The sequence below is a fragment of the Ranitomeya imitator genome, chromosome 2 (assembly GCF_032444005.1).
Source record: "Ranitomeya imitator isolate aRanImi1 chromosome 2, aRanImi1.pri, whole genome shotgun sequence".
Taxonomy (NCBI): Eukaryota; Metazoa; Chordata; class Amphibia; order Anura; family Dendrobatidae; genus Ranitomeya; species Ranitomeya imitator.
This window is the reverse complement of record NC_091283.1, coordinates 467791953-468368668: the sequence shown is the minus strand read 5'-3', so window position 1 is coordinate 468368668 and position 576716 is coordinate 467791953. Positions and strand designations below refer to the sequence as shown.

The following is a 576716-nucleotide window of genomic DNA, read 5'->3' as shown; positions in this document are numbered from 1 at the left end:
CAAGGCTATTCACCATGATCCTAAAGTTCTATATTACTGAGCCGTGAATGTAAATCCAGAACTGTGATTTTCACTAAAGCCAAAACTATATTGGATGAGACTGCTGGAGCTAGCCTAACACTATGCCCTCTTTGTCCAGCAGGGTCAAGACAATGAAAGGAGCAGAAGTGGCACATGCTTAAACTTTTTTCTCAGCTTGTCCTACTTGGCACAAACCTTTTAATAGTACACAAATGTATTTAACCCCTTCACCACCTTGGGATTTTCCGTTTTTGCGGTTTCATTCTTTGCTCCCCTTCTTCCCAGAGCCATAACTTTTTTTTATCTTTCCATTTGAGGGCTTGTTTTTTGCAGGACAAGTTGTACTTTTGAACGACACCATAGGTTTTACCATATAGTGTACTGGAAAACGAGAACACAATTCAGAGTGCGGTGAAATTGCAAAAAAGTGAAATACACAATTCATTATTTAGTTCTTTTTTACCATATTCACTAAATGCTAAAACTGGCCTGCCATTATGATTCTCCAGGTCATTATGAGTTTGCAGACACAAAACATGCCTAGGTTCTTTTTTATTTAAGTGGTGAAAAAAAATTGCGCCATTTTCCGAGACCTGTAGTGTCTCTATTTTTCGTGATCTGGGGCTTGGTGAACACTTATTTTTTGCGCACCAAGCTGACATTTTTATTGATACCATTTTTGGGGTATAGATATGATTTTTTGATCACCTGTTATTGCATTTTATTGCAATGTTGCGGTGACCAAAAAATGTAATTTTTGCGTTTTGATTTTTCTTTTCACGATACGCCATTTAACGATCAAATTAATTATTTTTATATTTCGATAGATAGGGTTTTTTCCCTCACATGTGAACATACCCTTAGAAGCAAAGCCATATAAATTGGTAACTACTTACTTGCAGTGGAGGAAATTAGGTACAGGGCTATACTGGCTCAAATCTCCGGGGTCCAAGTCTTTACTAATCTCGATGTTATCACCGGCGAGCATTCGTACACAAGTCAAATTCTCATCCTCAAATACCTGCCACTGCAGAGATGCGAGGAGCAGCAGCATGGTGTCATCTGGCCAGGAACAAAGAGGAGACTAATCATATCAAGACAGGTTATAATTCATAAATCCATTCAATTCCATTTACTAGTTAATGTATTTGTATAATGTAATAGAAAAATTAAATGGAATCTGCCAGCAGGGTTTTGCTATGTAATCTGAGAGCAGTATGAGGTAAGGGCAGAGACCCTGATTCCAGCCATGTGTCACTGACTGGGCTGTTTGATGTGGTTTTGATAAAATCATTATTTTCTCTGCTGCAGATCTAGCAGCTCTCTGCTTGGCAGCTTTCTGTGTACACAGAGCTGAAAGAAAGCTGAAAGTTGCCAATCATTGATGGCGCTGGGTTATACAGAGCAGGAGGGCTACATGGCACGAGACACCAAGTCCCCTAGTGATAATCTCCTGCTGATAAAACATTTTTTTAAAACTGCAACAAGCAGCCTAGAAATTGACGCATTGCTGAAATCAGATCAATCCTGCATCATGTTGCTCTCAGATTACATGGCAAAAACATGCTGACAGATTCCCTTTAAGGTTAGCATTTCTTTGTTTTCTCTATTTTACATTGATCCAGAATTACAACATGTCTTATTGCAGATTCTTATTCAGAATTCTCTGCGTGCAGAGAACCGCAAATATCGGTGGTTGCTATGTAAAATACCTGTTTTGGTTGACCAAGCTGGGGCTAGCTCAGCCATGCATGAGTAGCCAGGGTCTGCTCTGTTTAGTTAGTGCCTGGATAAGGCTAGGGATTTATGTTTATGAGTTTGTTTTGGGGCTGTACAACCTGTGGAAAGCAATTAAAAGGCATGTGTTTGGACCAAAACTGCATTGCCTATGTGAACGTTGCCTAAGGTCTAATGCCTTCCAGAGAGAGTGAATTCCTACAAGATGTATGAGCTGGCCATGTGAAGTAGCATGGCATTTGGGAAAGAAAGAAAGAAGCAAAATAAGGGCAGTCCCACACGTCCAGATAATTCCGGTACCGGAAAAATCGGTATCGGAATTATCCGTGTCCGTGTGCCCGTGCGTTTCTGTGGCACATCAGTGTGGCACACGTGCGGCACACATGTGCCGCCCATGTGCCGACTGGGTACCACACGCACCGTGCAGGAGACAGCGCTAGAGATAAGCGCTGTCCCCTGCATCTGGTGCTGAAGCCGCGATTCATATCTTCTCTGCAGCAGCGTTTGCTGTAGTGAAGATATGAAAAATCCTTTTTTTTTTTGTTTCTCGTGTTTAAAATAAAGATCCCTGTCCCCACCCCCTCCCACCCCCTGTGCGCCCGCCCGCTGTTATTAAAATACTCACCCGGCTCCCTCGCAGTGTCCTGTCCTGGCCGCAGCTTCTCCTGTATGCGGTCACGTGGGGCTGCCCATTACAGAAATGAATATGCGGCTCCACCTCTATGCGCTTACTGTAGCGCTGTCTCCTGCACGGCACACGGACTGCACACGGACAACGTCCGTGTGTGGTACGTGTTTTACACGGACCCATTGACTTTAATGGGTCCGTGTAATCCGTGCGCTCCCACAAACACTGACATGTCTCCGTGTTTTGCACACGGACACACTGTCCGTGAAAACACGCTGACATGTGCAAAGGCACATTGATTTCAATGTGTGTACGTAAGTCAGTGTCTCCGGTAAGTGAGGAAACTGTCACCTCACGTACCGGAGCCATTGACGTGTGAAACCGGCCTAAGGTGGATAACCAAAATTCCTAACTTTGTAATGCCTTTGCAATAATTATAAAAAAGTTTAGTTACATTTTTTAGATATAAAAAAAAGACTCTTTAAGTGACAATCTCTTATTAAGAAGCTTTGACGACACATGCTATTTAATGTAGGACATATAAATTCAAATTACTATGAAGGTAAAACATAAGCACAATACCCTCCTAACTGGGTATCTGTCCCAGTGCTATATAAAGCATCCAATATATTATGTTCACAAAGTAGAAATGTACGGCTAATTCACATACAAATTAGAAATACTGGATCTGGACTTTTGGCAAAGTCGGGAAGGTACAACCACTTGATCAAGTTGGAGTTGGGTTTTAGTCGCAGCGTCCTCCATGGGTAATCTGTACCAGAAAACAAGAAAGTCATTAAAAACGCGAATCCAGTAAACTTCATGGGGTATCATCAGAATGTATCTAGTGCAAGCTGTATAATTAGTGTGCTGTAATAAGAAAATAAATGTTGCTAACAAGCTCTATAGTACATTGTTGGTGCAGAATTATTAGGCTATGTGCACACATTGCAGATTGTATGTGTTTTTGCCGCGGTTTTCGCCGCGAAAGCGCATACACCACACAGCCCACTGAATTCAATGGAATTCCGCAATGCTGTGCTAATGCCGCGTATTTTTCCGTGGCGGAATCGCATCGCGGAAAAATACGCAGCATGCTCATTCTTTGTGCGGAATCGCAGCGATTCCGCAGACATAGGAAAGCATTAATCTGTTTACTTTCCACATGGGGCTATGCCCACCATGCACAAATTAAGCGGATCATGTGCGGATGATACCCGGGTGTGGAGGAGAGGAGATTCTCCTCTAGGCCCTGGGTACCATATCCCTGTTAAAAAAAGAATTAAAATAAAAAAAGAGTTATATACTCCCCTTCTGGCGGCCCCCGGATCCAGCCCAGTCCAGCAATGCTCCCAGCTTTGCGACAATGACCTGTGATGAGGTAGCGGTCTCGTATGATGCTACGTCATCTGGGGTCATTGTCGCGAGGCATCACTGGGAACGGGAGTTGCCTGGAGCATCGGGAAGGCTGCGGGGGCCACCGGAAGGTGAGAATATCACAATTTTTTATTTTTTTATTAATAATAATAATAATAATAACCTTTATTTATATAGCGCCAACATATTACGCAGCGCTTTACAGTTTAACAGTTTCAAAAACAACAGTCATAGGTAGCAACTTTAGCAATACAATAATTAAAGCGAAATAAGACGACCCTGCTCGTGAGAGCTTACAATCTACAATGAGGTGGGGGAGATACAAAGTACAGGTGTGTATTTACAATGATGTATTTACAATGATGGTCCAGCCATCTTCAGGGGGTGGGAGGTAGATGGAGATAGTGAATGGGCTACACACACAAACATAAAATGACTTTGATTAGTGAACGTGATAGGCCGCTCTGAACAAATGTGTTTTGAGCGAGCGCCTAAAACTATGCAAATTGTGGATGGTCCTAATATCTTGGGATAGAGCATTCCAGAGGATTGGCGCAGCACGGGAGAAGTCTTGGAGTCGGGAGTGCGAGGTACGGATTAGTGCAGAGGTTAGTCGAAAGTCGTTTGCAGAGCGCAGCGGACGGTTAGGCCGATAGACAGAAATGAGGGAGGAGATGTAAGGGGGTGCTGCACTGTGGAGAGCTTTGTGGGTGAGGACAAGTACTTTGAATTGGATTCTATAATGAATGGGCAGCCAGTGTAACGACTGGCGAAGAGCGCACACGTCTAAATACCGATTAGATAGATGGACAACCTTGGCTGCTGCATTAAGTATGGACTGGAGAGGGGAAAGTCAAGTGAGGGGGAGGCCAATTAATAGAGGGTTACAGTAGTCCAGTCGGGAGTGGATCAAGGTGACAGTGAGAGTTTTTGTTGTTTCCATGGTGAGAAAAGGGCAGATTCTAGAGATGTTCTTTAGGTGTAAGCTGCACGAGCGGGCAAGAGATTGTATATGGGAGGTGAAGGAGAGATCGGAGTCAAACATAACACCCAGACAGCGTGCCTGCTGCTGGGATGTTATTATGGTGCCATCTACGGAGAGGGAAATGTCAGATTTAGGGAGGTTAGTAGATGGCGGGAGCAGAAGAAGTTCAGTTTTGGAGAGGTTGAGTTTCAGATAGAGAGCGGACATGATGTTGGAGACTGCAGACAGACAGTCAGTGGCGTTCTGTAGTACAGTGGGGGTAAGGTCAGGGGATGACGTGTATAGTTGTGTGTCATCAGCATGAAGATGGTACTGAAAGCCAAATCTTCTGATGGTCTGTCCAACTGGGGCCGTGTAGAGGGAGAAGAGAAAGGGGTCAAGGACGGAGCCCTGAGGTACCCCGACAGTGAGAAGAAGAGGAGATGAAGTGGAGCCAGAGAACAGAACACTGAAGGAGCAGTCAGAAAGATAGGAGGAGAACCAGGAGAGAGCAATGTCCTTAATGCCTAGTGAAATGAGCCTAGAGAGCAGGAGAGGGTGGTCAACAGTGTCGAAAGCTGCAGAAAGGTCGAGAATAATGAGCAGAGTGGTCACCATTACATTTTGCTGTCAGAAGGTCATTGGTCACCTTGATGAGTGCAGTTTCTGTCGAATGTAGGGGCGGAAACCCGACTGTGAAGGGTCTAGGAGGGAATGAGTGGAGAGGTAACGGTAAGGCAGGAGTAGATCAGTGTTGTGAATTCTGTGGCAGAGCTCCCTCCTGTGGTCACAAGTGGTACTTCGGCTGATTCTCTCTGTGAGCTTCTGTTGGTGGAGGGAAGTGGTACTGCGGCTTCTGAGTTTCCTCCCTCAGGTGATCTGGTGAGGTCGTTAGGTGCTTCTCTACTTAACTCCACCTAATGCTTTGATCCTGGCTTCCTGTCAATGTTCCAGTGTTGGACTTGCTTTTCCCTGGATCATTCCTGTGGCCTGCTGCTCTGCATAGCTAAGTTCTTTTTTGCTATTTGTTTGCTATTTTTTCTGTCCAGCTTGTCTAATTTGTTGCTGGAAGCTCTGGGACGCAAAGGGTGTACCTCCGTGCCGTTAGTTCGGTACGGAGGGTCTTTTTGCCCCCTTTGCGTGGTTTTCTTTAGGGTTTTGTGTAGACCACAAAGTTACCTTTTCTATCCTCGCTCTGTTAAGAAAGTCGGGCCTCACTTTGCTGAATCTATTTCATCTCTACGTTTGTCTTTTCATCTTAACTCACAGTCATTATATGTGGGGGGCTGCCTTTTCCTTTGGGGTATTTCTCTGAGGCAAGGTAGGCTTATTTTCTATCTTCAGGCTAGTTAGTTTCTCAGGCTGTGCCGAGTTGCATAGGCAGAGTTAGGCGCAATCCACGGCTGCCTCTAGTGTTGTTTGGAGAGGATTAGGGATTGCGGTCTGCAGAGTTCCCACGTCTCAGAGCTCGTTCTATGATTTTGGGTTATTGTCAGATCACTGTATGTGCTCTGACCGCTATGTCCATTGTGGTACTGAATTGCCTTTCATAACAGATCAGGCCCTCCAAGAGTTTAAAGATGAAGGGGAGATTGGAGACCGGTCTGTAGCTATTTGTGCAGGATGGGTCGAGGGTGGGTTTCTTTAGTAATGGAGTAATAATAGAGTGTTTGAGGGAGGAGGGGAAAATGCCAGAGGCGAGTTAGAGATTAAAGATTGTAGTTAGGTGAGTTGTGACGACTGGAGAGAGAGACTGGAGGAGATGTGAGGGAATGGGGTCGGTAGTGCATGTAGTCGGACGAAAAGAAGGGAGGAGCTTGGAGACTTCTTCTTCTGTGATGGGATCGAATGTGGAGAGTGAGCCAGGGAAGATACAGGGAGGGATGGGAGTAACTGCACTTGGTGTCTGGGAGTAGATTTCCTGACAGATATTGTTTATTTTCTCTATAAAGTGGGAGGCTTGGTCATCAGCACAAATGTCTCTGATAGGGGCTTGTGCTTTTGGCCTGAGGAGGGAGTGAAAGGTGTCAAAAAGTTTCTTGGGGTTGTTGGATAGTGAGGAGATCAGAGTGGTGAAGTAGGTCTGTTTGGCGAGGTGAAGGGCAGAGTTATAGGTTTTTAACATAAATTTGAAGTGTATGAAGTCTTCTGGTGTGCGAGTTTTCCTCCATAAGCGTTCAGCACACCTAGAGCATCGCTGGAGAAATCGGGTTTGTGATGTGAGCCAGGGCTGTTTTACTCGGTGTTTGGAGGTTCTGAGGGTGAGGGGAGCTACTTGGTCCAGAATCCTGAATCCAGGTTTCCGTGAGGGCCAACAGATTAAGAGAGTTTTTCAGAAAGTAATTGTGTAGGAAAGGAAGCTTGTTACATACAGACCATGGATTCCAAAGGGCACAATTAACAAGGGACCAACCTGTCAATCAGTTTTCCAAGTGAAGCTACAGATCGCTTGGAAAACGCTAGCATTCTGCAAGCTAATTACGCTTGCAAAATGCTAGTGTTTAGTTGAAAAAAGGGATGCGTTTTACCAGCGGCAGGCAGTTGCGGAATTGACGTGGAAATTTCCACGGCAATTCAACAACGTGTGCACATAGCCTTAGGCAAGTGAGGTATTCAGTGCTCAGAGACATGGCCGAGGTAAGGAATGCTAAAGCTCAACCACCACTGACCAAGACACAGAAGGAGAAATGTCAAGACTGGGCCAAGAAATAACTGAAGACAGATTTTTCAAGGGATTTATGGGCTGATGGGATGAGAGTGACTCTTGGCGGACCAAACGAATGGGGCCGTGATTGGATCAGTAGCGGGCACAGAACTCTGTGTTGACTCATAGGCCAGCAAGATGGAGGTGGGGTACTGCTAGGGGCTGCTATTATTAAAGATGATCTAGTTGAACCTTTCTGAGCTGGAGTCAAGATGGACTCAAAATCAGCTCCCAAATTTACTGCCTTTTTGTAGAACATACTTTTATCAAGCAGTGATACAGGAAAAAGTCTGCATACTTCAAGAAAACCATGATTTTTATGCAGGACCATGCTCCATCACAGCATCGAAGTCTCCACTTCTTGGCTGCCAGTAAAGGCCTTAAAGATGACAGAATAATGACATGGCCCCTTTCTCACCTGATCTAAACACTATTGAGAACTTGTGGGGCCCTTCTACAATGGGAGATTTAAGATGGTCGGTGCTGCTCAAAAAGTTGATCCTCAACAGAAGAAGACACTGACAGACTCCATGAATAGACGGCTTATGGCTGTTGTTGTAAAGAAGGAGGTTATACTGGTCACTGATATATTTGGTTTACATTTCAGAAATGTATTTGGCACATTCTGGGTTATTATTTACACTTTAATAGATGAAAATAAAAATTTAAGGGGGAAAAATTCATGTTTTTCATTAGTTGCATAATAATTCTACAATTACAATAATAATTGTTGAACAATAATTCTGCACACATAGATATTCAACTAAGAATAACAAAACTTTTACTTTCTTAAATATCCAGGTTTCAGATTTATTAACCTTTTGGATTGACTGTCAGCAATGTAATTGTTCAATAATAAAATGAATCATCGAAAACTAATTACCTAATAATTCTGCACGCAGTGTAATAATATAAGCAGTGCTGACAAAAATAAAATGTACTTTATACCAGCTATGGTGTAATAAGGATCTGTACAGAATGAAGCAGGGATGTAATAAAATACCATAATAAAGTAAGTGGATGCTAGGAGTTATAGGATTGCAAATGTTGAAGCACTTCAGTTGTAGACCACAGACTAGTGTATTTCTAGTAAAATACACAATCACTTATAAAAGGGGATTTAAAAAAAATTATATTTTATTAGCCCAATTAAAATATTCAAGTAATATTATATGGCAGTAGAAAATCTTGCATTCTATAGTCCAATAATGGCATTTTGAACAACAATAATACATGTACTATTTATCACAATAGTGACATAAATTTATACTTATAGGCAAATATCTTGAATTAATTACAATATATGTGCCATATACAGTAATACAATAGTGGTATTAATTAATAGTTGGAGGCATGAAATAGACTCAGTTTGTACTTCGTATACACTCTATTTACACTTATCCTTAATACTGAGGTATATATTAGACTAAAGAGAGCAAAACTTTCTATTACAGTGAAATTTAGCTTGAATATTTTAATTGGACTAATAAAATATACCTTAAAAAATAAATAAATCCAATTTTATCAGTGATTTTTTTTAAATTAGGAGAACAAGTAAAAAAATTACATACTTATGGCAAGTGACAGGTTCTCTTTAAAGGGAACATGTCATGTCAAAAACATCATTAACCTTCAGATATTGGCTTAATCTGCAGGTTAATAGTATTCTAAAGCTGCCCAACCGCTGTACTGAGAGCCCCACTACCAGGGGGATATTAACTTTACTCTTCTTGCATCCCCTGGCTTTCAGTTATAGAGGCGCAACCGGTCAGCTTCAGTCACTGCTCAGTACTTGAGCGGCATCTGTAACTATGTCCCGACCCTGACCAACAGCCGGCTTAAGGCTATGTGCACACGGTGCGGATTTCTGCAGCTGCGGATCCGCAGCAGTTTCCCATGAGTTTACAGTTCAATGTAAACCTATGGGAAACCGAAAACGCTGTGCACATGCTGCGGAAAAACTGCACGGAAACGCAGCGGTTTACATTCCGCAGAATGTCACTTCTTTTGTGCAGAATCGCAGCGATTCTGCACACATAGGAATGCATTGATCCGCTTACTTCCCGCATGGGGCTGTGCCCTCCATGCGGGAAGTAAGCGGATCATGTGCGGGTGGTACCTGGGGTGGAGGAGAGGAGACTCTCCTCCAGGCCCTGGCAATCATATTTGTGTAAAAAAAAAAAGAATTAAAATAAAAAATAATGATATACTCACCTCTCAGTGCTGCACGTGGCCGTCCGGTCTCAGGGTTGCTATGCGAGCAGGGCCTGCGATGACGTCGCGGTCACATGACCGTGATGTCACGAAGGTCCTGCTCGCACAGCATCTTTGGAACCGGATCGCCGCGTGCAGCCCCGAGGAGATCGGGACGTCAGAGGGTGAGTATAACCATTTTTTAAATTATTTTTAACATTACTATTGATGCTGCATATGCAGCATCAATAGTAAAACAAGTGCAGGAGTAAAACCCGCAGCGGAAACCGCAAGACAAACCGTGATAAATCTGCAGGTATAACCGCAGCGGTTTTGCCCTGCAGATTTATCAAATCCGCTGTGGGAGAACCCGCAGAGGACCCTTCCACGTGTGCACATAGCCTAACACTGATGGGCTGGTGGTTACAACCGCCGCTCACTATGTACTGAGCAGTGACTGAAGCCTTGCCAGCTGTGGCTGCTGGAGGAATCATGTTTATGGCGATCTTCCAGTGTGGAGGTCTCACAGGATATCTGCAAGTCAATAGCGGTTTTTGAAGTGACAGGTTCCCTTTAAGGGTGTTACAAAAATCTATTTTCAATAGTCCAGTAATCAATTAATGGAGAGCCATGGAGCGAATATCTGACCATGCTGCTTTTTTACAGCCCCACTCGCAGAAAAGAGGACGGGCGGATTGAAACCCTATTTTAGTGTCCTCTGGGGGTCCTAATGCAGCGCCCCCAAGGGCTAGGGGTTACTCAGATCCGAGCCCTTCTTCTGTATTCAGTGGGGATGTTACGGTGGCTGACCCAGTCCATGGCCCTAGGGGAACGTCCGCTGTAAATTGGGGGAAAGGTCTTTAAAGGGATAATGTTCGTGACGCCACCTGTGGTATTCGGTCAGGGTGACCGACGCTGCTTAGGGGTCCGCTGGAGTGATGTTATGGCAGCTAGATGGTATACCTTCCCACAGATGAAGTATGTCCCCAGGGCTTCCCAGAGTGTAGATGGTGGATGGTGGATTATGTAAGGTGCAGTGAATAACGAGGACACAAGGTTGCAGTCTCTTTACCTTTACTGAAGGCTTCAGCATCCACAGTCCAGGGTAGGGACCACAGGGTAGGCAGAGTCCGGCCGGTCTGAAGGCAAATCCAGAGTCCCCTTATCCAGGGGGAATTCAATAGCCTTCCTCTAGCACCTGGGCATTGTAGTACCTCCCTGCTGAGCAACTCGGTAAGGTCCTCACAACTATTGTAGATGTTAAGTCTCTTCTCTCTGTCCCCCTGATGGATAGGACAAACCCGTATGACTGGTGGCCTGAGGCTTTTTATAGGTACCCTAGAGACGCCCCAGCCCCCACAAGTTGCCATCCTGCCTCCTGGGTATATGGTCGGGCAGTCAACGTGGAATCAACTGTCCTGCCAGTCTCGGAAGTAATGACATAGAGATCCTTACTCCCTCGGTGTTCTGGCTACCGGTAGTGCGCTTCAGAAGGAGGCAGCCTTCTTCTAGCTGGTCTCCCTCTGATGTTCCTCTCCTTTTTGCTATGACTTCGTTGCTCACTCACTGCAACACAATTCCTTTCAAAGTCTCTTTCTTGGGATGCTGCTGCATGGGATGCAGGCGCAGCTCCGTGTACCCTCATCTTCCGCAGGCCGCAGTCTGGAGCTGGCTGGAACCCACTCCAACGAGCCTCTGCCAAACTCGGTCAGGACTCACTGACTATCTCCTACTCCCTCCAGTCAGCTTCTTTCTCACTTCCTAACCAACCCACCAGTTTTAACTAAGTGTGAGGAGTGCCCTAATAGATAGAAGCATAGCTTCCCCTGGCGGACTGGAGTGTGAAGTGTGTTTTGTGGTTGTGATACCTGGACAGAAGATCTCCTTCATTGCCTTCAGACGTAACATCACTCCCCCCTGGTGGAAGAATAACATTACTGCAACTACTAGGACTCTGGGGCGCTGCACTAACAATCATGAGAACTCACCACAAAAACATCTGGTACATTATTTTGGTGACTATAGGTATTTCCCACCTGTGCAGAAGGCTGGAGGAATGCCAATGCAGAGCAGATACTGGACAGTCATTATACTGGCTATGAAGCAACAGTATTTTGGCCAAACTTCTGCAATCGTTTTTCTGCGACGCAAATATAGCAAATATAGTAGCCAGACAGCGTGCAAGGATGCGTAAAAATCCATCCGTTGTCCAATGACATTTACTGCAATCACAAAGCAAACCTAAAAGAGTAAAATCTGGTTAGAGTTTTTTTGTATACCGTATACACGCCCCAACATTGAAACTGCAAAACCAAAAAGGAAAAGTTGTGGAGTTTATGGAAATCTCAGAATGGATAAACATGTTAATGATAAGCAAGTTATGATACTGAATAACTGATTAGATGTTTAGAAAATTTGGTTTTCATTTTTTTCAAGTATGAAAAATATCCGTACTTACACTCTTTGGCATGCAACACCTTTTCATTCTTGGTGTTGCAATTTCAATATTGAGGAATGTATTTATTCTTCAACATAGTAGGACACTTATCAATAAACTTGGGTATGAAAAGTAATAATTAATCTAGCAAAATGATTATGACCAAAGTAACCAGACAGCCGCTGTGACACGCTTCCTTGTTACCGGCATTTTCACGAGTGCAAATTTTAATATATGTTCTCCTGTACTTTGAGAATTTTCAGCATCTTATCCGTCTCTGTCTGAATGGCGTTAATCCCATAACTAACCTCAAGTCCAAATTTGTAGAAGAAATAATTAACATAGTATTTAAAGCAGTTGACAAGACCATCATCAAGATTCTGGCGGGTGATGTTATCGAAAATGCTGCCAGTGATGGGGATGGTGAGCTTATTGTGCACACGATAATAAAGCTGGTGTCGATACACAGTTGACTCGATAGCCATCAATGCCAGGACAGTCAGGTTGTTCTATAGATAAAGACGAAAGGTCAAATAATAGAGTAGTAGTCCTTCATATAAACTAATAATTTCCCCTTAAGTGTCTGTGACTCAATCTTCACCCCATACTCTTACTTTCGGGATCTCTCATTCCTACTCACTTATGGTATCCAGAAGTTACCTGGAGACAGGGTAGAACGCTGTCTGCACATTTTCTCAACCCCCCACACCATAAAGCCGGGTCCACAGGGGCAGTATATAGTAAGGATTTCTGTAGCAACTCATCTGAGATTGGACTGTAGAGACTTCCATTGTGATACAAACCCTGCAATAAAGAGAATAGATACATATGTGGAAAAAATAAAAGCAGTGCTTTTCATGCAAAATGGGTACAAAGCCCTCAAGGTGTTCACCAAAACCTCTTGTATACAAATCCAAAAATGGAGAAAGCACTGCAAGGTCAGATGGTGTAAAAATAGATTTTAATCAGCTCATGGAAGGTTTTGGCTCAAACTAGCAGAGCCTTTTTCAAGCATGGTCCTACATGGTAGTTTTAGATGCATTGATACATAATGTCCCAGAGGTTCACAAATGGATTCAGATCTAGGGTAAAAGAGGGCCAGTCAATGGCATCAAAGCCAGGATCTGCCTACACACTCTGGCCACATGAGCCAGGGCACTGCCTGGCATTAGGAGGAACCAAAGATTGACTGCACTAGTGTGAGGTCTGACCATGGCTCAGAAGATTTTATCCTAGTACCCAACAATAGTTAGGGTACCATTTGCTATCAAATGGACCCTCGAAAGCTATGCTTCCCCAGACCATCACTGACCCATCACCAAACTGGTCATGCTGGATGATGCTGCAAAACTAGAAAGGAATCGGTGGGAAAGCGTAAGGATAGAGTAATTGTTTGTGGCCAACACCTGCAAAATCATTCAGTTTTTTGGCGATGTCTTGTTGCCTTTCCTTAAAAGGAGATTTCCAAAGAACAAAGTACATTTTAATTAATTGACCTTGGAGTTAGTGATGAGCGAGTATGCTCATTACTCGAGTTTCTCCGAGCATGCTCCGTGTATTTCGGCGTGCTCGGAGAATTAGTTTATGTCGACACAGCTGCATGATTTGCAGCTGCTAGACAGCTTGAATACATGTGGGGAATGCCTGTTTGTTTGTTAGGCTGAAATACATGGAGACCACCCGAGCATGCTCAGAGAAACTCGAGAAACGAGCATACTCGCTCATCACTACTTGGAATACAAATAAATTCCGTAATTGGTTGTGTTAAAAGAAATGTTCCTGTGCTGAGATAATCTTATAAATGTGCCCTTGCTATGTAATGGCTGTGTCTAACCATACAAGAACATGGTCTGATCATACCACATCTCCTGGGCAGGCGATGAAGCAAAACAGTATGTAGACATTACAGCATGGGATCACAGAGGAGTTGTCTTGCCAGGCAAAACATTTTGTTTTTAATTAAAGTTTTACCTCAAAGAAAGAATCAGTTGTGATCCCATGCTGTCCTGTCTGTATACTCTTTTGCTCCCTCCCCTGCCCAGGAGATGTGTTATGATCAGACCATGTTCCTGTGCCGCAGACACGGCCATTACACAGTACACAGCAAGGACACATTTATAAGATTATCTCAGCACATTTTTGAAAACACATCAAATTGTGGAACTTATTATTATTCCAAGATCTATTGATTAACATGTTGATTAAAATGAACATTGTTCGTGGGAACACCTCTGTAATTTTGTTGAGCTTTATGTATACAGTACAGATATAAAATCAGGACATATTAGAGAGCAGAAACAGGCAGACCTCAGTGCAGTTAGAAGAATACTCTAGTGGTTTGACAAACTTCAACTGATACATCATTTTGCAGATGACCATCACACAGGACCACACTGTGGAGATGTTTGAGGCGTGTGGACGAAGGTGTGAGTATGGCAGTGCAAACACCCAGGGCATGTAGAAAAGGCAGTTCATCAGGGAGACCTGGGAACACAAAATAATAACACATAGATGGATATTAAAGCACCACTATCAATAGTAATAACAAAACATTCAAGAGTAACTGGGATGAACAGACACATGCTGCAGGACTTGAGACTCAACTATTGAATATGTGCAGTCATATGGTGTAATACAATAGTAAACTAACAAATGACTTCACTCCCTGATGCCCAGTTGGTCTCTATTTCCAGCAATGCCATCCCTACATAGTCACTTGCTGAGGGAAGTCATTGCTGCATGTTCCTGTGTCAGGACAACTTCTCTGCAGCAAGATGGTAGGACCGGTTTGATGTTCCCTTGTGAAAGTGCTCTATTGACTATATGCTATCACTTAGCGTGGTGAGCAAAAAGACAATGGAGGCTGAAACGGAAGTCTATTCTTTTCAGCAATGAGTCCGGCTTTTGACTTGGACGCAATGATAGTCAAGGATTGGTCTGTATACCACGTGAGCAACACCATGAAGAGACCTTTGCAAGGAAACATCACACTGGTCCTACTCCTGGAATTTTGGCGTGGAGCGAAATAATTTAAGGCAGCTGCACCCCTCTAATATTCATTCAAGATACACTAGCAGCTCACTGGTACATTGATTTTTTCATGTATCTAATGGTACGGGCATTTCTCCAAAGAGTTCCAGGGGCCTTTTTTGGACATGACAATGCCAGGCCGCATGTTGCTCGCGCTACTTGGAGCAGCCTGGGTGACCTAAATTTTCCACCATGGCCTGCAGCCTTTACAGACTTGTCTCCCAGGGAGCACATCGGGGACAATATTGGTCGGCAATTGCATAGGGAACTGATCTTGATGATTTTGGTGCCCAAGTGCATTCGGTGAGGCAGATCTATCCTCAGATAACCAGTAATAACCTCATTGATAGTAGCCAAGGCTGTAAGTGTGGGAAATATTGCACATGGTGTTCATACTCAATACTGAATATATCAAGATGTTTATTAACTTTTGTTTACAATTTTTTCATAACTTGCATATCATTAATGTCTATCCATCCTGTGATTTCTACAATTCCAAGACATTTGTCGAGGAGTGTAAAAATGACATGAAAGACTCATGTTATGGGACATTATTTAATATCATTTGATACCTCTTGGAGCGTGATCCAGATAACTATGGGAGAGACGATCTTGATGATGTGCAGTTCCAGTAATCTCCACAAGAACACTTGGACATTATGTATTAAATTTAGCAGAGTGAGCAGCAGGGACATTAGCTTATCAATCACGGGCACCCATGGGTTGTTATCTGGAACAGACACAAGTATTTATTTCTTCACAAATCTAAATCCCCAGGTAATGATGCACATGTGCTCGACTGATGCCAGATCAGCTCGCTGAATTTGCAGAATGGGCAAAACAAAAATTGGAACAGGACCCTCAGTTTACACAGAACATTATGTTCAGTGATAAGGCAAACTTTTTTGGGTGGGCCATTTATATGGCTACATCTAAATAACATGGGAATGGTGACAGTTTTCTTGTGTAGGGTGTCTTGCATTGAAATGTGCTGCAATGACCCGGGTACTGGGTTCCCCAGACATCAACACAATTTCAATCCGCTCCTCACGTGTTAACCTCTGCGACATGTCAATGGCTGCAAACAAAGAGAAACATTGTTTAAATAACTCATGAAAGAATAAAGTTACTTTAAAACCAAGCACACCATTGTTTCTCTTTTGAAATTCTCAATAAGTTTGATGTGTCACATGACCCTCTTCCCATTGGAAAAAATAAAGTTGGACCCAAAATGGCTGACTCCAAAATGGAGTTTTCCCCCTCCCACATACTAATGTGTCACAAACAGGAAGTTGATATCACCAACCATTCCCATTTTATTTAGGTGTATCCATATACATGGCCCACCCTATATATATATGTATATATCACTTTGGCCATTAATATATATATATATATATATATATATATATATATATATATATATATATGTATATTACAGTACAGACCAAAAGTTTGGACACACCTTTTCATTTAAAGATTTTTCTGTATTTTCATGACTATGAAAATTGTACATTCACACTGAAGGCATCAAAACTATGAATTAACATATGTGGAATTATATACTTAACAAAAAATTGCGAAACAACTGAAAACATGTCTTATATTCTAGGTTCTTCAAAGTAGCCACCTTTTGCTTTGATGACTGCTTCAAACACAACAGGCACCAACTGGTGATATTAACTTGCAGCTTTGTCTTCAACACTTCATTTATGGCTTTGTCTCACAGACACTAAACATGCTGGACCTCTCACTTCGCCCAGTTACCATGGGTGTCTGTACGCCGTACTCTTCCCCAATGTCCCAAGTCACATACAGCGGATATGACACTGGGTCGCGGTCTCTAAACACGCCGAACCTCACTGGGTTCAGTCACCGTGGGAGACCACACAGTTCATGGAACATCACAAGCACCAACAGTCTGTATAGGTACCTGACTGGAGCTCCTGCTCCACCTGCTGACTCCTTGTCAGTCCACTCCTTGGGGAAAGCTGCCTCACAGGGATCACCAACTTGCCTGGGTGGCATATCTTAGTCAGTCCTGACCCACTGAAAGACGGTAGCTTCCCCAACATAGACCATCCAGAACCACAGAGTCTTACTGTGCGCTATTCAGGGATCCGGTACTACTCCCAGAACCTCCCAACATCCCAGCATGTGCTCTTCAGGAAGCCTCCTCCCAGGTCTTCCAACACAGGTTGCCCAGTGTGCTATTCAGGATTCCTACTCCCAGGAAATACAACACACCGGCATCTCCTCCTCATGAACCGTGTCCAGGTGCTATTCAGGACCTCATCCAACACTCCAGGCATATGACCTGTCCAGGTACTATTCAGGACCTCGTCCAACACCCCAGGCATATAACCTGTCCAGGTGCTATTCAGGACGTCAGTCCAATACCCCAGGCATATGACCTGTCCAGGTGCTATTCAGGACGTCAGTCCAACACCCCAGGCTACTAGCAAGTCCAAAGCCCCACCATGTGCTCTTCAGGACTCCTACTCACAGGAAATCCAACACAGGTTGTTCAGTGTGCTATTCAGGACTCCTACTCCCAGGAAATCCAACACACCAGCATGTGCTATTCAGGACTCCTACTCCCAGGAAATCCAACACATTAGCATGTGCTCTTCAGGATTCCTACTCCCAGGAAATCCAGCACATACTTCCAGGACCTTCACCACTGAGGTCCAAACACTGGAACCACACAGGAACCTGTGACCCACAGCCTGGTCACATTATATACCCTTAACCACTCCCCTGGGTGGGAGTGTGGATGTGTGGCTAGTTTGTCCCGCCCATCTCACACAACTAGCCTAGTAAGTCTCCCTTACAACTACACCACACATATACACACTCTTGAGGGACCACAGGTCCCAGAACAACAACATTGCATCAGACTTACCACACAGACTCCCTCTGCGACACATATCGGCCATTCACAACACAGCCAGTCACTGTTTCACCACGATTATCACAATAGATATGCCTCCATGCACATCTCAAGGAGCACACACAGCGCCCCCTAGTTGCCACAGGGGTCACTGCATCACAATATATATATAGTAATGGCCATATAATGGCATATACATAAACTAACAGTCATGACCAGTTAATAGCCTTAGGATAGGACAATTTAAATAGTGGGTTTAGTTATTTAGTTATGTAGTTATGTCGGACAATGTAAACGGGTATCAGTGAGATGATCCTTTAGTAACCCAATAGAGTAGACTGTACATTACTATATAATATTTATTGACTTGACATATTACCGTATATACTCGAGTATAAGCCGAGATTTTCAGCCCAAATTTTTGGGCTGAAAGTGCCCCTCTCGGCTTATACTCGAGTCAAGGTGGGTGGCAGCGTCGGCGGGTGAGGGGGAGAGGGCGCTGAGGTATACTTACCTAGTCCCAGCGATCCTGGCGCTCCCCCTGCCGTCCCATGGTCTTCGGTGCTGCAGTTCTTCCCCTCTTCAGCGGTCACGTGGGACCGCTCATTAGGAAAATGAATAGGCGGCTCCACCTCCCATAGGGGTGGAGCCGCGTATTCATTTCTCTAATCAGCGGTGCCGGTGACCGCTGATAGAGGAAGAGGCTGCGGCACTGAAGACCAGCTGTGACAGGCAGAGTGAGCGTCAGGATCGCTGGGACTAGGTAAGTATTTTATATTATTATTATTATTATTATTATTATTCACCTGTCCGCGTTCCAGCCGCCGGGCGCCGCCCCATCTTCCCGGCGCCTCCATCTTCCCAGCGTCTGTGCTCTGACTGTTCAGGTCAGAGGGCGCGATGACGCATATAGTGTGCGCGGCGCCCTCTGCCTGATCAGTCAGAGCAGAGACGCCGGGAAGATGGAGGCGCCGGGACCGGACGCTGGAAGCTGCAAGCAAGAGAGGTGAGTATGTGTGTTTTTTTTTTATTGCAGCAGCAGCAGCGGCACAGATTTATGTGGAGCATCTATGGGACAAAATGAACGGTGCAGAGCACTGTATGGGGCACAGCTATGGGACAAAATGAACGGTGCAGAGCAGAGCACAGTATGGGGCACAGCTATGGGACAATATGAACGGTGCAGAGCATATATGGGGCACAGATATGGGACAATAATGAACGGTGCCGAGCACAGTATGGGGCACAGCTATGGGGCAGTATGAACGGTGCAGAGCACAGTATGGGGCAGAGCTATGGGACAAAATGAACGGTGCAGAGCATATATGGGGCACAGATATGGGGCAATAATGAACGGTGCCGAGCACTATATGGGGCACAGATATGGGACAATAATGAACGGTGCAGAGCATGTATGGGGCACAGATATGGGGCAATAATGAACGGTGCAGAGCATATATGGGGCACAGATATGGGACAATAATGAACGGTGCAGAGCACTATATGGGGCAGAGCTATGGGACAAAATGAACGGTGCAGAGCATTGTATATGGGGCACAGATATGGGGCAATAATGAACGGTGCCGAGCACAGTATGGGGCACAGCTATGGGACAAAATGAACGGTGCAGAGCACAGTATGGGGCACAGATATGGGACAATAATGAACGGTGCAGAGCATATATGGGGCACAGCTATGGGGCAATAATGAACGGTGCAGAGCATATATGGGGCACAGATATGGGACAATAATGAACGGTGCAGAGCACTGTATGGGGCAGAGCTATGGGACAAAATGAACGGTGCAGAGCATTGTATATGGGGCACAGATATGGGGCAATAATGAACGGTGCCGAGCACAGTATGGGGCACAGCTATGGGACAAAATGAACGGTGCAGAGCACAGTATGGGGCACAGATATGGGACAATAATGAACGGTGCAGAGCATATATGGGGCACAGCTATGGGGCAATAATGAACGGTGCAGAGCATATATGGGGCACAGATATGGGACAATAATGAACGGTGCAGGGCACTGTATGGGGCAGAGCTATGGGACAAAATGAACGGTGCAGAGCATTGTATATGGGGCACAGATATGGGGCAATAATGAACGGTGCCAAGCACAGTATGGGGCACAGCTATGGGACAAAATGAACGGTGCAGAGCACAGTATGGGGCACAGCTATGGGACAAAATGAACGGTGCAGAGCACAGTATGGGGCACAGCTATGGGACAAAATGAACGGTGCAGAGCACTGTATGGGGCACAGCTATGGGGAAATATGAACGGTGCAGAGCACTATATGGCACAGCTATGGGGAAATAATGATCTATTTTTATTTTTGAAATTCACCGGTAAATGCTGCATTTCCACCCTAGGCTTATACTCGAGTCAATAAGTTTTCCCAGTCTTTTGTGGCAAAATTAGGGGGGTCGGCTTATACTCGAGTCGGTTTGTACTCGAGTATATACGGTAATATATTTAGGAGCATTAAATATTTGGCAGTATGGGGGTGTAACAAGGTGGCACGAGGTGGTAGTCATAGCTGAGTCCACTAGGTCACAGTCAGTGAGCACCCGGCCCCTTGCACATGAAATTACAGTTCTAGTCTCAGCCCCAGGTCACAGTGGGTTACCTCAGTCCTGCAGCTGTTCTCCACAATGGGACTATGTCCTCCGGATGAACCACGCTTCACATTGTATAGGGCCCAACAGTGGCAACTTGTATTTTAATATTAAAGGTGTAGAAATGAATAAGAGTTGAATGATTCCTACTCTGTCCCTAGTCATGGCAATGGCTGCAGCAGCAGAGTCCATGACTCTCAGCAAGCTCTCTGGAGCCAAAGTCTCTGGTGAGGCACCAACACAGTTCTTGTGCCCTGTTCCACTGCCTGGAAGTCCTTGGCAGCTTGAAGTATTCTTTCTGTCCCAGATGGTGATCCACTTATGCCCCAGATGGGGGCTCCTTCTGTCCCAGATGGGGATCCACTTATGCCCCAGACAGGGTCTTCTTATGTCCCAAGCGGGGGCACACCTCTGCCCCAGATGGGAGTGAACACCCTGCCTCAAGTTGTCCTGCCTGGGCTCTGAACAGGCTTCCTTGAGGCTGCAAGTCCAGCCCCCTAAATTAACCCCTTCTGTCCCTGCCTCTAGCATGTGCATAACAAACACAGCACAACAATCATACATGGCAGACACAGCACAATTAACAGTGTATAACATTAAGGCATAACTGGTACATAGCATTATTGAACAACAGCGAAACATTAACATGTTAACATCTAGGTACACCATCCAGGTACCGCATAAAGTGGACGGGACCAGCATGAAGGAGAGGGAGCACCGAGGGTATCCGCCACCTCCTTACACCCCTCCCTCCTAAAATATAACAGCTCCTGAAACAAAAGGGAATCATAGTCCATAAAAACGTACTTCGTCTCTTGAAGTGGGTCCGTCTGATCCTGGTCCCCTTCCTTCTAGGACCGGTAAAACAAGGAACTTGGTTCGATGGCCACTTAACACAGTTCTCATAGTCCTGACCCGGCTCGGTCCTCGGGTACTCCTGATCGAGCTCTCCCCCTATCTCCTTTTAGTGAACCACGGGCTTTTGATGGTGGTGGGCTGCATATAACATGGGGCCAGTCAGTCCAGGGGTAACACAAACCAGATCTGAAGCAGCCACCCACATAGTCCACCGTAACCAACCCCTGTGGGGTTTCAGCCTCATGATCTAGCAAGGGGTGCACCAACGGGTGCAAACAAACTGGGAAGAGGGGGAAAACAATACACAGTCTTTTACTCGGTGACCGTGATGACCACACCTGACACCTAAGTCCCGGTGTCACACTGGGCTCCTTGCCCTTAAGAGACGCGGAACAGTCTCTTCACATTTTCCTTAGGTGCATCAGACACAACACACATTTTTACTAATCCGGCTTCTTTCCCTTGGCAACGGCCAACAAAGCAAACATGGAGCCTCCCGTGACCCGACTGTCATGACCGTTTCCTTTAAGGGCACCTCTGCCCTCTGTCTCACTGCAGGAGCTGTAATCGTTGCAAGTGATCGTCGGACACACTGCGCCTCCTGCACCTGCCTCTCCTCGATGTCGAAGACCACTGTGGCCGCCACAGCATCTGGTCCTTGGGGCAAAACAGGTGCAGGGACTGGGGTGAGGGTAAGCGTCGCATTCACTATGACTGCATCCAGCAGCGACAGTCCACCATTGTGGCCGCATGAACTCAGGATCACGGCTGTGGCGGTCCTTCTTTTCACCGCTTCCGCTTTCTCGACTGCTCCTTCTAGCTCAGGGTCCTCTGCATCCATGGCGCTCTGGCTCCCGAGGATCTTCCTCACCGGCTGCTGCACACAGACAGGTAACTCACTTGGCAATGGTGTGTCTCTTCCTGTCATGCCATCTTGCTCTTCTGGGCTCCACCCGTTTGTGGCTGGAGTTGCTTCCGGCTGCTCCACCTATTTCTTCTGATCAGAATGGGAGGGTGGCAGCTTCTTCACAGAGGGGCGCAACTACCTGCCTTTTGGCGCCAAATCTTCTCCATGATGCCCACGAAAGGTGGCAACATCTCATTTTCGCGCCAACAGCCACCATCTTCTCAGTAGTGTTTGGCGCCATCTTTAAATCTTCAGCAACCACCATCTTTGTCTCTTTCACAGCGGTCAACATCTCAACATCACTGTCAGCTGCCATCTTCAATTATTTCACGGCTGACAAGAAATCACAACTCTCAGGCTCAATGTCACTGTCAGTGTCTTGTCCAGTTCCAATGGGGAAAGGTACCGGGAAGTAGACCCTGGATCCCTCTCTGATAGTCTTAGGGTTTCAGAGCTGCTGGGTCCAATCCTACCAACTACGCCAAGTGTAACAAGATGGCGCGGGATGGTAGTCATAGCCAAGTCCACTATGTCACAGTCAAGGAGCACCCCGGCCCCTTGCATATGAAATGACAGTTCTAGTCCCAGCCCCAGGTCACAGTGGGTTACCTCAGTCCTGCAGCTATTCTCCACAATGGGACTACGTCCTCCGGATGAACCACGCTTCACATTGTATAGGGCCCAACAGTGGCAACTTGTATTTTAATATTAAAGGTGTAAAAATGAATAAGAGTTGAATGATTCCTATTCTGACCCTAGACACAGCAACTGCTGCATCAGCAAAGTCCATGACTCTCAGCAAGCTCTCCGGAGCCAAAGTCTCTGGTGGGGCACCAACAAAGTCCTTGTGCCCTGTTTCATTGTCTGGCAGTCCTTGGCAGCTTGAAGTCCCCAGCCGGGGATTCCTTCTGTCCCAGACGGTGATCCACTTATACCGCAGATGGGGCTCCTTCTGTCCCAGACGGGGATCCACTTATGCCCCAGACTGGGTCTTCTTATGTCCCAAGCACACCTCTGTCCCAGATGGGAGTGAACACCCTGCTTCAAGTTGTCCTGCCTGGGCTCTGAACAGGAAGCAGGAGCTTCCTACTCCCTTGAGGCTGCAAGTCCAGCCCCCTAAATTAACCCCTTCTGTCCCTGCCTCTAGTATGTGCATAACAAACACAGCACAACAATCATACATGGCAGACACAGCACATTTAACAGTGGATAACATAAGGCATAACTGGTACATAGCATTATTGAACAACAGCGAAACATTAACATGCTAACATCTAGGTACACCATCTGGGTACTGCATAAAGTGTACGGGACGAGCATGAAGGAGAGAGGGAGCACTGAGGGTATTCACCACCTCCTTACAGGGGTCTGAGCTTCAGAACCGCCTGGAATCAGCAAATTTTCAGTGGGTATTTTGACCAGACATGGGCCTTGTAGACTGGGACATTTACAGAAGATGGTATAAACAAAATTGCAGATTCCATTCAATACAGTAAAAAATAGATACCTGAATTTTGTGTACATACTATTATAAATGGCTTTTTAAACCCTAATAGTCTAATGATGAAGAATTAGCTCTTACCAAGAGACTGTGGATCATCCTCAGTAGTGTTGCCATCCTCCGTAATGTTATCAATTTTTTCCAGTGTGCTCTGACTTGAACTTTTCTGTTTATCAGCATCCAAACTATAGAAATCAGAAATGAATCAAAAAAAATATACAAGAGACTGTCCACAATTTGGTGTAAATGTTCTATGGATCTATAACTCCCTGAAATCGCTAGAAGCTAAACCCAACAAGTTAAATTGACCATACAATCCTGGAGGGACCAATTCCTATCATGGACAGGGAGGAAAAACGTATTAAAAAGTTTAATACTACCCAAGTTTGTTTATCTCTTTCAAATGCTGCCTATACATGTACCAGATTCTTATCTAGCCAAAATAACCTCATTATTCCTCAGATATATTTGGAATAATATCAAACCACGAATAACTTACCACACACTGGTATTGTCTAAATCTAATGGCGGTATGGGTGCACCTGATGCGAGGAAATACTTTTATGCTGCAATACTGGTGCGGTCAGTAGACTTATTATGAGGCACACAAAGTAAACAATGGTTAATGGTAGAGAATGAGCTCTCATCCTTGCCTATCAGACCGCTTCTATTAACTTATGTCAAGAAACGACCACCTCCTCCACAATCTAATCCACTCATTCAAACATTCATCAAGATCTGGGCGAAGACATATAATATACTATTGCCACCCTCGTCTCCATGGCTTAAGCTTTCAGACGTTCTTACCCACACAATCAATACAGAAAATAAAGAGCACAATAACCAACAGGGGCCCAACACGCCCATAGATCAGTTGTTTGGAGATGGAGTGCTCCTCCCACTTCCCGAAATTATAAAATTAACAGGCCTATCGAATCTTAATTTTGTACAGTACTCCACCCTTAAAGAATCATTGAAGTCAATACAATACAACTCGGACACAACCCGAAATCTTACAACTTTTGAAACCCAGTGTGCCAGAGCATCTAAACCGCGGAAAACACTCTCTACTTTATGCCAAATTCTTTTAACCGAAGGCCTTTGTCTAAAAAGAGCATATATAACAAACTGGGAAAAAGACTTAGGCTATACTCTTAATAAATCACAAGTACTGAATATCTATAAATATTCACATGGCCCCACAAGCTGTGTGAAAACACATGATAATTCCTTTAAAATAGTATCTAGATGGTATACCTCGCAAACCCAAATACGGATCTGGAAACCAAGTGCTTCAGCCTTGTGTTGGAGATGTGAAAAAGGAACGGGAGACTACATACATTTATGGTGGTCATATGCCATTATAAAACATTTTTGGTTCTCAGTGGAGTCGACCATCCTAGATATAACAGGAAATAAACTGAAATTGACACCAGAAATGGTTCTCTTAAACCTTCCTATATGGCCTGACACCATTGTTCCTCTACCCTAGCTTGTAACATCATAGCGGCTGCCAAACTTCTAGTTCCGACATATTGGAAATCAACAAAAGTCCCCACACACTCCCAATTATTATTTAAAATCGACCAATTATACAGAATGGCTGAATTGGCAGCTTCAGTAAATTATACGGTTTCATCGTTCAAGGAAGTATGGAGCCCATGGGTTCTTTATAGGTCTGACAAACTTCTGATACTTGAGGGACTACCTTAAATAAAGCTCAAATACAAGAGAAGGTGCCTACCTCCCATTTATCTCTCTGAACCCTTCTCCCTTCCCCCCCTCTACAGCCCCCTAACCTCTTCTCTTCTCTATAACTTTAGTAATTATAATTAACATCCCTTTGGCGACCAACAATTACAGACTGAGAGCAAATAATGCTTGATTATACAGTATATTACTAAATGTTTAGCTCAATATTAGATATCCATACATAACAATTTGTCATCGCTTGTTTTCACTACGATGTAATAGTTCTTCTTCTGTGCATTTCAAATATTGTTAATGTGTTTTACATTCGATTCAAGCACCTTATATATGCTTCCCGACTGCTGTCTCTCTGATGATTGCTATTTGCATTTTACTTATGCCTGTAACAACTTTTTGAAACCAATAAAAAGAACATTGAAAAGAAAAGAAAGAAGCTAAACCGAACGAGTGCAAAGAGTGGGTTTCTACGTAAGTGGGTCGTGTAACTATGCCATGTTTACACTTAAAAGAATCCCCCTGACGTGGTGCACATCCTGATCATTGTGTCTTTCATATATGAGATTCATACAGCGAGCTAGGTATAAAAATGGTTGCCATAACTCTAAGAAAAGGGGAGGATTCAGCCTCTAAGTGAGCTCACCACAGGTGGAGTGCCTTGCTTCTAGGCTGGGAACTAAGTGAATGAAGCAGCAGTCTTCACGTATCTTTGTCTGGGGTCTAGCTGCTATACAGGGGTGATGCATCTGGATATATGCTCGCCCTTCCCCCACCGCACACGGTCAGCCATGAGATAAGATGACATAACAAAATGTAAGTGTTCTTTCCAACTTTAACCCCATTTTATTTATTTCTAATTGTACGGTACATATGATATTTGTCTTCTTTATAATATCTTTTTATATCTCTGTAAACACTGCCTACCTTTTTTGGAGTAAAATGTAAAATTACTAGCTTGTCTTTCCTTGCTCTATAACGTACGGTCATGTCCTCTGAAGTGAATTACGGTACTAGTCTGGGTTGGATCTGGACTCGTTAATAATTAAGAAATCAAAACTGGTGGCAGCGGATTTGTCCTGGGCATTTGGGAGTCTTTGCAGCGACTGGCGGCGTTGATAATTATTGTTCCCGCCTGAGTGGGAGTAGTTATATCGCCCTCGCTACAGTGTGCCCCTTAGCCAGTACAAAGTAAGGCAGCCTTTTGGGTGACTAATTATCCAAGGTGCAGTACCCGGTCTGACCTGAGGGTAAAGGGGGCGCCAGAGAGCTGTAAGTTCCTAACCGGAGCTGGGAAGTGGGATACAGATAAATCCCCTTCAGAAAGAACCAGGGGCAACCAAGCAACCACGGTGCATGACAAATTGATGTGAGTGGTGGGGCTGATAAAGGTATCCTCCCCGTGAACCATGACAGTAGTAGTGGGACTATTGTCTCACTGTATTAGGCACGTGATCATACACGGGTAAAGGACCTGTCTAGAGATAATAGGGAGTGCAGGGATAAGACTCAGGTTTATGTTAGGAGGTGACCCCTCTCCCTGCTCCCTATCGGTACGGCCTTCCTTGTACATCTTCCCTGATGTTCCCCTTGTGTTGCACAGCACGCATGGCGTCCTCTCACTTCGAGTGTAACAAAAACCCTTTCCTTTGACCCTCACTCCGCTGCTCCCTTTTTCTGAAGCACTTTGAAATGCCCGTTCCGTCTACAATAAGCCCCATGTCATCCTTTACTTGTCACAGTCTTTCCTTCCTGGGTCTCCCTGGAACGTCGTTGACTCCCTCCAACACGGCCTTACCTGCTGCGCTGTGTTACCATGGCCTTCAATTCACCCACACTCCTCCCCCTGGTAATAGACATGGGGTGGAGTGGGTCTACTCCTTTCTAACAACAGCACCTTCAACCACATCCCACCTCTACCCTCCCTTATCCTTCCTTCGTTTGAAGTGCGCTCTGTCCATATTTATTCTCCCTCTAGCCTACAAGTGGCCGTCATATTCAGACCCCTGGGCCCAGCCACTGCCTTTGTTGACCACTTCTCCACCTGGCTTCCACACTTTCTCTCTGCTGACATTCCCACCATTATCTTGGATGTCTTCAACATCCCCAATTACATCCGCCAGTCTGCAGCCTCCAAACTCCTGTCACTCGCTTCATCCTTTGGTCTTACTCAGTGGTCCTCCACAGCCACCCACACAGATAGAGATACATTAGATCTTATCTTCACCTACCTCTGTTCCCTATCTAATCTCACAACCTCACATCTCCCCCTCTCTGACCACCATCAGCTGTTATTTTCAACTGCCGTCCATGTCCAGCAACTAGCGCACCCCCACAGAAATCTTATAGACCTAGACACTAACACACTCTCTGACTCTACCGCAGTACTCCATAGCTTCACTCCATGACACAGACAGCGCCGTTTTCTGCAACACCACGCTCACATCAGCTATTGATTCGGTCATCCCTTTTGTGCATGGCACAGTACAACGAATCAATAGACAACCCTGGCACAGCAACCTTACACAAAAGCTTCGGCAACTGTTCAGTGTTGCGGAGCGACGGAAGAAAACATACTTTCAAGAAGACTTTGCAGCATTCAAAAAACATCTTTCACATTCAAGTCAGCCCTCACTTCTGCTAAACAGTTCTACTTCACAAACATTCTTATCTCACAGCCCCAGTTATTCAAAATATTTAACTCCCTCCTCCACCCATCACCAATTCCTCCGACCTCCCTCATCTCTGCAGAAGACTTAGCAGCATATTAAAAAAATAAGATTGACCAAACAAGAAAAGCCTTTATTGCACAACCACCACAACCACTATGTTTAAAAGACCACTGCTCCGCCCCATCAACACTGAAGGAAAGCTTTCTCATCTCCTTTCCAAATACCACTTCACCACTTGTGCACTTGACCCCATCATATCCCACCTCCTCTCCAAAGTCATCACTACGCTTATCTTGGCTCTAACCCATCTCTTCTGCCTTCAAACATGCCACAATCACACCTAGCCTGAAGAAACCATCCTTAAACCTGACCTCTGCTTCCAGCTATTGTTTCACATTGCTGCTCCCGTTTACTTACAAACTCCTCGAAGCATGTCCATGCTGAACTTTCCTCCCAACTCTCATATAACTCCCTCTTTATCAACCTACAATCAGGCTTCTGTCCCCATCACTCCACTGAAACTCCCCTGACCGAAATTACTAACAACCTACCGCAAAAGCTAACAGACAATTCTCTATCCTCCTCTTTCTAGACCTGTCCTCTGCCTGCGACATAGTCAACCACTCCCTCCTACTACAAATCATCTCTTCCCTTGGCGTCAAAGGCTTTGCCCTCTCCTGGATCTCCTCATACCTTTCTAAATGTACGTTTAGCATCTCCCACTCCCTCGCTACCTCTTCATCGTACCCACTCTCAATTGGTTCCCCTTAAGTTTCTGTCCCGGAACCCCTATTCTTTTGAATATATACATTTGGCCTGGGACAAGTCATAAAGTACCGTGGATTCCAGTACACCTATACGCTGATGACTCTTCACTGAGATCTACCTGTCTGGCCCAGATGTCACCTCTCTACTATACAGAATTTCAGAGTGGCTATCAGCCATATCCTCCTTTTTCTCTTCTTGCATTCTAAAACTCAATGTGGAAAAAACTGAACTAATCATCTTTCCGCTATCTCATCTAACCTCCCTATCTGATCGATCTATCTATCTATCTATCTATCTATCTATCTATCTATCTATCTATCTATCTATCTATCACAATTGATGAAACTCTCCGCTCCTTTGGCATTACCCTCGATTCCGTCCTGTCCTTCAAACCATACATCCAAGCTCTTGCCACCTTCTGTCACCTCTAACTCAAAAATATTTCCAGAATCCATCCCTTCCTCAACCCTGAATCTACTAAAAAGTTAATGCATTACATGATCATCTACTGCCTTGACTAATGCAATATCCTCCTCTGTGGCCTCCCTGCTTACACTCTTGCACCTCTCCAGTCCATCCATAACTCTGCTGAAAGACTAATCCACCTCTACCCATGCTACTCCTCTGCTTCTCCCCTCTGCCAATTCCTTTATGGTCCCAAATTCCCAAATGTATCCATTTCAAACTGCTGATACCGACCTACAAAGCCATCTATAATCCGACTCCTCCGTATATCTCCAAACTAATCTGCCGATTTCTTTCTTCTCTTCTCCACATTCATATGTTTGTCAAACAATCATTTCCAAGACTTCTCCCGAGTATCCCCCATCCTCTGGAATTCTGTATTGCAACACATCCTATTATCTGCCACACTCGGAACATGCATACGGAACTTGAAAACCCATCTCTTCAAGAAAGCTTATAGCCTACAATGACCCCTTACCACCTCTCCACCATGCCCCCTTCCCATTAACCTGTAGCAAGGGCATGGCCCTCTCCTTTCTGTATTAGTCTGTCATTGTTCATTTGTTCAACATAATTTATATTTGTATTTTGTATGTAACCCCTTGTCATGTACAGCACCGTGGATCAAAGGTGCTCTAAAAATAAATAATAATAATAATTTCCAGGGTGCACAGCTTTATAGAAAACAGTGGTGACAAGTGACAACGACTGCTGATTCTCCAGTGAAATCAGAGAATTAGGATGGGATAAGTATGACCTGGCCTCTCTTGAGCCATGAACTCTTCTCCTTTTAAGCATCTGCATGAGTTCATTAGTGTCTGAATTGACACAGTTTTTCCTGCAGTTCCTCCTTCCTGGTGCTTCACTAAGACAGTGATATCCTCTGTCAGGCTCTTTTGTTCCTTTTGAAGGTGGGCCCTTTCCTACAGAATGTTTTCTCCATTAACTTCATGTGGTTACAGCACTTCAGAACTATCAGTGAAACAGCCTTGTCAACTGGTCTGATGCTCTTTCCATAATCTCCAGTTCACAGCTCATTGTACCAGAGTCATGGTGGTCTTTTGAATGGCCTACTATCAGGCCTCTTTTCACATCTTACTTACTTTTCCATTCTGGGATATTGGGATGCTTCCATCAAACGCAAGGTTCTGTAGGCAGCGGTGGACTAGTCAACCACTTGTGTTACTTTTTCTTTTCTTCCCTGGGATATACTCTTGCACTTTTCATGGTCATCTGTCTTCCTCAATAGCACGATTAAAGACTTTTTTTGTAACTTGCCTTTAAAATGAAGTTCATTGTGTACACAGACTTCACCGATTTAATTTATTCCCAGATTTTGAGCATTTACTGGTTTTGTTAAATGGTTTCCTACTCTTCTTCTCATTTCTTACCCTTCAAGAGTTTTGTTCTGGGTTTACTTATTGGGTCCATTGACGTCTCCTGGTTGCATCCACTGCTTGTGTACAAAGGTTCTGTGTTTTTCGGAAGGATATAGTCTGTGTAGGAGAAACTAACAGTTCTGGCTCAGTGGCTTAACGCCTCTTTTACACATTAGACAAAAGTCGATGGAACCCACCGATATTGTCGGGCTCGACTAATGATCTGATGTGAAGTGATAATGATTTTGCCAGTTTTTTTGTTCTTGGGAGATAAGCGGGGAGGTAAGAAAAAAGGAGTCTGGCAGCAGCTTTAGAGAGATAGAGAACACAGGAGCATTCGGTAGACCAGGTGTTCCTGTGTATGGAGGAGTCGAGACAGATAGCTGTCACCAAAACAAAGGTTTGGATAAACAATGGTTCCGCCAACAGCAATCTGTTATATATGGGGCTCTTTAGTGTTTACCTTCTAATGGCAGCAACCTATACTATGGTCATCTGTGCTTCTTAAATGAAATCAAATGGATTATCAAAAAAGCACTTTTCTGCATGTTTATTTTTTCTCATTTACATGCTCATTTATTTAGCTCACCTGTGGAATGAATAGCATATGCAATAATTAACATTTACTGTCTACACAACCATCAGTTTTGTTTCTGTTTCTTGATGGACACCAGTGACACCCATCAGACCCCATTGACTTACAATAGCATCTGTAGGTTTCCACTCAAGTGTCCATTATTTTGGTAGAAGACATAGGCCTAAATAATTGAATTCGGCATCAAAGGCTATTATGTTAATTTACAACATATACTTGTATTACTTCTATCACTCGCTTCATGGAAAGCATTAACTTCATAAAACTATAGGACTTTTGAAAAAGAAAATTTTGTTGAAAAAGTTTCTATATTAGAAAATTGTTTTTGGTTCCTTACGTTGTCTTCAAGTTACCCAGGTTAGCTTTTATCCTAAAAGAGAAAATACATAAAAATAATATTGTGAATAAAATGTAAATAAGTAAAAGCAGACACAAAGTACAGAACTTTTTAATGCATTTGTGGAGAAAAAAAGGATTTCTGCTTCCTATTTTTGCCATTTTGATGATACCTGGACCCGTTGAAGCGCATTGTGCGCGAAACAGCTGTCGTCCGGTTCACTCCCCGCACCCTCTCGTTTTACCTGCAGCCCGAAAGGCATGTCCTTACTCCGATATATGGAAGAATAAAGGATTTTTAATACATCGCTTGATGAGTGCCACCTTTTCTTTTTCTTTTTCTTTGGATGTTCAATCAGAAACAATGTTCTGTCTCCGCCATCAAATTTGTTACCTCCGATTATCTGTTTGCATAATTTGCAGGTTTCTCAGTTTTCTAGTATACAGGACCTGATATATTTATACCTTTATTTGTAGTGTTTTGGCTCCCTCTAGCGGTCAGAGTCATGTTGACAGCTCTATTTTCTGTTTTTGTATTTTCCATGTCTGATTCTCCTCCCTCTTTGCGATGCATTATGGTAGCTCAGCCTCCATCTCCCTCCATTTTCTCTTCACTTCCTTCAGTCTGCTTTCAAGGAAAGATGCTTGTACTTCATCCCCCTTGCGATTTCATTGCCGGTATGTCTTTATGTTTTCTCTAGATAATTCCTGTTCTATATTACCCTAGCCTTGCCAGTTGTACTCCTAGTTCAGTTACTAGCTTTCTAAATGTTATGCATAATGTACATCATGTGTAGTATGTATTTCTATACCATGCACTGATTCTATGTATATCATTGTTTACAGTTTCACCTCATCAATATACCACTACGTTTAATAAAGCACAGACTCAACCACAGTCTTCTTATTGGACTCCGGTATAGCGGTTTAGCTGCCTGTATAGCTACGTGGGCCTGTCTCATTTAGTGAGGACAGAACAAACATTGACTTCGAAACATGAAGCTTTGGATTTTGTGGAACTTCCTTTTTGGTGGGGTTAGGCCTTTTGTCCAAACACAATAACAGGTAATCAACTATTCTATTGCAGCTGGCTAAAAAGTTAGACACTGACAGAAAGAAAGTGAAACATTTCGTGACATGACATGAACTCCGGACTTGATGAAATGTGTATAAACCAATTGAAAACTACAAAAAAGCAGTAAAGACCATTTATTTTTCTTAATTTTATATTAACATTATACATATGTGTGTCATTGCCCTACTCACGTGTTGGACAGAATGAGGACACGGTTCTCAAGCTTCTTCTTGCTATACAAGAAAAAACAATTAATGTAATGTTAAATGGCTTTTAACAGTGCATCACACAAACCAATCTCCTTTTCTTACAGACCTGTCATGAATGCCTCCTTCATTGACTGGGATGTTATTGAGGTCTGTTAGCTTCAAGAAGTCCTCGTTAAAGTAATAGAGCTGAAGGATACAAGCTAGGAGGAAGGAAGCCGGAAGCAGTATCCCCGCAAACAGCTCCACCGTGCTGTATTGCTCCAAACCCAGGTCTCTCAGTCTGACCATAAATATTATTTGGAGAGAGGAATATGTCATTAATCTCACATATTGACTTGTTCAATAAGCCATTTTACTATATATTGTGCAATGTAAGAGGTGTATATTACTTCTACTGAAAGGTTATATAAAAAGTATCCCATATCAAAATATGCCTAGCCTAGGTAATAACATTTGTCAAATGAAAGTCAAGTGACCGACTCTTCAACTCTAGTCTTTATAAGAAATGTACCTGTATTTGGTTCCCATGTAAAGAACAAGCCATATAAAATACAGCAGTGGCTAAAATGTATTCAACCTATATTACTATGCCATGTAAAATCATCCTGTTTTCTCACCCCTCTTCAGACATTCCCAAAATCTGAAGGAAAAATCCAGAGATGGTCTTGAACTGGTAGGTATAGACAGCAATAAGAACCACCATAGAGTAGGAGACCACTGTGATCCAAAAATATTTTAGGATTCTTCTCCACCATTCATAATGAATCTGAAAATTATTCAAGAAAAGTGTTGGATTAATTTAAAAATGACTCAACTTTCTCATTGTGGGTAATAAACCTTTGAAGTTTCAACCGTTACAGGGAAAACGACAGTGACGACGACAAAGTGAAAGATTTCAGTGATCCATTAATTGAGGAACCAAAAAGAGTTGCAACCTCTCAGATAAGGCTCTCCCTCATCAAAAGTGCTGCCTGCTCAGGCAACGTTGGTGTTTTACTTTCTTACTGAATTTTCAGGAATTTCCAAATTTTCTGTAAAATTAGTAAAATAAGATGCTTCAAAATCTTAGTTATTAGATATGAGTCAAAAGTTGCTCACCTTGTACAAAGACACGCAGAACAGAAACTGCACAATGTAAAGGATCTTATACAGCACAACCTTTCCGCTAAAACTGATCACAAAAAACATGGCACCACAAAAGTAAATCCAGTACTTCACTAGTAAACCCCGCACTATGGAGCCAACCATTTCCATAAATGCATTTGGAGGTTCCTCGGTTTCTGCAGAAAACAAAATACAATGGAATGGTATCTGAAAAAAGAGATTAGACATATGTGTAATTATCATATCAGAAGTCAAAAAGGATTACTATAACTCAAGAACCCTATTGTAGTGACCAGTCAAGGGACTGGTAGCTCGAGAGTCACATGTGTCTCGTGGGCCCGTGATGTGTGGCTCACTGCTGTCTGCCAGTTTGGCACATTAGAACCAGGTGTATCAAACCATTATTAAGAGTGACCTTTGTGTGTAGCCCTGCAAACAAGAGCCGATCTGAATGGGGATAAGATAGGAAACCCTGGAGCTTCACATACTGCCTTGAAATGATTTCAGTGGAAAAGCATTGGCTGTCATTATACTGGTAATAGGGGCTCTGGGTGTCATTACTGTGAGTGAGGCAGGAGCTCAATGTGGCTCCCGACCCTCTCTCAGAGCTAAATGTGGCTATCAAGATCAGAAAGGTTGTGGGATTCTGGGTTAGAGCATGCTCTCCTACCATTTATTTTTGCATACTAACCACTTTCTTCCACCAGAACCTCTTTCAGCGATTCCTTTTCCCCTTCCTGTTGTCTCTCCTTTAGGTTCTGCCTCAACAATATCCAGAAGATGAAGGCATAGAAGATCTAAAAGAAGAAGAATCTGGGTATCAGTAACTCAATTTATTAACAAGTCTCAACCAAGAAAATATTCTGCCTGTCTCACCTTTAGTCCGAGATGCACACATGGCATAGTATATGGCTTTAAGTCAAAGTCAATTAGGACAGCTGTAGGTATTCCAGGGAAGAACTCTTCTTGGGAGATATTGAGACCCACAAAAAAATTCTGGACCACTAATATGTTTGCATACGAAGCCAAAAATGGTGCACTTAGCATGGCATAACGACGCCGGTCCCGTGTCATCCAGATTATGCATGACCAGATTAGCAAAACAAATGTCAGCCAGCTGTTGTGTGTGATACTCCAAACCTATGTAACAAAGGTATCTCATTAACACTAAGAATAACAAAAAGTAATTTCACTCAAATTATAAAAAAGAGATGACCACAAGAAAATGCACTCTTTAGTGTACATAAAAAATGTGAACATACGGTAGCTTTCATTAAATAAACTGAGATTTGATCAGTTGAACTTGCAGGCCAAAGGGCCAATCAGATTCTCGTGCCATTCCTTGGTCTAATTTTTGTCAGACTATCATGGATAATTTATGTGGATGTAGTTTACAAAATTGCTTCAGACTCTAACTGTGAATATCCCCTTTAATAATGCAAAGGTCATAACCTGTGATAAATCTTCTTACCATATGGACATGCTCTCAAACGTAAGCAATGCTACTGTATGAGGGACCGCAGAAATGGGAGATACCAGGCTGTCAAGTGTTAAATGGTGATATAATTACCGTATATACTCGAGTATAACCCGACCTGAGTATAAGCCAAGACCCCTAATTTTGCCACAAAAAACTGGAAAAACATATTGACTCGAGTATAAGCCTAGGGTGGGAAATGCAGCAGCTACTGGTAAATTTCAAAAATAAAAATAGATACCAATAAAAGTAAAATTGATTGAGATATCAGTAGGTTAAGTGTTTTTGAATATCCATATTGAATCAGGAGCCCCATATAATGATCCATACAGTTCATGATGGGCCCCAAAAGATGCTCTATACAAAAAACACCCCATATAATGCTCCATAAAGCTCATGATGGGCCCCATAAGATGCTCCATATTAAAATATGCCCCATATAATGCTGCACAAAGGTTGATGGCCCCAGAAGATGCTCCATAGATTATGCCCCATATAATCTTGCACAAAGGTTGATGGTCCCATAAGATGCTCCATAGATTATGCCCCATACAATGCTGCAAAAAGGTTGATGGCCCCATAAGATGCTCCATAGCATATTATGCCCCATATGCTGCTGCAATGAAAACAAAATTACATACTCACCTCTCGTCTCTCAGGCCCCCGGCACTTGTGATATTCACCTGTCCCCGTTCGACTGCCGTGTGCCGCTCTGTCTCTCTGACTGTTCAGGCAGAGGGCGTGCACTAACCACTTCATCAAGCCCTCTGACCTGAACGTCACAGCCAGAGGACGCGGAAGACGGAGCCCGGCGGTGGAACGGGGACAGGTGAATATCGCAATACTCACCCTCTCCCGTTATACTCACCCTCCTGGGGCAGTCCCTGCTTCTCCGTCGTCCCGGGCCGGCAGCTTGTTCCGGTGTCCAGCGGTCACTGGTACTGCTCATTAAAGTAATGAATATGCGCTCCACCCCTATGGGAGTGGAGTTGCGTCCATATTCATTACTTTAATGAGCGGTACCACGTGACCATTGAACATAGAAAGAGCTGTCGGTGCCCGGAGACCATTGCATCACATCGGAGAAGCAGGGACCGTACCGGGAGCAGGTGAGTATGATGTGACAGCCGCCGCTCCCCCTCCCCTGCCGACCCCCTGGGAATGACTCGAGTATAAGCCGAGACTTTATTTAACATCTAAGTTGATGTACACCTCACAGCACCAGCCAGGGGATCCATACAGTCAGTCTCACTCCCATCTATTTCAATGGTTGACGGTAGCGTGGGAGAGCAGGAATAGCCACCACCCTTTTTGGAGGTGGGTTCTGCATGGCATCACATCAAAACCACGACCCTTTTCCCAATACTCTACAATCTGCACATCGCACCATAGTGTAAACATTTTATTGTACGTTAAAGGGTCTAGTTGGTAGGTCACCTTTTAAAGGATTGTCCGGCATTGGAACTAGGTGTCTGTTCTCCTCTGGAAACACCCATAATATACACTAATATAGTCTTTAGATCGTATGTCGTACTAGAGCTAGTAGATACATATATCTAAATGGTGCAGAACTACAATACTTGACACAGCTCATAGATAAGAGAGGCGCTGTTTCAATAAAAAAAAAGAAGTATTTTAGTAATCCAAGACAACCCCTACAAGGACTGAACGCGGTTGGCCGAACAGAAGTATCACATTTTCTCATGATGAAAATATGCAGATATACTCTTCAAGTATGATATACCATCTTACCATCATGACAATTAAGGCGCTGACATAACTCTGCCTCATGATAAACTGGCCAAGGACAGCCATTCCACTGGGCTTTGTCTCTGCTGCTGTGATCTCCTCTTCTTCCTCCTTCTCTGAGTGACATGAAACACAAAATATATTCTCTAAAAATACAGTTAAGAAAATCTAAGATTTATCTGTAAAGGAAATACTGATTACACAAAACGATCTACCCATTATTAAACAGATAAGTGACAACTCGTGCTGCAAAATCTGTGTATTCAGTCAAAAGGCCCGAGCGAGTTACTCTATATGCTAACACTGTGATTTTAGAATGCAGAACCATACAGGCTTATTGCGGTAAACTGACCTGACGCCACAGATTTTTCCTCATCTTCAAGGTATATAGGCACTGAGAAATCAGTCTGTGCTTGTTGTACTTCACACTTCAGCAGCGGCAATTCTTGCCATCCATTATGCATCAGATACTCAGGCTAAAAATGGAGGTTAAATAGCCGTTAGCATCTGACAAAAGCGAAACGTACTTTTCTATGTTGTCCACAAAAAGAGCATCAAATTAAATGTTATTACTGTTTACTAGTAGATAACTCACATACTGTATCTTTCAGACTATAAGATGCATATTTTAGCAAGAGTAAATCTAAAAAGTTCCTGTGTCTTCTTATCCACATTCTCATGCAGGAGCATCAGACTCCCCTAGGCTGCTTCCTTAAAGATCAAGCAGATCATTGACTAAGGAATTCTGTGGCTGCACAGTTCTCTCTCTCCCTATCTGCATACTTCCCAACTTTTGAAGAACGGAAAGGGCAACAAATTATGTGGCATGCTATGTACAGCAGAAATAATGCAGCATTTTTGCTATGTGTGAACACTAACTCAGCATTACAGTTATTTAAGAAAAAAGGCATTACAATGACTATTTTTTTCACTATCAAGTGTTTTTCATTATTATTTTTTAGTAATTTTATAGGATGAAAAATCTCTTATTGTCTTGCTAGACTGAAAATATATAAAAACACTCTGCTGTGCACAATGTTTCCATACAATCTGCATGTGGAGTCACAGCTGCAATACAGATCAAATACAGAAAATTCTCCCAGTACAATCACCAGAGATTGAGGCTCAATAGCTTAGACTCCTGCCTTTAATGTTAAGGTTGTGTGTTCGAGACCTTGAAAGACTCACAAACAAGAAAAAATAACATTTTTGTAATTGCTTCTTATTATTTTTACTACTTTTATAGGAACAAAAAAGATTTTTTCTTCACCTCTGTATACAGGGAACATAGAAATAAATTGTTATATATACAATGTATCTCTATGGACATGTATTCTGGTTTGACTGCCTGCAATACAGGTCAAGATTACCAAATTTTCCTCTGTGCATCATTATTACTTGTGGCTCATAGATAGAGCTGCAGCTTGCGGAGAGGCAAGTTTGCGTCCCAGTGAGACCGATCACAGGAGAAGAAGCAGTGAATATATAATTTAATTTAAGCACTGAGGAGAGAAAAATTACCCAGCTCCCACCCGAGGAGAGAGAGGTGAGTATCAGAAGCCAGGACAAAGCTCTTAGGCCGGGGACACACACAACGTATAAAAAAAGGACCGTTTTTGACAGATGAGAATCGCACAAATGTTACCAAAACATTGATCCGTGTGCAGTGCGAGGATGCGATTTTCTCGCATCAAATGATCCGTGTGACATCCGTGTGACATCCGTATGGCATCCGTACTGCGTGTTTTTATCGCAGGCTTGCAAAACCGACATACGGCTATACAAGGGATCCATGTGACAAAAAAAAAAACATATATACTGTCTATATATATATATATATATATATATGTCAGTAGACACATATATGTATATATATTAATATTTCATCCAGCGCGATATAGCAGAAAGCCGGTAATTCAATTACCGGCTTTTGCTTTCTCCTTCCTAAAACCCGACATGATATGAGACATGGTTTACATACAGTAAACCATCTCATATCACCATTTTTTTTGCATATTCCACACTACTAATGTCAGTAGTGTGTCTATGCAAAATTTGGCCGTTCTAGCTAGTAAATTAAGGGGTTAAATGGCGGAAAAAATTGGCGTGGGCTCCCGCACAATTTTCTCCGCCAGAGTAGTAAAGCCAGTGACTGAGGGCAGATATTAATAGCCTGGAGAGGGTCCATGGTTATTGGCCCCCCCTGGCTAAAAACACCTGCCCCCAGCCACCCCAGAAAAGGCACATCTGGAAAATGCGCCTATTCTGGCACTTGGCCACTCTCTTCCCATTCCCGTGTAGTGGTGGGATATGTGGTAATGAAGGGTTAATGCCACCTTGCTATTATAAGGTGACATTAAGCCAAATTAATAATGGAGAGGCGTCAATTATGACACCTATCCATTATTAATCCAATACTAGTAAAGGGTTAAAAAAAACACAAACACATTATTAAAAATTAATGAAATAAAAACAAAGGTTGTTGTAATATTTTATTGAACGCCCAATCCACTCACTGAAGACCCTCGATCTGTAACAAAAAAACATAATAAACCAACAATATCCTTACCTTCCGCAAATCTGTAAAGTCCAACTATGTAAATCCATCTGAAGGGGTTAAAATATTTTGCAGCCACGAGCTTTGCTAATGCAGCAGCTCATGTCTGCAAAACCCAGGGGAATGTAGGTAAAGTAGGTAATTGACCTATATTTACCTGCATTTGCAGAGAGGCGCCCTCTGCTGGCTGTTCCTAGATCGTGGGAACTTTCCTAGAAAGCTCCCTGGCTCGAGTTCATATGAGGACAACCAGCAGAGGGCGCCTCTTATGAACTCGAGCCAGGGAGCTTTCTAGGAAAGTTCCCACGATCTAGGAACAGCCAGCAGAGGGTGCCTCACCGCAAATGCAGGTAAATATAGGTCAATGACCTACTTTACCTACATTCCCCGGGGTTTTGCAGACATGAGCTGCTGCATTAGCAAAGCTCGTGGCTGCAAAATATTTTAACCCCTTCAGATGTATTTACATCGTTGGACTTTACAGATCTGCGGAAGGTAAGGATATTGTTGGTTTATTATGTTTTTTTGTTACAGATCGAGGGTCTTCAGTGAGTGGATTGGGCGTTCAATAAAATATTACAACAACCTTTGTTTTTATTTCATTAAAATAATTTTTAATAATGTGTTTGTGTTTTTTTTAACCCTTTACTAGTATTGGATTAATAATGGATAGGTGTCATAATTGACGCCTCTCCATTATTAATTTGGCTTAAAGGGACACTGTCACCTGAATTTGGAGGGAACACTCTTTAGCCATGGAGGCGGGGTTTTTGGGTGTTTGATTCACCCTTTCCTTACCCGCTGGCTGCATGCTGGCTGCAATATTGGATTGAAGTTCATTCTCTGTCCTCCATAGCACACGCCTGCGCAAGGCAAGATTGCACCTTGTGCAGGCATGTACTACGGAGGACAGAAAATGAACTTCAATCCAATATTGCAGCCAGCATGCAGCCAGCGGGTAAGGAAAGGGTGAATCAAACAACCAAAAACCCCGCCTCCATGGCTGAAGATTGTTCCCTCCAAATTCAGGCGACAGTGTCCCTTTAATGTCACCTTACAATAGCAAGGTGGCATTAACCCTTCATTACCCCATATCCCACCGCTACACGGAAATGGGAAGAGAGTGGCCAAGTGCCAGAATAGGCGCATCTTCCAGATGTGCCTTTTCTGGGGTGGTTGGGGGCAGGTGTTTTTAGCCAGGGGGGGGGGGGGCAATAACCATAGACCCTCTCCAGGCTATTAATATCTGCCCTCAGTCACTGGCTTTACTACTCTGGCGGAGAAAATTGTGCGGGAGCCCACGCCAATTTTTTCCGCCATTTAACCCCTTAATTTACTAGCTAGAACGGCCAAATTTTGCATAGACACACTACTGACATTAGTAGTGTGGAATATGCAAAAAAAAATGGTGATATGAGATGGTTTACTGTATGTAAACCATGTCTCATATCATGTCGGGTTTTAGGAAGGAGAAAGCAAAAGCCGGTAATTGAATTACCGACTTTAAAGCTGTCTAGCGCTGGAAGAAATATTAATATATATATATATATATGTGTCTCACTGACATATATATATATATATATACCTATTCTATGTGTACACATTTATTCGACCTATTCTATTCTAAGCTGTCAGTGTGATTTTACTGTACACCGCACTGAATTATCGGCTTTGCTCTCTAACAGCGCTGCGTATTCCTCGCAAGTCACACTGCTGGTCCGTGTGTGATCCGTATTTTTGGGGCTTCCATAGACTTTCATTGGCGATTCTCGGCCGAGAAACGCTGACAATCGCAGCATGCTGCGATTTCACTCGGATCCTGAATACGGCCGAGAAAATATCGGATGATGGGAGCTGCCCCATTGATTAACATTGGGACGAGTGCTATGCGATTTTTTATCGCATTGCACTCGTCCGTATTACGGTCTAGTGTGACTCCGGCCTTACGTGTTGGAACGGATTGTTATCCTTGAAAAACACTGATAGCACTCGTATGAGAAAAAATGACGTATGAATTAGGACTAACATTAGGTTTTTTTCAAGTAGGTGGTCACTGTAAACCAACTCAATATGGCTGGATACAGCACATTCTAAGTTTCTTCCAATATATTACTGACACAGTAATAGGTCATAAACTTTTAGTTTTCTGCCATAAGTGCTTTTTAACTTTGGGAGAAAATCCAATGTAGACACTCACTTGTATGAGCTCAGCATTTGAGTTCCACAGCAATCCGTCCAGATGGTGATTATCTTTGGGGCAGTTTTCTTTTCTAGTCGTAGGTTCCTCCTTTAATCAAATACTTATTGACTTATAAATTTCTCCAAAACATCATCCATAGATTAAAAATACAAGAAGATTTTGGGACATACCATTGGTAGAGTAGCCCACTGCTGAACCAACATGACCAATGTATAGTATAGAACTAGAAGCATAAATGGGTTTGTGAAAACTGGCCAATGCAGATCTCGGTGAAGATGGATCATCCATATTTCTGTCTGATTGGTCCTAATAATTGCTGTCATCCCAAAAAGCCTAGGCGTTTAGAATAAATATTATTTTTGCAAAAAAAAAAACAGACAAGATGTCAAGTAATTTTATGAGATCATTTATACTATTTTTTTTTAACACTAATGTTCTCATCTGCACATATCCGAAACAACAAAATAAGCTCAAAACCTGATCTGAATGAAAGCAGTATATTAAATTAGAAGCAAGAACCAATCATGTGAAGCCATACCTTGCATATAGATCCTGGGGTGGAATTACTTCTTGAAAGTAAGGGAGCTGATACAAATAAACAGCCGTCAAGTGACCTGCACTAAAGATTGCAGCCATGACACAGAGACTACTGAAAACCACAAGAGTTACACTCCGGTTACAAGCCCACCAGGTACACAAAAACAGGAAGATGAAAAAATAAAGGGCTGAGGTGACAGATGGTAAAATTATACCTGCAGAAGACAAACAGGAGCAATTACTACAAAACACAAGTGATTGATCAACACCAGATTAATAGTTTGAAGTACAGCCAATTTTTCATCATAACTTCCAAAAGTCATAACTTTTTTAATTTTTCTGTTGATATAGCTGTATGGGCCATGTTTTCTTGTAGAACAAGTTGGGGCTTTGAATGAAACAAATCATTTTACCATACAATGTGTAATGTGGTGCGAGAGGTGGCCGTGGGTGAGGTACTGGTCTCTTGTGCCAAGGCACCTTACATTAATGTGGGGGTCAGGGCTAGGTGTGTGGACTTGTGCTGTGAGGACGGTATGCCCATGCAAGCCGCATGTAACTGATGTTGCTCGTTTGCCAGGATCAGGTGTTTTACAGTTCAATGAGGGAGACCACCAGTCAAGAAAATATTACTGCTCTCCTAAACAGGACCGTCCATTGGGTTAATTTATCCTCATACACCACAGCTGGATTGGCTGCTACCTTTGACAGTCCTGTGTTTTTTTTCTTCCACCGAGGGTCCGTAGGAACTCGAGGCACTCTCCCCACTGTTGTTGCTCACATAAACCCTCAGACCTCAGGATGTCACAGCCAGGTCTGGCACCAGGAATTTCAGGGTCCTATACTGGCAACATTTTCAGATCCTCTTGAGACTCTTCCCAGGCTCCACCCCACCCCGTTTTCTTGAGTCACACCTTACAATGCAGACCTTTTTTTTCCACTTACACGCGTGGTCAAAATTGTTGGTACCCTTCGTTTAATGACAGAAAAACCCACAATGGTCACAGAAATAACTTGAATCTGACAAAAGTAATAATAAAAGATCTATGAAAATGCACAAATGAAAGTCAGAAATTGCTTTCACAGAATTTATTTTTTCCTGCAGTGGCCATTTAAAAGGTTATATATTGTACTTGTTAAAAAAAATCAGAACATTGTAAAAGAACATTTTTTGTTTGTGTTGCCAGTTTCAGTGGCCCATAAAGGTACCTTCACACTCAGCGACGCTGCAGCGATACCGACAACGATGCCGATCGCTGCAGCGTCGCTGTTTGGTCGCTGGAGAGCTGTCACACAGACAGCTCTCCAGCGACCAACGATCCCAAGGTCCCCGGTAACCAGGGTAAACATTGGGTTACTAAGCGCAGGGCCGCGCTTAGTAACCCGATGTTTACCATGGTTACCAGCATAAACGTTAAAAAAACAAACACTACATACTTACCTTCAGCTGTCTGTCCTCCGGCGCTCTGCTTTCCTCTGCACTGTCAGCGTCGGTCAGCCGGAAAGCAGAGCGGTGACATCACCGCTGTGCTTTCCGGCTGGCCGGCGCTGACACAGGATGCAGGAGGAGTGCAGAGAAGCGCAGCGCCGGGGACAGACAGCTGAAGGTAAGTATGTAGTGTTTGTTTTTTTAACGTTTACTCTGGTAACCAGGGAAAACATCGGGTTACTAAGCGTGGCCCTGCGCTTAGTAACCCGATGTTTACCCTGGTTACCAGTGAAGACATCGCTGAATCGGTATCACACACGCCGATCCATCGATGTCAGCGGGAGATCCAGCGACGAAATAAAGTTCTGGACTTTCCTCAGCGACCAACGATCTCCCAGCAGGGGCCTGATCGTTGGTCGCTGTCACACATAACGATTTCCTTAATGATATCGTTGCTACGTCACAAAAAGCAACGATATCGTTAACGATATCGTTATGTGTGACGGTACCTTAACTATTTTATTTAATATGTTAATGGACCTGTGTGAGGACTTAAAAAGTGTCGTTTACAGTTTTGCAACAAGCCACCTGGGAGAAACACCAAACATGTGGAAGAAGGTGCTCTGGTCAGATGAAACCAAAATCGAACTTTTTTGCAACAATGCCAAACGATATGTTTGGCGTAAAGGTAACACAGCTCACCACCCTGAACACACCGTCCCCACTGTCAAACATGGTGGTGGCAGCATCATGGTTTTGGGCCTGCTTTTCTTCAGCAGGGACAGGGAAGATGGTTAAAATTGATGGGAAGATGGATGGAGCCAAATACAGGACCATTCTTGAAGAAAACCTGTTGGAGTCTGCAAAAGACCTGAGACTGGGATGGAGATTTATCTTCCAACAAGACAATGATCCCAAACATAAAGCAAAATCTACAATGGAATGGTTCACAAATAAACATATCCAGGTGTTAGAATGGCCAAGTCAAAGTCCAGACCTCAATCCAATCGAGAATCTGTGGATGAGCTCGAGTTGTTTGCCAACGAAAAATGGGCAAGAATTTCAGTCTCTCAGTGTACAAAACTGATAGAGACGTACTCCAAGCGACTTGCAGCTGTAATCGCAGCAAAAGGTGGCGCAACAAAGTATTAAGTTAAAGGGGCTGAATAATATAGCACGCCCCACTTTTCAGTTTTTGAATTTCCACAAAAATTTTAAATAACCAATAAATTTCGTTCAACTTCACAATTGTGTTCCACTTGTTGGTGATTCTTCACCAAAAATTTACATTTGGTATCTTTATGTTTGAAGCATGATATGTGGGAAAATGTTGAAAAGTTCCAGGGGGCCGAATACTTTCGCAAGGCACTGTATGTGTAAGCAGATGGACATACTGCCCACATCCCCCATTGATGACACATGTATAGTTGTAAATGTACCTTGATGTGTAATGTGCATTGTGACTTGCGTTGTTGGTGATAGGTTGTGTTTTTCCCGACAGTAGGGAGAGTTGGTGTTAATGTTTCGTACTAGTCCAGAGTGGGACAGTTTCCTGTCAGAAAGTTAGACGGGGCCTATATTGCAGCTAAAGCAGACCTTTTGTCTGAGTACACAGCAGCGACACTTGATGCGAGTGTCCCTGACGTGAGGGGAGACCGAGACAGTGGCTACAGTGATCCTGCGTAGAAAGAGGAAAATAGAGAAGTGACCGAAGGATGGACTGATGCACTGGACACGGATCCTGGGACAGGACACGTAGCAGTTCGACCCCATGTTTATAACTCAGAGAGGTAGGGAGCCAGGACCGGACAGAGATGAGATGAAGACAGTGCCCTGGGTGGGAGTTCTACGGTGTCAGAAGTAGAGAAACTAAGCACTGGCTATATTGGCAAATTATTTCCATTAAGAGGTAAGCGGTTTGAGAGTAGGATTCTCACTTACTGGACTGTAGAACCATGCTGAGTTGTGGTGATGGCAGGTGAACTAGTGGAGACAGAAACCAAAAGGGGATCCTGTTGATGCTAACAACTCATCGACGAAAGGGAAGATTCAATTTTCATGTCAAAGCACACAATTCCTTCACTAGCTCAGATGGGCTTAAAAAACAGATGACCAGGTACTTTGCCTAAATGTTTAAGCAAAAAAGGCAAGGACTCCATGAGCAAAAAAGCACAAAACTTAGATCAGTGAGCAATGGAAAAGCATTGCCTGGTCAGCTAAATCCAGATTTCAATTGCACCTTATTGATGGGAGGGTCAGAATTTGTCCCAAGCAACATAAATCAATAAACCATTATTGCTAGGTGTCACAGTTCAGGGCCAGCTGATGGAGGAGCAGCAATGGTGTTTGTGGTTGATTTATTGGCACACATTAGATCCTTTGATGCAACTGAATGGACATTTAGACAGTGGGGTTTTCTAAAGTATTATGGCCCATGAAGTTAAGCCCTCACCAAGGTTTACACTTTGGCAGAAGGACAAATTCATCCAAACAATGAATGTCACAAATATACAGTTGATATGTTTACACCGCACACTCTGATGACAACGTGTGAATTTATTTGAATATTTATTTGTCAAAATAAATTTAAATAGGGGAGCGAAACAGAAATATAGTGCTGGTAGCGATATATAAAACAGACGTTTCGGCTCAACCAGAGCCTTATTCATTGAATCGCTTATCCACAATAAGAAGTGATTTGAAGCGGAAAGGGTAGAGATCCCTCAGTGCCAAGATACGGCTATAGCTGTGATACTGATCGTTAGTCCTCAAGGGTGATGGCCCAATAGATATGTGGTAGCCTGCAGAGTGGTGGATGTAAGCGGCGCTCCCGCGCCTTGCTATGGTCAGCTGCTGACCATAGCAAGGTGCGGGAGCGCCGCTTACATCCACCACTCTGCAGGCTACCACTTATCTATTGGGCCATCACCCTTGAGGACTAACGATCAGTATCACAGCTATAGCCGTATCTTGGCACTGAGGGATCTCTACCCTTTCCGCTTCAAATCACTTCTTATTGTGGATAAGCGATTCAATGAATAAGGCTCTGGTTGAGCCGAAACGTCTGTTTTATATATCGCTACCAGCACTATATTTCTGTTTCGCTCCCCTATTTAAATTTATTTTGACAAATAAATATTCAAATAAATTCACACGTTGTCATCAGAGTGTGCAGTGTAAACATATCTACTAGTACCTAGGATCATCTGATCCATTACACCAGCACCTCGCAATTCTGACTGAGTGCACGCCATCATTATATTTGTGACAAATATACAGTTGTGCATTGGTTCTAGAAATATTACAGTGAGTTTCCTTGATTCCCAGGCTTCCACAGTCCCCAGATCTTAATCCTATAGAACATCTCCAAGATGAGGTAGAATGGGCTGCTCAGGGCAAGTCAATGTCTCCATCCAATTTGCAGCAACTGCGAGATGCCATCTTTTCCATATGGACCTGTATTCGTACAGAACGATTTACACATCTAGTGGAATCTATGCCATAACAAAATTCTGCATGTTTAATTCTGTATTTCAAATTAATAATTGTGATGTAAAGATTAAAGGTATGTGATTATAATATGATCAAATAACACAGGAATAAATATACCAGAATACCAAAAATAATAATGTTGAATGCAACAACCTTGTAGTGATGTAACCATATAAAGGTTGTTCTGTCTTCCTCCACGTAGGATGCTGTGTGGATTCCAACATACGGCTAAACCTTCATCCACATCCCAGTAAACAGACTGTGTTGATGCTTAAGTCTTATTTATTAGGGTGATGATAACCAAAACTATAACGTTGAACAACAATGGTGGACAGTATTCATAGTAGATGATCGAATAGTGAATGATGTTGATGTACAAAGTGGATGTTCAGTGAATAATCATAGTGGATGACTGATCATAGTGGATGACTGATCATAGTGGATGACTGATCATAGTGGATGACTGGTGAAAAACTGTAAAGAATAACAGCATTTCAGTATATGCACATACAGGGTGCAATCACATAAATAACTGGGACATTACAGCAAGAATTATACAGAGTGCATTACACAGTAATTCTAACAGCACTGCCCTATTCTATACAAGAATGCATCTATCTACATGCAGAGTACACCTGAACCTAACTGCAAGCTGCAAAGCACATCTGCCTAACTATATCTGACTATAGGAGCTGCATAAGGCTTAAATACTAACACAAACATAAGATGCATTAAACCTTTATAAACGTACCGAGATCCGTTAGGACAGGGGTAAGAAAGTAAGCGAGACAGGAGCACGTGTGCCTCTCTGCAGATCTCAGGAAAAATGGCTACTGAAGCTTGTCTTCACAAGAAGAATGTGGGCGTAACTAACCCATAAGACATTGCTCTTAGGAGGGAAAGGTTGGTAAACAACATGAAAAGTAGGCAACTGATGACCTCCAGTGGCCACAACTTGAATAACATGATAATTAACTCTTTGCACATTAAGATGGGCAGAACACTCCCCGCTTGGCGTCAACAGATGCCACAATTAGGTTCTTTTGGGGAAAATAATAATACAAGCTCGGTAACGGGTCTGAGGAACAGTTTGTTTTCTCCAAGCTTGCACACTCTGACCTCTACTTTCCGCACTTTCCCATCTTTACTGGGCAGGGTCTTAATGACTAGGCCGAGTGGCCACTCGTTCCGATGTGACTGACTGTTTTTGACGAGTACAACATCGCCAGATTGAATGTTTGGGTGGTCTTTCTGCCACTTTGTCCTGGTTTGCAGAGTGGAGAGATACTGTTTCCTCCATCTATTCCAGAAGACGTCAGACACGCTTTGTACCTGCCTCCATTGTCGTCTGTAGAGGTCTTTGTCATTGAATTCTCCAAGTGGAGCTTTCGGGACACAGGTTTTCTGTGTGAGTAACATTGCAGGAGTAAGGATGGATAGATCTCCAGAATCACTAGAAAGTGCTGTCAGTGGCCTGGCATTCATGATGGCTGAGACCTCTGCCAAGAACGTGGATAAACTCTCTTGTGTAAGTCTGGTGTTAGCTTGCAAGAAGATAGAGTCTAATATTCTGCGTGCTATCCCTATCATCCTTTCCCACGCACCTCCCATGTGCGAAGAGTGTGGTGGATTCAAGGTCCAGGTACATCCTTGCTCACCTAGATACCTTTCCACATTATCGATGTCCAGATTGGAAGGGATTTGGAGTTCTCTTGCCGCTCCGACGAAATTCGTACCTCGGTCAGAACGAATATGCTTCACAGGTCCTCTGATTGCGATGAAGCGTCGAAGTGCATTTATAAAACTTAATGTGTCCATCGATTCGATTACTTCGATATGAACGGCTCTGACGGACAGACACGTGAATAGAACCGCCCAACACTTTGCTTCCGTAAGTATTTTTCTAGTCCATCGTGTAGCCACAGACCAAGGACCGAATACATCTAGTCAGAACTGAGTCTGTCGGGTGGAAGATTGGCCATCTTCGGATTTTGGAATGTGCCCCGGAGTTTGCGACACGTAACACAGTCGAAGATGAATTTGCTCACTCTTCTCTTAGCTCCAACTATCCATAGTCCAGCTGCCCTTAGGTTTCCTTCAGTGAACAAACGGCCTTGGTGTCTCACCAAGACATGATGGTGTTGAATCAGCAGGGTTGTTACGTGATGACGTCCAGGAATTATCACCGGGTGCTTCTCTGAAACTTCTACCTCAGCTTCTTGAAGACGACCACCGACTCTCAGCAGTCCTTTTTGATCGACAATCGGATCGAGCTTCCTCAGCCCACTGACCTCAGGAATGGGTTGTCCCTCGTTGAGGTTGTCTATTTCTCTGCCATAGGTTTCTCTTCGTACGGCACGAAGTATTATAACCTTGGCTCTTTCCAGGTCGGGAGCAGTAAACGCAAGCCTGCAGTGATGCCAACCTTTACAACGTCTCTGGCTATCAGGTAGTGCTGACTTGTAGGACTGGGTTACATGAAATAGACAAGCTATAGCTCGAGCAAGTGACTTCCATGTGGAGAACCTGCTGAACCGGTGAGATTCGAGGTGGCAGCTTGAAATCTCTGTATGTAGAGCAGACACTTGAGGTCGGATCTCTTCGTCTGTGTCTGGACCCACTAGTTCGAAAGTTTCAGGCCTGCTGATGTGGGACATCGAACGGTACAACGAGGTAGGACCTGTGAACCATGAAGTGTCCTTCAGATGACTGGGTGCAACGGATCTAGTCGCGTGGTCCGCAGGATTGTGATGAGTAGGTACGTAGTGCCACTGATTAGGGTCGGTGGATCTTCTTACCCGAAGTACCCGGTTGCTGACATAGATGTAGAAGCGTCGTGTCTCGTTACAGATGTACCCCAGTACCACCTTGCTATCGGTGTAGAACTCTGCATATCCGATCTTCAGGCCCATCGCATCCGAGACCAGCTCGGCCAACTCAACTGCGAGGACAGCAGCACAGAGTTCCAGTCTGGGTATCGTGTGTTCACGAAGTGGCGCCAATTTCGTCCGGCTCATAACGAACCCGATATGGCATTGTCCGCTTACGTCTGTGGATTTGAGGTACGCTACTGCTGCAATCGCTTTGACTGATGCATCACAGAAAATACAAAGTGTTTGCGTTTTGACCTCTGTGGATGGCACAGGAGCATATGGTCGTTTCACACGAAGGTTGGTCAGGGCTTCAAGAGACTTCCTCCACTCTGCCCACAGGTCAGCCTTTCCCGCTGGAAGTGGATCATCCCAATCAGTAGTGTCTTGGGTGAAGTCCCTGAGCATCAGCTTCCCTTGGATGGTTACTGGAGCTACGAACCCCAAGGGGTCGTATAAACTATTCATGAAGGAAAGAACTCCTCTGCGCGTGAAGGGTTTCTCATCCTTGCTGATCTGAAAGGTGAAGGTATCTGTCTTCAGGTCCCACAGCAATCCAAGGTTCCGCTGCATGGGAAGGGGGTCGATGCTGAGGTCTAAATCCTTTAGATCGCTAGAATAGTCTTCAGAGGGAAAGGCTTCCATCAACTCTCGGCTGTTGGAAGAAATCTTGTGTAACCTTAGGTTAGACTGAGCGAGCATGTCACGAGTCCTCTTTAGTAGACTGATTGCGGCCTCACTTGTCGGTGTGGACTTCAAACAGTCATCCACGTAAAAATCCTTTTCCACAAAGGACCTGACGTCCGAGCCATACTCTTCTTCACCCTTTTTGGCAGAATGTCGGAGGTCGTAGATTGCGACCGCTGGGGAAGGACTGTTCCCAAAGATGTGTACCCGCATCCGGTACTCTGCGATGTCTTCGTCCGGGTCGTTGTCACGGTACCAGAAGAACCTCAGGTAGTTTCTGTGTTCCTCTTTGACGAGGAAACAGTGGAACATCTGTTGTATGTCAGCCATAAATGCCACTGAATCTCTACGGAAACAGAGTAATACTTCCAGAAGTCTGTTGTTGAGGTCTGGGCCCGACAGTAAGACATCATTCAATGACACGTCTTCGCATTTGGCACTTGAGTCGAATACCACTCTAATTTGACCTGGCTTCTTAGGATGGTACACTCCGAAGATGGGCAGGTACCAACACTCCTCTCCGTGTCGAAGTGCAGGTGCAATCTCTGCGTGGTTGTTCTGGAATATCTTTCCCATGAAGGTAAAGAAATGTTCCTTCGTCTCAGGTGACTTCTGAAGCTTGTGTCCTAGGGAGATGAATCTGCTGTAGACCAATTCCTTGTTGTTGGGTAGGCGTCTCCTCTGAGGTCGAAATGGTAGAGGTGCGACCCAACTATTCGCCGTATCCTTGACTATTTGTTCGTCCATAATGTCCAGGAATATCTTGTCTTCTATAGACATCGCTACCTTGTTGTCTTCCTTCGTCCTGTGGAAGACTGTACATCCTATGTGGTCTTGTTCACCTTCACAGGCGTGGTCTTCGTTAATAGGAACTGAGAAAGGGCAAGGTAGGGGAGTGCTGCTCGGTAGTTCCTTTACCAGCAGACTATTGTGACACGGCTGGAAGAGAGATGGACGTCCATTTTCTAGTGTGCTGGTAAGCATACTGTTGACTGAGACCGGCTTGTGTGCTCCTCCTAGACAGACATCTCCTACAATGACCCATCCAAGGTCTTGCCTCTGCGCGTATGGAGCATTCAGTGAGCCGTTGATATATTCTCTAGTCTTGTGGACTCGTAGTATATCTCTTCCCAGAAGTAAAGCTATTGGCGCTTCTGGTTCCAACTCAGGTATCAGGTGGGCTATACGCTTCAGGTGGGGGTGATACGTTGCCACCTCTGGTGAAGGTATCTCAGACCTGTTGTCAGGAATCTGGTTGCACTCCAGGATGGTCGGTAGTGACAGACAGGTCTGGCCATCCATGGACTCCACTTTGTATCCGGTTGCTTTCCTCCCCGCCGTCTCGACGGTACCTGAACATGTCCTAAGGGAGTAGGGAGAACTGGGGCCTACAATGCTGAAGTTGTCAAAGAAGATGGACCTGGCTAAAGACCTATTACTTTGGTCATCTAGGATTGCATATATCTTGAGCGCTTTGTCTCTGTGGCCTGTTGGATAGACTCGGACAAGGCAGATTTTTGAGCAGGATCTTCCTCCCTTGAGTCCCTTACAGATCTCCGTACATTGAGAGGTGACCGCAGGGGTGTCTTCGACGGTGTTCTTCTGTTTCTCATCGTGCTCCTCTGCTTGTGACAACACTCCTGGAGGTGGTCCAGGATGCAAGGCTGTATTGTGATCCGTGCTGCTGCATTCTGCACATTTCACGCTAGCTCCACAGTTCCTGGCGAAGTGAGAGGTCGTAGCACAGCATTTGAAGCAGATGTTGTTTTCCTTGAGGAAACCTTTGCGATCCTCTAAAGTCTTCTCCCTGAAGGCTCTGCACTTTAGTAGAGGATGTGGTTTCCTGTGTAGAGGACACTGCTTACTGACATCCTGAGGTTTGCTCTCTTCCGTAGGGGGCTTAGTTGTCTTGTGTGGAGGACCTGTGGAATCAATATCAGTTTTATGGACTGCCACGGGTGTCTTACTGGGTTTGACACCAGGGGTAGTGGAACATGACAGAGTGAAATCAAAACTTGGGTCATTTCTGATCTTGGCTTGCTGGGTGACAAACTCAACAAATACAGTAAAAGGAGGGAATGGTACGTTATGAATTTGTTTATACCGTGAACCATGTATAATCCACCTTTCTTGAAGATTGTAAGGAAGTTTTTGTACTATTGGATTGACACCCCTAGCAGTGTCTAAGAATGCCAATCCAGCCAAGTGACCTTCCTTCTGGGCGACCTGTAACTCTATCAATAAATCACTCAATTCTCTAAGTCTTTGATAACCCTTGGGCCCTATCTTAGGGAAATCATCAATTCTTTTGAATAAAGCATTCTCTATTACTTCTACGGACCCATAGCATTCGTCAAGTCTTTCCCACACTTTATGTAAACCTATGTGTGGGTATTCTATGTTAATGTCTCTTAGTCTTTTAGCATGCTCGACCGATTCAGTTCCAAGCCACTTTACCAGGAGATCTAACTCCTCACTACTAGAAAGGTCCAGTCCCTGAATGGCGTTCTGGAACGAAGCTCGCCACGACCTGAAGTTTTCGGCTTTGTCAGTGAACTTTACAAGTCCTTTTGTTACCAGTTCTCGGCGGGCAAAGAACTTTGCCAAGTCTATGGTGGCTTGATCAGTGTTGGTACGAGCCGGTATGTTATAGCCATGTCTAGTGTGTGGTGCATCACCATACCTGTGAGACGCTCTTGGCTTCGGACAGTCTGCATAGTACCTTTCTGGTGAAGAAGATGTCTCTTTAAGGTGAGGTGGGAGCTGTACCTTCTTCTCAGTGGAACGGTAGCTGTGGCCGACTCCTCTGTGTTGGACGTCTTCTTGTTTGTAGTAGCGAAGTTCGGGGTTAGATCGATGATAATCGGCGTAGGCTGATCGTTGTAGTCTGTCGAGGGTGTTGTCCATGCTGGAGTGTCGATGAACGTACTCTGCGACGCGCTGAGCTGGATCTTGCTGCTCTAGATCTGTTCCAAGAACGTTGCTGCCTCCCTCATAATCAGGATCCTTCATGGCTTCCAAGTACTCTGCCTTAGCTATTGCAGCTGCTGCCTCTTTGTCTACCATAAGTCTTTCTAGAGACACTTGCAGGCGCGCACCTTCTGCTTCTTGCTCTGCCCGCAAACGTGCGGTTTCAGCCTGCAAACGTGCATTTTCTGCTTCATGCTCTGCTTGTCTCAGCTTTAGATGCATTTCTTTCTCGGCGAAGGAAGACCTCGCTTTGGCTGCTTCAGCTTCAGCACGAGCGACAGCGGCCAGCTCTGCTAATGATGACCTGTTAGAGCTTGCTCGTGACCTTGTCTTGAGTGAGGATGTGCTGTTTCGAGACATTGTGCGCTTAGCTGCGTACTGCTGAGTGTTTTGGCGGGAAACTGAGTCTATGTGCGGTGAGCTTCCACGTGGCGGGAATGATGTAGCTCCTCTTGGCGAGCTGCAGTATAGTCCTGTGGCTGTATGGCGGCTGCTGTGATACCCGAATGCGGAGCAGTGTGGGTGTTAGCGGTTCCGTACAGTCTGATTAACTACAGCCTGCGACCGGCTATCAGTTTCACTGAAGGCAGCTAATCTGTTCTTACTTTACAATCACCGCCTGCGACTGGCGGTCTCGTTTTTCACTGTTCTGTCTTCCTCCACGTAGGATGCTGTGTGGATTCCAACATACGGCTAAACCTTCATCCACATCCCAGTAAACAGACTGTGTTGATGCTTAAGTCTTATTTATTAGGGTGATGATAACCAAAACTATAACGTTGAACAACAATGGTGGACAGTATTCATAGTAGATGATCGAATAGTGAATGATGTTGATGTACAAAGTGGATGTTCAGTGAATAATCATAGTGGATGACTGATCATAGTGGATGACTGATCATAGTGGATGACTGATCATAGTGGATGACTGGTGAAAAACTGTAAAGAATAACAGCATTTCAGTATATGCACATACAGGGTGCAATCACATAAATAACTGGGACATTACAGCAAGAATTATACAGAGTGCATTACACAGTAATTCTAACAGCACTGCCCTATTCTATACAAGAATGCATCTATCTACATGCAGAGTACACCTGAACCTAACTGCAAGCTGCAAAGCACATCTGCCTAACTATATCTGACTATAGGAGCTGCATAAGGCTTAAATACTAACACAAACATAAGATGCATTAAACCTTTATAAACGTACCGAGATCCGTTAGGACAGGGGTAAGAAAGTAAGCGAGACAGGAGCACGTGTGCCTCTCTGCAGATCTCAGGAAAAATGGCTACTGAAGCTTGTCTTCACAAGAAGAATGTGGGCGTAACTAACCCATAAGACATTGCTCTTAGGAGGGAAAGGTTGGTAAACAACATGAAAAGTAGGCAACTGATGACCTCCAGTGGCCACAACTTGAATAACATGATAATTAACTCTTTGCACATTAAGATGGGCAGAACAAAGGTTGTGCTCATTAACAAATATAATATATTTCTAAAATATAAAAAGAAAGACAGTACAAACCATACCCACAGCACTCAATAATCAATGGACCAACTGACTCACAATGCCAAGTACCCCAAAGCAATATGTGTTTCGCATAAAGCTTTGTCAGGGGATACTGGGGCAGTGACCTGCCAGACAAAGCTATAAGCGAAACGTGCATCAGGCTACTTGCAAACGGGAGGCAGATCACTCACATAACAGTGATTTCTCAAACACACACCAGAGGCAGTCAGAGGGGCCGGGGTAGGAGCTGAAGGCCCTACTAACAGTTTCATCCCTATGCACCTAAAGATTATTACACCAACGCTTCACATGCAGACTAAAGAACAACCACCATGAGCATTTCTTCAATATAGGTATCCATTTAATCTGTATAGCATCTCCCTTATGGCAAACCTTTTGGAGAAACAGTGCTGACAATGTTTTTTGTATTTAACAGTTTGTATATTTAATCAAATAATAGTATGGTCATTTATGATGTAGTGGATTTATGGCTTTAGAGTAATTTGAAGGCAAGTCAGTATTCTGTTTGCATTAGTAATTGATTATGAGCCTTGGCCCAATTTTGGTTATAAACTTACATTGAGCAGAAATATTGTGAGCCGTACAGTAATAAAAACCCCAGCATACTGAGCGAGGGGGGCACATGACTGTTGGAAGGGGGAACCCTTACCTTTTATAGTAGTAATTGTCTATCTTTATATTGACGAATTAGGATGGTTGGTTCCCCTGTTAGAAATAGCAGGTAGTCTGTGTGCCTGGTGTCTTACTGTTCTGAGGGTGGGGATCAGGGATATAACTATCTATCTCACTGTCTCTTTCTCTCTATAGAAGAAAAGGCAGAAATATTTCCTGGACTCCTGCATACAAACACTGAAGTTCTCAGCTAATATAATTCAAGTTTTACAAAACGTTTCCCTCAAAAATGAATACAATCTGATGAACTCCTCCTGCGTGATAACATCCATTTTCAACATGACAGGATCCCGTTAATTCATGTATAATTCCATCCTTTAGTGTTCTGTAATCTTTTTGTGCTTAGCTCATGCCATCAGGTATTTTTAAAAACATCATGTTGATTTTGGAATTAATGTTTGCTTGATTTAAGTTTGAAATATATATATTTAAAGCCCTATCAACGAAAAAGAAAAAGTCAAAGTGAGACTTGATTTAAACGAAATCAGCTGGGATCTTTTATTGTCACATCCTTGTTGTTGCAGTCGTGGAGTCAGAATCAGGTCAGTCGTGCAGTAGGTTGCAACTGACAAATTTAATTTAAGGGAATCTGTCACCAGTTTTTTAATTTGAGAGACAGATCCTGATTGTAACAAAGTCTCACTTAGAGGCTACTTGCTTACTTGCTGTAGTTGTGCTATCTGGTATTAAATAAGACATCACATGCTGAACAAAGACTTAGGCTATGTGCACACGTTGCAGAATTGCCGCGGCAATTCCGCAACTCCCTGCTGCGGGTATAACGCATGCGGAATTGGCATGCGTATTCCCGCTAAACACTAGCGTTTTGCAAGCGTAATTAGCTTGCAGAATGCTAGCGTTTTCCAAGTGATCTGTAGCATCGCTTGGAAAAATGATTGACAGGTTGGTCACACTTGTCAAACATAGTGTTTGACAAGTGTGGCCAACTTTTTACTATTGATGCTGCCTATGCAGCATCAATAGTAAAAAGATACAATGTTAAAAATAATTTTAAAAAATAAAAAAATCGTGATATTCTCACCTTCCGGCGGCCACCACGGGAGCTGCCGGGAGCATCGCTAAGGCCAGGGCTAGATCCGGGGGCCGCCGGAAGGTGAGTATATAACTATATAACTATTTTTTATTTGAATTCTTTTTTTAACAGGGATATGGTACCCAGGGCCTGGAGGTGAGTCTCCTCTCCTCCACACCCGGGTACCATCCGCACATGATCCGCTTGCTTTGGCATAGCCCCATGAGGGAAGTAAGCGGATCAATGCACTCCTATGTGTGCGGAATCACAGCGATTCTGCACAAAGAATTAGCATGCTGTGTATTTTTCCGCAATGCGATTCCGCCGTGGAAAAATACGCAGCATTAGCACATCATTGCAGAATCTGTTGTGAATTCTGTTTTCGAACTCCCTCCTGTGGTCATGAATGGTACTTCGGCGAGTTCTGTCCATGGACTCCCTCTGGTGGCTGTGAGTGGAGCTGCTGCTTCTGAGGTTCCTTCCACAGGTGACGTAGTTTATTCTTTGGCTGGCTGTTCTATTTAACTCCACTCAGATCGTTACTCCATGCCAGCTGTCAATGTTCTTGTACTGGTTCAGTTCGCTCTTGGATCTTTCTGGTGACCTGTCTACTCCAGCAGAAGCTAAGTCCCTGCTAGTTATTATTTGTTCATTGTTTCCTTGTCCAGTTGGCTATCATGATTTTGCCTTGCTAGCTGGAAGCTCTGGGATGCAGAGTGGCACCTCCGCACCGTGAGTCGGTGCGGAGGTCTTTTTGCACACTCTGCGTGGTCTTTTGTAGTTTTTTGTGCTGACTGCAAAGATACCTTTCCTATCCTCAGTCTGTTTAGTAAGTCTGGCCTCCCTTTGCTGAAACCTGTTTCATTTCTGTGTTTGTGACTTTCATCTTAACTCACAGTCAATATATGTGGGGGGCTGCCTTTTCCTTTGGGGAATTTCTCTGAGGCAAGGTAGGCTTTATTTTCTATCTTTAGGGCTAGTTAGCTCTTAGGCTGTGAAGAGGCGTCTAGGTCCTGTTAGGTACGCTCCACGGCTATTTCTAGTTGTGTGATAGGATTAGGGGTTGCGGTCGGCAGAGCTCCCACTTCCCAGAGCTTGTCCTGTGTGAGTTTAACCATCAGGTCGTTCCGGGTGCTCCTAACCACCAGGTCCATAACAAGAATCACATTGAATTCGATGAGCTGTGTTGTGTATGCGTTTTCTCAGCGTTTTCGCCGCGATTTCAAGGCGAAAAAGCATGGCTAAAATGAATACAATCTGCAACGTGTGCATATAGCCTTAGGGCTCATTCACAATTTCAATGTTCACGTATAGTGCTATCTGTGGTTATTACAGACAGCAATCAAGCCTATGATATTCTATTGAGCTATGTTGTCCGTTTTTTTCCTCGGACGGAGTCATGTGTAAAAAATATCAGAGATTCATCTGTTTTTGATATGAGGGTCAGATCAAAATCGGCAATGCAAGTCATTGGGTCAGCGAAAAAAATTGGACCTCATTCAGATGACAACAGTTATATGATTTTCATGGACTGTCAGAATGAAGAAACTTTTTTTTTATTCCTCCACAACGAGAAAAATGGATGTCACTCAGACTGATCAAGGTCTGATCAGAATAATATGCTCATTATTCTAACATGTGGAAAAATCGGACGTGTGACTGAGCCCTTACTGTTATTATTATAGTGATGTGATTTTTAAATAAAGCTGTGGCCTTAAACACCAAAATAATGTGTTGTGTATTTTATTTTATTTGGTACTTACAGTTACTATAGTTTGTGTCATGTGCTAATAAATGAAGGTCCATCCCATATCTAGGAGTCATGGGAAATACAACTGTAGGAAAAATAATTTCATACACTTATAATTTTTCATAAAATGTTCCATACATTTTTAATGATGTCTGCACAGCTTATCAGGGAAAAGGCAATATTACCGTATTTTCCGGCATATAAGACGACTTTTTGACCCCTAAAAATTGTCCCAAAAGTCAGGGGTCGTCTTATACGCCGGGTACGGCGTGTGCAGAGAGCGATCCTTGATGACGGCGTGTGGTTCCCAGGGTCTGGAGGAGAGGAGACTCTCCTTCAGGCCCTGGGATCCATATTCATGTAAAAAATAAAGAATAAAAATAAAAAACATGGATATACTCACCCTCGGACGGCCCCTGGCTCACAGCGCTGCTAGCGTCTGCCTCCGTTCCTGAGAATGCAGTGAGTGAAGGACCTTCAATGACATCGCGGTCACATGTATTCTCAGGAACGGAGGCAGACGCTAGCAGCGCTGTGAGCCAGGGGCCGTCCGAGGGTGAGTATATCCATGTTTTTTATTTTTATTCTTTATTTTTTACATGAATATGGATCCCAGGGCCTGAAGGAGAGTCTCCTTTCCTCCAGACCCTGGGAACCACACGCCGTATAAGATGACTGGGTGTATAAGATGACCCCCGTCTTATACGGCGGGCATATCCCAAATTCCATATTTTATACGGAAAAGTTGGGGGTCGTCTCATATGCCCAGTCGTCTTATACACCAGAAAATACAGTATTTATGAAGGACAACCTAAAATGGAACATTTACAGGCAGATTTAGTGGAAAAGTTTTCAGATTTATTATCAGGCAGGAATAAGAGTAATTCTGTAAGGAGATGGACATATTGCCCTGTTCTCTCTTGAAGACATCAGTGTTGTGTATAATGTAAAGTGTAATGTGTATAATTTCATGCGTTATTGTGATGGTGATGTGTAATATGAATTGTGTATTGATGCATTGTAGTGTTCTGCACTGAACTGTTAGGAAGCTGCTCAGCAACAGACAGTGAGTAAGGTAAGACATAGTTAAAGGGAACCTGTCATCCCCAAAATGGAAGTTGAGCTAAGCCCACTGGCATCAGGGACTTATCTACAGCATTCTGTAATGCTGCAGATAAGCCCCCGATGTATTCTGAAAGATGAGAAAAAGAGGTCCCGCTGCGGTCCGGTCCGATGGGTGTCGCGGTCCGGGGCCTCCTATCTTCATAGGATGAAGAGCAAAGTACTGCAGTGCGCAGGCGCCGTCCTCTCTGACCTATCCCGGCGCCTGCGCACTGCAGTACTTTGCTCTGCTCTCAACAGTGCCGCAGCATTAAGACAAGAAGAGGACGTCATCGTAAGAAGATGGGAGGCCCCAGACCAGACCGCGACACCCATCGGATCGGACCGCCTGCCCAGGTGAGTATAATCTAACCTCTTTTTCTCATCTTTCAGGTTACATCGGGGGGTTATCTACAGCATTTCAGAATGCTGTAGATAAGCCCCTGATGCCGGTGGGCTTAGCTCAACTTCCATTTTTGGGTTGACAGGTTCCCTTTAAGTGTTGGGACTGGCTCAGAGAGGGAGGGGCTATGGAGCAGGATCAGAGAGGACTTCCTGGGACTCAGACAAGGCCTAACTTGCAGCTGGAGCAGACTTTGGGCTGAGTGCTCAGCAGGGCAGCATGCACTGGGTGTTTTGTGGCAAGAGAGAAAGGAGATCAGGACAGAGATAGCGTGATCCTGAGGAACATACTGAGACAGAGAGAGAGAGAGTTACAGAAACACAGAGAGAAGGACAGTACCAGCTTATGCTAGGTTCACATTAGCGTTTCTGTGCGTAGCGTATCATCTGCATGCGCAAACGCATGTCAAAACGCATGCAAACGCATGCTGACACAGCTTTTTTATCTGCATCAGCTTATGCATGATGGCAAAAAAACACTGCGTGTGCATGCATTTGTATGCATTTTTGCCTGCGTTTGCATTGTTTATGCGTATGTGTTTGATATTTGCAGGATTGCATGTCTCAATGGGCGTGTTTCAAAACAGTTCCTGCACATGCGCAGTCCGAAGTGCGCAAGCGCATCGAATGCATGCGTACGCATGTCCTTGCGTACGTATGCGTTTCCATAGAGAGTAATGAGTTGTCTTGACACACTCCATCCACAATCATCAGCATATGGATGACTGAGCATAATTGACACCTCCAAAAATGCAACATGTTGCGTTCGCCAGACCCAGCCGCACACCGCAAAATGACACATGCGTATGCATCCGCATGCGGATTGATGCAAACGCATGTCCCTGCATATACCATGTTAAAGATAGGTACGCAAGACGCATGCGGATCTATGTGGATCAAACGCTGCACACAAATACGCAAATGTGAAACCGGTCTTAGAGGACTGACCAGAGTGACGAAGTGAGTAAAGCCTGGAGAAGGTAGGCCTAGCAGCATGGCTCCAAGTAGCTTAAGGCTCTTAAAGCTAACAGGCTAGGATGGAATAGATTGTGAAATGAAGTGAACGCCCTGGGCTGGAGTTCCCTAAGTGTCAGCTAAGTGACAGCTTGAAGCTGAATTGGGCCATATTGGCAAACCCTTTCCTCTACGAGGAGATTCAGATGCAGAACCACTGGAAGAAGAAATGGCTTCCATGGACTTTACTGTGGTGTTAAGCTGGGTGGTGGTGAAGGAAATAAGACCAGTGGAGGTAGGGACGTGTGAAGTCGAGGAAATAACGAGACTGGTGTACTGCCTTTATGATGCTAGTCCACACACTTAGCCATGGCCTCCATCTTCATGTAACATGCCGTAGTGCAACAGACAAGTACCTCGCCCACGGCTACTGCACCAAGCCATGTTACAATATCAATAATAGACATTCTGTAAATGAGGGAATAGTTGCAGGTAATAATAATTCACTGGAATTTTAGAGGGGGGGGGGGGGGGGGGATGATGGCATGTGATACACCAAAAATATTTTGTATTGAAATTACCTGACAGACCAAGAAGAAGTGTGACCACCACTTTTCCTGCTGTGGTAAACAGAGCCTCAAACAAAATCTTCATTGCAGATATGAAAGCCGTCATCTTCTCGATGAGTTTTGCTCGAGTGTCATTGACGTCCTTATCCACAGTGTCTTCCTCTGTGGACAGCTCAGTCTCATTCTCACTTTCTTCCGTCTCACTTTCTGTCTCAGACTCCTGTGGTAAGAAAAAAAAAATACAAAAACAAATATGTTCCTGCTTGTTTTCTTACCACTTCCATTTATGACATGTCAAACAAAATCCATCTTGTTAAAGGAGTTAGAATCTGAAGTGATTCTCATTTTAGTACAGAGAACATTCATAACAAATGAAATACACAGAACAGAAGTCCAAAATTAAGAACGTATCAGAGAAATATGCTACGTTTGAACAAGGTTTTTGAAACCCCATTCACATACAGTGAATATACAGTAAAAAGTCTACACACCCCTAATAAAATGCCAGGTTTTTGACAAGTTAAAAAAATCATGACAAGAAGAGTCATTTCAGAACTTTTCCCACTTTTAATGTCAACAATAATCTGTTCAAATCCATTGAGAAACAAACGGACATCATTTTGACGAGCAAAATAAAAAAAATAAAATAAAATTATGTGATTACATAAGTATGGACAACCTCTTATAATTGGGGATGTAATCGTGTTCAGAATTGGCCAATAACATTTAAACTCATATTAAAAGTAATCAGAGCACAACTGACATCGTTTACACTGATTCTGATTAACTCCATATAAAATTTTCCTATTCTAGTAGGATTTTCCTGACATTTTCTTAGTTGTAGTTTACAGCAAAAACTGTGGTCTGTAAACAGCTTACAACACAGCAAAGGGATCTCATTTTTAAAAGATATCAGTCACAGCATCTCCTTGAGGTCAACCCAGAAATTTGCAATACTGTGAGCAGTGGCTCAAAGCACACTCCAACATCTCAATTGACAGTCGGGTCTGCAGCACATCTGTTCAAAGTGGGCTATCAATCAGTGTCGGGGCATGCTTACAGCCGCCATTTACAGTACAGTCTTTAGCAGAAGCGGCTGGAAATATGAACATGCTATTTCTTTCAACCACTTCAAGGTTTCTGAACCCTGAATCGATTAACAGAAGTGGCAAAAAAATGTAATCTTTACATTTCTGTGCACCATGTTCATTCTTTGTTGTGTTTTTTAAGCACTTTTTTAGGCAGGTTCCATTTAAAGAATACATTGTGTGCACTTAGTTTTACGGCCCGTTTCCAGTTGTTTTTTAACTTCTTCATGACTTTTGGATATGGGATGGACCCCACTCCGTCTTAAAACCACCATAACTACTGTAAACCTAGGTACTAAAATAAATACACAAAACACATTATTTTGGTTGTCAAAATGGCCACAGCTTTTATTCAAATCACAGGATTAAATAATCACAGTAGGAGTCAGGTGGAGTGCTAGTACATTGGGATTCACAAGTACTGCGATATCCCCAGCTGTCTGACATACAGCACCAGGACAGACAGCCATAAAGGGGTGGCACGCACTGGCTTGCCATTCAAGCAGAGCCAGTAAACTTTCAGGGCACCAATGACCCTATTATCATCACTCCTGTGCTTAACCACTGTGCCCGCCCCTGATTGATGTTACCATTACAACGTCCTTGAGGCTGGCCACCAAAGCTGAGCCTGCTCACCACCATGAGGTTTTACATCCTCTATTAGTTAAAATGAGTCCACATTAACTTGTCTGCAACTTCCACCTGACTCCTAAACCGCAAAGCCGATATAAATTCCAAGTCTCATTTGACACTTTTCTTTTCTTTTTTTTTTTTTTATAATTAAATCATTTTTCTCAACTTAAAAACTAGAAGTCCCTGCAAAAGCATTAACGGGACTAAACTTGGCAAACCTCCGACTCACAAAGAGTCATCCTACAGCGCTCAGGAGAGGAAAACCCCCCTGTGGAGGAAACTTACAGGGAACCATGGCTTAAGGATTGCCCTTCCCTTGGGCTTAGAAGGTTACCGCAAATAATACCGTATTTTCTGGTGTATAAGACGACTGGGCGTATAAGACGACCCCCAACTTTTCCATATAAAATATGGAATTTGGGATATGCCCGCCATATAAGATGGGGGTCATCTTATACACACAGTCATCTTATATGGCGGGTGGTTCCCAGGGTCTGGAGGAGAGAAGACTCTCCTTCAGGCCCTGGGATCCATATTCATGTAAAAAATAAAGAATAAAAATAAAAAATATGGATATACTCACCTTCGGACGGCCCCTGGCTCACAGCGCTGCTAGCATCTGCCTCCGTTCCTGAGAATACAGTGAGTGAAGGACCTTCGATGACGTCGCGGTCATGCTCACTCACTGCATTCTCAGGAACGGAGGCAGACGCTAGCAGCGCTGTGAGCCAGGGGCCGTCCGAGGGTGAGTATATCAATGTTTTTTATTTTTATTCTTTATTTTTTACATGAATATGGATCCCAGGGCCTGAAGGAGAGTCTCCTCTCCTCCAGACCCTGGGAACCACACGCCGACATCCAGGATCGCTCCCTGCACACGCCGTACCCGGCGTATAAGACGACCCCTGACTTTTGGGACAATTTTTAGGGGTCAAAAAGTCGTCTTATAAGCCGGAAAATACGGTAACTCTTTATAGCCAATATACAATTGAACCTGGTACAATATATACAATGACAAATTCAAAAATACAATAAAGCATCTATCATTATACAAGCAATAATTAAAAAGTTTTAGGACAGAGATTATAAACAGGGCGGGAGGGCGGGTAATGCTTCCTCCTGTCCATCCTGTGAGAGAAAGAGGGAGAGCCAGAGTTGCCTCCCCTATATAAGCCCCACCCTCCTCACAGTAATACAACAGGCACAAACATCTAAACTCCTTCCTCTTAAAGCAACAACACTCTTGTTTAAAATCTACACCGCAAAACAAACAAAAGCTGCAGGAGTTCTCGGTCCACCCATCCCCAAGTCATGTCCACCTCCATCTAGTCTCCGGTGGTTTCTATAGCTCAAGAAGCTGATAGTGTTTTTTAACCAACAACTATGGCAAAATTTTCCAAAACACATCCAGCAGTCTTCCGGGCATCTTTCCATTAACTTGTTTTCTAAAGTACGGAACATCTTCTGAGCGAAAAACACCAAAAGAATGGGCATGTCATTGCTTTGTGTTTTTAGATAAGTGAAGTAGTTAAAGGTCATTCAAAAGCCTGAACATAAGAACAACAAGTTGTGTTCTTTTGTTCATTCTATAATAGGTTATTCATGAGTTTCCACGGCAGAATCGGCCTGAAACATGCATTATGAGGACCAGGGGTGTAATGATCACGTTTGCAGAGAGTGCAAGTTCAACTGGGCCCGTTCAGTAGGAAGGCCCACCGACACCAGTGCCTACTTCAGCTGGATGTGCATCCAAGGTTGAACAGTCAGCTAAGGCTACTTTCACACATCAGGTTTTTTGCATCAGGCACAATCCGGTGAATTTTTTAAAAAAAGGATCCGTTTTTTTCCGCCGGATTCGTTTTTTTCTCATAGAGTTGTATTAGCGCCGGATAGTGCCTGATGTCCCAACATTTCATCCAGTTTTGCCGGATCCGGCAAAAATTGCTGGTCCAGCGGCCGGAGAAAACATCTAGAGGAACATTTTTTTGTTGCAGAGAAAAACCTGATGGCGCCGGAATCGGCGCCATCTGGCTTTTCTGACAATGGACGCCTATGGGAGCTTGATGCGCCACATGACGATATTCGGCGTCGGCGTCCGGCATCCAAACTGCGCATGCCCTGTTCTCTCTCTCTTTTTAATATTGATGCTGCCTATGCAGCGCTTGGAAGCGCTTGAATTAAAGTATTTTTAAATTCAATGTGACGATTTTTTTTTTTGTTCCGTCATGTCAATTTAGAAGGTGGTGTGTCCAGCCTTTACAGAGATGATATGGTACATTTATCTGATATTGGCAATGATATTTCTAATCTGAATTTACAGGTCATTTTTGAGATGGCCCTAGGTGGGAAGGCGCCATGTTTGTCTTTTTAAATTCAAGATGGCTGGTGAGGTTAGTCGTCTAGGTAATGGATGGACAGATGTTTCATTGTTAATCGGCATAAGCGTATTGGGCTAATCTGTGTTCAGAAAGCTATGAATAAATATTTACAGATGGTTTAATTAAATAGTTGTATATTATTGATTGTTGTACCTTAAATTTTAATAAAGGCGGTGGCCAATGATATCCTCCAAGTAACGTATCGGGTATTTTTAATATGGTTAAGTTAATTATGATTCAGTTGTGTTACATAATGCCATGATGGTCCACACATCCTTTAGGAGGGTATCACACAGCATTACTATACACCATATAGTGACTATATGGTATATACTATACACCAAGGACTTGGGGATCCTAGTTAATGATAAACTTACCTGGAGCAGCCAGTGCCAGGCAGCAGCTGCCAAGGCAAACAGGATCATGGGGTGCATTAAAAGAGGTCTGGATACACATGATGAGAGCATTATACTGCCTCTGTACAAATCCCTAGTTAGACCGCACATGGAGTACTGTGTCCAGTTTTGGGCACCGGTGCTCAGGAAGGATATAATGGAACTAGAGAGAGTACAAAGGAGGGCAACAAAATTAATAAAGGGGATGGGAGAACTACAATACCCAGATAGATTAGCGAAATTAGGATTATTTAGTCTAGAAAAAAGACGACTGAGGGGCGATCTAATAACCATGTATAAGTATATAAGGGGACAATACAAATATCTCGCTGAGGATCTGTTTATACCAAGGAAGGTGACGGGCACAAGGGGGCATTCTTTGCGTCTGGAGGAGAGAAGGTTTTTCCACCAACATAGAAGAGGATTCTTTACTGTTAGGGCAGTGAGAATCTGGAATTGCTTGCCTGAGGAGGTGGTGATGGCGAACTCAGTCGGGGGGTTCAAGAGAGGCCTGGATGTCTTCCTGGAGCAGAACAATATTGTATCATACAATTAGGTTCTGTAGAAGAACGTAGATCTGGGGATTTATTTATTATGATGGAATATAGGCTGAACTGGATGGACAAATGTCTTTTTTCGGCCTTACTAACTATGTTACTATGTTACTATGTTACTATGTTATATGTTCTCTCTCCTGAAGGGGTTGATTGGTGGGAAAGTTTTCCCGCCGGTTCTTTGTCTAGTTTTGCTGGGCTCACTCTCCCAGGACATGTTTGTTGGTTGGGGAGCCAACCAGTTGTGAACCATCGCTGAGGAGAAAATTATTTTCTCCCCTGATGATGGTTTCTAATTGGTATTTATTATTTACAAATATGGACTTGTGGGGGATAAAATGAGGCAGTGCTGAGGGTCCATGGCAGACCATCAGTGCTTCCTACCTGAAGCTGCTTCCCACCCTTTGTAAAGATAATTTGTCATGTCTGTTGGGGTTAGTCGTCCAGGTAATGGATGGACAGAGGTTTAATGGTTAATGGGCTTGAGCTTTATTGGGCTAAGCTGCGATCAGAAAGTTATGGTTAAATATTTGCAGATGGTTTAATGACATAGTTTTATATTATTGATTGTTGTATCTTAAATTTTTATAAAGGCCGTGGCCAATGATATCCTCCAAGTAAAGTGCTAGGTATTTTTAATATGGTTAAGTTAATTACGATTGTATTGTGTTATGTAACGCCATGCACAACAATGGAAAAATTACATAACTTTACAAATATTCAGTCATTTGTATCCTCCTTAAACTACCTTAAGGTTCTGAAATCATGAAGCAATTAAAAGATTTAATATGTTGATTCTTCCAAATGAAGACAACCGCATTTTATAGTTGAAAGTCAAGGGAAAAAAGCCAGCATCAGAGCCGACAAGACCACCAGCAAAGCTGCTTCAGGAAAAATAATGTTTCTTCTGAAGCAGCTCTACCTCTATCTTCAGTGTTGTCCCATGAAAAGATATAATAAAATATTTCCAAAAATGTAAGGGGTGGACTCACTTTTGTAATATACTGTATATTCTTTTAAAAAACACGCTGGAGAAATGTGGCAATCCGAAAGACACATTCATTTAAAACAGCTATCTCTGCCTGCTTGATCAGTCATAGACTTAGCAATCCTCAAGACCAAATAATTTCTGCCCATTAAAACATCCCTAAACAATAAATCTTCCCTTTTATGTTTACTCTGAGGCAACAATTTGTCGATGAACAATCCACCGAAAAACAGTAGAGAACATGCTGATGAAAAAAGTACTGACTCAAATTCACTAAAACAGCATGAATGTGATACAGTACAGAGATTTCTCAACATATTTGGCGTAACAGGACATCTATAGCCCCGAACACAGTGATCCTTTTTGTAACCTTTCAATAGCTGCTTTATAAGAAAATAGTTATCCAAAGGTTGCTGACCGAATAATTTAAGAAAAAATGACACACCCGGTAGTGTTTTTACCACTGTGGAGTGGGCCAGCCCCTTCTCAAACAGCTTCATACAAAATATCAAGGTGGCTTGTTCCGAACTTCTAAACCTGTCTACCCGACTAACAACACAGAACTTGGACCACTGTTCCTATGCCGATAGGCAACTTTTCCATGTAGCCGATGTCACCGATTGCTGTAATAGTTCCAAAACTATGACCAAATCAAACCCCACAAATCGCCCGGACACTCTTCTCCCACTGGTTTTGCCCATGGCACACGGCTGAAGAACTTGTTGAACTGAAAGTGAGAAAGAGAGTCAGCCACAGAATTACTCTTACCGGGGATGTGCACAGTTTTGAGCCTTATATTTAATTTTAAACCAGGTGTCTTAATAAATTTACCACTAAATTACACTTGGATGACAGAGTGATAATTATGAATTTGACACCTTTATTATCTGACCTTAACAAGATATTCTTGTTTTCAAAGAAGTGACCTAAGAGCAGGAATAATTCTAGCAGTAGCAGATTTTTTTTAACACTGTGATTAACACATGGTGCTATCTACCTACACACCATCTATCGCTCCAAAAGGCACCAAAACCCTCTGACCCTGAAGAATCCATAAACAGCCTAAATTCCTCAGCTACCACAAAGGGGTCCTGCCATAACACCCGACCATTAAAATTTTCTATAACTTCTACTCATACCTCTAAATATTCCTGGAAATACAGTACATACATGAAATGTCGGGTTTTTAATACCGACGATATGTAAAGCTAATCTCCTGCAAAATACTCTACCCATATGCATGACTCTAGAGGTGGTAGTAAACTAGTAAACCCAATAATGATTCAAACTGTTTTACTGTAGCTTTCTTTTTTCTACACAATGTAACTAATGCATCTTTGCACTTAGTAATCTTAGCAGCAGGGAAGCGGTATTCTCCTTTAACCGTATCTATAACAATGCCAAGATAGTCAATGCAACTATTGGGCAGGACTGTTTTATCCTCAGCTAGTGGGATGCCAAAATCTTTACTAACTTCCATAAACATATTTAACAACTGCTATGTAAGGAGATGGACATACTGCCCACATTCCACCTTGAAGACACGAGTAGTGCTATGGTGAATAATGTGTATTGTGATATGCGTTATTAGTGTTGGCGTTGTGTTCTGCCCGACAGTAGGAAGAGCCAGAGTTAACGATTGGGAAAATCCTAGAATGGGAGGGGCTAAAGTGAAGGGACATAGACATTTTCCTGTCAGGATGTTAAATAGGGCCCACTGCACAGTAAAAGGCAGAAATAAGGTCTTGACAATGAGCAGAGCCGCATGACATGAGTGCCCCAAACTGAGAGGAGGTAGAGACAGTGGATAGCGAGATCTTGGGTAAAAAGGAAAGAAACCTGACAGAAGGACAGAGTGGTCAACCAGAGATGGGTCTCGGGGACAGGACACCTAGCAGTAAGACCCAGAGTTTATAACTCAGAGATGTAACAGGTCAGGAATGAACAGGGAACATGAGATGAAGCGAGTGTCCTGGGCGGGAGTTCCAAGACGACAGAAGCAGAGAAGCTAAGTACTGACATAGTGACAAACTAGTTCCTTTAAGAGGAAGAGAGGATGCAGGACTGACGGTGGAGAATAAGACTTTAACTGGACTGTAGTATTGTGCTGGGATGTGTTGAAGGAAACAAGACTAGTTGAGGTAGAAATAAATACATTTGGAAGAAGTAAAAAGGCTGTGTGTGAAAATGCTCCATGTTGTAAAGGAAACGTTTGTGAAGCTAAGCAACCACTATTTATTGTACGTAGTTCCCATTAAGTGGCTGTTTAGTAAAAGACTGTTTATTTTGGACAGGTGGTCTCCCACATTGAACTTTCCAACATCTGCTTCTGGCCATCCAAAGTCATCAGTACCATGACAAAGATGAAGCCCACATACCAAGTCAGGACCCTCACCTTCATGCAACGTGTCGGGGCGTAAAAGATGAATACTTCGCTTACGTCTATGGCCCAGCGCCATGTTACAGCTACATAGTGACAAACCTCTGGGACCCACAAATAAAAAATCATCTTGATAATATGCCAAACTGCCTTTCATAGACGGCACCGCTACTACACACTTAATAGAAGGCAAAAATGCTTCAAAATAGAAACAAGACAACAAGCACCCCATCGTTAAACACTTATCAACATAGCAACATCTTTCAAATTGATGGCCCAACAAATTAAAGCCCTTTGGAGCAAGTTCAGAGAAGAGCGACCAGAATGGTGACCGGTCTGCAAACCATGTCCTATGAGAAACGGTTACAGGATTCGGGAATTTTTAGCTTGCAAAAAGAAAGACTGAGAGGAGACTTAATAGCTGTCTACAAATATCTCAAGGGCTATCACATTGTAGAAGGATCATCTTTATTCTCACCTGCACAAGCAAAATCTAGAAGCAATGGGTTGAAACTGAATGGGAGGAGACACAGATTAGATATTAGAAAAAACTTTGACAGTTAGGGTGATTAATAAGTGAAACAGGCTGCCACGAGAGGTGGTGAGTTCTACTTCCATGGAAGTTGTCAAACAGAGGCTGGACAGACATCTGTCTGGGATGATTTAGTGAATCCTGCTTTGAGCAGGGGGTTGGACCAGATGACCCAGGAGGTCCCTTCCAATTCTACCATTATATGAAGGGGAAGTAGCTTAAATGTAGACATGATGCCTGCCCAGGCCCAAAATTTTCTGCCACCTGGTCAAACTAAGTATAGCTCACGGAAACTAACCTATGATCAATGCAGTCATTTAATGCAGAGCCATATGGGTTAGACAGGTAGTGAAGTAGCCGAAATGAGTTAGGCTCTTTCTTTGTAACCACAACCAGAGTTGAGAGGTGGAAATTATTAAAAGATGGCTTAACAAACGTACCCACCATCCTGCCAGCTTTTATTTCCTTAACCAATTTTTCCGCTAGCACCTCTGCCTGAAGTTCTGTAGAGTTTAAATTATGAATCCAAGTGCATCCACTATCAGTGAAAGCAGTTAGAAAAACCTTCAATTAGGAGTTTGGCTTTCTTGCGGATTGGATACCGTTCTATCCAGGTTAACATGTTTCCCAATTTTAATGGTGTCAAGGCTTTGTTAACGTATTCCTTTGTGAATGGCTGACCGGGCATGTTTGCTCTCTGAAAACACCTTTCCATAGGGTGCGCCCTTTACCAAAGTAACCCTCATGTTTGTACTTGCATTTAGTAGGCCATTTACATTGCAACTCGTTAAATGCAAACGAATAGAATCAGTCAAGAGTCAGAATGTCTAAGGATCCATTACCCAATGGATCCTACAGGTCCATCATCTACTATATAATTGTCTAAGGGTCACTTCCGTCTGTCTGTCTGTCTGTCACAGATATTCATTGGTCGCGGCCTCTGTCTATCATGGAAATCCAAGTCACTGATTGGTCGCGGCAAAACAGCGATGGGCACAGTCCGGCGGTAACATGGCCGCTCCTTCCTCCCCGCAGTCAGTGCCCCCTCCATACTCCCCTCCGGTCACCGCTCACACAGGGTTAATGGCAGAGTTAACTGACCGCGCTATGCCACCGTGTAACGCACTCGGTTAACGCTGCTATTAACCCTGTGTGACCAACGTTTTACTATTGATACTGCCTGTGCGTCATCAATAGTAAAAAGATCTAATGTTAAAAATAATTAAAAAAATAAAAAATCGTTATATACTGACTGTCCGTCAGCCCCTCGGATCCACAACAGGCCTTTCCCGCTCACGACGCTCCGGTAATCGGTCCATGCTGCGATCTCGTGAGATGATGACATAGCGGTCGCAATATACTACGTTACTGGGCAATATACTATGTGGCTGGGCAATATACTACGTGACTGGGCAATATAGTACGTGGCTGGGCAATATACTACGTCACTGGGCAATATACTAGGTTACTGGGCAATATACTACGTGGCTGGGCAATATACTACGTAGCTAGGCAATATAGTACGTAACTGGGCAATATACTACGTGGCTGGGCAATATACTACGTGGCTGGGCAATATACTACGTGACTGGGCAATATACTACGTGGTTGGGCAATATACTACATACTACGTGACGTTATATACTCACCGTCCGTCGGCCCCTCGGATCCACAACAGGCCTTTCCCACTCACAACGCTCCGGTAACCGGTCCATGCTGCGATCTCGTGAGATGATGACGTAGCAGTCGCAATATACTACGTTACTGGGCAATATACTACGTGGCTGGGCAATATACTACGTGACTGGGCAATATACTACGTGACTGGGCAATATACTACGTGGCTGGGCAATATACTACGTGACTGGGCAATATACTACGTGACTGGGCAATATACTACGTGGCTGGGCAATATACTATCTCACTGGGCAATATACTAGGCTACTAGGCAATATACTACGTGGCTGGGCAATATACTACGTAGCTGGGCAATATAATACGTAACTGGGCAATATACTACGTCACTGAGCAATATACTACGTCACTGGGCAATATACTACGTGACTGGGCAATATACTATGTGGCTGGCCAATATAGTACGTGGCTGGGCAATATACTACGTGGTTGGGCAATATACTATGTGACTGGGCAATATACTACTTGGCTGGGCAATATACTACGTGGTTGGGCAATATACTACGTGGCTGGGTAATATACTACGTGGCTGTGCTATATAATACGGGGACATGCATATTCTAGAATACCTGATGCGTTAGAATCGGGCCACCATCTAGTGGCTCCATAAACGTGAAAGCCATGAAACCACTTTGGTCAAATCCTTATATTGTCTACTTTTCATTGCCAAAGCATTGGCCAGTTTGGTGATGTGCACAGAAAACTATAACAGACAACAGCTGAATGATCCTCTTCACGACATCCACAATACATGAAGCGGGTGTATGGAGCGGACTCACGGGATGTTACAGCCAATACCTGCCTCTAACAATCACAGGGTGAACAGAGCTCCTTCTGCAATTGTTCACCTGTTAAATGCCGCCGTCAAACTCTTTGACAAAGAACACAGCTCGTGTTCAAAACGCGTAGCTACACATATGGGTGCCATGTTACTATTTTATATGAATTTGGAATAAAGACAAGCTTTTTTATCAGCTGGACTCATCCTGCTTTTTTTCATTCAACACTCAAGTGGTCAGCTTGGAGTTCATGGCTGTTACACACCAAGGTGGTATGCTGGCTATCTCTTTTTTTTTTTCTTCTTCTTCGCTGTCAAACTCTGACAGTGGCATTTAGCACGCGCCAGCATGGGGGCGCAGCATTCCATGAGCCCATCGAAGTGTCCATGACATAATGGCAGGTCGCCGATGGGCTGCTATGATTTGGTTTAGTAAAAGGCCTCTATGCTTGTCATTATGGAGCTCCTTTGAAATCCTGCTTGTGGTCGGGCTTCAAAGGAAACAATTATTTTTGTTATATGAAGCAATGCTGTGGCATTGCTGCATATAGCACAAGCGATCAGTCAATTGCAGTTTCAAGTCCCCTAAGGGGAACAGTGAAAGGTAGAAAAAAAATGTTTAAAAAATATGAAAAAGAAAGTTCAAATCACCCCCTTTTCCCTCATTAAGAATAAATATATTAAAAAAATACACATATTTGGTATCGACGCATTCAATAAAGTCTGATCTATGAACATAATAAATAAAAATACTCCAATTGGTAAACAAAGTAAACAAAAAAAAACAAGAATGGCAAAATTAAGTTTTTTTGGTCACTGCAATACCGCAAAAAATGCTGTTACAAGCAATCAAAACATCACATCTTTCCCAAAATGGTATGAATAAAAACTTTGTCTCGCCTCACAAAAAATAGGCCATCACACAGCTCCATCAACCGAAAAGTAAAAATGTTACGGGTCTTGGATAATTGAGACGTAACCAAAAATTGTTTCTGCAAACTTATGATCTTTTTTTCACCATTAAAATAATTTTAAAAAAACTGTACATGTTTGAAATTGCTGTAATTGTACTGATGAGCAGAATTATATTGTCAGGTAATTTGTAGCACAAAATATACACCGTAAAAACAATTCCCAAAAAACAATGGGTTTCTTTTTACAATTTCTCCACACTTTGAATTTTTCCTGTACACTATGTGATAAAATGAATAATGAATGAATAATAATAAAAATAATGGTGTCATTCAAAACTCGTTCCACAAAAAACAAGCCCTCATATGTCCATATGGACAGGAAAATCAAAAAGCTATGGCTCTGGGATGAAGGGGAGGAAATAACGAAGACGCAAAAACGGAAATTGGCCATTTCGTGAAGGGGTTATAGATGAGGCAAATCCCATTCAGGAGCATGTATGTAGTGAATAAAAATCATCCTCATAGGAACACTCATGTCTGTCTCTCCTGGGATAAGCTCACCTCATCTTCTTCTTCCTCCTCGCTGCTTACACGAACACTGATTTTAGGAGCTCCTGTTCTTACTAGTTTTTTGCAGGCCCTTCGAATAAAGTATCCAGAAAACAACATGCCAATATCGGAGGCTAACAGGCGGACTATGTTCCAAGCATCTACATCGCTGAATCTACAAAATTAAAGAAAGAACTGATCAATTTTTTAGAAAAAGAATAATATACAGTACAGTACATGGATCACATATGTATAGGAATATGTCTTTCAGTTCCCCGAACCAGCCAACGATGGTTAGTTATAACCAAAATCAGCCATTTAGTCTAACTTTCAAAGGGTATGTGCTCCTGAAATCACTCAAGGTTCTTCAGGGAATTAGATGGAAGAGTTAATATGTCCATACACTTTGGCCAACAACTCTCCCCAAACCTCCCATGCACAAGTATGATCGCCCAAGTAAGGTTTTGTTCTAGATAGGAAAAGGCTAGTTGGCGGCTGCCAGACAGCTCTAGAAGTGTCTTATGTTCTCAGGGCAGCAAAGAATAAGACGCTGAAATTCAAGATGTCCAATCTATTTTTCCTCCGATACCATCTGTAGGGGAAGAAATTTGACTCCATATACAAAATTGAAACGTTTTGCAGATATTAAACTAATGTGTATGGTCAGCTTAAAGGGATTACCCATTACTTGGACAATCCCATTTTAAATTCTGTATCTTCTTGTTTAAAATAAAAAACAAATACTCACTGTCTACACATGAACTGTTCCAGAGATATCAGCACTGGTTGCCATATAAGCACTGTAGCCCAATAGCGGCTGCTAATGGGCTGCAGGTCTCACACTTCTCTTGGGCAAAACTCGGACATCTGGGGAAGGTGTGAGTACTAAGCCCATTAGTGGCTAGTGATTGGCTGCAGCATTCACATAGTATACCAGTGTCACTCAAACACCAGCAGACCAGGCACCGGTGCGGGACTTGAGTATTCATTATTTTATTTTATACAGGGTAATACAACGTTTAAAAAAATGGGTTGTCCAAGCATTTAAGAGTTGTAGACATTTTACCTCTGCAGTTCTTCCTATACAGTTCTTCTTATACACTGTAGTTTTACCTAAAGACATGCTATTTAGTCTAATAGTTGAGGAAGTGAATGCATCTTTCACTAGATACATGCTCATAAAATCTAAATATCAAATAGATATCCTTCTCACCTCATAATTCCAAAATGTTTCAGGATTTCCTCCCAGAGGTAATCTGAATAGACGGTAACAAAAAAATACTCATTATCCAGAAAGAAACAAATATCAGTTATTGCATTGCCCATATAGATATTTATTAATTGTATGCTGATCACCTTTTATTTTACAGCCTGCTTCCAACATCTTTTTGCTCTTTTTAATATGATGTAAGGTTCTATAAGGTGCTTTCCTTTTAACAAGATGTATCATTATTATACGTAATACATTTTATTCACCACCATAATGCTACAACTACCATAAGGGCTCATACTCATTTGCGGGAAAAACGGATGAGTGCAATCTGCTAAAAAAACAGATTGCACTCTGACCAATGTTAATCTATGAGTCCCAGCTAATCTATGATTTTTTTGTCAGCTCAGATCATGTTGAGAAAAAAATAGCAGCATGCTGCGGCTGTTCTCGTATCACGGACAAGACTCGCCAAAGCAAGTCAATGGGTGTGATGAAAAAATTGCACGGCACTCAGACCATGCGAGTGCCATCCAAGTTTTACACACCCATGTCATTGAAAACTCGACATTTCATGTGCCACGTACAGTAAAATTATAGCATGACAAATTAGAATAGAATAGATAGAATACATATATACGGTATATATAGAAAGATATAAAGATGTCAGTGGCACATACAATTAGTACAGTGCATGTGCTGCTTACTTTACATGTATTTTATTACCAAGTAAATAATTTTCTGAAAAAAATGGCGTGTGATCCCCAACATTTTATTAACCAGCAAAGGGAAAGCGAACAGCTGGGGGCAGATGTTTACAGCATAGGAAGGGAGTAATACCCATGGCGCTTCCCAGGCTATTAATATCAGCTCACAGCTGTATACAAGGTGATAGTATTAGGGGTTAATGTTACCTTTGTAATGTCAGGTGAAATCAAGCCCTTGGCTTAGTAATAGAGAGGCTTCCATTAGAACTGTTCTATGAGAGAATTGCTCTATGTAAAACCTTATGTTAAAATCGCATTGCAATCAGATGTCATTCGGATGCTAGGTGATAAAAATTGCATTGTACGCTCATGAAAATCACATGACACTCTCCCCACTTTTTGTTTTTTTATTACAGTGATGGGTAAGAGCCCTTAGGCCGGGATCACACATGCGAGAAATACGGCCGAGCCTCGCATGGTAATACCTGGCATTGCCACCGTCACTCAGGAGCGGAGCGTGAGGCTCCATGTATCCCAGCCTTAAACTTCTACCTTTTGCCACAAATTAATGGCACCAAAACACCAGTGATTGGTTTCACACATCAGGTTTTTTCCATATGTGAAAAACAATCCATGTCTTTGTGTGTGTGATAGATCAATTTTTGGTCTGTGTGGAAGTTTTTGCAAACCTTATTGCATCCGTTTTTTCTCATATGGGAAAAAAATCTTAGTTTCTCCTACTCTTTAAACAGTGAAATACAGATCCTAAGTGCTAACCTGTCCATTTTTTTTATTAAGGGGCCATTGACCTGCATTGGCGAGGATGATCATGCGGATCAAAGTAGTATATGTCTCCTATTATTTTATTGCTATGTGATAGACAACCGGTCTGCAAAAAAAATATATACATATGAATAGGCACATTGTAATAAGGCCGTGATCTAGCAACAAAAATAATAAAAAAAATCCACATACAGAAATGATGTGTGAAACCCTCCTGAGTCTGATTACATCCTAAAAAAATTCTACCTCTTTATAAAGTCCACCCGTACATAATCCTACCTTCAGGAGGAACATAGTTGAATGCAATTTGGAAAGATGACTGTATGACGAGTAGCAAGAAGCTTGTATAGTATATGGACTTTAAGAATTTTCCAGTGTGTCCTAAAGGAAAGAAAGAAAATAATAAAATAAATAGACTATACACTTAACAACAAAATTCCTTTAACCCAGTTTCTAAAAAGCCCCAAATTGTAATATTCAGGCACTTATTTGATTATTTAAAATTTTTATTTTAGATAGCTTTCCTGTAATTTTACAAAAATTTGTGACTAAAGGCATTTAATGAATAAAGGTTAATACAACTGCATTAATTTGAAAGTACCCATAAAATGCAGCCTGCTATTTCATTGGGTCCCAAACTACAAGTGACTTGTCCTAAAATGCATGCAGAGTTTTGATGTTTTCCTGATATTGATATTTTCATATTTTCCTTAAATGGGTTTGTAGTTTAAAATCTGATGTGACTTTGTAGCAAGTTTTTCAATATGATCTGGATCACTTGTAAAGTGGAAAGTGTGTCTAATAAGAAAATTAAAAAAAAAATCATACAATGCATACTATGGAACAATGCAGCTGTACAGCAAGATAATGGAAGCAGAAGAAAAAATATTCCCAGGAAACAATGGTCTAAATGGTAACTAAACAGCACTATACATAACATTATATATATATATCTATGTATTTATACATTTTATATAGATATAGATATAAATACATGATAAATATAAATACCGTATATGTATATATATACACATATATATATATATACATTTGAAAGAAAAACGTATTTCAAGTTATAGAGTTATGAAAACTACACTTTTCAAGTCTAAAATTTCATAAAGAGATAATGAAACAAACCACATATTAGGAATTAAAAAACAGTTTAAAAAATCCCCCCCCAAGTAATCTACCTTTCATTGTAGTGTATGTTGGTTTTGATAGAAGAGGGATAAGCATTAAGTACACAAAATAGATGACGGAGAATCCATTGAAACGGATGCAAATGGCTTCAGGATGGAAAGAAAGTGATATTAGATGTTTTCAGCTGTAATAATACATTTTATAAATTGTAGGATAGATTACATTACACATTTTGTTCCATGTTTAGGTTATGAAATTGTGGATGAACACCAAATTATATCCCAAAAATCTTAGCGTAATCCTATATTTTTCTGAGAATACAAAGATAATCTCTCGGATGCCACCTAGAAAGTACAGGAAAGAAATATATCTTGGTACCTAGAACCTAGAAAGTAAGAATTCTAGAAAACATGATATATACAATTATGTTCTTTGAGAAAAATTTGTGTGAGACTACAGTGGTGTAGTGAATTTTGATACCTACCTGCCAGTAGGCAGCCAGGGAGGAGGAAACGAAAGACTAGCCCGCATAATAGTTCATTTGCCATTCTCTTTGCCAATCAGCAGAGGCAGGTAAGGATGGGTCGAGTAGTGTGGTCACAATAGGATAAACATCTTCGCATGCCTAGGGAAGTATTATATTCGCATTTACATTTCATGCCCTGGGTTGACTGGTGGGTTCAAGATTTAGTAACATCAATGAAGAGTACAGACCCACCTGAGTGTCCACACTGGTCAAGAGAGCAGCTGAGAGTGAGAGGTCTTCCCTGTGGTGAGGGGAGGTGCCTGAGAGCAAAGGGAAGGAACATATTGATCCAGATGCCCTCATATCTCACTGCTCTCTGGGCAATTCACACTGCTATTAAATCTCACTCCTTACCTTCCCGTCTCTGCTGTACACAAACAAGCTGTTCACAGTGGAAATGCAGACAAAGCTTAGGTCAGGGAAACTCAAATCTGACTACACAAAGAGAAAAAAAAATGCTTGTGTTATATTAAAGGAGAGCATTCCCATTGGTAATGATTATTGGTACAGAATAATATCGCAATATCCTGAAATTGGTTTAGATGTACCATGTCTCCATATAGAAATGGTTTCCCAGCATATACAACTATCGCACCTCCCTTGAGATCTCTTTATTATGTAACATGTATCTAAAATACTGCAGACTTGTCGAAAAAAAAGTGCAAAGTTTTATAGAGACACAGAAACGGGACATGACATAAATTTGATACTGAGTGCCAAATTGCGCAAAAATTAAGGTGCAGAACGATAAACCAGAAAAAGAGATGCTATTACATGAGACTAATGTGTATAAAGATGCAGCAAATTCATCATCTAGCATAAACCACTTTGATACATTTGCCGTATTTTCAGACTTCCTAGTGTAAGGCTGGCCATAGACATGTTATGAAGTCATAAGGGTTAAAGTTGACCAGCGATTTCTCATTTTTACAACAAAATTTGCAAAACCATTTTTTTAGGGACCACCTCACATTTTAAGTGACTTTTAGGGCCTGTATGACAGAAAATACCCAAAAGTGACACCATTCTATAAACCGCACCTCTCAAGGTACTCATAACCACTTTCAAGAAGTTTATTAACCCTTCAGGTGCTTCACAGGAATTTTTGGATCATGGAAGGAAAAAATAAACATTTACCTTTCTTTCACCAAAATTTTCCTTGAGACCTAATTTTTTTAACTTTCGCAATGGTAACAGGAAAAAATGGACAATACATTTTGTTGTGCAATTTCTCCTGCGCATGCTGTTTGGGCACATGGCAGGGCTCAGAAGTGAAGGAGCGACATTTCACTTTTTGAAGGTAAAATTTGCTGGCATAATTAGCGGCCACCATGTAATGTTTGGAGAGCCCTTAATGTGTGTAATCAGTGGAAACCCCCAACAATTGACACCATTTTAGAAACTAGACCCCAAAAGGTACCTTCACACTAAACAATATCGCTAGCGATCCGTGACGTTGCAGCGTCCTCGCTAGCGATATCGTTTAGTTTGACACGCAGCAGCGATCAGGATCCTACTGCGATGTCGTTGGTCGGGGTTAGAGGGCCAGCACTTTCTTTGGTCGCTGGCTCTCCCGCTGACATCGCTGAATCGGCGTGTGTGACACCGATTCAGCGATGTCTTCGCTGGTAACCAGGGTAAACATCGGGTTACTAAGCGCAGGGCCGCGCTTAGTAACCCGATGTTTACCCTGGATACCATCCTAAAAGTAAAAAAAAACAAACGCTTCATACTTACCTTCGGCTGTCTGTCCCTCGGCGCTGTGCTTTCCTGCACTCACTGTGAGCACAGCGGCCGGAAAGCAGAGCGGTGACGTCACCGCTCTGCTTTCCGGCCGCTGTGCTCACAGCCAGAGCAGAGAAGCAGAGCGCCGGGGACAGACAGCCGAAGGTAAGTATGAAGCGTTTGTTTTTTTTACTTTTAGGATGGTATCCAGGGTAAACATCGGGTTACTAAGCGCGGCCCTGCGCTTAGTAACCCGATGTTTACCCTGGTTACCAGCATCGTTGGTCGCTGGAGAGCTGTCTGTGTGACAGCTCTCCAGCGACCAAACAGCGACGCTGCAGCGATCCGGATCGTTGTCTGGATCGCTGCAGCGTCGTTTAGTGTGAAGGTACCTTTAGGGAATTTATCTAGATGTGTATTGAGCCCCTTGAACACACATGTGCTTCACATAAGTTTATAACGTAGAGCAGTGGAAATAAAAAAAATCTAATTTTTCCCAAATACATCTTTTTTTAGCTCCATATTTTACATTTTTATAAGGGTAAGAAGAAATTGCTTCATAAAATTTGTTGTCCATTTTCTTTTGAGTATGCTGATACCTCATATATGGGGGAATACTACGGTTTGGGTGCAGGGCAGGGCTCTGAAGGGAAGGAACGCCATTTGACTTTTTGAATGTAAAATTTGATGGAATAATTAGTGGACGCAATGTCGCATTTGAAGAGCCCCTGATGTGCCTAAACAATGGAAACCCCCCAAATGACATCATTTTAGAAATTAGAACCCTCTGGCTCCTTATCTAGATGTGTATTGAGCATCTTGAAACCTTCACAGACGTTTTTGACGTTAAGCCGTGAAAATAAAAAAAAAACACATTTTTCCCACAAAAATCTTTTTTAGCTACAAATTTTGTATTTTCACAAAGGCAAAAGGAGAAAATTGACCCCAAAGTTTGTTGTACAATTTCTCCTGAGTTCACTGAGTTGAAAACTACTTTTGAGGCATGGTGCAAAGCTCAGAAGGGAAGAAGCCCCATATTACATTGCAGATTTTGATGCTCTTATTTGAGGGTGCCATGTTACATTGGCAGATCTCCTGAGGTGCCAGAACAGCAGAACCTTCATAAGTGACCACATTTTACCAATTAAACCTCTCAATGAATTCATCTAGGGGTGCAGTGATTATATTGACACCACAGGTGTGTCACAAACTTTTATACCATTGGGTAGTGAAGAAAAAATAATTTACATTTTTACCACTAAGATTGTGTGTTAGCCCCAAGTAGAGATGAGCGGTGTTCGAGTCGAACTGCTCGCCAATTTCAAATTCGAGCTGTTTTGGGCGGTGTTCGAGTCGTTCGACGAACCCGAACAATTTGCTTAAAATTCGGCTGTTCGAGTTTCTGTTCGATAACTGATCGTTCACCAAAAGGCTAGCTTGATTTGCACATTAAAACTGTTCATCATTGTTAATAGACTGTTTCAGTGTATAGTGGGCGGGGGATAGATCTGTGCTGAAATAACGTCGATCTCCATTTTTTTCTTTCCCGCATTTACAGTGGGGCGGTGCAGTCTCTCAGCCTATCAGCAGTGCACACACACACAGCAATGTGCATGTGATGCACACAAGCAAGGGCATGTGTCATTGGCTGTGTATGTCACATGTCCTCCTTGCCCTATAAGAACCAGCCATTTGCCCAGTCGCTACCATTTCCTCACTGCTGCAGCTTAGTGTTAGACGGCACCACTGCTGCTGTGGGCGCTATACAGTCTAAGAGTGTTTTTTTGGAGCGAATTGTCAGAGAGATAGGTTTAGGGACTCGGGAGGAGTTCGGACTAGTTGTAATATCAGCCCTTTTCAGGGTAGGTTACAGCAGTTCATAGCACTGTTTGCCAGGCAAGTATGTGCCAGTGCTGTGCAAGTGTTTGTCACAGCATTTGGTGTAATCTAGTTCAGCCAATCCTTTTGGGCTAGTAGCATTATCTGATAGTCATCTGAGTAGCCCGCCTGTGAAGCTAGCTACACCGCCTGTGTATCTCAATTTTTACAGCATCTAACCCAGTTAATAGTTTAGGGCCTAGGAGCAGTGTCTGCACGTCTGCAGGGGTGAGGGGACGCCATCCAGGCAAGGTAGGCACGGTCTCTGCCAGGCTTTTAATTGTATCCATGCTGGGTCTATTAGGACGGGTATATTTTGGGCTACACACTCCGGTTTGGGTTGTTGCTGCCTATACTTAAAGCCACTGGGCTATATAGAGTTATACCAGGGCAGCATCTATATTATTATTGTTCACCTGTTTACTTTGTTATATTGCTATTTGTCGGTGTTTGTTCTACCGTTACCCTTCCTGTTACCAGCGTGGACATCCACATGAATAGTGTCTGGTGACAATTTAGTGAATATTACATGCACAGCCTTGTTCGTTTGGTGTCCCCTACGGTCTATTTTGCTTTTTTATTATGTTATTTTTAAATTTATTTAATAAACACTGGTTTTAACCTTTATGGGATCTCTTCTTCTTCCCATATGACAGTATATGGGATTATGTTGTAGTACGTCAGCAGAGTAGCCCGCCTGTGAAACTAACTATACCGCCTGTGTATCTCCATTTTCACTGCATCTAATCCAGTTATTAGTTTGGGGCCTAGGAGCAGTGTCTGCACGTCAGCAGAGTAGCCTGCCTGTGAAACTAACTACACCGCCTGTGTATCTCTATTATCACTGGATCTAATCCAGTTAATAGTTTAGGGCCTAGGAGCAGTGTCTGCACGTCAGCAGAGTAGCCCGCCTGTGAAACTAACTATACCGCCTGTGTATCTCTATTTTCACTGCATCTAATCCAGTTAATAGTTTAGGGCCTAGGAGCAGTGTCTGCACGTCAGCAGAGTAGCCCGCCTGTGAAACTAACTATACCGCCTGTGTATCTCTATTTTCACTGCATCTAATCCAGTTATTAGTTTAGGGCCTAGGAGCAGTGTCTGCACGTCAGCAGAGTAGCCTGCCTGTGAAACTAACTATACCGCCTGTGTATCTCTATTTTCACTGCATCTAATCCAGTTATTAGTTTAGGGCCTAGGAGCAGTGTCTGCACGTCAGCAGAGTAGCCCGCCTGTGAAACTAACTATACCGCCTGTGTATCGCTATTTTCACTGCATCTAATCCAGTTATTAGTTTAGGGCCTAGGAGCAGTGTCTGCACGTCAGCAGAGTAGCCCGCCTGTGAAACTAACTACACCGCCTGTGTATCTCTATTTTCACTGCATCTAATCCAGTTATTAGTTTAGGGCCTAGGAGCAGTGTCTGCACGTCAGCAGAGTAGCCCGCCTGTGAAACTAACTACACCACCTGTGTATCTCTATTTTCACTGCATCTAATCCAGTTAATAGTTTTGGTCCTAAGAGCAGTGTCTGCATGTCAGCAGAGTAGCCAAGCCACCCACCGCCTGTTTACCTAAGTACTATTTTTAATGGCATCAGGCCCAGGAAATCCTTTTGGGCCTAGTAGAATTTGGTGCTACTCAGCAGCGTACTTCACCCATGAAGCAAGCTACACCGCCTATTTACCTAACTACTATTTTGTAACGGCATCTAGCCCAGGAAATCATTTTGGGCCTAGTAGAATTTGGTGATACTCAGCAGTGTACCCCACCCATGAAGCAAGCTACACCGCCTGTTTACCTTACTACTATTTTGTAACGGCATCTAGCCCAGGAAATCCTTTTAGGCCTAGTAGAATTTGGTGCTACTCAGCAGCGTACTTCACCGATGAAGCAAGCTACACCACCTGTTGATCTCACTACTAATTTTTAACTGCATCTAGCCCAGGAAATTGTTTTGTACCTAATAGCATTTTGTGCTACTCAGCACAGTACCCCACCCATGAAGCAAGCTACAGCGCCTGTTTACGTAACTACTATTTTGTAACGGCATCTAGCCAAGGAAATCCTTTTGGGCCTAATAGAATTTGGTGCTACTCAGCAGCGTACTTCACCCATGAAGCAAGCTACACCGCCTGTTTACCTAACTACTATTTTGTAATGGCATCTAGCCCAGGAAATCCTTTTGGGCCTAGTAGAATTTGGTGCTACTCAGCAGCGTACTTCACCCATGAAGCAAGCTACACCGCCTGTTTACCTAACTACTATTTTGTAATGGCATCTAGCAAAGGAAATCCTTTTGGGCCTAGTAAAATTTGGTGCAACTCATCAGCGTACCCCACCCATGAAGCAAGCTACACTGCCTGTTTACCTAACTACTATTTTTTAACGGCATCTTGCCCAGGAAATCCTTTTGGGCCTAGTAGAATTTGGTGCTACTCAGCAGCGTACCCCACCCATGAAGCAAGCTACACCGCCTGTTTACCAAACTACTATTTTGTAACGGCATCTAGCCCAGGAAATCCTTTTGGGCCTAATAGAATTTGGTGCTACTCAGCAGCGTACTTCACCCATGAAGCAAGCTAGACCGCCTGTTTACCTAAGTACTATTTTTTAACGGCATTTGGCCCAGGAAATCCTTTTGGGCCTAGTAGAAATTTCTGCTACTCAGCAGAGTACTCCACCCATGAAGCAAGCTACACCGCCTTCTTTCTTTCTCAATCTAACCCCTCGGCTCTGGGGTGTCCACTCTCCCTCCAGCTCTCTCCTTCTCTCAGGTGGACTACCGCGTGTTTTCACACTGTGGCAAATCTTTTGGGCCCAGGCATAAGAAGTCGTGGAGGTAATGGATAATATGTGCCGCCTTACAAACGTCCATGACAACACATTCGAGGAAGCAACTAAACGCCTCAAATAGTGAGCAGGATATGGAGCACCCTATGGTCAAACAGCGATCTATGTAGTATGCTCCTCCACAGAAGCAGCCCAATGGGAAGACACTATTCTGAGGCACAGGTAGTAACCGGAACGCCCCCTCAATGTCTGTTTTGGCCATTAGGGTGCCCCTTACCAACTTCTTGACCCGCCTGATTGCCTCGTCAAAGGAGGTACAGTACAAAGTACTGTACTTGGTTCCGCGTCGATGTTGTCGTTTACTGACCTGCCCCTTGGATATGACAAATGGTGGATTAGTCTGAATGTATTGGGTTCATTTTTTGGCACAACTCCCAACAGGAGTACCACTACGTCTTCTACGGAAAGTGTTCTGAATGGACCCGCCGCCATTCTACCTAAAGATATTTATTTATTTATTTTTTTTGTCAAGACATCTGGGTGTTGGTAGAGTGAGTTTACATTTTTACTCCAGCCTTTCTGGATTTTAGAAGGGCATGACATGCCTATATCTGTGTCTCCTCCTCCTTTTACTCCTCCACCTCTTTTCTTTTCGCATGACTATATGTAGTTGTGACTTTTCCATGTGTTTGTTGTGTCTTCTGAGCAGTTTGTCAGCTTTTGGACAACTTTTAAGGTGTTTTCTATGTGTTTTCCATGTGTTTGTGTTTGTCTGCCAGTGGTTTCAATGGGGTTCGACGGTGTTCGACGAACACGTCCCTGTTCGACGAACCGAACCAAACCCGAACACTAGGGAAGTGGCTCAACACTAGCCCCAAGTTTTACATTTTCACACTGAAATATGGGTAAAAATGGCACCAAAATGTATCCCACAGTTTCTACTGAAGGTACAGTACTACTTTGCCCTACGGAATGACTCGGGTGGGACAGAGTGCTAGAAAAGCAGAATCCCCCCTCAAGTGACCCCATTTTGGCAATTATAACCCTTTAGGAATTTATCTACATATGTAGTGACGATTTTGACTCCATGGGTGTTTTCAAGAAACAAGCAGCAGTGGATGTTGCTCAGTGAAAATTGCAAACTGCCGTTGTAGTGCCCAGTATGCTGTAGTGACCAGTATGTTGCGGTCAACAGCACATTATGCCCAGCTCATGCTTCTGGAGACACGCACTTGTAAATTAGTTGGGCTCCCATCAGTACAGAAATGCCAAACATGTGGGCGCTAAATGTTGTTTAGGCACACTTGGGCTCAGAAGGGAGGGGGTATTTGGATTTGGAAGTGGAGAATTTGCTGAATTTCTTTTGGGGAGCGATGAGACATTTAGCTTTTTCAGAACCTTTGTGCTACAAGTAGCTTGGAAGCCCCCCTCTAATTCCACTAACAGATGACAGACCTGAGTTTGGACTTGCTTTTTTTGTGGATTGAGTTGAAGCTTTTATGGGGAACATTTTGTATAACGTTTGGGATCACAGTTTTCCGGCGCTCTACGCTGACCACTTAATATGGGGTTTCCATCTAAGGCCGGCGTCACACTGTCGTTTTAAACGGCCGAGTGCAATGTGATAAAAATTGCATTGCACTCGGACCAATGTTAAGCTATGGGCAGCTCCCACCAGCCGACTTTTTGTTGGCTGTTTTCCTCGGTCCGAGACAATCCCAGCATGCTGCGATTGTCTCGGACCGAGGAAAACTCTCGGCTCACTCGCACCCATATAAGCCTATGGGTGCGAGTGAGGCAGCGCACACCACTCGGATATCATCCGAGTGATGTGCGTTATAAGCGGACCCTAGAAATGGAGGAGATGGAGAAATTAATTTCTCTGCCTCCTCCGCTGCTGTGCTTCGATCCTCCCTGTGCAAGAGAATCGGAGCACAGATGCATGACACTCAGCTCCTGCTCTGCTGCGAGCAGGAGCCGAGTGTCATTAGCATATCGCATCCGATGATCTCGCATCGGATGCAATACGCCAGTGTGACTCCAGCCTAAATCTCCAAGTGACATGACAGATGAAACCCCTGAGGGATCCATTCACTATAGTGAGGCAGAAGAGTTACTCTGGACTCCGTCTGCTCCGCGGTGTCCTTTTCAGAAGTGCACAAAACCGTGGCTGATGGCACTTTTATGTAATCCTATGAAGATGGACACCACCGGATCACAAGTCAGTCGGTGTCCACAGTGCCTCCATCTGCCTCATTATTGGGATTCTTCCGCCGAGAGTTCTGTCTGAATCACGCATTTCAGAGATTTTCATGGAAACCCCGGTGTAAGCACTCAGTGTAGAGCGCAAGATAAATGGGCGCCAAGCCTTACCGAGATTTTGTAATGGCATCTAGCACAGGAAATCTTTTTGGGCCTAGTAGAATTTGGTGCAACTCAGCAGCGTACCCCACCCATGAAGCAAGCTACACTGCCTGTTTACCTAACTACTATTTTTTAACGGCATCTTGCCCAGGAAATCCTTTTGGGCCTAGTAGAATTTGGTGCTACTCAGCAGCGTACCCCACCCATGAAGCAAGCTACACCGCCTGTTTACCAAACTACTATTTTGTAACGGCATCTAGCCCAGGAAATCCTTTTGGGCCTAATAGAATTTGGTGCTACTCAGCAGCGTACTTCACCCATGAAGCAAGCTAGACCGCCTGTTTACCTAAGTACTATTTTTTAACGGCATTTGGCCCAGGAAATCCTTTTGGGCCTAGTAGAAATTTCTGCTACTCAGCAGAGTACTCCACCCATGAAGCAAGCTACACCGCCTTCTTTCTTTCTCAATCTAACCCCTCGGCTCTGGGGTGTCCACTCTCCCTCCAGCTCTCTCCTTCTCTCAGGTGGACTACCGCGTGTTTTCACACTGTGGCAAATCTTTTGGGCCCAGGCATAAGAAGTCATGGAGGTAATGGATAATATGTGCCGCCTTACAAACGTCCATGACAACACATTCGAGGAAGCAACTAAACGCCTCAAATAGTGAGTAGGATATGGAGCACCCCATGGCCAAACAGTGATCTATGTAGTATGCTCCTCCACAGAAGCAGCCCAATGGGAAGACACTATTCTGAGGCACAGGTAGTAACCGGAACGCCCCCTCAATGTCTGTTTTGGCCATTAGGGTGCCCCTTACCAACTTCTTGACCCGCCTGATTGCCTCGTCAAAGGAGGTACAGTACATAGTACTGTACTTGGTTCCGCGTCGATGTTGTCGTTTACTGACCTGCCCCTTGGATATGACAAATGGTGGATTAGTCTGAATGTATTGGGTTCATTTTTTGGCACAACTCCCAACAGGAGTACCACTACGTCTTCTACGGAAAGTGTTCTGAATGGACCCGCCGCCATTCTACCTAAAGATATTTCTTTTTTTATTTTTTTTGTCAAGACATCTGGGTGTTGGTAGCGGACCCCAGAAATGGAGGAGATGGAGAAATTAATTTATCCGCCTCCTCCGCTGCTGTGCTTCGATCCTCCCTGTGCAAGAGAATCGGAGCACAGATGCATGACACTCAGCTCCTGCTCTGCTGCGAGCAGGAGCCGAGTGTCATTAGCATATCGCATCCGATGATCTCGCATCGGATGCAATACGCCAGTGTGACGCCAGCCTAAATCTCCAAGTGACATGACAGATGAAACCCCTGAGGGATCCATTCACTATAGTGAGGCAGCAGAGTTACTCTGGACTCCGTCTGCTCCGCAGTGTCCTTCTTTTCAGAAGTGCACAAAACCGTGGCTGATGGCACTTTTATGTAATCCTATAAAGATGGACCCCACCGGATCACAAGTCAGTCGGTGTCCACAGTGCCTCCATCTGCCTCATTATTGGGAATCTTCCGCCGGGGGTTCTGTCTGAATCATGCATTTCAGAGATTTTCATGGAAACCCCGATGTAAGAACTCAGTGTAGAGCGCAAGATAAATGGGCGCCGAGCCTTACCGAGATCTTTGGAAGGCAGAATGAAAAAATCAACAGCATGTGAAAAATTAGTTTAATTTATTTTTTACGCAATTCCTCGGGCGGTATATGTGATTAGGCGACTTTATTCTTTGGGTCAGTGCGATTACAGCGATACCAGATCTATATCGGGTTTTTATGTTTGGCTGCTGTTCACACATTGAAAGACGCTTTTTATTGCGAAAACTAGTTTTCGCATCACCATATTTTAACAGCTAGAATTTTTTCATATTTCGGGCCGACAGAGTCTTGTGATGGCTTGTTTCTTTCGGGACAAGCTGATTAAGTTTATTAGTTTTGGGCACATTACTTTTTTTTATCGCTTTCTATTCTGATTTTTGGGAGACAGAATTGCTTTTTGGCTTTTTTATACCGTTCCGTGTGTGGTAAAATTGCTAAGGCAGCTTTATTCTTCAGGTCAGTACGATTACAGCGATACCTCATTTATATCTTTTTTTTAATCTTTTGGGGCTTTTACACAATAAAAACTATTGTATAGAGAACATAATTATTTTTGCATCGCTTTATTCCTAGAGCTATAACTTTTTTATTTTTTTCTGATGGAGCTGTATTGCAGCTTGTGTTTTGCGGGACAAGATGACATTTTCAGTGGTACCATTTTTGTTTACATCCGTATTTTTGATCGCATTTTATTGCACTTTTTGTTCGTCGGTATGAAGATAAAGCATTCTTTTTTGTCTAGTTTTTAATTTATTTTTTTACGGTGTTCACTGAAGGGGTTAACTAGTGGGACAGTTACAGACGTGGCGATCCCAAATATGTGTACTTTTATTGTTTGTTTTTTTATTTACAGCGGAGCGTGCCTGAGACTGAGCGCTGCCGCCAGAAGAAGGACCGCTGTTACTAAACAAATCTCCTTGGACAAACACTGCGCCAGCAGTTGCTGGTGCTACCAACCCCCAAGTGGTACCTACATTCTGAAGAACTCCCGACACAATAAGTGCACAACAGAACTACTGTCACTTTGTTTATTAACCCTACATATCCTTCGCAATTGGACTGCTATTCCCCCGTTTAACCCTCCATCTCCCTGCGAGGAGTTAACCCCTTGTTACATTAAAGCTGTGCAATTTGTTAACCCTTGCTCTGCATTCTGTCTGTCACTGCATCCCGCAGCCTGCTTTCATACTCTCTGGGCCACACATTTAGCAAAACTGTTTCAAAGAAACAGTAACTTTGTTGCCCATAGCAACCAATCATAATGCAGCTTTCATTTAACCAGAGCTGTTTAAAAAATAAAACATGAGCTCTGATTGGTTGTTATGGGCAAAAAGGAAGATTGTCTTTTATTGGATACTTTTAATAAATGAGTCCCCTTGGGCATAAGTACAGCACCATACTATGAGATATTTTGTCTAGAAGCAATGCTTCTCAGAGAGAATACGCCCATAATATGGTATCCGATGGATCATGCTGCTATTTTTTTCAGTTAAATTCTGTATGAAAATAATATGAAAGGCTGCACATGACATCGTGAAGGATAGGTCATCAATGCTAAAGTAGTGGACACGTAGTGTAAGTCAATTCTCAGGACCCAGTCCATCAGTCATATCTATAATGTGTGGCTGCTGGACAGGATCCCTAAAAACCACCTCCTACCTCCTAGCAATTATTCTTTTAATTAGCAGGTCTGGTGCAATGGTAATGTAGCTTCTCGCCAGTGGGCTAATCAAAAAAAGAGTCACAGGTGCAGGGAGGTTGGAGGTGGTTCTCAGGGTTCCCAATCAGCGGAGACAGATTACTCACGTGGCCGATGGACCGGGTCCTGCAAATCAATCACACCAGTTCCAGTAAATATTTATATTAGCTGCACATTAGTCATTAGCCAATAATTGAATCCACATTAATCCCACTCCACTTATAATTAAATAAAACAATAACAAGAGAGTTAAAATCAACATATATACTGTATATATAGTAAATTTTTACATATTTACAAAATAATAATGGAAGGAACCTTACCCTTTACCTGGGCTATGAGCAAATCAAATGCACAAAGAGGGTGATTTCAGTTTAGCATGCCGTTGTTTGTGCATCATCCGAGCTGTGTAGACACCAGAACGTATACTAATCAGTACACTTTCCTCACACAGTGAAGAGGAGGGACTCTGTAACCTGCCAGGACTTGTACTAACCTCAAGATGCTTTTAAATAATGTTTAAATAATAAAACATTTATTGAGGTGTAGAGCAGTCTTAATTTCACTGCTTGGCGCACAACCTGATTTACTTATAAATGGTAGCTAGCGGAATCAAAGTTTTGACTTTCCAAAATCCATTTACAGAATTAGTTATAGGTCAGATGTTAACATTTCTTAACGGAAAATTTCAGAACAAGATAGCTACTAGTTCTTAAACTAAACATTAGGCTTCTTCGTGATTAAGCAGTGTCCAACTTGGCTTAGCTGAGACCCCGGAGAACATGATTTGGGTCGGTTTTTACCGACTCCAGTGTTGCAATCACCGTTATTCATAGAATAAGGGTGAACGTAAAAAAAAAGTCTGATTTATTTCTCTCTCCTTTGATATAATTTAGAACATCAGAGGAGAGAGAAATGGGGTCCCCAAACACCCCTGGTGCCTCTGGCACCTCCTGCATCCCCCAGGGATGTCCCCCGGCCCTCGGTGTCTTCTTCCGGGTAGAAAATGCCAATATCTGCCGGTCGGCACCTGGCAACAATAGGAGATTTCTCCTATTGGTTACTTTTGATTACTGTGATAGAACTTATCACAGTGAACAAAATACAAAAAAATAGTACATCAAACCCCCCTTTATCACCCCCTTAGTTAGGTAAAAATAATAAAATATATATTTTTTTTAATTTCCATTTTTCCATTAGGGTTATGATTGGGGTTAGAGCTACGATTAGAGTTGGGGCAAGGGTTAGGGTTGTGGTTATAGCTAGAGTTACAGATGGGCTAGGGTTAGGGCTACGGTTAGGGTTGGTCTAGGGTTAGGGTTGGGGCTAGGGTTATGGTTGGGGCTAGGGTTAGGGTTGAGGTTAGAGCTAGGGTTATGGTTGGGCTAGGGTTGGGCTAGAGTTAGGGTTGGAGCTAGGGCTGAGGTTAGAGTTGTGTTGGGGTTAGGGTTGTGTTGGGGTTATGGGGTTAGGGTTGTAGTGTTGGGGTTATGGTGGTGTTGGGGTTAAGGTTGGGATTAGGGTTAGGGGTGTATTGAGTTTAGGGTTGGGGTTAGGGCTGTGTTTGGGTTGGATTTAGAATTGGGTGGTTTCCACTGTTTAGATACATCAGGGGGTCTCCAAACGTGACATGGCGCCTGCTAGCTAATTTTCTGTTCAAAAAGTCAAATGGTGCTTCCTCCCTTCTGAGCCCTGCCATGTGCCCAAACAGTGGCTTTACCCCACATACCGAGTATTGGCGTACTCAGGAGAAATTGCACAACAAATTTTGTGGTCCATTTTCACCCTTGTGAAAATAAAAAAGTTTGGATCCAAAGTAAATTTTTTGTGAAAAAAGTAAAATATTCATTTTTTCCTTCCACATTGCTTTAGTTCTCGTGAAGCACCTGAAAGGTTATAAACTTTTTGAATGTGGTTTTGCACACCTTGAGGGGTGCAGTTTTTAGAATGGTGTCACTTTTGGATATTTCTTGTTATATTGACCCCCCAAACTCACTTCAAATGTGAGGTGGTCCCTAAAAAAATGGGTTTTGTAAATTTTGTTGGAAAAATGAGAAAACGATGGTTAACTTTTAATCCTTATAGCATTTTAACAAAAAAATTATGTTTCCAAAATTGTGCTGATGTAAAGTTGCCATGTGGGAAATATTACTTATTAACTATTTTGTGCAATATGACTCTCTGATTTAAGGGCACAAAAATTAAAAGTTTGAAAATTGCAAAATATTCACAATTTTTGTCAAATGTGTTTTTTTCATAAATAAATGCAAGTCATATGGAAATTTTTTTACCACTAACATGAAGTACAATATGTCACAAAAAAAGATTCTCAGAATCAGTGGGATCCAGAAGCGTTCCAGAGCTATAACCTCATAAAGTGATAGTGGTCAGAATTGTAAAAATTGGCTTGGTCACTAAGTACAAAATTTGCTCTGTCACTAAGGGGTTAATTCTAATTTACTTTGTAGCTCTGGCAGAATTAATCTTCCAATAGCTCTACTTTAAAATAGATGTCCACTCTTAGGGTATGTTTTTATAAAAACATCCAACCTGTATTTGGTTCAGGATCCTGAGCAGAACCCGAGGGTTCACACCATAATGAGGCTAATCCATGTACCTCAACCCAGTTTTTATGTGAGTTACACCCACAAACTGCTTTAATATGTAACATATCATGTATTATTGTTAAAAAAAATATGTGTGAACTTACCCTTAATTTTGTTATTCTCTCATTTTTTTCTCAAGGATAAAGACATATTAAGAGGCCTGGCAGCATCTATCACCTGATATTTCCAAAACTACAAATACAGAAGGTATAGAGGAAAATTGTATTCTATATAAAAAAAGCCATTTTGTTTGCTTGAACACCTATGCAATGATGCTTCAGCCTATCTCCATTGCCTCCTGCTTGTGATTGGTTTCTTCCTGTCACCTCTTACAAGCAGAGAATGAGTGATCATTGTGAAGCTACATCTTATAAAATACAGTGGAAGCTGCACTCAGCACTCACAGATAGCATTGACTGTAGTAAGTGTCAATCGTACAAGTTTTATAATTGTGCTGTTAATCATTGCATAGACCAGAGGTCTCAAACTGCATTCCTCGAGGGCTGCAAACAGGTCATGTTTTCAGGATTTCCTTGTATTGCACAGGTGATAATTTAATCACCTACAGAGAATGATTCCAGCACCTTGTGCAATGCTAAGGAAATCTTGAAAACACGTAAGGTTTGAGGCCCTCGAGGAATGCAGTTTGAGACCCCTGGCATAGACTCACCTTTCATAGTACTTCTCAATTACATATAGCAGGATTGTTATCTTTAGCTGCATTGGGGATATGCAGAACAGAAAACTTGGAAGGTGGGGCTAGATGGTGAGAGAAATTGTGAGAGTGGTCAGAATGCAGTAAAACAAATCCATAATTTTTTAGTTTTCTACTCATGGAGCTATGAGAGGTAGGACTTTTTTCTATAGTCTTGTTACCGTACTTTAATTTTTAGGGCAGACACAGACTGCCGTATTTCTCATGTGAGTATTGCATTGTAAACCTCGTACTGGCTGTCGGTTCTCCTGATCTGAGCTTGACAGCTGCATAGAAATACATCATACTGTTTTCCTCAGATCAGGAGAGGTGCCAGGCCAGTCCATGCAGTGCAATGCGATTCTCACATGAGAAATACGGCAGTCTCTCTCTGCCCTTATTTTTATAATTTAGGGATACACATAAACTTTTGACTACTTCTTATAACGATTATAATTTTCTTAATCAAACAGTAGTCATGTAACTTTTTTTTTACAGATTTTACTGTGCAAGGATCATACCATCAGTGTCGGAATGGGTGCCAAGGGGCACCAGTAAAATTGACTATGGAGATTCCTCTTTTCACCTGCATGCAAATTTTACACTTCTCTCGTTCAAAAATTTACCTATGCTTCTATATAATAATAAACTGGGTAGTTGGGTTAATGAGTGATGAGATTTTGCTTTTTTCTGTACAGAGTAAATCAAGTGAATGATGCCAAGTACTGCCCATATAGTGGGATTGGGAGTCCATATCTGCACAAGGGTCCACCGGTGGATTCCCCTGTTCTCCTATGGGCCAGTCCGAGCCTGTATATCATATTTTAATAGCTTGGATAGCTGGACATGGCAATTCAAAACATATACGATTTTATAAAACTTTGCTCCCACAAATTAGGTTTTTGTTACTATTCCTGGTCAGCATTAACATCCTTTCCACTCTTGACAAAGCTGTGGACACCTAAAACATTTAATTATCAATTTCATTACCAGAAACCCCAAGAAAAATCAACAATTATGTGCTGGGAAGAGTTTCTGAGACTAGACAGGTCATTCTGGAAACAATTTTTCTGCTGATGGTCTGCAAAAGAACTTACTGGTAATTCTTAGTCTGTCTGACTTATGGAGAACAGTCACAATGAGTTATCTAGTGGAACATACTGGTGGGTATAAGATTTTATATTTTGATATAATGCATTGGAAAATGCTTTAAGAGAACATTCTTTGCTGGCTCCAGATGTCTGTATCGCTGTAATAACAGACCCTGGACAAATGTAATCAGCAGAGAAGAAACTGCCGATGATCAGCAATGGATGTCTAGATATAATTGACAAGCTACCAGATACAGCAAATTTTAAAATGGAAAGGAAACTCAAGTCTTTCTCATCATCAGAGATGACAGGCGGAGTAATGAGGCCATTTTATTGCACAATATATAAGTGTGTGTAATATTTAACGTAAGCCAATGGCAGGCTGGATATGATGACACTGCATTATGATAAAGTGAGCTCCAGATGTCAGGAGAAAAATGTGAAGACTAGCCTAAACATTAAAGATGCACACACTGAAATTATATTTTTTTCTTTGCAAGAAGGACATTTAATGTAAATGGATAACACTATATTGATTAGGAGACAGAAACTAAGATACAGACTTGTCTTGAGCAACCCCTATGGCTCATGTATAGGCTAGAGACGGTTGAAATGTCATTTTTCAGGCTGCACAATAATAAATTCTTTTATTCTTCAAAGTAAAAAAAAAAACACATTTTTTGATATGTCCTGTTCACTTTTTATGATGGAAGTGATGTAATGACATCACATCCAGCTATGACATCACAATAAAGGAGTTACCACAGCTGTTACATTATTATTGTGTTTTCATAACAAAAGGTGTTGTGTTCTGACCAGGACCAGGAATGTTTGGAGGGAAGATAAAGGTTTATGTTAAGGTATATTTTGGGTCCTCCATTAACCACTTTCCAACATGTGTCGTAATAATACGCACATGTCAGACTCCCCCTGTTTGGTGTGGGCTCCTGCGCTGAGCTTGCACCTTTCTGGGCACATGACAGCTGATCTATACAACTGACATGTGCCCGCAACAGCCAAGGGTGGAATCGCGATCCACCCGCAACTGTTAACTAGTTAAATGTTGCTGTCAATCTATGACAGTGGCATTTAACTCGCTCTTACAGGAGGAACATCACTAATCCCGCCCATCGGTGACCCTGTCACATGATCGCGGGTCACCGATGGGTAGTCGTGACAAGCAGAAATCTGCAGCAGATCTCTACGGTTCTCACTGCCAGATTGCTATGAGCTCTGTCCTGTGGTCGGTGCTTATAGCATGTGAGCATTTCTGCTACACACAGGCAATCTGATCATCGCCTGTGTGTAGCAGAGGCGATCAAAGTACTGCAGCTTCTAGTCTCCCATGGAGTAAGTAAAAAAATGTTTTTAAAAATATTTAAAAAATTTAAAAAAATCTAAAAGTTCAAATCACCCCCATTTTCCCCCATTCAAAATAAAACAACAAAAAAAATCATACACATATTTGGAATCACCGTGTTCAGAATCGCCTGATCTATCAATATAAAAAAATAATTAACCTGATCGCTAAATGGTGTGACGAGAAAAAAAATAAAAAACAAACGCCTATATTACTTTATTTTTTGTTGCTGCTACATTGCAATAAAATGCAACGGGCAATTGGATCGCCCCCACGTAAGGGCAATGGGGTAGTCTGTACCGGGTCCTTCAGTTCCCTCAGTGGGGATGTCACGGTGGCCCAACCCGGACGGTGGCCCTATGAGGGGCGCCCAATAAAAGGCAGAGTTCGTAGATAACGGTAGTGTTCGTGACGCCACCTGTGGTATTCGGTCAGGGTGACCGACGCTGCTGGGGGGTCCGCTGGGGTGATGTTATGGCAGCTAGATGGTATACCTTCCCACAGGTGAAGTATATCCCCAGGGCTTCCCAGAAGTGTAGATGGTGATGGTGGATGGTGCAAGGCGCGGCAAATAACGAGGACACAGTGGGTGCAGTCTCTTTACCTTTACTGAAGGCTTCAGCATCCACAGTCCAGAGTGCCGGATGACAGGGCAGGCAGAGTCCAGCCGGTCTGATGGCAATTCCAGAGTCCCCTTATCGAGGTGGAAATCAGTAGCCTTCCCCTTGCGCACAGTAACGTAGTAGGTCCCTACTTGCATTAGCTAACATAAGGTCCTCACTCTTGTTACTTCTCTCTCTCTGTCCCCCAGATGGATAGGACATAACCCGTATGACAGTGGTGGCCTGAGGCTATTTTATAGGGACCCTAGTGTTGCCCCTCCTCCGCGTTGCCACCTTGTCTGCTTAGGTGTTTAGGTTGGACAACCAACTTGGAATCGATTGCCCTGCCGGTCTCTGAAGTAAAGCGTAGAGTCTATTCCTCCCTCGGTGTTCCGGCCACCAGATCTGCGCTTCAGGTGGAGGCAGCCTGCTTCTAGCTGGTCTCCCACTGTTGTTTTACTCCTGTTGCTATGACTTCTGTGCTCACTCACTACGGCACACTTCCTTTCGTGTCCTTTCTCAGGAGGCTGCCGCATGGGTTGCAGGCGCAGCTCCGTGTCCTTCTTTCCCTTTCCTGGGCCGAGCCCAGTCTGCTCCTCTCCTTCTCCTTCCAACTCCTGACTCCAACTCCTGACTTCCTAACCAACCCTTTGTGAGGAGTGGCCTAGTACATAGAACCTATAGCTCCCCCTGGTGGACCGGCGTGTGAAGTGTGTGTGTGGCTGTGATACCTGGCAGGGTGAACTCCTTTGGTGCCATCAGACGTAACATCGCTCCCCCTGGTGGAAGAACGACATTACTGCAACGACCAGGACTCTGGGGCGCTGCACTCCCCCCCCCGTTAAATCCAGCACTCCTGGGCTGGGAAAAGAACACAACAATTAGAGGTTAGCAAAATGCAAATTTCCTCTTCTGAGAAAAAGAGGACTTAAACTCTATAGCGCCACCTGTTGGAAGTAGCGATCCTACAAGTCACAATCAACTCTTTAACGAGTCGTGCAATATGACTTAGGATAAAAGCCAAATTAGTATCTCAATTCGCAGACACGGTGTTTCGGGGCTGTTGGCCCTCGTCAGTGCGAAGCATGAGAACTAATTTGGCTAGGTGAGAGGCTCTGGACTGGGGTCTAAGGGGTATCGCTTCTCCTTATGGAGAGTGACATACCAAGGTTAGCAAAAGACATGCAAAATTTTTGAGATGCTATGAAACAAATTAACTTAACAGTGCTTCCCTTTATGGGAGGTGAGAACAATTGAACGTTGCAAACATGAACATATTTACATAGTGCGTATTACCCTTTAAGGCAAAATAGAACAGAGACAATTACTATCTTACAATGGCATACAATTACCCATACAGGTATTCTATCTACTAAGTGCAATTACCCTCTAAGGGTATACTATCATTAACCCTTAATGTGCAATTTCAACATTTTCTTTATTCTTCTTCTTCACATGCAGGACTATCTGTCTACCCCTGCGGGCCTACTGCATTCTTCTTCCTAAAGCACGTTATCACACATTCTACCACTATCTGGATACATATTATCAGCTATGTAAACGTTATTAAGGTGCAACAACCGAACATTCCCTTTAAGAGGGAAACTAGTCTTTTCTGAGGTAGTGCAAACAATCAACAAGTCAGTAATCAACTTTAAGACAATGGAAACTTTCACGTCGTCATCAGGAACAGTTTCTTCGCAAAGTCTTCTTGCTTGTAAAACCAGTAGAGAGCACCTTTAAGAAGGTGCAAACTATATACAGGAACAGTTTTTGACCATGCTCAGTTCATGATTCCGCAGTTCTTTAAAACCATGATAACTTGTGCAAAACTGGAACAAATAGGGATTTAGGGATCCTGGGTAAATGAAGGGATCCCTTTAAGAATTAACCCTGGATGGGTTTAAAGCAGCAAAAAGTAGAAAAACAAACAGTTAACTATTTACAGCTTCATGGTTTCGAGGTTTATTTCTATAGTAGGTGACAAGACATCAGCCGGTAGTGGACTCTCCTTGGCCAGGGAAGGTCTGTATCCGGGCTCTCATCCGATGCTGTTTCGAGATCATCGGTTTGTCTCCCAGATGCGGTTATGTCATTAATGGGCTGGGTACGAATGTCAATTTTAGTAGCAGATTCAGTAGTAGAAACGATGCACATGGTGGTAGTAATGTTGGGACCCGCTAGCTCAGAGACTAGAAGGGTAGTGTCGTTTGTCTTAGTCGTGGCGGCAGATGGCACTACTGCAGGCTCACATCGTTTAACGTCTTTGGCATACCATCCCTGCTCACTCCAGTGGCGGGTGTAGGTCACATGATCTCCCCTACGCAGGTTGCGATAAGGTGGTCCACTGCGGAACTGGGCTTCTACGTTACACCTGGCAACGAAGACTTTCCTGGCTCCAGTATAAAGCCCCAACCCCTTTCCGGGTGAAAGGCTAGTACGGTCCATTGTTTCGCCGGACTCTCATTGCCACGTTTAGTCTTAGATTTCGGTACGGTACGTTGGGCAGTCGATTCGATTTGTTCTCGGCCCTTCCAATGTGAAATCAGGCAATGTTTGTATTGCTCCCAGGTGAGCTCAAGAATATAGGAGCCCTCTTGTGCAGACCCGTCCAGTCAGATCTTTGGAGCATCCCATTTAAAGATCAACCCCTCGGGGCTTACGTCTAGCGGTTCACCCATAGACATCGGGAGCGGGGGCAGTATCCCTTCCATTGTATCAAGGGGTGCTATGATGAGCTCGGAGGCAGGCAGCTGGTCACAGTCGGGACGGGGAGCGGTCACCGGAACAGGATCGGTCAGTGGGGCAGGGTCGTTTTTGGTACCTGCGTCTGATGTGGTTCCACCGATGTCGATCGGCTCCGTTGATGAGGACACTGGAGTCTGCTGCTGCTCAGACCACGGTTCTTCCTGTGCGATCTTCCTGCACAGCTCCGACTTCCATTTCTTTGCTGTTGTCGGCTCCATGTCCGGGAGTGGGAAGTTCAGCGCCTCCATCGGCGGGCCCAGGGAGTCCGGATCCTCCAGTAGCGGCACGCTCTGGTTCGCCTCCAGTGGGCTGGGGTTGCCCTGCGTCACTTCGTCGTCATTCAGGTACCCGCTGGTCGCCATCTCGGCTTCTAGATCTGCGGCAGCACCCACATGCTGCTCCTCCATTTTCTGGGGGTGTTGCTCCCTGGCTGCTCGGCACGTCGTGGTCTCGTAGCTGTAGTCGGAGGGGGCGGTCGTCACTTTTGGCGCCGCTTTCACGGTCTCCTCCCATGGCACGCCCTCCTTCTCCTGCGCTCCTCGTGGCGCGGTAATGGTGGCGGTTTTGGCGGTAATTTTTGGCAGTAATTGGCAATACACAGTTCTTTCAGCAGAAACAGTTCAAACACAATTCTGGCACAGTTCTAAGGCGCACATGACCCGATTCTTCAGGCTTAAGTAGATCCTGTTCGTGACGCCAAGATTTGGATCGCCCCCACGTAAGGGCAATGGGGTACTCGGTACCAGGTCCTTCAGTTCCCTCAGCGGGGATGTCACGGTGGCCCGACCCGGACTGTGGCCCTATGAGGGGCACCCAATAAAAGGCAGAGTTTGTAGATAATGGTAGTGTTCGTTACGCCACCTGTGGTATTCGGTCAGGGTGACCGACGCTGCTTGGGGGTCCGCTGGGGTGATGTTATGGCAGCTAGATGGTATACCTTCCCACAGGTGAAGTATATCCCCAGGGCTTCCCCGAAGTGTAGATGGTGATGGTGGATGGTGCGAGGCGCGGCAAATAACGAGTACACAGTGGGTGCAGTCTCTTTACCTTTACTGAAGGCTTCAGCATCCACAGTCCAAAGTGCCGGATGACAGGGCAGGCAGAGTTCGGCCGGTCTGATGGCAATTCCAGAGTCCCCTTATCCAGGTGGAAATCAGTAGCCTTCCCCTTGCGCACAGTAACGTAGTAGGTCCCTACTTGCATTAGCTACCATAAGGTCCTCACTCTTGTTACTTCTCTCTCTGTTCCCCAGATGGATAGGACATAACCCGTATGACGGTGGTGGCCTGAGGCTATTTTATAGGGACCCTAGTGTCGCCCCTCCTCCACGTTGCCACTTTGTCTGCTTAGGTGTTTAGGTTGGACAGCCAACCTGCCGGTCACTGAAGTAAAGCGTAGAGTCTATTACTCCCTCGGTGTTCCGGCCACCAGATCTGCGCTTCAGGTGGAGGCAGCCTGCTTCTAGCTGGTCTCCCACTGTTGTTTTACTCCTGTTGCTATGACTTCTGTGCTCACTCACTACGGCACACTTCCTTTTGTGTCCTTTCTTAGGAGGCTGCCGCATGGGTTACAGGCGCAGTTCCGTGTCCTTCTTTCCCTTTCCAGGGCCGAGCCCAGTCTGCTCCTCTCCTCTCCTTCCGACTCCTGACTCCAACTCCTGACTTCCTAACCAACCCATCAGTTTTACCGTTTGTGAGGAGTGGCCTAGTACATAGAACCCTTAGCTCCCCCTGGTGGACCGGCGTGTGAAGTGTGTGTGTGTGTGTGTGGCAGGGTGAACTCCTTTGGTGCCATCAGACGTAACATCGCTCCTCCTGGTGGAAGAACGACATTACTGCAACGACCAGGACTCTGGGGCGCTGCACGATCAAAAGATCGTACCTGCACCAAAATGTTTTCAAAACATCAGCTTGGCTTGCAAAAAATAAGATAAGCCCTCACCCAGCCCCAGATCACAAAATATGTCTTGAAAAATGGCACTTTTTTTATTTGTTTTTTTTTACAAATTTTGGATTTTTTCACCACTCAAATAAAAAAGAACCTAGATGTGTTTGGTGTCTGGGAACTCATAATGACCTGGAGGATCATAATGGCAGGTCAGATTTGGCAATTAGTGAATATTGGGGAAAAAAAAGAAGAAAAACAAATGTGGAATTGCAATTGTTTTGCAAATTCACAATTTTTCAGTAACAAACAAGCCCTCACATGACCATATTGACCAAAAAATAAAAAAGTTATGGTTCTGGGAAGAAGGGGAGCAAAAAGCAGAAATTCAAAAGCTGAAATACCCCTGGTCTTTAAGCGGTTAAAGAGAACCTGTCAGTAGAGATGAGCAAACCTGTCAAGGTTCGATTTGATTCACTGAACGTTTAGACGCTTGCCGAAAGCCCCATTTAATTCAATGGGATGCCAAACAAAAAACAAACAAACGTATACGCAACACCTTAAGGCATGACAAAAAGTTTCCCAAACAACTAAAATTAGGGGCAGGTGTGGCACCCCAGGAGTCCGGTTGCCACAATGGCATTGCCTTCCTCACAGGGGGTGATGTCATGCCTGGAGGTAAGGAGGGATGCCCTTGGCAGGTAACACAAACATGCAACACCTTCCTGACTCCAGACCAGAAGGGGGAGTTCTAAACCCGGTTTCAGGGGAACTTCCCTATAAGTTCTGGTCTGGAGGCGGGGTTGGTTAGTCTGTGTGTAGGGACAGTGAGTGAGGGTCGAGGAGGCAAGAGAGGAAAGCCTGGGGTGTGGAGCTGCGACTGAGCTCCCCAGGATTAAGTGCCAAAGAGACCGGACACCGGAGTCCGTGGTTGCAAGGGTACTAAAGGCCCAGCAACTAAAGCCGGAAGGTAGGAGATTGCAGGTCTCCTGGCCACATCTGATACCTGGAGGCACCACAACAGGTCAGGAGCCTGGGGCTGCCATTGAGAAGACAGCGCCCATGAAAGGCTCATGCTGTCAGCCATATGGGTTAGGAGAAACAGACACTGAGAAGAACTTGTGCAGGACTTCAGGCCGCAAGGGACAGAAAATACAGTGCAGAAGGGAGGCCTCCGAACCTACCTGGCTAGGTGGATCCCATGTTAGTTTCAGGTTGCCCAGACCCCATCAACACCAGTAAAAGGTAAAGGAAACTGCAACCCTTGTGTCCTCCAATCATTTCCTGCACCCTCAGTCCTGCACCCCACCATCTATCATCCCTTACCAATTGTGATGGTAGCCCTGGGGCCCCGCTCCACCTGTGGGGAGCAGAACCATCCCTGTTGCATTACTATCGACCCCAGCGGTCCCTTTAAGCAGCGTCGGCCATCCTGGCCAAACACCACAGGTGAATTATCCCCCATAGACTTTATTTTCCACTTACCTACCTCATTTTTGTTGGACGCCCAGACCACGGACCAGGTCACTGCTACCATGACCACCCCTTTAAGTCCCATCGGACCCAGTCGGAGTACCCCACGGTTCTAGCGGGCGCTCCACAGACACCATGAAAACTGGCATCAATTCACCAACAGTAGAAATTTGCAAATGGCACAATCATTAGTCAGCCATGGGCCATGCATGAGGTATCAGGATCTGGGCCAGCATTTACAGCTTGGAACTGAAGTTTCAATGAGGACCTGGTGACTAAGCGAGCAGGGTAAGCCTTCTTAGCTGGAAGACCTGATACCTCATGCAACACCTCCAAATTTTTTTTTTATTCCAGCTACACTCAGATGGCACAAACATGTTTCATACAGTACTATTGGTAGAAAAATGTTGACTGATCAATTAACCCACAGTAGAAACATTTATAATGTGTGGTGCAGTGACCAATCTTACAGCCAGGGGGCGCTGTGTGTACGCTGCAGGATGCGCTTGGATGTATAACTGTGGTGGTGAGAGAAAGTGCGGCAGGATTATAAATGGCCGGTATGTGTGTCGCAGAGGAGGACACTCTGCGCTGTTAGTCTGAAGTTATGTTGTGTTCTGGGACCTGTAGTTCCACAAGTAATTGTGTAGTTCTAATGGGAGATTGGCAGGGCTAGTTATGAGAGATGGGAGGGTCAAACTAGCCACACCCACCCACACTCCCACCCAGGGGAGTGGTTACAGGTATGTAATGTGACCAGGGTGTCAGTCACGAGGTTCAAGTGTGTGGATCTGAATGATCCAAGTGCAAGGCCCTGGAAGCCTGTGTTGGAAGTCCTGGGGAATAGGATTCCTGAATAGCTCATGGTTGGGTTTTGGCACTGAGTGGACGGTCAGTGTTGGAGCACCTAGAGATCGTGGACCTGGACGGTCTGTGTTGAGGACCTGGGACTGACGTGAAGTCAGTGTGAGGAGTGGAACTCCTGAAAGGTAACCCCGGACAAGGGGATTATAATATACGGCAGAGAAGCCTATCTGCTATATGAACTGACTGATGTCCTATAATGTTCGTGGATGTAATGAAACGGACTGTACTCTAGCTGGTTTATGCGGAGTTTAAATAAACCGGATTGCATGCTTATGTGAAGTAACCGTGCCTGTATGCGTTATTCCCGCATCAAGCGAGTGTCCCCCAAGACACGAAGTAGGGGAAACGCTACAAATGGTACAGAAGCAGTCAGCCATGGGCCATGCATGAGGTATCAGTATCTGGCCCAGCATGTACAGCTTGGTATTGAAGTTTCAATGAGGACCTGGTGGGTAAGGGAGTTGTGTAAGTCTTCTTAGCTGGGAGCCCTGATACCTCATGCAACATTTTTCTGCCACACACAGATGGCATAAATATGAGTTTCATACAGTATAGTAACATAGTAACATAGTAACATAGTTAGTAAGGCCGAAAAAAGACATTTGTCCATCCAGTTCAGCCTATATTCCATCATAATAAATCCCCAGATCTACGTCCTTCTACAGAACCTAATAATTGTATGATACAATATTGTTCTGCTCCAGGAAGACATCCAGGCCTCTCTTGAACCCCTCGACTGAGTTCGCCATCACCACCTCCTCAGGCAAGCAATTCCAGATTCTCCCTGCCTTAACAGTAAAGAATCCTCTTCTATGTTGGTGGAAAAACCTTCTCTCCTCCAGACGCAAAGAATGCCCCCTTGTTCCCGTCACCTTCCTTGGTATAAACAGATCCTCAGCGAGATATTTGTATTGTCCCCTTATATACTTATACATGGTTATTAGATCGCCCCTCAGTCGTCTTTTTTCTAGACTAAATAATCCTAATTTCGCTAATCTATCTGGGTATTGTAGGTCTCCCATCCCGTTTATTAATTTTGTTGCCCTCCTTTGTACTCTCTCTAGTTCCATTATATCCTTCCTGAGCACCGGTGCCCAAAACTGGACACAGTACTCCATGTGCGGTCTAACTAGGGATTTGTACAGAGGCAGTATAATGCTCTCATCATGTGTATCCAGACCTCTTTTAATGCACCCCATGATCCTGTTTGCTTTGGCAGCTGCTGCCTGGCACTGGCTGCTCCAGGTAAGTTTATCATTAACTAGGATCCCCAAGTCCTTTTCCCTGTCAGATTTACCCAGTGGTTTCCCGTTCAGTGTGTAATGGTGATATTGATTCCTTCTTCCCATGTGTATAACCTTACATTTATCATTGTTAAACCTCATCTGCCACCTTTCAGCCCAAGTTTCCAACTTATCCAGATCCATCTGTAGCAGAATACTATCTTCTCTTGTATTAACTGCTTTACATAGTTTTGTATCATCTGCAAATATCGATATTTTACTGTGTAAACCTTCTACCAGATCATTAATGAATATGTTGAAGAGAACAGGTCCCAATACTGACCCCTGCGGTACCCCACTGGTCACATCGACCCAGTTAGAGACTATACCATTTATAACCACCCTCTGCTTTCTATCACTAAGCCAGTTACTAACCCATTTACACACATTTTCCCATTTCCACACATTATTATGGTACTATTGGCAGAAAAATATGAGGAAAGTAACACAGGTAGTTGACTGAAAGTAAGTGCAGGCCTGCCTGTCTGGGATTGATACTTACAGAAGCAACCCACCAGATGGAGACCTAACTAGGAGTCTCCACATTTCAAAAAATTGTCACACACTACTAAAGTGACATCAATTTCCACAGAGTAGAAACAGTATAATAGGCCTCTGACACACCTTCTACAATAGGCAACTCACCAGATGGATACCCAACTTGGAGTCTTCCCATATCAAAAAAATAATTGTCATATACCACTAAAGTGTCATCAAATTTCACAGAGTAGAAACAGTATAGTAGGCCTCTGACACACCTTCCACTTCAGCCAAGTCACCAGATGGAGACTCAACTTGGAGTCTCCACATAAAAAAAATTGTCAAACTCCACGAAAGGGGCATCAATTTCAACAGGGTAGAAAAAGTATACTAGGACTCTGACACATCTTCCACTTCAGCCAACTCAACAGATGGAGGCCCAACTGGGAGTCTCCACATTTCAAAAAATTGCTTTTAACATCAGCAGCAATAGCAACAGCAGGCACAGAAGCCAGGACAAAGGTGACACAGACTACAATAACGCCAGACCAATGAATGATACTAAAAACGATAGCATCGCCTAGTCTGTGACTGGGGTGCAAAAGTCATAGGAGATCTATGACTTGTTCATTTTTATAAAAGTTAGGCAGTCTACACTTTGATGGGACAGCCGGATGCTCTTATCCATAAGGACACCATCAGCAGTGCTGAAGACACGGTCTGAGAGAACGCTGGCTGCTGACATGACAGATCCTTCAAGGCGTGACAGGCGAGCTCAGGTCACTCTTCCATTTTTGAAGACCAAAATGCAAAAGGGTCCAAACCCCCCTCATGGCATTGATATTGAGCTCCAGCTACACCTGCACCATCCTCTCCAGTCGTTCACAACGTGTCAGACTTGTGCTCTGTTCTGCTGGTGCACGGGCTGGTCTAAAAATGTGTGAAACGTCTCACAGCAATTGCTCATGACACTTACACTGCTGCTGCTAATGTTTTTGCGATGACACCTTGACGTTCCTGGGGTTAAACGTCTAGAACTGAAATGCATACTGTGTGCCTCACTGGTGCCTTGGGAAAAATACACTCTTAAGATTGTCTACAAGCATGTTTCGATACTCCAGCATGCATGCATTCCTTTCCAGGTTGGGAAGCATCTGGCTAAATTTACTCTTGTACCGTGGATCTAACAGAGTGGCATCTGTAGTGCATCGGGGTTGGTGCAGTGTGACAGATAGGCAGGGACCACAGGAAAGTTCCCAGCAAACGTGTTTAATGTCCAAACAACTCACAAAATGAACAGCACATGGTATCCTTTGGATCGCAGTCAGGGCATCACAACAGTCCGTATATGAGACCGGTTGCCGAGGACCAGCGTCGGACTGGAGCACCTTGGGCCCACCAGAGAAAATCATTCTTGGGGCCCACTATGTAGCTACATAGAAATAGATACAAGACCAACATTTGTGCGGTAAAAAGCGCTAATATCAGGGTATAATATAAGGTAGTTCACGTCTTAATAATGTAGCAAGGGTTGGGGTAGCCCCCTCACAGAATATAATGTAGCCCCCTCATAAAATATAATGCAGTCCCCTCTCAAAGAATATATAGCAGCACCCCACAAAATATAATGCAACCCTCTCAGGTATGACGCAGTCCCCACCATAGAATATAATGTAGCACCCCATAGGTATAATGCAGCCCCCCCCCCATAAAGTGTAATGCCACCCACCACAGAATATAATGTAGTCCCCTGAGAGAATGCAGTTCCACCACAGAATATAATGCAGCCCCCCCATAGAGTATACTGTAGCCCCCTCATATAGTATGATGTAGCCCCCATAATATTATGTAGTCCCCTGAGAGAATAATGCAGCCCCACCACAGAATATAATGCAGCCCCCCATAGAGTATACTGTAACCCCTCATAATATAATGTAGTACCTTGAGTATAATGCAGTCCCCCCACAGAATATAATGTAGCCCCCCAGGGCCGTATTTAGCGTTTCTGCTGCCCTAGGCACTTTTAGCGCTGCCTTCCCTTTTGGTGAGTATGACACTATCGGCAGTGACTTTGGCAAGAATTGCTGATGTGAAAGTCGCCTTTTGCAGCAGATCGGGCAGTTTTTCTGCATCTGCCGCGTAACGGATCACTTACAGCAACACTGCGTTCGGCCTCATTCATTCCCTATGGGATTTGCGGCACTTGCCGTGATCTGGCAAATGTGGTACCATACCTCCCAACTTTTGAAGGGAAGGAGGTATTAAGTTTGCGGCGCGCGCAAATTTTAGGCCACGCCTCTGACCAGACCCATTTCACAACTACTCACACCCATATCCACGTCCCAACCGCAGCCATTTAGCACTGCTGATCACACTGTTTTATATACAATAATTATAAGCAAACAAAAATATGGCCACACATGATGTTCCATCCTGTATAATGGCCACACATGATGCTCAATACTGTATAACGGCCACCACACATGATGTTCCATACTGTATAATGGCCACACATGATGCTGCATACTGTATAATGACCGCACATGATGCTCCATCCTGTATAATGGCCACACATGATGCTCAATACTGTATAACGGCCACACATGATGCTCCATACTGTATAACGGCCACACATGATGCTCCATACTGTATAATGGCCACACATGATGTGCCATACTGTATAATGTCCATTGGCCACACATGATGCTCCATACTGTATAACGGCCACACATGATGCTCCATACTGTATAATGGCCACACATGATGCTCCATACTGTATAACGGCCACACATGATGCTCCATACTGTATAATGTCCATTGGCCACACATGATGCTCCATACTGTATAACGGCCACACATGATGCTCCATACTGTATAATGGCCACACATGATGCTCCATACTGTATAATGTCCATTGGCCACATGATGCTCCATACTGTATAACGGCCACACATGATGCTCCATACTGTATAACGGCCACACATGATGCTCCATACTGTATAATGTCCATTGGCCACACATGATGCTCCATACTGTATAACGGCCACACATGATGCTCAATACTGTATAATGACCCCCCTCCTGTATGCATGGCTCATCTCCCTCCTATCCCATATACATAGCTCATATTACCCCCTCCTGTATGCATGACTCATATCTCCCCATGTATTCATGGCTCATATTCCCACCCCCCCACCCCTGTATTCATGGCTCATATTCCCCCTGTATGCATGGCTCATATCCCCCCCCTGCATGGCTCATATTCCCCACTGTATGCATGGCTCATATATATTCCCCCCTGCATGGCTCATATATATTCCCCCCTGCATGGCTCATATATATTCCCCCCTGCATGGCTCATATATATTCCCCCCTGCATGGCTCATATATATTCCCCCCTGCATGGCTCATATATATTCCCCCCTGCATGGCTCATATATATTCCCCCCTGCATGGCTCATATATATTCCCCCCTGCATGGCTCATATATATTCCCCCCTGCATGGCTCATATATATTCCCCCCTGCATGGCTCATATATATTCCCCCCTGCATGGCTCATATATATTCCCCCCTGCATGGCTCATATATATTCCCCCCCTGCATGGCTCATATACATTCCCCCCTGCATGGCTCATATATATTCCCCCCCTGCATGGCTCATATACATTCCCCCCCTGCATGGCTCATATACATTCCCCCCTGCATGGCTCATATACATTCCCCCCTGCATGGCTCATATACATTCCCCCCTGCATGGCTCATATACATTCCCCCCTGCATGGCTCATATACATTCCCCGCTGCATGGCTCATATACATTCCCCCCTGCATGGCTCATATACATTCCCCCCTGCATGGCTCATATACATTCCCCCCTGCATGGCTCATATACATTCCCCCCTGCATGGCTCATATACATTCCCCCCTGCATGGCTCATATACATTCCCCCCTGCATGGCTTATATTCCCCCTGTATGCAGGCTTATCTCTCCGCACTGCACCCGCTCCTTCATCCCCCCGTCCCTCATACTCACCTGTCCCACTGCACGGCCGTGCCGACATCCCTCGCGCTCTGTCCCGACTCCAGGCGACGGCGCAGCACCTTCTTCCTGCTTGAGCGGTCATGTGACACCGTTCATTAAGATCATGAATATGCGCATATTCATGATCTTAATGAGCGGTGTCACGTGACAGCTCGTTCAGGACGAGCTGCAGTGCAGACACCGAGACCATCGCTGGAGCAGGCAGGGTGAGTATTCAAGGCGGGCGGCGGCGGGGGAGGGGGCCCTGGAGCGGGGGGAGGCCCTGGAGCGGCGGGAGGCCCTGCCAGCAGGTGTCAGTGCCAGGGCCCACCGGAGGATCCTCCGGTTCCCCGGTGGGCCAGTCCGAGCCTGCCGAGGACGACTGCACCACCGTATCACGCTGCGAGGTGCCAGGTGTTCGCTTCTCTTGATGCTGTGTTACTTCCCACAAACTTGATGCTGCAGAGCCACCTGCTCTGCCACTTGCAAACAAACACTGACACACTCAAACCCCTTTCTACAGAGTTTATAACTGGAATCTGTGGCCACGGGCCACTTGTAAGACCCTGCTTGGAGGGAGTGAACTGCCCCACTACCGTCCTGTAGTTCACTCCAAAAATAAAAGCCCTAACGGGTTTTCCTGAATATTGCCTTTGTCAAATAACTCAACTAAGTTACAGGTACTTTTATTTTGCACTGCAGCCAGTGATTGCAATGCACTCCAGCAGGTTTAGTACTCTTCTATGCGCATCCTGGGAGATACATAGCCACCCCCACATATAATACCTGTCACTGCCTCACACATCTCATATGTAAACCAAATCTTATAAGAAACAGAGTAAATATATACAGTAGATTTAAACCAAGGTAGAAGAAATAAACCCTAAAATGTAACTTTTATTAATTTAAGGTAAAATTACTCATATATCAGGGTCAAAGCGATATAACAGCATAGTCTTATCCTTAATAGAAAAGATTCTCTAAGGAGGAGGGAATAGTATCTCCCTACCTTGCTGCGGAGGTTGGTGCCCTAAGTTCGACACAGCGCCCCCACTCAATGTTGACTCTCCCTTATGAACCTGAGGGGAAAAACTAACAGAAAACCATCACCAACACCAATACCAACAAAGTGCTATGGTGCAAATACAATGGCCTATATCTATTTGGAGAGACAAAATGGTTCTCGCTATAGTATAATTTCTATGGCGTCAGTCAGAAAAGGAACCTTATAAGCAGAAAATAATAAGACTATTGATGTTTCTTTTGGCAAATAGCACAGTAGGCCAAAAACGGGAACCGACCGACACAGTATCAGGGTCATCAACAGTTGAAAGTTCAACATATGAGGTAATCAAATGGCATTTATGATACATAAACATGAAATAAGAGTGGCAATTCTAACCCTATGAATATGGGCATCATGTTGAAGATAGTGAAGCAAGAAGGTGCTCATGTGTTGGACACTTCCATGAGGTCCAAGTCCATGGTGTGTTGTTTGTGAGGTAATACTCAAGGTTGCTTCTTCCGTACCCTCCTGTCAACCACGGACAACAGAGAGGGAATCATTATCCTCTTCATCTCCTGACTGTTGCTCGTCCATTACCTCTTCCTCCTCGTCCTCATCAATTTGTTCCTCGGCTCCTGCACCTTCACTAAAAGTTTACAGAAAACAGAAAACCTGACCAGCATGTCCATACATTGTGAATAGATGCAAGCTGCAATGACTACACAATATGCAAAAAGAAAGCACAGGAGCACTCTATAAGGACAGAGTCAGATAAGGAAGCCATCACAACCTCCAGTAATAGACTACAGAAAACCTGACCAGCACCTCCATACAATATTGGAGGTTGTGACTGCTTCTTTTTATGACTGCACTCCTCCCATCAGCCCAAGGGTACTTTTAATCAGTACTGGTTCCAACCTGCCCATTTAAAATGTAGGCTTATAGCCCAGGAGAGTCATGTTTGATAATTATCAGAGTAGATACCCATCAGAGAGGTGTCACCTTACTGTGGTTGATGGGCACACATTAATTGTCCAATTTATGCTCTAAGGACCTTGACTTTTGCAAGTTCATTTTTGTAAGTACATTTTATCTAGCAGCAATACATTTCAGATCTCATGTTTCCAGTGTTTGCATATACTTTAGCCCTTATAAGGTGCTGCTGTGCTTTCTCTTCACTTCGCCTGGTACCATGAGCCCCCCTCGATCGCTGTAAGCCATCCCACCATGTGCAACGACAGTCTGAAAATTTGAGATATTGTTATCCCTTCTTCATCCTCCTCTGCTTACACCTCTTGTCTAGGACCACCACCTCCTCACGCAGACTATTCAAAGTGTGGATGTAGATGACTGGAATAGTGATGCTTATGATGGCATCTTCAGCGCTATCCATCTTAGCAGCCATTTCAAAACTGTGCAGAAGTGTACACAGGTCCTTCATCTGTGCTCACTCCGCAAGCGAGATTTGCACCACGTCAGTACTGCGTTGGCCCAGGCTATGCAAAAGGACATAGTGCACCATGGCTTATCGCTGTTGGCACAGCCGCTGCAACATGTGCAGAGTGGAATTCTATCATGTTGGAACTTCGCAAATGAAAGGTAGGCCAAAAGACCTCTGTAGCAATGCAAATCAATGACCTGTGGGGTGCGATCGTAGGAAGTGAGCACAAAGCGACCGTGCTTTTTGCAGCAGCGCATCCAGGCCGGGATAGTGGCGGAGAAATTGCTGCACCACCAGGTTGAGGATGTGAGTCATGGAAGACACGTGTGTGAGGTTGCCCCGGCATAGGGCCGCTAGCAGGTTTGCACCGCTATCGCACACATCCTTCCCTGGCTCCAGGTGCAGCGGAGACAGACATTCCTCTAACATAGCCTGGATAGATGTCTATAACTCTTGAGCTGTTTGATTGTTATCTCCAAGGCATATTAATTTGAACAGTGTCTTACTGCGGTGAGCCATGTCTGTGCAGTATGGAGGTGAGGGGACTCTATCTGCACTGTTGGAATGAGTGTCTGATTAAGGGAGAGGTTGAGGGCACAAGTGGAGGCCAGGAGCCAGAATCAGTGGAAGAAGTATTAGATACAGAGGTATTCCCCGCAAGCAGCCCCATGACCACCTGCCCCTACAGCCACCAAAGTCACCCAGTGCCCAGTCAGATGTAACACCCATGTTTGCTCATCCAGGTGTCAGTGGTGAAATGCATCCTGGCAGACAAAGATTTTTTCAGGGAGCGATGATGTTGTCTGTGACATGCTGGTGTGGCGCAGGTACAGCTTTCTTAGAGAAGTAATGGTGACAGGGGAACTGCAACGGCCATCAGCTTTCAGAAACCATTTGTATCCACCAGGTGGAAAGGCAGCATTTCCGTGGCCAACAGATTGGAAATGGAGGAGTTTTGTGGTCTCAAAAAAGGCCCAGGCCCACCCTTGCCACCACTGCGAACTGCACATTCGCGACCAGTGCACAGGGCCGCCATCAGGGCATTAATGCCCTTACTGGCGTATGGGGCCCGATGAGCAGAATTAGGCCTGGAGTGGGCCACTCACTTTTAGCTTCTGCTCACCTGGTACTAAGCCGGCATAGAACCCCTGCGGTTTGGCTGCCACAATGATATTGACTCCCTAACCGGTGGTGGTATAGTGTCTGGAAGTAAATGGAGCTCCCTACACTAAGTAAACCACACATCCACACACAAGTCTGATCCCTGACCAGAAGGGGAGCACAAGCCCCTAGTTTGTAGGGTGACTGCCTCTTTCGGTTGGGGGAGGCGTAAGAGAAAGAGAAGAGTGTAGTGTGAGGAAGGGAAGAAGGAGCATATGGAGTTTCAAGGGCTTGGAGCTATGGAAAGCTCACCTTAGGAATTTGGGGAGAACAGGACACCAGAGCCCTGGGCTACCAGGAATTTCAAACACTGAGAAGAATCTGGAGACTGGGGGACTGCAGGTTCTCTGGCAACCCATGCAGCACAAGAAACCTTACAGAGAGTTCAGAGCTGGGACCAAGAGAACAGCTTCCAAATGGGCTCGCAATGTATGCTGACTGTAGCTGCTACAGGACACAAGCAGGGAGTACAGATCAGCTCATAAGTAGTGATGAGCGAATATACTCGTTACTCGAGATTTCCTGAGCACGCTCGGGTGTCCACCGAGTATTTTTTAGTGCTTGGAGTTTTAGTTTTTATTGCCGCAGCTGAATGATTTACATCTGTTAGCCAGCATAAGTACATGTGGGGGTTGCCTGGTTGCTAGGGAATCCCCACATGTACTTATGCTGACTAACAGATGTAAATCATTCAGCTGTGGCAATAAAAACTAAAACTCCGAGCACTAAAAAATAATTGGAAGACACTCGAGCATGCTCGGGAAATCTCGAGTAACGTGTATATTCGCTCTTCACTACTCATATGCTGTTGAATCTCCAAAGATAAAGACACAGAAAGGAAGTCTTATTCTACCCACTTAGTGGAGTGGACTCCAGCTGCTTCCAGACTGGCCGAACCCTGAACCTGGTGACCAGTACCCCTGGATTCAACCTGCATCCATCATCAGTAAAGGTAAAGACTGAATTATTTCACCTCCCTGCTTCTTTCTGCTGCACTGCTCACTACAACCCCCATCATATCCACAGGGGCATGCTTTTGCTGAGGGAGTGATCCAGCTTGCTGCATTACCATCTATTCCCTGAGGTCCCCTCTTGCAGCGCTGGCCATCCCTGGCCAGACACCTCAGCTGGCGTCACAATAAAACCATAAACTATTATCCCTTGTAAATATTCCCTTCTAATTTGTCCGGTCAGGGTCATGGTGCTGGGCGATCGCCACTGTGACATCCCTGATAGACTGCATGCCTGGCTACCGAGTACTCCCGGCCTGCACGACGTGCTGGAACGCCCGGTATCAGCGCGGCCATGGACACTCGTTCTGTTCTCCTTCACACTCTGCATAGTGAGGAGCAGAGCACTGGCAATGCGCAGGCCATGCAGAGAGTTGCCTGCTGGAGTGTAGCAGGGATGCGCTGTGACAATACTCACCCCCCTGTGCCTGCACTCAGCAGTAAAGCCAGGACCTGAGCATCCGATCCCTCCTCTCCAGCAGCATCACAGCTATCAGACTGTGAAGAAACATGGAGGGAGGGGCTAAATGGAGGGGGTGGAGCCACAGACAACCAGGGAGAAGGAGGCAGGAGGAAAGATAAAAATAAGAGCGGGAGAGAGAAAAGATGGAAGAAGTGAGAAGAGACACAGAAAACACAACAGAGAGGCAAGCCACAGGTGAGAATGTTATACAATGTATAAAAGATACTGGCTGCAGTGGTGGGATTCAGGGGGCTCTCACCAATTCAGTTACACTGCTTCTAAAAAATAGCAGGTGGTTGCCCGAACCGTCAAGAAGCGGTGCCGCAATCCGGTTTCCTGGCATGCAATTTTCAATTAAATGTGCATCTGAGGATATTCAGTTGCAATATAGTGTGGTACAGAATACCACCGGCTTTCTGCACAGCAATAGTTACCAGCTGCCAGCAAATCACAGGCTGGCAGCTGACGTCAGCATACCCATCACTGGCGTATGATGTCACTGTCATGTAACAGTGGATCGCCCCCAGGGTAAGGGCAATGGGGTACTCGGTACCGGGTCCCTCGGTTCGGGGAATGGGATGTCACGGTGGCCTGAACCCGGTCCGTGGCCCTTCGAGGGGCGTCCAATAAAAGGGTGGACAGTAGTTTATAGGATAGTGTTCGTGACGCCACCTGTGGTATTCGGTCAGGGTGACTGACGCTGCTTAGGGGTCCACTGGGGTGATGTTATGGCAGCTAGATGGTATACCTTCCCACAGGTGAAGTATGTCCCCAGGGCTTCCTAGAGTGTAGATGATGGATCGTGTGAGTCGCAGTGAATAACGAGGACACAGGGTTGCAGTCTCTTTACCTTTTACGGAAGGTTCGGCATCCACAGTCCAGAGTAGGGACCACAGGGTAGGTAGAGTCCGGACGGTCTGAAGGCAAATCCAGAGTCCCCTTATCCAGGAGGAATTCAATAGCCTTCCCCTTGCGCACAGTAACGTAGTAGGTCCCTACTTGCATAAGCTACCATAAGGTCCTCACTCTTGTTACTTCTCTTTCTGTCCCCCAGATGGTACGGATAGGACAAAACCCGTATGACTGATGGCCTGAGGCTTATTTATAGGGACCCTAGAGACGCCCCGACCCCCACAAGTTGCCACCGTGTCTTCTTAGGTATAAAGGTCGGACAGCCAACTTGGAATCAACTGCCCTGCCAGTCTCTGAAGTAATGGCATAGAGCTCTTTACTCCCTCGGTATTCTGGCCACTGGATCTGCGCTTCAGATGGAGGCAGCCTGCTTCCAGCTGGTCTCCCACTGATGTTTCCTTCCTGTTGCTATGACTTCTTTTCTCACTCACTACAGCACAATTCCTTTTGTGTCCTTTCTTAGGATGCTGCCGCTTGGGTTGCAGGCGCAGCTCCGTGTCCTTCCTTCTTTCTTCCTCAGACTTCAGTCTGGATCTGACCAGGGATCACCCCAGTCAGCTCGACCGGGAGACCTTTCCTCGTCGGTCCCCAGCCAGGAACTCTCCTCTCCTCCTTCTGATCTGACTAACTTCCTCACCAATCCCCCAGTTTTACCCTATGTGAGGAGTGGCCTAATAGATAGAACCCTTAGCTCCCCCTGGTGGACTGGCGTGTGAAGTGTGTGTGTGGCTGTGATACCTGGACAGCAGATCTCCTTCATTGCCTTCAGACATAACATCACTCCCCCTGGTGGAAGAACAACATAACTGCAACGAACCAGGACTCTGGGGCGCTGCACCGGCATGTCTGCACCTCAAATAAATGAGTGAGAGGGCACCGTTGGGCTGCGTGCAGGTAAGCAGAATTTTTTTTTACTTTTTTTGTACTAAAAGCCACAGAATGGGAGCTTATATAGGGGTAGGATGGGAGCTCATATGGGACAGGATGGGAGCTCATATGGGACAGGATGGGAGCTCATATGGGGCAGGATGGGAGCTCATATGAGGGCAGAATAGTTCATATGAGGGCAGGATGGGAGCTCATGGAGGCAGGATGGGAGCTCATATGGGGGCAGGATGGGAGCTCATATGGGGGCAGGATGGGAGAACATATGGCTGTAGCCAGGAATGAGATACAAGGGGGAGCAGGATGGGGAATATTATTACTGTAGGGACTAATTAAGGGATATTACTGCAGTGATGCATTTTATTTTTGGAGGATACTGTTTTCAATGGGGTCCTGTTACTGTACAGAGACACTATGTTGCCTTTTTCTCTTCATCTGGTGTAGTATAGAAGTTGGGAAAAAACTAAGTAATGTGCTCTGCAAGTGGTGCCCTAGATAACTGTGTTATTTCCTGAAGAGACGAGTTCTGGTTGGGAGAAGTGATGGTGGTCTTGGCTGGATGAAGATGAAAAGCGAAGATGGAGGACTTTACCTAGAGACGTCACTAGTCACTTAGCGCATTACATGTACACACACAGTATACACTCTATATTATATACAGAGCTCCTGTGTATAATGTCACTGATGATCCCCATATTACCTGTAAACTGACACTATATACAGAGCTCCTGTGTATAATGTCACTGGTGATCACTGTATTACCTGTTCACTGACACTGTATACAGAGATCCTGTGTATAATGTCACTGGTGATCACTGTATTACCTGTTCACTGACACTGTATACAGAGCTCCTGTGTATAATGTCACCAGTGATCACTGTATTATCTGTACACTGACACTGTATACAGAGCTCCTGTGTGCAATGTCACTAGTGATCACTGTATTACCTGTTCACTGACACTATATACAGAGCTCCTGTGTATAATGTCACCAGTAATCACTGTATTACCTGTATATTGACACTGTATGCAGAGATCCTGTGTGTAATATTGTAACAGAGTGTCACCCCAGCCTGTACACATGGACCATACTTTAATCAGGCTTACATTAGCATTCTTTGCCCTGTATCTGGTGGGGGCATGCTTGTCTTTGTTCCCCTTTGCAGGGGGCATCTCCAATACACAAACATGTAGAGAGACTGCAGACAGTGGTTCTGGAACTTTCATTATCCTTGGAGCTATGTTTAAGGGGGTGGGTGTTGTGATCAGCCCCTTTGTACGGCCGAGATACTAAGAGTGGTAGGACAACAAGCCACATGTTCAGTTAGTCGATGCTGTGTGCTTTGAAGGGCAAGGATCTGCTGCAGCTGGATCCTGGTATCATGTATGGAGATTGGAAATCATTTTGCCACATGGAATTGTGAAGTCTCACCACCCTCCTGGATTTAAGGACTGAATCTGAAGACTGTAGTTGTGTGGTGGGAAGGGCTGGGATCTTATGCTGAGGCGAGATCCTGGTGCCCATGTGTGGAGGGTTACAAGCTGCAATGTTGGACTGTGTTGTGTCCCTCATCTGCTGGAGCCATTAAATTGACTCAAGGGCTATTTCTATTTCCCTGGCGTCAGATTGCCGGGTGGCGCCCCCGGATCTGCTCCCTTTGCATGGACTCATTGTGGACTCATTGCAGATGCTACAGAATTACTTTCATTTGTGTTGTCCCAGTCCCCTGTTCCAATAAATCTTGTTGGATTGTTTATCGGCCTGGTGTCTCTTGCTGCTCTGTCGCAAACCCCGTCACAAGTATCACTGGTGATCACTGTATTATCTGTACACTTACACTATATACAGAGCTCCTGTGTATAATGTCACTGGTGATCCCTTTATTATCTGTACACTGACACTATATACAGAGCTCCTGTGTATAATGTCACCAGTGATCACTGTATTATGTGTACACTATACACAGAGCTCATGTGTATGTCACTCGTAATCACTGTGTTACCTGTACACTGACACTATAAACAGAGCTCCTGTGTATAATGCCACTGGTGATCACTGCATTACCTGTACACTGACACTGTATACAGAGCTCCTGTGTAGAATGTGACTGGTGATTCCTGTATTATATGTACTCTGACACTATATACAGAGCTCCTGTGTAGAATGTGACTGGTGATTCCTGTATTATATGTACTCTGACACTATATACAGAGCTCTTGTGTATAATGTTACCAGTGATCACTGTATTACCTGTACACTATATACAGAGCTCATATGTATAATGTCACTGGTAATCACTGTATTACCTGTACACTGACACTATAAACAGAGCTCCTGTGTATAATATCACTGGTGATCCCTGCATTATCTGTACACTGACACTATATTATACAGAGCTCCTGTGTGAGTTATAACTTGTTGCACTTAAGTATAGTAAACCCACTGTGACTTGCGCACATGCCCTACGGGTTACTGATGTATTAAGCACTTTGCACTTTAGCAGATCTACTTGTATGAGTTATAATTTGTTGTGCTTAGGTATAGTAAACCCACTGACCTTTATAGGAGCAGTGTAATTTATGGCAAAATATTGACACATGGTATACATTTATTTATTTATATGCTTTAATAAGCATTTGGCCTATATATGATACATTCTACGATTGAATCTACCTACCTATATACTCTAATAAGCATACAAGTGATTTATGATATACTTTATAACTGAACCTGTCTATACTATTTATTTATATATTTTTTAATAAGCACTTGGTTTTTCTATGCATTTATTACTATGGCGGATCACTATATAACTCAGAAACACTACATGCACTTTATTGTTCTACATCCGTATTGAATAGGAAATGGTTGTGTGGTGGAGTCATTCATTATATATTGGGCTAGTCTAAGGTATTAACTTAATATTAATTTGAAAAGAATTCGTAACTCATTGTATGAAGATAGGTGCTGATATATTTTGGTGATACATGCAAGTGTTTGCAGGTTCCTTGTGTTTGTGTTCCCTTCTATGTGTATTTTAAATGTTATGTCTATTAGTATTGAAATAAAATGTATTATTGTTTTCTTATGTTTTGGCATTTGACTTCCTTGTAAACTTATGGGATGTATTGTCTAAAATTAGGTTTTCCAAAGTCTTATTTACAATGATGTAACCAGTAACTACAATTATAAATCAACTGCTTTATGTGGACATATCCTGGGTGGCACCATATTACTCAATCATATGAGAACACTTTGCTCTGCACACAGGGTACGCCGCTGTTTTGTGTCTCTGAAAGATTAAAAAAAAATGACAACAAAATATTTTTGAGGAGTGAGGAAAGACTTCTCTGTTACGATTATTGCCTATTGAACATCTCTTATTTACTGTCCATTGGGACTGTCAGTAATAGCTGACTTACTGCAAGTAATGTAAATGTCATATTACTGATTTTTCCATCTCATAGCATTCAATATATAACTTGACAATAAAGTTAACCATTTGTAATCAGCGAATGTATCTCTAGTGTAATCCTAGCCTTAATATTTTAAAAACCTCTCTTTTTGAACTACTGTGTAGTGGAACATTCTGTAAGAGTTTCAGACAGACTTTTAACTCGTTTAAGATGTGTGAAGAAAATGACCTAATGTTTAAATCAGGTTTTTGTATAAAATATTTTTTAAGAATGTTTGGTATTAAAGATGAGAAGATAAACCAGCAAAGGATCAAGTTCAAGTTGAATTTCCTGGAATTTGCGGCTTCACGTGAGTTTGAACATTTTGAGATTCAATTTGCAAAAATAAAAAGTTGTACAGCACCATTTTCCACACTGTTGAGATTTCAGAAAGTGTATTTTGCGTTGCTTTGTGGGCCTCTCCATAATGCCCATCAGCTATGACAGCTGGTGGATTATTATTCCTTGTACAGTGGTGGTCAGTACCTGGACCATCAGATATCAGCGGTTCATTTTATATCTTCAGAGTTGCTGAGTAAGTCTCTCTCCTCTGTAGAGTTTAGCTCTCATGGTTGTGCAAATTTGATTGCCGCAAAACAATTTTTGAGGAAAATTGGAGAATTTGGCAAATTTGAATTTCAAAAGATCTGCTCATTTCTACTTGATATTTTTTAATATATTTTCCTTTTCACAATTTATATTCAAAGAAAGCTCTACTCCACCCCTCTCTGCACAATGGCCTCTGCACAGATGACAGAGCAAGCCCACTACACTCCCCATAGATGTCAAAGAGCATCTCCAGGCTATGATTTTGCATGGTCCATCTGTGAGGGTGTAAAGGGTGGCACTCCACCTCTCTGACATTTCCTGGTATTTTATATGTGTAAATTATATTGTGTTTTTCTTGTTCAGCTTCAGTCCCTGTAAGGTAGTACACAGTTAACTGTAGGGCCGGCCCATGATGGGGAGGAGGATTGGGAATGTGGGTGAGTTGCAGGGTTAGTAGGCATTAGTTACGGAAGAGAGAAGAAAGGACACCCTCAGAAAAATAGGTAATCCTCATTGGGTGGGTATGGTGTGGCGAAGATAGTAGAAAGCAGTGACAAAAAGATTAAAGAAAAATCCCCATGGGCGGCAGAGGAATTCTGTTCAGCAGGCAAGTCGGTGGGGAACGTACAGCCAGGAATTATTAGAGTTCCTAAGGGTCTTTAGGGAACAGACACGTATCGGCCAGGCCTTGGAAGCTACAGGTCCGAGAGAGACAGCCAGCAAGGCTGGGGCACGGTCAGTAAGGTGACAGCCAGAGACTCATCGTTACATGGTTCACGAGAAGTGGGCTGAAGGATAGTGGTCCCTGGACAAGTACAGCTTAAAGTGGCGCTATATATGAAAAAATGAAGGTCTCTGACTTGTTCTTCAATGTACCAACTGTGTAGCTGGAAAAGTTTATTAGACTGTATTGTACCAAGGAAAACAACATCTGCATCTCCTGCTGTTCAATGTGTGCAAGATAAACTGGTAATAAAAAGGATTTTGTCTTTATGGACTGGTGTGGTCTCCTTTTCGTGCATCGGTGCAATACGGAGCTGTGCAACGTGTGGCAGACCAGAGCTGGGAGGTGTCCATTACGGTAACATGTCCGCACACACACACCACGGCAATATCCGTTTTTCTGTAGCGTGCCGGGTGCAGAAGATGGGTACCTCGCCTGCAGCTATTGCCCATAGACCCATTACACGTAGCACAGTATTCAATCTTGGAACCAGCATGTAAAGCAGGACTGCTGCCCCCATAATTACAAACAGAAAATAGGGAAAAAAATCTACAATCAGAAATAATTCAGGGTATTTTACTTTTTACCCGAAAAATTGCTGTAACTTCTAAAAGAGATGGTCGATTGTACTGAAATTGGGAATGTACATACTTTGGTTCATTAGAAGTGAGAGTGCATTGAACCTCAGCGACAGTGACAAGATGGACTTGGTGCACACCTTTCTGCGCTTCGGTAGTTTAAGTGTGGTCCTTGCACTTCACTCCTACAAAATTCCTTCTTTATTTGTTAACAATGTACAGATACAGTTACACAGAGAACAGTGTCCTTAAAGAGGTGCAAAAGTGAGTTTCCAAAGAAGTTTGGAGGTTGAAATCCGCTGTCCAATCCGTGTATTCTGTCTTTGGTAAATAAGCTGGAACATACAGGTACATTACTGGATAGACATGATGGATGACGTCTGAGGAAACAATTCAAGATGTGAAACAGCGATTTCTGGCATCTCCATGTAAATCGTTCCACAGTCTTTCCCAGGAGACAGGCATGTCGTATTCCACATGTCAATGAGCACCCAAGAAAGGTCAAGTTCGCCCATACAGAATCACTGTAATGATTTACCCCCAGATTTTTTTCCTTTGTGGCCATTTGAAAGGTCTGGTACTGTTATGATCTGGTGGTTTAGGAACAACATGAGACAAGCTCTGAAGGAGGTGGTATCTGTACTGACCGCAGACCCTGAACCTAGCAGCGCAACTAGAAATAGCCGTGGGGGGTACCTGACGCTCCCTAGATCCCTCGGCACAGCCTAAGATCTAACTTCCCCTAAAGATGGAAACAGGAAACCTATCTTGCCTCAGAGAAAATCCCCAAAGGAAAGATAGCCCCCCACAAATATTGACGGTGAGAGGAGGGGAAAATAACATACGCAGAGATGAAATCAGATTTTAGCATAGGAGGCCAGTCTAGCTTGATAGATAGGACAGGAAAGGATACTGTGCGGTCAGTATAAAAACTACAAAACAATCCACACAGAGTTTACAAAATCTCCACACCTGACTAAAGGTGTGGAGGGTAAATCTGCTTCCCAGAGCTTCCAGCTAACAGAAAAAATCCATAATGACAAGCTGGACAAAAATAGAATGCACAGAACAATAAGTCCACAACGTGTGGACTGAAATGAGCAAAGCCAGAACTTATCTTTGCAGAACTGGTCAGGAAACCAGGAGAATCCAAGCAGAGATGTGAATCCAGCCAGAGAACATTGACAAGTGGCATAGGCTGAAGACTAGAGCCAGGTTAAATAGCAGAGCCAGGAGAGACGATTAGTGAAAGCAGCTGCTAAAGCTAAACCCAAGGAGCAGCAGTTCCACTCAAAACCACCAGAGGGAGCCCAAGGGCAGAATTCACAAAAGTGCCATTTACAACCACCAGAGGGAGCCCAAGAACGGAATTCACAACAGTACCCCCCCCTTGAGGAGGCTGTGGCTGTGTTATATGCTGTGTGGGCTATTATACACTCCGTGGGCTGTGCTATATACTACATTGCTGTGCTATATACTCTGTGGGCTGTGTTATATACTACGTGGCTGTGCTATATACTCCGTGGGTAGCAGACCGCGTTATGCTGCGGTGTAGCACACTCCGTTAACGCTGCTATTAACAGCAGCACTACCACTCATAACCACTGGAGGGAGCCCAAGAGCAGAATTCACAACAGTACCCCCCCTTGAGGAGGGGTCACCGAACCCTCACCAGAGCCCCAAGGCCGATCAGGACGAGCCAAGTGAAAAGCACGAACCAAATCGGTAGCATGGACATCGGAGGCAACAACCCAAGAATTATCCTCCTGGCCATAACCCTTCCACTTGACAAGATACTGGAGCCTCCGCCTCGAAAAACGAGAATCCAAAATCTTCTCAAGCTCATATTCCAACTCTCCCTCAACCAACACCGGGGCAGGAGGGTCAACCGAGGGAACAACGGGCACCACATATCTCCGCAACAAAGATCTATGGAAAACATTATGAATGGCAAAAGAGGCTGGAAGAGCCAAACGAAAAGAGACTGGATTAATAATTTCAGAAATTTTATAAGGACCAATAACCCGAGGCTTAAACTTAGGAGAAGAAACCTTCATAGGAACATGACGAGAAGACAACCAAACCAAATCCCCCACACGAAGCCGGGGACCAACACACCGACGGCGGTTAGCAAAATGTTGAGCCCTTTCCTGAGACGTCAAATTGTCCACCACATGAGTCCAAATCTGCTGCAGCCTGTCCACCACAGAATCAACACCAGGACAATCAGAAGGCTCAACCTGCCCAGAAGAAAAACGAGGATGAAAACCAAAATTACAAAAGAAAGGTGAAACCAAAGTAGCCGAACTACCCCGATTATTAAGGGCAAACTCGGCCAACGGCAAGAAAGACACCCAATCATCCTGATCAGCAGACACAAAGCATCTCAAATAGGTCTCCAAGGTCTGATTAGTTCGCTCAGTTTGGCCATTAGTCTGAGGATGAAATGCCGAAGAAAAAGACAAATCAATGCCCATCCTAGCACAAAAGGCCCGCCAAAATCTAGAGACAAACTGAGAACCTCTGTCAGACACAATATTCTCTGGAATGCCATGCAAACGAACCACATGCTGAAAAAACAATGGAACCAGATCTGAGGAGGAAGGCAACTTAGGCAAAGGTACCAAATGGACCATTTTAGAGAACCGGTCACAAACAACCAAGATAACAGACATCTTCTGTGAAACAGGAAGATCCGAAATAAAATCCATGGAAATATGCGTCCAGGGCCTCTCAGGGACCGGCAAAGGCAAAAGCAACCCACTAGCGCGGGAACAGCAAGGCTTGGCCCGGGCACAAGTCCCACAGGACTGCACAAAAGCACGCACATCGCGAGACAAGGAAGGCCACCAAAAGGACCTAGCAACCAAATCTCTGGTACCAAAAATCCCAGGATGACCAGCCAACACTGAACAATGAACCTCAGAAATTACCTTACTTGTCCATCTATCAGGAACAAACAGCTTCCCCACAGGACAGCGGTCAGGCCTATCAGCCTGAAATTCCTGAATCACCCGGCGCAAATCAGGGGAGATAGCAGAAAGAATCACCCCCTCCTTAAGAATGCCAACCGGCTCAAGGACTCCAGGAGAATTAGGCAAAAAACTCCTAGAGAGGGCATCAGCCTTAACATTCTTAGATCCTGGAAGATACGAGACCACAAAATCAAAACGGGAGAAAAACAGGGACCATCGAGCCTGTCTAGGATTACGCCGCTTGGCCGACTCAAGGTAAATCAGATTCTTATGATCGGTCAGGACCACAACACGGTGTTTAGCTCCCTCAAGCCAGTGTCGCCACTCCTCAAACGCCCATTTCATTGCCAACAACTCCCGATTGCCGACATCATAATTGCGTTCCGCAGGCGAAAACTTTCTGGAAAAAAAAAGCACACGGTTTCATCAAAGAACCATCAGACTCCCTCTGAGACAAGACGGCCCCTGCCCCAATCTCAGAAGCGTCGACCTCAACCTGAAAAGGAAGAGAAACATCCGGTTGACGCAACACAGGGGCAGAAGTAAATCGGCGTTTAAGCTCCTGAAAGGCCTCAACAGCCTCAGAGGACCAATTCGTCACATCAGCGCCCTTCTTCGTCAAATCAGTAAGGGGCTTAACCACACTGGAAAAGTTGGCAATGAAACGGCGATAGAAATTAGCAAAGCCCAAAATTTTTTGAAGACCCTTCACAGATGTGGGTTGGATCCAGTCATGAATAGCTTGGACCTTAACAGGATCCATTTCTATAGACAAGGGAGAAAAAACAAAACCCAAAAAAGAGACCTTCTGAACTCCGAATAGTCACTTAGACCCCTTCACAAATAAAGCATTATCACGAAGGATCTGGAACACCATCCTGACCTGCTTCACATGAGACTCCCAATCATTGGAAAAAATCAAAATATCATCCAAATATACGACCATGAATTTATCAAGATAATTGCGGAAAATATCATGCATGAAAGACTGGAACACAGATGGAGCATTAGAGAGCCCAAATGGCATCACAAGGTATTCAAAATTGCCTTCGTGCGTATTAAATGAAGTTTTCCATTCGTCACCCTGTTTAATACGAACAAGATTATATGCCCCTCGGAGGTCAATCTTAGTAAACCAACTAGCCCCCTTAATCTGAGCAAACAAATCAGTAAGCAAAGGCAAGGGGTCTTGGAATTTGACCGTGATCTTATTAAGAAGATGATAATCAATACAGGGTCTCAAGGAGCCATCCTTCTTAGCAACAAAAAAGAAACCCGCTCCCAATGGTGACAAAGAGGTCCGAATATGCCCTTTCTCCAAAGATTCCTTAACATAGCTCCGCATGGCGGCATGCTCTGGCACAGACAGATTGAAAAGTCGGCCCTTAGGGAACTTACAACCAGGAATCAAGTTAATAGCACAATCACAGTCCCTATGTGGAGGAAGGGAACTGGACTTGGGCTCATCAAATACATCCTGGAAATCCGACAAAAACTCAGGGACCTCAGAAGAGGGGGAAGAGGAAATTGACATCAAAGGAACGTCACTATGTACCCCTCGACAACCCCAACTAGTCACAGACATAGTTTTCCAATCCAGCACCGGATTATGTTCCTGCAACCATGGAAATCCCAGCACAACAACATCATGCAGGTTATGCAACACCAGAAAACGGCAATCTTCCTGATGTGCAGGAGCCATGTACATAGTCATCTGTGTCCAGTACTGAGGTTTATCCTTAGCCAAGGGTGTAGCATCAATGCCCCTCAAAGGAATAGGGCTCTGCAAAGGCTGCAAGGAAAAACCACAGCGCCTGGCGAATTCTAAGTCCATTAAGTTCAGGGCAGCGCCTGAATCCACAAATGCCATGACAGAAAAGGACGACAATGAGCAAATCAGGGTCACAGATAAGAGAAATTTAGGCTGTATCGTACTAATGGTAACAGACCTAGCGACTCTCTTAGTACGCTTAGGGCAATCAGAGATAACATGAGCAGAATCACCACAGTAAAAACACAGCCTATACTGACGTCTGAATTCCTGCCGTTCTATTCTAGTCAAAATCCTATCACATTGCATAGGTTCAAGACTATGCTCAGAGGATACTGCCACATGGTGCACAGCTTTGCGCTCGCGCAGACGCCTATCAATCTGAATGGCTAGAGACATAGATTCGTTCAAACCGGTAGGCGTAGGAAAGCCCACCATAACATCTTTAAGGGTTTCAGAAAGACCTTTTCTGAAAATAGCAGCCAGAGCCTCTTCATTCCATTTAGTGAGCACAGACCATTTTCTAAATTTCTGGCAGTATAACTCTGCTGCTTCCTGACCTTGACACAGGGCCAACAGTGTTTTCTCAGCATGCTCTACAGAGTTAGGTTCGTCATACAATAATCCGAGCGCTTGAAAAAATGTGTCTACATTCAATAATGCTGGATTCCCTGTTTCAAGAGAAAAAGCCCAGTCTTGCGGATCACCACGCAGCAAGGATATGATGATTTTCACCTGCTGAATGGGATCACCTGAAGAAATAGGTTTCAAAGCAAAAAACAATTTGCAGTTATTTTTAAAGTTCAAAAACTTGGATCTGTCCCCAAAGAACAAATCCGGAGTAGGAATTCTGGGCTCTAAAGCCGGAGTCTGGACAACATAGTCCTGGATACTCTGTACTCTTGCAGCCAGTTGATCCACACGAGAAAACAAACCCTGAACATCCATGCCAGAGCATATATCCTGCACCACCCAGATAGCAAGAGGAAAAAAGAGGCAAACCAGAGCACAGAAAAAAAAATGGTTCAGAACTTTCTTTTCCTTCTTTTGAGATACATTTAATTCATTTTTGGCCACTTGTACTGTTATGATCTGGTGGTTTAGGAACAACATGAGACAAGCTCTGAAGGAGGTGGTATCTGTACTGACCGCAGACCCTGAACCTAGCAGCGCAACTAGAAATAGCCGTGGGGGGTACCTGACGCTCCCTAGATCCCTCGGCACAGCCTAAGATCTAACTTCCCCTAAAGATGGAAACAGGAAACCTATCTTGCCTCAGAGAAAATCCCCAAAGGAAAGATAGCCCCCCACAAATATTGACGGTGAGAGGAGGGGAAAATAACATACGCAGAGATGAAATCAGATTTTAGCATAGGAGGCCAGTCTAGCTTGATAGATAGGACAGGAAAGGATACTGTGCGGTCAGTATAAAAACTACAAAACAATCCACACAGAGTTTACAAAATCTCCACACCTGACTAAAGGTGTGGAGGGTAAATCTGCTTCCCAGAGCTTCCAGCTAACAGAAAAAATCCATAATGACAAGCTGGACAAAAATAGAATACACAGAACAATAAGTCCACAACATGTGGACTGAAATGAGCAAAGCCAGAACTTATCTTTGCAGAACTGGTCAGGAAACCAGGAGAATCCAAGCAGAGATGTGAATCCAGCCAGAGAACATTGACAAGTGGCATAGGCTGAAGACTAGAGCCAGGTTAAATAGCAGAGCCAGGAGAGACGATTAGTGAAAGCAGCTGCTAAAGCTAAACCCAAGGAGCGGCAGTTCCACTCAAAACCACCAGAGGGAGCCCAAGGGCAGAATTCACAAAAGTGCCATTTACAACCACCAGAGGGAGCCCAAGAACGGAATTCACAACATGGTACACAGTAACAAGCCACGAACATTACAGTCACTCTGAGAGAACATACGGTGAAAAATTCAGGCTATGACCACAGACGTCCTGCGGAATACATTCAACAATATTGAACAGTGAGTGCAGGCATGCTTGGATGCGAAGGTGGACTTTTTTAACACCTGCTTTAAAACATCAGTTTCTCATAAACCAAGATATGTACAGTCCAACTTTCAGTATGATAAATTGTATCTTTTAGAAGTTACATCAATTTTAAAGTAGCGAGTGAATCACCCTGTACCTGACTAATAGAAAACATTATAAACTTCTTTAATCCCTTTAGCACTTGGAGATTTTTTACTTTGCGGCCTTCTGTAAGCTATATCTTTTTTTTTATTCAAATAGATTTTATTAAGAATAACAATATAATTGACATGTTACATTCTTGTTTTCAATACAAAGTTTTTCCCTTCAAACAACCCCCCTCAATCCCAACGTCCCCCACCCCCCCCAACAAGACAGCTCACCCCGCTTAACAACTCCATCATTAAAGGCCCCTTCACATTAAGCGACGCTGCAGCGATACAGACAACGATCCGGATCGCTGCAGCGTCGCTGTTTGGTCGCTGGAGAGCTGTCACACAGACCGCTCTCCAGCGACCAACGATGCCGGTAACCAGGGTAAACATCGGGTAACTAAGCGCAGGGCCGCGCTTAGTAACCCGATGTTTACCCTGGTTACCATGCTAAAAGTAAAAAAAAACAAACACTAGATACTTACCTACCGCTGTCTGTCCTCCAGCGCTGCGCTCTGCTTCTCTGCTCTCCTCCTGTACTGGCTGGGAGCCGGAAAGCAGAGCGGTGACGTCACCGCTCTGCTTTCCGGCTCACAGACAGTACAGGAGGAGTGCAGAGCACAGCGCTGGAGGACAGACAGCGGTAGGTAAGTATGTAGTGTTTGTTTTTTTTTACTTTTAGCATGGTAACCAGGGTAAACATCGGGTTACTAAGCGCGGCCCTGCGCTTAGTTACCCGATGTTTACCCTGGTTACCAGTGGAGACATCGCTGGATCGGTGTCACACACGCCGATCCAGCGATGTCTGCAGGAGTCCAGCGACGAAATAAAGTTCTGGACTTTATTCAGCGACCAACGATCTCCCAGCAGGGGCCTGATCGTTGGTCGCTGTCACACATAACGATTTCATTAACAATATCGTTGCTACGTCACAAATAGCAACGATATCGTTAACAATATCGTTATGTGTGAAGGTACCTTAAAACTATAGAATGACTAATCCCTCAGTTAAGATTGTAAACCACATGTCACATTTTCATCAGTTTGGGACTTTAATTTACTCAATTTCTATAATACCCCTATCCCATGGCAATCCACGGAGACCAAAATTTATTGAACATTTCAATTTTCCCTCTTTTCTTATAAAACCCCTTTTCCAGTGCCAGGCCTTGCTTCACATACTGGAGGAATTCTCTTCTTGAAGGTGGTTCTTCCCTGATCCAAGTCCAGAGGGACCTAGCTGGGATCGACTACAAGATGAGAAAAGAGCCGCCCAGAATAAAGTACCCTAACCACAGAAAGAACATATAGCCGATTAAGATAAATTCCAAGACCCTAATAATGCATGACCCACGCGTATCGACACTGGAGGCGTCTTCCTCAAGGTCCACCTGGACTCTTTAGCACACCCTTATAAGTCTGCATGGGTAGCATGTGTCCCACACCTTTGAAATATAGGTGGGGAGGCTAACCAGATTATTATAGGTGACACAGCATGCACATAGGGGTTGTGTTTCATGTATATCTCACAACTGTCTTTTTTTTCCCATTATCCAGATTGTTAAGCCGGTACTATTTTGTTGTGATTAGACTCTAATATGCTTTTGTAGTATTATACTGTGTATTGCATGGACCCTTATCTCCCATTGTTTATGGCAGTTTTTAATTGTTTTTACTACGGTTGTTTGTGTGGTGTGGTTCTAATAAAACTTGATATATTTTTGTGTAATCGATTTGTGGTGATCCCATTCTTGTGATGCTGCCTTTTTTCTGGTTTAGTGTTTTCTTACATTTTACTATCATTTTTTAACACCTTAACGACATGCGCCATGTGGGAAGTGCGTTCCCGCAAAGTGAAGTACATATACGGTACCGCTATGTCTCTGACAGCAGGCAGGGCCGGCTTTAGACAAAGTGGAGCCATGGGCAAAAGATTAAAGTGTGGCCAAATGCTAACATGTTGCACCATCACACATAAACATTTTGGTTGTATTTACATGCGCAGGGTTTAGATCGCTAAACAAGCAACAATATTGAAGTCGTTCTACTCTTGTTTCCAGGACTCTTTACACTGGCTGAGGAACAATGACTGGGCAGAACAATCACTAATATATCAATCTGGTTTCTCTTGCTGCAGAACTTTAATTTCTCCATAGAACGTAGACCAGGGAAATCACACGGGAATGCAGATGCATTCTCAAGAATTCATTATATGATGACCCAATGTGGCCAGACATCTGGTCTGGAGAAAAGGAGGGATATGTAGGCGCCCGACCGGGAGGATACTAGAGGGAATGTAAGTCTCTTCCAAAAAGTTAAGCTGGGCAAGACATTAAAAGGTGGGTAGTACTGGATGGTGCAGCAGCTTAGGTCCTGAGCTGTTTTTATTCATGGTAGTTTAGGCTGTTTTTTATTGGAGTGATGAGTAGCATTTGGTAGTTGGACTCCTCACTCCCACTCCTGCTCCAGTACTGATAGTACTGGAGGCTTAGGCCATGTTCACACAGTGCGTTTTTTACCGCGGAACCGCGGCGGTTTTGCCGCTGCGGTTCCGCAGCTGTTTTCCATGCAGGGTACAGTACACTGTACCCTATGGAAAACAGGACACACTGTGCACATGGTCCGGAAATTGTAAAAAAAAAGACGCGCTGAATAGCTCCCGGAAAAAAGAAGGAGCATGTCAATTCTTTTTCCGGAGCCGCAGCGGTTCTGCACCCATAGACCTCCATTGTGAGGTCCAAACCGCAGTAAAACCCGCAGATCAAAAATATATCTGCGGGTCTTACTGCGGTTTGATGTGCAGAACCGCTGCAGCAGGAAGTGCGGGGAGCGGGCGGAAGTGCGTGGGCGGAGTGTGGCTGCCCCCCCCGTGTTCCGATCCCGCCCCCCCGTGCTCCGATGCCCCCCCAGTGCTCCGATGCCCCCCCCAGTGCTCTGATGCCCCCCCCCGTGCCCTAATCTCCCCCCCTTATACTCACCCGGCGTCCCGGAGTCCGTCCGGCCGTCTTCTCCCTGGGCGCCGCCATCTTGCAAAATGGCGGGCGCATGCGCAGTGCGCCCGCCGAATCTGCCGGCCGGCAGATTCGTTCCAAAGTGCATTTTGATCACTGAGATATAACCTATCTCAGTGATCAAAATAAAAAAATAGTAAATGACACACCCCCCCTTTGTCACCCCCATAGGTAGGGACAATAAAAAAAATAAAGAATTTTTTTTTTTTTTTTTTTCACTAAGGTTAGAATAGGGGTAGGGGTAGGGTTAGGGGTAGGGTTAGGGTTAGGGTTAGGGGTAGGGTTAGGGGTAGGGTTAGGGGTAGGGTTAGGGGTAGGGTTAGGGGTAGGGGTAGGGTTAGGGGTAGGGGTAGGGGTAGGGGTAGGGGTAGGGTTAGGGGTAGGGTTAGGGGTAGGGGTAGGGGTAGGGGTAGGGGTAGGGTATTTTCAGCCATTTTAACCCTAAAAAAATTCCTAGAAAACACACAGACTCTGGCTAGAAAACTGCATCAAAAAAACGCATCAAAAAACGCATCAAAAAACGCATCAAAAACGGACCAAAAAAGGACCAAAAAAAGGACCTGCGTTTTCTGCCAAGAGCTGCAGTTTTTTAAAAAACAGTCAGGAAAAAAAAAGGATGGAAATCCTGAACGTGTGAACATACCCTTAGCCAGCTCAGCTGAGAGAGATTGTCTCATTACATATGCAAATTGCCTCTTCAGAGAAAAATAAGACTTAAACTCGATAGCGCCACCTGGTGGAAGTAGCGATCTTACAAGTCACAATCAGCCCTTTCACTCTTTTCTGTCCTCGGACGGGAAAGTACGTCCGAGGTCAGATCCCCTGCTTTGATGCGGGCTCTGGCGGTGAGCCCACATCAAAGCCGGAACATGTCAGCTGTTTTGAACAGCTGACATGTGCCCGCAATAGCGGCGGGTGGAATCGCGATTCACCCGCCGCTATTAACTAGTTAAATGCCGCTGTCAAACGCTGACAGTGGCATTTAAGTAGCGCTTCTGGCCATCTGGCCAGAAAGGCGCTCATCGCTGACCCCCGTCACATGATCGGGGGTCAGCGATGCATCGGCATGACAACCAGAGGTCTCCTTGAAACCTCTATGGATGTTGATGCCGGATTGTTATGAGCGCCACCCTGTGGTCAGCGCTCATAGAAATGCTGTAATTCTGCTGCATAGGTGATCTGTGCATTACCTCTATGTAGCAGAGGCGATCGAGTTGTGCCAGCTTCTAGCGTCCCATGGAGGCTATTGAAGCATGGCAAAAGTAAAAATAAATGCTTAAAGAATATGCAAAAAAATAAATAAATAAAAGTTTAAATCAGCCTCCTTTCACCCCATTCAAAATACAACAATAAAAAAATCAAATATACACATATTTGGTATCACCGCATTCAGAATTGCCCGATCTATCAATAAAACAAAGGATTAACCTGATTGCTAAACGGCGTAGCGAGAAAAAAATTAAAAATGCCAGAATTACCTTTTTTGGTCGCCATGACATTGCATAAAATGCAATAACAACAAAAGAACATATCTGCATCAAAATTATATAATTAAAAACATCAGCTCGGCGCGGAAAAATATAATCCTTCACCCGGTCCCTGATCATGAAAAATGGAGACGCTACAGGTATCAGAAAATTGCACTATTTTTTTTTTAGCAAAGTTTGGAATTTTTTTTCACCACTTAGATAAAATATAACCTACACATGTTAGGTGTCTATGAACTTGTAATGACATAGAGAATCATAATGTCAGGTCAGTTTTAGTATTTAGTGAACCTAGCAAAAAAGCCCAACAAAAAACAAGTATGGGATTGCACTTTTTTTACAATTTCACCGCACTTGGAATTTTTTTCTCATTTTCTAGTACACGACATGGAAAACCAATGGTGTTGTTCAAAAGTACAACTCGTCCCGCAAAAAACAAGTCCTCACATGGTCATATTGACGGAAAAATAAAAAAGTTATGGCTCTGGCAAGGAGGGGAGCGAAAAATGAAAACGAAAATACCCTGGGTCATCAAGGGGTTCACGCAGGGGTGGATTAAGGGTAGCCAGGGCCCCGGGCTGTTCAGAGATTGTGGGCCCCCCCGGTCATGTGACAGGGGGTGGTCATGTGATGGGGGGTGGTCATGTGACGGGGGGTGGTCATGTGACGGGGGGTGGGTGGTCATCATGTTATACCTGAACCTGATTATTCAAGAAAAATAGTTGCTGTGTGAAACTATAACCTGTCAACCATCCATTGATGTAGAAACCACCGGAGACTAGACGGAGGTGGACATGACTTGGGGATGGGTGGACTGAGAACTCCTGCAGCCTTTGTTTGTATTGCAGTGTAGATTTTAAACAAGAGTGATGTTGCTTTAAGAGGAAGGAGTTTAGATGTTTGTGCCTGGTGTATTACTGTGAGGAGGGTGGGGCTTATATAGGGGAGGCAACTCTGGCTCTCCCTCTTTCTCTCACAGGATGGACAGGAGGAAACATGTCTGCAGTCTCAGGGAGTATAATACTGGGGTTATCGCCTCACATTATAGCTGATAGGAGCACATTCACTTCACACATCATATATTAGTGTAGTATCAGCTCCTACATCATATATGGGATCAATTTTACCTCAGAAATTCATGTAGCCGCCATGTTCCCTCATGTGTACCTCCCTGCAGACATGGCTGATATACTATCCACATTCATTATGTATTAGTATAGTCTCAGCTCTTACATCTTATTTGGGAGTAATATTACCTCAGAGATTCATGTAGCTGCCATGTTCCCTCATGGGTCTGTTACAAGTTGCCTCACACAGTGCAGAGACAGCTCCTGTGTGACCTCCTTACAGACATGGCTGTTGTGTCTTATTTCTGCTGTATTATACAGAGTCTTCATGAGTTTTGTGTATCTGTGTGATGGGTCAGAGCATTGACACATACAGTGTCTGCTATTGGTAGCGTGGAGCTGGGCAGTTGCAGGGACTAGTTACTGGTGAGAGGGAGCAGTAAAGGGATGGTATATATATACCTTATATATATATGAGGGTAAGAGGCTGCACTTCTTGTCTGTGCATTGCATGCTGCTGTCTGCTGATTCCCCCCTTCCCATTTATGGAGTCTGGTGACCTGCATGTGACCTCATCTCTGCTGCAGTACAGTCTGATGATGCTGGGTGATAACCAGGTTACTCTCACTATCTATATGTGATATATGGGAAAAGGCTCCATCTCTGCGCAGCATGCTTATCATGTATACAGACTTTGAGTACATGTTAGATCCTGGGTCTCCAGGTTATTTTCCTTGCTGCACATATAATCTGTACATGACTTCCAAATCCGTGCTTTATTTCTGGAGATAAGGCAGCCTTTAGTCCTATTATGTTGCATGCTGTCCTGCCTGATATATCCACCCCTTTTTCTGTATATACTTATGGCTGCAGGCAGCTTATCACAAGCCTGAAGCCTGAGTGGATTACCTGGAGCCTTACTATATATATTTTATCAGGTGTCAATAATTATTCGGGGAGTAATTCAGCACATGGTGGGGTGGTGAGTGGGCACTAATAACTCAGCACATGGCGGGAGCAGTGAGTGGGCACTAATAACTCTGCACATGGCGGTATGGTGAGTGGGCACTAATAACTCAGCACATGGCGGGCAGTGAGTGGGCACTAATAACTCAGCACATGGCGGGCAGTGAGTGGGCACTCCTAGTGTGATGCTGCACCTTGCTCTGGAGAACACATCATGGGCCCAGTTTTCAGCCCTGTCTCTCGTCTATTGTATGTAGGTAGTGTGACTGACTGGGGACACAGACCTTGCCATTTTCTGCACATACACTTATGGCTGCAGGCAGCTTATACTAGATCTACATATTATATTTTCTTATGATGTATGTGCAGCTGGTGGTTAGAGAGCCTGTCTGTAACTGCTGTAGAGGAGCAGGCGGCATCTTTATTGTTACAGCATATAACAGCATTGCCCATCATCGAATGTATTTGACCTTATGATGGGACATTTTCCAGGATCAACCTGTAATATACCTTGGTTGTAAACTTACATGGTGTTTTCATCTTCACTTATCCCACATCTTGTGCAGTTAGGGGGGGGGGAGGGGTCCTTGAAGTTGGCTATAAATTGGTCTGGGGGATCCATTGGGATATGGATTCCTCTTTTTGGAATTTAATTTGGTTCTTGATCTGGTGAATGGTAGAGGGGATTTTCAGCAAGGGTTTGTTGAATCCTCAGGAAGTTCAAGTGAACATTGGAACCCTGTGGTTATGGTGCTCCCGAGCTAGTGGGGTAACGGCTGGGAGTAATTGTTGGTACATTTTATGTTCACTTTTTGTTTGGTAATCACCAGATCTTATGAGCTTCAAGGACTCCTCCCAGCATGTTAATGTTCTTTATGCTTTGATGTTTTATTGTATGCTGTTTTTAATTCTTATATTGTCCCCTTCATATATTTGCAGGAATGGTGTATATCCACTGAGTGCTAAATTTTATATTACCTAAGATGGTGGATAGCACAGACTAAGTGGATTACCTGGAGCCGGGCAGTTGGGGGGTTCCTTGAAGTTCGTTACAAATTGGTCTGGGGGATCCATTGGGATATGGATTCTTCCTTTTGGTATTAAATATGGTTCTGATCTGGTGAAATGTGGAGGGGAGTTTCGGCAAAGGTTTGTCGGATCCTCAGGAAGTTCAAGTGAACATTGGAACCCTGTGGTTATGGTGCTCCCGAGCCAGTGGGGTAACGGCTGGGAGTAATTGTTGGTACATTTTATGTTCACTTTATGCTTGGTAATCTCCAGATCTTATGAGCTTCAAGGACTCCTCCCAGCTAGCTAAGGTTATTTATGCTTTGTTGGGTTATTGTATGTTTGTATTAATAAAGGTGTGTATTAAAAAAAAAAAAAAAAAAAAAAAAAAAAGCACTTATTTGTTTCTTTTTTAGTGGGTCCTTGAAGCTAATTATAATTTGGTCAGTAGGGGTAACCATCTCAGGTATGGACCCTCTGTTTAGGGGGGGGTGTTCATCATAGTATCACCCCTTGTGTGGAGGAGTAAACATCTCGGGTGTGGCCCCTGGATGGAGGGGTGTACATCATAGTATGACCCCGTGGAATGGAGATGTAACCATCTTTGGTATGGCCCCCTGGTGTGGAGGAGTGACCATCACGGTATGGCCCCCTGGTCTCCAGAAGCATTTATATCTTACAAGACCCTGTTAGGGTAAAGTCCCTGTGGTCATGGCAATCATATTCTACATGCATACAAATTGGGTTATATGCCTGGGGTGTTGGACGAGGTCCTGAATAGTACCTGGACAGGTCATATGCCTGGGGTGTTGGACTATGTTCTGAATAGCACCTGGACAGGTTATATGCCTGGGGTATTGGACTGACGTCCTGAATAGCACCTGGACAGGTCATATGCCTGGGATGTTGGACTGATGTCCTGAATAGCACCTGGACAGGTTATATGCCTGGGGTGTTGGACTGACGTCCTGAATAGCACCTGGACAGGTCATATGCCTGGTGTGTTGGACGAGGTCCTGAATAGTACCTGTGACTTGAGAATGCTGAGGCACTGATTTTGACTGTTTATATTGACCAACTCCTATTTCTTTCAAGGTTGTTGTCTGGAGAATGCAGTAATCTGGAGCATCAAACTGAAGAGCAATGTACCTAATATGGATGCCCTGGAGTCAGTGGGAGTGACTAAGAGAAAAGTAATAAAATGCATCCCGATGCCCTTTAGCCAGTGGGAGCGGCTAGGGGTGAAGACATCAAGTGCATTGACACGAAGGGCAATGTGCCTATTCCCAATGCCTTTGTCCCAGTTGGAGAAGGTTAATGGTATATGTTATCAAGTGCCTGTAAAGCAATTAACAATGGCGTGGCAAGGTTATTAATAATGTCTTTGTAGACTTTTCTGCAATAGGCTTATTTCATTTACCATGTCCAAATATTGCAGAAATTATTTAAATTATTTAATGATCGGTTATAATGTCGATTTTATATTGTGTATGGCTTTTAATTACTCCTTGTTTATAGTATCTTTCTCTTTATATACACTCATCACTTTTTGGGTAGTAATAGTAAGTGGGTTTAAGAATTGGTTACTGCACAGCCCAGCTACTGTATGTAATGGTGGTTTCTTGAACTGAAATCTGTGAATTAGTGAGTTATTAGAGCTGGCTACAATACATGCAGTATAATAGTTTTTGAGGCATCACAGATGTCATTATACAGGTAGTCAGACTGTGGCTACCCCTTTGTTATGGTTTAGTTTCTGCATTCCCTATTATAGGATCCACATAGCAGGGTGTTTAGCGGCTGTTATTTTGCTGTAGTTACCATATTATCGATCATAATTTGGTAGTGTTGCATTGTTAAAATTAATCTGTTGCAGTCCTGGAATTTTGTTCCTTATATGCACAGTCTTTCCATAGCATGCAGATCTGGTTGATGACTTTATTAGGCATGGGTGATGGGGGTCGAGTCCATTCAAGGTGTCAAATGGCCTCGCTGGTGGCGGTTTAGGAGTCAGGTGGAAGTTGCAGACAAGTTAAGGTGGACTCATTTTAACTAATAGAGGATGTAAAACCTCATGGTGGTGAGCAGGCTCGGCTTTGGTGGCCAGCCTCAAGGACGTTGTAATGGTAACATCAATCAGGGGCGGGCACAGTGGTTAAGCACAGGGTGAGGATAATAGGGTCATTGGTGCCCTGAAAGTTTACTGGCTCTGCTTGAATGGCAAGCCAGTGCGTGCCGCCCCTTTATGGCTGTCTGTCCTGGTGCTGTATGTCAGACAGCTGGGGATATCGCAGTACTTGTGAATCCCAATGTACTAGCACTCCACCTGACTCCTACTGTGATTATTTAATCCTGTGATTTGAATAAAAGCTGTGGCCATTTTGACAACCAAAATAATGTGCTTTGTGTATTTATTTTAGTACCTAGGTTTACAGTAGTTATGGTGGTTTTAAGAAGGAGTGGGGTCCATCCCATATCCAAAAGTCAAGTCAATTTTCCCTTCAGTTAGGAAGAAAAACAAAACAAAAATAAAAACACTTTCAACCATAGCTTTGAACAGTCCAATTTTAACCACAGTGATCAAATTATATCACATACAATGAACAAATGCCGGACCACATATTACCACCAGTGACCGAATAATATCACATACAAGGAACAAATACCGCTACACCATGTCAAGAGCACATATTACCACCACTTGGTGACCAAATAGCACATACAAGGGACAAATACCGCAACACCATTTCCAGACCACATATTACCACCACATAGTGACTGAATACTACAATACTGACAGTAATAAAAAAATAAAAAACAAAATACTGTCACCATAACTGCCAGTGTTCACAGGAGATCTGTAATTGGTATGCAGTGTCTGTGTAGAGGTAATACAGTGATCACTAGCAACATTATACACAGGAGCTCTGTATATGGTTTACAGCAGGGGTGTCAAACTGCATTCCTCGAGGGCCGCAAACAGGTCATGTTTTCAGGATTTCCTTGTATTGCACAGGTGACAATTTAATCACCTACACAGAATGATTCCAGCACCTTATGTAATGCAAAGGAAATCTTGAAAACATGCACGGTCTGAGCTGAGGCCCTCGAGGAATGCAGTTTGACACCCCTGATTTACAGTGTATAGTGTCAGTGTATAGATAACACTGACTCACCAGTGACAGGGCCGGCTCCAGGTTTTTGTGGGCCCCGGGCGAAAGAGCCTCAGTGGGCCCCCCTCTTTAACACATACCACGATTCATGATGCACAGATACAGCAGAGAAATATACCACAGCCAGGTAGCATATAACACAGCCCACGTAGCATATAACACAGCCCACGTAGCATATAGCACAGCCATGTAGCATATAACAGCCACGTAGCATATAGCACAGCCATGTAGTATATAGCACAGCCACGTAGTATATAACACAGCCCACATAGTATATAGCACAGCCCACGCAGTGTATAACACAGCCCACGTAGTATATAGCACAGCCCACGCACTGTATAACACAGCCCACGTATTATATAGCACAGCCCACGCAGTGTATAGCACAGCCCACCCAGTGTATAGCCCAGCCCACGCAGTATATAGCCCAGCCCACGTATTATATAACACAAGCCACGTAGTATATAACACAGCCCACATAGTATATAACAGAGCCACGTAGTATATTGCCAAGCCACGTAGTATATAGCACATCCATGTAGTATATAGGACAGCCACATAGTATATAGCACAGCAGGGCCGGCTCCAGGTTTTTGTGGGCCCCGGGCGAAAGAGCCTCAGTGGGCCCCCCTCTTTAACACATACCACGATTCATGATGCACAGATACAGCAGAGAAATATACCACAGCCAGGTAGCATATAACACAGCCCACGTAGCATATAACACAGCCCACGTAGCATATAGCACAGCCATGTAGCATATAACAGCCACGTAGCATATAGCACAGCCATGTAGTATATAGCACAGCCATGTAGTATATAACACAGCCCACATAGTATATAGCACAGCCCACGCAGTGTATAACACAGCCCACGTAGTATATAGCACAGCCCACGCACTGTATAACACAGCCCACGTATTATATAGCACAGCCCACGCAGTGTATAGCACAGCCCACCCAGTGTATAGCCCAGCCCACACAGTATATAGCCCAGCCCACGTATTATATAACACAGGCCATGTAGTATATAACACAGCCCACATAGTATATAACAGAGCCACGTAGTATATTGCCAAGCCACGTAGTATATAGCACATCCATGTAGTATATAGGACAGCCACATAGTATATAGCACAGCCACGTAGTATATTGCACAGCTACGTAGTATATTGCACAGCTACGTAGTATATAGCACATCCCACGTAGTATATAGCACAGCTCAATAGTATATAGCACAGCTCACGCAGTATATAACGAAGCCACGTAGTATATTGCCCAGCCACGTAATATATTGCTCAGCTACGTAGTATATAGCACAGCTCACGTAGTGTATAGCACAGCCCACGCAGACGCAGTATATAGCACAACCCACGTAGTATATAGCGCACAGACTGCCAGCCATTTAGTATAGACAGTCTAGGCTAGGACTAGTCAACCAGGCCTGGCTCACAGCAGGCTGCCATAAAGACCCCCCTTATCCCCGCAATGCATTGGGACCAGGTCCATGAACTTGGAGGAAGACTCACTCGCCGTTGTTTCCATTGGGGACACAGCCTGCGCCTGGGACCGGGTGCACCGTCCGTGCACCTGACTGCTGCTCCTGCCTCCTGCTCCGCTCGTCTTTCTTCTTGGCGCTGCCACTGCACCTGCGCTGCCGCTGGACTCCTGGATGGTGGACGCGTGGATTACAGCAGCCGGAAGTGTCAGGACAGAGTGACCGCCGCCGCCGGCCCGGAAGTGACTCGTATCCATGGTGATGGCGGCGCCGGCGGTGACTGGTGAGTATTGCAGGCAGCTGTGTGAAACTCAGTCCCAGCAGCAGGCACGGCCCGGAAGTGACTCTGGCTGCGTATCCATGGTGACAGACGGTCCCGACTCCCAGAGGTGAGTATTCCGGCTGCAGCTGCGCACCGTAAATGGGCCCCCCCCATCTCGCCAGGGCCCCGGCATTTGCCCGGGTACGCCGGGTGCTGACGCCGGCCCTGACCAGTGACGTCTCTAGGTGAAGTCCTTCATCTGTCATGAAGCACAGACCGCCATCATTTATTCCAGCCAGGGCTTGTTTGTTGTTTCTGCAGGAAATAACAGAGTTATCTCGAGCTCCGCTTGCAGAACACATTACTTAATTTTTCCCAATTTCAACATTACACCACATGAAGTAAAAAGGCAATATAGTGTCACTCTGCACAGTAACAGGACCGCCCCCCCCCCCCCCATTTAAAACAGTATACTCAAAAAATAAAATAAATACATCACTGCAGTAATAATATCCCTTAATTAGCCCCTACAGAAATAATATTCCCCATCCTGGCCCCGTGTATCTCATTCCTGGCTCCTGCAATATGTTCGCGCATCCTGCCCTCTTGAGTATCCATTCTACCCCATATGATTTCCCCATCCTGCCCCATGACAGTGTGTTCAACAATCTGCCCCAGTGTGGCCAGCATATTACCCCCAGTGTGTCCAGCATATTATCCCCAGTGTGTCCAGCATATTACCTCCACACAGTGTATCCAGCAATCTGCCCCAGTATGTCCAGCATTGCCCAGTTTGTCCAGCAATCTGCCCCAGTGTGTCCAGCAATCATCTGCCCCAGACTGTGTCCTCCTGCATTGCCCCCCAGTGTCTCCTGCATTGCCCCCCCAGTGTCTCCTGCATTGCCCCAGTGTGTCCAACAAATGCAATCATCTGCCCCAGTCCCCTGACTGTGTCCTCCAGCATTGCCCCCCCAGTGTCTCCTGCATTGCCCCCCCCCGTGTCTCCTGCATTGCCCCAGTGTGTCCGGCAAATGCAATCATCTGCCCCAGTCCCCAGACTGTGTCCTCCAGCATTGCCCCCCCAGTGTCTCCTGCATTGCCCCCCCAGTGTCTCCTGCATTGCCCCTCCAGTGTCTCCTGCATTGCCCCCCCAGTGTCTCCTTCATTGCCCCCCCAGTGTCTCCTGCATTGCCCCCCCAGTGTCTCCTGCATTGCCCCCCAGTGTCTCCTGCATTGCCCCCCAGTGTCTCCTGCATTGCCCCCCCAGTGTCTCCTGCATTGCCCCCCCCAGTGTCTCCTGCATTGCCCCCCCAGTGTCTCCTGCATTGCCCCCCAGTGTCTCCTGCATTGCCCCCCCAGTGTCTCCTGCATTGCCCCCCCGTGTCTCCTGCATTGCCCCCGTGTCTTCTGCATTGCCCCCCCCAGTGTCTCCTGCATTGCCCCCCCCCAGTGTCTCCTGCATTGCCCCCCCAGTGTCTCCTGCATTGCCCCCCAGTGTCTCCTGCATTGCCCCCCCCAGTGTCTCCTGCATTGCCCCCCCTCCCCCCCGCAGTGTCTCCTGCAGTGCCCCCCCCAGGCCCACAGTGTGTCCAGCAAATGCAATCATTTGAGTCCCCCAGTCCCCAGATTGTGTCCTCCTCCAGCATCATTGCCCCAGGCCAGTGTGTCCAGATTCAATCAGACTGCCCCAGACTGTGTCCTGCTCCCAGCATTGCCCCCAGTGTGTACAGCAACCTGCCCCCCAGCCCCAGTGTCCGACTCCTCCGCTCCACCCTTATAAAAAAAAAAAAAAATTCTCCTCACCTTACCAGCGATCCAGGCGGTGAGCTCCCTCCAGCAGCGCGCACTCACCAGCGACTGACAATGATGTCAGACGCCGGCGACATGTGCGCTGCGGCCGACGGCTGTTGTTAACTATTGCTGTGCGGGCGCGCCCGCACGGCAATAGGAAACCGCCGCAGGCAGCGCCGCTAGGGGCCCGGTGAGCAGATGAGACGGGGCCCGATGCGGGCCCCCTCTCTCTGCCCATCAGGTCCGGGGGGGCTCCCGGAATGGCATGGCAGTCAGGCAGTGAGTCAGTGACGGCACAGCAGGGGCATGGCCGCAGGCCCGCACGTCACATAAATCAGGACTCAGTCAGGAGGTTATAACGCGGCGGCACCACCAGTGTGACAGGGGCGGGCGGGCGGCTGGTGGGTCACGGCACGGGTGCCACTGTCTTTTACTGTGTCACTCACTGACTCTCTGGACTAGTCTCTGCACAGGGCCCCCCCACACCACTGGGCCCTAGGCTACCGCCCAGATTGACCCTCTTATAATCCGCCCCTGGGTACACAAGTCGTGCAATATTACTTAGCATAAAAGCCAAATCAGTATCTCAATTCGCAGACACGGGGTTTTGGGCTCTTGGCCCCCGTCAGTGCGAAGCATGAGTGTAACAACTCTGCTGGCATCACGGCATGGCCTCACATCTCTCACACAATCTTACCCACTGCTCCAGGCCATGATGTGGTTTCTGTTTCATGCCAGCTCCATGTTCTGTGTCTCTGCTCTGTGCATGCTTCATGGCTATGTGTATAGGGGGCCGGCGCCTGAACTCTCTGGTTCTTATAGGAATCAGGTGCAGCTGTCTAATCAGTTCCTGACCAATTACCAAGAGGCCTCCTGTATATAGTGCAGCTCCACCCTGTGCTCTGGGCCTGTGCAACTTACTCCCTCAGTCAGTTCTTGCTGCTGAGGTGCCAGGTCCTGTCTCGGTTACTCTCTCTTGTCTGCCACCCAGGGGGGCGTTGTACCCTGGTCTGAGTCCTGTGTAGCCACCCAGTGGGGCTTAGTACCCTGGTCTCTGTCTTGTGTAGCCACCCAGCGGGGCTTCGTACCCTGGCCTTTGTCTGCCACCCAGAGGGGCATCATACCCTGGCTTGTGTCTTGTCTCGTTCCTGACTCTGTCTTAGTCTAGTCCTATTCCACTGTCTGTTTATATCTGTCTTTGTTTGCCTTTTCTGCTCTGTTCGCCACTGTCTGTGGCTCTGCTTCTCTTTGCTCAATTCTACCACAACCTGTGCTTCTGTGTCTCTCAGCTTTTCCCTCAGCTCTGCTCTCTGTAACCTTGCTCTGCACTCTGACCTTGCTTTACACTCTGTGGCTTTGCTCTCTGCTCTGCACTCTGACCTTGCTCCGCACTCTGTGACTTTGCTCTGTGGCTCCGCCTCCAGCGTCTCTGCTCTTGGCTCCGCCTCCTGCGTTTCTGCACTTGGCTCTGTCTCCGCTCTTGGCTCCGCCTCCAGCATCTCCGCTCTTGGCTCTGTCTCCGCTCTTGGCTCCGCCTCCAGCGTGTCCGCTCTTGGCTCCGCCTCCAGCGTGTCCGCTCTTGGCTCCGCCTCCAGCGTGTCCGCTCTTGGCTCCGCCTCTTGCGGCTCCGCCCTTGGCTTTGCCTTCTCCTTCTCTTCTCTTAGTTCCACCTTCTACTCTGCCTCCTGCATTTCTGTTCTTGGTTCTAGCTCTTGTGCTTTCGCTCTGCATCCGCTCTTGCGGTCTTTCTCTACTTGTTACTTAGTCCTCCTGTCTGAACAGGTTCCTACCTGTTTCACATACCTGCCTGCAGACCGGTCCCTACCGGTTCTTCCTATGTTCCAGCCGTGCCTGCCTACCAGAGAGCCAGTCGTGTCCGCCTGCCCGCCAGTGTCTGTTGTACCCGTCTGCCTGCCTGTGTTCCAGCCGTGCCCGCTCTGTTCTTTAGTGGGATCAGCAGCCACAGCCAGACATTACCCTGGAGTGGCACCTGGTAGCTTCCTATTGCACAAGTCTGACCTCACCATCAGAGGCTCCAGCGAACACCTAGGAAGCTACTTAGTTACACCCCTTCCAGGGAAGTTTGGTCTGTGGTCCAGTGGGGCCACACCCCTGTATGCCCGCGCCAACCAGTCTGGGCGCGTGCGTCAGAATGATTTGGCTAGGTGAGAGGCTGTGGACTGGGGTCTAAGGGATAAGGGATAAGGTTTCTCCTTGTGGAGAGTGACATACCATCTCTGGCTTGTCAAGGTAAGAAAAAGAGGACTTGAACTCTATAGCGCCACCTGTTGGAAGTAGCGATCCTACAAGTCACAATCAACCCTTTAACTAGTCTTGCAATATGACTTAGGATAAAAGCCAAATCAGTATCTCAATTCGCAGACACGGTGTCAGTGCAAAGCATGAGAACTGATTTGGCTAGGTGAGAGGCTCTGGACTGGGGTCTAAGGGGTAGTTTCTCCTTGTGGAGAGTGACATACCAGCTCTGGCTTGTCAAGATAAGAAGCCTTGTCTCATTACAGATACAGAAAAGGCTAAAGGAAAAGCTTCAGAGAGATGCAGCCTCCAGACTGATATAGTGTAATTCTGAGAAGGATATGCACGTCAGGGCCTGAGGTTTGGTTTAGTCTCCCCCCCCCCCCCCCCCAAAAAAAAGTGAGATTCAAATTATCACAAAGTGGATATACTGCAGTCCTGTTAGTTTGTGGTATATCAGCCAGCCACTTTCTGCCACTTACAGTCATGGCTGGCCAAATGTATTGACACCCCTGCAATTCTGTCAGATAATACTCATTTTCTTCCTGAAAATGATTGCAAACACAAGTTATTTGGTATTATTATCTTAATTTAATTTGTCTTAAATTAAAAAATACAAAAGAGAATGAAGCAAAAAGCAAAACATTGATCATTTCACACAAAACTCCAAAAATGGGCTAGACAAAAGTATTGGCACCCTCAGCCTAATACTTGGTTGCACAACCTTTAGCCAAAGTAACTGCGACCAACCGCTTCCGGTAACCATCAATGAGTTTCTTACAATGCTCTGCTGGAATTTTAGACCATTCTTCTTTGGCAAACTGCTTCAGGTCCCTGATATTTGAAGGGTACCTTCTCCAAACTGCCATTTTTAGATCTCTCCACAGGTGTTCTATGGGATTCAGGTCTGGACTCATTGCTGGCCACCTTAGAAGTCTCCGGTGCTTTCTCTCAAACCATTTTCTAGTGCTTTTTGAAGTGTGTTTTGGGTTATTGTCCTGCTGGAAGACCCATGACCTCTGAGGGAGACCAAGCTTTCTCACACTGGGCCCTACATTATGCTGCAAAATTTGCTGGTAGTCTTCAGTCTTCATAATGACATGCACACGGTCAAGTAGTTCAGTGCCAGAGGCAGCAAAGCAACCCCAAAACATCAGGGAACCTCCGCCATGTTTGACTGTAGGGACCATGTTCTTTTTTTTGAATGCCTCTTTTTTTCTCCTGTAAACTCTATGTTGATGTCTTTGCCCAAAAAGCTCTACTTTTGTCTCATCTGACCAGAGAATATTCTTCCAAAATGTTTTAGGCTTTTTTAGGTAAGTTTTGGCAAACTCCAGCCTTTCTTCTTTATGTCTCGGGGTAAGAAGTGGGGTCTTCCTGGGTCTCCTACCATACAGTCCCATTTCATTCAGATGCCGAAGGATAGTACGGGTTGACACTGTTGTACCCTCGGACTGCAGGGCAGCTTGAACTTGTTTGGATGTTAGTCGAGGTTCTTTATCCAACATCCGCACAATCTTGCGTTGAAATCTCTTGTCAATTTTTCTTTTCCGTCCACATCTAGGGAGGTTAGCCACAGTGCTATGGGCTTTAAACTTCTTGATGACACTGCGCACGGTCTTTGGAGATGGACTTGTAGCCTTGAGATTGCTCATGCTTCCTCACAATGTGGTTTATCAAGTCCTCAGACAGTTCTTTGGTCTTCTTTCTTTTCTCCATGCTCAATGTGGTACACACAAGGACACAGGACAGAGGTTGAGTCAACTTTAATCCATGTCAACTGGCTGCAAGTGTGATTTAGTTATTGCCAACACCTGTTAGGTGCCACAGGTAAGTTACAGGTGCTGTTAATTACACAAATTAGAGAAGCATCACATGATTTTTCGAACAGTGCCAATACTTTTATCCACCCCCTTTTTATGTTTGGTGTGGAATTATATCCAATTTGGCTTTAGGACAATTCTTTTTGTGTTTTTTTTTCATTTAAGACAAATTAAATGAAGATAATAATACCACATAATTTGTGTTTGCAATCATTTTCAGGAAGAAAATGAGTATTATCTGACAGAATTGCAGGGTGTCAATACTTTTAGCCATGACTGTACATTGTGTTTTATGCACAGGGCCTGAGGTTTGGTTTAGTCTCCCCCCCAAAAAAAAATGAGATTCAAATTATCACAAAGTGGATATATTTCAGTCCTATTAGTTTGTGGTATATCAGCCAGCCACTTTCTGCCACTTAGATTGTGTTGTTTTATGCACAGGGCCTGAGGTTTTGTTTAGTCTCCCCCCAAAAAAAAGTAACATAGTAACATAGTTAGTAAGGCCGAAAAAAGACATTTGTCCATCCAGTTCAGCCTATATTCCATCATAATAAATACCCAGATCTACGTCCTTCTACAGAACCTAATAATTGTATGATACAATATTGTTCTGCTCCAGGAAGACATCCAGGCCTCTCTTGAACCCCTCGACTGAGTTCGCCATCACCACCTCCTCAGGCAAGCAATTCCAGATTCTCACTGCCCTAACGGTAAAGAATCCTCTTCTATGTTGGTGGAAAAACCTTCTCTCCTCCAGACGCAAAGAATGCCCCCTTGTGCCCGTCACCTTCCTTGGTATAAACAGATCCTCAGCGAGATATTTGTATTGTCCCCTTATATACTTATACATGGTTATTAGATCGCCCCTCAGTCGTCTTTTTTCTAGACTAAATAATCCTAATTTCGCTAATCTATCTGGGTATTGTAGTTCTCCCATCCCCTTTATTAATTTTGTTGCCCTCCTTTGTACTCTCTCTAGTTCCATTATATCCTTCCTGAGCACCGGTGCCCAAAACTGGACACAGTACTCCATGTGCGGTCTAACTAGGGATTTGTACAGAGGCAGTATAATGCTCTCATCATGTGTATCCAGACCTCTTTTAATGCACCCCATGATCCTGTTTGCCTTGGCAGCTGCTGCCTGGCACTGGCTGCTCCAGGTAAGTTTATCATTAACTAGGATCCCCAAGTCCTTCTCCCTGTCAGATTTACCCAGTGGTTTCCCGTTCAGTGTGTAATGGTGATATTGATTCCCTCTTCCCATGTGTATAACCTTACATTTATCATTGTTAAACCTCATCTGCCACCTTTCAGCCCAAGTTTCCAACTTATCCAGATCCATCTGTAGCAGAATACTATCTTCTCTTGTATTAACTGCTTTACATAGTTTTGTATCATCTGCAAATATCGATATTTTACTGTGTAAACCTTCTACCAGATCATTAATGAATATGTTGAAGAGAACAGGTCCCAATACTGACCCCTGCGGTACCCCACTGGTCACAGCGACCCAGTTAGAGACTATACCATTTATAACCACCCTCTGCTTTCTATCACTAAGCCAGTTACTAACCCATTTACACACATTTTCCCCCAGACCAAGCATTCTCATTTTGTGTACCAACCTCTTGTGCGGCACGGTATCAAACGCTTTGGAAAAATCGAGGTATACCACGTCCAATGACTCACCGTGGTCCAGTCTATAGCTTACCTCTTCATAAAAACTGATTAGATTGGTTTGACAGGAGCGATTTCTCATAAACCCATGCTGATATGGAGTTAAACAGTTATTCTCATTGAGATAATCCAGAATAACATCCCTCAGAAACCCTTCAAATATTTTACCAACAATAGAGGTTAGACTTACTGGCCTATAATTTCCAGGTTCACTTTTAGAGCCCTTTTTGAATATTGGCACCACATTTGCTATGCGCCAGTCCTGCGGAACAGACCCTGTCGCTATAGAGTCACTAAAAATAAGAAATAATGGTTTATCTATTACATTACTTAGTTCTCTTAGTACTCGTGGGTGTATGCCATCCGGACCCGGAGATTTATCTATTTTAATCTTATTTAGCCGGTTTCGCACCTCTTCTTGGGTTAGATTGGTGACCCTTAATATAGGGTTTTCATTGTTTCTTGGGATTTCACCTAGCATTTCATTTTCCACCGTGAATACCGTGGAGAAGAAGGTGTTTAATATGTTAGCTTTTTCCTCGTCATCTACAACCATTCTTTCCTCACTATTTTTTAAGGGGCCTACATTTTCAATTTTTATTCTTTTACTATTGATATAGTTGAAGAACAGTTTGGGATTAGTTTTACTCTCCTTAGCAATGTGCTTCTCTGTTTCCTTTTTGGCAGCTTTAATTAGTTTTTTAGATAAAGTATTTTTCTCCCTATAGTTTTTTAGAGCTTCAATGGTGCCATCCTGCTTTAGTAGTGCAAATGCTTTCTTTTTACTGTTAATTGCCTGTCTTACTTCTTTGTTTAGCCACATTGGGTTTTTCCTATTTCTAGTCCTTTTATTCCCACAAGGTATAAACCGCTTACACTGCCTATTTAGGATGTTCTTAAACATTTCCCATTTATTATCTGTATTCTCATTTCTGAGGATATTGTCCCAGTCTACCAGATTAAGGGCATCTCTAAGCTGTTCAAACTTTGCCTTCCTAAAGTTCAATGTTTTTGTGACTCCCTGACAAGTGCCCCTAGTGAAAGACAGGTGAAACTGCACAATATTGTGGTCGCTATTTCCTAAATGCCCAACCACCTGCAGATTTGTTATTCTGTCAGGTCTATTAGATAGTATTAGGTCTAAAAGTGAGATTCAAATTATCACTAAGTGGATATACTGCAGTCCTGTTAGTTTGTGGTATATCAGCCAGCCACTTTCTGCCACTTACATTGTGTTGCTTATGCACAGGGCCTGAGGTTTGGTTTAGTCTCCCCCCCACAAAAGTGAGATTCAAATTATCACAATGTGGATATATTTCAGTCCTGTTAGTTTGTGGTATATCAGACAGCCACTTTCAGCCACTTACATTGTTTTTTGCACAGGGCCTGATTTTTTGTTCAGTCTCCCCCAAAAAAGGGAGATTTAAAATCTCAACACGTTTATATACACCTTCTACCTTGTTTTACAGTACCATATAACGGTTATTATTTTGGTTAGATTTTCAAAAAAATGAGGAAGTCAGGTGGAAGAGGCCGTGGGCGGTGGTTGCGAGCTGGTACTGATGGTGGTGGTGGTGCATCTGGTGGTAGTGGCAAAAGCACAATAGCACCTCAGGCTGGAGGTGTTGAGCCAGCATCATCGTCTGGCTACACAAGGCCTCGAAGGCTCCCTTATCTGGGAGTAGGAAAACGGCTTTTAAAGCCGGAGCAGCAGGAAAAAGTTTTGGCTTTCCTTGCTGACTCAGACTCTAGCTCTTTCGCCTCCTCTTCAGAAAGTTCCAAATATAAAAGCAGCGAGTCGTCAGTGGATGCTCCCGGTCAGGAACAAGACGTTTCCTTGTGTCCTTCACCCAAACCAAAAGTGAAGGATGCGTCAGGCGACACTACAGGTTACTCCATGGAGCTCTTTACACATACCGTGCCTGGGTTAGAACGGGAAATTGTTAACTGCCCATTACAAGATGAATCGGACATGGAGTGCACTGATGCACAGCCACAGCTAGATTATAATGCTGTTCCATTGAGTCAGATCACTACATTGCCCTCGCAGTGTACTGAGCCAGAATCTGACCCTGATGAGACTATGGTGCCCCGTCCCGAACGCTATAGCACCTTACACGGTGACACAGAGGAATGTGCACATGACATTGAAGAGGAGGTGATAGATGACCCTGTTGTTGACCCAGATTGGCAGCTGTTGGGGGAAGAGGGTGCCGCTGCCAGTAGCTCAGAAGCGGAGGAGGATGATCCGCAGCAGCCATTTACATCGCAACAGCTGTCATCTGGCAGGCCCGTATCAGGCCAAACAAATTTGTCAAAAACAAAAACAGTTTTAGGACAGCATGGCCATCCGGTGAAAGTAGCACAGCGTGCAATGCCTGAAAAGGTATTCCATAATAGGAAGAGTGCAGTGTGGCAATTTTTTAACCAAGATCCGAATGATCAGTCAAAAGTTATCTGTAAGAAATGCTCAAAGACCTTTAGCAGAGGGAAGAATCTTCAAAATTTAAATACAACGTGCATGCTTAGACATTTAACCAGCATGCACTTACCAGCCTGGATTAACTACCAAACGTCCCGTACCGTTGGTGCACCTGCTCAGAATGAAGGCAGTCAGCAACGCTACATTGCTTCCCTCACTGTAAGGCCACCGGTTAGGACACCACCAGCAGCAAATGTGGAGGTATCGTCGCAAGGCCAAAGCAGTCAGGGAAACACTGTATGTAGGCCAACATTGAGAATACCATCACCAACCCTCTCTCAATCCGCCATGTCCAGCACCACCACCACTAGTTCCACCATATGCACCTCTCCAGTCCAGTTCACCCTACAAGAGACTCTCGTTAGGAAAAGAAAGTACTCATCCTCTCATCCACGTACACAGGGTTTGAATGCCCACATTGCTAGACTAATCTCATTAGAGATGATGCCCTATCGGTTGGTTGAAAGCAAAGCTTTCAAAGCCCTGATGGCCTACGCAGTACCACGCTATGACCTACCCAGTCAACACTTCTTTGCGAGAAAAGCCATCCCAGCCCTCCACCAGCATGTCAAAGACAGCATTGTCCATGCACTGAGGCAATCAGTCAGAAAGGTGCACCCCACAACAGATGCATGGACCAGTAGGCATGGCCAGGGACGTTATGTGTCCATCACGGCACACTGGGTTAATGTGGTGGATGCAGGGTCCACAGGGGACAGCCATAGTGGGACAGTTCTGCCTAGCCCACGGTCTAGGAAACAGTTGGTTGTAGGCGGTCGCCACCCCTCCTCCTCCTCCAGAAGCGAAAGCTCGTCCACAGAGCGCAGTCGCATGACCACTCCATCCGCAGCTGCCAGTGTTGCACACGAGGTGTCCCATTATCAAACAGCTAGTGGTAAGCGTCAGCAGGCTGTGTTAGAAAGAAAGTGTTTGGGCGACAACAGACACACCGCGGAAGTACTGGCCGAGTGCTTGCAGCAACAAACTCAGTCATGGCTGGGCAGTGTACATCTTGAGGCAGGCAAGGTAGTCAGTGATAACGGAATAAATTTTATGGCTTTCATAGCCCTTTCAGAACTTAAACACATACCTTGCCTGGCTCACACCTTGAACCTGGTGGTGCAGTGCTTCCTCAAAAAGTATCCAGAGTTACCAGCCCTGCTCCTGAAGGTGCGAAGACTTTGCTCGCACATCTGCCGGTCGCCCGTACACTCCAGCCGTATGCTGAACCATCAGCGATCGCTGAATCTTCCCCAGCACCGCCTAATAATCGACGTTGCAACAAGGTGGAACTCCACACTGCACATGGTTCAGAGGCTGTGCGAACAGAGGTGTGCTGTAATTAATTTGTGGGAGGATACACATACATGGGCAGGCAGACATGGAGTTGTCTGGTGTGCAGTGGTCGAAGCTCCAAGACCTCTGTCAAGTCCTTCAGTGTTTTGAGGAATGCACACGGATGGTAAGTGCAGACGACGCCATCATAAGCATGAGCATCCCACTAATGCGTCTGCTGATGCAAAGTTTGACATTAAGGAGCTGGCGTCTGCAGCCGAGGAGGAGGGAAGCCTTGATGACAGTCAGCCATTTTCTGCTCAGGGAACTCTCCTGGACGAGGTGGCGGACGAAGAGGAGGAGGAGGAGGATGATGGGGATGAATATTTATGGGAGGAGGATGCTTCACAGGGAGCAATAGAAACTGGTGGTGTTGCAAGGTCAGGTACAGGGTTTTTGTGGGACACAAGTGATGTTGATTTGCAAGAAAGTGCTCCTCAACCCAGCACAAGCAGTGAATTGACACCTGGAACATTGGCTCACATTGCTGAGTATGCCTTGCGTATCCTAAAAAGAGACCCCCGCATTATCAAAATGATGACCGATGGCAAATACTGGTTGGCCTGCCTCCTGGATCCACGATATAAAGGAAAATTACAAAATATCATGCCACATGAGAACCTTGAGCAAATATTGGCTACCAAACAAGCAACTCTTGTAGACCGTTTGGTTCAGGCATTCCCAGCACACAGCGGCGGTGATGGTTCTCACACGAGCCGTAGTGGGCAACATGGCAGAGGTGTTAGAGGTGCACAAATCCGAAGTGGCATTGGACAGAGGGGTTTTATGACCAGGCTGTGGAGTGATTTTGCAATGACCGCTGACACGACAGGTACTGCTGCATCGATTCAAAGTGACAGGAAACAGCATTTGTCCAGTATGGTTATGAACTACCTTTCCTCTCTTATCGATGTTCTCCCTCACAGGTCATTCCCCTTTGATTATTGGGCATCTAAAATAGACACCTGGCCTGAATTGGCAGAATATGCATTACAGGAGCTCGCTTGCCCTGCTTCTAGTGTGCTATCAGAAAGAGTCTTCAGTGCTGATAGTTCAATACTGACCGAAAAAAAGGACACGTCTGGCTACCCAGAATGTTGATGATCTAACCTTCATTAAAATGAACCAATCATGGATTTCAAATTATTTTGCCCCACCTTCTCCTGCTGACACGTAGGTTGCCTGAAAAATGTCTTGCTTTTGGCCTCCTCTTACTGACTTCTCCAATTCCGCCATTTGCAGCTGCTGAATGTCCACCATAGGCCATTTTTATATCTCCCTAAATAGGCTGTCTCCCCCCACAGGGCCGTGGTCACCACCTGGCGCAAGTACCCGTGCGAGTGCCGTTTGCCTGGACCGGATGGTGCGCCCACTCTTGGACGACGGCACTGGCACAGGGTCCTTCATAGTACAATGAAGTGTTTCTGACAGTGGTGGTGCACAACCAACGTCAAACACACCGTCGTAATATGAGGGGCCCTGTGCCAGTACCGCCGCCCACGATAGAGTGTTCCCCCCCAGCTCGAACAGTGCTCTACCACTTGCAATACTTACCTCTCCCTGCTCCACCACTGTGTAGTCTGTGCTGTTAAATCCTTCAATGGCACTGCCAATACAAATTTGTTGAAATGATAGATGATTGTTAAAATATACAGGGGCCCTGGCCTCCATTTAGACCAGTTAATACTTTGCGCCTACTACCACTGTCTGCTACTCAGCAGAGGAGCCCACCCAGTACCTAGCTATGCTGCCTGTTTAGTCCTGTTACCAATTTTGAACTGAATTTAGCCTACTTTTTTATTGTGGGCCTACAACCTGTGTCTGCGCCACTCATTACAGTTGTCCTCCACTGAACAAAGCTATGCCACCTGTTTAGTCCTGTTACCAATTTTGAACTGCATTTAGCTTATTTTTTTATTGTGGGCCTACAAACTGTGTCTGCGCCACTCATTACAGTTGTCCTCCACTGAACAAAGCTATGCCGCCTGTTTAGTCCTGTTACCAATTTTGAACTGCATTTAGCCTATTTTGTATTTGGGCCTACTAACTGTCTGCGCCACTCATTACAGTTGTCCTCCACTGAACAAAGCTAGGCCGCCTGTTTAGTCCTGTTACCAATTTTGAACTGAATTTAGCCTACTTTTTTATTGTGGGCCTACAAACTGTGTCTGCGCCACTCATTACAGTTGTCCTCCACTGAACAAAGCAATGCCGCCTGTTTAGTCCTGTTACCAATTTTGAACTGCATTTAGACTACTTTTTTTTATTGTGGGCCTACAAACTGTCTGCGCCACTCATTACAGTTGTCCTCCACTGAACAAAGCTATGCCGCCTGTTTAGTCCTGTTACCAATTTTGAACTGCATTTAGCCTACTTTTTTATTTGGGCCTACTAACTGTGTCTGCACCACTCATTACAGTTGTCCTCCACTGAACAAAGCTAGGCCGCCTGTTTAGTCCTGTTACCAATTTTGAACTGCTTTTAGCCTACTTTTTTATTTTGGGCCTACTAACTGTGTCTGCGCCACTCATTACAGTTGTCCTCCACTGAACAAAGCTATGCCGCCTGTTTAGTCCTGTTACCAATTTTGAACTGCATTTAGCCTACTTTATTATTTGGGCCTATATCTGTGTTTCCTCCTCATCCTGTCCATTGCCCAGCCACTGCTAGATGAGTCTGCTGGTACATTGACCCAGACCACTACTTTCCCCTTGCACTCTACACAGCCAGAATCAGACCCTGCTGAAAGTCAGGTTCCCCTTCCCGATTACTATACCACCTTATACGGGGACAAAGAGGAAGGTGCAGATGAAAGTGCAGGTTCCCTCATCAGGTGGGGAGGCATACTCGTTGGTGACGTCACTGGCACATGGCCCCTCATGGTACGCAAAAGTGTCTCTGGCAGTGGGAGGCGCCACCCGCCGTCAAACACACTGCCGTACTATGAGGGGCCCTGTTCCAGTGCCAAGTGCCAACGAGTGGGCTCCCCCTGCTTGCTCAGGATCACAGCACTTGCAAAGTTGAAATACTTACCTCTCCCTGCTCCACCGCCGTGACGTATTCCGCATTTCCTGGGCCCACAAAACTCTTGAGCCAGCCCTACCCCGCCCACAACTTTAGCCAAATGACCCCCTGTTTTCAATGCCTAACTATTATTATAAAGTAAATTAAGATTGACAAGCTTAAGAAATAAGAATTGATGTTTTTGGCATTAAAATGGACACTGTAGGTGTTTTCCTGTCCTCCACTCACTGCCGACTTTGATTCCCCATTGACTTGCATTTGGTTTCGTGTTTCGGTCGGCCTCGACTTTTCGCAATAATCGGCCGATTTCACCCGACCCGACTTTTGACAAAGTCGGGTTTTGCGAAACCCGACTCGATCCTAAAAAAGTAAAAGTCGCTCAACTCTACCAAGGAGCATTGGCCAAAAGGGGAATTAAATTGATATAGCAAGCCAACAAAGTGAGTCTAGTTTGTTGTTAAGTCTTCTGCCTTGAAAAACCTGAGAATTCTACAGATAAAAGGCAGAGGAGGGAAGTTGAACTGGACCAAAAAGCCCACTGCTCAAGCCAGAGGAATGCATGTCTGAGTCACAAACTGGGGTAGGAGCCTTTTATGGAACCTAGATGAAATCTGGTGTATTTCTGGAGTACCCCACTGGGCACATAGCCGCTGGTCAATATTCTTTTCTGAGGAAGACCCTTATCTAGATATCCACTTCTAAGATGCAATTCTCTGCCTACTACAAGAACTTGCTAACAGTGATGAGCTGCAGTTCCTGCCTTGAAGGTTCAGATAGAAGACTGCAGTACCTAAAGGAGAAGAGGGGGTACAAGTCTCCAGCTGAGGAAAGTACACTGTAGTGGAGGACCCGAGCAGTAGAATGAAATGATGGAAAGGGAACTAGGCACACAAAAGAGGGTTTCTGAAAGTGCAGGTATCAGGAAAGCAAAAACCTGTGGATGCAAAAGGTTCTCCACCAACAGCTATCCCTCCTGATTCTCCCTTACATTCATGTGATTTCTATGGGAGGAGTTGTACAGTGGCCAGAACACGTCAATTTTAAGGTCAAGCTGTAAACAGATCCTTGAAAATGTAAGAAATTAGCTTGTACAAGAACACTGTGGATTTATCTAGCTTACATATATGTTGATATAGTTGGGATAGTGTTGCTCATGGCCGCACCACCTCTGTTTTATAGCAAAACATGCACTTATGAGTTTATGGTTCTCCTGGTAAAATGGACATGCTTTTATTAATTAGCTTTCTATTCTTTCTAAGAAGAATCCAGATTTCAGGTATCTGAGGTCAATAGAATGCAAGTTTTATGTGTCTTACATTTAATGGCAAAAATACAGTAGAATACTGACAAAAGACATCAATAATGGGACCCAAGAGACTCATTGGGAATGAGTGGATTGCTGTTATGCATTTCATGTTTTATGCTGAATAGTTGATCTCGGAGTATTCCTCCTGCTTTCATTGACATTACATTATATCAAGCATTATACTGCCTGGGGACCCACTAAGAGGTCTTTACATGACCATTAATGATTAGTGATCTAGAAAAGGGAGTGCGGTTCCCAGAGGCCTCTTCTTGACAGCTGCAGATGGATCGAGAGCAGTTGTACCACTGCAGCACCGTGAATCTATTTATGAAGTAGTGCTTGTAGGAAGTAGTTGTCACCAGTCCATATTTTGTTGTCAGACTTTTCTGTAATTACATGCCTCATCTTTGGGGTTTTTCACATGGAGTGCATTATGGATTTTGGCAAAGTAACTACCAGATGCATAATTACAGTAGAGTCCTGTGGGCACTTGCGCAAAATTTAGACTAAAACCTCCACCAGCGTGTTGGTCAGATGTACTGACCCCTGTAACAATATCTCTTGTCCTGGAGTAATGTCCCTTGTCCTGACCCCTATCCTGTAATAATGTCCATTGTCCTGGCCCTCATCTTGTAATAATGTCCCCCATCTTGAGCCCTTTTCATGTGATAATATTCCCCAACTGGGCAGTTTCTTTCTGGGCCCTGAAAAAAGAGAGATTCTTCTTACCTTACCACGCTTCCTTGGCAAGCAGTGCCTCTTTATCCCCCATTACTGGCGAAGGGGCATGCACAACGCATGGCAGTGACTTCATGCAATATATTTCACCTGAATGTGCATCCGAAGACACATTCAGCTGAAAGTGTCGTTGGAGTTGGTGGGCCCCTTGACTCGATGTGCCTAGTTGCGTTCCTACTCTCTGCACTTGAGATTGTTACGCCCCTGGTAATGGCTCATTCTCTGCATTAAAATCTGCATACATAATGCTTAGAGCCACCACACTGCATCCAATACATACTGCCCGTGGATCAGACAGCATATATCCAATGTCAGGTATCCTTTAAAGAATCACATTCAGATGAATGAAACCGATTTTCAGTTGCTGAAAATTTGGCAATAAAATTTTCAGTGTGGGAATTCATCCTAACATTACGTTCACGCGACCATATTTTCAGTCTGCATACTGTCTGTGAAAAAATTGATTTCACATGGACAGCACTAGGACTAATATTATTCAACTAATCTGTCCAGATCAGCGGTTTCTTTTTTTCACGAACCAATTCTGCTCATGAATAAAATCACACAATGCACACATTTTTTATGTATGTCATACAAGACTCACCTATTCAACTTTATGGGTGCACAAAAAAAGATTGGATTCCCCACAGATCAACCGTATAGCATACAGATTGCATATGGATCACCATACATACGAACGTCGGCTGTTTAATTTGGACGATATGTGCACTTAAGGTACCTTTACACTGAACAATTTAACAACGATATCGCTAGCGATCCGTGACGTTGCAGCATCCTGGATAGCGATATCGTTGTGTTTGACAGGCAGCAGCGATCTGGATCCTGCTGTGACATCGTTGGTCGGAGCAGAAAGGCCAGAACTTTATTTCGTCACTGGATCTCCCGCAGACATCGCTGAATCGGCGTGTGTGACGCCGATCCAGCGATGTGTTCACTTGTAACCAGGGTAAACATCGGGATACTTAGCGCAGGGCCACGCTTAGTAACCCAATGTTTACCCTGGTTACCAGTGTAAATGTAAAAAAAAAAAACACTACATACTTACATTCCGGTGTCTGTCCCCCAGCGCTCTGCTTCCCTGCACTGTCAGCGCCGGCCGGCCGTAAAGCACAGCGGTGACGTCACCACTCTGCTTAACGGCCAGCCGGCGCTCACAGTCAGTGCAGGAAGCAGAGCGCCGGGGGACAGACACCGGAATGTAAGTATGTAGTGTTTGTTTTTTTTTTACATTTACACTGGTAACCAGGGTAAACATCGGGTTACTATGCGCGGCCCTGCGCTTAGTAACCCGATGTTTACCCTGGTTACCAGGGGACTTCGCATAGTTGGTCGCTGGAGAGCTGTCTGTATGACAGCTCTCCAGCGACCACACAGTGACGCTGCAGCGATCGGCATCGTTGTCTAGATCGCTGCAGCGTCGCTAAATGTGACGGTACCTTTACCCTAAGGCCTCGCTCACACTCGCACATGAGAAAATACGGGTATCATTAGAAATGTTGGTATTGTAGTAAATCTTGCTTTTCTCCTTCCGGGGTAATATTAGTGATATATCCCCATCTGGTGACTTGAAACAGGGACAACATGGGCCTGTGTGATTGCAAATGCCAGCCCCCGTCCGCACCTGGTCTGATCATATCACAGCGGGGAGGAAGCAAAAGAGGATGCAAACATTACAGCATGGGATCGCAGCTGATTTTATTCTGAGGTAAAACATTTCCCTGTCTGTTTTTAAGCAATATTTTACTTCAAAGAAAGGATCATTTGTGATTGCTGTAATGTCCCTATACTTTTTTTTCTTTCCCCTGCCCAGGAGTTGTGGTATGATCAGTCATGGGTAAGCGTGTCCTCTAGGGGCTACCTAGAGGACACCCTGAATCGGAGATGTGAGCATCTCTTTTTTGGTGTGGTTTTTTTTGTCATTCACCTTACCCTCTAGTTTTGATGATTTTATGTACTTTTTTGTCTTTGTATTTTGTTAATAAAATTCATATGTTTCAGATGAAACGGTTGATGTTATGTGTTCGTGCTTGGGAGCATTATGCTCTTGGTGGTTTATAGGTTCACATTATTAAGTATTTTGTGTAACATATCTCTGTGATTTAAGGGCATGAAAATTCAAAGTTGGAAAATTGCGAAATTTTCGCCAAATTTCTGTTTTTTTCACAAATAAACGATGCAAGTAATATCAAAGAAATTTTACCACTATCATGAAGTACAATACGTCACGAGAAAACAATGTCACTGGGATCCGTTGAAGCGTTCCAGAGTTATAACCTCAAAAAGGAACATCCATTTGTGGAAGTTATTATTATTTTAAAATCAATTGATTAAAATAATCTTTATTTTGTGTGAGAACCCCTTTAGAGCTAGTTTTCCAACTAATAAAGTAATCCATCTATATAATTGTCTAAGGGTCACTTCCGTCTGTCTGTCTGTCTATCTGTCTTTCAGTCACGGATATTCATTGGTCGTGGCCTCTGTATGTCATGGAAATCCAAGTCGCTGATTGGTCGTGGCAAAACACCCACGACCATTGCCATGACCAATCAGCGATGGGCGCAGTCCGGCGGCAACATGGCCGCTCCTTCCTCCCCACAGTCAGTGCCCGGCGCCCGCTCCATACTCCCCTCCAGTCAGCGCTCACACAGGGTTAATGGCAGCGCTAATGGACCGCGTTATGCCGCGGTGTAACACACTCCATTAACGCTGCTATTAACCCTGTGTGACCAACTTTTTTTACTATTGATGCTGCGTATGCAGCATCAATAGTAAAAAGATCTAATGTTAAAAATAATTTTAAAAAAAAAATCATCATATACTCACCTTCCGGCGCCTTTCCCGCTCCTCGCGACGCTCCGGTGACTGGTCCATGCATTGCGATCTCGCAAGATGATGACGTAGCGGTCTCGCGAGACCGCTACGTCATCATCTCGCGGGACCGCCATGTACTCTTGAGACCGGAGCGCGCGAGGAGCGTCGGTAAACGCTTCCTGGATCCAGGGGCCAACGGAAGGTGAGTATATAACTATTTTTTATTTTAATTCTTTTTTTTAACAGGGATATGATGCCCACATTGCTATATACTACGTGGGCTGGGCAATAAACTACGCGGGCTGGGCAATGTACTTCGCGGGCTGTGCAATATACTACGAGCGCTGGGCAATATACTACGCGGGCTGGGCAATATACTACGTGGCCTGTGCAATATACTACGCGGGCTGGGCAATATACTACGCGGGCTGGGCAATATACTATGCGGGCTGGGCAATATACTACGCGGGCTGTGCAATATAATACGTGAGTGGGCAATATACTACGTGACTGGGCAATATACTATGTGACTGGGCAATATACTACGTGGCTGGGCAATTTACTACGTGACTGGTTGGGCAATATACTATGTGGCTGGTCAATATACTATGTGGCTGGGCAATATAGTACATGACTGGGCAATATACTATGTGGCTGGGCAATATACTATGTGGCTGGGTAATATAGTACGTGACTGGGCAATATAATACGTGACTGGGCAATATACTATGTGACTGGGCAATATAGTACGTGGCTGGGCAATATACTATGTGACTGGGCAATATACTACGTGACTGGGCAATATAGTACGTGACTGGACAATATAGTACGTGGTTGGGCAATATACTACGAGGCTGGGCAATATACTACCTGGGCTGTGCAATATACTACGTGGATATGCATACTCTAGAATACCCGATGCGTTAGACAATTATATAGTAGACTAGATGGTGGCCTGATTCTAAGGGTCACTTCCGTCTTTCTGTCTGTCTGTCTGTTTGTAACGGAAATCCCAAGTCGCTGATTGGTCACGGCAAAACAGCCACGACCAATCAGCGACGGGCACAGTACGGCGGCAAAATGGCTGCTCCTTACGCCCCGCAGTCAGTGCCCGCTCCATACTCCGCACTCACACAGGGTTCATGGCAGCGCTAATTGACCGCGTTATGCCGCGGTGTAATGCACTCCGTTAACGCTGCTATTAACCCTGTGTGACCAACTTTTTACTATTGATGCTGCCTATGCAGCATCAATAGTAAAAAGAGCTAATGTTAAAAATAATTTAAACAATAGTTATATACTCACCGTCTTTCGGCCCCTCGGATCCAGGACAGGCCTTTCCCGCTCCACGCGACGCTCCGGTGACCGCTCCATGCATTGCGATCTCGCGAGATGATGACGTAGCAGTCTCGCGAGACCGCTGCATCATCATCTCGCGAGACCGCAATGCACTCTTGGGACCGGAGTGAGAGGAGCATCGGTAAACGCTTCACCTAGATCCGGGGGCCAATGAAAGGTGAGTATATAACTATTTTTTATTTTAATTATTTTTTTAACAGGGATATGATGCCCACATTGCTATATACTACGTGGGCTGTGCAATAAACTACGTGGGCTGTGCTATATCCTACGTGGGCTGTGCAATGTACTATGTGGGCTGTGCAATAAACGATGTGGGCTGTGCTATATTCTACGTGGGCTGTGCAATATACTACGTGGCTGTGCAATATACTACATGGGCTGTGCAATATACTATGTGGGCTGTGCAATATACTACGAGGCTGTGCAATATACTACGTGGATGTGCAATATACTACGTGGCTGAGCTATATACTACGTGGGCTATGAAATATTCTACGAGGCTGTGCAATATACTACGTGGATATGCAATATACTACGTGGCTGTGTTATACACTACGTGGGCTGTTATATACTACGTGGCCTGTGTTATTCACTATGTGGGCTGTGTTATACACTACGTGGGCTGTGTTATGCATTACGTGGGCTGTGTTATACACTACGTGGGCTGTGTTATATACTGCGTGCGTGGGCTGTTATATACTACGTGACCTGTGTTATATGCTATGTGGGCTGTTATAAACTACGTGGCTGTGTTGTATGCTATGTGGGCTGTTATACACTCCGTGGGCTGTGCTATATACTACGTTGCTGTGCTATATACTCCGTGGGCTGTGCTATATACTCCGTGGGCTGTGCTATATACTACGTGGATGTGCTATATACTCCGTGGGCTGTGCTATATACTCCGTGGGCTGTGCTATATTTTACGTGGCTGTGCTATATACTACGTGGCTGTGCAATATACCAGGTGGCTGTGCTATGTACTATGTGGCTGTGCTATTTACTACATGGGCTGTTATATACTACGTGGCTGTGCTATATACTACATAGCCGCCCGCGAACAATCAGCGACAGGCGCTGTCCGGCCGTGAATTGGCGCGCGATTTGAAACACACTTCGCTAATTGGTCGCGACCGGCCGAATCCTGTGTTTAAATTGCATTATTATAAAATCTTCATAAATAAACTACCCGATGCGTTAGAACCGGGCTACCATCTAGTGTTATATAAAGATATAGATGATAGAAAGATATTAGATGACATTCCGAAAAGGGTTTGCTGTGGACTGCCCTTGTAAGAGCAGGAGTCTCGGGGTGTCAGGGTTAACCTGTAAACAAGGACTGACAGGGACAATACTGGGACCTTCTTCAGAAGTGGCAGAGGAAAACAAAGAGGAGAATCTCAGAAAGCACAAAATTGGTGAGATTGTTCCTTTTTCTACCATTTCTTAACGCTTATGTGTGTGTTTTTGAGCCAGAAATCTGCCTTCATACTTCTTCCAAATGTCAAGAAACTGACATATTAGCCCTTTATAGTACACTAGATGGTGGCCCGATTCTAACGCATCGGGTATTCTAGAATATATGCATGTCCTCGTAGTATATTGCATAGCCATGTAGTATATTGCCCAGCCACGTAGTATATTGCCCAGTTACGTAGTATATTGCCCAGTTACGTAGTATATTGCCCAGCTACGTAGCATACAGCACAGAGCCACATAGTATATTGCACAGCCCATGTAGTATACTGCCCAGTCACGTAGTATATTGCCCAGCGACGTAGTATACAGCACAGAGCCACGTAGTATATTGCCCAGTCACGTAGTATATTGCCCAGCCACGTAGTATATTGCCCAGCGATGTAGTATACAGTACAGAGCATATTGCCCAGCCGCGTAGTATATTGCCCAGTTACGTAGTATATTGCCCAGCGACGTAGTATATTGCCCAGTCACATAGTATATTGCCCAGTCACGTAGTATATTGCCCAGTCACGTAGTATATTGCCCAGTCACGTAGTATATTGCCCAGTCACGTAGTATATTGCCGAGCCACGTAGTATATTGCCCAGCGATGTAGTATACAGTACAGAGCATATTGCCCAGCCATGTAGTATATTGCCCAGTTACGTAGCATATTGCCCAGTTACGTAGTATATTGCCCAGCGACGTAGTATACAGCACAGAGCCACGTAGTATATTGCACAGCTCACGTAGTATATTGCCCAGTCACGTAGTATATTGCCCAGCCACGTAGTATATTGCCCAGCCACGTAGTATATTGCTCAGCGACGTAGTATACAGCACAGAGCATATTGCCGAGCCACATAGTATATTGCCCAGCCACGTAGTATATTGCCCAGCTACAGGTTAAAAAATAAAAAATAAACATACACTCACCTTCCGATCCGAGGGCCCCTTGTAGTTCTGTCGCCAGCTTCCGATCCCAGGGTCTGATGACGTCGCGGTCACATGACCGTGACGTCATGGAAGGTCCTTAGCACCGGAACATCGCGAAGAGCGGGAAAGGCGCCAGAGGGTGAGTATATGATGATTTTTTATTTTTTAAATTATTTTTAACATTAGCTCTTTTTACTATTGACGCTGCATAGGCAGCATCAATAGAAAAAACTTGGTCACAAAGGGTTAATAGCAGCGGTAACGGAGTGAGTTACCCGTGGCATAACACGGTCCGTTACCGCTGGCATTAACCCTGTGTGAGCGGTGACTGCGGGGAGTATGCGGGCGCCGGGCACCTGGGCACCTGACTGCAGGGGAGTAGGGAGGGACTAATCGGACTGTGGCCGTCGCTGATTGGTCGCGGCAGCCATGACAGGCAGCTGGCGAGACCAATCAGCGACTTGGATTCCATGACAGACAGAGGCCGCGACCAATGAATATCTGTGACAGAAAGACAGACAGACAGACAGAAAGACGAAAGTGACCCTTAGACAATTATATAGTAGATGAAGATTGTCATAACCTTTCTCTTCCCGAACTTGGAGATGGGCTGTTAATATGGTTATATGTGATTTTATTAAAAAAAAAATAATAAAAAAAAAAGCTTCAAAAACGCACTGTGTGAACATAGCCTAAATGTTGGGAAGTCATGATTATTCCATATATCACTGGTCACTAGATTAATACACTGACATAATGATTATTCAGCGTGATATAGATGATGCATTTGCTGTGCTATTGGAATTCTAAACCACTGGAAATTAATATGTAGAAATAGTGGAGGCAGATAGGTAAACCTACTGAATATATCAGAGATGCCAAACTGGGTGCTTAGGGGCCACATAAAGTCCATGGGTACCTGGAAGGAAAGCCACATATGATATAGCTGCCTTTTCAAGAATACCAATTTCCTCCTTTACACTGAATGATCTGCAGCATCAGAGGAAATCTGGATCAGCAGCAGTTATCTGCCTTTTTAGAAAGGGAAAGGCAGGCAAAAATTGTGTTTTACATTGCACAGAAACGCTCATTTTGATAGCTTGTGTCAAAGTGCCCTCTAGTGGATTAATGCCTAACAAATTCTGGATATAAAATATACAGTATATACAGTTAGGGGCAGAAATATTTGTACAGTGACACAAGTTTTGTTATTTTAGCTGTTTACAAAAACATGTTCAGAAATACAATTATATATATAATATGGGCTGAAAGTGCATACTCCCAGCTGCAATATGATAGTTTCCACATCCAAATCGGAGAAAGGGTTTAGGAATCATAGCTCTGTAATGCATAGCGTCCTCTTTTTCAAGGGACCAAAAGTAATTGGACAATGGACTCTAAGGGCTGCAATTAACTCTGAAGGCGTCTCCCTCGTTAACCTGTAATAAATGAAGTAGTTAAAAGGTCAGGGGTGGATTCCAGGTGAGTGGTTTTGCATTTGGAAGCTGTTGCTGTGAGCAGACAACATGCGGTCAAAGGAACTCTCAATTGAGGTGAAGCAGAACATCCTGAGGCTGAAAAAAACGAAAAAATTCATCAGAGAGATAGCAGACATGCTTGGAGTAGCAAAATCAACAGTTGGGTACATTCTGAGAAAAAAGGAATTGACTGGTGAGCTTGGGAACTCAAAAAGGCCTGGGCGTCCACGGATGACAACAGTGGTGGATGATCGCCGCATACTTAATTTGGTGAAGAAGAACCCGTTCACAACATCAACTGAAGTCCAGAACACTCTCAGTGAAGTAGGTGTATCTGTCTCTAAGTCAACAGTAAAGAGAAGACTCCATGACAGTAAATACAAAGGGTTCACATCTAGATGCAAACCATTCATCAATACCAAAAATAGACAGGCCAGAGTTAAATTTGCAGAAAAACACCTCAAGAAGCCAGCTCAGTTCTGGAAAAGTATTCTATGGACAGATGAGACAAAGATCAACCTGTACCAGAATGATGGGAAGAAAAAAGTTTGGAGAAGAAAGGGAATGGCACATGATCCAAGGCACACCACATCCTCTGTAAAACATGGTGGAGGCAACGTGATGGCATGGGCATGCATGGCTTTCAATGGCACTGGGTCACTTGTGTTTATTGATGACATAAGAGCAGACAAGAGTAGCCGGATGAATTCTGAAGTGTACCGGGATATACTTTCAGCCCAGATTCAGCCAAATGCTGCAAAGTTGATTGGACGGCGCTTCATAGTACAGATGGACAATGACCCCAAGCATACAGCCAAAGCTACCCAGGAGTTCATGAGTGCCAAAAAGTGGAACATTCTGCAATGGCCAAGTCAATCTCCAGATCTAAACCCAATTGAGCATGCATTTCACTTGCTGAAATCCAGACTTAAGACGGAAAGACCCACAAACAAGCAAGACCTGAAGGCTGCGGCTGTAAAGACCTGGCAAAGCATTAAGAAGGAGGAAACCCAGCGTTTGGTGATGTCCATGGGTTCCAGACTTAAGGCAGTGATTGCCTCCAAAGGATTTGCAACAAAATATTGAAAATAAAAATATTTTGTTTGGGTTATGTTTATTTGTCCAATTACTTTTGACCTCCTAAAATGTGGAGTGTTTGTAAAGAAATGTGTACAATTCCTACATTTTCTATCAGATATTTTTGTTCAACCCTTCAAATTAAACGTTACAATCTGCACTTGAATTCTGTTGTAGAGGTTTCATTTCAAATCCAATGTGGTGGCATGCAGAGCCCAAATCGCGAAAATTGTGTCACTGTCCAAATATTTCTGGCCCTAACTGTATATAGTGGATGCTTTCCTGAAACGGAAAGTACTTGCAAGCAGCATAATACAAAGAATAGCAGGTTTACCCAGAATCCTTTGCAGTAGGCAGAGCTATGCAAATCATCTCTTTCCACCCCAGTCTAATCCACAGCGCTTGGATCCGCCAAGCGTGCAATGCTGCCGATTAGTTTCTAAATTTACACAGCCAACCAATTCCTACCTGTGGACACGTGTTTCGGGCTTTAGGCCCTCATCAGCACAGGGCTGGAATTGGTTGGCTGTATGGAGTGGGGCTCGGTGAGCAAGCGATACATATATGCTAGCCACCTTAGGGATATATGTATCGCTTAGCCACGTAGTATATTGCCCAGTCACATAGCATATTGCCCAGTCACGTAGTATATTGCCCAGCCATGTAGTATATTGCCCAGTCACATAGTATATTGCCCAGCCACGTAGTATATTGCCCAGCCACGTAGTATATTGCCCAGTCACATAGTATATTGCCCACCCACGTAGTATATTGCCCAGCCACGTAGTATATTGCCCAGCAATCTAATATATAAAGCTGAATGTGTGTATGTGTGTATGTGTGTATGTATGTCCGGGATTGGCATCTGCACCGTCGCAGCTACAGCCACAAATTTTTGCACAGTCACACGTCTGGACCCCGAGAGCGTCATAGGCTATGTTGTGAGGCGAAATTTTAACCCCGCGCGTTCCAATTCACCAAACAATTTTGCCCCTATCTACATAATGGGGAAAAAGTGAAAGGAAAAGTGTTGGACGCGTCACAGCTACAGCCACAAAATTTTGCACAGTCACACGTATGGAACCTGAGAGCGTCATAGGCTATGTTGTGAGGTGAAATTTTAACCCCGCGCTTTCCAATTCACCAAACAATTTTGCTCCTATCTACACAATGCGAAAAATTGAAAGGAAAAGTGTAGGAGGCAAATTGACAGCGGCCAGATGTGAACAAGGGGGACTTAAAGAATGAGAGCGATGGCGCCAAAGAGTATATACCGTACAGTTGCTAAGGTGGGGCCCCGACATGGGATACTCACCACACACGGGGATATAAACACACACACAAAATGCGCCACACACTACCACATGCTTGAACACATATTACCCTCAGCACACATTTCACCACAAATACACCAACCTCGCCACATAAAAGTCGAAACACAAAAGTCGCCACTCAAAACTCGCCACGCGCAGAACTCGCCACATGCAAAAACTAGGCTCTTGCAAAACTCGCCACAATTGCAAAACTCACCTCATGGAAAACTCGCCACACGCAAAACTTGCACACGCGGAAAAATTGCCACATGCACAAAAGTTGCAACACATGCAAAAGTTGCCTCACACAAAACTTTCACATACTCAAAAGGCACCACACATAAAACTCGCCACGCGCAAAACTCGCCATGCGCAAAACTTGCTGCACACAACTTGCTACACTAACCTGTCACATGCAACTCGACACACAAAAAGTTGCTACACGCATGTTGCCACACAAAACTCATCTCACAAAAGTCGCTACATGCATGTCGCCACACGCAACTCAACACACACAACTTGACAAACTAAACTCGCCCTAAAACACACACAAGTCTGGTATTATCCTTCAAAAATAAAAATCTGATTAATAAGCAGACAAACTACAACAAATGTACCATATAGGAAATACGGCAGCTGTCAGTCACATGACCTGTCTATTATGTGTATGTGTGAGCTAATATATACTGCCAGGGGCAGGGCTTCCTGTTGGCTGGGGATTTATCAGGCTGCCAATTTAGCTTACAAATACTGAGGTAAAAATACTGAGCAAATAACGTGAACGAGGTCTAATACAGGAGGAGATGACACACAGGTATATACTATATAGAGGAGGAGATGACATACAGGTACATATATATACAGGAGGAGCTGACACACAGGTATATACTATATACAGGAGCAGATGACCTACAGGTATATACTATATACAGGAGGAGATGACATACAGGTATATGCTATATATAGAAGATGACATGCAGGTATATACTATATACAGGAGGAGATGACACAGATATATACTATATACAGGGGAGATGAGACACAGGTATATACTATATACAGGAGGAGATGACATACAGGTATATACTATATATAGAAGGAGATGACATTCAGGTATATACTATAGGGGAGATGAGACACAGCAGGTATATACTATATACAGGGGAGATGACATACAGGTATATACTATATACAGGAGATGACATACAGATGTATACTATATATAAGGGAGATGACAAACATGTATATACTGAGGTGATGAGGTGAAAATGAGAGGTGTGAGGTGAAAATGAAAAGGTGTGAGTGCAAAATGAGAGGAGTGAGGAAAAATAGTGGAGTGATCAGAAAATGACAGATGTCAGGTTGAAATGACAAGTGTTAGGGGGGAATGAGAGGAGTGAGGGAGAAAATGAGAGGTGGGAGGGGGAAAATGAAAGATGTGATTGGGAAAATGAGAGGCGTGATGGCAAAATAAGACAAGTGAGGTGCTATAACTAACCACAGATATTTACTATGCCCAGGCAACGCCGGGCTCTTCAGCTAGTGTAGTATATTGCCCAGCCACGTAGTATATTGGCCAGCCACGTAGTATATTGCCAGCCACGGAGTATATTGCCCAGTCACGTATTGCCCAGCCACATAGTATATAGCACAGCCCACGTAGTACGGTATATTGCCCAGCCACATAGTATATAGCAGAGCCACGTAGTATATTGCCCAGTCACGTAGTATATTGCCCAGTCATGTAGTATATTGCCCAGCCACATAGTATATAGCAGAGCCACGTAGTATATTGCCCAGTCACATAGTATATTGCCCAGCCACATAGTATATAGCAGAGCCACGTAGTATATTGCCCAGTCACTTAGTATACAGCACAGAGCCACGTAGTATAGAGACTTAAAAATAAAAATAAACATATACTCACCTATAGCCAGTTGAAGTCCTGCTATACTTACCCTCCGCCGTGTTTCTCGCTCCTCTCCACGCTCCTGGGACTGCTCCATTGCAAGCGGAAGCTTGCGGTCCCGTCCCAGGGCTGGTGTGAGCAGGACCTATGATGACGTCGCGGTCACATGACCGTGATGTTACAGCAGGTCCTTGTCGCACACCAGCCCTGGGATGGGACCGCAAGCTTCCGCTTGCAATGGAGCAGTCCCGGGAGCGTGGAGGGGAGCGAGAAAGGCGGCGGAGGGTGAGTATAGCAGGTTTTTTGTTTTTTTAACATGACATATTTTTACTATTGATGCTGCATAGGCAGCATCAATAGTAAATAGTTGGGGACACACAGGGTTAATAGCAGCGGTAACGGAGTGCATTACACCGCGGGCCGTTACCGCTGCCATTAACCCTATGTGAGCGGTGAGTGGAGGGGATTACGGTGCGGGCGTCGGGCAGTGAGTGCAGGGGAGTAGGGGAGGGACTAATCGGACTGTGGCCGTCGCTGATTGGTCACAGCAGCCATGACAGGCAGCTGCCGAGACCAATCAGCGAATGAATAACCGTGACAGAAGGACAGATAGACAGACGGAAGTACCCCTTAGACAATTATGTATATAGATTGTCATCATTTTACAGTTTACAGTCAATGCAGCTGATGTATTTATATTAGAATTATGGGCTGTACTCGTATCATTAATCATAATGATTTATTATCGTTTTCCAACGTGCGTGAAAAAATATTGTCTGGGATTTTTTGATATGCTATCAAGAAAAAATTAAAAGTCAAGTTGGAAACAAGATTGCAGCATATAGTTGGAGCGCCCCCAGACGCAGGGCCGCAGGGTACTCGGTACCGGTCCTCTCTGTCTCAATTCTAGGGTTGTCACGGTGGCTGGACCCGGTCCGTGACCCTGCTAAGGGTCGTCCAATGAAGGGGATGCAAGTTTGTCAAGGTTTCGTGACGCCACCTGTGGTATTCGGTCAGGGTGACCGACGCTGCTTGGGGTCCACTGGGGTGGTGTTATGGCAGCTAGATGGTATACCTTCCCACAGGTGAAGTATGTCCCCAGGGCGTCCCAGTAGTATAGGTGGTGATGATGTGAGGCGCGGTTAATAAAGAGGACACAGGGTTGCAGTCTCTTTACCTTTTACTGAAGGCTTCGGGATCCGCAATCCAGAGCACTGCTAACAAGGCTGGCTGAGACTGGCCGGTCCGAAGGCACATCCAGAGTTCCCTTTGCAGGTGGAAATCGTTGCCTACCTACTAGCGCCTGTGTGTTGTAGTCCTTCCATGCTGAGCACCACGGGATAGTCCTCACAACTCTCGTATCAGTTCTTTCTCTTCTCCGTCCCCCAAGTTTATCTGGCTAGGACGTACCCGTATGACGGGTAGGCTCGGAGCTATTCTGGGACCCTAGAGACGCCCCTCTCCACGTTTGCCCCCTATGTCTGCTTAGGTGATTTAAGGTAGACAGCCAACCTATAATCAACTGTCTTGCCGCTGTTTGAAGTAATGCTTGGAGTCAGTTACTTCCTCGACGTTCCGGCCACCGGCTACGCGCCTCAATAGGATGTTGCCGTTCTCGGGGCACGACTCCTACTGGTTCTATCTCCTTTTGCTGTGATCTCGTTTCTCACTTCTCCACAATACACTTTGCTTCGTGTCCTTTCTTAGGATGCCGCCGCAAGGTAGTGCAGGCGCGGCTCCGTCACGTTCTGTCCTTTCTGCTAGGTACCTGCCAGGAACCCACCCCTGACAGGTCCTCCCTAGAGCTCTCCCAGGCTGCGTTCTGACTAACTTCCTATCCAACCCCCAGTTTTACCAGAGTGTGAGGAGTGGCCTAATACATAGTGCCTCTTGCTCCCCCTGGTGGCCGGAGTGTGAAGTGTAATGTGTGACTGTGATACCTAGTCAGGTGAACTCCTTTAGTGCAATCAGACATAACATCACTCCCCTTAGTGGCAGAGCGACATTACTGCAACGACCAGGACTCTGGGGCGCTGCATAATCCCTGGCATCAATGGTGATACCTTCATGTACAGATCAAGAATAGTGATGGCGGATCCCCTGGATGTTTGGGTCCGCCGGGTTCGGCCCAACATTTTAAAAAAAGTCTGTTTCGGGTACCGGAACATTACCCGAACCCGGACCACATTCAGGTGAATGTGAATCCCGAACATCCATTGTTTGCCATGCTGTTATCTGCAAGCACTGCCTCTAATAGTCAGTAAGATCATTACCACTGGTCAGAGAGCAGTTCCTATGCTGTCAGATGACAGCGTGAGCCGGCATCTGTAACAAGTTTACTGCCGGTCACAAAGGCATCGGCTGATGTGAGTACTACTCCCATCAGCTTATGCCTGTTGTTGCTGATAACAGCAAGAGCAGGCGCTGCTGATGGGAGTATTCCTCAGCCAGTGCCTGCACTATAAACAAATAAATACAAGTTTAAAAATATGACGTGGAGTCCTTTTTATTTTTGATAACCAGTATGGCAAAACTGACAGCTGCAGACTGCAACCCTGAGCTGTCAGCTGTGTCATGGCTGGTTATCAAGAGTACAGGGGTCCCCATGCTGTTCTTTTTTAATTATTTAAATAAATAATTTAAAGAAACGCTATGGGGTCCCCCATTTTTGACAAACTGCCAAGCTATAGCAGACAGCTAGGGCCTGGTATTCTAAGGCTGGTAAGGGGCCATGGATATTCTGGCGCTTTGCCCAGCTCTTCCCACTTGCCCTGTGGCGGTGGAAAGTTGGGTTAATATTTGTGGGGTTGATGTCACCTTAGTATTGTCAGGTAACATCAACCCCACAATTTAAAAATGGAGAGGCGTCACAGATTCCTTTTAATTTAAATAAAAACCAATTTATACTCACATTACGCCCATTTCATTGAAGCCATTGTCCTATCTAAAAAATCAGAAAATAATGACAAAAATACTCACCTTACACCCAATCCGCCGATGCCCATGTCCCCTGTAAAAAAAAAGAAAAATAATAAACAACCATATCCCTCATCTGTCTGAAGTGCAGCTAATCCTTACTGCGCCATGACGATTCGGATGATTTGGAGAGCAGCTCCCCCATCATTACACTGCATGGAGTAATGATACTCCTGCCAGTGTCTAGCACTGAGCTCCAGTGAGAAAATTCACTGAGTTCATAGCTGAACCCCTGTGAACTTACTTATGGCACCGCTGTAAGTGCAGTGGTGCAGTAAGTAAGTTCACCGGGGCTCAACTATGAACTTCAGTGAACTTTTCCATATAATGCGCCAAATCTGTTGCCTAGCTTCGCTCTTCCCACTTGCCCTGGTGTGGTAGCAAGTGGGGTAATAGATTTGGAAGGTTGATGTCACCTTTGTACTGTCAGGTGACATCAAGCCCAGAGGTTAGTAATAGAGAGGTGTCTATAACACTCCTCTTTTACTAACCCCATAGTAAAAGTTTGTAAATAGATACACGGCAAGAATAAAATCCTTTATTTGAAATAAATGTTCCCACTATTTTACACATTTAATTAAAAATAAAAAACACACTTATACTCACCTTAATGCCTAATCCCCTATGCCCTTGTCCCCTGTAAAAAAAAAAAAAAAACATATCCCTCACTTCTCCGAAGTGGAAAGAATCCATACTAATCCACGCTGTAATCCATCTGTGCGACTGGTGCTCTTCAGCATGAGCGGTGGCATCATGCTCCCATTAATGCTGAGAAGCAGAGGAGAATGAGCTGCAGCGAATGGGTCCCTGAAAAAGTTTCACGGTGCAGCACTGAGCTCAGTGAGTTCACCACAGTTCACCTTGAGAAACGTCTTACGGTGAACTCACTGAGCTCCGCGCTGCCCCGTGAGACTTTTTCTCACGGTGTTAGCTGTGATTTCACCTAGGTCATCGTAGTTCATCGACCTGGATCACAATGAAGTGAAATGGGAATGCAGCGGTAATCTCGATGATGTCACCACTAGTCATACATATCATACAAAATAGTTAATAAATAACATTTCGCCTATATGTCTACTTTATATCTGCACCATTTTTTAAATATATTTTTTATTAGCGATTTAGAAGGGTTAAAAATTGTTCAGCAATTTCTCATTTTTAAACAAAATTTACAAAACCATTTTTTAAGAACCACATCATAGTTGAAGTGACTTTGGGGGCCTTACATTATAGAAAATCCCTAAAAGTGACACTATTCTAAAAACTTCAACCCTCAAAACCACATTCAAGAAGTTTATTAGCCTTTCTGGTGCTTCACAGAAATTAATGCAATGTGGAAGGAAAAATGTTTACTTTATTCCACAAAAATATTACTTTAGCCCCAATCTTTTTTTTCATTTTCACAAGGCTAACAGGAGAAAATGGACCCAAAACTTTGTTGTGCATTTTCTCATGAGTACGTCGATACCCCATATGTGGGGAAAAACTACTGTGTGGATGCATGGCAGGGCTTGGAATGGAAGGAGCACCGTTTGACAGGCAACCCCTCTACACACATCTTATAGCACAGGATCCTCCATTACCATTATGTGACGTCATAGCTGACCCTGCTCCTCCTCCCTTCACAATGACTTTTTACACAGTCATTAGATGCTGCTGCTGATTTTGCTGCTAATATACATGTGAATTTTCTGAAAAAACAGGAGTTTGAGTAAAAAAAAAACCTTAGTGGCCAGTGTGAACTTTGCAAGGTTTCTTATTTTTAATAAAGACTGTAATACAGAGGGGAAAAAATTAAAAAAAACATTGGCAACATTTTTTAAACAATATATTTAACAAAAAACTGATTTAAATTTGTCACTTATCACATTAATTAAAGAAAAATCTACCCTAAATGGTTAGTGTCTGTATTTTACATGTGCTCCTGCATGACTAAAGAAAAGAGAATTCTCATTAGGTAGAAATGCCACTTTTCGTCTAGTGTTTAGGAAATGTTTAGATGTAGAAAATTGGTGTTTTACCGTAAAGCCCCAATACACATTAGACTAATGTCATCTTTTGCCGACGGTCTAATACTTATGGGGGCGCCTGCCAATTGATGGTCAGGAAAGATGTAATTGAGAGTGTCCAATTTTGGATGATCGCATTGTTTTCCCAGAGATAGACCCTTAGCCAGTTTGTCAGGGGATAAACCGAGGGGATCACGGATCACGCAGATCCCACCACTGACAACAATTTGTCATGGGTAACAGCAGGGGTAATTGCACAGATCCCACCACTGCTACCAATTTGTCACAGATAACAGCAGCAAGAATCGCGCTCATCACACTGCTGCCATCAATTTGTCAGGAAGACACAACTCCGCTGTCTCTAGTAGTCAGGACCATTACGCAATTGGTTGACAAGTGATGGACGAGCCCACAGCTGCTTCACTACTATTGGGGAACGCATAGTGAGCATCTGGTATATACATGTAAGGGTTCCGGATGTTACTTGGAGCCTGCTTTGCCCTTGTCCAAAATGGAGTCTGGTACTTTGCCCTGCCCTTGAACTTCCTGTCTGTCCTGCTATTTTAGTCCAGGTCAGGAGATTCTCCTTGCCTGAGAGATTTGCTGTTGGCTCCTGAGCTTCTGCCTGTTTGCTCCTGGACTCCCTGCTGCTGCTTGATGCTCTACCTCTCCACGTTCAGCTGCCTTCAGTCCTCTATGATCCTGACAGGGGTCTCATATTGTCCGGACTTCTAATGAGGAGCTGCTCGCCTCTGAATCTACTGTACTGTGGTCAGTAAGAAATCCTGAGATCATTATCTCTTCTCGAACTGTGTCTGCTGGGGTGCGGTGTTGGACTTGAGCTCCACCGATTTATTACTGGACTTCCACATATAAGAGCCATGCGTGCTGGTGATCATATTATTACTGGACTTCCACATATAAGTGCAGTGTGCGCTTCTGATCATATTATTACTGGACTTTCACATTTAAGTGCTGTGTGCATTCTCACTCATATTACTGCTGGACTTCCTCATTTGAGTGCTGTGTGCATTCCTGCATTATATTACTGCTTGACTGGTTCCTATTAGCAGCCGTGCCCTGCTATTCAGTTTGCTGAACGTTTCTGTATTGTGCTGTGTACTTCGCTACAATTGCAGGAAGATCTGTTAGTTTTTGTCCCACTTCCCAATTTGTTAAATACACTTGTTTGCCTCAGCTTTGGTCTCAGATTTGTTTTATTCCACGCTATCAGATTCCATAGTACCCACATAATTGTTACAATACACCTCTGATTCCAGCGCATGGAATACATCTATATATATAAGAGGCATCGTAATTACTCGCTAATCCCGCCCCCTGCACAATATCTCCGCCCCCACCACATCACCACACATAATCCCGCCCCCACCCCATTACCTCAGACAATCCTGCCCCACCACATCACCACACACAATCCCGCCCCCCACCACATTACCACACACAATCCGCACCACATCACCACACATAATCCTGCCCACCCAACACATCACCACACATAATACCGCCCCCCACCCCATTACCACACACAATCCTGCCCCCCCACCACATTACCACACACAATCCCACCCCCCATTCCATTACCACACAATCCCGCCCCCACCACATTACCACACACAATCCCGCCCCTCACCATATTACCACACACAATCCCACCCCCACCACATTACCACACACAATCCTGCCCCCCACATTACCACACACAATCCCGCCCCCCCATATTACCACACGAGGCTCTGTCCCCACACATTACCACACGATGCTCCATCCCCACACATTACCACACGAGGCTCCGTCCCCACACATGGCCACACAAGGCCCATTCAATCAAGTAAATAAAGAAACCAGACAATGTTTGGAAATAATGGCCGTGTCATTTATTTTTGAGTTACTTAAAGATCCAATCACATACCAGTTTAACTTTAAAACTTAACTTTTAAATTAACCACCAGTTTTTAAAAAACCACCGTAAATGACCAATCCACCCAATAAGGGCGATTTCCCCACAAAATAAATGATCACGACAGGTAAAGACTTAAAATAAGGGAGGGAGGGTGGGATCTTCGGTTTCTTCAGGTAACCGATGAGTGAGGTAAAATCCAAAATACAGGGCTTTTTATAACCCATAAAAAGCCCGCCAAACCACAGTCCACCAATGAGAAACCGTTATTTCCAGCGCCAAACAGCTGGAAATAACCAGTTTAAACCGCTCATGGCATAGTTACCACAGCTAACTCCTTATTGTAAATTTACCTCATAAAAACACCACAGATCGGCAAACAGCCTTCATTCAGGGCCTGTGTGTCCATGAGACCCCCCCTATAATTCTTTATTATGGACGGGGGAGGGCTTACATGGCCACACAAGGCCCATTCAATCAAGTAAATAAAGAAACCAGACAATGTTTGGAAATAATGGCCGTGTCATTTATTTTTGAGTTACTTAAAGATCCAATCACATACCAGTTTAACTTTAAAACTTAACTTTTAAATTAACCACCAGTTTTTAAAAAACCACCGTAAATGACCAATCCACCCAATAAGGGCGATTTCCCAAACGCCATGGCTCAAGGAGACATGGCCCCCCCACTAAGCCACAGCCATTTTTCCACCATTGTCTGAATATTCAAATTAAATATATCTAAACCTATATCTGAAAGATGAATCAAATCATTTCTGTAAAGCCCAGGTAAAAAACCCTCCAAATCTTCGTGCCTGAAGGAAAACCCATTAACCATGGGGAAGAATTTTGCCATCTCTCTGTTCACTCTTTTTCTTATCTTCTCCAAAAAGGACAAAGAACCCTTATTCCATAACAACCTAGGAATGATCTCAGAAAAAACAAACGACGTATAGGGAAAAGATTGCTTAAGAAAAATAACGTCTGCTCTCAAAGTAGCAATTAAGTCAAGAGTCTTGATTTTTCCAAGATCATTCCCGGCTAAGTGCAAAATCACCAAATCTGGGTGAGGAAGATAAAAACAACACTTGTTAAATTCAGTAACTAGTCTATCCCAAGACATGCCTCGAACGCTGTGCCAAAACATTTGCACAGTCTCATGTCTGAATGAAAGATTCTCAGAGTAGGAACGATGAAAAGCTCTCTTCTGCGCCCAATATATAAAGGAATGTCCTAGAATCCAGACAACCCTGGGACCTGAAAGCAAACTTAAAGTTAATTGTCATATAAATCATGGCGCACATAAAGTCTAAACCTACCCGATTCCCACCTGCCCAACTTCATTATTTCAGAATCATGAAGGCCAGATCTTGCCGCCTCAGTTGCTGCTCCTATTCTAAAGGAATGCGATGTAAACCTTAAGTGCTCTTTACCTAATAACCGTAAACATTTTTTAAAAACCGCATTGAACTGAAAAATGGTTGCAGGAGTGCCATCCCCGTGAACAAATAGAGGGCCCAAAACGCAGGGCCTAATGTACAACCAATTCCTGGTGTTAAGAACTGGGCAAAAGTTCTGTTCCGGCAAAGCATTAATTCTCAACCTAATACCCCTACCCATTTGATCAGTCTTTGATCGCCGAACAAATAAAAATAAATGGGACTCGTACAAAGTCACGTCCGAGGCCATAAGCCCCGAAGGTTCCGATTTTTTAGATGAGACTAACTCCCCGACTCTTAAAGCGCCGAAAAATGCCAAAGCAAAAGCTGAAGAAAACAAAAGGGTCTCAAAAGAATCAAGACAAACCGACTGAAGAGTAGAGCAAAGATCTCTCAATAAAGAAAGTGAAATAGGGCGTCTAGAGTCCGGCTTGAATTTAACTCTCCTGAAACCCTTCAAAAATTGTCTAATTGGAAATAGGCCAGTCAATGGCATTTTGCCAAATAATTTCAGAAAAAATGAAACTCCAGCAAGTGACTTTGCTACCGCCGAATAAGATAAGCCCTTCTGACATAAAAATTCCGCAAATCTTAAACCGGAAATAGGGCTAGAGACACAGAAATCAAAATTGTTCATACTACAAAATGAAATCCACTGCTGCCATGCAGCTGAATAATCAGCCCATGATCGCGCGGACAAAGAATGTTCAATAAAGTGAGGAATTAGTTCAGCACTATGTCCCAAATCTCCTGAGGGCAAGGCGTCGCGTCCACGTCTGCGTTGGGCACCTGTTGGCGAAACATTTGCCATTGTTGACTACATAGGGAATCCGTAATTGATGTTAATACACTTGTCCCAAACCTGGCTCTCAACCAGATGTTAAATTTCAGGCAAGTCAAAACTATCTGTCTCAAAATCCTAGCGGCCCACACGTTCTTGGATGAAAGGGTGTTAATTGAAAAAATAACGCCTTTATTGATGGAAAGAATTAGTATCCTGGCGTTCATCATCTGATGGCCCCACAGTCGCAAACCTACAAAAATAGAGAAAATTTCCAAGACCAAGGGGCTAGCTGTCAATTGGCTGGACATCCAAGACTCAGGCCATGGGTGGGCGAACCAATGCGTAGCAAACAAAATTCCGCAGTCCAAAATACCATTGGCTGAAAATGCAAAATTCAAATCGTCCGCCAAAACAAAAGGGGACTGCCAACAGGATTTGCCATTGAATTCAGCTAGAAACGACAGCCAAATCCTGGCATCTTCTTTCAAATCCGATGACACCCTAATGTGGGACTCCGGGGAGGAAAAACCTATTGTTGCGTCATAAAGCCGTCTGGAAAAAACCCTGCCCACAGGAATGATGCGTAAAGCAAAATTTAAAAGCCCTAATAGAGATTGCATCTCCTTCAAAGTCACTTTCTTTCTTAACAAAAATCTTTTCAAAGCTTCGCGTAGTTTAAAAATCTTTTCTTCAGGCAACCTGCATTCCATTTTGGTGGAATCCAAGGTGATGCCCAAGAATTCAATAATTTCCGTGGGAAGGCAAGTTTTATCATGTGCCAGAGGTACCCCAAAGGTGCTGCACATATCAATGAAGCTATTTAGTGTTGCAAGGCAATTACCCGAATGAGGGGGGCCGACAAAAAGGAAATCGTCCAGATAGTGGAGAATACCGGCATCCTGAACATTATAATCCAAAACCCAGTGTAAGAAGGACGAAAAATTTTCAAAATAAAAACAGGATAACGAAAACCCCATGGGGAGACATCTGTCAAAAAAATATTGATTCTCAAAATGGAAACCTAAGGAATTAAAACCAGATGGATGAACGGGGAGCAATCTAAATGCGGACTTTATATCAGATTTCGCCATTAATGCGTTCCTGCCAAACTTTCTAAGTAAATTGATAGCAGAGTCAAAGGACGAATAAGTGACTGAAGAACAAGCTTTGTCCACCTCATCATTAAGGGAGGAACCACTGAGATAAGATAAATGGTGGATCATACGGAAACTACCAGGTTCCTTCTTAGGGACAAAACCTAATGGAGAGATCCGAAAATTTGAAAAAGGGGGACAAGAAAAGGGGCCTGAAATCCGACCCAATTTTAACTCTTCATTAATCTTTTTTCTGGCCACTTCGTGATGAAAATTCAAAGAGGATAAATTTTTTACCATGACGCATCCAGGGCCTTTAAATTGCGGTATTTCAAAACCTATAGAAAAACCGGAAAGTAACAGATTACTGCTCTCCCGATTTGGGTAAATGCTTAGCCACCAAAGCATTTCTCCCAGTCTCACCGGAGTCTGAGCTTTTTGGAATAGGATCTCTGGGAGCTGATTGAGAGGATTGCTTACGAAAGCATTTAGACATGGGGTGTGGGTGACCGCAGAAGGAGCATTCGTGGCGAAATCTGCATGAGTTATTCCACCTACAAGCCGACTCATTAAATGCAAAACAAACTCCCTTCTTGGCTAAACTAGAAACTGGTTGTTTACTTGTGTAGTGTCTTTGTGGCAACATAAGGTTAATCCACAAACCTACATCCTTTACCCCCCAATTAACGTCTGGGTGCACCGCTAATTTTTGTCTAAAAGCTTCATCGTAATGAAGCCATGCCATACCTCCGAAATTGCGGTACGCTTCTAAAATAATGTCAATATGCTGAAACAATTTACTGCATAAATTAGGAAACTTCTCTCCCAAAACGGCTGAGTAGATTGAAAAGGCCTGAATCCAATTGTTAAAGGACTTCAGAGAGCCGCGTTTAAAATCATCTACCTCAGATTTATCCTCTTTCTTCTCAGATCTACTCAGCTGATCTTTCCTGGGAAGAAGAGAGAACAAATCTATATAACTATTATTCCAAATGAGCTCTTTAGTTACGGAGCTCAAATGGAAACCCAATGGGGTAAGGTCACAGGTCAATGCCTCTTTAAAGGGGTTCTGGGGGGGAGGGTTACAGTCAATACTAGAACTAATTAAGGAGGATGGGAGAGGGTTAACAGCTCCCCCCAAAGATTCTGACAGAACACTTTTAATAATATCCCTAAGCTGATGATGAGGAACAGACAGGGGCACATTAAGCATCTCACCCCTTCCTGAATGAAGTCCTCCGGTCGTCCGATCTGCTGAGGAGCCAGTACTCCAGCCCTGAGGACAGGGCAAGTACTGCTGTGGTTGAGCCGGCGAATCCAAGTTCTGCCCATCATCCGAGTCCACTTCTTGGGCGATGATAGGAGGTGCCTGCGGCTGCAGGCTGGAGACCGGTGCTGTGGTAGAAGCTGCTGCCTGACAGGCCGATGCCCCAGCAGCGCTTTTACGGCCGCGGGGGGCGGGTAACCTGCAGGCAGCTTGATCCGGCGTCTCCGGTGCCACCAGCGCCGCCCGGTGGCCGCTCTGGGAATCTCGTGCCGGGCTGCGAGACTTCGTGGAGGATGGTCGGTGGGACCTCCTACGTACATCCGGTGCACGGCTGCCGGACCTTGTCAGATGCTGCGGCGGTGAGTAAGATCTCCGGGGCGTCTTCTTCCTCCCCCGGCTGGAATGGTCCGCCGCCAGCTCTCCCACTTGACTCGGCGGGCATACCGGGGGCAGCGGCACCGGAGTAAGGGGGGTGGCGTCGGAAGCTGCCAGTAAAGGTTTTACAGCAAGGCAGCTCCTAAGCCAGTCCGCCCCGTCCTCTTGGCCGGCCCTCGACAGGATCTGCTGTAACAGGCTCTCCATCCTTCTCCAGGTATCTTCGGTTTCTTCAGGTAACCGATGAGTGAGGTAAAATCCAAAATACAGGGCTTTTTATAACCCATAAAAAGCCCGCCAAACCACAGTCCACCAATGAGAAACCGTTATTTCCAGCGCCAAACAGCTGGAAATAACCAGTTTAAACCGCTCATGGCATAGTTACCACAGCTAACTCCTTATTGTAAATTTACCTCATAAAAACACCACAGATCGGCAAACAGCCTTCATTCAGGGCCTGTGTGTCCATGAGACCCCCCCTATAATTCTTTATTATGGACGGGGGAGGGCTTACATTACCACACAAGGCTCCGTCCCCCCACATTACCACACGAGGCTCCATCCCCCCACATTACCACACGAGGCTCCATCCATACACATTACCACACGAGGCTCCGTCCCCCCACATTACCACACGAGGCTCCATCCCCCACATTACCACACGAGGCTCCGTCTACACACATTGCCACACGAGGTTCCGTCCACACACATTACCACATGAGGCTCGGTTCCCCCACATTACCACACGATGCTCCGTCCCCACACTTTACCACACGAGGCTGCGTCCTCACACATTACCACACAAGGCTCTGTCCCCACACATTACCACACGAGGCTCCGTCCCCACACATTACCACACGAGGCTACGTCCCCACACATTACCACACGAGGCTCCGTCCCCACACATTAACACACGAGGCTTCATCCCCACATATTACCAAGAATACCATTGGACACTAGCGAAAATTGCGATATCCTGTTTAAGTTAACAAGAAAACAATTCCCACTTTGTCTGGCTTATTCCATAACAATTACAAAATCGCAAGGACAAACATTCGATAATATTTTCCTCCTCCTACCTGATCCTGTATTCACACATGGTCAATTATACACTGCATTCTCTAGAGTAACAAGTTGTAAAGGTCTTTCAGTTCAAATTGTAACTGGTAGAAGTCAAGGAAGGATCTTTGAAAATGACGAAAATGACTATACATTTAATTGTGTTTACAGAGAAATTTTAACTTAATTTATGTTTCGTTATGAAATTTGTTTAGATGCTGGAATGAATAAAAAAACGCACATCTTACTGAATCCAGTTTGTTTTTGATTTTACACCGTGAATAAAATGTATTATTAGTATTATTCAGAATTGTAATGATTATTGTTATTAACTTCATTTTAAGTTAATTTACCACCTGCATAAGCGCTATTGAATGTTGTAATTATTTACTTTAGTATAATCACCAGCAGCGTTAATAAGATAGCAATGAGCGTGCCGAGCATTAGCTAACTGGAAACAGCTAGTATACAGTGGGGCAAAAAAGTATTTAGTCAGTCAGCAATAGTGCAAGTTCCACCACTTAAAAAGATGAGAGGCGTCTGTAACTTACATCATAGGTAGACCTCAACTATGGGAGACAAACTGAGAAAAAAAAATCCAGAAAATCACATTGTCTGTTTTTTTTAACATTTTATTTGCATATTATGGTGGAAAATAAGTATTTGGTCAGAAACAAACAATCAAGATTTCTGGCTCTCACAGACCTGTAACTTCTTCTTTAAGAGTCTCCTCTTTCCTCCACTCATTACCTGTAGTAATGGCACCTGTTTAAACTTGTTATCAGTATAAAAAGACACCTGTGCACACCCTCAAACAGTCTGACTCCAAACTCCACTATGGTGAAGACCAAAGAGCTGTCAAAGGACACCAGAAACAAAATTGTAGCCCTGCACCAGGCTGGGAAGACTGAATCTGCAATAGCCAACCAGCTTCTAGTGAAGAAATCAACAGTGGGAGCAATAATTAGAAAATGGAAGACATACAAGACCACTGATAATCTCCCTCGATCTGAGGCTCCACGCAAAATCCCACCCTGTGGGGTCAGAATGATCACAAGAATGGTGAGCAAAAATCCCAGAACCACGCGGGGGGACCTAGTGAATGAACTGCAGAGAGCTGGGACCAATGTAACAAGGCCTACCATAAGTAACACACTACGCCACCATGGACTCAGATCCTGCAGTGCCAGACGTGTCCCACTGCTTAAGCCAGTACATGTCCGGGCCCGTCTGAAGTTTGCTAGAGAGCATTTGGATGATCCAGAGGAGTTTTGGGAGAATGTCCTATGGTCTGATGAAACCAAACTGAAACTGTTTGGTAGAAACACAACTTGTCGTGTTTGGAGGAAAAAGAATACTGAGTTGCATCCATCAAACACCATACCTACTGTAAAGCATGGTGGTGGAAACATCATGCTTTGGGGCTGTTTCTCTGCAAAGGGGCCAGGACGACTGATCCGGGTACATGAAAGAATGAATGGGGCCATGTATCGTGAGATTTTGAGTGCAAACCTCCTTCCATCAGCAAGGGTATTGAAGATGAAACGTGGCTGGGTCTTTCAACATGACAATGATCCAAAGCACACCGCCAGGGCAACGAAGGAGTGGTTTCGTAAGAAGCATTTCAAGGTCCTGGAGTGGCCTAGCCAGTCTCCAGATCTCAACCCTATAGAAAACCTTTGGAGGGAGTTGAAAGTCCGTGTTGCCAAGCGAAAAGCCATAAACATCACTGCTCTAGAGGAGATCTGCATGGAGGAATGGGCCAACATACCAACAACAGTGTGTGGCAACCTTGTGAAGACTTACAGAAAACGTTTGACCTCTGTCATTGCCAACAAAGGATATATTACAAAGTATTGAGATGAAATTTTGTTTCTGACAAAATACTTATTTTCCACCATAATATGCAAATAAAATGTTAAAAAAACAGACAATGTGATTTTCTGGATTTTTTTTTCTCAGTTTGTCTCCCATAGTTGAGGTCTACCTATGATGTAAATTACAGACGCCTCTCATCTTTTTAAGTGATGGAACTTGCACTATTGCTGACTGACTAAATACTTTTTTGCCCCACTGTATATACCCGGAACAGTCATTGCCAACACCACAAAAACAAGACGAACTACTAGCTGCCACCACCAATCATTTATACAGACCGATTGGACACCTGTTGCAGGTATCATATGGCTTCATGGGTGCAGTTTACAGAGTAAGAGGAACAGAGCTATTAAATTTTATATTTTTTTTCCGTAAAAGTAGGCAGTGTTTATAAAAAATATACAAAGATGTTACAAAATGGGAAAAAAAACAATACTGTATATACAATTACATTTAATAAAAAAGAATAACGAAAGAGAGTACTAAACCTGATGTTGCAGAAATGGCTCTTATCTTTATGAACGGAAGAGTTCCGATTAGGAAAATGAAACACTTTCTCAGAGAACTGTGTCTTCCCAACCAAAATTCTGATTTTTATTAGATCAAGGTTACGCCCCATACCTCCCCTTGGTGAATTCATACGGGGGCTGGTCATGGGATGTGCTAGGTCTTTTAGAAGTTTACTTTTCTATAGAGTTGAAACATGGCATGGATAGCATCATTCATCTGGATTAGGTTGGATGTGTTCAGCTAGCCTTACAGTGATGTGAGTGAATGTGCTATGTACATCCCTTTGCTAAGATCCAGAAAATATATCTCTCATAAAAATTGGATAGATGCAAATCCCATTATTCATCACTAACCACTGGCTCCAGAAAATCTGAGACCAGATGAACAGATGAAGCTCTTGCCCGGGACATGTACTTCTACTCTTCTGAATATGCAAATCCTAGGTTTAATATCTGGTTCTTAGAGCAGATCTCGATTGTGTTTACATGGTCACTGCAGGAGGTCCTACTTCAATAGAAGTGTCAGCTCTCTCTCACTTCCTCAGTTAATTAGTTTCTCACTTCCCCAGTTTTAATTATTTTTTATTATTATTATTTATTTATATAGCACCATTAATTCCATGGTACTGTACATGAGAAAGGGGTTACATACAGAGTTATAGATATCGTTTACAGTAAACAAATTTACAGCGACAGACTGGTACAGAGGGGAGAGGACCCTGTCCTTGCGGACTTACATTCTATGGGATAGTGGGGAAGAGGCAGAAGGTAGGGGCGAGGCAGCGGCTCTGGCGATGGTGAGGCGGCGGCTCTGGCAATGGCGAGGCGGCAGAATGTTTATTGCAGGCTGTAGGCTTTCTTGAAGAGATGGGTTTTCAGGTTCCGTCTGAAGGAGCTGAGGGTGGTTGATAGTCGGATGTGTTGAGGCATGGAATTCCAGAGGATGGGGGATATTCGGGAGAAATCTTGGAGGCGGTTGTGTGAGGAACGAATAAGTGTGGAGGAGAGTAGGAGGTCTTGGGAGGATCGGAGATTACGTGAGGGAAGATATTGGGAGATTAGTTCAGAGATATAGGGAGGGGAGAGGTTGTGGATGGCTTTGTAGATCAGTGTTAGTAGTTTGAACTGGATTCGTTGGGGAATTGGGAGCCAGTGGAGGGATTTGCAGAGGGGAGAAGCAGGGGAGTAGCGAGGAGAGAGGTGGATTAGCCGGGCAGCAGAGTTGAGGACAGACTGGAGTGGTGCAAGAGAGTTAGCGGGGAGGCCACAGAGGAGGGTGTTGCAGTAGTCGAGGTGGGAGATGATGAGGGCATGCACAAGAGTTTTGGTAGATTGTGGCCTGAGGAACGAACGGATTCTGGCAATATTTTTGAGTTGGAGGCAACAGGAGGTGGCAAGAGTTTGGACGTGCGGTTTGAAGGACAGGGCAGAGTCGAGAGTTACCCAGAGGCAGCGGATTTCAGGTGCGGGAGAGAGCGTGATGCCGTTTACCATAATAGATACGTCAGATAGGTGGGATATGTGAGATGGGGGAAAGATGATGAGTTCGGTTTTGTCTATATTGAGTTTTAGGAAGCGAGAGGTGAAGAAGGAGGATATGGCTGACAGACACTTCGGGATTCTGGACAGCAGAGAGCTGACATCTGGGCCAGAGAGGTAGATCTGAGTGTCGTCCGCATACAGGTGGTACTGGAAGCCGCGGGACTTTATGAGTTGTCCTAGGCCAAGAGTATAGATGGAAAAAAGTAGGGGCCCTAGGACAGAGCCTTGAGGGACTCCGACAGAGAGAGGGCGGGATGAGGAGGTGGTGTGGGAGTGGGAAACGCTAAATCTGCGGTCGGAAAGGTATGAGGCAATCCAGGACAGGGCAAGGTCTTTGATACAAAGGGAAGAAAGAATCTGTAGCAGTAGGCAGTGATCGACTGTGTCGAAAGCAGAGGACAGGTCAAGAAGGAGGAGGATGGAGAACTGTCTGTTAGCTTTGGCTGTGAGTAAATCATTAGTAATTTTTGTCAGGGCAGTTTCGGTGGAGTGGTGGGGGCGGAAGCCTTTTTGGAGGTTGTCAAGGAGAGAGTTAGATGAGAGGTGGGAGGAAATTTGAGCATGGACATGCTGCTCAAGGAGTTTTGAAGCAAAAGGAAGCAGTGATATGGGGTGGTAGCTGGGCATAGCAGTTGGGTCAAGGTTAGTTTTTTTGAGGATGGGTGTGATGGTGGCATGTTTGAAGGCCGAGGGGAAGGTACCAGAAGATAGCGATAGTTTGAAGAGATGGGTTAGGGTTAGGGGAGCAGGTGGGAGGGGATGGGGTCAAGTGCACAGGTGGTGAGGTGCGATTTGGAAAAGAGGCGAGTAAGCTCTCCTTCAGTGATGTTGGAGAGGGAGGTTATTAGGGAAGGGCAGAGGTCTGGTATATGGAGTGGTTGGGGTCGTGGAACAGTAAAGGTTTGCCTTGTTTGGTCGATCTTGTTTTTGAAGTAGGTGGCAAAGTCCTCGGAGGAGATGAGGGGAGTTGGAGGTGGCAGTGATGGGCGGAGGAGGGAGGTAAATGTGCTGAATAGTTGTTTTGGGTTGTAGGATAGTGAAGATACAAGGTTAGTGAAATAGGTCTGTTTAGCGGAGGTGAGGGCTAATTTGAAGTCAAATGTAGCTTGTTTGAAAGCAATGAAGTCGTCTGGCAGGCGTGTTTTCTTCCAACTCTGCTCCGCAACCCTGGATGCTTGTCGAAGTTTTTTTGTGAGATTGTTATCCCAAGGTTGCCTATTGATTCGTCGTACTGTGCCATGCATGAGAGGGGCGACTGAGTCTATGGCTGATGTGAGGGTGGAGTTATAGAAAGCAGTGGCGCTGTCCGTGTCATGGAGTGAAGATATGGAGGACAGGGGTAGGAGAGAGTCTGAGAGTCTGTAAATGTCTAGATGTGCGTGGTTTCTGCGAGGATGTGGTAATGGCTGGACATGGGGGGCAGGTGAGGAGGACAAGGATGAGAAGGTGAGTAGATGGTGGTCAGATAGGGGGAAGGAAGAGGTTGTGAGATTAGATAAGGAACAGACGCGGGTGAAGATGAGGTCTAGTGTATGTCCGTCTGTGTGGGTGGCTGTGGAGGACCACTGGGTGAGTCCAAAGGATGAAGTAAGGGCCAGTAGTTTGGAGGCTTCTGGCTGGTGGGTGTCAGTAGGGATATTAAAGTCACCCATGATGATGGTGGGGATGTCAGCAGAGAAAAAGTGAAGGAGCCAGGTGGAGAATTAGTCGATGAAGGCAGTGGCTGAGCCCGGTGGTCGGTATATGACAGCCATTTGGAGATTGGAGGGAGAGAAGATACGGACAGAGTGAACCTCGACAGAAGGGAGGATAAGGGAGGGTGGGGGTTGGATAGGGTTGAAGGAACAGTTTTTAGAAAGAAGGATACCCACTCCTCCACCATGTCTGTTGCCAGAGTGAGGAGTGTGGGTAAATTGGAGGCCACCGTAGCTCAGTGCTGCAGGCGAGGCCGTGTCAGGGGCATCAGCCAGGTCTCAGTGAGGGCCAGGAAGGAAAGGTTTCGGGAAGTAAAGAGATCGTGGATCACGTGGAGCTTGTTGCATACAGAGCGGGCATCCAAAGTGCCCCAGAGAGAGGAAGCAGGGGGTCAGTGGCACAGATTTTAAGTGTGAGGAGTTGCGATAGTTTCTCATACGGTGAGAAGGATAGAGGTGAGGATTAGTGATGAATGAGGCGGGGGGGGGGGCAGGATTGGGGGATGTGTCGCCAGCAGTGAGAATAAGCAGAGAGAGAAGCAGGTGGGTGAAGGAGAGTGATTGGCTTATATTATATTTTGGTGGTAGAGGTCTGAGGTTAGAGAGCAGGTCTGCAGATGAAGCGAGGTGGGGGGTAAGAGAGAGAGGGAGATAGTTATGTGGTTTGAGTGTGCAAGGGTATGGACTTAGTGGAGGAGATTGAAGATTAGTGGAGAAAAAACAGTGGGGGAAATGTGAGCATGGTAAAGAGCAGGGGAGAAAAAGAAAGGCAAGTAAATTGAGAAGACAGTGATTACCATCTGGACGATTTCTGGACTATTTCTGGTATATTTCAGATGATACACTTAAAATATGTCACTTGAAATTATGTCACATCTGACTGAAGTCAGGTCTGACCCACACCATGCAACTTATACCATTCAAATGACCGAGAAATGAAGCCAGGTGAGACGAGAGGGAGGGGAGGAAAGGAGGTGGAGGACAGTCCACAGCAGGATTGCAGAATGCAGTTAATACAACATTTGTCTACCAAAAATGAAGACGGAGGCAGGATAAGATCAAAAGATGAGGCTAGGTGTGAGGAGCACAGACATCTCAATATGCAGTCAGAGAATTTTCAGATTGATACATGGAATTAAAGGCAGGGAAAAAGAAGCAAAGTACCACTTAGAACAGAGGGAGAGAAGTACAAGGGATTCAGGGGTGTAGTGGCTATTCCAGAGTAGGAGATCAGACGTACCAGCAGTTAATTAATCACATATGTTCAATGTGCGGATTGATTATATGATTTATAGATTGTCTCCTAAGCCCATCTCAAGGCACAACCTCCCTGGATCCCATAATACCCCATCCTTTTTTGATTCGGAGATGGTCTTCTCCGTCAAGTCACTCAGAGCCTCAAGACTGGCATCTACTGGTAAAGCAGTCTGAAACGCCTAGCTAGAGGTAGCCAGAGGCAACGTTAAGGCCCCAACCTCACAGGAACCCTCTGGGACCTGCTCTGGGCCAGTAACTGGTTATATTATCCTGCTGGATGATGAGGGTCCAGAAGGCAGTGCTTTATCTGCGTTCTGGACACACTGACTGCAGGTGACAGCAGCTACGTAGGCTGTCTTCCTGGGAATAACAACTCTTTTCCATCAGCCTGTGAGTAACCTTTTACTCTCACCCTGGCAGACTGGAAATACTGCTTTCCCACCTTTCTGACAGGTTGTGGGTACAACTTACCCACCATTCTGATAGGCTGTGTGCACTACTTTCACACCATCCAGACAGGCTTTCGCTAACACTTTTCCCTCACTCTGGCAGGCTGTAGGACACACTTTCCCACAACGCTGACAGGCTTTGGATAACTCTTTTCCATCACCCTGACAGGCTATGGGTACCGCTTTCCCACCACCCAGACAGGCTATGGATAACTGTTATGATCAGGTGACCTTGGAGCAGCATGAAAACTTTCACTGGAGAAGGTGGTAACTATACTGACCGCAAACCCTGATCTTAACACCGCAACTAGAAGTAGCCGTGGGGTGTGCCTAACAAAACCTAGACACCTCGACACAGCCGGAGGACAAAACACCCCTATAGATGGAAATAGGAATTCTACCTTGCCTCAGAGCAGAACCCCAAAGGATAGGCAGCCCCCCACAAATAATGACTGTGAGTAGTAGGGGAAAAGACACACGCAGGCAGGAAACAGGATTTAGCAAAAGAGGCCACACTAACTAAAATAGGAAAGGATAGGACAGGATACTAAGCGGTCAGTATTAAAATCCTTCCAAAAATATCCACAGCAGAAAATACAAAAACTCCACCATCTAACTAAAGATGTGGAGCGTATATCTGCAACTCCAGAGAATCCAACAAGACTGAGAAAACACTGACACAGTCTAAGCTGGACAAGAGAAAACAAATGAATAGCACAGAATATAAGCACACTGCGTGTGTGCCACAGAAAAAGAAACAGACACTTATCTTTGCTGAATGGGCAGCTAAGCAGGAGAAGCCAGACAAAGATCCAACACTTCACAAGAAAAATTGACAACTGGCAAGGACTAATGAATCCTGCACACCTAAATATCCCAGTCAGAACTGCAATCAGCAGATACACCTGGCCAGGACTGCGACTCAGAGACAACTGCATTCCCACCTACAACCACTGGAGGGAACCCAAAAGCAGAATTCACAACAGTACCCCCCCCTTGAGGAGGGGTCACTGAACCCTCACCAGGGCCCCCAGGACGATCAGGATGAGCCAGATGAAAGGCACGGACCAAATCAGCAGCATGGACATCAGAGGCAAAAACCCAAGAATTATCCTCCTGGCCATAACCCTTCCATTTGACAAGGTACTGAAGCCTCCGCCTCGAAAAATGAGAATCCAAAATCTTCTCAACCACATACTCCAACTCTCCATCAACCAACACAGGGGCCGGAGGATCAACAGAGGGAACAACGGGCACCATATATTTCCGCAATAAAGATCTATGGAAGACATTATGGATAGCAAAAGAGGCCGGAAGCGCCAAACGAAAAGACACCGGATTAATAATCTCAGAAATCTTATAAGGACCAATAAAGCGAGGCTTAAACTTAGGGGAAGAAACCTTCATAGGAACATGATGGAAAGACAACCAGACCAGATCCCCAACCCGAAGCTGGGAACCAACACACCGACGATGGTTAGCAAAACGTTGAGCCTCCTCCTGAGACAACACCAAATTGTCCACCACATGAGCCCAAATCTGCTGCAACCTGCCAACCACAGAATCCACACCAGGACAGTCAGAAGGCTCAACCTGCCCAGAAGAAAAACGAGGATGAAAACCAAAATTACAAAAGAAAAGCGAAACCAAAGTAGCCGAACTAGCCCGATTATTAAGGGCAAACTCGGCCAATGGCAAGAAGGCCACCCAATCATCCTGATCAGCAGACACAAAGCATCTCAAATAAGTCTCCAAAGTCTGATTAGTTCACTCGGTCTGGCCATTTGTCTGAGGATGAAATGCAGAAGAAAAAGACAAATCAATGCCCAGCCTAGCACAAAAGGCCTGCCAAAACCTAGAAACAAACTGGGAACCTCTGTCGGACACAATATTCTCCGGAATACCATGCAAACGAACCACATGCTGAAAAAAAAACGGAACCAAATCTGAAGAGGAAGGTAATTTAGGCAAAGGCACCAAATGAACCATCTTAGAGAACCGGTCACAAACAACCCAGTTAACAGACATCTTCTGGGAGACCGGAAGGTCAGAAATAAAATCCATCGAAATATGCGTCCAGGGCCTCTCAGGGACTGGCAATGGCAAAAGCAACCCACTAGCACGGGAACAACAAGGCTTGGCCCGCGCACAAGTCCCACAGGACTGCACAAAAGAACGCACATCACGCGACAAAAAAGGCCACCAAAAGGACCTACCAACCAAGTCTCTGGTACCAAAAATGCCAGGATGACCAGCCAACACGGAACAGTGAACCTCAGAAATCACTCTACTATTCCATCTGTCAGGAACAAACAGTTTCCCCACAGGACAGCGGTCAGGTTTGTCAGCCTGAAATTCCTGAAGAACCCGTCGTAAATCAGGGGAAATGGCAGAAAGGACCACCCCTTCTTTCAGAATACCGACCGGTTCTAAGACCTCATGAGAATCAGGCAAAAAACTCCTAGAGAGGGCATCAGCCTTAATAAATATTCTTAGAACCCGGAAGGTACGAGACCATGAAATCAAAACGGGAAAAAAACAAGGACCGTCGAGCCTGTCTAGGATTCAGCCGTTTAGCAGACTCGAGGTAAATCAAATTCTTATGATCGGTCAAGACCACAATACGGTGCTTAGCTCCCTCAAGCCAGTGTCGCCACTCCTCAAATGCCCAATTCATAGCCAACAACTCCCGATTGCTGACATCATAATTGCGTTCAGCAGGTGAAAACTTATGGGAAAAGAAGGCACACGGTTTCATTAAGGAACCAACAGGATCCCTCTGAGACAAAAACGGCCCCTGCCCCAATCTCAGAAGCGTCAACCTCAACCTGAAAGGGAAGAGAAACATCCGGTTGGCGCAACACCGGAGCAGAAGTAAATCGACATTTAAGCTCCTGAAAGGCAGAGACAGCCGCAGAGGACCAATTCGCCACATCAGCACCTTTCTTCGTCAAATCGGTCAAGGGTTTAACCACGCTGGAAAAATTTGCAATGAAACGGCGATAAAAATTTGCAAAACCCAAAAATTTCTGAAGGCTCTTCATGGATGTGGGCTGAATCCAATCATGAATGGCCTGAACCTTAACCGGATCCATCTCTATAGACGAGGGAGAAAAAATAAAGCCCAAAAAAGAAACCTTCTGCACCCCAAAGAGACACTTAGACCCTTTCACAAACAAAGCATTGTCACAAAGGATCTGAAATACCATCCTGACCTGTTGCACATGAGACTCCCAATCATCGGAAAAAATCAAAATATCGTCCAAATATACAATCAAGAATTTATCAAGATAAGTCCGGAAGATATCATGCATGAAGGACTGAAAAACAGATGGAGCATTAGAGAGTCCGAATGGCATCACAAGGTATTCAAAATGGCCTTCGGGCATGTTAAACGCAGTTTTCCATTCATCACCCTGCTTAATACGAACAAGATTATATGCCCCCCGAAGGTCAATCTTCGTAAACCAACTAGCTCCCTTAATCCTAGCAAACAAATCAGAAAGCAAAGGTAAAGGGTATTGAAACTTGACCGTGATCTTATTCAAGAGGCGATAATCAATACAGGGTCTCAAGGAACCATCTTTTTTAGCAACAAAAATGAACCCCGCTCCCAACGGTGAAGAAGATGGTCGAATATGCCCTTTCTCCAAAGACTCCTTAATATAGCTCCGCATAGCGGTATGTTCAGGCACAGACAGGTTGAAAAGTCGACCCTTAGGAAACTTACAGCCTGGAATCAAGTCAATTGCACAATCGCAGTCCCTGTGCGGTGGAAGGAAACTGGACTTGGGCTCATCGAATACATCCTGAAAATCAGACAAAAACTCTGGAATTTCATAAGAGGAAGAAGAGGAGATTGACATCAAAGGAACATCATTATGAACCCCGTGCCAACCCCAACTAGTCACAGACATGGACTTCCAATCCAACACAGGATTATGTACCTGCAACCACGGAAAACCCAGCACGATAGCATCATGCAAATTATGCAACACCAGAAATCGACAATCTTCCTGATGGGCTGGCGCCATGCGCATGGTCACCTGTGTCCAAAACTGGGGCTTATTTTTAGCCAAGGGTGTAGCATCAATGCCCCTTAAAGGAATAAGGTTCTGCAAAAGCTGCAAGGGAAAACCACAACGCTTGGCAAACTCAAAGTCCATTAAGTTCAAGGCAGCACCTGAATCCACAAACGCCATGACAGAAAATGATGACAATGAGCAGATCAAGGACACAGATAACAGAAATTTAGGTTGTACAGTACTGATGGTAATTGAACTGGCGATCCTCTTTGTCCGCTTAGGGCAGACAGAAATGACATGAGAAGCGTCGCCACAATAATAACACAACCTATTCTGACGTCTGAAACCTTGTTGTTCCGTTCTAGACAGAATCCTATCACACTGCATTGGCTCAGGAATTTGCTCTGAGGATAACGCCACAGCGCGCACAGTTCTGCGCTCCCGCAAGTGCCGGTCAATCTGAATGGCCAGAGACATAGAATCACTCAGACCGGAAGGCGTGGGAAACCCCACCATAACATCTTTAACGGATTCAGAAAGACCCTTTCTGAAAATTGCTGCCAAAGCATCATTATTCCATTTAGTCAACACAGACCATTTTCTGAATTTCTGACAATACAATTCTGCCGCCTCTTGACCCTGAGACAGGGCCAACAAGGTGTTCTCAGCTTGATCCACAGAATTAGGTTCATCATATAATAATCCTAAGGCCTGAAAAAAGGAGTCTACATCAAGCAAAGCCGGATCCCCAGATTCCAGGGAAAATGCCCAATCCTGCGGGTCGCCACGCAGCAGGGAGATGACAATTTTAACCTGCTGAATGGAATCACCGGAGGATCAAGGTCTCAAAGCAAAAAAACAGTTTACAGTTGTTTTTAAAACTCAAAAATTTGGACCTGTCACCAAAAAATAAATCAGGAGTAGGAATCTTAGGTTCTAAAACAGGAGTCTGAACAATATAATCAGAAATACCATGTACCCTAGCAGCAAGCTGGTCTACATGAGAAGCTAATTCTTGAACATTCATGCTAGCACAAGGTTTCTCAGCCACCCAGAGATTAAGAGGGAGGAGAAGACAAAGTAGACTGAAGAAAAAAAATGGCTCAAGACCTTTCTTCGCTTCTTCTGAGATGCATTTAACTCATTATGGGCCAGTTGTACTGTTATGATCAGGTGACCTTGGAGCAGCATGAAAACTTTCACTGGAGTAGGTGGTAACTATACTGACCGCAAACCCTGATCTTAACACCGCAACTAGAAGTAGCCGTGGGGTGTGCCTAACAAAACCTAGACACCTCGACACAGCCGGAGGACAAAATACCCCTATAGATGGAAATAGGAATTCTACCTTGCCTCAGAGCAGAACCCCAAAGGATAGGCAGCCCCCCACAAATAATGACTGTGAGTAGTAGGGGAAAAGACACACGCAGGCAGGAAACAGGATTTAGCAAAAGAGGCCACACTAACTAAAATAGGAAAGGATAGGACAGGATACTAAGCGGTCAGTATTAAAATCCTTCCAAAAATATCCACAGCAGAAAATACAAAAACTCCACCATCTAACTAAAGATGTGGAGCGTATATCTGCAACTCCAGAGAATCCAACAAGACTGAGAAAACACTGACACAGTCTAAGCTGGACAAGAGAAAACAAATGAATAGCACAGAATATAAGCACACTGCATGTGTGCCACAGAAAAAGGAACAGACACTTATCTTTGCTGAATGGGCAGCTAAGCAGGAGAAGCCAGACAAAGATCCAACACTTCACAAGAAACATTGACAATTGCAAGGACTAATGAATCCTGCACACCTAAATATCCCAGTCAGAACTGCAATCAGCAGATACACCTGGCCAGGACTGCAACTCAGAGACAACTGCATTCCCACCTACAACCACTGGAGGGAACCCAAAAGCAGAGTTCGCAACAGATAACACTTTCTCATCACCCTGACAAGCTAAGGGTATGTTTTTTCATCACCCTGACAGGCTGTGGGTAACACTTTATCTCACCTTGACAGGCTATGGGACACAATTTCCCACCATCCTGACAGGCTGGGGATAAAGCTTTGCATTCTTGTGTATGGCTGTCACTTGAACAATTGGTCAAAGCAGTTGTCACAATAGGGCTTAAGAATAAGATACAGTATGTAAAATTTTAACAAAACCTCCCCAGGGAACAGGCGAGATTCAAGGACCCATTGTACGTTGCTGTCAATACACCACCTTGACTTTTTACAGCACTTTGCTGTATACCTGCGTACAATAAGTGACGTAAATGGTAAAGCAGTGTAATGAAAATATGACAAATCCTGTAAATAACACAAAATGCAAACAAGAAAAAAAAGAACATATCGAAAATGTTTATTTTCCTTTAATGCCACAGCCTGAAATGGTGCAGCAGGATAACAGAGGAATTCAGAGTCAATGATTAGATGTGTTTGCGTTGTGAATTAAGACTTGGTTAATCTGTGTGAGTTTTATCAGTTCTTTTCATGTTTCAGACTCAGAATGGGGCCTCCAACTGCTGACTGGCGTGATAACACAGTCTCATTGTATGCTCAGACATTAGCATGTACAGTTCTCCACTCACTCCTGCATTATTAGCTAAATCAAAGTCTTTTTGTTCTTAAAATAATAAAAAAACAGAAAATGTGGCCATCTGATACAGATAACAGGGCACAAATATCAGATAATGCATTGCTGGAGAGTCCTGAAAATACACTTACGGTACCTTTTTAATTTACTTATTAAAAGAGGCATACGGCTCTGATCACATCCCGGTAATAACTTCCATTTGAGGTACAGTTCTCAGAATAAATGAGTACACCCCTTTGAAATGTAAGATTTTAATTAATATCTCACCGAACACCAGGACACGTGCACAACTACCAAGGGCACAGAGCTATGGTAGCATCTTCTCTTTCAGTATACATCAGTGCATCTGTGAATTCATGAAGCCATCAATGAAATGTAACTCCCTGACAACAGGAGCACTCGTGCAGCCCCACATAAGGACACTGCCACCACCATGTTTTACTGAAGGCACATGCATTTTTCTTTGTATGCCCCTTACAACGAAGCCATCCGTTGCAAAAACATTTATCTTGGCCTCATCACTCCGGAGTATGAAGTTCCAGTCGTCTTCATATTTTTCAGTATGAGCTCTGGCAAACTGTAGGCAGGCATTTTTGGGCATTGGCTTTAGGAGAGTCTTCCTTCGTGGATGACACTTATGCATACCACTCCTCTGCAGTGTACTCAGTATTGCGTCATGTGAACCACTTACCTGGTTTGGCTTTTCATCAGAAGACGCTCTTGCTTACATGTAAACTTTTGTAGAGTGGTCTGAACAGCTCTAGAGTTATATTAATAATAATAATAATAATAATCTACTATATAATTGTTTAAGGGTCACTTCCGTCTGTCTGTCCTTCTGTCTGTTACGGTTATTCATTTGCTGATTGGTCTCGCCAGCTGCCTGTCATGGCTCCCGCGACCAATCAGCGACGGGCACAGTCCGGAAGAAAATGGCGGCTCCTTACTCCCCGCAGTCAGTGCCTGTCGCCCGCATACTCCCCTCCGGTCACCACTAACACAGGGTTAATGCCGGCGGTAACGGACCACGTTATGCCGTGGGTAACGCACTCCGTTACCGCCGCTATTAACCCTGTGTGTCCCCAACTTTTTACTATTGACGCTGCCTATGCGGCATCAATAGTAAAAAATGTAATGTTAAAAATAATAATAAAAAAAACCCTGCTATACTCACCCTCCGTTGTCGCTCGCGCCGGCCGCCATCTTCCGTTGCTGATTCCGGTGGCAAAGATGGTATGGGAGAAGGACCTGCCATGACGTCACGGTCATGTGACCGCGACGTTATCACAGGACCTGCGCTAGAAAGACCTGCCATGACATCACGGTCATGTGACCGTGACGTCATCACAGGTCCTGCGCTCATACCAACCCTGGGACCAGAAGCTGCCGTGGACTATAAGGGGCCCTAGGAAATGTGAGTATATGTTTATTTTTTATTTTTTAACCTGTGACAAACCTGGCCGGGCAATATACTACGTAGCTGGGCAATATACTACGTGACTGGCCAATATACTACGTGACTCTGTGCTGTATACGACTTCGCTGTGCAATATACTACGTAACTGGCCAATATACTACGTGGCTCTGTGCTGTATACTACGTCACTGGGCAATATACTACGTGGCTCTGTGCTGTATACTACATCACTGGGCAATATACTACGTCACTGGGCAATATACTACGTGGCTGCGCAATATACTACGTCACTAGGCAATATACTACGTCACTGGGCAATATACAGTACTAAGTGGCTGGGCAATATACTACGTGACTGTGCAATATACTACGGGGCTGCGCAATATACTACGTCACTAGGCAATATACTACGTGGCTGGGCAATATACTACATGGTTGGGCAATATACTACGTGACTGTGCAATATACTTTGTGGCTGGGCAATATACTACGTGGCTGGGCAATATACTACGTGGCTGGGCAATATACTACGTGGACATGCATATTCTAGAATACCCGATGCGTTAGAATCGGGCCACCATCTAGTAATAATAATAATAATCTTTATTGTTATAGCACCAACATATTCTGCAGCGCTGGTTGTAGTTCCATCTCTGTTACATTTTTGTATCACGTTTACTACAGTATTCTGACTGAACACAAAATCTCAAGTACAGATACTATATTATAACAACAAGAGACAGTTAAAAATGTATAATAATAATAATAATACATACAAGATGGGACGGGGGGAGCAGATCCATGCATACAAGATGGGACGGGGGTGAGCCGAGCCATGCATACAAGATCGGACGGGGGAGCAGAGCCATACATACAAGATGGGACGGGGGGCCGAGACATGCATACAAGATGGGAGGGGGGGGGAGCCGAGCCATGCAACAAGATTGGGGGCATGTATGAAACAATATGGAACAATGAGGGCATGTATGAGGAAACAGTACAGGGGAATAGGGGGCATATCTGATGAAACAGTATGGGGGAATGGGGGGCATATATGAGGAAACAGTATGGGGATGGATGCAGACGCTGAGGAGCGAATGGGGGAATGTATGCAGACACAGTATGAGTAGCGATGTGAAAAATGTATGTGGACAGAGTTCGGGGAGTGAGGGAGATGGGATGTGTGCAGACAGAATGTGGAGTCGGGGGTATGCATGAGCAGGCAGTATAGAAAGTGAGGGGGTAAATATATGAGAAGACAGTATGGTGAACAGGGGGATGTGAGAGGAGACAGTATGAGGAGGGAGGAAATAGTGTGAGGAGACAGTATGGGGGAGAAAAGTGAGTGGGCAAAGAATAGAAACTTAGTGGGGGCGTAGCATGGGGGGACAGTGTAAGGGCACAGCCAGGAGGGGACAGTATACCAAGGAGGGGGAGTGTGATGAGAGAGTACAGTATAAATACTAGGCCCTATAGGGGGGACACAGTGTGAGAGGACAGAGTGAAGAGGGGGCCGATATGGAAAGGAGAGGTCAGTGTGAAGAGCATGTACCATAAGAGGGACAGTGTGGGGGTCATATTTTGTGCAGACAATATAGTGAGGGGCAATTTTTTATTCAGGAGCATTATAATGACACTTGTATCTTTAAGGGCATCATGTGGAAATTTTCTGCAAAAGAGCGGAGAAGATGGAAGTCTGCGGAGATGAGCTGTGGATGAGAAAACTCATCATGGGGTCTGGACAAGATGAAGAAAAGGAGAATGACTCCAGAGACGACGTCATCTATAAGGTACCTGGATGTAAATGTTATTTGTGCTACTAACTAACTCTCATGTTTTTATTTATATTAGGAGCATTAAAGGGGATATCCAGGTTTGTAATGAGTCTGCAGTCATTCTTTGTGACTGCAGACTTTTGAGTTCTCACAGTGCGCACTGCACGCTGTCAGGATTCTCTCATGCTGGCGATTTACATTCATGCAGTTACGTGCTGACTAAACATGTGTGGCCTCACTCAATGAAAATGAACTGAGCGAGGCCCGGCACGTCTAGTCGGAATGTGGTCAGAAGTATACAAATCGCATACTTGTGCTGACATGACTGTCCACCGGCCAGGGAGAATCCTAAAAGTGTGTAGTGCATTTGGAGCGCCCCCAGACACAGGGCCACGAGTTCTCGGTACTCTCTGGTTCGGTTCTGAGGCTGTCACGGGGCTAGACCCGGTCCGCGACCCTGCTAAGGGGCGTCCAATAAAGGTGGTACAGTCTGTCAGGGATTCGTGACGCCACCTGTGGTGTTCGGTCAGGGTGACCGACGCTGCTGTGGGGTCCGCTGGGGTGATGAAATGGCAGCTGGATGGTATACCTTCCCACAGGTGAAGTATGTCCCCAGGGCTTCCCAGTAAGGTAGATGGTGATGGTGTGAGGTGCAGTCAATAATGAGGACACAAGGTTGCAGTCTCTTTACCTCTTTACTGTGGACTTCAGGATCCTCAATCCAGAGCACGTTTAACAGGGCTATCTGAGACCGGCCGGTCCGATGGGCACATCCAGAGATCCCTTTGCAGGTGGAAATCAGTGCCTACCACTAGCGCCTGTGTGTTGTAGTGCTACCCTGCTGAGCATTCGGAATAGTCCTCACAACTTCTGTTCTCGTTCGTTCGTTCTTTCTAATTCTCTCTCGCTTGTTCCCGATGTTACTAGTTCCTCGTCCCCCAGGTATGTTATGGCTAGGACGCACCCGTATGACGGGAAGGCTCGGAGCTCTTCCGGGACCCTAGAGACGCTCCTCTCCACGCGTTGCCCACTATGTCTTCGTAGGAAAGTTAAGGTAGACAGCCAACCTATAATTAACTGTCCTGCGGAGTTCGAAGTAAGGCCTAGAGTCAGTTACTCCAATGGTGTTCCGGCCACCGGCTATGCGCCTCAGTAGGATGTTGCCTCGGTCTCACGGCACGACTCCTACTGGTTCTCCTTTGTGCTTGATCTCGTTTCTCACTGTTCCACAATATCCTTCCCTTCGTGTCACTTTCTTAGGATACCGCCGCGGGGTGTGCAGGCGCGGTTCCGTAACATTGTGCTCTGTTCGCTAGGCACCTGCCAGGTTCCCACGCCTGACAGGGACCCCCCTGTGTCTTCTCCCTGCAACACCCCCTGCCACGGGATGTTGCCTGAATCCAACCCAGTCAGCTTCTGACTAACTTCCTATCCAACCCCTAGTTTTACCAGTGTGAGGAGTGGCCCAATAAATAAAGCCTTTTTCTCCCCCTAGTGGCCGGAGTGTGAAGTGTAATGTGTGCTGGTGATACCTGGTCAGTAGAATTCCTTCAGTGCCATCAGACGTACCATCACTCCCCTTAGTGGCAGAGTGTCATACTGCAATGACCAGATCTCTGGGGCGCTGCACATTAGTTGTGAGAATTCAGAAACCTGCGATGTCGGGATTCAGCTCTGCATGTTCCAGTAGTCGTCACATGGACACTTCACTCATATGCGATTTTCATACTTGTGGTCCTGTGACAACGAGCTTCTCTTCCTGCTTCTCTGTTTTTCACTAAACATTGAGAGCATTAGAGAGAGGAGCTCGTGGGTACATGACTATGGGTTCCTTCTCACTTGCGAGAAATACGTCCGAGTCTCGCAGGTTAAAACCCTGCTCTGGCGCCGGCACTCCATGTATTGCTGTGCGGCCGCACCCTCTGCTCTGGAGTGCCGGCGGCAGAGCCGGTGTTTTAATAAGCCTTGTGTCCTCGGAGTTTTGCAGCGGTGCCGTTCATCTTACTTTTTTGCACTCATGAGATTATAGGCTCCCCTAAGGTCAAAGTTGGAGAACCATTTTGCTTCAATAATCTGATTAAACAAATCCGAAATGAGTGGTAAGGATAAGGGTTGTGGATGGTAATCAGATTTAACTCCCAAAAATCCAGACAAGGACTCAGTCATCCATCTTTTTAATTGACAAAAAACAGACAAAACATGAAGTCGCAAGGACGTGAATGTATTATCCGAGCACACGCAAGATACTGAGACAACACTCGAGCACGTTATCCCAGCACGTTAGCTCATCACTGTCTGGTAGCTACCTATGCATTTAATATGACTTAGCTTTCTTTTGTCAACTTTATTGCAGTTTTTTCTTCACTGGCTGGCTACTGTTGATCTTAAGACTTTACAAGCCTGATATTGGGATAAGGCTGCCCTTTCATGAAGAAAGGATCCATTTTACATTCACAAAGGGGAAGTTTTCAAGCGACTGTTTAAAGATCATATTCACAAGCTAATTTTAGACTATAGTATTATCATCAGGTACAACATTGTTTTACAAATATTTAATGCAAAACTAATTTGCCTGTTAGCTATGAGGAAGTGAGAAGTCCTTCTGAGCTGACGGTTGGACAGGGGTTTACTCTGCTTAGATTTTGTTCAGCATGAGATAAAAAACAATTCCCGCTAGAAGGTCTCTGCTTCTTCTTCTCCACATACCCCCTTTCCATCTAGTGATCTTCAAAATTGTGGTGTGGGGTTTTCACATGAACACTGTCATGATTTTATAAAAGTTGCTTCAGCACAGCCTCGAGCAGGCCTTCCAATGCACAACATGGTCCAGCAGTCTCAAAACTCCAGAGTTTGAAGTTTGCAATGTCACACACAGGCAAAGCCTCTTTCATCAACCCTGATCCAAGGCCGCCGACTGCTGTCTCCAAAGGACCATTGGTACAATGTCACCTCCTGCTACCGTCCATCATGGGTATGCACATGAGGATTATGACTAGTATGTATTTTTCACCAGTTTTCACCTGTGCATGCTCCATCTAGGAGGCACATAACTGCATTTATGCAAATCACATACTTGCAGTCAAGCTCCCGAAGCTACAATTGCAGTGCATGCAATAGGATGATTAACAAGTCAGCAGTCACATAGAGTGACTTGCAGATTTGCAGCCTAAAGCCAGACAACCCTTTTAAGACTAACTACTGTAATGTCTGCTATACAGCACACCTGAGTGATTCCTGCTCTCCTGTCTATGCAGCACATGTCCTAAAGCAGGACAATTTACATCTGTACTGAACAGTGTAGCTGTGAATCCAGCACAAGAAAAAAAAACACGTACTAGAAAGCAGCTGCCCTATCTGTGTGTGTCTCTCTGTCTTCCTTTCTGCTCCCTCCCCTTCACAGATTCCAATAGCTTGCTGTAATCTGATCCCTCAGTGAGTTGGTAGTTCACGTTATTTTGATCAAGATGAATTTTATTATTATTTTATCCATTTTTCAAGGTGAATGATCCATATACGAAGGGGAATGAGTAGGCATATGAGTAGAGAAATACATGTTTTCTCTGGTAAGATGTATTGTGAAGTTTCTTCTATTTTTCTTGTGTTTTTGATTCGTGCAAAGTTTGTTGAAACAACAGTGTCCATTTATTTTATGGGAACCACTCTCCTAATTTATCATGTTCCATCCAATTCAAGTGCAGTAGGCTGATAAGTTATACAATGTCTTGTACCCCCCTATGTGAAATGATAACAGATAAATCTAATATATTGCAAATGTAAAGAACCTGCAGTTCTTGCATAACATTATGACCACGCCAACTAACTGAAGGATATTTACACTAAAGACCAAGCAACCGCTCTGAAATATCATAACAGAAGGATGTGAGCAACACAGTGTTACGCGGAACCAGTTATCCCAGTTATTACAATCCTTATCTGCGTGTGTAATAATAGTGCTGCCTGCTGCCCTCAGGGGCCGAACACTTGGGTCGGACACGCAGCACATTTCCTGTCCTGATTTACCAACAACATGGATAATAATTTGTAAAATCTCATCCACACACTGCAGAGAACACCAGCAGTATAAACTGGGCTGCACTGTGGATCTGCAGAATTTCAATTTATGCTCCGAATTATCATTGCGGAATTTGCAGATTTTACCCTTTGCAATGCAACTCCAATGCATTTCTACAGTGATAAAAAGCAAAAAACAAAATCTGCATGACTTTATTTTCTATTTTGCCGCTTGGAACTTCCCTAAGGGTAGGTGCAAATGTTGTGTACAGTGGGGCAAAAAAGTATTTAGTCAGTCAGCAATAGTGCAAGTTCCACCACTTAAAAAGATGAGAGGCATCTGTAATTTACATCATAGGTAGACCTCAACTATGGAAGACAAACTGAGAAAAAAAAATCCAGAAAATCACATTGTCTGTTTTTCTAACATTTTATTTGCATATTATGGTGGAAAATAAGTATTTGGTCAGAAACAAAATTTCATCTCAATACTTTGTAATATATCTTTTGTTGGCAATGACAGAGGTCAAACGTTTTCTGTAAGTCTTCACAAGGTTGCCACACACTGTTGTTGGTATGTTGGCCCATTCCTCCATGCAGATCTCCTCTAGAGCAGTGATGTTTTTGGCTTTTCGCTTGGCAACACAGACTTTCAACTCCCTCCAAAGGTTTTCTATAGGGTTGAGATCTGGAGACTGGCTAGGCCACTCCAGGACCTTGAAATGCTTCTTACGAAGCCACTCCTTCGTTGCCCTGGTGGTGTGCTTTGGATCATTGTCATGTTGAAAGACCCAGCCACGTTTCATCTTCAATGCCCTTGCTGATGGAAGGAGGTTTGCACTCAAAATCTCACGATATATGGCCCCATTCATTCTTTCATGTACCCGGATCAGTCGTCCTGGCCCCTTTGCAGAGAAACAGCCCCAAAGCATGATGTTTCCACCACCATGCTTTACAGTAGGTATGGTGTTTGATGGATGCAACTCAGTATTCTTTTTACTCCAAACACGACAAGTTGTGTTTCTACCAAACAGTTCCAGTTTGGTTTCATCAGACCATAGGACATTCTCCCTAAACTCCTCTGGATCATCCAAATGCTCTCTAGCAAACTTCAGATGGGCCCGGACATGTACTGGCTTAAGCAGTGGGACACGTCTGGCACTGCAGGATCTGAGTCCATGGTGGCGTAGTGTGTTACTTATGGTAGGCCTTGTTACATTGGTCCCAGCTCTCTGCAGTTCATTCACTAGGTCCCCCTGCGTGGTTCTGGGATTTTTGCTCACCGTTCTTGTGATCATTCTAACCCCATGGGGTGGGATTTTGCGTGGAGCCCCAGATCGAGGGAGATTATCAGTGGTCTTGTATGTCTTCCATTTTCTAATTATTGCTCCCACTGTTGATTTCTTCACTCCAAGCTGGTTGGCTATTGCAGATTCAGTCTTCCCAGCCTGGTGCAGGGCTACAATTTTGTTTCTGGTGTCCTTTGACAGCTCTTTGGTCTTCACCATAGTGGAGTTTGGAGTCAGACTGTTTGAGGGTGTGCACAGGGGTCTTTTTATACTGATAACAAGTTTAAACAGGTGCCATTACTACAGGTAATGAGTGGAGGAAAGAGGAGACTCTTAAAGAAGAAGTTACAGGTCCGTGAGAGCCAGAAATCTTGATTGTTTGTTTCTGACCAAATACTTATTTTCCACCATAATATGCAAATAAAATGTTAAAAAAACAGACAATGTGATTTTCTGGATTTTTTTTTCTCAGTTTGTCTCCCATAGTTGAGGTCTACCTATGATGTAAATTACAGACGCCTCTCATCTTTTTAAGTGGTGGAATTTGCACTATTGCTGACTGACTAAATACTTTTTTGCCCCACTGTATGTGTAACAATTTATTTATTTTTTTTGCTAAAAAAGACCAAAGTGCTTTTTTTGAAGTGTGTTTTTTCTTGCTTTTTTCCCACTTTCATTTGAATGGGTGAAAAACACTTCAAAAACTCTGAAAAAATTGACATGCTGCAAATTTGAAAAATTCTTTGAAGATTCAAATCTTCAATGGAAAAAATAAGCTGCATGTGCATAAGATTTTACTATTCTCATTCACTTTAATAGTACTGTAAAACATTGCAGGTTTTTTTTCCCAATGCAAAAATACATGTGAACACGCCTCAAAGAAGTATTGTGTGCACTGAATAAAACCTGAACATGTAGGCCACGTTCCCACATTCAGTATTTGGTCTGTATTTACCTCAGTAATTGTAAGCCAAAACCAGAAGTGGAACATTCAGAGGAAAAGTATAATAGAAACATGTCACCACTTCTGGATTTATCACCCACTCTTGGTTTTTACTTACAAATACTGAGGTAAAATACTGACCGAATACTGAGGTAAAATACTGACCGAATACTGAGGTAAAATACTGACCAAATACTGAGGTAAAATATTGACCGAATACTGAGGTAAAATACTGAACGTGTGAACGTGCCCCAGGTTTGTCCACACAACGGAATCCGCCTGAGATCTGTGTGCCATCCATTTGTTGTTTGATTTAACAATGCAAAACAAAGGAGAAGTTGCGTAATTTATTTATTTATATTTGCCAACAAAATAAATGACACACTGAACAAAACACTGATAACACACGGATACAAAACACTGATGACATTATAAGGTGCCGGAGGGTGGTAGCCGTGGGCAAGTTGCTGCTCCATGACTCCCTGGCACTTTACAGGAAAATCATGTCTAAATCCCAATGAGCTGGCGTGCGTGTGGCGCATTACACTCACTTGTAAGCCACAGGCCACCGCTGTCTCCAGGCTTCCTTCAGCAGCCCCCGCATATAGATCAGGGCACACCCAGATCATTTCAACACACAGAAGTTTAGTGGACAGTTCAAGCTCATCAGATTGTTATACACAGCATCGGACACAACACTTCTCAATTCTTGTTTACTTAATACAGTACATCTTCAGCATTTCCATCTGTTCTTCCCAGACTATCCCTACAACCACTGATCCTCTCAGCTCCAGGGATTCGCAGTCCAGTTTCGCAGTACACTTGAGATCCTTTACCTTCCTCACATACAGTTCCACATCCATTTTTCTCTGTACCCCAGGGGATGAGGTACTCTTCATAGCAATTATATCGAGCCTTGAGCTCCAGACATTGCAGGAATATCCGCAGGTGTTTTTATTAGGCCTCGTGCTGGCCATAACATTAGATTCTCGCTTTTGCCATCAACCTACTGCATCTTGAACTTGACCCTGTCAGCTTAGTTAACGGATTCCCTATCTGACCAACTATCAGGAAGCAGTCCCTTTTTACTGGGACTTGCCCCTCTCACTATGGGCTAGTCCCAAAGTTTACCCTTATCTGTGCCTAAAAACTGTAGTTGGGCAGATCTCCCTCACAAACACTATGCATTACATTTCTATGCACTCACAATGCTTATAGCACTCTATCTTACCCTATAATTATTCCATACCGCACACTACTCACATTATATCACATGACTACCTAATACATTTCAAAACCACAAGATAGAGACAGATTATAAAAAACATATAAATCTGGTAGCATCAGTGCTGGTCTGTGAACTAAAGAATACAAAAGTGTAGCAATTATCAAGCTTATGGCTCGGGACCTGTCCAAGCTCCAGGCTCAAATAAGCACAATTGCGATAAGGCAGAATAATATGACATTTTGTCCAATGTCTTAGGCTACATTCCCATGATGAGCTTTTGGTGAGTTTTTGACTTTACATATTTTTGCTTTGTGTTTTCCGCAAATGAAGCTTATTCTATTGCAATTATTGTTTTGTATAACTTGTCAATATACTATATATACTGTTGACAAGTTATACAAGATCCACTTGTAATCAGTGAATGAGAATCTTTATCGCTTATTTTCAGAGGATAAAAAACTGTGGGGGAACTTATAAAAGTTTGGTCAAAATGCAACTTCAATATTTATTATAGGTTTTTTTAATTGAATTACAAGCTTCATTGTTAGGAATTTTGTCGGATACAAAGTTGCATTTTTCTTCATAAGGCGTCATTAAAGATGCATTTTCACACAATCCATCACAGCCTTAAAGGGGTTGTCTAGTCCATATCCATAAGACTGCAGTCACCATGTGACTGCAGACTTATGAATTCACCTAGCGCACGCACTGTGCTCTGCACGAATTGCATGGAGTGCATTATACTATATAGAGGACATGGGATGCATTATACTATATGGAGCACTATGGGCTGTGGATTATACTGTATGGAGGCATATGGGTTGTGCATTATACTATATGGAAGACTATGGGCTGTGCATTATACTATATGGGGGACTATCGGCTGTGCAGTATACTATATGTAGGACTATGGACTGTGATTTATACTATATGAAGGAATATGGGGGTGCATTATATATGGAGGACTATGTAGAGTGCATTATATTATATAGAGGACTATGTGATGCATTACACTATATGGAAGACTATGGGCTGTGCATTATACTATATGGAGGACTATGGAGGGTGCATTATATCATATGGAGGACTATGGGATGCATTATACTATATGGACGACTATGGTGAGTGCATTATACTATATGGAGGACTATGGGGGGCACATTATAATATATGGAGGACTGAGGGTGCATTGTATTATATGGAGCACTATGGGGTGAATTATACTATATAAAAGACTATGGGGGTGCATTATACTCTATGGTGTACTATGGGCATGCATTATACCATTGGGAGGACTATGGGGGTGCATTGTACTATAGGAAGGACTATCGGCTGTGCATTATACTATATGAAGAACGATGGGGAGTGCATTATACTTCTGCTATGTGGCCCCATGACTTCTATGCACACCTGTGGTGGTTTATTTTTTTCAATACATTAAAGAACAGTGGCAGAATGGGTGACGCATCCCAGGATGGGATATATATAGGATGGGTCCCAGGATAAGGGACATATGCCAGGATGGAGCCAAGATGAGGAACATATATACCAGGATGATGACATATATACGACATATATACCAGGGAGGAAGGCATGTACATACAGTGTATATATATATATTTATTTTTTTTCAGGATGATGGGAGCTGTCCAAATCTTGCAGCAGGGCCATCAGATTTTAGTTGCGCCACTATATGTGAAGATTGTTTTTCGTCTTTTCAATAATAAGCTGATTACTTGTGTACATTTTGTGTATTATAAATCCCTTCTAATTTAGATAATTCTTTCCAATGTTGTTTAAGGGCATATTGTGCAGATTTATAGATTTCAATGTATCTCCTATCTCCAAGTCTCTCATTAATCTGTCTGACAAGCTGCAAAGTTCCATATAATTTGTCCATCCTGCTGCAAGTTTGTGCAATGTAATGTTTGCCCCAGGTAAACAGATTTAACTATTCCTGCCAAGTTATTGGAGTGCAATGAAAGCAGATGAGAGCTGAACTGAAAGTCCCACAACTCCTTCACTGCAAAATCCTTGGAAAATTCTTCCTATTCATTTCTATGGAAAACAACTTTGCTGTTCAGTTGAGTTTTTGAAGTAGGTCCTGATGGAATCTGCTCAAAAGCAGTCAGTGTCAAATCAATAGGCAGCAAAAAAAGAAAAAGAAAAAAGGCTTTAGGAAAAAACACTTCCAAAATTCTGAAAACTTGCATCAAAATCGTTTCATTAAGAGCCCGAATCATCAAAGCTTGTATGCCAGGATTCTGTGCTAAAATTTTACGACTTTTGGCATTCTCATGCCAGCTCTGATATTTGGCGTTCTCATGCCAGCTCTCACATAGTGGGTGGATCCAGGGCGGCACGGGAACATGGGACTGAAGTTGGATTTGTGGCAAGGCACACACAGAGGGGCACACCACTTTGTGCTTTATCTGATTCGTTAAGAGGAGTGCGCCTCTTAATTCAGAAGCCTCGCAATCCACTCCGCCTCCTCATCAAGACTGCCGTAAAGCTTGCAAGTCTTGATCATTTGGGTCTTATGTCATTTTGCTGAGTTTATGGGGCAGAAAATGAGCGTAAACTCAAAGTTGTACAGCTTTCCCAGGTGTTAGCGATCATTTCCTAATGCAGCGGCATAGCCAACGGTGGTTTTCAATCTATGTTGCTAAGTAGAGAGAGTGTCTTTTTAGCAGAAGATGAGCAGCACAGTGGCTCGGTGCTTAGCATTGCAGCACTGGGATCCTGGGTTCATTTCCCACCAAGGACAACATCTGCAAGGAGTTTGTATGTTCTCCCTGTGTTTGTGTGGGTTTCCTCCGGGGTCTCCAGTTTCCTCCCACATTCCAAAGACATACTGATTGGGAATTTAGATTGTGAGCCCCATCGGGAACAGTGATGATAACGTGTGCAAACTGTAAAGCGCTGCGGAATATGTCAGCGCTATATAAAAATAAAGATTATTATTACTAAGATGGCTGGCGAATGATCAGTCACTTCTTTTAACTCTTTTAGGGTTTCCGAACTGGAGACGTTAAAAGTAGCGACATAGGATGGAACATGTGCACAGCAATGTCATTTTTCGTTGTTTTTTTTTTTTTTTAAATCAAATCATTTTGTATTATTTTTATTTGTGACAAAAACCTTAACTTGATTTCCTTGGCTTATCTTCAGGACGCATCACCCCTTACACCATATGCAGCAATGTCCTATTGTAATATCTCTTAAATGTTGTCCTCTTAGTAATTCATTTGTAAACCTGTTTTGAAGGCTCGCAAACAGAATTCTTCTGGTTAGCCTATAAAGGTACTTTTGTCATTTTTGGACAGAAAAGTATATATAAACAGATAAAAAAAAAAAAAAATTAACAACCCTGGTTACCCCTGCCCCCTTCTGGTCATATGACAATTACCTAAATATGCATATTTCACACAAGATACCCACAATAGATCCACGTCTAGCATGAGTTACGAAATTCACAAAGGAAAGATCATTAGTTAACACTGGATTCACTGGAGCAACATTAAGCATTAGGTACCTCACGAATACTCAACTAATAAGAAAGATGATTATGGCATGCCCTCCATGCGCCCCATATAGTGGTGTGGTTTCTATACACCTCTTCTTCCAGTCTAGTAGATAAGTTGATTTTATTTACCAATTCGTTGAGTTCCCGGCAGTTGAATTAATCCACCTGGAAGCAATACGGTTTCTGGCCTTAGAGTATGGGTTTCAGAAATTGTCTTATTTTCATCCTCTCTTATCTTGTCTACGTGGCCCAAGACATACCAAAGGTTTCGGTATAATATGCACTGCAAAGACTTGTTGCAAATAGTGTAACAGATTATTCCAGAATCACCCCAACAGGACACAATTCCAAAATTTATGTATAATATCCGCAGGTACCATTCCACATCTAGGACAACTAGCATCCTCCCGAAACCCAATTCTGTGCAGAAATGAAGAGGTCTGATATACTCCATATAGCAAATACATTTGTGAAAGTCTGTGAGTCTCACTAGTGGATATTTGCTGAACAGAGGAAAGTATTGACTCCATCTTTTCTCCATCAATGGATCCAAGATCAGCCCCCCACTTGTTTTTTAGCTTTAAAGGTTTTTTTAAAGTATTCATGCAAGAGGAGCCTGTAAACATTGAAATTACTTCAACCTTGTTCCCACACCCCATTTACATACTCAGGCCACATTCATCGGTTGAGTATTTAGTGAACTTTTTACCTCAGTATTTGTAAGCCAAAACCAGGAGTGGACGATAAATACAGAAGTGGTGACGTGTTTCTATTAGGCCGGGGTCACACTTAACGTAGGGAAATACGGTTCCTTTTTTGCAGGCGTAATACGCAGAATTGATCCCAAAACAGTGATCCGTATGTCATCCGTAGGCAGGGTGTGGCAGCGTATTTTATGCATGTTATCCTCCGTATGTAATCCGTGTGGCATCCGTACTGCGTTTTTTTCTCGCAACCTTGCAAAATGGACATAGAATGGATCCATGGGCTCAAATATTTGTGAAAACATATATGCAATATATATATATATATATATATTTTTTTTTCATACAGCGCTAGATAGCTTAAAAGCCGGTAATTCAATTGCCGGCTTTTGCTATCTCCTTATCAAACCCGACATGATATGAGACATGGTTTACATACAGTAGACCATTTCATATCTCTTATTTTTTTATAAGAGTTTATGCCAGCAGGGGGCGCATCACCGCAAGTCTACGATGCTACGTTTCCCAGCATTCCATTCATTCCCCAGTTTTTACAGCGAGGGGCAGCTGCATTAGCAGGCTCCTGGTTGTAAAATTATTTAACCCCTTCAGATGGATTTATAGCATGGGACATGACTGCATGCTGGGATATTGTTGCTTTTATTTTTTTTATTTTACAGAACTAGCGTCTTCAGGTGGATTAAGCGTACAATAAAGATTTTACAACCCCATGTGTGTATTTAATTAAAATACTTTATTCATAATGTGTGTGTATTATTAACCCTTCACTACTATTGGATTAATAATAGATACGTGTCTTATTGACATCTCTCCATTATTAACCAGGCTTAATGTCACCTTAACAATAGCAAGGTGACATTAACCCTTTATTACCCCATATCCCACCACTACAGGGGAGTGGTAAGAGAGAGGCTAAGTGCATCTTCCAGATGTGCCTTTTCTGGGGTGGTTTGGGGCAGATATTTTTAGCCGGGGGGGGCCAATAACCATAGTCCCTCTCCAGGCTATTAATACCTGCCCTCAGTTACTGGCTTTCCCACTCTGGCGGAGAAAATTGAACAGGAGCCTACACCATTTTTTTCCACGTGATTTAACCCTTTATTTTAACACCTAGAGCTTCCAAATTTTACACACAGACATTTCTTACATTATTAGTGAGGAATATGTAAAAAAATAAGGGATATGAAATGGTTTACTGTATGTAAACCATGTTTCATATCCTGTCGGGTTTGATAAGGAGATATGAAAAGCCGGCAATTGAATTACCGGCTTTTCTGCTAACCAGCTCTGTATTATATATATGTATATATATATATATATATATATATATATATATATATATATATATATATACACATATCTCATATACATATATATGTACAGTTATATGAAAAAGTTTTGGCATCCCTATTAATTTTAAGCTTAATGTTTTATAAAAATTATTTTATTTTTGCAACAGCTATTTGTTTCATATATCTAACCGTTGCACATTTTCTGTTAGTACAATAAACCTCATTTCAAGGCAGAAACATTACTGTGTCCAACAATTATTAGATATATGAAACTGAAATAGCTGTTGCAAAAAAAACAATTTTTATAAAACATTAAGCTTAAGATTAATAGGGGTGCCCAAACTTTTTCATATAACTGTATATATGTACCTACTAGATTGTGGCCCCAATTCTAACGCATTGGGTATTCTAGAATATGCATGTCCCCATAGTATATGGACAATGATGATTCCAGAATTCGCGGCAGACTGTGCCCGTCGCTGATTGGTAGAGGCAACCTTTATGACATCATCGTCGCCATGGCAACCATTATGACATCTACGTCGATACTGTGCCCGTCCCTGAATCAGAAACGTGGGATTTCTACGTCCTTTATGACATCATCGTCGCTGTGCCCATTGCTGATTGGTCGAGGCCTGGCGGCCTCGACCAATCAGAGACGCGGGATTTCCAGGACGGACAGACAGACAGACGGAAAAACCCTTAGACAATTATATATATAGATACTATGTGTAGACATTTATTTGATCTATTCTATTCTATTCTGTCAGTGTGATTTTACTGTACACTGCACTGAATTACCTGCTTTTCTATAGAACACCGCTGCGTATATCTCGCAAGTCACACTGATGGTCCGTGTATAATCCGTATTTTTCTCGCCCCATAGACTTTGATTGGCAGATTTTTTGCGCAATACGCTGACAAACGCAGCATGCTGCAATTTTCTACGCATGTAAAATACTGCTGTGAAATATATACGGCAGATAGGAGCTGCCCCACAGAGAATCATTGGTCCGTGTGCAATGCGTAGTTTTTGCGCCCCTCATACGTCCGTAAAACTCTCTAGTGTGACCCCGGCCTTAGGGTATGTGCACACGTTGCGGATTTTGCTGCGGATCCACAGCGGTTTTGACGCTGCGGATTCACAGTACCATGTAAACCTATGGAAAACAAAATCCACAGTGTACATGCTGCGGAAAAAACACGTGGAAACGTAGCATTGTTTATTCCGCAGCATGTCAATTCTTTGTGCGGATTCCGCAGCGGTTTACACCTGCCCCATAATAGGAATCCGCAGGTGTAAAGCCGCAGGTGGAATCCACACAAAAACCGCATAAAATCTGCGGTACATTTGCAGTAAATCCGCAGGTAAAACGTAGTGCTTTTTACCTGCGGATTTCTCAAGACAGGTGCGGAAAAATCCGCAGAGGTGCCATCTATGTGTGCACATACCCTTATACTTTTCCTCTGACTTTTCCTCTCCTGGTTTTGGCTTACACATACTGAGGTTAAATTCTCACCAAATACTCAATGTGTGCACGTGGCTTAAGGAGAATACCGTTTTGCGCATCTATATCTGTTACATTACTGCTTGTATTCCATGCATGACACAATTGAAGTTATTGATAAAACATTTTATGCTGCAATCCAAATTCATCCCGAAGTTGGTGAAAATTCTTAAACACCCCATTCACCTGCACCTGGGACAGAAGATGAATACTTACCGGCTCCCATAACGAGAAGCCCTCCTTTCTGAAGAACTCTGGGAGCTTTGGATAACGCTAAAGTGGAGTAAAGTTAGTGAAAGCAATATTGCTTTAATATTTTTCTATCTATGGTGCGCTTTTTCTAGTGGATACATGCCGAATTCTCCTGAAAAAGGCGCTGTGTGCACATGCTCCAAAAACTCCTCCAAAACTCAGTGTGAACACATAACTGAAAGAAAATCTCTTAAAACTTTCTTTAAGGATGAGCGTTCCCTAAATTGGTTTTTACTAGAAAAACTTGTCATATTCATCCATCTTAAAACACTCCATGTGAACATAACCTTGCCGTTCTATAAGGGGGTTAATTATAGTTATTTTCTTCATTTCTGTATTCAGCAGCGCTGTTCAGACATTGTCGTAAATTCAATATATAGTTGGAGTGTGAGAGTAAAAGCCACATGAAAACACGGGGAGAACATACAAACTCCATGCAGGTGATGTCTTTGGTCGGAATTGAACCCAGAGTTTCCGTGCATCTGCCACACTGTATTTCCCGTGAGGGACAAAACTTCCACTTTAGGCTGCCGTCACACGTTCAGTATTTGGTCAGTATTTTACTTCAGTATTTGTAAGCCAAAACTAGGAGTGGGTGATAAATGCAGAGGTGGTGCATATGTTTCTATTATACTTTTCCTCTATTTGTTCCACTCCTGGTTTTGGCTTACAAATACTGAGGTAAAATACTGACCAAATACTGCGAGTGTGATGGCAGCCTTAGTCAGAGGACACCTGGATTCTCTTACTGTGGCCTGAGTTTCTAAACATTACGGTAAGCAGGGTGCTCTAGTCACGTGGCACTAAAGAGTATGTTCTCCTTAGCTTCTCAAACAAATTAACAGTGAGCGAGAAATAGGGAGGGAGGGTGAGGGACAGTGTGTCCGGGAGGCTAGGCTGAGAGGAGGACAACACAGGAATACAGTAAGAGAGTGAACATTACAGTAGGACGAGGAGAACTGCGTACAGCTGCCTACGGGGTGCACTCTCTGATCTGGAATATGTTGACTGTTGGATATTAAAACTTTTTAAGAACCGTGTACCTCAACTGAATCACTATGGGGATGTGCTCCAGCCTCAGGCCTAGGCTGTTGGGAGATCATGCATTGTCCTGTACTAGCGATTCTGGGTCTGGGGGTAACGATGATGGATGTAATAATGACACCGATTCTTCCAAGCTGCGGAACCAACAGAAAGCGGATAAGAAAAGGAGCCGAATTATTGATGATATGCTAAAGGCAGAGAAAAGAGCTTACAAACAGATACACCGACTGCTGCTCCTGGGTGAGTTGACACTGACATATGTAAAAACATGCGGCTTTAGTGGCGTACACCTGGAGAGACAGAAGAAAAAATCCAGCTGTAGCTAATGGGACAGGTGGCTTTTGTAGTCTTCGTCGTCTAGTTGTGAATGTGATTTGCGACATTTTATTGTACTACTGCGTCCTTTTTAGGGTCTTTTCACACTTCATCATTTTCTAAGATTTACCATATGACGGAAAAGCTCTCATGGAATACTATAAAAATGTCTGTCATTCGGCGATATATGTCAGAGGATTAGGTTTTTCACTTTCAGGTTGGGTTATTCTATATAGTTATATTCAGTAAAAAAGTTAATGTCACTGGAAGGTTATTCACATATATTTTACCCTGTGTTCAAAAACTCCCATTAGAGATTCCCATTTGAAGCCCCTAAAAATGGGATTCAGACGAAGCCATGCACTGTAACGAGGCAGATTTTAGTCACTTTGTACTCGGACCTCTGGTCCGGCAAGGTCAGCCTCTTTGAGGCCGACATGAAAGCATGGTCTACCACACTTTTGCATCCGCCTATGAAACATGGACTATATCGTAACAGAGGCTAGAGCACAAAGTGACTCAGGTTGCCTCATTATAGTGAAGGGATCCTTTGGGAGTTCTAAATGAATCCCATCTTTTGGGGCTTTCGAAGGAAGACCTTGACGGAATCTCGAATGTAGAGTAAACTTGATTTCTTCATAGCCTAAAGCAGCTTTCCATTAAATCTATACATTGGGGACTTTCTGCAGTGTATAAAGAACCTTGGCTGTGTAATGAGTCAGTGAAAGTGTGCTGAAAGTCTATTTGTGTCTGATCGTTAATGGGCAGCCCTAGGTACCCACAAGTCCCAGAAACCTAAACAGCCTCGTCTTTCACAGAAACTCAGGAAAGAAAAAAAAACTTCTTAGTTTGTACTGAACATGTCATCGTAGGTTCACTCATTGGCGTAGGAAATGTATAACTCATTAATTTATGCCTTTGTTGTCCATATCGTGATATAATCTTATAAATTGCAAGCTTCATGACTAAAGAATGTCAGTTAATGATCTCTGATTATATCAACTGGAACCACAGAGAGATTATTATTACTAACCATAATTATCCTAATATATACCTGCTCTGTACAACGCTGCGTTGTCTGAATCGTAGACAAAAAGTGGCTTCTACTGACAGTTGGTCCTTACCCAGCTTTTTACATTCAACACTAGAGATCAAATTTAATACCCACAAAATTTGGATTACCGTAAATTTTTGTAAATTAATTTGCTTAATACATTTCCGCCACTACAGCTCTTCTTCCACTCCTCTGTTCGCTCCTTCTGATCTTATGGCGCAAAATACTAGAACTCATGGACTTTGTTAACATCAGGGAGGTCCATGGGGCATGCTGGTCAGCCCCTTTCCTTCCCTCCTCTCCCTTTATTATGTTTTGGGGTCTGAAGAGACCTAAGAACATACTAAATGTCTTTTAAAGCAATTTTTGGTACTTTCGAATCATCACCACCATGAAAGACAAATTATATTGGTAATTACTAACTTGATTTTATGTGGTCTGGGATCATTCACCCTTCAGTGTTCGGAAGAACGCACGTATCACTTTATTGCTCTACTTGCTACAGATAGTAGGTAGGAGCTGGCTGGCACACCTAGTTTACACTTTTCATACTTTGCAGTAAAAGCACAAATTAGATTTGTCCTGAGCTAGAAAAAGCTCTCATGAGTACAACACCCTTTCTATACATAACGATGATCTATTACTACAGTTTATCACTTCCTTTTTTTTTGCGGCAGCAGTGACGGTTTATAGCAGGGCTGTATGAGTAAGAGCAATGGGCAGCCATTATATCTGGATCTTCTCCTTGTAAAATGTATAGATCCAAATTTCGACTCAAAATTGTCACTTATACAAATACTAGATGGTAGCCCGATTCTAACGAATGGGGTATTCTAGAATATGCATGTCCACGTAGTATATTGCACAGCCCACGTAGTATATTGCCCAGCCATGTAGTATATTGCCCAGCCACGTAGTATATTGCCCAGTCACGTAGTATATTGCCCAGTCACGTAGTATTTTGCCCAATCACGTAGTATTTTGCCCAGTCACGTAGTATATTGCCCAGCCACGTAGTATATTGCCCAGTGACATAGTATATTGCCCAGTGACGTAGTATATTGCCCAGTGACGTAGTATATTGCCCAGTGATGTAGTATACAGCACAAAGCCACGTAGTATATTGCACAGCGACGTAGTATACAGCACAGAGCCACGTAGTATATTGCCCAGCCACGTAGTATATTGGTCAGTCACGTAGTATATTGCCCAGCCACGTATGTCACAGGTTAAAAAAATAAATAAACATATACTCACCTTCCGAAGGCCCCTTGTAGTTCGGTCACATGACCGTGACATCATGGCAGGCCCTTCTCGCGCAGGCGCGCAGGGCCTTTGATGACATCGCGGTCACATGACCGTGACATCATGGCAGGTCCTTCTCCCATACCATCCTTGGCACCGGAACCTGCCGCTTGCATGGAACGGTCACCGGAGCATCGCGAAAGGTGAGTATATAATGATTTTTTTATTATTTTTAACATTAGATGTTTTTACTATTGACGCTGCATAGGCAGCATCAATAGTAAAAACTTGGTCACACAGGGTTAATAGCGGCCGTAACGGAGTGAGTTACCCGCGGCATAACACGGTCCGTTACCGCTGGCATTAACCCTATGTGTGCGGTAACTGCGGGGAGTATGGAGCAGGCGCCGGGCGCTGACTGCAGGGGAGTAGGGAGGGACTAATCGGACTGTGGCCGTCGCTGATTGGTCGCGGCAGCCATGACAGGCAGCTGGCGAGACCAATCAGCGACTTGGATTCCATGACAGACAGAGGCCACAACCAATGAATATCCATGACAGACAGAAGGACAGACAGAGAGAAAGACGGAAGTGACCCTTAGACAATTATATAGTAGAAGTCTGGAAGTGCATTGGAGGTGTGTCAATACAGTCTGAGTATATGGATGCCATCCCCGTCCCCACCCAATGCACTTGAGGATTCCTATAAAACAGATATCATTTTTATTGTTGTAAAATAATTCCTTATAGTTTTATTTAAAGAATAACTTTCACGTGCCATAAATGTTTTTTTTATCTAGTACAAATGCTGTTGTTTTCCTAAATCTGGCATTTTTAAATTTTTGTTCCTGCGCCTCTCCTTTCCTGCTATATGGCCTCCTCTTCCGTGAATATTGATCTAATCCTTTTTGCTAACTGGGTGTGGTCCTCAAGGAGCCTTGCAAAGAAGAGTTGAGGACCACGCCCATTTGACTAACAAGACTAGATTCACATACAGGAATGAAGAGGCACAGCAAAAAAAAACAATGCCAGATTCAGAACAGTGGCATTTACATTGGGTAAAAAGAAATAGATTCTTAAAGGGGTTTAACCCACAAACAAAAGTTCATTTTAATCAATAAATCTTGGAATAAAAAGTTCCACAATTTGTTGTGTTAAAACAAAAATGTTCATGTGCTGAGATAATCTTATAAATGTGCCCCTGCTGTGTACTGTGTAATGGCCGTGTCTGACCGTACAGGGACATGGTCTGATCATAGCACAGCTAGGGGGAAGCAAAAGAGAAAATATAGACAGGACAGCACAGAATCACTACTAAGGCTGCTTTTACATTTCCGTCATCCCTCTGCTGTCGCAATACGTCGATTTTTGAAAATGCAGGATCCTGCATTTTCCCATAGACTTGTATTAGCGACGTATCACGATGGATGGACACACGTTTCGTCCGTCGGGCACTGGATCCTGTGGAATGTGACGGCCCGTCTTTTGCAAAAAATGTTCAAGGGAACATTTTCTGTACGTTGTATCCATGGTTTCAGACTGCGCATGCCCAGCAGGAAATCTCGCTCTCACTCTCTTCCCTCACCCAGAATACAGACGGAAATGTGAAAGAACAATCTTCCGTTGGTACGTCGCGCCGACGCTTTGTGATGGGCGACTACCGACGGAAATGTGAAAGTAGCCTAATTCTTACTTTGAGAAAACATTTTTTAAATCAGTTAGAGAAATGCTTTATCTCACAAAAAGAATCAGCATCGATCCCGTACAGTCCTGCCTTTATCCTCTTTCTCCTCTGCCCAGGAGCTGTGGTATGATCAGACCATGTCCCTGTACTGTCAGACACGGCCATTACACAGTACACAGCAGGGGCACATTTATAAGATTATCTCAGCACAGGAACATTTTATTTAACCATAACTAATTGAAAAAATGATTAGTATTCAAAGATGTATTGATTGAAATCAACTTTAACCCCTTAACAACCAGAGGTATTTTTGGTTTTGCATTTTCGTTTTTTTTCTTCCCAGAGCTATAACTTTTTTTATTTTTTGATCAAAATGGCCATGTCAGGGCTTGTTTTTTTGCAGGATGAGTTGTACTTTTGAACAACATCATTGGTTTTAACATATCATGTACTGGAAAATGGGAAAAAAATTCCAAGTGCGGTGAAATTGCAAAAAAAGTGCAACCTCACAGTTGTTTTTTTTTTTGTTTTTTTTTACAATGTTCACTAAATGTTAAAACTGACCTGCCATTATGATTATCCAGGTCATTGCGAGTTCATAGACACCAAACATGTCTAGGTTCTTTTTTAATTAAGCGGTGTAAAAAATTCCAAATTTTGTTAAGAAAAAAATTGCGCCATTTTCCGATACCCGCAGCGTCTCTATTTTTTTTTATCTTGGGTTGGGTGAAGGCTTATTTTTTGCATGCCGAAATGACTTTCTAATGATACCATTTTGGTGCAGATACGATCTTTTAATCACCCTTTATTGCATTTTAGTTCAGTGTTGCGGCAACCAAAAAAATGTAATTCTGGAGTTTTGACTTTTTTTCTTGTTACGCCGTTTATCGATTGGGTTAATTCTATTTGTATATTGATAGGACGATTCTGAACGCGGTGATACCAAATATGTGTATACCGGTATTTGATTTTTTTTATTATTGTTTTATTTTGAATGGGGCGAAATTTGAACTTTCATTTTTTTAAATATTTTTAAACTTTTTTTTTTTTTACTTTTGGCATGCTTCAATAGTCTTCATGGGAGACTAGAAGCTGCCATACTCCGATCGGCTCTGCTACATACAGGCGATGATCAGATCGCATGTATGTAGCAAAATTGCTCACTTGCTATGAGTGCCGACCACCAGGCGGCGCTCATAGCAGTCCGGCAGTGACAACCATAGAGGTCTACTGGAGACCTTTGGTTGTCATGCCAACCCATTGGTGACCAGCGATCATGTGATGGGTCACTGATGGGCATGATTTCCGGCACGTTTGCTGGAAGCGAGCATTAAATGTCACTGTCAGAGACTGACAGCGACATTTAACTAGTTAACAGCTAGCTGCAGGTTGATCGTGATTCCACCTGTGGCTGTTAGAGGCACATGACATCTGTTCAAAACAGCTGACATGTGCTGGAAAAGATGTGGGCTCAGTGCAGGAGCCAACATCAAAGGGAGGTTGTCTGACATCGGCATACATTTACTATCGATGTCGGAAAGGGGTTAAAATGAACTTTGTTAATTTGAAAACCCCATTAAGGCAAGCAACATTTTTAAAGGGAAACTGTCATCAAGTGTTTGCCACCTGTTCTGACAGCATTGTGATATAGAGGTAGAAATTCTGATTCCAGCAATGTGTTACTTACTGGGCTGCTTACTGGAGTTTTGATAAAATCTCTGCTTTATCAGCAGGAGATTATCACTAGAGGGCTAGTAAACCTGTTGCTAGGTCGTCCTCCATATTCATTAGCTCTATATATCCCCTCCACTCCACTGATTGAAAGCTTTCTGCCTATGCTCGGTATACAGAGAAAGCTTCCAATCAGTGGTGGGGGGTGGGATTATACAGAGCTCAGCATTCAGAGAACTGATAGATCTGCAGCAGGGATAACAGGGATTTTATCAAAACTGCAGCAAACAGCCCAGTAAGTGACACATCGCTGGAATCAGGGTCTCTGCTCATACATCATGCGGCTCTCAAAAAGGGTAGCCATAACCTGGTGACAGATTCACTAGAAGATACAAACACATATAGATATATAGACATGGAGTAGAAAATGTCATCTGTGAATGCGCCATATTTTTAGAGTATTTGTCCATAACTTTTTTCACCATTTTTGCTTATTGTCAATCAATTAATTGATTAATGGGCAAGCATAAAATACTTTGCTTTATAAAGCTGGCAGCAAGGTCAGACCCAGTGTACATTGTAAAGTACTTCTTTCTGCTGGACAGATGGAATGGCGTCCTTTGCTGCAATGTTATGTCCAATGTATGATGACCATGTTTTGTCCAAATGTATAACTATGCGTTACGTGCCATTTTTTATTTGTATTGACTATGATCTTTGCAATGTGCTTTTATAGTATTTCCATAGATCCTTTTATCCTGGTCAATAAAACGCAGCAGTGACAGTTGTAAGAGTCAGACATTATTTTTTCTGAACTTTGGATTCTGTAAAACAGAACAATAAAAAGTGTGAAATGAATTAAAACTTTTGATATTGTAGGGGGAAGATTGTGATTGTAACACCAAGAACCTCTACTTTTGCATCATATAATAAGATACAATAATACGTATAGCGCGCGACCTGTGGCATTTTCAGGAGGCTGCATTAACCTGTCACTTCTGCTTATTGACAAGTGTATCAGGAAATTGCACTCTTTGTACTGTATAGCTACATAGTTAGAGCCTATGCACACAAAAGTTCCTCACATGATCTGCACCCATTAAAGTCAGTGGACTAATTTTACACGTGCACGTTTTTTTGCATGGACCATAGCAGATTCTTAGGGTATGTTCACACGTTGCGGATTTTGCTGCGGATCCGCAGCAATTTTCCATGCAGTTTACAGTACCATGTAAACCTATGGAAAACCAAATCCGTAGTGCCCATGCTGCAGAAAATACCACGCGGAAACGCAGCGGTTTATTTTCCGCAGCATGTCAATTCTTTGTGCAGATTCCGCAGCGTTTTACACCTGCTCCTCAATAGGAATCTGCAGGTGTAAAAACGCAGGTGAAATCCGCACAAAAAAACGCAGGAAACCCGTGGTAAATCCGCGGTTAATCCGCATGTAAAACGCACTGCGGTTTACCTGCGGATTTTTCAAAAACGGTGCGGAAAGATCCGCACATGAATCCGCAACGTGGCACATAGCCTTAAGGCGCCTTTATTGACTGAATGGTGCCGATAAATGCCACTTCTTTGTGGAGCGACCTACTGGTGAATGAGTGCCCTCCTGGTGGCCAGAAAACTGAATGAAAAGCAGCGTCTTGGTCCCATCTGACAGTTTTTATGCAGAGTGCAGCAGCCTAGATTAAATCATTATCAGTTGCTGCACTCTGCATAGGCATTGACCCAGGTGACAAAGCTCTCAGTGTAAAGAAGTCAGCTTCAACATCTTAATCTCTGCCTATTCAGAACATAGCAGCCGATGGCAAACTCACCTCGACTGCTGCACTCTGCTAAGGCAGAAACCGAGATTACAGCGGCTGGGAATCTAATTAATTATGTGCATTGTGCTGTGCTGTCCCACAGTCTCTGCCTCTCCTCACACTTGTAATTTTATCAATGGACCAATTTACATGTGCAAATTTTTTGCATGGACCACAGCAAATTCATGAAAACGTCTAATTCACTGAATACTGTAGCGGTGGTAAGTGCCACGTCTTCTAGAAGCAGCGTAATGGTGCAATGAGGGCCCTCCTGGTGGCCAGTGAACAGAATAAAAAGCAATATCTGTGCCACTGCTGACAGTTTTTATGCAGAGTGCAGCAGCCGAGATGATTTTGTCATCAGCTGCTGCACTCCTCATAGGCATTGACCCAGATGACAAAGCTCTTATCTCTGCTTATTCAGAACACAGCAGCACCAGGGGCGGATTATCAGAGGGTCAATATGGGCGGTAGCCCAGGGCCCAGTGGTCTGGGGGGGGCCTGGGCTACCGCACAGATTGACCCTCCGCTAATTGTCTAAATGCCCGCCGGCATTTGTGTGCCCCGCCGGACCCGGTGGGCAGAGAGAGGGGGCCCGCATTGGGCCCCTTCTCATCTGCTCACCGGGCCCTTTCCGGCGCTGCGGCGTTTTCCTATTGACGTGCGGGCGCGCGCGCGCGCCCGCACGTCAATAGTTAACAACAACAGCCGCCAGCCAATTGGAGGCTGGCAGCTGAAGTCGGCCACAGCGCACACGTCGCCGGCGTCTGACGTCATTGTCAGTCGCCGGCGAGTGTGCGCTGCTGAAGGGAGCTCACCGCCTGGAGCGCGGACAGGTGAGGAGACTGTTTTTTTTTTTTTATCAGTTAACGGTGGACACACTGGGGGGCAATGCTGGAGGACATACTGGGGGGCAATGCTGGAGACAGTGGGGCAGATTGCTGGAGGACACACTGGGGCAGATTGTTGGAGACAGTGGGGCAATGCTGGAGACAGTGGGGCAGATTGCTGGAGGACTGTTATGTTTGCTAATGACAGGTGTTATGAAGGCAATCCAGAAACACAGTGTGCTTAGCGATCAGAGCGCACACAGTGATCTGACAAATACCCAAAAATACAAGAACGAGCTCTGAGACGTGGAAACTCTGTAGACTGCACACCTGATCCTATCCTAAACACAACTAAAAGCGGCTGTGGATTGCGCCTAACAACTACCTAGGCAACTCGGCACAGCCTAAGAAACTAGCTAGCCTGAAGATAGAAAAATAGGCCTGACTTGCCCCAGAGAAATTCCCCAAAGGAAAAGGCAGCCCCCCACATATAATGACTGTGAGTAAGATGAAAAGACAAAACGTAGGGATGAAATAGATTCAGCAAAGTGGGGCCCGATATTCTAGGACAGAGCGAGGACAGTAAAGCGAACTTTGCAGTCTACAAAAAACCCTAAAGCAAAACCACGCAAAGGGGGCAAAAAAAACCCCACCGTGCCGAACTAACGGCACGGCGGTACACCCTTTGCGTCTCAGAGCTTCCAGCAAAACAAAAGACAAGCTGGACAGAAAAAAAGCAACAAAAAAAGCAAAAAGCACTTAGCTATACAGAGCAGCAGGTCACAGGAACAATCAGGAGAAGCTCAGATCCAACACTGAAACATTGACAAGGAGCAAGGATAGCAGCATCAGGCGGAGTTAAGTAATGAAGCAGTTAACGAGCTCACCAGAACACCTGAGGGAGGAAGCTCAGAAGCTGCAGTACCACTTGTGACCACAGGAGTGAATTCAGCCACAGAATTCACAACAGTACCCCCCCCCTTGAGGAGGGGTCACCGAACCCTCACCAGAGCCCCCAGGCCGACCAGGATGAGCCGCATGAAAGGCACGAACAAGATCGGAAGCATGAACATCAGAGGCAAAAACCCAGGAATTATCTTCCTGAGCATAACCCTTCCATTTAACCAGATACTGGAGTTTCCGTCTAGAAACACGAGAATCCAAAATCTTCTCCACAATATACTCCAATTCCCCCTCCACCAAAACCGGGGCAGGAGGCTCAACAGATGGAACCATAGGTGCCACGTATCTCCGCAACAACGACCTATGGAATACATTATGTATGGAAAAGGAGTCTGGGAGGGTCAAACGAAAAGACACAGGATTGAGAACCTCAGAAATCCTATACGGACCAATAAAACGAGGTTTAAATTTAGGAGAGGAAACCTTCATAGGAATATGACGAGAAGATAACCAAACCAGATCCCCAACACGAAGTCGGGGACCCACACGGCGTCTGCGATTAGCGAAAAGTTGAGCTTTCTCCTGGGACAAGATCAAATTGTCCACTACCTGAGTCCAGATCTGCTGCAACCTATCCACCACAGAATCCACACCAGGACAGTCCGAAGACTCAACCTGTCCTGAAGAGAAACGAGGATGGAACCCAGAATTGCAAAAAAATGGAGAAACCAAGGTAGCCGAGCTGGCCCGATTATTAAGGGCGAACTCAGCCAACGGCAAAAAGGACACCCAATCATCCTGGTCTGCAGAAACAAAACATCTCAGATATGTTTCCAAGGTCTGATTGGTTCGTTCGGTCTGGCCATTAGTCTGAGGATGGAAAGCCGAGGAAAAGGATAGGTCAATGCCCATCCTACCACAAAAGGCTCGCCAAAACCTTGAAACAAACTGGGAACCTCTGTCAGAAACAATATTCTCAGGAATGCCATGCAACCGAACCACATGCTGAAAGAACAAAGGTACCAAATCAGAGGAGGAAGGCAATTTAGCCAAGGGCACCAGATGGACCATTTTAGAAAAGCGATCACAGACCACCCAAATGACTGACATCTTTTGAGAAACGGGAAGGTCAGAAATGAAATCCATCGAAATATGTGTCCAAGGCCTCTTTGGGACCGGCAAGGGCAAAAGCAACCCACTGGCACGAGAACAGCAGGGCTTAGCCCTAGCACAAATCCCACAGGACTGCACAAAAGTACGTACATCCCGTGACAGAGATGGCCACCAGAAGGATCTAGCCACTAACTCTCTGGTACCAAAGATTCCAGGATGACCAGCCAACACCGAACAATGAAGTTCAGAGATAAGTTTATTAGTCCACCTATCAGGGACGAACAGTTTCTCTGCTGGACAACGATCAGGTTTATTCGCCTGAAATTTTTGCAGCACCCGCCGCAAATCAGGGGAGATGGCAGACACAATGACTCCTTCCTTGAGGATACCCGCTGGCTCAGATAAACCCGGAGAGTCGGGCACAAAACTCCTAGACAGAGCATCCGCCTTCACATTTTTAGAGCCCGGAAGGTACGAAATCACAAAGTCGAAGCGGGCAAAAAATAACGACCAACGGGCCTGTCTAGGATTCAAGCGCTTGGCAGACTCGAGATAAGTCAAGTTCTTATGATCAGTCAATACCACCACGCGATGCTTAGCTCCTTCAAGCCAATGACGCCACTCCTCGAATGCCCACTTCATGGCCAGCAACTCTCGATTGCCCACATCATAATTACGCTCAGCGGGCGAAAACTTCCTGGAAAAGAAAGCACATGGTTTCATCACTGAGCAATCAGAACCTCTCTGTGACAAAACCGCCCCTGCTCCAATCTCAGAAGCATCAACCTCGACCTGGAACGGAAGAGAAACATCTGGCTGACACAACACAGGGGCAGAACAAAAACGACGCTTCAACTCCTGAAAAGCTTCCACAGCAGCAGAAGACCAATTAACCAAATCAGCACCCTTCTTGGTCAAATCGGTCAATGGTTTGGCAATGCTAGAAAAATTACAGATGAAGCGACGATAAAAATTAGCAAAGCCCAGGAACTTTTGCAGACTTTTCAGAGATGTCGGCTGAATCCAATCCTGGATGGCTTGGAACTTAACTGGATCCATCTCGATAGTAGAAGGGGTAAAGATGAACCCCAAAAATGAAACTTTCTGCACACCGAAGAGACACTTTGATCCCTTCACAAACAAAGAGTTAGCACGCAGGACCTGAAAAACCATTCTGACCTGCTTCACATGAGACTCCCAATCATCTGAGAAGATCAAAATGTCATCCAAGTAAACAATCAGGAATTTATCCAGATACTCACGGAAGATGTCATGCATAAAAGACTGAAACACAGATGGAGCATTGGCAAGTCCGAACGGCATCACTAGATACTCAAAATGACCCTCGGGCGTATTGAATGCAGTTTTCCATTCATCTCCTTGCCTGATTCTCACCAGATTATACGCACCACGAAGATCTATCTTAGTGAACCAACTAGCCCCCTTAATCCGAGCAAACAAGTCAGATAACAATGGCAAGGGATACTGAAATTTAACAGTGATCTTATTAAGAAGGCGGTAATCAATACACGGTCTCAGCGAACCATCCTTCTTGGCTACAAAGAAGAACCCTGCTCCCAGTGGTGATGACGATGGGCGAATATGTCCCTTCTCCAGGGATTCCTTCACATAACTGCGCATAGCGGCGTGTTCGAGCACGGATAAATTAAATAATCGACCTTTAGGGAATTTACTACCAGGAATCAAATTGATAGCACAATCACAATCCCTATGCGGAGGTAGAGCATCGGACTTGGGCTCTTCAAATACATCCTGATAATCAGACAAGAACTCTGGGACCTCAGAAGGGGTGGATGACGAAATCGACAAAAATGGAACATCACCATGTACCCCCTGACAACCCCAGCTGGATACCGACATGGAATTCCAATCCAATACTGGATTATGGGTTTGTAGCCATGGCAACCCCAACACGACCACATCATGCAGATTATGCAACACCAGAAAGCGAATAACTTCCTGATGTGCAGGAGCCATGCACATGGTCAGCTGGGCCCAGTATTGAGGTTTATTCTTGGCCAAAGGTGTAGCATCAATTCCTCTCAATGGAATAGGACACCGCAAAGGCTCCAAGAAAAACCCACAACGTTTAGCATAATCCAAATCCATCAGATTCAGGGCAGCGCCCGAATCCACAAACGCCATGACAGAAAACGACGACAAAGAGCATATCAAGGTAATGGACAGAAGGAATTTGGACTGTACAGTACCAATGACGGCAGACCTAGCGGACCGCTTAGTGCGCTTAGGACAATCAGAAATAGCATGAGTGGAATCACCACAGTAGAAACACAGACCATTCAGACGTCTGTATTCCTGCCGTTCAACTCTAGTCATAGTCCTATCGCACTGCATAGGCTCAGGTTTTACCTCAGGCAGTACCGCCAAATGGTGCACAGATTTACGCTCGCGCAAGCGTCGACCGATCTAAATGGCCAAAGACAAAGACTCATTCAAACCAGCAGGCATAGGAAATCCCACCATGACATCCTTAAGAGCCTCAGAGAGACCCTTTCTGAACAAAGCTGCCAGCGCAGATTCATTCCACTGAGTGAGTACTGACCATTTCCTAAATTTCTGACAATATACTTCTATATCATCCTGACCCTGGCACAAAGCCAGCAAATTTTTCTCAGCCTGATCCACTGAATTAGGCTCATCGTACAGCAATCCGAGCGCCAGGAAAAACGCATCGACACTACTCAATGCAGGGTCTCCTGGCGCAAGAGAAAATGCCCAGTCTTGAGGGTCGCCGCGCAAAAAAGAAATAATAATCAAAACCTGTTGAATAGGATTACCAGAAGAATGAGGTTTCAAGGCCAGAAATAGCTTACAATTATTTTTGAAACTTAGAAACTTAGTTCTATCTCCAAAAAACAAATCAGGAATAGGAATTCTTGGTTCTAACATAGATTTCTGATCAATAGTATCTTGAATTTTTTGTACATTTATAACGAGATTATCCATTGAAGAGCACAGACCCTGAATATCCATGTCCACACCTGTGTCCAGAATCACCCAAATGTCTAGGGGAAAAAAAAAAGTGAACACAGAGCAGAAAAAAAAAAAAAAATGATGTCAGAACTTTTTCTTTCCCTCTATTGAGAATCATTAGTTTGGCTCCTTGTACTGTTATGTTTGCTAATGACAGGTGTTATGAAGGCAATCCAGAAACACAGTGTGCTTAGCGATCAGAGCGCACACAGTGATCTGACAAATACCCAAAAATACAAGAACGAGCTCTGAGACGTGGAAACTCTGTAGACTGCACACCTGATCCTATCCTAAACACAACTAAAAGCGGCTGTGGATTGCGCCTAACAACTACCTAGGCAACTCGGCACAGCCTAAGAAACTAGCTAGCCTGAAGATAGAAAAATAGGCCTGACTTGCCCCAGAGAAATTCCCCAAAGGAAAAGGCAGCCCCCCACATATAATGACTGTGAGTAAGATGAAAAGACAAAACGTAGGGATGAAATAGATTCAGCAAAGTGGGGCCCGATATTCTAGGACAGAGCGAGGACAGTAAAGCGAACTTTGCAGTCTACAAAAAACCCTAAAGCAAAACCACGCAAAGGGGGCAAAAAAAACCCCACCGTGCCGAACTAACGGCACGGCGGTACACCCTTTGCGTCTCAGAGCTTCCAGCAAAACAAAAGACAAGCTGGACAGAAAAAAAGCAACAAAAAAAGCAAAAAGCACTTAGCTATACAGAGCAGCAGGTCACAGGAACAATCAGGAGAAGCTCAGATCCAACACTGAAACATTGACAAGGAGCAAGGATAGCAGCATCAGGCGGAGTTAAGTAATGAAGCAGTTAACGAGCTCACCAGAACACCTGAGGGAGGAAGCTCAGAAGCTGCAGTACCACTTGTGACCACAGGAGTGAATTCAGCCACAGAATTCACAACAGAGGACACACTGGGGGCAATGCTGGAGAAACTGGGGCAGATTGCTGGAGGACACACTGGGGGCAATGCTGGAGACAGTGGGGCAGATTGTTGGAGACAGTGGGGCAATGCTGGAGACAGTGGGGCAATGCTGGAGACAGTGGGGCAGATTGCTGGAGGACACACTGGGGGCAATGCTGGAGACACTGGGGCAGATTACTGGAGACACTGGGGCAGATTGCTGGAGACAGTGGGGCAATGCTGGAGACAGTGGGGCAGATTGCTGGAGACAGTGGGGCAGATTGCTGGAGACAGTGGAGCAATGCTGGAGACAGTGGGGCAAGGCTGGAGACAGTGGGGCAGATTGCTGGAGGACACACTGGGGGCAATGCTGGAGACACTGGGGCAGATTACTGGAGACACTGGGGCAGATTGCTGGAGACAGTGGGGCAATGCTGGAGACAGTGGGGCAATGCTGGAGACAATGGGGCAGATTGCTGGAGGACACACTGGGGGCAATGCTGGAGACAGTGGGGCAGATTGCTGGAGACAGTGGGGCAGATTGCTGGAGACAGTGGGGCAATGCTGGAGGACACACTGGGGGCAATGCTGGAGACAGTGGGGCAGATTGCTGGAGACAGTGGGGCAGATTGCTGGAGACAGTGGGGCAGATTGCTGAAGACAGTGGGGCAGATTGCTGGAGACAGTGGGTCAATGCTGGAGACAGTGGGGCAATGCTGGAGACAGTGGGGCAATGCTGGAGGACACACTGGGGCAATGCTGGAGACAGTGGGGCAGATTGCTGGAGACAGTGGGGCAGATTGCTGAAGACAGTGGGGCAGATTGCTGGAGAGAGTGGGGAAGATTGCTGGAGACAGTGGGGCAATGCTGGAGACAGTGGGGCAATGCTGGAGACAGTGGGGCAATGCTGGAGACAGTGGGGCAGATTGCTGGAGGACACACTGGGGGGCAATGATGGAGGACACACTGGGGGCAATGCTTGAGACACTGGGGCAGATTGCTGGAGGACACACTGGGGGCAATGCTGGAGACACTGGGGCAGATTGCTGGAGACACTGGGGCAGATTGCTGGAGACACTGGGGCAGATTGCTGGAGACACGGGCAGATTGCTGGAGACACTGGGGCAGATTGCTGGAGACACTGGGGCAGATTGCTGGAGACACTGGGGGTAATATGCTGGACACACTGGGGCAGATTGCTGGACACACTGTCTGGGGGCAATATGCTGGACATACTGGGGCAGATTGCTGGACACACTGGGGGTAATATGCTGGACACTGGGGGTAATATGCTGGACACACTGGGGGTAATATGGTGGACACACTGGGGGCAGGACTGGAGGCATGGGCAGAATGAAGACACGGGGTAGAATGAAAGACATGGGGCAGGATTGGATCATGAGGCAGGATGGATACGATGGAGACAGATGGGGCAGGATGGGGAGATCATATGGGGCAGGATGGATACTCATGAGGGCAGGATGGGAGAACATATGGCTGGAGCCAGGAATGAGACACACGGGGCCAGGATGGGGAATATTATTACCATAGGGGCTAATTAAGGGATATTATTACTGCAGTGATGTATTTATTTTATTTTTTGAGTGTACTGTTTTAAATGGGGGGGGCGGTCCTGTTACTGTGCAGAGTGACACTATATCGCCTTTTTTTCTTCATGTGGTGTAATTTAGAAGTTGTGAAAAATTAAGTAATGTGTTCTGCAAGCGGAGCTCGAGATAACTGTGTTATTTCCTGCAGAAACGAGTAATGGCTGGAAGAAATGATGGCGGTCTGTGCTGGATGAAAGATGAAGGGCTTCACCTAGAGATGTCACTGGTGAGTCAGTGTTACTTATACACTGACACTATACACTGTATACTATATACAGAGGTCCTGTGTACAATGTCACCAGTGATCACTGTATTACCTATACATTATATACAGAGCTCCTGTGTATAATACCACCAGTGATCTCTGTATTACCTCTACACAGACACTGCATACTAAGTACAGATCTCCTGTGAATACTGGCACTTATGGTGATAGTATTGTGTTTTGGGTTTTTTTTTATTACTGATCAGTATTGTAGTATTCAGTCACTATGTGGTGGTAATATGTGGTCTGGAAATGGTGTTGTGGTATTTGTCCTTTGTATGTGCTATTTGGTCACCAAGTGGTAATATGTGGTCTTGACATGGTGCGTGGTATTTGTTCCTTGTATGTGATATTATTCGATCACTGTGGTTGTAATTTGTAGTCTGGTCATGGTGCGGTGGTATTTGTTCCTTGTATGTGATATTATTGGTCAAGATATACCTAAATTGTATTGCAGATTTTAACAAATATTTAATAGGTTACAGTAGAGTAGGGCCCGGCCCTTTTTCTGGAATAATCTGGTTCGGGTATACCATGACCCCGTCACATGACCCCCGTCACATGACCGGGGGAGCCCACAGTGTGTGAACAGCCCGGGGCCCTGGCTACCCTTAATCCACCCCTGAGCAGCACATAGGAAACTCATCTGAACAGATGAGCTCTGCAAAGGCAGAAACTGAGAAGAGATAAGCTAATGAATCATGTGCATTGCGCTGTGCTGTCCCACAGCTCCCTGCCTAGGGGAGATTCATGGACCTGATGGGAAAGTGGTCCCAAATTTAAAGGGAACCTGTCACCCTGAAATTCGCGGGTGAGGTAAGCCCACCGGCATCAGGGGCTTATCTACAGCATTCTGTAATGCTGTAGATAAGCCCCCGATGTTACCTAAAAGAGGAGAAAAAGACGTTATATTATACTCACCCAGGGGCGGTCCCGCTGCTGGTCAGGTCAAACGGGCGTCTCCGGTCCGCTGTGGCGCCTCCCATCTTCATTACAAGACGTCCTCTTCTGATCTTCAGCCACGGCTCCGGCGCAGGCGTACTTTGCTCTGCCCTGTTGAGGGCAGACAAAGTACTGCAGTGCGCAGGGCCGGGCCTCTGACCTTTCCGGCGCCTGCGCACTGCAGTACTATCCTCTGCCCTCAACAGGGCAGAGCAAAGTACGCCTGCGCCGGAGCCGTGGCTGAAGATCAGAAGAGGACGTCTTGTAATGAAGATGGGAGGCGCCGCAGCGGACCGGAGACGCCCATCCGACCTGACCAGCAGCGGGACCGCCCCTGGGTGAGTATAATATAACGTCTTTTTCTCTTTTAGGATACATCGGGGGCTTATCTACAGCATTACAGAATGCTGTAGATAAGCCCCTGATGCCGGTGGGCTTACCTCACCCGCGATTTTCGGGGTGACAGGTTCCTTTTAAAAAGCATGTGCCCTATAGGGGAAAAAAAAATCTAACATTATAATAAATTTTATTATTTTATCAGTTTAATTTATTTTTTTAATCCTAACTAGGGATAAGGTTAAGACTAGGGTTACAGCTAAGGCTATGGTAATAAAATAGTTACCGTATATACTCGAGTATAAGCCGAGATTTTCAGCCCAAATTTTTGGGCTGGAAGTGCCCCCCTCGGCTTATACTCGAGTCACAGTAGCGGTGGGGTCGGCGGGTGAGGGGGAGAGGGCGCTGAGGTATACTTACCTAGTCCCAGCGATCCTCGCGCTGTCCCTGCCGTCCCACGGGCTTCGGCGCTGCAGCTTCTTCCTCTCTTCAGCGGTCACGTGGGACCGCTCATTAGAAAAATGAATAGGCGGCTCCACCTCCCATAGGGGCGGAGCCGCCTATTCATTTCTCTAATCAGCGGTGCCGGTGACCGCTGATAGAGAAAGAATCTGCGGCACCGAAGACAGCTGTGACAGGCGGGGACAGCGCGATGATCGCCAGGACTAGGTGAGTATGTTATATTCACCTGTCCACGTTCCAGCCGCCGGGTGCCGATCCATCTTCCCGGCGTCTATCTGCGCTCTGACTGTTAAGGTCAGAGGGCGCGATGACGCACTAGTGTGCACGGCGCCCTCTGCCTGATCAGTCAGTGCAGAGAGACGCCGGGACCGGACGCTGGGAGCTGCAATCAGCGAGGTGAGTATGGCTTTTTTTTTTTTTAATTGCAGCAGCAGCGGCCATGGCACAGACTTATACCGAGCATCTATGGGGCAATATGAACACAGCAGAGCACAGTATGGGGCAGATATGGGGATATATGAACGCAGCAGAGCACAGTATGGGGCAGATATGGGGATATATGAACGCAGCAGAGCACAGTATGGGGCAGATATGGGGATATATGAAAGCAGCAGAGCACAGTATGGGGCAGATATGGGGATATATGAAAGCAGCAGAGCACAGTATGGGGCAGATATGGGGATATATGAACGCAGCAGAGCACAGTATGGGGCAGATATGGGGATATATGAACGCAGCAGAGCACAGTATGGGGCAGATATGGGGATATATGAAAGCAGCAGAGCACAGTATGGGGCAGATATGGGGATATATGAACGCAGCAGAGCACAGTATGGGGCAGATATGGGGATATATGAACGCAGCAGAGCACAGTATGGGGCAGATATGGGAATATATGAACGCAGCAGAGCACAGTATGGGGCAGATATGGGGATATATGAACGCAGCAGAGCACAGTATGGGGCAGATATGGGGATATATGAACACAGCAGAGCACAGTATGGGGCAGATATGGGGATATATGAACGCAGCAGAGCACAGTATGGGGCAGATATGGGAATATATGAACGCAGCAGAGCACAGTATGGGGCAGATATGGGAATATATGAACGCAGCAGAGCACAGTATGGGGCAGATATGGGGATATATGAACGCAGCAGAGCACAGTATGGGGCAGATATGGGGATATATGAATGCAGCTACTGATGTCTCAATTAATTTTACTTTTATTGGTATCTATTTTTATTTTTGAAATTCACCGGTAGTTGCTGCATTTCCACCCTAGGATTATACTCGAGTCAATAAGTTTTCCCAGTTTTTTGTGGCAAAATTAGGGGGGTCGGCTTATACTCGGGTCGGCTTATACTCGAGTATATACGGTACTTAAAATAACAACCTAATGCAATAAATATTTTTAAAAAATGTCTTATTTTTAAAATGTTAGCTTGGATTTCAGAAAAAAAACAGAAAAACCTAGAGGGACAGAGGGCAAACTATAATTATATCAGTATTTTCTTAAAATACAATACATAGTCTTAGGCCGGGATCACACATGCGAGAAATAAGTCCGAGTCTCGCATGGTAATACCCGACATTCCCGCAGTGCGGCCGCATAGCAATACATGGAGCCACACGCTCAGCTCCAGAGAGACTGTGGCAGTGCCGGGTATTACCATGCGAGACTCGGACGTATTTCTCGCATGTGTGATCCCGGCCTTAGGGTTTTTGAACTTTCAAGGCAGGAAAAAGTTCAAAAATCAATAAGACCTTGTTGAGATATCTTTGAAGAATTTATCTAATCGAGGCGCAGATTTATAAATAGATAGTCTATGTAAGGTGAAATGTTAACAATAGAAACACAATGGGTTATTACAAACCAGGGCCCTTGAACTTCTGCGGAAGTAAAAATTCAAGTTGGATCATTTCCCAGTTCTTTGTGTTCCACAGGAGCCAGGGAGCCACAGATTACCTCTGCATGACTTCTATTAGTGGCGGCACAAAACAGCCTCCGCTACTGAACGTGCACCAAAAGCGGTTTTAACGGAGGAAGGCCATGCTGTGCTATAGGTTTTCAGTTAAAAGACAGATAACACCTTAATTTTCCTTGACTCCAAGGGAAAATTAAATGTTTTCGGCCATTTTCCCCTGTAGATTACAGTTGTCCAATCTCTATAGGTGGCAATACACTTTTGTTAGCTGTTGATAATTCATGTTCCTCTTAACAAAGTGCATGTCAGTCACTTTTAGCAGCGACTTATTTCCTGTGAAACCTAAAGGATTGGGCATGTTGAAATTCGATATGTTCACAAAAATTGAAACATGTTTCTGAAGAGTTGCCATCTTTAAAGGGGATATCTACGTCTTTGTGAGTTCCTCGCTCAATAGGGAAAAAATAAGCAGACATGTACAGTACAGAGCAAAAGTTTGGACACACCTTCTCATTTAAAAAAAAAAAATTCTGTATTTTCATGACTATGAAAATTGTAAATTCACACTGAAGGCATCAAAACTATGAATTAACACATGTGGAAAAAGGTGGCTACTTTGAAGAACCTAGAATATAAGACATATTTTCAGTTGTTTCACACCTTTTATTAAGTACCGTATATAATTCCACATGTGTTAATTCATAGTTTTGATGCCTGCAGTGTGAATGCACAATTTTCATAGTCATGAAAAACAGAAAAATCTTTAAATGAGAAGGTGTGTCCAAACTTTTGCTCTGTACTGTAGTTGCTAAGGACCAGCCTGTTCTGCCCAACGCCAATCTCTGCCGCCTCGCATTGTTCACGAACTGCTCCTGCTGGCGATTCTATGGCTTCCACTAATGTCAAACTGATAGAGCAGCCTCTTCTCTTCTCCTCTATTCTGTCGAAGAGGCGACACCTCCAATGTTATGCTGACTGTCAGTTGTCACCCTCCTGCCAGGGGAGCCGGCTGTCAATCAGCATGATGTCAGCAGTAACACTCCATCGATGGGCAGGTGGGAAGCGGAGGAGCTGCTGTGTTGACGTGCGGTCAAAGGAAGCAGCAGAATCACCAGCAGGAATGGTCCATGACCACTCTGAGCCAGCAAAGATCGGCGCTAGGGTTGAGCGAAACGGGTCGTTCATTTTCAAAAGTCGCCGACTTTTGGCAAAGTCGGGTTTCATGAAACCCGATCCGACCCCTGTGCGGGGTCGGCCATGCGGTACGCGACTTTCGCGCCAAAGTCGCGTTTCAATGACGTGAAAAGCGCCATTTCTCAGCCAATGAAGGTAAACGCAGAGTGTGGGCAGCGTGATGACATAGGTCCTGGTCCCCACCATCTTAGAGAAGGGCATTGCAGTGATTGGCTTGCTGTCTGCGGCGTCACAGGGGCTATAAAGGGGCGTTCCCGCCGACCGCCATGTTACTGCTGCTGATCTGAGCTTAGGGAGAGGTTGCTGCCGCTTCGTCAGAAGCAGGGATAGCGTTAGGCAGGGTCCATTAACCACCAAACCGCTTGTGCTGTAGCGATTTCCACTGCCCAACACCACCTTCGGCGTGCAGGGACAGTGGAAGCTACATTTTTTTTTTTTGTTTTCCCTCAGCGCTGTAGCTCATTGGGCTGCCCTAGAAGGCTCCCTGATAGCTGCGTGTACGCCGCTGTGCAAACCAACTGCTTTTTTCAAAGCACAAATCCTCTTGTTCCTTCCTTTCTGCACAGCTATCTTTTTTGTTTGTCCACACGTTTTATTTAATTTGTGCATCAGTCCACTCCTTATTGCTGCGTGCCATACCTGGCTGAGATTACTGCAGGGAGATAGTAATTGTTGGACACTCCCTGTTTTTTTTTTTTTTTTGTGGGAGATTAAGATTGACATTTCTGCTAGAGTGCCATCCCTGTGTGTGCCATCTCTCACTCAGTGGGCCATAGAAAGCCTATTTATTTTTTTGCTTGATTTGGGTTATAAAATCTACCTGAAAAAATCACTACATCAATCAGTGGGAGAAAAATATTGGCCTCAGGGCTTGTGTGCCACTCTTGACTCCTGTGTGTGCCATCTCTCAGTCAGTGGGCCATAGAAAGCCTATTTATTTTTTTGCTTGATTTCGGTTCTAAAATCTACCTGAAAAAATCACTACATCAATCAGTGGGAGAAAAATATTGGCCTCAGGGCTTGTGTGCCACTCCTGACTCCTGTGTGCATCATCACTCACTCAGTGGGCCATAGAAAGCCTATTTTTTTTTTTTTGCTTTATTTGGGTTCTAAATTCTACCTGAAAAAATCAATAAATCAATCAGTGGGAGATTAATATTGGCCTTTGGGCTTGTGTGCCAGTCCTAAGCGTGCCATCTCTCTCTCTCAGATAGTGGGCCATAGAAAGCCTATTTATTATTTTTTTTATTGGGTTTATAAATTTTCCCTGGAACAAAAAAAAAAAAGTGGGAGATTAATATTGGCCTCTGGGCTTGTGTGCCAGTCCTGAGCGTGCCATCTCTCTCACAAATAGTGGGCCATAGAAAGCCTATTTATTTTTTTGGTTGATTTGGGTTCTGAATTCTACCTGAAAAAATCAATAAATCAATCAGTGGGAGATAAATATTGGCCTCTGGGCTTGTGTGCCACTCCTGACTCCTGTGTGCGTCATCTCTCACTCAGTGGGCCATAGAAAGCCTATTTTTTATTTTATTTGGTTTCTAAATTCTTCCTGAAAAAATCATTTTTTTTTTTATTATTTTTTTTTTCTAAAGTCTCCCTGGAAAAAAAAAAAAAAAAATCAAATCAGTGGGAGATTAACCCCTTTACCCCCAAGGGTGGTTTGCACGTTAATGACCTGGCCAATTATTACAATTCTGACCACTGTCCCTTTATGAGGTTATAACTCCGAAACGCTTCAACGGATCCTGGTGATTCTGACATTGTTTTCTCGTGACATATTGTACTTCATGATAGTGGTAAAATTTCTTTGATAGTACCTGCGTTTATTTGTGAAAAAAACGGAAATTTGGCGAAAATTTTGAAAATTTCGCAATTTTCAAACTTTGAATTTTTATGCAATTAAATCACAGAGATATGTCACACAAAATACTTAATAAGTAACATTTCCCACATGTCTCCTTTACATCAGCATAATTTTGGAACCAATTTTTTTTTTTGTTAGGGAGTTATAAGGGTTAAAAGTTGACCAGCAATTTCTCATTTTTACAACACCATTTTTTTTTAGGGACCACGTCTCATTTGAAGTCATTTTGAGGGGTCTATATGATAGAAAATGCCCAAGTGTGACACCATTCTAAAAACTGCACCCCTCAAGGTGCTCAAAACCACATTCAAGAAGTTTATTAACCATTCAGGTGTTTAATAGGAATTTTTGGAATGTTTAAATAAAAATGAACATTTAACTTTTTTGCACAAAAAATTTACTTCAGCTCCAATTTGTTTTATTTTACCAAGGGTAACAGGAGAAATTGGACCCAAAAAGTTGTTGTCCAATTTGTCCTGAGTACGCTGATACCCCATATGTGGCAGTAAACCACTGTTTGGGCGCATGGGAGAGCTCGGAAGGGAAGGAGCGCTATTTGACTTTTCAATGCAAAATTGACAGGAATTGAGATGGGACGCCATGTTGCGTTTGGAGAGCCACTGATGTGCCTAAACATTGAAACCCCCCACAAGTGACACCATTTTGGAAAGTAGACCCCCTAAGGAACTTATCTGGATGTGTGGTGAGCACTTTGACCCACCAAGTGCTTCACAGAAGTTTATAATGCAGAACCGTAAAAATAAAAAATCATATTTTTTCACAAAAATTATATTTTTGCCCCCAATTTTTTATTTTTCCAAGGGTAAGAGAAGAAATTGGACCTCAAAAGTTGTTGTCCAATTTGTCCCGAGTACGCTGATACCCCATATGTGGCAGTAAACCACTGTTTGGGCGCATGGGAGAGCTCGGAAGGGAAGGAGCGCCGTTTGACTTTTCAATGCAAAATTGACAGGAATTGAGATGGGACGCCATGTTGCGTTTGAAGAGCCACTGATGTGCCTAAACATTGAAACCCCCCACAAGTGACACCATTTTGGAAAGTAGACCCCCTAAGGAACTTATCTGGATGTGTGGTGAGCACTTTGACCCACCAAGGGCTTCACAGAAGTTTATAATGCAGAGCCATAAAAATAAAACAAAATTTTTTTCCCACAAAAATTATTTTTTAGCCCCCAGTTTTGTATTTTCCCTAGGGTAACAGGAGAAATTGGACCCCAAAAGTTGTTGTCCAATTTGTCCTGAGTACGCTGATACCCCATATGTGGGGGGGAACCACCGTTTGGGCGCATGGGAGGGTTCAGAAGGGAAGGAGCGCCATTTGGAATGCAGACTTAGATGGAATGGTCTGCAGGCGTCACATTGCGTTTGCAGAGCCCCTAATGTACCTAAACAGTAGAAACCCCCCACAAGTGACACCATTTTGGAAAGTAGACCCCCTAAGGAACTCATCTTGATGTGTTGTGAGAGCTTTGAACCCCCAAGTATTTCACTACAGTTTATAACGCAGAGCCATGCAAATAAAAAATTTTTTTTTTTCCACAAAAATTATATTTTAGCCCCCAGTTTTGTATTTTTCCAAGGTTAGCAGGAGAAATTGGACCCTAAATGTTGTTGTCCAATTTGTCCTGAGTACGCTGATACCCGATATGTGGGGGGGAACCACCGTTTGGGCGCATGGGAGGGCTCGGAAGGGAAGGAGCATCATTTGGAATGCAGACTTTGATGGATTGGTCTGCAGGCGTCACATTGCGTTTGCAGAGCCCCTAATGTACCTAAACAGTAGAAACCCCCCACAAGTGACCCCATATTGGAAACTAGACCCCTCAATGAACTTATCTAGATGTGTTGTGAGAACTTTGAACCCCCAGGTGTTTCACTACAGTTTATAACGCAGAGCCGTGAAAATAAAAAATCTTTTTGTTTTCCCACAAAAATTATTTTTTAGCCCCCAGTTTTGTATTTTCCCAAGGGTAACAGGAGAAATTGGTCCACAAAAGTTGTTGTCCAATTTGTCCTGAGTACGCTGATACCCCATATGTTGGGGTAAACCCCTGTTTGGGCACACAGGAGAGCTCGGAAGGGAAGGAGCACTGTTTTACTTTTTCAACGCAGAATTGGCTGGAATTGAGATCGGACGCCATGTCGTGTTTGGAGAGCCCCTGATGTGCCGAAACAGTGGAAACCCCCCAATTATAACTGAAACCCTAATCTAAACACACCCCTAACCCTAATTCCAACGGTAACCCTAACCACACCTCTAACCCTGACACACCCCTAACCCTAATCCCAACCCTATTCCCAACTGTAAATGTAATCTAAACCCTAACCCTAACTTTAGCCCCAACCCTAACTGTAGCCCCAACCCTAACCCTAACCCTAGCCCTAACCCTAGCCCTAACCCTAGCCCTAACCCTAACCCTAGCCCTAACCCTAGCCCTAACCCTAGCCCTAGCCCTAACCCTAACCCTAGCCCTAACCCTAACCCTAGCCCTAGCCCTAACCCTAGCCCTAACCCTAGCCCTAGCCCTAACCCTAGCCCTAACCCTAGCCCTAACCCTAGCCCTAGCCCTAACCCTAGCCCTAACCCTAGCCCTAATGGGAAAATGGAAATAAATACATTTTTTTTTATTTTTCCCTAACTAAGGGGGTGATGAAGGGGGGTTTGATTTACTTTTATAGCGAGTTTTTTAGCGGATTTTTATGATTGGCAGCCGTCACACACTGAAAGACCCTTTTTATTGCAAAAAATATTTTTTGCAATACCACATTTTGAGAGCTATAATTTTTCCATATTTTGGTCCACAGAGTCATGTGAGGTCTTGTTTTTTGCGGGACGAGTTGACGTTTTTATTGAAAACATTTTTGGGCACATGACATTTTTTTATCGCTTTTTATTCCGATTTTTGTGAGGAAGAATGACCAAAAGCCAGCTATTCATGAATTTCTATTGGGGGAGGCGTTTATACCGTTCCGCGTTTGGTAAAATTGATAAATCAGTTATATTCTTCGGGTCAGTACGATTACAGCGATACCTCATTTATATCATTTTTTTATGGTTTGGTGCTTTTATACGATAAAAACTATTTTACAGAAAAAATAATTATTTTTGCATCGCTTTATTCTCAGGACTATAACTTTTTTATTTTTTTGCTGATGATGCTGTATGGCGGCTCTTTTTTTGCGGGACAATATGACGCTTTCAGCGGTACCATGGTTATTTATATCTGTCCTTTTGATCGCGTGTTATTCCACTTTTTGTTCGGCGGTATGATAATAAAGCGTTGTTTTTTGCCTCGTTTTTTTTTTTTTTTTCTTACGGTGTTTACTGAAGGGGTTAACTAGTGGGACAGTTTTATAGGTCGGGTCGTTACGGACGCGGCGATACTAAATATGTGTACTTTTATTGGTTTTTTTTTTTTATTTAGATGAAGAAATGTATTTATGGGAATAATATATATTTTTTTTTTTCATTATTTTGGAATATTTTTTTTTATTTTTTTTACACATTTGGAAAATTTTTTTTTTACTTTTTTACTTTGTCCCAGGGGGGGACATCACAGATCAGTGATCTGACAGTTTGCACAGCACTCTGTCAGATCACTGATCTGATAGGAGTGCAGGCTGCTTCACAGTGCCTGCTCTAAGCAGGCTCTGTGAAGCCACCTCCCTCCCTGCAGGACCCGGATCCGCGGCCATCTTGGATCCGGGGCTCGAGCAGGGAGGGAGGTGAGGAGACCCTCGCAGCAACGCGATCACATCGCGTTGCTGCGGGGGGCTCAGGGAAGCCCGCAGGGAGCCCCCTCCCTGCGCGGTGCTTCCCTGCACCGCCGGCACATCGCGATCATCTTTGATCGCGGTGTGCCAGGGGTTAATGTGCCGGGGGCGGTCCGTGACCGCTCCTGGCACATAGTGCCGGATGTCAGCTGCGATAAGCAGCTGACACCCGGCCGCGATCGGCCGCGCTCCCCCCGTGAGCGCGGCCGATCGGCTATGACGTACTATCCCGTCCAGGGTCAGATAAGCCCAGGGCACCTCGACGGGATAGTACGTCTAAGGTCACAGAGGGGTTAATATTGCCCTTTCTGCTTGTGTGCCAGTCTTGACTCCTGGGTGTGCCATCTCTCTCTCTCTCTCTCTCCAATTGTGGGCCATAGAAAGCCTATTGTTTTTTTAGCTTGATTTGGGTTCCAAAATCTACCTGAAAAAATCACTACATCAATCATTGGGAGAACAATATTGGCCTCTGGGCTTGTGTGCCACTCCTGACTCCTGTGTGCGTCATCTCTCACTCCGTGGGCCATAGAAAGCCTATTTTTTCTTTTATTTGTTTTCTAAATTCTCCCTGAAAAAATCATTTTATTTTATTTGGTTTCTAAATTCTTCCTGAAAAAATCATTTTATTCTATTATTTTTTTTTCCTAAAGTCTCCCTGAAAAAAAAAAAAAAATCAAATCAGTGGGAGATTAATATTGCCCTTTCTGCTTGTGTGCCAGTCTTGACTCCTGGGTGTGCCATCTCTCTCTCTCTCTCTCTCCAATTGTGGGCCATAGAAAGCCTATTATTTTTTTAGCTTGATTTGGGTTCCAAAATCTACCTGAAAAAATCACTACATCAATCAGTGGGAGATAAATATTGGCCTCTGGGCTTGTGTGCCACTCCTGACTCCTGTGTGCGTCATCTCTCACTCAGTGGGCCATAGAAAGCCTTTTTATGTTTTATTTGTTTTCTAAATTCTCCCAGAAAAAATCATTTTATTTTATTTGGTTTCTAAATTCTTCCTGAAAAAATCATTTTATTCTATTTTTTTTTTTCCTAAAGTCTCCCTGAAAAAAAAAAAATCAAATCAGTGGGAGATTAATATTGCCCTTTCTGCTTGTGTGCCAGTCTTGACTCCTGGGTGTGCCATCTCTCTCTCTCTCTCTCTCTCTCCAATTGTGGGCCATAGAAAGCCTATTATTTTTTTAGCTTGATTTGGGTTCCAAAATCTACCTGAAAAAATCACTACATCAATCAGTGGGAGATAAATATTGGCCTCTGGGCTTGTGTGCCACTCCTGACTCCTGTGTGCGTCATCTCTCACTCAGTGGGCCATAGAAAGCCTTTTTTTGTTTTATTTGTTTTCTAAATTCTCCCTGAAAAAATCATTTTATTTTATTTGGTTTCTAAATTCTTCCTGAAAAAATCATTTTATTCTATTTTTATTTTTTCCTAAAGTCTCCCTGAAAAAAAAAAAAATCAAATCAGTGGGAGATTAATATTTACATTTGTGCTTCAGTGACAGTCCTGCGTGTGTGGCATCTCTCTCATTTGTTGCCACCAACAACAGAGTGTGTAACATTGTGCCTGATTTTCGTTGTGGTCTCACTCACCTGTAAAGGGGTAGCTAAATCATACTGAAGTTATAGCTCACCGTGTAAGTTGTGTGACAGCAACAAATACCGTTAGTTTGGTTACGTTTTTAAAACAATGAGGAAGTCTGGTGGAAGAGGTCGTGGCCGGGGGCGTTCATTGTCAGCTGGTAATGAGGGTAGTGGTAGTGGTGGAGCATCAGCTGGTCGTGGGAAAAAAAATATTGCACCTAAGTCTGGAGCTGTGGAGCCAGGTTCGTCGTCTGGCTACACAAGGCCTCGAACGCTCCCTTTTCTGGGAGTAGGAAAACCGCTTTTAAAGCCGGAGCAGCAAGAGCAAGTTTTGGCTTATCTTGCTGACTCAGCCTCTAGCTCTTTTGCCTCCTCTCATGAAACTGGTAAATGTCAAAGCAGCGCGTCGTTAGTGGATGTTCACGGTCAGGGACAAGTCGCTTCCTTGTCCTCTTCAGCAAAAACAACAACAGAGAAGAATGCAGCAGGCGACACAACGGGTTACTCCATGGAGCTCTTTACACATACCGTCCCTGGCTTAGAAAGTGAAGCAGTTAACAGTCCATGCCCATTACAAGTTGAATCTGACATGGAGTGCACTGATGCACAGCCACAGCCAGACTACTATGCTGGTCCTTTGACTCAGACCACAACATTGCCCTCGCAGGGTAATGATCAAGAATCAGACCCTGATGAGACTATGTTGCCCCATCACGAACGCTATACCACCGACCGACACGGTGACACAGACGAAGTTGCACACGAGCTACAAGAAGAGGTAATAGATGACCCAGTTCTTGACCCCGATTGGCAGCCATTGGGGGATCAGGGTGCAGGCGGCAGCAGTTCTGAAGCAGAGGAGGAGGGGCCACAGCAGGCATCAACATCGCAACAGGTTCCATCTGCCGGGCCCGTATCTTGCCCAAAACGCGTGGCAAAGCCAAAACCTGTTGGAGGACAGCGTGGCCATCCGGTTAAAGCTCAGTCTGCAATGCCTGAAAAGGTATCCGATGCTAGAAAGAGTGCAGTCTGGCATTTTTTTAAACAACATCCAATTGATCAGCGCAAAGTCATCTGTCAAAAATGTTCAACTACCTTAAGCAGAGGACAGAATCTGAAAAGTCTCAATACAAGTTGCATGCATAGACATTTAACCACCATGCATTTGCAAGCCTGGACTAACTACCAAACGTCCCTTAAGGTTGTAGCACCCTCGGCCAATGAAGCTAGTCAGCAACGCAACATCCCTTCCGGCAGTGTAGGGCCACCATTTTCCACACCACCTGCAGTATCTGTGCAGGTTTCTTTGCCAGGCCAAAGCAGTCAGGGTCAGGGAATCACCAGTTTCGTAGTAGAAAACACTGCATCTAGGGCACCGGCGGCAACAATACCATCTCCCATCGTCTCTCAGTCTGCCATGTCCACCGGCACCCCCGCTAGTTCCACGATCTCCAGCTCTCCAGTCCAGCTCACCCTACATGAGACTATGGTTAGAAAAAGGAAGTACTTAGCCTCGCATCCGCGTACACAGGGTTTGAACGCCCACATAGCTAGACTAATCTCGTTAGAGATGATGCCCTACCGGTTAGTTGAAAGCGAAGCTTTCAAAGCCCTGATGGACTACGCTGTACCACGCTACGAGCTACCCAGTCGACACTTTTTTTCCAGAAAAGCCATCCCAGCCCTCCACCAGCATGTTAAAGAGCGCATCATCCATGCACTCAGGCAATCTGTGAGCACAAAGGTGCACCTGACAACAGATGCATGGACCAGTAGGCATGGCCAGGGACGTTACGTGTCCATCACGGCACACTGGGTGAATGTTGTGGATGCAGGGTCCACAGGGGACAGCAAGTTTGGGACAGTTCTGCCTAGCCCACGGTCTAGGAAACAGTTGGCTGTAGCCGTTCGCACCCCCTCCTCCTCCTCTTCGTCCTCCTGCAGAAGCGAGAGCTCGTCCACAGACCGCAGTCGCACAACCACTCCATCCGCAGCTGCCACTGTTGCACACCAGGTCTCCCATTATGGGGCAGCTACTGGCAAACGTCAGCAGGCTGTATTGGCTATGAAGTGTTTGGGCGACAACAGACACACCGCGGAAGTTCTGTCCGAGTTCTTGCAGAAAGAAACGCAGTCGTGGCTGGGCACTGTAGATCTTGAGGCAGGCAAGGTAGTGAGTGATAACGGAAGGAATTTCATGGCTGCCATCTCCCTTTCCAAACTGAAACACATTCCTTGCCTGGCTCACACTTTAAACCTGGTGGTGCAGTGCTTCCTGAAAAGTTATCCGGGGTTATCCGACCTGCTCCTCAAAGTGCGTGGACTTTGCTCACATATCCACCGTTCGCCCGTACACTCCAGCCGTATGCAGACCTATCAGCGTTCTTTGAACCTTCCCCAGCATCGCCTAATCATAGACGTTGCAACAAGGTGGAACTCAACACTGCACATGCTTCAGAGACTGTGCAAACAGAGGCGGGCTGTTATGTTTTTGTGGGAGGATACACATACACGGGCAGGCAATAGGATGGCAGACATGGAGTTGTCAGGTGTGCAGTGGTCGAAGATTCAAGACATGTGTCAAGTCCTTCAGTGTTTTGAGGAATGCACACGGCTGGTTAGTGCAGACAACGCCATAATAAGCATGAGCATCCCCCTAATGCGTCTGCTGATGCAAAGTTTGACGCACATAAAGGATCAGGCGTCTGCAGCTGAGGAAGAGGAAAGCCTTGATGACAGTCAGCCATTGTCTGGCCAGGGCAGTGTACAGGACGAGTTAGCGGGCGAAGAGGAGGAGGAGGACGAGGAGGATGATGGGGATGATTATATTTTTAATGAGGAAGCTTTTCCGGGGCCACTGGAAATTGGTGGCGCGGCAAGGCCGGGTTCTGGTTTTTGGAGGGACACAAGTGACGTGGATTTGCCTGAAACTGCCCCTCAACCAAGCACAACCGCAGATTTGAGAACTGGAACTTTGGCCCACATGGCGGATTATGCCTTACGTATCCTCAAAAGGGACACACGCATAACTAAAATGATGAACGATGACGATTACTGGTTGGCCTGCCTCCTTGATCCTCGCTATAAAGGCAAATTGCAAAATATAATGCCACATGAGAACTTGGAACTAATATTAGCAACCAAACAATCAACTCTTGTTGACCGTTTGCTTCTGGCATTCCCTGCACACAGCGCCTGTGATCGTTCTCACACGAGCTGCAGGGGCCAGCAGACCAGAGGAGTTAGAGGGGCAGAAATCAGAAGTAGCGTTGGCCAGAGGGGTTTTCTGACCAGGTTGTGGAGTGATTTTGCTATGACCGCAGACAGGACAGGTACTGCAGCATCAATTCAAAGTGACAGGAGACAACATTTGTCCAGTATGGTTACAAACTATTTTTCATCCCTTATCGATGTTCTCCCTCAACCGTCATTCCCATTTGATTACTGGGCATCAAAATTAGACACCTGGCCAGAATTGGCAGAATATGCATTGCAGGAGCTTGCTTGCCCGGCAGCTAGTGTCCTATCAGAAAGAGTATTCAGTGCTGCAGGTTCAATACTAACAGAAAAAAGGACTCGTCTGGCTACCCAAAATGTAGATGATCTAACCTTCATTAAAATGAACCACAACTGGATTTCGAAATCTTTTGCCCCACCTTGCCCGGCTGACACCTAGCTTTCCTATTAAAAGGTCTTGCCTGTGGACTATTCTGAATGCCTTTTCCAATCTTGTAATTTTCTGCACCTGATTGTCCAGCATACGACATGTTTACACCTCACTAAATGGCCAAACTCCCCACACGGGGCCGTGGTATCGACACTTGGCGACAGCACCCGTGAGAGTGCTGTTTGCCTGAAGAGGTGGGTGTGCCCACTTTTGGTCGACGGCACTGCCACTGGGTCCCTCCTAGTACAATAAAGTGTCTCTGGCGGTGGTGGTGCGCACCCAACGTCAGACACACCGTTGTAATATGAGGGGCCCTGGGCCTGTACCGCCGGCCACAAGACAGTTCCCCCCCCCAGCTCAAACAGTGCTCTACCACTTGCAAAATTATCTCACAGCTCCACCAATGTTTAGTCTATGCGCTGACATCCTTCAATGCCTGCCACTGACAATACCATTGTATTGACATTTTTGTTATGTTAGGCCTTCCAAGCCTGTCTGCGGTCACTCCTTCCACTATGCCTCCACTGACCACACCACTGCTGCCCGTGTACCCCTGGAATCAATTTAAAATTGCCTACAGCCATGTGTTATTATTTTAGGCCTTCGATGCCTGTCTGCGGTCACTCCTTACAATATGCCTCCACTGACCACACCACTGCTGCCCGTGTACCCCTGGAACCAATTTAAAATTGCCTACAGCCAGCCCAATTTTTTTATTTTAGGCCTTCGATGCCTGTCTGCGGTCCGTTCTTTCTACTACTACTACACTGACCAGGCCACTGCTGCCCGTGTACCCCTGGAACCAATTTAAAATTGCCTACAGCCATGTGTTATTATTTTAGGCCTTCGATGCATGTCAACGGTCACTCCTTCCACTAGGCCTCCACTGACCACACCACTGCTGCCCGTGTACCCCTGGAACCAATTTAAAATTGCCTACAGCCAGCCCAATTTTTTTATTTTAGGCCTTCGATGCCTGTCTGCGGTCACTCCTTCCACTAGGCCTCCACTGACCACACCACTGCTGACCGTCTACCCCTGGAACCAATTTAAAATTGCCTACAGCCATGTGTTATTATTTTAGGCCTTCGATGCCTGTCTGCGGTCACTCCTTACAATATGCCTCCACTGACCACACCACTGCTGCCCGTGTACCCCTGGAACCAATTTAAAATTGCCTACAGCCAGCCCAATTTTTTTATTTTAGGCCTTCGATGCCTGTCTGCGGTCACTCCTTCCACTAGGCCTCCACTGACCACACCACTGCTGCCCGTGTACCCCTGGAACCAATTTAAAATTGCCTACAGCCATGTGTTATTATTTTAGGCCTTCGATGCCTGTCTGCGGTCACGCCTTACAATATGCCTCCACTGACCACACCACTGTTGCCCGTGTACCCCTGGAACCAATTTAAAATTGCCTACAGCCAGCCCAATTTTTTTATTTTAGGCCTTCGATGCCTGTCTGCGGTCCGTTCTTTCTACTACTACTACACTGACCAGGCCACTGCTGCCCGTGTACCCCTGGAACCAATTTAAAATTGCCTACAGCCATGTGTTATTATTTTAGGCCTTCGATGCCTGTCTGCGGTCACTCCTTCCACTAGGCCTCCACTGACCACACCACTGCTGCCCATGTACCCCTGGAACCAATTTAAAATTGCCTACAGCCAGCCCAATTTTTTTATTTTAGGCCTTCGATGCCTGTCTGCGGTCCGTTCTTTCTACTACTACTACACTGACCAGGCCACTGCTGCCCGTGTACCCCTGGAACCAATTTAAAATTGCCTACAGCCATGTGTTATTATTTTAGGCCTTCGATGCCTGTCTGCGGTCACTCCTTCCACTAGGCCTCCACTGACCACACCACTGCTGCCCGTGTACCCCTGGAACCAATTTAAAATTGCCTACAGCCAGCCCAATTTTTTTATTTTAGGCCTTCGATGCCTGTCTGCGGTCACTCCTTCCACTAGGCCTCCACTGACCACACCACTGCTGCCCGTGTACCCCTGGAACCAATTTAAAATTGCCTACAGCCATGTGTTATTATTTTAGGCCTTCGATGCCTGTCTGCGGTCACTCCTTACAATATGCCTCCACTGACCACACCACTGCTGCCCGTGTACCCCTGGAACCAATTTAAAATTGCCTACAGCCAGCCCAATTTTTTTATTTTAGGCCTTCGATGCCTGTCTGCGGTCCGTTCTTTCTACTACTACTACACTGACCAGGCCACTGCTGCCCGTGTACCCCTGGAACCAATTTAAAATTGCCTATAGCCATGTGTTATTATTTTAGGCCTTCGATGCCTGTCTGCGGTCACTCCTTCCACTAGGCCTCCACTGACCACACCACTGCTGCCCGTGTACCCCTGGAACCAATTTAAAATTGCCTACAGCCAGCCCAATTTTTTTATTTTAGGCCTTCGATGCCTGTCTGCGGTCACTCCTTCCACTAGGCCTCCACTGACCACACCACTGCTGCCGTGTACCCCTGGAACCAATTTAAAATTGCCTACAGCCATGTGTTATTATTTTAGGCCTTCGATGCCTGTCTGCGGTCCGTTCTTTCTACTACTACACTGACCAGGCCACTGCTGCCCGTGTACCCCTGGAACCAATTTAAAATTGCCTACAGCCATGTGTTATTATTTTAGGCCTTCGATGCCTGTCTGCAGTCACTCCTTCCACTAGGCCTCCACTGACCACATCACTGCTGCCCGTGTACCCCTAGAACCTATTTATAATTGCATAGAGCATCCTTTTTTTAATAGTAGGCATACAAAGTCTGTCTGCGGTTCACTATTGAAATTGTCCTCCACTGCCCAGAGCACTGCAGCTTGTGTACCCCTGTAACTTTTTTCTGCTGCAGTGAGCCACATTTTTGGTTTGAGTCCTACTACCTGTGTCTGTCTGCGCCACTCAATTCAGCTGTGTTCCTTTGAAAAAAGCTGAGCGTCAATAGTCTTGTTTTCAGCCTCTAGGAATTTTAAAACTGCATTGGGTGTACAACTTTGGTAGGGCCTACTAACGGTGTCTGCCTCCCCAAGGTGTTCCCCAGGTTTCCTCTCCATTGCTTCAATCTTCATGCTCTCGTTTAGTAGTTGTTGGAAACTACGCTGCATTAGGCCTACAAATTGGGTATGGGGTGTAGAGAGATGGTGTGTTCCACTCCAAGGTGTTCTCCAGGTTGCCTTTCCTGAGCTTCAATCTTCATGCTCTCGTTTAGTAGTTGTTGGAAACTACGCTGCATTAGGCCTACAAATTGGGTATGGGGTGTAGAGAGATGGTGTGTTCCACTCCAAGGTGTTCTCCAGGTTGCCTTTCCTGAGCTTCAATCTTCATGCTCTCGTTTAGTAGTTGTTGGAAACTACGCTGCATTAGGCCTACAAATTGGGTATGGGGTGTAGAGAGATGGTGTGTTCCACTCCAAGGTGTTCCCCAGGTTTCATCGCCATTGCTTCGATCTTCATGCTCTCGTTTAGTAGTTGTTGGAAACTACGCTGCATTAGGCCTACAAATTGGGTATGGGGTGTAGAGAGATGGTGTGTTCCACTCCAAGGTGTTCCCCAGGTTTCCTCTCCATTGCTTCTATCTTCATGCTCTCGTTTAGTAGTTGTTGGAAACTACGCTGCATTAGGCCTACAAATTGGGTATGGGGTGTAGAGAGATGGTGTGTTCCACTCCAAGGTGTTCTCCAGGTTGCCTTTCCTGAGCTTCAATCTTCATGCTCTCGTTTAGTAGTTGTTGGAAACTACGCTGCATTAGGCCTACAAATTGGGTATGGGGTGTAGAGAGATGGTGTGTTCCACTCCAAGGTGTTCCCCAGGTTTCGTCCACATTGCTTCGATCTTCCGACTCTCGTTTAGTAGTTGTTGAAAACTACACTGCATTAGGCCTACAAATTGGGTATGGGGTGTAGAGAGATGGTGTGTTCCACTCCAAGGTGTTCTCCAGGTTGCCTTTCCTGAACTTCTATCTTCAGGCTCTCATTAAATTGTAGTTAAATGGAACAACTGCATTTGGCGTACTAGTTGGTTTGGGGCCTACTATCGGTGTCTGCCACTCCTTGCTGTTCTCCTGGTTTCCTGTCCTGAAATTCCATTTTCAGGCTCTTGTTAAGTAGTTGTTAATGTTAGACTGCATTTGGCCTACTAGTTGGGTTGGGGCCTACTATCGGTGTCTGCCACTCCTTGCTGTTCTCCTCAACTGAACAAAGCTGGGCCGCCTGTTTACTACGGTTGCCAATTTTGAACTGCATGTCGACTACTTACTGATTTGGGCCTACTCTCTGTGTCAGCCTCTCATTCCAGTTGTCCTCCACTGCAATGCCCCCTGGTTAGTCCTGTGTTTCCAATTTTGAACTGCATTTAGCCCACTTTATTCTTTGGGCCTATATCTGTGTTTCCTCCTCATCCTGCCCATTGCCCAGCCAGTGATAGATGAGTCTGCTGGTACATTGACCCATAACGCAAAATTCCCCGTGCACGCTACACAGCAAGATTGTGACCCTGCTGAAAGTCAGGTTCCTCTTCCCGCATACCATACCACCTTACACGGGGACAAAGAGGAAGGTGCAGATGAAAGTGCAGGTTCCTTCATCAGGTGGGGGGAGGAATACTAGTTGGCGACGTCACTGGCACAGGGCCTCTCATAGTACGCAAAAGTGTTGCTGCCGGTGGGAGGCGCCCCCGCCGTGCAAACACACCGCTGTACTTTGAGGGGCCCTGTGCCAGTGCCAATGCCAACGAGTGGGCCCCCCCTGCTTGCTCAGGATCACAGCACTTGCAAAGTTTAAATACTTACCTCTCCCTGCTCCACTGCCGTGACGTGGTCCAGATTTACTGGGCCCACTAATTACTTGAACCAGCCCTACCCCCCACAACTTTAGCCAAATGACCCCCAATTTCAAATGCCTTCCAATTATTATAAGGTAAATTACGATTGACAAGCTTCTTTAACAAGAATGGATGTTTTTGCCATTAAAATGGGCAGTGTAGGTGTTTTCCTGGCCTCCACTCACTGCCGACTATGCTCCCCCATTGACTTGCATTGGGTTTCGTGTTTCGGGCGATACCCGACTTTTCGTGATAATCGGCCGATTCCACTCGACTCGACTTCTAAGATAGTCGGGTTTCGCGAAACACGGCTCGACTCTAAAAAGGTCAAGGTCGCTCAACCCTAATCGGCGCCAGTGGCAAATAGTTAGCCTGTAAGTTCTTAACCCAATAGAGAAACAGAAGCACCATCCTGGATAACCCCTGTAATTAGACCTATGAGCAGACGAGAAAACAATACCGTGCTGTCAGCTCTGAATTACTGGATTATGTGATTTGCTCAGCTCTGATAACCTCAGTAAGTAATAAAACTTGACCTTCTTTAAACATGATGCAAAGCCTGACATCAGCTTATGGCAGCGTTCCTAAGAAATCTTAGCCAATTGCTCATGGGCAATGGCTTACAGTTTATTAATATTCTTGGGCTTTCAAAAGGATGGTCCAAAAAGTTAAGATGAGAGAGCATTACATTTCACAAACAAGGAAAATACAATGGCATTGAATGTTCCTGGAGACACATTAGAAAGCATATTTCACAAGTTCAAAGTTATACACTGATTGCACTACCTGGATGTGGCAGAAAAAGGAAGTTGTCACTGTGCTGGCAGATTCCTGAGGATGCAGGTGGGCGAAAACCGTTGAATTACTGCAAAAGACCTGCAGCAAGATTTGGTGGCAGTAGATACTGAGGTTTCAGTTTGCTGCAAAAGACCTGCGGCAAGATTTGGTGGCAGTAGATACTGAGGTTTCAGTTTGCTCCACAAAGCACAGACTAAACGCTGAAAGTCTATATACCCGAACTCCAAGATGTAACCTCTATTGGCCCAAAAGCGCAAGAAAAATCAGCTCTAGTTTTAGTCAAAACCGTATACATAAGTTGCAGAAGTTTTGGCATTCTCTTCTGCAGATCGATGAAACATAACTGGAACTTTTCCATCCTGTGAATCAGCGGTATGTCTGAAAGAGACAGAATGAAGCATGCACTGAAAAGAACACCCTGCTTAGAGTGAAGCATTTAGGTGGCATGGGGATATCTACAGTGAAGCATGGTGGTGGCTCACTGATACCTTCAATGAAGTACAGTGGTGGCTTGGTGGTACCTACAATGAAAAACAGTGGTGGCTCACTGATGTCTACGGTGAAGCTTGGTGATTCCTTCAGTAAAGCTTGTTGTGGTTCGATGATGCTTTTAGGCTGCTTTACTTCCTTCGGCAGTGGTAACCTGCAGTGTCCGTAGAGAGCCAGTGCTGACACTGCTGGAATGGTGCCAGCACCAGAGGTGAGTATAGCTGCTATTATTTTACTTAGAGCGGAGGAAATAGTGATTGAGAAGGGGTTGTCCGAGAAGTGGAGAACCCCTTTAAGTTCTTGTCCAGTGCTATTATTTGGCTCAGATACTTCTTTTCAAAGCACTTTTTGGATTAAATATTTTGCCTTCCCTATAGTAAAAGCGACAGGTCTTCTACTTGTTTTATGAGGAACCTATGATCGTGTGAGATAGCAGGAACGGGGGATGCAGTGACGAGCAGGATGTGACTGACCCGGTATGAAATGACCCAACCATAGGTCGGTCACAAACAACACAACAAATAAGGGAACACCGGGGACACAATTACAATGGTGGACCCTGTCGGTGGGGAATGGGGGACTGGACACCTCCTGCACTCTGCTGAGGATGTGCTCTGATCTTGCTATTGTCCCTGGGTTCTTTCACCCCGTCGCCGACCAGGATACCTTGTCCCTCACTTGCCCTGCTCCTATTTCTACGTAGGGAACTGACAGGTGAGAGCACTGGTCCCACCACTGCACTAATACAACAAGAGGTAAGGAAAGACAGATGCCAAAAAGGGACTGGGTAATAAGATCACCACACTTAGCTTTCTGCTGTAAGCACCGCACAGCACGAAAACGACACCAGGAAAACCGAACTCAGCTGTAGAACACTGCTCCCAGAAAGCTCCTTTTCCCTGCTAGGTTGCTGCAGAATGAACTAACACCAACAGTCAGCTGATGCACCAGGTGACCTCTTAAATGATGGTGGGAGTGGTCACCACCAACATCAGCTGACCCAGAAGCAATGCAATGTAATACACCAGCAGGCCCCCGGGGAAACTACACTAACCCCTGATGACCTGAAAGGAAAGAGGTTTTAAAATGTGGGAAACCAGATCTGACACAAATCCAAAAATGGATCGTGACAACAAGAGTTAACGGGTTTATTAGAAAGATTACTCTACGCGGGGAGAGAAAGGGTTAAGGGGAAAGTAAACTTGGGTTTTGTATCAGGGTATGAACAAATGGTTAGGAAACTGGTAAACTTATCAGTCTGATGGTTTCCGGGCCGTGGAAGCTTGAAATCCCACGGTGACACTGTAGGTGATGCGTGAAGTCTCTGGCCTGTTCTTGAAGGAAGGTGAAGCACTGCCTCCTGACAGAAACAGCATAACCTGGCTCTCTCTGGTGAGGTAGTGGGTTACCAGGGCAATGTCCACTAAGTGTAGCAGTCTCTGCCTCCACTGGAAGATGTCTCTTAACAACGTTGGTGCCGGGGATGTAGTTACCCGGTTCTCGACAATCCGCCTGGCCAGTACTAGGTCACACACTCGTGGCCAAGTAAGAGCGGTGCGGGTAAGAGTTTTGGTAGTCAGAATGAACGGACACACCACCTCACATCCCTCACAGTCATTCTGCGCAAAGTCTGTGGATCTGCAGCTCGGGCCTGCGTTACTGCGTAGCCCCACAGAGAGTGAGTCAACCTTCTCCTGCTGCGTGCTCTGTCTTCCCATCAAGTGTCCCGCTTTCCCTCGCACCGCCCCTTTTATACCTTACACGCCCCCTACAATGGAGTGCAAAGGACTGTCCAGGTTGGAAAGCTTTTCCCCCAGCCACAATGGTGACAGCCCCAATAGTTCCGAAACCTGCACAAGAGAAGCATCACCGGCCCGGTCCATCTTCCTACAATCGGAGCGTGAGAAACTCCAGGGTTACTGGGAACCTTAGTTGTGGCTGGAACACACTGCTGTAGGTAGTATCTTGTGTGGAATACAGGTGAGACCAGGTTCACGCGTCCTGATATTTCCGGTACCAGAAAAAAATGGTACCGGAGAAGAAAATGTCCGTTTGTAATACCTGCAGCACACGTGTGGCAACTGTGTGCCTCTCGTGTGCCGCATCACTGCCACAACGAGCGCCAGAGAAATAGTGCTGAAGTAAGCACTGTTCCCCGGCACCTGGTGCTGTAGACTGCTCTCATCATTCTCCCCTGCTCTGCCGGTGAACAGCGTGAGCAGGAGACAATGGTGAGAGTTATATTCAAGTGAGAACAGTGACAATAACAGTGACCGCAGGAGCAGCTGATAGGAGTATTCCTCACCCACCACCTGCTTTATAAATAAATAAATGAATGAATGAATGAATGAATGAAAAACCCGGCATGGGTTCCCCTCTATAATAAACCTGGCAAAACTCACAGCTTGGGCCTGCAACCCTCCGCTGTCAGCTTCAGCAAGGCCAGTTATCAAGAATAGATGGGTCCCCATGCTGTTTTTTAAATTATTTAAATAATTATAAAAAATGTTGTGGGGTCCCCCCCATTTTTGACAACCAGCCTCGCTAAAGCTAACAGCTGGGAGCTGGTATTCTCAAGTTGGTAAGGGTCAATTGATATAGGCCACCCCCAACCTAGAAATAGCAGCCTGCAGCTGCCCAGAAAAGGCACATCTATTAGATGAGCCAAATCTGGCGCTTTGCCCGACTCTTCCCACTTGCCCTGTAGCGGTGGCAAATCGGGTTCATATTTGTGGGGTTGATGTCACCCTTGTATTGTCAGGTGGCATCAAGCTCACAGCTTAGTAATGGAGAGGCATCTATAAGACACCTATCCATTACTAATCCTATAGTTACTTGGTAAATAAACACACAGCCAGAATAAAGTCTTTTATTAGAAATAAAACAAAATACAGTTTTCGATTTTTAATTGAAAACAACAAACACAGTTATACTCACCTAGCGCCTAATTCCACTGAAGCCCGTGTCTCCTGTAATAAATAAAAAAAAACCAACAATATCCCTCACCTGTCTGACATTCTGTCCCATTCCGTAATCCATGTCTGGAGGATAAATAGTTGTCAACCTGGACGGTACCAAGATGCGACTGTCCTGGCTGAGGACCACTTTTGAATGAGCTGCTGCGAGTGCACCATCATTGACCAGCGGTGACATCATTATGGTTACCACTGATCAGTGAGGCTGTGTTCCCAGCAGAGCTGAACAGCAGTGGCCTCAGCATCGTGGGAAAAAGCTTGTGAAGAGGTCAATGTCCTCACAGCAGATCATGGTGAGAATTTTTCATGCTAGCAGCAGCTCATTCACCAGTGGTTTGTATTTTATTTTTAGTTTATTACAGGAGACGAGGGCTTCGGTGAAATTAGGCATGGAGTATAACAGTGTTTATTTTTAATTAAATATGGAAAAGTGTGTTTTGTTTCATTTCTAATAAAATGCTTTATTCAGGCTGTGTCTTTATTTACCAAGTAACTATAGGATTAGTAATGGATATCTGTCTTATAGATGCCTCTCCATTACTAAGCCGTGGGCTTGATGTCACCTGACAATACAAAAGTGACATCAATCCCACAAATATGTACCCCATTAGCCACCGCTACAGGGCAAGTGGGAAGAGCCGGGCAAAGCGCCAGAATTGGTGCATCTAATAGACGTACCTTTTCTGGGCAGCTGCAGGCTGCTATTTGTAGGCTGAGGGGGGCCATATATCAAGGCCTCTTACCAGCCTGAGAATGTCAGTGCAGGAGCCAGCTGATGAATACTCCCATCAGCCACTCTTGCTCTCACTGTTATTCACGACATCAGGTGTAGGCTGATGGGAGTAATATTCCCATCAGCTGCCGCCTGCTATTGTTGTTTACACTTGAATACAACTCTCATCATTCTGCCCTGCAGAGAATGGGATAATGATGAGAGCCGTCTTCAGCACCTGGTGCCGGGGAACAGTGCTTACTGTACCGCTGCTTCTCTGGGGCTGGGACATGTCACATGGATGACATCCCGGTGTGTCATCCGCGTGCATGACTTTTTGCAGTCCGTGCTGACGGTAAAAAACGGACATGTTTATGTGTGGGTCACACGGACACACGATTCGTGGAAACACACTAACATGCACAGACCCATTCTCTTGAATGGGTCTACATGTGTAAGTGTCTCCAGTACGTGTGAACACTGTCACCACAGGTCTGACACACTGACGTCAGAAAGAGGCCTAAAGCTGAATCATCACATAGTTAGATTATTATCAGATTTTCCAATTGTTTAATGACATTTTCTCAATTATTGATGATTAAACCCAGTAATCATAGTATGTTCTCTCATGTTATGCCTCAGGACTCATTCAGACATTCGTGACTTTTGTAAGCATTCTATATGTGATTTTCTTTTAGTTTATGGTTATGTTAACATTTCTGATTTTTTTTCAACACCAGGGGTCCACAAAAAACAGAGACGTCCTAGTCTAGGATCAAACTCACCAATGAAATGTTTATTTGATAGAAGAAACTTGAGAAATGTTCGAATAAGCCTCCTTACCTTGACAAGCCAGAGATGGTATGTCACTCTCCATAAGGAGAAACGATACCCCTTAGACCCCAGTCCAGAGCCTCTCACCTAGCCAAATTCTCATGCTTCGCACTGACGAGGGCCAACAGCCCGAAACACCGTGTCTGCGAATTGAGATACTGATTTGGCTTTTATCCTAAGTCATATTGCACGACTCGTTAAAGAGTTGATTGTGACTTGTAGGATCGCTACTTCCAACAGGTGGCGCTATAGAGTTTAAGTCCTCTTTTTGGCCGGCGTCACACTCGGCGTAAGACAATACGGTCCGTAATTTACGGCCGTAATACGCCAAAATGTCCCTGAAATCTAGTTCCGTAGTTAATGCGTTGCCTAGGTGTGGTCACGTATTTTGCGCATGTACTGTTGCGTGTGTGATCCGTATGGCGTATTTTTTATGCAACAAGACAAAATGGACATTTAACGGTTTTCTGGCCTGCAAATCATTTAAATCGTCATTAACAACACTATTTAAGCCCTCTACGACAGGTGGAACCCTCCCATCTGCCCATTTATTTGTGGAGCTTATTTTGGCTGTGTTGGTTTTACCTTCCAAACATGTCTGACCATGTGTCTTTAAGCACAACTCAGCGGGTGTTGTTTCACTGGCTGTTGTCACGTCGCTTTGGTTAGCCATATCCGGTGAATGTTGATCCGCGAAGGAGGAGACGAAGATTGTGGGTGCATCCTCTATTGACCCAACGCCTGAGTAAAGGACATTTTCAGAGGCTCTATACAGCTTTGAGGTCACATCCTGACAAGTTCTATCTGTATAGTTGCATGACCATCAGGACCTTTGATATGTTGTTGGAGATCATACGTCCAGGTATCACGTATCAGGACACAAGGATGCGCAAAGCCATATCTGCAGAGGAGCGTCTTCTCCTAACCTTACGGTATGTATTCTACATTCTCACATACTGTATGTTGATGATATTTTTTTGTATGTGTTGTGTTCTAGCAGGTTTTTGAAAGTATAGGTGGACATTATGGCACAAGCACATCAACAAAACTGTGGTTAATGTTCTAGTAAAGTAACCAAGGGAAATGGAAATTTTTATATTGTAAATAATGTCTTTGTAAATATACTATGCACTTGTGCTTCTTCATGTTTTCTTTGTCCTCATTTAAAAAAAACTAATATTATCTTTATTTGTCTTTCAGCTTCCTGTCCACAGGCTTGTCCTATGCGGGACTACACCTTGAGTTTCTGATTGGGCGGTCGACAATTTCTGGCATTGTTCGTTCAACCTGTTTTCAAATATGGGAGAAACTTCAGGAACTTGTTATGCCTGAGCCCAAACAGGAGGATTGGCTCAAAATCGCCAGTGGATTCCAGAACACTTGTGACTTCCCTAACTGCATTGGAGCTGCGGATGGGAAACATATCAGGATGCGTAAGCCGCCGAACTCTGGTTCCCAATTCTACAATTATAAGCAGTTTTTCTCTGTAGTTCTGTTAGCTGTTGCTGACAGTAACTACAGGTTTGTAATTGTAGACATTGGGGCCTATGGGCGAACTGGAGACTCTAGGGTCTTCAATTCGTCCATAATGGGTCGTCGGCTACGTGACAACCAGTTAAATATCCCACCACCACAACAACTCCCAGGCTCCAATGCGGAAGCAGTGCCTTTTGTTTTGGTTGGAGATGAGGCTTTCCAACTGACGAGGCACGTCATGAGGCCTTATCCCAGGCGCAACCTGGACCACCGGCGGAGGGTCTTTAATATGAGACTTTCCAGGGCGCGGAGACTGGTTTAAGTGCACCTTTGGGATTCTTGTTGCCAAATGGCGTGTTCTCCAGTCTGCCATTCAGCTCAGTGAGGCTACAATCAATGAAGTAATAAAAGCCTGTGTTATATTGCACAATTTTACCCGCATACATGATTGTTCCTCAGCTAATATTGGTGATCACCTGATGAACAATGTGATTAGGCCTACCCCATATGTCCCTCCTCCGTGGCGTCCCTTTTCTGGGCTAAAAGTTCGTGATGTATTCACCAATTATTTTTTGACTCCTCAAGGTGCGACTCCCTGGCAAGAATATGCAATTTTGCATATGTAATTTTGATTAATTATAAATGTTTTTTTTTTTAAGTCAAAAAAATCTGTCTGTTGTATTTAATTAATTTACATATGGTTATGAGCCTAGCATGTGTGTGTGATGTAGTAATGATTGTTCAACATCCATAATTTTGGTTTTTAAAGCGTAGTTTTTACTTAACTTTTTTTTTTTTTGAGGTTATTATTTTCTACTAAACTTTTTTTATAACCTCTTTTATAGCCAAATTTAGAACTGGCAATATAAGCTGAAAACAAGACCAGCATAACAAAGTGCTATGTCAGCACAAACATCAACAAGATTTTGAAAAGAACATAACAAAAAAAATAAGCAAAATGTACAAACAAAATTTCAAAAAACAAAAACAAAAAAATAAATCACAAATCTTGATAGGTAGGTGGTGGAGATGTGGGTAGGTCAGGGTCCTCATCAGGTGGCCTTTGTAGGCCCAATTGTCCTTCACCCTGTGAGGATGTGGTATTGGCTGGAGGAACATTAGGCCTGGTATGATGATGGGCAGTTGGCAAATTTGCAAATGGATTTTGAGGAAACCCCTGATGTTCCTGAACATATGGCCTGGAATCATACCCCAAACCAAAATTGCCATGTTGTCCAAACCCAGGTTGGGACCAGCCTCCAGCACTGGGTCTGGACAAGTGGCCATATTGGGATGGTTGATGATATCCGGCCATATGGTACTGAGGTTGCCATGGTGGGTTGTGTGTGGGTTGTGGTTGAGGTGTCGGCTCACGTGGAGGGGGTGCTTCAGATCCCTGTTGAGAATGCACCTGTTGCAATCTTTGAGGCCGCAGGATATTTTGTGGTGACATCTGCCACTGTTCAATCATCTCCATAAGCTTGTATGGGTTATTTGGGGGGGTGCATGCATCAATAAGGATCTGAATGCACCCTCTCAGACGAAGCCTCAACTCACGCTCTATGGGCCTTAAATACCGTGCCAGGCTCCTTGTAAAGCCCTCCTCACCATCATCTTCATGAACCCTTGCCAGGTAGTTCAACACCCCAGCATCGACATTTCTCCTACTTTGGAGTAGCTCTCTCCTGCGGCGAGCACGCTGTGAAAACAATGCAGCCTGTGGTGAGCGCTCCAGGGCAACAGTAGGGCTGCTGCTGTTTGCATGCTCATCCTGGCTAGGTGGTGCTGCTGCTACTGGTGCTGATGTAGACAGCGGTGCCTCTTCTTCTTGGGCTGGTGCTTCTGGAGCTGGCTGGGCAGATGAGGAGGATCCTGGAGGGATTGAGCCTGAGGGATCAGAAGATGGTCCAGCCACCTCTTCTCCTTCCCCAACTGGGTCTATGACCAACTTTGAATCTGACCCTGTCTCCCTGTCAGTGAGGTTAGACTGTGTTCTGTAATTTAAAAATATTTTGAGTACAAAATTGTTTTATATGAAAGTTTGAAAAAATAAAAAGGTAGAAAATGTGTTGTGAGGTTTGTACTTATGGCCTGAGGTCCATGCTGGGGTTCAAGAAAGTTAATCTATCAAAATAGATATTTTTTTTTTTTTCGGAGGTGCGCCTGCCCCACTCCTCTCACGCTGCTGCCTCTCCCTCCTATACTGATCGCGGATGCTCCGCCATCTTGTTGTATCACCCACTGAAACAAAAAACATTAAACAAATAGATTAGCCCATTATGCACAGTGGTCACACAAGGTGTAATTGACTACACAGATTTTAGTGTAGCATACGAATATGCATTTGTGGAATACATTTATTAGTAACTTTGTTCAAATAAGACAATTTTAATGTAAGGCCACAAGGACAGAGTCCGCTGCCCTCTATCCCAGAAAGATAAATTTGTGAAAAACATTGTTAAGGGACAAATGTTAAAACCATTATTGTAATCCGTTTATCATGTACAGCACCATGTACGTACTAGTGTGCTTTCAATTAAGTTCTGTAATAATTGATAAATTCATGTTTAAAAATTCAAAGTAGTAAGGTACTGCTGTTTCACAAGAAAATTACATTACAAACATGAGTGTACTTACTTATTTGTCTCTGTGCCTCACGTGGCTGCTGCTCATAATGTGGGAATAGGGACCCACACACACTCCTCCATGCTGCCTCTTTTTGGGCCCTGTTGGCGTAGTTTGGATGTCTTTGGTCCCAAATTACAGGCCTTTCTTGGACCAAAATAATAAGCATGTCCACATTGATAATGTGAGACATGGTGAATCTCACTCCGTGGAGGCGTGCCGTGTTCACTGTCTGGCTTTTTGAGCTAATTAGCATGTCTCACCTGCCTGATTGAGGCCTTTGGACATTTCCGGACATCTGCCAGTGAGTAGCGTATTTCTCACAAGTCACACGCATGGTCCGTATGCATTCCGTATTTTACGCTCCCCCCATAGACTTTCGTTGGCGTATTTTTTGCGCAATACGCTGACAAACGCAGCATGCTGCGATTTTGTACGGCCGTAGAAAGCCGTATAATACGGATGCGTAATATACGGCTGATAGGACCTGACCCATTAGAATAATTGGGCCGTTTGTTAGGCGTGTTTTACGGACGTATTTTGTGCGCACTTTTGTTTTAATAAAATATTCTCCGGTATGTAATTGCTGGGAGGTCTCCACATGCCTGTTTCCCTGTGCTGAGAAGTATTTTTAGGACTCTGTCCCAATAAGATTTCACTTGGGAGAACAGGCTGAACAATTTTATTTTGGATTTGAAACAACAAAATACATTGCTTTAAAGGGTTTGACCACTTTATAACTAATGTGAAAGGGACACAGTCATCAGCTTTTTGCCACCTAATGTGAGCGCAGCATAGGAGAATGAAGCACAGGAGATAAAATGCTGCAATGCCACACGGCTTCCAGGCCTGAACAAAACCCTGCGGAACTGATCCGAAGGAGAAAAGTTACAGGAGGGCAGAATTAGACAGTGCTCCAGGTCAGGTGATGGTGATGACGTCAACTCTCAATATAAAAGGCCAGTACACCAAAACGGGTGTGAATTTGGTTCAAGGTAAGTAGCAACGACTCCTGCTGCAGTTCCAGCGGCTGGAGCCATAGATCCTGCAAAGCCAAGACTCGGTCAAGCACTGAAGACCAGAGCTACGCCTGTCAAGGTCCAGAGCGCACCCGTTGATGTTCAAGCACCGAAGACCAAAACAATGCCGATCAAAATTCCTGACTTAGACAACGCCGGTCAACAGTCAACGACCAGCCCCCATTGATATGGACCAAGGAGACACTCTTCGGCTGTCAAGTACCGAAGAGGCTTTGTGGGTAGTAAGTTGGAGCATCGAGTCTGGACCGGTGACTGTTGAAGACATGTGAGACTGGGCAGGGGGGAGGCCACAGGTCCAGATGACGCTAAAGCAGCCCAGAGAGTTCTGATAAACTTGGTTAGAAAAATGTGTGGCTAATGAGACAGAAAAGTGGCCTTTTACAGGACCCAGAAAGCCGTGGACGTTCCTAAGGTCTGTTCCTGCCGATTACAGTTTTTGTCCCCCTCCCAACTAGAACCAGGTTGGACTGTAAATTCTAAGCCAATCCTGAGATTCTTTATTGTATATTAACTAACATATCTCAATCTGTATAATTGTTTTCCCAGTTATTCTGTGAATATTTCTCCTATGTGATTTGCCTTTAATAACAACCTTTTTCCCATAATATCCTGTTACATGGATAAAGTAAATTATTTCCGTCTTGTGTTTCTGCTGTTGCATTCAGTCCACCTGCATACAGCAGCATAAAGACCCTTATTCCAGTGTTGTGTCACTTGCTGGGCTGCTTAGTGCAGTTTTGATAAAATCAGTGGTTTGTCAGCAGGAGATTAAATAACTAGTAAACCTGTTGCCAGGTAATCCTCCATATTCATGAGCTCTTTATAACCTCATGGGGTCATGATTAACCCCTTAACGACCGCCGATATGCCTTTTAACGGCGGCAGTTAAGATTGTTTAAACCACCTGTGGAAAAAGTGAATAGCGCCCCCCAGAGTCGGATTTTCTCTGGGGTCTCGGTTGCCGGGGGTAGCCGAGACCCCAGAGAACATGATTCGGGGGGTTTTTACCGACCCCCGGGTTGCGATTGCCGGAAATTAACCGTTTACTGGCAGTCGAAAAAAAACTGAAAAAACGCGATTTCCCATTTAATTTCTCTGTCCTCCGATGTGATCGCACATCAGAGGACAGAGAGATGGGGTCCCCGATAGCCCCCGATACTCACCTGTCTCCCCTGGTGCTCCTCGTGGCTCCCGATGGGTGCCGCCATCTTGTTCCAGCTGGAACCCGGAAAATCTTTGGGGTCTCGGCTGCCAGGGGTAGCCGAGACCCCAAAGAACATGATCGGGGTAGATTTTTACCGACCCCTGTTTTGCGATCGCCGGTAAAAAAAAAAAGCGATCTGTCAGTCTCTGTCCTCTGATGTGATCGCACATGAGAGGACAGAGAAATAGGGGGATTCGGGGACTCCGCTATACTTACCGGTGTCCCTGGGTCCTCCTGCGTCCCCTCCTGCCCGCCGGCTTCTTCATCCGGTAAGAAAATGGCGGGCGCATGCGCAGTACGCCCGCCATGATCTGTCGGCCGGCAGCTGGAGGAGTTGGGGCTAAATTTAGGGTTAGGGTTAGGGTTGGGGCTAAATTTAGGGTTAGGGTTGGGGCTAAATTTAGGGTTAGGGATGGGGCTAAATTTAGGGTTAGGGTTAGGGATGGGGCTAAATTTAGGGTTAGGGCAACATTTTAGGCTTAGTGTTGGGGCTAAATTTAGGGTTAGGGTTGGGGCTAAATTTAGGGTTAGGGTTGGGGCTAAATTTAGGGTTAGGGCTAGGGTTAGGCTTCTTTCACACTTGCGTCGGTACGGGGCCGTAGCAATGCGTCGGCCCGATGTACCGACGCACATTGTGAAAATTGTGCACAACATGGGCAGCGGATGCAGTTTTTCAATGCATCCGCTGCCCAGACTATGTCCTAGGGAGGAGGGGGCGGAGTTACGGCCACGCATGCGCAGTCGGAAATGGCGGATGCGACGTACAAAAAAAGTTACATAGAACGTTTTTTGTGACGACGGTCCGCCAAAACACAACAGATCCAGTGCACAATGGACGCGACATGTGGCCATCCGTCGCGATCCGTCAGCAATACAAGTCTATGGGCAAAAAATGCATCCTGCGGGCACATTTGCAGGATCCGTTTTTTGTCCAAAATGACAGATTGCGACGGATGCCACGTGACGCAAGTGTGAAAGTAGCCTTAGGGCTAGGGTTAGGGTTGGGGCTAAAGTTAGGGCTAGGGTTAGGGTTGGGCTAGGGTTAGGGTTGGGGCTAAAGCTAGGGTTAGGGTTGGGGCTAAAGTTAGGGCTAGGGTTGTGGCTAAAGTTAGGGTCAGAGTTGGGATTAGGGTTAGGGTTTGGATTAGGGTTGGGATTAGGGTTAGGGTTGGCATTAGGGTTACGCTTGGGATTAGGGTTAGGTTTGGGATTAGGGTTAAGGTTAGGGTTGGGATTAGGGTTAGGGGTGTATTGGGATTAGGGTTAGGTTTGAGGTAAGGGTTGAGATTAGGATTAGGTGTGTGTTGGATTTAGGGTTTTGATTAGGGTTATGGTTAGGGTTGAGATTAGGGTTGTTTTGGGGCTAGGGTCGTGATTATCATTAGGGTTGTGATTAGGATTATGGATCGGGTTGGGATTAGGGTTAGGGGTGTGTTGGGGTTAGGGTTGGAGTTAGAATTGGGGGGTTTCCACTGTTCAGGTACATCAGGGGTCTCCAAACACAACAGCCAATTTTGCGCTCAAAAAGTCAAATGGTGGTTTACCCCCACATATGGGGCATCAGCATACTCGGGATAAATTGGACAACAACTTTTGTGGTCCAATTTCTCCTGTTACCCTTGTGAAAATAAAAATTTGGGGGCTACAAAATCTTTTTTGTGGAAAAAAAAATATTTTTTTATTTTCACGACTCTGCATTATAAACTTCTGTGAAGCACTTGGGCATTCAAAGTTCTCACCACACATCTAGATGAGTTCCATGGGGGGTCTAGTTTCCAAAATGGGGTCATTTGTATTTTTTTTTTACTGTTTAGGTACATCAGGGGCTCTGCAAACGCTCTGCCATGCGCCCAAACAGTGGTCCCCTCCACATATGGGGTATCAGCCTACTCAGCATAAATTGCACAATAAATTTTGGGGTCCAATTTCTCCTGTTACCCTTGTGAAAGTAAAAATTTGGGGGTGCAAAGATCATTTTTGCGGAAAAAATATGATTTTTTTTATTTTCATGGCTCTACATTATAAACTTATGTGAAGCAGTTGGGGGTTCATAGTGCTCACCACTCATCTAGATATGCTCTTTGGGGGGGTCTAGTTTCCAAAATGGGGTCACTTGTGGAGGGTTACTACTGTTTAGGTACATCAGGGGCTCTGCAAACGCAACATAACGCCCACAGACCATTCTATCAAAGTCTGCATTCCAAAACGGCGCTCCTTCCCTTCTGAGCTCTGCCGTGCACCCAAACAGTGGTCCCCCCCACACATGGAGTATCGGCATACTCAGGACAAAGTGGTCAACAGATTTTGGGGTCCAATGTCTCCTGTTACCCTTGAGAAAATAAAAAATTTGCAGGCTAAAAAATCATTTTTGAGGGAAAAAAGATTTTTTATTTTTACCGCTCTACTTTATAAATTTCTGTTAAGCACTTCAGGGTTTAAAGTGCTCACCACACATCTAGATAAGTTCCTTAAGGGGTCTAGTTTCCAAAATGTTGTCACTTGTGGAGCGTTTCCACTGTTTAGGCACATCAGGGGCTCTCCAAACGCGACATGGCGTCCGATCTCAATTCCAGCCAATTCTACATTGAAAAAGTAAAACGGCGCTCCTTCACTTCCAAGCTCTGCGGTGCGCCCAAACAGTGGTTTACCCCCTCATATGGGGTATTGGCGTATTCGGGAGAAATTGCACAACACAATTTATGGCTAAATTTCTGTTTTTAAACTAGTGAAAATAAAAAAAAATGGTTCTGAAGTAAAATGTTTGCAAAAAAAAGTTAAATGTTAATTTTTTCTTTCCACATTGTTTCAGTTCCTGTGAAGCACGTAAAGGGTTAATAAACTTCTTGAATGTGGTTTTGAGCACCTTAAGGGATGTAGTTTTAGAATGGTATCACACTTGGGTATTTTCTATCATATAGACCCCTCAAAATGACTTCAAATGTGATGTGGTCCCTAAAAAAAATGGTGTTGTAAAAATGAGAAATTGCTGATCAACTTTTAACCCTTATAACTGTGCTGATGTAAAGTAGACATGTGGAAAATGTTGTTAACTATTTTTCGTGACATATCTCTCGGATTTAAGGGCATAAAAATACAAAGTTTGGAAATTGCTAAATTTTAAAAATGTTCGCCATATTTCTGTTTTTTTCATAAATAATCGCAAGTAATATCGAAGAAATGTTACCACTAACATGAAGCACAATATGTCACGAAAAAACATTCTCTGAGTCAGCGAGATCCGTTAAAGCTTTCCAGAGTTATAACCTCATAAAGTGACTGTGGTCAGAATTGTAAAAATTGGCTCGGTCATTAAGTACCAAATTGGCTCTGTCACTAAGGGGTTAATAAGGTTATTTTTATTCACCAAAAAAGCTTAAAAATGGCAAAAATGCAGCAAAAACGTTTTTGCATTTTTTGCAGCTTTTTTCACATTTTCATTGCTTTCTATGGGTGAAAAAGGCACAGCAAAAATTATGCAAGATTTAAAAAAAGTCAGTTAGTAAAAAGAAGCGAAATTTGAATTTGTGAAATCTCATAGCTTTTCCTGGTACTTGTATTAGTATGGTATTTGCATAAGAAAATTGCTCCAAAAAATTCTGCATGTGAACAAAGCCTAATAATGGGTTGCATGTTACAATTTTACAACATAAAAAAAGCATTAGAAATCGTGTAACTAACATATTCTTATGAACTGACATGTACATAGATAGAAAGTTATAAAAACTTTTAAAAAAATCTTAAGCAAATGAGTGTCAGGGTGACCAGTAAACTTGATTGATAAGTTATCGCCAATCGAACAGTCCGTCATTATGTCGTTAGACACCCTGACATTCATTCTTTTTAGGCTGCCGTCACACTAGCAGTATTTGGTCAGTATTTTACATCAGTATGTGTAAGGCCAGTCTCACACGTCCAGATAATTCCGGTACCGGAATTATCCATGTCCGTGTGTCCGTGCGTTTATGTGCACATCAGTGTGGCACACGTGCGGCATCCGTGTGCCGCCCGTGTGCCGACTGAGGACCACACGCACCGTGCAGGAGACAGCGCTACAGTTACGCCCTGCATCTGGTGCTGATGCCACAAATCATTTCTTCTCTCCAGCATCGTTCGCTGGAGAGAAGATATGAAAACTCCTTTTTTTGTGTGTGTGTTTAAAAAAAAGATTCCTGTCCCCAACCCCCTCCCACCCCCTGTGCACCCCCCCCCCCCCCCGCTGTTAATGAAATACTTACCCGGCTCCCTCGCTGGCGCTGCTTCCTGTCCTCGCCGCAGCTTCCCCTGTATGAGCCATCACGTGGTGCCGCCTATTCCCTATTCCCTATTCTCACTGCTTCCCATAGGGGTGGAGCCGCATATTACTGTAATAAGCGGCACCACGTGACCGCTCATACAGGAAGAGCTGCGACGCTGAGAGGATGCAAGCGCCGAGGGAGTTGGGTAAGTATTTTAATGCCAGCGGGCGGGCGCACAGGGGGTGGGAGGGGGCAGATTACCAGCAACTTTATTTTAAAAACAAAAAAAAATTTAAAAAAAGATTATTCATTCCTACTTTCCTGCGAACGCTGCTGGGAAGAAGGAATGAATATCGGCTTCAGCACTGCACGTGGGGGGACAGCGCTTAACTGTAGCGCTGTCTCCTGCACAGTCCATGTGCTCCTCAGGCGGCACACGGCTGCCGCACTGTTATGTTTGCTAATGACAGTTGTTATGAAGGCAATCCAGAAACACAGTGTGCTTAGCGATCTGAGCGCACACAGTGATCTGACAAATACCCAAAAATACAAGAACGAGCTCTGAGACGTGGAAACTCTGTAGACTGCACACCTGATCCTATCCTAAACAAAACTAAAAGCGGCTGTGGATTGCGCCTAACAACTACCTAGGCAACTCGGCACAGCCTAAGAAACTAGCTAGCCTGAAGATAGAAAAATAGGCCTGACTTGCCCCAGAGAAATTCCCCAAAGGAAAAGGCAGCCCCCCACATATAATGACTGTGAGAAAGATGAAAAGACAAAACGTAGGGATGAAATAGATTCAGCAAAGTGGGGCCCGATATTCTAGGACAGAGCGAGGACAGTAAAGCGAACTTTGCAGTCTACAAAAAACCCTAAAGCAAAACCACGCAAAGGGGGCAAAAAAAAACCCACCGTGCCGAACTAACGGCACGGCGGTACACCCTTTGCGTCTCAGAGCTTCCAGCAAAACAAAAGACAAGCTGGACAGAAAAAAAGCAACAAAAAAGCAAAAAGCACTTAGCTATACAGAGCAGCAGGTCACAGGAACAATCAGGAGAAGCTCAGATCCAACACTGAAACATTGACAAGGAGCAAGGATAGCAGCATCAGGCGGAGTTAAGTAATGAAGCAGTTAATGAGCTCACCAGAACACCTGAGGGAGGAAGCTCAGAAGCTGCAGTACCACTTGTGACCACAGGAGTGAATTCAGCCACAGAATTCACAACAGTACCCCCCCCTTGAGGAGGGGTCACCGAACCCTCACCAGAGCCCCCAGGCCGACCAGGATGAGCCGCATGAAAGGCACGAACAAGATCGGAAGCATGAACATCAGAGGCAAAAACCCAGGAATTATCTTCCTGAGCATAACCCTTCCATTTAACCAGATACTGGAGTTTCCGTCTAGAAACACGAGAATCCAAAATCTTCTCCACAATATACTCCAATTCCCCCTCCACCAAAACCGGGGCAGGAGGCTCAACAGATGGAACCATAGGTGCCACGTATCTCCGCAACAACGACCTATGGAATACATTATGTATGGAAAAGGAGTCTGGGAGGGTCAAACGAAAAGACACAGGATTGAGAACCTCAGAAATCCTATACGGACCAATAAAACGAGGTTTAAATTTAGGAGAGGAAACCTTCATAGGAATATGACGAGAAGATAACCAAACCAGATCCCCAACACGAAGTCGGGGACCCACACGGCGTCTGCGATTAGCGAAAAGTTGAGCTTTCTCCTGGGACAAGATCAAATTGTCCACTACCTGAGTCCAGATCTGCTGCAACCTATCCACCACAGAATCCACACCAGGACAGTCCGAAGACTCAACCTGTCCTGAAGAGAAACGAGGATGGAACCCAGAATTGCAAAAAAATGGAGAAACCAAGGTAGCCGAGCTGGCCCGATTATTAAGGGCGAACTCAGCCAACGGCAAAAAGGACACCCAATCATCCTGGTCTGCAGAAACAAAACATCTCAGATATGTTTCCAAGGTCTGATTGGTTCGTTCGGTCTGGCCATTAGTCTGAGGATGGAAAGCCGAGGAAAAGGATAGGTCAATGCCCATCCTACCACAAAAGGCTCGCCAAAACCTTGAAACAAACTGGGAACCTCTGTCAGAAACAATATTCTCAGGAATGCCATGCAACCGAACCACATGCTGAAAGAACAAAGGTACCAAATCAGAGGAGGAAGGCAATTTAGCCAAGGGCACCAGATGGACCATTTTAGAAAAGCGATCACAGACCACCCAAATGACTGACATCTTTTGAGAAACGGGAAGGTCAGAAATGAAATCCATCGAAATATGTGTCCAAGGCCTCTTTGGGACCGGCAAGGGCAAAAGCAACCCACTGGCACGAGAACAGCAGGGCTTAGCCCTAGCACAAATCCCACAGGACTGCACAAAAGTACGTACATCCCGTGACAGAGATGGCCACCAGAAGGATCTAGCCACTAACTCTCTGGTACCAAAGATTCCAGGATGACCAGCCAACACCGAACAATGAAGTTCAGAGATAAGTTTATTAGTCCACCTATCAGGGACGAACAGTTTCTCTGCTGGACAACGATCAGGTTTATTCGCCTGAAATTTTTGCAGCACCCGCCGCAAATCAGGGGAGATGGCAGACACAATGACTCCTTCCTTGAGGATACCCGCTGGCTCAGATAAACCCGGAGAGTCGGGCACAAAACTCCTAGACAGAGCATCCGCCTTCACATTTTTAGAGCCCGGAAGGTACGAAATCACAAAGTCGAAGCGGGCAAAAAATAACGACCAACGGGCCTGTCTAGGATTCAAGCGCTTGGCAGACTCGAGATAAGTCAAGTTCTTATGATCAGTCAATACCACCACGCGATGCTTAGCTCCTTCAAGCCAATGACGCCACTCCTCGAATGCCCACTTCATGGCCAGCAACTCTCGATTGCCCACATCATAATTACGCTCAGCGGGCGAAAACTTCCTGGAAAAGAAAGCACATGGTTTCATCACTGAGCAATCAGAACCTCTCTGTGACAAAACCGCCCCTGCTCCAATCTCAGAAGCATCAACCTCGACCTGGAACGGAAGAGAAACATCTGGCTGACACAACACAGGGGCAGAACAAAAACGACGCTTCAACTCCTGAAAAGCTTCCACAGCAGCAGAAGACCAATTAACCAAATCAGCACCCTTCTTGGTCAAATCGGTCAATGGTTTGGCAATGCTAGAAAAATTACAGATGAAGCGACGATAAAAATTAGCAAAGCCCAGGAACTTTTGCAGACTTTTCAGAGATGTCGGCTGAATCCAATCCTGGATGGCTTGGACCTTAACTGGATCCATCTCGATAGTAGAAGGGGTAAAGATGAACCCCAAAAATGAAACTTTCTGCTCCCAGGCTTTCAAGGAAAGTTCCCACGATCTATGAACATCCAGCAGAGGGCGCCTCACCGCAAATGAAGCTAAATATAGATCATTGATCTATTTTTAGCCTCATTCTCCGGGGTTTTGCAGCAAGGAGCAGCCTGCATTAGCGGAACTCCTTGCTGCAAAATGTTTTAACCCCTTCAGAAGGATTTACATCGTTGGACGTTACAGATCTGCGGAGGGTAAGGATATTGTTGGTTTATTATGTTTTTTTACTTTCAGAACGAGGGTCTTCAGTGACTGGATTGGGCGTAGAATAAAATACTCCAACAACCATTGTTTTTATTTCATTAAAATAATTTTAAATAATGTGTTTGTCTTTTATTTAACCCTTTCATTCAATTGGATTAATAATGGATAGATGTCATAATTGACGCCTCTCCATTATTAATTAGGCTTAATGTCACCTTACAATAGCAAGGTGGCATTAACCCTTCATTACCCCATATCCCACCGCTACACGGGAATGGGAAGAGAGTGGCCAAGTGCCAGAATAGGCGCATCTTCCAGATGTGCCTTTTCTGGGGTGGCTGGGGCAGATTTTTTTAGCCGGGGGGGGGCAATAATCATGGACCCTCTCTAGGCTATTAATATCTGCCCTCAGTCACTGGCTTTACTACTCTGGCGAAGAAAATTGCGCGGGAGCCCACGCCAATTTTTTCCGCCATTTAACCCTTTATTTTAAGAGCTAGAACGGCCAAATTTTGCATAGACACACTACTGACATTAGTAGTGTGGAATATGCAAAAAAAATGGGGAGAAGACATGGTTTACTGTATGTAAACCAGGTCTCAAATCATGTCGAGTTTTAGGAAGGAGAAAGCAGAAGTCGGCAATTGAATTACCGGCTTTCTGCTATATCGCGCTGGATGAAATAATAATATATATACATATATGTGTCTACTGACATATATATATATATATATATATATAGACAGTATATATGTTTGTTTTTTTTGACACATGGATCCCTTGTATTGGCGTATGTTGGTTTTGCAAGCCTGCGATAAAAACACGCAGTACGGATGCCATACGGATGTCACACGGATCATTTGATGCGAGAAAATCGCATCCTCGCACTGCACTCGGATCACTGTTTTGTAAAAATGTGTGCGATTCTCGTCCGACAAAAACGGACCGTTTTTTTATACGTTGTGTGTGTCCCCGGCCTAAATGAGTGAGTGGCAAACATCATACTGCACTCGGATGACATCTGAGTGCAGTCCGATTTCCACAAACTGACACAATGGAGAAGATGGAGAAATTTTCTTCTCCATCTTCTCTGCATCCGACAGAATCAGATCACACTATGGTCACACCGGGATCAGAGTGTCATTTGCATAATCTGACCAGTTTTCTCGAATGTCAAAATTTACGACCGTCCCCACCTGCCCTAAGTAAGTAGTAGAAGTTGACCGGTTAGCTTTTCTTATGTCGATGATAGCAGATATACAAATTCCTCCTGGAATTATGGAAGTAAAATGCGGCATCTAATTAGTTTTTTCTTTTGTTGAAGTTTCCACACAAACTTTCACAAACTAATCAGTGCTAATAAGCTCAGACTATATAGGAGTGCATCCTATTGACAAGAGGAATGGGAACTATCAGCTCTCTGTATTTTTTTCATACGTTTCCAGTAACAATAACAGAGGAATATCACAATGCAGCGTCAAGCATTGTTGTTTTATGGGAATTATAAGCATTTACTAAAACAAATATGTATAGACAGGTCCTCATTAAATAGATGTTTTCAACTAGGAGCGCTAATTTTTCTCTTTAGATTGAGAGACTTTATATACATCTAGTGTTCTGGAAAATCTCATGATCCTATCACATGGCACATATTTTATTATTGCTAGAAGGAAACATAGCATGTGCTGTCTGTCAGATGTTAAAATAGCAGCATTTCATAGGGAATACTATGATATAAAAAATATTTAACCCCTTCGTGACCTTGGGATTTTCCGTTTTTCCGTGTTCGTTTTTCGCTCCCCTCCTTCCCAGAGCCATAACATTTTTGTTTTCTCGTCAATATGACCATGTGAGGGCTTATTTTTTGCGAAACGAATTGTACTTTTGAACGACACCATTGGTTTTACCATGTCATGTACTAGAAAATGGGAAAAAATTCCAAGTGCGGTGAAATTGCAAAAAAAGTGCAATCCCACGCTTGTTTTTTGTTTGGCTTTTTTGCTAGGTTCTGCCATTATGATTCTCCAGGTCATTACGAGTTCATAGACACCAAATATGTCTAGGTTCTCTTTTATCTAAGTGGTGAAAAAAAATTCCAAACTTTGCTAAAAAAAAAAAAAGTAAACAAATTGCGCCATTTTCCGATACCCGTAGCGTCTCCATTTTTCATGATCTGGGGTCGGGTGAAGGTTTATTTTTTGCGTGTTTTGCTGGCGTTTTTAATGATACCATTTTGGTGCAGATACATTCTTTTGATCGCCTGTTATTGCATTTTAATGCAATGTCGCGGCGACCAAAAAAACGTAATTCTGGTGTTTCAAATTTTTTTCTCGCTACGCCATTTAGCGATCAGGTTAATCCTTTTTTTATTGATAGATGGGGTGATTCTGAATGCGGCGATACTAAATATGTGTAGGTTTAATTTTTTTTTTTATTGTTTTATTTTGAATGGGGCAAAAGGGGGTTGATTTAAACTTTTATAATTTTTTTCACATTTTTTTAAACTTTTTTTTTTACTTTTGCCATGCTTCAATAGCCTCCATGGGAGGCTAGAAGCTGGCACAACTCGATCGGCTCTGCTCGATTATCAGATCGCTCCACAGGGTGGTGCTCATAGTAATCCGGCATCAGTAACCATAGAGATCTCAAGGACCTCTATGGTTACTATCCTGATGCATCGCTGACCCCCGATCATGTGACGGGGGTCGGCGATGTGCTCATTTCCGGTCCGATGGCCGGAAGTGCCTGTAAAATGCCGCTGTCTGCGTTCCCATAGGGGTGGAGCCACATATTCATCACTGTAATGAGCGGTACCACATGACCGCTCACACAGGACAAGCTGCCGGCGCTAAGAGAAGGCATCGCGGGAGCTGGATGAGTATTTCTCTGCAGGCTGGCGCACAGGGGCAGGGGGGGGGGGGGGAGAGGTGGGAGGTGACCCCAAACTTTATTTTTAACAAATAAAAACTTGATTTTTCATCCCTTCTCTCCTGCAAGCGCTGCTTTCAGCCGAGCAGGACAGAAGGGATGAATGCTGACTTCAACACCACACGCAAGGGACAGAGCAGTCTCTCCTGCACGGTCCGTGTGGTCCTCAGGCGGCACACAGCTGCCGCACGTGTGCCACATGAGCACACAGACACACGGACATGGATAACTCCGGTACCGATTTCTCCGCCTGGGAACTTTTCAGAATATTTTCCCACGCTCGAGTTCATATGAGGACATCCAGCAGAGGGCGCATCACCGCAACTCGAGGTAACTACAGGTCATTCACCTACATTCCATTCATTCGCCGGGTTTTTACAAGCAGGGGCGGCTGCATTAGCAGGCTTCTGCTTGTAAAATTAGTTAACCCTTTTAGATGGATTTACAGCATAGGACGTGACTGATCGTCAGAAGGTATGGAATATTGTTTGTTTTTTTCACATTTGTTCCAGGTGATAAGGGTCTTCAGGTGGATTACCAGTATAATAAAATATTACAACAACCTGTGTATTTATTTCATTAAAATACTTTGTAATAATGTGTGTTTTTTTTTAACCATTTCATACTATTGGATTAATAATGGATAGGTGTCATAATTGACGCCTCTCCATTATTAATCTGGCTTAATGTCCCCTTACAATAGCAAGGTGACATTAACCCTTCATTACCCCATATCCCACCGCTACACGGGAATGGGAAGAGAGTGGCCAAGTGCCAGTATAGGCGCATCTTCCAGATGTGCCTTTTCTGGGGTGGCTGGGGGCAGATGTTTTTAGCCGGGGGGGGGGGGGCAATAACCATGGACCCTCTCCAGGCTATTAATATCTGCCCTCAGTCACTGGCTTTACCATTCTGGCGGAGAAAATTGCGCGGGAGCCCACGCCAATTTTGTCCGCGATTTAACCCTTTAATTTAATAGCTAGAGCGCCCAAATTTTGCACATACACGCTACTAACATTAGTAGTGTGGAATATGCAAAAAAAAGGGATATGAGATGGTTTACTGTATGTAACCATGTCTCATATCATGTCGGGTTTGAGAAGGAGACATTTGTCTTAGCTATTCTATTCTAACCTGTCAGTGTGATTTTACTGTACACCTCACTGAATTGCCGGCTTTTCTATAGAACACCGCTGCGTATTTCTCGCAAGTCACACTGATGGTCCGTGTGTAATCCGTATTTTTCTGGCCCCCATAGACTTTCATTGGCGTATTTTTTGCGCAATACGGTGACAAACGCAGCATGCTGCGATTTTCTACGGCCGTAGAAGACCGTATAATACGGATCAGTAAAATACGGCAGATAGGAGCTGGGCCATAGAGAATCATTGTACCGTATGCAATCCGTATTTTCTGCACCTCTCATACGTCCGTAAAACTCGCCAGTTTTAAAATACAAAGTATTTTAATGAAATAAATACACAGGTTTTTGTAATATTTTATCATACTGGTAATCCACCAGAAGACCCTCGTTCTGTAAAAAAGGTAAAATAAAAAACAACAGTATCCCATACCTTCCGTCATTCTGTCACGTCCCACGATGTAAATCCATTTGAAGGGGTTAACTAATTTTACAAGCAGAAGCTCTGCTAATGCAGCTGTGCTCCTGCCTGTAAAACCCCGGGGAATGAATGTAATGTAGGTCAATGACCTGTAGTTACCTTCAGTCACGGTGATGCGCCCTCTGCTGGATGTCGTCATATGAACTCGAGCCTGGGAACTTTTCAGAATATTTTCCCTCGCTCGAGTTCATACTTTTTACATACTCACCCTCCGGTGGCCCCCCCGGATCAGGAACCGGCCTTTTCCGCACTGCGTGACGGCCCGGTGACCGCTGCATGCATTGCGGTCTCGCGAGACCGCTACGTCATCATCGCGCGAGACCGCAATGCACTCTTGGGACCGGACCGCTCGCCAAGCATCGGGAACCGGCCGCTTCGATCCGGAGGCTCCAGGAGGTGAGTATGTAACTATTTTTTATTTAAATTTTTTTTTTTTAACAGGGATATGGTGCATACTACGTGACTGTGCTGTATACTACGTGACTGGGCAGTATACTATGTGGCTCTGTGCTGTATACTACGTGGCTCTGTGCTGTATACTACGTGGCTCTGTGCTGTATACTACGTGGCTCTGTGCTGCATACTACGTGGCTCTGTGCTGCATACTACGTGGCTCTGTGCTGCATACTACGTGGCTCTGTGCGCAGCTGGGCAATATACTATGTGACTGGGCTATTTATTACGTGGCTGGGCAATATACTACGTGACTGGGCAATATACTATGTGACTGGGCAATATACTACGTGGCTGGGCAATATACTACGTGGCTGGGCAATATACTACGTGGCTGGGCAATATACTACGTGACTGGGCAATATACTACGTGGACATACATGACATGTGCAGAGACACATTGATTTTAATGTGTCTACGTGAGTCAATGTCTCCGGTACGTGAGGAAACTGTCACCTCACGTACCAGAGCCACTGACGTGTGAAACCGGCCTTAGGCAGTGTCCTTCTTTTCAGAAATGTACAAAACTGTGGCCGACGGTACTTTTATGCAGTCTCATTATAGGGAATCTTCCGCCAGAGGTTCCATCTGAATCATGTATTTCAAAGATTTAGGCCTCTTTACCACTTGCGTTTGTCATGCGAGTTCAATGCGATTTTTTTTAATCGCACCATCCGTTTTACATCCATATGACATCCGTATGCAATCCTTTTTTTTTTCTCTGCAGCTATTTTTATACAGTCATTTACAGGACTATTTACAGTGTTCTATGCCACAGAATGGTAAGGTATCCGTAAAAACGGATGGAATATGGATGGTCCGTAATCCATGGGTTTTTTCTTGCACCCAATGACTTGCATTGGCGAGTCTCATCCGAGACTCGCAGCAAATCGCAGCATGCTGCGATTTTTTTTTTTCTCAGTCCGATTTCAGCTGACAAAAAAAAAATCGCAAATGGAATGTCACCTATTGAATAACATTGGTCCGAGTGCAATCCGATTTTTTTTTATCGGATTGCACTCGTCCGTTTTTCTCGCAAGTGGAAAAGAGGTCTTACATGGAAACACAGAGGTAAGCGCTCAGCGCAGAGCGCAGGATTAATGTGCGCGAGCCATACTGGGATCTTTGAGGCGCAGAATGAAAAAATCAACAGCATGTGAAGAATTGGTTTTATTATGTTTTTACGCTCCTTGTGCGGTATAAGTGATTAGGCGACCAAATTTATATTGGGTTTTTATGTTTGTCTGCTATCACACACTAAAAGATGCTTTTTTATTGAGAAAACTAGTTTTTGCATCACAATATTTTGAGAACTAAAATTCTTTCATATTTCAGCTGACAGAGTCATGTTATAGCTTGTTTTTAGCGGGACAAGCTGATGTTTTTATTGGTACAATTTTTGAGCACATAACATTTTTTGATCGCTTTCTATTCCGATTTTTGGGAGTCAGAATGAACAAAAACCAGCAATTCAGGAATTGCTTTTCGTTTTTTGCTTTTTAAAAAACCGTTCCGTTTGTGGTAAAATTGGTAAGGCAGCTTTATTCTTCGGGTCAATACGATTACAGCAATACCCAATTTATATATTTTTTATGTTTTGGCGCTTTTACACAATAAAAACTATTTTATAGAAAAAATAATTATTTTTGCATCACCTTATTCTGAGAGCTATATTTTTTTTTTTTTAGTTTTCTGCATGATGGCTTGTTTTTTGCGGGACAAGATGACGTTTTCAGTGGTACCATTTTTATTTACATTTGTCTTGTATTTACATTTTATTGCACTTTTTTGTTCGGTGGTATGATAAAGCATTGTTTTTTGCCTTTTTTTTTTACGGTGTTTACTGAAGAGGTTAACTAGTGGGACAGTTTTATAGAGCGGGCCGTTACAGATGCCGCGATATCAAATATGTGTACTTTAAGCTCACAGGAGAGTATAAAAAAAGTCTGTTTTTCATCCAGAAAAAATGGGCGATTGTCATCTCAATTGTCGTCTTTATGGCCTCCATTCAGCAGTTATTAAAATTTTACAAAATCAAATAGCTTCCTTTGTTAAAGAAATTGCATTTTATCCGTAAAAATCAGATGCTATAAGGTTGATCCATTTGGGATCTGATTTTTTTTTTTGTCCGTTCACAAACTTGAATAGGCAAGTCTCATCTGACATATGGAACAAGATAGTGCATGTTGTGATTTTTTTTTTTAGGCACAGATTTGATCCAAAAAAAAATTGCTAATTAAATAGCATTGACTGTAGTGCTGTACGTTTGGTGTTGGATTATTTCATGGCCAGCACTCAGACTGAAAATGCTGTTGTGTGAACTTGGACTACTAAAGATTCTCAACCTACATTTTAGCCATCTATAACTGGTAGTCGAAGCAAACACTGAGTTAATATTTAATATTACTGGTGGAGATGGGGGTTTGTTCCACAATAGCAATTCTTGGAAAGAACGCACAGAAAAATGAAGCAGTTGATTTCTGCCAATGTTAGTTTTTGTCCCTTCGTTTAAGAATGACGTTCAAGCCATTTTTCTTTACATTGAAACATTCCTGGGATCGTGTTACGGACACAGCGCTCCACATAAGCCATCAGAATTAATAGTTAACATGTCTATGGCACACAGTGAAGGATTGCTCGTAGATAGATCCGACAGGCCAGCGAGTGAGAGACGACGTTCAATAAACAGATGGATCTAGAGTTTGTTCACACTGCGTTTTTTTCCACAGTTTTTTTGCTCTGAAAATGCTGCATAAAAACGCACAAAAAGTTGAAAAGAATGAACATTTTAATTTTTATGCTAATGTAACGTGCTGAAGACGCCCGAGCCTCTTTTGCACATTTTTTTCAGCACTTTTGTGAAAAAATAAACTAGTGTTTACTACTTTTTTATAGAGATCAAATAACATTCAGCAAAATGCAGAAAAGTTTAGCAAAAAGCTCTGGTAGAAAAAATGGCAAACACAACGTTTAGGAAACGACAACAAAAAAGTACTGCTAGCAAAAGATGCTAGATGCAGATTTACAATACTCCAGAGAAAAAGTTTCTTGGCTCTGCTTCAAAGACTGACCTTTTAGGCTATGTGCACACGTTGCGGATTGGTCGCTGTGGATTTGCAGCTATTTTCCATGCGGTGTACAGTACCATGTAAACCTATGGAAAACCTAATCCGCAGTGCCCATGGTGCGGAAAATACTGCGGGAAACGTTGCGTTGTATTTTCCGCAGCGTGTCAATTCTTTGTGCGGATTCCGCAGCTTTTTACACCTGTTCCTGTATAGGAATCCGCAGGTGGTAAAATGCAGGTGAAATCAGCACAAAAAATGCTGGAAATCTGCGGTTAACCCGCAGGTAAAACGCAGTGCGTTTTACCTGCGGACTTTTCATAAACGGTGCACACGTATCCGCAATGTGTGCACATAGCCTTACATGTGGCAGATTTTAAATGCACACCGCAGTTAAGTTTCCGCTGAGTAAGGCTGGTTTCACATTTGCGTTTTTTGCCGCAACGTTTGCACCGCATATAAATGCATGCGTCGTGTTTTTCTATATTTAACATTAAAAGCGTATGCGTTTTTTTTGTTCGCATTTTGCCGCGTTTGACATCGCATGCGTTTTTTTGACACTTGTGGCAAAAAAAAGCATTGCTGTCTATGTAAACGCATGCGTTTTTAAGCACATGCGTTTGGTTGCGTTTTTGAACGCATGCGTTTCAATAGAGAAAAACAAGTCTAGACACTGATAAGCCACCCCCCATCATCAAGGTGATAAAGGGATCCAAACCCTAACCCTAAGCCACCATCAAGGTGATAAAGGGATCCAAACCCTAGCCCTAACCCTAACCCTAAGCCACCATCAAGGTGATAAAGGGATCCAAACCCAAACCCCAGCCCTAACCCTAACCCTAAGCCACCATCAAGGTGATAAAGGGATCCAAACCCTAACCCTAAGCCACCATCAAGGTGATAAAGGGATCCAAACCCTAGCCCTAACCCTAACCCTAGCCCTAACCCTAACCCTAAGCCACCATCAAGGTGATAAAGGGATCCAAACCCTAACCCTAGCCCTAACCCTAAGCCACCATCAAGGTGATAAAGGGATCCAAACCCTAACCCTAGCCCTAACCCTAAGCCACCATCAAGGTGATAAAGGGATCCAAACCCTAACCCTAAGCCACCATCAAGGTGATAAAGGGATCCAAACCCTAGCCCTAACCCTAACCCTAGCCCTAACCCTAAGCCACCATCAAGGTGATAAAGGGATCCAAACCTTAACCCTAGCCCCAACCCTAACCCTAAGCCACCATCAAAGTGATAAAGGGATCCAAACCCTAGCCCTAACCCTAAGCCACCATCAAGGTGATAAAGGGATCCAACCCCTAACCCTAAGCCACCATCAAGGTGATAAAGGGATCCAAACCCTAACTCTAACCCTAGCCCTAACCCTAATGGGAAAATGGAAATAAATACATTTTTTTAAAATTTTTTAATTTTTCCCTAACTAAGGAGTTGATGAAGGGGGGGTTGATTTCTATTTATAGGGGGTTTTCTAGTGGATTTTTATGATTGGCAGCTGACACACACTGAAAGACGCTTTTTATTCCAAAAAATATTTTTTGCGTTACCACATTTTGAGAGCTACAATTTTTCCATATTTTGGTCAACAGAGTCATGTAAGGTCTTGTTTTTTGCGGGACGAGTTGACATTTTTATTGGAAACATTTTCGGGCACGTGACATTTTTGATTGCTTTTTATTCCCATTTTTGTGAAGCAGAATGAACAAAAACCAACTATTCATGAATTTCTTTTGGGGGGCCATTTATACCGTTCCGCGTTTCGTCATAATACACGCTGTTATGATCTGGTGGCCTAGGAGCAGCATGAGACAGACTCTGGAGAAGGTGGTCCCTGTACTGACCGCAAACCCTGAACCTAGCAGCGCAACTAGAAGTAGCCGTGGGGGGGTACCTAACACTCCCTAGACCCCTCGGCACAGCCTAAGATCTAACTACCCCTAAAGACAGAAACAGGAAACCTATCTTGCCTCAGAGAAAATCCCCAAAGGATAGCCCCCCACAAATATTGACTGTGAGAGGAGAGGGAAATAACATACGTAGATATGAAATCAGATTTTAGCATAGGAGTCCATACTAGCTAAAAAGAAAGAATAGAACAGAGTACTATGCGGTCAGTATAAAAACACTAGAAAATATCCACCGCAGAAAATACGAATCACCACATCTGACTAAAGACATGGGGGGCATATCTGCATCTCCAGAGAAATAGCTAGGCTGCAAAAAATCCTTCACAGACTAAGCTGGACAAGACAAAAACATGAAAATGCACAGAACTATAAGGTCCACAGCAGGTGGACAGCAAAAACAAAGCCAGGACTTATCTTTGTAGAAAAACACAGCAAACTGGAGAGACCAGCAGGGAAGTGAATCCTTCAAGAACAATAGACAACTGGCACTGACTAAAGGATCCTGCAAAGCTATATACCCCAGTCAGTTTTGCAATTAGTAGATACACCTGTCCACTCCTGCAGTCCAGGCACAACTGCATTACCCTCTACAACCACCGGAGGGAGCCCAGAAGCTGAATTCACAACAACACGCCCTCTGTAGTCCCATTGGCGGTGTCTGGATCTTGCTTTTTCTCTTGTGAAATTTCTCATCATCAGCGTCTTTTTTTCTGTTATTTTAACTATAACTAGTGAAGAGTGAATATGCAACTTTACTTGGATTTTTTTAAGGGAAAAATCACAAATTCTCAAAAAAAACCTCTTTGTTAAACTCTTCCATTTCATTTGTATGGCAAATCCACTTTACTGTTTATATAAGGAGTGTTTTTTGCTTTTTTGTTTTTTTCTTTTAGAGACTTTGAAAAATTCTGAAGAAAAAAGAGTGCATGTCACTTTTATAATACCATATATACTCGAGTATAAGATGACCCGAGTATAAGCCGACCCCCCTAATTTTGCCACAAAAAACTGGGAAAACTTAATGACTCGAGTATAAGCCTAGGGTGGAAAATGCAGCAGCTACCGGTAAATGTCAAAAGTAAAAATAGATACCAATAAAAGTAAAATTAATTTAGACATCAGTAGTTTAAGTGTTTATGAATATCCATATTGAATCAGGAGACCCATATAATGCTCCATAAAGTTTATGATGGGTCCCATAAGATGCTCCATATTAAAATATGCCCCATATAATCCTGCATAAAGGTTAATAATGGCCCCATAAGATGCTCCATAGACACATTTGCCCAATATAATGCTGCACAAATGCTGATTATGGCCCCATAAGATACTCCATAAAGATATTTGCCCCATATAGTGCTGCACAAACCTTGATTATGGCCCTATAAGATGCCCCATACAGACACTTGCCCCATATAATGCTGCACAAACGTTATGGCCCCATATAGTGCTGCACAAACGTTATGGCCCCATAGATGCTCCATACAAACACTTGCCCCATATAGTGCTGCACAAGCGTTATGGCCCCATAGATGCTCCATAGAAACACTTGCCCCATATAATGCTGCACAAATGTTATGGCCCCATATAGTGCTGCACAAACGTTATGGCCCCATATAGTGCTGCACAAACGTTATGGCCCCATATAGTGCTGCACAAACGTTATGTGTTGTGAATTCTGCTTTTGGGCTCCCTCCGGTGGTTGTAGGTGGTAATGCAGTTGTCCCTGGGTTGCAGTCCTGGTCAGGTGTATCTGCTGATTGCAGTTCTGACTGGGGTATTTAGGTGTGCAGGATTCATTAGTCCTTGCCAGTTCTCCATGGTTGTTGGGAGGTGTTGGACCTCTGTCTGGTTCCTCCTGCCTTGCTGCCAAATCAGCAAAGATAAGTGTCTGGTTTTGTTTCTGTGGCACACATGCTGTGTGCTTGATAATTCAGTGCTATTAATTTGCTTTTTTTCTTGTCCAGCTTAGATTGTGTCAGTATTTTCTCAGTCTTGTTGGATTCTCAGGAGTTGCAGATATACGTTCCACGTCTTTAGTTAGATGGTGGAATTTTTTGTATTATCTGCTGTGGATATTTTTGGAAGGGTTTTAATACTGACCGCTTAGTAATCTGTCCTATCCTTTCCTATTTAGCTAGAGTGGCCTCTTTTGCTAAATCCTGTTTTTTGCCTGTGTGTGTCTTTCCTCTCCAACTCACAGTCAATATTTGTGGGGGGCTGCCTATCCTTTGGGGTTCTGCTCTGAGGCAAGGTAGAATTCCTATTTCCATCTATAGGGGTATTTAGTCCTCCGGCTGTGTCGAGGTGTCTAGGGTTTGTTAGGCACACCCCACGGCTACTTCTAGTTGCGGTGTTAGTTCAGGATTTGCAGTCAGTACAGTTTCCACCTACTCCAGAGAAAGTTTCATGCGGCTCCAAGGTCACCAGATCAGAACAGTACAACTGGCCAATAATGAGTTAAATGCATCTCAGAAGAAGGGAAGAAAGGTGTTGAGCCGTCTTATTTTCTGCAGTCTGCTTTGTCTTCTCTTCCCTCTTTTTCTCTGGGTGGCTGAGGAGTCTTGTGCTAGCAAGGATGTTCAGGAATTAGCTTCTCGTGTAGACCAGCTTGCTGCTAGGGTACAAGGTATTTCTGATTATATTGTTCAGACTCCTGTTTTAGAGCCGAAGATTCCTACTCCTGATTTGTTTTTTGGTGACAGGTCCAAATTTTTGAGTTTTAAAAACAACTGTAAACTGATTTTTGCTCTGAGACCTCGATCCTCCGGTGATTCCATTCAGCAGGTTAAAATCGTCATCTCCCTGCTGCGTGGCGATCCACAGGATTGGGCATTTTCCCTGGAATCTGGGAATCCGGCTTTGCTTAATGTAGACTCCTTTTTTCAGGCTTTAGGATTATTATATGATGAACCGAATTCTGTGGATCAAGCGGAGAAGACCTTGTTGGCCCTGTTTCAGGGTCAAGAGGCGGCAGAATTGTATTGTCAGAAATTTAGAAAATGGTCTTTGTTGACTAAATGGAATGATGATGCTTTGGCGGCAATTTTCAGAAAGGGTCTTTCTGAATCCGTTAAAGATGTTATGGTGGGGTTTCCCACGCCTTTCGGTCTGAGTGATTCTATGTCTCTGGCCATTCAGATTGACCGGCACTTGCGGGAGCGCAGAACTGTGCGTGCTGTGGCATTGTCCTCAGAGCAGATTCCTGAGCCAATGCAGTGTGATAGGATTCTGTCTAGAACGGAACGACAGGGATTCAGACGTCAGAATAGGTTGTGTTATTATTGTGGCGACGCTTCTCATGTCATTTCAGTCTGCCCTAAGCGGACAAAGAGGATCGCTAGTTCATTTACCATCAGTATTATACAACCTAAATTTCTGTTATCTGTGTCCTTGATCTGCTCATTGTCATCATTTTCTGTCATGGCGTTTGTGGATTCAGGCGCCGCCTTGAACTTAATGGACTTTGAGTTTGCCAGGCGTTGTGGTTTTCCCTTGCAGCCTTTGCAGAACCCTATTCCTTTAAGGGGCATTGATGCTACACCTTTGGCTAAAAATAAGCCCCAGTTTTGGACACAGGTGACCATGCGCATGGCGCCAGCCCATCAGGAAGATTGTCGATTTCTAGTGTTGCATAATTTGCATGATGCTATCGTGCTGGGTTTTCCGTGGTTGCAGGTACATAATCCTGTGTTGGATTGGAAGTCTATGTCTGTGACTAGTTGGGGTTGTCAGGGGGTTCATAATGATGTTTCTTTGATGTCAATCTCCTCTTCTTCCTCTTCTGAAATTCCAGAGTTTTTGTCTGATTTTCAGGATGTATTCGATGAGCCCAAGTCCAGTTCCCTTCCACCGCACAGGGACTGTGATTGTGCGATTGACTTGATTCCAGGCTGTAAGTTTCCTAAGGGACGACTTTTCAACCTGTCTGTACCTGAACATGCCGCCATGCGGAGCTATATTAAGGAGTCTTTGGAGAAAGGGCATATTCGCCCATCTTCTTCATCGTTGGGAGCGGGATTTTTTTTTGTTGCTAAGAAGGATGGCTCCTTGAGACCCTGTATTGATTATCGCCTCTCGAATAAGATCACGGTCAAGTTTCAATACCCTTTACCTTTGCTTTCCGATTTGTTTGCTAGGATTAAGGGGGCTAGTTGGTTTACGAAGATTGACCTTCGGGGGGCATATAATCTTGTTCGTATTAAGCAGGGTGATGAATGGAAAACTGCGTTTAATACGCCTGAAGGCCATTTTGAATACCTTGTGATGCCATTCGGGCTCACTAATGCTCCATCTGTTTTTCAGTCCTTCATGCATGATATCTTCCGGACTTATATTGATAAATTCTTGATTGTATATCTGGACGATATTTTGATTTTTTTCCGATGATTGGGAGTCTCATGTGGAACAGGTCAGGATGGTATTTCAGATCTTTCGTGACAATGCTTTGTTTGTGAAGGGGTCTAAGTGTCTCTTTGGGGTGCAGAAGGTTTCTTTTTTGGGCTACATTTTTTCTCCCTCATCTATGGAGATGGATCCGGTTAAGGTTCAGGCCATTCATGATTGGATTCAACCCACATCCGTGAAGAGCCTTCAGAAATTTTTGGGTTTTGCAAATTTTTATCGCCGTTTCATTGCTAACTTCTCCAGCGTGGTTAAACCCTTGACCGATTTGACTAAGAAATGCGCTGATGTGGCGAATTGGTCCTCTGCGGCTGTCTTTGCCTTTCAGGCCGATTTACTTCTGCTCCGGTGTTGCGCCAACCGGATGTTTCTCTTCCGTTTCAGGTTGAGATTGACGCTTCTGAGATTGGGGCAGGGGCCGTTTTTTCTCAGAGGGATCCTGTTGGTTCCTTGATGAAACCGTGTGCCTTCTTTTCCCGTAAGTTTTCGCCTGCTGAACGCAATTATGATGTCGGCAATCGGGAGTTGTTGGCTATGAAGTGGTCATTTGAGGAGTGGCGACATTGGCTTGAGGGAGCTAAGCACCGTATTGTGGTCTTGACCGATCATAAGAATCTGATTTACCTCGAGTCTGCCAAATGGCTGAATCCTAGACAGGCTCGATGGTCCTTGTTTTTTTCCCGTTTTGATTTTGTGGTCTCGTATCTTCCGGGTTCTAAGAATATTAAGGCTGATGCCCTCTCTAGGAGTTTTTTGCCTGATTCTCCTGAGGTCCTTGAACCGGTCGGCATTCTGAAAGAAGGGGTGGTCCTTTCCCCTGATTTACGACGGGTTCTTCAGGAATTTCAGGCTGACAGACCTGACCGCTGTTCAGTGGGGAAACTGTTTGTTCCTGACAGACGGACTAGTAGAGTGATTTCTGAGGTTCACTGTTCTGTGTTGGCTGGTCATCCTGGTATTTTTGGTACCAGAGACTTGGTTGGTAGGTCCTTTTGGTGGCCTTCTTTGTCACGTGATGTGCGTTTTTTTGTGCAGTCCTGTGGGACTTGTGTGTGGGCCAAGCCTTGTTGTTCCCGTGCTAGTGGGTTGCTTTTGCCATTGCCGATCCCTGAGAGGCCCTGGACGCATATTTCTATGGATTTTATTTCTGATCTTCCGGTTTCCCAGAGGATGTCGGTTATCTGGGTTGTTTGTGACCGGTTCTCTAAGATGGTTCATTTGGTGCCTTTGCCTAAATTGCCTTCCTCTTCAGATTTGGTTTCGTTGTTTTTTCAGCATGTGGTTCGTTTGCATGGTATTCTGGAGAATATTGTGTCCGACAGAGGTTCCCAGTTTGTTTCTAGGTTTTGGCGGGCCTTTTGTGCTAGGCTGGGCATTGATTTGTCTTTTTCTTCTGCATTTCATCCTCAGACAAATGGCCAGACCGAGCAAACTAATCAGACTTTGGAGACTTATTTGAGATGCTTTGTGTCTGCTGATCAGGATGATTGGGTGGCCTTCTTGCCATTGGCCGAGTTTGCCCTTAATAATCGGGCTAGTTCGGCTACTTTGGTTTCGCCTTTCTTTTGTAATTTTGGTTTTCATCCTCGTTTTTCTTCTGGGCAGGTTGAGCCTTCTGACTGTCCTGGTGTGGATTCTGTGGTTGACAGGTTGCAGCAGATTTGGGCTCCTGTGGTGGACAATTTGGTGTTGTCTCAGGAGGAGGCTCAACGTTTTGCTAACCGTCGTCGGTGTGTTGGTTCCCGTCTTCGGGTTGGGGATCTGGTCTGGTTGTCTTCCCGTCATGTTCCTATGAAGGTTTCTTCCCCTAAGTTTAAGCCTCGGTTTATTGGTCCTTATAGCATTTCTGGGATTATTAATCTGGTGTCTTTTCGATTGGCGCTTCCGGCCACTTTTGCTATCCATAATGTCTTCCATAGATTTTTATTGCGGAAATATGTGGTGCCCGTTGTTCCCTCTGTTGATCCTCCGGCCCCTGTGTTGGTTGATGGGGAGTTGGAGTATGTGGTTGAGAAGATTTTGGATTCTCGTTTTTCGAGGCGGAGGCTTCAGTACCTTGTTAAATGGAAGGGTTATGGCCAGGAGGATAATTCTTGGGTTTTTGCCTCTGATGTCCATGCTGCTGATTTGGTTTGTGCCTTTCATCTGGCTCATCCTGATCGGCCTGGGGGCTCTGGTGAGGGTTCGGTGACCCCTCCTCAAGGGGGAATACTGTTGTGAATTCTGCTTTTGGGCTCCATCCGGTGGTTGTAGGTGGTAATGCAGTTTGTTATGGACCTGGTGGTTAAGAGCACCCGGCACGACCTGATAGTTAAACTCAACAGGACAAGCTCTGGGATGTGGGAGCTCTGCTGACCGCAACCCCTAATCCTATCACAACAACTAGAAATAGCCGTGGAGCGTTCCTGACTCTCCCTAGACGCCTCTTCACAGCCTAAGAGCTAGCTAGCCCTAGAGATAGAAAATAAAGCCTACCTTGCCTCAGAGAAATTCCCCAAAGGAAAAGGCAGCCCCCCACATATATTGACTGTGAGTAAAGATGAAAGTCACAAACGCAGAAATGAAACAGGTTTCAGCAAAGGGAGGCCAGACTTACTAAACAGACAGAGGATAGAAAAGGTATCTTTGCGGTCAGCACAAAAAACTACAAAAGACCACGCAGAGTGTGCAAAATGACCTCCGCACCGAATGAACAAATAATAACAAGCAGGAACTTAGCTTCTGCTGGAGTAGACAGGTCACCAGAAAGATCCAAGAGCGAACTGAACCAATGCAGGAACATTGACAGCTGGCATGGAGTAACGATCTGAGTGGAGTTAAATAGAGCAGCCAACCAAAGGATAAACCACGTCACCTGTGTAAGGAACCTCAGAAGCAGCAGCTCCACTCACAGCCACCAGAGGGAGTCCATGGACAGAACTCGCCGAAGTACCATTCACGACCACAGGAGGGAGTTCGACAACAGAATTCACAACAGCAGTTGTCCCTGGGTTGCAGTCCTGGTCAGGTGTATCTGCTGATTGCAGTTCTGACTGGGGTATTTAGGTGTGCAGGATTCATTAGTCCTTGCCAGTTGTCCATGGTTGTTGGGAGGTGTTGGACCTCTGTCTGGTTTCTACTGCCTTGCTGCCAAATCAGCAAAGATAAGTGTCTGGTTTTGTTTCTGTGGCACACATGCTGTGTGCTTGATAATTCAGTGTTATTCATTTGTTTTTTTTCTTGTCCAGCTTAGATTGTGTCAGTATTTTCTCAGTCTTGTTGGATTCTCAGGAGTTGCAGATATACCAAGAATGAAGAGTAAACAGTGGACGGCACTAGAGAAGCACAAATTAGTACAGCCTTGACTCCTTAGGGAATGTCCGAAAATAACACAGGTGGCACGAACGCTCTGGGTATACGGTGCTCTGCACTGATAGACGCCAGTAATAATATCAATAAGGTAAGAAAAGAAAAAACAGTGCGGCACTCACCCTTAGGAAGCAGTGAAAATCGTGCTCTTTATTGGAGGTAGATGATAAAACATCCGTTAGGACATCAGGTCATACGAGAGGGTGCGGGAGTGTGGACGACGGCCGTTTTGCACTCAATGTGCTTCAACGGGTTCAGATCTCATTGATTGCGAAACGGCCGTCGTCCACACTCCCGCACCCTCTCGTATGACCTGATGTCCTAACGGATGTTTTATCATCTACCTCCAATAAAGAGCACGATTTTCACTGCTTCCTAAGGGTGAGTGCCGCACTGTTTTTTCTTTTCTTACCTTATTGATATTATTCTTGCAGATATACATTCCACGTCTTTAGTTAGATGGTGGAATTTTTTGTATTATCTGCTGTGGATATTTTTGGAAGGGTTTTAATACTGACCGCTTAGTATTCTGTCCTATCCTTTCCTATTTAGCTAGAGTGGCCTCTTTTGCTAAATCCTGTGTGTGTCTTTCCTTTCCAACTCACAGTCAATATTTGTGGGGGGCTGCCTATCCTTTGGGGTTCTGCTCTGAGGCAAGGTAGAATTCCTATTTCCATCTATAGGGGTATTTAGTCCTCCGGCTGTGTCGAGGTGTCTAGGGTTTATTAGGCACACCCCACGGCTACTTCTAGTTGCGGTGTTAGTTCAGGATTTGCGGTCAGTACAGTTTCCACCTACTGCAGAGAAAGTTTCATGCGGCTCCAAGGTCACCGGATCATAACAGTTATGGCCTCATAGATGCTCCATACAGACACTTGCCCCATTTGCTGTTGCTGCGATAATAAATAAATAAATCACATACTCACCTCTCCGTCGCTCAGGCCCCCGGCACTTTCAATAGTCACCTGCTCCTTGTTCCAGCGCCACTCCATCTTCAGCATCTTCAGTACTGACGTTCAGGCAGAGGGCGCGCACTAACCACGTCACCGCGCCCTCTGCCCTGAGCGTCACAGCTGAAGACGGAGTAGCGCCCGGAACGGGGAGCAGGTGAATATTGCGCAGCGCTCCCCTCCCCGTTATACTCACCTGCTCCTGGCGCTGTGCAGTCCCTGCTGCCCCGACACCGCAGCTTCATCCTGTACTGAGCGGTCACCGTTACCGCTCATTACAGTAATGAATATGCGACTCCACCTCTATGGGAGGTGGAGCTGCATATTCATTACTGTAATGAGCGGTACCATGTGACTGCTCAGTACAAGAAGAAGCTGCCGGCGCCGGGGAAGCCAGGGACCTGTGGGGACTGCACCAGGAGCAGGTGAGTATAATTAGACAGCCCCCACTCCCCCTCCCCTGCCGACCCCTGGGTATGACTCGAGTATAAGCCGAGAGGGGGACTTTCAGCCCAAAAAAGTGGGCTGAAAATCTCGGCTTATACTCGAGTATATACGGTAATACTACTACTAATAATCTTTATTTATGTAGCGACAACATATTCTGCAGTGCTTTACAGTTTAACAGTTCATATACACAGAGGTGTATCTAGGTTTTCTGGCACCCGGGGCAAGAATTCAGTTTGGCGCCACACACCCCCCCCCAGCACATACGTGATTTCTACACTTAGTCACGCGCCAATGAGCTGCTCTCCCTAATTCTCTGAATGTTCAGTGAAAATCTGAGAGAAGCAGGAAGAACACCTCATTGTCACATGACAGCAAATATGAAAATCACATATGAGTGAAGTGGCCATGTGATGGTTGCTGGAACCTGAAAGCAGAGCTTAATCCTGACAGTTAGGATATTACACGTTGTTTGGACTGGCTACAGGGCTTCATTTTATAATTAAAGGGTGCGTCCAGGTTTGAGATGAAAGTCTGCAGTCATTCTATGTGACTGCAGGCTTCTGAATTCTCACAGCGCAAGCACTGCACACTTTTAGGATTCTCCCTTGCCGGTGGCCAGAGTGGACGGTCATGACAGCACAAGTATGTGATTTGGATACTTCTGGCCACATTCTAACTAGACGTGTCCGGCCTCAGTCAATTCATTTTCATTGAATGAGGCCACACATGTCTAGTCAGCACGTGACCGTATGTATGTAAATCACCAACATCAGAGAATTATGATAGCAGTGTGCACTGTGAGAATTCAGAAGTCTGCAGTCACATAGTATGACTGCAGACTCATCACAACCTTGGACATCCCCTTTAATGTTCCTAACATAAATAAAAATATGAGAATTAGTATCACAAAAAAAACACATTTACATCCAGGTACCTGATAGATGACGTTGTTTGTGGAGTCGCCTCTTTCTTTTCATCTTCACCTTGTCCAGATGCCATGATGACTTCTCATCCACCGCAGAGCTCGTTTCTGCAGACTTCCATCTTCTCCTGTCTTCTGCAGCACATCCCGACACAACACCCTTAAAGATAGCAGTGTTATTATAATGCTCCGGAATAAAAATATCTGCCCTAGGCTGAGCCCCTGAGTAAATAATTGCCCCTCACTTTATTCCCAGCACATAATATGACCCTCACTATCCCTCTTATGGTACATGCCATCCACACTGCCACTCTTTTCCATACTTCACACTGCCTTCTCATACTGTGTCCCTCCTAGAGAGCCCAGTCTCTCTACTGTGCCCCTTCATTACACTCCTCCTACTTGGCATACTGTCTCCTCCTGGCTGTTACCCTCACACTACTCAGTATCTATTCTGTATCCACTCACACTTTCATCCCCCCATACTGTCTGCACACATTTCTAATAGCCTCCTCATGTACATCCCCCCCTGCTAACATACCCCTTTGCTCTCTCCATATTTCCTCCTCACACATTCCCCCCTCACACATTCCCCCGACTCCCCATACTGTCCTCACACATCCCATCACCGTTGCTCCCAATACTGTGTCAGCACACATTTTTCCCCTCGCTACTGTGTCCACCCCCATCTCCCCACTCACCCCCACAGAATATATCCACTCCCCTTCCGATAGAATAAATCCATCCCCTTCCACACAGAATAAATGCACCCTGCCCCACACATGCTAAATAAATTCCAGCCCCCCCACGTACACACTGAATAAATCCCACACACTGAATAAATCCCCCCAAACACACTGAATACATCTCCCCCACACACACTGAATAAATCCCCCCACACACACTGAATAAATCCCCCCCCACACACTGAATAACCCCCCCACACACACACTGAATAAACCCCCCCACACACACTGAACAAATCTCCCCCACACACACTAAATAAATCCCCCCCACACACACTGAATAAATCCCCCACACACACTGAATAAATCCCCCCCACACACACTGAATAAATCCCCCCACACACACTGAATAAATCCCCCCCACACACACTGAATAAATCCCCACATACACACACTGAATAAATCCCCCCCACACTTAATAAATCCCCCCACACACTTAATAAATCCCCACACACACTTAATAAATCCCCCTCACACTCTGAATAAATCCCCCCACACACTTAATAAATCCCCCCCACACTTAATAAATCCCCCCACACACACTGAATAAATCCCCACACACACTTAATAAATCCCCCCACACACTCTGAATAAATCCCCCCACACACTTAATAAATCCCCCCCACACTTAATAAATCCCCACACACACACTGAATAAATCCCCACACACACTTAATAAATCCCCACACACACTTAATAAATCCCCCCACACACACTGAATCTCCCCAACACACCTAATAAATCCCCCCACACACACTGAATCTCCCCAACACACACTGAATAAATCCCACACACACTTAATAAATACCCCCACACACACTGAATAAATCCCCCCCCAACACACTGATTAAATCCTGACTCCCCCAAACACTGGATAAATATTCCCCATAAACCCGCCCCACGCTGAATCTTCGGTGTCTTCAGCTCCACAACTACAGGAGCACTTACCACCAGGTCTCTTCTGTCTCCTGCACGCCGGATAGTGACGTCAGCAGCGTGATCACATGACTTGATCATGCTGCTGGCGTCGCTCTGACCCAGCGGTCAGAGCCTCAATTGTACTCGCAGCTGGTAGATGTCTGTGAGTACAATTGATCTCCGGGAGCCGGCGCGCTGCAGCTTCTCTGTGCCGGCTGTCAGCTTGACAGTCGGCACAGAGAACAGCTGACTCACAGTGCGGGGGCGGCAGAATGCAGCCGCCGGGGGAGACACTTTGGACCGCCGCATTAGGCGGCCCAACTGCGCCCCCCTGCCGGCTGGGCCCGGGGCACATGCCCCGGCTGCCCCCCCCTAGATACGCCACTGCATATACAAGTCATAAGTAACAACGTTCAAAATAATACAATAATTCAAGCAAAATAAGACCACCCTGCTCGTGAGAGTTTACAATCTACAATGAGGTGGGGTGACAAAAAGTACGGGGCTTATTTACATTGATGATCCAGCCATCTTGAGGGAGTGGGGGATAAAGATTACATGAGGTAGTTACCAGCCAGTATTTGTGGTGCTGTTGGGTGTTGTGTAGTTTGATGGAGAGTTATTCTCAGATAGGTACGTACATTTACGTTTATGTGTGCATACACATACAGTATATAGACATACATACATATACAGTGGGCACGGAAAGTAGTCAGACCCCTTTAAATGTTTCACTCTTTGTTTCATTGCAGCCATTTGGTAAATTCAAAAAAGTTCATTTTTTACTTATTAATGTACACTCTGCGCCCCATCTTGACTGAAAAAAACCAGAAATGTAGTAATTTTTGCAAATTTATTAAAAAACAAAAACTGAAATATCACATGGTCATAAGTAGGGTTGAGCGAAACGGATCGTTCATTTTCAAAAGTCTCCGACTTTTGGCAAAGTGGGGTTTCATGAAACCCAACCCTATCCCTGTGTGGGGTCGGCCATGCGGTACGCGACTTTCGCGCCAAAGTCGCGTTTCGTATGACGCGCTTGGCGCCATTTTTTTCAGCCAATGAAGGGGCGTGGGCAGAGTGATGACATAGGTCTTAGGGGCGTGGACGCCTATCGCCATGTTGTCGCTTGTGCGCTGTAGCGATTTGCACTGTGTAACACCAGCTTTTCAGTTCAGGGACGGACGGAGGGGGGGGGGGGGAGAGAGAGAGAGAGAGAGAGAGAGAGAATTTCCCATTGGGTTTCGTGTTTCGGTCGATCCTCGACTTTTCGCCATAATCGGCCGATTTCACTCGACTCGACTTTTGAGATAGTCGGGTTTCGCGAAACCCGGCTCGACCCTAAAAAAGTCAAGGTCGCTCAACCCTAGTCATAAGTATTAAGACCCTTTGCTCAGTATTGGGTATAAGCACAATTTTGAGCTAAAAACTGTAATTAGGGTTGAGCGACCTTGACTTTTTTAGGATCGACCGAAACACGAAACCCAATGCAAAGTCAATGGGAATTTTTTTTTTTTTTTTTCTCTCTCTCTCTCTCTCTCTCTCTCTCTCGACAACATGACGATAGGCGTCCACGCCCCTAAGACCTCTGTCATCACTCTGCCCACGCTCCTTCATTGGCTGAAAAAAATGGCGCCGAGCGCGTCATACGAAACGCGACTTTGGCGCGAAAGTCGCGTACCGCATGGCCGACCCCACACAGGGATCGGGTCGGGTTTCATGAAACCCGCCTTTGCCAAAAGTCGGCGACTTTTGAAAATGAACGATCCGTTTCGCTCAACCCTAACTGTAATATCACATGGTTGACTGACGTGTCCGAGTACCGATTAGCAAGATGGACGACCCTGGCTGCTGCAAGGATGAATTTGGGAGGGGAAAGTTGAGTTAAGGGGAGGCCAATTAATAGAGCATTGCAGTAGTCCAGCTGGGTGTGGATCAAGGCAACAATGAGGGTTTTTATTGTTTCCATTGTGCGAAAGGGGCAGATTCTAGAGATGTTCTTTAGGTGTAAAAGCGGTATGAGCGGGCAAGAGATTGTATATGGGAGAAGGAAAGATTGGTGTCAAACATAGCACACAGACAGCGTGCCTGCTGCCTATGCGTTATTATTGTGCCACCCACGGAGAGGGAGATGTCAGATTTAGGGAGGTTAGTAGACAGCAGGAGCAGAAGAAGTTCAGTTTTGGAAAGATTGAGTTTCAGATAGAGAGCTGACATGATGTTGGAGACTACGGACAGTCACTGGAGTTCTGTAGTACAGCGGGGGTAAGGTCAGGGGATGACGTGCATAGTTGTAAGCAGGTGTGGGAATGCAGTAACGCAGGGATTGCAGAACCAGGCTCTATGACAAAGTTGTTTAATTAGCTAACAAACAAAAGGGTAGCAATGGTCTCCTCGCAGGGAGCTAATAACATTAACCAATGGATAGTAACAAGAGGAGTAATCAAAGGGTTAACATGACAGTCTGATATGTAAATGGCACTTATTCTGGTCTTCTCTGGTACTTATTCGAATCCAGTCTGATGGGAGTTGTAGTGTCAGCAACGGCTGGCGTGGCATCCTTAGGTGGATCCAGCGAATCACGGTCCAGCTTCTGGCGGCAACGGGCGGTCACGGGTTTTACCTGTTGAGCCCCTAGTCCTTAAATCTGTGCAGCCAAAGTAGGGAGTGGAAGTCTCTGTCCAACACGTGTGCTGCTGCTCGTCTATCTATAAAGGGGAACGCACCTTGGGACCCTGCACCTGGCACACACTCCTCCGCACGAGCACAACCCTCTGCCTAGCCGGGCGCGCAGTGCTCTGCACACTCACTGTCTGTCTGGAGCGCTCGCTTAATCTCTGCCGCGGCTCATCTCCGTGCTGTCTTTCACCCTGCGGAGCACGCCGCACACATGCTTCTGCTCGCACTTGTGAGCAGGTTGCGGGATGCAGTAACGGAGAGGAGGCAGAGCAAGAGTTAAAGTTAACTTTACTGATACAGGGGTTTACTCCACCCAGGGAGGGGAAAGTAAAGACAGGGGTATGGCAGGTGATAGGGAGGTTATGAGGGCAAAAATATAGCAACTCTTCATAAGGCCGGGATCACACACAGCGAGATACGGCCGAGTGTCGCAGGTTAAAACCAAGCTCTGGTACCGGCTCTCCAGAGCGGAGCGTGCAGCCGCACAGCAATACATGGAGCCGCACGCTCCGCTCCGGAGTGCCGATCCCAGAGCTTGGTTTTAACCTGCGAGAATCGGCCGTATCTGGCTGTAGTGTGACTCCGGCCTAAAGAGTAAACTCATCAGTCTGACGGCTTCCTGACTGCAGAGTCTTAGGTTCTAACGATGGTGCCAATGTGGTCACCACGTGATGAATCCGGTGTTGTCCTGCAGGCGCTGATGATCCAGTTCCTGGAGAGGGCGATGGGTCCTTAACGTCTTGCACGGGGTCCTGGGTCCAGCATGTGGGTTGAGGGTGGAGAGCTGTCTTCAACACTGCCGGGGCTTAGCACAGCTTGGCAGAAATAGGCGGGTGAAAAAGAGTACAGTTCTCGGTAAGTCACCCGAGGTTTCTTAAGCGGCACGCGCGCATTCTCTACTGGGCCGCAGTGTCGGTTACCTGGTGTAGTGGGAGCCATCGGGCAGAATACAGTTCTCCAGTCACAGTCTCTGTAAGTCGCAGCAGGGATAATAAAGCATGGGCCTGCACTGCCACGGTGCTCAGAAGACGGAGCACCAAACTTACCCTGCTGTGCGTTGCATGTTCCCTCCAAGCCTCCCCTCCTTTTTGCGTGCTCTCCCCTTTTATCCTAACTACACCCCCAGCTGTCCAGTGCAAACGTCGGTCGTGGTCTCTAAGCTTTCCCCCAGACAACAAAGGTAACAGTCCCGACAGTTCCGGATCCGGCGCAAGAAAGGTACTCTGTTATGATCTGGTGACCTTGGAGCTGCATGAGAACTTTCACTGGAGAAAGTGGTCACTATACTGACCGCAATCCTGAACTTAACACCGCAACTAGAAGTAGCCGTGGAGTGTACCTAACACACCTAGACACCTCGTCACAGCCGGGGGACTAAATACCCCTAAAGATGGAAATTGGAATACTATCTTGCCTCAGAGAAAATCCCCAAAGGATAGACAGCCCCCCACAAATATTGTCGGTGAGTCGGAGAGGAAAAAACACACACAGGCAGAAAAACAGGATTTAGCACAGGAGGCCACTCTAGCTAGATAGGACAGGATAGGACAGAGTTCTGTGCGGTCAGTATTAAAACCCTTCAAAAAATCCACAGCAGAATATACAAAAAACTTCCTACATCTAACTAAAGATGTAGGAGCGTATATATCTGCAACTCCAGTGAATCCTACAAACAGAGCAGGAATAAAACAGAAACAAGCACACAGCAGTGTGCCACAGATACAAAAACAAAACACTTATCTTTGCTGAATTTGGCAGCAAGCAGGAGAAGCCAGAAAGTGATCCAACACTTCACAAGGAACATTGACAACTGGCAAGGGCTAAAGGATCCTGCACACCTAAATATCCCAGTCAGAATTGTAATCATCCGATACACCTGGCCAGGACTGCGAGTCAGAGACAACTGCATTCCCACTTACAACCACTGGAGGGAACCCAAGAGCAGAATTCACAACAGTACCCCTGGTCCGCTGCCTCTTCTTAGACACTGCCGGCGGGAAACCAACTGTCACTTTGTGAGCTTTTTGCTCTGTTTCCGGCTTAAACATGTCCCCTCTTCCCAGGTCATGTGACCTGTCCAGTCCTCTATTCCTTCCCCCGGGCAACATGGGATGCAGCCTCGACAATTCCCGATCCGGCTCAATGCAGGTATCTGCAGCCCGTTCTTCCTCCTTACATAGTTGTGTGTCATCAGCATAAAGATGGTATTGAAAGCCAAATCTGCTGATGGTCTGTCCAATTGGACTGAACCCTGAGGGGCACCGAGAGTGAGAGGAAGAGGAGATGAAGTGGAGCCAGCAAATGACACACTGAAGGAGCCATCAGAAAGATTGGAAGTGAACCAGGAGAGAGCAGTGTCCTTTGTATGCTCCAATAAATCAGCATAGAGTAGGAGATGGTGGTCAACAGTGTTGAAAGCTGCAGATAGGTTGATAAGAATGAGCAGAGAGTGGTCTCCTTTACATTTTGCTATCAGAAGGTCATTAGTCACTTATGATGAATTTTGTGCGAGTTTTTAATGCTGCATACCTTTGCTGTGCCTAAAAATTATCATTTTTAGGGCTCATACTCACATGCAAGAAACTCGGATGAGTCTTGCATGTCAATACCCGGCATTGCACCCCGCACTCAGGAGCGGAGCGTGCGGCTCCATGTATTGCTATGCGGCCGCACCTTCCGATGTGAGTGCCTACAGCAGCTCCGGGTATTGACGTGCGAGACTCATCCGAGTTTCTCGCATGTGAGAATGAGCCCTTACTGTTTCAGCAAAGTATATGGGATTTGTAAAAATCTCATAGCCACTGTGCTTCTCTTTTTCGCAACGTCAATTGACCTGTTCTGCGTGTTTCTAATCTGTAAGGCCATGTTCACACAGTGCGTTTTTTACTGCGGAACCGCAGCGTTTTTGCCGCTGCGGTTCCGCAGCAGTTTTCCATGCAGGGTACATAACAATGTAACCCTATGGAAAACAGTCACTGCTGTGCACATGGTCCGTAATTTCGTTTAAAAAGCCGCGCAGAATAGCTGCGGCAAAAAAGAAGGAGCATGTCACTTCTTTTTCCTGAACCGCAGCGGTTCTGCACCCATAGACCTCCATTATGAGGTCAAAATCGCAGTAAAACCCGCAGATCAAAAATATATCTGCGGGTTTTACTGCGATTTGATGTGCAGAACCGCTGCAGCAGGAAGTGCGGGGGAGCGGGCGGAAGTGCGTGGGCGGAGTGTGGCTGCCCCCCCGTGCTCCGATCCCGCCCCCCCGTGCTCCGATGCCCCCCCCCCCGTGCTCCGATGCCCCCCCCCAGTGCTCCGATGCCCCCCCCGTGCCCTAATCTCCCCCCCTTATACTTACCCGGCGTCCCGGTGTCCGTCCGGCCGTCTTCTCCCTGGGCGCCGCCATCTTGCAAAATGGCGGCGCATGCGCAGTGCGCCCGCCGAATCTGCCGGCCGGCAGATTCGCTCCAAAGTGCATTTTGATCACTGAGATATAACCTATCTCAGTGATCAAAATAAAAAAATAGTAAATGACACCCCCCCCCCCCCACTTTGTCACCCCCATTGGTAGGGACAATAAAAAAATTAAGAATTATTTTTTTTTTTTTTCACTAAGGTTAGAATAGGGGTAGGGGTAGGGTTAGGGGTAGGGTTAGGGTTAGGGGTAGGGTTAGGGGTAGGGTTAGGGTTAGGGGTAGGGTTAGGGGTAGGGTTAGGGTTAGGGGTAGGGTTAGGGTATTTTCAGCCATTTTAGCCCTAAAAAGCTTCCTAGGAAACACACAGTCTCTGCATAGAAAACTGCATAAAAAAAGGATAAAAAAAGCATCAAAAAACGCATCAAAAAACGCATCAAAAAAGGACAAAAAAAGGACCAAAAAAAGGACCTGCGTTTTCTGCCAAGAGCTGCAGTTTTTTTTAAAAACTGTCCTGAAAAAAAAAGGATGGAAATCCTGAACGTGTGAACATACCCTAAGGCTAAATTCCCATAATGAGCTTTTTGGTGAGTTTTTGATGCAGCATTTCTGGTTACTTGCATTTTTTCAAAAATACGCAGCATCAAAAACTCACCAAAAACTCATTGTGAGAATGTAGCCTTCCTTACATGTCAATTTCTCCTAAGGCTACAATGAGCTTTAGGTGAGTTTTTGATGTAGCAAATTTTCTGCATCTATTAATTAAATTATTTTACTTGTGTTTTTTTTTATTGCATTTTGTGTGCGTTCTTTTTATATGCTTTTTTTGTGTGCAGTTTTTGTTTCTTGTCGGTTTCTCTTGTTTTAAACAAAGCTGCTTTGGTTGTGATACTTCCTGGTATTTGGCTTTAACAAAACTTTATTGATATAGTCATGTGTGGATAACATTTGCATTTTCTCTGCGGAAACGCACTAAAAACGCATGCGCATTCTTTACTTGCGGATTTTCCAAATCTAATGCAAGTCTATGGGGAAAATCTGCACAGAAAACTCAGCGTACCAAAAAGAGAAATTGACATGCTGCAGATTTGCTGGTACTGTAAGAGGCTGTGTTTTAACACAGCAAATATATGCAGCGTCAAAAACTCACAAAAAACTCAACGTGGGCACACAGCCTAAGGAGTATAGCTACGTATATAGAGCGCCTCTCTCCTTGGAAGACCATGAAATTGGGCCACATGGGTTAGGCCTCTTTCACACTTCCACCGTGGCTCCTCCGTCGCAATCCGTCGTTTTGGGCAAAAAACGGATCCTGCAAATGTGCTTGCAGGATGCGTTTTTTGCCCATTGACTTGTATTAGCGACGGATCGCGATGGATGGCCACACGTCGCGTCCGTCTTGCGACGGATCTGTCATGTTTTGGCGAACCGTCGGCACAAAAAAACGTTCAATGTAACTTTTTTTGTCCGTCGGATCCGCCATTTTCTACAGCGCATGCGCGGCCGGAACTCCGCCCCCTCCTCCCCAGACTTTAGACTGGGCAGCGGATGCGTTGAAAAACTGCATCCGCTGCCCACGTCGTGCCACATTTTCACAACGTACGTCGGCCCGATGCATAGCGATGGACCCGTACTGACGGAAGTGTGAAAGAGGCCTAAGTTTACAGCAAATCATAAGATCATATTATTAATTTAGTGGAAATTCAACAGTGGATTTGTCATAAAATTCAGATCACAGGCAGATCACATTAGCAAGCAGCAGAGCAGCCTAAATGACGAGAGCTGTAACCAGTATAATAAATGTGCATTTATCCACATGTGACTCACATTTAGAGCTATGACGTGATAACATGTAGGGGCATGTTTCACTTGGGCTTTGCTGGAAACGAATGTCACATTTTTAATTTTTGCAATTTAAGGACTCTGCCAGTAGGTGGCATTGTGGTATGCAGACATTATAACAGATTACATACTGGAAAGTATTTAGAATCCCTCCGAGCTGAGGGGAGAAAGCGCCAGGAATGTGTTCAAGAGACTGTGCAAACTGCCCTCTGAAAATGAGTTGTACCTAATTGCACGACTTGCTGGAAAGGTATTCTGGTGACTTTGTAATGAAAAGATTATTGGATGGGCACGGAAATGAAGATACAAGACATGTCCTATTAAAAGGCACAGTTTGATGGAATTATGACAATTTAAAGATACTTATTTATCTATTGGACCCAGCTCTGGGTAGTGGGCAAAAACAGCTGTGGAAATGTGCCGACGTGGCCAATGAATAATGCTCTAATTGGCAATAAATAATACTTTGATCTCATAACGAGGTTGCAAGCACTTCGGCTGCTGTCAGTCATCTTCACCATGTACTCCCTCCTTTGACGGATCAAGTGTTCTCCTCACCAGTCCTGGGACGGCACATGTGCAGTATTCTCTGCAGTGGGAAACATTGTTTCTCGTCACAGTCTCTGTATCTTGTCGCAGGGGGTCTATCGTGCGGGCCGGCGCTGTCACGGTGCTCAGAGGACGGAGCACCAACTGTTGCCTGCTGCGCGCTGCTTGTTCCCGCCAGGACTGACTGTTTCCGCGCACGCTCTGGCCTTTTTAGCTTAGTCACGCCCCCTGCTGTCAAGTGCAAAGGTCGGTCCAGGTCGGACAACAGAGGAGACAGCCCCGACAGTTCCGGACCTGGCGCAAGAGAGGTACCCCAGGTCCGATCCCTCTTCTTACGCATGGACAAAATTTTGTCACTGAAGAGTATGAGTATGACAGCGTTCTACAACACTTTTGCAGAAGGGGATCTTTGCAGTCAGACCTGGGTCGTGCTCTGCCCTGTCTATTTTGAGGCCTGCTGGCACATAAAGAGTTGAACTACAAGTGTTATTGTCCATCCTGATTGAGTACTCTTTGTCGTGGTGGGATGGCTTTTATGCTGTTTTGATCAAAATAGTGTCAACTATGTACCCTATATTATTTACATGTACTTTTACTATTTACTTATATACGAGGTGAGTTCATTAAAGATTTCCCCTGACCCAATTCCTGTGGACTGAGAGCAATGAAACTTGGCACAGCTATTAGTCCTTCTCTACATAGGTGCCACCTAGGGACACAAACTTCTCCCATCTCTTTAAGCAACTGTAAACACCTTGCTTGTCGAAATCGACAGGTTGCTCCAAAAGTCACGTTGTGACTTCGGAAAACAGAGTCTCGTCATCTGGAAAATGCTTACCCTTCAAAAATAACTTCATTGCTTGAAAGAATAAACCACAAAAAAGGTCTAAAATAAATAATAAATGTGGTGCATATTAAGGAACACAATTTTTGGCTATATAGTAACTCTTCCCCACCAATTGTACCACATTTCAGTATTTGCATTCAACCTGTCATATATTTAGACTATGACTATAGGACAGTTCTGTACATTTTGTGAATCTCTAGTTGGGGTGAACAGCATCTGGGGGCATGTTGGAAGTTATATTGATTATCTATGAGATTGTGACCGTTATTGCACCACAAGTGTATTGCAAAAAAAAAAAAAAATTTTCATGTCTATATTTAGAAACAAAATCCTACAATTTTCGGGATTTAACTCTGACCCCTCAGAATAGTTTAATACTTCCCGACCTTTTCATCTTGTGTTGTGTACACCGGAGGCAGTCTGTAAAATCATCACATTATTATATCTGGATGTTAATTATAACTAACATCACTATTATAAGCATTTTTGCATGTGGTAACTTGACCTAATATTTCAAGAGCCATTCAACATGGAATCACAAACCTTACAAGGGTAATTAGAAATGGCTCAGCTTCATCTCACTCCTCCCTCTCTGTGCAGTGGCCTAGTAACATGTCACAGAGCATGCTCACTACGCTCTCTCATAGACATCAGTAATTCATTTACTGATTTCTTCGTTACTATTCCCTTAAAGGGAACCTGTCACCCCCAAAATCAAAGGGTGAGCTAAGCCTACCAGCATCAGGGGCTTATCTACAGCATTCTGGAATGCTGTAGAATAAGCCCCCAATGTATCCTAAAAGATAAGAAAAAGAGGTTAGGTTATACTCACCCAGGGGCGGTCCCGCATCGGTACGGTCCAATGGGTGTCCTGGTCCGGTCCGGCGCCTCCCATCTTCATCAGATGACGTCCTCTTCTGGTCTTCACGCTGCGGCGCAGGCGTACTTTGTCTACCCTGTTGAGGGCAGAGCAAAGTACTGCAGTGCACAGGCGCCGGGCCTCTCTGACCTTTCCCGGCGCCTGCGCACTGCAGTACTTTGCTCTGCCCTCAACAGGGCAGACAAAGTACGCCTGTGCCGGAGCCACAGTGTGAAGACCAGAAGAGGACGTCATCCTATGAAGATGGGAGTCCCCGGACTGGACCGTGACTCCGACCGGATCGGAGCGCCCGCCCAGGTGAGTATAATTTAACCTCTTTTTCTCATCTTTTAGGATACAATCAGGGGCTTATCTACAGCATTACAGAATGCTGTAGATAAGCCCCTAATGCTGTTGGGCTTAGCTCACCCTCGATTTTGGGGGTGACAGGTTCCCTTTAAATAGCTGCCTCTATATAGAAAATGCTCCATCGCAGGAGTTGGTCAAACTTATTATACAGTTCCAAACTCTAGAATAACTCAACACTGATTCTTCCTCCTCACCATGAGCATCTAGTTTGAGGACCAAGGGAACAGAATGCACCACATCTGTTACCTCTTGCTAATTTAATTATTTTCCACTGCCTCTTTTCATACGAGTCCTAAATCTGCACAGAGACTGTTGGAATAATGCTTATTATTTTATATATTGCAACAACTACTATGTATTATTGTTTAATGGTGCATGAGTGTTATATTGAAAGTAAAGCACTGTTAAAGAACAAAACAAATGACCACTAAGCTCCTGTTCACTCTGTGTGTGTAGCTTTAGCACATTTTTACTTTCCCTTTGCAAGCTGACAGAGAAGATTCTAAGATCCTAAGCTATAAGGAATACGAGTTGTAAGCTGTGTTATCTTTGTTCCTGAATATATATTTGTTCCTAAATATACAGTGCCTGGCGAAAGTATTTGGCCCCTGGAACTTTTCAACCTTTTCCCACATATCATGCTTCAACCATAAAGATACCAAATGTAAATTTTGGTGAATAATCAACAACAAGGGGAACACAATTGTGAACTTGAACGAAAGTTATTGGTTATTTTAAATTTTTCTGGAAATTCAAAAACTGAGGACTACTGTACTGGGTTCCAGCAGTGGTCCACCAAAGTTCAATGGAACGATACTGCTCTCAGGTGCCAGTTCCAAAGAGGCCTTTCTGAGACAGCTCTGGTTCTCCATGATGACCTTGTTCTCTGATAGAGGCCATGACTCAGGCCATACGAATGGACCATAGACTCCTTGAGAGACATGGTGAACAGCAGGCTGCATGTTATACTTCCCCGGAGCAGGTCCATTTACCCGAGGTTAGATTTGCCAGTGTTCGTGTTGCAGAGAGAAGACAGAAACAAGATCTCAGACTCTGTCTATACTGTGGTCTCTCTGGACATTTTCTTAAGAATTGCCCAACTCTTCCTCAAGCTATGAAACTATCGGGAGAACGTCTGAGTCTGGGTGATGGCCGAGGAGGTCACCCAGAATCCCAGGTACCTTTTTCTTCCTCTGATAAAGTACTGATAAATATTATGATTTGCTTCGAGAACCAGGTGTTATCAACAATGGCGTTCATTGACTGTGGGTCTGATGCTAACTTTATTGATTCGGGACTGGTTCTGAAGTTAGGGTTAGGGACAGTTAGTTTAGGAAGACCCATTCAAATCATCGCCCTTGACAAGACACCGTTAGCGCACAAATTGGTCAAGAGAGCAACGGTGAAATTCACTCTCCAAGTGGGGGCACTGCACGCTGAATCAATCTCCTATTTTTTGTAGGATAATTTACCTGCTGGATTGGTACTGGGGTTTCTGTTGTTGCAGATCCACAGTCCAGTTATTGATTGGTGTCTGAAGGAGATTGTGAAATGGAGCCCCAACTGTTACAAGAAATGTCTAAAAAAATGAACAAATATGCTCCGCTAGTCTGGAGGGTCTTCCAGGTACCTGAAGGACTTCGGAGATGTTTTCTTGGAAAAAGAAGCGGAGATACTACGTCTTCATCGTCCCTGTGATTGTGCTATTGATCTTATTCCTAGCACTAAGTTGCCAAAAGCTCGCCTTTACAATTTTTCAGGGCCTGAACGGACCATCATTAAGGAATATGTTAATGAAAGTTTACTGAAGGGTCATATCCGTCCTTCCTCTTCCCCTATAGCTGCCGGATTTTTCTTTGTTAAAAAAAAGATGGGGGTCTCCGGCCTTGCCTTGATTTCCGAGATCTAAATAAGGCTGGTTTCACATTTGCGTTTTTTGCTGCTGCGTTTAAACGCATAAAAACGCATGCGTTTTTTTCCCTATATTTATCATTAAAAACGCAAGCATAGAAACGACGCATGCGTCGTCAAATGCGGCCAAACGCGGACAAAAAAAACGCATGCGTCGTTTCTATGCTTGCGTTTTTTTGCGGAAATGCAACATGTAGCATGCGTCTTTTTTGCGGCAAAAAAACGTATTGCTGTCTATGTAAACGCATACGTTTTTAAGCACATGCGTTGGGTTGCGTTTTTAAACGCATGCGTTTCAATAGAAAAAAACAAGTCTACACACTGATAAGCCACCCCCCACCATCAAGGTGCAATGCAAATGTGAAACTAGCCTAAGATCATAAAATCTTACCCACTTCCACTCATCCCCAGCCTACTGTATATAGTCAGCTTCAGTATCTGATAAGGGAGTACAATTTGTCTCTAAATTTTGGAGAGCTTTTTTGCAGTAAACTTGTCAAAATGACTTGTCATTTTCATCTGCATATCACCCTAAAACCAATGGTCAGACTAAGAGGACAAATCAGTCTTTGAAACAAATTTTAAGTGCTGTGTGGCAGCTCGGCAGGAGGACCGGTCTTCGTTTTTACCTCTCGCTGAGTTTCCTTTTAACAGTTGAGTAAATCAATCTACCAAAATCTCACCGTTCTTCTGTAATTATGGTTTTCATCCCCCTTTTTCGTGAATTTTCTAGGATTAGTTCTGAATGCCATGGGGTGGAGGTCACCGTCCAGAAACTTGGGTGTTGTGAATTCCGCTCTTGGGCTCCCTCCGGTGGTTGTAAGTGGCACTTTTGTGAGTTCTGCTCTTGGGCTCCCTCTTGTGGTTTCAAGTGGTATGGCTGCTCCTTGGAGTTAGCTGTCATCAGCTGCCTCCACTTATCGTCTCTTCTGCTCGGCTATTTAGGCCTGGCTGTTCCTTCAGCCAGTGCCACTTGTAAATGGTTCCTGGTTGGATTCACATCTCTTTGGATTTCCCTGTTATCTTGACCAGTTCAGCAAAGCTAAGTTTTTGCTTGCGCTTTTCTGTTCACAGATTGTGGACTTATGCTTTCAGTGCTTTCTGTTTGTCCAGCGTTATCAGTATGAATTAATTCTGTCTTGCTGGAAGCTCTGGGAAGCAGATTTATCCTCCACACCTTTAGTCAGGTGTGGAAATTTTTTTGTAAACTCTGCGTGGATTTTTGTAGTGTTTTATACTGACCGCACAGTATTCCATCCTGTCCTATCTATCAAGCTAGACTGGCCTCCTGTGCTCATCCTGGTTTCATTCTGTGTATGTCTTTTTCGTCTCCACTCAGTCATTATTTGTGGGGGGCTTATCTATCCTTTGGGGATTTTCTCTGAGGCAAGATAGTTTTCCTGCTTCTGTCTTTAGGGGTAGTTAGCTCTTAGGCTGTGACGAGATGCCTAGGGAGAGTTAGGAGCATCCCACGGCTACTTCTAGTGTTGTGTTGAGCTTAGGGACTGCGGTCAGTACAGTTATCACTTCCCTCAGAGCTCGTTCCATGTTGCTCCTAGACCACCAAATTATAACACTTGGGGATGTCTGGAAGGAGGTTCAAAAGTATATTGGGAATGCTTAGATTCGCCAAAAACGAAAGGCCGATAGAAGACATTGGGTCCTGTTTTTAAGATTGGGGATAAGGTTTGGTTGTTGTCTAGGAATATTAAACTTAAATGCCATCGGCGAAGTTGGGTCCAAAGTCCCTAACGTATTCCATAAATCCCAGGAGTTTGTTTCTTCTGGATTGTCTCCCTCATCCCTGCCTCCTCCACTTTCAGTACACGGTGGCCTGGAGTACGAGGTTCAGAAGGTTCTGGATTCTCGGAGGATCCATAATTCCCTCCAGTACCTCATCCACTGAAGGAGATACGGACCAGAGGAGAGATCCTGGGTCCATTCTCATGATGTGAAGGCCAATTGGTTAGTCAGGGCCTTTCATCTAAAATTTCTTTGGAAGCCTGGGGGTCCGATGACCCCCTAGAAGAGGGGGTACTGTCATTGTTCCACCTCTTAGTGTGTCTGAGATGCAGTTACTGACAGCTCGGCTGTTCTTTCTGGTATAGGGTGTGCTGAAGCTGTCAGTACTTTGATTGAGAGCTTTGCCATCCAATCTGGTACAGGGGCGTGCTGAGCTGTTAGTGTGCTGATTGACGGCTCAACTATCCAATCTGAAACCGTGAGGCGTCAGCTGTCTCCAAGTGTTCATTTTTCCAGTTAATTGCCATGCTTCTTAACTGAGCTGTGTCTCCGACAACTCTGCCAGATGTACATTCAGCTTGTGAGATTTGTTCTCCTGTTCCTTGAGTTCTGTATGCTTGACCTGTTGCCTGACCTTGGACTTTGTTCTGACCATCCGCCTGTTTAAGCCCTTCTGCTTTGATCCGTTATCCTTATGGTACTCTGACCTTGAAATGTTACCTGACAATGCTTTTATCTCTTCCTTCTGTTTCTCATGTACCCTCCTCGCTTCTGACCTTGCACTCCTTGACCACTCTGATTCACGGCTTGGCCGTGTGAAGTGACTAGTGTCACACCAGAAGAGAGAGAATCACAGTGTACTAAGAAGAAGCAAAGATGGCTGCCAGCAGCAACTCTGTGAAGTTCACAGTGCCAATTCTGACTAAACAGAACTACCAATCCTGGAAATTCAAGGTAAAAATACTGCTGATAAGAGAAGATACGTGGAAATACACATAAGAGTCTAGACCTGACCCACTACCAAAAGACAGGGTAGAGAAGGATAAAAAAGCACAAAGCACTATCTCCCTAAGTATACATGATGATCAGATTATGCATGTATGTAAATATGAATGTTCTGTCCTCACTAGCTGAGGCAGGCTCATACGTAGCTATACAGTCAGCTAAACCGCTATACCGGGGTCCAATAAGGAGACTGTGGTTGAGTCTGTGCTTTATTAAACGTAGTGGTATATTGATGCGGTGAAACTGTGAACAATGATATACATAGAATCAGTGCATGGCATAGAACAGATACATAATACACATGATATACATTATGCATAACATTTAGAAAGCTAGTGACTAAACTGGGAGTACAACTAGTTAAACTAAGCTAATATAGAGCAGGAATATCTATATGAAGCATAAAGACATACCGGCAATGCAATCGCAAGGGGGATGAAGTGAAGCGTCTTTCCTTGAAGGCAAACTGAAGAAAGTGAAAGGAAAAATGGAGGGAAATGGAGGCTGAGCTACCATAATGCATTGCAAAGGAGGAGGAGAATCAGACATGGATAATACAAAAACAAGATTGAACTGCCAACATAACTCTGACCACTAGAGGGAGCCAAAGCATCACAAATGAATAAAGGCATGAATATATCAATACTGTATACTGAGGAAACTGCAATTATGCAAGCAAATAATCAGGGTAACAATATTAGATGGCGGAGACAGAACACTCCCCGTCTGGCATCAACGGATGTCACTACTCCTTTCTTCCGAAGGCAACAATAGGACCAGTTCAGATACCGGTCTGGAAAATGTCTTAGGTTCATTCCCTTTGGTCATCCTTAGCTCAACTTTGCGGACGTTGCCGTCCTTGCTCGGGAACGTTGCGGTAACTAGACCAAGTGGCCACTGGTTCCGGTGAATCTGACAGTCTTTCACAAGAACAAGGTCACCTATGTTCAGATTAGGTTTAGTAGATTGCCACTTCATCCGTGGCTGCAGGGTAGACAAATATTGTTTGCGCCACCTGTCCCAGAAAGTATTTGCAAGACTTTGTACCTGTCTCCATTGGCGCTTGTAGAGGTCCTTCGCGTCGAATCCTCCTGGAGGGGCACTGGACAGTCCTGTTTTCTGGGTAAGTAGAGTAGCTGGAGTCAATAACAAGGGCTCCTCAGGGTCGTTAGGAACTGGAACAAGGGGTCTTGCGTTGATTATAGCTGCAGCTTCAGCCATGAAGGTGATTAGGCTTTCGTGGGTAAGCCTCGCTGCTCCTTTACATTTTTCCATGTCACGAGTTCTGGTGGTCCTGAATGAGCGAGCTATATGAGTCAGGCAGGTAATGGCTCGAGTAAGTGACTTCCAACCTGAGAATCTGTCGAACCTGCAAGATCCAAGCTGGATAACAGAGGTCATTGTATGTAGTGTAGACACCTGAGGGTGGATTTCAGAATCTGAGTCCTCTCCTACTGGTTCAAAGGTGTCTGGAAAACATTCCTCAATGTACAATAGTTTTGGTCCAGAGAGCCACGTTGTGCTTCCTAGTCGACTTGCGTCAACTGCTCTAGTTGCATGATCTGCGGGATTCTGGTCTGTGGGTATGTAATGCCACTGCTGTGGGTGAACTGATCTCCTGATTCGTAGCACTCTGTTATTGACATAAACGTAGAATCGCCTGGTTTCGTTGTGGATATATCCCAGGACTACTTTGCTGTCTGAGTAGAACTTGGCCTGTGTCAGGTCGATATCCATTTCGGATGCGATGAACTCCGCTAACTCAACGGCTAAGACTGCGGCACAAAGCTCTAACCTGGGTATAGTGTGCTCTGGTTGTGGTGCGAGTTTGGCCTTTCCCATAATGAAACCAATGTGGCACTGACATTTGGAGTCTACAGTTTTGAGGTAGGCAACAGCGGCAATTGCTTTGACAGAAGCATCTGCGAATACATACAGTCTTTGGCTCTGTATCTCAGTAGATGGCACAGGGGTGTATGGTCTTGGCACATGCAGGTTGGAGAGTGCCGCTAATGAGTTCTTCCACTCTTCCCACTGGATCCTCTTATCAGGTGGCAGAGGTGCATCCCAGTCAGATGTTTCCCTAGTTAAGTCTCTTAGTAGGGCCTTGCCTTGTATAGTAACAGGAGCTGCGAAACCCAAGGGATCGTACAGACTGTTGATGGTAGACAGGACGCCTCTACGTGTGAAAGGCCTTTCTTCCTGACTGACCTGAAAGGTGAAAGTGTCTGACTGTAGATTCCAGAGAAGCCCAAGGCTGCGTTGCATTGGAGCGGGGTCTGACCCCAGGTCCAGGTCTCTGAGACTATTACATAGGTCCTGAGAAGGGAACGCTTCCATGAGTTCTTGGCTGTTTGAGGCTATTTTATGAAGCCTAAGGTTCGAGTAGGCAAGCATGTCCTGAGCTCTCCTGAGAAGACTGATGGCAGTCTCATTTGAAGGCATGGCTTTTAGACAGTCGTCGACATAAAAGTCCTTTTCTATGAATTGTCTGACATCTGCTCCGTATCCTGGTTCTCCTTCCTGAGCTGACCTTTTGAGTCCGTAAATGGCGACTGCAGGTGAAGGACTGTTGCCAAAGATGTGCACTCTCATGCGATAATCTGTGACTTCTTTAGTAGGATCATTGTCTCTGTACCAGAAGAATCTTAGGAAGTTCCTGTCTCTCTCTCTCACAAGGAAACAATGGAACATTTGCTGGATGTCCGCGATGAAGGCAATGGAATCCTTACGGAAGCGCATAAGTACACCCAGTAGTTTGTTATTGAGGTATGGTCCTGTCAGTAGAACGTCATTCAGGGAGACATCATTAAATTTAGCACTGGAATCAAACACGACTCTGATCTGGCCTGGTTTCTTAGGGTGGTATTCTCCGAACATGGGTAGGAACCAGCATTCTTCAGAGTCTTTGAGAGTGGGAGCTAGTTCTGCGTGACAGTTTTCAAAAATCTCTGACATGAAGGAGAAAAAGTGATCTTTCATCTCTGGTTTCTTTTGCGGATTACGTTTGAGAGAGGAGAAACATTGTAATGCCTGATTTCTGTTGTTCGGTAGACGTGGTCTGTGGGTTTTGAAGGGAAGAGGTGCGACCCAGCTGTTGGTCTCATCTTTAACGAGTCCCTTGTCCATTACCTCTAAGAACAACTTGTCCTCTACCGACATTGCCACTTGGTTGTCCTGTTTAGTTCTCTGGAAGACTGTGCCCCCTAACTGATCCTCATAGCTTCCCGACACTATACTGCTGTCGTGAGTAAAGTCTATTAAATGATCAGGTAGTTGGATGCTGTGTGGCAGTTCCCTGACATGGAACTCATTGTTACAAGGTTGAAACAGAGATGGACGTCCTTTCTCCAATGTATTTGTCAGCATGCTTGTCACAGAAGATGGGGCGTGCATGCGTCCCAAGCATACGTTGCCAATTATGACCCATCCTAGGTCTAGCCTTTGGGCATAGGGAGCATTGTGGAGTCCGTTGATATGACGTCTCACTTTATGAACCTGTAGGATATCTCTCCCCAACAGCAGAATTATCTGGGCCTGATGGTCGAGTTCCGGTATGAGGTGTGCTATTTGTTTTAAGTGAGCGTGATGGATTGCTACATCTGGCATAGGGATTTCAGATCTGTTGTCTGGGATCTGGTTACATTCGATGATCGTAGGTAGTGGTAGGCAGAATTGTCCGTCTAAAGACTCGATCTGGTAGTCAGTAGCTTTCCTGTCTGCTGTTGTCACAGTACCTGAACACGTCTTTAAGGAGTAGGGAGTGCTTGGCCCTTTGATGTTGAATAGGTCAAAGAACGTTGATCTAGCCAAGGATCGATTACTTTGGTCATCTAAGATAGCATACAGTCTTACAGCTTGGTCTCTATGGCCCTTCGGGTATACTTTGACGAGGCATATTTTTGAACAGGACCTACTGTCTATTGTCCCTTTGCAGACCTCGGTGCATTGTGAAGTGATCTCTGGCGTAGCTGTATCAGTGTTCCTTTCCTCCCCGCCATGCTCACTGTCAGCTGGCGTGTTTTGTGTACTCCATGGAGCTGGGCCAGGGTGTAGAGCGGTGTTATGATCTGTGGTGCCACATTCTGTGCATTTTACACTGACCTTGCAATCCTTGGCGAGATGAGCTGTGGACGAGCAGCACTTGTAGCAGATACCTTTTTCTTTCAGGAAGCTTCTGCGATCTGGCATAGATTTTCCTCTGAAGGCTCTGCATTTCAGGAGAGGATGAGGCTTCTGATGAAGTGGGCACTGCTTGTCAGGGTCCTGCACCTTTGTCTCTGATTGGGAGCAGCCAGCAGACCTGTAATTAGAACCTGGAGAAGAAACATAAGTCTTGTGTACTTCCACAGATGTTCTGCGTGGATTTGCAGGTGGTGATGGTGTGGCATATGGTATTGCAAAGTCAAAGCTGGGATCGTTTCTAATTCTTGCTTGTTGGTGTATGAAGTCTACAAAAACGGAGAAGGGAGGGAATGGAACGCTGTGTTTGTATTTGTACGTGGAACCATGTGTGAGCCACCTCTCCTGTAGATTGTAGGGCAACTTCTGGACTATAGGGTTAACACCTCTGGCTGTGTCGAGAAATGCAAGTCCCTATAAGTCGTCCTCGTATTTGGCAACTTGGACTTCCTTTAGCAAGTCGCTTAGCTCTCTAAGTTTCTGGAGACCTTTGTTAGATATTTTAGGAAAGTCATCGATTCTTTTGAACAAGGCTCTTTCTATTACTTCTGCTGAGCCGTAACACTCATCCAGCCTTTTCCAGATCTCTTTGAGGCCAGTCTCAGGGCGGTTTATATTAATGTCTCTGATCCTTACTGCGTGTTTGACTGACTCTTCTCCCAGGTATTTGACTAACAGGTCTATCTCTTCCCTGTGTTGTAGCCCCAAGTCTCTAATGACATTTTGGAAGGAAGCTTTCCAAGCTCTGTAACCTTCAGCTCGGTCAGTGAATTTCATGAGTCCCTTGGCAACCAGTTCACGTCGTGTGAAGAACTTGGCAAATTCTGTCGTGAACCGGTTGTCAGCAGAGTATACTGGTGATGGGTCGCCCTGATAGTGATGTGAGGTGCGTTCGTACCTGTTAGTGTCCTCAGGGTGGCGCCAGCCGGTGTCGTATTGCTTCGGCCTGATGTACAGTGTGTCAGCAGGGTGAATCACGTTGGTTACCTGATAAAGGGCAAGGTAGTCATTAGCAGAGTTGTTTTGCCTCACATTTTCGAGTTTGTTTCTGTCCTGAGCCTCGTGACGACTCTCGCTCACTTCGCTGGAGGTGTCGTATTCTGGTTTTGGTACTGGTTCAGGGTTATAGTTTGGATCAGGAAGTTCATTAACATACTGAGATGTGCGCTGTGGTGAGTCTTGCAGTGGAAACTCCAGACTCGACGTAATGCTTTGGCTATGCAGCTTGGGGTTTTGCACGGCTTCTAGTGATTCTGCTTCAGCGAGGGCTGCGGCAGCTTCCCTTTTTGCTGCTAGGCTTTCTAAGGCGGCATCCACACGTGCCTTCTCTAACTGCGTTCTTCTCTCTTGGTCGGCTCTCTCTAAGCGTGACCTTCTATCTTGCTCGTCTCTCTCTAAGAGTGACCTTCTCTCTTCGTCATCTAGGCGTGCTTTTTCTAATTTAAGTTGCATCTCTTGGTCAGCAAAGCTCGCTCGTATTTTGGCGGCTTCAGCATTTGCGCGGGCAATGGCGACCGCGCTGCTGATGGATTTTGTGTTTGAGGAGACGGAAGTAACAGATCTTGTCCTATGTGATTTGTGAGACATGGTGTCTTGGGAAAGTGCTTGGCTGTGCAGAGATTGCTGTAGCTGTATTTAGTCTCTGAGTAGCCGGTGACTTGAATCCCACTAGTTGGATGGCTGCCGTTTCACTGTTCTGTCCTCACTAGCTGAGGCAGGCTCATACGTAGCTATACAGTCAGCTAAACCGCTATACCGGGGTCCAATAAGGAGACTGTGGTTGAGTCTGTGCTTTATTAAACGTAGTGGTATATTGATGCGGTGAAACTGTGAACAATGATATACATAGAATCAGTGCATGGCATAGAACAGATACATAATACACATGATATACATTATGCATAACATTTAGAAAGCTAGTGACTAAACTGGGAGTACAACTAGTTAAACTAAGCTAATATAGAGCAGGAATATCTATATGAAGCATAAAGACATACCGGCAATGCAATCGCAAGGGGGATGAAGTGAAGCGTCTTTCCTTGAAGGCAAACTGAAGAAAGTGAAAGGAAAAATGGAGGGAAATGGAGGCTGAGCTACCATAATGCATTGCAAAGGAGGAGGAGAATCAGACATGGATAATACAAAAACAAGATTGAACTGCCAACATAACTCTGACCACTAGAGGGAGCCAAAGCATCACAAATGAATAAAGGCATGAATATATCAATACTGTATACTGAGGAAACTGCAATTATGCAAGCAAATAATCAGGGTAACAATATTAGATGGCGGAGACAGAACAATGAAATTGCTAAAGAAATGTGGGAACATCTGAAGAAAGTGCACAAAAGGATAAATCTCAGCAATAAGCTCAGCTGCAGAAAGTGCATGAAAGGAAAAATCTCAGCAATAAGCTTTATTTAATGAAAAATCAGTCTAAGGTAGATAAGGGCCAAGATATGATGAACAACTTTAGAAATTGTGGAGTGCCTGTGGGGCATTGGGTAAGATCTGAAGGATTTCCATCCTGCTGCACTATTACTAAGCGGTTTACCAAAAAGCTATGACACACTTTTAACTGCACTAGATGGAGTATGTCAGAAGAAACATTGCAGATGAATATAAGCAAAAAACAGCAAGTATAAGCAGCAGTGGGGTATCCAACGCAGAATCCACTTTAAAAACCAAAGATCTACCCAAAAATAAAAGTAATTTGAAGGAAGCACATGAGTGTTTTGTCTGAAAGAAATCAGGGCACCTAAAAGTTGACTGCAGAGTCTGAAAGATAAAATGAATCAGATGAAAAAGGAAATTAATCATGAAAGGGTTAAAAGTGAAGAATATGGCACTTCAAGTACTGAATCTGCATTTACAATTAATGCAAGTACATCAAAGCATGCATAGTGCACAGACTCTGGGGCAACTAGTCATGTGACTAATGACAGGAGCTTCTTCTCTAACCTTGACCAAAGTAAGTCAGAGAAAATGTTCTTGGATATTGAACAGTATATGAATTCATAGGGAGTTGGAGATGGTTACATCAGTTGTCAAGTGTTCCCAACACAAAGCAGAGAGATGCCAGTAAAGGACGTGCTCTATGTCCTAAAGGTACCGTCACACTGGACGATATCGCTAGCGATCCGTGACGTTGCAGCGTCCTGGATAGCGATATCGTCCAGTGTGACAGGCAGCAGCGATCAGGCCCCTGCTGTGATATCACTGGTCGGGGAAGAAAGGCCAGAACTTTATTTCGTCGCTGGATCTCCCGCAGACATCGCTGAATTGGCGTGTGTGACGCCGATTCAGCGATGTCTTCGCTGGTAACCAGGGTAAACATCGGGTTACTAAGCGCAGGGCCGCGCTTAGTAACCCGATGTTTACCCTGGTTACCATCGTTAAAGTAAAAAAAACAACCACTACATACTTACCTACCGCTGTCTGTCCCGGGCGCTGTGCTTCTCTGCTCTGGCTGTGAGCACAGCGGCCGGAAAGCACAGCGGTGACGTCACTGCTCTGCTTTCCGGCTGCCCGGCGCTCACAGCCAGAGCAGAGAAGCACAGCGCCGGGGACAGACAGCGGTAGGTAAGTATGTAGTGGTTGTTTTTTTTACTTTAACGATGGTAACCAGGGTAAACATCGGGTTACTAAGCGCGGCCCTGCGCTTAGTAACCCGATGTTTACCCTGGTTACCGGCATCGTTGGTCGCTGGAGAGCTGTCTGTGTGACAGCTCTCCAGCGACCAAACAGCGACGCTGCAGCGATCCGGATCGTTGTCGGTATCGCTGCAGCGTCGCTAAGTGTGACGGTACCTTTAGTCTTAAAAGAAATCTGTTATCTGTGAAGAAACTCACAAGTCAAGGAAATGAAGTTTCATTTAAAGATGACAGCTGTATCCTCTAAAAAGAAGGTCACACACTAGCAGAAGGAAAAATCAAAGATTAATTGTACCAGCTAAAATGCAAGGAAAGTGTATACACTGATAAATATGAAAAGTACAAGAATTGTATCTATGTATGGCACAGGCGTCTTGCAGATAAAAACCCAGAAACAATAGGAAAGTTAGTTAAAAAACAACTTCCTGGTGGTATTACTGTCGATGTGTGTAATCAGACATCAGACAATGATACAGATGCATCTCACTAAATTAGAATATCATCAAAAAGTTAATTTATTTCAGTGTGACTGTCACTGCTGAGACGCCGCTGTGCCTGCATCCTACATTGCGCCACCAAGGACTTACATTGTGCTATCTTTTTTTTTGCATAAGCAGTGATATTACCCAATCGGTGAACCCCCATTGAAATAAAGATAAAGGCGACTATGTGATAAAGGCCATGCTCTGGCCGAAACATCAGCTGTCGCTTTATACATCACCGTTTAATCAATAAACATTCACCTAAAGCAAAAAACTTTCCATAGTATGTTTGCAGTGACTCTATAATTAAATATGTATGGCACAGGCGTCTTGCTCATAAAAACCCAGAAACAATAGGAAAATTAGTTGAAAAACAACTTCCTGATGGTATTACAGTCGATGTGTGTAATCAGACAATGATAGGCTACGTTCACATTTGCGTTGTTGGGCGCAGCGTCGTCGACGCAACCCAAAACGCATATACACAACGCTGCGTTTTATGACGCATGCGTTGTCCAAAAATAGGAAAGTGCATGAACTTTGGCGCAGGGAAAACGCTACATGTAGCGTCGGGCGCGCCCTGTCTGGTGCGCCCAAATGACGCATACGTAGTACAAAGCATGACAACGCATACTGGCGCATGTCCATGCGCCCCCATGTTAAAGATAGGGGCGCATGACGCATGCGTCGGTATCCGTCGACGACGCTGCGCCCAACAACGCAAATGTGAACATAGACATACAGGTGCATCTCACTAAATTAGAATATCATCAAAAAGTTAATTTATTTCAGTTCTTCTATACAAAAAGTGAAACTCATATATTATATAGAGTCATTGCAAACAGAGTGATCTATTTCAAGTGTTTATTTCTGTTAATGTTGATGATTATGGCTTACAGCCAGTGAAAACCCAAAAGTCATCATTTCAGAAAATTAGAATATGGTACTTTATAACACCAGCTTGAAAAAATGATTTTTAAATCCGAAATGTTGGCCTACTGAAATGTATATTCAGTAAATGCACTCAATACTTGGTCGGGGTTCCTTTGTCATCAATTACTGCATCAATGTGGCGTGGCATGGAGGCGATCAGTCTGTGGCACTGCTGAGGTGTTATGGAAGCCCAAGTTGCTTTGATAGCAGCCTTCAGTACGTCTGCATTGTGGGGTCTGGTGTCTCTCATCTTCCTCTTTACAAAACCCCATAGATTATCTATGGGGGTTAAGGTCAGGCGAGTCTGCTGGCCAATCAAGCACAGTAATACTGTTGTTTTTAAACCAGGTATTGGTACTTTTGGCAGTGTGGATTGGTGCCAAGTCCTACTGGAGAATGAAATTTCCATCTCCAAAAAGCTTGTCAGCAGAGGAAAGCATGAAGTGCTCTAAAACTTCCTGGCAGACGGCTGTGCTGACTTTGGTTTTGATAAAACACAGTGTACCTACACAAGCAGATGACATGGCTCCCCAAACCATCACTGATTGTGGATACTTCACACTAGACCTTGGAAATCAAGGTCCCAGAGTCTGGAGGAAAAATGGAGAGACAGACAATCCAAGTTGCTTGAGATCTAGTGTAAGAGCCGAAACCTTTTCCTTTGCTAGTCAAAATTCCATTTTTTAAATCAATTACTATGTCCACAAAACAAATACCTGGCCCCTCCATTTTACCTGGGGCCAAAGGAACTCCAAAAAGCTTGGCAAACCATTCCATGACATGCAGCGTGGACCCGCACAACAGCAATCTTTGGGACCAAAACATAAAAAGTCATCCAAATAATGAATGATAGGCACCCCACACGAAACAACATGGACCACCCACTCCAAAAAGTACTAAACACCTCGAACAAAGAACAAGACAGTGAACAACCCATGGGTAAACACCAGTCAACAAAGTAGGCCCCTTTCCAAAAAAACAACCAAGTAATCAAACACTGTCAGGATGAACTTGTAACAACTAAAAGACAGATTCAATGACTGTTTTCATCATCAACGCTTCTTTACCAAATTTCCTCAGCCACCGGGCCACCTCATCAAAACATGTGTAAACTACCGAACAAAGCTCAGGTGCAATGCCATCATTAACCGACATACCCCAGGGGTAAGAAAGGTGCCGAATTAATCAAATCTTATCAGGCTCCTTTTTAGGTACAATACCTTACGGGGAAACTATCAAATCAGGAATTGGTGAAAATAAAAAGGCCTAGCCATCTGACCAAATGCTACCTCCTTTGCCAATTTTTCTGAAACCACTGCTGAAGGGTGATAAGCAGACCACAAATTTTTTAAATGACAAGGAATCTCAAAAGAAGACGACAGAATTTGAAACCCAACATCAAAACCTGACATCAACAACTCAGCCTTCTCCCTATCAGTGAACCTATTTAGATAGGGAAGCGCCATGGTTAACTTCACCATTGTCGCTCCCTAGGGAATTACTCCGGCCTCATGCAAAGACCCATTACAATATGAGCAGAGATGCTTAAACTTGCAGTTGGATTCAAATTTACATTGGCCCTCATTAAATTGGAAACACAACCCCAGTTTCTGCCCACTTGATTGTTCAAATTAGCTACCTTTTGCCTGACTTCCTGCTTGGCACGCCAAACTGGCCCCACTTTTAAAAGGATGCCCGTACGTAGATGAGGCCATCACCCTTAAACCAAAGGCCAATATCTTTTTTATCCCACCTAATGGCCGCCTGATAGCCTTTCGCTGACAAAACTGTTTGTTCATACCTCAGCTATGCTTGGCCCCCCGTAAATTCAATAAGCTTCACCTATGAAATCAGAGTAACAAAAAAGGGGGGAAATTCTCAGGCACTTTCTCACCTATCACACTAGCAAAAATTGCAAATGCTTGCATCCAATTAGTGAACATCTGCGGAATCAAACGCGATCTGCACTTCTCTTCATCTTCTTTTTGCTATCATCGTTTTTCTCTTTGTTCAAATTAAATTTCTCAAGAGGCAAAAGGGAAAACATGTCAGCATACTTGTCTTTCCAAATATTTTCCCTCACCTCTTTTTTAAGGTGGGTTCCTAAAGGGTCTTCGAAGCAAAACATAAATCCGCACCTTATCATCCAAATGAATCCTATCACTTTATCGCTTTTTGTTTGGACCTATACTGACACTGTGGCCGCCACCTGTAATGCCCTGCCCAAACTACTATTAACATCACTGGCCATGCCCACCCCTAACGTGACCAGTGCTGACACTTGTGCTGGGTGTCACCCATCACCTTCCAGCCTTGCCAAAAGCTCCTTAACATTAGATAATATATCTCTAACCACATCCCCTGCCAAATTATCGACCCCACCTAAATTTTCTATACCTGCCAATATGTCTTGACACACCCACATTTTCACTACCAACCATACCCTGTGACGTACTTTGATTGTTAAATCCAGCCTGCTACCCCCTTGACTGCCGACTACACCCTGAGACAAAATTATAGGGGGAAAAGGAGAAGGCATAACACTCCCTCTACCCTACAATGAACACACCTGCACTTTGACTACCAACTACACCCTGCAACATAGGAATAGTGGGAGATGGACAAGACATAGAATAATACTCAGCAGGCGACAAATGAGCTGTGATTCCACCAGCCGAAAATCTAGTATCCAGACGACAGTCGTGTCCATCGGTGTCAGAACTCCTAACAGATGGATCTTAGGCAGGTACGGATAAGGGAGGGGGCTATATCCATGGGATCCTGGAAAACGCAGTGCACTAAGGGGGAATTGTGCTGCTGAAACGGGTGAACCAGTAGGCTGAGATACCAGAAGTGGGAAGCTTCTGGCAAGAATCCCACCATCCGATATCGCTAAGGCCTGGTTCTGGAGCAGCTTGTCATTTGGTGTCAGAAGAAGGCCACCTGACAGGCACATTGCTATGATGGCCCACCGTTGATGATGTACTTCCTGGTGCCTCAGCAGCAGGCCCGCCCCTCTTACAAGCGGAGGCCTGCTAATCGCCACAGAGCTAGGGCGTGTGCCTGGATTACTCCAGCCTGAGACCTGGCAGAGTATCTGGAGCGCAGCGCTTGGGCCAGAGAGTCCCGTAAGGGGCTCCTGCGCTGATGCCAAGCCTGTGTAGCCTGGCCAGGGGACAGTCACAATGAGGGTCGAGACCTATGAGGGCCCCACTCTGGCGGAGATGCTGTTGCCACCACCCTCGCTCCACCACCAATGATCCTCGACTCTTGCTCATCGAGCCAGCCAGAAGGGTGAACTTTGGCCGCTATCCTCACGGAATCTAGGAGCTGAGGTGATTGGGATGACTTGCTATGTAACCCAGGGTGCGGGAGAGTGCTAAACTCCTCCCCAACCCCTTTATAAACGCCCCCTCACTAAACATCTTCCACATTAAACCTTGCTCCACCTCCCTCCAAATCCTCGTCATGCCTCCCTCTCTGATAATGGTCAGACCTTTGCCAATTGTACCTGATTACCTGTTTGTCTTTTCCCCTTTTTCTGTAACGAGCCCTCTTGGTACTGACTCTGGACCTCTTGAATATCCTGCCTCAAGATAAGCCTGGACGTAGTGACTAGTGTTATAATGAGTAGTGACTAGCATCACATTACAATTGGCCCAAATATTTTTTTTCTCTTTCTCACACCAGTATGGAACCAATTTGCAGACTTTACAATTAGGTGATGAATCTGACTCAGATGGCTGAGGATCTGACCAGGGAGCACCAGAAATGAGAAGCATCAGTCTCAGCTTCAGGGTCAGTTTTCTAGCACGATGGGTGCTGCTCAGAACTCTCTGCTGCCGGCAGTAGCTATGACATCTGTTCCTTCTGATGTTCAGCTGGTTTCTCTCGAACCAGTTGTTCTCCCTGATAAATTCCGAGGAATATCGGTTCAGGGTGTTCAAAGAGAGCTGTAGTTTATGTTTTACCCTGCGTCACCGGTCTTCAGAGGATGAGTTCCAGCAGGTGGGAATAATCATGTCACTACTGCGAGGAGGCCCATAGACTTAGGCCTTCTGTTTGTCCTCTCAAGCCCCAGAACGGTGTTTGGTTAACATGACAAGATCCAAGTTGTGGAGTCAAATATTATGACTTTGACATAGGGAGGCCGCATCACTGAGTATTAGTGTATCGAGCTCTGGTAATGGTCCACAGAAGTGTTGTGGAATGTTGCAAATCTCAGGTGTTAGTTCCGAAGAGGCCTCTCAGATACTCTCAAGGATGCTCTGGCTCTCTATACTTCATCTTGTACTTTGAAGGAGACAATGACAAAGGCTTTTTGGTTGGATCACAGAATTTGGGAGAGGCATGATGAGCGACAGGGACATTCAGTCATTTACCCCAAACCTATCCAAGTACTTGAGGCAGAACCAGTGGAAGTTGGAGCTGCCAGTTCCCCGGTTGTTAAGAGGAGACTTTGGCACAATCTCAGACTCTGCTTTTACTGTGGTCTCGTATGGCATTTTCTTTGGGACTGCACGATACACCCTCAAAAAAGCAAGCCGGTGGGAAACGCCTATGTCTGGGTAATTGTCGAGGAGGTCAACCAGACTTCCAGGTACCATTTTACTCCTCTGATGAAGTGCTGTTAAATGTGGAACTATGTTTCCAGAACCTGTGGTTATCTGCATTTGTTTTCATTGACTGTGGTTCTGCAGCCAACTTCATTGTATCAGGACTATGTCTTAAATTAGGATTAGGGACAGTTAGATTAAAGAAACCCATGCAAATTGTCAGGACATCGTTACTCCAGAACTTTGTCCACCTGGTAATGGTGAGAACACTTCACTCTGAGTCCATCTACTGCTATGTTTTGAATAATGTACCTGCTGGGTTGGTATTAGGATATCCATGGTTATGTATTCACAATCCTGTTATTGACTGGTGTCAGAAGGATATTAAGTGGAATCCTGATTGTCATAAGAAATGTGTAGGTCCTGTACAAATTTGATCTGCTAGTCTGGAGGGTCTGCTGGGGTACCTGAAAGGTTTAGGAGATGTGTTCTCTGGAGAAAAAAAGCCAGATATACTACATCCCTATTGTCCTTATGATTGTGCTATTAATCTTACTTAGCAATCTTATGCCAAATTGCCTAATGCTTAACTGTATAATTTAGCAGATCCTGAACGTATCACCATGAAAGAATAAGTAAATGATAGGTCATATCTGTCCTTCCACCTCACTTGTAGCTGCTAGATTTTTCTTTGTTAAAAAGAAAGATGAGGGTCTCTGTCGTTGTCTCAGTTTCCGTGAATTTAACAAAATTATGGTTAAAAATACTTACCCACTTGCACTCATCCCTGACCTATATAGTCAGCTTACTGGAGTTAAATGTTTTTCTAAACTTGATCTTAGAGGGGCTTTTAATTTGATATGAATTCGGAATGGTAATGAGTGGAAAACAGTGTTATTAGCATCTGAGGGTCTATTTGAAAATCTTGTCATGCCTTTTGGGTTAACCAATGAGCTAGCAGTCTTTCAATACTTTATGAATAATATCTTTTCTGATTGTATTGGAAAGTTTATTGTGGGGGACTTCAACTACCCTGAAATAGATTGGGGAACAGAAACCTGCAGTTCCAGCAAAGGTAATCGGTTTTTGACAACTATGAGAGACAATTACCTTTCACAACTGGTTCAGTACCCAACAAGAAGGGGGGCACTGCTAGACTTAATATTAACCAACAGGCCAGACCGCATATCAAATATAAGAGTTGGGGGTCACTTGGGGAATAGTGATCACAAAATAATAAGTTTTCATGTATCCTTTAATAAGATGTGTAGTAGAGGGGTTACACGGACACTAAACTTCAGGAGGGTAAATTTACAACGGATGAGAGAGGATCTTGGTGCAATTAACTGGGACGATATCCTGAGACATAAAAATACACAAAGAAAATGGGAGACGTTTATTGGCATCCTGGATAGGACCTGTGCACAATATATACCGTATGGGAAACATACTAGAAATAGGAGGAAACCAATATGGCTAAATAGAGCTGTAAGGGGCGCAATAAGTGACAAAAAGAAAGCATTTAGAGAATTAAAGGAAGTTGGTAGTGATGAGGCATTAAATAAATACAGAAAATTAAATAAAGTCTGTAAAAAGCAAATCAAGGCAGCAAAAATCGAGACAGACAGACTCATTGCCAGAGAGAGTAAAAATAATCCCAAAATATTTTTTAACTACGTAAATAGTAAAAAACTAAAAAATGATAGTGTTGGCCCCCTTAAAAATAGTCTGGGTGAAATGGTGGATGAGGATGAGGAAAAAGCCAATATGCTAAATGACTTTTTTTCATCAGTATTTACACAAGAAAATCCCATGGCAGACAAAATGACTAGTGATAAAAATTCCCCATTAAATGTCACCTGCTTAACCCAGCAGGAAGTACGGCGGCGTCTAAAAATTACTAAAATTGACAAATCTCCAGGCCCGGATGGGATACACCCCCGAGTACTGCAGGAACTAAGTACAGTTATTGATAGACCATTATTTTTAATCTTTAAAGACTCCATAATAGCAGTCTTTAACAGTGCCAATATTCAAAAAGGGGACAAAAACTGAACTCGGTAATTATAGGCCAGTAAGCTTAACCTCTACTGTGGGTAAAATCCTGGAGGGTATTTTAAGGGATGCTATACTGGAGTATCTGAAGAGGAACAACCTCATGACCCAGTATCAGCACGGGTTTACTAGGGACCGTTCAAGTCAGACTAATATGATCAGCTTCTATGAAGAGGTAAGTTCCGGACTGGACCAAGGGAACCCAGTGGACATAGTGTATATGGACTTTTCAAAAGCTTTTGATACGGTGCCACACAAAAGGTTGATACATAAAATGAGAATAATGGGGATAGGGGAAAATATGTGTAAGTGGGTTAAGAGCTGGCTCAGTGATAGGAAACAACGGGTGGTAATTAATGGAGCACACTCGGACTGGGTCGCGGTTAGCAGTGGGTACCACAGGGGTCAGTTTTGGGCCCTCTTCTTTTTAACATATTCCTTAACCCCTTCCCGACCTTTGACGCCATGTAGGCGTCACGAAAGTCGGTGCCAATCCTACCTGTGACGCCTATGTGGCGTCATGGAGGGATCGCGTCCCTGCAGATCGGGTGAAAGGGTTAACTCCAATTTCACCTGCAGGGACAGGGGAGTTGTACTTCAGCCCAGGGGGGTTGGCTTCACCTCCCCCCCCCCCCCCGTGGCTACGATCGCTCTGATTGGCTGTTGAAAGTGAAACAGCCAATCAGAGCGATTTGTAATATTTCACATATGAAAACTGTGAAATATTACAATGCAGCCATGGCCGATGCTGCAATATCATCGGCCATGGCTGGAGACCCTGATCTGCCCCCCCCCCCCACCACCACCGATCTCCTCCCCAGCCCTTCGATCTGTGGTCCGCTCCCCTCCATCCTCCTGTCCGCTCCCCCGTCCTCCTGTCCGCTCCCCCCGTGCTCGAATCCACCCCCTGTGCTCCGATCCTCCACCCCTGTGCTCCCATTTCCCCCCCCCCCCCTCATACTTACCGTGCCTCCTGGTGTCCATCCGTCTTCTCCATGGGCGTCGCCATCTTCCAAAATGGCGGGCGCATGCGCAGTACGCCCGCCGAATCTGCCAGCCGGCAGATTCGTTCCATGTACATTTTGATCACTGTGATAAAACCTATCACAGTGATCAAAATAAAAAAATAGTAAATGGACCCCCCCCCCCCTTTATCACCCCCATAGGTAGGGACAATAATAAAATAAATAATTTTTTTTTTCCACTAGTGTTAGAACTAGGGTTAGGGTTAGGTACGTGCACACGTATTCTGCTCCTCTGCGGATTTGTCCGCAGCGGATTTGATAAATCCGCAGTGCAAAACCGCTGCGGATTTATCGCAGATTTGCCACAGTTTTTCTGCGGATTTCACTGCGGTTTTACAACTGCGGTTTTCTATTGGAGCAGTTGTAAAACCGCTGCGGAATCTGCAGAAAGAAGTGACATGTGGCGGAATGTAAACCACTGCGTTTCCACGCAGTTTTTTCCGCAGCATGTGCACAGCGTTTTTTGTTTCCCATAGGTTTACATTGAACTGTAAACTCATGGGAAACTGCTGCGGATCCGCAGCATTTTCCGCAGCGTGTGCACATACCCTTAGAATTAGGCTATGTGCACACGGTGCGGATTTGGCTGCGGATCCGGAGCGGATTGGCCGCAGCAGATTTGCAACGGATTGGCCGCTGCGGATTCGTAGCAATTTTCCATCAGGTTTACAGTACCATGTAAACCTATGGAAAACCAAATCCACTGTGCCCGTGGTGCGGAAAATACCGTGCGGAAACGCTGCGTTGTAATTTCCGCAGCATGTCAATTCTTTGTGCGGATTCCGCAGTGTTTTACACCTGTTCCTCAATAGGAATCCGCAGGTGAAATTCGAGCAAATAACACTGGAAATCCGTGGTAAATCCGCAGGTAAAACGCAGTGCCTTTTACCTGCGGATTTTTCAAAAATGGTGTGGAAAAATCTTACACGAATCCGCAACGTGGGCACATAGCCTTAGGGTTAGGGATGGAATTAGAGTTAGGGTTGGAAATAGGGTTAAGATTAGGCTTGTGGTTAGGGTTATGGTTAGGAGTGTGTTGGGGTTAGGGTTGTGGTTAGGGTTGGCATTAGGGTTAGGGTTGGGATTAGGGTTAGGGTTGGGATTAGGTTTAGGGGTGTGTTGGGGTTAGGGTTGTGGTTAGGGGTGTGTTGGGGTTAGGGTTGTGATTAGGGTTATGGCTAGAGTTGGGATTAGGGTTAGGGGTGTGTTGGGGTTAGTGTTGGAGTTAGAATTGAGGGGTTTCCACTGTTTAGGCACTTCAGGGGTCTCTAAACGCAACATGGCGCCACCATTGATTCCAGCCAATCTTGCGTTCAAAAAGTCAAATGGTGCTCCCTCCCTTCCGAGCCCCGATGTGCGCCCAAATAGTGGTTTACCCCCACATATGGGGTACCAGCATACTCGGGACAAACTGGGCAACAACTATTGAGGTCCAATTTCTCCTGTTACCCTTGTGAAAATAAAAAATTGCTTGCTAAACATCATTTTTGGGGAAAGAAAAATGATTTTTTATTTTCACTGCTCTGCGTTGTAAACTTCTGTGAAGCACTTGGGGGTTCAAAGTGCTCACCACATATCTAGATAAGTTCCTTTGGAGGTCTAGTTTCCAAAATACGGTCACTTGTGGGGGGTTTCTACTGTTTAGGCACATCAGCGGCTCTGCAAACGTAACATGATGCCCGCAGACCATTCCATCAAAGGCTGCATTCCAAAACGTCACTACTTCCCTTCCGAGCCCTGACGTGTGCCCAAACAGTGGTTCCCCCCACATATGGGGTATCAGCGTACTCAGGACAAATTGGACAACAACTTTTGGGGTCCAATTTCTCCTGTTACTCTTGTAAAAATAAAAAATTGCAGGATAAAAAATAATTTTTGAGGAAAGAAAAATTATTTTTTATTTTCATGGCTCTGCGTTATAAACTTCTGTGAAGCACTTGGGGGTTTAAAGTGGTCACCGCACATCTAGATTAGTTCCATGGGAGGTCTAGTTTCCAAAATGGGGTCACATGTGGGGGAGCTCCAATGTTTAGGCACACAGTGGCTCTCCAAACGCGACATGGTGTCCGCTAACGATTGGAGCTAATTTTTCATTAAAAAAGTCAAATGGCGCTCCTTCCCTTCCGAGCCCTGCGGTGTGCCCAAACAGTGGTTTACCCCCACATGTGAGGTATCACTGTACTCAGGAAAAATTGCCCCAAAAATTTTATGATCCATTTTATCCTGTTGCTGATGTGGAAATGAACAAATTGAGGTTAAAATAAATTTTTTGTGAAAAAAAGTACTTTTTCATTTTTACGGATCAATTTGTGAAGCACCTGGGGGTTCAAAGTGCTCACTATACATCTAGTTAAGTTCCTTGGGGAGTCTAGTTTCTAAAATGGGGTCACATGTGGGGGGTCCAATGTTTAGGCACACAGGGGCTCTCCAAACGCGACATGGTATCCGCTAACGATTGGAGCTAATGTTTTTATTCAAAAGTCAAACGGCGCTTTTTCCCTTCCGAGCCTTGCCGTGTGCACAAACACTGGTTTGTGACCACATATGAGGTATCGGTGTACTCACGAGAAATTGCCCAACACATTTTAGGATCTATTTTATCCTGTTGCCCATGTGGAAATGAACAATTTGAGGCTAAAAGAAATTTTTTTGTGAAAAAAAAAGGACTTTTTCATTTTTACGGATCAATTTTTGAAGCACCTGGGGATTCAAAGTGCTCACTATGCATCTAGATAAGTTCCTTGGGGGGTCTAGTTTCCAAAATGGGGTCACTTGTGAGGGAGCTCAAATGTTTGGGCACACAGGGGCTCTCCAACCGCGACATGGTGTCCGCTAAAGATTGGAGCCAATTTTTCATTGAAAAAGTCAAATGGTGCTCCTTCCCTTCTGAACCCTGTCGTGCACCTAAACAGTGGTTCCCCCCCCCCCCACATATGGGGTATCGGCATACTCAGGACAAATTGTACAATAACTTTTGGGGTCCAGTTTATCTTTTTACCCTTTGGAAAATAAAAAAATTGTTGCTAAAAGATCATTTTTGTGACTAAAAAGTTAAATGTTCATTTTTTCCTTCCATGTTGCTTCTGCTGCTGTGAAGCACCTGAAGGGTTAATAAACTTCTTGAATGTGGTTTTGAGTACATTGAGGGGTGCAGTTTTTAGAATGGTGTCATTTTTGGGTATTTTCAGCCACATAGACCCCTCAAACTGACTTCAAATGTGAGGTGGTCCCTAAAAAAAAAATGGTTTTGTAAATTTTGCTGTAAAAATGAGAAATCGCTGGTCAAATTTTAACCCTTATAACTTCCTAGCAAAAAAAAAATTTGTTTCCAAAAATGTGCTGATGTAAAGTAGACATGTGGGTAATGTTATTTATTAACTATTTTGTGTCACATAACTCTCTCGTTTAACATAATAAAAATTCAAAATTTGAAAATTGCGAAATTTTCAAAATATTAGCCAAATTTCCATTTTTTTCACAAATAAACGCAAAAATTATCACCTAAATGTACTACTAACATGAAGCCCAATATGTCACGAAAAAACAATCTCAGAATCGCTAGGATCCGTTGAAGCGTTCCTGAGTTATTACCTCATAAAAGGACACTGGTCAGAATTGCAAAAAACGGCCAGGTCATTAAGGTCAAAAATAGGCTGGGTCATGAAGGGGTTAATGATCTTGTAGGGGGCATTCAGAGCAGAATTTCAATATTTGCAGATGACACTAAACTCTGCAGGGTAATCAATACAGAGGAGGACAATTTTATATTACAGGATGATTTATGTAAACTAGAAGCTTGGGCTGATAAATGGCAAATGAGCTTTAATGGGGATAAATGTAAGGTCATGCACTTGGGTAGAAGTAATAAGATGTATAATTATGTGCTTAATTCTAAAACTCTGGGCAAAACCGTCAATGAAAAAGACCTGGGTGTATGGGTGGATGACAAACTCATATTCAGTGGCCAGTGTCAGGCAGCTGCTACAAAGGCAAATAAAATAATGGGATGCATTAAAAGAGGCATAGATGCTCATGAGGAGAATATAACTTCTGTGAAGCACTTGGGGGTTTAAAGTGGTCACCGCACATCTAGATTAGTTCCATGGGAGGTCTAGTTTCCAAAATGGGGTCACATGTGGGGGAGCTCCAATGTTTAGGCACACAGTGGCTCTCCAAACGCGACATGGTGTCCGCTAACGATTGGAGCTAATTTTTCATTAAAAAAGTCAAATGGCGCTCCTTCCCTTCCGAGCCCTGCGGTGTGCCCAAACAGTGGTTTACCCCCACATGTGAGGTATCACTGTACTCAGGAAAAATTGCCCCAAAAATTTTATGATCCATTTTATCCTGTTGCTGATGTGGAAATGAACAAATTGAGGTTAAAATAAATTTTTTGTGAAAAAAAGTACTTTTTCATTTTTACGGATCAATTTGTGAAGCACCTGGGGGTTCAAAGTGCTCACTATACATCTAGTTAAGTTCCTTGGGGAGTCTAGTTTCTAAAATGGGGTCACATGTGGGGGGTCCAATGTTTAGGCACACAGGGGCTCTCCAAACGCGACATGGTATCCGCTAACGATTGGAGCTAATTTTTTTATTCAAAAGTCAAACGGCGCTTTTTCCCTTCCGAGCCTTGCCGTGTGCACAAACACTGGTTTGTGACCACATATGAGGTATCGGTGTACTCACGAGAAATTGCCCAACACATTTTAGGATCTATTTTATCCTGTTGCCCATGTGGAAATGAACAAATTGAGGCTAAAAGAAATTTTTTTGTGAAAAAAAAAGGACTTTTTCATTTTTACGGATCAATTTTTGAAGCACCTGGGGATTCAAAGTGCTCACTATGCATCTAGATAAGTTCCTTGGGGGGTCTAGTTTCCAAAATGGGGTCACTTGTGAGGGAGCTCAAATGTTTGGGCACACAGGGGCTCTCCAACCGCGACATGGTGTCCGCTAAAGATTGGAGCCAATTTTTCATTGAAAAAGTCAAATGGTGCTCCTTCCCTTCTGAACCCTGTCGTGCACCTAAACAGTGGTTCCCCCCCCCCCACATATGGGGTATCGGCATACTCAGGACAAATTGTACAATAACTTTTGGGGTCCAGTTTATCTTTTTACCCTTTGGAAAATAAAAAAATTGTTGCTAAAAGATCATTTTTGTGACTAAAAAGTTAAATGTTCATTTTTTCCTTCCATGTTGCTTCTGCTGCTGTGAAGCACCTGAAGGGTTAATAAACTTCTTGAATGTGGTTTTGAGTACATTGAGGGGTGCAGTTTTTAGAATGGTGTCATTTTTGGGTATTTTCAGCCACATAGACCCCTCAAACTGACTTCAAATGTGAGGTGGTCCCTAAAAAAAAAATGGTTTTGTAAATTTTGCTGTAAAAATGAGAAATCGCTGGTCAAATTTTAACCCTTATAACTTCCTAGCAAAAAAAAAATTTGTTTCCAAAAATGTGCTGATGTAAAGTAGACATGTGGGTAATGTTATTTATTAACTATTTTGTGTCACATAACTCTCTCGTTTAACATAATAAAAATTCAAAATTTGAAAATTGCGAAATTTTCAAAATATTAGCCAAATTTCCATTTTTTTCACAAATAAACGCAAAAATTATCACCTAAATGTACTACTAACATGAAGCCCAATATGTCACGAAAAAACAATCTCAGAATCGCTAGGATCCGTTGAAGCGTTCCTGAGTTATTACCTCATAAAAGGACACTGGTCAGAATTGCAAAAAACGGCCAGGTCATTAAGGTCAAAAATAGGCTGGGTCATGAAGGGGTTAATGATCTTGTAGGGGGCATTCAGAGCAGAATTTCAATATTTGCAGATGACACTAAACTCTGCAGGGTAATCAATACAGAGGAGGACAATTTTATATTACAGGATGATTTATGTAAACTAGAAGCTTGGGCTGATAAATGGCAAATGAGCTTTAATGGGGATAAATGTAAGGTCATGCACTTGGGTAGAAGTAATAAGATGTATAATTATGTGCTTAATTCTAAAACTCTGGGCAAAACCGTCAATGAAAAAGACCTGGGTGTATGGGTGGATGACAAACTCATATTCAGTGGCCAGTGTCAGGCAGCTGCTACAAAGGCAAATAAAATAATGGGATGCATTAAAAGAGGCATAGATGCTCATGAGGAGAATATAATTTTACCTCTATACAAGTCACTAGTTCGACCACACTTAGAATACTGTGCACAGTTCTGGTCTCCGGTGTATAAGAAAGGCATAGCTGAACTGGAGCGGGTGCAGAGAAGAGCGACCAAGGTTATTAGAGGACTGGGGGGTCTGCAATACCAAGATAGGTTATTACACTTGGGGCTATTTAGTTTGGAAAAGTGAAGACTAAGGGGTGATCTTATTTTAATGTATAAATATATGAGGGGACAGTACAAAGACCTTTCTGTTGATCTTTTTAATCATAGACCTGAGACAGGGACAAGGGGGCATCCTCTATGTCTGGAGGAAAGAAGGTTTAAGCATAATAACAGACGCGGATTCTTTACTGTAAAAGCAGTGAGACTATGGAACTCTCTGCCGTAGGATGTTGTAATGAGTGATTCATTACTTAAATTTAAGAGGGGACTGGGTACCTTTCTGGAAAAGTATAATGTTATAGGGTATATATACTAGATTCCTTGATAGAGTGTTGATCCAGGGAACTAGTCTGATTGCCGTATATGGAGTCGGGAAGGAATTTTTTTCCCCAAAGTGGAGCTTACTATTTGCCACATGGGTTTTTTTTGCCTTCCTCTGGATCAACATGTTAGGGCATGCTAGGTTAGGCTATGGGTTGAACTAGATGGACTTAAAGTCTTCCTTCAACCTTAATAACTATGTTACTATGTTACTATGTTTACCTTGATTGGACTCGCACTACATGTCTGTTTTGTCTTACATAAGCTCAGGGAAAATTCTTTGTTTAAATTGGAGAAATGTACCATAGTTTTCAGACTATGAGACACACTGGACGCAACCAAAATTTTGGGATGGAAAATAAGAAAAAAAGATTTTTATAAGATGGGGGTCCATCTTATTGTCCGAATTTAAGGTATCTTACATGGTGGCTGGAGGTGGTGCAGCAGAGTCACAGGAGGCATAGCCCCTTCCACAGGAAGCCAGCGGCAGCAGAAGTGGGGCAAAGTTGTGGGCCCTTGTTGGAAGGAAGGGGTATCTCAGCGGTGTAATGCTGCGGGCCCAGTGTCAACGGTGAGGCAGGGCAGAGTGCGTTGAGTGAAGCAGCCGAGATCTCAATTTGCTCACGCGTGGCATCCGGTGGCCATTTCACTGAAGCCCACAGCCTCAGGAAAATGGCAGCCTCCAGCTGGGCCAAGATCCCAATCTGCTCGCCGCCAACACCTTGCCCACAGCATTGCCAGCTTCCTGAGGAAGAGACCCCTCTCGACCACCACCGCAACTCCCCAGTAAGTCTGCATTCAGACTATAAGATGCAACACCCGTTTTCCTCCAAATTTTTTGGGGAAAAAGTGAGTCCTACAGTGTGAAGAATATGGTACTTTTTTTGTTCAAGAAATATCATTCCTGGGGTTAATTGTATCTGCTGAAGTGTTTAAGATGGATTTTGGGAAGGTGCAGGCTATAATTGATTGTGTTCAACCTCATGACCGTAAAGCATTGAAATGTTTTCCAGGATTTGCCAATTACTATAGAAAATGTATTAGGGCTTTTCAGCAGATCGTTAAACTTCATACTGATCTCACAGATAAGGGTGCTGATCTTAACGCTTGGTTTCCGGATGATATTGGAGCCATTAATAAATGAAAAGTGTTTAATTTCTTCTTCAGTTTTAATCCAACCCGATCTACAGAGGTGGATGTCTCAGAGGTCGGAATAGGGGCTGTTTTGTCTCAAGGTCCCCAAACTCTGACCAACGTGCAGTCATGTGCATTTTTCTATAGGAGAAATTATGGTGTTGGGAATTGCGAGCTGTTGTGAATTCTGCTCTTGGGCTCCCTCCGGTGGTTATGAGTGGTAGTGCTGCGGTAGTTGGATCGCAGCATTTATCAGGTGTATCTATTTTTTGCAATTTGGGCTGGGCTATATAGCCTTGCTTGATCCTTTAGTCTGTGCCAGTTGACCATTGTTTTTGGAGGATTCACATCTCTTCTGGTCTCTCCTGTTTGCTGTGCTTTTCTTCAAAGATAAGTCCTGGCTTTGTTTTTGCTGTCCACCTGCTGTGGACCTTATAGTTCGGTGCATTTTCATGTTTTTGTCTTGTCCAGCTTAGTCTGTGAAGGATTTTTTGCAGCCTAGCTATTTCTCTGGAGATGCAGATATACCCTCCATGTCTTTAGTCAGATGTGGTGTTTTGTATTTTTTGTGGTGGATATTTTCTAGTGTTTTAATACTGACCGCATAGTACTCTGTTCTATTCTTTCTTTTTAGCTAGTATGGCCTCCTATGCTAAATCCTGATTTCATTTCTGCGTATGTTATTTCCCTCTCCTCTCACAGTCAATATTTGTGGGGGGCTGTATTTCCTTTGGGGATTTTCTCTGAGGCAAGATAGGTTTCCTGTTTCTGTCTTTAGGGGTAGTTAGATCTTAGGCTGTGTCGAGGGGTCTAGGGAGTGTTAGGTACCCCCCACGGCTACTTCTAGTTGCGCTGTTAAGTTCAGGGTTTACGGTCAGTACAGGTTCCACCTTCTCCAGAGTACGTCTCATGCTGCTCCAAGGCCACCAGATCATAACAGTAATATCCACCACAGAAAATACAAAACACCACATCTGACTAAAGACATGGAGGGTATATCTGCATCTCCAGAGAAATAGCTAGGCTGCAAAAAATCCTTCACAGACTAAGCTGGACAAGACAAAAACATGAAAATGCACAGAACTATAAGGTCCACAGCAGGTGGACAGCAAAAACAAAGCCAGGACTTATCTTTGAAGAAAAGCACAGCAAACAGGAGAGACCAGAAGAGATGTGAATCCTCCAAAAACAATGGTCAACTGGCACAGACTAAAGGATCAAGCAGGGCTATATAGCCCAGCCCAAATTGCAAAAAATAGATACACCTGATAAATGCTGCGATCCAACTACCACAGCACTCATGAGTGGTAGCACTCACTACCACTCAGAACCACCGGAGGGAGCCCAAGAGCAGAATTCACAACAGTGAGCTATCAAATTAGCTTTTGAAGAATGGAGGCAATTTTTTGAGGGAGCTATTCATCAGGTCACTGTTGTGACTGATTATATTATTGAATCTGCTAAAGGTTGAACCCAAAGACAGGCCACATGGTCCTCATTTTTTTTCTATATTCAATTTCTCTATCACATTCAGGCCAGGGTTCAAGAATAAAACAAAACAAAACAAAAACCTATATAAGAAAAAGATACCAGAAAAAAACTATATGTGGTCAATGAAAAAACATATATATACCATTCACCTCTTAAAAAATTTCATCAGACCAAAAATTGTTCCAAAAAAAAAGATTTTTATTCAAATATAATCACAATAATATCACCAAAAACATATATACTTGGAAATCTTTATTAAAAACAAAACGGATAAAAATAAATAATTATAAAAAACATAAAATCTATATATGCATATACATATCTATCTCAAAAAATGAGATTTTAATGGGGATTTGATATTTTAATAATTACACAACCCCTGTATGTGCAGGACAGGGCAGACCCAAACTGATTGGCATAGAACACATATAACACATATAACACATAAAAAAAATATACTCTCCCTGACGAAGCGGTGAGCGAAACGTGCGTTGGAGTGGTGTGTGCGGGGCAGTGGCATCCCTATACTGGTTGGTATATTATACTGCACTATAGTTGAGATACAGTGGGGCAAAAAAGTATTTAGTCAGTCAGCAATAGTGCAAGTTCCACCACTTAAAAAGATGAGAGGTGTCTGTAATTTACATCATAGGTAGACCTCAACTATGGGAGACAAACTGAGAAAAAAAAATCCAGAAAATCACATTGTCTGTTTTTTTTATCATTTTTTTGCATATTATGGTGGAAAATAAGTATTTGGTCAGAAACAAACAATCAAGATTTCTGGCTCTCACAGACCTGTAACTTCTTCTTCAAGAGTCTCCTCTTTCCTCCACTCATTACCTGTAGTAATGGCACCTGTTTAAACTTGTTATCAGTATAAAAAGACACCTGTGCACACCCTCAAACAGTCTGACTCCAAACTCCACTATGGTGAAGACCAAAGAGCTGTCAAAGGACACCTGAAACAAAATTGTAGCCCTGCACCAGGCTGGGAAGACTGAATCTGCAATAGCCAACCAGCTTGGAGTGAAGAAATCAACAGTGGGAGCAATAATTAGAAAAAGGAAGACATACAAGACCACTGATAATCTCCCTCGATCTGGGGCTCCACGCAAAATCCCACCCCGTGGGGTCAGAATGATCACAAGAACGGTGAGCAAAAATCCCAGAACCACGCGGGGGGACCTAGTGAATGAACTGCAGAGAGCTGGGACCAATGTAACAAGGCCTACCATAAGTAACACACTACGCCACCATGGACTCAGATCCTGCAGTGCCAGACGTGTCCCACTGCTTAAGCCAGTACATGTCCGGGCCCGTCTGAAGTTTGCTAGAGAGCATTTGGATGATCCAGAGGAGTTTTGGGAGAATGTCCTATGGTCTGATGAAACCAAACTGGAACTGTTTGGTAGAAACACAACTTGTCGTGTTTGGAGGAAAAAGAATACTGAGTTGCATCCATCAAACACCATACCTACTGTAAAGCATGGTGGTGGAAACATCATGCTTTGGGGCTGTTTCTCTGCAAAGGGGCCAGGACGACTGATCCGGGTACATGAAAGAATGAATGGGGCCATGTATCGTGAGATTTTGAGTGTAAACCTCCTTCCGTCAGCAAGGGCATTGAAGATGAAACGTGGATGGGTCTTTCAACATGACAATGATCCAAAGCACCCCGCCAGGGCAACGAAGGAGTGGCTTCGTAAGAAGCATTTCAAGGTCTTGGAGTGGCCTAGCCAGTCTCCAGATCTCAACCCTATAGAAAACCTTTGGAGGGAGTTGAAAGTCCGTGTTGCCAAGCGAAAAGCCAAAAACATCACTGCTCTAGAGGAGATCTGCATGGAGGAATGGGCCAACATACCAACAACAGTGTGTGGCAACCTTGTGAAGATTTACAGAAAACGTTTGACCTCTGTCATTGCCAACAAAGGATATATTACAAAGTATTGAGATGAAATTTTGTTTCTGACCAAATACTTATTTTCCACCATAATATGCAAATAAAATGTTAAAAAAACAGACAATGTGATTTTCTGGATTTTTTTTTCTCAGTTTGTCTCCCATAGTTGAGGTCTACCTATGATGTAAATTACAGACGCCTCTCATCTTTTTAAGTGGTGGAACTTGCACTATTGCTGACTGACTAAATACTTTTTTTCCCCACTGTATATTTGGCAGCATATGTGATCTAAAATATAATCACACCTTGGTGTTTGATTTTTTACACTGATCAATTGTTTTTTTTACACTGATCAATTGCATTTATTATGTTTTGCATATAATTTATATAATTTTATTGCACCAATAAGCACTTTATTTTTATTAAAAAATATATTTTTTTAGTGTTACACACATGATATATATATATATTTATTTTATCACAAAAAATCTTTTTCACATTAATTATTTATATATATTATATAATTGATCACATATCATATATTTTTAATTTATTTTGCCGCGGGCTAAATTATATTTACACTAATAATATAATTTTTATTTTTTATTTTTTATATGTGTTCTATGCCAATCAGTTTGGGTCTGCCCTGTCCTGCACATACAGGGGTTGTGTAATTATTAAAATATCAAATCCCCATTAAAATCTCATTTTTTGAGATAGATATGTATATGCATATATAGATTTTATGTTTTTTATAATGATTTATTTTTATCTGTTTTGTTTTTAATAAAGATTTCCAAGTATATATGTCTTTGGTGATATTATTGTGATTATATTTGAATAAAAATATTTTTTTATGGAACAATTTTTGGTCTGATGAAATTTTTTAAGAGGTGAACAGGGTTCAAGAATGTTAGAGCTGACGCTTTATCACGCATCCTTGCCTTGATTCAGCTTCTCCCCGAGAACCTCCATCCTACATTCTTTCTCAGGGTATTGTGGTTTCTAACAAGTAGAAAAAATTCCAGCTTCAGGCAACAATCCATAAAAATATGAAAATCCTTTATTAACCCCTTCTCGACATGCGCCATACATATACTGCTCTGCAGGAGCTGCGTTCCCGCAAACAGCAGTACAACTACAGAGCACCAATTGCGCGGCCTCACGCTGAGTGCCGCATGATCGAGTGTGGGTGTCAGCTCTGTGTGAGAGCTAACACCCTGCAGCAACAGCCACGATCGGTCCAAGCACCGATCGTGGGCATTTAACTCATCTGATGCCACTGTCATTACTGACTGAATAAGCTCCCTGCACTCCTCCATCAGGACAACGCAATGCAAGATGGCCGCGGGGTCCTTCGGGATCCTGCAGGGAAGGTGGCTTGTGAGTGCCTGCTATGAGGGTAGACACTGCCATGCCTCCTTCCCTTCCTGTCAGATGCTGATGTTATACTCTCCAGTGCAGAGCAGAGGTATCAAACTGCATTCCTCGAGGGCCGCAAACAGGTCATGTTTTCAGGATTTCCTTGTATTGCACAGGTGATAATTTAATTGCCTGCGCAGAATGATTCCAGCACCTTGTGCAGTACAAGGAAATCCTGAAAACATGACCTGTTTGCGGCCCTCGAGGAATGCAGTTTGACACCTCTGGTGCAGAGTATCAGATCAGCGATCTGAAGCCATACAGTGGTATCCCAGGATGGGACAATGTAAAAAAGATTAAAAAAAAGATTAAAAAGTGTAAATATATTTTTTTTTAAATCTCCAAATAAAGAAAAAAGGAAACAAATATTTTTCCAATAAATTATTTATGTAAATAAAAAAAACAATAAAAGTACACATATTTGGTATTGCTGCGTCCATACCAACCTGCTCTATAAAATTGTCCAACTACTTAACCTCTTCCATGCTCAACGTAATAAAAATAAATAATAAACTAGGCAAAAAAACAATACTTTATCATGATACCGCCGAACAAAAAGTGTTATAAAACGCGATCAAAAAGACAAATGTAAATAAAAATGGAACAGCTGAAAACATCATTTTGTCCTTCAAAAAATAAGCTGGTTTACAGCTCAATCAGCAGAAAAATAAAAAAGTTATATCTCTCTGAATAAAGTAATGCAAAAATAATAATTTTTTCTGTAAAATATTTTTTATTGTGCAAAAGCATCAAAACATAAAAAAGATATAAATTGGAAATAGCTCTAATCGTACTGACCCGATGAATAAGGCTGCCTTACCAATTTTACCACATGTGGAACAATATAAAAAAAGCAATTCCTGAATTGCTGGTTTTTGCTCATTTTGTCTCCCATAAATCGGAATAGAAAGCGATCAAAAAATGTCATGTGCCCGAAAATGGTATCAATAAGAACATCAGCTTGCTCTGCAAAACAAGCCATAACATGACTGTCGGCCGAAATATGGGAAAATTGTAGCTCTTAAAATTTGGTGATGGAAAAACTAGTTTTCGCAATAAAAAGCGTCTTTTAGTGTGTGACAGCAGCCAAACATAAAAACCCGATATAAATCTGGTATCACTGTAATCACACCAACCTGGATAATAAAGCAAGAGGAACAGCGTAAAAAGTAACTAAAACCAACTCTTCACATGCCGTTGATTTTTTCATTCTGACTGTGGATGCCGTCTGACCTGTGATCCGGTGGTGTCCATCTTTTTAGGATTGTATAATAGTGCTGTCAGCCACAGTTTTGTGCACTTCTGAAAAGAAGGGCACCGCTGAACAGAGGCCAGGCAGAGTCCAGAGTAACTGCTGCCTCATTATAATGAATGGATCCATTCAAGGTTTCATCTGAATCACGTCACTCGGAGATATAGATGGAAACCTCAATGTAAGTGCTCAGTGTAGAGCGGCGGATAAATGTGATCCCAAACGTTATGTAAAATGTTCCCAATAAAAGCTTCAACTCAATCCGCAAAAAAAGCAAGCCCTCATTCAGGTCCGTCATTTGTTAATGGAAATATAGGGGGCTTCCACGTTACTGGTAGCACAAAGGCTCTGGAAAAGCTAAATCGCTCCTCGCCCCCAAAAGAAGTTCAGCAAATTCTCCGCTCTGAAATCCAAATGCCCCCCTTCATTCTGAGCCCCAGTGTGCCTAAACCACATATAGCGCCCACACGTTTGGTGTTTCTGTAGTGATGAGAGCCTGCCTAACTTACAGGTGCATGTCTCCAGAAACATGAGCTGGGCATAATGTACTGGTCACTACAACGGCAGTTTGCAATTTTCACTTAGCAAGCAACATCCACTGCTGCCTGTTTCTAGAAAACTCCCATGGAGTCAAAATTGTCACCACACCTGTAGATACAAAATGGGGTCACTTGAGGTGGGATTCTGCTTTTCTATTACTTAGGGGCTCTCTATATGGAGTCCGCAAACTATTCTAGGAACATATGCGCGCCAGGAGGCAAATAGCGCTCTGTCCCTCCCGAGTCTCTCTGTATGGCTAAGCAGAAATTGTTGGATACATTTTGGTGCCATTTTTACCATTTTCCCCATATGAAAATGAAAATTTGGGGCTAACACATTTTTGGTGGTAAAAATGTAAAATGTAAATTATTTTTTCTTCACTGCCCAATGATATAAAATTATGTGACACACCTGTGGTGTCAATATAATAATTGCACCCAGGGCCGTATTTGCCACTAGCCACTTGAGGGCACGTGCCTAGGGCGGCAGGATCCGGGGGGCGGCACCTGAGCAAGTTTTTTCTTATAAAGTCCGTCCTCCCTGGCTGGCTGTCATACTCACCTTCCACACCACGCAGAACGGAATCCTCCAGCTCCACCTCTGTCCCGACTCCCGATGCAGCACCTTCTGCCTGCGTGAATGGTCACATGGTACCACTCATTAAGGTCATGAATATGCTTCCATATTCATCACCTTAATGAGCGGTACCACGTGACCGCTCACACAGGACGAGCTGCAGTCGCTGAGACCAGACCAGGAATCGCTGGAGTAGGTATGACTCATACTGTATGATGTCTTCAAGGAGGCAGCGGGCGGGCGGGTGCGCGAGGGGGGGTTTAAGGTGACCCCGGCCGGGGGGAGGAATGAGGAGGAACGAGGATGAAGGAGGACGGGGAGCCGAGCCATACAAGATGGGAGCGGCGAGGAGCCGAGCCGATGAGCCATGCATGGAGGGGGCGAGGGGGAGAGGAGAGATGAGTCATACAAAATGGAAGCGGCGGGGAGCCGAGCCGATGAGCCATGCATGGAGGGGGCCAGGGGGAGAGGAGAGATGAGCCATACAAGATGGGAGTGGTGGGGAGCCGAGCCGATGAGCCATGCATGGAGAGGGCCTGGGGGGAGAGGAGAGATGAGTCATACAAGATGGGAGCGGCGGGAAGCCGATGAGCCATGCATGGAGGGGGCCAAGGGGAAAGAGATGAGCCATGCAAACTGGGAGCCGATGAGCCATGCATACAGGGAGGGGGGGAGATGAGCCTAAGCCACCTATGCCTACAGGGAGGGGGAGATGAACCACGCATACAGGGAGGGGGGAGAAGAGCCACCCATGCATACAGGGAGGGAGATGAGCCACGCATACAGGGAGGGGGGAGATGAGCCACCCATGCATACAGGGAGGGGAAGATGAGCCACCCATGCATACAGGGAGGGAGAGATGAGCCATGCATACAGGAGGGGAGGGGAGATGAACCATGCATACAGGATGGGAAGGGGGCTGAGATGAGCCATGCATACAGGATGGGAGGGTGTGAAATGAGCCATGCATACAGGATGGGGGGGTGAGATGAGCCATGCATACAGGATAGGGGGAGATGAGCCATGCATACAAGATGGGAGGGGGTGAGATGAGTCATGCATAAAGGTGGGAGGGTGAGATGAGCCATGCATACAGGATGGGAGGAGGGGGGTGAGATTAGCCATGCATACAGGATGGGAGGAGGGGGGGTGAGATAAGCCATGCATATAGGATGGGGGGTGATGCGCCTTGCATACAGGATGGGAGGAGGGTGAGATGAGCCATGCACACAGGATGGGGGGTGAGATGAGCCATTCACACAGGATGGGGGGTGAGATGAGCCATGCATACAGGATGGGAGGGGGAGATGAGTCATGCATACAGGATAGGAGGGGGGAAGATGAGCCATGCATACAAGATGGGAGGGGGGTGAGATGAGCCATGCACACAGGATGGGAGGGGGGTGAGTTGAGCCATGCACACAGGATGGGAGGGGGGTGAGATGAGCCATGCACACAGGATGGGAGGGGGGAGATGAGCCATGCATACAGGATGGGGGGTGAGATAAGCCATGCACACAGGATGGGAGGGGGAGATGAGCCATGCATACAGGAGGGGGGATGAGTCATTAATACAAGATGGGAGGGGGAGATGAGCCATGCATACAAGATGGGAGGGGGGCATTATACAGTATGGAGCATCATGTGTGGCCATTATATAGTATGGAGCATCATGTGGGGGTCATTATACATTATTGAGCATCATGTGGGGTCATCATACAGTATGGAGCATCATGTGTGGCCATTATACAGTATTGAGCATCATGCGGGGTCATTATACAGTATGGAGCATCATGTGTGGCCATTATACAGTATTGAGCATCATGTGTGGCCATTATACAGTATTGGAGCATTGTTGTCATGATCTGCATAGTTTGTGGGATTAGGCAATTCAGAGGTTAATCTGGACGGCCTCACTATGGATTCTGGGAGGCTTCTTATAGCCTCATTGTTTGCTCATTCCTCATCACTTATACTCTGACCCTTGGCCTAGTGTGTGTGACCCTGTTGTGCCTGTGCTTTGTGCCTGTGCTACTTTATGCTTGTCTGGTTATGATCTGGTTCTGTCCCCGTTTAGAGTTCTGCCTGTCCCTCCTGTACTGCGCTGCTATCTCCGTGTATGACTCGTTGCTTACATTCTGACTATTCTCTGCTCGCCCCTTCTGTACCGCGCCGCTCTCTCCGTGTATGACCCCCACCTGTCCGACCTGAGTTCCCCTCTCATCTACTTCAGGTTCCCTGTAGAATCCTGCACTCATCTCCAGCAGCAGGATGCTAAGCTCCGCCCCCTGTGGTCACATGATCGTAGGTCCTTCTGCTTTCTGTCATACTCAGCACGCTGCTCAGGTCCCGTCTGCCTGAGCTTTCCCTGCGGCATCTGACCCTGGGCTCTCCTGCAGTGTGGGTGAGTCACCCTGTTTAGTACGCCGGTGCTGACAGGATCCTGATAATTGTGTGGTCATTATACAGTATGGAACACTGTGTGGTCATTATACAGTATAGAGCACTGTGTGATCATTATACAGTATGGAGCACTGTGTGGCCATTATACAGTATGAAGCATCATGTGTGGCCATTATACAGTATTGAGCATCATGTGTGGCCATTATACAGTATAGAGCACTGTGTGGCCATTATACAGTATGGAGCATCATGTGGGGCTATTATACAGTATGGAGCACTGTGGCCATTATACAGTATGGAGCATCATGTGTGGCCATTGTACTGTACGCAGCATCATGTGGGGGCATTATACAGTATTGAGCATCATGTGGGGTCGTTATACAGTATGGAGCACTGTGTGGCCATATTTTTTTGTTTAGAATTATTGTTTATGAAACAGTGTGATCAGCAGTGCTAAATGGGTGTGGTTGGGACGTGGATATGGGTGTGACTAGTTGTGAAATAGGTGTGGTCAGCGGCATGGCCTAAAATTTGCTGTGGCGCACATAGCGCCGCAAAGTTTGTCCCTCTTTCCCTTCTTCAAAAGTTGGGAGGTATGATACCGCATTTGCCAGATCGCGGCAAGTGCCACAAATCCCATAGGGAATGAATGAGGCCGAGCTCAGTGTTGCCGTAAGTTATCCGTTACGTGGCAGATGCAGAAAAACTGCCGGATCTGCTGGAAAAGGCGACTTTCACATCAGCGATTTTTTACAAAGTGACTGCCGATAGTGTCAGCCTCACCAAAGGGGGAGGCATCACTAAAAGTGCCTAGGGCAGTAGAAACTCTAAATACTGCCCTGACTGCATCGCTAGATGAATTCATTGAGAGGTTTAGTTTGTAAAATGGGGTTATTTATGGGGGCTTCTGCTGTTTTGGCACCTCAGGGTCTCTGCCAATATGACTTGGCACCCTCAAACCAGTGCAGCAAAATCTGCACTATAATATGCGCTACTTCCTTTCTGAGCTTTGCACTGTGCCTCAAAAGTAGTTTTCGACCACATATGGGATATCGGTAAATAAGGACAAATTGCAAAACAATTTTTGGAGTCCATTTTTACCTGTTACCGTTGTGAAAATACAAAATTTGGAGCTAAAAAAGACTTTTGCGGGAAATATGTGATTATTTTTTATTCTCACTGCTTAACGTTATAAATTTTTGTGAAATACCCTCTGTGAACCTGTGGGTTCAAGGTGCTCAATACATATCTAGATAAGTTCCCAAAGGTTTCTAGTTTCCAAAATGGTGTCACTTGTGGTGGTTTTCCACTGTTTAGGCACATCAGGGACTCTCCAAACATGACATGACATCCGCTTATTATGGCAGCAAATTTTACATTTAAAAAGTGAAATGGTGCTCCTTCCCTTCCGAGCCCTGCCATGCGCCCAAACAATAGATTTCCCCCACAGATGGGGTATCAGAATGCTCAGAATAAATTGCACAACAAATTGTATGGTCCATTTTCTCCTGTTACCCTTGCGAATAAAAAAATTAGGTCTAAAGGAAAATTTTTGTGAAATAAAAGTAAATGTTTATTTTTTTTCTTCCACATTCCAAAAATGCCTGTGAAGCACCTGAAGGGTTAATAACCCTCTTGAATGTGGTTTTGAGCACCTTGATGGGTGTAGTTTTTAGAATGGTGTCACTTTTGGGTATTTTCTGTCATATAGGCACCTCAAAGTCACTGCAAATGTGAGGTGGTCCCTAAAAAATGGTTTTGCAAATATTGTTTTAAAAATGAGAAATCACTGATTAAAAAATTATGTTTCAAAAATTGTGCTGATGTAAAGCAGACATGTGCGAAATGTTATTTATTAGCTATTTTGTGCGATATGACTCTCTGATTTAAGGGCATAACAATTAAAAGTTTGAAAGTTGTGAAATTTTCAAAATGTTCGCCAAATTCCCGATTTTTTTTTTTTTTTTTTTTTTTTTTTTACAAATAAAAGTCATATCAAAGAAATTTTTACCAGTATTGTGAATTCAATATGTCGCGAGAAAATATTCTTAGAATCAGTGGGATCTATTGAAGCATTCTAGAGTTATGACCTCATAAAGTGACAGTGGTCAGAATTGTAAAAATTGGTCTGGTCAGGAAGGTGAAAACAGGCTTGGGTGAAGGGGTTAAAGACACATTAAAATTCCATGGCACATTGCGGGGGACAGGGAACAACATGATGAGGCGTTTCGAGCGCAAACAGCGTTCTTCCTCAAGGCCTGATGGGAAATCTTTCTCTTCAATTTCAAGTACCCAGTAAATGATGCTCATTGGACAAGAAAAAAAAAAAGAAAGAAAATCAGATGATATAGAGCTGCATAAATGAGCAATACAATAAACAGATGAGAAAACACAAAAAAAAAGTACAAAGAATTAATAATTGCACAAAAATTACATGCATGGATTAAGACACTTGAACATAAACAAAATATTTACAGCACAAAAAGAAACCTAATAATATCACGGCGCAAGTTGAGACTTTCAGGTGATCTAGTTCCTAAGTTGAAGATCCAAAATGCTTCTCTATTGAGAAGTAACCTCTTCATGTCACCACCTCTCGGCGGATCCCTCACTTTTTCAATACCAAAGACCCATACGCAGGTCATCTGTCGCTGTTGATGCAAGATGAAATGTTTTGACGCAGAGGATATACTCCTGTTGGTAAAGTTATTAGTGTTGGAAATATCATTTAAATGCTGATTAATTATTTTCATACTGCAAATGGTGCAACCAATGTAATTCAAATAGCATGAAGTGCATTGTATACAATAAATGATATTCTTGGTATAACAATTAATAAATCGTTTGATTATATGAGCTTGAGTATTATCAAAATTAGAAAAGGTCTTACAGGGACTAGCAAAACTGCAAGTCTTACAGCGTTTTGCTCCACAACGAAAAAAATCTTTTTGATTAAGCCACGTTCTCCTATGTTTGGACAGATTTAAAAAACTAAGTGATAAAAACATTACCTAAAGAAGGAGCTTGTTTTGCAACAATATTGCACCCAGATTGCAAAATAGAATATAAGATGGCATTCTCCTGTAGTAATGGCAAATATTTATTGATTATTCGTTTTATAATAGAAAATTGAGAACTATATTGCCATTATAAAACAGATTCAGGTGAGCCAGCATTGGTGTGAGAAATTTTTTTTTTCCGATTGTATTGAATCAATAGTGACCTATCTTTGTTTTTAGTAATATTAAAGGCATGTTTCAACATCCATCCTGAATATCCCCTGTCTACAAGTCTAGTCTCCAAATCTGTTAATTCTTTGGAACAAACAGAATCGACACTGCCGTTTCTGCGCACTCTGATAAATTCGCCCACCAGAGAGGACTTAATAACGTGCTTAGGGAGACTGCTATATGCATGGCTGATAGTATTTCCAGCTATGGGTTTTCTGTACATGGCAGAAGAAATATAGGAACCCAACAAGCAAGTAAACCGCAGATTCAGAAAATTAATAGTGGTGGAATCCAAAAAATGAGTGAATGAATTTCAAACCAAATTTGTTATTATTTATGTAATCTACTAGATGGAGGCCCGATTCTAACGCATCGGGTATTCTAGAATATGTATGTATGTATATAGCAGCCACATAGTATATAACACAGGCCACGTAGTATATAGGAGTACTACGTGGCCTGTGGTATATACCATGTGGATGCTATATACATACATACATATTGTAGAATATCCAATGCGTTAATATAGGCCACGCAGTAAATAACACAGCCCATGTAGTATATAACACAGCCCACACAGTATATAGCAGCCACGCAGTATACAGCAGCCACGCAGTATATAACACAGCCCACGTAATATGTAACACTGGCCACGTAATATATAACACAGCCCACATAATATATAGCACAGCCCACATAGTATCTAACAGTGGCCACGTAATATATAGCACAGCCCACGCAGTATAGAACACAGCCCACATAGTATCTAACACTGGCCAGGTAGTATATAGCAGCTACGAGGTATCTAACACAGCCCACATAGTATTTAGAAGTGTGGGCACCATATCCCTGTTAAAAAAATAATTAAAATAAAAAATAGTTATATACTCACCCGGCGGGATCCAGCGTAGATCCAGCAAACCTCTGGCGATGCGCGCGGTTGCCGCCATCGTGCATTCCCAGGATGCATTGCGAAATTACCCAGATCACTTAGCGGTCTCGCGAGACCGCTAAATCTTCTGGGTAATTTCGCAATGCATCTCTGGGACCGGAAGCTGGCGGCAGGCGCGAGCGCATCATTGGACTACCGAAGGTGAGAATAGCAGGTTTTTTGTTTTTTCATTATTTTTAACATTAGATCTTTTTACTATTGATGCTGCATAGGCAGCATCAATAGTAAAACTTGGTCACACAGGGTTAATAGCGGCGGTAACAGAGTGAGTTAACCGCGGCATAACGCGGTCCGTTACCACTGGCATTAACCCTGCGTGAGCAGTGACCGGAGGGGAGTATGGAGCGGGCGCTGACTGCGGGGAGTATGGAGCGGGCGCCGGGCACTGACTGCGGGGAGTATGGAGCGGGCGTCGGGCACTGACTGCAGGGGAGTAGGGAGGGACTAATCGGACTGTGGCCGTCGCTGATTGGTCACGGCAGCCATAACAGGCAGCTGGCGAGACCAATCAGTGACTTGGATTTCCATCACAGACAGAGGCCGCGACCAATGAATATCCTGGACAGACAGACAAACGGAAGTGACCCTTAGACAATTATGTAGTAGATTCAATGGGGAATAATTGTCACCTCACCTTTCCAAATAAATAATAAATCATCAATAAATCTACCATATTAAAATATGGAGTCAAAAAAAGGATTACATGGTGTATATAATAAACGTGAAGTTATCAATTAGACCATTTTTTGTTTGAAAATTGTTCCAAACTATCCAAGGAATCTTTAATATATCCAGGTGTGCTTTGTACCAAAGGCTGGAGAAGCGAATCTAACCATTCTCCCATGTGCTCATTTGCTGAACCTATTCCGCTAATTCCTCATTGGAGGAGGGTTTGCACTTTTGTGAATTTTAGGAAGTGTGTATGAGGTAACGTTCACACTAGCGTTATGCTAGTTTGCGTCGGGTTTGCGTCGGGCGACGCAGCAGCGACGCATGCGTCATGCGCCCCTATATTTAACTTGGGGGACGCATGCGTTTTTGTTTGTTGCGTTGTGCGACGCATGCGTCTTTTTTGCCGCAAGCGTCGGACCAAGAAAACGCAACAAGTTGCATTTTTCTTGCGTCCGAATTTCGGCAAAAAACAACGCATGCGTCGCAAAACGCAGCGTTTTTGCGTGCGTTTTGGTGCGTTTTTGCGTGCGTCGCTGACGCAGCGGCGCATAACGCTAGTGTGAACGTAGCCTAATTGATGTAACAGGATCTTTCAAACTGTTTCTTATTTAATTTGCCCAGTGCCAAACCCTCCTGAATGAGATTCCTGGTTAAACCATAAAAACAAGTAACTGGATTAGAAACAAGCATATGGTATAAGTAGAAGCATCATTGAACATTATTAGAATTTGTGACTGACACATAGTTGAGTCTATAGTTGGAATTTTAAAGTGTCTTTAATAAAGGATTTTCATATTTTTTTGAATTGTTGCCCGAAGCTGGAATTTTTTCTACTTATCTCTACATTTCACAATTTGGTCAGAATGTCATTCCGCAGGTAAATCCGCGGATAATCTGGAGTGCGTTTTACCTGCGGATTTTTCAAAAACAGTGCGGAAAAATCCGCACACGAATCCGCAACGTGGGCACGTAGCCCAAATCTTCCTCAAAAATTCAAAACTCCTCAAACTCTCAAAAGTTTCCAGAGCAGAAATTCCACAAAAAGACTCAATGTGAACATACTTTATAAAACAAGTCCTTTTTCACAGCATCTGAACTGTATTTAAAGAGTATCTGTCATGAGATTACCCAATACAAACTGCATAAATGACTAGCATAAATTACTACATGGAACTGAGATGGCTGCTGTACCTTCTTTCAAAATTCATGGCAGAATGGCTGCATAATGCTTTTGAATTATACAGCCAATCTGACATAGATTTTCACAGTAAATTAACCAGTATCATCAGGTCTAAGAGATCTAAAAAAGTTGCTTAAAAATAATAATAATAATAATAATAATAATAATAATAATAATAATTATTATTATCTATTTAATAAGATAAACAGCTTGAATTGTGAAATCTGTTGACGGATCCTGTTTAAGGGTATGTGCACACGCTGCGGATTTTGCTGCGGATCCGCAGCGTTTCCGCAGCTGCGGATCCGCAGCAGTTTCCCATGCATTTACAGTACCATGTAAAGCAATGGGAAATGAAATCTGCAGTGCACATGCTGCGGAAAAAAACGTGCGGAAACGCAGCGGTTTATTTTCTGCAGCATGTCAATTCTTTCTGCGGATTCCGCTGCGGGTTTGTCCCTGTTGCAATAGAAATCTGCAGGTGAAAACCCGCAGAGGAAACCGCAAAAAAACCCGCGGTAAATCCGCAGTAAAAACTGCAGCGGTTTTTCACTGCGGATTTAGCAAATCCGCTGCGGAAAATTCCGCAATGGAATCCGCAGCGTGTGCACTTTTTAAGCCACTTTTCTTTTTTGACTTGGGGTTTTTGCTGACTTTTTTGTGCCAGACCATCAAAATGATGCACACGATTCTTGAATTTTTTTTTACCAAATCCAAAAATAGTTTTTTTTTTTCCAGCCGTTAACTATTTTTGTGAATGTTTAGAGAAAAAAGTTGTGCAGGTTGTAAAATGTCTCAAAAATTTGACATTTTAACTGGTGTTTATAGAACCACTGCAGGGGACTGGAGCAGAGAGTTGCGGCAAATTTTACAACTGTTTGAAAAAGTGGCAGTTCATGAATCAGTCTAAAACATCTAGAAAAGCCACATTGATGTAAAAATGTAAAAATCAGTAAACTGACAAAAAAAAACTTGAAAAAAGTCACAAGTCATTTCATGAATTTGTTGCAAATCAAACAGTCAGCAATAGAGAGGTATTCACACCAAAGAACTTTGCTCACATCTGCATCCTAATTTATGTTACAAATAGAAATCACATCAGCGCACCCGATCCGGCACATGACGGACACGTTCATCACCCAACAGATTATAGATACTTAAGATTGGTGGTTGTCTTTTTTATTTTTCCTGGAAGAATCTACAATGGAGGCTTCTAGCTTTTTTGTTCTTTTCTTGTCTGCACAAAGTTAACTTGTTCCCTGGAACTAATTCTTTGTCCTTTGGCATCTGTTTTGCTCCAGCTAAAAATAAGCTTAGATAATTTACTCTACGCTAATTCTCTTGTCTACATTACATAAACATAGTAAAGGTGACGTCCACAAAAGAGTCATATTTCCTGAATGGATCACAAAGTTTGCAATTTGGAGTGACAGCATGAGTTCACACACACACAAGACAATCTGGTTGCTTGGGACGATCACCAGATGCGCCCTATAAAGATAAAAAATAATGAACATAATCACAGCAATGTTTTTCATAACTTCTTTTAACTGCTTCGAAAGCCATGAAGGGGCTAAAAGAATTGACCGGGTCCAGTCCTCAGGCAGCCTCAGCTTGGAAACCACCACTATTTTAAAGGAGTTATTCTGCCTTTTGGTACAAATCTGCAGTCACTGTTTGAAAGTGCAGACTTGTGAATCACCATAGCGCGTACTGCGATTTGCATCCTTCCAGCCACATTCTGACTAGACGTGTCCGGCTTCATTCAGTACACTTGCATTGAGCGAGACCATGCATGTCTAGTCGGCATGTGATCGCATGTTTGAAAATCTCTGCAGACTTGTACCCCGAGGTCAGAAAACTTCTTTTAAATATAAGTATAAATATATTTAATATAAAATATGAAGGAAAAGAAAGATGTCGACTGCAAAGACGCCGTAATAATGACAAATAAGACGTCAAAGAAGATGCTTCAGAAAAACCACCAATGGCGTTTACCTAAAGTGTCGTCTGCTCAAAAATGATATGGGTGTACAGTCCCTCCACAGCATAAGCCTGAAGTTGTTGTATACGCCAACAATTTTGTTACGCTATAATCAGACTCACACCCTCTAGTCATGTGCATGATATGATAAAACAGGCCCAAGCGGAGATTTTAATTTCACCACACCCGACAACAGAGTGGTGACATTTTACTGAATCTGTCCACCACCACCAAAATTACAGTAATACCTACCGACACAAGTACATTAGTGATAAAATCAACTGATAAATGAGTCCAAGGTCTAGTCGGAAGAGTATGATAGGTGTTAGGATGCGCACAGACATCCAGATGTACACCTGACCACCAAAAACGCAGAGTAAAAAAATCTGTGGTGGTTTTATTACCAGAATTTCCAACCATGACCGAATCATGATGTTCACTAAGAACTCTCAGACGGAGATTCACTGGCACAAACAGTTTACCTAACGGACAGGCACCAGGGGCATCCCCCTGAGCCTCAACAACCTCTTTCTTCAATAACCACCAACAACCTCCAGTCATGCAGCATAAGCTAACTCTGACAATGAGTGCTAGCCAGGACCCAGTTTATATAGGAAATGGGAGTGGCAAACAGTGCACAGTTGAGAGTTTTAATGCAGGAAAGCCTTAAGGAGCTCTCAACTGAGCAGATTAACCCCTGCACTGCTAATATAAATTTACACCGCTTAATACGAAGGCGGGGAGCTTCTAATCCGTGCAGGAGAAGGAGAAATCAGACGCTGTGTTCTTCTTGCTCCTCTCTGTTGCGGTAAACCCATGACAAAGGGTATGTTGACACTAAGTTTAAAAAAAAAAAAAATTCAATATGGTTTTCAAGAAAAGTCCTTGTCAAAAATCCATGTGGTTTGATGAGGTTATGAGATCTGATTAAGTTTTTGAAGAATTTTCTGATGTAGTTTTGAAGTGTTTCTTTTCTACATATTATTTTTTTCTGCAGTCTTTTGACATGACAGCGTTAAAAGGGTTATCCAATACTTTTTTTTTTTTACCTATGGGGCTAAGAACTACTAGCTCTTCCAGCTCAGAGCGTTTATGGATGTTCCTGCTGATTAGTCTACAGCTTCTGGGGATGTCATGTTGGCAGAGCAGCTTCCTCTCTTATGCTCTGCATTGTCGACCAGGCATTACTGCTGATATCATGCTGATTGACAGCCGCTACCTGTTGCCTAACTGCAGTAAGTCAGCAGTCAATCAGCATGACATAGGCAGTGACAACCCATTAGCAGAGTGGAAGAGAAGCTGCTCCGTTGATGTGAGATGAAATAGGAGAGTCACCACCTGAGGAAGGATAGATAATTGCCAGGCACACCAGGCAGGTAGTTAGTAACTACCTGTTTGTAATTCCTTAGCCCCATAGTAAAAAATAAGTAAAGTCTTCTTTTTCCTTCTGCTTAGTTTAAAAAATATTGGCGGATAAAGACTCACAAAAAAAACTGTACCGCAGTTTGTATATGCCATTGAAATCAATAGGAAGGCTAATTATTTATAGAACATTTGAAGTGTTTGTGGATTTTGAAGTTGGATTTGCTTCAAAATCCATATGAAATAAAAACTTTGTGTGAACATACCATTAAGATGCCCATCCACAAAAGACTAAAGTTTCTTGAATCATATGTATTCGAGTTTCTTGACCACTCCCCCAACAGAAGATTTTGGGAGATAAAAAGAATTGGACATGTTGAATTTCAATGCCTGATCATTTTGTTCTCAAGGAAGTCTAAAAACTGCTTACTTCCCTGTCCCCAATGGGAACATATGCAGCTTGGCTCAGCAAGTTGAGTAACCGCTACTGTGGTATGGGCACTTTTAGGCTAGGGTCACACGATAGCATTTTCTCTGATTCTCTGATTTTCGTCTGATTCTCGGATGAGGAGAAGATGGAGAAAAATGTCTCTATCTTCTCCTTTCTGTGGAAATTGGACTGCACTCAGATGCCATCCGTGTGCACTCTGATGGTTTCCACAGACTCATTAACTTGCATATCCAAGTGCAATCCAAATATCAGATCAAACTCAAACACGCAGCTATTTTTTTTTTTTTTGAGACCAACATCATCCGAGTCAAAAATCTGATGTGCACGGCCCCATAGACTAACATTGGTCAGAGTGTGAACCTATGTTTTGTTGCATACGCTTGTCTGCACCTGCTCTTAGTTGTGTGTTTTAACACCTATGATTGACCAATTTACTTGTAAAATAACTTGTACGGTATTTTGCCCTTTGTTGTCATTTTAGGTCAGCATCAATTACATTGGCTGATTGTCGAGAAAACATTTCCCGATAACTGGGCGGTGTAAACAGGTGGGCTGTTGACAGTGCAAAATTCTTGCTTGTCGGGTGAAATGATTTATAGGGTATGTGCACACGATGCGGATTTTGCTGCGGATCCGCAGCGTTTCCGCAGCTGCGGATCCACAGCAGTTTCCCATGAGTTTACAGTACAATGTAAACCTATGGGAAACCAAAAACGCTGTGCACATGCTGTGGAATAAACCACGCGGAAACGCAGAGGTTTACATTCCGCAGCATGTCACTTTCTGCAGATTCCGCAGCAGTTTTACAACTGCTCCAATAGAAATCCGCAGTTGTAAAACCGCAGTGAAAACCGCAGAAAAAAACGCGGTAAATCCGCGAAAAATCCGCAGCGGTTTTCCACTGCGGATTTATGAAATCCGCTGCAGGAAAAATCTGCAGTGGACCTCTTCTACGTGTGCACATACCCTTAAGCTTGCAGTGCAAACAGGATGTGTGCTGCCGAGAACAATGACAGTGTAAACGTTCAGAATGATCAATTACCGATCGTTCTGTGCGCATTGGAAGTACGGTCTGCCTGTCTAAACAGGCAAACGACCGCCGATCAGCTAACATGTAGCCAGTCGGCGGCATTCGGCTAGTGTAGGCCCACCCATAGTCACTGTATTCTGCAGACAGGAGGGATATGAGGATTTCTGGCATAAAGCTTCTGACATGGCGCCTCCTCCTAGTAATTACCGTATCAGCCCTTTCTATTATTAGCCTCGGCTGTAAATAGAGATGAGTTATTCTGTATAAATCTTCACTTTGTGATAAATTATTAATAACTTGTTTTCTATAAACTGTTTATAGCTTCAGCTTCTTCTATCATGACTTTCTATTCTCAGACAGAGTTTCTATTTACGGCTTCTGAAAAAAATCTAACAAATAGATTATATGATCTCAGTACCTCTTATATTCTGTAAAATTATTATTTTCGTTTTATCAGTTCTGTCAAGTGATTTCTCTTAAAGGGGCTGTCTGGTCTAATTAAAAACGTTACCGAGGGGCATGAATGAAAATCTAGCATACTTATGTACTGTCACCCTTTCGCCTATGGATCCAGTTCACACCATGCTTGTGGTCTTTGCTGGCACGGGGAAGCGTTGACCACCATTTTCCTGTTTTCCACTGAGGATTGTGATTAGCTGCAGGGGTCATATGCGTAGAACAGAGCATCATTGGATGATTCTATAATGGATTCTGTAATGATATACCATTCTAGATGACAGTCCATTCCAATACAGTCCTCAGTGGCAGTCTTGGCGTTCAATCCTCTGTCCATCATCCTCCCATTAGGCCAATGTGACGTCATTACATGGGTTACCGCTAGGAATTAACAAGGATCCAGAGTAGTGGATGCATAGAAATTTTAATTTGAAAAAACTCTAAAATAGCATAAAATAAACACAACGCATTTTGGCTGTAAAATTAACATTTCTATCCATCCACTACTCTGGGTCTTCGTTAATTCCGAGTGGAAGCGCCTCTCAGCTTGGTCATCCTCGTCATTACATGGATGGCATTTTGTTGTATTTTGGGGTCCTAGTAAGCGGCAAAGGCGGCACCAAGGATGGTGGACAGAGCGTTGTAGATGCACACACTGCCTTGGTCCATAAAGGGCAGAATTGCATCCCAGACCAAGGGACTTTGCTCATCTCGAATTCCAACCACTTTCTAAGTTGCTAAGAGTACGTTCGCACGTAGTGTTTTTGCTGCGGATTTTATGCAGCATGTTTGGTGCGTAAAATACAAAGTAGCATTTTACTGTACCAGCATAATCAATGAGATTTCTGAAATCTCGTGCACACGCTTCATTTTTTTTTACGCACGTGTCTTGAGCCCTGCTGCATTTTTATCAAGACGCAGCATGGCAATTCTTTCAGCGTTTTTGCAGTGTTTTCTACCCATTTAAATGAAAGGGTAAAAAATAAAAGTAAAAATTACTTTAAAAAATAGCAACAAACACTCAAAGTGTTAAATTACCCTTAGTGTATTCTTTTTAGTTAAGTGTTCTGTATCAGTTTGGAGCCATGGAATAGTAACGTCTTTCCAAATTCATGAAAACATGGTAAATCTGCGCTTTGCTAGTTTTGCCCTTTCAAATGTGTTTTTGATCTAAAATAACTCCATGTAATCTGCTTGCATAATGCAACAATTCTAGTTGCCCTAAGACAAAGACACAAAGTTGCACTAAACACAAGGGGTCTTGTATGCACGGAATTCGTTATCCTCCACTTAATATTGCAAATTGGTTTTGCGTGATAAACAGACAGTTAAAAATAAGTAAAGATACGTATGACGCCTGGTGATTCTCTGACTTTGGAATACAGTTTCCAGCATACATGTGTACTGGTTATTGCACCCGCAATGTTGTACTGTCTGCTGAGCCGCTGTATCCAAGACTATCATGTGGTACTGTCTACTGAGCAGCTGTATCAAAGCCTATCATGTGGTAGTGTCTGCTGATCCGCTGTATCTAAGCTTATTGTGAGAGATTGTCTGCTGATGCGCTGTGTCTAAGCCTATCATGTGGTACTGTCTGATGATCCGCTGTATCTAAGCTTAATGTGTGATACTGTCTGCTGATCTCCTGCATCTAAGCTATTGTGTGATACTGTCTGCTGATCTCCTGCATCTAAGCTATTGTGTGATATTGTCTGCTGATCTCCTGTATCTAAGCTATTGCGTAATATTGTCTGCTGATCCGCTGTATCTAAGCTTCTTGTGTGATATTGTCTGCTGATCCACTGTATCTAAGTTCAAACAGGTGCCATTACTACAGGTAATGAGTGGAGGACAGAGGAGCCTCTTAAAGAAGAAGTTACAGGTCTGTGAGAGCCAGAAATCTTGCATGTTTTTAGATGACCAAATACTTATTTTCCACCATAATTTGCAAAATAAATGTTGCCAGCCATAGGCCCAAAACATCACTGCTCTAGAGGAGATCTGCATGGAAGAATGGGCCAACATACCACCAACAGTGTGTGCCAACCTTGTGAAGACTTACAGGAAATATTTGACCTGTGTCATTGCCAACAAAGGATTTATAAACAAAATATTGAGATTAACTTTTGTTAATGACCAAATACTTATTTTCCACCATAATTTGCAAAATAAATCTTGCCAAATAAGACAAGGTGATTTTCTGGATTTGTTTTCTCATTTTGACTCTCATAGTTGTGGTCTACCTATGATGTCAATTACAGGCCTCTCTCATCTTTTAAAGTGGGAGAACTTGCACAAATGGTGGCTGACTAAATACTCCCCCTCCCACCCTGTCAAATACAAAATAGGTTACTGACCCAGGTTCATGTTTCTGTGCTCCTACAACCCCACACTACAACGTGTGTTTCATACGAGCTTTCTCAGGGAGTATAGGTTATACAATCATGTTATACTGTCTGCTGATCCTCTATATCTAAGCCTATCATGTGATACAGTCTGCTGATCATGATATGTCAAATGACGTAGATGTGATTAAGGGCTGAGCAGGACAGAAGCCCCGACTATTGGACACTGAGCCATGGTGAGCTATGTAAACCTTCCGAATAGGGTCGCCTTGACGTGGTACCGTATATTACTTTCATGCACTATTGCTATTTATTACTGTAGGGTATTTGCTCATTTGGTTTTTATCTTAGGTTTAATAACATTTACTGCAAACCTGGAAAACATTTTAAGTTTCCTGTTTTTGTATATTTTGGATATAAGGTTTGTATAAGGGAAAATCTTTCTTCTTGATTTGAACCTTTGAGATTGAGATTTTGGTTCAGTACATTATACTTCTTTTGGTGTAAATACAACACAGAGCCTGTGTCCCAGATACTTAGGACCCGAGCAACACCCCTGTCATTAGGAGAAATCAGGATCTCCTAAAAGCTTCCTATAAACAGAAATGTCCTCCCTGCTCACACGTAAAGGTATCTTGAAGAAGTAAACTGCTGCAGGACTATGTAGCTATGTTTCGCTGTTATTACCTCTCTCGGCATTGCATCACCTAAGTTGACTAAAGCTGATTACGCCTCAGGAAACCAGACAGGACTGTCCAAAACCAGAATGACCGGACAGGTGACCACATAGCATTGACGCAGCACAAAAAATGCTTAAAGGGCTGGTCCACTACTTTCATATTGATGACCTCTCCTTAGGGTAGGCAATAAATATCACATTGGTGTGGCTCCAACACATGGTACCTCCACCAATCAGCTGTTCTCAGTGCCACCACGGACTGAATGTTATCAGTTACAGAGCTGAACAGCACAACCTCGACAACTGTGTAGTGTCCGCTGCCAGGTACTGCGGATTCACTGGATCTGTAGTACCCACCACTATCTCCCCACCATTGGCACTAAGAACAGCTGATTGGTGGGACTCAGTGCTTGGTGTCAGAGCCTAACTAATCTGATATTTATTACCTACCGTAAGGAGAGGTCATCAGTAAAAAAAGTAGTGGTCCAGCCCTTTAATAAAATTTCCTGACATCCATAGGGTCCAGAAAATCATTGGTATTTGAAATCTGTATATAAACAAAAATATACATTGTCTAGTAGTGCCATCTTCTGGGAAATTCAGAGCATTTCATCCTTTTTTGAGCATTACGAGACCAACCTGTGACTCTCCAGCTGTTGCAAGCCCACTTATCGTGGGTTCATTCCTTGACAAAGTCAGAACCTATGTTTGTGTACTGACATGTAAAAGTCTAGGGGTTATGTTCCCACGTTACGAATGCACAGCACATTTTCCACAGCACTTTTGTATTGTAGAAAATCCTCTACATATTACAGTAGAGGCAATGTGAATGAGATTTATCTACATTTATATTGCGTTTTTCTCGGCAGATTGTGAGAATTTTCTGTTAAAGCCAGATTCTAGCAAATCCAGTTTTTTTGAAAATTGACACAAATGTAGTAAAATGGCCAAAATGGTGGTTACTTAGTCTGCTACCACCATTTTGATGAATTGGGCCTAGAAGGGGTTAAAAAAATGAATTCTTATTTTCACCGTATTTTAGTCCAAAATACAGGCATTTTAAGGAAACATAAAAAAATAAGAAATGCCCGCAAGGATGTCTATATCTTAACCCCTTAAGCCCCGAGGGTGGATTGCACGTTAATGACCGGGCCAATTTTTACAATTCTGACCACTGTCCCTTTATGAGGTGTTAACTCTGGAACGCTTCAACGGATCTTGGCGATTCTGACATTGTTTTCTCGTGACATATTGTACTTCATTTTAGTGTTAACATTTATTCGATATAACTTGCGTTTATTAGCGAAAAAAACGGAAATTTGGCGAAAATTTAGAAAATTTCGCAATTTTCCAACTTTAAATTTTTATGCCCTTAAATCACAGAGATATGTCACGCAAAATACTTAATAAGTAACATTTCCCACATGTCTACTTTACATCAGCACAATTTTGGAAACAAATTTTTTTTTTGTTAGGGAGTTATAAGGGTTAAAAGTTGACCAGCAATTTCTCATTTTTACAACACCATTTTTTTTTAGGGACCACATCTCATTTGAAGTCATTTTGAGGGGTCTATATGATAGAAAATACCCAAGTGTGACACCATTCTAAAAACTGCACCCCTCAAGGTGCTCAAAACCACATTCAAGAAGTTTATTAACCCTTCAGGGGTTTCACAGGAATTTTTGGACTGTTTAAATAAAAATGAATATTTAACTTTTTTTCACACAAAATTTATTTCAGCTCCAATTTGTTTTATTTTACCAAGGGTAACAGGATAAAATGGATGCCAAACGTTGTTGTACAATCTGTACTGAGTACGCTGATACCCCATATGTGGGGGTAAACCACTGTTTGGGCGCATGGCAGAGCTCGGAAGGAAAGGAGCACCATTTGACTTTTCAATGCAAAATTGACAGGAATTGAGATGGGACGCCATGTTGGTTTGGAGAGCCCCTGATGTGCCTAAACATTAAAACCCCCCACAAGTGACACCATTTTGGAAACTAGACCCCCTAAGGAACTTATCTAGATGTGTTTTGAGAGCTTTGAACCCCCAAGTGTTTCACTACAGTTTATAACGCAGAGCCGTTAAAATAATTTTTTTTTTTTTTTCGCAAAAATTATTTTTTAGCCCCCAGTTTTGTATTTTCACAAGGGTAACAGAATAAATTGGACCCCAAAAGTTGTTGTCCAATTTGTCCTGAGTACGCTGATACCCAATATGTGGGGGGGAACCACTGTTTGGGCGCATGGCAGAGCTCGGAAGGGAAGGAGCGCCATTTGGAATGCAGACTTAGATGGATTGGTCTGCAGGAGTCACGTTGCATTTCCAGAGCCCCTGATGTACCCAAACAGTACAAACCCCCCACAAGTGACCCCATATTAGAAACTAGACCTCCCAAGGAACTTATCTAGATGTGTTGTGAGAACTTTGAACCCCTAAGTGTTTCACTACAGTTTATAACGCAGAGCCGTGAAAATAAAAATTCTTTTTTTTTTTTCACAAAAATGATTTTTTAGCCCCCAGCTTTGTATTTTTACAAGGGTAACAGAATAAATTGGACCCCTAAAGTTGTTGTCCAATTTGTCCTGAGTACGCTGATACCCCATATGTGGGGGGGAACCACTGTTTGGGCGCGTGGCAGAGCTCAGAAGGGAAGGAGCACCATTTGGAATGCAGACTTAGATGGATTGGTCTGCAGGAGTAACGTTGCATTTGCAGAGCCCCTGATGTACCCAAACAGTACAAACCCCCCACAAGTGACCTCATATTGGAAACTAGACCTCCCACGGAACTTATCTAGATGTGTTGTGAAAACTTTGAACCCCCAAGTGTTTCACTACAGTTTACAACGCAGAGCCGTGAAAATAAAAAATCCTTTTTTTTTCCCACAAAAATGATTTTTAGCCCCCCAAATTTTTATTTTCCCAAGGATAACAAGAGAACTTGGACCCAAAAAGTTGTTGTCCAATTTGTCTCGAGTACGATGATACCCCATATGTTGGGGTAAAGCCCTGTTTGGACACACGGGAGAGCTCAGAAGGGAAGGAGCACTGTTTTACTTTTTCAATGCAGAATTGGCTGGAATTGAGATCGGACGCCATGTCGCGTTTGGAGAGCCCCTGATGTGCCTAAACAGTGGAAACCCCTCAATTATAAATGAAACCCTAATCCAAACGCACCCCTAACCCTAATCCCAACTGTAACCCTAACCACACACCTAACCCTGACACACCCCTAATTCTAATCCCAACCCTAATCCCAACCGTAAATGTAATCCAAACCCTAACCCTAGCCCTAACCCTAACCCTAGCCCTAACCCTAACCCTAGCCCTAACCCTAATGGGAAAATGGAAATAAATACATTTTTTTTTATTTTATTATTTTTCCCTAAGGCTAGGTTCACATTGCGTTAGGGAAATCCGTTTAGCACTAGCGGATTGCGCTAACGCAATGTCTTTTTAGGTGTCGTGTTTAGTGGTCGCGTTAACGTCCCCGCTCTGGAAGATCGGGAATCGGACCTCGGGCGCGCCGAGGACGCTGCAAGCAGCGTCCGAGGCGCGCCACAAAAGAACGGCACCTTGCTAGCGCGAGCCGAAAATGGCACGCTCTAGCGATGCGCTACACCCAAAAATCACATTGCTGTCAATGGGTGTGCTAACGGACCCGTTGCACGGCGTTAATTGTGACATTTTCTCCGTGCAATGCTGTCCGTTAGCGTTAACCCATTAACGCAATGTGAACCTAGCCTAACTAAGGGGGTGATGAAGGGGGGTTTGATTTACTTTTATAGCGTTTTTTATATCGGATTTTTATGATTGGCAGCCGTCACACACTAAAAGACGCTTTTTATAGCAAAAAAGTTTTTGCGTCTCCACATTTTGAGACCTATAATTTTTCCATATTTTGGTCCACAGAGTCATGTGAGGTCTTGTTTTTTGCGGGACGAGTTGATGGTTTTATCGGTTACATTTTCGGACACGTGACAGTTTTTGATCGCTTTTTATTCCGATTTTTTGTGAGGCAGAATGACCAAAAACCAGCTATTCATGAATTTCTTTTGGGGGAGGCGTTTATACCGTTCCGCATTTGGTAAAATTGATGAAGCAGTTTTATTCTTCGGGTCAGTACGATTACAGCGATACCTCATATATATCATTTTTTTTATGTTTTGGCGCTTTTATACGATAAAAGCTATTTTATAGAAAAAATAATTATTTTGGCATCGCTTTATTCTGAGGACTATAACTTTTTTATTTTTTTGGTTATGAATGATGCTATATGGCGGCTCGTTTTTTGCGGGACAAGATGACGTTTTCAGAGGTACCATGGTTATTTATATCCGTCTTTTTGATCGCGTGTTATTCCACTTTTTGTTCAGCGTTATGATAATAAAGCGTTGTTTTTTGGCACGTTTTTTTTTTTTTTTTCTTACGGTGTTCACTGAAGGGGTTAACTAGTGGGCCAGTTTTATAGGTCGGGTCGTTACGGACGCGGCGATACTAAATATGTGTACTTTTATTGTTTTTTTGTTTTTTTTTTAGATAAAGAAATGTATTTATGGGAATAATATATTTTTTTTTCTTCTTTATTTAGGAATTTTTTTTTTTTTTTTTTTACACGTGTGGAAATTTTTTTTTTTACTTTTTCACTTTGTCCCAGGGGGGGACATCACAGATCACCGATCTGACAGTGTGCACAGCACTCTGTCAGATCGGTGATCTGACATACAGCCGGGCAGGATTAGAGCTGCAGCTGCAGCCTGATCCTGACCCGGAAGTGCTCCCTGCAGGACCCGGATGCAGCCCGGCGGCCATTTTGGATCCGGGGACTGCAGGGAGAAGACGTTCGGTACACGGTGAGTACATCACCGTGTACCGATCGTCTCAGGGAAGCCCGCAGGGCTCCTGGGACATAGTGACTGCTCCTGGCACATAGTGCCGGATGTCAGCTGCGATAGGCAGCTGACACCCGGCCGCGATCGGCCGCGCTCCCCCCGTGAGCACGGCCGATCCCATATGACGTACTATCCCGTCACTGGGAATTAAGTCCCAGGTCACCTGGACGGGATAGTACGTCATATGGGATTAAGGGGTGTAGCGTGGCTAAAGGATGTCTAATCGATGGGAGATATGTGTCTTATAGATGGCTTGTTGCTGTGATGTAACCATGGCTACCTATATGTGTTTCAGGACCTGTGGTGATGTCACAACCACATGTCTGGTCATGTGATGGGTTCTGGGTGTGGTTAGACATATAAAAGAAAGCCTAATGCTTAACACAGGTAGGTGTGTGTGGAGGTGAAACCCTCCTGAGTGTGTCAAGGCTCCAGGACTGAGCCGGATGAACTGGACACTTGTTTTTCTTTACCTGAACCAAAGGCTATTTGTTTTCTGTTGTTTGCCACATGGTTTATGAAGCAATAAACCCAGTGAACTTTAAAGGAACACGTCTCCTGAGTGTCAGCCGTCGCAGCGGAGTGAGTGAAATCCCTACAGGGGTTAACCCTTCCCCTGCGGCCACCGGCAACAAATCCACATTATTCCTTGATTAAATCAGGTTCCAACCCAATAGAGGAGCAGACATTTCCTGCTGCCATTAGGGTCCGGGAGGGGGTGACATTGGCTGCCCTGCTACTCTGTAGTGGGGGGTGACAAGTGTAACATGGGGTAACGATGACGGAGAAATGCACAGGATAATAGTGAGCGCGACAGAGGGCAGTGTATGGTATGGAGCAGTCAGGGGGTGGGCTGCAGGATCCCCCCCATACTGCACATGACTGCTCGCGACATGGAGGCGTTTAATGAGCTTCTAATGACAGGGCACTAATTGGGTCATTAGGGTTTGTGGAAAGGATTCAGTATCAGGTCCCTCATTAATGCCCGAGCCGCCTGTTACTTTGTAGCACAGATCTGTTGGGGCCGCAAAACCAAACAACGTTGTTTATGTAGAAAGTCTTTGTTTCATAGAAAAACTCAAAACAGAAAAGCACCTCTCCTGCATATATACACTGCACAGCACCTTTCCTCCTGTATATATACACTGCACAGCACCTCTCCTGTATATATACACTGCACAGCACCTTTCCTCCTGTATATATACACTGCACAGCACCTCTCCTGTATATATACACTGCACAGCACCTTTCCTCCTGTATATATACACTGCACAGCACCTCTCCTGTATATATACACTGCAGAATTTACAATAGCTGTCACTCATGTAAGAAGTGAAATCTGGCATTGTACTATACATTTCTCTGCCGTATCTGGGCATCATAAATCGGGGTATGTGTTAAAGGGGGGGGGCCCACTGAGACTCTTTCGCCCAGGGCCCTCAAAAACCTGGAGCCGGCCCTGGCCGAGACCCCAAAGAGCATGATCGGGGTCGGTTTTACCGACCCCTGTTTTGCGATTGCCGGTAATTAACTGTTTACCGGCGACCGCAAAAAAAAAAAAAAAGCAAAGTGTAATTCTCTGTCCTCTGATGTGACCGCACATCAGAGGACAGAGAAATAGGGGGATTCGGGGACCCTATTATACTTACCGGTGTCCCTGGGTCCTCCTGCTGATCCTCCTGGCCGCCGACATCTTCTGGGGAAAAGAAAATGGCGGGCGCATGCGCAGTGCGCCCGCCATCTGTCTCCATCTGCCGGCCGGCAGGAGAAGAGCAGTTGGGGCTAAAATTAGGGTTAGGGTTAGGGCTAGGGTTAGGGCTAAGGTTAGGGTTAGCACTAGGGTTAGGGCTAGGGTTAGGGTTAGCGCTAGGGTTAGGGCTAAATTTAGGGTTGGGGCTAAATTTAGGGTTAGGGATGGTGCTAAATTTAGGGTTAGGCTTCTTTCACACTTACGTCGGTACGGGGCCGTCGCAATGCATCGGCCCGACATACCGACGCACGTTGTGAAAATTGTGCACAACGTGGGCAGCGGATGTAGTTTTTCAACACATCCGCTGCCCAATCTATGTCCTGGGGAGGAGCGGGCGGAGTTACGGCCACGCATGCGCGGTCAGAAATGGCGGATGCGACGTACAAAAAAAGTTACATTGAATGTTTTTTTGTGCTGACGGTCCGCCAAAACACTAATCCAGTGCACGATGGACGCGACGTGTGGCCATCCGTCACGATCCGTCGGCAATACAAGTCTATGGGCAAAAAACCGCATCCTGCGGGCACATTTGCAGGATCCGTTTCTTGTCCAAAACGACGGATTGCGACGGATGCCAAACGACGCAAGTGTGAAAGTAGCCTTAGGGCTAGGGTTAGGGTTGGGGCTAAAGTTAGGGCTAGGATTGGGGCTAAAGTTAGGGTTAGAGTTGGGATTAGGGTTAGGATTAGGGTTGGTATTAGGGTTAGGGTTGGCATTAGGGTTATGCTTGGGATTAGGGTTAGGTTTGGGATTAGGGTTAAGGTTAGGGTTGTGATTAGGGGTGTATTGGGATTAAGGTTAGGTTTGAGGTTAGGGTTGAGATTAGGATTAGGGGTGTGTTGGATTTAGGGTTTTGATTAGGGTTATGGTTAGGGTTGACATTAGGGTTGTTTTGGGGTAAGGGTTGTGATTATCGTTAGGGTTAGTGATTAGGATTATGGATCAGGTTGGGATTAGGGTTAGGGGTGTGTTGGGGTTAGGGTTGGAGCTAGAATTGGGTTTCCACTGTTTAGGTACATCAGGGGGTCTCCAAACACGACAGCCAATTTTGCGCTCAAAAAGTCAAATGGTGCTCCCTCCCTTCTGAGCTCTGCCGTGCGCCCAAACAGTGGGTTACCCCCACATATGGGGCATCAGCGTACTCGGGATAAATTGGACAACAACTTCTGGGGTCCAATTTCTCCTGTTACCCTTGTGAAAATAAAAACTTGGGGGCTACAAAATCTTTTTTGTGGAAAAAAAAATATTTTTTATTTTTATGACTCTGCATTATAAACTTCTGTGAAGCACTTGGGCATTCAAAGTTCTCACAACACATCTAGATAAGTTCCTTGGGGGGTCTAGTTTCCAAAACGGGGTCACTTGTGGGGGGTTACTACTGTTTAGGTACATCAGGGGCTCTGCAAACGCAACATAACGCCCACAGGCCATTCTATCTAAGTCTGCATTCCAAAACGGCGCTCCTTCCCTTCCGAGCTCTGCCATGCGCCCAAACAGTGGTTTACCCCCACATATGGGGCATCAGCGTACTCAGGATAAATTGAACAACAACGTTAGTGGTCCAATTTCTCCTGTTACCCTTGTGAAAATAAAAACTTGGGGGCTACAATATCTTTGTGGAAAAAAATATTTTTTATTTTCACGACTCTGCATTCTAAACTTCTGTGAAGCACTTGGGCATTCAAAGTTCTCACCACACATCTAGATAAGTTCCTTGGGGGGTCTAGTTTCCAAAATGTGGTCACTTGTGGAGGGTTTCTACCGGTTAGGTACATCAGGGACTCTGCAAACGCAACATAACGCCCGCAGACCATTCTATCAAAGTCTGCATTCCAAAACGGCGCTCCTTCCTTCCGAGCTCTGCCGTGCGCCCAAACAGTGGTTTACCCTCACATATGGGGTACCAGCATACTCAGGACAAATTGGACAACAACTTTTGGGGTCCAATTTCTCTTGTTACCCTTGTGAAAATAAAAACTTGGGGGCTACAATATCTTTTTTGTGGAAAAAAAAATATTTTTTATTTTCACGACTCTGCATTCTAAACTTCTGTGAAGCACTTGGGCATTCAAAGTTCTCACCACACATCTAGATAAATTCCATGGGGGGTCTAGTTTCCAAAATGGGGTCACTTGTGGGGGATTTCTACTGTTTAGGCACATCAGGGGCTCTCCAAACGCGACATGGCGTCCGATCTCAATTCCAGACAATTCTACATTGAAAAAGTAAAACGGCACTCCTTCCCTTCCAAGCTCTGCGGTGCGCCCAAACAGTGGTTTACCCTCGCATATGGGGTATCGACGTACTCAGGAGAAATCGTACAACAACTTTTGTGGTCTAATTTCTCCTTTTTCCCTTATGAAAATAAAAATTTGGGGGCAAAAAGATTATTTTTGTAGAAAAAATTCGATTTTTTTTTTTTCCAGGGCTCTACGTTATAAACGTCTGTGAAGCACTTGGGGGTTCAAAGTGCTCACCACACATCTAGATAAGTTCCTTAAGGGGTCTAGTTTCCAAAATGGTGTCACTTGTGGGGGGTTTCCACTGTTTAGGCACACCATGGGCTCTGCAAACGCAACATGGCGTCCGATCTCAATTCCAGACGATTCTACATTGAAAAAGTAAAACGGCACTCCTTCCCTTCCAAGCTCTGCGGTGCGCCCAAACAGTGGTTTACCCTCACATATGGGGTATCGACGTATTCAGGAGAAAACGCTCAACAACTTTTGTGGTCTAATTTCTCCTATTACCCTTGTGAAAATAAGAATTTGTGGGCGAAAAGATCATTTTTGTGTAAACAAAAGCGATTTTTTATTTTCACGGCTCTACGTTATAAACTTCCGTGAAGCACTTGGGGGTTCAAAGTGCTCACCAAGCATCTAGAAAAGTTCCTTAAGGGGTCTAGTTTCCAAAATGGTGTCACTTGTGGGGAGTTTCCACTGTTTAGGCACATCAGGGGCTCTCTAAATGTGACATGGCGTCCGATCTCAATTCCAGCCAATTCTGCATTGAAAAAGTCAAACGGCGCTCCTTCACTTCCAAGTTCTGCGGTGCGCCCAAAAAGTGGTTTACCCCCATATATGGGGTATTGGCGTATTCAGGAGAAATTGCATAACAAAATGTATGGTTACATTTCTGTTTTTACACATGTGAAAATAAAAAAAATGGTTCTCAATTGAAATGTTTGCAAAAAAAAGTTAAATGTTCATTTTTTCCTTCCACATTGTTTCAGTTCCTGTGAAGCACGTAAAGGGTTAATAAACTTCTTGAATGTGGTTTTGAGAACCTTGAGGGGTGTAGTTTTTAGAATGGTGTCACACTTGGTTATTTTCTATCATATAGACCCCTCAAAATGACTTCAAATGTGATGTGGTCTCTAAAAAAAAATGGTGTTGTAAAAATGAGAAATTGCTGGTCAACTTTTAACCCTTATAGCTCCCTAACAAAAAAAAATGTTGTCTCCAAAATTGTGCTGATGTAAAGTAGACATGTGGGAAATGTTATTTATTAACTATTTTTCATGACATATCTCTCTGATTTAAGGGCATAAAAATACAAAGTTTGAAAATTGCAAAATTTTAAAAATTTTCGCCATATTTCCATTTTTTTCATAAATAATCGCAAGTAATATCGAAGAAATGTTACCACTAACATGAAGTACAATATGTCACGAAAAAACAATCTCAGAATCAGCGGGATCCGTTGAAGCGTTCCAGAGTTATAACCTCATAAAGTGACAGTGGTCAGAATTGCAAAAATTGGCTCGGTCATTAAGTACCAAATTGGCTGTCACTAAAGGCCCCGTCACACATAGCGAGATCGCTAGCGAGATCACTGCTGAGTCACAAGTTTTGTGACGCAACAGCGATCTCATTAGCGATCTCGCTATGTGTGACACGTACCAGCGATCAGGCCCCTGCTGTGAGATCGCTGGTCGTGTCGGAATGGCCTGGGCCATTTTTTGATCGTTGAGGTCCCGCTGACATCGCTGAATCGGCGTGTGTGACGCCGATTCAGCGATGTCTTCGCTGGTAACCAGGGTAAACATCGGGTAACTAAGCGCAGGGTCGCGCTTAGTAACCCGATGTTTACCCTGGTTACCATCCTAAAAGTAAAAAAACAAACGCTACATACTTACCTATCGCTGTCTGTCCTCGGCGCTCAGCTTCTCTGGTCTGGCTGTGAGCGCCGGGCAGCCGGAAAGCAGAGCGGTGACGTCACCGCTCTGCTTTCCGGCCGCTGTGCTCACAGCCAGACCAGAGAAGCAGAGCACCGACGACAGACAGCGATAGGTAAGTATGTAGCGTTTGTTTTTTTTTTACTTTAACGATGGTAACCAGGGTAAACATCGGGTTACTAAGCGCGGCCCTGCGCTAAGTTACCCGATGTTTACCCTGGTTACCGGGGACCTCGGGATCGTTGGTCGCTGGAGAGCTGTCTGTGTGACAGCTCTCCAGCGACCAAACAGCGACGCTGCAGCGATCCGGATCGTTGTCGGTATCGCTGCAGCGTCGCTATGTGTGACGGGGCCTTAAGGGGTTAAGTGATGCCATGTCCTTGGTGGGAGCAGTGGCAGCTGCTGGGACCTGGACAGAGACAACCAATGTTGCTGTGACTGCACAGTGTGATGTGGAGGAGAGAAGCTGAGACTCCGGAGCAGAAATCACCCACATGCCAGCACTGGGCAGAGTTCCTCCAGTCACCAGTCTGGGGCCACAGCTCAGCTTTATCCATGGCAGCAGCTCCCCTTCCTCCTGGCATCTGGTTAACCCCATTTATGCGGGTCGGATTGTTATCTTTAAGGTTCAGCAATAACCTTCATACAGATGGGAAGGGGTTAAGCTTCTTCCTACCCCACTGGTGCAGGTTGGTGAGGAATGCATGGGTGAGCTGGGCGGCTGCAGGTTGCAGGCTGCTCTCCACCATCTCCTCCTCCAGACATCACCCACATTTTTAGGCAGCGGAGACAGACAGCAGCAGACTGAGCCACAAGTCCAACCACTGCTGGATACTTTAGTTTGCACTCACTCAGGCACTGGTAGGATGGAGCTCCTCCGGAATCTGCCTGATAATAAGTTCAGCACTGCAGCCAGCCAGGGGCTCTCTCCGCCCACAAACAGTCACACTGGCTGCATTCTCTTAACCCCTATGTGTGCCTGCCTGGCTGCACTGACTGAGTGAGAAGATGCTTGTGTCAGAGCTGGCACATAGGGGTTAAGAGAACTCAGCCAGTGTGACTTTGTGGGTGGAGAGAGCATGTTCTCCTGCTCTGCTCTCCCAGCTGTATCTATGATAGGGTGAGCGGGCCCCCCTCTCTCTCTAGGGCCCCGGCATTTGCCCAGGTGCGCCGGGTGCTGACGCCGGCCCTGGTCTCGGCTACCCCCGGTAGCCGAGACCCCAAAGATTCTCCCGGGGCCGGCCGGCGGGCGCACTGCGCATGCGCCCGCCATTTTGAAGATGGCGGCGCCCATCGGGAGCCACGAGGAGCACCAGGGGAGACAGGTGAGTATTGGGGGGCGATCGGGGACCCCTTTTCTCTGTCCTCTGATGTGCGATCACATCGGAGGACAGAGAAATTAAAAAGAAATCGCGCTTTGTTTTTTTTTGCGATCGCCGGTAAACGGTTAATTACCGGCGATCGCAAAAGCGGGGTCACTAAAAAAAACCCCGAATCATATTCTCAGGGGTCTCGGCTACCCCTGGCAGCCGAGACCCCGGAGAAAATCCAACTCTGGGGGGCGCTATTTACTTTTTCCACAGCGCCGTTAATTAACGGCGCTGTGGTTTAAGTACCCTTAGCGGCCGCCGTTAAAAGGCGTATCGGCGGTCGCTAAGGGGTTAAGGAAAGTAGAATAAAAACATGTACAATCAAAACAGGTGCTTAAGTTCTACTAAAGAATATGGATCAGAATCTGGTTTAAGCCTTATTGCAACTGTGGCTGTACATGTATGGCGTAAGTGCCCCATCACTGCATGCAGCAGGTTCTGGAGCTGAGCCTGCTCCACACAGCATGCCTTCCGGCTCTGTAACATAGCCAGCACCTGAGAATAACTGCTGTTAGCTTTGATCGTAATCACTTAACACTAGGACTACTGGTATAGTCATTTTGACTACTTACTTGCAGTAGTTCTAGTCGGGGGTCACGAGTCCAGTAGTCCTAGTGTTAAATGCTCTCATTTAAAAGGCTTCTGGCTCTTGTGCAACATGATTGTCGGGTGCGGATTGGGTACCTGGTCATCTTCTGAAGGCCTCAGTGTCTGCCATGGTATTTACACTTTCACTTATCTTAGTACATTATATAATCAAATGACTTGTGTAGTTCAAAATTCAAAATAATAAATATGTTTATTCAAAATAAAACCTGTGCACCCCAGAAATATTTTTGCAAACCCTCATGCAAGTTGTTGTTACAAGCTTGTCCCAGCTATTCTGGGCTCCGCTCCTTTCTCCTGGGCTCAGTGCCTTCTATTGTGCTCCACGTTGGGTTTCGCAGGTTGCCTGGCATGGATCAATTACATCATCTCCCTAGACTTTTGTAAGGCCAACTGATACACACCTGCGTCTTGGGATTGAGACTCTGGTGATCCTAGTGTTTGGTATGTTCCACTATCTGTACTACTACATTTCAATTCATATTCATCCCTCTTGGGGTCCATTTGTTCATCTGCTCCTGAGTTTCCAGTTAGTCCTAGTGCCCACGATTCCATGAAGCCCCTGGAAGCTGCACGAATGCCTGGGGTCTGTATACCAACTTGGACCAAATTTTCAGTGGGCCCAACTCACTTGGTGAGCCCTTACAGATGTAAATTAAAAAAATAAATCTCTTGTCAGTTCTGTAATGCTGCCTGGGTCCCCTTCCCATCTCGTGTATTACCACTTCTTCCATCAAGGTAGCATATAACGTAAGCCCAACCACTTTGGTTAATGACTGGCTGCAGTGGTCCCATATCCGTACAGCCAGAAAGGGATATACATCTTGTTCCTGTTATACGGAGACATGATAGCTGCTGCGAATCATTGACTACATTGCTGAAGTGTTGACCATTGCTGTGGCCAGAAAATGATCAGTCGCCTGTCTGGTCAGAAGAAGAAGCGCAGAGACCGGCGGGGTACCCTGGTAACATTAGAATAGGAATGAATAGGATTAGTAAGGTGGGCATGATTTCTTTTTTCCATTTGAATGCAAGCAAGAAGTTCATGAAAAGAATTTTAAGGGGTGGACAAAACCTTTAAGCTGGAGTCAGAACAAAGATTCAAATAACAAGTTGAACGTCAAAAGAAGTATAGTCACCAAGGTCTCCTTTCCCGCTGCATGCAATGGTCAGTGCAATTGTGAACAGAGACCTGAATTGAATAATATAATGTATAAGATACTTTCTTTGCATTTAAAACTTTATTTTGATCCCATGTGTAAATATAACGTAGAACGTGAGGTTCATTAGACACAGGGTGGTCCGCTCTGCACTCAGGCCGGTTTCATGTGTATGGACCATTGTGATGGTGGTTGCTCTGTGATGCCCACCCGCCGATGTATTGCCGTTGTACAGAGTGGCATGATATCGCAGCGTGACTCACCGCACTCACAAGAGAGCGCCTTTATTAAGCTGGAGCTTGTGAATCACTTACGGGAAGACTGTCTATTACCTGTGGACAAATACCCATTGATAGAAACGGTAGAAGCGGCAGAGTACCACACAAGTTGTTCAGAAACTTGTTTCTCAGGAAAACAAAAATGTGCGGTCTAAACATATGTCTGTGTGGGAGAGCGAAGAGCACGGCTTTTGTTATGCTAATATAATGTTGTGTTACTCTATCGTCAGGTTAACGTGCTGTAAAGAGGTTGTGCAGCGCCTGGCATTTCCGCTTTGTGTTGAGACTGTTAGGCAACGGGCGGGACAGTCACCGAGGCAACTGTCCGACACCCGGCAGGTACCTCTCCAATTACTTACAATAAGACTTACACATATCTTAAATCCGTCGCCTGACAGAAATTAAATCTTCTGCACAACATCTTTAAGGCAACGGTCAGACGGCCATACATTCTCTCATCCTATAGAATCGTGCCAATTATGCAAATGACACCCCGATCAGACTCTGATTAGAGCTTGATCAGAGTGCGAGCATAGTGGAATCTGATTCTCTAGGATGAGAGGAGGGAGAAAAAAATGTCTCCAACTTCTCCATTCTGTGACGCTGTGGAAATAAAACTGCAATCAGATGTCATCCAAGTGCAGTCCGATGTTTTCCACTCACCCATAGACTTGAATGGGTGAGTGACATCCGATCTCAGAATGAAATCACAGTTTAAAAAATTGTGCATCAGCACTACCCCATTGAATTGCATAAAATATATTTATATATATATTGGTGTTTGGACGGCTAATTATCCAGAAAATCACCTATTGTATACTATTAGTCATATTAATTGGCCACACATAGGCATACACGGAATTCTTTCACCCCTTAATGACCGCCGATATGCCTAGCTGAGAGCCCGGAGAACATGATTTGGGTCGGTTTTTACCATACCGAGTGCTGGGATCGCCGTGTTTCAACGAATAACAGCGACCGCAAAAAAACGTCCAAGTTCTCATTTATTTCTCTCTCCTCTGATATGATCTAGTACATCAGAGGGGAGAGAAATGGGGTCCTCCAAGCCCCCCGGTACCTCCTGCATCCTCCGGCTCTGTCCCTCAGCCCTCAGTGTCTTCTTCCGGAAAGAAAATGACAAGCGCATGTGCAGTGCACCTGCCGAGATCTGCTGGCAGGCACCCAGCAACAATAGGATATTTTTCCTATTGGTTCATTTTGATCATTGTGATCTAGTGCTAGTTAGGGTTAGGGTTGAGCTAGTTAGGGTTGAGGCTAGGGTTAGGGTTGGGGCTAGGGTTAGGGCTGGAGCTAGGGTTAGGGCTGGAGCTAGGGTTAGGGTTACAGCTAGGGTTAGGATTGAGCTAGTTAGGATTGGGGTTAGGGTTTGGGGTTTGGGTTGGGGCTAGGGTTAAGGTTGGGGCTAGGGTTGTGGTTAGGGTTGTGGTTAGGGTTATGGCTGGGATTAGGGTTAGGGGTGTGTTAGGATTAGGATTGGGGATAGGGTTGTGTTAGGGTTGGAGTTAGAATTGGGGGGTTTCCACTGTTTAGGTACATCAGGGGATCTCCAAACGCGACATGATTCCAGCCAATTTTGTGTTCAAAAAGTCACAGTGCTCCCTCCCTTCTGAGCCCTGCCATGCACCCAAACAGTAGCTTTCCCCACATACGGGGTTATCGGCATGCTTAAGAGAACAACAAATTTTGTAGTCCATTTTTTCCTGATACCCTTGTGAAAATAAAAATGGTAATTTTTTTTAAAAAAGACGTTCATTTTTTTCCTTCCACATTGCTTTAATTCTCATGAAGCAGCTGAAGGGTTAATACATTTCTTGAATATGGTTTTGCGTACCTTGAGGGGTGTAGTTTTTAGAATGGTGTCATATTTGGGTATTTTCTGTTATACTGACCCCCCCCCCCCCAAACTCACTTCAAATGTGGAGGTGGTCCCTAGAAAAAATGGTTTTGTAACTTTTGTTGGAAAAATGAGAAATCACTGGTCAACTTTTAACCCTTATAACGTCCTAACAAAAAAATTATGTTTCCAAAATTGTGCTGATGTAAAGTAGACATGTGGGAAATGTTATTTATTAACTATTTCGTGTGACATCGCTCTCTGATTTAAGGGCACAAAAATTAAAGTTTGAAAAGTGCAAAATTTTTTCATAAGTAAACGCAAGTCATATTGAACAAATTTTGCCACTAACATGAAGAACAATATGTCACGAAAAAACATTCTCAGAATCAGTGGGATCCTTTAAAGCGTTGCAGAGTTATAACCTCATAAATTGACAGTGGTCAGACTAGTCAAAATTGGATTGGACATGAAGTACAAAATTGGTTCTGTCACTAAGGCTGGGTTCACATTACGTTCTGGCAATCCGTTACACGGACTGCGTTACACCGCGGCATGCACTGCCATTGAGCTCTATTTCAGGCTCTATTTTGGGCTCTTTTTCAGGCGCGATGTGCCGTCTTTGAGTTATGGACCCTGGGACGCAGGCTGCAGCGTTTCCGGGTCAGTCAGCGCTAGCGCAGATAGAGCATCTGCTAGCTCTATCTGCGCTAGCACGATGGCAAGTCGGCACTTACGTTAGCGAAGCCCGTTTAACGCATTTGTTGAACGGGCTGCATTAACGCAATGTGAACCTAGCCTAAGGGGTTAACAGTAATTATACAAGTGTAAATAAAAATATATTTATCTATGATAGTTTTGAATGTTAAATTATACTAATATTATTACATAAAGGGGCCTGTACCATATAGTTATTCCTCACACTAGAGACATCTGATTTTAAATATTTTTTTTCTATGTTTAATTTGATGTAAAAAAAACTGAGACATTTTAGAAACTTTATCCTGTGTTCACATCCTTACTGCTCTGGACTTCCCTATAGAGGGGAGCTTAGTAGTATAGCCTGATTTAAATAATCAGAAAAGTAGCTGCGAATGCCGACAATAGGAATCAGTAAGCAGAGATTTCGCCTGGTGGATATTGACTACTGACATGGCTGCTGGACCAGGGTTCTGGGAATTGATTTGCTTATCTCTAACAGATGATACATAGTAGAGATGAGCAACTTCATTCCTGCTGCCCTGGTGCAGAATCCAGTCCAATATGCTGTGGCAGACGCTTTTAATTTCTCAATGTGAACGTCTAGTAACTAGGCCTCACAAGAAGTTATGCTGCAAGGCCTAGATAGGACCGGAAGTACAAAGGGTGCCAGGCAGGCAGAGCTAATTAATTTGCTCAACTTAGATAGATAGATAGATAGATAGATAGATAGATAGATAGATAGATAAAGAAAACACAGCAGCACTCTATAGGAGCCAAGATATATGCAAACGCTGAAAACATTGAATCTAAACTGTTATTATTCTGTAAGATGAACTTACAAAAAACTTACAAAAATGAAGGTTCTTCGCGCATAAATTGGCCAATTCATGTGTGCCCATCAACCACTGCAAGGTGACCTCCCTCTGATGGGTCCCTGTTCTACTGTACATGCCTCTCTTGAGCTATCAGCCTACAGTTAAATGGACAAAACATGTCTGTCCCGGGCCATGAGCCTACAATTCAAAAGGCTAAGTAGAACCTTACCTTGGAGGTGCTGGTCAGGTTTTTGCTATAGATAGATAGATAGATAGATAGATATGGGATAGATAGATATGGGATAGATAGATAGATAATGAAAATGATTGCAATCACAAATTCATTGGTATTAATATCTTCATTTAATTTGTCTTAAATGAAAAAACACAAAAGAGAATGAAGCAAAACATTGATCATTTCACACAAAACTCCAAAAATGGACCAGACAAAAGTATTGGCACCCTCAGCCTAATACTTGGATGCACAACCTGTCACGATATGGTATGAAATATCATAAGTAGCTCTCTTGCTCAAGGCTGTGGGCTAACAAGCCCCCCTTCCCTTTCACTCAGCCAAGAGCTGCTTTGCCAATGTACTGGGGGGAGTTTTATGGCCGAAAGGTATTTACGACCAGGTTAGAATCTTCCTCCAGCTGGAACTGGAAAATGGCTCCAAAATTCATGAAAGATTCTTTGTTTGGTTTTTGTATGATATTATATTATGCACAATGTTTACGTTAAGAACACGAAAATATATATTCGTATTCCCACTCGGTGTATCTACCCATCCCTTGAAACTCGGGCTTCTAACTCCATCTGGTAAAGAAGTAGGGATTTCTCTGTAAATATGTATCCCAGATACGACATATTTGATCTCATTAGAATGCTCACGTTAATCCGAGATGAATGATGGGTTTGTTATGACTCTGACATGTTTTGTAGTGAAGTTATAGAAATCAGAGAAAATAGTTTAAAGTTTACTCAGAATGTAGAGAGAGGAGGGTCTGGATAAGCCAGGCTTTCTGTGATGTCACAGCCTTAAGGTTTTAAGTGTCTGGCAGGCTTCCCCAGCTCAGACTTCTTCTTGACTTCGTGTCTTCTCCTGAAGCCAGCAGCACGTCCAATGAGCTGGGACGTATGGAAAAAACTCCACTAGCCTGGTTGCCTGCCATGCTTTGAACATGTGAGTGTTACCTTCTCATTTAATCCTTGTTTATTTCATAATTACCCTTGTACATATTTGCAATTGTCTCATTTGTAACATCTTTATAAAATATTTTTGATAAAGCACTGCCTAATTTTTTATGGGATATACTATTATATGTTAGTTCATTCTCCATGCTCTAAACTTACCCTGTCTCTTGAAGAGAATTACGCTACTGTGTGGGGTTAGCTTCGGACCCGTTTAATCGAAGCTGGTGGCAGCGATAGTGTGCAGACTGTTGAGTGATGCACTAGCGACTGCGACGTTGATAATTATTGTTCCTGCCTGAGTGGGAGTAGTTATTGCGTCACTGCAGCGTGCCCAATAGCCAGTACATAGCAGGCAGCCTTTCTGGCGACTAATTACCCAGGGTGCAGTACCTAATCTGAACTGAGAGAAAGGGGGGCGCCAGAGAGCTGCAAGTGTTAAGTGGAACTGTAAGCGGGATATACATAAATCCCTGCAGTTTGTGGTATATTGAAAGCAGTGGGATACCTAGAATAAGCCCCTGCTGTAAACTAAGAGGTCAATAGCCTTGTGTGTGTTTTCTCATCACATTGTTAGCAGTGGAGGGATAACTAAGATAAGCCCCCCTGCACATGTGATAGCCGTCTGTTGGCCTAAAGTCACCCCAACCCGTGACGTAGGGGTGACGGTCACGGTGTGAATCGTGACAAATTGGTGGCAGCGGTCAGGGGATTCCTGACAAATTGGTGGCAAGGCGGTGGGATATCTTAGAGCATTAGTGATTTGGTTTGAGTAATCATTCCTCTCACTAAAAACTTGCAGAAAGTTCTTGCGAGGACTCTGCGCAAATAAGTTTGGAGAACGAACTCAGTGTTTTATTAGTCTTGAGACAATTGCGTACTGGTAATTATCCCCTCCCTTTCTCTTCGTTTTTCTATCCTATCTCTTATTTGGCAACCATGGCTGCGAAAGGGGAAGCCTGGTACAACCAGCAGAAAAAGGACATTCTTGCTGGGATATGCATGTACCATGGCCTGAACCCCCAGGACAAGTCCAAGGCTCAAATGGTCGTTGACCTGGTGCAATTTGAAGCCGACCAAGCCAGGTCACAGAGCCCAGAGGCCGCAGAAGCCAGCACCAGCGAACATGGTGCTGCAGCAGAGGTCCAACCACTGAATGCTGGACCTGTTAGCGATCCGGGCGAATTGGACCCCCACCTGCAGGCGGCCCTGAAAGAATTCCCCACTGACGACCATGAGGGACGTCGGCAGCTGATTCAGCAATACCGGCAGGAGGCCCAGCGAGCTGAGAGAGAGGCCCGAGCCGAGCGGCAAGCCGAGCGAGAGGCTCAGGCCCAGCGAGCCGAGCGGCAAGCGGAGCGGGAGTATCAGCTGCAGTTAGCCCAACTGCAAATGCAGGAGTCATCCCAGACCAACCGTGAGCCCAGTAGCGCTCAGATACCTAAGCCCCGGCCCGATCACTTTCCTGTTATGGAGAAGGATGGAGACTTGAACACTTTTCTGCGGGCCTTTGAGAAAGCCTGCAGACAGTACCGGCTGCCTACAGATGAATGGGCCCGATACCTGACACCAGGGCTGAGAGGTAAAGCTCTGGAGGCGTTTGCTGCCCTCTCTCAAGAACAAGATGGTGACTATGAGGCCATCAAACAGGCTCTGATAGCCAAGTACCAGCTTACACCCGAGGTGTACCGTAGAAAGTTCCGGACCCTCCAACGTGGCCCACACGACAGTTACAGTGATGTGATGCATGGACTGGGGACCCACTTTGACCAGTGGACCCAAGGACTGTCAGTGACCACCTTTGCACAGCTGCGAGACCTGATGATCAAAGACCAGTTCTTTCATCTTTGCCCAGCTGAGGTGCGACAGTTCGTGATGGACAGAGAACCCAAAGACGTGACGTAAGCAGCACAGATTGCCGATGCCTATGAGGCCAACCGTAGATCGGAAGTGCGGAAGCCAGTCACCACCAGCTGGAGAGGGGGTAAGCCTGCAACCAACGCCAGTACCCCTGCCAGCCAACACACCAGAGGTCCTGGCCCCGTAGCCAACAGCGCCAGACCTACCACCGACCCTTGCAAGTGTTTCACCTGCAATCAGACTGGTCATATCAGTCCCTCCTGTCCAGCCAAGCAGAAGACCACCCCAGCCAAGGGCCCAGGGCCTAATGCAGCAGTTCTTTTGGTGGGTGGTGTGGCTGGGAGGGTGTGTGACAACGTACAGCACGTCACTGTGGGAGGCCATGTTGCTACAGGCCTCAAAGACACCGGGGCTGAACGAACCCTCATCCGACCCGAACTGGCGGCCCCTGAAGAAATCATTCCGGGGAAAACCCTAACTGTCACTGGGATTGGGGGCATCAGCTGTCCCTTACCGATGGCCCGGGTTTTTATTGATTGGGGTGCCAGGAGCGGGGTGAAAGAAGTGGGGCTGTCTGATAATTTGCCCACTGATGTTTTGTTGGGGACTGATTTGGGGAGGATGGTTGCATACTACGTCCCTGACACCCCTCCCCAATCTACTAATGAGGGTAAAGTTAACCCTGATGATGGTGATGATGGGAAATTGCATGTGATACCTGACCATGCTTTATCTTGTAATGATGCATCTAGTAACCATTTTTTCCCTAGGATTGATGGTGAAAATGTTGTACCTGTGCCAGCTGAACCTGATAATGATTTTTCTGTAAAGGTTAATGTGTCCATAGGTACAGGCGTGCCCAGCCACGTCGCTCTGCGGAGTGAGACGGCTGAGGAACCCCTAACAGGGGCAAGTGTTGGTGCTACAGGAAATAGGGAGATGCATGGGAACCGTGAAGAAGGTGACGCCATGAAAGTGACCAGTGCCACCGAGGAAGGTAACTGGCCCATAAGTAGCACTGCCCCTGGAGTGTTGGGGGTGGATGGGAAGGTACAGCCCATAGCAGCATCGGCTGATGGGCCTGTAGAAAACCCCGGGGAGACAGCCTACGTAGCTGCTGTCACCCGCAGTCAGAGTGCCCGGAACGCAGATAACTTTCTGCCTTCCGGACCCTCCTCAGTCATTACTGTGACTGAACCAGAGGTGGACCCAGAGCAGGTCCAAGAGGGTTCCCGTGGGGAAGGGACCCTGACGTCGCTTTTGGCTTCCCCTAGCCAGGAGTTTCAGGCCGCTCTGCACACAGATGCGAGCCTAGAGAGTGTGAGACAACTTGCCGGGACGCACTTCTCCGAGGCTGATAAGGAGAAGGTGTTCTGGGAACGAGAAAGGTTATACCGGGAGACCGTACCCGGAGAATCACAAAAGGAGTGGTTGAGGGAAAGACAGCTGGTCGTCCCGCAGCAATTCCGGGGTGAGTTGTTGCGGATTGCCCATGAGATCCCGCTAGCTGGACACTTGGGGATCAGCAAAACTAAGGCCCGGCTGTCTCCACACTTCTATTGGCCTAAGATGGGGACAGATGTGTCAAACTACTGCCGCTCCTGTATCACTTGTCAAAGAGTGGGGAAGGCGGGGCCTGCTCTTAAGGCTCCCCTGATCCCTTTACCAGTGATAGAGGAGCCTTTCCAGAGGATCGCGGTGGACCTTGTGGGTCCGCTGGCCGTCCCCAGCAGCTCTGGAAAGCAATACATCCTTACTGTGGTAGACTACGCTACCCGGTACCCAGAGGCAGTAGCTCTGTCATCAACTAGGGCAGATAAGGTGGCGGATGCCCTGTTGGCCATCTTTTCACGTGTAGGATTTCCCAGGGAAATGCTTACTGATCAAGGGACCCAATTTATGTCTCGCCTAATGGAGGCTCTCTGTAAGAGAATGCAGGTGAAGCACCTGGTATCGAATGCGTATCACCCACAGACCAATGGCTTGTGTGAACGCTTCAATGGTACCGTCAAACAGATGCTACGCATGCTGGTTGAGACTCAAGGGCGCGACTGGGAGCAGTACCTCTCACACCTGCTGTTCGCTTACTGAGAGGTTCCACAGGCCTCAAAGGGGTTCTCCCCCTTCGAGCTCCTGTACGGCAGGCGAGTCCGGGGACCCCTTGGGTTGGTAAGAGAATCCTGGGAAGAGGAGCCGAACCCTTCTGAAGTGTCCATAGTGGAGTATGTCATGCTCTTCCGTGACAAGATGCAGACCTTGACGCAGTTGGTGCATGACAACATGACGCAGGCTCAGGCTGATCAGAAGCACTGGTACGACCAGAACGCCCGGGAGCGGACCTACCACGTGGGTCAAAAGGTGTGGGTGCTGGTCCCCGTACCAACGGATAAGCTTCCGGCAGCCTGGGAGGGCCCGTACGTCGTCCACCAACAGCTCAACCCGGTCACTTACGTGGTCACGCTTGACCACGCTCGGGGTAGGCGAAAGGCCTTTCACGTCAACATGATGAAGGCTCATCACGAATGTGAACCTTTCATCCTACCGGTCTGCAGCTTGACCGAAGACGGGGAGGAAGACACCCTCCTGGACATGCTGGCCCAAGCCAAGGCCAATGGGTCCATCGAGGACGTGGAGGTAAGCGCCTCGTTAATTGAACCCCAGCGGTTGCAGTTGCAAACCACACTGGAACCCTTCCGGGTCGTGTTCTCCAACCGACCTGGAAGGACTCAGTTAGCAGTCCACGAGGTGGACACCGGGAATCACGCCCCACTACGGCGAACACCCTATCGAATCTCTGACCAGGTGCAGCAGATTATGCGCCAAGAGATCGATGAGATGTTACAGCTGGGGGTGATTCGACGGTCAAAGAGCGCGTGGGCATCACCTGTAGTTCTCGTGCCAAAGAAGGACTGGACCACCCGGTTCTGCGTGGACTATAGGGGGCTCAACGCCATCACAGCCTCGGATGCGCACCCAATGCCGCGCATCGAGGAGCTGCTTGAGAAGTTAGCTGGCGCAAATTACCTAACAATAATGGATCTGAGTCGAGGATACTGGCAGATTCCCCTGAGCCCTGAGGCACAGGAGAAGTCCGCCTTTATCACACCCTTTGGACTGTACGAGTCCACGGTCATGCCCTTCGGCATGAAGAATGCCACTGCCACTTTCCAGCGGATGGTCAACCTCCTGCTTCAGGGACTGGAGAAGTACGCCGTGGCGTACTTGGATGACATTGCCATCTTCAGTCCCTCCTGGAAGGAACACCTGCAGCATCTTAAGGAGGTGCTCAGGCGAATTCACCAAGCAGGACTGACTATCAAGCCGGGAAAGTGTCAGATGGGCATGAGGGAGGTTCACTACCTGGGGCACCGGGTAGGCGGGAACACCCTGAAGACAGAGCTGGAGAAAGTGGGCGCGATCGTGAACTGGCCCACTCCCGTGACCAAGAAACAGGTGATGTCCTTCCTGGGCACTGCAGGGTACTATAGGCGCTTCGTACAGCACTATAGTAGCCTGGCAAAACCTTTGATGGACCTCACCAGGAAGAAGCTACCCCACATTGTCAACTGGACAGATGGCTGTGAGGGGGCCTTCCAGGCGTTGAAAACCGCACTGTGCAACGCCCCTGTGTTGAAAGCAGTCGACAGCAGTCGACAGTTCTTGGTGCAGACCGACGTAAGCGAGTTTGGCCTTGGTGCTGTGCTCAGCCAGGTTGACTCGGAGGACCAAGAGCACCCTGTGTTATACCTGAGCCGGAAACTTTTGCCGAGGGAAGTGGCCTACTCCACCATCGAGAAGGAGTGCCTGGCCATAGTCTGGGCCCTGCAGCGCTTGCAGCCCTACTTGTACGGTCGCCCCTTCACTGTGGTGACCGACCACAACCCTCTGCGCTGGCTAAACGCCATGTGTGGAACCAACGGAAGGTTGCTACGCTGGAGCCTTGCCCTTCAGCAGTTTGACTTCACCATTGAACACAAAACGGGCAAAGAGCATGGGAATGCAGATGGACTCTCCCGCCAGGGTGAACCTACCGAGGTGCCCATGGAGGCATACTGTGGGGTACTGCCTCCCTAGCGCACACCAAAAGGGGGAGGTGTCACGATATGGTATGAAATATCATAAGTAGCTCTCTTGCTCAAGGCTGTGGGCTAACAAGCCCCCCTTCCCTTTCACTCAGCCAAGAGCTGCTTTGCCAATGTACTGGGGGGAGTTTTATGGCCGAAAGGTATTTACGACCAGGTTAGAATCTTCCTCCAGCTGGAACTGGAAAATGGCTCCAAAATTCATGAAAGATTCTTTGTTTGGTTTTTTTACGATATTATGCACAATGTTTACGTTAAGAACACGAAAATATATATTCATATTCCCACTCGGTGTATCTACCCATCCCTTGAAACTCGGGCTTCTAACTCCATCTGGTAAAGAAGTAGGGATTTCTCTGTAAATATATATCCCAGATACGACATATTTGATCTCATTAGAATGCTCACGTTAATCCGAGATGAATGATGGGTTTGTTATGACTCTGACATGTTTTGTAGTGAAGTTATAGAAATCAGAGAAAATAGTTTAAAGTTTACTCAGAATGTAGAGAGAGGAGGGTCTGGATAAGCCAGGCTTTCTGTGATGTCACAGCCTTAAGGTTTTAAGTGTCTGGCAGGCTTCCCCAGCTCAGACTTCTTCTTGACTTCGTGTCTTCTCCTGAAGCCAGCAGCACGTCCAATGAGCTGGGATGTATGGAAAAAACTCATTTAATCCCTGTTTATTTCACAATTACCCTTGTACATATTTGCAATTGTCTCATTTGTAACATCTTTATAAAATATTTTTGATAAAGCACTGCCTAATTTTTTATGGGATATACTATTATATGTTAGTTCATTCTCCATGCTCTAAACTTACCCTGTCTCTTGAAGAGAATTATGCTACTGTGTGGGGTTAGCTTCGGACTCATTTAATCGAAGCTGGTGGCAGCGATAGTGTGCAGACTGTTGAGTGATGCAGTAGCGACTGCGGCGTTGATAATTATTGTTCCTGCCTGAGTGGGAGTAGTTATCGCGTCGCTGCAGCGTGCCCGATAGCCAGTACATAGCAGGCAGCCTTTCTGGCGACTAATTACCCAGGGTGCAGTACCTAATCTGACCTGAGAGAAAGGGGGGCGCCAGAGAGCTGCAAGTGTTAAGTGGAACTGTAAGCGGGATATACATAAATCCCTGCAGTTTGTGGTATATTGAAAGCAGTGGGATACCTAGAATAAGCCCCTGCTGTAAACTAAGAGGTCAATAGCCTTGTGTGTGTTTTCTCATCACATTGTTAGCAGTGGAGGGATAACTAAGATAAGCCCCCCTGCACATGTGATAGCCGTCTGTTGGCCTAAAGTCACTCCAACCCGTGACGTAGGGGTGACGGTCACGGTGTGAATCGTGACAAATTGGTGGCAGCGGTCAGGGGATTCCTGACACAACCTTTAGCCAAAATAACTGCGACCAACCGCTTCCGGTAACCATCAATGAGTTTCTTACAATGCTCTGCTGGAATTTTAGACCATTCTTCTTTGGCAAACTGTTCCAGGTCCCTGATATTTGAAGGGTGCCTTCTCCAAACTGCCATTTTTAGATCTCTCCACAGGTGTTCTATGGGATTCAGGTCTGGGCTCATTGCTGACCACCTTAGAAGTCTCCAGTGCTTTCTCTCAAACCATTTTCTAGTGCTTTTTGAAGTGTGTTTTGGGTCATTGTCCTGCTGGAAGACCCATGACCTCTGAGGAAGACCCAGCTTTCTCACACTGGGCCCTACATTATGCTGCAAAATTTGTTGGTAGTCTTCAGACTTCATAATGACATGCACACTGTCAAGCAGTCCAGTGCCAGAGGCAGCAAAGCAACCCCAAAACATCAGGGATCCTCCGCCATGTTGACTGTAGGGACCGTGTTCTTTTCTTTGAATGCCTCTTTTTTTCTCCTGTAAACTCTATGTTGATGCCTTTGCCCAAAAAGCTCTACTTTTGTCTCATCTGACCAGAGAACATTCTTCCAAAATGTTTTAGGCTTTTTCAGGTAAGTTTTGGCAAACTCCAGCCTGGCTTTTTTATGTCTCGGGGTAAGAAGTGGGGTCTTCCTGGGTCTCCTACCATACAGTCCCTTTTCATTCAGACGCCGATGGATAGTACGGGTTGACACTGTTGTACTCTCGGACTGCAGGGCAGCTTGAACTTGTTTGGATGTTACTCGAGGTTCTTTATCCAACATCCGCACAATCTTGGTTGAAATCTCTTGTCAATATTTCTTTTCCGTCTACATCTAGTGAGGTTAGCCACAGTGCCATGGGCTTTAAACTTCTTGATGACACTGCGCACGGTAGACACAGGTACATTCAGGTCTTTGGAGATGGACTTGTAGCCTTGAGATTGCTCATGCTTCCTCACAATTTGGTTTCTCAAGTCCTCAGACAGTTCTTTGGTCTTCTTTTCTCTATGCTCAATGTGGTACACACAATGACACAGGACAGAGGTTGAGTCAACTTTAATCCATGTCAACTGGCTGCAAGTGGGATTTAGTTATTGCCAACACCTGTTAGGTGCCACAGATAGGTTACAGGTGCTGTTAATTACACAAATTAGAGAAGCATCACATGATTTTTCGAACAGTGCCAATACTTTTGTCCACCCCCTTTTTTATGTTTGGTGTGGAGCTATATCCAATTTGGCTTTAGGACAATTCTTTTTGTGTTTTTTCATTTAAGACAAAATAAATGAATATAATAATACCAAATAATTTGTGTTTGCAATCATTTTCAGAAAGAAAATGAGTATTATCTGACAGAATTGCAGGGGTGTCAATACTTTTGGCCATGACTGTAGATAGATAGATAGATAGATAGATAGATAGATAGATAGATACATAGATAGATAGAAAGAAGTCCAAAAATCAGAGGCAGCACACCATTCTGGATAAGGTTATGAAGGTATTCAAATTTAATAGCCCATAATGGACTTCTATGACAAGGTTTGGTACATGCCTGAGGGGCCCTGCACACTGATTTGCATGTGACTTGTAAGTGATTTGGCTGTTTTTACAGCAAAAATGCAGCTTTAAAATGATTGCACGACAGCAAGTTGCACAAATGTTTTTGGTTGCGCTATCGGTCGAGAATTGCTGCCACGCGCCATATGTCACCATGTATTTCTAGCCTGTAGAGGACTGCCTGAAATAGCTGTGCGCCTGCTCCTGCAATCCCATAGAAAATGAATGGAAAGGAGACTGAGAATGCACCTCTGATTCAGGGCTCCACTATGGATGGGCAGTAACTTGCAATTTGGGGAATAGCCTTCTATATAACAATCTTATACTGCAGGTCCAGCGTCAGTGCCTTGTTCCATTTTCTACGGTATACTATGACTGGCACTGTCGCTTTGCAGCATGAGGACCTGAACGACATCAGCATGGTGTTTTTATGTTGGTTTTCTCTAGATTCTTTAGTATCCTCAGTGCACAAAACTAGGCTGTTTCCTAGAAAATTGACTCTAGTGTGTATGTGTTCCAAATAGGGAAATCCATTTGTAAGCCACATTAAGCACAGGGACAATGTGAATTGGGATAATCTCTGTTCAGCGCAGCAGAATATATTGGTGCTATACAAGCAACAAGAATTTTACAGCAAGTTCTTTGTTTATATCTTGTAATAAATTAATTTTCTCCTTGTAATCCTAAATGTTTGCTTACATTCCCCATACATCTTGTGCCTGCGGCATACCGACCAAGTAACAAATAATAAATTGTTGCTATAACCTCAGACACCCTCTACATTGCCCATGACCTTGGTCCCACTTTTAGTTCATTAGCCCTGTTATCATTTCTGTGCTCATGAGATTTATGTGCAGCCTTTGTCCTAGAAAATGTGCGCCCTACAACGCTCCGTTAGGAGTCATGTATGAACAATCAGTACCTATCAGCTTTCAGTAGGGACATACAAACTGCACTAGTGATGTTCTGTGTATTAGAGCACATGTTCAGTACCGATTCTGTATGATTCTGTGTATTATGCCACATGTTCTGAACCTATTCTGTGTATTAAACCAAATGTTCAGTACTGGTTATTTAGTTTTCTGTATTGGACCACATGTACAGGACCGATTCTATAAGGTCCCAAGTATTATATCACATGTTCAGTACCAGTTCTGTGTATTAGACCAAATGTTCAGTGCCAGTTTTGTATGGTTCTTTGTATTAGACCACATGTTCAGGATCAGTTCTGTATGAATTCTGTGTATTAGACCACATGTTCAGGATCAGTTCTGTACGGTTCTGTGCATTAGACCAAATGTTCAGAATTAGTTCTTTATCATTTTGTGCATTTGACATGTTGAGTACCAGTTCTGTATAAGCTCTGTGTACTAGAAAACATGTTCACGATGAGTTTCATTTGTTCTGTGTATTAGACCACATGTTCATGACCAGTTCTGCATGTGTTTTGTGTATTAGACCACATGTTCATTAGCAGTTCTGTATGTGTTCTGTGTATTAGACCTCATGTTCATGACCAGTTCTGTATGCATTCTGTGTATTAGACCACATGTTCATGACCAGTTCTGTATGCATTCTGTGTATTAGACCACATGTTCAGGACCAGTTCTGTATGAATTGTATATAGACCACATGTTCAGGACCAATTCTGTGTGAGTTCTGTGTATTAGACCTCATGTTCACTCAGCACCAGCTTTGTATGGGTTCATGTATTAGACAACATGTTCAGAATTGGTTCTGTATCGTTTTGTGTATTGCACATGTTCAGTACCAGTTCTTTATAAGCTCTGCATACCAGACCACATGTTAAGGACCAGTTCTATATGAGTTCTATGTATTAGACCACATGTTGAGGACCAGTTCTGTACGAGTTCGGTGTACTAGACCACATGTTCAGGACCAGTTCTGTATGAGTTCTATGTAGACCACATGTTCAGGACCAGTTCTGTATGAGTCCTGTGTATTATACCACATGTTCATGACCAGTTCTGTATGAGTTCTGTGTATAGGACCTCATGTTCAGGACCAGTTCTGTATGAGTTCTATGTAGACCACATGTTCAGGACCAATTCTCTGTGAGTTCTCTGTATTAGACCTCATGTTCATTCAGCACCAGTTCTGTATGGGTTCATGTATTAGACCACATGTTCAGAGCTGGTTCTGTATTGTTTTGTGTATTTCACATGTTCAGTACAAGTTCTGTATGATCTCTGCATACCAGACCACATGTTCAGGACCAATTCTGTATGAGTTCTGTGTATTAGACCACATGTTCAGGACCAGTTCTGTATGCATTCTGCGTATTAGACCACATGTTCAGGACCAGTTCTGTATGAGTTCTATGTAGACCACATGTTCAGGACCAGTACTGTATGAGTTCTATATAGACCACATGTTCAGGACCAGTTCTGTGTGAGTTATGTGTATTAGACCACATGATCACTACCAGTTCTGTGCAATAGACCACATGTTTATTACCAGTTTTGTGTATTAGATCACGTGTTCAGGACTGGTTCTGTGCTTTAGACCACATGTTCAGTACCAAATATGTATGGTTCTGTACAGTACAGACCAAAAGTTTGGACCTTCTCATTTAAAGATTTTTTTGTATTTTCATGATTATGAAAATTGTAAATTCCCACTGAAGGTATCAAAACTATAAATTAACACATGTGGAATTATATACTTAACAAAAAAAGTGTGAAACAACTGAAAATATGTCTTACATTCTAGGTTCTTCAAAGTAGCCACCTTTTGCTTTGATGACTGCTTTGCACACTCTTGGCATTCTCTTGATGAGCTTCAAGAGGTAGTCACCGGAAATGGTCTTCCAACAATCTTGAAGGAGTTCCCAGAGATGCTTAGCACTTGTTGGCCCTTTTGTCTTCACTCTGCGGTCCAGCTCACCCCAAACCATCTCGATTGGGTTCAGGTCTGGTGACTGTGGAGGCCAGGTCATCTAGTGTAGCACCCCATCACTGTCCTTCTTGGTCAAGTAGCCCTTACACAGCCTGGAGGTGTGTTTGGGGTCATTGTCCTGTTGAAAAATAAATGATGGTCCAACTAAATGCAAAACGGATGGAATAGCATGCCGCTGCTGTGTGGCATTAACCTGGTCTCTAATCTGAGCTGCTGTTAACCTGCTATTTCTGAGGCTGGTGACTCGGATAAACTTATCCTCAGAAGCAGAGGTGACTCTTGGTCTTCCTTTCCTGGGGTGGCCCTCGTGTGAGCCAGTTTCTTTGTAGCACTTGATGGTTTTTGCCACAACACTTGGGGACACTTTCAAAGTTTTCCCAATTTTTCGGACTGACTGACCTTCATTTCTTGAAGTAATGATGGCCACTCGTTTTTCTTTACTTGCCATTGTTAGTCTATGCCCAATTCTAGCAGTCTATTCAGTAGGACTATCAGCTGTGTATCCACCAGACCTCTGCACAACACAACTAATGGTCCGAACCCCATTTATAAGGCAAGAAATCCCACTTATTAAACCTGACAGGGCACACCTGTGAATTGAAAACCATTCCCGGTGACTACCTCTTGAAGCTCATCAAGAGAATGCCAAGAGTGTGCAAAGCAGTCATCAAAGCAAAAGGTGGCTACTTTGAAGAACCTAGAATATAAGACATAATTTCAGTTGTTTCACACTATTTTGTTAAGTATATAATTCCACGTGTTAATTCATAGTTTTGATGCCTTCTGTTAGGGGTCGAGTTCCTGCCTCTGCACAGGGGGAATCTCGTGCCATCTCCGCTGTGGTCTCCCATTCTTCTCCTGCCGTAGTGGAGCCTGCTCAGCGGAGACGTCAGTCCCAGCGTCTCGCTCAGTCTGACTCTGTACAAAGAGTTACTACTGCTTTTCCTGCTTCTGCCATTGAAGTCAGTGCTGGGCAGCGGCGAGCAGACGCTTCTTAAGTCCTGCTTTTCTCGTTCTGAGCATGCCCAGAGTAAGATCTCTCAGTGGAGATCGAGGGTCACATAATCAGATACTGCAGCTAAAGCCATTGGTCCTTCAGGAAGGTCCTGTATGTGCTCACGCTCTGTGGCAGCCTCTCATTGGTCCTTCTAGGAAGGTCCTGTACGTGCTGCAACTATTTAAGGCTCGCATGGCCGCACGACCATGTGCTAGTATCGTTCTATGTTATGTGCTTTGCGCCCTTACTGGTATAAGGGGCCCAGTTAGAAGAGGGAGCCCATACCTCTTTTCTGCTCACTGGTACCCAGCGGCAGGACTCTGCTGGCTTCCTGCATGGCAATAGTTAACAGCCACCAGCCAATCAGCCAAGCAGCTGACGTCAGCGCGCTCGTCTCCAGCGTATGACGTCGCTGCCATACTCTAGCACGTCCGCACCTAAGATGCATCAGGGAGAGGATCCCACTGGACCTCGGCCAGTTAAAGAGAAACTTTTTTGTAAAGCCATGGGAGGGAGTGATATGGGGCAGTGTGGCCAGACATTGGGGCAGTAAGGAGAGACACAGAGGCCAGGATGGAGAGAGACTTTGGGCCAGGATGGGGGATATTATTACTGTAGAGGCTAATTAAGGGATATTATTACTGCTGTGATGCATTTTATTTTTGAGGATACTGTTTTCAGTGGGGGTAGGGTCCTCTTACTGTGCAGGGCGACACTGTCGCTTTTGTTTCTTCATCTGATGTAGTGTAGAAGTTGGGGAAACATTGGGGAATGTGCTCTGGAAGCAGCGCTCTAGATAACGGTGTTATTTTCTGCAGATAAGAATCCTCGCTGGAAGAAGTGATGGCGATCTCTGCTGGAAGAAGATGAAGGACTTCAACTAAAGACGTCACCGGTGAGTCAGTGTATTACCTGTACACTGACACTATACACTGTATACAGTGCTCCTGTGTATAATGTCACTGGTGATCAATGTATTACCAGTACACTGACACTATATGCCAAGCTCATGTGTATAATGTCACCTTTGTTCACTGTATTACATGTACACTGACACTATATATATAGAACTCCTGTGTATAATGGCACTGAAAGTAATATTAATGTCGTGTTTTTTATTAATGATCAGTATTGTAGTATTTGGTCCCTATGTGGTGGTAATATGTGGTCTGGTCATGGTGTGGCGGTATTTGTCCCTTGTATGCGGTATTATTCTGTCACTATGTGGTGGTAATATGTGGACTGGTCATGGTGTGGCGGTATTTGTCTTTTGTATGTGATATTATTAATTCACTAAGTGGTGATGGCATGTGGTCTGGTCATGATGTGGCGGTATATGTTCCTTGTATGTGGTGGTAATATGTGGTCTGGTCATGGTGTGGCAGTATTTGTTCCTTGTATGTGGTGGTAATATATGGTCTGGTCTTAGTGTGGCAGTATTTGTTCCTTGTCTGTGGTATTATTTGGTCACTATGTGGTGGTAATATTTGGTCTGGTCATGGTGTGGCAGTATTTGTTCTCTGTACATGGTATTATTCGATCACTGTGGGGTGGTAATATGTGGTCTGGTCAGGGTGTGTCGTTCGTTAAATGTTGTTCATTTAAAACAAAGTACAGTATATGGCACATTCCCTTAACCCCTTCCCGACATGCACCGTACTAGTATTGCTCTGCGGGAACTGAGCACCACAGCAATCGCGTGCGGGTGTCAGCTGTATGTGACAGCTGACACCCCGCAGCAATGCTAACGCCGATAATGGGCATTTAACCCCTCTGATGCCTCTGTCAGTAGTGACAGAGACATAGAGGGGCATTGCGCAGGGATGGGGGCTCCCTGCACTCTCCCACCAGAAAAATGTGATGCGATCGCGTTGCTCCGGTGTTCTCCAAGGAGTCCCCGGATCCAAAATGGTCGCGGGGCTCCTTCCGGGTACTGAAGTGAGGTGGCTTTCCAGCGCCTGCTGAGAACAGGAGCCGGAAAGCCTCCTGCACTGCCTGTCAGATCGCTGATCTGACACAGTGCTATGTGTTGTGAATTCTGTGGCCAAGCTCCCTCCTGTGGTCGTGAGTGGTACTTCGGCTGGTTCTGTCTATGAGCTTCCTTTGGTGGATGAGAGTGGTACTGCGGCTTCTGAGTTTCCTTCCTCAGGTGATGAGGATAAGTCGTTAGGTGCTGCTCTATTTAACTCCACCTAGTGCTTTGATCCTGGCCTCCAGTCAATGTTCTAGTATTGGTCTTGCTTTCTCCTGGATCATTCCTGTGGCCTGTCTATCCTGCATAAGCTAAGTTTTGCTTGTGTTATTTTTGTTTGCTATTTTTTCTGTCCAGCTTGCTATATTGGTTTTTCTTGCTTGCTGGAAGCTCTGGGACGCAGAGGGAGCACCTCCGTACCGTTAGTCGGTGCGGAGGGTCTTTTTGCCCCCTCTGCGTGGTTGTTTGTAGGGTTTTGTGTTGACCGCAAAGCAATCTTTCCTATCTTCGGTCTGTTCAGTAAGTTGGGCCTCACTTTGCTAAATCTATTTCATCTCTGCGTTTGTATTTTCATCTCTACTCACAGTCATTATATGTGGGGGGCTGCCTTTTCCTTTGGGGTATTTCTCTGAGGCAAGGTAGGCTTATTTTTCTTTCTTAGGGCTAGCTAGTTTCTCAGGCTGTGCTCGAGCCGCATAGGACTGGTCAGGAGCGCTCCACGGCTACCTTTAGTGTGGTTGGATAGGATTAGGGATTGCGGTCAGCAGAGTTCCCACGTCTCAGAGCTCGTCCTATGTTTTTGGTAATTGTCAGGTCACTTTGTGTGCTCTGAACTTCAAGGTCCATTGTGGTTCTGAATTACCTGTTCATAACAGCTATGCAAAGTGTCAGATCAGCGATCTGATGAAGTATAGTGATGTCCCACCCTGGGACAATGGTAGAAAGTAAAAAAAAAAAATTGAATGTTAAAAAAAAAATCCCCAAATAAAGAAAAAATAAATAAATATTTTCCAATAAATCCATTTATTCATGTAAATAAAAAAACAACAGTAAAAGTACACATATTTGATATCACCATGTCCGTAATGACCCACTCTATAAAACTATCCCACTAGTTAACCCTTTCAGTGAACACCGCAAAACAAAATAAAAAAAATGAGGCAAAAAACAATGCTTTATCATCATACTGCCAAACAAAAAGTGCAATAAAATGTGGTAAAAAAAGATGGATATAAATAAACATGGTACCGCTGAAAACAACATCTTGTCCCACAAAAAAAGCTGCCACACAGCATCATCAGCAGAAAAATAAAAAAGTTATAGCTCTAAGAATAAAGCGATGCAAAAGCAATTATTTTTTTATAAAAAATAGTTTTTATTGTGTAAAAGCGCCAAAACATAAAAAAAATATAAATAAGGTATCATCTCTGTAATCACTCTAGAAGAATAAAGATGATTTATCAATTTTACCATACACGGAATGGTATAAGTGCCCCCCCCCCCCAAACAAAATTCATGAATAGCTGTTTTTTGCTCATTCTGCCTCCCAAAAATCAGAATAAAAAGCGATCAAAAAATGTCATGTGCCCGAAAATGGTACCAATAAAAATGTCAACTCATCCCGCAAAAAACAAGACCTCACATGACCCTGTGGGCCAAAATATGGATAAATTATAGCTCTCAAAATGTGGTGCTTCAAAAAACTATTTTTTGTAATAAAAAGCGTCTCTAGGGTTAGAGTTGGGGCTAAAGTTAGGTTTGGGGCTAAAGTTAGGGTTAGGGTTGGGGCTAAAGTTATGGTTAGGGTTGGGGCTAAAGTTAGGGTTTGGATTATGTTTACGGTTAGGGTTAGGGTTGGGATTAGGGTTAGGGGTGTGATTAGGATTATGGTTAGGGTTGAGATTAGGGCTGGTATTAGGGTTAGGTGTTGTGAATTCTGCTCTTGGGTTCCCTCCAGTGGTTGTAGCTGGGAATGCAGTTGCCTCTGAGTTACAGTCCTGGCCAGGTGTATCTGCTAATTGCTGTTCTGACTGGGATATTTAAGTGTTCAGGATTCATTAGCCCTTGCCAGTTGTCAATGTTTCTCTGGAAGTGTTGGATCTCAGCCTGGCCTCTCCTGCTTATCTGCCAGTTCAGCAAAGATAAGTGTTTGTTTCTTTTCCTGTGGCACACTTGCAGTGTGCTTATTTTCAGTACTATTTGTTTGTTTTTTCTTTTGTCCAGATTAGACTGTGTCTGTGTTTTCTCAGTCTGGTTGGTTTCACTGGAGTTGCAGATGTACGCTCCTACATCTTTAGTTGGATGTAGGAGGTTTTTTTGCATATTCCGCTGTGGTTTTTTGAAGGGTTTTAATACTGACCGCACAGAACTCTGTCCTATCCTGTCCTATCTAGCTAGAGTGGCCTCCTGTGCTAAGTCCTGTTTTTTCTGCCTGTGTATGTTTTTTCCTCTCCGACTCACCGCCAATATTTGTGGGGGGCTGTCTATCCTTTGGGGATTTTCTCTGAGGCAAGACAGTATTCCGATTTCCATCTTTAGGGATATTTAGTCCTCCGGCTGTGAAGAGGTGTCTAGGTGTGTTAGGTACACTCCACGGCTACTTCTAGTTGCGGTGTTAAGTTTAGGTTTGCGGTCAGTATAGTGGCCACTTTCTCCAGTGAAAGTTCTCATGCAGCTCCAAGGTCACCAGATCATAACAGTACAACTGGCCCATAATGAGTTAAATGCATCTCAGAAGAAGGGAAGAAAGGTCTTGAGCTATTTTTTTTCTGCAGTCTACTTTGTCTACTCCTCCCTCTTAATCCCTGGGTGACTGAAGAGCCTTGTGCTAGCATGAATGTTCAGGAATTAGCTGCTCGTGTAGACCAGCTTGCTGATAGAGTACAGGGTATTTCTGATTACATGGTTCAGACTCCTGTTTTAGAACCAAAGATCCCTACTCCTGATTTGTTTTTTGGTGATAGGTCCAAATTTTTGAGTTTTAAAAACAACTGTAAACTGTTTTTTGCTTTGAGACCTCGATCCTCTGGTGATTCCATTCAACGGGTTAAAATCATCATCTCCCTGCTGCGTGGTGATCCACAGGATTGGGCATTTTCCCTGGAATCTGGGGATCCTGCTTTGCTTAATGTAGACTCCTTCTTTCAGGCGTTAGGATTACTGTATGATGAACCTAATTCGGTGGATCAAGCTGAGAAGACCTTGTTGGCCCTGTCTCAGGGGCAAGAGGCGGCTGAATTGTATTGTCAGAATTTCAGAAAATGTTCTGTTGACTAAATGGAATAATGATGCCTTGGCGGCAATTTTCAGAAAGGGTCTTTCTGAATCCATTAAAGATGTTATGGTGGGGTTTCCCACACCCTCCAATCTGAGTGATTCTATGTCTCTGGCCATTCAGATTGACCGGCGCTTGCGGGAGCGCAGAACAGTGCGCGCTATGGCGTTATCCTCAGAGCAAATTCCTGAGCCTATGCAGTGTGATAGGATTCTGTCTAAAACAGAATGACAAGGTTTCAGACGTCTCAATAGGTTGTGTTATTATTGTGGCGACGCTTCTCATGTCATTTCTGTCTGCCCTAAGCGGACAAAGAGGATCGCCAGTTCATTTACTATCAGTACTGTACAACCTAAATTTCTGTTATCTGTGTCCTAGATCTGTTCATTGTCATCATTTTCTGTCATGGCGTTTGTGGATTCAGGCGCTGCCTTGAAGTTAATGGACTTTGACTTTGCTAGGCGTTCTGGTTTTCCCTTGCAGCCTTTGCAGAACCCTATTCCTTTAAGGGGCATTGATGCTACACCCTTGGCTAAAAATAAACCCCAGTTTTGGACACAGGTAACCATGCGCATGGCGCCAGCCCATCAGGAAGATTGTCGATTTCTGGTGTTGCATAATTTGCATGATGCTATCGTGCTGGGTTTTCCCTGGTTACAAGTACATAATCCTGTTTTGGATTGGAAATCCATGTCTGTGACTAGTTGGGGTTGTCAGGGGCTTCATAATGATGTTCCTCTAATGTCTATCGCCCCTTCTCCCTCTTCGGAAATTCCGGAGTTTTTGTCTGATTTTCAGGATGTATTCGATGAGCCCAAGTCCAGTTTCCTTCCACCGCAGCGGGACTGCGATTGTGCTATTGACTTAATTCCAGGCTGTAAGTTTCCTAAGGGCCGACTTTTCAACCTGTCTGTACCTGAACATGCCGCCATGCGGAGCTATATTAAGGAGTCTTTGGAGAAAGGGCATATTCGTCCATCTTCTTCACCGTTGGGAGCGGGGTTCTTTTTTGTTGCTAAAAAGATGGTTCCTTAAGACCCTGTATTGATTATCGCTTCTTGAATAAGATCACGGTCAAGTTTCAATATCCTTTACCTCTGCTTTCCGATTTGTTTGCTAGGATTAAGGGAGCTAGTTGGTTTACTAAGATTGACCTTCAGGGGGCTTATAATCTTGTTCGTATTAAGCAGGGTGATGAATGGAAAACTGCGTTTAACACGCCTGAAGGCCATTTTGAATACCTTGTGATGCCATTCGGACTCTCTAATGCTCCATCTGCTTTTCAGTCCTTCATGCATGATATCTTCCGGGATTATCTTGATAAATTCTTGATTGTATATTTGGACGATATTTTGATTTTTTCCGATGATTGGGAGTCTCATGTGCAGCAGGTCAGGATGGTATTTCAGATCCTTCGTGACAATGCCTTGTTTGTAAAAGGGTCTAAGTGTCTTTTTGGGGTGCAGAAGGTTTCCTTTTTGGGCTTTATTATTTCTACCTCATCTATAGAGATGGATCCTTTTAAGGTTCAGGCCATTAATGATTGGATTCAGCCCACATCCGTGAAGAGCCTTCAGAAATTTTTGGGTTTTGCTAATTTTTATTGCCGTTTCATTGCTAATTTTTCCAGCGTGGTTAAACCCTTGACTGATTTGACGAAGAAGGGCGCTGATGTGGCGAATTGGTCCCCTGCGGCTGTCTCTGCCTTTCAGGAACTTAAACGTCGTTTTACTTCTGCTCCAGTGTTGCCTCACTTGGATGTTTCTCTTCCGTTTCAGGTTGAGGTTGACGCTTCTGAGATTGGGGCAGGAGCTGTTTTGTCTCAGAGGGATCCTGTTGGTTCCTTAATATAACCGTGTGCCTTCTTTTCCCGTAAGTTTTCGCCTGCTGAACGCAATTATGATGTCGGCAATCGGGAGTTGTTGGCTATGAAGTGGGCGTTTGAGGAGTGGCGACATTGGCTTGAGGGAGCTAAGCACCGTATTGTGGTCTTGACCGATCATAAGAATCTGATTTACCTCAAGTCTGCCAAATGGTTGAATCCTAGACAGGCTCGATGGTCCTTGTTTTTTTCTCGTTTTGATTTCGTGGACTCGTACCTTCCGGGTTCTAAAAATATTAAGGCTGATGCCCTCTCTAGGAGTTTTTTGCCTGATTCTCCTGAGGTTTTGGAACCGGTCGGTATTCTGAAAGAAGGGGTGGTCCTTTCTGCCATTTCTCCTGATTTACGACGGGTTCTTCAGGAATTTCAGGCTGACAAACCTGACCGCTGTCCTGTGGGGAAACTGTTTGTTCCTGACAGATGGACTAGTAGAGTGATTTCTGATGTTCACTGTTCCGTGTTGGCTGGTCATCCTGGCATTTTTGGTACCAGAGACTTGGTTGGTAGGTCCTTTTGGTGGCCTTCATTGTCGCGTGATGTGCGTTCTTTTGTGTAGTCCTGTGGGACTTGTGCGCGGGCCAAGCCTTGTTGCTCCCGTGCTAGTGGGTTGCTTTTGCCATTGCCAGTCCCTGAGAGGCCCTGGACGCATATTTCTATGGATTTTATTTCCGATCTTCCTGTTTCCCAGAGGATGTCGGTTATCTGGGTTGTTTGTGACCGATTCTCTAAGATGGTTCATTTGGTGCCTTTGCCTAAATTGCCTCCTTGGTCTGATTTGGTTCCGTTGTTTTTTCAACATGTGGTCCATTTGCATGGTATTCCGGAGAATATTGTGTCCGACAGAGGCTCCCAGTTTGTTTCTAGGTTTTGGCGGGCCTTTTGTGCCAAGCTGGGCATTGATTTGTCTTTTTCTTCTGCATTTCATCCTCAGACAAACGACCAGACCGAGCAAACTAATCAGACTTGGAGACTTATTTGAGATGTTTTGTGTCTGCTGATCAGGATGATTGGGTGGCTTTTTTGCCATTGGCCGAGTTTGCCCTTAATAATTGGGCTAGTTTGGCTACTTTGGTTTCGCCTTTCTTTTGTAATTTTGGTTTTCATCCTCGTTTTTCTTCTGGGCAGATTGAGCCTTCTGACTGTCCTGGTGTGGATTCTGTGGTTGACAGGTTGCAACAGATTTGGGCTCATGTGGTGGACAATTTGGTGTTGTCCCAGGAGAAGGCTCAGCGTTTTGCTAACCGTCGTCGGCGTGTTGGTTCCCGGCTTCGGGTTGGGGATCTGGTCTGGTTGTCTTCCCGTCATGTTCCTATGAAGGTTTCTTCTCCTAAGTTTAAGCCTCAGTTTATTGGTCCTTATAGGATTTCTGAGGTTATTAATCTGGTGTCTTTTCGACTGGCGCTTCCGGCCTCTTTTGCTATCCATAATGTCTTCCATAGATCTTTGTTGCGGAAATATGTGGAACCCCTTGTTCCCTCTGTTGATCCTCTGGCCCCTGTGTTGGTTGATGGGGAGTTGCAATATGTTGTTGAGAAGATTTTGGATTCCCGTTTTTCGAGGCGGAAGCTTCAGTACCTTGTCAAATGGAAGGGTTATGGCCAGGAGGATAATTCTTGGGTTTTTGCCTCTGATGTCCATGCTGCTGATTTGGTCCGTGCCTTTCATCTGGCTCTTCCTGATCGTCCTGGAGGTCCTGGTGAGAGTTCGGTGACCCCTCCTCAAGGGGGGGGAATACTGTTGTGAATTCTGCTCTTGTGTTCCCTCCAGTGGTTGTAGCTGGGAATGCAGTTGTCTCTGAGTCACAGTCCTGGCCAGGTGTATCTGCTAATTGCTGTTCTGAATGGGATATTTAAGTGTTCAGGATTCATTAGCCCTTGCCATTTGTCAATGTTTCTCTGGAAGTGTTGGAGTTTAGGTTTGCGGTCAGTATAGTGGCCACTTTCTCCAGTGAAAGTTCTCATGCAGCTCCAAGGTCACCGGATCATAACAGTTAGGAGTGTGTTGGGGTTAGGGATGTGGTCAGAGTTATAGTTAGGGTTGGGATTAGGGTTGTGTTCGGGTTAGTGGTGTGGTTAGGGTTATTTTTGGAATTAGGCTTAGGGATGCGTTGGGGTTAGGAATGGAGTTAGAATTGGGGGGTTTCCACTGTTTAGGCACATCAGGGGCTCTCCAAACGCGACATGGCATCCGATCTCAATTCCAGCCAATTCTGCGTTGAAAAAGCACAATGGTGCTCCTTCCCTTCTGAGCTCTGCTGTGTGCCCAAACATTGGTTCCCCCCACATATGGGGCATCAGCATACTCAGGACAAATTGAACAACAACTTTTGTAGTCCAATGTCTCCTGTTACCCTTGTGAAAAAAAAAATTGGGCTAAAATATCATTTCCATGGAAAAAAATATTTTTCATTTTCTGCGTTATAAACTTTAGCGAAACACTTGGGGTTCAAAGTTCTGACAACACATCTAGATAACTTCCTTGAGGGTGTAGCTTCCAATATGGAGTCTGTTGTGAATTCTGTTTTCGAACTCCCTCCTGTGGTCATGAATGGTACTTCGGAGAGTTCTGTTTATGGACTCCCTCTGGTGGCTGTGAGTGGAGCTGCTGCTTCTGAGGTTCCTTCCACAGGTGACGTAGTTTATTCTTTGGCTGGCTGTTCTATTTAACTCCACTCAGATCGTTACTCCATGCCAGCTGTCAATGTTCTTGTACTGGTTCAGTTCGCTCTTGGATCTTTCTGGTGACCTGTCTACTCCAGCAGAAGCTAAGTCCCTGCTAGTTATTATTTGTTCATTGTTTCCTTGTCCAGTTGGCTATCATGATTTTGTCTTGCTAGCTGGAAGCTCTGGGATGCAGAGTGGCACCTCCGCACCGTGAGTCGGTGCAGAGGTCTTTTTGCACACTCTGTGTGGTCTTTTTTGTAGTTTTTTGTGCTGACCGCAAAGATACCTTTCCTATCCTCAGTCTGTTTAGTAAGTCTGGCCTCCCTTTGCTGAAACCTGTTTCATTTCTGTGTTGGTGACTTTCATCTTAACTCACAGTCAATATATGTGGGGGGCTGCCTTTTCCTTTGGGAAATTTCTCTGAGGCAAGGTAGGCTTTATTTTCTATCTTTAGGGCTAGTTAGCTCTTAGGCTGTGAAGAGGCGTCTAGGTCGTGTTAAATACGCTCCACGGCTATTTCTAGTTGTGTGATCGGATTAGGGGTTGCGGTCGGCAGAGCTCCCACTTCCCAGAGCTTGTCCTGTGTGAGTTTAAACATCAGGTCGTTCCGGGTGCTCCTAACCACCAGGTCCATAACAGTACAGCTGGCCCAAAGTATTAATGCATCTCAATAGAGGGATAAGAGAAGTTCTGAGACCATTTTTTTTTTCTCTGCAGTGTTTTTTGTCTTTCTTTTCCCCTTAACATCTGGGTGGTTCAGGACACAGGTGTAGATATGGACATTCAAGGTCTGTCCTCTTGTGTGGATCATATCACTGCAAGGGTACAAAACATTCAAGATTTTGTGGTTCAGAATCCGATGTTAGCCTAGAATTCCTATTCCTGATTTGTTTTCTGGGGATAGATCTAAATTCCTGAATTTCAAAAATAATTGTAAACTGTTTCTAGCTTTGAAACCCCGCTCCTCTGGTGACCCCGTTCAACAAGTAAAAATCATTATTTCTTTGTTGCGTGGTGACCCTCAAGACTGGGCATTTTCCCTTGCGCCAGGAGATCCTGCATTGCGTGATGTAGATGCGTTTTTTCTGGCGCTTGGATTGCTTTATGATGAACCAAATTCAGTGGATCAGGCAGAGAAAATCTTGCTGGCTTTGTGTCAGGGTCAGGATGAAGCGGAGGTATATTGTCAGAAGTTTTGAAAGTGGTCTGTGCTTACTCAGTGGAATGAGTGTGCCCTGGCAGCAATTTTCAGAAAGGGTCTTTCTGAAGCCCTTAAGGATGTCATGGTGGGATTTCCCACGCCTGCTGGTCTGAATGAGTCTATGTCCTTGGACATTCAGATCGATCGGTGCTTTTGTGAGCGCAAAGCTGTGCCACCATTGGTACGGTACAGTCTAAATTTCTTTTGTCCATTACTCTGATTTGCTCTCTGTTGTCCTATTCTGTTATGGCATTTGTGGATTCAGGCGCTGCCCTGAATTTGATGGACTTGGAGTTTGCCAGGCGCTGTGGTTTTTTCTTGGAGCCCTTGCAGTATCCTATTCCATTGAGAGGAATTGATGCTACGTCTTTGGCCAAGAATAAGCCTCAGTACTGGACTCAATTGACCATGTGCATGGCTCCTGCACATCAGGAGGATATTCGCTTTTTGGTGTTGCATAATCTGCATGATGTGGTCGTTTTGGGGTTGCCATGGCTACAGGTCCATAATCCAGTATTGGATTGGAAATCTATGTCTGTGTCCGGCTGGGGTTGTCAGGGGGTACATGGTGATGTTCCATTGCTGTCAATTTCGCCTTCTACTCCTTCTGAAGTCCCTGAGTTTTTGTCAGATTACCGGGATGTATTTGAAGAGCCCAAATCCGGTGCCTTACCTCCTCATAGGGATTGCGATTGTGCTATTAATTTGATTCCTGGTAGTAAGTTTCCTAAGGGCTGACTGTTTAATTTATCTGTGCCAGAGCACGCCGCTATGCGGAGTTATATAAAGGAATCCTTGGAGAAAGGTCATATTCGCCCGTCGTCATCACCGTTGGGAGCAGGGTTCTTTTTTGTGGCCAAGAAGGATGGCTCTTTGAGACCTTGTATTGATTACCGCCTTCTTAATAAGATCACAGTCAAATTTCAGTACCCTTTGCCGCTGTTGTCTGATTTGTTTGCTCATATTAAGGGGGCTAGTTGGTTCACCAAGATAGATCTTCGAGGGGCGTATAATCTTGTGCGAATTAAACAGGGCGATGAATAGAAAACAGCATTTAATACGCCCGAGGGCCATTTTGAGTACCTGGTTATGCCATTCGGGCTTTCTAATGCTCCATCTGTGTTTCAGTCCTTTATGCATGACATCTTCCGAGAGTACCTGGATAGATTCATGATTGAATATTTGGATGATATTTTGGTCTTTTCGGATGATTGGGAGTCTCATGTGAAGCAGGTCAGAATGGTGTTCCAGGTCCTTCGTGCGAATTCCTTGTTTGTGAAGGGGTCGAAATGTCTCTTTGGGGTTCAGAAGGTTTCATTTTTGGGTTTCATTTTTTCCCCTACTACTATCGAGATGGACCCTGTTAAAGTTCAGGCCATTTATGATTGGACTCAGCCGACATCTGTGAAGAGCCTGCAGAAGTTCTTGGGCTTTGCTAATTTTTACCGTCGCTTCATCGCAAATTTTTCTAGTGTTGCTAAACCGTTGACTGATTTGACCAAGAAAGGTGCTGATGTGGTCAATTGGTCCTCGGCAGCTATAGAGGCTTTTCAGGAGTTGAAGCGTCGTTTTTCTTCTGCCCCTGTGTTGTGCCAGCCAGATGTTTCGCTCCCGTTTCAGGTTGAGGTTGATGCTTCTGAGATTGGAGCAGGGGCTGTTTTGTCGCAAAGAAGTTCTGATGGCTCGGTGATGAAACCATGTGCCTTCTTTTCTAGAAAATTCTCGCCTGCTGAGCGCAATTGTGATGTTGGCAATCGAGAGTTGTTGGCCATGAAGTGGGCATTCGAGGAGTGGCGACATTGGCTTGAAGGAGCCAAGCATCGGGTGGTGGTCTTGACGGATCACAAGAATTTGACTTATCTCGAGTCTGCCAAACGGTTGAATCCTAGACAGGCTCGATGGTCGCTCTTTTTCTCCCGTTTTGATTTTGTGGTTTCGTACCTTCCGGGCTCTAAGAATGTGAAGGCTGATGCCCTGTCAAGGAGTTTTGTGCCTGACTCTCCGGGTGTTCCTGAGCCGGCGGGTATTCTCAAAGAGGGGGTAATTTTGTCTGCCATCTCCCCTGATTTGCGACGTGTGCTGCAGAAGTTTCTAGGCTGATAGACCTGACCGTTGTCCAGCGGAGAAACTGTTTGTCCCTGATAGATGGACTAGTAGAGTAATCTCTGAGGTTCATTGTTCGGTGTTGGCGGGTCATCCTGGAATCTTTGGTACCAGAGATTTGGTGGCTAGATCCTTTTGGTGGTCTTCTTTGTCACGGGATGTGCGTTCTTTTGTGCAGTCCTGTGGGACTTGTGCTCGGGCTAAGCCCTGCTGTTCTCGTGCCAGTGGGTTGCCTTTGCCCTTGCCAGTCCCGAAGAGGCCCTGGACGCATATTTCCATGTATTTTATTTCAGATCTCCCTGTCTCTCAAAGGATGTCGGTCATTTGGGTGGTTTGTGATCGTTTCTCTAAGATGGTCCATTTGGTACCCTTGTCTAAATTGCCTTCCTCCTCTGATTTGGTGCCATTGTTTTTCCAGCATGTGGTTCGTTTGCATGGCATTCCGGAGAACATCGTCTCGGACAGAGGTTCCCAGTTTGTTTCAAGGTTTTGGCAGTCCTTTTGTGCTAAGATGGGCATTGATTTGTCTTTTTCTTCGGCTTTCCATCCTCAGACAAATGGCCAAACCGAACAAACTAATCAGACTTTGGAGACATATCTGAGATGCTTTGTTTCTGCTGATCAGGATGATTGGGTGTTCTTCTTGCCTTTGGCTGAGTTCGCCCTTAATAATCGGGCCAGCTCGGCTACTTTGGTTTCGCCTTTTTTCTGTAATTCTGGTTTCCATCCTCGTTTCTCTTCAGGGCAGGTTGAGCCTTCGGACTGTCCTGGTGTGGATACGGTGGTGGACAGGTTGCAGCAGATTTGGACTCATGTGGTGGACAATTTGACATTGTCCCAGGAGAAGGCTCAACGTTTCGCTAACCGCCGGCGCTGTGTTGGTCCCCGACTTCGTGTTGGGGATTTGGTTTGGTTGTCATCTCGTCATGTTCCTATGAAGGTTTCCTCTCCTAAGTTTAAGCCTTGTTTCATTGGTCCGTATAAGATTTCTGAGGTTCTCAATCCTGTGTCATTTCGTTTGGCCCTTCCAGCTTCTTTTGCCATCCATAATGTGTTCCATAGGTCGTTATTGCGGAGATACGTGGCGCCTATGGTTCCCTCCCTTGTTCCTCCTGCCCCGGTGTGGGTCGAGGGGGAGTTGGAGTATGTGGTGGAGAAGATTTTGGATTCTCGTATTTCGAGACGGAAACTCCAGTACCTGGTCAAGTGGAAGGGTTATGGTCAGGAAGATAATTCCTGGGTTTTTGCCTCTGATGTTCATGCTGCCGATCTAGTTCGTGCCTTTCATTTGGCTCATCCTGATCGGCCTGGGGGCTCTGGTGAGGGTTCGGTGACCCCTCCTCAAGGGCGGGGTACTGTTGTGAATTCTGTTTTCGAACTCCCTCCTGTGGTCATGAATGGTACTTCGGCGAGTTCTGTCCATGGACTCCCTCTGGTGACTGAGTGGAGCTGCTGCTTCTGAGGTTCCTTCCACAGGTGACGTAGTTTATTCTTTGGTTGGCTGTTCTATTTAACTCCACTCAGATCGTTACTCCATGCCAGCTGTCAATGTTCTTGTACTGGTTCAGTTCGCTCTTGGATCTTTCTGGTGACCTGTCTACTCCAGCAGAAGCTAAGTCCCTGCTAGTTATTATTTGTTCATTGTTTCCTTGTCCAGTTGGCTATCATGATTTTGTCTTGCTAGCTGGAAGCTCTGGGATGCAGAGTGGCACCTCCGCACCGTGAGTCGGTGCAGAGGTCTTTTTGCACACTCTGCGTGGTCTTTTGTAGTTTTTTGTGCTGACCGCAAAGATACCTTTCCTATCCTCAGTCTGTTTAGTAAGTCTGGCCTCCCTTTGCTGAAACCTGTTTCATTTCTGTGTTGGTGACTTTCATCTTAACTCACAGTCAATATATGTGGGGTGCTGCCTTTTCCTTTGGGAAATTTCTCTGAGACAAGGTAGGCTTTATTTTCTATCTTTAGGGCTAGTTAGCTCTTAGGCTGTGAAGAGGCGTCTAGGTCATGTTAGGTACGCTCCACGGCTATTTCTAGTTGTGTGATAGGATTAGGGGTTGCGGTCAGCAGAGCTCCCACTTCCCAGAGCTTGTCCTGTGTGAGTTTAACCATCAGGTCGTTCCGGGTGCTCCTAACCACCAGGTCCATAACAGGAGTCACTTGTGGGGGTTTCTACTGTTTAAGTACATCCGGGGCTCTGCAAACGCAACGTGACGCCCGCAGACCATTCCATCAAAGTCTGCATTCCAAAACAGCCCTCCTTCCCTTCCGAGCTCTGCCATGTGCCCAAACGGTGGTTCCCCCCAACATATGGGGTATCTGCCTACTCAGGACAAATTGGACAACAACTTTTGGGGTCCAATTTTTCCTGTTACCCTTGGGAAAATTAAAAATTGCAGGCTAAAATATCATTTTGTGGAATACCAAAACCATTTTTTAATTTTCACGGCTCTACCTTCTAAACTTTATTAAAACAATTGGGGGTTCAAAGTGCTCACCACACATCTAGATAAGTTCCTTAAGGGGTCTACTTTCCAAAATGGGGTCACTTGCTGGTGTTTCCACTGTTTAGGCACATCAGTGGCTCTCCAAACTCGACATGGTGTCCGATCTCAATTCCAGCCAATTTTGCATTGAAAAGTCAAGTGGCGCTCCTTCCCTTCCGAGCTCTGCCATGTGCCCAAACAGTGGTTTACCCCCACATATGGGGTATCCGCGTACTCAGGACAAATTGCACAACAACTTTTGTGGTCCAATTTCTCCTGTTACCCTTGGGAAAATAAAAAAATTGGATCTGAAGTAAAATTTTGTGAAAAAAAGTTAAATGTTCAATTTTTTTTAAACATTCCAAAAATTCCTGTGAAGCACCTGAAGGGTTAATAAACTTCTTGAATGTGGTTTTGAATACCTTGAGGGGTGCAGCTTTTAGAATGATGTCACTTTTGGGCATTTTCTGTCACATAGGCCCCTAAAAGTCACTTCAAGTGTGAGGTGGTCCCTAAAAAAATGGTTTTTCAAATTATGTTGTAAAAATTTGAAATCACTGGTCAACTTTTAACACTTATAACTTCCTAACAAAAAAAAATATGTAAAGCAGACATGTGGATAATGTTATTTATTAACTATTTTTCATGATATGACTCTTCTCTAATTTAAGGGCATAAAAACGTAAAAATTAAAAATTGCAACATTTCAAAATTTTTGCCAAATTTCAGTTTTTTCACAAATAAACACAAGTCATATCGAAGAAATTTTACCACTATCATAAAGTATAATATGTCACGAGAAAACAGTCTCAGAATCACCAGGATCCATTGAAGCGTTTCAGAGTTATGACCTCATAAAGTGACAGTGGTCAGAATTGAAACAAATGGCCTAGTCAGGAAGTTGAAAACAGGCTTCGGGGTGAAGGGGGTTAAAGAAACATAAATAAAAATATACTTGAAAAGAGTACACAATATTTTAACCCCTTTCCGACATCGGGCGTAATAGTACGCTGATGTCGGACTCCCTCCCTTTGATGTGAGATCCGGCACTGAGCCCACATTTCTGGCACATGGGGGTTCAAAGCTCTCACAACACATCTAGATGAGTTTCTTAGGGGATCTACTTTCCAAAATGGTGTCACTTGTGGGAGGTTTCAATGTTTAGGCACATCAGTGGCTCTCCAAACGCAACATGGCGTCCCATCTCATCTCCAGTCAATTTTGCATTGAAAAGTCAAATGGCGCTCCTTCCCTTCCGAGCTCTCCCATGCGCCCAAACAGTGGTTTATCCCCACATATGGGGTATCAGCGTACTCAGGAAAAATTGTACAACAACGTTTGGGGTCCAATTTCTTCTCTTACCCTTGGGAAAATAAAAAAAATGGGGGCGAAAAATCATTTTTGTGAAAAAATATGATTTTTTATTTTTACGGCTCTGCATTATAAACTTCTGTGAATCACTTAATGGGTCAAAGTGCTCACCACACATCTAGATAAGTTCCTTAGGGGGTCTACTTTCCAAAATGGTGTCAATTGTGGGGGGTTTCAATATTTAGGCACATCAGGGGCTCTCCAAACGCAACATGGCGTCCCATCTCAATTTCAGTCAATTTTGCATTGAAAAGTCAAATGGCGCTCCTTCGCTTCCAAGCTCTGTCATGCGCCCTAACAGTGGTTTACCCCCACATATGGGGCATCGGCGTACTCAGGACAAATTGTACAACTTTTGGGGTCCATTTTCTCCTGTTACCCTTGGTAAAATAAAACAAATTGGAGTTCATTTTTATTTAAACATTCCAAAAATTCCTGTGAAACACCTGAAGGGTTAATAAACTTTTTGAATGGTCTTGAATGTGGTTTTGAGCACCTTGAGCGGTGCAGTTTTTAGAAGGGTGTCACACTTGGTCATTTTCTATCATATAGACCCCTCAAAATGACTTCAAATGAGATGTGGTCCCTAAAAAAATGGTGTTGTAAAAATTAGAAATTGCTGGTCAACTTTTAACCCTTATAACTCCCTAACAAAAAAAAAATTTGGTTCCAAAATTGTGCTGATGTAAAGTAGGCATGTGGGAAATGTTACTTTTTAAGTATTTTGTGTGACATACAGTGGGGCAAAAAAGTATTTAGTCAGTCAGCAATAGTGCAAGTTCCACCACTTAAAAAGATGAGAGGCGTCTGTAATTTACATCTTAGGTAGACCTCAACTATGGGAGACAAACTGAGAAAAAAAAAATCCAGAAAATCACATTGTCTGTTTTTTTATCATTTTTTTTGCATATTATGGTGGAAAATAAGTATTTGGTCACAAACAAACAATCAAGATTTCTGGCTCTCACAGACCTGTAACTTCTTCTTTAAGAGTCTCCTCTTTCCTCCACTCATTACCTGTAGTAATGGCACCTGTTTAAACTTGTTATCAGTATAAAAAGACACCTGTGCACACCCTCAAACAGTCTGACTCCAAATTCCACTATGGTGAAGACCAAAGAGCTGTCAAAGGACACCAGAAACAAAATTGTAGCCCTGCACCAGGCTGGGAAGACTGAATCTGCAATAGCCAACCAGCTTGGTGTGAAGAAATCAACAGTGGGAGCAATAATTAGAAAATGGAAGACATACAAGACCACTGATAATCTCCCTCGATCTGGGGCTCCACGCAAAATCCCACCCGTGGGGTCAGAATGATCACAAGAACGGTGAGCAAAAATCCCAGAACCACGCGGGGGGACCTAGTGAATGAACTGCGGAGAGCTGGGACCAATGTAACAAGGCCTACCATAAGTAACACACTACGCCACCATGGACTCAGATCCTGCAGTGCCAGACGTGTCCCACTGCTTAAGCCAGTACATGTCCGGGCCCGTCTGAAGTTTGCTAGAGAGCATTTGGATGATCCAGAGGAGTTTTTGGAGAATGTCCTATGGTCTGATGAAACCAAACTGGAACTGTTTGGTAGAAACACAACTTGTCGTGTTTGGAGAAAAAAGAATACTGAGTTGCATCCATCAAACACCATACCTACTGTAAAGCATGGTGGTGGAAACATCATGCTTTGGGGCTGTTTCTCTGCAAAGGGGCCAGGACGACTGATCCGGGTACATGAAAGAATGAATGGGGCCATGTATCATGAGATTTTGAGTGCAAACCTCCTTCCATCAGCAAGGGCATTGAAGATGAAACGTGGATGGGTCTTTCAACATGACAATGATCCAAAGCACACCGCCAGGGCAACGAAGGAGTGGCTTCGTAAGAAGCATTTCAAGGTCCTGGAGTGGCCTAGCCAGTCTCCAGATCTCAACCCTATAGAAAACCTTTGGAGGGAGTTGAAAGTCCGTGTAGCCAAAAACATCACTGCTCTAGAGGAGATCTGCATGGAGGAATGGGCCAACATACCAACAACAGTGTGTGGCAACCTTGTGAAGACTTACAGAAAACGTTTGACCTCTGTCATTGCCAACAAAGGATATATTACAAAGTATTGAGATGAAATTTTGTTTCTGACCAAATACTTATTTTCCACCATAATATGCAAATAAAATGTTAAAAAAACAGACAATGTGATTTTCTGGATTTTTTTTCTCAGTTTGTCTCCCATAGTTGAGGTCTACCTATGATGTAAATTACAGACGCCTCTCATCTTTTTAAGTGGTGGAACTGGCACTATTGCTGACTGACTAAATACTTTTTTGCCCCACTGTATCTCTGTGATTTAATTGCATAAAAATTCAAGGTTGGAAAATTGTGAAATCTTCAAAATTTTCGCCAATTTTCCGTTTTTTTTTCACAAATAAACGCAGGTAATATCAAAGAAATTTTACCACTAACATGAAGTACAATATGTCACGAGAAAACACTGTCAGAATCACCGGGATCCATTGAAGCGTTTCAGAGTTATGACCTCATAAAGTGACAGTGGTCAGAATTGAAACAAATGGCCTAGTCAGGAAGTTGAAAACAGGCTTCGGGGTGAAGGGGGTTAACCCCTTCCCGACCCATGACGCCACGTAGGCGTCATGAAAGTCGGTGCCATTCCGACCCATGACGCCTATGCGGCGTCATGGAAAGATCGCGTCCCTGCAGATCGGGTGAAAGGGTTAACTCCCATTTCACCCGATCTGCAGGGACAGGGGGAGTGGTAGTTTAGCCCAGGGGGGGTGGCTTCACCCCCTCGTGGCTACGATCGCTCTGATTGGCTGTTGAAAGTGAAACTGCCAATCAGAGCGATTTGTAATATTTCACCCATTATAACGGGTGAAATATTACAATCCAGCCATGGCCGATGCTGAAATATCATCGGCCATGGCTGGAAATACTAGTGTGCCCCCACCCCACCCCTCCGATCGCCCCCCCACCCCCCCGATCTGGCCGGTACACTGCTCCGGCTCCCCTCCGCCCTGTGCTCCGCTCCCCCCCGTGCTCGTGTCCGCTCCCCCCGTGCTCCAATCACCCCCCCGTGCTCCAATCACCCCCCCTGCACTCCGATCCACCCCCCCCCCCGTGCTCCATTCCACCCCCCCGTGCTCCATTCCAGCCCCCCCCCGTGCTCCGTTCCACGCCCCCCGCGCTCCGTTCCACCCCTCCCGCGCTCCGATTCCCCCCCCCGTGCTCCGATCCCCCCCCCCGTGGTCCCCCCCCACCCTATCATACTTACCGATCCAGCCGTGGTCCCGTCCGTCTTCTCCCGGGCGCCGCCATCTTCCAAAATGGCGGGCGCATGCGCAGTGCGCCCGCCGAATCTGCCGGCCGGCAGATTCGTTCCAAAGTGCATTTTGATCACTGAGATATAATCTATCTCAGTGATCAAAATAAAAAAAATAATAAATGACCCCCCCCCCTTTGTCACCCCCATAGGTAGGGACAATAAAAAAATAAAGAAATTTTTTTTTTCCACTAATGTTAGAATAGGGTTAGGGTTAGGGGTAGGGTTAGGGTTAGGGGTAGGGTTAGGGTTAAGGTTAGGGCTAGGGGTAGGGGTAGGGTTAGGGGTAGGGCTAGGGTTAGGGTTAGGGGTAGGGTTAGGGGTAGGGGTAGGGTTAGGGCTAGGGTTAGGGCTAGGGTTAGGGCTAGGGTTAGGGTTAGGAATGTGCACACGTATTCTGGTCCTCTGCGGATTTTTCCGCTGCGGATTTGATAAATCCGCAGTGCTAAACCGCTGCGGATTTATGGCGGATTTACCGCGTTTTTTTCTGCGCATTTCACTGCGGTTTTACAATTGCGATTTTCTATTGGAGCAGTTGTAAAACCGCTGCAGAATCCGCACAAAGAAGTGACATGCTGCGGAATGTAAACCGCTGCGTTTCCGTGCAGTTTTTCCGCAGCATGTGCACAGCGATTTTTGTTTCCCATAGGTTTACATTGAACTGTAAACTCATGGGAAACTGCTGCGGATCCGCAGCGTTTTCCGCAGCGTGTGCACATACCTTTAGAATTAGGCCATGTGCACACGGTGCGGATTTGGCTGCGGATTCGCAGCAGTGTTCCATCAGGTTTACAGTACCATGTAAACATATGAAAAACCAAATCCGCTGTGCCCATGGTGCGGAAAATACCGCGCGGAAACGCTGCGTTGTATTTTCCGCAGCATGTCAATTCTTTGTGCGGATTCCGCAGCGTTTTACACCTGTTCCTCAATAGGAATCCGCAGGTGAAATCCGCACAAAAAACACTGGAAATCCGCGGAAAATCCGCAGGTAAAACACAGTGCCTTTTACCCGCAGATGTTTCAAAAATGGTGCGGAAATATCTCACACGAATCCGCAACGTGGGCACATAGCCTTAGGGTTAGGGTTGGAATTAGGGTTGTGGTTAGGGGTGTGTTGGGGTTAGTGTTGTGGTTAGGGGTGTGTTGGGGTTAGGGTTGTGATTAGGATTATGGCTACAGTTGGGATTAGGGTTAGGGGTGTGTTGGGGTTAGTGTTGGAGTTAGAATTGAGGGGTTTCCACTGTTTAGGCACATCAGGGGTCTCCAAACGCAACATGGCGCCACCATTGATTCCAGCCAATCTCGTATTCAAAAAGTCAAATGGTGCTCCCTCACTTCCGAGCCCTGACGTGTGCCCAAACAGTGGTTTACCCCCACATATGGGGTACCAGCATACTCAGGATAAACTGCGCAACAATTACTGGGGTCCAATTTCTCCTGTTACCCTTGTGAATCTAAAAAAATGCTTGCTAAAACATAATTTTTGAGGAAAGAAAAATGATTTTTTATTTTCACGGCTCTGCGTTGTAAACGTCTGTGAAGCACTTGGGGGTTCAAAGTGCTCACCACATATCTAGATAAGTTCCTTGGGGGGTCTAGTTTCTAAAATGGGGTCACTTGTGGGGGGTTTCTACTGTTTAGGCACACCAGGGGCTCTGCAAACGCAACGTGACACCCGCAGACCATTCCATCAAAGTCTGCATTTCAAAAGTCACTACTTCCCTTCTGAGCCCCGACGTGTGCCCAAACAGTGGTTTACCCCCACATATGGGGTATCAGCGTACTCAGGAGAAACTGGACAACAACTTTTGGGGTCCAATTTCTCCTGTAACCCTTGGGAAAATAAAAAATTCTGGGCTAAATAATTATTTTTGAGGAAAGAAAACGTATTTATTATTTTCACGGCTCTGCATTATAAACTTCTATGAAGCACTTGGGGGTTCAAAGTGCTCACCACACATCTAGATAAGTTCCTTTCAGGGTCTAGTTTCCAAAATGGGGTCACTTGTGGGGGGTTTCTACTGTTTAGGCACATCAGGGGCTCTGCAAACGCAACGTGACGCCCGCAGAGCATTCCATCAAAGTCTGCATTTCAAAACGTCACTACTTCAATTCCAAGCCCCGGCATGTGCCCAAACAGTAGTTTACCCCCACATATGGGGTATCACCGTACTCAGGAGAAACTGGACAACAAATATTGGGGTCAAATTTCTCCTGTTACCCTTGGGAAAATTAAAAAATTCTGGGCTAAATAATTATTTTTGAGGAAAGAAAACGTATTTATTATTTTCACGGCTCTGCATTATAAACTTCTATGAAGCACTTGGGGGTTCAAAGTGCTCACCACACATCTAGATAAGTTCCTTTGGGGGTCTAGTTTCCAAAATGGGGTCACTTGTGGGGGGTTTCTACTGTTAAGCCACATCAGGGGCTCTGCAAATGCAACGTGACGCCCACAGAGCATTCCATCAAAGTCTGCATTTCAAAACGTCACTACTTCACTTCCGAGCCCCGGCATGTGCCCAAACAGTGATTTACCCCCACATATGGGGTATCAGCGTACTCAGGAGAAACTGGACAACAACTTTTGGGGTCAAATTTCTCCTGTTACCCTTGGGAAAATAAAAAATTGCAGGCTAAAAGATCATTTTTGAGAAAATAATTTTTTTTTTTTTTCATGGCTCTGCGTTATAAACTTCTGTGAAGCACTTGGGGGTTCAAAGTCCTCACCACACATCTAGATTAGTTCCTTTGGGGGTCTAGTTTCTAAAATGGTGTCATTTCTGGGGGATCTCCAATGTTTAGGCACACAGGGGCTCTCCAAACGTGACATGGTGTCCGCTAATGATTGGAGCTAATTTTCCATTTAAAAAGCCAAATGGCGTGCCATCCCTTCCGAGCCCTGCCGTGCGCCCAAACAGTGGTTTACCCCCACATATGGGGTATCAGCGTACTCAGGACAAACTGGACAACAATATTTGGGGTCCAATTTCTCCTATTATCCTTGGCAAAATAGGAAATTCCAGGCTAAAAAATCATTTTTGAGGAAAGAAAAATTATTTTTTATTTTCATGGCTCTGCGTTATAAACTTCTGTGAAGCACCTGGGGGTTTAAAGTGCTCAATATGCATCTAGATAAGTTCCTTGGGGGGTCTAGTTTCCAAAATGGGGTCACTTGTGGGGGAGCTCCAATGTTTAGGCACACAGGGGCTCTCCAAACGCGACATGGTGTCCGCTAACAATTGGAGCTAATTTTCCATTCAAAAAGTCAAATGGCGCGCCTTCTCTTCCGAGCCCTGCCGAGTGCCCAAACAGTGGTTTACCCCCACATATGAGGTATCGGCGTACTCGGGAGAAATTGCCCAACAAATTTTATGATCCATTTTATCCTACTGCCCATGTAAAAATGAAAAAATTGAGGCGAAAAGAATTTTTTTGTGAAAAAGAATTACTTTTTCATTTTTACAGATCAATTTGTGAAGCACCTGAGGGTTTAAAGTGCTCACTAGGCATCTAAATTAGTTCCTTGGGGGTCTAGTTTCCAAAATGGGGTCACTTGTGGGGGAGCGCCAATGTTTAGGCACACAGGAGCTATCCAAACGCGACATGGTGTCCGCTAACGATGGAAATAATTTTTCATTCAAAAAGTCAAATGGCGCTCCTTCCCTTCCGAGCCTTACCATGTGCCCAAACAGTGGTTTACCTCCACATGTGAGGTATTGGTGTACTCAGGAGAAATTGCCCAACACATTTTAGGATCCATTTTATCCTGTTGCCCATGTGAAAATGAAAAAATTGAGGCTAAAAGAATTTTTTTGCGAAAAAAAAAGTACTTTTTCATTTTTACGGATCAATTTGTGAAGCACCTGGGGGTTCAAAGTGCTCACTATGCATCTAGATAAGTTCCTTGGGGCGTCTAGTTTCCAAAATGGGGTCACTTGTGGGGGAGCTCCAATTTTTAGGCACACGGGGGCTCTCCAAACGTGACATGGTGTCCGCTAAAGAGTGGAGCCAATTTTTGATTCAAAAAGTCAAATGGCGCTCCTTCCCTTCCAAGACCTGCCGTGCGCCAAAACAGTGGTTTACCCCCACATATGAGGTATCAGCGTACTCAGGACAAATTGGACAACAACTTTCGTGGTTCAGTTTCTCCTTTTACCATTGGGAAAATAAAAAAATTGTTGCTAAAAGATAATTTTTGTGACTAAAAAGTTAAATGTTCATTTTTTCCTTCCATGTTGCTTCTGCTTCTGTGAAGCACCTGAAGGGTTAATAAACTTCTTGAATGTGGTTTTGAGTACCTTGAGGGGTGCAGTTTTTAGAATGGTGTCACTTTTGGGTATTTTCAGCCATATAGACCCCTCAAACTGACTTCAAATGTGAGGTGGTCCCTAAAAAAAATGGTTTTGTAAATTTCGTTGTAAAAATGACAAATCGCTGGTCGAATTTTAACCCTTATAACTTCCTAACAAAAAAAAATTTTGTTTCCAAAATTGTGCTGATGTAAAGTAAACATGTGGGAAATGTTATTTATTAACTATTTTGTGTCACATATCTCTCTGGTTTAACAGAATAAAAATTCAAAATGTGAAAATTGCGAAATTTTCAAAATTTTCGCCAAATTTCCGTGTTTATCACAAATAAATGCAGAATTTATTGACCTAAATTTACCACTAACATGAAGCCCAATATGTCACGAAAAAACAATCTCAGAACCGCTAGGATCCGTTGAAGCGTTCCTGAGTTATTACCTCATAAAGGGACACTGGTCAGAATTGCAAAAAACGGCAAGGTCTTTAAGGTCAAAATAGGCTGGGTCTTGAAGGGGTTAAAGAAACATAAATAAAAATATGCTTGAAAAGAGTACACAATATTTTAACCCCTTTCCGACAGAGTTATAACGCTTCAACGTGCAAACCACCCTTGGGGGTAACGGGGATTAAAGCTACCTTTAACTGTGAGTCAATCCTTTTCTGAGCCGCAATACTGCTATGTGTAGGAGACATTACAGTTGGTCTTTACATAACGTGTATGTCAGCTTCATATGTTACCTATGTAAGAGCAGCCTATCACAGGTCCTACAAGCTGCAGGTCTGTGCAGGGGGCTGAAGGGATACACTGTACACAAGTCTAGCTTGTGAGTCCAGTGTATTCATGAGGAGAGTGCTTCCCCTCACAGCCGTGCCTCACCGGCTGCTGTGGTAACATACATAGTACCCGGGTTAGTCGCCACTATGAGGGGTGGGGGAGCGCTCTCCTCATCAACGCACTGAACTCAAACTATCTTTACATTTCATATACTGCCGTTAAATAGGTAAAAAAAAAAACAAGCAGTGCTCCTTCTGTAATACCGGCAACAGGTAAGGGTGAGTTGGATGGTTGGCTGCTCACCTGGTTGCGCCTGGCACAACTACGTAAGGAGTGATAAATATTCCAATTATGGCTGCTGTACTGAGGGAGGACATAACAAGTGATGGAAAGAGGAATCCCGAGCGTTACGGCTAACAGAGGTTAATCCAGGCGACAACTATAAAAAAACTTCCAATTTATTTCAACGCATTTTGGAGTACAACCTACTCCTTCCTCAGGCATCTATACAATACAAAACCATGTCCTCTAATCATTAAAATTATTAGAAAGCGACCAACAAATCTTCTTTAAAAGAGGTATTCCACTAAGAACAGGTTACAACTAGGGTTGAGCGACCTTTACTTTTATAAGATCGGGTCGGGTTTCACGAAACCCGACTTTTTCAAAAGTCGGGTCGAGTGAAATCGGCCGATCCTATAAAAAAGTCGGGGTCGGGGTCGGCCGAAACCTGAAACCCAATGCAGTGCATTGGGTTTCCATGGTTCCCAGGGTCTGAAGGAGCGGAAACTCTTCTTCAGGCCCTGCGATCCATATTTTAGTGTAAAATAAAGAATTAAAATAAAAAATATCGCAATACTTACCCTCTGACGTGCCCTGGTACTAACCGGGAACCTTCCTTCCTTAGAATCAGCCTTCCAGGACCTTGCGGTGACGTCGCGGTGACGTCGCGGCCGCCCATGTGACCGCTCGCCGAAGGTCCTGGAAGGGCTGATTCTTAGGAAGGAAGGCTGCCGGAAAGAAGCAGGGCGCGTCCGAGGGTGAGTATATTCCTATTAGGTATATACTCACCCTCAGACGCGCCCTGCTTCTTTACGACAGCCTTCCTTCCTAAGAATCAGCCCTTCCAGGACCTTCGGTGACGTCGCGGCTTGTGATTGGTCGCGCGAGCGGTCACATGGGCGGCCGCGCGGCCAATCACAAGCCGCGACGTCACCGCGACGTCACCGCAAGGTCCTGGAAGGCTGATTCTAAGGAAGGAAGGTTCCCGGTTAGTACCAGGGCGCGTCAGAGGGTAAGTATTGCGATATTTTTTATTTTAATTCTTTATTTTACACTTAAATCTGAATTCCGATACCAATTCCCGATATCTTAAACATATCGGGAATCGGTATCGGAATTCCGATTCTAGATTCAAAAGATCGCCGACTTCATGGCCGACCCCACACAGGGGTCGGGTCGGGTTTCATGAAACCCGACCTTGCCAAAAGTCGGCGACTTTTGAAAATTTTCGACCCGTTTCGCTCAACCCTAGTTACAACCTATCCACAGGATCGGTGCATGTGCTGCTCCATTCGCTCATTATGGGACAGCCGGGTACAGCCCTTGGCTATTTCTGCCACACGCTTATAGAATAATTGGAGTGGCAGCACTCAAGTGTAGACGACTCTCAGTTCTGGCACTCAGAACGGTCTTAGCGGTCAGACTACCACCAATTTGGTAGTTTTTATCACCTATCCTGCGAAAAAGTAACTTGTGACTGGAACACCCCTTTTAAATAGATAAATATCTATATATACAGTATATTGATATTTCTAGAGGACAAATCTGCAGAACCTCTGAATATGGTACCATGTACTTCTTGCTTCGTGCGGAGACAGACCGTAGTCACTGCTGCTTTGTTAAATTAGATTGCTCATGAGTCATGCTACCATGTAATGCTTCATTCATGTAAGCAGCACAATCTACAAAACTGCAAAGCTTAGGTAAAAAAAATGCTATCATCAAAGGGGGGGAGGGTCGTACATACCCACAAAACTCCTGTGGACTCTTACTTTTCTTACCACTTTTTGTGGTGATGATTCGCGGGTGACTTAACCTTGACCCATTAAGACCTCATTCACACATCACTGACCATTTTCTACATCCATGTATAATGGATCATTTCACTTATATGTGTCATCCATATTGTCTTTTATTGTTTTTTTTTCTGCAAAATCATAAATACATGACATTGGTATTGTTCGAGCTCAGTAGGATTCACCTATCTTTAGGCCCCCTCTCCCAATTCCCGAATAGACCCCATCCCCAATAAAGACAGCATTCAAAACTTGGATAATAATTGGCCACAGTGGCCTTTATTATAAACATACAAAACATAACGGTAAAGTAACGTGGGGAGGTCCTTGAAGCTCCAAACTGGTGGTAAACCATAATATATAGAGTGGACAGAAACCAGACCATAATTTACTCCCAGCCGCTACCACCTGGCTTGGGAGCCCCAAAATACCTTGAAGGGTTACCATTGTCCACTTAACACCTGGGAATCCGGCCCACCGTTGCCAAGATTCCCCCAAACCACCAGACCCGAAACCAAACTTTACACCAACTGAAGAATCCGTATCCCGACGGATCCCTCAGGCCAATTTAGTACCAACTCCAAGGACCCCCCCACCACCACCAGCCACCATGACCCAGGGCAACTTAGCCCCAGAAAAAAAACCTCCAACGAGAAACTGAAAAACCAGGGCGGGCGGGATCTCACAATTGGCCTCCAGAGCAAGAACTGGCCAACCCCACCCCCTCATTGCCCTATAAACCCCCCCTAATGCATACTACCCCCCTCCCTTAAAAGCTGACCCCACCCCCTCTATTCTTCTTCTCCAAACCCCTGTCATGACGGCCTGCACGTACGCCGTCTGGGGGGAGGGGACGGCTCGCTCCGGCCTGCTCTTTTTTTTTTGTTCTCTCTTTTCAAACTGTTTTTGCAACTATGTAGCATCAAAAGTCAGAAATCCCTTACAAAGCAACAAAATTGCTCCAAATTGAGAAGTCTGCTGGAAAACTTACAACAGGCAGGGACTAGAGTGAAACGTAGCAAAAAAAGCTTTTTTGTTTTTTGTTTTTAATCGCATTTCATGAATCTACAAAATCTGGAAAAGTAGTCGAGGAAAAAAAATAAAAAAAGACATAGGAAAAAAAATCAACTTAAAAAGTGGAGTGAAATATATAGGCACAGATTCATCACTCCCTTTGCGTCTTATTTATTTTTTTTAAATGCGCCAGTATTTTTGCTCAATTTTTTGCACTATATTACGAAACATTCAACCTTTGGCGCCAAAAATTTGGACAGGAAAAAGTCAGTCTTTCACTTTGTGCCAAATTTATGAATCATGTGTGCCATTTTTATAAATCGGGTGCAAAAAAAGGCAACTAGTACCAAAAAAAACCCAAAACATTAAAGAACCCCATAATTGATGAGTCAAGGACATAGAAAATAAGGAGCAAATATTAAAGTCACTAAAAAGGAGCAAGTTAGTCCATAAAGCCCCCGGAGAAATGGTAATGGGGCCCATGAGTGTATCGAATGAAGGCTTTAGGAGTCAGTGAAAACTTGTTTTTGCGATATGAGTAGTATTTATAGATGGCACCATATACTGTATAACAGATTGGAAAGACTTTGCTTTTTGGGGGGGCAGGGGAGGTAGAAAAAATAGTTTTTTGTTTACAGTTTACACTGTGCAGTATAAATGACACTAATTTAATTCTACGGGTCACTGCGATATCAAGTTTCTTAATTTTTTGCTTTTTGTGGGATGAGTTAATGTTTTCATTGGTACCATTTTGTAATATAGATGCATATTGCCGTTTTTCTGTCATTACTTTGTGACTGTGATGGCTAAAACCTGAAATTAAATAGTTTGGCTCATGCTTGCCAGGTGGCGGAGAATTGTGATGAAATGACGAGTCCTACCTGTCGGTCTCACCTATTAGGCCCCTTTCACACGTCCGTGTCTCCGATACATGTGGTGACAGTTTTCACACGTACCAGAGACACGTACACACGTAGACCCATTCAAGTGAATGGGTCTGTGCACATGTCCGTGTGTTTCCACAGACTGTGTGTCCGTGGGCAAAACACGCTGACATGTCCATTTTTTTGCCATCAGCATGGACAGCACACGTGCACATGGAGAACACACATTGATGTCCTCTGTGTGACACGGACGGCCGCCGGGGAAGAAGCGCTACTGTAAGCGCTTTTCCTCGGCGGCAGGTGCTGAAGCCGGCTTTCTTCATTCTCCCCTGCTCTGCCGGTGAGCAGAGGAGAATGGTGAGCATTATATCAGAGTCTAAACAACAGCAGGTGGGGGCTTTTGGGACCGTTAACCCATCATCCCACACCTGCTGCCGCTAATAAAAGTGACAGTAGTTGCGGATGATCAGGGTATTCGTTAGGGTTATGGCTTGTTCACTATCATATGGCCAGGTGGTGCAAATTTCCCAGCTTGGTAAAACCCAGCCTTCTCTAACCTTGTACCAAAAAACAGAAGCCACTGGTTCTTCTAAGCAACTGCCTACCACTATTAAAATGATGGAAGTCCACAAAGCAGGAGAAGGCTATAAGAAGATAGCGTGTTCAAGTTGCCCTCATAGCTGGTCGTAAGATTGCTAGAGAGGCAAATCAGAACCCCTGCTTGACTGCAAAAGACTTTCAGAAAGACTGAGCAGACTCTGGAGTTGTGGTACAATGTTCTACTGTTCACAGACACCTGCACAAATATGGCCTTCATGGAAGAGTAACCAGAAGAAAACCTCACCTGCGTCTTCACCACAAAATTCAGCATCAGTAGTATGCAAAAGAACATCTAACCAAGCCTGATGCATTTTGGAAACAAGTCTTGTGGACCGATGGGGTTAAAACAGAATTCTTTGGCCAAAATGATCAAAGGTATGTGTGGAGAAAAAAGTGCACAGAATTTCAAGGAAAGAACATCTTGCAAACCGTTAAGCATGAGGGCGGATCATTCATGCTTTGGGGTTGTGTTTCAGCCAATGGCACTGGGAACATTTCACGGGTAGAGGTAAGAATGGATTCAATGCAATTTAAACAAATTTTTGATGCAAACGTAACACCATCTGTAAAAATTACTTCTACAAATGGATAATCGTAAACACAAGTCAAAATCCACAATAGACTACCTCAAAAGGTGCAAGCTGAAGGTTTTTACAATAGCCCTCACAGTCCCCTGATCGGGACATCGCTGAAAATCCGTGGCTAGACCTCAAAATAGCAGTGCATACAAGACGATCCAGGAATCTCATATAAATGGAAGAATTTTCCAAGGAAGAATGGATGAGAATCCCTAGAAGTGATACTTTCAAAAGGGAATGCTACTAGGGTACTAACTATGCAGGGTGTCCAAACTTTTGCGTCAGACCATTTTTATTTTTGTAATTTTTAAATTGTAAAAGATTAAAATATTTATTTTTTTGCCTAAAATACAAAGGAAATGTTTCATCTTTAACTTTAGGCCTTTTAAAGATCGTTTACTCTTCAACTTACTTAACTGTTCACAATGACAGTAATTTTGACCAGGGGTGCCCAAACTTTTACATGGTACTGTGTGTAATATCACATAAAATATCACATCTTCAGTTAAAAACCTTGGGCCACATTACTTGTTTTTTCTCTATTTTCTCTAATAGTTTGTGTTTTTGATTTGCGGAAAATTCTTCTTTTGAAGTCTATTTCATGTAGTCGCCGGTTTGTTTTTTTTTGCCAATGTGGGCGAGGTTTTTGTTTTCCGGATGCTTGTAGCAGATACATCATTTGCATCTTTTAAAAAAAATTGCTACATTTTTGCGCAAATATACTCTAGTCCTTCCCCATAGTGATTTTAAGTAGGGTTGACATTATTGCACAAATGTCTTAGAGAAACATGACTTTTGTTCTGAAAAGGTGGGAAATAATTACGGTAAAAGACAAAAAAAGGGCCGTTTTTATTTTGTAAAAAATTCATGAACCACAAAAAAAAAAGTGATTTAAAAAAACAAACAAACTGCAAATGATGAATTGGATCCGCAAAGTGCACATCCCAACAAAGATTCTGATCAGTTTTGAGATGGGTAATCTTGATGTGCACTAAGTGTTAGGAAAGTATTCCAGCATGTGAGAAATCCTATTTAATTCATGTAATTTTGTATATTTTCTGTATTTCTTTTGCGGATATTGGTGCTGACTTTATTTTTCCATAAAAATAAATTAGTTTTATGTTCGAAAAAAAAAAACTTTGGAAATAGTTTTCACTTAAGTTAAGTTCCAACTAAAAAAATAGCATATATTTTTCTAGACTGTTTCCGTTGCGGAAATGCACTAAAAACGCAAGTAATATACACATGACTGTATCAATAAAGCCAAATACCAAGAAGTTCAAAGACAAAGCAGCTTGATCTAAAATGGGACATAACAACTGGAGGTAAAATGTAAAAAATCATAATCAAAACGCAATGAATACACTCAAGTTACCCAGTTTATATAAAGGTGCAGAAAATCTGAAACATCAAAAGCTCATCAAATTCTCATCGTAGGACGTAGCCTACATTCCCCGCTTTTGCAGAGTTTTGGCACTATTTATGCACCCATTAAGTAAAAGAGTTTAATGGCATTTTTTTTTTCTAAAATAAGCAGCATAAAAAACTTATAGTGGGAACTTAGCCTAAAAATGTTTTTCCTTTATGTTCAGTACTGTATATACAGCTACAGCGCAGGTCCAGGAGTCTCCACAGTTACAAACAAATCCTGTGCGTGAACTAAGCCTATGTTATGGCCCCTAAACATCTTACAATACAATTGCCTAAACCCACCAATTTCTGCAGGATATACTGACCAACTGAAGTGTATGGAGCCTCCTGAAGAATTGAGCCTAATGAATTAACCCCTTAACGACCGCTGATACAGATTTACCCCTTCATGACCCAGCTTATTTTGACCTTAATGACCTGGCCATTTTTTGCAATTCTGACCAGTGTCCCTTTATGAGGTAATAACTCAGGAACACTTCAAAAGATTGTAGCGATTCTGAGATTTTTTTCGTGACATATTGGGCTTCATGTTAGTAGTACATTTAGGTGATAATTTTTGCGTTTATTTGTGAAAAAAATGGAAATTTGGCTAATATTTTGAAAATTTCGCAATTTTCAAATTTTGAATTTTTATTATGTTAAACGAGAGAGTTATGTGACACAAAATAGTTAGTAAATAACATTACCCACATGTCTACTTTACATCAGCACAATTTTGGAAACAAATTTTTTTTTTTGCTAGGAAGTTATAAGGGTTAAAATTTGACCAGCAATTTCTCATTTTTACAGCAAAATTTACAAAACCATTTTTTTTAGGGACCACCTCACATTTGAAGTCAGTTTGAGGGGTGTATATGGCTGAAAATACCCAAAAGTGACACCATTCTAAAAACTGCACCCCTCAAGGTGCTCAAAACCACATTCAAGAAGTTTATTAACCCTTCAGGTGTTTCACAATAGCAGAAGCATGGAAGGAAAAAATGAACATTTAACTTTTTAGTCACAAAAATGATCTTTTAGCAACAATTTTTTTATTTTACCAAGGGTAAAAGGAGAAATTGGACCCTGAAAGTTGTCTCATTTGTCCTGAGTACGCAGATACCCCATATGTGGGGGGAAACCACTGTTTGGGTGCACGGCAGGGCTCGGAATGGAAGGAGTGCCATTTGTTTTTTTTAATTGATAATTACCTCCAATCATTGGTAAACCACTATTTGGGCACATGTCGGGGCTCGGAAGGGAAGTAGTGACGGTTTGAAATGCAGACTTTGATGGAATGGTCTGCGGGCGTCAAGTTGTGTTTGCAGAGCCCCTGATGTGCCTAAACAGTAGAAACCCCCCACAAGTGACCCCATTTTGGAAACTAGACCCCCCAAGGAACTTATCTAGATGTCTGGTGAACACTTTGAACCCCCAAGTGCTTTTTCTTTCCTCAAAAATTATTTCTTTGCCCGCAATTTTTTATTTTCACAAGGGTGACAGGAGAAACTGGACCCCAACAGTTGTTGTCCAGTTTGTCCTGAGTATGCAGATACCCCATATGTGGGGGTAAACCATTTGGACACACGACGGGGCTCGGAAGGGAGGGACCACCATTTGACTTTTTGAACTCAAGATTGGCTGGAATCAATAGTGGCGCCATGTCGCGTTTGGAGACCCTCTGATGTGCCTAAACAGTGGAAACCCCTCAATTCTAACTCCAAAACTAACCCCAACACACCCCTAACCTTAATCCCAGCTCTAACCATAACCGTATTCACAACCCTAACCCCAACATACCCCTAACCCTAATCCCAACCCTAACGCAAACACATCCCTAACCCTAATCCCAACCCTAACCACAACCATAACCCTAACCACAAGCCTAACTGTAACCCCAACACACCCATAACCCCAATCTTAACCCTAATTCCAACCCTAACCCTAATTCCAAACCTAACTCTAATTCCAACCCTAACCCTAAGGCTATGTGCGTTTTACCTGCGGATTTACCACGGATTTCCAGTGTTTTCAGTGCGGATTTCAGCAACGGATTCCTATACAGGAACAGGTGTAAAACGCTGCGGAATCCGCATAAAGAATTGACATGCTGCAGAAAATACCGAGCAGTATTTTCCGCACCATGGGCACAGCGGATTTGGTTTTCCATAGGTTTACATGGTACTGTAAACGTGATGGAAAACTGCTACGAATCCGCAGCAGCCAATAAGCAGCCAAATCCGCACCGTGTGCACATAGCCTAATTCTAACCCTAATTCTAACCGTAACCCTAACCCTAATTGCAACTCTAACCCTAATTGCAACCCTAACCCTAATTCTAACCTTAACCCTAGTTCTAACCCTAACCCTAGTGGAAAAATAAAAATAAATATATTTTCTTTATTTTATTATGTTCCCTACCTATGGGGGTGATAAATGGGGGGTTTATTTACTATTTTTTTTATTTTGATCACTGTGATATGATCTATCACAGTGATCAAAATGAATGAACCAATCTGCCGGCCGGCAGATTCGGCGGGCGCACTGCGCATGTGCCCGCAATTTTGGAAGATGGCGGCGCCAATGCTAGAAACCGGATGGACACCAGGAGGGACCCCAGGACTCCGGATGTACAGCGGGGTGGGATCGGACAGCAGGGGGGCGTTGACAGGACGGAGGGAAGAGGAGGGGAGAGGAGGGCAGCGGAGGACATAACGGAGGGTAGGAAACACTGGCCGCCGTCAGTCGGTAGGGGGGTCAGGTCGGGGTCTCCAGCCGTGGCCGATGATATTGCAACATCGGCCATGGCTGGATTGTAATATTTCACCAATTTTCATAGGTAAAATATTACGATTGCTCTGAATGGCTGTTTCACTTTCAACAGCCCATCAGAGCGATCGTAGCCACGTGGGGGCAAAGCCCCCCCCTGGGCTGAAGTACCACTCCCCCTGTCCATGTAGGTCAGGTGAAATTTTAGTTAACCCTTTCACCTAATCTGCAGGGACGCGATCCTGCCATGACGCCACATAGGCGTTACAGTTCGGATTGGCACCGACTTTCATGACGTCTACGTGGCGTCACAGGTCGGGAAGGGGTTAAAATGGCAGGCGATAAAGATACTTTCCTCATTGCCATTTTAAAACAGCGATCAGGAATAAGGCTGTAGCACTCCCCCCCCAGAGTTAGAAAATCTCTGGGGTCTTAGCTACCCCTGGATTTTTTGGTTCCTGATCACACACACAAAAAATACATTACATTAAAAATAAATTACAATGATTTCTCTCTCGTCTGACATGATATACATGTCAAAGTAGAGAGAGATGATGCCCCCTGAGCCCCACTGGTACCTCCGCCATCCTCAGACCCTCCCGATTTGTCCTTCGGCCCAACACCATCTTCCTGGAAAGAAAACGGTGTGCGCCTGTGCAGTGCACCGCCAAAATCTGTCGGCTGGTACCTGGCAACACTTAGAAATTTTTCCTATTGGTTCCTTTTGATCACTGTGGTAGACCGTATTGGGCATGCACGGAGTATCGCGGATCCCCGCATGTTCTTTGGGGTATCTAAAAGACGCAAAATATGCAGGGTGGAGACTCGAGCACCCGCGATATTCGGTGCGTACCCGAGCACCTCATGCAAACTGGAGTAGCAAGCACTTGCACTCATCACTAATGACGACTTATTCAATATGGCAACCTAATGTTGTCAAATTCTGTGTCATACCTGTGGGTTCAAACTGCTCAATATACCCCTGGATAAAATCCTTGAGAGGTGTGGTTTCCAAAATTGGGTGACTTGTGGGGGATTTTCACTGATTAGGCACATCAGGGGCTCTCCAAACGCAACATGGCGTCTGCTAATCCAGCAAATTGTACATTAAAAAAGTCCTTCCCTACCGAGCCCTGCCATGCGCCCAAACAGTAGATTTCCCCCACAAATAAGGTATCAACGTGCTCAGGAGAAATTGCACAACAAATTTTTTTGGTCCATTTTCTCCTTTTACCCTTGTAAAAATAAAAAGTTTGAGTCAAAAGTAAACTGTTTGTGAAAAAAATGGTTTCGTAAATTTTGCTGGAAAAAATGATAAATCGCTAGTCAAATTTTATCCTTTCTAACTTCCTAACAAAAAAAATTATGTTTCAAAAATTGTGCTGATGTAAAGTAGACATGTGGGAAATGTTAGTTATTAAGTATTATGTGTGACATAAATCTCTGATTTAAGGGCATAAAAATTAAAAGTTTGAAAATTGCTAAATTTTCAAAATTTGTGCCGAATTTAGTTTTTTGGGTTTTTTTTTACAAATAAACGCAAGTCTTATTGAAGAAATTTTACCACTAACACAAAGTAAAATATATCACGAAAAAACACTCTCATAAGCAGTGAGATTTGTTGAAGCGTCCCAGAGCTGTAACCTCATAAAGTGACACTAGACAGAATTGTAAAATTTGGCTTTGTCACTAATGTTCAGAATTGGCTTAGTCATTAAAGGGTTAACATTCCAAATCTTTTTGTTCTCCCCTGCCAGAGGTTTCTGCTGGCTTACTCCACTCTCCACTCTCCCCATCATGTTCGTTTCAACTGGCAACCAACCAACTATATCTGAAGTCATTAAAAAAAAGGCAACCATGTTGTATTTTTTTCAGTGTAGTCCGTAATGTGTTTTGGGCCAGTGCCAGACAAATGACCGTTCATCAGCCCATTTTCATCCTATGTGTTTTTTAGATCGGTGGGGTCTGACGCTCGGCTTCCTCCACCAATGAGCTGTTTTCAGCTCCAGTTTTTGGCAATGGCCACTGCAGTGAGGTAAGCCAAGCTATTCCAGCACCATTCACTGTTTTCATCTGGCCCTTACTGGAGCTGATAACTGATCAGTGGGGGTGATGGATGTCGGACCCCTACTGTTCTGATACTGATGACTTATCCTAAAGATCAGCCACCAATATCATAAGGTCAGGTAACCCCCTTAAGTCATGTGCAGTATATTCAAGTCTTAGTAACTCACCAAATATAAGAGGGCACATGAAGGCTGTAACTTATTCCTAGACTAAGATCCACAGACGTCTGCATGAGTCCATACAATTTGCAGCCACTGTGCTGAAGCTGGCTGGGATTAGGAGGTAACAGTGCACTCCAGCGATCCTGACCAAGTTCAAAACCGTGCTTACAAGCTCAATAGAAAAGTGCTTGTAAGCACTGCATGTTCCTCAGCCTAGCAGCAGTGGTCGGTCTCCAATGCAATCAGCTATAAGCAAAACTGTTAATATCTTTAGAACGGTTGAACATTTTAAAGGGAACCTATCACCCCCAAAATCGATGGTGAGGTAAGCTCACCGTCATCAGGGGCTTATCTACAGCATTCTGTAATGCTGTAGATAAGCCGCCAATGTTACCTGAAAGAAGAGAAAAAAAAGTTAGATTATCCTCACCCAGGGGCGGTCCCGCTGCGGTCTGGTCAAATGGGTGTCTCAGGTCTGCTCCGGCTCACCCAGGGGCGGTCCCAGTCCGGTTCTGGTCTGATGGGCATCGCGGTCCGGGGCCTCCCATCTTCATCAGATGACGTCCTCTTCTTGTCTTCACGCCGCGGCTCCTGCGCAGGCGTACTTTGTCTGCTCTGTTGAGGGCAGAGGAAAGTACTGCAGTGCGCAGGCGCCGGAAAGGTCAGAGAGGCACTGCAGTACTTTGCTCTGCCCTCAACAGGGCATACAAAGTACACCTGCACTGCAGCCGCGGTGTGAAGACCAGTAGAGGATGTCATGGAATGAAGATGGGAGGCGCCGGAGCGGACCTGAGACACCCATTTGACCAGACCGCAGCGGGACCACCCCTGGGTGAGTATAATATAACGTCTTTTTCTCCTCTTTCAGGATACATCGGCGGCTTATCTACAGAATTACAGAATGCTGTAGATAAGCCCCTGATGGCGGTGAGCTTACCTCACCATCGATTTTGGGAGTGACAGGTTCCCTTTAAGAAGCCGTAAATTACAAAAATTCCCATTTATGAAGAAGAGCATAACCTTTTATGTTTGGGACTTTTGGGGATTTTTTTTATTACCCAGTAAAAAAGATTACTAATGGACTATGTCATTTGGTTGGAATGCCAGGCCGATGGTGCCCGCAGCGTTTGCTTTCTGTGACAATGGCATTGTATTTATTTGCGCCTAGCCATAACACTGGTTAGGAAAGGAGCGATGTTTGTATAAGTAGGTCACTTATTGTGGGTGCGGTGAGCTATTTATTAGAAAATTCTATATATAGCATTGGCTTCCCTCGATGTTACCTGTGTTTTATTAGCGAGTACCCGCGACTAACCTGCCGTGTCATAGTGAATATATATGGAGCATGCCCAGGCCTGTGATGTGGAGAAAAGTGCAGTCGCGGAAATGCTTAACTCCTTGTGTGCTGTCAACATATCTTTGCAAGTAATAGCTATATGTCCATTATAGGGTGTGAAAACTGACATCAGACTGAAAAGAGTATTTTTTTATATGTACAATATCAATTAATTATTATTTCTTTAAAAGCTCCCTTAATTCCAGGTTCATACAGGATTTACTGTCTATATTATACATATATCAAAACTTAAAAAGGGTTTTCCCATTAACTAAGAACATTTTAATCAATAAATCTTGGAATAATAAGTTACACAATTGGATGTGTTTAAAGGGACACTGTCACCTGAATTTGGAGGGAACAATTTTCAGCCATGGAGGCGGGGTTTTTGATTCACCCTTTCCTTACCCGCTAGCTGCATGCTGGCTGCAATATTGGATTGAAGTTCATTCTCTGTCCTCCATAGTACACACCTGGGCAAGGCAAGATTGCACCTAGTGCAGGCATGTACTACGGAGGACAGAGAATGAAATTCAATCCAATATTGCAGCCAGCATGCAGCCAGCAGGTAAGGAAAGGGTGAATCAAAAACCCCCAAACCCCGCCTCCATGGCTGAAGATTGTTCCCTCCAAATCCAGGTGACAGTGTCCCTTTAAAGGGAACCTGTCACACCCAAATTGAAAGGTGAACTAAGCCCACCAGCATCAGGGGCTTATCTACAGCATTCTGTAATGCTGTAGATAAGCCCCAGATGTATCCTAAAAGATAAGAAAAAGAGGTTAGATTATACTCACCCAGGGGCGGTCCCGGTCCGGTTCTGGTCTGATGGTCGTCACGGTCCGGGGCCTCCTATCTTCATCAGATGACGTCCTCTTCTGGTCTTCATGCTGCGGCTCCGGCGCAGGTGTACTTTATCTGCCCTGTTGAGGGCAGAGCAAAGTAGTGTAGTGCGCAGGTGCCGGGAAAGGTCAGAGAGGCCCAGCGCCTGTGCACTGCAGTACTTTGCTCTGCCCTCAACAGGGCAGATAAAGTACACCTGCGCCGGAGCCGCAGCATGAAGACCAGAAGAGGACGTCATCTGATGAAGATTGGAGGAGATAGGAGGCCCCGGACCGGACCACGACGCCCATCGGACCAGAACCGGACCGGGACCGCCCCTGGGTGAGTATAATCTAACCTCTTTTTCTCCTATTTCAGGACACATCTGGGGCTTATCTACAGCACTACAGAATGCTGTAGATAAGCCCCTGATGCCGGTGGGCTTAGCTCACCTTCGATTTTGGGGGTGACAGGTTCCCTTTAAAAAAAAAAAAGTCCCTCTGCAGTGATAATCTTATACTGTAAATGTGCTGTGCTGTGTAATGGAGTGTCTGACCATACAGGAACATGGTCTCATCATATCACAGCTCCTGGGCATGGGAAGATGCAAAAGGGGATACAGACAGGACAGCATGGGATCGATGCTGATTATTTCTGTGAGGTAAAAAATTTATCCGCCAGTTTTTTAAACATATTTTACCTCACAGAAATAATCAGCATTGATCCCGTGCTGTCCTGTCTGTATCCCCTTTTGCATCTTCCTATGCCCAGGAGCTGTGGAATGATCAGACTATGTTCCTGTACGGTCAGACATGGCCATTACACAGTACACAGCAGGGGCACATTTATAAGATTATCTCAGCACAGGAACATTTTTTTTTAATATATATAATTGAGGAACTTATTTTTATTCTATTAAAATATTCTTTGTTCATCGGAAACCCCCTTTAACCCCTTCCCGACATGCGCCGTACTAGTACTCCTCTGCGGGAACTGAGTTCCCGCAAACCGCAGTTCTAGTACGGCGGCACGATCGCACGGTCTCACAGTGAGCACCGCGGCGATCGTGTGCGGGCGTCAGCTGTATGTGATAGCTGACACCCCGCAGCAATGCCCACGATCAGCGATAGCGCCGTTCGTGGGCATTTAACCCCTCTGATGCCGCTGTCAGTAGTGACAGCGACATAGAGGGGCATAACGCAGGGACGGGGGCTCCCTGCGCTCTCCCACCGGAACAACGATGCTATCGCGTTGTTCCGGTGTTCTGGAAGGAGTCCCCGGATCCAGAATGGCCGTGGGGCTCCTTCCGGTTCCTTCACTGAGGTGGCTTGCCGGCGCCTGCTCAGAGCAGGCGCCGGAAAGCCTCCTGCACACTGATCTGACACAGTGCTATGCAAGGTGTCAGATCAGTGATCTGATGAAATATAGTGATTTCCCACCCTGGGACAATGTTAGAAAGTAAAAAAAAAAATAGAATGTATAAAAAAAAATAAAAATCCCCAAATAAAGAAAAAAATGATAAATAAATATTTTACAATAAATCCATTTATTTATGTAAATAAAAAAAACAATAAAAGTACACATATTTGGTATCGCCGCATCGGTAACGACCTGCTCTATAAAACTATCCCCCTAGTTAACCCCTTCAGTGAACACCGCAAAAAAAAAACGAAGCAAAAAACAATGCTTTATCATCATACTGCCGAACAAAAAGTGCAATAAAATGTGATCAAAAAGACGGATATACAGTGGGGCAAAAAAGTATTTAGTCAGTCAGCAATAGTGCAAGTTCCACCACTTAAAAAGATGAGAGGCGTCTGTAATTTACATCATAGGTAGACCTCAACTATGGGAGACAAACTGAGAAAAAAAAATCCAGAAAATCACATTGTCTGTTTTTTTAACATTTTATTTGCATATTATGGTGGAAAATAAGTATTTGGTCAGAAACAAACAATCAAGATTTCTGGCTCTCACAGACCTGTAACTTCTTCTTTAAGAGTCTCCTCTTTCCTCCACTCATTACCTGTAGTAATGGCACCTGTTTAAAATTGTTATCAGTATAAAAAGACACCTGTGCACACCCTCAAACAGTCTGACTCCAAACTCCACTATGGTGAAGACCAAAGAGCTGTCAAAGGACACCAGAAACAAAATTGTAGCCCTGCACCAGGCTGGGAAGACTGAATCTGCAATAGCCAACCAGCTTGGAGTGAAGAAATCAACAGTGGGAGCAATAATTAGAAAATGGAAGACATACAAGACCACTGATAATCTCCCTCGATCTGGGGCTCCACGCAAAATCCCACCCCGTGGGGTCAGAATGATCACAAGAACGGTGAGCAAAAATCCCAGAACCAAGCGGGGGGACCTAGTGAATGAACTGCAGAGAGCTGGGACCAATGTAATAAGGCCTACCATCAGTAACACACTACGCCACCATGGACTCAGATCCTGCAGTGCCAGACGTGTCCCACTGCTTAAGCCAGTACATGTCCGGGCACGTCTGAAGTTTGCTAGAGAGCATTTGGATGATCCAGAGGAGTTTTGGGAGAATGTCTTATGGTCTGATGAAACCAAACTGGAACTGTTTGGTAGAAACACAACTTGTCGTGTTTGGAGGAAAAAGAATACTGAGTTGCATCCATCAAACACCATACCTACTGTAAAGCATGGTGGTGGAAACATCATGCTTTGGGGCTGTTTCTCTGCAAAGGGGCCAGGACGACTGATCCGGGTACATGAAAGAATGAATGGGGCCATGTATCGTGAGATTTTGAGTGCAAACCTCCTTCCATCAGCAAGGGCATTGAAGATGAAACGTGGCTGGGTCTTTCAACATGACAATGATCCAAAGCACACCGCCAGGGCAACGAAGGAGTGGCTTCGTAAGAAGCATTTCAAGGTCCTGGAGTGGCCTAGCCAGTCTCCAGATCTCAACCCTATAGAAAACCTTTGGAGGGAGTTGAAAGTCTGTGTTGCCAAGCGAAAAGCCAAAAACATCACTGCTCTAGAAGAGATCTGCATGGAGGAATGGGCCAACATACCAACAACAGTGTGTGGCAACCTTGTGAAGACTTACAGAAAATGTTTGACCTCTGTCATTGCCAACAAAGGATATATTACAAAGTATTGAGATGAAATTTTGTTTCTGACCAAATACTTATTTTCCACCATAATATGCAAATAAAATGTTAAAAAAATAGACAATGTGATTTTCTGGATTTTTTTTTCTCAGTTTGTCTCCCATAGTTGAGGTCTACCTATGATCTAAATTACAGACGCCTCTCATCTTTTTAAGTGGTGGAACTTGCACTATTGCTGACTGACTAAATACTTTTTTGCCCCACTGTAAATAACCATGGTACCGCTGAAAACGTCATCTTGTCGCGCAAAAACAAAGCTGCCATACAGCATCATCAGCAGAAAAATATAAAAGTTATAACTCTCAGAATAAAGTGATGCAAAAACAATTATTTTTTATATAAAATAGTTTTTATTGTGCAAAAGCGCCAAAACATAAAAAAGATATAAATGAGGTATCGCTGTAATTGTGCTGACCCGAAGAATAAATATCAATTTTACCACACGTGGAACGGTATAAATGCCACCCCTAAAAGAAATTCAGGAATTGCTGGTTTTTGTTCATTCTGCCTCCTAAAAATCGGAATAAAAAGCGATAAAAAAATGTCATGTGCCCGAAAATGGTACCAATAAAAACGTCAACTCATCCCGCAAAAAACAAGACCTCACATAAATTATAGCTCTCAAAATGTGGTGATGCAAAAAACTATTTTTGCAATAAAAAGCGTCTCTTAGTGTGTGAAAGCTGCCAAACAAAAACCCACTATAAATAGTAAATCAAACCCCCCTTTATCACCCCCTTAGTTAGGGAAAAATAATAAAATTAAAAAAATGTATTTATTTCCATTTTCCCATTAGGGTTAGGGTTGGACCTAACGTTAGGGTTGGGGCTAAAGTTAGGGTTAGGGTTGGGGCTAATGTTAGGGTTAGGGATGGGGCTAAAGTTAGGGTTAGGGTTGGAGCTAAAGTTAGGGTTGGGGCTAAAATTAGGGTTTGGATTATGTTTACGGTTGGGGTTAGGGTTGGGATTAGGGGTGTGTCAGGGTTAGGGGTGTGGTTAGGGTTATGGTTAGGGTTAAGATTAGGGCTGGTATTAGGGTTAGGTGTGTGCTGGGGTTAGGGGTGTGGTCAGGGTTATGGTTAGGGTTAGGGGTGTGTTTGGGTTAGGGGTGTGGTTAGGGTTATGGTTGGGATTAGGCTTAGGAGTGCGTTGGGGTTAGGGTAGGAGTTAGAATTGAGGGGGTTTCCACTGTTTAGGCACATCAGGGGCTCTCCAAACGCAACATGGCTTCCAATCTCAATTCCAGCCAATTCCGCGTTGAAAAAGTAAAACAGTGCTCCTTCCCTTCCGAGCTCTGGTGTGCGCCCAAACAGGGGTTTACCCCAACATATGGGGTATCAGCGTACTCAGGACAAATTGGACAACAACTTTTGGGGTCCAACTTCTCCTGTTACCCTTGGGAAAATACAAAACCGGGGGCTAAAAAATAATTTTCGTGGAAAAAAAAATATTTTTTATTTTCACGGCTCTGCGTTATAGACTTTAGCGAAACACTTGGGGGTTCAAAGTTCTCACAACACATCTAGATATGTTCCTTGGGGGTCTAGTTTCCAATATGGGGTCATTTGTGGGAGTTTCTACTGTTTAGGTACATCAGGGGCTCTGCAAACGCAACGTGACACCCGCAGACCATTCCATCAAAGTCTGCATTCCAAAACAGAGCTCCTTCCCTTCCAAGCTCTGCCATGCGTCCAAACTGTGGTGCCCCCCCACATGTGGAGTATCAGCATACTCAGGACAAATTGGACAACTTTTGGTGTCCAATTTCTCCTGTTACCATTGGGAAAATAAAAAATTGCGGGCTGAAAGATAATTTTGTGGAAAAAAAATGATTTTCTAATTTTCACGGCTCTACATTCTAAACTTTATTGAAACAATTGGGGGTTCAAAGTGCTCAACACACATCTAGATAAGTTCCTTAGGGGGTCTTCTTTCCAAAATGGGGTCACTTGTGGGGTTTTCCGCTGTTTAGGCACATCAGGGGTTCTCCAAATGCGACATGGTGTCCGATCTCAATTTCAGCCAACTTTGCATTGAAAAGTCAAACGGCACTCCTTCCCTTCCGAGCTCTGCCATGCGCTCAAACAGTGGTTTACCCCCATATATGGAGTATCAGCGTACTCAGGACAAATTGCACAACAACTTTTGAGGTTCAATTTGTCCTGTTACCCTTGGGAAAATAAAAAATTTGGGGCAAAAAGATAATTTTTTGTGAAAAAAAATATGAATTTTTTTTTTACGGCTCTACATTATAAACTTCTGTGAAGCACTTGGAGGTTCAAAGTGCTCACAACACATCTAGATTGGTTCCTTAGGGGGTCTAATTTCCAAAATGGTGTCACTTGTGGTGGGTTTCCAGTGTTTAGGCACATCAGGGGCTGTCCAAACGCGACATGGTGTCCGATCTCAATTCCAGCAAGTTTTGCATTTTAAAAGTCAAATGGCGCTCCTTCCCTTCCGAGTTCTGCCATCTACTCAAACAGTTGTTTACCCCAACATATGGGGTATCGGCGTACTCAAGACAAATTGTACAACGACTTTTGTGGTCGAAATTTCTCCTGTTACCCTTGTTAAAATAAAATAAATTGGATCTGAAGTAAATAATTTGTGAAAAAAAGCTAAATGTTCAATTTTTTTTAAACATTCCCAAAATTCCTGTGAAGCACCTGAAGGGTTAATAAACTTTTTGAATGTGGTTTTGAGCACCTTGAGGGGTGCAGTTTTTAGAATGGTGTCACTGTTGGGCATTTTCTGTCATATGGGCCCTTCAAAGTCACATCAAGTGTGAGGTGGTCCCTAAAAAAAAATGGTTTTGCAAATTTTGTTGTAAAAATGAGAAATCACTGGTCAACTTTTAACCCTTATAACTTCCTAACAAAAAAAATTATGTTTCCAAAATTGTGCTAATGTAAAGCAGACATGTGGGTAATGTTATTTATTAACTATTTTGTATGATATGACTCTCTAATTTAACGGCATAAAAACTAAAAGTTTAAAAATTGCAAAAATTTTCGCCAAATTTCCATTTTTTCACAAATAAACGCAAGTCAAATCGAAGAAATGTTACCACTATCATAAAGTACAATATGTCACGAGAAAAGAGTCTCAGACTCACCAGAATCCGTTGAAGCGTTTCAGAGTTATGGCCTCATAAAGTGACAGTGGTCAGAATTGAAAAAAAAATTGGCCTGGTCAGGAAGTTGAAAACAGGCTTTGTGGTGAAGGGGTTAAGTATACAACATGTGGTAGAAAACAAATACAATAACCACCATTTTGTATATGTTCCCATGCGATTTACATTGGAACAGACAATTGGCAGCATATTATTGCATTGTATATGAGATTTCATGTTAATTTACGCAGCAAGTGTCCGCATGGATTTCACCCTAATCAAAAGGTAAAATGTGAGGCAGAATGAAATCTGCAGCAATAACTACTATCGATATTATGTACAGGATGTTGTCATCGGGGAGCACAACCCCCTTCATGATCTGACTATTGGACATGATCATATTCTATAAGCAGAGCAATCCAACCCCATCATGACCTGACCACTGAACTGGACATAATAATACGCTATACAGAGAGCACTTTAACCCCCGTCATGACCTGACCACTGAACATGATAATACTCTATAAACAGAACACTACAACCCCCATCATGACCTGACCACTGGACTGGACATAGTAATATGCTATATAGAGAGCACTTCAACCCCCGTTATGACCTGACCACTGAACATGATAATACTCTATAAACAGAACACTACAACCCCCATCACGACCTGACCACTGAACATGATAATACTCTATAAAAATAACACTACAACCTCCATCATGACCTGACCACTGAACATGATAATACTCTATAAACAGAACACTACAACCCCCATCACGACCTGACCACTGAACATGATAATACTCTATAAAAATAACACTACAACCCCCATCATGACCTGACCACTGAACATGATAATACTCTATAAACAGAACACTACAACCCCCATCATGACCTGACCACTGAACATGATAATACTCTATAAACAGAACACTACAACCCCCATCATGACCTGACCACTGAACATGATAATACTCTATAAACAGAACACTACAACCCCCATCATGACCTGACCACTGAACATGATAATACTCTATAAACAGAACACTACAACCCCCATCATGACCTGACCACTGAACATGATAATACTCTATAAACAGAACACTACAACCCCCATCACGACCTGACCACTGAACATGATAATACTCTATAAACAGAACACTACCAGGGATTCAAGCTTGAGGAGGCTAATTTGCATATTCCAGGTGCTTTCTGGGAAAAGCGAAGTCTCCCTAAGCTAGAAGATCGTTGGGTACAGCCGGGACCAGCTGCTTGGAAAGCATCACCAAACCGCGCGCCTTATGGCGCGCAAATTTTTGCCTGTAGGATATTATTGCAAGAGAGCTTATTTGAGTAGATTACACAAGAAGGAAAGCACACAGCAAGTCAGCAGGATCTAGGAGCAACATGGCAGATGTGACAACCTACATGGTGAGCTGCAGCATGTGCTACATGTTCACAGATCGACCAGAAGAAGAATCAAATTTCACCTGTCAGAAGTGTAGACTAGTGGCCCTTTTAGAAGAAAAGGTGCGGGGTCTGGAAGAAAGAATAGCAACTTTGAAACTCATCAAAGAGAATGAAGACTTTCTAGACAGAACAGAAGCATCTCTACTGGTCACAGAAGGTGAAAAAAGTGTCAGAGAACCTCCAAAAGCAGATGAGTGGAAGCATGTGACCAAAAGAAGCAAGAAGACCATGGAGAAATCACCAACCACACAATTGAAGAACCGATATCAAATCTTTGTAGAGGATGAAGATGGCACACCTAAGGATGAAGCAATACCAGCAAGCAAAAAAGAAAAGGGCACACAGCAACAAGTGACAGCAAAAAGTACAGCCAAGAAGCAACGAAGAGTGGTGGTGGTGGGAGACTCACTACTGAGAGGCACAGAAGCAGCCATCTGCAGACCGGACATAACTGCAAGAGAAGTATGCTGCCTTCCAGGTGCGATGATCAAGGATGTGACCGATAGGATACCAAAGCTCTTCAGCTCCAAGGACGTCCACCCATTTCTTCTGATACATGTTGGCACCAATGACACGGCAAGGAAGGACCTACCGACAATCTGCAAAGACTTTGAAGAGTTAGGGAAGAAAGTAAAGGAACTGGATGCACAGGTAGTTTTTTCTTCTATCCTTCCAGTAGACGGGCTTGGCACCAGGAGATGGAACAGGATCCTTGATGCAAACAACTGGTTAAGACGATGGTGCAGACAACAAGGATTCGGATTCCTGGACCACGGTGTGAATTACTTGTACGATGGACTCCTCGCCAGAGACGGACTACACCTCAACAAACCTGGGAAACACACATTCGCCAGAAGACTCGCTACACTCATCAGGAGGGCGTTAAACTAGAAGAAGAGGGGACGGGAAGAAAAACATTAGACTTGAACAAAGAAGACCCAGGAAAACATACTCAGAAGGGAGGTAAGAACATTTCTAAAACAATCCACAGCGAGGATATTGGAACAAAACAAAATCCTCTAAACTGCATGCTCGCAAACGCCAGAAGCCTGACAAACAAGATGGAAGAACTAGAAGCAGAAATATCTACAGGTAACTTTGACATAGTGGGAATAACCGAGACATGGTTAGATGAAAGCTATGACTGGGCAGTTAACTTACAGGGTTACAGTCTGTTTAGAAAGAATCGTAAAAATCGGAGAGGAGGAGGGGTTTGTCTCTATGTAAAGTCTTGTCTAAAGTCCACTTTAAGGGAGGATATTAGCGAAGGAAATGAGGATGTCGAGTCCATATGGGTCGAAATTCATGGAGGGAAAAATGGTAACAAAATTCTCATTGGGGTCTGTTACAAACCCCCAAATATAACAGAAACCATGGAAAGTCTACTTCTAAAGCAGATAGATGAAGCTGCAACCCATAATGAGGTCCTGGTTATGGGGGACTTTAACTACCCGGATATTAACTGGGAAACAGAAACCTGTGAAACCCATAAAGGCAACAGGTTTCTGCTAATAACCAAAAAAAATTATCTTTCACAATTGGTGCAGAATCCAACCAGAGGAGCAGCACTTTTAGACCTAATACTATCTAATAGACCTGACAGAATAACAAATCTGCAGGTGGTTGGGCATCTAGGAAATAGCGACCACAATATTGTGCAGTTTCACCTGTCTTTCACTAGGGGAACTTGTCAGGGAGTCACAAAAACACTGAACTTTAGGAAGGCAAAGTTTGACCAGCTTAGAGATGCCCTTAATCTGGTAGACTGGGACAATATCCTCAGAAATAAGAATACAGATAATAAATGGGAAATGTTTAAGAACATCCTAAATAGGCAGTGTAAGCGGTTTATACCTTGTGGGAATAAAAGGACTAGAAATAGGAAAAACCCAATGTGGCTAAACAAAGAAGTAAGACAGGCAATTAACAGTAAAAAGAAAGCATTTGCACTACTAAAGCAGGATGGCACCATTGAAGCTCTAAAAAACTATAGGGAGAAAAATACTTTATCTAAAAAACTAATTAAAGCTGCCAAAAAGGAAACAGAGAAGCACATTGCTAAGGAGAGTAAAACTAATCCCAAACTGTTCTTCAACTATATCAATAGTAAAAGAATAAAAACTGAAAATGTAGGCCCCTTAAAAAATAGTGAGGAAAGAATGGTTGTAGATGACGAGGAAAAAACTAACATATTAAACACCTTCTTCTCCACGGTATTCACGGTGGAAAATGAAATGCTAGGTGAAATCCCAAGAAACAATGAAAACCCTATATTAAGGGTCACCAATCTAACCCAAGAAGAGGTGCGAAACCGGCTAAATAAGATTAAAATAGATAAATCTCCGGGTCCGGATGGCATACACCCACGAGTACTAAGAGAACTAAGTAATGTAATAGATAAACCATTATTTCTTATTTTTAGGGACTCTATAGCGACAGGGTCTGTTCCGCAGGACTGGCGCATAGCAAATGTGGTGCCAATATTCAAAAAGGGCTCTAAAAGTGAACCTGGAAATTATAGGCCAGTAAGTCTAACCTCTATTGTTGGTAAAATATTTGAAGGGTTTCTGAGGGATGTTATTCTGGATTATCTCAATGAGAATAACTGTTTAACTCCATATCAGCATGGGTTTATGAGAAATCGCTCCTGTCAAACCAATCTAATCAGTTTCTATGAAGAGGTAAGCTATAGGCTGGACCACGGTGAGTCATTGGACGTGGTATATCTCGATTTTTCCAAAGCGTTTGATACCGTGCCGCACAAGAGGTTGGTACACAAAATGAGAATGCTTGGTCTGGGGGAAAATGTGTGTAAATGGGTTAGTAACTGGCTTAGTGATAGAAAGCAGAGGGTGGTTATAAATGGTATAGTCTCTAACTGGGTCGCTGTGACCAGTGGGGTACCGCAGGGGTCAGTATTGGGACCTGTTCTCTTCAACATATTCATTAATGATCTGGTAGAAGGTTTACACAGTAAAATATCGATATTTGCAGATGATACAAAACTATGTAAAGCAGTTAATACAAGAGAAGATAGTATTCTGCTACAGATGGATCTGGATAAGTTGGAAACTTGGGCTGAAAGGTGGCAGATGAGGTTTAACAATGATAAATGTAAGGTTATACACATGGGAAGAAGGAATCAATATCACCATTACACACTGAACGGGAAACCACTGGGTAAATCTGACAGGGAGAAGGACTTAGGGATCCTAGTTAATGATAAACTTACCTGGAGCAGCCAGTGCCAGGCAGCAGCTGCCAAGGCAAACAGGATCATGGGGTGCATTAAAAGAGGTCTGGATACACACGATGAGAGCATTATACTGCCTCTGTACAAATCGCTAGTTAGACCGCACATGGAGTACTGTGTCCAGTTTTGGGCACCGGTGCTCAGGAAGGATATCATGGAACTAGAGAGAGTACAAAGGAGGGCAACAAAATTAATAAAGGGGATGGGAGAACTACAATACCCAGATAGATTAGCGAAATTAGGATTATTTAGTCTAGAAAAAAGACGACTGAGGGGCGATCTAATAACCATGTATAAGTATATAAGGGGACAATACAAATATCTCGCTGAGGATCTGTTTATACCAAGGAAGGTGACGGGCACAAGGGGGCATTCTTTGCGTCTGGAGGAGAAAAGGTTTTTCCACCAACATAGAAGAGGATTCTTTACTGTTAGGGCAGTGAGAATCTGGAATTGCTTGCCTGAGGAGGTGGTGATGGCGAACTCAGTCGAGGGGTTCAAGAGAGGCCTGGATGTCTTCCTGGAGCAGAACAATATTGTATCATACAATTATTAGGTTCTGTAGAAGGACGTAAATCTGGGGATTTATTATGATGGAATATAGGCTGAACTGGATGGACAAATGTCTTTTTTCGTCCTTACTAACTATGTTACTATGTTACTATGTTACAACCCCCATCACGACCTGACCACTGAACATGATAATACTCTATAAACAGAACACTACAACCCCCATCATGACCTGACCACTGAACATGATAATACTCTATAAACAGAACACTACAACCCCCATCATGACCTGACCACTGAACATGATAATACTCTATAAACAGAACACTACAACCCCCATCATGACCTGACCACTGAACATGATAATACTCTATAAACAGAACACTACAACCCCCATCACGACCTGACCACTGAACATGATAATACTCTATAAACAGAACACTACAACCCCCATCACGACCTGACCACTGAACATGATAATACTCTATAAACAGAACACTACAACCCCCATCACGACCTGACCACTGAACATGATAATACTCTATAAACAGAACACTACAACCCCCATCATGACCTGACCACTGAATATGATAATACTCTATAAACAGAACACTACAACCCCCATCATGACCTGACCACTGAACATGATAATACTCTATAAACAGAACACTACAACCCCCATCATGACCTGACCACTGAACATGATAATAAACATAATGCTGTACATGCAGTGCATTACAACCCCAAACATGACCTGACCACTGGACATGACCATGATACAATTCTATGAATAGAACACTACAACTCCCATCATGCCCTGACCTCATGACAATACTGTTACATTTTAAACAAAACCTGCTTGGCTTTTACAGTCTGATTCTTGGAAATTTGGGGCAAATATGGCTGCTATTACGGCCTCCCTGATCAGATGTCATCCAGCTTTATTGCTGTTCTGAAGGGCAAATGTGTAAGCAAAACACAGAAAGCCCTAAAATCTGCACCAGAAAAATACACCAAAGACGGTCTGTGTGAAGGAAGTCTTATGCGTGCCACGGCCTTCACAGCTACAGATTACTTTCCAAAAAGAGCCATATAAATAATTGTCCTGATAGTGTTCTGTGTCCGCTGCAGATAAATGGCTCCCGCAGTCTAAACACTGAGCAGAGTGGAAAAACATCCCGACCAGAGACCAAATACCTCCAGCCTCTAACCCCAAAGAGACCTCTAACACACACGGGGGTCCATGTACTGAATCCCCGAGGTTTATAGAATCAAGTCAGGAAGCACCCCAGTATCTAGAAGCTTTGTAGAGGGTGTGATTACTTTTGCAATTGTTTCAAAGCATCTTAAAATAAAAGATAAGAAACTGTAAATAGTGTAGTTTAAAGATTTCCTATACTGCATACAGCTCCTTTGCAGATCAATGTGTCGCCGTGGTAACAAACTAAAAATGAGTCGGCAGACGGTAAAAAAAGGTGTTGGATGAAAGTAAGGAGGCCATACACACTGGATCAAAGACAGGAATACTTTTTTTCGGTGGGACCAGCTGTCTGTCCCCCAATGGCAGGTACTGGGTGTATAGGTGGGCCACTCATTTTGGCAGGAGGTTAATACTTTGTGTCTAATTTGCTCTTGTATTTGATTCTTTTTGATCAAACTTATTCCAATATTACAGTCCGAGTATGAACCATGATTTTCAGGGTGGCCGTAGGTCTCGTCGCCCAAATTTAACAGTCTCATAAGTATATGAGGCTATTCAAGGGGTATTCGGAAGTTATCCGTCATTGATAGTGGATAACCTCCAAATCAAAGGGAGTCCAAACACTGGCCTACTTCTAAAGGCTCATGCACATTTCTGTGCAAATTGGTCCAGACCGCTAATGCATGGACTGACCACGGATAACTGCAGTTACAACAGATTGCCAGCCAGGGAAACTGATATTAACCCCCGCTGGTCCTGAAAGGAAAAAAGCTTCATTTAACTCATAGTGGAACCAGAGCTGCCACGAATCCAAAAATGGATTGTGACCGTACCCCCTTTCAATGAGGGGTCCCTGGACCCTCAACACCGGACCTCTCCGGAAACGATGTACGGTGAGGATGCCTCCATCCACAAAGATTCACCTCCGCAGTCACCTGATCCTCAGGTTTATGGCAAACGCACCCCAATGGAGATGGCAACAACGTAGGCTTCGGAGGCGCAACAAATCTCCAGAGCACCGACCTGTGGAATACGTTGTGTACGTGCATTAGGCCGGGATCACACATGCGAGAAACACGTCCGTGTCTCGCATGTGAAATCCAAGCTCTGGCACCGGCACTCCAGAGCGGAGCGTGCAGCTCCATGTGTTGCTATGCGGCCGCACGCTCCGCTCTGGAGTGCCGGCGCCAGAGCTTGGATTTCACATGCGAGACACTGACATGGTTCTCGCATGTGTGATCCCGGCCTTACTGGGGGTAACTCCAGCTGGAAAGTCCCCGGGCTGAGAATGGCCGACACCCGATAGGGCCCGATCACACTAGAACTCCAGGTCCCAGTTGCGTACTTCCATCTGATGTTTTTGGTGGACACCCACACGTATTCATTCACACACAGATCCGGACCTGTACGTTATTTCCACACATGCGTTTACCAAAGGACGGTGAATTCTTTGAGGAACCAACAGCAGAGGCGTCCCCCTGTGTCACCAAACTCATACCCTCACTACATACAGATGGAACCACCACCCTCCCTGATCCCTCCTCCTGGGAAGACACCGAGACTCAGCATTTACCAGTGGTGAGGGTTGAATCATGCCCCTACTCCCTGGTAGTTCCTTAGCTGCCACCAATGGAGAAGAAGGGGTAGGTTTAAGAAGGACGCAAAGACAGTAGCTCTCAGGCAGCAGTCCTTGCAAGACTGGCCCCAGCTGACTAATTCCCTGGACTGTCAATTTATGACCGGGTTGTGTCTCTTCAGTCAGGGAAGGCATAGGATGATGGGAGTTAGCATACCTTCCAAGACGTAGCACGACAGGGACTCTTCATGAAGAGACCCTATATGAAGGTTAATATTATCTACTAGATGGCGGCCCGATTCTAACGCATCGGGTATTCTAGAATATGCATGTCCCCGTAGTATATGGACAATGATGATTCACACTGTGCCCGTCGCTGATTGATCGAGGCAACCTTTATGACATCATCGTCGCCATGGCAACCATTATGACATCTACGTCGATACTGTGCCCGTCGCTGAATCAGAAACGTGAGATGTCTACGTCCTTTATGACATCATCGTCGCTGTGCCCGGCGGCCTCGACCAATCAGACGCGGGATTTCTACGTCCGTTATGACATCATCGTCGCTGTGCCCGTTGCTGATTGGTCGAGGCCTAGCGGCCTCAACCAATCAGAGAGCCGGGATTTCCAGGACAGACAGACAGACAGACGGAAAAACCCTTAGGCAATTATATATATATAGATGACTTGGGTCACTCTCCCCTGGCTGAGAGGAACAGAGTCAATTGCCTGAACACTAATGGGTCTCACTAGCATCCTACCCATCAGACCATGGGTCTGAACAAAGCGAGAATCCACCAAATTGACTCCAGCGCCACTATCCACAATCACCGGTATAGTCTCTGTAACCTCGCCAACCACTTCAACCGGAATGGTACATTGAGATGAAAAGATAAAGGAAATATACACACCCTGGTCGCCTCTGTCCACTTGACCAGGGGAACGCGGCTTTTGATATGGCAAACGTTCTTTGGCGCGAGCTGGGCAGACATTGATGTAATGACCTGTAAGTCCAGAGTAGAAACATGCTTGAGAAGAGACTCCTCCCACCTGCATGGGTTCGTCCATCTGCACCAGTGTGTCCTCTTCCTTAGAAAGAACAACAGGGGACAGATTTGGTGTATGTCTCTCCCTGAGGCGTCTATCCACCCTGATAGCAAGGGCCATGGCGGCTTCCAACGACCCAGGAGTAGTAGTATTATTTATTTATATAGCACCATTAATTCCATGGTGCTGTACATGAGAAGGGGTTACATCAAAATACAAATATCTCTCACAGTAAACAAAACTAACAATGACAGACTGGTACAGAGGGAAGAGGACCCTGCCCTTGCAGGTTTACATTCTACAGGATTATGGGGAAGGAGACAGTAGGTTAAGGGTTGCAGTAGCTCCAATGGTGTTGAGCTGGCCGTGTGGTCTTTACAGGCTGTAAGCTTCCTTGACGAGGTGGGTTTTCAGGTTTCTTTTGAAGGATCCAAAACCGGATAACCGGATGTGTTGGGGCACTGAATTCCAGAGGATGGGTGATATTCGGGAGAAGTCTTGGAGGCGATTGAGTGAGGAGCGAATAAGCGTGGAGGAGAGGAAGAGGTCTTGGGAGGACCGGAGATTACGTGAGGGAAGATATTGAGAGATTAGTGTGGAAATATACGGAGGAGAAAGGTTATAGATGGCTTTGTAGGTCAGTGTTAGTAATTTATACTGGATACGCTGGGAAATTTGGAGCCAGTGATGGGATTTGCAAAGAGGTGAAGCAGGAGTATAGCGAGGAGATTAATTAGTTGGGCAGCAGAGTTAAGGTTGGCTTGGGGGGTTGCGAGAGTGTTAGAAGGTAGGCCACAGAGTAGTATGTTGCAGTAGTCGAGGCGGGAGATGATTAGGGCATGCATGAGCATTTTGGTAGAGTGTGGGTTGAGGAAAGGACGGATTCTGGAAATATTTTTGAGCTGGAGGCGACAGGAGGTGGCGAGAGCTTGGATGTGCGGTTTGAAGGACAGGGCAGAGTCAAGGGTTGCTCCGAGGCAGCAGATTTTAAGTGTGATTTCATTTATTTTGATAGATAGATCAGGTAGGGAAGATATGCATGATGGAGGAAAGATAATGAGTTCAGATTTGTCCACATTGAGCTTGAGGAAGCGAGAGGAGAAGAAGGAGGATATGGCTGATAGACACTCTGGGATTCTGGAGAGCAGAGAGGTGACATCTGGGCCAGAGAGGTAGATCTGAGTGTCATCGGCATATAGATGGTACTGGAAGCCATAGGACCTTATGAGTTGTCCCAGGCCGAGTGTATAGATTGAGAAGAGTAAAGGTCCTAGGACAGAGCCTTGGGGAACTCCAACAGAGCGGGGGCGAGATGAAGAGGTAGTATGGGAGTAGGAAACGGTAAATGTGCGGTTGGCAAGGTATGAGGATATCCAAGATAGGGCAAGGTCTTTGACCCCAAAGGAAGAGAGGATCTGTAGTAGGAGGCAGTGGTCAACTGTGTTGAAGGCAGAGGACAGGTCTAGGAGGAGGAGTATAGAGAATTGTCTGTTAACTTTGGCTGTAAGTAAGTCGTTAGTAATTTTGGTCAGGGCAGTCTCAGTGGAATGGTGGGGACGGAAGCCAGATTGTAGGTTGTCGAAGAGAGAGTTAAATGCAAAGTGAGATCAAAGTTCAGCATGGACGTGCTGCTCAAGGAGTTTGGAAGCAAATGGGAGCAAAGATATGGGGCGATAGCTGGACATACCGCTTGGGTCAACGGATGGCTTTTTGAGGATAGGTGTGATTGTGGCATGTTTGAAGGCAGAGGGGACCAGAAGTTAGTGAAAGGTTGAAGAGATGGGTTAGGGATGGGATTAGTGTGGTGGTGAGGTTGGGGAGGAGGTGGGATGGGGTCAAGTGCACAAGTGGTGAGGTGTGATTTGGAGAGAAGATGAGCAAGCTCTCCTTCAGAGATTTTGGATAGTGAAGTTATGGGGTTTGGGCATTGGTCTCTCATACAAAGGGGTTGTGGTGGTTGGACAACAAATACTTGCCTTGTTTGGTCTATCTTATTTTTGAAGTACGTGGCAAAGTCCTCGGCAATGATTAGGGAACTCGGAGGGGGCAGTGGTTGGCGGAGGAGGGAGTTAAAAGTGTTGAACAACTGTTTGGGGTTGTGGGATAAGGAAGATACAAGGGTTGTGAAGTAGGCCTGTTTAGCAGAGGTGAGAGCTGATTTGAATGCCAGTAGTATACTGCACAGAGTATCCTGTAGCCTAGGTGACAGACCCTGACAAAAATGGCTCCTAAGAGCAGGGTCATGCCACTGCATGTCAGTGGTCCATCTCCTAAATTCTGAGCAGTACTCATCAGCCGGCCGGCCCCCTGTTTGATTTTACGGAGCCTAGACTCAGCCAGGGAGACGCCATCAGGATACCCATACACCAGCGCCAATGCCGCAAAAAACTCATCCACCAACCAAAAAGATGGTGAATCGGCAGGGAGAAGGCCCAGGACTGGGGATCACCCTTGAGAAGGGAGACTGTAATCCCCATACGCTGTTCCTCACTCCCTGAAGAACGAGGGTGGAGCCTGAAATATAGCTTACAGAACTACTGAAAAACCAAAAAATCATCTCTCCCTCTGGAAAACCTGTCAGGGAGAGATATCTTAGGTTCCGGTCGAGCCAGCACATGAGCAGAGACCCAGAACAACTGCTAAAGCTGCTGCACCACCTGACACCGCAGCTCTTTAACCTCATCAGTGAGGGTCTGGATCAGCTGAGCAAAAGCCTGTGCTTGGACCATCGGTTCACCGGAAAAAGTATCGGTCGGTGATAATGTCACGATATATAAAGCGACCCCACGGGGGGGAGGAATCAGTCGGAGGAAGGCATGACACACAATGGGATAGTAAAGGGGTGAGGAAGGCCCTACCAATAAGGAAATGAGGAATGCTCCCCTCCTGCTCAAACCCGAGCCTGACCCTGCACGCCCCTAATGCCCTAAGTGGGTCCTTTCCCCCACCACTGTCAGGAACCTCGTCCCTTGCTGTTGCCTCATACTGCCCTGGCTAGTGCACTGGCCAGCAAAATCTACTAGGCTTGCCACTGCAGATAGTACACTGCAGATAGTACAGTGACAAACACTAGACAGACGGATTAATAACACAACTTAGCTTTACAACATCCTCTGCTGCAAAGCACCTCACAGCAGAATAAAGGCACCAGGATCGCAAACTCAGCTGACAAACAGCAGCCAGCAAGCTCCTTATTGCAGGCTTGTCCACTGTAGATTGCTCTATTACAAACAGTCAGCTGATGCATCAGGTGACCATTTAAAGGATGGTGGGAGTGGTCACCACCCAGATCAGCTGACCCAACAACTCTGCAGTTACAACAGATTGCCAGCGAGGGAAATTGATATTAAAAATAGATCGTGACACAGGGTTTGTCCAGTGAAGAGAAGTACTCACACATCCATAGGATAGGTAGTAACCATAGATAGTGGATGTTCAACCGCCGGGAATCGTAGATCACCAGAACAGGAAACTTTCATTCCTGATATACAATCATAGTCGAAAGTGTTAGTAAATTTTGGAGTAAATAACTGCAATGAATCGCTTCCTATAACCATCAACAAGCTTCTTACACCTCTCAACTGATAATTTGGACCAATCTTCTTTTGCAAACTGCTCCAGGTCTCTCATATTTGAAGGGTGCCTTCTCCCAACAGCAATTGTAGGATCTCTCCACAGGTGTTCAATGGAATTTAGATCTAGACTCATAGTTGGCCACTTCAGAACTCTCCAGTGCTTTGTTTCCATCCATTTCTGGCTGCATCTTGAAGTATGTTTGGGGTAATTTTCCTGCTGGACCCATGATGCAAACCCAGCTTTCTGACACTGGGTACTACATTGCGACCCCAAATCCTTTGGTAATCTTCAGATTTCATGATTCCTTGCACACAGTCAAGGCACCCAGTTCCAGAGACTGCAAAAAAAACATTGAACCTCCACCATGTTTGACTGTAAGTACTGTATTATTTTCTTTGTCGGTTTCATTCAGTTTTCAATAAACAGTAGAATGATGTGCTTTACCAAAAAGCTCTATCTTGGTCTTATCCACAAGACACTTTCCTAGAAGGATTTCGGCTTACTCTCATAAATTTTGGCAAACTGCAGTCTAGCTTTTTATTTTTGTGTCAGCAGTGGGGTCCTCCTGGGTCTCCTGCTATAGAGTTTCATTTCATTCAAATGTCGACAGATAATTTTGCTGACAATTTTGCACCCTGAGCCTGCAGGACAGCTTGAATTCCTTTGGAACTTGATTGCGGCTGATTATCCAGCATCCGGACTATCCTGCATTGCAACCTTTCATCAATTTTTCTCTGCCGTCCATGTCCAGGAAGATTAGCTACAGTACCATGGGTTTTAAACTTCATGATTAACATTTGTTGCACAATGCGGACAAAGGAACATCAAGATCTCTGGCAAAGGACTTGTAATCTTGAGATTGTTGATATTTTTCAACAATTTGGGTTCTCAAGTCCTCACACAGTTCTCTTCTCGTTCTGTTCCCCAGGTTTAGTGTGGCACACACAGACACACAGTGCAAAGATTGAGAAAACTTCTCCCCTTTTTATCTGGTTTCAGGTGTGATCTTCATATTGCCCACACCTGTTATTTGCCACAGGTGAGTTTGAACGAGCATCACATGCTTGAAACACAGTTGTTTACCCACAATTTTGTAAAGTTGTCAATTTTGTCCGTACTATTTTGTATAACAAAACATGAATTGCAATAATTTTCTGAGAAAAATACTTCATTTTCTGGAACAATTTAAAGGGAACCAACACTTTTGGTCATGACTGTAATGGAGTGGCAGTGGGCATGCTTGATCACCATTCTAACCATTCTTTATGGGACTTCAGAGAACTGCACTCTATTCTATCACACTCTATCACTCACTCTATTTGTAGCAGTCCTCATAGAGAATAGAAGTGCCCCGTTCTGTCATTCCGTGGAATCCTGGTAGGTTATTACCTATCTTGTGGAAAATTAATAACTTCTTTTCCCCAACATACCCATTTAAAGGGACTCTGTCAGCATAGAATGACTGTTTAAACCAAGTACAGACACTCGGTACATCATGGCGTGGCCAAATATATAAGTGCATCTTCTCACATGCTTATTTTCCCTCCATCTCCACCATCCCCTCTTTTATTGACAGCTTTCACTTTATAGAGCCAGAGAAGGGCGGAGATATATGGAAACCAAGCAGGTGAGAACGTGTATTTAAAGAAGCTCTCTCATTAAAGTTTTTATCCTCTCAATATATTGCAATCATATTACATAGTACTGTGTACTTACAATTGAATATTTTGCCTTTCTACCCAGTTAATTGCTCTCTTTTCTCTGCCTTAGGGTATGTTTCCACGTTCAGGAAACCCAGTGCTTTGGACGCAGTGAGATACCCCGCTCCGCCCAAAGCGCTGACCCGTTTTACGCACGGTGATTCCGGATGTGTTCATTGCACACATGCGGAATCACCACATCGTTTACATAGACTGTGTTATTTATCTTGCAGAGACGGAGCGTCTCTGTAAGATAGATAGACATGCTGCGGTCGGTAAAGATGCGCCGCTTGTCTGAATACGCAGGGCCACCGGATGCGGCCCTGCACGAATAGTGGAGATGGGATTTCACAAAATCCCCTCCACTATGCTGTAACATCTGGACACTGCGGATTGGACGCTGCGGCTGTACGCAGCATCCAATCAACAGCAAAAACTCAAGCAATACACCCGGTGGATACCCTTAGAAGCAGGAAGTCTCTTTTCCCTACATGAGTCATCGCTCTTCAAGTCCTGACCCAGCTGCTCCCTCCTTCCCTGGCAGGGACTTTGCAGGGACTCAAGCAGGAAAAAAGAGACCTCCTGTTTCTACATAGAGCTTAGAAGGATTCAGCTATTCTGTTTTTAACAGGTGATGTCAAAGACCTAATGGAAAATAGAAGAATTAACTGGGTAGAAGGAGATAATGAGCAATTGTAAGTACATAGTGCCATATAATATGGTGGTTGCAATATATTAAGAGGATACAAATCTTGATGGGAGGAGTGCTTCTTCACGATATGCACTATACATGTACGGTGCATGTCGTGTCCCTCCCTTTGATGTGAGCTCCGGAGCTGAGCCCACATCTTTCCCGGCACGTCAGCCGTTTTGAACAGTTGACATGTGCCTCTAAGAGCTACGGGTGGAATCGCGATCTACCCGCGGCTGCTAACCCGTTAAATGCAGCTGTCAATCTCTGACAGAGTCATTTAATGTGATCGCGCCAGAAGAGTGTCACTAATCCTGCCCATCAGTGTCCGTGTCACATGATTGCAGGTCGCCGATGAGTTGGCAGATGGGAGATATTACTAATATTACCCTGCATGGAGGAAAGGAAGATTTTCTACAAGACCAATGTTTCTAATGATACCGGTGGCCTGCTAGGGTAAGTGCTCCATCACAACTCTTAACAATATGGGTGTTTTCAGAACATGGATTCTGTTAACAAAGTAGCAGACAAGGCAGCCCACAACCAGACAGGCCCTTCTGGCATTCTGGCATTTGCCAGAATTGCCAGATGGCCAGTCCGGCCCTGGTGACATGGGACGGATTATTACGTCCACGCGATTGTGTACGAGCAATTGCCGTCAGGTGTCAGCTGATTCTGACAGCTGACACCTGGCATTAAGTGCCAGGAGCGGTTCCGCACTGCTCCCGGCACTTGAAGACACTCTGCCCTTGGATCGGAGACCCCGCAGTGTGATGTGGGGGTCTTGATTGTTGCCATGGTGACCCGATGTCGTCATGCAACATCCATTGCTAGGAAAGTTGCTTGATCATGTGCAGTGCATTATCAGCAACTTTTTCTGTCCGTGCAGAGCTGACAGTTTGCATAGCACAGGGATGCTGCTGTATCCCCATGCTATACAGGCGATCAGACTGCAAAAAATGATGGTCCCATAGGGGAACAAAGTAAAAAAAAAAATAAAAAAAAAGGAAAAAACACTAATAAAAAAATCAAAAGATATTGTATCCATAAATAAATATTTGTATGAAAAAAACAAACAAAAAAAGTACACATATTTGGTTACACAGCGTTTTTTGTTCATTCTGCCTCCTGAAAATCGGAATAGAAAGCGATCAAAAAATGTAATGCGTCCAAAAATGGTACCAATAAAAACATCAACTCGTTCCACAAAAACAAGCCCTCACATGGCTCTGTGGGCCAAAATATGGAAAAACTATAGCTCTCAAAATATGGTGATGCAAAAAACTAGTATTTGCAATAAAAAGCGTCTTGGTGTGTGACAGCAGCCAAACATAAAAACCCGATATAAATCTGGTATCACAGTAATCGCACCGTCCAGAAGAATAAAGTCGCCTAATCATTTATACTGCACGAAGAACAACGTAAAAAAAAAAATAAAACCAATTCTTCACCTGCTGTTGATTTTTTTCATTCTGCCTCCCAAAGATCGCAGTAGGGTTCGGCGCACATTTATCCTTTGCTCTGTGCTGAACGCTTACACCGGGGTTTCTGTGTAAATCTCTGAAATACGTGATTCAGACGGAACTCTCGATGGAAGATTCCCTATAATGAGGCAAATGGAGGCACTGTGGACGCCGTCTGACCTACAATCCTGTGGTGTCCGTCTTTTTTACGATTGCTTAAAAGTGCAGCTGGCCAGTTTTGTGCACTTCTGAAAAGGACACCGCTGAACAGAGGCCAGACGGAGTCCAGAGTAACTCTGCTGCCTCATTATTGAGAATGGATCCATGGGGGATTCATCTGTCACATCACTCGGTGATTTAGATGGAAACCCCAATGCAAGTGCTCAGCTAGGGGGCTTCCACCACGTTACTGGTAGTACAAAGGCTCTGGAAAAGCAAAATGGCTCCTCACCCGCCAAAAGAAATTCAACAAATTCTCTACTCCCAAATCCAAATGTCCCCCTCTCTTCTGAGCTCCCCAGTGTACCTAAACCACATATGGCATCCACGTTTGTAATTTCTGAAGCGATGAGAGCCCGCCTAACTTACGGGTGCATGGGCTGGGCATAACGTACTTGTGACTGCAACGTACTGGTTACTACAGCGTACTGGTCACTACAACGGCAGTTTGTAATTTTCACTCAGCAACATTCATTGCTGCTCGTTTCTGGAAAATACCCATGGAGTCAAAATTGTCACTACACTTGAGGGGGATTCTGCTCTTCTAGCAATTAGGGGCTCTGTATATGGAGTCTGCAAACTGTTCTATGAACATCTGCGCTCCAGGAGGCAAATAGCGCTCTGTCCTCCCGAGTCTCCCCATATGGCTAAGCAGTACTGTACAGCCACATATAGGGTATTGCCACGTTCCGTAGAAATTTTGGGACAAATTTTGGTGCCATTTTTACCCAAGAATGGCGTCACATATGGGGGGGTTCTGCTATTCTGACACCTCATGGGCTCTCCCAGTGGATCATGGCACCTGCAAACCATAACAGTAAAATCTGGCGCTCCTTGCCTTCTGAGCTTTGCACTGTGCCTGAAAAATACTTCCCTATTACATGTAGGGTATTGGGCACTCAGGAAAAAATGAACCTGTTGTAAAAAAAAAAAAAAACTATTAGTCCTTAACCCCTTTACCCCCAAGGGTGGTTTGCACGTTAATGACCGGGCCAATTTTTACAATTCTGACCACTGTCCCTTTATGAGGTTATAACTCTGGAACGCTTCAATGGATCCTGGTGATTCTGACACTGTTTTCTCGTGACATATTGTACTTCATGACAATGGTAAAAATTCTTTGATAGTACCTGCGTTTATTTGTGAAAAAAAACGGAAATTTGGCGAAAATTATGAAAATTTCGCAATTTTCCAACTTTGAATTTTTATGCAATTAAATCACAGAGATATGTCACACAAAATACTTAATAAGTAACATTTCCCACATGTCTACTTTACATCAGCACAATTTTGGAACCAAAATTTTTTTTTGTTAGGGAGTTATAAGGGTTAAAATTGACCAGCAATTTCTCATTTCTACAACACCATTTTATTTTAGGGACCACATCTCATTTGAAGTCATTTTGAGGGGTCTATATGATAGAAAATACCCAAGTGTGACACCATTCTAAAAACTACACCCCTCAAGGTGCTCAAAACCATATTCAAGAAGTTTATTAACCCTTCTGGTGCTTCACAGGAATTTTTTGAATGTTTAAATAAAAATGAACATTTAACTTTTTTTCACAAAAAATTTAATTCAGCTCCAATTTGTTTTATTTTACCAAGGGTAACAGGAGAAAATGGACCCCAAACATTGTTGTACAATTTGTCCTGAGTATGCCAATACCCCACATGTGGGGGTAAACCACTGTTTGGGCGCATGGGAGAGCTCGGAAGCGAAGGAGTGCCATTTGACTTTTCAATGCAAAATTGACTGGAATTGAGATGGGACGCCATGTTTCGTTTGGAGAGCCCCTGATGTGGCTAAACATTGAAACCCCCCACAAGTGACACCATTTTGGAAAGTAGACCCCCTAAGGAACTTATCTAGAGGTGTGGTGAGCACTTTGACCCACCAAGTGCTTCACAGAAGTTTATAATGTAGAACCGTAAAAATAAAAAATCATATTTTTTCACAAAAATTATATTTTTGCCCCCAATTTTTTATTTTCCCAAGGGTAAGAGAAGAAATTGGACCCCAAAAGTTGTTGTACAATTTGTCCTGAGTACGCTGATACCTCATATGTGGGGGTAAACCACTGTTTGGGTGGATGGGAGAGCTCGGAAGGGAAGGAGCGCCGTTTGACTTTTCAAAGCAAAATTGACAGGAATTGAGATGGGACGCCATGTTGCGTTTGAAGAGCCACTGATGTGCCTAAACATTGAAACCACCCACAAATGACACCATTTTGGAAAGTAGACCCCCTAAGGAACTTATCTAGAGGTGTGGTGAGCACTTTGACCCACCAAGTGCTTCACAGAAGTTTATAATGCAGAGCCGTAAAAATAAAACAAAATTTTTTTCCCACAAAAATTATTTTTTTAGCCCCCAGTTTTGTATTTTCCTGAGGGTAACAGGAGAAATTGGACCCCAAAATTTGTTGCCCAATTTGTCCTGAGTGCGATGATACACCATATGTGGGGGGAACCACTGTTTGGGCACATGGGAGGGCTCAGAAGGGAAGGAGTGCCATTTGAATGCAGACTTAGATGGAATGGTCTGCAGGTGTCACATTGCGTTTGCAGAGCCCCTAATGTACCTAAACAGTAGAAACCCCCCACAAGTGACACCATTTTGGAAAGTAGACCCCCTTAGGAACTTATCTAGATGTGTGCTGAGCACTTTGACCCACCAAGGGCTTCACAGAAGTTTATAATGGAGAGCCGTAAAAATAAAACAAAAATTTTTTCCCACAAAAATTATTTTTTAGCCCCCAGTTTTGTATTTTCCCGAGGGTAACAGGAGAAATTCGACCCCACAATTTGTTGTCCAATTTGTCCTGAGTGCGCTGATACCCCATATGTGGGGGGGGAACCACTGTTTGGGCACATGGGAGGGCTCGGAAGGGAAGGAGCTCCATTTGGAATGAGGACTTAGATGGAATGGTCTGCAGGTGTCACATTGCATTTGCAGAGCCCTTAATGTACCTAAACAGTAGAAACCTCCCACAAGTGACACCATTTTGGAAACTAGACCCCCTAAGGAACTCATCTAGATGTGTTGTGATAGCTTTGAACCCCCAAGTGTTTCACTACAGTTTGTAACGCAGAGCCGTGAAAATTAAAAAAAAAAATTTTTCCCCCCAAAATTATTTTTTAGCCCCCAGTTTTGTATTTTCCCGAGGGTAAGAGGAGAAATTCGACCCCAAAAGTTGTTGTCCAATTTGTCCTGAGTACGCTGATACCCCGTATGTTGGGGGAAACCACCGTTTGAGCGCATGGCAGAGCTCGGAAGGGAAGGAGCGCCATTTGGAATGCAGACTTAGATGGAATGGTCTGCAGACGTCACATTGCGTTTGCAGAACCCCTAATGTACCTAAACAGTAGAAACCCCCCACAAGTGACCCCATATTGGAAACTAGACACCCCAGGGAACTAATCTAGATGTGTTGTGAGAACTTTGAACCCCCAAGTGTTTCACTACAGTTTATAACGCAGAGCCGTGAAAATAAAAAATCTTTTTTTTTCCCACAAAAAATATGTTTTAGCCCCGAGTTTTGTATTTTCCCAAGGGTAACAGGAGAAATTGGACCCCAAAAGTTGTTGTCCTATTTGTCCTGAGTACGCTGATACCCCATATGTTGGGGTAAACCCCTGTTTGGGCACACGGGAGGGCTCGGAAGGGAAGAAGCACTGTTTTACTTTTTCAACGCAGAATTGGCTGGAATTGAGATCGGACGCCATGTCGCGTTTGGAGAGCCCCTGATGTGCCTAAACAGTGGAAACCCCCCAATTATAACTGAAACCCTAATCCAAACACACCCCTAACCCTAATCCCAACAGTAACCCTAACCACACCTCTAACCCTGACACACCCCTAACCCTAATCCCAACCCTATTCCCAACTTTAAATGTAATCTAAACCCTAACTGTAACTTTAGCCCCAACCCAAACTGTAGCCCTAGCCCTAATCCTAACCCTAGCCCTAACCCTAGCCCTAACCCTAGCCCTAACCCTAGCCCTAACCCTAGCCCTAACCCTAGCCCTAGCCCTAACCCTAGCCCTAGCCCTAACCCTAGCCCTAACCCTAGCCCTAACTCTAACCCTAGCCCTAATGGGAAAATGGAAATAAATACATTTTTTTAATTTTTCCCTAACTAAGGGGGTGATGAAGGGGGGTTTGATTTACTTTTATAGCCGGTTTTTTAGCGGATTTTTATGATTGGCAGCCGTCACACACTGAAAGACGCTTTTTATTGCAAAAAATATTTTTTGCGTTACCACATTTTGAGAGCTATAATTTTTCTATATTTTGGTCCACAGAGTCATGTGAGGTCTTGTTTTTTGCGGGACGAGTTGACGTTTTTATTGGTAACATTTTCGGGCACGTGACATTTTTTGATCGCTTTTTATTCCGATTTTTGTGAGGCAGAATGACCAAAAACCAGCTATTCATGAATTTCTTTTGGGGGAGGCGTTTATACCGTTCCGCGTTTGGTAAAATTGATAAAGCAGCTTTATTCTTCGGGTCAGTACGATTACAGCGACACCTCATTTATATCATTTTTTTATGTTTTGGCGCTTTTATACAATAAAAACTATTTTATAGAAAAAATAATTATTTTGGCATCGCTTTATTCTCAGGACTATAACTTTTTTATTTTTTTGCTGATGATGCTGTATGGCGGCTCGTTTTTTGCGGGACAAGATGACGTTTTCAGCGGTACCATGGTTATTTATATCTGTCTTTTTGATCACGTGTTATTCCACTTTTTGTTCGGCGGTATGATAATAAAGCGTTGTTTTTTGCCTCTTTTTTTTTTTTTTTTCTTACGGTGTTTACTGAAGGGGTTAACTAGTGGGCCAGTTTTATAGGTCGGGCCGTTACGGACGCGGCGATACTAAATATGTGTACTTTTATTGTTTTTTTTTTTATTTAGATAAAGAAATGTATTTATGGGAATAATATTTTTTTTTTTTTTCATTATTTTGGAATATTTTTTTTTTTTTTTACACATTTGAAATTTTTTTTTTTTTACTTTGTCCCAGGAGGGGACATCACATATCAGTGATCTGACAGTTTGCCCAGCACTCTGTCAGATCACTGATCTGACTTACAGTGCTGCAGCCTTCACAGTGCCTGCTCTGAGCAGGCTCTGTGAAGCCACCTCCCTCCCTGCAGGACCCGGATCCGCGGCCATCTTGGATCCGGGGCTGGAGGGAGCAGGGAGGGAGGTGAGACCCTCGCAGCAACGCGATCACATCGCGTTGCTGCGGGGGGCTCAGGGAAGCCCGCAGGGAGCCCCCTCCCTGCGCGATGCTTCCCTGCACCGCCGGCACATCGCGATCATCTTTGATCGCTGTGTGCCGGGGGTTAATGTGCCGGGGGCGGTCCGTGACCGCTCCTGGCACATAGTGCCGGATGTCAGCTGCGATAGGCAGCTGACACCCGGCCGCGATCGGCGGCGCTCCCCCCGTGAGCGCCGCCGATCGCGCTGGACGTACTATCCCGTCCATGGTCATAGGGGCCCACCCCACATGGACGGGATAGTACGTCCGATGTCAGAAAGGGGTTAAAAAAGTTAAAAACTTGGGACTAAAACAACATTTTAGTGGTAAAAATGTAATTTGTTCTTTCTTCACCACTCAATGGTATAAAATTCTGTGAGGCACATGTGGTGTCAATATGATCACTGCACCCCTAGGTGAATTCATTGGGTAGTGCAGTTTGTAAAATGAGTTTACATATAGGGGGTTTCTGTTGTTCTGGCACATCAGAGGCTCTGCCAATGTGACATGGCACCCTCAAACCATTCCATCAAAATCTGAACTCCAACATGGCGCCTCTTCCCTTAGGAGCTTTGCACCGTGTCCCACATATTGGGTATCAACATAATTGTATGGTGCAATTTCTCCTGTTACCTTTATGAAAATACAAAATTTGGGGCCAAAATAACATTTTTGTGGGGAAAATGTGATTTTTGTTTTTCACAGCTCAAAGTTATAAACTTCCGTGAAGCACATGCGGGTTCAAGATGCTCACCACACATCTAAATACATTCCTTGAGGGATCTAGATTACAAAACGGGGTCCCTTGTGGGGTTTTCCACTGTTTAGGCACATCAGGGGCTCTCAAACGGGACATGACGTCCGCTAATTATTCCACTAAACTATACATTCAAAAAGTCAAGTTACACTCATTTTCTTCTGAGCCCTGCCGTGCGCCCAACCAGTAGTTTTCTCCCTCACATGGGGGTATCGGCATACTCAGGAGAAATTGCACTACAAATTGTATGATTCAATTTCTCCAGTTACCCTTATGAAAATGCAACATTTGGGGCTAAAAATTTGATTTTTTTTTTATTTTCACAGCTCAACGTTATAAACTTTTGTGAAGCACCCGAGGATTCAATGTGATCACCAAACTAGATCAGTTCCCTGAGGGGTCACTTGTGGGGAATTTTCACTGTTTAGGCACATCAGGATGTGCTCTCTCCAAATGCAACATGGCATCCGCCAATTGTTCTAGCAAATTTTGCATTTAAAAAGTCAAACGGCGCTCCTTCCCTTCTGAGCTGACGTGCGCCCAAACAGTGGTTTTCTCGCTCATATGTGGTATCGGCGTACTCAGGAGAAATTACACAACAAATTTTGGGGTCCATTTTTTCCCTGTTACCCTTATCAAGATAAAAAAATTGGATCTAAAGTTAATTTTTTGTGAAAAAGTTAAGTGTTATTTTTTTTCCACCTTCCAAAAATTGCTGTGAAGAGCCTGAAGGGTTAATAAACTTCTTTAATCTGGCTTTGAGTAGGGTTGAGCGAAACGGATCGGTAATTTTCATAAGTCGCCAGCTTTTGGCAAAGTCGGATTTCATGAAACCCGACCCGATCCCTGTGTGGGGTCGGCCATGCGGTACGCGACCTTCGCGCCAAAGTCGCGTTTCATATGACGCCTTAAGCGCCATTTCTCAGCCAATGAAGGAGGACGCAAAGTGTGGGCAACGTGATGACATAGTTCTCGGTCCCCACCATCTTAGAGAAGGGCATGGCAGTGATTGGCTTGCTTTCTGCGGCGTCACAGGGGCTATAAAGGGGCGTGCACGCCGACCGCCATCTTACTGCTGCTGATCTGAGTATAGGGAGAGGTTGCTGCTGCTTTGTCAGAAGCAGGGATAGCGTTAGGCAGGGAATATAAACCCCCAAACCGCTTGTGCTGTAGCGATTTCCACTGTCCAACACCACCTTTTCCTTGCAGGGACAGTGGAGGCTAGATTTCTGTGCATCAGCTCTGTAGCTTATAAGGCTGCCTTATAAGGCTCCCTGATAGCTGCATTGCTGTTTGTACGCCGCTGTGCAAACCAACTGCTTTTTTCAAAGCACAAATCCTGTTGTTCCTTCCTTTCTGCACAGCTATCTTGTTTGTTTGTCCACACTTTTGTGTGCAGCAGTCCTTTTTATTGCTGCCTGCCATATTTTTCTGAGATTACTGTAGGGAGATAGTAATTGTAGAACAGTCCCTTTTTTATATATATGTATATATATATATATCTTCAAGCCACTTTCTGCCCCTGAAACTGTGTAGTGTGAAACAATGGGCCTGTATTTTTCTGCACTGTCCCACACCTAAAAAGGGAGATTTATATTGCCAATCAGTGCATCTGTGCCAGTCCAGTCTGTTGTATCTGTCAGTCATTTTGTGCCACAGAAACAATAATGTAAAACAGTGGGCCAGATTTATTCACTAGTCTTCCATATAAAAACAAAAAGGGGAAATTAATATTGGCAAATCTGTGCATCTGTGCCAGTCCAGTCTGTGGTATGGGTCTGTCATTTTGTGCCACTGAAACACTACTGTAAAACTGTGGGCCAGATTGATTCACTAGTCTCCCATCCCCCCAAAAAAAGAAGAGATTAATATTGGCAAATCTGTGCATCTGCGTCAGTCCTGTTAGTGGCATATCTGTCAGCCACTGTCTGCCACTGAAACACTACTGTAAAACTGTGGGCCAGATTGATTAACTAGTCTCCCATCCCCCCAAAAAAAGAATGGGAGATTAATATTGGCAAATCTGTGCATCTGTGCCAGTCCAGTCTGTGGTATCGGTCTGTCATTTTGTGCCACTGAAACACTACTGTAAAACTGTGGGCCAGATTGATTCACTAGTCTCCCATCCCCCCAAAAAAAGAATGGGAGATTAATATTGGCAAATCTGTGCCTCTAGCTCTTTTGCCTCCTCTTCGGAAAGTGCAAAATGTAAAAGCAGCGCGTCATCAGTGGATGTTCCTGGTCAGGGACAAGTCGCTTCCTTGCGTTCTTCACCCAGAACAACAGAGAAGGATGCGTCAGGCGACACAACGGGTTACTCCATGGAGCTCTTTACACATACCGTTCCTGGGTTAGAAAGGGAAATTGTTAACAGGTCATGCCCATTACAAGATGAATCAGACATGGAGTGCATAGATGCACAGCCACAGCCAGATTCTTATGCTGTTCCTTTGACTCAGATCACAACATTGCCCTCGCAGTGTACTGATCCAGAATCTGACCCAGATAAGACTATGGAGCCCCGTCACGAACGCTATAGCACCGGCTTACACGGTGACACAGAGGAAGATGCACAGGACATAGAAGAGGAGGTCATAGATGACCCAGTTGTTGACCCCGATTGGCAGCCATTGGGGGAACAGGGTGCAGCCGGGAGTAGCTCTGAAGCGGAGGAGGAGGAGCTGCAGCAGGCATCAACATCGCAACAGGTTCCATCTGGCAGGCCCGTATCTGGCCAAAAACGTGTGGCTAAACCAAAACCAGTTGTAGGACAGCGTGGCCATCTGGTTAAAGTAGCTCGGTGTGCAATGCCTGAAAAGGTATCCAATAGTAGGAAGAGTGCAGTCTGGCATTTTTTTAACCAACATCCAAATGATCAGTGCAAAGTCATCTGGAAGAAATGCTCATGGACCTTCAGCAGAGGTCAGAATGTTAATCCCTTTCTGACATATGACGTACTATCCCGTCGAGGTGGGGTGGGCCCGTATGCCCACCGACAGGATAGTACGTCATACGCGATCGGCCGCGCTCACGGGGGGAGCCTATCGCAGCTGACATACTGCACTATGTGCCAGGAGCGGTCACGGACCGCCCCGGCACATTAACCCCCGGCACGCCGCGATCAAACATGATCACGGTGTGCCGGCTGTTATGACCTGGTGGTCAGGACAATAATGGACCTGGTGGTTAAGAGCACACGGAATGACCTGATAGTTACTGATAATAAAGGACGAGCTCTGGGACGTGGGAACTCTGCTGACCACAATCCCTAATCCTATCACACACACTAGAAATAGCCGTGGATTGCTCCTAACGCTCCCTATGCAACTCGGCACAGCCTAAGGAACTAGCTGGCCCTGAAGATAGAAAAATAAAGTCTACCTTGCCTCAGAGAAATTTCCCAAAGGAAAAGGCAGCCCCCCACATATAATGACTGTGAGTAAAGATGAAAATACAAACACAGAGATGAAATAGATTTAGCAAAGTGAGGCCCGACTTACTGAACAGACTGAGGATAGGAAAGGTTGCTTTGCGGTCAGCACAAAAACCTACAAAAGACCACGCAGAGGGTGCAAAAAGACCCTCCGTACCGACTCACGGTGCGGAGGCGCTCCCTCTGCGTCCCAGAGCTTCCAGCAAGCAAGACAACAATAAAAATAGCAAGCTGGACAGAAAAATAGCAAACCAAAGAAAAACAAGCAGGAACTTAGCTTCTGCTGGGAAGACAGGTCACAAGAACGATCCAGGAGTGAACTAGACCAATACTGGAACATTGACAGGTGGCTTGGAGCAAAGATCTAAGTGGAGTTAAATAGAGCAGCCAGCTAACGAATTAACCTCGTCACCTGTGGAAGGAAACTCAGAAACACCCACCAGAGGAAGTCCATGGACAGAACCAGCCGAAGTACCATTCATGACCACAGGAGGGAGCCCGACAACAGAATTCACAACAGTACCCCCCCCCCCTTGAGGAGGGGTCACCGAACCCTCACCAGAGCCCCCAGGCCGACCAGGATGAGCCAAATGAAAGGCATGAACCAGATCGGCAGCATGAACATCAGAGGCAAAAACCCAGGAATTATCTTCCTGACCATAACCCTTCCACTTGACCAGGTACTGGAGTTTCCGTCTCGAAATACGAGAATCCAAAATCTTCTCCACCACATACTCCAACTCCCCCTCAACCAACACCGGGGCAGGAGGATCAACGGCTGGAACCACAGGCGCCACGAATCTCCGCAATAACGACCTATGGAACACATTATAGATGGCAAAAGAAGCAGGAAGGGCCAAACGAAATGACACAGGATTGATAACCTCAGAAATCTTATACGGACCAATGAAACAAGGCTTAAACTTAGGAGAGGAAACCTTCATAGGAACATAACGAGACGACAACCAAACCAAATCCCCAACACGAAGTCGGGGACCCACACAGCGCCGGCGGTTAGCGAAACGTTGAGCCTTCTCCTGGGACAATGTCAAATTGTCCACCACATGAGTCCAAATCTGCTGCAACCTATCCACAGTATCTACACCAGGACAGTCCGAAGACTCAACCTCCCCTGAAGAGAAACGAGGATGGAAACCAGAATTGCAGAAAAACGGCGAAACCAAAGTAGCCGAGCTGGCCCGATTATTAAGGGCGAACTCAGCCAACGGCAAAAAGGACACCCAATCATCCTGATCAGCAGAAACAAAGCATCTCAGATATGTTTCCAAAGTTTGATTAGTTCGTTCGGTTTGGCCATTTGTCTGAGGATGGAAAGCCGAGGAAAATGACAAATCAATGCCCATCCTAGCACAAAAGGATCGCCAAAACCTCGAAACAAACTGGGAACCTCTGTCAGAAACGATGTTCTCCGGGATACCATGTAAACGAACCACATGCTGGAAAAATAATGGCACCAAATGAGAGGAGGAAGGCAATTTAGACAAAGGTACCAAATGGACCATCTTAGAAAAGCGATCACAAACCACCCAAATGACCGACATCTTTTGAGAGACAGGGAGATCCGAAATAAAATCCATAGAAATATGCGTCCAGGGCCTCTTCGGGACCGGCAAGGGCAAAAGCAACCCACTGGCACGAGAACAGCAGGGCGTAGACCAAGCACAAGTCCCACAGGACTGCACAAAAGAACGCACATCCCGTGACAAAGACGGCAACCAAAAGGATCTAGCCACCAAATCTCTGGTACCAAAGATTCCAGGATGCCCAGCCAACACTGAACAATGAATCTCAGAGATAACTCTACTAGTCCATCTATCAGGGACAAACCGTTTCTCCGCTGGGCAACGGTCAGGTCTATCAGCCTGAAATTTTTGCAGCACCCGCCGCAAATCAGGGGAGATGGCAGACAAAATTACCCCCTCTTTGAGAATACCCGCCGGCTCAGGAACACCCGGAGAGTCAGGCACAAAACTCCTTGACAGGGCATCAGCCTTCACATTCTTAGAGCCCGGAAGGTACGAAACCACAAAATCAAAACGGGAGAAAAATAACGACCATCGAGCCTGTCTCGGATTCAACCGTTTGGCAGACTCAAGATAAGTCAAATTCTTGTGATCTGTCAAGACCACCACGCGATGCTTGGCTCCTTCAAGCCAATGACGCCACTCCTCGAATGCCCACTTCATGGCCAACAACTCACGATTACCAACATCATAATTACGCTCAGCAGGCGAAAACTTTCTAGAAAAGAAAGCACATGGCTTCATCACCGAGCCATCAGAACTTCTTTGCGACAAAACAGCCCCTGCTCCAATCTCAGAAGCATCAACCTCAACCTGAAACGGGAGCGAAACATCTGGCTGGCACAACACAGGGGCAGAAGAAAAACGACGCTTCAACTCCTGAAAAGCCTCTACAGCTGCAGAAGACCAATTGACCACATCAGCACCCTTCTTGGTCAAATCAGTCAACGGTTTAGCAACACTAGAAAAATTAGCGATGAAGCGCCGATAAAAATTAGCAAAGCCCAGGAACTTTTGCAGGCTCTTCACAGATGTCGGCTGAGTCCAATCGTAAATGGCCTGGACTTTAACAGGGTCCATCTCGATAGTAGAAGGGGAAAAAATGAACCCCAAAAATGAAACCTTCTGAACTCCAAAGAGACACTTTGACCCCTTCACAAACAAGGAATTCGCACGAAGGACCTGGAACACCATTCTGACCTGCTTCACATGAGACTCCCAATCATCCGAAAAGACCAAAATATCATCCAAATACACAATCAGGAATTTATCCAGGTAGTCTCGGAAGATGTCATGCATAAAGGACTGAAATACTGATGGAGCATTGGAAAGCCCGAATGGCATAACCAGGTACTCAAAATGGCCCTCAGGAGTATTAAATGCTGTTTTCCATTCATCGCCTTGTTTAATACGCACAAGATTATACACCCCTCGAAGATCTATCTTGGTGAACCAACTAGCCCCTTTAATACGCGCAAACAAATCAGACAGCAACGGCAAAGGATACTGAAATTTGACTGTAATTTTATTAAGAAGGCGGTAATCAATACAAGGTCTCAAAGAACCATCTTTCTTGGCCACAAAAAAGAACCCTGCTCCTAACGGTGATGACGACGGGCGAATATGGCCTTTCTCCAAGGATTCCTTTATATAACTCCGCATAGCGGCGTGTTCTGGCACAGATAAATTGAACAATCGGCCCTTAGGAAACTTACTACCAGGAATCAAATTAATTGCACAATCGCAATCCCTATGAGGAGGTAGGGCACTGGCTTTGGGCTCATCAAATACATCCCGATAATCCGACAAAAACTCTGGAACTTCAGAAGGAGTGGAAGACGAAATAGACAAAAATGTAACATCACCATGTACCCCCTGGCAACCCCAGCTGGACAATCCAGTCCAATACTGGATTATGAACCTGTAGCCATGGCAACCCCAAAACGACCACATAATGCAGATTATGCAACACCAGAAAGCGGATATCCTCCTGATGTGCAGGAGCCATGCACATGGTCAATTGGGTCCAGTACTGAGGTTTATTCTTGGCCAAAGGCATAGCATCAATTCCTCTCAATGGAATACTGCAATACTGGATACTGCAAGGGCTCCAAGAAAAAACCACAGCGTCTAGCATACTCCAAGTCCATCAAATTCAGGGCATCGCCTGAATCCACAAATGCCATAACAGAATAGGATGACAAAGAGCAAATCAGAGTAACGGACAAAAGAAATTTAGACTGTACCGTACCAATGGTGGCAGACCTAGCGAACCGCTTAGTGTGCTTAGGACAATCGGAGATAGCATGAGTGGAATCACCACAGTAAAAACACAGCCCATTCCAACGTTTGTGTTCTTGCAGTTCAGCTCTGGTCAAAGTTCTATCACATTGCATAGGCTCAGGTCTATGCTCAGATAATACCGCCAAATGGTGCACAGCTTTACGCTCGCGCAAGCGTCGATCGACCTGAATGGCCAAAGACATAGACTAATTCAGACCAGCAGGCATGGGAAATCCCACCATGACATCCTTAAGGGCTTCAGAGAGACCCTTTCTGAAGATTGCTGCCAGGGCACATTCATTCCACTGAGTGAGCACAGACCACTTTCTAAACTTCTGACAATATATCTCCGCTTCATCCTGACCCTGACACAGAGCCAGCAAGATTTTCTCTGCCTGATCCACTGAATTAGGTTCGTCATAAAGCAATCCAAGCGCCAGGAAAAACGCATCAACATCACGCAATGCCGGATCTCCTGGCGCAAGGGAAAATGCCCAGTCTTGAGGGTCACCACGTAACAAAGAAATAATGATCTTTACTTGTTGAACAGGGTCACCTGAGGAGCGAGGTTTCAAGGCAAGAAACAATTTACAATTATTTTTGAAATTCAAGAACTTAGATCTATCACCAAAAAACAAATCAGGAATTGGAATCCTAGGCTCTGACATCGGATTCTGAACCACAAAATCTTGAATGTTTTGTACCCTTGTAGTGAGATTATCCATCCAAGAGGACAGACCTTGAATGTCCATGTTTACACCTGTGTCCTGAACCACCCAGAGGTAAAGGGGAAAAGAGAGACAAAACACACTGCAAAGAAAAAAAAATGGTCTCAGAACTTCTCTTATCCCTCTATTGAGATGCATTAGTACTTTGGGCCACCTGTACTGTTATGACCTGGTGGTCAGGACAATAACGGACCTGGTGGTTAAGAGCACACGGAATGACCTGATAGTTACTGACAATAAAGACGAGCTCTGGGACGTAGGAACTCAGCTGACCGCAATCCCTAATCCTATCACACACACTAGAAATAGCCGTGGATTGCTCCTAACGCTCCCTATGCAACTCGGCACAGCCTAAGGAACTAGCTAGCCCTGAAGATAGAAAAATAAAGCCTACCTTGCCTCAGAGAAATTTCCCAAAGGAAAAGGCAGCCCCCCACATATAATGACTGTGAGTAAAGATGAAAATACAAACACAGAGATGAAATAGATTTAGCAAAGTGAGGCCCGACTTACTGAACAGACTGAGGATAGGAAAGGTTGCTTTGCGGTCAGCACAAAAACCTACAAAAAGACCACGCAGAGGGCGCAAAAAGACCCTCCGTTACGACTCACGGTGCGGAGGCGCTCCCTCTGCGTCCCAGAGCTTCCAGCAAGCAAGACAACAATAAAAATAGCAAGCTGGACAGAAAAATAGCAAACCAAAGAAAAACAAGCAGGAACTTAGCTTCTGCTGGGAAGACAGGTCACAAGAACGATCCAGGAGTGAACTAGACCAATACTGGAACATTGACAGGTGGCTTGGAGCAAAGATCTAAGTGGAGTTAAATAGAGCAGCCAGCTAACGAATTAACCTCGTCACCTGTGGAAGGAAACTCAGAAACACCCACCAGAAGAAGTCCATGGACAGAACCAGCCGAAGTACCATTCATGACCACAGGAGGGAGCCCGACAACAGAATTCACAAAAGCCGGCAGTTCAGGGAAGCATCGTGCAGGGAGGGGGCTCCCTGCGGGCTTCCCTGAGACCCCCGCAGCACTGCGATGTGATCGCGTTGCTGCGAGGGTCTCCTACCTCCCTCCCTGTAGCAGGCCCGGATCCAAAATGGCCGCGGCATCCGGGTCCTGCAGGAAGGGACGTGGCTTACCAAGTGCCTGCTCAGAGCAGGCGCTTGGTAAGCCTGCAGCACTGCAAGTCAGATCGTTGATCTGACAGAGTGCTGTGCAAACTGTCAGATCAACGATCTGTGATGTCCCCCCCTGGGACAAAGTAAAAAAGTAAAAAAAAATGTTTCCAAATGTGTAAAAAAAAAAAAAGAAAATCCTAAATAATGAAAAACAAATAAATATATTATTCCCATAAATACATTTCTTTATCTCAATAAAAAAAAACAACAATAAAAGTACACATATTTAGTATCGCCACTTCCGTAACGACCCGACCTATAAAACTGGCCCACTAGTTAACCCTTTCATTAAACACCGTAAGGAAAAAAAAAAACGAGGCAAAAAACGACGCTTTATTATCATACTGCCGAACAAAAAGTGGAATAACACGCGATCAAAAAGACTGATATAAACAAGCATGGTACCGCTGAAAACGTCATCTTGTCCCGCAAAGAACGAGCCACCATACTGCATCATCAGCAAAAAAATTAAAAAGTTATAGTCCTGAGAATAAAGCAATGCAAAAATAATTATTTTTTATATAAAATAGTTTTTATCGTATAAAAGCGCCAAAACATAAAAAAATAATATAAATGAGGTATCGCTGTAATCGTACTGACCTGAAGAATAAAACTGCTTTATCAATTTTACCAAACGCGGAACGGTATAAACGCTTCCCCCAAAAGAATTTCATGAATAGCTGGTTTTTGGTCATTCTGCCTCACAAAAATCGGAATAAAAAGCGAACAAAAATGTCACGTGCCCGAAAATGTTACCAATAAAAATGTCAACTCTTCCCGCAAAAAACAAGACCTCACATGATTCTGTGGACCAAAATATAAAAAAATTATAGCTCTCAAAATGTGGTAACACAAAAAATATTTCTTGCAATAAAAAGCGTTTTTCAGTGTGTGACGGCTGCCAATCATAAAAATCCGCTAAAAAACCCGCTATAAAAGTAAATCAAACCCCCTTTCATCACCCCTTTAGTTAGGGAAACCTTTTAAAAATGTATTTATTTCCATTTTCCCATTAGGGCTAGGGTTAGGGTTAGGGCTAGGGTTAGGGTTGGGGCTAGGGTTAAGGCTACAGTTAGGGTTGGGGCTAAAGTTAGGGTTAGGGCTAAAGTTACGGTTAGGGTTTAGATTACATTTACGGTTGGGAATAGGGTTGGGATTAGGGTTAGGGGTGTGTCAGGGTTAGAGGTGTGGTTAGGGTTACTGTTAGGATTAGGGTTAGGGGTGTGTTTGGATTAGGGTTTCAGTTATAATTTGGGGGGTTTCCACTGTTTAGGCACATCAGGGGCTCTCCAATCGCGACATGGCGTCCGATCTCAATTCCAGCCAATTCTGCGTTGAAAAAGTAAAACAGTGCGCCTTCCCTTCCGAGCTCTCCCGTGTGCCCAAACAGGGGTTTACCCCAACATATGGGGTATCAGCGTACTCAGGAGAAATAGGACAACGGCTTTTGTGGTCCAATTTCTCCTGTTACCCTTGGGAAAATACAAAACTGGGGGCTAAAAAATAATTTTTGTGGGAAAAAAAAAGATTTTTTATTTTCACGGCTCTGCGTTATAAACTGTAGTGAAACACTTGGGGGCTCAAAGTTCTCACAACACATCTAGATAAGTTCCTTGGGGGGGTCTAGTTTCCAATATGGGGTCACTTGTGGGGGGTTTCTACTGTTTAGGTACATTAGGGGCTCTGCAAACGCAATGTGACGCCTGCAGACCATTCCATCTAAGTATGCATTCCAAACGGCGCTCCTTCCCTTCCGAGCCCTCCTATGCGCCCAAACAGTGGTTCCCCCCTACATATGGGGTATCAGCGCACTCAGGACAAATTGGACAACAAATGTTGGTGTCCAATTTCTCCTGTTACCCTCGGGAAAATACAAAACACAAAACTGGGGGCTAAAAAATAATTTTTGTGGGAAAAAATTTTTGTTTTATTTTTACGGCTCTGCATTATAAACTTCTGTGAAGCCCTTGGTGGGTCAAAGCGCTCATCACACATCTAGATAAGTTGCTTAGGGGGTCTACTTTCCAAAATGGTGTCACTTGTGGGGGGTTTAAATGTTTGGGCACATCAGGGGCTCTCCAAACGCAACATGGTGTCCCATCTCGATTCCAGTCAATTTTGCATTGAAAATTCAAATGGCGCTCCTTCGCTTCCGAGCTCTACCATGCGCTCAAACAGTAGTTTACCCCCACATATGGGGTATCGGTGTACTCAGGACAAATTGTACAACAACTTTTGACGTCCATTTTCTCCTGTTACCCTTGGTAAAATAAAACAAATTGGAGCTGAAGTAAATTTTTTGTGAAAAAAAGTTAAATGTTCATTTTTATTTCAACATTCCAAAAATTCCTGTGAAGCACCAGAAGGGTTAATAAACTTCTTGAATATGGTTTTGAGCACCTTGAGGGGTGCAGTTTTTAGAATGGTGTCACACTTGGGTATTTTCTATCACATAGACCCCTCAAAATGACTTCAAATGAGATGTGGTCCCTAAAAAAAATGGTGTTGTAAAAATGAGAAATTGCTGGTCAACTTTTAACCCTTATAACTCCCTAACAAAAAAAAATTTTGGTTCCAAGATTGTGCTGATGTAAAGTAGACATGTGGGAAATGTTACTTATTAAGTATTTTGTGTGACATATCTCTGTGATTTAATTGCATAAAAATTCAAAGTTGGAAAATTGTGAAATTTTCAAAATTTTCGCCAAATTTCCATTTTTTTCACAAATAAACGCAGGTAATATCAAAGAAATGTTACCACTATCATGAAGTACAATATGTCACGAGAAAACAGTGTCAGAATCACTGGGATCCGTTGAAGCGTTCCAGAGTTATAACCTCATAAAGGGACAGTGGTCAGAATTGTAAAAATTGGCCCGGTCATTAACGTGCAAACCACCCTTGGGGGTAAAGGGGTTAAAAGTCTAAATACAATTTGCATGTGTAGACATTTAAACACCATGCACTTGCAAGGCTGAACTAACTACCAAACGTCCCTTAACATTGTTGCACCCTCTCACAATGAAGCTAGTCAGCAACGCTACATCCCTTCCCTCACTGTAAGCCCAACGTTTACCACACCACCTGCAGCAAATGTGGAGGTTTTGTCGCAAGGCCAAAGCAGTCGGGGAATCACCAGGTTCTTGGTAGGAAACACTGTATGTAGGCCAACAGCAAGAACACCATCACCAACCCTCTCTCAGTCTGCCATGTCCATCGGCACCCCCGCTAGTACCACCATATGCAGCTCTCCAGTCCAGCTCACCCTACAAGAGACTCTCGTTAGGAAAAGGAAGTACTCATCCTCTCATCCGCGTACACAGGGTTTGAACACCCACATTGCTAGACTAATCTCGTTAGAGATGATGCCCTACCGGCTAGTTGAAAGCGAAGCTTTAAAAGCCCTGATGGACTACGCTGTACCACGCTACGAGCTACCCAGTCGACACTTCTTTTCGAGAAAAGCCATCCCAGCCCTCCACCAGCACGTAAAAGACCGCATTGTCCATGCACTCAGGCAATCTGTGAATACAAAAGGTGCACCTGACAACAGATGCATGGACCAGTTGGCATGGCCAGGGGCGTTACGTGTCCATCACGGCACACTGGGTTAATGTGGTGGATGCCGGGTCCACAGGGGACAGCAATATTGGGACAGTTCTGCCTAGCCCACGGTCTAGGAAACAGTTGGCTGTAGGCGTTCGCCCCCCCTCCTCCTCGTCCTCCAGCAGAAGCGACAGCTCGTCCACAGACCGCAGTCGCCCGACCACTCCATCCGCAGCTGCCACTGTTGCACACGAGGTGTCCCATTATTGAACAGCTAGTGGCAAGCGTCATCAGGCTGTATTGGCAATGAAGTGTTTGGGCGACAACAGACACACCGCGGAAGTTCTGTCCGAGTTCTTGGAGCAAGAAACTCAGTCATGGCTGGGCAGTGTACATCTTGAGGCAGGCAAGGTAGTGAGTGATAACGGAAGGAATTTTATGGCTGCCATAGCTCTTTCACAACTGAAACACATTCCTTGCCTGGCTCACACCTTAAACCTGGTGGTGCAGTGCTTCCTGAAAAGTTATCCGGGGTTACCCGACCTGCTCCTGAAGGTGCGCAGACTTTGCTCGCACATCCGCCGTTCGCCCGTACACTCCAGCCGTATGCAGAACCATCAGCGATCTTTGAACCTTCCCCAGCATCGCCTAATCATCGAAGTTGCAACAAGGTGGAACTGTACACTGCACATGCTTCAGAGACTGTGCGAACAGAGACGTGCTGTTATGTATTTGTGGGAGGATACACATACACGGGCAGGCAGTTGGATGGCAGACATGGAGTTGTCAGGTGTGCAGTGGTCGAAGCTACAAGACCTCTGTCAAGTCCTTCAGTGTTTTGAGGAATGCACATGGCTGGTTAGTGCAGACAACGCCATAATAAGCATGAGCATCCCCATAATGCGTCTGCTGATGCAAAGTTTGATGCACATAAAGGAGCAGGTGTCTGCAGCGGAGGACGAGGGAAGCCATGATGACAGTCAGCCATTTTCTGGTCAGGGAAGTCTACTAAACGAGGTGGTGGGCGAAGAGGAGGACGAGGAGGATGATGGGGATGAGTATTTTTTGGATTTGGAAGCTTCTCAGGGGGCAATAGAAACTGGTGGTGTTGCAAGGCCAGGTACAGGGTTTTTGAGAGAGGCAAGTGACGTTGATTTGCCCGAAAGTGCTCCTCAACCCAGCCCAAGCAGTGAATTGACAACTGGAACATTGGCCCACATGGCGGATTATGCCTTGCATATCCTAAAAAGGGACCCCCGCATTATAAAAATGATGACCGATGACGATTACTGGTCAGCCTGCCTCCTGGATCCACGCTATAAGGGGAAACTGCAAAACATCATACCACATGAGAACCTTGAACAAATATTGGCAACCAAACAAGCAACTCTTGTTGACCGTTTGATTCAGGCATTCCCAGCACACAGCGCCGGTGATGGTTCTCACACGAGCTGCAGGGGGCAACCGGGCAGAGGTGTTAGAGGTGCACAAATCAGAAGTGGAGTTGGACAGAGGGGTTTTCTGACCAGGTTGTGGAGTGATTTCGCAATGACCGCAGACAGGACAGGTACTGCAGCATCAATTCAAAGTGACAGGAGACAACATTTGTCCAATATGGTTACTATTTTTCCTCCCATATCGATGTTCTCCCTCACCCGTCATTCCCATTTGATTACTGGGCATCCAAAATAGACACCTGGCCTGATTTGTCCGAATATGCATTGCAGGAGCTCGCTTGCCCAGCAGCTAGTGTGCTATCAGAAAGAGTATTCAGTGCTGCAGGTTCAATACTGACCGAAAAAAGGACTCGTCTGGCTACCCAAAATGTTGATGATCTAACCTTCATTAAAATGAACCACTCATGGATTTCTAATTATTTTGCCCCACCTTTCCCGGCTGACACCTAGCTTTCCTTTAAAACGGTCTTGCTTTTGGACTGGTCTTACTGAGTGTTCCAATTTCTCCATTTGCAGCTGCTGTATGTCCAGCATACGACATGTTTACACCTCCCTAAATGGGCTGACTCCCCCCACGTGGCCGTGGTCTCGCCACTTGGCGGAAGCACCCGTGAGAGTGCCGTTTGTCTGAAGAGGTGGGTGTGCCCACTTTTGGTCGACGGCACTGGCACCGGGTCCCTCATAGTACAATGAAGTGTCTCTGGCGTTGGTGGCGCGCACCCAACGTCAGACACACCGTTGTAACATGAGGGGCCTTGGGCCAGTACCGCCGGGCACGAGAGTGCCCCCCACCCCCCAGCTCAAACTGTGCTCTACCAGTTGCAAAATTATCTGTCACTGCTCCACCGATGTTTAGTCTATGCGGTGAAATCCTTCAATGCCTGGCACTGACAATACCAATTTGTTGACATGTTTGATGCTACTTAAAATATTCAGTGGCCCTGTCCTACATTTACACCAGTAAATACTTTGCGCCAAATAACAATGTCTGAAAGTCATCAGAGGAGCCCACCCCTGTACCTAAGTATGCCACCCTTTTTTTGGTTTGTTTTTTTGCGAGGCATTAACACCTATGTTTTATTTTGGAGTACTGACTGTGTCAGACACTCCTTCCAATTGTCCTCCGCTGACCACACCAATGCTGCCTGTGTACCCCTGGAACCTATTTAAAAGTGCATAGAGCCTACTTTTTTATGTTAGGCCTACTAAGTCTGTCTGCAGTCCCTCCTTCCAATAGTTCTCCACTGACCACACCAATGCTGCCTGAACTGCTTTTAGCCTACTTTTGTATTTGGGACTATATCTGTGTTTCCTCCTCATCCTGCCCATTGCCCAGCCAGTGCTAGGTGACTCTGCTGGTACATTGACCCAGACCGCTACATTCCCCGTGCACGCTACACAGTCAGATTCTGACCCTGCTGAAAGTGAGGTTCCCCTTCCCGCATACTATACCACCTTACACGGGGACAAAGAGGAAGGTGCAGATGAAAGTGCAGGTCCCATCATCAGGTGGGGGGGATACTCATTATCGACGTCACTGGCACAGGGCCCCTCATAGTACGCTAAAGTGTCGCTGCCGGTGGGAGGCGCCCCCGCCGTGCAAACACACCGCCGTACTTTGAGGGGCCCTGTGCCAGTGCCAATGCCAACGAGTGGGCCCCCCCTGCTTGCTCAGCATCACAGCACTTGCAAAGTTGAAATACTTACCTCTCCTTGCTCCACTGCCGTGACGTGGTCCACGTTTCCTGGGCCCACTAAATACTTGAACCAACAATACCCCCCACAACTTTAGCCAAATGACCCCCAATGTCCAATGCCTAACTATTATTATAAGGTAAATTAAGATTGACAAGCTTCGGTAACAAGAATGGATGTTTTTGCCATTAAAATGGGCACTGTAGGTGTTTTCCTGGCCTCCACTCACTGCCGACTATGCTTCCCCATTGACTTGCATTGGGTTTCGTGTTTCGGTTGATCCCCGACCCCGACTTTTCCCGATAATTGGCCGATTTCACTCGACTCGACTTTTGAGAAGGTCGGGTTTCGCAAAACCTGACTCGACCCTAAAACCTGACTCGACCCTAAGTAAAAGTCGCTCAACCCTAGTTTTGAGCACCTTGGGGGTGCAGTTTTTAGAATGGTGTCACTTTTGAGTATTTTCTGTCGTATAGACCCCTCAAAGTTACTTCAAATGTGATGTGGTCCCTAAATAAAATGGTTTCGTAAATTTTGTTGGAAAAATGAGAAATTACTGGTCAACTTTTAACCCTTCTACAGTGCTGTGCAAATTAATTGGGACAGCAAAAAAAACACATACAAAGTTAACTCTTTTTTGCTTAAAAACAGGTAGTGAAATGTTTTACCTCAAAGAAAGAATCAGCTGTGATCCCCTGCTGTCCTGTCTGTATTCTCTTTCTTCCCCTCCCATGCCCAGGAGATGTGGTATGATCAGACCATGTTCCTGTACGGCCAGACACGACCATTACACAGTACACAGCAGGGGCACATTTATAAGATTATCTCCGCACAGGGACATTTTACTTAACAAATCGAATTGTGGAAATGATTATTACTCCAAGATCTATTGATTAAAATGTACTTTATTTATTGGAAACCCCTTTAAACCCTTAACGACCAGAGGTATTTTTGGTTTTGCATTTTCATTTTTTGCTCCCCTTCTTCCCAGAGCCATAACTTTTTTAGTTTTTGGTCAAAATGGCCATGTGAGGGCTTACTTTTTTATTTTTTTGCAGGACGAGTTGTACTTTTGAACGACCCCATTGGTTTTACCATGTTGTGTACTCAAAAACTGGAAAAAATTGTGCGGTGAAATTGCAAAAAAAGTGCAATCCCACAGTAGTTTTTGGTTTTGCTTTTCTACGATGTTCACTAAATGCTACAACTGACCTGCCAATATGATTATCCAGGTCATTACAAGTTCATAGACACCAAACATGTCTAGGTTCTTTTTTATCTAAGTGGTGAAAAAAATTCCAAACTTTGTTAAAAAAAATTTGTGCCATTTTCCGATACCTGTAGCGTCTCCATTTTTCGTCATCTGTGGTTGGGTGAGGGCTTATTTTTTGTGCGCCGATCTGACGTTTATAATGATACTATTTTGGTACAGATATGTTCTTTTGATAACCCATTATTGCATTTTAATACAATGTCGTGGCGACCAAAAGAAACGTAATTCTGGCGTTTTGACTTTTTTTCTCGCTACGCCGTTTAGCGATCAGGTTAATCCTTTTTTTATTGATAGATAGGGCAATTCTGAATATAGCAATACCAAATATATGTTTGATTTTTTTATTGTTTTATTTTGAATGGGGCGAAGGGGGGTGATTTGAACTTTTATATTTTTTTATTTTTTAACTATTTTTAAAAACAACCACAACCCGATCGCCTCTGCTACATACAGACGATGATCAGATTGCATGTATGTAGCGGAATTGCTCACATGCTATGAGCACCAACCACCGGGTGCGCTCATAGCAATCAGGCAGTGACAACCATAAAGGTCTGCTGGAGACCTCTGATTGTCATGCCAACCCATTGGTGACCCATGATCACGAGACGGGTGCCACCGATGGGTAGATTTCCGTCGTGCTTGCTGGAAGCATGGTAAATGCTGCTGTCAGAGTTTGACAGTGGCATTTAACAGGTTAACAGCTGCGGGAGGATCACGATTCCTCCCACAGCTGTTAGCAACACATGTCAGCTGCTCAAAATAATGTGGGCTCACTGCAGGAGCCCACATCAAAGCGAGGGAGTCCGACATCTGCGTACTATTACGCCCGATGTTGGAAAGGAGTTAAATATTTGTCCCAACCATGATGCTTCGAGTGCCTGTGCTTGAATAGTCATGCTGTGCTGACAGTTCCTTTATGTGCACATTCCCATCTGCTTGTTCACCTTCTATCTCTGCTCTTTTCTGGTTCTATGAAGCTAGAGATGTCATAGGGAGTGGGGATAGAGATAAAGCAAGTAGGTGGAAAAATGCACTTATATACAGTTGTGCTCCAATGTTTACATACTCCGTCAGACTTTTTGCTTTCTTGGCCTTTTTCCAGAGACTATGAATGATAACACCAAAACTTTTTCTCCACTCATGGTTAGTGGTTGGGTGAAGCCATTTATTGTCAAACTACTGTGTTTTCTCTTTTTAATTCATAATGACAACCCAAAACATCCAAATGACCCTGATCAAAAGTTCATATACCCCATTTCCTAATAACGTGTATTGTCCTCTCTAACATCAATGACAGCTTGTAGTCTCTTGTGGTAGTTGTGGATGAGGTTCTTTATTTTCCCAGAAGGTAAAGCTGCCCACTCTTCTTGGCAAAAAAGCCTCCAGTTCCTGTAAATTCCTAGGCTGTCTAGCACGAACTATGCGCTTGAGATTTCCCCAGAGTGGCTCAATGATATTGAGGTCAGGAGACTGAGAAGGCCACTCCAGAACCTTCACTTTGTTCTACTGTAGCCAGGTCGACTTGGCCTTGTTTTGGATCGCTGTCATGTTGGAATATCCATGTATGTCCCTTGCGCAGCTTCTGGGCTGATGAATGCAAATTTGCCTCCAGTGTTTGATGATAACATGCTACACTCATCTTTACTTCAACTTTGACCAAGTTTCCTGTGCCTTTGCAGCTCACATATCTCCAAAACATCAGCGATCCACCTCCATGATTTACAGTAGGATTGGTGTTCCTTTCGTCATAGGCCTTGTTGACCTCTCTCCAAATGTAATGTTTATGGTTGTGGCCAAAAAGTTCAATTTTGGTCTCATCACCCCAAATTACCTTGTTCCAGAAATATTGAGGCTTGATACAATTGAAATAGTGGGCACCACAAAATACAATAAAAATAGTGACCCATAGAGCCGGGTGCAACTTAATGCGCTAACAAGAATGTGTAAAACCAAGGAGAAAGAGCGCAAAAATAGTGCACACACAGCATAATACCATACATGAAACAAGCCTTTATTGATACAAAAATGGCAAACAGACAGAAAATTACAATTAAAACCATGTGTAGAGCGGCATGCATAACAATGATGAGCAGACTGGTGAAAATCTTGAGACTATTTCACTATTAGGATATGTGCACACGATGCAGATTTAGTGCAGAACTGCAGCAGATTTTTCTGCAGCAGAAACGCTGCAGAACTGCACTGTGATTTACAGTTCAATGTAAATCAATGTGAAAAAAAAAAGCTGTGCACATGGTGCAGAAAAATCTGCGTAGAAACGCTGCAGATTTCAAAGAAGTGCATGTCACTTCTTTTGTGCAGTTCTGCAGCGTTTCTGCAACCCTCCATTATAGAAATCCAGTGGTAAAATCTGCACAAAAAACGCACCTGGGGATTCTGCCAGGAGATGCAGATTTAGTGCAGAAAATTCTGCACCACATTTCCTACATGTGCACATAGCCTTAAGGAGATTTATCAGCCACCTACATTAAAAAATACAAAACTCCAGTAAGTAATAAATATCAATCATAGCAAAAATACAAATACAGAAACTCACAAGGAAAGTGATGTCAAAATTACCAGATCACAATAGATCCCATATATATTAGTAATTAAAATGTATATATTTATATAGCAAGTCGCCATCTGAATATCAATGATAGTCTCACTATATTATACTCCTTTGAGATAGCCAATACATATAATCATAGTTACCTGGTGGAGATTCACCAGAGCCGCTCTGCCCGACGCGTGTCGCTGCCCAAAACAGCTTTGTCAGGGGAAGTCGTCATGGCATGAGTCATGTCCCTATAAATCAGGGGTGGGGAACCTTACGGCCCTCGATGACCTTTTATCAGGCCCCCGATAGATTCTTAGAGACCGCATTCTTGGGCAGGGAGGTGTATTTTGATTACAACCAGCTCATTAATTTCTTCTTGCTCTGTTAGCACACACACGCAGTGTTCACTACTGAACACTGAAGGACACGCAATGAAAGATTACGTCCTGACACCAGTGCCAGAGTCAGGATGTACTTTGTGGGCGGAGTTTGTACGGCCCCGAAGGATTTTATAAATATCCAAATGGCCCTCGGTAGAAAAAAAAGATTCCCCACCCCTGCTATAAATAGTAAGCAAGGGCGCCCGCCCGCCTTTTTTTGGCCGGAACAAGATGGCGGTGCCCATCGGGAGCCACGAGGAGCATCGGGGGAGACAGATGAGTATCGGGGGGGGGGGGGTATCGGGGACCCCATTTCTGTCCTCTAATGTGCGATCACATCGGAGGACAGAGAAATTAAATGGGAAATCGCGTTTTTTTTTGTGACCGCCGGTAAACAGTTAATTACCGGCGATCGCAACCCAGGGGCCGGTAAAAAAAAACCAAATCATGATCTCTGGGGTCTCCGCTACCCCTGGCAACCGAGACCCCAGAGAAAATCCAACTCTGGGGGACGCTATTCACTTTTTCCACAGCGCCGTTAATTAACGGCACTGTGGTTTAAGTACGCTTAACTGCCGCCATTAAAAGGCGTATCGGCGGTCGTTAAGGGGTTAAGAAAGAAAACGCAGTAGTTTGACAATAAATGGGAGTCACCCAACCACTAACCAAGAGTGGAGAAAAAGTTTTGGTGTTATCATTTATATTCTCTGAAAAAAAGCCAAGGGGTATGTAAACTTTTGAGCACAACTGTATTTAGCCACACCGTGATGCACAGAGTGCCTGTGCTTGGTTTGAACAGTCATTCTGTGCTGACAGAGTCCCTTTAAAAAACGCACCGCCAGAACAGAGGCCAGAGTACAAAGTGCCTCCTTCTGCACTATAATACTATGAGGCTCCATTGGGGATTTCATGTGAATCATATTTTTAGGGGATTTAGGCAGACACCCTGTCGTAGTGTTCAGCGTAGAGCACAAGATAAATGTGAATTAAGTCTTACATTAATCTCTAAACTGAAGCTTATGATCACTTATGATATGTGGCCAATAATCCAGCATGCCACAATTACTACTTGCAATGTCACCTCGTGGTCTTCGTGTCATGGTTGTAGCCCAAATCTTACTCCTTTAGGAGGAGGTAACAGGGGGGTCTATTTGGTGGTGCCCCCGGTGTGACAGTTGTAGGGTGGCATTGTGTGTCTCACACGGAGGACATAATGAGGATGCTCTGTGCGCCGTGTTATAGAAAGTTGTACATGGATCCCAGTCCTAGCACCCGCCATCCACTGGGATCCTACTGATGTTATTAGTGATTGTTTATAGCCCTGGGCCGACGCACAAATCCCACAGACGCTGTAGTGTACGCGGGTGAAGCCATCAGCTGGAAGTGGCGGGTGTCCTGAGGGAGCGAGCAATACACCTGCTGCTTACATTCACTTACAGTTCCCTATACTCAACCCATTCACCTGCCACCTTCGGCGGAGGCTCCTATTTATCTGTTCAGGGAGGCCCCAATGTCTTCCTGTGCCTATTTGGCAGCCATTAACCCTCTGTGGGCATTCAATGCATCACAATGTATTAAACCATTGAGCTTTTGTTGTGTGGCATTACAGATATGGTGCTGATTGTGGGTAACGCCTCTATGGGAAAATATATGACAGGGACAAACAGCAGCACAGAGTGTTTATGTATATTGTGCCGCCATACAGGGTCCGTCCACACAGATTTGGCCGATATAGGATCATAAAGGACAGTTTACAGGGGTCGCTTGTCCAGAATGATCTGACACAGGCTGGTTGCTATGGACATTCTTCCTGACAACCGTACAGAAAAAGATAGCATCTATAGTAGCTGAGCTCCAATATGGACGTCACCATGAGGAAACATGGTAAAACTCTCCTCATTTAGCATGGGGATCATTGGAGATACGCCTGGCCACCGGTGTCATGAAGACTTCTGCCAATGCATGGTGATGATGGGCGCACGGCTGAGCAGCAGCAAAACAGGTCTAGAAAAACTGTCAGCTACGTCAGGACGGACCACCAAGTGGTCAGAAACACCGACTACTACTAGCATTGCCATCTAACCCATGGGGGACCTGGGAAGATCTACCAAAGTGTTGGCAGTCTGATGCCATGGTCACAGGGTCAGTATTTTACCTCAGTATTTGGTCAGCATTTTACCTCAGTATTTGTAAGCAAAACCAGGAGCGGGTGATAAATGATTCTATTTTATTTTTCCTCTGATTGTTCCACTGCTGTTTCTGCATTACAAATACTGAGGTAAAATACTGACCAAATACTGAACGTGTGCGCGTGGCCTTAACAATATAGGGGTTTGATCTATATACTATCCACACATGTACTCAGGGCTAGGTATGCACTACATACACACTCACGTATATAGCATTGGGTGTATACCGAACACAGGACTAGCTGTAAACCACACATGTGCTGAAGTATAAATGTAGCCCTATATATAAAGTGCACATACACACAGCAGCATATACACTGTGTATATACCCGGGGCTGGGAGTATACGGCGTGCACACAGCAGCACACACACAGCGTATATATACACACAGCAGCACACACACAGCGTATATATACACACAGCAGCACACACACAGCGTATATGTACACACAGCAGCACACACACAGCGTATATATACACACAGCAGCACACACAGCGTATATATACACACAGCAGCACACACACAGCGTATATATACACACAGCAGCACACACAGCGTATATATACACACAGCAGCACACACACAGCGTATATATACACACAGCAGCACACACACAGCGTATATATACACACAGCAGCACACACACAGCGTATATATACACACAGCAGCACACACACAGCGTATATGTACACACAGCAGCACACACACAGCGTATATATACACACAGCAGCACACACACAGCGTATATATACACACAGCAGCACACACACAGCGTATATATACACACAGCAGCACACACACAGCGTATATGTACACACAGCAGCACACACACAGCGTATATGTACACACAGCAGCACACACACAGCGTATATGTACACACAGCAGCACACACACAGCGTATATATACACACAGCAGCACACACAGCGTATATATACACACAGCAGCACACACACAGCGTATATATACACACAGCAGCACACACAGCGTATATATACACACAGCAGCACACACACACAGCGTATATATACACACAGCAGCACACACACAGCGTATATATACACACAGCAGCACACACACAGCGTATATATATATACACACAACAGCACACACACACTGTATATATACACACAGCAGCACACACACATTGTGTATATATATATATACACACACAGCAGCACACACATTGTATATACACACACACACGCATTGTATATACACACACACACAGCGCACATCCCCCGGCCGGTTTGAAGTGGGCGCCGCCGGAGCTCCGGGCCTGACGTCTCCTCATCATGTGAATCGCAGCATTTCCCAGGGTGCAGCGGCCGCTTTGCCCCACCCCGTGTCTCAGCCCTCATTTCCAAGCCGTGAGAAATAGCAAAATACTGCAAGCAGCAGCAGCCGCCGCGGTGGTCGTCCTCCCTCCTTCCTTCCTTCACCACCCGGGGCTCCCCAACATCCCCCCCGCCCCCAGGGACACCAGCCGGGGGGGAAGGAGGACAAGACCATCCAGAGCAAGAAGAAAGGGGGGATTCTGCACCAGATCGGAAACCATTCCCGGAGACACCCCAATAATCAGGATTCTACCATCAGACACCCCCTTCACCTCGGTGGATTATTCTACAGGACTTCGTTATAAGGGGAGGCGGTGGCGTGCACCCTGTGACCCGGAGACCCCACTACACCGCTCCTGACCCCGCTCGCTCTTCTCCCATGCCCGCCAGGCCCGGAGGCTTATAGCCGGGACTCCTCGGTTTGGGGGTCCCCGTCCAGCAGCCCTGATTAACCCATTCAGTGGGCGCCCCCCACGGTCTGCTCGTTACCTGGCCGCGCCCCCTGGCGGTGACATTGCGGGCTCCCCCTCCCCCTGTTTTCCTGATCGGCGGATCGATATCGGGGTGCTCCCCCCAGTGTCCCCCTCCCCCCCGCCGTGTGATCAGACACCGGGAGGAGGAGATACCGGGCCTCCATTTTAAGACAGGAAGACGCTGGAGAGAGGGGGAGGCTGCTGACATCCCCGCTCCTCGCCACTATCGGGGGCCGCCGCCACCAATGGTGAATCTGGGGGCGTGTGACCCCCGCACGGCTGTCATTGATGAGTGACGCTCCCCGGGCGCAGTAGCGGCCTCATTCCCGGTCTCCGGGGCGGGGGGAGCGCCTGTTTTCCGCTGTTTTATCGGGGAAGGGGGAGTATTTTTTTCTTTTATCGGGGGAGGGCCGCGGCCTACTTGTTTGTTTTGCCTCCTCCGTCCGGAGCGGCTTTTCCTGAGCGCGGAGGCCGGCCCGCGGGTGGCGGTGAGCGGCCAGTGACGGGCGGAGGGCTCGGTGTTGCTTGCGGGGCCCTGACGAGCGGAGGACGATGGGCTGCCTGGGGAACAGCAAGACGGAGGACCAGCGCAACGAGGAGAAGGCGCAGCGGGAGGCCAACAAGAAGATCGACAAGCAGCTGCAGAAGGACAAGCAGGTGTACCGGGCCACGCACAGGCTGCTGCTGCTGGGTGAGCAGGGTGGGGCCGGGCGCACTACAAGTCCCAGCATGCCCCCTCCTCCTCCCCCCTGTATAGGCGTGGGGGTCCTACAGGTGGTGGCTCAGTGGTCAGACGTCTCCTGGCATAGCGGAGGCTGTGGAGTTGGGTCCAACATGGCTGTGTAAACATGGCGGCCTACTGAAGGGATTCCCAGCCCCCGCGCTACGTTGTGGTGTGTTGTTGCGGCCCTGCTGACCTAGCAGCTATGCGAGACCCTCATGTATCATGGTGGTCTGCTCACTGGGGTCTACCCGCGTCCTGGTGGACAGGTGGTCTGTCACCTTGGATGCAGCCAGCTCTCCACCGGTGATGTGCCGCTAGTCATCAGAAATGCTCCATCTTCTGTTCTAGCTAGTCAGCGGCGTGACAATATGCTGGGTGGTCTCGCTCTGTGGGGGTGTGCTGGAGGAGTTGCCCATAGCAACAAGCCAGATTTTTGGACATGGTTCTGTCTGCCCTAGAGTATAAATAAAGCTTGTTGTACGGCTGTGGACTCCTTGTAGGTTTGTCGCTCACCCGTGGACACTGCTGAAGGCCGGTCACTGTGGTGGTGGTGCGTTCTCGGGAGCTTGTACATGAGGAGACTGGTGCTGCCGCCACCATAGGCCCGAAAAGTAATTCTACTAATGTCCGTCCTACAGGTGGTGGCACCCCTCTACAGAATATGTATTGGGGTGTACAGCGTGGCTGAGGTAGAATTTTCGGTGAATATTTTGCGATTATTTGCAATGAGGCCAAAGAAACCTAGAAAACGACATAGCCCAAATTGTCATGAGGTGTGCGGCTGGGCGTTACTTCTTGGTATTAATATCGGTGGAAGTTTTAATCTTTGGTGTCATGACCTCGGAGTTATCGAAAAAGGGTTGGATGGTTTTCTTGTCTCGTAAAGTGAATGTTTCCTCGTTATTTCTCATTGCCCTCAAGAGCTGCAAGATCCACCGCGATGTCTTCATGTGGTCAGACACCTTGGGCAGCCTCAAATGTCTGATTTTCTGGTCCGAGCTCGGCCCTTGTATCTGGGTCTCGTGCCCTGAGATAACGGACTGCCTCATGAGCGTATACGAGATGTCGGGAGACCTGGTGGACGCTTATTCTGATCGGAGCTCGGCCTGTGCTCCACAGACGTGAGATTATTCTTGGGTGAACTTAGATGTCCATGTAGGGACCACGATGCACGGACCACCCATGGGTCTCCTAACCTGATCTTGACAACCACAAATGCATATGTGAAGCTGTAGTGCTCAGGTCAGAAGACCCATAGCTGGTCTGTACATCGGTTCTTAAATGGACAGCTAAACTTGTCCTTGGAAGTAGGTTGATGGTTGACCACCCGTTAAACCCTTGTGTGGTGACTGATCACTTCACTGGTGCTGCTCTGCACATTTTGGTCCATATTGACCTCACCACCTTCAATCTGCAGCATGTTTTCAATGACAATTTATCATGCTGGGAATGTTTTTTTTTTCAGGAAAGATCATAGATCAGATGTAACTTTAAGTATTGGCCAAGACGACGCACAATCAGCTCTGTAATACAGCTGTAGCCAATAGTGTGGCTTGATGCCGCCAATAGTGTGGCTTGATCCGTGGTCTGGTGTGAGAATAGCCATGTGGTACATAACTACATTTCCAAAAGGAAGGAAGCAATGTCTCTTTTCAATGAATCAGTGCATGTCATTTGTAGTATATCTCGCATGTATGAATAGGCACGCAGCGGCATTTGTGGGCCCCAGGCCTCTGTTACATTTACTCTTTACTTCTGGATGTCTCTCTATGAGATGGTATGAGTCCAGAAGGGCCTCCTGGGGGAGGGGGCGACCTATGAATACAGTTGGGCAAATGTCCTGTGACTTAGTGCTGGCAAATTGTGAGGACTTGATAATGATTGGCTCCAGCGAGATGGGAATCTGATGGAACATCATGGAGCTGGTGTGTGCCATAGTACCTTGTGGTGCTGCCATCATGCCCCTGCTTATTATGGCATATTCACAGTAGATTATGGGATCTTTCTGGGATTTGGCCACTGGTATCCATGTTCAGTTCTTGATGTGACATAACTTTCTTAAAGCGAAATAGAAGACATCTGAACCTGGAGCAACATAATACCACCAGATCCTCATACAACTGGATCCTATAACTCAGGCTCGTGGCTTGCATATGGGACCATGCTGGACTTTATATCCCGACCTGAGGATTTTTAAGTCTCGGTTCCCACAGTGCTTGCGAGTTGGTGGTTTAAAAAAAAAAATATTATATATATAATTTTGTTAAAGCTTCACTCTGATTACGTGTACTCCATCTAGAAGGTTGGCCTCAATGTTGGCCGATTTTTATTTTTTATTTTTTTTTGCTTTTTCTTAAGATTCAGCTTTATTGTCCGATTCTATCTTCTCTGAAAAATCACTGAAAATCCCTCAACCTAAATATTTCCGGTGTCCAGTGCATAAGACCCCCTTGATGTATCACTGAGCTAGGCAGCTTGTTAAATGGTGGTCTACTGGGATTCCACCCACTTGACTGGGAGTGAGTATACCAGATATGGCCCACATTCCAGATCATGTGGTTTCTGCAATAAATGCACTGTTTGCTAAATCATTTTAAAGGGGTTGTTCATTGCCACTCATTTCACATTGGAAGTGAATGGTCCTCATGACATTCTGAGGCCAAGTGCCTGCCAAGCCGAGTTCACAATTGGCAGGTACTGTGCACAGTGTCCTGGTCATTAGAGTAGGACACGTGCAAGGATGGTGGGTCACGGCATCATCACAGCGCTCAACTCCAGTGTGAAGTGAGCGGCTCTGGACAGACTTCTGTGGTGTGTTTTATCGATCATACATGCCACAAATGTGTGCTGGATGGAGGTCCCACGTGCTGATATCTATAGAATGGGGTCCTTATTAGTTTCCCTCAGCTGCTGTGACCAGAGACCATGCGGTGCATGTATGGGGCTGTTCCTTTGCTAATTTGGCAGAAAAATAAGCGTACTTGTTCTTTTTTAGAACCCCAGTGGAAATGAAAGGAGGGGGCTGGACATGCACGTCCTCTCCGTGCAGAAGTGACCCTTCTATATAGAGATAATGCTTGTCTCACCTTTTTATGAAAAAACAAAACATTTCTTTTTCCTAAGTCTTGTGGTTTAGTACTATAAGGCTATGTGCACACGTTCAGGATTTCTTGCAGAAATTTCCTGAGAAAAACCTGAAATTTTCTGCAAGAAATCTGCATGCGTTGTTTTGCGCGTTTTTAGGCTACATTCACATTTGCGTTGCGTTGGGCGCAGGTTCGGCGACGCATGCGTCATGCGCTCCTATATTTAACATGGGGGCACATGGACATGCGTTGTCTTGCGTTTTGTGATGCATGCGTCATTTTTGGCGCAAGCGTCAGGACGCAGCAAGTTGCATTTTTTTGCATCCAAAATCATGCCAAAAAAGACGCATGCGTCACAAAACGATGCGTTTTGCATGCGTTCTTGTTTGCGTTGTGTCGCCGACGCAGCTCCGCACAACGCAAATGTGAACGTAGCCTTACCGTGTTTTTGGTGCTTTTTTTTTGCGGACATTTCGCAATGCATTATATAGTGGGAAATCCGCAAAATTAATGAACATGTGGGTTTTTATAGCGAAAAAAACAGCAAAAAATCAGCTACGTGTGCACACGGCCTAAGAAGTGACTACTGCGCTGCAGATGTCTTACTGGAGGCAGTGATGTGGAGCAGTTGTGCCAGTTAACGGGCAAGTGTTAAGTCTGTGATAGGGTGGGCAACTTACTGGTGGCTTAGAGTACTGTATGTGCCAACGATCCGGAACTGGCGGCGCTTTGGGCGCCGCAGATGTCCGCTGCAGTCTATTGAATGCAGGTGAATCCGCATGTGTTCACTGAACCGTAAGGATTGAAAGCGTCTAAACCAATCTGGAGAGAAGCGCTGCATGTCCGTCTCCGCGGGTGTTTCTGGACGCAGAGTGGGCATGGGACTTCTAGAAATCCCCTCCGCTATGCTGTAACATCTGGACGCTGCATAATTACGCAGCGTCCAATCCACAGCATTTACTGATCTTGTACACCTACCCTTAAGGTTCCAGTTAGGCGACTTCAGGAACCAGTTTGACTTGGCCCCGTTCATTGTCCTCAGCCCTGGTCTGTTATCACCTTTACCCCTCCGAGGGTCTCCTTCTCCCCTTTAGGGTATTGCGGAGTTTTGTGCATACTGTAATATGATCCGAGGCCGCACTACCTGCTCCTAGTCTCAGCGCTGTACTGAGATGATCGCCATTCACATCAGTCCCAATGGGGCTCAGTCTCCTCCCTGTTTTAGACATGTGAGCACCACAAAGGTCAATTAAATGGGAAATTAATTGATCTTAAACTGTGTTCAAACATAGCAACCATGTTGTATTTTTTTTGCCTTTGCTATAGAAACACATTCGTTTTTGTGATCCAAACCAATTCTGAGACTGAACTGGCCACGTTCCCCGTAGAGCATGAGGTCTGGACACCGTTGTACATAGGGGACAATGCTAAACCTGTGCAATGTCCCTAACTTTTCTTGGGATTAGTGGAAATCCCAGAACTTGTGCCCTCGCCGATCAGAAAGTGAAGTCCTTGTCCACATGGGGTTTGGTCCCCTGTAGTTGAGGATCTATAGAAATTTGTGACTTCAGAGCGTCGCTGTTGGGTGTTCTCTGTATGCTTGGTCCTGTGACCTGAGCGCTGTCGGGAAAGGTGGTCTCCTGCCAGGCTTTCTTCATATGCTGCATATGCTTTTGGTCGCAGTGGTTAGACCCCCAGAGATCCGGGTGTTTTCTCATATGGGGGGATAGCTTCCAAACATGGGACTACCCCCTCCATTTGGTACGTATAGTGCGCCATGCAGTCATGTCTCTCTGTGTGATGTGCGCATGGGTCACATACGAAAAGGCTGACATTTTATCTGTTACTTGTGGAAAAGCAGGATGTCCGCCATCATTACTGCCATTCCGGCTCCTCTAGGGATTGTAAACCAACTCATTTCTTGTGTTCGCTTGTATGGCGCCAACATGTGCCGCAGTGTTTCAGGGGTTGTCTCCACATTGAGAATCACAATATGTAAATCCACAGCGCTGTCACCGCGGTAAGTCTGCGTGCACTGTTTGTGTAGCCAGGCCGATGATCGAGGAACCTGGGCGGTCCGCTCACAGGACGTCATGTAGCCAGTGACACTGGGCGTGTAAACAGCCACACCTGTGACATTGCCAGCCACAGCGTCATTCCTGGGTGCACAACCTGCTCGGGCCAAGTGGTTTTCACTTTTCTTACGTTCTGTGGCCCTGGAGAAAGACAAGTGATTTCTTTATGCTGGAAGTGTGACGCAGTGTTTTGTAGTTGTCCTTTTAAATGTCGTCATTTCCTACATTGTCCGAACCAGGTGATTTTCTATTTCCCGCCTTGTCACTAATCCCCCAGGTGTATATTGTAAGCCGCGTATATGGAACTATACGGTCAATTGTAGACGTCATTATTTTAGTTTTCTTACTAAGCTTTTCATGCAAGTTTGGTGAAGCTGTTGATGACCAGTTTGTTTTATGTAGCACTATAGGATAATGCACAGACGTGGCGTCTAGAAATCTGGATTACCTGGGTGAAGTGATGACGGCCATATTGGTTATTGCAAGCTTCCCTCAACAGTACATAGAATAGAAGGGATTTGTGAAGTCTCCTCAATGGCTTAAATATTCCCTACTCAATTTGGGAGGGAAAAAAGAAATCTAACGCCGCCTCCATAAACATTACCTAGCTTTGTTCGGCCAATAGCTGCTCCCCATGTGCTCTCTAAGATCCGCTAGTAGACGTCTCTGGCGGGGGCCGATCTCTTAGAGAAGATAAGGATCTGCAGTCTGAAATGTGACCTGCCACCTCATTCTGTCCCCAAACATCCTCTGTCAGAGTGAGTCACAGACCCCCCCCATACACGTTACTGTCAGCGGTTCTGGCTGAGGTTGGTCCAGTGTATGGGTGGCCGTAATGGGGTTGGCCACTCATTTATTTTTATATGATCTCTTATCCTTAGGGGACAGCCCATCAATATCTGATTGTTCGGTGGTGATATCTGGGCACCCCCCTTCAGTCAGCTCTTACTGGCGATGGATGGAAGTTTTCGGATGTTGCCGGTACCATCAGCTCATCATTTCTATAGTGGTTGCAGCTGGGTACTGCAGATCCACTGCATATTTAGATAATTAGGGGGGGATCTGTAGTTTTGATGGAGCTGCTGTTTTCTGGCTGCATCTGAGAACTTCTGGCTGGCGCTGGTAACTGCTGGTCGCAGGGGTGCCGGATGTCACATTCCCACCCATCAAATATTGGTGACCTATCCTATTTGTATACTACTATCTATGGAAAAGTAGTGGCCAGCCACTTTAAGGCTAGGCTTGTGCTTTTCTGTGGATTTTGAAGAGGCTCTAGTTTAAAATCCACATCCAAGACTATTCAGCAGTTTTGGAGATGATCTGATGTGAAAATCGACATAACAAACCCCCCCCCCCCCCTCCCCATGTGATTATGCCCCTCAGATGTTAACGGAGGTTTCCTAGATGGACAAATGCGTGTTTTCAAAAGAAGTCTACATCAGGAATTAATTTAGTTTTCACCAGTCTATAGATCTGATGTTGTTTTTGAAGAATTTTGCTAGTTTTAAAGAGGGTTGTGTTTTTTTTTTTTGTTTGTTTTTTTTTTTTTTTTGTTTTCTGACAGTTTTTAAAACGTGTCAGAAACCTTGTCCATGTGTCCACACTCCCAACTCCCCAATGAACTTGTGTGTTTTTGATCTTGTGGTTTTTGGAGTTTCTGCTTCTAAAGCTGCTTGGTGTGAACACACCCCAGTGTGGTTTTCCTATTGAGTGGTGGTGTTTTTTTATGTAGATTTTAAAGTAGATCTTCTACCAAATCTTTGTTTAGAAATATCACCCTTAAGGATGTATATGTTCACACAGGCCCAAAATCTGCAACCCCCACCCCCCCCCACAATTCATTGCAGATTTTGATGAGGATTTGTAACCAGTTTTGCAAAGAGTGAAGGTTCACCTAGTAAAGTGATGTGCTGTAGGTGTTACTTTCTGCTGCAGATTTCTGTGCAGTGGTGTATGAATATTAGCAGCATCTCATCCCTGATGCTTGTCCTGTAATGGACTGAGGATATTTCACGTGCCAATCCATGGTGAAAAATCTGCTGCACATCAGTCCCGTGTGCACATCCCTTTATGATGCCAAGCCTTGCCCCAGCAGTTGGTATTACCTGCCAACACATGCAGACATTAAAGGTACGTTCCCACGGGACCTTCCTCCAGTGCTGTGGATCTAGTTCCAGAAATGCTGTAGTGTTTGCAGAGCAAGGATCTAATCCGGGGTGATATCGGCGGCATAGATTGACATGCTGTGTATCTCCACAGTCTTTTAGGCTAAGTGCATACGCTGCAGATTCCATTGCGGAATTTTCCGCAGCGGATTTGCAAAATCCACAGTGAAAAACCGCTGCGGTTTTTACTGCGGATTTACCGCGGGTTTTTTTATTGCGGATTCTGCTGCGGTTTTGCATCTGCAGTTTTCAATTGGAGCAGATGGAAAACCGCTGTGGATTCCTCACAAAGAATTGACATGCTGCAGAAAATAAACTGCAGCGTTTCCGCGCGGCTTTTTCCGCAGCATGGGCACAGCGTTTTTGGTTTCCCATAAGTTTACATTGTACTGTAAACTCATGGGAAACTGCTGCGGATCCGCAGCTGCGGAAACGCTGCAGATCCGCAGCAAAATCCGCAATGTGTGCACATACCCTTAGGGCCCTGTGGATCTGCAGCAGTTTTCCATGTGGTGTACAGTACCATTTAAACCTATGGAAAACCTAATCCGCTGTGCACATGCTGCAGAAAATGTATTTTCCGCAGCATGTCAATTCTTTGTGTGGATTCTGCAGCGTTTTATTTGGACGTCTGCTTTTTCAGATGGAACAGTCTGTGGCTAATCATGTCTTTTGTTTTGTTTGAGTGGTCCGCAAAAAAAAAAGGAGACATGATCGTTCGTTCGTTCGTTCGTTCGTTCGTTCTTGATCCGAGTTGCAGCCCAAACTTCACCAATGCAAGTCTGTGGTCCAATGAAAAAATGAAAATTCATGGACAGCACACAGACACCGCCCATGCATAATCCGTGTACTGTCAGTTTTTAATACTGCAGTGGGTGAGAAGCTTTGAAAGTTTTTTTTTTTTTTTTTTTTTTTTTCCTTTTGAAAGCATATTATATAATCACTGTTGAAGCTCTGGTTAAAAAAGACTGCCCAAATGACACACACACACACACACACACACACACACACACATTATATATATATATATATATATATATATATATATATATATATATATATATATATATATATATACGGTATATATATATATTAATCTCACTGCCGTCTGAATGAGGTGTAACACTGTGTAATTGCTCCTTATTGTACTTAAAGGGGTTGTCCACTACTACAGGGGTCCCCAACTCCAGTCCTCAAGGCCCACCAACATGTCATGTTTTCAGGATTTCCTTAGTCTTGCCCAGGTAATAATTGCATCACCTGTGCAATGCAAAGGAAATCCTGAAAACATGACCTGTTGGTGGGCCTTGAGGACTGGAGTTGGGGACCCCTGCACTACTAAACTAAATGTTCGGCCCCGGTAAAATAATAAAACCTATACTTGTTCTCCCGTGGCTGTACTGCGGTGTTGTCGCCCAAGGCGTCACTGTGTCCATCTTCGTAGGAACGGAACATCAAGAGGAAGTCAGAGGTCCGCTGCAGCCCGGACTTCCTCTTCGTGATCAGTTTGTCTGAGGGCAGTCCCACACGTCCAGATAATTCCGGTACCGGAATTGTCCGTGTGCCCGTGCGTTTCTGTGGCACATCAGTGTGGCACACGTGTGCCGCCCGTGTGCCCACTGGTTACCACACGCACCGTGCAGGAGATAGCGCTAAAGTTTAGCGCTGAAACCCCCCCCACTGGTGCTGAAGCCGCCATTGATATCTTCTCTGCAGCAGCGTTTGCTGTAGAGAAGATATGAATATTCCTTTTTTTTTTTTTTTTTGTTTCTCGTGTTTAAAATAAAGATCCATGTCCCCACCCCCTGTGCGCCCGCCCGCTGTTCTTAAAATACTCACCCGGCTCCCTCGCTGGCTGGCGCTGCTTCCTGTCCTGGCCGCACCTTCTACTGTATGAGCGGTCACGTGGGGCCGCTCATTTACAGTAATGAATATGCGGCTCCACCCCTCTGGGAGGTGGAGCCGCATATTCATGACTAATCGACGGCCCCACATGACTGCTTATACAGTAGACGGTGCGGCCAGGACAGGAAGCAGCGCCAGCCAGTGAGGGAGCCGGGTGAGTATTTTAATAACAGCGGGCGGGCGCACAAGGGGTGGGAGGGGGGTGTGGACATGGATCTTTATTTTAAAGGGACACTGTCACCTGAATTTGGAGGGAACAATCTTCAGCCATGGAGGCGGGGTTTTTGGGTTTTTGATTCACCCTTTCCTTACCCGCTGGCTGCATGCTGGCTGCAATATGGCATTGAAGTTCATTCTCTGTCCTCCGTAGTACATGCCTGCACAAGGCAATCTTGCCTTGCCCAGGTGTGTACTATGGAGGACAGAGAATGAACTTCAATCCAATATTGCAGCCAGCGGGTAAGGAAAGGGTGAATCAAAAACCCCAAAACCCCGCCTCCATGGCTGAAGATTGTTCCCTCCAAATTCAGGTGACAGTGTCCCTTTAAGCACGAGAAACAAAAAAAAAAAAAAAAAGGAATATTCATATCTTCTCTACAGCAAATGCTGCTGCAGAGAAGATATCAATGGCGGCTTCAGCACCAGTGGGGGGGGGGACAGCGCTTACTGTAGCGCTGTCTCCTGCATGGCATACGGACAACGTCCGTGTGCGGTACGTGTTTTACACGGACCCATTGACTTTAATGGGTCCGTGTGCTCCCACGAACACTGACATGTCTCCGTGTTTGGCACACGGAGACACGGTCCGCATAAAATCAATGACATCTGCACAGATGCATTGATTTCAATGTGTCTACGTGTGTCAGTGTCTCCGGTACGTGAGGAAACTGTCACCTCACGTACCGGAGACACTGACTCCTGAAGGTGGGGACGGTGACGACAGCGCTGATTGGGTGTCGGGGTCAAGTGTCATTCCACCTCATCACAGGCCCGGGACCACTAGTGCAGAGACCGCTGAAGCGGTGTCGGCACAGGAGGCGAGTATAAGTTTTATTAGTTTATAGGGGCCAAATGTTTATAGGGTTGTCCTAGTAGTGGTCAAACCCTTGTAAGAGAATTTGTAAAATCTCATCCTCAGTGCTGCAACGGTAAAATCCACTGCATACTCTTCCAGTGTGAGCATGTCCTAACAATCAAATTGAATCACAAAATGACAACCTTTTGTGGTTTTGTTGCTTTTTTTTGGGCTGCCCATCTCGTTCAAACCAACTTGTGGATAAAAGAAATACGTCATCTATTGCACTTATGGAGAATGTCTTCGATATTTTCAACTGCAGTGTTATTTATTCTGCAAAATATGTAGGAAAATGTCAAATCCTCAATATTCTGCACAATGTGGACCGTTTGTAGTGGAGAAATGCTATATGGTTGGGAATATAACATTTTTTGGATTGGATAGTGCCTAGGTCGGAATGGATTCCATAAGGTACTGCTTAAAAAGGTTGTACCAGGTTTGGAATTTTTCATATCCATACTCTATATCTTATAACTTTCATATCCATTCACACACTGCTATTCACAGCCACGGTTCTCGATCATTGGAGTTCCCAGTGATCGGGCCCCCAGTGATCTGGAAGTCATTCCTGATCCCAACTCCCAAAATTGGCGCAAACCCTTTAAGAGTTGTATCCACTTTTTTTTTCCCCACCAGGTGTTTTTAATGTTTTATGCAACATTAAGACGGCATTGACTAGTTGTTAAGTCACAGGTCGCAGCGGTAATAAAATATACAGCTTGGTTTAGGTTGGATTTTCATACTTTATTTTCCGGTCAAATTGCATTGTTGACACTTATCAGAAACCTGAAGCCAGGGCTATGGTGTCGGTAAGCCAAACCTTCGACTCCTCAATTTCATTGACTCTGACTCCACCAAAATGGGCTCCGGCTCCACGACTCCGACTCCACAGCCCTGTCTGAAGCACCGCATTTATATCAGTGGCAAACTACTGCCGACGTGGTCCATCCTATATTACAGTGCCGACGATCAGGAACCGCCAGCGATTTGTGCGCATTGCATGTTCACTGCTTCCAAAGCGCTGCCATCTATTGAATGCAGGTGGATCCTCGTGCTCACTGAACCATGCGGAATCACAGTGTCTAATACATTGTATGGGTGGAATTTCTCTTGCGGAGGCTCGTGTGTCCGTAAGAGAAATTGACATGCTGCGGTCTGGAGAGACACGCCACATGTCCGTCTCCATAGGTAAGCCGCGGCCGTCTCTGGACTCATAGTGGGCATGGGATTTCTTGAAATCCACTATGCTGTAACAGCTGCACAATTACACAGCGTCCAACATGCAGCATTTACTGATCGTCTGCACCTACCCTCAGAGGTCCGTCCGTCTCAGGAGTTCTGTCCTATTCCTGATACAGGACGCTGAGGTGAATGGGTTTAGGGAAGATACATTCACAGCAATTCTCCAGCTGCTCTTGGGGACTTTGTTATCAAAAAAGAAATGATTACTTAAATCAGGTTATGTAAAATAAACGTCCTGTTGGCAGTCATTATCACAGGCAGGAGTACAATGAGTATGAATACTCCGGATCCAGCATTCACAATGTGTGATGTCACAGCTCACCTCCTCACCCTTATTTCCCAGCGACCTTTGCCCTGATGACAGCATGCTCAGAACAAATCAGTGAGTCAGAGCCTGTCCGCTGCTGAACACTCCGGTTTGTTAGATCCCCATTACTTATGTTAAATACATGTAATGTAAAAACCTGATTATAAACCATTTCATTTTCTGTTTGCACATTCTCTTTGGCTGTATTCACATTTTTTTAAAGTTTCATAATGTTTTTTAATGCAGCGCTTTATTGCAGTAAAAAAAGCTGCATGTGCACACAGCCTTCCAAAACTCGTGATCAGTGGGGAATATTTGTAATGTATCTTGTTGTATACTCATTTCTCCCTTATCTGAGACATCGCTTACTGTCTGTGGCCATTACTGTTCCATTATTGTCTTATTGGAGCGTAGAATGCCCTCCCATAATTATCCAGAAGTGACCTAGTATCTTCTGTAGCCGGTCTCCTATCAGAGGACCTCGGGCTCCATTTACGTGCACTGAACGATGCCATAAGTTAGCATTTGGTAGATGCGTGGATCTCGTGTATGGTCGGCTGCGGGGGGATGTCCCGTTAATGACATAGAACACCTATCCACAGAATGTGTGACAAATGTATGTCCTCTGTGGGTCCCATCTTTATATCCGGCCACTGCTTTTATTGCAATGGGCATGGTGTCCACATGTGTGCATTATCGCTCAACTCGCCCAGGGGATTTTTGGCCCTCCATTTTAAGAATAGTGAGGGGCTCAACAGCCGGACACCTTTCGATCACACACTTACCATGTCTTGTGGATAAATGATTGAGACCACCCCTGTAATTGACTGTTTTCTGGGTCCACACCTCTCCAGGCCACTTCTGCTCATTGGGTGGGTGGCCGGGATGTGCAGAGCCCGTTCTTTCACCTGTCGGATGTGCTGAGCCTCGGTCACAAGATCTTGGTCTTCCTATTTGTGTCTTGGATACTGTTACATGGTAAAAATGAAAGTTGTTGGAGCAGGAAAAGCTCCTTTTATTATCCAACAGACTTGTGTATCCAGTTCTTTTCACCCAGGGACATAACTTTGCCTCATACTTCGCATTGTTTAGCTGGTTTAAATAGATTGCAATTGGCTGTCTTCTGTATTTATCATAAATGTCGTCTTTTCTCGGAATTAATATACCGGTTTTATCTTTCTAGGTGCTGGAGAGTCGGGGAAAAGCACAATCGTGAAGCAGATGAGGATTCTTCATGTGAATGGCTTTAATGCTGAGTAAGTGCATCTACTGATAAGGATCTTCACATGTGATGGGGCTTTTGGGCGGGATGCCCCCAGGCCCGTGTCTGCTAGTGCCAAAGCCCCTTTAACATTATATGGCCATCAGAGGTAACAACTTTCATTTGCAAGGTATTATATTCATCTGTCGGGATGGAAATTGGACACTGCAGTATTGTGAAGGGAAACCCCTTTAATTCCTGTAGCCAGGGTGGCCTGTCCTTGGGTGTAGACCCTGTCACATTGGAGGTGCCTTCTCTCCAGCTTGGGAAAGCTGCAGGTACGTTTCTGATCACGACTAAGGTGACACGCGGGAAGTGTCATTTCTCTTGGACTTTGTTTTCTGGCTCGAAATGGCTGTAATCTAAGAAATTGTATCAAAGCCTTCATGTTGAGTTCAGGTTCTCCAGACTGATCAGTAATTAGTGTGTGACGCCGTGGGTCCACGCGGGGCGTTCCCTGCTGCAAAGGTTCTATCTAAGCAGTTCTAGGCAATGATTAGAGATCTTATTATATAGCGTTACCCTTTGGGTGTTGTAGCATATTTGGTCTATTGTGCATATCGCCCCTAAGCTAAATGTGTCCTCGATTAGCCACATGTGAGAGCTACAAAAGGGTGTGTGGCTCATAAAATCCTATTATCTCTGATATCTGTTCTGCCTATGGCTTGTGTCCCCCGCCTCCTTCTTGCTCTGAGTACAGTGTTTTGGGGTTACTTTTCTCTATATGACATTAAAGCACCATAGAAAATGCACATACATTATAGGACAATATAGGGGACCCTGAAAAAAAAACGCTTCAGGAAAACCTCCTGAACCTCAGCTCTCTGGGGGCCCCTGCTATGTGACATTGTCACGGAGGGTTTAGCTGTGTATTGCTGTACACTTGTATATTGACATAGCAAATTTTATTTTGTCTTTTAAGGGAATGTGTCATCAGATAATGACCTGCAGTATAAATGGCCTTTGCACATGCTCATTAGATGCTTCAATACAAAAGAGTCGGTCAATTGATGCAAATGAGCATGTGAATTTCCTGAATCATGAGGGTGAAAAAAAAAAATATGGATTACAATATGGGGGGAAAAACTTCCAACTTTTTTTTGTAGAAAAAAAAAATGCATGTAACACAAAATCCTGATGGCTTCTCTTCAGTCCTGGTACATGCTTCACGTCTGGCATCACTGTGTATTGAGCCAGTTATACCGAGGTCTCCAGCACTAAATAGAAATGTGATGTTTGCTATCTTCTACGTTTTTATATTGCAGCTGCTACAAGTCTTCTGTATAATCTTCCCTGATGTAGTTGTCCAAAATCCATGAAAATGTTAACTATTGTGTAGGGGGCCACCCACTGTTTGTCTACAGCAGATGATGGAGGGAGGTGGGCTGCTGATGGGGCATGGTAGCCAAGATGGACAGAATTAACTGATCGGACTATTATGATGATGGGGTTGTTGGGGTTGTACAGACACAAACGTTGGCCGTTGATCCTTTACGTCCTCATGTATTCATGTCCTATAACAATAGTACAAGGCCATGGCTTCCGCTTTGGTGTGTGCATATATAGGGGGACACATTGGTGAATGTTGGTGGTATCTGTACTGGTTTGGAGCATTTGCTGTGCCCTCCTCACTAGTATGTGACCTGGGCTCAGTCACACTTGTGCTAGTAGCGTGTTGTTTTGGGCAGTCTTATAGGTACACTGTCTGGGGTTTCATTCACAAGTCCCTTTCCCAGATATGGATGCGTATAAACGTGTATTTTTTTTTTTTTGCCATGTGCAGTTAGACTAAGTTCACATTTCCAGTAATCATCTGTCAGGATGGATCCAGCAGCAATCAGATGGCTAAAAAGTTGTGCAGACAACTTTTTTTCTGTCAATTTACAAAAAAACAAAAACGTACCGTATATACTCGAGTATAAGCCGAGATTTTCAGCCCACTTTTTTGGGCTGAAAGTAACCCTCTCGGCTTATACTCGAGTCATACCCAGGGGTCTGCAGGGAAGGGTGAGCAGCTGCTGTCTAATAATACTCACCTGTTCCTGGCGCGGTCCCTGCACATCCCTGGCTCCCCGACGCCGGCAGCTTCTTCCTGTAGTGAGCGGTCACATGGTACCGCTCATTACAGTAATGAATATGGACCCGACTCCACTCCCGTAGGGGTGGAGCCGCATATTCATTACTGTAATGAGAGGTACCATGTGACCGCTCAATACAGGAAGAAGCTGCCGGCGCCAGGGAACAGACGTGAAGGGACAGCGCCAGGAGCAGGTGAGTATAACTCAGTGTGCTATATTCACCTGCTCCCCGTTCCACCGACGGCTGCCCATGCTTCTTCCGTGTCCTCTGCAGTGACGCTCAGGTCAGAGGGCGCGATGAAGCGCTTAGTGCGCACCGCCCTCTGCCTGAGCGTCAGTGTGGAGGACGGGGAAGACACAGCGGCGGTCGGCGGAGGAACGGGAAAGGTGAGTATAGCAAGTGCCGGGAGCCTGAGGTGTGAGTATGTAATTTTTTATTTTTTTAACCGCAGCAACAGCATATGGGGCAAATGTCTGTATGGAGCATCTTATGGGGCCATGTGCAGCATGATATGGGGCAAATGTCTGTATGGAGCATCTTATGGGGCCATGTGCAGCATGATATGGGGCAAATATCTGTATGGAGCATGTCATGGGGCCATATGCAGCATTATATGGGGCAAATATCTATGGAGCATCTTGTGGGGCCATGTGCAGCGTTATATGGGGCAAATATCTGTATGGAGCATGTCATGGGGCCATATGCAGCATTATATGGGGCAAATATCTATGGAGCATCTTGTGGGGCCATGTGCAGCGTTATATGGGGCAAATATCTGTATGGAGCATGTCATGGGGCCATATGCAGCATTATATGGGGCAAATATCTATGGAGCATCTTGTGGGGCCATGTGCAGCATTATATGGGGCAAATATCTGTATGGCGCCATGTGCAGCATTATATGGGGCAAATATCTGTATGGCGCCATGTGCAGCATTATATGGGGCAAATATCTGTATGGCGCCATGTGCAGCATTATATGGGACAAATATCTCTATGGAGCATTTTATGGGGCCATAATCCACATTTGTGGAGCATTATACGGGGCAAATGTGTCTATGGAGCATCTTATGGGGTCATAGTCAACATTTGTGCAGCATTATATATGGCATATTTTAATATGGAGCCCATCATGAACTGTACGGAGCATTATATGGATATTCAAAAACACTTAAACTACTGATGTCTCAATTAATTGTACTTTTATTGGTATCTATTTTTAATCTTGAAATTTACCAGTAGCTGCTGCATTTTCCACCCTAGGCTTATACTTGAGTCATTAAGCTTTCACATTTTTTTTTTTTTTTTTGTGGCAAAATTAGGGGTGGTCGGCTTATATTCGGGTCGGTTTATGCTCGAGTATATACGGTATTTCAGCTTTTTTTTTTTTTTTTTTAAAAAAAACATTGAAGTATATGGAAATAGGATTCGTTAATTAGCCTTATGTTTTTCTCCCATTTTGAAATGGATCGGTCTTTTTGTGAACTAAATCAGTTTCAAATAGATGATCACTAGGCCACTAAGCAAAAAACCGATCCGCTTGGTATGGGAGAATAATGCATGGCTACCGGATCCTTATTCTTTTTATAAGGAATGGAGCCACAGGGTGTGTGCTCAACCCGCAACTCCATTCCGCTCTCCCTGCACGGCACATAAATCCCACTGTAGAAGGGGAACCTAACATTTCTTATGTATCCAGTGCATAGATGATACATTTTAATAGACTGGAAAACCCCTCTAAGTCCTCTTTCACAGTTCCGTCTTTCAGCTCCCGTCACAATCCGTCGATTTCTGAGAATGCAGAATCCTGCATTTTCTCATAGACTTGTATTAGGCTACTTTCACACTAGCGTCGGGCTCGGCCCGTCGCAGTGCGTCGGGCCGAGGTTACCGACGCTAGCGTTGTTTGCGCCGTGCAGCGGGTGCAGATTTTCATTGCATCCGCTGCCCCATTGTGAGGTGCGGGGAGGTGGAGGAGGAGTTCCGGCAGCGCATGCGCGGTCGGAAAAAGCAGTCAGTCAGCAGCAAAAAACGTTACATGTAGCGTTTTTTGCTCCCGACGGTCCGCCAAAGCACGACGCATCCGGATGCGACGTGTGGCAATCCGTCGCAATGCGTCGTCAATACAAGTCTATGGGGAAAAAACGCATCCTGCAAGCACTTTTGCAGGATGCGTTTTTTTCTGCAAAACGACGCATTGTGACGGATTGCAGTTAACGCTAGTGTGAAAGTAGCCTAAGTGACAGATGGCCATCCATTTCATCGTTGTGCACTGGATCCTGCGTAAAAAAAGGTCCGTCAGGCGGGGACAACGCACAGAGGAACGTTGTTTCTGCACGTTCTGTGCTGCCCGTTACTGGCTACAATGGAAGCCTATGGGCGCAGGATGCGTCGCTGCCTGTGAAAAGCAGGAATCCAGTGACGGGTTCCATCTTTTCAAACTAAGCATGCGTGGAAGAATTTCCTGTCGGGGAAATTCTCTCTCGCTCGCTCTCTCTTTTTACTATTGATGCTGCCTATGCAGCATCAATAGTAACAAGATATAATGTGAAAAATAATAATAAAACATCGCAATATTCTCACCTACCGATGTCCCGCGCAGCGTCACCGATGCTCCCGGCATCTAGCATTCCTAGAAGAAAACCGCTGCGAAGACGCATACACAACAGGTGCACATAGCCTCGACGGGTCCATCAGAAAGACTGGCCCAGTGCGCACGTTTTCCACAATCTGCACAGGATCCGTCATTTCAACGTCTTGACGGATCCTGTGCAGATTTGGAAGACGGAAGTGTGAAAGAAGCCTAAGGCTACTTTCACACTTGCGTTAACTGCAAACCGTCACAAAAACGTCTTTTTGCTGAAAAAACGGATGCGTCAAAAAAGTGCAAAATGTATGCAACGCATACAGCATTTCGACGGATCCGTCTATTTGGGGATGTCTGGCCAATTAGCTAAAAAAATCCTGTTTCTGAGCATGCTCAGTAGAAAAAAACGTATTACAGCGCTGCATTGCGTCGTACGACGTGTCTCGACGCATCCGTCGCTCATAGACTTTCATTGTAGCCAAAGACGCATGCCGATGGATGCGCCGAGACACGTTTTTTTGTCGGAGCCAAAAAACGTTGCAATCTACGTTTTTCCAGACGACGTGTTGCCTAATTTCGACGCATCCGTCGAAAGACGTATACCGACGTATGCAAATCCGTCGCAATGCGTCGCTAATACAAGTCTATGGGGAAAAAACGCATCCAGCAAAATATTTTGCTGGATGCGTTTTTTCTGCAAAACGACGCATTTTAACGTATTGCAGTTAACGCTAGTGTGAAAGTAGCCTAAGCCAACGTCTGGGCCTGAGAGGTTGAGTGTTGGTGAGCAGAAAGATTGGTATTACCCTGCTCCGGCATCCTGTTCTGTCAGTAGGACAGTGCTCACATCTATGCCTGGCATGTAAGGCGTCTCTGCTGCTAATTAGGCCCAATAAAGTATGTTAGGAAGTCATGGGGGCATAATAAGCATCACACCCCTAGGAAGCTGTGCAGCAGACTACTGGTGTGGAAGTGAGCACTGAACTGGATCCGGAGCAGGGTAGTATGAATCTTTTTGCTCATCTGTCACTTGCGATGTGTGTACTCGGCACACTGTCAAGATTCGACAGCCATATTTCATGGTACGTGTGCAGACCACAAGGCTTTACTGACTGCGTCTCCTCACCCAATCTTACAGCCCCACAGATTGTGTACCCACAGTCAGTCTGGGCATTGCGGCCTGTATATGGACCCTGAAAAGTGGCCGTTTAGACTAGTCTTTAGGTAAATGGGTGCCTTTGTTCCTACACTGCAACCTCAGGACCTGCACTACGTATAGGATTTTTTTTTTTTTTTTTTAGTGGAGTAATCTGTTACATAGGGTGTTGGGATGTATTTTTTGTAGGCTGTGCCCCCTGGCATAGTTAACAAATGCCAGTGGGCAGGAATTACATGTAGTTGACTTTCATGAACCGGCGTCTTGTTGCACAGTCGGCAGGACTACTGTCCGCATACATATACTGGATCGCTGCAGTCTAACTTCAAATGGGCCAATGTTTTGGCCACGTGGTCCCCATATTGAGGGGTAGTGCAGTTTTTGTATGTGGCCAGCTGAATACAGATTATAGGGGTGGTAAGCAATGACTCCAGGATGTCTTTGAGGGCTTTCTTGACATCCAGGCCCGGTCACATCTCCGGGATTTCGTATTCACCTTTAGCTGTTTACAAGAGAAAATGGAAATGTAGATGGCCCAGGAGATGATGCACATGAAGGCCGTCACGTTCTAGTTCAGTCTCCGGAGGATAGGGTTAATGTGTTGGCAGCGATCGTGTTCTGTTCCCCCGATGCACAGATTGATACCGTTTTGCCAGTAAATTTGCCAAGATAGAAGTTTGTGTGTCAGTGCCGGCTGCGTCCTCCCACTTACAGTGTGTTTCTTCCTCTGTTCCAGCGAGTCTCTAAACCTGACTGTACTAATTGCCTGCGCGTTTGTGTGCAGGGGAAATGACTGCCTTATTAGGTCATTGGAGCACGTGACGGACCCTCGCGGCTGCCGTCCCTATGGATGGAGATGGGACCAATACAGGATCTTGCTAGAGTAGATATCGGGCATTTATCCTTCTGAAGATCCTGTTATATGATGATGGGAGTGCTTGTCTCTCTGTTCTGAAAACAATCAGCCCTTTTTTGTTACTTGCTTTGTTCCCCTCCCGAAAGGCCGAGACTGGTGTTCACATGCAGCGGATAATTTGGCGCACACAAGCCTGCAGATGATGGGGGCAAATCTTTGTCCGGTTAAGCTGCACATCTGCAGATGAAATGTATGAGTGTACGCATCAAATTTCCACCGTAGATCTTTATAGTAAATGTCTTACTTGCCATAGGCAACAATGACTTCCTTCCCAACTACAGAAAATGATAGTATAATATAATGTGAAAATCTGTATCAAAGCCCCCCATCATGGCACTTGTTATCTGGCAGTTCATAAGACTATTGTGTGGCTTTATGTATATTGCCTGAATGGTAAAGGTGGTGACTATATGCAGGTGTTGATGCCAATGATTATTTGGATTCTGACGTTTCTGCTTCCATGAGGGCCCCCCACTAACACTGTGCAGTTATAGTACCGGTGTCGTCCTCATGGACCCTCTCGGGCAGCTGTTACATCTCTACTTCTACGCCACTGACCCATCCTGTGGTAAAACGTACCTGGAATTTCAGAAAATACCGGTGGCATGTCAGATGTTTGTCAGGGTGAGAAAGTTGGTGCCGAAACCCTGGTCAGTCATTGAAATAAGGTCAGCACTGCTCAGCCCACCCTTAGAAAAGTGAGACTAGATGTGGATACTGCCTCCGTACAGCAGCCATCTCCGAGGAAAGCCGAGCAATGATCATTGGAGGTCTTGGCATCCCCCAATAATCAAATCTTTACAGTATAATATTCTGGTCGACCACAGTGTGTATGGTGTCCTGCTTCATCCTGAAATACTGCAGCCAGGTAATTGCTGGGACCATCGCTGTGTACTGGGATCTGGAGCTTGGGTTCCTCATTAGTTCTTGATAAAAGCGATAAACATTTTAGTAACTTAAAATGATTTTGGCTGAAGCCTGCTTAGACTGTAGCCCATTGGGAGCCACCTGTATAAAATGGACTGTTGAGTGTCTATCTTGGACTGAATCTGTCACTGCACTGTGGCTCTAGGACACCATTGTAAACTGAGGAGGACACTATGGGTTTTGATGGCTATTGTAGGATCGAATGCTATCCATGTATTCATACATAGGTGTTACAATTTACCGACCTGTTCATCTTGCATTTAAAGGAAATTTGTCAGCCCCCCTTTTTTTTTTTTTTTTTGATCGTCTGTGTCAGTCATGAGAAATCGAGTGTAGAAGACCTATTCAGATCAGTCTAGGAGTGCATGGGGGCTTGCCACTACCCTTGAAAGTCACGGCAGTGACTCCCCCATTGCACTGCCTGCCTGATTTGCTTGTCTTTTTTAATGACTGGCATATCAGATCTTTAAGCATAAGGTACCGTTTTTAGCTAAGGACCTGCCCCTACACAGCCACCTCATTACCTTCAGTTCCCTATATCATAAGTTGGACAGGCTTGTAATAACTTAATGTTTGTTTTCTTTCAGGGAGAAAAAGGTAAAAATTCAAGACATAAAGAATAACATAAAAGAGGCCATTGAAGTAAGTACACCCCAGATGGCATGGATATTGTAATCTCCGAACTTTCCTGATTGGATAAAATGCCTGCGTTTTTTTTCTTTTCTTTGCAGACCATAGTAACGGCGATGGGTAATCTGTCGCCTCCAGTGGAGCTAGCGAACCCAGACAACCAGTTCCGAATTGATTATATCACAAGCTTACCGAGTCACAAGGATTTTGACTTTCCGGCAGTAAGTATCTGATTCTGACCAGATGGCTTTGTCTGTAAAAATGTGTTACACAGAAGGGGAAAAAAAATATCCCATTTCCTAATAAAGTGGGTCCTTCTTGCCACTCCCTATTCCCCCATAAGCATGAACACTGGGTAGATTGGACAGGTTTTATGGTTTATACATGTTGAAGGCGGGGAGGGAGACGAGCATCATCCCGTCACCTCTGGCAGCTTCTCTTTTGGAAGAAATATACAACTTGCTCCAATAGAGGGTCTGTCAGACTTCTGCCTTCACATCAATCCTCTGGATGTATAGCCAGCTTCAGAATTAAAGGGGTTTGTACCCTGCACTGATGACACTGAGTTAGGAGGTATTTGCTTGGTGTGAGCAGGTAACATTCACCTGTCCTATTAAAGGGTTTTCCAAATATTGGAAGTTTTTATTTCCACAGGATAGATGACATTGCATGCAGCTGCCAGTAGCACCTCCTATCTTGCCATTATGGAAGGGAGAAGCACTGGATAAGCCCTTTTAACCCTTGATAAATCTGCCATCCACAGACATGTACTGAAGGTTCATATATTTCCAGTGTGACTCTCGCCTTCACAACAGAAGCCACGTTGAGGAACTTGCAATGTGGTGATATTCAGTTTTAGTAGCTGACAGGTCAGTTTTATTCTATTAGGAAATTTCCAGATCCTGTATGGTTTATACATGTCCCAGTGAACAAGGCATGGCAGCTTCTCTTCTTGTCCTGACTTGCTACCTAATTAATGGCATTGCAGTCTTGGTCGGGACCTGGGGCGCACTTAATTTTTAAAACTAATTGATACTCCTCCACTGTAGATCCTTTGTGCATCCAGACTATAAATACCAAAAAAAGTGTAGCCTTCTTTATGCTCCCTATCAATGTAGTACACAAGGCAGTTCTAGTCTCTGATGCTTCCCCCCATATATCCGGCCTGCAGAGAACCAATAGACCATGGCTCCCTTCTTCCACTTCAGCGCCAGGGGAACATTTGTCAGCTCCCTGATGTGCAGCAGTATGATGAGGTCATCACACTGCTACCGCCTCAGAGGAGCGCTAAGCGTTCAATGTAGGAGCCAAGGATTGAATGTATGAATTTGTATTGTAGAGGGGGGGGTGTTACTGTGAGGGCACATTATGAGGCAGTGAGGGGGATGCGAGTGAAGGAGCAGTTTGGAGGAATATTATGGGGGGGGGGGTAATATTATGGAGAAGAGGGTGCTGTAGTAGACCAGAGAAGATGGAATTCTTGCAGAGGCGAGCTGTGGATGTGAAAAGCCGTCATATTAGTACTACAAGGAGGAGACAAGTGTTGGGAAAGGTACTTGGATATAATGTTTATTTATGACACTGCCTGCATCTGATCAGTGCTGTGGTTCCTGTATGGTCAGCAGCCTGATGACAGGTCTCTGCAATACAAGTGTTTATGGACCTGACATTATAATTGATGGCTGCACTAAGCTTGGCGCAGTATTCATATACTGATGGTGGATCAGATCTTGTACACCAATTGGTCAGTTAACATGCTTCATGGCTATGTTAAATCTCAAAGCTTAATGTTTTGAGATTGAGGAGTGAACTTCTGCTCAAAAACTCATTGGAAGTTATGTTGTGTTCATACGGAGTCCCCCCTTTTTAGAGTAGTAGTAGAATCTATCCAAGTCGTCCTCAATTTCAAAACGTGGTTTTGGTGAAGTAGTCATGTACTGATGGTGAGTCTGGTTATGTATTCACTTAAGTAACTAAAGGATTGGTTCAGTCTGACAATGTGGCCCTTAGGGCTCCATTTCACTTGCGAGAAATACGTGCGACTCTCGCATGTTAAAACCTGGCTCTGCCGCCGGAACTCCACAGCGGAGCGTGCGGCTGCATAGCAATACATGGAGCTGCACGCTTCGCTCCCAAGTGCCGGCGCCAGAGTTTGGTTTTAACATGCGAGACTCGCACGTATTTCTCGCAAGTGAAAAGGAGCCCTAAGACCAAAAAACTGTTGCGCACCCTGCCATAAATGGATCGTTCATTATCTCCTGAGTCCCTTGATGTGCTTTCAAAAGCATTGTCATCAGGAAAGTCCAGGATTGTGTAATTCCGGGGCTTAGGTGTAATGTAGGAGATGCTTCATCCTGTAAATAATATGTTCTGTCAGAAAGGCAGGGATGGGTGCTGCTGCTGCGATATAATACAAGAAAAAACACCAAAAACAGGCAAAGATGCTTTCCTGTCTAAATAGGCCTCAATACAAATGCACAAGCAGGGTGCAGCGGACCCAAACAAAATAGCAAATGCACAGGTGCAATACCTAATGAAACAGCCAGCCTTCAGTAAGGGTTTGGCCGTGTGGTACACCAATGCACTAAGATAAAATACTCTGTATATGACGTGTTCACACAAGGAATACAAAGCGTCTGGCTACAGCCTATTAATGACGCCATATGGCGGGCTGCCCAGTGCTAAAATGCATCCTGTGTGAACAGAGGCCACAGTGTACAGAACAATTTGGGCCCAGCTGCACCCTGCAAAAAATATACGTGCAAAAAAACCATATAAATATATGTAAGGTATTAGTTGATATTACGGCCATAATATGGAAGCGGGCAACCCACGCCAAGGGTCCTTACGTATTGCCAGTCCTACTCTAACATGAAAAACACCAAAAAAGGACACATTCAAGAAAAAACACCAAAAACAGGCAAAGATGCTTACCTGTCTAAATAGGCCTCAATACAAATGCACAAGCAGGGTGCAGCGGACCCAAACAAAATAGCAAATGCACAGGTGCAATACCTAATGAAACAGCCAGCCTTCAGTAAGGGTTTGGCCGTGTGGTACACCAATGCACTAAGATAAAATACTCTGTATGTGGCGTGTTCACACAAGGAATACAAAGCGTCTGGCTACAGCCTATTAATGGCGCCATATGGCGGGCTGCCCAGTGCTAAAATGCATCCTGTGTGAACAGAGGCCACAGTGTACAGAACAATATAATACAACTAACCTAAAACCAGCTTGTCCTTAGGTAACATTATGGGTGCAGCATTTTTTTCCCCCAGACTTTGCTATGATGTCTGTTTCTTCTGCTTAGCATGGCCACTTGTGTTCTCATCCTCTGGTGGGTTATTGACCCTTGTCCCATGTGCATAGACAGACTTATGATCTCCCATACCGGAGTGAATCTTTCTAATCTTGGAGGCTGTACCTTGTCACTTCTGCAGGCCGTGTCCATAAAACATGCAGCCAGCACCCTTCACAGCGCCTGCTCTACTGTCGAAGCTTCCTCATAGCTGTGCTGACTGGTTTCTTATATAGAAGGTTAATATTAAAACCTAGTTATGTAGGTTGGACTTCAATATAAAGGGTTTATAGCACAGGTGATACTGGTCTTGCCTTCTAACTAAATGGCTTATGTGCCCCAACTTCATGTACAAAGGTGGCCTCATTGATTTGTAGGAGGCGTATGGGGGCAGGTGCATTGATGTATGGACGTTTAGGTGAACTGCCCAAGAAAGTGATCTGATTGCCCTACAAGTGCGGAGTTCAGCATCGTAATGCAAACGTATGCAGCGCGAGCCACACCAATATGGTACGATTTATGTCTCGCCTTAAATTAAGATGTTCAACATGAGCATTCTTTTTCAATAGATTTTAAACAGAATTTGGTTTTCTATAGTAGATTTCCTCACTAAGCAAGTCCATTTAATTAAATTGGTCTTCTGGTCAAAAGCATTCATCTGTGATAAATGGATGTCACACCTCTTGGATCCCTCTGCCAGTCACTGCAAATTGAACAGGGTTCTGGTATGCATCCTTCTGCTCCATTAAAACTTCTCTAACCAAAGTCTGGCAATCATTGGAGGTTCCAGCGATTGGACATATACATATCCAGTACATGGGTTGTACATACTCCTTCGCGCACACGCTCAATATTGGGTAAGTATTTTACATCAGTATTTGTATGCCAAAACCAGCAGTGAGTGAAAAATACAATGTTTCTGCACCTCTTGGTAGCAAAATCGCACGTTTTTGTACAGCAATCAACACTTTTTTTTTTTAGCTAAATAAACATTATTAAAAATGTTTTGTGATGTAATTACTTGGTTCAACACTTTCTTTTTCATTCTGACACAAGTGGCATCTGGGTAATGGGCTTATTGTCAGCAGCTGTCACTGACACCAAGACCTAGGTTTGGTAATAGAGGTGTCAGCCAGACACCCTCATTACTAAACCGTAAACGGCAATTGGTAGAAATCAGTGTGCACCGTCATACCTGATATTTACAAAAAAAGAAAACTAAATTGCGTGGGCTCCTGTGTAATTTTCATAACCAGTAGAGGGATAGCTGAGGGCTTATGTTAATATTCTGGGAAGGAGCCAATGGCCATAAAGGTTCCCAGGCTATTAATATTAGCTTACAGCTGTTTGCTTAGCCTTTATTGGCTAGTTTACAGCAGGACCCCAGAATAAAATTGACGTAGGATCCCCCTATAAAATCTAACCAGGAAAAGCTAGGCAGACAGCTGCGGGCTGATATTAATAGCATAGGAAGGGACTATGGATTTTGGCCCCCTCCCAAACTAAAAAATATCAGCTCTCAGCCGCCCCAGAAATGGCGCATCCATAAGATGTGCTAATTCTGGCACTTAGCCTCGCTCTTCTCACTTGCCCTGGTGCAGTGACAAGTGGAGTGATAGTTGTGAGTGGTTGATGTCACCTTTGTATTGTCAGGTGACATCAAGCCCAGAGACTAGTAATGGAGAGGTGTCCATAGGACGCCCCCATTACTAACCTCATAGTGATATAAAAAAAAACACCCAGAATAAAATCCTTTAATTGAAATGGAGACTCCTTTATTGAATCTAAATTAAACCATACTCGCATCATCGCCCAATCCATTGAAACCAATGGCTCCTGTAAATGAACTAAAATAACAAACAATATTTCTCACATGTCCACCGAGAAGATAGACCATAATGTTACACAGCGTTTCTGAGTTTGAGAGCAGTCACTAATGTGACTGTTCTCAAGGACAGCCAGCTGCACACTGACACAGGAAGAAATCACTCCTGCAGTGTATAGCGCTAAGCTGCTGTGAGAAAGTTCACCAGAGTTCATCAGCTGATGAGCACCCGTGATCTCACAGTACCACTGCTGCATGATAAAGTTCTCACACAGCAGTATTGCTGTAAGTGAGATTACCGGAGCTCATCAGCTGATAAACTCGTGTGACCTCTCACGGCAGCTCAGCTCTATACACTGACAGGAGCATCATCGCTCCTGCAGTGTATCAGCGGCAGCCGGTTAGAGCAGTCATGTCTTCCGCTGTGACTGTTCTACACGTGAGATTGCCGTGGGACTTTAAGTACAGGCTCTGGTTGATGGAAGACTACTCCCATCAGCAGCGCCTGCTATCACTTTTATCAGTGACAGCAGACATAGCCTGATGGGAGTAGTAGTCTCATCAGCCGACACCTGCGGTAAGCATTTTACAGCGGGTCACATCAGAACCGCCGCCCTGGTGTTTCTCGCGCTGTGACACAGATGAATGGGAAATACCTTAGGAAGTTCGTAAAAATTCAACTAATCCACAAACCCTTTTATACCTGCTTTTTTGCTGCGGATTTGACTGACTCAGTTGAAGTCAATTGGTGATAATGAAAAATGCGCACAAAGAACTGACATGCTGCAGAAAAAAAACGCACTACAAATACTCAAGGAAAATTTACACATGGAAATAACGCACAGTGTGCCTTATACTTTTTCTGATTGTTCCACAGCTGATTTTTGGCATATAAATACTGAGGTAAAATACTAATCAAATGCTGAACGTGTGACCGTGGCCTTACAAGGATACCCCTATAAGATATCAGTGATGAGCAAACTGCGCCAGAAAATGTCTAAAGATCCCCATACATTTTAAATGCATGGCCTCTAAACGCCCATCATCTGAAGGAAGGTTTAGACCATTAGGCATTTCATTGCTTGATCCTGGTCTTTTCAGAGGAGATCATATGCTGCAAAAGGAGCTTTTTATTCGGACTCCCATGACAGCACACGAGAGAGGGGATCCGCCCTTAAGGAACAGGAAACCTACAGATACAAAAGGGCGGCACCTCTCCCCATGCATCAGTTGGTTTCCTGTTCCTGAAGGGACTGGATGCCTATAGATACTACAGGAGTCCAGGCCGGCCGGACCGATTCTGGTGGCGAGAGGGTCTCCCACTTCGGCCGGTGCGGGTACCTGAAGTAGTCACGGTGGCCCTGGCAGGGCGGCACGGCGGTGACTAGGCAGCGAGGAGCGGTCGCCAGGGGGTGTCCGGTCTCCGGGGCCAGCGTCTGGTAAGTCGCCCTTCCCGTGGGCTGTGGGTCTCTCTGGAGCAGGGGGGAGCGCGGCGGCATCTGGGGGGCGCCGATCGGATCGTAGCTGGCCGGCCTCGGCGTTCCACGAGAGCTGCAGCGCTGACAGGAAGCGCTGTAAGCTGTGGTGACGTCGGGGGGCGGAGCCAGCGACGTCTTCCGGATCGGTGAGCTCCTGCGCATGCGCGGGGGCTCCAAGATGGCGGCGCCCACCGGAGATCATGCCGCAATCCCTCCGGAGCGATGATTGATTCCCCACAGCTGCGGGGGGGCGGGAAAATTAAACAAGCAAGCTGGGCAAGGTGCGCTGACCGAAGGAGGGGCCTTATAAGGCGGCTCCAGCAGCATGTTCCCGGGTTCTGGCTCCAATTTACTGAAAATGGATTCAGATCAGGATCAGCAGGTTGTGCTGCTGGAACAAGCATCCCAGAAACCCAAGGAGAAGGAACATGAAAAAAGGAGCGATGGTTCGGGCCGCAGAAGCTCCTCCAGACAGGGGTCTGGAGGGTCAGTCAAAAAGGATCCCCCTCGTGCTTCGGTATTTCTGGGTGTGAGCAGCCACTGGTAAGTGATCTTCGAGAAAGTTCACTTAGTGACTAGTCTCCCCTCATGTGTTTTATGCAGGGAAGGAAAAACGTCAGTAAGGCGAAGCATAGGGAATGTGCCATCTGCGGGGTTCCCTTGCCTGACTCACACCCTAAAAAACTATGTGACCCCTGTATCCAGCAGACGGTGAGGTTCTGGAAGGAGGGGAGGGGGTATAGCATGTAGATTTTACACTCTAGTCTACCTTACTTATCCCCGTAGGTAGCCGAAGAATCCTCCTCTATTACGGCCAGTCTCAAGGAGATGATTAGAATGGAGGTTAAAGAGTCCTTTAAAAACCTTTCACAGTCAGGAGGTTCTAGGCAGAGAACTGAGTGGGCATCTGATTCGTCTGTGGAAAAGGACAAGTCCGAAGAATCAGACAATTCAGCAGCATCATCCTCCTCTTCGGAAGAAGACGCTGCTCGGTTTTGCCTACCCCTAGAAAGGATAGACAAATTGGTAAAGGCGGTCAGAGGCACAATGGGTATATCGGAACCCAAGCCTCAACTATCCAAAGAACAAATGATGTTCAGTGGATTGGAGCAAAAGAAGCGCAGAGTGTTTCCTTTAAATGAGAAAATACAAGATCTTATTAATAGGGAATGGAGGAAACCTGAGAGAAAAGGCTCCTTACCACCTGCGCAAAAACGCCGATACCCTTTTGATGACCCAGCAGTAGGTAACTGGGAGAAAGCACCCAAGCTGGATGCAGCAATTGCCAAGGTAGCTAAACGATCTTCTCTCCCATTTGAAGATATGGGAACACTTAAAGACCCCCTGGATAGGAAAGTGGATACCTTCCTGAAGGGAACCTGGGAGATGGCAGCTGGCTCCTTAAGACCTGCGGTAGCTTCAACCTGCACGGCAAGGTCAATGATGGTCTGGCTGGACCAGTTGGAGACCCAATTAAAACAAGGGGCCTCTAGAGAGTCCATTCTCTCAGCATTACCTGTAATCCAGGAGGGGGCGGCTTTTTTATCAGACGCCTCAATTGACTCCGTAAAGTTGGCAGCTAGAGCAGCAGGACTTTCTAATGCTGCAAGGAGAGCCCTATGGCTGAAATGCTGGCCGGGGGATATGCAGGCAAAAGCGAAGCTCTGCGCTATCCCTTGTAAAGGCGAATATTTATTTGGGCCTACCCTGGATGAACTCCTGGAGAAAGCAGGAGATGATAAGAAAAAGTTTCCCAACCTGTTCAATCCATACCGTCGTCCCTTCAACAAAAGAAGGTTCAACCGGGGAGGAAAGCGAGCCTTTTCACCAGGGAGAGATCGTCCCAGATGGGAGGATAGGCGAAAGCGAGGTACAGGTCTCATGTTTCGCCGTAACCAGACGGAAAATAAAAAACAAGACCAATGACTGGCAATTCCAGTGGGAGAGAGACTATTGCATTTCTCGGCAGAGTGGTCGAAAATCACAAACAGCGTTTGGATAAAAGACACTGTTTCCCATGGTCTCAAGCTGGAATTTGTTCATATTCCACAGGACAAATTTAGGTTAACACCCTGGCGCTCATCTCCCACTGAACAATTCGCCCTAGAAGAGGAAGTGAGGACTCTTTGTTCCAAAAATGTTTTGGTAGAAGTGCCGTATTCTCAGGCAGGGGAAGGGTTTTACTCTCCCCTGTTCCTAATCCAGAAGCCTGATAAATCTTACAGGACCATTATAAATCTTAAGGGTCTCAATAAGTTTTTGGTGAAACATACTTTCAAAATGGAGTCCATCAATTCGGCAATAAAAATGCTTTTCAACAACTGTTTCATGGTAGTAGTGGATTTGAAAGATGCCTACTATCATGTACCCATTCATGCTGATTTCCAACGATACCTGAGGGTAGCGATACTAATGGGGGGTAGGATTCGACATTTTCAATTCAGAGCGCTCCCCTTTGGGATCACCTCGGCACCTAGGGTGTTTACTAAAATAATTGCGGAAGTTATGGCGCATTTAAGAGAGTCAAATATCCTTATAGTCCCCTACTTAGACGATTTCCTCATTGTAGGTAACTCGGTAGATCATTGTCTGTCACAATGGGAGATTGCTAAAACCAAACTAGAACGGTTGGGTTGGATCATAAACTTTGAAAAATCTAAATTACAGCCCCTAAATGTTCAAAAATTCCTGGGGTTAATGTTGAATTCAGTGACACAGCAGTGTCTCCTCCCTATAGAGAAAATGGACCAAATTCAGAGTTTTGTATTAAGAGCAATCAATACACCTTCCATGACACTTAGGCAAGCAATGTCTCTACTTGGGTCACTCACATCTTGCATCCCAGCAGTTAAGTGGGCTCAGTTCCACACCAGGTCCCTACAAAATGAAGTCCTGTTCCATGACAGAGCCTTAGGAGGCGCATTGAATGGAAAATTGACATTGAGGCCGATAACATTGAATTCCCTTAGATGGTGGCTAGATAAACAAAATTTATCAGCAGGGGTTCCCTGGATGATAGATGTCACCCACGTGATAACCACGGATGCCAGCTCTTCAGGGTGGGGAGCCTATATGGGGGACATGGTGGTCCAGGGACAGTGGGAACCCTTCACAACATTTTCATCAAATCAAAGAGAGTTGTTGGCGGTTGAACTGGCTGTTAAAAAATTCCTCGTATATCTGCAGGGCCAGCACGTCAGAATTCTGTCGGACAACAGAGTGGCGGTCGCTTACATAAACCGGCAAGGGGGAACTCGTTCCGAAACTTTAATGCGGATCACGGATCGGTTGTTCCAGGTGGCAGAGCTCAATTTTCTATCTTTGACAGCTCTTCACATCAAAGGAAAAGAAAATGTGGCAGCAGATTTCCTCAGCCGAAATGTGTTAAAACAGGGAGAGTGGTCTCTCAACGAGGACATTTTCAATCTTGTCGTCCGCAGATGGGGTCAACCAGTGGTGGATCTATTCGCCACCAGAAACAACAGAAAAGTAAAACTTTTTTGCTCCCTAAATCCCAGGGAGAATCCCCTGGCGGTAGACGCGTTTCTCATAAAATGGGATTTTCCACTAGCCTATGCTTTCCCACCACTGAACCTGATACCTCTAGTGGTGAGGAAAATCAGGGAGGATCGAGCGAAAGTCATCCTTATCGCCCCCTTTTGGCCCAGAAGAACCTGGTTTGCCTGGCTCAAGACAATGTCTGTAGCGGTCCCCTGGGTACTGCCAGAGATCCCGAACTTGCTTTCGCAGGGACCGATCTCCCATCCACAAGTGACGGGGCTCCATTTGACGGCATGGTGTTTGAACGGTCACTATTAGTGGGAAAAGGCTTCTCTCCAAACTTGGTGGAGACGCTCCTAAAGAGTAGAAAGCAAATAACTACGAAAATCTACTCTAGGACTTGGAGAAAGTTCTTGTCTTGTTCAAAGTTTAATATCCAAGACGGGGTGCCAGTACAACAAATCCTAGAGTTCCTACAGAAGGGGTTCGAGTTGAAACTCTCTCCTAGTACCCTTAGGGTACAGGTCTCAGCTTTAGGTGCCCTGTTTTCCTGTAATATAGCGAATAACTACTGGATAGCGAGGTTTGTGAAGGCAGTTAGTAGATCTACACCACTGCATAAAGACAGAACAGTTCCATGGGATTTAAATTTAGTTCTGTCCTCTCTAACTAAACCCCCCTTTGAACCTCTGCAGGAGGCCTCGATCAAAATGTTGACACTTAAGACAGCCTTCCTGATCGCCATAACCTCAGCTCGCAGGATAGGGGATATACAGGCACTTTCCAGAGCTCCTCCATACACTGAAATCTTGTCAGACAGAGTAGTCCTTAGACCAGACCCAGCATATCTGCCAAAGGTGGCGACACGGTTCCATAGATCACAGGAGATAGTTTTACCGTCCTTTATTCCTAATCCCTCTAATCCTAAAGAGCAGGAGCTTCATACGTTAGACGTCAGGAGATCTCTTCTTCAGTATATTTCAGCTACTGATAATTGGAAGAAGGATGGGGCACTGCTTCTTTCCTTCCAAGGTCCAAAGAAAGGATTTAGAGTATCGAAATATTTACTGGCTAAATGGATTAGGGAAACTATCTCTCTAGCTTATACAGCAGGTGGGGGGCCAGCTCCGCAGAACATAAAGGCACATTCCACCCGGGCCATGGCGTCATCCTGGGCAGAAAGATCTGGAGTGTCAGTGGAGCAGATATGTAAGGCGGCCACATGGTCATCCCCTTCCACTTTCTTTAAACACTATCGGTTGGATTTGGGGTCCTCCTCTGATCTTTCCTTTGGGTTAAGGGTGCTACAATCTATAGTCCCTCCCTAAGGTAGCTTACATCTCTGTAAATCTCTCGTGTGCTGTCATGGGAGTCCGAATAAAGCATTAAGCTACTTACTGGTAGCGGCATTTTTCGGAGGCCCATGACAGCACCCTTAGTTCCCTCCCTATTCACGTGGGGGTAGCACTTCCTGATATGTATATAGCGTAATATGTAAATCTCACGTATGGTGTCTTATTACAATAATGGGTTATTTTGTTTCAAATGTATATAATGTATATATTGTATATTTGTGTACCACTAACCGCGGCAGTCCTCTCAGGCTCTGAAATACAACTGATGCATGGGGAGAGGTGCCGCCCTTTTGTATCTGTAGGTTTCCTGTTCCTTAAGGGCGGATCCCCTCTCTCGTGTGCTGTCATGGGCCTCCGAAAAATGCCGCTACCAGTAAGTAGCTTAATGCTTTCCCCTCTTCAAAACCTGAGAACACTCGGCTAGGTTGGGAGAGATGGCTGTTGCCTGAACTTTTTGTTTGGTAGACAGCTATTTCCTGTATGGCCAGATTTAGGCCACATTCAGTAGTTTACCTCAGTATTTGTAAGCCACAATCTGGAGTTGAACAATCAGAGGAAAAGTATAATAGAAACACGTCACCACTTCTGTTTTTATCACCCACTCCTGGTTTTGGCTACAAATACTGAGGTAAAAAACTCACCAAATACGGACTGTGTGAATGTGGCCTTAGGGTCTGTATCCTCAGTGTGGATCTGTATCAGGAGATCCTGAACCATAATGGGCCGTAGCTCATTGAGGCCCACTGTCGTCCGCCATCAATGATCCTCCTAGTACTTACCAGCGGCAGCTGCCCATATTTCACTTGGCGTGCCACAGCTGCATGTGGATAGATGCCTTGCAGCACCTTTCATTAGGTGTTTCACCCTTTCCTGATCTGCTGTAGGTGTAATTATTCTTCGTAATTGCTCTGTATTCCAGTCCCTAAACAATTACCTTTTGGTTAATGAGTGTGCATAGTCCCTGTGCCATAAAACTCCCCCAACGCTGATGTGGCTGTGCACTAATAAGGCCGCAGCAGTCTAGACCGACAGTCACAAGGTGAAACGTGGTCCATGCATGATTGCCTGACATTGGGTCTCCTGACCAGAGTTATATGGCTCGTAGGCACATATAAGGCAGTTCACTCAGTCGGGCCAGCCATTGAGATACTACCAGACCATAGGGTAAGGGAAAACTGAACAGCAGCGCTTTTGATTTGCTGTTAAAAATGTACATGTGCTAATTTTGCAGGGGAAATGGCACTGTTTTGCAGGTGAAAGTGTTTCTCTTAAAATCAAGTAATCCTTTAAGGTTTTGTCCTCCCAGCAAATTTCCCTGAACCACAAAACTGCCATGTGTAGTAAAATCTGTATGAAGTTATGATGTGCAGGCGCATACTACCCTGTGGAGGCAAAAAGGACGCTGTTGGTCTCCATAGGGTTAATGTATGGGTGGCGGCCATGAACTGGTCAGACTGCTCCATGTCTTCCCATCCACCTGCTCATGGATATTTTTCTGTTTTATTTAAAGGGAACCTGTCACCCCCAAAATCGATGGTGAGGTAAGCTCACCGTCATCAGGGGCTTATCTACAGCATTCTGTAATGCTGTAGATAAGCCGCCGATGTTGCCTGAAAGGAGAAAGAGGTTAGATTATACTCACCCAGGGGCGGTCCTGGTCTGATGGGTGTCTCAGGTCCGGAACAGCGCCTCCCATCTTCATTCCATGACGTCCTCTTCTGGTCTTCACGCTCCGGCGCAGGCGTACTTTGTCTGCCCTGTTGAGGGCCTCTCTGACCTTTCTGGCGCCTGTGCACTGCAGTACTTCGCTCTGCCCTCAAAAGGGCAGACAAAGTACGCCTGCGCCGGAGCCGCGGCGTGAAGACCATAAGAGGACATCATGGAATGAAGATGGGAGGCGCCGGAGCGGACCTGAGACACCCATTTGACCAGACCGCAGCAGGACCGCCCCTGGGTGAGTATAATAACCTCTTTTTCTCCTCTTTCAGGTAACATCGGGGGCTTATGTACAGCATTACAGAATGTTGCAGATAAGCCCCTGATGACGGTGAGCTTACCTCACCATCGATTTTGGGGGTGACAGGTTCCCTTTAAGGTTTCCATCTAAAGATTTCTTTATTAAAGGTGCATTAGTCCGGACACGGCTCCACACTTGACCTTGGGTTGTGTCTGGTATTGCAGCTCACGGTCTCTGACGTGAATGCGGCTAAGGTGTGAGGCCTCTCTTGGTTTTCTCATTTTGTACAACCTAGTGTGGTCTCAAAGGGTTTAGGACGGGTTTGCTTCCTTTTTTAGGTGTTTGGGCTCAGGTTGCGCCATTTGGTAGTTCATCGATGCAGAGCAAAGAATGTGTAAATGAGGAATGCGGCCGACAATGGCGTACACTATGGAGGAATGAGGTTTAATGCAAAACTATAATGGTATGTGCATACATTGCGGATTTGGCCTCTTGGCAGAAAAAATGCAAGTGAAATTCCGCCCAGTTTATGTGGTTTTAATGGGGTTTTTTATGCGGATTTGTTGTGGATTTTATGCCTTTGTGATTTCACTAATTCAATGGGTGTAGGAACGCAGCGGATCCGCAAAAAGAATTGACATGTTGCGGAAAATAAATCGCTGCGGTTTTAGTTCATAATTTTCCGCAGCATGTGCACAGCATTTTTTTTTTTTCCCCATTGATTAACATTGGTTGCTCTAACACTTGTGGATCTGCAGCAACTCCATGCGGAAAATCCAATGTGGATCCACAACAAACCAGCGTGTGCACATGCCATGTCCACATGGATCAGGTTCTCTGGGTCTTCAGTCTGCAGCCTATAACTGCGCCAGCTGAGTGGATGAGGCTTCCTACTTTCTTCCAGCTGGTGCAATAGAATTCACCCTGTTATAACAAGAGGCAACATCCGCTTCTAACGGACTCGTGCAGATGTGTGGCAGGTTTTTCCCATTTAGCCCCATAGTCTCTAAGTTGTTTTTTTTTTAATTTGTGGTCTCCTCCACTTCGAAGTGCTGTAACTTTTATTTTTCCGATCAACTAGCCATGTGAGGGCTTATAAGGTGTCGTTTTTTTTTTTTTGTTTTTTTTTGCAGGACTAGTTGTAGGCTAGAAGGATATTTGATTTTTACCATGCACTGAAATGGAAGACAGAAGGAGAAAAAAAATCAATTGGTGTGGTTATCTATGTATAATTGTCTAAGGGGTACTTCCGTCTCTGTCTTTCTGTCTGTAGGCAACTTCCGTGACACGTGATGGTGTCTCCGCAGCTTCTTTACATGCATCTGCATATTTCCCATAAGGGATGGGGGCAGTGTTCTGGAATCACTGCGTTGAGAAACACGTGATGGTGTCTCCGCGGTGTTGGATGTTTTGGTCTCCCCGAGGCCAATCATCTGTGCCTTTATAGCCTTTTTACTAGGCACTGCTCCTAATAGCCAGATTCCTACTCCACACTGATGAGGGGCAAAAACCCCGAAACAGCTGTCTGTGGATGGATACCATGCTTGGCATAGGTGGCTTTCCTTCATAGGATGCTGCCCTTCCCGTGGTTGTTCCTTCCCGGGGAAAGGCCTGGCTATTCACTGCTTGCGTCGAGAAACACGTGATGGTGTCTCCGCAGCTTCTTTACATGTAGGCAACTTCCGTCACGAAAATCCCACGTCGCTGATTGGTATCACCAGCTGCCTGTCATGGCTGCCGCGACCAATCAGCGACGGGCACAGTCCGATTAGTCCCTCCCTACTCCCCTGCAGTCAGTGCCCGGCGCCTGCATACTCCCCTCCACTCACCGCTCACACAGGGTTAATGCCAGCGGTAACGGGCCACGGGTACCGCACTCCATAACTGCTGCTATTAACCTTGTGTGACCAAGTTTTTACTATTGATGCGGCGTATGCAGCATCAATAGTAAAAAGATCTAATGTTACAAAAAAAAAAGTTATTCTCTCCCTCCGACGTTGCGCTGTCCTCGGCAGTGCAAGCGGCAGGTTCCGGTGCTAAGGATGCTATGCGAGAAGGACCTGCCATGACGTCACGGTCATGTGACTGCGACGTCATCACAGGTCCGGCGCTCATACCAACCCTGGGACCGGAAGCTGCCGCGTGCACCGCACACAGGCTCCAGGACTACAAGAGCCCTTCAGAAGGTGAGTATGTTTTTTATTGTAAGTCTTTTTTAACCTGTTACATACGTGGCTGGGCAATATGCTACGTGGCTGGGCAATATACTACGTGGACATGCATATTCTAGAATACCCGATGCGTTAGAATCGGGCCACCATCTAGTATATAATAATTGCAATACCGTCATTGTTTTTGGGATTCTGAGTTTAACAGCGTGCAGTTAAAATGACCGCTTGGTGTGATTCTCCGGGTCAGTATGAGAATGGCTGTGCCAAACTTACAAGGTGGTGGTCTTGTCTTTTTCCTGTGTGTTTGTGGTTAGGAAAGTTTCTACGTTTTTTTTGTTTTGTTTTGTTTTTGTTTTTTTTTTTTTTGTTGGGGGCTCGCTGTGTTTCCGTGACTCTTTGTATTTTTCCATCTGAAATGCCGTGTGAGGGCTTCCTTTTTTTTGCATGGTGATGTTTAGTTTTTATTAATACGATTTCAGGTACAATGTTTTGATCACCGTTTATTCCATTTTTGGGGGATGTAATATGGCTGAAAATTTTTTAATGTTATTGATGTTGCTTTTAAAGGCCTTGATAGTGGAAATGCAAGGAAACGTGCAAATTTTACCCACTATTTGGAGAAAGGCAGCTCTTGGCCTTTAGTATAATTTTTTTTTTTTCTTTTCTCCCCAGTGATGTTCAAAAACCATGTTCTTATTTTTGCTCTTGTAAAAAGGCCTTACACGAGTGCCGATTTGACAATATAACAAATCAATCGGTAATCTTTTATGGGCACCCAGCTTTCCACCAGTAATGATCAGTGCTTCCAGCCCCTAGCAGACAAGGGACTGGTCTTTGTAATGTGGCCTCAGAAATGGATAAGGTGGACACATTTGGCTTATTGTCTGTCATGTGATGGCCACGGCACATTTACTGGAAGGGCCAGATCGAGCTCTATGATGAACTATATATACACCACAAGGTTATGAAAGTTTCCAGAGCAAAAACCCTTACGTTGTCCTTATTAGATGAACATCTGTCAACGCTGCCATTTTTAGTTCAAGCACTAAACCATCAAATGTGTATTTTGTGTCAGGAGTTGGGGCTTGGGAGTATTATTGGGTATCTCGGATTTTGGCATGCTTTATCCTTTCTTCTCAGGGGAGGTGAGATGTCTTTTATCGATGTATTCCTCTTTCTGAACTTAATCGCCTCATACTGTATATGCCTACGACCCTTTACTCGGACCATGAATGTCGGATGTGTGACACCAGCTTTGTGCTGGCCATAAACATTAGGTGGCCATTAGCCAAAGCCTCTTTCCCGAGTTCCCCCCAACCCCCCCATTCCAGTGTGCTCTAAGGGCGCTGACGGAATCACCCCCGAAAAGAAGCATCACTGGATTGATTTCCATATGACCAATCCTTTTGTGCCCCCAACGTAAACTGCTGAGGAACAGTCAGGAGCCCTCATACACATGGGATTGTTAGCCGATCTCAGTGAGAAATCTTTCACCCACTCCTACTCTAATGCATATGGGGATCTTAAAGTGCATGGCAGTCTTTAATAAAAATGTTAGGGGAATATACTAAAATGAGTCTCAGGTGCAAATCTGATGATTCTCATCTTTAGTAGGAAATCTGTGATCAAATTGAGATCATGTTATAAGGTCTTATTTTCCCCAAAGATGAGCGTTGTCTGGTATCTGCTTATCACCCTTAAGACCCCCATGCCCACTGTACTAAGAACGCCCGAGCCAGATTTCGGGGGGAGAGACTGATCGGCACATTGGTATTTCACTGGCTGATCCTCTTGTTCTCTCTGGAGATAAATGTCACCAGAAGAGTCTGACAGCGCCCTCTCAAAGAAGCAACCTGGAGTATGGGGGGCTGAGAGAGGGCTGATGGCAATCCGATGTATATGAGGATTGTTAGACCACTAAGGTATTTTTGTTTTGTGATCTATACCATATAGAGACAGTAATTGTGATGTCCTGGATGTCTGGTTTAGTACGATGCATATAGGTCGGTGCTGGATGGCAAGTAATGGTTTATTTGGAAACTCTTGGTTTATCATGTATGGTCAGATGGTCAACTTTGGTATATGTACTAAGGCTGACCATACATGAATGTGCGAAGGCTGACCATACATGGCTCGTTTGGCCACAACAAATCTCGACTTACCCCTACGCCTCGGCTCAGTCATGTGTTATGGAGACCACTCTGGTGGCAGGTTGGACTAAAAGATCCCTCACTGTTTCTCATCTGTTGATGGGGAGGGGGCGGGGGGGACCATACACATATAAGTACCCTCTGACCCCGGTCACGCTCCCAGCGTTGTAGTCTTTGCAGGCGCTGGAGAGCACTGGTCAGGTAGCGCTGCATCGGATGGATGGCTGATATTGGTGGGTTCAGCAGGGTTTGATCTAATGTGTATATGAGCCGTTAGGACATGTTCACAAACAGTGGACACGCTGCAGACTTTCCTGCTACTCAGATATGCTGCAGACTTTCCACCTGCAAATCTGATAGGAAAGTGGAGATTTCCCTGAATCTCATCCACATACTGCAGAACCAACCCTCTGTAGAAATTGACAAGTATGAGGACATCTAGGCCATGTCAAACTATGCTGCGGGTTTTCACGCTTTAGAGTGTGTGTGATGCAGAAATCTGTGTTTTGTGGTCGGTGGTGTTGGTCTTGGGACTTTGAGAAGGGTTCTTAGCATGGCAGCCTCCATATAGGCCACCACGGCCGGGCGCCCCCCTGTAACTGTACCTGCACACACCGCCATGTTATATAATGCCCTGTCAGGGACATGTTACTCCGGCACACGTATAAATTCCTCAGCTGAACTTCACATAGAAATGTCGAGCGGACGATCCACCTACGCTTTTCTGAACACTCATACCAGTCTAACCAGTGCTGCAAGGTGCCAAACTGGGAACCATTTTGAAGAAAGCATTCTTTTAGTGAAACCTCGCTCCCCTCCCATCTGTCGAGTTGTTTTTTCGTCTTGCCTTGATCTGTCCTGCTCGTTATTCCTCAGCCCCGTCTTTGCTCCCCCGATCCCGGCAGTAGTGTCAGAACGGTGCAGTCTGCTCCAATCCTTCTTATTTTACTGGTCCTGATCATAATCTGTGTTTCTAAGACACATGACAAGTGTGCTTATGGCCGGAGAGCGCAGGTGTCTGCACAAATGATAACGCCCCCCCATAGACCTAGAGAACAAAAGCTTGGTATGTGGAGTACAGACCCCCTGTACAATACATGGAAAAATCCATCATGGCAGCAGAAGGCCAATCCTCAGCTATTTATTAAAAATGTCAGCAGAGCTAGCCCTATTTATGTTGTGACTGATCACATTGGTGGTCTGAGCCGGATCGGGGGGCCGTCCCTGTCCATGCATTACATGATCAGCATAAAATATAAGGCCAGACCTGCGGGGGGGATCTCGTGAAATTACACACACTTTTCATGCAGTCCGATTGTCCAGATCTCAGTGGTGTCATGATCCATACTAAGTGATTTTGTCTTCTGATTTTCTTGCAGGAGTTTTATGAACATACAAAAGCGCTGTGGCAAGATGAAGGGGTGAAGGCCTGCTATGAGAGATCGAATGAATATCAGCTAATCGACTGTGCACAGTAGTAAGTGTCTCCTTCCCAGAACCTCACATAGATCATTTGGTTTTCTTAAGGTACTGTCACACTAGACGATATCGCTAGCGATCCGTGACGTTGCAGCGTCCTCGCTAGCGATATCGTCCAGTGTGACAGGCAGCAGCGATCAGGCCCCTGCTGGGAGATCGCTGGTCGGGGAAGAAAGTCCAGAACTTTATTTCGTCGCTGGACTCCCCGTAGACATCGCTGAATCGGCGTGTGTGACACCGATTCAGCGATGTCTTTGCTGGTAACCAGGGTAAACATCGGGTAACTAAGCGCAGGGCCGCGCTTAGTAACCCGATGTTTACCCTGGTTACCATCCTAAAAGTAAAAAAACAAACAGTACATACTTACCTACAGCCGTCTGTCCTCCAGCGCTGTGCTCTGCTCTCCTCCTGCTCTGGCTGTGAGCGTCGGTCAGCCGGAAAGCAGAGCGGTGACGTCACCGCTCTGCTTTCTGGCTGCCCGGCGCTCACAGCCAGACCAGAGAAGCAGAGCGCCGAGGACAGACGGCTGTAGGTAAGTATGTAGCGTTTGTTTTTTTACTTTTTAGGATGGTAACCAGGGTAAACATCGGGTTACTAAGCGCGGCCCTGCGCTTAGTTACCCGATGTTTACCCTGGTTACCGGGGACCTCGGGATCGTTGGTCGCTGGAGAGCTGTCTGTGTGACAGCTCTCAAGCGACCAAACAGCGACGCTGCAGCGATCCGGATCGTTGTCGGTATCGCTGCAGCGTCGCTATGTGTGACGGTACCTTTAGTGCCTTAGATCAGATCTGTTTTAAGGATCTATTCACACATTGCAGATTTGTGGCAAAACTGTGACTGCTGTCCTATTCATTGAAGGGAGGTGGTTTGTGTGGCAAGCACATGATTGAGATGAATCGGACAGTCGTGAAATCCTCCGTCAGGCCAGACATACATGTTATTGGTGGAAACACGCCATGTATTGTGTTGAGGGGTGGGGGTAGTTGGATTCAACGTGCCCAAGTCTGGTAGCGACTTTCTCCCCTCTCCCCATCCATGCTCAGCTGAAAAATATCTTTTCCCACTCCCAGATGCGTGTATTGTTCAGTCAGATGTGCATGTTTTTTAAGGGGTTTTCCACAAACTATTGCATGGTTGTAAAAACAACATACGCCAATAATACTTGCCCTCCTCAGGGACATATCTCTGCCGCTGTTCTGGTCTCTGTTTATTGGCTGCAGCGGTGACCTAATGATTACAGCAGAAATAGCTGCTGCAGCCAGTCACCCAGCTCCGCAGCTCACGCTGCCTAAATTGGCAGAACCACTTAGCGCAGTGATTGGCTGCAGTGCTGAAATGAGCTGTAGTTGTGATGTCACTAATGCAGCCAATACACGCCGACTGCATCAGCAGAAATCAGACTGGAATAATTGCCTTCTAATGCTCCATCTTAGATCCCTGACCTGCTCTCCCACATTGGGGATGATTGGGGAGGCTCTTGGGCACAGTAAGATGTCATATAGTCCTTGTGCCCCCATTATCGTGTATATGGCTTTTACGCATTAGGCGGATGATTTATTTCTTGCAGATTTCCATCCTCCTGACCATCGCTGGCGTTGCATGTTACAGCCTGTTTTATGGTTGATCCTACTGTAAGATCATAACTAGAGAGAGTGGGAAAATGACATATTGTGCTATATAGATTACCAAAGGAAGCTTTTAGCTTAGTGGTCTGTATTTGGTGGCATAATTGCATAGAAGGGATGAATGTACATTGTGGGTCGCCATCATAACTCCCAGTTTACAATGGCTGCACAACTTTTGTGCTCCCTGATTTCCTTGGATGGCAGACAAGTGACTCTTTCAGGCCGTGGCAGTGTTGATGAAGTCGGGGGCTGTGGTAGGAGGTAACTCCAGGGCTAAGGACACAATGGGGCGTATTGTTTTAGGATCCTGGTCTCCTTGCGATCGCCATCCTCCTGCCTCCGCAAATAGCTGACACATTCCGGCAGTCCCACTTGTCACAACAGCCTGCCCGAGATCACCCCGTAATCCAGCAGACACGTGTGATTAGCTCTGGAACGAGGCAGCCCCATGTAATCTGCTCCGATACCGCTGTATTGTGCGCTCAGTGCCGTGTAACTCGGTCACCTGCTATCTTGATGCTCCGTTCGTCTTCCATCAACGGGTTTAACCCCGGATTATTGAAGGTGAAGCCACATCTCTCTCCCCTACGTCCATGGCGGTCCACTAATGGTCTGGTCATGCCTGGCTGCAATAGTGTTACACACACGTTTAGTGGTTCCTTATCTTTTAAGGAAATCTTTATTCAATCCCAAAGTCCCCCCAACACTCCATATTTTGGATGAGCTTTGCCCATCCTCATCTCCAGGCATTTACCATGGGGCAGAGATCTGTTGTGTGTTCTGCTGTATATAGGGGCAGGAAGCTATAGATTTAAGGACTTGGGCTGATGTAAAGCGGGAGGACTGTAGAAGGATCGCAGTCCCTGAACTGTCACTGCAGTGTCCTTGGGCATGGTGTGATGGCGTCCTGCAGCATTGCCTGCTCTGCAGCATTGCCTGCTCTGCAGCATTGCCTGCTCTGCAGCATTGCCTGCTCTGCAGCATTGCCTGCTCTGCAGCATTGCCTGCTCTGCAGCATTGCCTGCTCTGCAGCATTGCCTGCTCTGCAGCATTGCCTGCTCTGCATGTGTGTTCAGTGCTGGGCTCCAGTGTCTGCAGCTGGTATTTGGGTGGATCTGTCACTGGCCGGCCCCGGTGATGTCATGACAGCTGATGGCTGCTGGGTAGCGCTATTGGCCGCTGGCAGCAGGGCCCCAGCTGGGGAGGCTTCGGTGACGACGTACTGTGCCCGCTCTTACCCTATTAAACATTGCCATAAAGCTGACAGCAGTGTCACATAGGAAGCGCAGTGTGAGCGCTCGGAGAGCACGGTCTGCAGTAAATGGCGCTCGTTGTGCATTGCGTAGTCCGAGGAGCTATTTAACCCATCGCTCCCTGTGTAAGCATACATATTCTGCTGTGGATTTGGCCATTATTAGTGGCCCCTTTATGGCACGTCCCAATACCACCTGCTAATAGAGCAGGGGTCAGGGCATTCTGGGAGTTGTAGTGTCACATCAGCTGGAGCGTCGCAGCGGCTGGTGTAAGTGATTACTTTAAAGGGATCGGTCCTAGAAGCGTTTTTTAAAGCTGCGTTGTCCATACCTGGTATGATAACCCAGCGTTGTGAGGCGAGACTCTGCCCAGGAAGGTATTGGCGTGTGTGCCCGCTCTTGGGACTTGTTCATAGCACATAATGGCTATGGCTAGCCTTTCACAGGGGCTTTGTCTGTCGCCTGTCCTGTTGCTGGGTGGGGGTAGAGGTACACAGTATCACTATATTTTTGTGGCTGCAGAGCCCTGTAGACTGGGTGCGGGGGACGTGGCGGTGATTATGGGGCATGAGAATCACTTGCCCAGTGTAGTGGGTTCCTGGCTTGTCAGCCTGGCACTGCGAGCTTCCCATCCGCTGAGAGGGGCCCCTCCTTCCAAGCGGCTTGTGTAACCGAGGAGCAGCAGAGCTATTTATAGCCTGGCTGCAGCGGTGGAGGCTGGGTCATGGAGGAGGGCACGCCAAAGGGGAAGGGACATGGCAGCAGAGTGAAGGCTGAGCTGTGCCTGTGCTCACTTCTCCGCTCTAGTCACTGCCAAACCTTTCTCATTGCCGCTGTAATCAGTGGTAGTCAGCTGTCATCGAGCAGTTTAAAGGGCCAGTCTGTGCTTTCCGGTAATACCGATTCTAGAGCATGTTTGTAGTTAGGCTAAATGCAGCCTATTGCTCTGTTATCAATCTCCACTTACTGTTAAGCTACTTCTGTCTTTTTTTTTTTTTTTGCAGTCTCTTACATACACAGTGGGGTCTTTCCTCTGCTCGGACATTTAATTTGTCCTATAATAGATGCTACTATAAGCTGTAACCCCAAGTTCCCTGTAAATGGACACTACCTGTGGGATGGGGGGGAGGGGAGCTGACCATTCATTATTATACGGCTCTGAGCAGCTACTGTTTACTGGTTGTGTGTGTAAAGACATGGGGCCCCACTGAGGAATGCACTGGAGCGCTCGCACTACGTGTATGGCTGGTGCAGACCCTCATGGCTCATACGTGTAGCATGGCCTATATTGCAGGCAGTTAATGTAACCTTTCCAGGTGTGTACCTTTGTGTATATACCGTATATACAGAGCCGACAAAGCTTTTGATACGGTGCCACACAAAAGGTTGATACATAAAATGAGAATTATGGGGATAGGGGAAAATGTGTAAGTGGGTTGAGAGCTGGCTCAGGGATAGGAAACAAAGGGTGGTTATTAATGGAGCACATTGGACTGGGTCGCGGTTAGCAGTGGGGTACCACAGGGGTCAGTATTGGGCCCTCTTCTTTTTAACATATTTATTAATGACCTTGTATTCAGAGCAGAATTTCAATATTTGCAGGTGACACTAAACTCTGCATGGTAATCAATACAGAGGAGGACAATTTTATATTACAGGATGATTTATGTAAACTAGAAGCTTGGGCTGATAAATGGCAAATGAGCTTTAATGGGGATAAATGTAAGGTCATGCACTTGGGTAGCAGTAATAAGATGCATAACTATGCGCTTAATTCTAAAACTCTGGGCAAAACCGTCAATGAAAAAGACCTGGGTGTATGGGTGGATGACAAACTCACATTTAGTGGCCAGTGTCAGGCAGCTGCTACAAAGGCAAATAAAATAATGGGATGCATTAAAAGAGGCATAGATGCTCATGAGGAGAATATAATTTTACCTCTATACAAGTCACTTGTGCGACCATACTTAGAATACTGTGCACAGTTCTGGTCTCCGGTGTATAAGAAAGACATAGCTGAACTGGAGCGGGTGCAGAGAAGAGCGACCAAGGTTATTAGAGGACTGGGGGGTCTGCAATACCAAGATAGGTTATTACACTTGGGGCTATTTAGTTTGGAAAAACGAAGACTAAGGGGTGATCTTATTTTAATGTATAAATATGAGGAGACAGTACAAAGACCTTTCTGATGATCTTTTTAATCATAGACCTGAGACAGGGACAAGGGGGCATCCTCTACGTCTGGAGGAAGGAAGGTTTAGGCATAATAACAGATGCGGGTTCTTTACTGTAAGAGCAGTGAGACTATGGAACTCTCTGCCGTATGATGTTGTAATGAGTGATTCATTAATTAAATTTAAGAGGGGACTGGATACCTTTCTGGAAAAGTATAGTGTTACAGGTTATATATACTAGATTCCTTGTTGGGGTGTTGATCCAGGGAACTAGTCTGATTGCCGTATGTGGAGTCGGGAAGGAATTTTTTTCCCCAATGTGGAGCTTACTCTTTGCCACATGGGTTTTTTTTTTTGCCTTCCTCTGGATCAACATGTTAGGGCATGTTAGGTTAGGCTATGGGTTGAACTAGATGGACTTAGTCTTCCTTCAACCTTAAAAACTGTTACTATGACCTTTAACTGCGCTCACCTAACAAACACTGGAAACCCATACAGTATAATAGGGCCACGGTACTGTCCAGTATTTGGGGTGGCCAGAGTGGGCCGTGGTACTGTCTGATACTCGTGGTGGCCAGAGTGGGCCACGGTACTGTCTGGTACTCAGGTTGGCCAGAGTGGGCCGCAGTACTGTCTCATGCTTGGGGTGGCCAGAGTGGGCCGCGGTACTGTACGGTGCTCGGGGTGGCCAGAATGGGCCGCGGTACTGTCTGGTACTCAGGTTGGCCAGAGTGGGCCGCGGTACTGTCTGGTACTCAGGTTGGCCAGAGTGGGCCGCAGTACTGTCTCATGCTTGGGGTGGCCAGAGTGGGCCGCGGTACTGTACGGTGCTCGGGGTGGCCAGAATGGGCCGCGGTACTGTCTGGTACTCAGGTTGGCCAGAGTGGGCCGCGGTACTGTCTCGTGCTTGGGGTGGCCAGAGTGGGCCGTGGTACTGTACGGTGCTCGGGGTGGCCAGAATGGGCCGCGGTACTGTCTGGTACTTGGGTTGGCCAGAGTGGGCCGTGGTACTGTCTGATACTCAGGTTGGCCAGAGTGGGCCGCAGTACTGTCTCGTGCTTGGGGTGGCCAGAGTGGGCCGCAGTACTGTCTCGTGCTTGGGGTGGCCAGAGTGGGCTGCGGTACTGTCTGGTGCTTGGGGTGGCCAGAGTGGGCCGCGGTACTGTCTGGTGCTTGGGGTGGCCACAGTGGGCCGCGGTACTGTCTGGTGCTTGGGGTGGCCAGAGTGGGCCGCAGTACTGTCTGGTGCTCGGGGTGGCCAGTGGGCCGCGGTACTGTCTGGTGCTCGGGGTGGCCAGTGGGCCGCGGTACTGTCTGGTGCTCGGGGTGGCCAGTGGGCCGCGGTACTGTCTGGTGCTCGGGGTGGCCAGTGGGCCGCGGTACTGTCTGGTGCTCGGGGTGGCCAGTGGGCCGCGGTACTGTCTGGTGCTCGGGGTGGCCAGTGGGCTGCGGTACTGTCTGGTGCTCGGGGTGGCCAGAGTGGGCCGCGGTACTGTCTGGTGCTCGGGGTGGCCAGTGGGCCGCGGTAGTGTCCGGTGCTCGGGGTGGCCAGAGTGGGCCAACTTTGTCACAGCGACCGTAAGCTGATGACAGCAATGCCATAGGAATCTACAGGGTCCGTTCTGGCCAGATGTATGGAAATGAAGCCCGAGGTGCCTAATATGGCAATGACTTATGCCAGCACGAAGTTCAGAGACTGTGGGGGAGATTAATCACCTGGCATTAGAGCTGCAGTATTTATTGCAAGAAACAAAAAACTATTTATTTTTTTTTTGGAGTGGTGGGGGGGTTATTCTGTATTTTGACGACAATGTTATATAAAAAAAAATGGACTGAGCTTAGGATACTGAGCCGACTTTAGGTGCATTTGGTGCATCTCACTCCAGGGCGCTTTGGGATGAAGACTGGGGAGATTCATGAAGACTTGCCCTTTGTAATGTATGTGTAGATGTATATCTGTTATGCGCTGCACGACACGCGTCTTATGGCCTCTAGATCAAAGAATACATTAAAGGGATGTTCTGTTAAGAGAAAATGCATATTATAGGTGATAACTTTACATTTGGTGGTGGTCCGAGTGATGGGGCACTTTATGTAGCGGTGGTGGGCATTTGATCATCGCGCCATTCCTTCCCTATGGGGTGCCATAGAGAATAAATGGCGTGGTGGTCAGACATGCACCACACCGCTGTATATAGTGGCCCGTTCTGGTTATCTGTGCTGATCTCGGCAGTATGACCTCCATTCTTTGTGAGAAAATCTCCTTAATGTCATTCCTAAAAGGTGATTGGAAAAAATACCAATAGAATCACTTTAATTGAAATCTGTCCGACCTAGAAAATGGCTGCCTCCAGTGTGAGGTGTTGCCGTGACTACTGCCCAGGGGTCACTCCACAAGCAGCGTGTCTATCTGCACCACTCTGTACAAGTGCCCCTATAAACTGCTGAGTGCACAGGATCCTCGGGGCGAGCCCCGACCCCACTAATGACTGATGTGGAAGCTGCTGCGAGCATTCGCACAGTATAAAGGGTGAATTGTGGCTTTTGGTGGAGGGGGAGCCGCTCAATGGTGTGTCTTTGTTCTGCCGCCTGGCCCCGCTCCAGAGATCTCTCACAAGGTTTCGTGCTGACGAGCTATTTATAGTAATATGGCCCCATTGTCATGACAACAGAGCTGGAGGCCAGGGCGCGGGCAGCTATTTCTGGACCATTTGTAATGTAACACTGGGAAAGTTAGATTCTCCTCTCAAACTACCAGTCCGACTTCAGGTCTCGGCCCTGTTCACTGCTGGTGCAGGCCATTGGGCATCCATGAGTCCGGGCTTGGTGGGGTCCCGGTGCCCACGCTTGGTCTAGGTGTGCCGTTGCGATGGCTCGGAGCTGCGCTGCCTCAGGCTCCGGATAGCTTTGCCCCTCTGCCTCAGTGTGGGAGGAATGTGCGCTACATCCAGGCATCTGAGCGCACGTCGTCTGCTTAGGATCGGCCTGTCATTCGGATTAATGGGCAAAAAAAATGGCATCTATAAAGTTACATGCCTTGGATAGCAGATGGCCGCCGTACCTGATAAGATGGGGGTCACCAGTAAAATTTCTGGCATGTTTACTCTGTCTTGAAGGGGTTTTCCATTGTTCAGCCTTGAAAGGGAATCTGTCAGCAGGATTTCACCCCCTAACTATTTATATGTACATGTAGCTCTTCCAAACACCTGTCCAGCAATGTATAGTCAGACCGTTCCTGAGAAATCGGCGTTTCAGTATGCAAAGGAGGCTCAACAACTATGGCAGATCTGAAGCCTCTGTCACTCCAGCTCTAGACCCCTCCCAGTGCCGCCGCCTCCTTGACTGATGGCTCCCTTACCAGAAGACCCACAGCATATAAGCTGTCAGGCAAGCAGGAGCCAGCAGCACTAGGCACGGAATAGAGCTGGAGTGACAGAGGCTTCAGATCTACAAATGGTTCTTTTACATAGAAGCACAAACATTGATTTCTCAGTAACAAAGTAATGGACTTACCATGTAAAAGAGGTATTACTGGACTTGGCTTTGAAAGTGCTACATGCACATACAAATAATTTGGGGGTGATTTCCTGCTGATAAATCCCCTTTAAGGGCACACCACTTCCCAACCTCCCATCATCTTGTTTGCAAGGAGGTGGTTCATTCCTGGTTATAAACACCTTGCCTAGGAAAACTGCCTCTTCTGGTTAGACTGCAGAGATGGCCAGTAACGTAGGCAGCAAGCCGTAAATGTAGAAATTTTTTTTTTTTTATAATGGGTAAATGGCAAAGATATATTTTTTTTTTTTTTATTATAAGTGATTTGCGATTTTACCCATTTAAGAAGATGACAATGCCTTCGGTGAAGAATGGCCACATTTCCTTTCACTATGATTTGATTCCCCATTGCTATCATTGGCCAGTGTTGTGGCCAAAGTCGTCTTGCAGCCCCAGGCCTACTTTGCTCTCCCAAAAAAAGGACCATTTTGGAATTGCATTTTTTTTTGTTCTTCTAAGAAATGCTCATGGCGCCCCCTGCTGTTTATTAGATTCAGAACATCTGCTGGAGTTGAGCAAAAGGATTTGCAAGCACATGGTGATGCCGTCACGTCTGTAGTCTCTTGCCATCGGACTAATGCCATGCAAACATCCTGCTACTTGCCGGCATCCCTGGCGCCTCTTCTGATTAATAGTCCTGGCACGATCTCATTGTTGCGGTGTAACCAGGGTCCTTTAAAACTTTTTGCTCTATTTTACTATGCCGATGGTCATACACGCTGAGAACATGGGCAGCACAGTGTCTGCAGCCGCATAGTGACTGCTTCTGGCCGACACCGATCTCTAGATTAAGGAGACTTCCACCCACCCTTATCTGGAACACCAGACTCGTAATGATTAGCAAGTGTGTGCTGATTTTGGGGGCATTTGGGCCCCATACATGGTGACTTGTAGCAATGGCCAATGTTCATGTATTCATTCTTCCTATACATAATCCTTTTGAGGGTCCATGTTTTCATGGTCTCCTGTCTGGCCATGTTGCCACATCCTGGTAAATGATACAAGCTCGCTGCCTCGGGGTAATCCTTGACGCTGATCTCTCCTTCAAACCACATATCCAAGCCCTTTCCACTTCCTGCCGACTTCAACTCAAAAATATTTCACGAATCCGTTCATTCCTCAACCATGTATCTGCAAAAACCCTAGTCTATGCCCTCATCATCTCTCGCCTTGACTACTGCAACCTCCTGCTCTGTGGCCTCCCCTCTAACACTCTCGCACCCCTCCAATCTATTCTAAACTCTGCTGCCCGACTAATCCACCTGTCCCCCCGCTATTCCCCGGTCTCTCCCCTCTATCAATCCCTTCACTGGCTCCCCATTGCCCAGAGACTCCACTACAAAACCCTAACCATGACGTATAAAGCCATCCACAACCTGTCTCCTCCATACATCTGTGACCTCGTCTCCCGGTACTTACCTACCCGCAACCTCCGATCCTCACAAGATCTCCTACTCTACTCCCCTCTTATCTCCTCTTCCCACAATCGTATACAAGATTTCTCTCGTGCATCCCCCCTACTCTGGAACCCTCTACCACAACACATCAGACTCTCGCCTACCATCGAAACCTTCAAAAAGAACCTGAAGACCCACCTCTTCAGACAAGCCTACAACCTGCAGTAACCACCGATTGACCAAACCGCTGCATGACCAGCTCTACCCTCACCTACTGTATTCTCACCCATCCCTTGTAAATTGTGAGCCTTCGCGGGCAGGGTGCTCATTCCTCCTGTACCAGCTGTGACTTGTATTGTTTAAGATTATTGTACTTGTTTTCATTATGTATACCCCTCCTCACATGTAAAGCACCATGGAATAAATGGCGCTATAACAATAAATAATAATAATAATAATAATTCCTCTACTATCGGCGGTGCCCCATACTCGCTGCAGGGAAGAATATATGTTGTAGTCCAGAAGGTCTGGTAATACACAACTGTTGCATAGCGTGTAGCTGAGAACATAAATTCTGCTAGATCAGCGATCTGTGTGGTAATGTACCCCCTCCCCCGGAAACTGCCAAAATTAAAAAACAAAGTATATTAAATTTTACCATTTTGCTGCATTTATTTCAAGTCTAAATATGTTTTCTTCTTGCCTCACAGTTTTCTAGACAAAATTGACATTGTCCAACAAAATGACTATACACCAACTGATCAGGTGAGTGCATATCTGCCGTAAGGACACCGATCATGTCTGCATGGCTCTGGGCCGGGCACGTGGTTCTTGATCACTGACTAATTTTTCATTTTAGAAGCTTTATGTTGCTATAAGTAGCAAGATCCCACATTGCACATATACCGGCATGAACGGGCATGTGAATGAACCCCAGTTTGCCATTCACAAGACTTCATCCTCATTCTGCCTAGTGCATGTCCAAATTCTTGTACCTCTTGTTTATGGTCAGTATGTACAGCGTTCCATTACTTATCCTGTATTAGACTCCAGAACCCCCTTCCCCCGGTTATCACCCATACTGTAGACAGGTGCGAATTCCTTCATTTCTAACTAGTTATGAGTGCGCATGCTCGAGTGTTAGAGTGCCTTCAGCGTCCTCTGATACTATTATGTTTGAGTCCCCACGGCTTCATGTCTCGTGGCAGTAGGACAATCGCAACACATGCAGGGATTACCTGTTTCTTAGGCCATCCCTGCATGTGTTGTGGCTGAGACCTGCAGCTGCGGGGGCTAAAACCTAGTATTCGAGCACGCCAAAGGCACTCTTGGCACTCAAGCATGCTCAGATAACACCTTATCCAAGCACGTTCACTCATCACTATTTCTAACATTTAAGGAAAAAAAAATGCTGTGCTCGTCCCATTGTTTCCCTTTCAGTTGATGCTCAGATTAATTTTCACTTTTGAGACCTTTCATTGCGCTGATGACCTCAGAACCGCCTGTCCCTTCCCTACAGATGTCGTGGCCTAAAATTCCTATAAAGCTGTCGGAGATCTTTTTCACATTACTGTACCGCAGTTGGCAGATCTTGGTTCAGGCTGTGATCTTGTGTTGGCGATAACTGACTCCATTTTCTGTTCTAGGATTTACTACGATGCAGAGTCCTGACATCGGGAATATTTGAAACCAAATTTCAGGTTGATAAAGTGAACTTTCAGTAAGTACAGGATGTATGAAGCATTGAATGTGTGTATGAGAAGTAAAGCCCCCCTGTCTGCCCAGGATTTACCCCGTGTAGATCCACGCTCGCTGACGGTCTACGTCTATGGCTGAATGCCTCGTTGTAGCTCCATATGACCCCTTATAAGCAGCATATGCCATGTGTACCGCAATGGCTCTAATAGCCAGTGGTATTACAGGGGTCTTCACATCATCTAAAGTGATGACCTACTGCTAGGGTATGCCCTCACTTAGGAGCGCAGGGGGTCCCAGATACTGAAGTGTCTGCTGCGCTGGTGTAGCACTGGCTTCCCTTCACTATTTCACCTCTATACTCGCAGGAAACCAAAGTGATTGTCGGGGAGCGCCGCTGTGTAGAGGAGACTTGAGAAGGGGCAGCAGTGCTAAATAAGCATGGCTGAGGTCTGAGAGGTCGGACCCCCGCCCGCTGTAACTCACGGCAGACCAGTGCCTTCTCTGACTAATGTCTTTGTCTTATTTAGCATGTTTGATGTTGGAGGCCAACGTGATGAACGCAGAAAATGGATCCAGTGCTTTAATGGTAAGATTAAAGGTCCTGCCACACTGATGTATACAGGACAGAAAATATCATATACCTGACTAAATGAGATGGAAGTGTTGACGTTTACCTAGCCGGCACACGGCCCTACACAAAGGTCAAATTTACAGTTAAACCTCGATTTTGCCAATACTCTTTGCTTCCTCGTGGCCTTCGCCCAGTACCACAATTTGAGATGGAGAAGTTTGCTTTTTAGGCTTCCCTGCTCGACTGTGCGCAGATTTCTCTGCTTAAAGGGAATCTGTCACCAGCATAGCAGCTAATAATATCGCCTTAAGCATCTGCTATGCCTTCCCTACATCCTTATAGAACCCCCTGACTCCCCTTTGTATACTCACAAAAACATTTTTTAATGTGTCCCGCACTGTATGTTAATTTCTCAGTCCGCTCTGATGGGCGTAGTTTCGGGTCTTTACGTCACGCCCATCGGCTGCTGGTCACCGTCATACCTCTTTTTTTCTGGATTTTTTTTTTTATATTCCATCTCTCAATGTTAAAATTAACCTACCCTTAAAATTATAGACTGTTCCAGTCTGTCAGTGGGCAAACTTACAAAATCAGCAAGGGATCAAATACTTAATTCCTTCACTGTATATCATGTCGGAAGAGAAATTGTTTTTATGGCAGACACACTTTTTATTTCTCAATACTTGATCGCCATTATCCATTGAATAATCACGTGATTGGGGTCTGGGAAATCTGGCCCTGATTGTGTTGTCCAGGGTCTCGGCTACCTCCAGTAGGTGAAACCCTGGAGTTATAAAACTACAGTGAGGGAATAAGGCCCCTCGGCTGTTGCCGTTTTAATGCGTGCCGGCTGTCATTAAGGGGTTTAGAGCGGTATTTGACAATCCTCTGAGAAGGCACAAGGGGTTGTGGAAGGACTGTAGCCTGCTGATGAAGGCTCGATTTATGCGTTGGCATCTAATATTGGTTTCCTTCGCTAACAAACCTGTTCTTTTCTTTCAGATGTGACTGCGATTATATTTGTGGTTGCCAGCAGCAGCTATAACATGGTGATCCGGGAGGACAATCAGACCAACAGGCTCCAGGAAGCCCTAAACCTCTTCAAGAGCATCTGGAACAATAGGTACTGTCTGGTTACGTGTCCACCTTCTCTCTTGGGAGAGAATCGGGCTGATTATGCTAATGACACTCCGCTCAATCTGTCAGAGAGTGAGCCGAGTGTTATTTTGGTGTGACCGGATTCTCCCATGACAGAATTGGAGCACTGGTGTGAAGACGGAGAGCCTAATTTCTCCATCTTCTCCATTGTATGTGAGGATAACTTCGGAGTTTGGTCCAATGTTTTACACACGCATAGAATTATGTGGGTGCGCATAGTCCTATTGTCGGATGCACTCGTAGCACACTGTAATTTTTTTTGTTTTCCTAATGCCGAATCTACATAAGAAAAAAATAAAAAGTTTTGCAGATTTGCACTGCCCCATAGTATAATACTGAGCTGAGTGCTATCCGATAACACATCAGGTGGCGCACGGCCGTGTGAGCGAGCCCCAACACAACAATGTCCATGTGCTCTCTGCAGGTAAATAGGAGGTCCTCCCAATTTGCCAGGGTAGTAGTATGGATCCAGTCTTGGACATTGAATTGCTGACATGCAACACCCCAATGAGTAGCTTTTTCTAGGAAGCTTTAGTTTTTAAAAGGTGTTGTTTCCATAATTCAACTACTTAACCCCTTAGGACAGTCACATGAGCGTACAATAGTGCTCTGCGATAAAACCTCACATAGCCCTCGGACCTGTTATACTTGGGGCAGATCACATCTGCAATTATTTTCTTATGCTGATTCGGCACGAGAGCAATTGCCCATACAAGCATGTGGGTGCTTATAAAACATCGGACTGCACTTGGATGTGATCCGAGTGCAGTGCTATTCCTGCGGACGCTGGCAATAGAGGAGATGGAGAAATTACTCTTTTCCGCAGCTGTGGTGCTATTCTCTAATGCGAGCACAGTGCCCTGACACTCTGATCACGCTCGCAGCAGACGCTATATTCTAATGCGACTCCAGCCTTAAATGTAGTCTGGTATCCAGTTGTAATAAGTTATATACATTTTAAAATAAACTTGATTGTAAAGATGCCATTGAATTATATTATATTGATGGGGAAATTTTGTTAGGTCATTAAGGCCCAAAATAGGCCTGTATGAGCTGCAAATGGATGCGGGTTAACTATTGACTTAAAGGGAACCTGTACCCAGCAAAACATGCTATTGACGTGCAGGTATGGGGGGGTTAATCTGCAGGTTCACATTATTAACCTGCTCAGTGACGGCACCTCAGTGTCCTTTTCTGTCCCCCCCTCCTCAGGTGGCTACGGACCATTTCAGTCATTCTCTTCTTGAATAAACAAGATCTACTTGCAGACAAAGTTTTGGCTGGAAAATCAAAAATTGAGGACTACTTTCCAGAATTTAGTCGTTACACCACCCCAGATGATGGTACGTCTTGTCTTTGCACCCTCTTGTATAAATGGATCAACATTTTCTGTATTTGACGCTGGCCAGACATTGTGGATTAACCTTGGTAATCTGATTGTTTTTGTCTTGTCATTCCAGCAATTCCAGAACCCATGGAGGACCCGAGAGTCACAAGGGCCAAGTATTTTATTAGAGATGAGTTTCTTGTAAGTTTTTTCCTTTTTGTATAAATTCCTGGTTGATTTATTCACACTAGTGGTGCGGGTAAATGTATATATATTTTTTTTATTTAAAGGGAATCGGCAGGTTATTGCTATGTAGTCTGAGAGCAGCTTGATATAGTGGCAGAGACCCTGATGCCGGCGATGTGTCACTTACTGTGCTGCTTGCTGTGATTTTTAATGCAGTTTTCTCAGCTGTAGAGCTCAGAATGCTGAGCTCTGTTTAACCCCACCACTGATTGGCAGCTTTCTGTGTATACTGTATATTGAAAGAAATCTGCTAATCAGGGACGGTGTTACAGAGAGCAGGAGGACTACACTGCATGAGACATTTAGTCCAGTCTCCTGCTAAGTGATTTTACTGAAATGGCAAAACAGTTGCTGGAATCAGGGTCTCTGCCTCTACATGATGCTGCACTCAGATTACATAGCAAAGATCTGCTGACTGATTCCCTCTAATATGGTATGGGTACGGTAATCCAGTACCTCTGATTGGTAAGAAAATACAAATCTCCTTTATTTCATGTGTGCAGCAGTAAACAAAGGCCAATAAATTCAGTCACTTGCCCTCTCAGATCAGTCAGTGTGTTTCAAATACCTCTTTACCAAGCAGGACAGGAGTCCGAATCCAACCTTTTGGTAGAGGCTGGATTGTGGTCTAGCGGGCAGACTTGGTAAATAAACTGAAATGTATTGCTAGGTCAGGGAGGGCAAGTGATTGTGGATTTTTTTTTTTTTTAATGCTGCAAAATCCATAAGTGTATATAATACTCTCCCCAACATTGAAATTTAAATAACTAAGAATAAATTGTGACATTTTGGAGATCACAGAAGGGAAAGACCTGTTAATGACAGGCAAATAATGAAAAAAATGGAAACCTTTTCAAATCATATCGACTTACTTGGCATTGAGTGCCATGTGCCGAAATCTCTGCAGTTACACACTTTGGCTGCTATGAAGGAGGCTATTAATGGATGTATGAAGACTGTTCTGCCACGCTGAATGCACTTGGGCACAGTAATCGCCAAGATCCACTGCTGGCAGCTCCCTTTGCAATTGCTGACCAATGATGTCCCAAGTCTGGAGATGCTGGAGGCCATGGTAGCATGTTTAAGCCACGCAGGCTGCGATATATTGGTTAATGGTTCCAAACTAATGGTGCAGGATTCCTGCACTGTAAAATAAAGGTGCAGTGCTTTAAGGAGTTAAGATATAGCGCTCAGAATTTTTGTCTGTTTAGTATTCATTTTTCCAGAGTCCCATGCTATAGAAAGTCTATATTGGAGGTGCAATGTCCTGCAGAAGTGATCGGATTGATACATTTTAGGTGTCTTGTTCAGTGGCTTCTTTTTTGATTATATTTATATATCCTACTCGTTATATAGTCTTTAACTTTTTTTTTTTTTCTTTCCCTGCCGTCTACAGAGAATCAGTACAGCAAGCGGGGATGGGCGGCACTACTGTTACCCTCACTTCACGTGTGCAGTGGATACGGAAAATATTCGAAGGGTTTTTAATGATTGTCGGGACATTATCCAGAGGATGCACCTCCGTCAGTACGAACTGTTGTGATGGCGATATAAATAATAAAAAAAAAATTTTGTTGCTTTTTTTTTTTTTTTCCTCCATGTTTTTTTTTTTTTTTTCTTTTTTCCCTGGACTCTTAATACAATAAAAAATAAAACTACAACGATTCCCCCACACGACCATAAAAACAAAGGGGGTGGGGAAAGGTCACCCCAGAATGGGATGGAATAACTGTGTGCAATCTCCATCTCGCACTTTTTTTTTTTTTTTTTCTTTTGCTTGTTTCCTTGCTGTCGGACAATTTGTGGAACTGTTAGCTTGCTGCCCCTCACCCCCCTTCTGCCCTGAAACAGCACGGGCTGGCGCCAAATGTACCCTTGACTTATGGACTCCCATCCTTAACCCGGTTTGCCCTTACCTTTGTAAAATGCCAATGTTAAATGCAGCGCGGCGGGTGCAGGATTTTGCCTTCTAATGTATACACGTGTCTGGAAGAGGTCTGTGCAGTGGGCTGGAGACTGTACTCTTTCCATCCCTCGCTATGGGCCGAATTCTACCCACCCGACCTTCACCCATTATATCACGTTTGTATTCCTTCACTGCGTTGCTGGCCGCCGACTGAGAAAGGACTCGACTGTAATATTGTGTCTTGATACTATGGAGCTGGGAGGCTCCCTGCCTTCACCGGGAGGGCAGTGGCAAAGAGATTTTATGCCTTTTAAACAAGGGTGCCATTTTTCTTTGTTTGTTTTTTTTTTTTTTCGTTTTGTTTTTTTATTTTTAGAAAAAACAATAAATACTTTGGATATGAATTTCAACATATCAACGTATTTATTTAAAAAAAGAAAAAAAAAACTGGACATTTGTGCCGAATTAGCCACGCTTTATTTTATTTTTCTTCACCCTTTTCTCCTTCATTTCGTCCTTTAAACGACCTTGTGTGATCTTTAAATCTTCGATCCTGTGCAGAATGTTAGCCCTCTGTCCTCACAAACATGATCACTCACTTTCCTTCTGTACAACACCCCTCACTTTCTTTTCATTTTTTTTTTTTTTTTTTTTTTTTTGGTTATTTTGTTTTTATTTTACTGCTGGATTATTCTTTGTACAGAATGTAAAATGTATTATTTTGTACAACTTTATTGAAAAAAAAAAATAACTTGTAGAAGAGCTTTGTGCCTTGATTTTGGCTGTGCCCCTGTACAATGAGCTAAGATGTAAGTATGTCAAATGACTGTATAGCAATGTCCCTTTTGCCCTCCCTCCCCCCCCCCCACACCTATTTCCCTGTTTTACCTTCCTGCGTTCAGCTCAACATGGGGCAAATTGATCTGTAATATTACTTATTTTCTTCCTGGTTTACAAAAAAAAGCAAAAACCTGTTTAGTGGAAAAAATTACAAAATTGTACAAATGTTGCAAATTTAACCACTTTTCTGGTGGGTCTTCATGATGCAACCCACTGTGGCTTTATCTCATTGAAACATCTATCCAAGTGCAAAAACAAAACCTGGCTTGTTTCTACATAAACCAAATTTTGCTACAAATAAGAACTAGTGCTTCCATCCTTTGAACTACACAAGATGAAATTGGTGCCTCCATAATACTGCTGATTAGTGTGCGAGATACACAGATCTAATATATACTAGTAATACTGGAGCAAAAGTGCAAAGTGCCATGGTGGTCCTTTAAAAGTGTTGTCCTCTATCGGACACCCTCGGTTCAGGCAAATGAATAGATGAGTGCAGGGTTTTCCAGTGCTTCTGAGAACGAGGGTCCCAAAGTCTTCTGTGTGCTGCTCTAGTCACTGATGAAACTGACGTCAACACAATCTCCATCAGTCCCATGCAAATGAAGAGATCTAGGATCGCAGAGGCAGACTACCACTTACATTTACACAGGGGCTTGTGAGACCCTGCTTTTGTTGGATCTTAGCAGTCAACCACTGATCTTAATTTATCTAAACCAGTGTTTCCCAAACTCAATTTCTCATAGCCCCCAACAGTTCATGTTCTCAGGCTGCTATCGATGAGGTTCGTAGCAGAATATTCATCCGATATCCATTACTCTGAATGCACTTGGGCACAAAAATCACCAAGATCTGCTGCTGGCAGCTTTTTTTTTTTTTGCAGTTTCTGACCAATGATGGGCTTGATGAGAGACAAGTTTGGAGATGCTACAGGACAGGGTAGCAGGTTTAGGCCACTCAGGCTGCTCACAGTAACATGAGGCCTGGTCTTGTGATGAAAAATGTCTTGTGGGACACTTTGGAGAAATGGCCAAATATTTGTGCTTTTCATATTAAAAAAAAAAAAAACTTAACCCCTTAGTGACAGCCAATTTTTTGAAATCTGACCAGAGTCACTTTGTGGTCATAACTCTGGAACGCTTCAAAAAATCCCAGTGATTTTGAGATTGTTTTTTCATGACACATTATACTTTATGATAATGGTAAATTTAGATTTGATATGTTTTGTGTTTATAAAAAAAATCAGAAATTTGAGAAAAATTTTACAAAATTAGCAATTTTCAAAGCTTGAATGATTATTCCTTTAATCCAAATGGTCATACCATAGGAAAACATTACTAAGTTTCATTTCCCACATGTCTGCTTTACACCAATACCATTTGTAAAATGTTTCATTTTTTTTTCAAGGAAATTTACAAGTGAATTTAGCAGTCCCACATATTGGGAAACCCCCAAAAGTTATAACATTTTAAAAACAGCACCCCCTGACATATTGAAAACTGCAGTCAGTTAGTTTAGTAACCCTTCAGGTGATTTTCAGGAATGAATGCAAAGTGGCAGGACAGAAATGAAAATGTGTATACACTGTGTGCAGAATTATTAGGCAAGTTGTATTTTAGAGGATTATTTTTATTATTGATCAACAACTATGTTCTCAATCAACCCAAAAGACTCAGAAATATCAAAGCTTAATATTTTTGGAAGTTGGAATGGTATTTTTTTTAGATTTGGCTATCTTGGGAGGATATCTGTTTGTGTAGGTGACTATTACTGTGCAGTATTATTAGGCAACTTAATAAAAACCAAATATATTCCCATCTCACTTGTTTATTTTCACCATGTAAACCAATATCACTGCACAAAATTTAGAAATAAACATTTCTGATATGCAAAAACAAAACCCCAAACAATTAGTGACCAATATAGCCACCTTTCTTTATGGTGACACAACAGCCTTCCATCCATAAATTCTGCCAGTTGCTGATCTGTTTATGATCAACATTGCGTTCAGCAGCCACCACAGCCTCCCAGACACTGTTCCGAGAGGTGGACTGTTTTCCCTCCCTGTAGATCTCACATTTTATGAGTGACCACCACAGGTTCTCTATGGGGTTCAGATCAGGTGAACAAGGGGGCCATATCATTATTTTTTTCTTCTTTGAGACCTTTACTGGCCAGCCATGCTGTGGAGTAGTTGGAGGTATGTGATGAAGCATTGTCCTGCATGAAAATCATGTTTTTATTGAACGATACCGACTTCTTCCTGTATCACTGCTTGAAGAAGTTGTCTTCCAGAAACTGGCAGTAGGTCTGGGAGTTGAGCTTCACTTCATCCTCAACCTGAAAAGGTCCCACAAGTTCATCTTTGATGATACCAGCCCATACCAGTACCCCACCTCCACCTGGCTGGCGTCTGAGTCAGAGTGGAGCTCTCTGCTCTTTACTGATCCAGCCTCTGGCCCATCCATCTGGCCCATCAAGAGTCACTCTCATTTCATCAGTCCATAAAACCTTTGAAAAGTCAGTCTTAAGATATTTCTTGGCCCAGTCTTGACGTTTCATGTTTTTTTTTCCAAAGGTGGTCGTTTTTCAGCCTTCCTTACCTTGGCCATGTCCCTGAGTATCGCACACCTTGTGTTTTATGTTACTCCAGTAACGTTGCAGCGCTGAAATATGGCACAACTGGTGGCAAATGGCATCTTGGCAGCTTCACGCTTGATTTTCCTCAATTCATGGGCAGTTATTTTGCGCCTTTTTTGCCCAACACTTCTTGCGACCCTGTTGGCTATTTGCCATGAAACGCTTGATTGTTCGATGATCACGCTTCAAACGTTTGGCAATTTCAAGACTGCTCTCAAGACTCCTCACAATTTTGGACTTTTTCAGAGCCTGTCAATTCTCTCTTCTGACCCATTTTGTAAAATGAAAGGAAGTTGCCTAATAATTAAGCACACCTTATATAGGGTTTTCATGTCATTAGACAACACCCCTCCTCATTACAGAGATGCACATCACCTGATTTACTTAATTGGTAGTTGGCTCTCAAGCCTGAACAGCTTGGAGTAGGACAACCTGTATAAAAAGTATGTGATCAAAATACAACTTGCCTAATAATTCTGCACACAGTGTAATTACCACCTAAATGCCTCTAACTTCTGAACAGGTTACAACAGCCGTCAGACTCTAAGGCCGCTATTTGTTTATGAATTGCCATGGCAAACATCAGGACCACAAAATCATGATCTGTGGTCACCGATTGGGATACAGAAGAAGCCGCCACACTCTGTTAACCATTTATAGGATGTAGTCACTATTGACAGCAGCATCTAAGGGGTTAAATAGGTTTGGACGGTGCAAACACTAATTGTGGCTGATGCAGCAAGTTGTCAGCTATAGTGTACAGCTGACAGCTTCGGGATTGTCACCTGTATGGGGATGCTATTCTCTTATATCTCAGGTCAGTTAAAAGACGTATTGGCTGTCATTAAGGGGTTAAAGTAAATGGTCATAGTAATGAAGTACAATAAACTCATCACAAACGGGCTACTGTATTTTTTGGACTATAAGACACACTTTTTTTCCCAAAAAATTTTGGAGGAAAACTGGGGGTGCGTCTTAGTCGGAATGTGCCGTACTTACAATTAGTGAGGTGGCAGCAGGAGTCGGGCGATTCTTCCGGTGCTCCAACGCTGCAGGACGATGATCTCACTCCCATCCCAGGTTCGGCGGTGCGGGGGCTCCATCGACATCTTGTGAAAGCCCGAAGCCCCGCACTTCCATTGCCTTGATGCTCTTGCCTCCGGGAAAATGGCCACCGGACGGAGGTGGTGCATGTGCAGATTGAGATCTCGGCAACACAATGTCGCCGGAGCACTGCCGAACTTGCAGCACCAGCCTTGGGATGGGATTTCCAGGAGACCACCGCATCGCAGCAATAGATGTACGGGGGCTCTGGGCTTTCACAAAATGTCAGCGGAGCCACCGTACCGCTGAACCTGCCGCACCAGTCAGGTCATATAATTGCCGGACCACCAAACACCCTCTGTGACTCTGCTCCACCAGCACTGCTGATCCCCCGAAGGTAAGCTGAATTCAGGACTGTAAGACGGACACCCGTTTGACACATTATTTTTCTCTCCATTTTCCTTCTGAAAATTTTTGGTGCGTCTTATGGTCTGAAAAATACGGTAAATTATTATTTATTCCATGGCACTTTACATGTGAGGAGGGGTATACTAAAAACAAGTACAATAATCTTGAACAATACAAGTCACAATGGTACAGGAGGAGGGAGGACCCTGCCCGCGAGGGCTCACAATCTACAAATATACAAGATTATACAATCCTATACGAGCCACATAACTAAAGGAAAAAAAAACCACAAGGCTGTGGACTCTAAGCCAAACCTCCCCCTCCGATTCCCTCATACATGGCTCATGTTTAAGTGACACATAACTCTAGTAAAGTGGTAACCTCGGCCTTTTCATCACCATTATGATAACGTAATTAAGCTATTTAGATGGAACATAAAATATATTGGAATAAATCTTTAGAACACAAAAAACTTTAATAATTTGTAAATCTACAATACACTGTGCAGTAAGAGGGGAAAAACATTTTCAACAAAAACGTACTGAATAACATTTGTGCAGTCTACGACTTTGTTCTGAGAAATAGTATCACCTCCATCAGATGCTCCTTCATAGATTACCTCAAATCTGACCTAATTATTTTCAGGCTAAAGAACAACCTCTCTGCACTAACTTGGGTTGGTGGCAAAGCAGTAACCAGATGGGCAACATCTCTGAAAATGTCAGGGTATAAAGGAATTGCCTCGTGCACAGTCAGTTTTGATGAACAATTGAACTCTTCTACTACTTTGACAGCAAGCGAAAAACGTTGCTGAAATATGGTCAATCTGTTTTCTATGGGAGTGGAATTTTTTTTCCCTGCGGTGACGCTTTGCCTGATCCATGTCGTCCAAATACTTTTCAAAATTAAACTCATCTGATGAGGCTGAAGATATGGTGGCAGCAGCACTGGCAGGACCCCCAATCCTCTTGCTCTTGGCCGTCCTGTAGCCCACTCATCCTAACTGCTACTTCAGTCAGAGCTTCTTTTCCTTTAGTAGCTGTTGATCAGAAATATATGATGACTTGGGTACTTTCTATTCTTATGGAAGAATATTCAACACATCCTGCATTGAACTACTGTACCCAATTTATTATATATTTTCGGAGTTGGTCCATTTTATGCCAACTCCACCAAAAAAAGGACACCATCTCCAATACTCCAGCCCTACAATGCTAAAAAATGGTTCCAAACGAATGGTGCAGGATTCCTGCGCCATGGTATAAAGGTGCTGTGCTTTGAGCGGTTAAGATATAGCGACTAGTGATGAGTGAGTGTAGTCATTGCTCGGGTTTTCCAGAGCACGCTTGGGTGACCTATGAGTATTTGTTACTGTTCGGAGATTTAGTTTTCATCATGGCTGCTGAATGATTTACAGCTATTAGCCAGGCTGAGTACATGTGGGGGTTGCCTGGTTGCTAGGGAATTCTCACATGTAATCAAGCTGTTTAGTAGCTGTAAATCATGCTGCTGCCGATGAAAACGAAATCTCCGAGCAGCCATAAATACTCAGAAGTCACCCGAGCAACGAGTACACTCACTCATCACTAATGGCGACCATAAAATCCTTTTTTCTATTTTTTTTTCTTCTTTCTTTTGCTTTTTTTTTTCTTTCTTGCGGTCAGGCGATTTGTGGAGCTTGCTGCCCCGTAACCCCCCCCCCCCCCCTTCTGTCCTGAAAAAGCACAGACCGGCACCAAATGTACCCTTGATTTATGGATTCTTATCCTGTAAAGTGGTTGGCTGGTGAAAACTAACAATGAATCCCCCCCCAAGCACACGCACTGTACGCTGTAGGGATTCGCCGATTTCAGACCAGGAGACTCCTACATACATACCCTCCGTTCCCCGGTCTGAAATTGGTGAATCCCTGCAGCATACAGTGCGTGTGCTGGTGGGATCCATAAGGGTATGTGCACACGTTGCGGAAAGGTGTGCGGATTTTTCCACACTGATTTTGGTAAATCTGCAGGAAATCTGCTCTGCGGTTTTTGTGCGGATTCCACCTGCGGTTTTACTCCTGCGGATTCCTATTGAGGAGCAGGTGTAAACTGCTGCGGAATCTGCACAAAGAATTGACATGCTGTGGAATAAACCGCAGCGATTCCGAGCGGTATTTTCTGCAGCATGGGCACTGCGGATTTTGTTTTCCATAGGTTTACATGGTATGTAAACTCATGGAAAACTGCGAATCCGCAGTGTGTGCACATACCCTAAGTCTGCAGTCATACAGAGTGGCTGCAGACTTATCGTTTTCCCCTTTTACCTGGTTTGCCCTATCCCTTTGTAAAATGCCAATGTTAAATGCAGCGCAGCGGGTGCAGGATTTTGCCTTCTAATGTATAATCGTGTCTGGAAGAGGTCTGTGCAGTGGGCTGGAGACTGTACTATTTCCATCCCTCGATATGGGCCTAATTCTACCCACCCGACCTTCACCCATTATATCACGTTTGTATTCCTTCACTGCATTGCTGGCCGCCGACTGAGAAAGGACTCGACTGTAATATTGTGTCTTGATATTATTGAGCTGGGAGGCTCCCTGCCATCACCGGGAGGGCAGTGGCAACAGATTTTATGCCTTCAAACAAGGGTGCCATTTTTCTTTTGTTTTTAGAAAAAAAAAACAAATATTTGGAGATGATTTTCAACATATCAATGTATTTATTTAAACAAAGATGACATTTGTGCCGAATTAGCGACGCTTTATATATTTTTTTTCGGCCTCTAAACGACCTTGTGTGATCTTTTAAACCTTCGATCCTGCGCAGAATGTTAGCCCTCTGTCCTCACAAACATGATCACTCCCTTTCCTTCTGATACAACACCCCTCACTTTCTTTTCATGTTTTTTTTATTATTATTTTGTTTTTATTTTACTGCTGGATTATTCTTTGTACAGAATGTAAAATGTATTATTTTGTACAACTTTATTGAAAAAAAAACTTGTAGAAGAGCTTTGTGCCTTGATTTTGGCTGTGGCCTGTACAATGAGCTAAGATGTAAGTATGTCAAATGACTGTATAGCAATGTCCCTTTTGCCCTCCCATCCCCCCACCTATTTGCCTGTTTTACCTTCCTGCGTTGAGCTCAACATGGGGCAAATTGATCTGTAATATTACTTATTTTACTTTCTTCCTCGTCTACAAAAAAAAGCATAAATCTTTTCATAAATGAAATTGTACAAATGTTGCAAATTTAACCACTTTTCTAGTGGGTCTTCATGATGCAACCCATTGTGGCTTCATTGTGCTGTTTATTGAAACAGATCGATATCAAAGTGCAAACACAAAATCTGGCTTGTTTCTACATAACCAAATTATGCTACAAATGAGAACTAGTGCTTCCATCCATCCTTTGAAATACACAAGATGAAATTGGCACCTCCACAATACTGCAGATTATGGTGTGAGATACACCATGTAACGCCCGCGTCCCTGCATGGTTTCTCTACCTAGGACATACCGCCACATCTGCTCTAGCATCCGCCGTGGCTTCCTGGTCCCATGGCTCTCGCACACTCTCTGAGACAGGCGCTGTTCTCACATAAGTGCGGTTTCTTCTCCAAGACCTTCTCTACCCCTGAACGCAACTACTTAATTGGTGAACTTGAGCTATTGGCAATTAAGATGGCTTTAGAGGAGTAGCATTACCTACTTGAAAGTTCACTCGGTAATCATATACACAAATCATAAGACCTTGGCTTACCTGCAGTCCGCACAAAGCCTGAATCCACGCCAAGCTAGGTGGTCACTGTTCTTTGTCCGCTTTGACATCATCCTACATTTTCAGTCGGCCAACGAGAATGTCGAGGTGGATGCGCTTTCTAGGTCCTTTCTACCCACCAACCAAGAGACGGAACCTCATCTTACCCTCCAGTCTTCCAAGATGTTACTGTGGCTCCAGTAAAGTTGTCTCAGACCCCTTCAGGGTAAACTTTAGAGTTCTGCCTTATTTTCTGCAGCATTTCACAAATGTACACCATGTCAACTAGCTCAAGCTTTTGCTTTGGGTGGAACTCTCCCATACTAATCATGTAAGAAAGGCCTCTGCAGAGTTACCATTTTTCCTTGTCTATAGTCAACAACCTGGTATTCCTCTCCGATGTCGGTCGCTTCTGGCATCCTTGCAGCCGATGACCTCACTAAAGATTTCTCCAAGATCTGGGAGGACACTAAAGTCACTCTTGAAGTTGAAAGGATAAAAATGCATGCTGACAAGTCGCATGGATCCACCATGTTTTCATCCATGTTTAAGGTGTGGCTCTCCTTGACATACATCCATCTCAAAGTCCTTTCTTACAAGTTGGATCCTCGCTTTATGAGTGTTTTCGAGGTTCTGAAGCAAATCAACACCATATCCTAAAATATGAAGCCTCCAGCCTCATGCGTACCTAATTCCACGTATCTCTCCTCAAGCCAGTCATCTTGAGCCATTTGTTCAGAGATCCTGGTTCCACGCCTGCCTGCTCTGAAGATGGCTTTAGAATTGAAGAGCATCTTGGCCATGAAGAAGGTGAAGTGTGTAACTTTTTCCAGGTGGATTTGAAAGGATTTGGTGCTGAAGAGAGATATTCTTTTCGTGAAGCGGTTCCTTTCGGGTTTCGAGAGTAGAGGGAATAAGGAGGAGGGTACTGTAACGCTGGCCTCTTGAGTGGTTCCTTTCCCTCCTCCCAGCAGGTACACCGACATACCTCTCTGACCTCCGTTGCGGCTTCCTTTGTCCCACGGCTTGTACACGTCACGAAAGTCCCCCTGCAAAGTGCTTGGGGCGAGCGCATTCCCTGCTTCTTAAAGGGGTGGCACACTTTGGAAATTCCCCCTACCTATAGCTGGGATGCATTAGGTATTTAAGACACTCTCCCCTGTAGGGAGATGCCTGAGCAACTTCAGTACCTAGTTAGTCTTGTACCCACTAGTTATAACCTAATCCTGTACCTGAACCTGTCCTGTCTGTATTAGTCATTCTGCTCAAACCTGTACCCGCTCTGTCTTATCCAGCACCAGTGTCCATAGCACTAGTGACACTGGTCCTGTTCTGCCTGACACTCCGAAGTTTGTACCTGTGTCCCTGACCCTGGGGTCAGCTGCTGCAGTATCGGGGACTGCCCTGGCAACTACCTGCAGTTCAAGCCTAACCTCACCATCAGAGGCTCTAGTGAAGACAAGGTAGCAGCTTAGTTGTGCATTTCCAGGGCCAGTGGTGCAGATGGTCCACAACCCACCAGCGTGAGACACACAGGTCCAATATACATCCACTACCAGAAAACCCCAGTATAATCAATTCAGGCAAATGAATAGATGAGTGCAGGGTCTACCAGTGAGACCCTGCGTTTTTAGGATCTCGGCAGTCGAGATGAGCGAATATTTCAATGTTCAGTTCAGATGATGGTTGATGAATTTGCACTATTCACCGATTAATTTGTCGAATAATTGCCAAACATAACCGAACGCCATTCAGGTCAATGGGAGGCAAACACAAACTAATGCACACCACCTTATAACAGCCCCAAAAGCTGCCAAAACACATCAAATGAGAGACACACCAGGAAGTAGCCTCAATACACCCACAGTACAAATTTTAGCATGGCACTGCAGCAATCAGCCAGGTATTAAGGTACCGTCACACTAAGCGACGCTGCAGCGATACCGACAATGATGTCGATCGCTGCAGCGTCGCTGTTTGGTCGCTGGAGAGCTGTCACACAGACAGCTCTCCAGCGACCAACGATCCCGAGGTCCCCGGTAACCAGGGTAAACATCGGGTTACTAAGCGCAGGGCCGCGCTTAGTAACCCGATGTTTACCCTGGTTACCAGCGTAAACGTTAAAAAAACAAACACTACATACTTACCTTCAGCTGTCTGTCCTCCGGCGCTCTGCCTTCCTCTGCACTGTCAGCGCCGGTCAGCCGGAAAGCAGAGCGGTGACGTCACCGCTGTGCTTTCCGGCTGGCTGGCGCTGACACAGGATGCAGGAGGAGTGCAGAGAAGCACAGCGCCTGGGACAGACAGCTGAAGGTAAGTATGCACTGTCTGTTTTTTTAACGTTTACGCTGGTAACCAGGGTAAACATCGGGTTACTAAGCGCGGCCCTGCGCTTAGTAACCTGATGTTTACCCTGGTTACCAGTGAAGACATCGCTGGATCGGTGTCACACACGCCGATCCAGCGATGTCAGCGGGAAGTCCAGCGACTAAATAAAGTTCTGGACTTTCCTCAGCGACCAACGATCTCCCAGCAGGGGCCTGATCGTTGGTCGCTGTCACACATAACGATTTCCTTAACGATATCGTTGCTACGTCACAAAAAGCAACGATATCATTAACGATATCGTTATGTGTGACGGTACCTTTAGGGTCTAGGACAGCATTTACAGCTTTCAATTGAACGTCACAGTAAGACGGGGTGGGTGAGGGATCGGTGTAGGCCTCCTGTGCTGGGAGCCCTGAAACCACATGCAACAGCTCAACCTGCTTTTATTCTCAGCCACACTCAGGTGGCACAAATATATAAGTTTCGTAGGCTGCTATTGTCAGAAAAATATAAGGATAGTAACATGGGTAGTTGAGTCCAAGGAAGTGGAGGCCTGATGGTCTCGGAGGCCTACTGCTAAAGGCAACACTCATGAAGGAGACCCAACCAGGAGTGTTCACATTTCCAAAAACTACTGGTGGACACCACAAAAGTGGCATCAATTTCACCACAGTATAAATAGTATAATAGGGACCGACAGTTCTTCCACTACCCCCAATCCAGCGGATGGACACCCAAGCAGGACTCACAGAAATTGCTTCTTCCACTTCCACTGCTGCTACTAATGTTTTGGCGCTGACGAATTGACGTGCCAGAGGTTGGAAGTCAAGAGCTGCGATGCGAACTGTGTGCTTCGCTGCTGTCTTGGGGAAAATCTCTCTTAAGGTTGTGTAAAAGCGTGCTTCAATACTCCAGTATTTGCGGGTCCTTTTCCTTGGTGGGAAGCATCTGGCAAAATTTGGTTTCATAACGTGGATCTAACAGAGTGGCAACCCAGTATTCAGCAGTATTCTTAATAACTATACTGGGATCATGTTGCAGATAGTGCAGAAAGAAGGCACTCATATGTCAGGCTCTACCATAAGGTCATAGCCCATGCTGTGCTGGAGGCTGGGTAACAATGAGGCTTGTTTCCTCCATCCCCTCACGCCAAACATGAACAACAGAGAAGGGAGGATTATCCTCTTCATCCGACAGTTGTTCGCCCATCACCTCTTCCTCCTCCATTTGTTCCTCGGATCTTGCTCCTTCGATAACAGTTTGTCTGTTATCACCAGCCCCCCTTGATCGCAGTAATCCACCCTACCTTGGCACCCGCCTGTATGAACACAGTCTTGAACTTAGAGACAATATTATCCCTTTCGCATCCTCCTCTGCTTCCTCCTCTTCTTCTGGGACCACCATCTCTTCCTGCAGGCTAAGTCTACTCGAGCATATACAGTGGGGAAAAGTATTTAGTTAGCACCAATTGTCCAAGTTTTGCAAATTATGGTGGAAAATAAGTATTTTGTCACCTAAAGCCATGCAAGATATCTGGCTCTCACAGACCTGTAACTTCTTCTTTAAGAGACTCCTCTGTCCTCCACTCATTACCTGGAGTAATGGCACCTGTTTGAACTTGTTATCAGTATAAAAGACACTTTTCCACAACCTCAAACAGTCACACTCCAAACTCCACTATGGTGAAGACCAAAGAGCTGTCGAAGGACACCAGAAACAAAATTGAAGCCCTGCACTAGGATAGGAAGACTGACTCTGCAATAGCCAAGCAGCTTGGTGTGATGAAATCAACTGTGGGAGCAATAATAATAAAATGGAAGACATACAAGACCATTGATAATCTCCCTCGATCTGGGGCTCCATGCAATATCTCACCCCGTGGGGTCAAAATGATCACAAGAACGGTGAGCAAAAAATCCCAGAACCACATGGGGGGACCTAGTGAATGACCTGCAAAGAGCTGGGACCACTGTAACAAAGGCTACCATCAGTAACACACTACGCTGCCAGAGACTCAGATCCTGCAGTGCCAAACGTGTCCCCCTGCTTAACCAGTACAGTGCATTTGGATTATCCAGAAGAGTATTGGGAGAATGTCACATGGTCTGACGAAACCAAAGTAGAACTGTTTGGTAGAAACAAAACTCGTCGTGTTTGGAGGAGACAGAATGCTGTGAGTTGCATACAAAGAACACCATACCTACTGTGAAGCATGGGGGTGGCAACATCATGCTTTGGGGCTGTTTCACTGCAAAGGGACCAGGACTGCTCCGTGTACATGAAAGAATGAATGGGGCCATGTATCGTGAGATTTTGATTGCAAACCTCCTTCCATCAGCAAGGGCATTGAAGATGAAACGTGGATGGTCTTTCAGCATGATAATAATCCCAAGCACACTGCCAGGGCAACAAAGGAGTGGCTTCGTAAGAAGCATGTGAAGGTCCTGGAGTGGCCTGGCCAGTCCCCAGATCTCAACCCCATGGAAATCCTTTGGAGGGAGTTGAAAGTCTGTATTGCCCAGCGACAGGCCCAAAACATCACTGCTCTAGAAGAGATATGCAAGGAGGAATGGGCCAACCTTGTGAAGGCTTACAGAAAACGTTTGACTTCTGTCATTGCCAAAAAAAGGATATATAACAAAATATTGAGATGAACTTTTGTTAATGACCAAATACTTATTGTCACGATCCATGTTTGGATCTGTGGCTGATCTGGTTTCCCTCTGATTTAAACCTTTTTTCCTTTCTGGTCATCGGGGGTTAATGCAGTTTTCCCCCACGGTGGCCGCTGGTGTTATTGCATTGCATTGCATTGCTGCTGCTGGGTCAGCGGATGTGGGTGGTGACCACTCCCACCATCCTTCATAAGGTCACCTGATGCATCAGCTGACTGTTGGTTATACAGGTCCTCTGGGAGACCAACCAAGCTGAAGTCAGGAGCTTGCTGGGTTCAGTGGTGCTTCTGTTGAATTCTGTCATTTGGTGCCTTACTCTGCTGTGCGGTGCGGTGCATTGCAGCAGACAAACCTAAGTGTTGTTTTGTGTTTCCTTTTTCCCTGGTGTTTGTCTTACCTTACCGTGTTGTATTAGTGCAGCGGTGGGACCAGTGCTCTCACCTGCCAGTTCCCTACTTAGGGATAGGTGCAGGGCAAGTGAGGGACTAGGTATCCTGGTCGGCGACGGGTTAAAAGAACGGTAGTAAGGGCATGGCTCATCCTCAGGTGAATGCAGGAGGTGTCCATTCCCCTTCCCTACTGACAGAGCCCACCGTTGTTAAAGTATCCCCGGTGTACCCTTGTGTGTTTAGCCATTTTGTGACCAACCACTCGTCGGGTCGGGTCACGTTAGGACAGTCACTTTGTAACTTATTTTCCACCATAATTTGCAAAATAAATCTTGCCAAATAAGACAAGGTGATTTTCTGGATTTGTTTTCTCATTTTGACTCTCATAGTTGTGGTCTACCTATTGATGTCAATTACAGGCTTCTCTCATCTTTTTAAGTGGGAAAACTTGCACAATTGGTGGCTGACTAAATCCTTTTTTCCCCCACTGTAGATGACCGGAGTAGTGATGCTGATGATTGCAGCTTCAGTGCTAACCATCTTTGTAGCCATTTCGAAACTGTGCAGAAGGGTGCAAAGGTCCTTAATCTGTGCCCACTCTGTAAATGTGATATGCGCCACATCCATACTGCGTTGGCCCAGGCTATACAACATGACATACTGCGTCAGGGCTCGTTGCTGCTGCCATAGTCGCTGCAACATGTGCAGAGTGGAATTCCACCATGTCGGCACATCGCATATCAACCTGTTAATTGGCATGCACAAAGGCCTCTATATTGATGCAAGTCGATGACCAGAGGGGTGCGAATGGCGGAAATGAGCACACAGCTTATGTGCTTTCTGGAGCAGCTCACCCAGTCCGGGATAGTGGTGGAGAAAACACTGTACCACTAGGTGGAGGACGTGAGAAATGCAAGGCACATGTATGAGCTTCCCTCGACGTAGGGCCGCCACCAGGTTCTCACCGTTATCAGACATGGCCTTCCCTGGATTCAGGTTCAGTGGAGACAGCCATGGATCTAACTTAGCCTGGAGAGCTGTCCATAACTCTTGAGCTGTATAACTGCGATCTCCAAGGCATATCAATTTTAATACTGCCTGATGGCGGTGAGCCCTGGCTCCTCAGTGCGGAGGTGGTGGGGATTAGCTCTGCACTGTTGGAATGCGTGTGTCATTAAGGCAGAGGTTGAGGGCACAGTTGGAGGCTCTAGAGGAGGCAGAAGCAGTGGACGAAGTGTTAAATGTAGAGGTTTGTCCTGCAAGCCTTTGTCCCCACAGCCACCAGAGTCAACCAGTGCCCAGTCAGCGAGATGTAACGCCCAAGGACATGATTTCTCATCCAAGTGTCCGTGTTGAAATGCACCCTGGCAGACAGAGATTTCGTCAAGGAACGGGTGATGTTGTCTGCAACATGCTAGTGTAGCACAGGCACAGCTTTCTTAGAAAAGTAATGGCAATTGGGCAATTGTTACTGGGTGACTGCGACGGCCGTCAGCTTTTGGAAACCGTTTGTATCTACTAGGTGGAAAGGTAACATTTCCTTGGCCAACAGACTGGAGATGGTGGAGTTCAACATCTTAGCTTTGTCATGCGTAGGAGGAAACAATCTTTTATGTGACCACAACTGCGGAACCATGGGCTGGCTGCAGTGCTGAGAGATGGCATGAATCGGACAAACTGCTGGACTGTGAGAGAGATGCAGGCGGAGATGTTACGGTGGATTGAGAAACTTGTGGTGAGCTCATTCTCTGAGATCAGACAAAAACAGCAGGCATGTCTGCTTCCATTACAGCTGATGGCAGGCTCTTAGCCAGCGTGACTGGAGTGGGTAAAGAACCCGAGGTTCTGCTGTCGAAGACCTGTGTGTTGTGAATTCTGTTGTTGAACTCCCTCCTGTGGTCGTGAATGGTACTTCGGCGAGTTCTGTCCATGGACTCCCTCTGGTGGCTGTCAGTGAAGCTGCTGCTTCTGAGGTTCCTTACACAGGTGACATGGTTTATCCTTTGGTTGGCTGCTCTATTTAACTCCACTCTGATCGTTACTCCATGCCAGCTGTCAATGTTCCTGTGCTGGTTCAGTTCGCTCTTGGATCTTTCTGGAGACCTGTCTCTTCCTGCAAGAAGCTAAGTCCCCGTTTGTTATTTTCTGTTCATGGTTTTCTAGTCCAGCTTGCTTTCATGATTTTGTCTTGCTAGCTGGAAGCTCTGGGATGCAGGGTGGCGCCTCCGCACCATGAGTCGGTGCGGGGGTCTTTTTGCACACTCTGCGTGGTCTTTTGTAGTTTTTGTGCTGACCGCAAAGATACCTTTCCTATCCTCTGTCTATTTAGTTAGTCTGGCCTCCCTTTGCTAAAGCCTGTTTCATTTCTGTGTTTGTGACTTTCATCTTAACTCACAGTTAATATTTGTGGGGGGCTGCCTTTTCCTTTGGGGAAATTTCTCTGAGGCAAGGTAGGCTTTATTTTCTATCTCTAGGGCTAGCTAATTCTTAGGCTGTGCCGAGGCGTCTAGGCCTGTTAGGTACGCTCCACGGCTATTTCTAGTGTGTGTGATAGGATTAGGGATTGCGGTCAGCAAAGTTCCCACTTCCCAGAGCTTGTCCTGTGAGTTTAACCATCAGGTCATTCCTGGTGCTCCTAACCACCAGGTCATAACACCTGTGTCTCAATAGTTGGCATGGTATCAGAGGAGGAGGAAGAAGCAGCGAATGCGTTTGATGGGGCGGCTGATGGCTGTTGAGGTCCACTGGTCCGCATTTTTGCACAGTGGGATTCCCACAATAAAGCATGTTGATTGCGCATGCGAAGGTTCATACATGTAGTAGTCAAATTATTGCACTTTTTACCTCAATTCAGTTTTTTTTGCAAAGTTGGCAGATTACATGTGTTGCCGCCTTGCTTTGCAGTGTCAAAAAAGGCCCTGGCTAGTCAACCCTTGTCACCCTTGCGAGATGCAGACCCGCGGACGCTGCTGATCATAGCCACAGTTGTGTCTGAGGATGCATTGCTCATCATGGCAGCAGCACTACGTGTCTGCGACATATGGCACAACGTAACCTCCTCGTCTTCCTCAGATGACCTACTCAGCTGTGTGCCTCTATGTTCATGCCAACTGGGATCTAACATCTGATCATCATCCTCTGTGTTATCACATTCCTCACCCTTGGAGTCACCCTCCTCCTTGTCCTGCCTTGACAGCACAGTACAATCTGCGTGAGTCTCAGATAGCTGAGTCTCATCAGGATCACGTTCTCTCCCCAGAGGTTAACGTCTGATGACAAGGGTCAGGATGCTGTTCGGACCCTACTTCGTCCAGCCCCGGATCCATGCTAAAAAAAAATTTGGGCATCAGTGCAAATTTCCTCCTCTTGACTCTGTGATGCTTTTGAGTACACTGCTGATGACGATGGTATAGAATGTGTGAACAGCTCTTCAGACTCACCCATCTGTGGTTCCGTGCAGTCAGTTCTACGGATGGAGAGTTGGGACGTGGGGGGAAGCAAGGGGAATTTGGGTCCCACCTCTATGGACTGTACTGGGTGTGATGCTTAGGTGGGGGAAGAGGATGAGAGGCCACTTGAAGCTGCACTTGCCATCCACTTGAGCACATGCTGTTTCTGGGCATCATCGACAAGGTGTATTGTGGATGAGGCCTGTATGACAAAGAAGATATGCTACAAACAATTTGAAAGTCAGGTCCCTTACTGTATGACACTAGGAACAGAAGAATTTTTTGTGGCCCATGGATCAGGCCTCTATAACACACTAGATTCTACAAACTATTTGAAAGTCAGGTCTCCTACTCTATGACACTAGGAACAGAAGGATTTTTTGGTAGCCTCTGGATCAGGCCTCTATAACACACTAGATGCTGCAAACTATTTGAAAGTCAGGTTCCCTACTGTACGATACTAGGAACAGAAGAATTTTTTGTGGCCTTTGTATCAGGCCTCTATAACACACCAGAAGCTATAAACTATTTGAAAGTCAGGCCCCCTAATGTATGACACTAGAAACAGAATATTTTTTTGTGGCCTACGGATCAGACCTCTATAACACACTAGATGCTACAAACTATTTGAAAGGTCAAATACTGTATGACATTAGAACAGAAGAATTATTTTGTGGCCTCTGCATCAGGCCTCTATAACACACTAGATGCTACAAACTATTTTAAAGTCAGGTTCCCTACTGTACGACACTAGGAACAGAATAATTTGTTTGTGGCCTATGGATCAGGCCTCTATAACACACTAGATGCTACAAACTATTTGAAAGTCAGGTATCTTACTGTATGACACTAGAAACAGAATAATTTTTTTGTGGCCTCTGCATCAGGCAGTTGTGACACAGCACAAAGTCGCTGGCTTCATCACCTACTCCAGTAGGCCAAGGGAATCCCTTTTATCTGCGACCTACCGAGGCCAGCACCAACAGGGTAACATTAAAAACTGTAAAGGTTGAACTACGAATTACCAAAAATGATTGATCTAAAATATTGAAACTGCATTACTATCATAGAAAATGGGGAAAAAGTTTTAAAAAAGCATTATATAGTGTGTTGTGAATTCTGTTATCGAACTCCCTCCTGTGGTCATGAATGGTATTTCGGCGAGTTCTGTCCATGGACTCCCTCTAGTGGCTGTGAGTGGAGCTGCTGCTTCTGAGGTTCCTTCCACAGGTGACGTAGTTTATTCTTTGGCTGGCTGCTCTATTTAACTCCACTCAGATCGTTACTCCATGCCAGCTGTCAATGTTCTTGTACTGGTTCAGTTCGCTCTTGGATCTTTCTGGTGACCTGTCTACTCCAGCAGAAGCTAAGTCCCTGCTAGTTAATTATTTTGTTCATTGTTTCCTTGTCCAGCTTGCTATAATGATTTTGTCTCGCTAGCTGGAAGCTCTGGGATGCAGAGTGGCACCTCCGCACCGTGAGTCGGTGCGGAGGTCTTTTTGCACACTCTGCGTGGTCTTTTTGTAGTTTTTTGTGCTGACCGCAAAGATACCTTTCCTATCCTCAGTCTGTTTAGTTAGTCTGGCCTCCCTTTGCTGAAACCTGTTTCATTTCTGTGTTTGTGACTTTCATCTTAACTCACAGTCAATATATGTGGGGGGCTGCCTTTTCCTTTGGGGAATTTCTCTGAGGCAAGGTAGGCTTTATTTTCTATCTCTAGGGCTAGTTAGCTCTTAGGCTGTGAAGAGGCGTCTAGGCAATGTTAGGTACGCTCCACGGCTATTTCTAGTTGTGTGATAGGATTAGGGGTTGCGGTCAGCAGAGCTCCCACTCCCCAGAGCTTGTCCTGTGTGAGTTTAACCATCAGGTCGTTCCGGGTGCTCCTAACCACCAGGTCCATAACAGTACAGCTGGCCCAAAGTATTAATGCATCTCAATAGAGGGACAAGAGAAGTTCTGAGACCATTTTTTTTCTCTGCAGTGTGTTTTGTCTTTCTTTTCCCCTTAACCTCTGGGTGGTTCAAAACACAGGTGTAGATATGGACATTCAAGGTCTGTCCTCTTGTGTGGATCATCTCACTGCAAGGGTACAAAACATTCAAGATTTTGTGGTTCAGAATCCGATGTTAGAGCCTAGAATTCCAATTCCTGATTTGTTTTCTGGGGATAGATCTAAGTTCCTGAATTTCAAAAATAATTGTAAACTGTTTCTAGCTTTGAAACCCCGCTCCTCTGGTGACCCCGTTCAACAAGTAAAAATCATTATTTCTTTGTTGCGTGGTGACCCTCAAGACTGGGCATTTTCCCTTGCGCCAGGAGATCCTGCATTGCGTGATGTTGATGCGTTTTTTCTGGCGCTTGGATTGCTTTATGATGAACCAAATTCAGTGGATCAGGCAGAGAAAATCTTGCTGGCTTTGTGTCAGGGTCAGGATGAAGCGGAGGTATATTGTCAGAAGTTTAGAAAGTGGTCTGTGCTTACTCAGTGGAATGAGTGTGCCCTGGCGGCAATTTTCAGAAAGGGTCTTTCTGAAGCCCTTAAGGATGTCATGGTGGGATTTCCCACGCCTGCTGGTCTGAATGAGTCTATGTCCTTGGCCATTCAGATCGATCGGCGCTTGCGTGAGCGCAAAGCTGTGCACCATTTGGCGGTATTCTCTGAGCATAGGCCTGAGCCTATGCAATGTGATAGGACTTTGACCAGAGCTGAACGGCAAGAACACAGACGTCGGAATGGGCTGTGATTTTACTGTGGTGATTCCACTCATGCTATCTCTGATTGTCCTAAGCGCACTAAGCGGTTCGCTAGGTCTGCCACCATTGGTACGGTACAGTCTAAATTTCTTTTGTCCGTTACTCTGATTTGCTCTTTGTCGTCCTATTCTGTTATGGCATTTGTGGATTCAGGCGCTGCCCTGAATTTGATGGACTTGGAGTTTGCCAGGCGCTGTGGTTTTTTCTTGGAGCCCTTGCAGTATCCTATTCCATTGAGAGGAATTGATGCTACGCCTTTGGCCAAGAATAAGCCTCAGTACTGGACTCAATTGACCATGTGCATGGCTCCTGCACATCAGGAGGATATTCGCTTTTTGGTGTTGCATAATCTGCATGATGTGGTCGTTTTGGGGTTGCCATGGCTGCAGGTCCATAATCCAGTATTGGGTTGGAAATCTATGTCTGTGTCCGGCTGGGGTTGTCAGGGGGTACATTGTGATGTTCCATTGCTGTCAATTTCGCCTTCCACTCCTTCTGAAGTCCCTGAGTTTTTGTCAGATTACCGGGGTGTATTTGATGAGCCCAAATCCAGTGCCCTACCTCCTCATAGGGATTGCGATTGTGCTATTAATTTGATTCCTGGTAGTAAGTTTCCTAAGGGCCGACTGTTCAATTTATCTGTGCCAGAGCACGCCGCTATGTGGAGTTATATAAAGGAATCCTTGGAGAAAGGGCATATTCGCCCGTCGTCATCACCGTTGGGAGCAGGGTTCTTTTTTGTGGCCAGCAAGGACGGTTCTTTGAGACCTTGTATTGATTACCGCCTTCTTAATAAGATCACAGTCAAATTTCAGTACCCTTTGCCGCTGCTGTCTGATTTGTTTGCTCGGATTAAGGGGGCTAGTTGGTTCACCAAGATAGATCTTCGAGGGGCGTATAATCTTGTGCGAATTAAACAGGGCGATGAATGGAAAACAGCATTTAATACGCCCGAGGGTCATTTTGAGTACCTGGTGTAGCGATTTCACTCACTCAGCTGCGATGGCTGACACTCAGGAGACGTGTTCCTTTAAAGTTCACTGGGTTTATTGCTTCATAAACCATGTGGCAAAACAACAGAAAGCAAAATAGCCTTTGGTTCAGGCAAAGGAAAACAAGTGTCCAGTTCATCCGGCTCAGTCCTGAAGCCGAACACACTCAGGAGGGTTTCACCTCCACACATATCTGCTGTGTAAAGGATTAGCCAGTCTTATATAGGACTAACCACACCCAGTAATCTATCACATGATTAGCCATGTGGTCTGACATCACCACAGGTCCTGAAACACAAACATATGGTTATATAAAACAACGCAATATTCCGGGCTACATTACAGCAACAAGGCACTTATGTGGCACATACCTCCCATCGACTACACACCCTTTAGCCGTGCTACATACCTCCCCCCTCTGCCTTTCTCCCACTAAACAAGGGATTCTTGATAGGGCATCCGCATTACCGTGCAGCTTTCCGGCCCGATGTTCCACATGGAAACTGAAGTCCTGCAGGGATAAGAACCAACGGGTGACCCTAGCATTTCTACCCTTCGTTTCCCTCATCCACCTAAGTGGGGCATGGTCGGATATCAGTCTAAATTTACGTCCCAGCAGATAGTACCGTAATGTGTCCACTGCCCATTTTATGGCCAAGCACTCCTTCTCAACGACTGAGTAGTTCTTTTCAGATGAGGACAGCTTCCTACTCAGATAGAGAACAGGATGCTCCTCCCCATGTAGTTCTTGGGAAAGGACTGCTCCCACCCCAACATCTGAGGCATCTGTCTGAAGAATAAACTCTTTCTTGAAGTTTGGGGCCATCAGAACGGGTTGCTTACACAAAGCGTTTTTCATTTCTTGGAAGGCTGACTCTGTTTCTTCGGACCACTTAACCATTACTGGTTTTGTCCCTTTTAGCAGGTCAGTCAGAGGCGCAGCCATCGTGGCGAAGTTTGGGATGAACCCTGTAATATCCCACGATTCCCAGGAAGGCTTTAACTTGCTTCTTGGAAACTGGTTTTGGCCACGTTTGAATTGTCTCCACTTTACTGATTTGGGGTTTTATTTCTCCGTGACCCACTATGTATCCAAGGTACTTAGCTTCTTCTTTACCCAAGGCACACTTCTTTGGGTTTATAGTAAATCCGGCCTCTCTTATAGCATCCAACACCGCTTGGACTTTCTCCAGATGACTCTCCCAGTCCGGGCTAAAGATGACGATATCATCTAGGTACGCAGCAGCGTAGGCCTTATGGGGTGCAAGAACTCTATCCATAGCCCTCTGGAAGGTCGCCGGAGCTCCCTGTAGGCCAAACGGCATCCGGGCATACTGGAAGCATCCATCAGGTGTCGAAAAGGCTGTCTTCTCCTTGGCTTCCTGCGCCATGGGGATCTGCCAATACCCCTTTGTCAGATCCAAGGTGGATATATATCTGGCGTGCCCAAGCCTTTCGATGAGCTCATCAATACGGGGCATGGGATAAGCGTCGAACTTGGAGACCTCATTCAACTTCCGATAGTCGTTGCAAAACCTCCACTCTCCATCAGGTTTTGGGACCAGGACAATTGGGCTTGACCAACTGCTCTTGGATTCCTCAATGACTCCAAGCCTCAACATACGCTCCACTTCCTTGGAGATAACTTCTCGACGAGCCTCAGGAATACGATAAGGTTTCACATTCACCCGCACATGGGGCTCTGTTAGGACCTCGTGCTCTATGACCTTCGTGTATCCTGGCAATTCTGAAAACAGGTCCCTGTTTTTCTGGAGTAACTCCCGGCACTGCTGTTTCTGGGTTTTCGATAGCGTCTCTGCTATAGTAACCGCTCCAACCTCACCTTCTGGGTTGCTTAACAATGACGGAGTAACTGTCGGCTCTCTATCTTGCCATGGCTTGATGAGGTTGACATGGTAAACTTGGAATGGTTTCCGTCTTCCTGGTTGGTGAATTTTATAATTTACCTCACCAAGTTTCTCGACAACCTCATATGGCCCTTGCCATTTGGCCAAGAACTTGCTTTCCACCGTTGGAACTAACACCAGAACTCGGTCTCCCGAATTGAACTGCCTCACTCTTGCAGACCGGTTGTAGACCCTGGCTTGAGCTTCTTGTGCTTGGAGAAGGTATTCTTTCACGATAGGCATCACCTTTGCAATCCTCTGCTGCATCAGGGCCACATGCTCAATGACGCTTCTATGGGGCGTGACTTCGGCTTCCCAGGTTTCCTTGGCTATATCCAGGAGTCCTCGTGGATGTCGGCCATATAGAAGCTCAAACGGTGAGAACCCTGTGGAGGCCTGTGGAACTTCACGAATGGAAAACATCAGATAGGGTAAGAGACAATCCCAGTCTCTACCGTCTTTCTCTATAGCTTTTCTCAGCATGCTCTTTAGAGTCTTGTTAAACCTCTCAACAAGACCATCTGACTGGGGATGGTACACCGAGGTCCTCAACTGGGAGATCTTCAGGGCTTTGCATAACTCCCTCATCACCTTGCTCATGAAAGGTGTACCCTGGTCAGTCAGGATCTCCTTTGGCAGACCTGTCCGGGAAAAGACATGGACCAACTCGCGGGCTATGCTCTTTGAGGAAGAATTCCTCAAGGGAATTGCCTCAGGATAGCGTGTGGCATAGTCCAGGATGACTAATATATACTGATGGCCCCGAGCTGATTTAACTAAGGGACCGACCAAGTCCATGGCAATTCTCTCGAACGGTACCTCAATAATGGGCAGTGGCACAAGGGGGTTCCGGAAATGAGGAGTAGGAGCAGTTAGCTGACATGTAGGGCAGGACCTGCAATAGTTCACTATTTCCCGGTGACACCCAGGCCAATAGAACCTCTGCACAACCCGTTCCTGCGTTTTTTCCACCCCTAGGTGTCCACCCAAGATGTGTGAATGGGCCATGTCCAACACTTTCCGTCTATACGGACCCGGCACTATCAACTGCTCTACCAACTCCTCCCTTATTTTCGTGACCCGGTACAACAATTACCCCCTCAACAGAAAATGGGGAAATCTTTTGTCTGCCCCCGGCTCCTGTACCACCCCGTCAATAACTGACATTATTAAAGGCTTCCCTCAGAGTGGGGTCCCTATGTTGGGCAGTCCCAAAATTTTCACCGGTAACCTCTAACTCCAGAATGTCAGATGTAGGGGATACTTCCTCCTCATCCCCAACCAGAACACAAAAAGGAAAGCTGTCTGCCTCTGGGTGTGGCGATACCGTTCCAGGGTTCACTGGTTCCCTGCCAGGGAGCTCAGAACCCTTTCCCCACAAATCCCAAAACAAACAGAAATCCCGGCCAATAATTATAGGGTGCAACAAGTCCTGAACTACGCCGACTATGTGGGATTCAGTGCCACATGCCGTTTCAATGTCCACCCTGGCTATAGGGTAGTCCTTTGCATCACCATGTATGCACCGCACTCCGACCTTCTTTCCTGGGAGCAGATGAAGAGGAAAAGTGGCCCTCACCAGGGTCACTAGGCTCCCCGAGTCTAACAGTGCCGTTACTGCTCGACCGTTCACCTTTACGGGACACGCTTGAGGTCCCTCGTTGGATGGAGAGTTCACACTACAGACTGGATACGCATAGTATGAACAACGGCGTCCCATGCTGCAGTCCATCTGCTCAGTGGCTTGGGAACAACGGGCAGCTATATGTCCTGGCTTGTGGCACCTCCAACAAATAACATCACCCGTGGGGACCTTGGGCACCACCTCCCCCGCCCTTTGTGACCTTGGACGCACCACCCCTTTTTGGGACTCAGCTGCCCTCTGGGACCCCCAGTACGGCATGGGCTGCCTCCCGAAGGAGCCTTCCAACCCTTGGTATCTCTCAACCAGTCCGATCAGCTCGTCGGCATTCTGGGGATCACCCTGGGCAACCCAAGACTGTATAGGCCTCGGGAGGGAATGGACAAACCGATCCATCATCACCCGTTCTACCATCTGTGCAGGCGCAGAGGTCTCTGGCTGCAGCCATTTCTGGACCAGGTGCAACAGATCAAACATTTGGGAACGAGGTGGTTTGTCCCGGTGATAGCCCCAGGAGTGAACTCGCTGTGCCCTGACAGTCAGTGTCACCCCCAGACGTGCGAGAACCTCGGCTTTCAATTTGTGATACTCTTTGGCATCCTGCAAGGTCAAATCATAGTACGCCTTCTGGGGTTCTCCCGTCAGGTATGGCGCAAGTACCTCTGCCCACTGCTCTGGCGGAAGTTTTTCCCTCTCAGCGACCCTCTCAAACACCGTCAGGAAGGCCTCAACATCATCCCCGGGAGTCATTTTCTGCAATGCACGTCTTACCGTCTTCCGGACGTGGGTGTCATCAGCCAAACCTGGGGTTGGGGCGCTCGCCTTGCCCTGGATGGCGGTTGCCAGAAGCTGCATCTGCTGCTGATGCTCCTGCTGGCTCTGTTGTAACTGCTGCCGTTGCTCCTGCTGGCTTTGCTGCATCTGCTGCTGGCTCTGTTGTAACTGCTGCCGTTGCTCCTGCTGGCTCTGTTGTATCTGCTGCTGGCTCTGTTGTATCTGCTGCATCAACAGCCTGTTGGTCTCTTGCTGCCTTTGCTCCTGCTGGACCAAGTGTTTCAGCAGGTCCTCCATTTTCTCCGGCAATGCTTGCTGGCTTGCAACAGCCTTGACCCAGGACATTCAAAAATAAACTCACGTCTCCGCTGGGAACGCTGCTCGCAGGTCTCCACCAATTGTAGCGATTTCACTCACTCAGCTGCGATGGCTGACACTCAGGAGACGTGTTCCTTTAAAGTTCACTGGGTTTATTGCTTCATAAACCATGTGGCAAAACAACAGAAAGCAAAATAGCCTTTGGTTCAGGCAAAGGAAAACAAGTGTCCAGTTCATCCGGCTCAGTCCTGAAGCCGAACACACTCAGGAGGGTTTCACCTCCACACATATCTGCTGTGTAAAGGATTAGCCAGTCTTATATAGGACTAACCACACCCAGTAATCTATCACATGATTAGCCATGTGGTCTGACATCACCACAGGTCCTGAAACACAAACATATGGTTATATAAAACAACGCAATATTCCGGGCTACATTACAGCAACAAGGCACTTATGTGGCACATACCTCCCATCGACTACACACCCTTTAGCCATGCTACACTGGTTATGCCATTCGGGCTTTCTAATGCTCCATCTGTGTTTCAGTCCTTTATGCATGACATCTTCCGAAAGTACCTGGATAGATTCATGATTGTATATTTGGATGATATTTTGGTCTTTTCGGATGATTGGGAGTCTCATGTGAAGCAGGTCAGAATGGTGTTCCAGGTCCTTCGTGCGAATTCCTTGTTTGTGAAGGGGTCAAAATGTCTCTTTGGAGTTCAGAGGGTTTCATTTTTGGGTTTGATTTTTTCCCCTTCTACTATCGAGATGGACCCTGTTAAAGTTCAGGCCATTTATGATTGGACTCAGCCGACATCTGTGAAGAGCCTGCAGAAGTTCCTGGGCTTTGCTAATTTTTACCGTCGCTTCATCGCTAATTTTTCTAGTGTTGCTAAACCGTTGACTGATTTGACCAAGAAAGGTGCTGATGTGGTCAATTGGTCCTCTGCGGCTGTAGAGGCTTTTCAGGAGTTGAAGCGTCGTTTTTCTTCAGCCCCTGTGTTGTGCCAGCCAGATTTTTCGCTCCCGTTTCAGGTCGAGGTTGATGCTTCTGAGATTGGAGCAGGGGCTGTTTTGTCGCAAAGAAGTTCTGATGGCTCGGTGATGAAACCATGTGCCTTCTTTTCTAGAAAATTCTCGCCTGCTGAGCGCAATTATGATGTTTGCAATCGAGAGTTGTTGGCCATGAAGTGGGCATTCGAGGAGTGGCGACATTGGCTTGAAGGAGCCAAGCATCGCGTGGTGGTCTTGACGGATCACAAGAATTTGACTTATCTCGAGTCTGCCAAACGGTTGAGTCCTAGACAGGCTCGATGGTCGCTGTTTTTCTCCCGTTTTGATTTTGTGGTTTCGTACCTTCCGGGCTCTAAGAATGTGAAGGCTGATGCCCTGTCAAGGAGTTTTGTGCCTGACTCTCCGGGTGTTCCTGAGCCGGCAGGTATTCTCAAAGAGGGGGTAATTTTGTCTGCCATCTCCCCTGATTTGCGGCGGGTGCTGCAGAAGTTTCAGGCTGATAGACCTGACCGTTGTCCAGCGGAGAAACTCTTTGTCCCTGATAGATGGACTAGTAGAGTTATCTCTGAGGTTCATTGTTCGGTGTTGGCTGGTCATCCTGGAATCTTTGGTACCAGAGATTTGGTGGCTAGATCCTTTTGGTGGCCTTCTTTGTCACAGGATGTGCGTTCTTTTGTGCAGTCCTGTGGGACTTGTGCTCGGGCTAAGCCCTGCTGTTCTCGTGCCAGTGGGTTGCTTTTGCCCTTGCCGGTCCCGAAGAGGCCCTGGACGCATATTTCCATGGATTTTATTTCTGATCTCCCTGTCTCTCAAAGGATGTCGGTCATTTGGGTGGTTTGTGATCGCTTCTCTAAGATGGTCCATTTGGTACCCTTGTCTAAATTGCCTTCCTCCTCTGATTTGGTGCCATTGTTTTTCCAGCATGTGGTTCGTTTGCATGGCATTCCGGAGAACATTGTCTCGGACAGAGGTTCCCAGTTTGTTTCGAGGTTTTGGCGGTCCTTTTGTGGTAAGATGGGCATTGATTTGTCTTTCTCTTCGGCTTTCCATCCTGAGACAAATGGCAAACCGAACGAACTAATCAGACTTTGGAAACATATCTGAGATGCTTTGTTTCTGCTGATCAGGATGATTGGGTGTCCTTCTTGCCTTTGGCTGAGTTCGCCCTTAATAATCGGGCCAGCTCGGCTACTTTGGTTTCGCCTTTTTTCTGTAATTCTGGTTTCCATCCTCGTTTCTCTTCAGGGCAGGTTGAGCCTTCGGACTGTCCTGGTGTGGATACTGTGGTGGACAGGTTGCAGCAGATTTGGACTCATGTGGTGGACAATTTGACATTGTCCCAGGAGAAGGCTCAACGTTTCGCTAACCGCCGGCGCTGTGTTGGTCCCCGACTTCGTGTTGGGGATTTGGTTTGGTTGTCGTCTCATTATGTTCCTATGAAGGTTTCCTCTCCTAAGTTTAAGCCTCGTTTTATTTGTCCGTATAAGATTTCTGAAGTTCTCAATCCTGTGTCATTTCGTTTGGCCCTTCCAGCTTCTTTTGCCATCCATAATGTGTTCCATAGGTCGTTATTGCGGAGATACGTGGCGCCTATGGTTCCCTCCGTTGATCCTCCTGCCCCGGTGTTGGTCGAGGGGGAGTTGGAATATGTGGTGGAGAAGATTTTGGATTCTCGTATTTCGAGACGGAAACTCCAGCACCTGGTCAAGTGGAAGGGTTGTGGTCAGGAAGATAATTCCTGGGTTTTTGCCTCTGATGTTCATGCTGCCGATCTGGTTCGTGTCTTTCATTTGGCTCGTCCTGATCGGCCTGGGGGCTCTGGTGAGGGTTCGGTGACCCCTCCTTAAGGGGGGGGGGGGTACTGTTGTGAATTCCGTTATCGAACTCCCTCCTGTGGTCATGAATGGTATTTCGGCGAGTTCTGTCCATGGACTCCCTCTGGTGGCTGTGAGTGGAGCTGCTGCTTCTGAGGTTCCTTCCACAGGTGACGTAGTTTATTCTTTGGCTGGCTGCTCTATTTCAGGGGTCCCCAACTCCAGTCCTCAAGGCCCACCAACAGGTCATGTTTTCAGGATTTCCTTTGCATTGCACAGGTGATGCAATTATTACCTGGGCAAGACTAAGGAAATCCTGAAAACATGACATGTTGGTGGGCCTTGAGGACTGGAGTTGGGGACCCCTGCTCTATTTAACTCCACTCAGATCGTTACTCCATGCCAGCTGTCAATGTTCTTGTACTGGTTCAGTTTGCTCTTGGATCTTTCTGGTGACCTGTCTACTCCAGCAGAAGCTAAGTCCCTGCTAGTTAATTATTTTGTTCATTGTTTCCTTGTCCAGCTTGCTATAATGATTTTGTCTCGCTAGCTGGAAGCTCTGGGATGCAGAGTGGCACCTCCGCACCGTGAGTCGGTGCGGAGGTCTTTTTGCACACTCTGCGTGGTCTTTTTGTAGTTTTTTGTGCTGACCGCAAAGATACCTTTCCTATCCTCAGTCTGTTTAGTTAGTCTGGCCTCCCTTTGCTGAAACCTGTTTCATTTCTGTGTTTGTGACTTTCATCTTAACTCACAGTCAATATATGTGGGGGGCTGCCTTTTCCTTTGGGGAATTTCTCTGAGGCAAGGTAGGCTTTATTTTCTATCTCTAGGGCTAGTTAGCTCTTAGGCTGTGAAGAGGCGTCTAGGCAATGTTAGGTACGCTCCACGGCTATTTCTAGTTGTGTGATAGGATTAGGGGTGGCGGTCAGCAGAGCTCCCACTTCCCAGAGCTTGTCCTGTGTGAGTTTAACCATCAGGTCGTTCCGGGTGCTCCTAACCACCAGGTCCATAACAATAGTGTACGATATATATGAAATATTCATCTGCAAAATTGCTATGAAAAATACAGTAAAAAAGAAGGTACTTAGCGCATAGATTGGCCAATATATGTGTGCCCAATGTGCCCAACTGCCACATCAATGCGTCCTTCAAAGTTGGGTCCCTGTCTTGATATGTCACCTCTCATTGGCAAAAAAGCAAAATCTCTAATGGGCCCCCAATTATTGCAAGTCTTTAATAGCATTAGTCTTTTTTTATTAACTAAAGGGACTTTTGGGCCCCCCTAGACTCCAGGGCCCAGGTGCGATTGCAACCCTTGCACCTACTGTAGTTATGCCATCATTTTACCGCAAGTATGCGATTTGCAGAAATGTGGTCAGGTGCTGACTAGACGTACACAGCCTCACTCAATACAAGTGAAATAAGCAAACCATGACAGTCCACTCTCAATGCCAGCACCGGAGAATAATCACAGTGTGCGCTATGAGGATTCAGAAGTCTGAAGTCACATAGACTTTCACCTCAACCCTTTTAGCGATCAGTATGGTGGTATTATTAACACTGTATATGCTGGTAATATTTGGTTATAGTTTGTTGGTATTTGTCTGTAATATTGCAATATTATAATTTTGATATTATAATTGTTTAATCTTATATAGCAATATTATTAGAAATATTAGTCTTGTAATAAATCTTGATTTCCTCCAGACAGGGTAATATTAGTAATATTTCCCCTTCAGGGGTGAGGACAGCATGGGCCTCTGTGATTTCAAATGCCAGGGCTGAATTTCAGTCCCAGTCCGTCCTTGGTGACAGACTCCACAGGGAGGGCTGGTAGAGAGTGATATAACCCACACAGGGCCAGGACAAGGGGTAGGCAGGGTAGGCGCCTCCCTAGAGTTCTACATCCTGGGTGAGGGAGCGCAAGCACAGAGGTGAGCAATGTCAGTCGCTGACACAGCTCACCCCTCTCTCTGTCCTGCTCACCAGACGTCACTCCCTCCCGGCGCTAAATTGCATTTGCGTCTATCAGACACGAATACAATTGATGGGTGTGCCGCCTGGGACAGGAGCAGAGGAACTGTCATCTCCCCTGCTCCACCGGGATATCCAGCAAGACACAGGCCACTTTCAGACTGCGCCTTGTTGAAGAAGGCGCATGAAGTGGATGTCATCGTGCCATCCAAAGGAGATGGTAGATCAGGAGCCTGGATTAGGTGAGTATGAGCTTTTTTTAAAATTCTTATATTACTGTGCAGGGGGGCATAAAATGAGTGGAGGGCTGTGCTGATGGGGACAATATAATGAGGTGAGGACTGTGCTGATGGGGAATAAAATGAGGTGAGGGGCTGTGTAGATGGGGGAATAAAATGAGGTGAGCTGTGCTAATGGGGAAATAAAATGAGGTGAGGGGCTGTGCTGATCGGGTAAAATGAGGGGAGGGTCTGTGCTAATGGGAATAAAATGAGTGGAGGGGCTGTGCAGATAGGGGGATTAAAATAAGTGGAGGGGTTGTGCTGGTAGGGGGATTAAAATGAGATGAGTGGCTGTGCTGATGGGGGAATAAAACAAGGTGAGGAGCTATGCAGATGGAGGGATAAACTGATGGGCTGTGTAGATGGGACGAATAATCTTAGAGGCTGCACAGAGGGTAAATAAAATTAGGGACTGTGTAGAAGGGGGGAATAAGCTGAGTGGCTGGACAGAGGGGGGATAAAATGAGGGTCTGTGCAGATGCAGGTGAATAAACAGGGGCTTTGCAGATGGGTGAGACTAAATTGATTGGCTGTGCAGATGGGGGAATAAACTGAGAAGAAATGGGAGAAGTAAACTGATGTGTTGTGCAGATAGGGGGATAAGGTGGCAGGCCGTGGAGATGGGGGGAATAAAATTAGGGGCTGTGCAGATGGGATAAGCTGAGGAACTATGCAGAGGGGGGTAAAATGAGGGACGGTGAATATGGGGGAATAAAATGAGGGGCTGTGCAGATAAGTGAGAATAAACTGATGGGCTGTACAGATGGAGGAATAAGTTGAGGGGCCGTGCACAGGGGGGAATAAAATGAGGGGCTGTGCATATGGGGGAATAAGCTGAGGGACTGAATAGGGGGGTAAAATGTACAATGTATGACAGTGCTGGTGCATTGCAATGCATTATATCAGCGGTCAAAGTAACGAGTTAAAGTCCCATAGAGGGACTAAGTAAAAAAGTAAAAAAAATAGTTTAAAAAATTATAAAAATATAACAACTAAAAAAAAAAATTATATATATAATTTTTTTTTCAGTTTTTAGTTGTTATATTTTTACTGTATATATATATATGCAGTACAGACCAAAAGTTTGGACACACCTCCTTTAAAGATTTTTTGTATTTTCATTACTAAGAAAATTGTGCATTCACACTGAAGGCATCAAAACTATGAATTAACACATGTGGAATTATATACTTAACAAAAAAGTGTGAAACAACTGAAAATATGTCTTATATTCTAGGTTCTTCAAAGTAGCCACCTTTTGCTTTGATGACTGCTTTGCACACTCTTGGCATTCTCTTGATGAGCTTCAAGAGGTAGTCACCGGAAATGGTCTTCCAACAATCTTGAAGGAGTTCCCAGAGATGCTTAGCAGTTGTTGGCCCTTTTGCTTTCACTCTGCGGTCAAGCTCACCCCAAACCATCTCGATTGGGTTCAAGTCTGGTGACTGTGGAGGCCAGGTCATCTGGCATAGCACCACATCACTCTCCTTCTTGGTCAAATAGCCTTTACACAGCCTGGAGGTGTGTTTGAGGTCATTGTCCTGTTGAAAAATATATGATGGTCCAACTAAACGCAAACCGGATGGAATAGCATGCCGCTGCAAAATGCTGTGGTAGCTATGCTGGTTCAGTATGCCTTCAATTTTGAATAAATCCTCAACAGTGTCACCAGCAAAGCACCCTCACACCATCACACCTCCTCCTCCATGCTTCACGGTGGGAACCAGGCATGTAGAGTCCATCCGTTCACCTTTTCTGCGTCGCACAAAGACACGGTGGTTGGAACCAAAGATCTCAAATTTGGACTCATCAGACCAAAGCACAGATTTCCACTGGGCTAATGTCCATTCCTTGTGTTCATTAGCCCAAACAAGTCTCTTCTGTTTGTTGCCTGTCCTTAGCAGTGATTTCCTAGCAGCTATTTTACCATGAAGGCCTGCTGCACAAAGTCTCCTCTTCACAGTTGTTGTAGAGATGTGTCCGCTGCTAGAACTCTGTGTGGCATTGACCTGGTCTCTAATCTGAGCTGCTGTTAACCTGCAATTTCTGAGGCTGGTGACTCGGATAAACTTATCCTCAGAAGCAGAGGCGACCCTTGGTCTTCCTTTCCTTTGGCGGTCCTCATGTGAGACAGTTTCTTTGTAGCGCTTGATGGTTTTTGCAACTGCACTTGGGGACACTTTCAAAGTTTTCCCAATTTTTCGGACTGACTGACTTTCATTTCTTAAAGTAATGATGGCCACTCGTTTTTCTTTGCTTAGCTGCTTTTTTCTTGCCATAATACAAATTCTAACAGTCTATTCAGTAGGACTATCAGCTGTGTATCCACCAGACTTCTGCTCAACACAACTGATGGTCCCAACCCAATTTATAAGGCAAGAAATCCCACTTATTAAACCTGACGGGGCACACCTGTGAAGTGAAAACCATTCCCGGTGACTACCTCTTGAAGCTTATCAAGAGAATGCCCAGATTGTGCAAAGCAGCCATCAAAGCAAAAGGTGGCTACTTTGAAGAACCTAGAATATAAGACATAATTTCAGTTGTTTCACACTTTTTTGTTAAGTATATAAATCCACATGTGTTAATTCATAGTTTTGATGCCTTCAGTGTGAATGTACAATTTTCATAGTCATGAAAGTACAGAAACATCTTTAAATGAGGTGTGTCCAAACTTTTGGTCTGTCTTGTATATATATGCAATAAATACATATTTTTATGTAAAAACAAAAAATTATACAGGATTAATACTCGCTACACTCATCAGGAGGGCGTTAAACTAGAAGAAGAGGGGACTGGAAGAAAAACATTAGACTTGAACAAAGAAGATCCAGGAAAACATACTCAGAAGGGAGGTAAGAACATTTCTAAAACAATCCACAGCGAGGAGATTGGAACAAAACAAAATCCTCTAAACTGCATGCTCGCAAACGCCAGAAGCCTGACAAACAAGATGGAAGAACTAGAAATATCTACAGGTAACTTTGACATAGTGGGAATAACCGAGACATGGTTAGATGAAAGCTATGACTGGGCAGTTAACTTACAGGGTTACAGTCTGTTTAGAAAGAATCGTAAAAATCGGAGAGGAGGAGGGGTTTGTCTCTATGTAAAGTCTTGTCTAAAGTCCACTTTAAGGGAGGATATTAGCGAAGGAAATGAGGATGTCGAGTCCATATGGGTCGAAATTCATGGAGGGAAAAATGGTAACAAAATTCTCATTGGGGTCTGTTACAAACCCCCAAATATAACAGAAACCATGGAAAGTCTACTTCTAAAGCAGATAGATGAAGCTGCAACCCATAATGAGGTCCTGGTTATGGGGGACTTTAACTACCCGGATATTAACTGGGAAACAGAAACCTGTGAAACCCATAAAGGCAACAGGTTTCTGCTAATAACCAAGAAAAATTATCTTTCACAATTGGTGCAGAATCCAACCAGAGGAGCAGCACTTTTAGACCTAATACTATCTAATAGACCTGACAGAATAACAAATCTGCAGGTGGTCGGGCATCTAGGAAATAGCGACCACAATATTGTACAGTTTCACCTGTCTTTCACTAGGGGGACTTGTCAGGGAGTCACAAAAACACTGAACTTTAGGAAGGCAAAGTTTGACCAGCTTAGAGATGCCCTTAATCTGGTAGACTGGGACAATATCCTCAGAAATAAGAATACAGATAATAAATGGGAAATGTTTAAGAACATCCTAAATAGGCAGTGTAAGCGGTTTATACCTTGTGGGAATAAAAGGACTAGAAATAGGAAAAACCCAATGTGGCTAAACAAAGAAGTAAGACAGGCAATTAACAGTAAAAAGAAAGCATTTGCACTACTAAAGCAGGATGGCACCATTGAAGCTCTAAAAAACTATAGGGAGAAAAAAACTTTATCTAAAAAACTAATTAAAGCTGCCAAAAAGGAAACAGAGAAGCACATTGCTAAGGAGAGTAAAACTAATCCCAAACTGTTCTTCAACTATATCAATAGTAAAAGAATAAAAACTGAAAATGTAGGCCCCTTAAAAAATAGTGAGGAAAGAATGGTTGTAGATGACGAGGAAAAAGCTAACATATTAAACACCTTCTTCTCCACGGTATTCACGGTGGAAAATGAAATGCTAGGTGAAATCCCAAGAAACAATGAAAACCCTATATTAAGGGTCACCAATCTAACCCAAGAAGAGGTGCGAAACCGGCTAAATAAGATTAAAATAGATAAATCTCCGGGTCCGGATGGCATACACCCACGAGTACTAAGAGAACTAAGTAATGTAATAG

The 576716-nt window shown here is 44.8% G+C and overlaps 2 protein-coding genes across 3 annotated transcripts in view; one reads left to right on the top strand and one right to left on the bottom strand.

The window, feature by feature from the left end:
* The window catches only part of LOC138666693 (piezo-type mechanosensitive ion channel component 2-like), a 194927-nt gene extending 81937 nt beyond the window's left edge, over positions 1-112990 (bottom strand). Inside the window, exons 1-30 of the mRNA XM_069754876.1 lie at positions 112890-112990; positions 112178-112243; positions 100497-101184; positions 79776-79856; positions 79274-79280; positions 78035-78136; positions 76269-76311; positions 75068-75230; positions 62184-62391; positions 42707-42920; positions 42339-42501; positions 42166-42255; positions 37764-37887; positions 37415-37527; positions 35062-35325; positions 34877-34982; positions 34180-34361; positions 33699-33847; positions 33188-33361; positions 33064-33105; positions 31799-31831; positions 23960-24063; positions 16101-16169; positions 15664-15821; positions 14369-14545; positions 12722-12865; positions 12370-12570; positions 11661-11865; positions 3057-3158; positions 918-1083 (exon numbers count right to left, since the gene is read on the bottom strand). Coding sequence (XP_069610977.1) covers positions 918-1083; positions 3057-3158; positions 11661-11865; positions 12370-12570; positions 12722-12865; positions 14369-14545; positions 15664-15821; positions 16101-16169; positions 23960-24063; positions 31799-31831; positions 33064-33105; positions 33188-33361; positions 33699-33847; positions 34180-34361; positions 34877-34982; positions 35062-35325; positions 37415-37527; positions 37764-37887; positions 42166-42255; positions 42339-42501; positions 42707-42920; positions 62184-62391; positions 75068-75230; positions 76269-76311; positions 78035-78136; positions 79274-79280; positions 79776-79856; positions 100497-101184; positions 112178-112243; positions 112890-112990 — 4439 coding nt within the window. The remainder of the gene's footprint in view (positions 1-917; positions 1084-3056; positions 3159-11660; positions 11866-12369; positions 12571-12721; positions 12866-14368; positions 14546-15663; positions 15822-16100; positions 16170-23959; positions 24064-31798; positions 31832-33063; positions 33106-33187; positions 33362-33698; positions 33848-34179; positions 34362-34876; positions 34983-35061; positions 35326-37414; positions 37528-37763; positions 37888-42165; positions 42256-42338; positions 42502-42706; positions 42921-62183; positions 62392-75067; positions 75231-76268; positions 76312-78034; positions 78137-79273; positions 79281-79775; positions 79857-100496; positions 101185-112177; positions 112244-112889) is intronic.
* A 103653-nt stretch (positions 112991-216643) lies between these two features.
* GNAS (GNAS complex locus) lies at positions 216644-542206 on the top strand. Of its 2 annotated transcripts, none has more exons than XM_069751231.1 (12): positions 216644-217067; positions 496944-497016; positions 505274-505328; positions 505418-505537; positions 524434-524531; positions 535249-535303; positions 536185-536258; positions 536764-536822; positions 537810-537930; positions 539178-539308; positions 539426-539493; positions 540935-541199. In XM_069751231.1, exons 1-12 carry the CDS (start codon positions 216842-216844, stop codon positions 541079-541081), a joined length of 1227 nt encoding a protein of 408 aa, XP_069607332.1. In that variant the 5' UTR covers positions 216644-216841; the 3' UTR covers positions 541082-541199. The 2 variants fall into 2 exon arrangements, with proteins under 2 accessions (XP_069607332.1, XP_069607333.1); XM_069751232.1 differs by lacking the exon at positions 216644-217067 and adding an exon at positions 482615-483872 and having other exon boundaries at positions 540935-542206.
* The last annotated feature ends 34510 nt before the right edge of the window (positions 542207-576716 follow it).

Coding starts and splice junctions, on each gene's coding strand:
- GNAS (XM_069751231.1), top strand. CDS start 216,842: ATGGGGATGTGCTCCAGCCTCAGGCCTAGGCTGTTGGGAGATCATGCA. Junction 524,532..535,248: donor CTAATCGACTGTGCACAGTA/GTAAGTGTCTCC, acceptor CTTGCCTCACAG/TTTTCTAGACAAAATTGACA. Junction 536,259..536,763: donor GTTGATAAAGTGAACTTTCA/GTAAGTACAGGA, acceptor TGTCTTATTTAG/CATGTTTGATGTTGGAGGCC.